General features: G+C 44.3%; 11 protein-coding genes and 1 long non-coding RNA gene across 29 annotated transcripts; 5 read left to right on the top strand and 7 right to left on the bottom strand.

The window, feature by feature from the left end:
* Positions 1-73,398: 73,398 nt before the first annotated feature.
* On the bottom strand, positions 73,399-97,558 carry RIPK4 (receptor interacting serine/threonine kinase 4). 2 transcript variants are annotated; one of them, XM_054188857.1, is made up of 8 exons: positions 97,367-97,558; positions 89,165-89,456; positions 81,145-81,293; positions 80,268-80,317; positions 79,028-79,186; positions 77,952-78,058; positions 77,179-77,431; positions 73,399-75,593 (listed from the first exon to the last, which is right to left on the bottom strand). In XM_054188857.1, the coding sequence occupies exons 1-8, from the start codon at positions 97,549-97,551 to the stop codon at positions 74,416-74,418; spliced, it is 2,373 nt and encodes a 790-aa protein (XP_054044832.1). In that variant the 5' UTR covers positions 97,552-97,558; the 3' UTR covers positions 73,399-74,415. The 2 variants fall into 2 exon arrangements, with proteins under 2 accessions (XP_054044832.1, XP_054044833.1); XM_054188858.1 differs by lacking the exon at positions 97,367-97,558 and adding an exon at positions 94,202-94,313.
* A 7,646-nt stretch (positions 97,559-105,204) lies between these two features.
* Positions 105,205-121,449, bottom strand: LOC128904523 (histone H4 transcription factor-like). The gene is given in 9 exon segments (XM_054189000.1): positions 105,205-105,267; positions 105,269-105,545; positions 106,192-106,307; positions 107,086-107,224; positions 108,256-108,376; positions 112,009-112,161; positions 115,923-116,034; positions 119,967-120,190; positions 121,299-121,449. Coding segments are annotated over 9 exon segments (1,356 nt in total).
* A 5,439-nt stretch (positions 121,450-126,888) lies between these two features.
* Positions 126,889-170,526, bottom strand: PRDM15 (PR/SET domain 15). 9 transcript variants are annotated; one of them, XM_054209830.1, is made up of 25 exons: positions 170,455-170,520; positions 164,372-164,417; positions 160,938-161,031; positions 156,985-157,138; positions 155,871-156,123; positions 154,995-155,117; positions 152,286-152,384; positions 151,260-151,484; positions 150,434-150,569; positions 149,169-149,350; positions 148,424-148,518; positions 147,425-147,512; positions 145,771-145,938; positions 144,406-144,500; positions 143,155-143,286; positions 142,045-142,179; positions 139,910-140,073; positions 139,378-139,457; positions 138,658-138,777; positions 137,801-137,932; positions 137,207-137,290; positions 136,834-137,006; positions 135,594-135,674; positions 132,480-132,692; positions 126,889-131,952 (listed from the first exon to the last, which is right to left on the bottom strand). In XM_054209830.1, the coding sequence occupies exons 2-25, from the start codon at positions 164,406-164,408 to the stop codon at positions 131,476-131,478; spliced, it is 3,540 nt and encodes a 1,179-aa protein (XP_054065805.1). In that variant the 5' UTR covers positions 164,409-164,417; positions 170,455-170,520; the 3' UTR covers positions 126,889-131,475. The 9 variants fall into 9 exon arrangements, with proteins under 9 accessions (XP_054065805.1, XP_054065801.1, XP_054065813.1 ...); XM_054209826.1 differs by having other exon boundaries at positions 136,834-137,009; positions 149,169-149,347; XM_054209838.1 differs by having other exon boundaries at positions 136,834-137,009; positions 149,169-149,293.
* A 6,691-nt stretch (positions 170,527-177,217) lies between these two features.
* On the bottom strand, positions 177,218-218,598 carry C2CD2 (C2 calcium dependent domain containing 2). Of its 4 annotated transcripts, XM_054183726.1 has the most exons (15): positions 218,190-218,598; positions 215,641-215,739; positions 204,783-204,902; positions 204,257-204,358; positions 200,310-200,432; positions 199,887-200,007; positions 196,057-196,165; positions 192,906-192,967; positions 190,377-190,516; positions 189,914-190,085; positions 189,005-189,118; positions 186,253-186,380; positions 184,799-185,111; positions 180,401-180,438; positions 177,460-177,595 (listed from the first exon to the last, which is right to left on the bottom strand). In XM_054183726.1, the coding sequence occupies exons 1-14, from the start codon at positions 218,478-218,480 to the stop codon at positions 180,410-180,412; spliced, it is 1,923 nt and encodes a 640-aa protein (XP_054039701.1). In that variant the 5' UTR covers positions 218,481-218,598; the 3' UTR covers positions 177,460-177,595; positions 180,401-180,409. The 4 variants fall into 4 exon arrangements, with proteins under 4 accessions (XP_054039682.1, XP_054039710.1, XP_054039691.1 ...); XM_054183707.1 differs by lacking the exon at positions 180,401-180,438 and having other exon boundaries at positions 177,218-177,595; positions 218,190-218,596; XM_054183735.1 differs by lacking the exons at positions 180,401-180,438; positions 218,190-218,598 and adding an exon at positions 216,326-216,834 and having other exon boundaries at positions 177,218-177,595.
* Positions 218,599-222,417: 3,819 nt separating this feature from the next.
* Positions 222,418-248,399, bottom strand: ZBTB21 (zinc finger and BTB domain containing 21). 4 transcript variants are annotated; one of them, XR_008463490.1, is made up of 4 exons: positions 248,250-248,399; positions 234,426-237,769; positions 224,145-224,321; positions 222,418-224,018 (listed from the first exon to the last, which is right to left on the bottom strand). XR_008463490.1 is itself a non-coding variant. In XM_054183684.1 (2 exons), exons 1-2 carry the CDS (start codon positions 248,363-248,365, stop codon positions 234,580-234,582), a joined length of 3,306 nt encoding a protein of 1,101 aa, XP_054039659.1. In that variant the 5' UTR covers positions 248,366-248,399; the 3' UTR covers positions 229,571-234,579. The 4 variants fall into 4 exon arrangements, 1 of the variants encoding a protein (XP_054039659.1); XR_008463488.1 differs by having other exon boundaries at positions 222,418-224,321; XR_008463489.1 differs by lacking the exons at positions 222,418-224,018; positions 224,145-224,321 and adding an exon at positions 229,571-230,806.
* Positions 248,400-248,563: 164 nt separating this feature from the next.
* LOC128901646 (uncharacterized) lies at positions 248,564-251,453 on the top strand. Its single transcript, XR_008463491.1, has 2 exons — positions 248,564-248,669; positions 249,281-251,453. It is a non-coding gene; the product is annotated as an uncharacterized LOC128901646 (long non-coding RNA).
* An 11,538-nt stretch (positions 251,454-262,991) lies between these two features.
* Positions 262,992-321,516, top strand: UMODL1 (uromodulin like 1). Its single transcript, XM_054191247.1, has 23 exons — positions 262,992-263,076; positions 275,425-275,667; positions 282,141-282,302; positions 282,710-282,816; positions 284,729-284,921; positions 285,886-286,026; positions 286,826-286,945; positions 288,702-288,956; positions 290,370-290,482; positions 292,975-293,194; positions 296,778-296,915; positions 297,458-298,192; positions 301,180-301,292; positions 306,128-306,341; positions 307,860-307,991; positions 309,955-310,412; positions 311,092-311,234; positions 312,390-312,626; positions 313,502-313,661; positions 316,777-316,865; positions 316,948-316,951; positions 319,579-319,772; positions 321,380-321,516. Exons 1-22 carry the CDS (start codon positions 262,992-262,994, stop codon positions 319,750-319,752), a joined length of 4,236 nt encoding a protein of 1,411 aa, XP_054047222.1. The 3' UTR covers positions 319,753-319,772; positions 321,380-321,516.
* A 38,414-nt stretch (positions 321,517-359,930) lies between these two features.
* LOC128905259 (spore coat protein SP65-like) lies at positions 359,931-373,508 on the top strand (the record flags this gene model as incomplete). Its single annotated transcript, XM_054191119.1, has 7 exons — positions 359,931-359,978; positions 365,244-365,315; positions 366,762-366,833; positions 369,042-369,086; positions 370,560-370,604; positions 371,316-371,394; positions 373,462-373,508. Coding segments are annotated over 7 exons (408 nt in total), but the record flags the coding sequence as incomplete, so codon positions are not given.
* Positions 373,509-409,370: 35,862 nt separating this feature from the next.
* On the top strand, positions 409,371-473,781 carry ABCG1 (ATP binding cassette subfamily G member 1). The gene is made up of 15 exons (XM_054186927.1): positions 409,371-409,503; positions 412,834-413,077; positions 444,205-444,322; positions 445,084-445,216; positions 446,615-446,665; positions 453,402-453,547; positions 454,237-454,360; positions 455,428-455,542; positions 457,099-457,247; positions 457,429-457,530; positions 459,949-460,117; positions 461,426-461,526; positions 461,983-462,141; positions 463,517-463,635; positions 465,037-473,781. The coding sequence occupies exons 1-15, from the start codon at positions 409,462-409,464 to the stop codon at positions 465,263-465,265; spliced, it is 2,001 nt and encodes a 666-aa protein (XP_054042902.1). The 5' UTR covers positions 409,371-409,461; the 3' UTR covers positions 465,266-473,781.
* A 7,129-nt stretch (positions 473,782-480,910) lies between these two features.
* Positions 480,911-484,682, bottom strand: TFF2 (trefoil factor 2). The gene is made up of 4 exons (XM_054187976.1): positions 484,597-484,682; positions 483,479-483,621; positions 481,721-481,870; positions 480,911-480,980 (listed from the first exon to the last, which is right to left on the bottom strand). The coding sequence occupies exons 1-4, from the start codon at positions 484,680-484,682 to the stop codon at positions 480,973-480,975; spliced, it is 387 nt and encodes a 128-aa protein (XP_054043951.1). The 3' UTR covers positions 480,911-480,972.
* A 25,218-nt stretch (positions 484,683-509,900) lies between these two features.
* Positions 509,901-530,149, bottom strand: TMPRSS3 (transmembrane serine protease 3). 3 transcript variants are annotated; one of them, XM_054214209.1, is made up of 13 exons: positions 530,014-530,149; positions 528,819-528,963; positions 526,765-526,875; positions 525,768-525,884; positions 524,059-524,182; positions 522,967-523,092; positions 522,196-522,239; positions 521,299-521,464; positions 519,568-519,737; positions 517,808-517,903; positions 516,507-516,649; positions 514,938-515,090; positions 509,901-512,012 (listed from the first exon to the last, which is right to left on the bottom strand). In XM_054214209.1, the coding sequence occupies exons 1-13, from the start codon at positions 530,029-530,031 to the stop codon at positions 511,992-511,994; spliced, it is 1,434 nt and encodes a 477-aa protein (XP_054070184.1). In that variant the 5' UTR covers positions 530,032-530,149; the 3' UTR covers positions 509,901-511,991. The 3 variants fall into 3 exon arrangements, with proteins under 3 accessions (XP_054070184.1, XP_054070204.1, XP_054070194.1); XM_054214229.1 differs by lacking the exon at positions 522,967-523,092; XM_054214219.1 differs by lacking the exon at positions 528,819-528,963 and having other exon boundaries at positions 530,014-530,127.
* Positions 530,150-532,079: 1,930 nt separating this feature from the next.
* UBASH3A (ubiquitin associated and SH3 domain containing A) lies at positions 532,080-555,489 on the top strand. Its single transcript, XM_054187412.1, has 14 exons — positions 532,080-532,240; positions 535,699-535,752; positions 537,369-537,555; positions 539,867-540,065; positions 540,768-540,937; positions 541,838-542,046; positions 542,902-543,028; positions 544,984-545,092; positions 546,357-546,479; positions 547,271-547,363; positions 548,384-548,528; positions 552,700-552,806; positions 553,298-553,404; positions 554,295-555,489. Exons 1-14 carry the CDS (start codon positions 532,128-532,130, stop codon positions 554,430-554,432), a joined length of 1,881 nt encoding a protein of 626 aa, XP_054043387.1. The 5' UTR covers positions 532,080-532,127; the 3' UTR covers positions 554,433-555,489.
* The last annotated feature ends 883 nt before the right edge of the window (positions 555,490-556,372 follow it).

Genomic DNA, 556,372 nt, shown 5'->3' with positions numbered 1-556,372 from the left:
TAACTCAGCTTTGCTAACAAAGGTCAAAGGAACGGGAGAGCTGGAGCAGGGGAGGCGGGGAGGGGGACACTGCCTCCTCTTGGCAGCAGAAGCTGTCAGGTCTGTTCAGCTCGTCTTTTCTACTCGAGGACTGAGTTTGTGGCCCTGGCATCTCTTCCAACACAGTTGTATGTATGTATTATTGTGTTTTAATTATGCAAGCTGGCTTTTGCCGGGCAGAAGGCTGAGTATTCATTTTAGTCATGGATTATAAGCCACCTTTAAAGGACGGATCACGGCAGGGTTTGGTTTTTCAGGGTGGCTGCATGCTTTGGGAGGGGCAGGCGAGTCCTCTGCTGGAGAGGGACTTTCTTGCTGAGGAGCTCAGAGTTCACTGACCAGAATTCCAGGTGTCCCAGAGCTTCAACCTCACCCCACCTAACGCTGCTCATCTCAGCACTTACTCCAAACACCTTTCTCTCATTTAAATATTAATAAATGTTCAATGAACTACTTCTTCCTCCATATTTATGTGCGTGTAGGGTAGGGGAAGGATGTTTGGATGTTTTCTTTTGTTTTTTACAGAAATACAGAATCACAGAATCACAGAATTGTAGGGTCTGGAAGGGAGCTCTGGAGATCATCTAGTCCAGCTGCCTTGCCAGAGCAGGGTCACCTGGAGCAGGTTGCACCGGAGCGCGTCCAGGCGGGTTTGGAATGTCTTCAGAGATGGAGACTCCACCACCTCTCTGGGCAGCCTGTTCCAGTGCTCTGCCACCCTCAAAGTAAAAGTTTTTCCTCATGTTGAGATGGAATTTCCTGTGTTCCAGCTTGTGTCTGTTGCCCCTTTTCCTGTCCCTGGGCACCACTGAGCAGAGCCTGGCCCCATCTTCCTGACACCCACCCTTTAGATATTTGTAAGCATTGATAAGATCCCCTCTCAATCTTCTTTTCTCCAGGATAAACAGCCTCAGGAAAATCAAAAACTAAGGTTTCTATAGACTGGTGCTAAGCATCTGAATTTCAGCATGTAAAATAAACTGCTCTTATTTAAGTGTCTGGCATCACCTGCCATTGTACATCCTACCACATGATACCTTTGGCTTCCTCTGACACCTCCTTTGCTCTATTTAAGGTATCTCTGCCACCCATTAATCATAACTCTCTTTGTTTCTGCAGCACTTTGTCATTGCAGTTCATTTCCTACCATGTTAATACCCGACCTGTCATTTGCTCCATTGTCTTTCGTACTTCTGAATTTTTCGCCTGTGTTTCTAGCCTCTAATCTAAAACCCAGGGGAGCTGGAGATAAGGTCTCTCTAAAGCCAAACTGCAGAGTACTTACTCAAAGCATGTCAGAATGAGCTTGCACTTGCCACTTTGGGAGTACAGCACAAGACTTCCTTTTGCCACACCAACAGAACTAGAATTAGAGGTGTCTCCAAGGAAATTCAGTGCTAAAACCCACAATTGGGGAAAAAAAACAAACAAACAAAAAAACAAAAAACATTCAGATGAGGAGCTGGCTCACCCAACACACCTCCTCCTTCGTTTTCACAACCCAGCTTTAAGAACCAGGTATCTCGTTATGCCCTACTGCAGTAGAATCCTCTATGCATTTTTTTTCATCAGTACCATGAAAGAGACTTCTGTCGTTGACGCTTTACGACAGACGCTACAGTTATGCACTCACCCATAAAACTACATCCAACTTGGGAACTTAATTAGTCATTTAATAACTAAGCTTAAACTAAATGTATGTTGACTTTGGAAGTACATTTGCATCTGCTGCTATTACCAAGAATACACACACATAAATTTACCTGCCGCAGGTATATTTGAAAATCAAAATAAATGGGCAGACATCTTCAAAAACCATCTTTTTTTTTCTAACTCTTGAATGCCAGTGAAACAGGAAATAGCCCTTTGTTAGGGTATTAACCCTAGGTTAGGTGAAAAAACACAACTTCTTAAACCAATTACCCTGTTATCTGGGAACTAGGAGAGGGTCTCCTGTGCCTGCAGATGAGAAAGGTGCGTCCCTGTGAACATTCTCACTTCTTTCCCAGCCTTTCAGAAACCTTTTTAGAAGTTTCAAGCCCTACACAGATGGAAAAACAGAAAATTGCCCTGGCTTTTCTTGATTCTCAATTATATATTTTTTTTTCTTTTTCCTCTCAGTTTAGTCTTTCTAGTCTAGAGACAAAGTCTCAGGGTTATGAAATTCGTTGCTCTCTCCCAGACGGAAGAAACTGCGACGAATAAGTGACCTTAACTTTCCTTTAGGTGTGTGTTGTTTCAATAGGCTTCTTGTCTGTTACTGTAAAACAAGAGAGAATAAAAATTCAAATACCGCTCTTTATTGGATTTTTCTGGGTGTACCATGTAAATACAGCTGCATTTTCCTACATCAGAATAGAATTTGACCTACAAATTTGACCTGCTATCCACATTAAAATAATTCTACTCTTGTCGCACAGAAATTGAACAACAACTTTAATTTATTGTAAGATTTTTTTCCTGATAATCAAGACTTTTTTTTTCAGTGATCTGGTTGTTAGCTTTGTCTTGCATTTGTAACACAAAGCAGCCATAAATCCACACAACTCAGCCATTTAAGCCAGGTTTATCGTTACCCTTGTGCCAGCAAACAGGCCTGAAGCAACTACAATGCATCAGTGAATATGGGTTTCGATGCAGACTGATCTCTATGTTCTTATAAAAAGAAATTACACAAATATATTTTGACTTATATTTTAAAATTTTTTATTTACTATGAATTTGCAAAAGGAAAACTACTCAATTCTTACGCTATTGCCTTTAAACGTCTAGTGACAGAACTGTGTTTCAGCAGAAATTAGAAACAAATATATTTAGTTTTGCTGATGCATACAGAAAAATACTGATTGGGAAAATAAAAAGAAACAAACCACAATAAATATTAAATTAAGATTTTTTTTTCTAATTAGAACCCAAAAGCGACATTGATTAAGCAGGGCCAGATGTTCTAAACTCATCATTTAATTATAATTTTTTTTAAAAAGTTGAATGTTACTCATGACATCTTATATTAACAAATAACTTAATTTTTGTAGATCCAGGAAGACCACTGATTTTCATTTATTTGGTAATAATTCTATGCTACAGAAATAAAAAAAAAAAAAAGAGAACAAGACCTTTTGAACGGTTGAATTTTCTGAATACCTGCATGAGATAACCAGAGATAAATTGTATCCACAAAGAATTGCCTTTTGTTTGTCTGAATAATAAAGAGTTAGGGTTTTTTTTATTTTCAGTCCTAGTGCAGCTCCAGATTTGCTGTATAACTTTGGTGAACTTGTTTCCGTCTGCCTCCGTTTCTTGCTCTGTAAAAGGGAATTAATGGTATGCATTATCAGGAGGAGTCTAGCTATTTTCACATTTAATCAAATATTTGTAAAAGTGCTTGCTGATTTGTTGATTAACCTGTTATAAAAGGGTAACAATAAAGTGTCTTCTTTATATTTACCTGCAGCTAGGCAAGCTTTTTTGGTCTGTTCCTGCAGTGAGTATAAGTACCTGATTTTTATCAACAATTGGACATTGTTTTAATTCCATGATAAATTGTGCAGATGAAGCCAGAAAACTGTAAATCACTGTTTGGTCACAAACAAAATACTGATCCGGTTCACTGGATCAGGCCTGCTACAAGCAAATGAAAATGCAGTACAGTTTCACCTGTTTATATCCTTCAGCAAGCCAGCAGTTAACTAAAGAAAAAATACATTTAATTGCAATTATGAGAAAGTGCTCTTTGCATGTGCAAATGCAAGATTTCAGTTTCTGTTATTGTACTTCTGAACAAATACTCCCGATGAGGGTACTTTTCTAGTTCCTTGACATTCAGGAAGCCGTGCTTTCTGTGGAAGCAGCAAGGTGTTTTGTCCATTATGTTTCACAGGACAACTTTATGGTTGTGAGTAAGGCAACATTTTACGGTTTGACTCCCATACGTTCAGTTATTTCTCTTTACTTTTTATTATTATTATTATTATTTTAATTGAAGTAGCTCAGTGAAACCCTATTTGCAGTATGAATGTATTTTGTAGTGGAGAAAAAATTGTGATTTCTGAAATTATTTCTGAATCACAGTTACCACTATTCCACGTCTCATGATAAGATTTATTAGCCTGTAGTAGAACATCACACACTCGGATCTCTTACTGCTTGCTACATTTTCCTCATTAATGACCAAAATATGTTTACATTTCTTCATCTTACTTCATCATTCTTTATTAGGTCTGACTCTCTTCATTGGTTTATTTTGGTTCAGTGGCTACATTAATTCCTTAAGAAAGAACTGTGTTTGCTTGCCTGCTGCCTATGTAAAGAAGTCTTCTGCTTGAAGGCGCAAATAAACCAAAGCCAAAATACTTCCTATCTTTAGAGAAGGCAGCACGAGAAAACAGATCCTTCCTGGTGAATAATGAGAACTGCGGCATTACTATTTCCCTCTAAAAACTTTAATTCTACCTTTACTTAATTGCCAACATTTTGGCATTAAGCAAGAAAAATTTTGAACAGGAAATTCCTATGCTGGTCAATTGCTTGTTTACTGAACTTTTTCTTCTGGTCCTATATCACCTTTGGGATCAAATCCCAACCACTCTAAGTCATGTCAAAGCTTCATACGAAGCTAAAAGAAGCTAGAAGTATTTGTTTTCTCTGGGATTGATTGGACGCAGGTCATCAAACTCATGTACAACCACCCAGTGAGCAATTTTCAGGAGGTAATTTGAACCCATCCTGAGAAAGGAGTACAGGCTGGCTAATACGAGTTTCTTCTGGTGATGGACCTCTTCTCCTAAATACTTCTGTTGTAACAACAGCAACAGTCTTCCTAAAACGAATACCAGCTAGGGCTGGCGTCTTCACTGCTGTTTTGCTTAAACCTGTTCAAAGTCTAGGTAAAATGAAAACCACTTAGACAACGTTGCATGTACACTGTAGAAAACGGCCTTGGGAAATAAATATCCAAAGCTGACAAAGCCTATGCTTTAGATCTTAACACTGTACTACTATTACTAATTAGCCAAGTGGGGCTTACAGAGCTTCTTTGCAAAATAATGATTATCTTGCTGTCTGTCTGCACAGGTTTGGAAGAAAAAAAAAGAAGAGATAGCATAGATGGAAGTCAGGTACGAGAAGTAGAACAACTGATAGTTAATTTTATTATCAGGTTCCCAGACTTTTTCTACCATTTTGCTTATGCCTCTTTTACGTTAGGCTAAATATCCCTTCTTTCCAATCTTTTGCTATCATTGAGACAAGTATTTTCCACCTTTCTGTATTTGAAAGCAGATTCCACTTCTCTCAGGGTTCTGTTCAATTCGTCCTGCTATATGCAAAGCAACCCCTCTCTAATAGTGTTAATGTGTTGCTGCTCCAGCCTTCACAAAGCTTGTGTTGCTATTGACGGCACAGCTGTCCCTGCAGAGACACAGGTACTGCAGTATCCTACAACGCATGGAATATTGCAAGAACATTTCCTCGAGGAGTAAAAAGATCGTCTGTGAGACAAGATGCTCCTGTACCTGGACTGGATTAAAATTGCCACTTTTTTTGCTGTTACGTTGCTACCTAATCCCATAGATAACAAGTATCTGAACCAACTGGGTTATAATTGTTTTGGGGGAGTTGGATTTCCATTTCCCGTTTTATTTTTTAAAGTCTACTTTAAGACCATCCTCCCTTATTCAGATTTTGTGGGAGGCACATTATAAACAGCTAAAGAGATTTTTTTTGTGATTTTCATTTATTTTGCCCCTTTATTAATGGCTCTGTTTTTTGTTTAATTTCTACTTGTGTCTATGCACATGTTGCAACTGTTAATATTAACTATACAATAAGTGAAACCATTACCTTGTTTTATTTTCTCTCTTTCTGTTGTTGCGTCTTCAAGACAAAACCACCCTCTGCCCGGTGTCTGGTGAACTTCGTTCTACTGAACTACTCCAGCCTGATAAAGAGGATTTTCACACCTTTGAACTGCAGACCGAAGTGCCAATTGTACGAAAACAAGGAGTTAACCTTTTCTTAAACTGGCTGTGCTGAAACGGGAGAGAAAGAGAGTCATAACTTCAGATTGCTGCTCAGGAGGGAGCCAGTTCTTCAAAAGCGATGCAAGAGCTCGGAGCTTTCGCATCCCGCCGCTTCCTGAGCTCTCCAAGCTTGTTCCCGGTGAGCCGGGCTGATCGAGAGAGCACCAGCACAGAAGCTGGGAGGGTCAACTGGTAACCACATGAAGGTTCAGACCCTGGAAACTAATTCAAAGGGTGGTGGGTTGGATAGCCCGGTAATCTCTCAAAGAGCGGTAGGAACAGCTAAGGTGGTCGCAGATGTTGACAACACTTGGGTGGGCTAGAGGGTTTTAATATACTTTTCCTATGGCTTATAAATACAAAATAATCCTTTTCAAATTATAATGTTATTCTGCTTTTGTTCGTGTGTCTTGATACCACTCAGATTTCTTACATAACCCTAGTCAATACACAATCTTTTTAAGATTGGACTGCACTGAAAACAAGAACTGTGGTATTCCACCCATCAAACATGATTTTCCTGGTATCCTTGCAGAGATCAGAGTTGAAACTCAGAGAGGAATTTACCCTGTAAGTGCTGGGAACTGTTAGATGACCTTAAGGCAAAGAATCCACAAAATAGCCAGACCTTTAGCAGCCCATTATATGCCCCAGAAGGGCTGCTATGAAGCTAGCAATTCAGGAGAGTGCCTGTACTTCGGCAAGACACCACTTCTTTAAGCCCTATCTGAGAAGACTTGGAATTTTTGCCTTAGATATGCTAAAGGTGACAAATTAGCCCAGACGCCCATTAGTCAATTCATTCAGCACAAATCGATTGACCTTCAAACAGTCAGAGTTAGCCACTTATAAAAAGACTGCAAGGAGGCCACAGAGTGTCCTGCATCCTGTGCACCCAGAATAGCTCGATCCTGTGTATTTTGAATGCAACCCATCTGCACTAATCAAAAAATTGTAGCACTATATGATGGGGCTACAAAAGCTACATAAAAATAGTGAGAGCAGGAAACAGTATAAAGACACACCTCCTGTCCCACAAGACAGTGACAATCCTGTCCTAATAGTCTCATGGGCAATAGGCCTTTTTGCCTAGACTGTTACCTAGATGGGATGCCCAGGCTCTCTGCCAGGCTCCAAATGGGGTAAGAACACTGGGTTTTGACTGTGGTGAGATTTCACACATTTGCACGTGAACAGGGAAGCCTAGTGCCAGTGTTTCTGCATAGAGACACTTCACTATCATCCTCGAAGGGCTCCCAGAAGGACCAGCAATAATCCTTTAACAGCTTCTTCAGATCCTTTAACCTTCTTCAGATGCTCCCTTCTGGAGGAAGAAAGCAGGCTGGCAAAAATTATTTCAGTTGGCTGAGGTTAGCCTGCTCGTCTTGTGAAGGAGGGGCAATGCCAAGTCCCTGGAGGACATAAGCACACAAATCAGCCTTTACAGCCAGGAAGTACTCGTGGTGCAAGCCCAGTAAGTTAGGCAGGATTGTGTATCTGTCCACCTGCATAAGCAGACTATCCTGATAAGCCCAGGTGTAGGCTGCCCAGAGGTAACTAAGTGGAATATGTAACCCACACCCCACAGGCTGAGGATGGAGGGTCTAGTCTGCTCCTCCTGGAGCAGGGTAGGCCCCATATGGTCTATATTGCTGTGAAATGTAGCATAAGCTAAAATAGGGGTAGGTTAATGGTGCAAGTACTTATTAATAGTGTAGTGTTTCTTGCTCTCAGATATGGTATGCAAACACACAGTGATCCAGAAAGACCTGGTAATTCAGAGGGGAGCAACCTTGCAAAGCTCTGCAAAGGTCAGATCTATACCCCCAAACAGTCTCTCCCTCCCAGGAGCAAACAGTTCTCTGTTTTCACCCAAGAAATTTTCATGTCCTGGGGGGGCATCCAGTGTCCCACTGTAGAAGGTGAGCAATCCTGTGAAACATCGCTGAAACTGAGGGTCCATTTTTGTAGATGCTGTTGTGCTTGTAGCTGTATACCCAAAGCTAAAAGCACAAAGTGAAAGGCAGGTAGCCTGTCACCCCTTTTATGGCGCAACATCCATGACACTGGCATCTTTTTCAGAGTGCTCTTGAAACTGAGAGATGTCCTGATTGCTCTCCCATCACCTGAATAAAAGGAAAGCCAACATAAAAAGAGAAGACTAAAGAGAAAAACTGCACCTCTCTCAGAGATAGTAAAAAGATTGAGTCTTCCTTAATAGCAGGAGCTGTAGACACATGCTTGGCACACAGATTGGTTTAAAACCCTCAAGTAGGTAATCTCTTTGGTGAAACTTTCAGAAAAAGGTTGCTGTGATGCACAAGGAACAAGCATCTTGTTCAGCTTCACAGCAGACTGGGTACACAGCATGAAACAGCTCTCGTGGCTCTGCTCTACAGGGCCCACAGAGCAGCAGAGTCATGCTGCAGGTCACTGGTCTGTAGGACCAAAAAGAAAGTTGAGGGACCTTTCTTTCTCTCTGATGTTTTTTAGGTTCTCCTCTTTTTTTTCTTTCTGATTAAGCGTCCACAAGAACATTGAAGATTTTTTAGGTTGCTCTCTCCAGACTGGCCAAGTCGTAATGTGGGTATCCACTGAAGCAACTGGAAGGAACACTGTTCCAGCAAGTGCTCGAAATGTGCCTTTGGTTATGTGTAAGACTATGGTCCTCACAGCCTCTTACAAGTAGCACATACTGTTCTCAGGCCAGTATTTCTGTCCCTCAGAAGCAGAGCAGTTGCAAATTACCTTCTATTGAGGCTATTGTCTAGTGGGGTTATGGAACAGAAACTTGCTTTTCCCTTCTGGCTTTTGCATAAAATGCACAAAAGCCTGCTGACTGAGCCACCCAGGGTGACTGGCTACCACCCACAGGTTCTGGATCAGTAGGGCATTTTGACTGAACTATAAAATACATGCTGAAAGAAGTTAGAGGGGCACAATATATAGCAATGGTACTAGCTGCTGCTAATCGTCCTAGGAAATGTCATAGACTTTGAAGGGATTTTCCTGGACTCTCTCTTAGAAATGTTTGTCCATAAGAAAAATAGACCTATAATAAAGGTTTCTTTTTAACACACCAAAATGTATTCCAATATGTTGTGTCTTAGGTTCAAGGGCTGGTGGGTTGGCATGGCAGATCTGTAAAAATCCTGGTTTAGCCAATGAAAGCGTTACAGGAGAGCTTAGGATGAGCTAGACTTCGAGTCTGAAATCAAGAACTTTCCCCTACCCTCCCTCACCTCCTGTGGTTCGTGCAGTCTTATGTCAGCTCATAAGTGAGCATAAAAGAACCCTGCCAAATATTTTATGTGATCTACTGAAACCTCGCCTGGAAAAACAAAATAGACAAGCTATCCAGGACTACAAATCCATGCCAAATCAAGAAGGACCTGGTTCTCCTTCCTGGTGCAGACAGAGCACTCACTGTACTTGTGTGAAACCTTTGCCAGTGTTTTCATTACTGCACCCAGAAAGCCTCTGAGCTGAGCTCAGATGTAGACTGTAAAGCCCCCAAGGCTTTTTGAGAAGTATTTCCAGAAATGAAAACCTATGATCAGTCTGAGGACAAGTGTGGAGCTGGCATCCATATTCATCGCTGCCTTGCTTCTCCATCTTCTTCAGGAATGTCAATACTATGTACCAGTTTGACATTTAATCAGGCCTGTATTAAGCAGTTACTAAAATGCCTGGGAGAGGTTAGGTAGTTATGATCCTTGTTTTAATGAAGAGATCACCTGAAATTCTTCTTCTCATGGGTGCTATTCGGTGCGTAGAGGTCCACAGATAAATCTGAGATCCATGTACGATGTACCTCATCCTGACACCTTGGTTCTTAGTCTTCCTCTACTTATTTAGTCCCCATCCCTTACTGGATACGGGGGGAAACCTTGCAACCAAGGACGAGGAGAAGGCTGAGATACTTAATGCCTTCTTTGCCTCTGTCTTTAATAGTCAGACCAGCTACCCCCAAGGTGTTCAGCTTCTTGGCCTGGAAGATAAGAATGGAGAACAGGACAACTCCCCTGTAATCCAGGAGGAAGTAGTTAATGATTTGCTTATGCACCTGGACACGCATAAGTCTATGGGGCCGGACGGGATTCACCCAAAAGTTCTCAGGGAGCTGGCAGGAGAGCTCACCAAGCCTCTCTCTCCATTATCTATCAACAATCCTGGTCAACAGGAGAGGTGCCGGATGACTGGAGGGTGGCCAATGTGACGCCCATCTACAAGAAGGGCCGGAAGGAGGATCCCGGAAACTACAGGCCTGCCAGCCTGACCTCTGTACCGGGAAAGATCATGGAGAGGATCATCCTGAGTGAGCTCTCAAGGCAAGTGCAGGGCAGCCAAGGGATCAGGGCCAGCCAGCATAGGTTTATGAAAGGGAGGTCCTGCCTGACCAACTTGATCTCTTTCTATGACCATGTGACCCGCTTTCTCTATGAGGGGAAGGCTGTGGATGTTGTCTACCTGGACTTTGGTAAGGCCTTCGACACCGTCCCCCACGGCATTCCCCTGGAGAAACTGGAGAATCATGGCATAGACAAGTGTACCCTCCGCTGGATAAAAAACTGGCTGGATGGCTGTGCCCAGCGAGTTGTGATTAATGGAACAAAATCTGGTTGGCGACCGGTCATCAGTGGTGTCCCTCAGGGCTCAGTTTTGGGGCCAGTCTTGTTCCATATCTTTATTGATGATCTAGACAAGGGGATTGAATGCACCCTCAGTAAGTTTGCGGATGACACCAAACTAGGTGGGAGTGTTGATCTGTTTGAGGGTCGTAAGGCTTTACAGAGGGATCTAGACAGGTTGGATCAATGGGCCAAGGCCAATGGGATGAGGTTTAATAAGGCCAAGTGCCGGGTCCTGCATTTTGGTCACAACAACCCCGGGCAACGCTACAGGCTTGGGGAAGAGTGGCTCGAAAGCTGCCTGGCAGAAAAGGACCTGGGAGTGTTAGTGGACAACCGGCTTAACATGAGCCAGTAGTGTGCCCAGGTGGCCAAGAAGGCCAATAGCATCCTGGCTTGTATCAGGAATAGCGTGGCCAGCAGGAGTAGGGAAGTCATCATGCCTCTGTACTCGGCACTGGTGAGGCCTCACCTCGAGTACTGTGTTCAGTTTTGGGCCCCTCACTACAGGAAAGACATTGAAGTGCTGGAGCATGTCCAGAGGAGAGCCACCAAGCTGGTGAGGGGTCTGGAGAACAAGTCCTGTGAGGAGAGGCTGAGGGAGCTGGGCATGTTTAGTTTGGAGAAGAGGAGGCTGAGGGGAGACCTCATTGCCCTCTACAACTACCTGAAAGGAAACTGTAGAGAGGCAGGGGTTGGCCTCTTCTCCCAAGGGAATAACGACAGGACCAGAGGAAATGGTATGAAGCTGAGGCAAGGGAGATTTAGATTAGATATTAGGAAGAATTACTTTACTGAAAGAGTGGTCAGGCACTGGAACAGCCTGCCCAGGGAGGTGGTGGAGTCACCATCCCTGGAGGTATTTAAGAAACGTGTAGACATGGCTCTTCAGGGCATGCTCTAGTGCCCAAGATTATTGTTTGTGGTGGGGTGTTATGTGTGGGGTTGTGGGTGTGGAGTTTAGTAGATGGGTGGTTTTTTGTTGTTTTTTTTTTTTTTTTTTTTGTCGTTGGACTTGATGATCTCAGAGGTCCCTTCCAACCACTAAGATTCTGTGATTCTGTGATTCTGTGATTATTTAAGTGATCTGGTCACCTACTGCACTGTGAGTCCTACCCATAGCTCCTGATGACTGTTCTGCATTCACTGCAAAACAAAGGCTTCAGCCTGGTCAAGTGTCCTACTAGCCAGTGTCCATGTTCTCCTGAAGGGAACGGTCCAGTGCAACCTGACATTTGTCAAAGCAATCGACTTGTTTCAAAGTTCACTCCCTCAGGATAAAGAGGCAGATATGTTCCTCTTTTTCCCCATGGGCATTTACAGGTGGTCCATCTCATGTTGTGCTGCCTTCCATGTCTGCAGTGACAGACTCCGTGAAGGATACCACTAAAAAAAAAATAAGGCTTTCAAGATCTTGAAGGAAAAAAATCTATGCCTCTCCAGTAAAGAATAATCCTGATATGTGGCAAAAATGAGTGCTTATGATGGGGAAATCTGTTATTCTCTCAGGAGGTGGGTGGAGAAGACCATCCAGAATGGACCTCACATCCGTGATGAGGGCTGAATATAGCAATGAAGTGCATGGGAGTCAGACCTATACAGAGATCTTTAAACATACACAGCTGCATTTAAAGGTGTCATGACCAGCTTGGGAAGTTTCTAAGGCAGTAACCCTTTCTGCTGTTGCTGACCTGAGCAGGGAAAGGTCCCTCAAGACACACTGGCTCAGATGCCAGCTAGTGGTTGGCTGTTTGCACCTGTGACAAGCACCGGCAACCCACTCCCCCACATGCCAGCCTGCAGCGGAGCAGCAGCAGCTTTCTATAAGAAGGGGTCTGGAGTAGGGTTAGAGCAGATCCCTGCGCTTCAGAGCTTGGAGGCTGTTCATCTGTTCCTGCAGTCTCTTTGAACTGCTCCATTAGGACCCACTCAGGGGACTGAATTTGTCCTGGGCTGCTGAATAAAAAGCAATTTTTTTTTCAGGGAAGAGCCCTGCTGACTCTGTGACACTGCCTGCATCAAATGTGTTCTCTGTTTGGCTTTGGGCCAGATCATCTGAACTCAAAGCAACATACAAGGGTGAAATTAGGGAACAGGGCTCCTGCAGGATGGTTTGAGAGATGGAAGATAAAGAGATCACTACAAAAAATTCCCACATTCTCCAGAGACTGACTGATGGACAGATATCCTCTTGGGGAGGCAGCCTGGCTCTGTCAGCCTCAAAGGGGCAGACAGTTGGAACAGGCTTTTCATACAAGGAGTGCGCTGACTTCAGAAAAAACGGGATGTAGAAACAGCCCTCATCTGACAAACATTTAATGGAGTATTGCATAAAAGAGTCTGCCACAAGATGACTTGAAAGACTTGTTTCAGTGAAGCTGTGTGGGAAACAAACAGAAAGACAGATATTTTGTGTCACACGATAGATTTTTTTCTGCTTGGGTTGTTGTTTTTTTTTCATGTGGGTTAGTGAGTCTAAAGCTAGCATGTGCTCTTTTGTGCTTCAGAAATTCGTGCATGTCTTAACTGTCTGCTGAACATGAGTCAAGGTTGCAAGACGCGCTTTTGTGTAGTTTTTCTTCAGACACCTTTGTCTGAGTTGTGAGATGCTAGGACTACATGTACCACTGGTGCCCCCACACATTTTTGTTCTTTGGGTTTTTCAGTGTCATACATCCCTTAGGAGGAACTAGAAGAATTTGGATCTAACACAGCATTTCACACACCACAGGACATCAAATCCTGTTCGTGCCCCACCACCGACTGCCTTTGTTATTCAAGTTGAAAAAATACATGTATAAATATTTATCCCTAAAATATACTTCACTGTAGGTAGTATTCATTTATTCCTAACTGAATTTACAGGACACATGCCCAGGCTTTCCTGTGGAAGCCCATGGTGGAGGAGTAGACTGCATTGCTTGCTATTCTCTTTTCGAAGACTGAGGTAGAAGAGGAAAAGGTTTGACTTACTTGTAGGCCTCCAGGACTGACCAGGAGGTATCAGTGGAGCCATGGGCTGTCCTGTGACCACCCCTGCAGCTAACTTGAGCATCAAGCCTCATGGTCAGGAATTCTTTCAAGCCACTGAGAAACACTGGCCTGACGAGCTATATATAGCTTGTGGATTGAGACCTTCCCTGGATAACATGAGTTAAAAAGTGAGCTACAAAGGGTGTTCGGGTTTTTTCTTTAAAAGGCAAGAATTTCTACATGCTTTGGGTCCTTCAGGGCCATGCAAGCAGGTGAACTGAAAAGGAGGTCACATATAAATTGAGAAGTTACAGCCTTGGGAAAAGTGCTGATAGATTGCAATAGTCAGTGGTGCAAGCTCTTCATTCACTCAAGGATCTGACTTGGTTTTCTGCCGGAGACTGCCTTCCTGCCCTCCCCTTCTGTCTCTGCCCAGCCTGGTTGGTTTCTTTAAAAAAAGAGGCTTCCTTATTCATGCCTTCTGTTTGTTAGTTGCTGCTTTCTTCCCTCCCTTTTTCTTAGCAAAATCTACCATGAGAACCAAGGCTTTGATAGCTTGCTGCTCTACTATTTTATTTTCCCCCTCCTATAAGGGTAAGACCTAGTTTGTCTTCAAATGACTTCAGACTTTTGCTGAGGTAGATGCTGGCAAGGTGCACATATAGAAACATCGTGGCTCACCAAGACGTTAATGTCTATAAATTAAAAAAAATGAAATTAAAACCCCTGCAATTAAAAAATCCTTAAGCCAATTCTGAAAATTTATTTCTGTGAAAGCTACAATAAAACCAGGATTATATACTATATAACCAGGATATATAATATATAAAGTGACACAGCCCTGTGTGGTTTGCATGTCATAAAAGGTGCTGTAGCTGCTTACCTCTATCTGTTCTGTTCAGATCCATGAATGTAAACTACAGTTCATTTCGTTTTTTTCCTTAAGGTTGTTCTTCTCCCCCTGCAGGGTGATTGTAGAGAAACTGCGTTTTAACCTCACTTGTGTGGGATGGAGCTTGCTTAACAGAGTATCATCGTTACATGGACCCAAGCAGCAATTAGGCGTACAGGTGTCACCCTTGGCAGCTCTCTCTTCCTTCCTATACTGTTGAAGTGAGCAGGCCGGGAGCTGTTTTGGTCATATTAAGAGGCATTGAGATGTGCTGGCAGGAGTTGCCTAGGTGTGGACACAAGCTGCTTCCAGACTTCAGTATCTGTCTCACTTCCACGTGTGCCTGTCTGTGTGATCCACATCTAGCTTTTGCTTCTCCAGAAAAAACAACATAGATGACCTGTCCGGTTTCCTTCTTTTTTTTGCCCCAGCTCTTTCTCTTCCCACCATGTTTTCCTAATCTTAAATTTGCAAGACTATCACATCGCTACATTCAGGCCCTTCTAAAAATGTACTTCTATAATAAAACCCCCACAGGAGAAAGAGAAAATCTTCTCTTTGAGTGTGTTGTCAACATGAGAGAGTGCTTCAGAGTCTTCTTCACTTGCATTTTGTTGTGAACTTCTGCCAAGTCCACTTTTATCTTACATAAGAACATTTTAATATCAAATCTTAGAGATCATTCATATGATCAGCTATATAACTATCAGTGCTCAGATTCTCATAGACTGTGCTGAAATGACAAAAAGTAATACATTGAAAATAAACAGCAATAGCAATTCTCCTTCAAAATCCGGTTTGTTCCTTCCTTATACCCTAAGTAAGGTATCCCGTTTTTAAAGGAATACAATGTACCTTCAGCCTTATCAACCAAAGCTGACCTTACACAGCTCAGTGTGGACAAGCGTGCATAGTTTATAACTGTTTCCTCTTGCAGTTAATCTGGTGGAACATCTTGCTTAAAAGCACAAGTTTAAGATTGCAACGGCGCATTTTTGCCCTTGATTGCAACACAGGTGAAGTACAGGTAATACCTGCAACGTGGCTCCGGCTATCGGTTTTAAGAACTGAAATTTCTAAGAGCAAACAGAGGCTCTGAGCCGAGGGCCCCTTGCTGGGGGGCTGCCCCCGAGGCGTGCTCCACTTGGAGAACCCTTGCTGGGGTAAGAGCTGCTCCTCTGGTGGGTGGGGAATGCAGAGGGCAATAAAGTGAGCCTGGAGAGACCTCTGCTTTCTAACCTCGGGCATTTTTTCACTGCATAGATAAGGTCCCAGACATTCCTCTGACTGGAGCTGGGAGACCTTCACGGCATGGTGGGATCATACCGGCAACTGCACTGCTCCAGGTTAGGTTAAGCTTCGGATAGGTGGCGTACAGAAGATGGGTGGCCATTGTTCTTCATATCACGAACATATGCAAAAATCCGCAGGTGCTCAAACCAAAATCACAATGAATGACTGCTAAAAGGCTTGATTCAAAGTGGAGCTGGGCACTTAAGGGGCTACATTAATGATCTGAGGGGGGGGAGACAGCTTTATTAAAGCCATAACAAAAAAATCAGGCTATTTACAATATTTAAGTATTCTCCAGAAACGTATTTTGACTCAACTAAGGAAGAACATAATTTGCAAAATTAATAACTTCAGTTTCATTTCTCTTTTCCCAACTTACCTTTGTTTTCTAGCCAAAATCCTAAAGATTCATTCACCTCCCAGAAACAGGACTTTCAGAAAGTCAAATCTTCCCCCTTTAATCCAAAATCCAATGAGGTAATTGGGAAATGTAACGTTTTTAACAGAATTTAGATCATTCCTAAATGCTGAAATAAACACCATGATTGTCTCCATTTTTTATCCCCAAAATTTATTTCTTGGTTGCTTGATTTATCAGTACCAAGATTTACCTAAGGTGAAAAAGGGTTTCAAAAATGACTCAAAGGGAGTAGAAACTGAAAAGTTATTAAAAAAAAAAAAGTTAAGCGAAGTCAATTGCTTTTGCTGAATATGAAAAAATGCTGTAGAGAGGACAAAAGACTTGCATGTTTGACTCCATCACACACATAGACAGATCTATGTTTCTGAAGAAAAAAAAAGTGTGGGTTTAGTGCAAAAACTATTGCTATTCTAGCTGTTCAATACTATCTAGTGAAAAAGCTTTCCTGCATAAAGATGAAAAAAATATACATAATTGTACTGTGTACCTTGTAATGTATACGTGGTACTGTATACCTTGTTAAAGCTGGTATTCTGCTAAAGAAAATTGAAAGTATGAACGTGTGTGGGTTTGCCTCCACCTAACTACTGATAGTAAACAGAAATGAATGATCAAAATGACAGCAAGAGGTATGAATTTTCTTGTTCGTTATTCAGTTTTACTTTCATTGTTATATACACTATTTACGGTTATTTGAAAATAGAACTGTACGCATAGAGAACAATGCATATCACCATTCCTATTGTTGTCGTTCCTTTGTTTAGCCATAAGTCCTGAAGTTATCAAGCAACAGCTTTTATAAGATTAGTACATTTACATTTCAAATGCATGTTCATGCTATTGCAGGAGTAAACAACGAATGAATCACAAGAGTCAGAATAATAACTGTAGGCAATATTGGAAGGAGAGTTTGCTTTAGTTTATGGGTGTGTGAGAGAACAGGGAAATGGGATTTTGGGAGGAAGAGGTCTAACTTGGACTTCCTGCTTCCCCAAAAACCTGCGTTTAGTAATGTGATGTCCTGGTTTCATCTGAAGTAAAGTTAATTTTCTTTCTAGTGGTTGCTGTGTTTTCAGATTTGGTATGAAAGGAATGTCAATAATGCACATTGTTTTAGTTGTTGCTAGGTGATGTCTATACTAGTCGAGGACTTTTTTCAGCTTCCCATAGAAGCTGGGAAGGAGCATAGACAGAAAAATGGAATGGCCAGGGGAATATTCCATACCATAGACATCATTCTCGGTATATAAATGGGGGTTGGACAGGGGGGAGGGATCCACAATCTCTGCTCAGACTGGTCAACAAATTCACCAGATGGTGACAGTGACTTGTGTCTTGTATATCCAGGGAACCAGAGACCAGTCAATCTCACTTCTGTGCCCAGCAAGATCATGGATCCAGGAGATTCCTCCTGGAATCTCTGCTAACGCACATGGAAAATAAGGAGGTGATTGGTGACAGCCAACATGGCTTCACCAAAGGCAAATCAGGCCTGACAAACTTGGTGGTCTTCTATGATGTTGCCACAGCATTGGTAGATAAGGGGAGAGCAACCGACGTCATCTACCTAGATCTATGCAAAGCATTTGACACTGTCCCGCATGACATCCTGGTCTCTAAATTGGAAAGGCATGGATTTGATGGATGGACCACTTGGTGGATAAGAAACTGGCTAGATGGCCTCACTGAAAGGGTTGCAGTCAATGGCTCAATGTCCACGTGGAAACCAGTGACGAGTGGAGTTCCTCAGGGGTCAGTACTGGGACCAGTGCTGTGTAACATCTTTGTCGGTGACAAGGACAGTGGGACTGAGTGCACCCTCAGCAAGTTTGCCAACGACACCAAGCTGTGTGGTGCGGTCGATACACTGGAGGGAAGGGATGCCATCCAGAGGGACCTGGATAGGCTTGAGAGGTGGGCCCATGTGAACCTCATGAAGTTCAACCAGGTCAAGTGCCAGGTCCTGCACCTGGATTGTGGCAATCTCATGCACAAACACAGGCTGGGCAGAGAATGGTTTGAGAGCTGCCATGAGGAGAAGGACTTGGGAGTGGTGGTGGACAGGAAGCTCAACATAAGCCAGCAATGTGCACTTGCAGCCCAGAAAGCCAACCGCATCTTGGGCTGCATCAAAAGTATGGCCAGCAGGTCGAGGGAGGTGATTCTGCCCCTCTACTCCGCTCTTATGAGACCCCACCTGGAGTACTGCGTCCAGCTCTGGGGCCCCCAACATAAGAAGGACATGGACCTGTTGGAGTGAGTCCAGAGGATGGCCACAGAGATGATGAGAGGGCTGGAGCACCTCTCCTATGAGGACAGACTGAGAGAGTTGGGGTTGTTTAGCCTGGAGAAGAGAAGGCTCCGGGGAGACCTTATAGTGGCCTTCCAGTACCTGAAGGGGGCCACCGGGAAAGCTGGGGAGGGACTCTTTATTAGGGAGTGTAATGATGCGACAAGGGGTAATGGTTTCAAACTGAGAGAGAGGACATTTAGATTAGATATTAGGAAGAAATTCTTTACTGTGAGGGTGGTGAGACACTGGAACAGGTTGCCTAGGGAGGTTGCGGATGCCCCATCCCTGGAAGTGTCCAAGGCCAGCCTGGTCTAGTGGGAGGTGTCCCTGCCCATGGCAGGGGGGTTGGAACCAGATGATCTCTAAGGTCCCTTCCAACCCGAAACTTTCTATGATTCTATGAAACTGTCTTTATCTCAACCCACAGGTTTTTTTCCTTTCCCCTCCTTTTCTCTCTCTTCTCCCTACCCTTCTTGGGAAGGGGAAGGGGGAGTGAGCTCAAGTCTGCATGGTCCTAGTTGCTGGCTGGGGTTAAATGTTGTCAGAAACTTACAAAGCTTATAACACCAAACTTGCAAACCTTGATATACATGAGTAATTACACTGAGTAATCCTGCTGAATTCCCTGGTCCTTTCTGCACCAGGCATTGCTTTCCTGCTTATGTGATGACAGGACAAGCTCCTTGGACCAGTTTCCTCCCCTTCCAAATGTGCTGAAAGTATAAATGCCCGATGAGTCTCAGCGAAGGTCGTGATGGCTTGGCTCACCTAAAAAGCAGATTCTGAGTAGCCACCCACTGTTGGGTTTTTTTTTCCCCAGGACACTTAGCCAAATCTGTTAATCACCTCATTCGCTCCAACTAAGGAAGAACAAATGTTATAGCCACGTGGTTTAAAAGGCAGAATGAGGCAGATCTCATTTGTTAGCCTGATGCATTATATACCCGAAAATACAGACCTCTGTGCCTTTTCCCAAGTGCCTTTACTAAATAATAAGACACAGCTGGTAAAGATTTATCAGATTGGATGGCCTCACAAGCTTTTAAAAATACACATTTATTAATATTAATGTATCCAGTTAAATGTAGTAAGTTCATGTTGTTGAAAACTGGATTAAATGAACCCCAGGTATAACCAATTAAAGGTAATGCAATTATACAAGGATTTAGTTGCAGCATAACACACATATACTTTTTCAATCCCCCACAATTACACTAGTTCAACATAGATTCAAGGGAATATTCAAGGATGTTACTTTAACAAAATTTCAATGAATTTTAAATTTGGAGGCAGTGTTAGCACAAATCAGGGGGGAGGTGATATTAGAAGACTTAGAGAAAACAAAAATATGAGCTAAAAATTATAGAATGAAATTAACATGGAAGATAATCAGAAATAGAATGGAAAAACACCAGAAAGCCTTGCTTCAAAGGAACTTAGGATGAAAAGATCTCTTGGCTATCTGAATTTGCAGTGGGATGCCTGTGCAAAATAGTCTAAAGCTCTAAATATTAGTATAGTGGTCCCAATTCAAGGAGACAACAGAAACAAAAAAGGAGTACACAGAAGGAGAAAGCAGGGATGGGAGGTGTATAGAGGTGTATACAGGCATTGCCTGAGCATGTAGGGATGGGGTTAGGAAAACCAAAGCTCAGCTGGAGGTGAATCTATCAAAGGATGTGAAGGACAACCAGGGAGGTTTCTGTAAGTATGTTTGCAGCAAAATGAAGGCTAAGAAAAATGTGGGCCTGCCATTTGGTGGGGCTGGGGACCTCATGCCTGTATAAAAAAGGCTGAGGTGCTCAATGCCTTTTTTGCCTTATTTTTCACTGGTCAGGCTTGCCCTCTTGCCTCTGAGGTGTCTGAACCTCCTTGCAGTGCCTGTGGAGTGAAAGCATACTCAGAGTAGAGGGAGATAGAATTAAAGCGTGCTTGGGCTAATTAGCCATAGACAAGTCCATGGAACCAGATGGGAGGCATCTAAGGAGCTGGGGAAGCTGGCCCATGCCACTGCAAGCCCAGTCTCTGTCATTGGTCACAGTGGAGGTTCCCGATGACTGGAGAAAGGCAAATGTCACACCTATCTTCAAGAAGGGCAAGAAGGAGGACTTGGGGAGCTAGAGGCTGGTCAGTCACAGCTCGGCCCCTGTGGAGGTCATACAGCAAATCCTCTTTCAAGGCAGTTCCAAACACAGGAAGGACAGGAAGTTGACTGGGAACAACCAACAGGGATTTACCAAGGGCAAATAGTGCCCCTCCATCCTGAACATTTTCAGTGATAGTAGGACTGTCTCTGTGGATGAAGGGAGAGAAGCAGATGTCATAGTCCTAGACTCCAGCAAGGCTTATGACACTGTTTCCTTCAATATCTTTATTGCCAAACTAATGAGATATGGAACGGATAAGTGGATGATAAGGTGGGTGGAAAATTGGCTGTACTGCCAGGCTTAGAGGGTTGTTTGTAATCTGTCAATGGTACAAAGTACAACTGCCAACCAGTTACCAGCAGTGTGCCTCCGGGTTCAATTCTAGGACCAGTAGTATTTTATGCTTTTATTAATACCGAGGCAATGGGACAGAGGGCACTGCAAGTTTCCACTGTGCGAGCAGCCGATACTCTGGAGGGCAGGGCTGCTATTCAGAGGGATTTTGGCAAGAGTGTAGCTAGCACGTCCAGGGAGGTGATCCTTCCCCTCTGCCCAGCACTGGTGAGGCCACATCTTGAGTGCTGTGCTCAATGTGGGGCTCCCAGTGCAAGAAAGATACAGACTTACAGGAGCAAGTCCAGCACAGGGACACCAAAACGGTCAGGAGGCGAGAGCACAGGACACACAAGAGGAGGCAGAGGGAGCTGGGACTGTTCAGCCCGGAGAAGAGACAGCTCAAGGGGAATTTATCACTGCCTGGACGTACCTAATGGGAGGTTGCATAGAGGATGGAGCCAGGCTCTTCTCAGAAGTGCAGGGTGACAGTACAAGAGTCAATGGGCACAGGTTGAAACATGGGAAAGCACTAGATACTAGGAAAAAAAAAATCACCATGAGGCTGGTCAGACCTTGCAACTGGTGGCCAGAGTGGTTGTGAGATCCCCATCCTTGGAGATACTGAAAACTCAGTTGCACAAGCCCTGAGCAGCCTGAGCTAACTGGCCCTCCTATAAGCAGGTAATACTCAATACTGTCTCTTCCAACTTCAATTACTCTGTGATCCTAATAATTCTTTCTATACTCCGGGGTGCCCAAATATTATCTCTGTTGCAGTCATTAATGTAGACAAATTTGAAATAATTCTAAGACAAGAGAAATGAGTACCAAAGGCCTGGACAGGAGTTATTTGCATAGCTTGGTGCAAAGACATATCTGTGGAGAGTAGTAAGAGGGGGAAAACCTAACCTGAGTTTCAGGTCTATTTCTCCATGTTTCCTTTAATTATTGTTTTTTTTAGGATCCAAGCAGACCTTGTTTTTGCATACAGTCTCTCCAGAGCTTTTCTTTCTGTTCAGTTTTCTGTCCAAATAAATTCAATGAAGAAGGCAACGCACCTAGCGGCCTGGTTTTGGCACAAAGTTAAACAAAAACCTAATTATAGTAGAATTATTTTGTATATTATCTTACACATGCAATACAGTCATTTTGTTTGAAGTTTGATGTTAGAGCACATAATTTCACAATCAGTCATAAAGAAGGAAATACGTTTTTCACATCTGCCTGGGTGCCCGAGGAACTACCGTAACGTGATAAAAGATATTAACAGTTAAACATAAAGCTGAGTTGAAGGTGCCCTTTGGTGCCTCATAATATGAATAAGTCAAAACTTTGAATAGTAACATTTCCATTGGGCTGTTTTGCTACTGGAGTGCTATTACTGTATAATCTCATAATTAGTAGCTACTTGACTCCGTTCCTGTCTGGCATGTAGCCAGTTGACGGTGTCTATCACGTGCTGGGTTTTGGGACTCTCAGGAGTTCAAGTTACACAGAACAGATTTAAAGTACCACAAGCATCTTAAACAAAGGACTCATGGAAATAGTTATTAGAAGGAGATAACGTAACTGTCGTGGTTTAGCCTCAGACGGCAACAAAGAACCACGTGCCGCTCGCTCTTGCCTTCCAAACACAGGAAGAATCGTAAGAAAAGGCAAGACTCTTGGGTTGAGACAAAGGCAGTTTAATAGAACAGCAAAGGGAACAGGCAAACAACAACAACAACAACACGGATAGGGGAATATACAAACGCGATTACGGAACCGCCGCTCCCCCGCCGCTCACCGCTCGCCGGCCGGACCCGGGCCGCCCCAGCCGGCTTTTAAGCAGCAACTTCCTGCCCCCTCCCCCGGCAGCTCAGGGTGGGCGTGGCTCACATGGCATGGAATACCAGGAAAAGTTAACCCTATCCCCACCAGAACCAGGACATTATCCACCCCTTATTCCATACCATCTATGCCATGCCCAGCAGGTTCCAATGAATTGCCACCACTTTCCCCTGTTATATATATATATATATATATATACACACATATAATACCCTTAGTTTATGGGTCATCCCTCCAAAGTGTCCGTTGAGTTCTTTTAATCCACGGCTTTGGGCTCCATCTGTTAGAACAGTCTCTCAGGGCAGGTGAGATGCTGGGTGGTGCTGGTCTGTTGCATGCTGTATTTTTTCGGAGCTTGTGACTGGTGCACCTGGTGTGGCTCATGCACGCAGTCTGTAGGCTGAAGATGTAGATCTTGAGGAAACTCCTGGGCGCCGGCTGCTGAGATCAGTTCTTATCCCATCATCCCTGTGCCTTACTTGTAGTACAACTGATAGCAATTATAGCAATGAGGACATACAGTGACAGTGTTACTTAGCAATTAACAGCACACAATCTGATTCATTGGCTATTCTCGCCCAAAATCAGATCTCCATGAGGTACACATCGGACTTCCCCATCCTGCCGCATCACCCACCAAGTGCACCCAGGTCCTTGGGCAAAAGCAATCCCACGGATGGGTTTGCCTTTGCCTGAGGCAGGACTAACCCAGACTGTCTTCCCTAGCATATTCTTCATGTGCACTACGGGGACTTTATCCCCTTCTACAGTACGTGGAAGTTTTGATTGGGCAGGGCCAGCCCGATTGTTAGATCCCCTGGTGTTAACTAGCCAGGTAGCTTTTGCTAAATGCGTATCCCAGTGTTTGAAAGTCCCACCACCCATTGCTCTCAGTGTAGTTTTTAACAGTCCATTGTATCGTTCTATCTTCCCAGAGGCTGGGGCGTGATAGGGGATGTGATACACCCACTCGATACCATGCTCTTTGGCCCAGGTGTCTATGAGGCTGTTTCGGAAATGAGTCCCATTGTCCGACTCAATTCTCTCTGGGGTACCATGTCGCCACAGGACTTGCTTTTCAAGGCCCAGGATAGTGTTCCGGGCAGTGGCATGGGGCACAGGGTATGTTTCCAGCCATCCAGTGGTTGCTTCCACCATTGTGAGCACATAGCGCTTGCCTTGACGGGTTTGTGGCAGCGTGATATAATCAATCTGCCAGGCCTCCCCATATTTGTATTTCAGCCATCGCCCTCCATACCAAAGAGGCTTCAAACGCTTGGCTTGTTTGATCGCAGCGCATGTCTCACATTCATGGATGACCTGTGCAATAGTGTCCATGGTCAAGTCCACCCCTCGGTCACGAGCCCATCTATATGTCGCATCTCTCCCTTGATGGCCTGAGGAGTCATGGGCCCACCGAGCTATGAATAGTTCACCCTTATGTTGCCAGTCCAGATCCACCTGAGCCACTTCAATCCTAGCGGCCCGATCCACCTGCTGGTTGTTCTGATGTTCCTCCGTGGCCCGATTCTTCGGTACATGGGCATCTACATGGCGTACTTTCACAACCAGATTCTCTATCCGGGCAGCAATATCTTGCCATAGGTCAGCAGCCCAGATGGGTTTGCCTCTGCGCTGCCAGTTGCCCTGCTTCCACTGCTGTAACCACCCCCACAGAGCATTTGCCACCATCCATGAGTCAGTGTAGAGATAAAGTACTGGCCATTTTTCTCGCTCAGCAATGTCCAAAGCCAGCTGAATAGCCTTCACCTCTGCAAACTGGCTCGATTCACCCTGTCCCTCACTGGCTTCTGCAACCCGTCGTGTAGGACTCCACACAGCAGCCTTCCACTTTCGATGCTTTCCCACAATACGGCAGGACCCATCAGTGAACAGGGCATATTTCTTCTCATTTTCTGGCAGTTTATTATATGGTGGGGCCTCTTCTGCACGCGTCACCTCCTCCTCTGGTGATATTCCGAAATCCTTGCCTTCTGGCCAGTCCATGATCACTTCCAGAATTCCTGGGCGACTGGGGTTTCCCATTCGAGTTCGCTGCGTGATCAGTGCAATCCACTTACTCCATGTAGCATCGGTTGCATGATGTGTGGTGGGGACCCTTTCTTTGAACATCCAACCCAGCACCGGCAGTCGAGGTGCTAAGAGGAGCTGTGCTTCTGTACCAACTACTTCCGAAGCAGCTCGAACCCCTTCATATGCTGCCAATATCTCTTTTTCTGTTGGAGTGTAGCGGGCTTCGGATCCTCTGTATCCACGACTCCAAAACCCTAGGGGTCGACCTCGAGTCTCCCATGGTGCTTTCTGCCAGAGGCTCCAGGTAGGGCCGTTCTCCCCGGCTGCGGTGTAGAGCACATTTTTAACATCTTGTCCTGCCCGGACTGGCCCCAGGGCCACTGCATGGACTATTTCCTGTTTGATTTGTTCAAAAGCTTGTCGTTGCTCAGGACCCCATTTAAAATCATTCTTCTTCCGGGTTACTTGATACAGAGGGCTTACAATTTGACTGTAATCTGGGATATGCATTCTCCAAAAACCCACAATACCTAAGAAAGCCTGTGTTTCCTTTTTACTAGTTGGTGGAGACATAGCTGCTATTTTGTTGATCACATCCATTGGAATCTGACGGCGTCCATCTTGCCATTTTATTCCTAAAAACTGGATCTCCTGCGCAGGTCCCTTGACCTTACTTCGCTTTATAGCAAAACCAGCGTTCAGAAGGATTTGGACTATTTTACTCCCTTTCTCAAAAACTTCTTCTGCTGTGTTTCCCCATACAATGATGTCATCAATGTACTGCAGATGTTTTTAATTTCAGCTCTTCAGAACAGCACTAGGAGTTCTGAGCATTAATGACTGCATCCTTGGGTCCGGCCATGTACTGAAATGAGAGAGAGAGTAATTCTGTTTTACAGCGACTGATTTTCTGTATAGAAAAAGTCAACCGTAACTGGGACTCAAAATGGTTCTTAGGGATGGCTACTTTGATAAAAAATGGTAGAGAAGTGATAGAGTGAGATCAGTAGTATGTGGCTGGCAGGTTTGGGGTCTTTTTGAGCAAAAGACAGATCACTAGAATTTGAATGTTCTGAATTGTTGTGGTTTGGGGTGGAGCACAGCCAACTTTCAGCACAGTGAAAGAGGGTGGTGTTTATACTTGTTGCCATGGCAACCAGGTTCAGCTGACTCAGGTGTTTACTGGGGGGGGTCGCACCTGTGGGGAGGGGTGGACAGGTCAGGTGACCCAAACTGAGCAATAGGGCATTCCATCCCATCTGCTGTGCTCAGTATAAAAGCTGAGGGACCAAAGGGTCAGCTCTTCTTCAACAGTTCTTCCAAGGCTCTCTTTCTTCAATGGCTGATGCCCAAGGAGGACCCTGTCTGTTCGTCTGCCTTTGATCCTGATCAGTGTATTCTGGAATCCAGTTCTCATCCCTGTTCCAGACATGGTAAACAGCATCGCAGGGAGTACATAAGCCATATAGGAATTTATGTAACACAGCCATGAGAACAAACCAAGCAACATGATGACCAGTGACTATTTACCTAATAAAATAAATGCATACAAAAAAAAAACCAAAACCGTTTTTTCCACGTTCTAGTTGGATTCTGTCGTTATCTCAACCCTTCGAGCCCCACGTTGGGCGCCAAAAAAGGACTGTCGTGGTTTAGCCTCAGACGGCAACAAAGAACCACGTGCCGCTCGCTCTTGCCTTCCAAACACAGGAAGAATCGTAAGAAAAGGCAAGACTCTTGGGTTGAGACAAAGGCAGTTTAATAGAACAGCAAAGGGAACAGGCAAACAACAACAACAACAACAACACGGATAGGGGAATATACAAACGCGATTACGGAACCGCCGCTCCCCCGCCGCTCGCCGCTCGCCGGCCGGACCCAGGCCGCCCCAGCCGGCTTTTAAGCAGCAACTTCCTGCCCCCTCCCCCGGCAGCTCAGGGTGGGCGTGGCTCACATGGCATGGAATACCAGGAAAAGTTAACCCTATCCCCACCAGAACCAGGACAGTAACGTATTCAAATGAACTGTACAAATATAAGTGGAAAAGATGATGTATGTTTGGAGGCATCCCTAGGAGCAGGTGTGTGAGCCAAGGTACTCCTTCATAGGGGTGTAAGGTAGGGCCTGAGTTTTCTTTCCTCCTTACCACTTGCATTCATTTTCATAGGAAACCAGGAAGGAGGGTAGATACGACTTGAATCTTCTGGACTCTGCAGGAGTCTAAATGAAAGAAACAGTGGGCATGAGGGTAAAGATGTCCCTAAGGAAGGTCATTAATATGAGGATGGGCACCCTTCATACCTGTGGAGTGATCAGCATCCTGGCATAGTGAAGGGCCACATTCAAGTTACGGCCACAAATCTGATGGAAGGTGGACCAAAGTCTTGTTCCCCATCCATGTCCCACCTAGCGTTTCCCAGCCTGTGGCCTGCTTCACTGACTGGGGGAACCCGCTTCCTGGATCTGATTATCTGCAAGCGTGAGGTCTGGCCCAGGGTGCACGTGCTGGGGTGTGCGAGACCAGCAGGGGACAGCCCCTGGGCACCTCTGCAGTTCGGCATGACAAAGGGCTCCAGGTCACACAGCTAAGAGGTAGAGAGGGATAGATGGCAGCTGATGGGGGCCTGCAAGGGCTTTGGTGGTATTAAAAATTTGGATTTCAGTACCTGTCTCTGTGAGGGTTGACTTCATTTATTCTTGGCTTCCTTCTCTCAGCAATTAAAAGGAAGCAGACAGTAGTTGCCTGCCCGGTTTTGTGAGGATAAATTCAATAAATACAGCATCCAAACACCAAGATGGGGAAGGTAGATTCACCTTTTATACAAATAAGGAACAGCTAGGTCTTCTAGCAAAAAAAAGAGAAAGACAGAGTGAAGACATTTGGCTTCCTTTGGTCTAACAATGTATACGGCTATCTCTATATGCGTGTACACAAACCTCTGCTGTGGCGTTTGCATGGTACCAGCATGGCCAAGGAGTTATTGATCAACAGGACTTTCGTCAGCACATCTCATCTAGAAATGCTGTGCAGAGAATGTTCTCTCTCAAGAGGACAGGATATCCATCAAGTGTTGTTTTCCCCCATGTTTTAATCTAAATCGATGTGGGGGAGAATAAATAAAAAAGCTTAGAGATATATTGTTATAATTTATCAGATGCCTTTTTGGATCTGCTCCATTTTTCTCCCTTTCCTTCTGCATTGCTCAATTTTCCAGTCACAACTGGGAGAACAAGTAGCACAGTTAATAATCTCTGAAGCATAAGAATGAGTAAAACATGCTATCTTAAACTGCAGGTTAGCTGTAAAAATAGCTGCAAATATTAACTATAAATATATAATAACATAGAAATATTAGGAAACAAACCACCCAGCTACAAAATTTTCAAAAGGCCATTCTTTTTCTCAGTTCTGCCCAGCTGTGTGTGAAGCCATATCCATGCACTTTGGAGACATAACCGTGTTGAGGTTCATGTTCTCCCTCTTTCTGTGACTCTGGAGAGCTTCTATAGCCAAGGGAGGTGCCTGGATTCTCCCCTTAGCTAATGGTTAATGGAATTAAATTCTAGCTGAGGTGATAAATGCTGCTTCCTCCTTCAACTTATACAGCCTCTTCCCTCTCCCTTCCCAGTAACACTAATCAGAGAAAAGGGATTTACATTCCTCCACCTTCTCCCCTTCTCCCCTGCCTTCACACTGCATCCTTTGTATCTGCATTGGAGATTGCTCTAGATTTAACAAAAGGAAGTGCCTTCAGTGAGAAGAGTGGGGGTGGTATGCGTATAAATAAAAAGCATGGCAGCTCATGGTGTTTCTGATGCTGGTTTTGTGCTTTTTCTGGCCCAGAGACAGCTTAGTTTCCCTAGCATTCTCAGGGAAGAGGACTGGATTTTAGAAAAAAGAATCCCACCCTTCACGGGAGCAAATATGAGATCTTCTGCGTGACAAATCAGTCTCATTTTCCTCTGTCATGGGGAACAGGTTTTTTTGGAGAGAAGGTAGACAAAATGACAGGGGTAGGACATGATTCCAGATACAGATGCCTAAATTTAGGTTCTTGGAGAGCAGATGACTTCATTTGAACTAAGCTTCTACATTAGGATGAGATGAATTGCCCTCCCAATACTGCTCATTGTATAGTGGAGTCTTAGTCAACAACGTGTGCTTAGGACACCTGCATTTGGGGTAGATTCCCCCCTTTTGGCATTCTGTCCTAACCGAAGTAAGGCTTTTGAAATCAGTTTTGAATGCTACAGTTTTCTTATTCTCCTCTTTTTTTAAGGGTAATATCCTGCTTTAGGGTAACAAACAGACATACACCATTGCTTTATTGTGGCAATTTAATTTCTTATTTGCATTATTGTTAACCATTTATTTGATTACATTTTTGTAGGTAAGTCAGTAAAATATTTTAATCTTGATAAACCTACTGCAGCAGAGTGGGTGCGAAAACTGACTTGGACAGCCATGTCCCAAGAGCAGTTTTCAGTGGTTCACTGTCAAAAGAGTGGCAAATTCTGTAGAAAAGACTTCTAGGTCCACAGGAGGTCAAAAGCTGAGCATCAGTCAGCAATGCTGTGCTTTTGTGAAAAAAATAAACACAGTCTCGGAGCATAATGAGAGCATTGCCTGCAAATGGGGGAACGAATCCTTCCTCCCTGCTTTATCGTTGATGAGGCTGAAGTTTTGCATTCAACACCTCAGGAACCAATTGAGCACATTTAAAGAAAGCCAAGAGGAAAGTGGTGGGAAAAGTCAATAGCAAAACCTCTCTCTCAGGACTTCCAAGGAAATATTGTAGTATTGTTTATCTTAAAGCAGATTAAGTCAAGGGGGAGTGTAAATTCTGCAAGTGCACAGAAGCTGGAGGGCGTGTTCTCCACGCCAATGGATTTACAGAACATAGCAGAAGTTCTAGGACAGACATTTAGGGAAATTGTTAGAGTAGAATAGGAGGACAGCCCAACCTGAGTTTGCACACTTCAGTTTTGGAAGCTAGTCAACCTCACCAGGCAAACATCTGTCAAGAGTGATCTAAGTACAGCTGATCCTGATTTGGGAAAAGAATTTAGACTCTGTGGTACAAAAGGTATTTCACAGGAAACGTCTTTGAATTTACATGGAGTAACTTCTGGGGAAATCACCAATTCTATCAACCACTTCTGAGCTGTATCAACGTATGTAGTTTCAGCATCACTTAGGATTTTGCATCCAAGCCAGGTTTGTTTTTATTTCTTTCATGTACGTACCCTAGAGCAAACCTGCAGACAAAACAGTATTCAATCAATAGTTGTTCTTCTGAAAGCACACAAGCTGCATAAATGTTTATAAGCCCCACATGATGTCACCGTGCAGGTGAATGACAGCAGAACAATGGTGAGGGGTGGACTCCTCTGAGCTATGGAGGTGTTCCCTAGCAACTACAGAGCCGCTGGGCAGCCTTTGGAGCCACCACTAATGCAAACAGGCCACAACCTGACAAATGATTGAGAAATTATCTCAATACTGTATTTCACAGAGGAGATATTGTTAATCAATGGCCCACTCATAATTTGCAGATACTACTTTCTGCCCTTGGGTAAACTATAAAGTAAAAATTCCTCTGATTAACAATTATGCTGTTATTTAATTTCATATTTTTGTTAGTATCAATCATATACATTTTATACATTCACTTCCAGGGGGATAGCATTAGGTAGCTGCTATTGTGTAAGAAAAAGCACACAGAGATGAAGTCTGACATTAAGATAAACTGATTAAATGATTGCTAAAAGCTCAAGCACTGATTGCTTCCTTGGCAAGATGGAGAAAGGGGAAGAGTAAGGGCTTTATAAAAGAGGCCCAGCTATTTATTAAATCAGCTAATTACGACATACCAGCCCAACTAATAACTATTTGTGCAAGGAACACTATGGAATAAGCCACATGGATGCTCAGTGCTCCCAACAGATGACAGAAAGCTGTGCTCTGCCCTTCCCATGTGTCTGACTGCAACAAAGAGCAGGTCACCTCATCTTCTGTAATGGCCACTGAGTTGTTCTGTGAGCCTGGGCACGTCTCTTTAACATTTTGTAAAACAAAGTTAGTAAGAGTTTCCTGCCCTAGAGTTAATTACATTGTAGGGAGTTGTGAAGTGCTCTGTGAACACGTCTGGAAGTAGAGGGATAAAATAGCTCCCTCAGTCCCTAAGTTCCAACACCCATCTCCATATAGAATTGCCAAAATCCCCTGCTTCCCTGAAAACCCATGACTGATCAAGATGTCTGGCAGCAATTTCGCTCAATTACTGAAATGAGCATCAGGCCCTCTGTACTCATCTATGTGTAGATTTTGATTTGGGCCCCCACTCCAGCTTCTGGTATAGCCATGACTTACAGCCTCAGCCTATAGACTCCAGATCATCCATGTGATCCTTCTTCAGCCATGGCCCTTACTAATCCAAATTTAGTCCATTGCATGAAATGCTAGATGAGTTTGAGCATTATCCTGATTTTGTATTCCGGTTACTCATTGGTTTTGAGGGGAGTTCTTAGTATTTTTTAGTTCCTTATCTGTAGAATTGGGAGACACTTGAGAACTAGACTGGCAGAATTAAATATCCTCAGCTTGAATTAACCTGGGAAAGAAGGTTTCCCGTGCAATCAGCCACAACATTTATATTACCACCAATGGGAATTCCACGGCTGCTTCTCAGCATGCTGCACTGAAAATGAACTCTAAGTCATAAACGGGCTTTTTCAAAAACAAATGCTCCTGAATATGTACATGACTTTACTTCTACCTTGGCAAAGACTCCTTTCAGCTAGATTTGACGAGGGGACTTTCCATTGACCTACTCCTCCTCCGCAGGTAAGCTCATTAAATATTTGTTACATTTGCTATGTGCCATAAGGTTGGCATCTCCCTCTGTACTGAGGCAGGAATTATCATCTTTGTCACCTGCCTATTCAAAGAAAGAAATTACCGCGCTCTGGTAGGTCCAAGGATTTGTGGCAACCAACTTGGAAGAAGTAAGGGAAAGGGAGAGTAAAATAAAAGCTATGTATGCACGAAGTAGTTCTACTGTGTAGTAGAGGCCAAATCAATCCAATTTCAAATTTCAGGATTAAAAAGAAGTGCAGAAGTTCTGCTTGAGAAACTTTTGCAGTGATCGGCTGCTCACTCCCTGGCCACATTTGCTGCCTCCTCTGCAGAAATGTCAGTGTAGCCCTGCTGTAAACGGGATCTCGGAAATTATGTGGCATAACTATCTCTTTTTTTTTTTTTTTTTTTTCACCAGCTCATTTCTTTTCAGCTTAGATCATTTCAGAATGTAAACGTGAAATGTAAGTAGTTGTACCGGGAGGATGAGCAGTGAAGTGCGGCACTCAGAACCAACAAGTTTTGTAACACTGCCCCCATCTGACTAAAGTCTAGTTAACTAATGTCTTAAACTGTGGAGTACCTTTCACCTCAGAATGAAATAACTTGTGCCCCATGTATTTCAGTTCCACAGGTACTGCAGAGAGTAGAGGAGAGGGTGGGAATTGGAGACTGATGGGCTTGAAACAACAGAGATGTTAGAGGAAGGTAAAGGAGCAAGCAGCAAATTTCGTCTGGTGGCCAGGAGAAATGTTTGAGGGGAGCAAAGTCGTGTGTAAGGTGGTTGTGTGGAGGAGCTGCATGTGAATTAAAAGGGAGATAGTTTAAAGAAGACAGAAACTGGAAAATGATGTGTACACATTACAGGGTGGCTGTGAAGCAATGCAGAGAAGGAAGGATAGAACAAGAGATTGAAACAGCTCCATCTTGATTAGTTCTGGAACAGAGTAATTAAGCCATTGCCCACAGCAGGGCTATAACTTCTCAAATGAGGGGGCTTATCGTACTGAAAGGTTACAGACCAAATATTTTATCAAGGGTAACTGACCCCAGTCTTTAGCTATACAAAACCCCCAAACTTCTGTAAGTGACATTTTATGGACCGTTATGATACCTGGTTAGTCACAGTCTGCTATTTTGGGATCATAACCTCTCATTGTCTCTCTAACTTTGGGCAATGTTTCAGCTCATCTGGAAGAAATCGTAGTCCTCCTACTTTAAGAGATTTGCTTGGAAGCAGCAGGGCAGCTTGTGGTGCCACATCACACATTGCTTGCTACATAAATTTCTCAGCTGCTGCTTTTTCTTTTTGTGCCTACTAAGTCCCATTAATTTCTGTATCAAGTGAGATCATGCACGGGAGCATCACATGTGGAAGGCACACACTATCTCTACATGCTAATTTTGACAACCCTGAAAGTCACCTTGACTTGTTCCCCTACTGCAAAAAGGCCCATCCTGGTCACTGCAGAAAAACAAAATTGCCATGCAGCAATAACCCCCTATTCAAGCCCATGACTTACCCTGAAATACAGCTGAAAACACTTTCTTCTGCAGTGCCAGGCCTTTATAGCTCAATCATGTGAGAAAGTTCCCTGCAGCTGTGATTTTTAAAGGCTTCCCAGGTGCTTTGCATCTCCTTTTCAATGCTTGCAGAATCCATGCAAGGTGGGGAGTGGGCAGGTTTCAGGGAGTTTTGCTTTTGATGGTGCATGTAGCTTTTGGGGCTATGAGACATGATTATTTCACCTTCCCTCTGTCAGGAGAGGCCTCATTTCGGAAGGCGAGTTGGAGAGATAGCAGGTGAGAATGAAAGCAGTTTATAGTTACTCTCTTTCTTGTTTGCTGTGGGCACCTTCCTTTCAAAACAGTAAGGTGGATGAAAGGGTTGAGTTTTGCCTTAGTAAAAAGGAATTTCTTGTTTTCAGCGATCTGGCTGATGCTTTTGCCTGCCTGTTTTTGGTAGCTGCAGGAGGGGTTGGGCCGCAGTGGAAGGGAAGCAGGGGGACTGGGGGTGCTTTGCCTCCCTGCTCTGGCACAGGGCGGTAGTTAACACGATGTGAGAGATGTAGGTGGAAAACTTGGTGAACTCACCAACTAGTGAGTGAATCAAAGGGAAATTCTACACAGAAGGGCTTTGTGGTTCAGGGGCCCCGACCAGCTATTTTGGCATTACTTGCTTTGCAAAGCTGAAACACTGGTGGGGAGCATGATGGGGTTTCTGTAGGCCCTGTTCCCCTTGGTGGGGGCGCTGCATATCCCTGCTTCCACGGAATAACTTTACTCCGAATCGTTAGCATGAGGCAGAAGGGAGGAGCCTCCCCACTACCTGGCTAATGCCGTCCGCCTATGTCGATAAATTTAAGAGGAGTGGGCCATCAGCCGCCCCCCGGCCAGCCCCGCCGGCCTTGCTGGGGAGCCGGAGGCGCGGCCGGCAGAGGGCGCCGCCAGCCCGGCGATGGGCCTGGGGTGGGACCGAGGCCCGGATCTGGGCCTGCCGGCTCGGCGCCCCGCGGCGCCGGGGGAGGTGTGCGGTACCTCGGCGGCATGAGGGGCCAGTGCCCCTGCCCGGCCCCCTGGCGGGGCAGGGTGGGGAACCGCGTCCTCAAAACGATCGGGGACTTAAAAATCATGGAATCATAGAATGGTTTGGGTTGGAAGGGACCTTAAAGATCATCTAGTTCCAACCCCCCTGCCATGGCAGACCTTCCACTAGACCAGGTTAAGCAAATCCCCGTCCAGCCTGGCCTTGAACGCTTCCAGGGATGGGGCATCCACAGCTTCCCTGGGCAACCTGTTCCAGTGTCTCGCAACCATCACAGTAAAGGATTGCTTCCTAATATCTAATCTAAATCTCTCCTCTTTTGGTTTAAAACCATTACCCTTCATCCTGTTGCTACATTCCCTGAAAAAGAGTCCCTCCCCATCTTTCCTATAGGCCCCCTTTAGGTACTGGAAGGCTGCTATAAGGTCTCCCCGGAGCCTTCTCTTCTCCAGGCCCCAACTCTCTCAGCCTGTCCTCATAGCAGAGGTGCTCCAGCCCTCTCATCATTTTCAGTGGCCCTCCACTGGACTCACTCCAACAGGTCCCTGTTCTTCTTATGTTGGGGGCCCCAGAGCTGGACGCAGTACTCCAGGTGGGGTCTCACCAGAGCAGAGTAGAGGGGCAGAATCACCTCCCTCGACCTGCTGGCCACGCTGCTTTTGATACAGCCCAGGATGCGGTTGGCTTTCTGGGCTGTGAGCGCACATTGCTGGCTTATGTTGAGCTTCTCATCCACTAACACACCCAAGTCCTTCTCCTCAGGGCTGCTCTCAATCCGTTCTCTCACCAGCCTGTATTTGTGCTTGGGATTTGTGCAAGGACCTTGCACTTGACCTGGTTGAACTTCATGGGGTTTGTATGGGCCCACCTCTCAAGCCTGTGCAGGTCCCTCTGGATGGCAAATAATAATAATAAATATTATAATAAAAAATAATTTAAACAATTTTTAAAAAGGAGGAAAGAATAAAAAAACAACTAAACTTCCTGCATGCATGTCTGGCTTTATTAATAAGTGGCCTTGTTGTCTTGAGATGGGCCTGGCTTTCCATGGCCCCTCACAAGGAGGTGAGGCAACTTGGTCCTGCTCCCTGAGGCAGCGGCCGCTCCCCAAGGGCCTCTGGGCAGCCAGCTGGGCAGGGAGGGCTGAGCTCCGCTGTCCCCTTCAGGGGCTGTCGTGTGTGGCCAGCGTTGGTAGGCCCTTGTCCCGCAGGGGTCTGGCTGAGGCAGAGGGACTCCTGCCCATGGGACCCCACTGCTGGAGGTGCCACCCTTTCTGCTGCCACCAGCTCTGCACGGCCCATGAGGGAAAGGACAGGGTGTGGGGGAAACTGGAGGGCCCCCAAGTAACTACGACAAAAGCATCGTGGCCTGTCATTGTTCCATATGGAGGAATTTCCCACCTCCTTTGGGCTTTTTTTTTTTTTCCCTTGAGTGGTACAGGTGAGTTCTTAGTCCAGATCTTGAGCTTCAAGAAAAGCTCCTTTGCTCTTGTCTAGACTTCAGGGCCGCTTATGGATTTTACAGAGCTCATCCTCTGTAGAGCACAAAGATGTAAAAAGTGCTGGCCTCCAGGCACACAAACCTTTCTGAGGCTCCAGCACTGCTGGGTCAGGGTAGCCCTTTTTGGGCCACTGGAGCAAACATTGGTCCAGGCTTTGGCTGCAAAGCATTTTTCTTTCACTTCAAATTGCATAGATTGGGTAAGATTTAAAAAAAAAAAGTTGCAACAGGGATCATGGGAATGCGGATGTTGCATGCTCTCCATGTAACTTTGTCATTAAGTGCCTGGCATTCACATATTGGTACATGACTGCTTAATAAGGAAACGGAATATTGAAAGCACCCTATCCACAATAAATACGACACTGAGGTTGTAATTGTACCTTATTCAGGGATTTCTTGAATGAGAATTCCCTTGACTGAGTCTCACTTTGAGAGGCTGATTCTGATCTGATCAGCTTTGTGTTTGCTCCTTTGGATATTATGCATTGAAATTGTGAATGGGATTGCTACAGAGCGGAAGGGGTTCAGGTCTTACGGTAGTTTGCAAATGAGCCACTTCAGTGGATCTTATTAAATAAATACATAAATAAATAAAATTCCAAACTCCTTAGTGGCCACTATGTCTAGACCAGTGTGTGAACTTACCCTCTCCACCTAGTCCTGTTTGTCCGCTTTCTCACCTGGGATATCGTTACTGGGATTAGAGGCTGTGAACTTCGGATCCTCTGTGGCAGGGCATGTCTTTGTGTTGCTTGTTTAGAATGTGCCTAGTATAATGGTGTCCTCACCTGAAGATTCGTAACGCTCTTGTAGGGTCGCAATAAATAAACTCTTTGAAAGAGTCCATCAGGTGAGGTAATCTGAGCAATGCATTTGTGTGAGTTTAGGTGGCTGTAACAGAGCAAAGATACATGCAAGAAATTGATGATATTTAAGCATTTTGCAAGTGAAGACACTAGCTGTCCTGTAGGAACAGGAAAGCTATTGTAGACCTGAATCTGCCTGTCTTCCTCTGGTGCCAGTGTGCCACAAAGCATGCATTTTGTATCTATAATGCTATTCATCTTAGTGAAAGGTACAGCCTGGGACCAGTCAGAGAACATAATTAAAGAACGCTCAGCTTCCATCCCTCATATAAAGGTTGTGTATTCATATTTCAGTTATTTAAGTAAGCCTCCAGTGTTTATAAGGTGTCTGATGTTCTCTTGGTGCTGTATAAACAATAGCAAAAACAAAGCAGAATTAATTTTCAATTAATCTGAGACATTCCTAACAGGGATTAGAACAATAAACAAGTTTTATAATCGTCCTTCCTCCTTGCGTGTGAGATTATTTAACCTCTTTAGACTAATCAGATTTTATTTCTCAAATTAACTGTAAAATTCAGTATTAGTAATCCCAGACAGTCAAAACTGACTCAAGCTTCATCCCCCTGCATTCTATTCCCTCCGGGTGGTGGAAATGTATTTTTTTAAAAAAAGAAAAGGTTGGAATATGAACAGTCTTGATCTCATTAAAAAAAAAAAGTTTGCTTTTCTGTGTCTCATTCTACATTTTTTACATTTAGAGTATTTTTTCTTTCAAGCTTTTTCTTAGCATTTCTGAGGTCTGGAAATTTTTATTTTTATGTTTTTAAATGAAACCTGAGATTCCTGCATAATTGCTTGCCTTTGGGAGTTCAGAATTTAATTAAAAAAACAACAACGTGGGACAGTTGTGATAAAATCATAAGAACTGGCAATACATTTAAATTTTGAAGCCAGGTAGGGAAGCATTGCAAAGGAGAAGAAAACAGCCTGACTGTCAGGAGACTTTCCTGATGATGAAACCCCGTGGGATTATGGATGGCCAGCTGCGGTGCCCGGAGGACACAGAGGGGAGATTATAGGTCACCTATAGCCACTGCAAGCTCAGGAAAACGTGAATCTTCAACCATCAAGACTGCCTTATATTTGTGGGCTTTACTAGGCTAATCTTCCCCCCTCTCCAGCTTTTTATCTGTTGATAATCTTTATTTATCATGATACACATTTGAAGTGCGTGCACTTTTTGGGGCAAGGGTAGTGCCGGCACAGACTCTGCCCTGTGCCAAGCAGATGCTTAGGGAGAATCCACAAGGCTCAGGGCAAAAGTTGAGACCATGACTGTCTGTTTATCTGTCTGTATTGTTTAAATGATGATTCATTACTTGCTCAGAACAAGGAATTGGGCAAGGTTTGCTCCCTTTCCCCGAAGGACCCTAGTGCCTCACACCAAGAGTGGTGGAAAAGTCCTAATCCTCAAAGAGAGAGATAGTAAAAGTTCCTCTGTCGGAGGTGTTTTAGATAGCACTGAACAAAGTCTTGGAGAGTTATTGACTGCAATAAATCTGAAAAGGAGATAACCCAGCAGATCTCTGGTTTTGCATTGTAGTATAATTATAGGTGAGCTTTACTGTCACACAGGTGACCATGTTGCTGGGTGCTGGGAAGAAAACTGGTGATACATTACTACTGTGACTCTGGTTTCAGCCCAAAAACACACATCTCATTAGCAGGCACGTCTAGTCAGAGAAATGGCATCATGCTTAGTGTTCATGGTATTCAGCAGTGTTGAGAGGTATTAATTCATGCTTTGGTGATCTCGTCTTACTTCTGCTTTTCGTACCAAGGTTCTGAATTTCATAGCTTGTTATTCTGAATGTGTGGCCAGAATGTCGTTCTCCTAGCATGAACTGCGCACTCACTCAGTTAACGTAACACAAATCTCTTAGTAAGAACTGAAGAATTGGGGTTACGATGGAGCCTGTATCCTGCTGTTATCAGTACCTGATAATGGAAGTTCTTTGGGTAAGAAAGCACCAAACACAGTGTGGGCAGAAAGGAAATCTTCTGTTTCAGAAAGGTTGACCTAGCATCCAATTGAATGGAAAATGTGTCATCCTTCAACTCCCCAAAGGAGCAGTGTCCTAATCTTGCTCTTGCCTTGTAGTCAGGGACATGACCCTGCTTTTTAGCCATAGGGCTTCAGTGTGCAAGCCATGGTGGTGGCTCATCCCATTGCCTCGTTCTCTTCCTCATACTGCTGTGTTCAGTATGTATGCTCTTGTACCCTCCCTATACTCAGCACTTAAAATGAAGGCGATTGGATTTCACACAATAAAAATCTAACAGTGCTGCCTTGTACCAGCAAATTGTCCTGTACGTTGGGGTGAATTCGCCCAGCAGAGGCTACATGGTGGTCCAGTTACCAGTTTCCCGTGGTTTTTCATACTAGGAAGAGATAGGAAATTATCCTGGCTTTTGCGTTGTGAATTCTGTCATTAGACTACCTTAGAGCTGCTTCTCCATTCATCTTCCTGACCCCCACCCCACTCACCCTGCCCCTGGTGCTCAGACCTTTCTCAGGCTGGTTGTTTTTTTGGGGAGCTGTTGGCTTTGTGTTACCACTGGGGAGAGAGGAGGACAAACAGCCCTCCCCAGTCAATACATGCCAAAGTATGTTTCAGAAGTATGTTTAGCTTTGATTGGGAGGGGTGGGAAGAGGTTCTCCTGTCTCTGTTTGCCTCTATTTTACTTTGAAGCCATCAAACATCTTCATTGCCTGGCTTCGTGTGCCTCTCAAACATGGGAACCAGCAGAGAGAATATGATGAAACAGGTATTTAAGGCAATTAAGGGGCAGGCTGGAGCACAGGCTGAGTTATCAATCATTACATGATCTACCTGGAGAGGTGAAAGAACAGTGTGAGTACTTGGCACATATCTGTCTGGTATTAAAGAGGGGCTGTCTGGGGATTTTTGTATTTTTAACTAAATATGCAATGAAGTAAAGTTGTTAGTTTACCTGCTCATGTCTTATGGTTCCAGAGAGAGCTCTAAATTAATACTCTGTAGGAGCTGAGAACAGGAAATCACTTTTCCAGAGCTCCGATCTAATAAAAGCTCAGTTCCAGGACTAAAGCAGAAGATGGACTAAGAACCCTGAAGCGACACACAACATTTAACTTTTGCTTTTTTAAAAACCTCTCACGGAGCTGCAGTAATCCAAACCAAAAGTACTCAGCTTAGAGAAATACAAAGGATAGAAGTGCTTTAGCTCACAGAAAAAATCTTTCAAGGATTGGATTACATCCTAAAATGTCTTCACCTGGTTATTCCTGCCCCAAAAGAAACCCCAGAAATTGTGAGCGGATTTTTACAATGTCCTCTGTAAAAACTCTGCCAACTGCATCAATAACCTTTTTGCACTCAATATATTAGTGATTCCACAATAAGAGAATTACACAAGTGTTTATTTGTTTTACTCTTGACAGGATAATACTTTAGCCATTAGAAATAGGTAAAAATGAAAAGTTCTGCCTGCCCCCAATTTAAATTATTGCTTGCTGTCCTGCAGTTTGGAGCTCTGCTGGTACTTAGAGGCCATGGAGCCCTTCTAACCAGTAATGCTGATGAGCTAGCTAGTGCTGATTGACTCTACTGATGGGTTTAGGTCCATGAAACACTTTCAAAATATGTTAGTGATCTGTTGACCTCAAACTTTGAGAAACGCCAGTCTAAGCAAATGTGAAAAGGAAAGAAAGTGAAGCAGTGTAGTGGCATGACCAAGTTTAGAAAACATTCAGGAAAATCGAGTAGGACTTTTTTTTTTGGTAGCATCAGTAACTGAGTTTAAAAAAAAAAAAAAAGTGGTTCTTTTTTTTAAATTTTTTTTTTTTTAAAAAGTTTTAATGGTAATAGTGTTTTTTGAAAAATTGTTCTCTGGTAGAAGTGTTTTTCTGGTGCTGATATTTTAAAAAAGCCCCACTAGGTGTCCTCGGTCAGTAATTTGACCTGAGAAGTTACAATTTCTCATACAAGAGTTGTAGTCTGAGGTGTGGGAAACAAAGCCGGAGCAGATTGTTGTGGTTTGGAAGGCTGCGGGCTTCCTCCTCCACATGCCCGCAAAACAGCACTGAAAGTCGGTTCTGGCCCTGAGAGCATACCTATGTCAGTACCAAAGCACTCATCAGTGTTTCCATGCTACAGTGAGATGCCTTTAAATGTAAGAGAGTGTGTTCTTCTGAATATGTCTTGACATACACCATAGATATATTGCCTACTTGCAAGCACGTGGATCACTCTGTTAATCGTAAATCCCAGACGAAGGAATAGCTTCAAAGAATCTTGTGTTTGTTTGGAGCATAAATAGCTCTGTTATAACCAATGAACCTGAACAATGAAGGAACCTCAGTATTTATCAATATTAGTTCAAAAATATTCAAGCATGTGTGCGTGCAACCAGATTTTACCTGAACTTGCAAACCTGTTGAGTCAATGAAGGTCATCTGGAAATCAGAAGGCTTTCTTCTGAGTCTTTTGGTACACGTTTTGCTGTACGGTTAGGAATAACCCCAAGCACTGCTTTCCTGCCACTGTCTCATATCTCACCCTTGGCTTTGCTGGAGGTGGTGGGAAGCATGGAGAACACTCCAAGTGCACCTCTGCTTTCTTGAACCTATTTCATCCTCTTCTTGGCCTTTTGGGTTGTGTTGATAGCAGAAGTTCAAAATCTCTGTGGAAAGCGAAGATGTTTGAAGTCTTTCAGGCAGAAAATTAGCACATTGATAAGGATCGTGGTTCAGAGTGTCTGAAACCCAAATTTAGCCTTACTAAATAAAAAAACCAAAAAATCCCACTGGTTGTTTTCTGTGTAGTTCCAGCAGGCTTGCATTAGTGTTCCTAATGAGTTTTGTAAATAATCTTTAAAAGTAATCAAAACCTGGACTGAAGCTCTATGAGGGGCACAGTGACCTTATGACAGAGCTTGGAATTACACATCTGTGCTCAGTGTTATTTCTGGTCTACTACACATCAATGTCAAAGGTTGTTGGATTGTAGGTTTTAAGGTGCAGGGGGGAAGAAGGCAAAACTATTAGAAGGCAATCTAGGAACAAAACCAAGCACCTTTAGGTATCTATTCCAGTACTACATTTGTTTTTAATATTGAATACTGCTTCTGAAACATAATAGAAAACAACCTTATTTGAATGTTTCGGTAATCTTTTTAATAAGTCTGAACACTTAGCTCTCCATGGGACCTCACATGTTGCTGTTTCAAAATACTGAAAACATTCTAAACTTCTAGAAGAAAATTGTTTTTAATGAACAGAGACTGTGGCTCAAAATACACATTAGCAAAAACCAGATTATTAAGTGAGTTAAATGCTCATGAGACTTGCAAATTGACAACTTTGGAGGAGAAAGTTCTCTGCATAGCCACGGGGCAAATAAAGCAAGGGCAGAAGAAATACAGGCCCTGACAAAAGTGCTGTAACTTTGGCCCCAGGTCGTCCCGTTTCCGGCTTGGTTGAATGCTCGGCCTCTCTTTCCAAAGGCTGAAGCTGTTGCTCTTTCTCCTTGTTTCGAGTCCTTCAGGGCACATCTGTTGCCCTGTAACCTCCTCTAGGTAATTTTTTCCCCTCTTCCTAATGTTGATGATCTTAATGCAACTCTGGAATACCCAGCGGCTCTGGTGCCTTCGTGCCTATCTTGCTTTGAAATGTAAGGTTGGACCTCCCTTGAGTAGTCTCACGAATTCACTGAAGAAAACCATCCATTTTGTGGGGGCATTGAAGAGGGGACCTTGACCCTTTCAGCAAGGCAGACCTCCTGTCCTAAAAGGCAGGAGTCGACATGACTCACCGTAGGTTGAGTGGTGTGTTTCCTGATCCAACATTTCTTCCCGGGTATTTCTCATCTCATTCTGATCTTAGTCATAAAGTTTTATGAGCGCTTTTCTTCCTGGCCTTTTTACCCTAGCTCAATGCTGTTAAGCAGCCCTTTGTTCCTTTTAGTCATCCACCCACAGCTTTCCCAGTTTTATTAGTGCCAAAATGAACGTTCCTACTTCTCTAGGCCATTCAGCACATATTGATTCACACAACTTCTAATCAGCCTTTTCTTATTCCCAGTGTGGAACTGGGAATTAGCTGAAATTTAAATAGAATCCTGCAGATTAGGATGTCTGCAGAAGCAGATCCCCTTTTGTATAGTGGAGAAGATAAGCTTTAGGTTTTTAAATGCTCCAACAATCTTTCTGGCATGATTAGTGCTCCAGGGAGTGTTCCTGTTATCCATAATGGCTTTAATTGTGCCCTTGGGGTATTGTGAGGTGGGCGGGGAGACGACCTGTGTTAGGGAAAGATAAATCATTTATCACATTTCTGGATGTTTTGAAAGTCCCCAGCAAACACCAGGTTGGAGCAGAAAGCTCATCAGTGATTCCTGCTGGGAGGCAAGCAGCCCCACAGTGGCTCACAGCTGATTGCCCTGGCAGAGGAGGTTGGCACATCACCTACCCTCCAAAAACATGTGCTCTGTCCCAGGCACTCACTCTTTGGGAAGACAAGGTGTGCTGTGGCTGCCCTACCTCAGCTGCAGTGCTGGCAGTTTTGGGGGGTCTTAGCCCAGAGACTCTTTTTTGGCCTTGTGGGCAGTAGATTGATTTGTATCTCCTTTATAGGAATAACTAGCTCTAAGGTCAGGTCTTCGTTTTGTCTCTCCCTGTGGAAGAATCCCTGCTGTCAAGAAGAAGCTTGCATAGAGGGAGCAAGGATATAATTTTTCTCTGGTCTTTAATTAGTGGATTTTTTTTAATGGTTTCTTCACAAGCTAGCCCTTTAGGTTGCTACTATTTATGACTTGTCTGACTCTGCTGTCTCCTCTCTCTCCCTTCCGCCTTCCTTCTAGCCCTCTCATTTCCATTTTTGTGTCTTTGCTTCCCCTCTTGTTGCACTTCCCTCCCTGCAGAGCTTCATACCTCTTTATGAACTTCACACCTACCACAGTCTTTGCTTAACCTTACAGCAAAGACCAACTGTTGAAGAACTAACGTTGACATTGGACTGTCAACACTGTTACTCTGCCATGCTGAGGTTGCTGTGAGATGGCCAAGAAAGGTCTAGTAGCTGAGTCATTGTTTGGAGACCTCTGCAAGCTTGGGCGTGTGTGACTATCTCTGCTTGGTTCTTTTTTTGGCAGGCCTCCCCTGTGACAAACAAGGGGTAGAGTCTTGTCCATTGAAAAACAATGAAAAACAAAGCAACTCTCTAATACACATTTAGCATCTGGATTCTACCCAGGGCAAACTAGGCTTACAAACCACATGCTCTGCTGCCATTCTGCAGTGGCATGTCCTGAGTTTTGTGGAGCTTTTCTTCTGCTGTGAAGAGTAGGCTGGATCTACAGTCAGGAGTAGCACTGAGACTAGTATTTAGATGTCCAGCCAAGTCTTAATATCCATGGAAAGGTTCTACATTTCCATAAAGTTTGGTATTGCTTGCATACCAGGTGGATTCTAGAGAAAAAAAAAAATCCGGTCACAGGTTTAGTTATGCAAAGTGGGGAGCATGAGCAAGGAGGTTTTGAGGATATTTCTAATATAGCATTAAATTAACTTATTTAAGCAAATGGTGCACTTCAGTCAACTCCCACCAGAGTCAGGTGCAAGATCAGGTTCCACAAAGGTGAACATGATGCTTAAATAATACTAGAAGTTCTCTGTGACCATTGGGCTTCTCATACAAAGAAAGTGCAGAGAGTAGACCAGGTGTGTATTAAACAAGCTGAAGAAGAGGTGACTGCCCACAAGCCAAATCCAGGTTGCCTTCCCTTGACCTCCCCCTGCACAACCCAATGGTCAGAGTGTCCTCTGCCCAGCTACCTGCCATGGGGTGGGTGGGAGGAGGGAGGAGGAGGAAGGAAGGAGAGCAGGAGCTTCCGCTTCTGGTAGCAACAAGTTACTGAGCCTTGACATGAATTCCTACCTTGGAGCAGGGCAGGGAGTGCAAGGGGCAGAGTATGGGCAGATCAGAGGCAGTGGACACCCTGCCAGTGGTGATGGTGGTGATGGAGCTGCGGAAAAAGCTGTGGCATGACCCTGGGCTGCACAGCAAGATCTGGGAGAAGATGTCAGTCTTTGGCCCGGTGAAGCAGATGACAACCCTCCAGTCTGTGCTCAGAAAAACTCTATGGCAAGCCTCTTGGTGGGGATGAGAAGAGAAAGGCTTGGGAGGGCAGCAGTGTAGAGAGCAAAGAAGAAAAGTAAAGAAGTGAAGATCAATTAAAAGTGTATATATTGATTTATTGAGTAAATGGGACAACAGACACAATCTCCACAAATACTGACAATTAGAATTTTTAATTTGAAGGAGTCTGAAATACTCTGTTTTCTTCTTGAGGCTTTCTTACTTTGGTTTCAGAGTATGATTTGAAATACCTTAATTAAAGAAATTATTTTCCAAATACCAGGTTTCTTGGGGGAGGACAGTCGGGACAATTATTTCAAAAACACTTTTTAGGGGTGGGGAGGGAGGGAGGTGCTGCTTATATGTGTGTGTGTGTATAAATACACACACAAAAAAAATATTCTGTCAGGAGAACCTTCAGTAACGTGCATGAAATACATAGATTTTAAAATGGTATCTTTCAACACAGAAGTATAATTAATAGACACATCTTACTTTTTCTTCTTAAATTAAGTAATCCTCTCTAAGGCTGTTATGACAGCTGTGTGCTGGAGCTGAGGGTTCAGGTATTTGTAGACAAGTTACTAATGGGGCGCTGAAAGAAATGACCTCTCGTTTCTCATGACCAAGGACGGCTTCATAATGATTGTCTGTCCCGATGCCATAATGTAGAACCTGATATGGACCGATTTGCATCGTAATGATGATACATTATTGATACAAGGAGAAGTATTTCACCCAGTTACAGCGCAGACCTCTCCCATATCTTCTTGTGCAAGTGCATTGAAATCTCTGTTGACATTGAGTGTGTCCGGCTGTGTCATTATGTTTCCAAACAAGCCACTCCTTCTGCCCATTGTTTCCTAAACTTCTCTCCAGAGAAATTATTTACTTCAGTGCTAACCCACAGTGAAGAAAAAAATGTATACATATAAAAAGTAAGCCCAAGGAATCTGTAGTAGAACACTTTTCAACTAGCAAAGGAAGGAAATGCTTTTGTGGGGTGTGGTTTTAGGACATCGTTTCATTACATTCTGCTACTTTTTTTTTCTTCTTCATGCTGAAATTTCTTCAGGAGAGGAGACTACTCACACTAAGCAGATCCATCAAAGGACAAGTGCCTCAGCTTAATTTCAAGAATGAATTGCCCTCAAAAGTCTTTTATTGCCACATCTGTTTTTCTGCCCTAAACATTAATGCTTTTGGATGGTAACTTGTCTGTTGACAGATTGTCTTCCTGCTTCCCAGACAAAGTGCTCATCCACACTTAAAATACTTGGTATATTTCAGAGGAGGGGAGACTCTTGTTCTTTTTTTTTTATCATAGTGTTTGATTATCTGTGGTACTGGATTGTATAAAAGCGTGAAACAAAGAGAGCCTCTCGTATAAGAACAAGTTTATTGTCGGCACAGGAATGTCTTGAAGAAAGTACAGGGGGCCAATGCTTAGGGAAGCTGACTATTCAGTATCTCTACAGATATGAACAGATAAGTAGGTATTTACGGGTGAATGCAACTTGGAATTCCTGCCTATTGGAACGTTTCTATGGTTTTATGCTTCATATAAAACAGTTTTTAAAAAATTTGGTCCAGAAATGCTTCAGATTAGAACCTGTCAGTTGCTGCTACAGGATTGTCAGGTGTTCAGTGGGAACTGAAATTGAGGAACGTTATGTCCCTTCTTCTTTCAGGATCAAGCCTCTGTGTAAACTCAAGCTTGTGTGTCTTATTATGTATGAAAATGGCGGAGACTTTTTTTGTGGAACTATGCACGTACACTTGTTGCCTCCTGTATGTAGTCTGTCAAGCAGACAAACAATGACAAAATCCAAATGAGTAATGGTTTTTTTTTCCTAAGACTTCATGTATGCAGGGATTTATATATCCTATTGCAATGTGGCTGAGTTACCCTGTGTGGTAACTTCAGAAATAGATTCAGTGTGAATTTCCTTGCCAGTTAAGGAAAGTTATATACATCCACATACTTATTCAGTAAAATGCCAGATTATAGACCAAGTTCTATGAGACCAATGGTGATGCCAAAAAATATATCTGATGAGACTGGGGGGAAGTTAGTCACCCCGGACTTGAGCTGGATAGGAAATTTGGCCACTGTTCAAAATTAGCAGGAGTCTTAAGTTCAACTCATTTGGTCAGTTCTGAAGTCTGAGTTCCTCCATGTTTTGGAAAGGAACCCCTCAGGTGTTCTACGCCAGACCGTTCACATGTCTATTTATTTCTTTATTTGAACACACTGCTAATTTTGCCAGTTAAACAGTAAAATGAGGTTAAAACATGCATTCAGAGCAGAAATGCCCACGGTGGTTTAAGGGCAAACTCTCTTTTGCCAGCAGAAGTCTGCCTTTGGTGGCAGAGAGATCGTGCACATGTGCTTTGGCTGTTTTGGTGCCAATTGATTGCCCGTAACAGGGTCTGAGTTAGTCTGTGATCTCAGCCCTGGCGAGGTCGAGGTGCCGGCACGTGGTCTGTTTTACAGCCTTGCTGGTGTCTGGCCGTGCAGTGCAAAGGCCTGGGTTACAAAACAGCTTAACAGGTAGCAGCATCCTAAATTGCTGCTATTAAACTTGGCATTGCATGCTTGACCCATGCCCTTAAAAAGCTTTTCTGGAACTGCTCTCCTTTAAGCCGATAACGAGACCTTTGCAATTTCTGAGCTTGTTTTAGTAAACTGATCTTATCTGAAGATCAAAATAGATTTTAAAGGTGCCCAATGCCCGCAGTATATCTCCTGTAACACGCTTGTCACAACAGGTGGAGGCTTCAGACTGAACAGCACATTGGGCTTGGCCGCTCTTCGCGCTCCCGTCAGCTTCAGTGAGGCTGTGGGAGGGATGCAAACCCTCCCATTGAACAGAGCGATGTGACTTTTTGGGCTGTTTGGAGTACGTGTTGCACTCTGGTCTCTGGTTTGATCTGTTGTTATCACTATGTTTCATAAGGAAAATATTTAGTTTGACACACATGGTGTTTTTCTTTTCTGTATCTTACTATTAAATCCCTGACTGAAAGCACGTTGCTGCATAATTACACGCAGGTATCTTCCTTTGGGTTTAGAAATAAAATTGCAGATGTCTGCAAGGGGAATCTTTTCTTCTGTCTATTCAAAGAAATGAGAGCCATCTTGTAAAACTTGCAACGTACTCTTGTTCTTTCAGCCTCAACCAGAATGAATTCTGCAATAACGTTTGGTGACACACATCTGTGGGGGTGGCGGGGTTTTATTTTTCGTCTTCAGAAATGATGTTTCAGTGATGCTGAAACGCTTTACAGCACTTAGAGGGTGTTATATAATAACTTAAGTGTGTGCTCAGAGGAGTCGGAGAACTTTGACCAGGAAATCAGGCTGGGGAGAACAGTCATCGCGGGTCAGGCCTGCGTCAGGGTGGGGAGTAGGTCAGGCAGCCTCCGAGTCCTGGAGCAGAGCCGGATCGGAGACACTGCTGCTTTGGGATTTCTTCCCAACTGCGGTGGTGGTGGTGGTGGAGAAGCATTAAACCACAAACAGGATGAGGCGTCTGTTGATCTGTAGGCTGTGCTGGAGAGGGTTGTCCTGAGACATGAAGCTTAGTGACCTGCGCTGTAGGTGGTAAAAGTCTGCTTGTGGGTAGAGCTGAAATCGGGCTGAGCAGATGGTGTTCAAGTGCCTTCCTTGCCCCGCAAACCCCTGCTGTCCCCACAGCCTTCAGCAAAGGCAGCACAGGGTGGCATTTTTGCACTCAGTTGTCACAGTTGCAGCACCTTACGGGACAAGAGATGGTGGATAAAGTCCAGCTGTGCACACAGGTGCCTGTGCCTGGTGGAAAAGCTCCTGTCCATACTGTAGTCCAAAGCAGAGTCGGGCGTTCCCTGCCACCATCCCTGGAGCATGCCCAAAGCCTGCAGTGAGTTTACACTCGGGCACCTTGTAGCTATGCTCAGGTTGCAGCATGGAGCTGGGCCCCCCAAGGTGTTTCCTAGGTGCATCATAGATGCTATTAAATACAGGCGGGGGGGTGAAGAAAATAGGCTTGTCTAGCGCTGTTTTGTCAAAATACAACCAGGACAAGTGCAAACTAATTAGAAATCTAGACAACTCCCATATAAAACGCAATGGTGTGTCATGTGTGTGCCAACACGCAAAGTCATTACTCAGTTGTTGTTCAGCTAAAATTCCCACTGAGTAAGGTCAGAGTAATCACCTCAGGATCTGGCCCTCTTGTGTTCCCCTCCAGTTGCCATAGTGCTTGTGATGAGCACAAGGTACTTTCTGATCTCGGCTGGGTGCGTGTCTCGCACTCATGACTTTGCTGAATCAAGGCAAGGCTTGGCACGGCACCTGGACGTCACCCGTCCTCTCCGAGAGGAGACAAAACCTCCTGGGCTTCTGCACGTCGTCCTCCTGCAAGCACCTTCATCCCTGTGCCACCTTACCAAAATTGCCACAGTGATTAGGCAATGCTGTGTGGAAGTTACTGCCTATCAGAGTGATCACGGTCGATTTGTCCTTGTTATCCCTTCATTTCATCTTCCCTGCCTTTCCATACTAGTGAGCAGGCCAACTGGAGGCAACTGGGGACATGCCCTTCACCCACTCTTCCCCAAAAGCCCTGCTGGGCTTTTTTCATCCCCACTGGGCGGTGAGAGAGGGGTGACGGTGCCTGGGTACAGGCTCACCTGGCTCTTGCCACCAGCCCTGCAGTAGCCATGAGCTACCTCAGCCCCTGGCTGAGGTAGGCTGCCAAAAAAGCACAAAAGCAGGCTGCCAGATGGACATTGCAGTTTCCTGGAGGCAGGTGCACATCTTGCTCCATTTGTACAGGTCTGAGGGTTGTATGCACCAGGGGCTCCTCCTGTGCTCCCTTGAGATCAGTAATGGTAGAGATGTGATACTTTCAGATGCTTTTCTTTGTGTGGAGAGATGCTGCTTTAGTGCCTGGGCCCACCCTTTCCAGCTCGTGGCCTCTCATCTACCTCTAATGTCCAGGGATGTATCAGACCCTTCAGACACCTCCCCAGATCAGTATTACTCTTCAAAGGCCACCTCCAGGGCCTGTCCTGAGCCTTGCTGGTCTCTCTGGAGGTCCATGGGGTTGGTCTGGCTCCCTTATTGTGGGGCAGCTTTCAGGATCTGGACCAAAGGGGGTTTTTTTGAGGACTCTGGTATGGCTGCAGTCCTTTTATAGCCTGGGTAGTCCTTAACGTCAGCGCTATGAACACTGCTGGGCATGAACTGTCTCACACTGTGTTCCCATCCCTCTATTTCAGGGATTTCAAGTTCCCTGCATCCCTCTCCCTGCGTACTCTGCCATCTCCCTGCAGGGATGGATTGCATGCCTAACTTAAATACCAGGGACTCATGTTATCCTCCCATTGCTTCCCATTCACCGCACTGGGCAAGGAGTTGCCTGCATCTCACCCTCTCCCATAATGCATGTTTCCCTCCCGGGTCTTTCATGCCTGCCCCACACCAGCTCCCCTCTATTCCCCTTTCCTCCCTGGACTCCACCCAGCTTTATCTTCTAGACAGACGGAGAGATATGACACACAGCTGTGTTCAGACCTTACTTCACTTGGCTGATGATCTCTCTCCAATTAGCTTAAATGCAAGCTAGCACAGCAAGAAGGAGAGGAAGTTTTAGGAGGGCTTGAGAGAAAAATGTCATGCTCTGTGGCAATAGCAAAGAAAAAAGAAAAAGGATTTGATTTACAGCAAAAGCAGGCTGCCAGATGGACTTATAGGCCAGTTAGCGGGAAATTAATGATAAAAACATAATGTGTGCAAATCTTGGCCTTGATTCCTCTGTTGCTTGTGTGTGTTAGGCATCTGACCAAGGATGGCAAGAGCTGAGCTCTGGGAGATGTAGCTGTGGCTGTTTGTCTGTGCTCTGCCTCTCTGCTGGAGGTTGGTGTCTGAGCAGCAGGGTATCATGGAGGGCAGGAGGACCTACAGCCCAGCTGCTGCTCTTCGTTGTCCAGCCCGGTTCCTGAAATCAGTAATAACGGTGGCATTTTACTAAAATGCTGTGAACCCAAGGGGGTTGCATGAGTCATTTTCTGGCCCCTCTTCTGAGAAGAGATATCCTTCGGAAAAGTGTGTGTCAGGAGGGTGGGAATGGTAATGTCTTGTCCATGAGGGCTGTCCTGTCCACAGACAAGACAGTTCCCATGTTGACTTTCCTTTTTTTTAGGCTTAATATTGGTTTTCTCTTTACGTACCCCTGGCTTGATGGAGATGTACCTTTTGACATTGTGTAAGAGCAACGCTTTGGAAGGAAATGTCTCCATTTATGCTTATGTGGGTATTATGTATGGCTGCTGGGAAGGAAAAGGCCTGTCCTTTAGAAGAGCCTTATTAAGGGAAACCAGTTATTAACAAGTATATATGGAAAGGGTGGGGCTCCTCATTACTCCACTCATTTCAGCATCTCCTATCTGCCTCAGGAGTGCATCATAGTGATATCAGCCTTTATTAATATAAAATGCAGAATTACGCACCCAAGATTACACCACAGGTAGCTAATTCAGTGGGTCTCTGACACTGCAGCCTATCTGATTAAAGTGGCAGTGGAGCGATCAATGACAGCAAATTAAGCTGTCAGTGAGAAGGAGCTTTTGGTGTTATGGTGCAAACTTTAAATGATATTCAAGGATTAAAACCTGGGAGACTGTGATTTAATTAGCTGAAGTTTATCCTGTGAGTGGTTGAGACGTAGTGACTTGGAGATGCGGAGATGAAAATGCCCAATGGCCAATTTTCTCTGTGGGAAAGTGAAAAATTAATTGTTTTTTATATGTGCTACATGATTTTCTGTGTGCTTTTTTGATGGGTTCTGTCCAGTCTAAGGAACATGCTGCTGTGGAAAGATATATTAACTTTATCTCTTTTCCAAGCAAGTATGAGTTACAGAGATTTTCCCCTCTCCTTAGGAAAAGTATCTTTATCTGGTTCCTGCCTTTATCACAGGAGTTACCACAAAACTTAATCAGGGGAAGCATGTTTTTAGTGGTGGAGCTGCTGAGAAATTAGTACTTCTGTTCTGAAGTCCAGTGTTGATGTTTAAATCCTGTGTGGGAAGAAAAAGTCCACATTTCTTGCAAAACAAAACTCAGTTATTCCTAATGAAAATTCTCCAGAAACCTTTCATATTGAGAGTAACATTTTGATAGTATCACATCTTATACTTTATTGTTATACAGGTAAACATATTTCAATAGAGAGAGCATAGAAAATAATAATAATAATAATAAAATTACCATATAAAAAAAATTCTCATTCCATTTTGTTAATCTGAAAAATTGTTTGGTCTCTTCCTTTCTTGAAAACACTTATACCAAACCATTTCTGCAAAACATCTTGCTTCTGTTACGACATCATGTTTTTTCTTTTTTTAACAGAAAACTCTTCCCTCAGATATTTTCATCAGTTTTATTTAGCATATGAGTGTCTAGTGTTTCAGATAATGAGAGGTGCAGGGTGGCTTCAGATGAATTTTAAGGGACTCAGCACTCCTCAGCGTGAGTCCCACAATATTTACCCAGCCATGAGACAAGCAGGTGTAATTATACTGGCCTTTATCATTTTCTCATAGCTGTCTTGGTGATAAGCCGTCCTTGTTGAGAACAGCTCACGCACACTCGATGACGAACCGGTGTGTTTGCGTGCGTATGTGTGCCCATGCGTGGACACAGACACACCAGGGCTGCCCTCTGGTACCATTTCCACCCAGCCTCGGAGAAAGAGGGGACTCAGAGCTCTGGCTTTCGGTATTAAGGGGTGTTTTTTGAGCAGCTGTTGGTATTGTGGATTTCTGATGCAATTCAGTTGTGGCTCAGGACTCCTTTTCCCCGCTAATACTCCTCCCTCCCCCATACTCAGCTCTGTGAAATGAGGTCCCTCAAAGCTGGCCCTTGCTTCAGAGAGCTTGGCACCCAAGCTGGCACTGTTCTGCAAAACTTTGAAATATACCACCTTCTCCAAGTGCCATTATGCTCTGTCCTCGTGATAGCTGCTTTCTGTCTTCCTGTCTCTGTCTTTCTTTCTGCCTTCTTCCTCTAAACCTAAGCTGTGTATGTGTAAGAGGAGCCCACTCGTTCTGCTCTGTCAGTGGGCTCACAGCATGCTCTCTGCCTGGCTGCAGTTGATGGGAAGGAGGTTTTTATCATCCGCCCATCAGCGGATGCAGCCCAGCCCTCCACTGAACATCTGTAGGGAACAGGGGATAATACAGAGGGTTGTGTTCAACCAACACATTAACAGACAAAGAGAAGTCAAGCTGTCTTTTAAGGCAAAAGATGAGCTGAAAAAATATGTATATCTCAATGACAGTGGGATTTAAGGGGTGAAAATAATTGGATGCAGTTTAAGGAATGAAAAATGTCCCAGATCTAGATTCTTTCCTGTATGTCAATATTTAGCTGTAGGATTTTATGGAGAGGGTATCTTGGGATCAATAGTTGTGTTTCAAAGAACGCCTTTGACCTACTTATGTGACAAGCTTGTTACTTGGTGTCTAAATAAAACTTCTGATGATAAGTAAATGATGCTGTTCCCAAGTGAACTCTACAGAAAATGTGCAGATTGTTAGCTAACTCATTTTTCACCTTGGAAGACAGACACTGGAGTGAAAGCTGATCATGAACTTGCTACTGTAAGCGTCAAGCACTGGAAACATTCATCATTGCTCATGGGCTGTTAAGTCAGCTTCCCGTTCCCCAGTACTCTTCTTATTTTGTCAGGTTTTCTCTCTTTATTTTTTTTTTCTTAAGTTTTTTTTTTTCTCTCTCTTAAGTTTTTCTCTCTTATTTTCCAGTCTTCTCACCTCTCTCATTCCTCTTTCCATCAGCGCTGCACCTCCTATTGAGCTTCCTTATACCCTTAAAACACTGCCCACATCTCTTGTGGACAGGAAACTCACCATTCTCCTCCACATCATTGCTGGGGAGGAAGAGTAAAAGTATTGAGGAAGATGCCAGGAGCTAGGGTTTACATTTTTTTTGCAGTGGTTTGGGGTGATTATTTTATGGGCAAAACTTTTAATTTGAGCAGAACTTATATTCATGTCAATATGTATTTAATGACAATTAAATCCCCGTTCCGATTCAATTTTTAATTGGCACTTTTAACATATCCTACTTTGTGTATTGGCAAAGACAAACTTTTTCTCTTTAATGCATCCTCCCACTTTTTGACTCTTGTCCTTTCACTCTATTCATTTCCAACACCTGATCAGCCAATTTATTTACTTAAGGTTTTTCAAGGTAAAAATATAATTTGGCATATGTATGAAAACATGCTATTCAAATGAATAAAAATAAGGAATATTGAGATTCTTTTTAAGTCCTCAAATCTACCTATATTATATTAATTTTCATAACAAAAGTTTCATAAATTATTTTGGAGACTTTTCATGGAATGGAAACTTTTTTCATGTTTCCTGTGTTGTTTTTTTGGTTTGGCTTGGGTTTTTTCCTTAACTAGAAATTCATGTTCTTTAAGAGCTGTTTGCCCAGTGCCATTTTTAAACTCCTACCATTATCTCCCATGCATACCTTTTACTTTAAGTATGTAATTGATGCTGGAGACTGCGCCGTGTTTAAAAACAATTACATTAATTCCTGTATTTTTCACATAATGCGGTGTGTGTCTGCTGCAGCCTACAAAGGCTTAATAACATGGCTAAATACTGCATGAGGGTGCAGTGAAGATTAGGCTGAGCATGGAAAGTGCAGAAACTGAAACGGAGGGGAAAGGCTTTTGTTCAACTAGAATGGGGTGAGAAACCTTTTCCTTACCTGGGACCACAGAGGGCTCTCGGGTACCAGATCAGTGGCTCTTGCAGTAGCACACACCAGTGTGTATTTCCTTTTCTCCTGGACCCTGCACAGTGCCCACTCTTGCCCAGCATCTCCCACGCCACAGCACCAGACTTCCTCAGCTTGCTAAGCCCGGAATCATCGCAGCATTCTCTAGCCCCCTGTGTGGCACTAAGCTGCCCCGAGCCAGGCGTCAACCTGTGTGGAGTTGGAAAATGGGAGTCCCAGAGCATCCTTTGGGACACAGGGGTGAAAATGGAGAGTGGAAAAAGATCAATAGAAGGGATGGGAAACAGAGGTGGGACTTCACAGGGCACCAGGCTGTGCCGGGGAAGTTGTCATTGGGGTGCAGGTTTCCCACCTCTGTGCTAGAGAGTCAACTTTCAAAATCAGCCTAGCAAGGAAAGGGTTGAGCCCTAGCCCTGTGCGATGGGAGCTGGGCATGCACAGGTATGTTCCCTGGTGAAAAACGGCAGCTGTGGTTGTGGTAGAGGGAGCAGCTCATCAGTTTGGGGAGGGCAATGGCAGGAGCGGAGGGAGGTCCGCACTGCTGTGTGTACAGGCAATGTGTTGCAAAATGATAGTTGTGTCATCCTGCCAGAGGGGATGTGACCCAGAAAAGATGATACAAAATACGAAGGAATACATTAACTTGGAGGAGACCGTGTTCCCGGGCAGGACAGCAGCTGGACAAGCCATGTGGAGGTAGTAGGGAGAACTTTTTGCCTTTAGCCTCACTCTGGGGGACCAGATTGGGTAAAATGCAGATTTATTACCCAGGATTTAATTTCTAACTTCTCCCAGAGGAGAAAATTTAGAGCTAACCTTGTTCTTTTTTTCTCCCACTCTTGACACCCTAGAAAGGAAAAGTAACCAGCCGAGGTTTAAAGTGTCTGACACCAGGCCTGATGCAATGGCAATATGGGGTAAAATAACAAGTTGCAAACCCTGCCTGGGAGCGTGGAAGATTGCTGGTGCCGTGCTGAGGGACACAAGCTGCCGCCGGTGCTCGAGCCGTGGCTTCCCAGGTGGCAGTCGCACCCTTTTAGCCTGTGGTGTGGGCATTGCCTTTGGTGTTACTGGCTCAGCAGCGAGAAGTGCTGAGCCAGTTGCTGGCTATTTAGGTAGGGTTCCCGGCCTGTCTCCCAGGGAAATCAGAGTTGCGTAAGGGCACAAGTTGGAAGTCTTGCTGGGGCACGGGGGAAGTGGAAGTTGTAATGGGAGAAGTGTATGCAACGGAAGATCCTGTGGGAGAAAAAAGGGTGAGAGCCAGGTTTCTCTTTGTTGGTTGGAGAGCAGACCACCCGCCCACCTGCTTATTTTTTCTAACTTTCGATCTGCTCATGGTTCGCCACCTTTGACCTGGTGTAAATTCCTATTCTCTGTTCATATCTCCATCCTCTCGCTTATAGCGGGTTCCTGTGCTATCACTAGCAGTTGCTGGAAATGTCGGACCTGGTCTTCAAAACTAGATGCCTCCAATTGGGTTGAATTTGCCCTGAAGACTTGTGTACAAATGAGTCCAATACACACACTTGGATTGGGTGGTGGGTGGCTGTGAAGAAGCCGTCTCACTGAGCTCCTTACAAGCACTTATGCAGTCATGCACACAAACCCAATTATGAAAGGGAAAACCAAGGTAATATGACAGGAAGGTCTGTAACAGACCCCTACGGCACGGGAGAAGGGATGGATGTGATTTATTATTTTTTTTCTAAAGGCAGCTATTGTGCCTGTCGGAGGGGTGGGACCTTGTGGTAAACAGACATCTCGCTCTCCCAAAGGCCTGTTGGAGCAGCAGTTGGGCGGCCAGGTTCCTCCAACACAGTAGAAACAACTCATCTCAGAAATGGGAGGCAGCTAATAATGGACTGGCTATTTTAGTATTTGTCCTGGTTAATAGAAACTGATTTTAACAATCCAAAGGTGGGAGTTAATTGAGTGATCATAAAATAAGCCAGGTCACTATGATAATAATCGTGGATTTCAGGAAAGGTATGGAGCTGGTCGATTGTTATCCGGGGCAAAAGTCTAAAGGGTAAAGGATGACTGACAATAAGATACTGTATCCAAAACATGCTGGTAGACTTTACTGATCTAGCAGCCAGCTGGAAAGCTCTGTCTGAAATGCCCTGCAGTCCCTGGAGAGGAACTCGATACAGACAGGTGCATTCCCGCTTCAGGATGTGGCACAAAATGAAGCGTGGGGAATATCTCCTTGGCAGCAGTGGAGCAGAAGGATCCAGTTGTGAACAGAGTGCAAAGGATGGCCAACTGTGATGCAAACGTGTCCTTCAGCAAGAATGGCCGAAGTCTAGACAGGCTTGTGCTCCTCTATGGCCTCGCTGGGTTTGTTTGTGTTTTGGGATTCCAGCATGTTGTATCTCAAGTGTTCCACATCCACAGGAATGTGAAAAGCATTAAAATCAAGATTAGGATGATTGATATAGTGCTGTTTGTTTGCTAACCTGGTTACAAAAAGTATTCCGCTTTGTAGTGCGCTCTGAATTATAAGTGAATGTAGCCCGATGTCTGAGTCTGCTCTGAAACGTATGTAGTGTAGCCAAACGTTTACAGTGCCCTGAACAGTGCTGACGTGTTGGCCTTTGTGCAGTCTGGGTACATGGGAGAGTACTCACTTTTGGTATAATAATAATAATAATGAAAAATAAGATATTTGAAAGAAATCTCATGGAACTGGCAGAGTCTTCCTATTCAGCTACACTTTTGTTGTTTTGCAGCCCTTTTACACCCTAAGTACATTCTGTTAGCTAATGCTAGTGGTTCCTTTTACTGTTACAAAGCTAGTTCATGGAGAGAAATATGTGCCGTGTCCAGCTTTTCCTGTTCAGGGAGTAATTTTTTCCATGACGTCTAATCTTTTTCTTTTGCTGAACTGTCAGTAAAGCCAGACCACTTTGGCTTGGCATTTCGCCCACATCCACCTACATATTTTTCTTAACAGCAAACAAACTAATTAAATGCCTTTATCTTATGAGGCATTCCTTTCTCTCAGGTAGTTACTGATTAAAAAAAATAAATAAAACTTCTCACTATTTTGAGAAAACAAGAGATGAGTCAGTGTGTTCACAGCCTGGTTTATTATTAAATAAGAAGCCAGGATCAAAAAATGAGCAGGGTGGAAAAAAATGTTAGTGCCATCGTATTATGTTTGTGGCCAGTGAAAAGAGTCTGTTCTCACTCCAGTGAGCATTTCCAATATTCATTAAAATTCATGAGCATTACATTTGCACATGTAGGTGGACAGGGGTACATAAACGAGGCAGAGGTACCTCTCATGTGAAAGATTACTGCAATAAAATGTTAATTTATAAACCATAGTTTGTATTGCTTCATGTTAGGCATGTGCTTCAATAGCCTTTCCAATAATGCTAACCTGAAGCAGAAAGGCAATTGTTCAGAGTCAACAGAGGTTCTCCAAATCTAATAGGTAACAATAACCTTACCAATTGAAGCTTTGTCTTCTTTTTAACTTAAAAAAGTGGTACACTTATAAAATGAATTAATTGGAAATGGAAATATTCAGAGAGATCATCTAGGCCAACATCTGCTATTGGAGGAGTCGTGGGGAATAACAGTATGTGTACTCTGGGTGTTACAGCTCCCAAGCAATTTCCCTTCATGGGGTAAAAAAGGAGCAGGAGCAAAGGGCAAAAAGCCTGGCTGGGTGGTGCCATGGGGGAGAGGGTGGGGGGCCTGATGCCTCGGTGGCTCCACATGCTAGGGCTGAGGGGCAAAGGTGCTGCTAGATAGCCTGGTGAAGGCAGGTAGCTCTGGTGTTAACCTGAACTAATCCCGATGGACCTTCTGGGCCTCAGCAAAATAGTTGTTCATTCGGCGCCGCTGCCTGAGCACTGACCGCAGCACCCTGATCGACCCGAGGCACCAACCAGGCAGTGAGTGATGAATGTACCAGTAAGCTCCTGCCAGGGCAGCATCCACTGTAATGCTCTACACTTAAGAGAAAACAACAATTAAGAGGTCTTCGGTCCCTGTTGTCTCTTTCCCTAATATTAAGCCCAGTTCTAGGCTTGCCTGTGTTTGCCTGGAGAACAATCTGTGCCCCAAGACAAACCAGGAGACGCTTGCTGCTATTACCAGCAGCCCTCATTCTACCTTGGGAGGTGTTGCAAAATGTGTAAATCAGCTTAGCTCTTCATCCCTTGGTTTTCTTAATCAGGAGTTCGACTCCAGCCTTTGAAGCAGGCTTTAGTCACAACAGACCTATTAAGTTATTTGCTTCTGCTATTGTATATCCAGGAGATCCACACATGCCCCACAGTTACATAGAAGCCATCCAGACTGACACGAGTATTTATGCAAATCTACAGGATTTATCATTTGGCGTAGAGTTTGGGACAAAGTGCCAACCCTGTATTTAAAAACTACCGTGCCATAGAGTAGCATCCCAGCAAACTCTCCCTGCCCCAGAAAAAAGCAGGAGCTATTGGCTTACAGTGGCACCATCTCTAATCCCAGCCTCCAAGGGCTGAATGATTCAGAAGCAGGCTGAGATCTTCCATGCATTGTTTTGATCCCTAATCCTGCCCAATCCTCTTCCTTTGATATGTAATAGAGGGCTGCTGGCAGCTGTGGTGAGTGGCTGCTGTTCGCCAAAGGGTGGTTAGGAGACACCAGATGCTGGAGCTGCTGAGGTATGTTAGCATTGGGCAGAAGGTAGAATCAGTGCAGCCTGAAAAAGGAGATTTGCTGCTGGAGCTGGGAAGGCCCCATGGGTGGAGCTGATGGTGAGTTTGGCCAGACAGTGCTCACGGAGATGGTGAGAAGGGCTAAATAACTCTGGCAGCGTGACACCAGCTCCCATCCTGCTTTCCCACTGGCCAATTAAAGCAGGAAAACAGGCTCTTCCAAACCAAGCATTAAGTGTGTGCCCATAGACACATGTGTAGGAGTCCCTATCTCATCCCAAAATAGTCCAAAAGGTATTTGCTCCTTCTAATGCCAGCCATCCTCCTGCTTATCTGAGCTTTGTGAATCAGTTGGGCTCCTCAAACCCTGCTGTTCCTAATCCTGGCCCTCATCTTAGCACAGGACCTCCAGGAGCTCATCCTTATGAAAAACAACTAATCCTTTGAGGATGCTGCACAGGCTGTCATCCCGGGCCCTCAGCTTTACCTTGTGGTAAAACAAGAAACTCCTCAGTTCCTGTTGAATGAAGCTCTGGCCTTGCCCTAAGCTTTCTGGAGCGTTTCTACTGCCTTTGGGCTTTGATTAGCACTGGTGGCACGTGGGTGTGTGTTTGTAGTTCCTGTGTCTGAGGGACCACATGGAAAGGTAAGGGTCTAAAGAGCTGCATGGGTCAATATGTGCATGTGCCTGCAAGACTAAACAAGCAAAAGTGAGGGTGGCATCCTGAGGGAAAACACTGATCTTTGATTTGTTCAGGTGCGTTTTTTTAAAACACAGCGGAAGGCATGATGGTTAGGGTTTGGCTTAGCACAGGCTGGAGATCTCCCGGACTCTGTGTTCTGTTCTGCTGAGCCCTGCTACACATTTAAAAGTAGGATGGCTACCATGTGGGTGAGAGAGTCCTCTGGGAGCAAGGATATCAAGCCTGTTGTTAGGACTCAAGCTGTCTCACAAAGATCTGTAATTTCCTTTTGGTTCTTGTAGTCTCGTAAAACTGAAAACTTAGCATCACCTAGGGCAAAAGGCTCATAATTCATTTAGGTTCAGCTCAACATCACTGGGCCAGAGTGTTAAGGGCAGAAGCTGAAGAATTTGATATAATATGAGCATCCTGTCTGGCTAAGATAAGGGTTGCATAATGTGGAGGCAATTTTGCTTTGATTTGCTCAGAAGTGGGATGAGAGTTTTCTGTAAGGCTAAAATGAGAGTCAGTGCCTCCTGGCATGAATTCAGTGTTGATTATTCTAGACCAGATTCAACTAATTGAAGAGGCATTATGGTTTGCACCCAGAGTACAGGAAACTCCAGTGTAAAAGCAGAAAGGGTTGCGGCCTAGGCAAGAGGTAGGACAGGTGTTAGGTCTCAGAAAAGCAGAAATTATCCTCATTGTGATGAGAAGTGAGTGGCAAGCTTGTCCACTGAATGTGAGGCTGGTGCCAGGAATTCTGAATGGAATATCTTTGTCTAGGACAAATGGAAATGGCTGGGTGTTACTGGGAAGGCTGAGAGTTACTTGTCCCTACTACTACCATTGGCCTGCATTCACTTTCTAGGCAACATTGCTCGGGTTATTTCTTTTGATCCTGTGATTCTCAATGCTGACCCTAGCCTTAGCAAAGAGTGACTTAGCTCAACACATGCTGCTAATCCCTGCTGGCACCCTGCCTTGTCCTCTGTCTTTAGTGTGCATTTGATTTGATTCTGAACTTCCTCAGACCTGCCTCTACCAAATGACCATCTGACCTACCCCTCCAGCCGTGAGCTTTCCTATACCAAGGAGTCCTCAGCCAATTTCAGAATTATGTAGAGCCCTTCAGAAACTTGCCTTCATGCCCATGTCTCCCAGGGCACCTTCTGTGAGAGCAGCCCTGCTGCCCTAAACCCCAACCCTAACACAGCAGACCACCTCAGTGAAGCACTGCTAGCTCCTCAAGGGTTGATAACCCGTTTACCCCTAGAGACAGCGGCACTTACTCTAGGTCTTTGGTCCGTGCTTTTAACACAGCAGCAGACCCGTCTCTTTAGTTCCTTCTGTTCTTGTCCATAAACATAACCCTAACCCTACTGTTAGCCCATCAGTCTGGTCAATTCAACACAACCTATTAGACAATTAGCTTTGACACACAGCGAGTGCTCAGCCTAGGAGGACCCACCAGATGAGATACCTGGCTCTGCTACCATTGCAGTCCTCTTCCTTCCTCAAGAGACTGTACAATACACAGTCATGAGGCCAATTCTCCAACTCCTAGACCAAACCCCCCTCAGAACTCCAGTGATACCCTAAGGCATGTCACAGGAGCTGCTTATCATGTCCCTTTCCTGGGGCTGTTCTAACAAAGCATAGGTAGCCTCGGTGGGATGTAGCTCTCCTTACTTTGTCCAGCCCAGTTCCCAGGGGTCCATCTGGGCAGTCTACTTTCCCTCTCTGGTCAGTGCAGGGCACTCAGCTCACTCAGAGACACATCTCAGTGTCCGAGGAAGGTGGGATGAATAAATACACTGGGGTTTCCTCTTTTTCTCTCCACTGGCTGCTGAGGGACCGTTTGCACACGTGTGGTCTATTGGAGGCCTAAAGTTGGGTGTGCTGCATCCCACCTGGCTATGAAAGCTTGTATTTCATGAATAACCTAAACTGTGATCGAGTTACTAGCCCTGTTCCCCCTGTCTTATTAGCCTCTGGGTTGGTCGTATGTTTCCAGCACTTGCAAACGTGTTCTTTTGGCTCTTTGTTGGCACTCTCCATAATTAGTAAGCGTGTTACCCACTGTGCTCTGCATGGTGATCTGGGATGTGCAGGAGACGAGCCCACATGGCAGGGGCTGCCTGATCCCACTGCAGGAGGGCTGTGAGCACAAGTCCTCGGTGATGCTTAGACACTTGGTGCCATGGATTTCAGCTTTGAGGAGCTGGGACACTGTGCTTAGGCAGTTGGCTGAGCCCTTCCTTGGGACACCTGCCACTTCTGAAGTCTCTGAGACCGTGCATCTGTGTTCATCCAGCGTGTGCTGAGGAGGAAGGGACTGTACGAGGAGGCCATGGAAAGATGCAGCAATCGGAGGAAAATGAAACAAACCCACAAACTCCTTTTTGTTAGGAGCAGTCATAAAAACACCTGGTGGAGAGGTGATTTCAGCTGTAGGTGCTGTTACCTGATACCAGCTTGATATCATGGTGCCATCTTGGGTGGGGTCTTTGCAGAGAACAACTTTGTTACAAGAACATTAAAGCTGTAACAGCTGGCTCAAACAATGCAAGTAAAGGGAAATAAAAGAGAAGGATAAGAAAGTAATTGTCATAATTAGGCAGGCGGAGAAAACTGAATAGGCTGTGTTGGGGGGAGCGGAGGCAGCAAAGCGCTGCTGGGCTACCTGCTGCAGGTGTGGAGCTGTAATGGCAAAGACTCAAAAAAAAATTTAGAGTTGTGTAATTAATACCCTATGAATAATGCAAATAGGTGCCCTCACAGGTAGTTGAATAACTGATTTTGTTACAGGGATACTGCATAATTCCACAATGTGCTTTTCTTTCCCAGCTGCCTTCTTGATTTTCTTCCTCCTCCTCCACATTTCTGTTTCAGGAGTTGGTGTTCTTTTCATCAAATCAATAAGTTTCCTGTGTCTCGTCCCGTTTCACTGCTGTGAGAGAGAGATCCTTAATAACTTGGCCCAGCCAAGGCAGGAGGAAGTGGAAGAAGGATCTCTCGGGACCTCCATCATAGGTGAGACAAAGAAAAGGAGAAAGTCCCTGCAGAGGAGGGAGGGGAAAAAAACTGCAGTGATGGGGCCATGTTACAGGTAGGCTGAGTTAGAGAGGGTGTTGGCAGCTGTACTCGCACAAAACACTGGAATAGCTTCACCAGAGGAGCAGACATCCACTGCTTCCAACCTCTAGAGCACACGGTACAGCTCTGCAGGATATAGAGGGGAGGAAAAATCTGCACTAGGGGACATGGCTTGTCCCATGTGTTCATTTTGCACCCACCCCTCCGTGAGTCATTGAGGCTTCATCCTTCAACTCTGGATGTGCTCAATCACTGATGGCTCAAAGGGCAGGACCCAGAAGAGGAGCAGGAGGTGAAGACAGCAGGCTTAAGCACCCTTCCAGTGGCAGCTGGCACACCTAAGGAAAAGAAGGGCAGGCTGGGCTGTTGTCATGTGTGGTGGCTGTAGGCACACCTACGCACCCAGGAGGTACAGCTGGGTCACCCTGAGGTGACAGCACCCCTGGCACCTGCTGCTTTCAGGAACAAGCAAATGTAGGCATCTAGGAGCTGTCTTTAAGGTCTGCTCGGTGAAGTGTGCAGTCAAGAATGAGGTCAAACTAAGGTGGGACAGATACATTTGCAGCTTAATGGCCTTTTTAAGACAAGGGAACAGCATCTAATGTAACCTAGGCACAAAGTAGGCTCTATCGTGGAGCAGCCATTCCTTGGAGGGCCTCGTAGCTTCTTACTTGCATATATGTTAGAAAAATATCTCAGCTGGATGTGGGCATTTCCGGTGAGGAACAAGGTTCTTTTAATGGCTTGAACAAAGGATGGGATGTCAAATAGGACTAAATTTAATCCGTAGTTAAAGGATTATTTTTTGGCTCCAAAACAATTACATATTCAGTGGAAATCTGGTGATCTTAAGTATGTCACAATATAATATTAATTACCTCATTACACATTAACCATGTCACAATTCAGATACCACAGCCAAACTCTGCTGGCAACAGAGAGGCGTTTGTACTGACATCTTAACTTCACTGCTGTCGGCCAAATGCCTTTTGGGCAAAATAGGAGGATTGGGTTGGTTGTTCAGGAAGGTCATTATGGAGTTAAAAGCACTGGGGAGGCAGGTGGAGGCAAACGCAAAAGCTGAGGCTGGCTCTGGGTTGCTGGGAGGTTTCTCCATCAATAGAAATGACTTTGCTCCTCTGGCTCACCCACCTCCCATCCTCTTGCGGGGAGCAGCAGAGCTGCCGCCAAAGCTCCAGCATCTCTCAAGAGCTGGCCTGCACCTCTCCCCAAAACAGGCCTCCCCAGAAATTAAACTTTCAGGGGAGCTGAGGTACTGGGGCTCGCTCCCCTCGTGGGCAGCCCTGTCAGGGGGGGCCTGGTGGCAGCACCCTGCTGCAGCCTTGGCCAGGAGCACGCCTTGGCCAGGAGCACATCTTGTCCCTGGCTGGGTCTGCTCCTGTCACTCACTATCGGCAGAGCAGCTTTGATATCTGATTGAGGAAGATAATTAAAGCAGCTCGAGATACCTTCAAGGAAGCCATAATCCTCTGGCACTTCAATGGGGTGTGGGTGGCAAGGGGTGGCCGGGGCTCAACATGGAGCCCCTGGCACCCACCAGCATCAGGAAGGGGTAGGGGGACATTTTTAGGAGAGAGAAATAAATCTAGCTTTGCTGCGGGCTGTGGTCTGCTTGGCTTGGAAATTTTTGGCCCTTGCATCTTGGTCTCCAGTGAATTTTGTTATCTGGAACATATTCAGGGTCTAGAGCAAATACAGGAAAACAAACAGGGCTTGGGAAAACAGCAGAAGGGCAGGAGGAGGCTTGATACATTGCTGCTTGTAAAAGCAGTCTGGCACTGCAACCGACTGCTTAGTCTGTGTGTGCATGCATACCTCTGCAATGGATGTAAGAAATACTTGGTGAATACCTTCTTTATGGGCCAAAGACTGCCCTTTGGTGTAAATTTGAGGCTGTTGCAGCATCAGCAGAGAAAGTAATTAAAAAGTGTGTTGAAGAAGGCAGCTGGAGGACAGGGGGAGGAATAAACCACTGAGATGTAAGGTCAAAAGTAAATAAGCTCCTTCAGCTTTTGGTAATGCAGGAGCAGCAGCCACACGTAGCATTTTGGACCCAAGTCCTTGCTCTGGGTTTGGATTTGGGTTGGGATGGGGTTGGAGCTGTTGTCGATGAGTAGCATCGTAGAGAAAACTAAGGGTTTATATCCCATATCTCATGTGACTGCTAGAGAGAAGGTAAAGACAACTTACTCTGCCACCACAGGAGGTAGAAGCAGACTCCAAAGGCAGAATGTCTTTAGACTGAACAAATAAATGCTTTCAAGGGCTTTCATATATATATGAAATACATACATATATGAATACATACACACACATACATATGTATATACATTAAAATATAAAAAATATGTATGTATATATAAATATTTTTTTAAAATGGTAACTGTTAAGAACAGTGTAGGATTCTGGCAGTATTTAAATATTTATTATAGGAAACGTGAACACTGTGATAAGTGTCTGGGATGTGGAGGGCATTTTCCCTATGAGCATTTTACTTCCGAACTGCTTAGAGCAGGATTATGTTTTGATTCTTCCTTAGGCTTTCAACACAGGAAACTCTCAGGCAAAATACTGAATCTGGGGAATGCTGCTCTGATCCAGATTGTGTTTACTGGGCTGGGAATGCCTGAACGGGAACAACCATACCAGTGTTCATGGTTCCGCAAGTTGATATTTCTTCCTCTTGCTTTTGCAGCCAGGATTTGATTTCTTTCTGACAGCGGCAGTATCTCACAGGAGTGGATTACAGGGTTGCGGCAGTGCCGTGATGTGTCTGACTCGAGCCGGTGGCAGCCTCAAGGGATGCACCCTGAGGCTGCCTTTAGTCATCTTGGATGTTCTGATAGACCACAGGGAGCTGGGATGGAGTAGCTCAAAGGGGAGAGCTGCAAACTGCTGTGGTACTGAGTGTTCGATGGGGATTAGGTTAGCAAAGCATTGCATGAACAGCCGTGCATTAGTGCCGTCTCCTCTCTCATTTCTGCAGTCCGTTTCTGAAAGCAAAAAGTTACAGCCCTGTCATTATGTGGCTTGGGCTGGGGTGAATTTGGTGGAGGTAGTGGTCTGAGAGCTCCCTGCCTTGAAAAGTGGCTAATTCTCAGCATGAAAATAAGAAATGAATATTGCATTTGTGAAGGCAAGGCAGGCACGTGTGTGCCTGTGAGCCTGCGTGTGCAGGAGGGCAAGTGCGTGTGCCTGTGTAGGTAGGTACACATGCACCTACACAGGCACACGGCCGTCCCTGTGATCACAGTGAAGAAAGAGATGCATTAAAAAGCTGAAATGGCTTGCAGTCCCGTCCTTATTGCCTCTGGTCTCCTACCTCGCCCAGCCTCACCCTGTCCCACGTCCCTGTTAATTGCTCGCAAACAGCAGCCAGGGACACAGCGGCAGCCAGGGTTGCTGCGTGCTCATCACAGGGCTGATCAGCAAGTCGGGTCCTTCTCTGGGAAGCCATACCGCCTTGATGTGATGCTCATGCCAACCTGTGACACCGGCTGCTTCAGAGCAGTCGAGCAAAGGGCCGAGGGAGAGCCCTGCCTGCAAGCTGGTGGCACAAACTGGTGGAATGCACAAGGGGCGCTCATGACACACCTCAGAGCAAAGTTCTGGGAATTTTACACCAAAAAACCTGACTTTGGGCCCTGTGAGTTTTTTTCTGGGTGCCTTAGAGCATGCATGGGGCTGTCGGATGGAGGGAGGCAGTAGGGTGCTGTGGTGCATCCCTCAGCCCGTTTCCTCTACGGGGCAGCAGGGAGTGGAGGAGGTGACATCATGTGAAGGATCAGTCCCAGCCGCCTGCAGGCATCAAGCACAGCGCTGGCCAAGTCCCTTAGGTTGGCGTCCCTCTGGTTTTAATGGGAGTCAGATGCATAAAATCCTTGTAAACTGGTTGCTGTCCTTAAGGGAATGACAGTCTCCCCCGGAGCAGCTTTTTCTGGCCCGCTCCAGCCTGAAGAGACTCTGTCAGGGGGCTAGCACAGCCCTGATACCCCCAAAACATCAGGGAGCAAAACGGTCCCTTTCTGAGGGTGAGTTTGGCTAGCAGTGCCGCTGCTGGGGAGTTGCACACTCTGCCCACCCCCAAGCCAGCCCCACTTCACCCCTGCCTTTCGGCTGCCAGCCCACACCCTGGCAGGGCGAAAAAGGGCATCCCCCTTCAGGCACTCGTCTCTGACGGAGGGGAGAAGCTGGTGTGTTCCTCTGTGTCTGTTGGCCTTTTAGTTTATTTTTTCTTTTAATTCCTCCAGGAAGGAGGCAACTAATTGAGAGGCAAGGGAAGCTAAGAGGGAGGAAGGAGAGGACCAGGGAGGCCTCAGCCTCCCCACTGGCACAGGCTGGTTATGAGCCATGATGACTACCCAGCCATTTTGCTTTGCTGGGTGCGCTGCCAGCACAGCTAATTACCATTGCCTTCACTGTCAGGCTTTACCCTGACTTAAGGCTGGAGCAGCTGTTTTGGTTACTAATGGAGAGAAACGAATGGAGAAAGTCCAGCGGCATCTGCAATGCCGCCTCCCTGCCAAAAAAGCCGGCTGGAAAACCTCAGGCAGCCTCGTCTGGGCAGGAGCCTCCCTCGATGGGAAGGCAGGCGGCAGTGAGCCGGAGCCACCTGTAGTGCAGTGCGTGCCAGCACACGCCGTGCGGGCTGCCGGGCTTCACTCGCCACGCAGGGCAAAGGGCTCCCATGAAGCTGCCAAGTCCTGGCAGGCCTGTGAGGAGGAAGGAGAAAGGGTGCTGCGCTGAAAGCATGTCTGGGGCTCTCTCCTTGGCACTGCTGTGGCCCTGGGAAGGGGATGCCAGGAGTAGTTCTGCACCTCTCTCTTTCCCCGGAGTCAGCAGAACCAAGGATGGCAAGCGAGCCCCTCCGTTTCCAAGTCTGCAAAGCTTTTTTGCTTTGGAAACTGCTCTGGTGAAAGGGAGGGCAATGCACGCTGCGGGTTGTAGCTGTGGCAAGGGAGCTTATCTGCATCTTGCCAGCTGGCCTGGTTTGCTGCACTAAAGCAAACTTCTTCTCTGGGAACCGGTGTGCTGAGAAATGTGCCAGGAGTCCAAAGGGTGAGGGAAGAAAAGGGATGGTCCTGAGAGATGTCTGACTTGGAGAGCAATGGCACAGTACCACCTTTCCTTAATAAACCACCGTCCGAATCAGGATTTAGGTCAGGTGGAAACAGAAAGCCCTGGTTGCTCATTAATGGTCAGTGGCCCTCTGCTGCTCTGCTCCCCACCCCCGGTCACGGTTACCACTATAGCAGCAGCCTTGCAGTGCAGCTTCCTCCTCCTCCTCCTCTTCTTCCCTCCTGCTCCCTATAGGGAAGCTCAGCTGGGGCGTGGGCTCACGCATCCTTGTGTGGAAAGGGGGTGAAAGCCTGGTACCTCCCACCTGCCCTGAAGGTACTTCACAAGTTGTACCCTGGCTGCACCCAGCAGGGAGATGCTGTCATGCTCAGGAATTGGAACCAAGTGGGAAGATACAGGGGAATAAAGGCTTTTCTGCTTTGGGAAGCCGTTGGTAAGGCTAAATTAATCTTAAGACTTCTAGCATCTTTAAGCTGGGGTGGACTAGTCTGCTGGTTAGATTTAAATTTACTTGTTTTTGAAAGGGAAGATGTTGGAGATTTTTGTGAGCCCCTGAGACTAGCAGAGGGACTTCAAGTTAGGCTGAAGTCAGCCTTTATATTCACCGCATACAAACTTCTAGACTTTGATTTTGCAAACATCTAAACCCCATTGCACGTGTGCTTTTGGATGTAGCTACTGTGATAAGTGTTCCCAATGTCAGTTATAATTGTGGCCTGCTTAACCTCCTACGATGCCCCTAGCTAAGCATCTTTGCAAAGAGCAAGACAATGTTGGGACAAAGCCAGCCTCGCTGGGGGTTTTAAAACACACGGCAGACATCAGTAACAGCAGCACAGGACCTGGCATGTTTTGCCCATTAGTGGACTAAGAAAGCAATCCTATTTAAATAGATAAAAAGGAAATGTATTGGACTCAGTCCCTGTTGAGGCAGGGTCAGGGCATGAACTCATGTGAAAACTGGCTCTACTAGGTTTTATTTCCTCTGATGCCATCAGGTGATGGAGACTAGGGGGGCGGGGGGCTTGTCAGGCAAATTTGTCTCTCGTTCACGTTGGGAGTCTGCAGCCCCTGGGCCCTTATTCCTGCCACTATCAAGGGTTGCTCTCTGCCCGCAGGGAAGAGCCTGCCCCAGGGAGCAGCACCTGCAAACGAGCTCTTGCCTGCTCTTTCAGGGAAGAGCGCAGAGCATCTTCCCCCTTGCCATCGCCACAGCTGTAGGATCTATCTTGTGCCTCTGCATGTTTCTACTCGAGCCTCTCAGAGCCAGGTGTTTCCATGCAGATTGTGAGTTGCTTTTTATTAGCTTTTTAAATGGTCTTTGCTCTACATCACTGCAGAGAAAAGCCTGAAAGCCTCTCCTACTGCATTTCAAAAACACAAGGTGGTGTCAACAGTGATTTTTAAACCCTGTTTTTGCTCAAGTGCCTGCCACGTGGTTCCCTACCAGTTATGGGCTTCCCCAGTGCGGCAGCGAGGGCTTCCCGGCCCAGCTGGGTGTCGTGGCTGCCTCCGCAGCCGGCACAGCCTCCCCGCGCCGCTCCCAGCCCCAACACCCTGCCCTCGGCCCCGCGTCTCGCTGCCGCAGCCCCTGAGGCTCAGCCGCCGAGCGAGGACGTGTTGGGATCTGCCTTCTGCCACCTCCCCTGCTCAAAGGGCTTCCTCGGCTCTTAACGCTGCTCTGGTTAATCAGCGCTCGCTTCGGGTTGTGAACCCCTCCCTGGCTCGGGTCGGCCATAGGAGCGCTGGTGTTCAGGCGTTTTGCCACAGCCCCCGGGTTATATTGTGTCCCAAAAACAGGGAGAGGGGAGGGAGGGGAATGGAGCGGGGCCATGCATGATCCATCCCTCTGCAATTCTGAATCGGTGTGGCAAAAGCAGTTGAAGGCTTCACATGGGCGTTTTTGGCCAAAGAACAGGACAGGCTAAGCGTGGCGGACATCTTATCTCCAGCCCCTGGCCCCAGGACTCATGAAAGGCTCTTTCTTCCTTGCTTGTGTGTGTGTGTGTGTGTGTGTGTGTGTGTGTGTGTGTGTGTTTCTCCTTCAAAGAAACAGATCAAAATCAATGCTGCTGAAGACAGCCCTCCCTGTCTGAGACGGAGAGGGAAGGAGGAAGGTTGGACATCCCCTCTCCAAGAAGGCGCAGGGGCGATGGGATCCGATCGGCAGTCGGGCCCAGGGCCAGTCAGGGAGATAAAGCAGGTTTGCACCCCAGCAGCAGAGCCCCGTGGCACCCAAAGGCTTTGCCTGTTTTTTTTGGGGGACACCTGCGAGCTGGTCTGCACTGTACGCCACCCAGCTGGGGTTAAAGGAACATGGAGGAGAGCAGATATCCCCCTCCCCAGACCTCTCCATGAAAGGAGACCTTGTAGAGCAGCTCCCACATGCCTTGTTTTTGTTGCAACCCTGTTGTGCAGAGCCAAGGTGGTGGTGCAAGAGAGGAGGCAGGAATGAAAGGGCTGAGGTTTGCCTCCGGGCCTCTTTGCAATCACCCAGCAATCCTCTCCCCTCGCCCCGCCACCGCCGAGCGAGCGTGTTTGAACCGCAGGCTTGTCGAGTCCTCCCAAGGCCTGTCGAAACACGGGGCTGCAGCGCCTCGCGCTAAGTAGCAGGTAAATAAAGCTGCTTGGGTGCTGGGAACGAACTGTTGCGAAGACAGGTAATGCATCAGGGGCTGCGCGAACCCCCCCGCAGACGGAGGCCGGGATGGAGGAGCGAGGAACAGGGATAGTGTGAGGCACCTTCCCCGCTGATGGGGCTCCTACATGGGGAGCCGGCACCAGCCCCGACTACCCCCACTGCAGGCAGGCAGGCAGGCAGAGCCCAGGTTGAAAAACCACGGCTGGAGATGAAAAGCTGAAGATTATGGTCACTCACACCATTTCATTTTATGTTTTTTTACCTACATTCGTTACTCCTTGCGCTGAAATAGCCACCTGGGGCCACGGTCAGAAGCCCTAAGGAAGTGGGCGAGCACGGTGAACGCAGAAACCCTGCAAGGACCCTCTACCTGATTTTGGAGGTGATGTTCATCTTGCAGCCCTTTCTGCTGCCAGGGAAGCAGTCAGGCAGCATGGGGGGACCTGGAGCAAGGCTCAGCTCCGTGGAGCCCTCCGTGCCTTCACACTACCTCCCAAAGCCGCTTCCCCAGCGTGCGGTGATTTTGGGCACGTTTTAGGGATTTGCGTGAGGGCTGGAGCCGGAGGGGTGAGTGGGCAGAGCCCGCGGCTCTGGAGCTGGTTCACACCGGTGCCTCGGCTTTGCTGCAGGGCACGAGCTGAAGTCGAGGGAGGGAAGCTGGCAGAAGGTGGTGTGGGGAGGGGAGCAGGTTTCCTTTCAGACTTGGGGCAGCTGAGTTCAACCTGCCAACTCAGCTGGGGAAAAGAAGTCAAAGGATAGCGAGTGTTCATTTACTGTTGCGTCTGGGGATTTCTTTTTTTCATTTGGTAGAGGGTTTTGGGTTTTTTTGATAGGTAAGTAGTAACAAAGCCTGATATTGCCATTAGATGGTTCTGTGTATTTTGGGGGCAATTTTTTAAAGAACATGGCTAAGATTGGAAAGAGGCAAAGAAATGCCTGTAAGCTTTAGGTCAGCAGCCCAATTAGGACTTCAGCTAAGTCAGAGGAGGGCACATATGACCAGGAAAGTCACCTGCAGGAGACCTTCACAAAACAATAATTTGTAATTGCTGCATTAGTGCTAATTTAGCACCCCCATTCACCCCTCCTGCCCCCAAGGAAGGCTGGTTCACAGAGACAAATACCCACTCCAGTACTGGCAGCATGTCATTGCAATCCCTTTGCTGTTTTGTTTTTTTTTTCCAGCACCAGCTGCATTACCTTCTATGTAATGCATAGCTGGTGCCTGGTATTGTGAAAGATGGCATGGAAAATCAAGACTCATGAGTGTGGCCTCATGTTTAATTAGAAGCTAATGTGCTATTATTATTAGGCACTGAAGGAATGTACTGGCGAAGCAGTGCTTGAGCTGTTTTAAAAGCATTTTATAAGTGTACTTTCCCCTTGCCTAGCTGGCATGCACCACCTTTATTAGGAGGTGCAAGACTGCTGGTACTTGGTCTTACAGCTCTTTTGCAGTTCAGGCAAATACCACTGGAATTAAAGTACCTCAAATCTTACTGTTTGGAGGACTTTGAAATAGAAGGGTATGGTGTGTGCTAGGCTAGGCCAAGTGTTTAATAACTGTGGCACAGGACTTGAGAGACTAAAAGTGGTCTGTGGTTGAATTTGCTATAAAGAGAGGCTGATTAAGTCCCGCTTAATGAAACATGACAACCTTATTGGTCTCAAAAGAAGTTGAAGGAAGCAGCAAGAAAATTACAGTTTTGGTTGTTTAATGAGAAGTTTCAGTGTCAGCACTTTTAGGAAGCTTGCTGTGACTGCCATGCTCCGGTAAGCCGTATATTGCTTTGTAACCTCTGTATATTGGCATGAACATGGCTTCGCCATCTGTTCTTTAATACAGTTTCATTAGGCAGTCAATGAACTGTCTTGAAATTCAAGAACTTGAACTAGGGGAGTTGCAAGCAGGTACTTGGAGCCAGGAACAGCATCAAACAGCAGCAGGTTTCCTGCACCCTCTGCAAGCACCCATTCTCCTTTCGTTATCGCCCTCAGCCACTACCATCTCCAATAACAGGAGGCTGGTTTTTGTTTTTTGAGAAAGTATTGACTTTCATGGGGCTAGATTCCAACAGGAGCACTTTGCCTCCTAAAATCAGATACTGAGGTAGCACTGGCATTCATATCACTGCCATCAGGTATGTGCAAAAAAGGTCTGGAGCAGGAGCAGCTTTCTTGTCAGGGGAGGTGGGAACAAAGCATGACACTGCTGCTTGCTCCATGGCAAGCGTGGTAGGAACACACCACCACCAAGGAGAGGCGAGGTACTTGTGTGGGCAGCAGCCCACCAGCTACAGCATAAAAGCAAAGCATCCCAGTTGTACAGCAATGTGTTATGCACCTGAAGACTAGGTTATGTGGGGTTTTAGACTACGAATTTATGCTATAATTAACACCTCCAATTCATTCAAGCTCCTTACCTTCTGTATGAAAGCTAAGTGGAATGTAAATCTGAGGACAGCCTTACATGTCAACAGTTTGGGCTTCAACATCATTAAACATATTACAGCTGTGTGCTGCTGCTGGGCACTGGGGTTTCTGTTGCTTTAACAACTACAAAAATACAGACAGAGATGGAACACAATCTTTTATTAATAACACATCACATTTGAACTTTGAAAAGAGTGAAAATAAAAGGTGTATTAAAACATACCCACTCTAAGCAATCTATTTTCTTCAGTAGAAAAAAGCATACAACAGGTAGAAATACTATATACACAGTATATCAATCTAGTCATCAGCCCCTCCAAACATTGTTTTGCAAATTGGTATAATGGTGTTAGAATATACCATCCAGTTACAGTTCAGTATGAATTTTAGCTTTTGACATTTTAATTTAAGACAAACCACTAAGCACCTAGATCAGTTACTGATATTAGAATACATACAAGGTGGTACTGTATATGAAGATACCAGTGTTAAGCTTGTATTTCTGCTTATGTATTTTCGGGATCCTACCTTGTTAGTAAGTCTGCCTCATCAATTTCGAGTACAGGGAAATCTGTAATCAATGTCTCTGTTAAACAGAGTAACTTCTGACCCTGAAATGTGAATAGCGAGTAACTATATTCTTAATAGCCCTTTCCTCATCTCTTATTTTAATTTCAAGCAGATTTGTGTTGTGTTTATTTCACGCTGGAGGCTTTCAGCCTAAAATATAGATCACTACAATAAATCAGGAATCTATGCCATCCTTTTTTTTTTTTGGCTGGGCAGGAAAATAAAAAAAGCAAAATGTTAGTTCTTAAATTAGTTTGGCACGTTAAAAAAAAAAAAAAAAAGCAGGAAGAAACTCACAAGTTGCATCCTTCTCTCACAACATCCTTGGAAGAGGAATGTCAATACACAGACAGGGCAGGCACATGCAGAATGACTGCTAAAACCACGGCATAGCAGACTCCAGCTCTTAGCCTTACATCTGGCCTTAGTCCATGTGCGCTCTCACTCGCACACTCAAACGCAAGTAGCTTCTGCTGGTTGCACCTCAGTCCATCAGCTGACACCGCTGATGAGCACTGCACAACTGGAGAAGGCCCTCATGAGTCAAGCTCCAGCAGCCTTCTCGCACCGCACAGAAAGGTAGCAAGTTCTGTACCTTTTGTTTAAGTGTCACTTAACAACACAGTAACCGAGCTGTTACTGCTCTGCTGAGGGAGCTGTAGCAGGGTCTGACATGTGGGTTTTTGCATGTCAGTGTGCGCCCCATGCTTCAGAAGAACCTCAACTGTTTTTGTGTGCCCTCCTCGTGCAGCCAGATGAAGAGCTGTCCACCCTTCGCTGTCAAAAACATTGATATTCTCTGAACTGACAAGTTCTTCTACTACTTCAGAGTGCCCGTTTTCTGCAGCAAGATGTAACGCTGTCCTATTTAAAGGGCCTCTGGCTAGAACACTGGCCCTTTCATCTATCAGCAACTTCGTTGTTGCTAAATGGCCGCTGCGAGATGCCAAGTGCAGAGCGGTGTATCCTTCTGCTGTGGCTGCCTCAATGTCTGCACCATGTTTAAGGAGCAGCCTCGACGTGCTTGTGTGGCCAGTTTCAGCAGCTATGTGGAGAGCAGTCTGCAAGAGCGCGTTCCGTATGTTGACATCTGTCTCCAGGTCTATGAGAAGGCGAGCGACACGGTAGTGCCCTCGTTGAGCAGCCAAGTGTAGCGAGGTCCTTCCATCCACGGTCTGCACATTCACGTTTGCACCCCGCTGTTTGGCCAGGAGCTTTACGATGGGGAGATGACCTTGCCAGGCAGCATAGTGCAGTGGCACCCAGTCATCCTTTCCTTTGATGTTCACATTAACGCCTCTTCTCAGCAGGATCCGCACAATATTCTCTTGGCCATACTGACAGGCTATGTGGATGGGGGCTCTGCCTTCAAAATCTATCTCATTTAAGGATGCGTTCTTATCAAGCAGCATTTTGGTGCTGAAATCATCCCCGTTTTGGGCAGCAAAGTGAAGAGCAGTCCACTGATCCTCATCTTTGGCATTAACATTGATTTTCCTAGCCATTATCAGCTCCACAATGCTTTTAACTTTCTTCTCAATGGCTATGTGAAGAGGGGTGGATCCCTTCTTGTTGGTGAGGTTAGGGTTAGCATTGTACAGGAGAAGCCATTTGACACATTCTTCTTGACCAGCTTCAACAGCCAAGTGCAAAAGACTGGAGTTCCCATCTAAAACAATATCAACATCTTGAGGCTGGAGGATCTTCATCAGCTTGCTGGTATCTCCAGATAAAATGGCCTCCGTTAGCTTTCTCTTCTGTATGTCTGTAGTACCAATATCTAGATGGATATAAGGAAGAAGTTTTTTTACAATGAGAATGGCGAAACACTGGAACAGGTTGCCCAGAGAGGTGGTAGATGCCCCATCCCTGGGAACATTCAAGGTCAGGCTGGATGGGGCTCTGAGCAACCTGATCTAGTTGAAGATGTCCCTGCTCATTGCAGGGGGGGTGGACTAGGTGACCTTTAAAGGTCCCTTCCAACCCAAACTATTCTACGATTCTATGAAAAAGACACCATCGCAATTCTGATACCTGTCAAAGCTTACTTGGCCATTGTTAATGTATCTGGTGGCTTCAGCAATGGCTTGACTGCAAAGAAACCCCCCCCTCCGCCTCCTGCAGTGGTTTCAGAACAATTTCAGGTCAGATTTGGAGCCCCACTTACTCTTATTCTGTTTCTTGTGAAAAGAAGATGTAAGGATGCTGTGGTTGACCTCCCTGCGCTAATCATTGTTTGCCTAACTGGAAAACAGACGCCTGGTTTTTGCAGCATGGGATTCAAAAGGGAGAGGTGTGTGCGCAACAGTGAGGGTCTTTATTACAGTGTTGATGGGGCTGCTGAGAAGGTGGCTTGAGTCTTCTCAAAAAAAACCCAAAGAAAAAAAAACCCGAAGAAAAAAAAAAAAAGAAGAAAAAAAAGAAAAAAAAGAAGAAAGAAAAAAAAAAAAGAAGAAAAAAAAAAGAAGAAGAAAAAAAAAAAGAAGAAAAAAAAAAAGAAGAAAAAAAAAAGAAGAAAAAAAAAAAGAAGAAAAAAAAAAAGAAGAAAAAAAAAAAGAAGAAAAAAAAAAAGAAGAAAAAAAAAAAGAAGAAAAAAAAAAAGAAGAAAAAAAAAAAGAAGAAAAAAAAAAAGAAGAAAAAAAAAAAGAAGAAAAAAAAAAAGAAGAAAAAAAAAAAGAAGAAAAAAAAAAAGAAGAAAAAAAAAAGAAGAAAAAAAAAAAGAAGAAAAAAAAAAAGAAGAAAAAAAGAAAAAAAAAAAAAGAAAAAAAAAGAAGAAAAAAAAAAGAAGAAAAAAAAAAGAAGAAAAAAAAAGAAGAAAAAAAAAGAAGAAAAAAAAAAGAAGAAAAAAAAAAAGAAGAAAAAAAAAAGAAGAAAAAAAAAAAGAAGAAAAAAAAAAGAAGAAAAAAAAAAAAGAAGAAAAAAAAAAAAGAAGAAAAAAAAAAAAGAAGAAAAAAAAAAGCGGTGCTCAGAGTCAGGCTTAGTATAACTGAAAACGCCACAAACTCAGGTGACCTGACCAGGCATTGGCTTTAGTCCCACTTCGAGCAAGATGCTGGACTAGGTGACCTCACTTCCAACCAACTTTACATGACTGATTCTGCAATTGCTTTGGTGGGAATTCAGGTCACTTCTTTTCAAAAGTAAATGAGATTTATTATGTTTGGGAACCACCTCATTTAATTTTTTTTTTTAAATAACTACCTCCAGTAAACAAATTTGTAGTGCTGACAGGAAGAGAATGCAAGGCTAACAGTGATTTCCAGAATGTTATTCTTTGTGTGACTACTCTCCAACTCATTGACTCCCATGCCCCAGTCCAAACAACTATAAAAATAAACAACAACAAAGAAAAACCTGACCATTACCTGAACTCTCCCTTTCAAAGGAAAGGGAAAGGGAGCCTCTGGATGAGAAAGCTGAATCTACAGATGAAACTCCCGAAAGCCGCTTGTCACTGGAGGCAAGTTTGGACTCAGAAGAGCTGCGGCTGAGATCCTCAGGGCCTTCCATAGTCTGTGAAATCCCTGAATCCAGCTGGGACAACAACTCTGAGAGACTGTAATCCTTAACTGACGGTAAAGCAGGCTCCTGTTTCGGCTGGGATAACGCAGACATCCCCTTCAAGAGAAGCACGCAAGCATTTTAGAAAGGTCAGTAAAGAAAACTGAGCATGAGACACCACAAGAAGAAACGTAAGATTGTTTGTTTGCAGGTAGCCTTTAAGCACTGTTTGTATTAAATGAGCCTATGAATAAGGCCACTGAAAATTTTCAGATGCAGGAGGGCAACTTTCATCAGTACTCGCACAGACACTAAAGCCACACGGCTCTTCTGTCTACAGCATTTTTTAAGATCAGTCACACCCACATAGTCCCAGCCTTTATTTCCTAACTGTCCTGCTCTCCCTCAGCAGGCTGAGATCCACTTGCACTTAGTCCTGCGCTGAGGTTTTCTTGAGATGGCCCATGCATCTGCTGTCACTTTTGCATTCCAGTCCTTCACCAAGACCCACTTCTATCAGGCAAGAAGGTGCTCAAAAGCGGCAAAGAGAAGGTTGCTTGCGGAGTTACAGGTCACAGAGGAACCTGTTCCTTGCAAAACCTACTGCCCTTGAACAAGAGACGGAAAGAGAAAATACCTCAGGCTGCTGCTCTGGGGAATTCTTGGTGTCCAGGTCCTGAGTTATCATCTCTCTTGTTTCATCTTCTGGTTTCTCACAAAGGGCCTCTGTTTCTGAAGTGATTTCTTTGAAGAAAGCAAGAGAAGGTGGTGTTTTGGTTTTTTGGCTTTTGGTTTGTTTTTTTTTTTTTTTAATAGGAGACTTTCCTGAGATGCCCTGCTGCCTTTATCTATCATTAGAGCTTAACAGCTTTGAGATACTGTGGGAGAAAAACTCCAATTTTGACTATTCCATCTAGCACCTCATCAGGAGGTACAAGTGTGTAGCTAAGCAAAGAGTGCATAGGGTTGACTCAACAATTCATTTTCACATTCAGACCAGACTGACGTTATGTGGTGTCTACGCTGCTGGACTGTGAAATGGGAACCAGCCTACTGCTGGCAGACTTACGACATATGTTTTTAAAAAGATGGGATCCCTGTTCCCATCAGTCCCCATACCTTGTTTGGCCGGGGGGAGAAGGAAGAGGCAAATATCTCCCATTAATTAATGCTAAATGAAGCTACCTGGAGATAGCACTTGCTACATCCTTCTGCACCTTTGAATTCATAACAGGTGCATTGGGTGAGTTCAAGCCTTTCACCAGGGTTGCCTTTTATTGGCAGAAAAATGACCATACAAATTGTTTTGTTACAAGAAAACAATTCAACTTCTCAGCATACAACAGCAAGTGCCAAGAGGCAGCACCTTCAACGCTTTGGTATGGTGAAAGCCGCAACAACTCCAGCTCGGTATATGCCCTCATACACACAGTCAGAAATGAACATAATTTCTGGCTAAATGGATCAACTGGTTCAGTACAGTCCTTATTCCTGATGTGTTTACATAGCACCGTCATGGTCAGACTTGTCCCCAGATAATCTCTTCCTCCCCAAATGAATAACTGGCCTGTATCATTGTCTCGACCATACAATGTGCTCTATTTATTCTGTCACTGAGGTTCACAGCATTTACCCCAAGGATTAAGAGAGTCCTGAGCAATAACGTGACTCATAGAAGAATAAATGGGCAGCCAAGTTACGAGGAAATCTTACCTTGAAATGTTGGCCGTTCACCAGGATCATCTTGCCAACATTTTTGCATCAGTTTGATCAAGTTATTACATGACTGAGGCCTGGATTTGGAAACAGCAGGTAGCTCTGGGCGGTGGCCTTTAACTACTTTTACCATAATATGTAAAATGTTGTTTTCCTCTGTAAAGCAAAAGCACACAAATTAAGATCTCCCAGCAAAAGGAAGATTTCTCTTTTGTCTAAGAACATTAACGGTGTATTTAGGCTGAAACTTTGTTTTCATGCCTTTTTTTCTAGATTTACAGTGCTTTCTTTTATCAACAGGGAAAAAAGAGAAGTTGCTCTTACTCTCCCATAATACCTTTGTCAATGCAGTAACACCTACTTCCCGTTTATCAGTTAAAAACAATTGCCAGTAAGTGACTGTGTTCTTTTTCCACCCACAAAAGACACAGAACCAAGGAAAAAAAACTCAAACAGTTCTTTGCGACCTCTCTCTGGATTTCCATATCTGCTGTAAGAGAACTGAACCACAGCTTGTAGGTAGACCAGGTACCTGAACTTTTCACGCAGGTGAAGGAAGCACACAAATGAAGCAGTGGCAGTAATGTGGCTCCTGACTCTGAAGTCAACCATTGAGCTAAATGGGATCTCTCGCTTGGAGAAAAATTAATAGTAGACTGGAACGTGTTCAAACATGTTTGCTATACATGGGCTAGTCATACACCCAGGAAAAGCCATAAAGAATAAATAGCTGCCTGTTGATCGGTACATTTACTGTGGGGTGGAACAAGGCTCATTCTCGCAGACTGCTTTTTTTTTTTTTTTTTTTTTTTTTAAGGAACAAATCAGTACCTACAATCTACAAATAAACTACAGAACCTCTCTATAGGGAAGCTGTTTCTGAAAACAGCACAGTCGACTCCCACTTGGCTTTGCTCTGCGCTGCTCCTCGTTGGCTGCAAATGCGCCAGAAGCCTGCGCAGACCACACGCTCCTCTGGGTCCGTACAGCAAACTCCAGCAGGAGCAAAGAGGTGCAACTAGGGCCCCCTGCAGCAATATGGGTTCTGCTTTCATGATGTAGGACAAAGAAGCACTTAACATTCGTGATCAGAATTTCCGAGCTTAAAAGCATCTGCCACACAAAACTAGGAATTTGGAGGACATGCCTGTAATCTGGGGCTGGTGGGGCAGGAAGCGTGCTCAACAATGGGAGAAAGGAAAAAATTCCAACACAACCCACAAAACATCAAACTTACCTGCAAAAGGCTTCTTCTGTGTAAGAACTCCCCAAACCACAATGGAAAAGCTACAAATAAAGGCAAAAAAAATAATTTCTAGAAAAGCTTTAAAAAAAAATAATACATAACCCAAACAAATAACAAAAGTGCCAAAAAACTCACAGAAGTATGATTTATTTTCCTAAATTCTCTTTCCCTGTCCTTCACTTCTGCATCTAACTCAGCTGATGAACACACACAGCAAGATGCAGCCGAGACCCATGATTTGAAAGTCTAGTTTTTGCAGGGAGGAACCTGAGGCAGTGAACACGGGGACCTGCTGGAGGCTGCTGAGTTCTTGGTAATATTTACCAACTACTCCACACCAACACTGACAAAATCAGAGAGCAGCAAAGCGTTACCGTGGATTTTATTTAATACTTCTACCCTGCAAGACATCTTTAAAGAAATACATTCCATTGAGAATATGACACATCTTTTAATCTACAGCTATGATTTCCTTTTCCTAATAACCTTACCATGAAAGAAGAAACAGAGACCTAGTGATGAAATCCACTGAAGATAGCTAAGAATTTTGTCACAGACTCGAAAAGTAGGTCAGGATGTACCTTTTGATGGGGAAATTAAAGGTGGGCAGGCTGCCTCACATGCCAGTTACTAATAAATAAGTGTTACTTGGAATGATAATGCTCAAGACCCAGGATCGGCTGCAGTTCGTTAAAAGGCCTCTACACTATAAAGACATTGCAAAAAGCGAAGCAAACATGACCCTTTGCAAGATGAGGCTCAAACTAGATTTAGGGTTTTCATGCTCAATTAGGTTTTAGAACCAGAAAGAGGGCTCATTTTACAGCATTACTTAAAGAGCTTCTAAGTGTTTTCATAGTTAACTGACCTGTACACATCATGTTTGGTGTCAAAACACCTGTTTTTCTCTTTGATGCGCTCTGGAGGAAGGTACGCAATTGTGCCACACAAGCCGTCCATGCTGATGTCATGGGAATGGGACAAGCCATTGCACTTTGCAAGTCCAAAGTCAGAAATCTGCAAAAAACGGAGGAGGAAGAGGGGAAGAAAAGTTCACGCTACCGTTAGACTTTGGAGGTGTTAACAAAAAATTTTCTGTAGAGAACGACAGAGGTAACAGGATGACCCACCAAAATATAGTGAGCTGCCATTCAGAAATACTAAGGTAAGAAACCATCTCTGGAAGAATTACGCTATGGTAATGCTTTATGGTTAAGCAAAAAAAATAAAGTATAAGCAGTTTTTTGCAAGCAGCAGCATGTCACCCCATTACATGGCAAACACAACAAACAGTCAGACAATTTATTGTAATTTGAAACTAGTCAAATTTAGCTAGCGCAAACTACACTTTAATGTAATTATTGGTCCTGCCACCCCCTTTCCCTGCGTAACCTCCCATTGTATGTTACGTTTCAGTGTTCTGAGCACCTGTTTTCCGACCATGAGCTCTGCAGTGAGTGCAAGAGAATTGCTCTTTCAGATATCGCTGTTACAGTGACCATACCAACAAGGACGAAGCCCAACACCAGAGACACAGAAAGTTTGTTGTTTGTTTGGGGCTTTTTGTTTGTGTGTTTTTGTTGGTTTTTTTTTTTTTAAAGAAAAATACACAAAAAACCCAAACCAAAACACACACACACACCAAAAACCCACACAGGGAATTCTTTTTGGCAACTAGGAGATACGGCAAGTTGGTGCAGTGACGCAGTGAACACAGCTGAAGTGAACTAAACAAGTGACAGCAAGTTTATAAAAAGGAAAACACACCTCCACTTTAATTTGAAGTGTCAAACAAATATGCATTCATTTGCTCTCAAAGGCATACCAATCATCAAGCAAACAGATAGGCAAGGAATTTCCTTTGTCTCACTTATTTCCCACTGCTCAAAAATGTCTATTATGCTAAGTGGAAATTTCAAGAAAAGTCAAGTCTTTTTGGACAACTCAGCCCACTGATTTTTGTCTACATGTTAGATAAGATTTCCTCCCCGCCCCCCCGACTTATATATTCTTTTTATCTAATAAATACTCAGGTTTTTCAATGACTCATTCCCCTTTTGATCTTCACAGCTTCTCCTTTGAGAAAGTTCTCCCTCAAAACAACAAGCATAATTAAAAAAAGCTTTTTTGTTTTTCTTCCCTTTTTAAATAGGCTCCAACTTTACACTTTCAGAAGTTTCTGCCTAAAGATACCACAAAGCCAGCCGTAACATGCACCCGTTACTGGAAAGGGAGAAAACTGCTGCCAGCTTCGGCCTCCTGGAGAACAGGCAGGCTACACAGCCATCAGTCTTCAAATGCTAGGAATCTCCCTTTGCCGTAAACCAAACAAAGCGACCAACACCAGCTTCAAGAAGAACTTCTCCCAGGCACAAAGCACTCGACAGAGGCATTCTCAGGAGCTGTACGAGGCCTGTACTTTAGCACACAGGTATATTTGACCTGTTGTCCACCTGTATCTTAAATCTGTAGGGTAATGTGGGAATGACTTGAAAAGAAGAATAACAGAGGGGGGGGGGAAGGAAAAAAGCGAAGTCATCTGGAGGAATAGTTTCTTGTGCTTGTAGGGCTACACTCTCGGAAGGGGGTTGCTGGCCTCCTCAGCAAGCCGAGCGTTGGAATCCAGGAAAGCAGTAAGGATTCAAGAAAACCAGGTTCGCAAGCCAGCTTAGCCCTGGGAAGAGCTGAATCAACCGCCCCAGGAAGTGCTGCAGGACTCTGGGGCACTTAGCACTCCACGGGAGAACAAAAGCACAACCCCAACATCGCACAAGCCCGTGGTGTCAGGTTAATAAACGCACCGACTGCTGCAAGTCTGAACAGATCCGACCCGGCGAGGCGCTGCTATCCTTTGATTAACGTGGAGCAGAGGCTTGTATACACCTCAAGAAATCCATATGGCATGAAGGCATAATAAAAGTAATACACCTTCCTCTTTGTCTAAACAATACCGGGTTTCCTACTGCCTAAGTTAAGAAATAAAGATGAAATGCAGACAGCACAGCGACACTCCTGCGTTAAGAGGCACCAGCTACACTGCGGGAATCTAAGGCTAGGGGCTAAGACAGGAGTCTAAGCACGCCAGACAGAAAAGGTCTCAGTCTCTTTAAACCAAGAAAAAGCAAAGGTCCGTAATATACCCCTCTCCCCAGGCTAGCAAGGACTTCACCTCGTGAACCCACCCCTACCTACTATGAAGGACTTGGTTTTATACCAATTAAGAGGAAATTCATCTGTAGAGCAGGGCTTCAATCATACCAAATTCTGCAGAAAGCAGTGGAAATTGAAGAGTTGTTATCTTCCAGGCTGCAACAAAATAGTAAGATTCTGCAGACAGCTTTTGTGGCTTTTATTAGTTCCTTTGGGGTAAATTTTCCACACTGCACAGCGTATTTAGTCATGCAGTTTCTTTAAACACCAGTGGGAACTGTGCAGTGGGTGGAAGACGCGGCCATTTAACGTACCTATTTTGCCTTTAAATTGCTTGCCAGGTACCTGGTTCTGCAATACAAGGCACCCTTGGCTGGTGAAGGTAGTGAAAGCAGAGCAACCCTCGCCGCTTCTTCCTCCGCATCCCCACTAGCCCTGGCAGCCCACCCCGGCATCTGCCCTGCCCCACGATCCCACAGAACCCCTAATCTCACTCCTCACATCAGTTATTTCAGGCGGATCCCACCATGCTTCAAAAGCACACCCAATATCAGCAAGAGTTAAGCGGAGACACGGAGGCGACAGACTGCTTCATGCAAAACAGGCGGTGAAGAGGTAGGAAGAAGAGAAAAAAAAAAACAACACAACAAAACAACAAAAAAAAAAAACATTGGTCAAAGCCCACGCAGACAGTGGGATTGTTCGTGTTCAGACAGCTCGCTCCATCTCTGCTCTGAAAATGTCTGCATGAGAACACACACGTGAGCAGCAGCTGGGGAGGGGAGCTGTACGTGTTTTCCTGCTCACTTCCCAGCAACACTTCACTTTACTGAGAGATTCCATGAACTAAAGATTTTTTTTTCTTTTTTTGTTTGTTTTAAATGGAGTATGCTACGCACACAGCTCTTTCTCTGCTTCTGTCATTTGTGGATGTTTCAAATCCAGTTTGTAAAAAAAACTCGAAACGCTCACTTGCAAAGTTTTAAATGCTTGAGCTCGTCAAGTTATTTTCTGGAGGGGTTTTGGTGGTTTGGGATGTTGGGGTTTTTTTTGGGGGGGAGCGGGGTGGTGTTTGGGTTTTGGTTGTTGGTTTTTTTTTTTCCTATTTGTTTGGTTGGTTTAGGTTTTTTTTAATAGTAGATATGCTCACTTAACTACAACGGTTACTAAAGTTCCCAAACTATTCCCAAACACTGCAGGGATCTAGCTCCCAGGAATAAAATTAGCACTTGGAAGGTGCTTTCACTGATGATTCCCGACAGGCCATCCTGAAGCGTGCGCTTGGCTTCTGACACTGCATGTCATTTTTCTGCAAATAAGACTCAAGAACCCACTACAATGGACTCGGGGACAGAGTTCACCTAAAGGTTTTCTTCATCAAATAGGTAATAAAGCCATCAGATTAATTTTTAATCACTGCTGGCATATCCAGTATTTGTCTCTGTCCAAAGTCTCTGTGCACTTGGATATTGAGAATGCCACCACATTTGTCTGCAGGGTTTTTGGGTGTTTGGGGCATGGGGGGTGCTGGCCTTCTTTCTTTGTTTTTCTGGGGATAGAGGGAAATGCTGGTTGTTTCAATTTTGTTCTCTAAGAAATGCCAGAAATTTTTAAGAGACTTACATAGGGCACAGATTTTGACTAGTAAAAATTAGGAATAAAAATTCATTCCAAGAGTAGACAGACCAGCATCCGCACCTCAAACATATGTCTTTACTTCAGTGTTTATGAACACACTTCAGTTGTTAGGTGCTAAAAGAAGTCTTTCTGAAACAGACTGTACTGCCATCCTTTTCCAGCCTGCCCTGAAACTTCAAATCCTCAAAACCTGTTTCAGGTGCGATGTTTGCAGTGCTCTCTTCAGAAGCAGCAGAAACCAAAGCCACGGCCAAACATCCATTTTAATCCATCATAAATCTACATTACTGTGACAGGGATGGTCTTGCTCCCTCCCCTGTGCCACCACAATTAGATCAATTAGAGAACTGATCAAGGTGAAAACCAGCTTTGTTGGTTGGGATTAAAGAGCCACCTAACAACAGCCCGACATGGAAACCTTGATCAGGAGGGGTGGGAAAGAGGGAGCAGGGACACCCAAAACAACAAAGCCTCTTCTCATTTCTAATAACAGGAGAGCATTTGCAGCTGATAAAAAGAAGTGGCTGTGTTAACTACATCAGCTAGGCTAATAAAGTGAGACAACCGCTCTTTACCAGCCTGGCCTCTGGGTATTACTTTGACCTACAGTTAACGACCTACATTAAGAAGCTTTCTGATACACGAATTTGCCCTGTAACTAGGCTTCTAACTCCACACGCAGAAATTTTGCGGCCCCTTCTTCAGCCGAAGCAAATAAAGGTGAAGACCACAGGGGGAAACCTGTCCATGTTCAGTAAGACCGTCAGCACAGAACAACACAGCAGCAGCAAACTTCACTCTTGACACTGTTTTAAATTGGAGCCCTGGGGCAGGGGGAAATACAAAAGCAACTACAGTGAGCTCAAAGCAGTGCACAGCTGAGACCAGCTCAGCCTGCTTCAAGTTCCTTACAAACAAAATCTGGGAGATGAAAAGTAACTGGTGGGATTTACCCCTGCGTGTATGCCCACACGTATATACACGAGCGTGTGCGTATATATACATATATACGATGAGATGAGGAGCAGCAAAACCCAGGCTGGATAGAAAAAGAAACAAGAACTTACAAATAATGCTTTTGCCCGAAAGTATTAAGTTGCAGGTTGACTTCATTTTAAATACCTGAACAAAAAGTAACACTCTTAACTATGAGATTTGGAAGATAAGAAACCTGGGAAGCAAGAACAGAGAGAGCATGGCGGGCACGGTAGCTGGCAACAAGTTAGGGTACGAGATTACTCCACGGCACGGCGTGAGTGTGTGTGTGTGTTTGTGTGTATTCTCCTACTGAGGGCCCTGGAGAGAGATCACATCGGAGCCGGGAACGAGCAAACTAACGCGGCATTGCCTCCCCAGCAGCAGCTCCCCGCCAGCGATTGTCACATCTCAGGGAGCTCAGGGGAGAGATCCAGAATTCTTACAGAGGACAGGAGAGCTGCAGAACAGGCTCATAAGACACGGTCCAGTTAAGCAAAAACTAGATGTTAAGCAGCCCATAAGTATCAGAAGGCTGCATCAATGGAACACTGGAGAATGGGGAGGGAGGGATCTTGTTGGTACAAATAGAAGCGGCAGGTTGAAATTAAAGAAAAAAACAAATGCATGCTGATCCTGGCTAGCAAAGCCTGTCTGGGTATGAAATAATCCTCCCAAGGAAACCACACTGCCTAAGGCAACCATGATGGAGCAGGACACGGAGGGGAAGGGAGCTCCCAGCTGAGGCTCTTGTCAATAGTGAGCTCCACCACCACCCCTCGCCAGGGAGGAGGCACGCATGCATGCATCCATCCTCCAAAAACCAGCAAAGCCTTACCTTGCATTGTACATATTATAGACATATATTCAAAATCACCAAGGAATCCCCAACATGCCTTTGGAAAGTTAATATCTGTCTATCTAATATCCCTGCTCAGTGCTCGGGCTGATCCCATCCTCTTAATTATCCTCCCAAGAAAAAAATTCGGCACACACTTATGTAATGCGCGGGAGACGGCTTTATGATATGGAGGCACCCACTTGATGATAAGTTCTGTACAACACTGCTGCCTTAGTCATCATCCTCACTTGGGGTTTTTACAGTAAGTGGTGTGCTCGTAAAAGAAGAAGGGCGTGTTTCCATTTAACTAGCAATACGGCACAGAAGCATTTCTAATGCGCTCCACTGGAAGAACTGTCTGTTTCCTGGCTCAAGGGCAAACAGTTTATAAAAGTCCTCCCTACCTCCAAACTCTTCTTTTGCAGTCTGCAACATCTCTTCACTCACCTTAGGATTCTATTAGGGCCAGGTCACCTACTAAATTAACACTGACATTTAAAAAGTAAAAACACTTCAATCATCAGCTCTATTAGCCTTCCAGCAAGAAAATCAAGCATATTCAATCAAGCTGCAGGGTCTGACACTTAATTACAAGCTTCACATCACACAAAAAGAAGGTTTGGGGCCACATTTTTAAAGTGAAGGCACCTCACAGAATATGTACATCTCTTATTTTGCATATAGGTTCCTATGTCTGCTTTGCTGCTTGGAGGGGTTTCCTCCAAGACGCCTGCAGATGTAAAAGACTGCTGGCTGGAAAAAGGTTTGGATTAGACCCTTCTTTTCTGAACTTAACGGCAAGGGTCCGAAGACCTTCATGTGTTTCATCTACAGAGCAAGTAGCAACAGTTTAGTCATGTCAACAGTGACCTCACCAGAAACATTCTCCTTTTTGAACATTTTGCACTTTGCCCCTTGTATTACATCACCACCCAACGTAGGCTGCATAGTAGGCAGAATATCAGGCAGCATTTCAACCTCCTGAAACAGTGAGAAAAATACAGCCTTCATATCTTGGCTCATGGATGAGTCAAGAATTAGGAATTTAAGAAGTTATGCAAGCCAGCACAAACTTTAGGTAAATAAATACTTAGCGACGGCCTCTCAGCACCAACATGTAAGAATATACTTTTAACAGTTCAAACCCTGATGTTCCAGTCATGATACCGTGGACCGCCATAGATGCCTCTTATTCCAGAAATTCCTTCTAAGAAGTGAACCACTAAGAGGCCTAGTAAAAAAGCTGAGACCGTCACAGGTGTGACTGCATTAGAGGCACACACCTCTTACGGCTCCAACCCTTTCCTGACAACAGGAGAGGTGTTTTCATCTCATGAAAACGTCATTTTTAGAATGGTACAGGCCAAAGCTATTTGGCCAGTTTGAGGGGGACAGGAAAATGAAGCAGATGGATGATGGCACCAATTACAATCTAGGACCACTTGTACTGAGTTATATCAGCCAGCCGGGATGATTAAGCCTGCAGTTCTAAGGTGAAAAGTTCGGCCATTGATTTGGAAAAAAAAATAAAAAATTGGGAAAAATACGTATGTTAGTCCCTTTCTTCTCCAAAAGAAAGGATCAGAAAGCAAGCACAACCGCCTTAGTCCAGCTGTCAAAACAGAACCTCCAACAGAGAAGGCCAACAAGTTTTGCTAGCTTACTCTGGAAATGGATAACGAAAAGAATTTCATGCTGATACAGCCACAAAAATTTCCTTAAGTGACCTCTGGTATGCATAAGCAGTCAGGACAGAGATACTTCTTCACTGTATGTGCTCTGAGTAAATGAAAGAAGAAAATGAGTTGCCTCCAGGAAGGCTTCTCTGGACTCCAGCTGTAAATGAGATTTGGGTATTTAGTGGAGTGTACAAAGCCAGAAACACCTAGACAGAACAAGGTTACCACTGAAGCTGTGGAGGTGGCATAGATGATTTAGAGGTTCACACTACTTTTCTCTCGCTGTTCTCATCTGCCTCATGATCCTACTGCAAGGAAATTTATAGCAGGGCCCATTAGGTATCAAAACCAGAGTCCACTACACTAGCACCCTCCTAAAATTTCAAGAGAGTTCTCACAAGCTCCCTAACTCAGCCTCAATAGAAGTTGTAACAAAATGATGCGTAAATCAGGTAGGCAAGTTTGGGGATTGGAGAGGTTGGGTTGCTGGGCGTTTTTCTAATTCAAAAGGAATGCTGCTGGTTTCTCTCAGGCCTCTGAGTTTGGCAGGAGCCATGCAGGAATATCCAAAAGTGGGTCCCTGGTATAGAGTGCCCAATGCGTACCTTGACATGGTAGTGGGCATCAAGCAGGATGTTTGCAGGCTTGAGGTCCAGGTGGAGCAGTGGAGGGGACATGCAGTGCAGGAAGTTCATCCCCACAGCTGTCTCATGGATGATTCGGAAGCGCAATTCCCAGGGCAGAGGTTCTGAAGCCAGGAGTTTTTCTAGAGACCCCGTTTCCATGTATTCCATGACCAAGCCAACAGGTTCTTTACAGATGCCATAAACAGGAAGGATGTAGCGAAACTTTGCCATTTCCATCTTCCTGGCTTCTTCCAGTAACTCCATGCGCTCCCTGGGTAGAAGAGAACAGACGGTGAAGGATGGAGTAGCTGTTTCTTCCCCCCCAAAATGTGCACAAAAAGTTTCTTATGAAACTGAACACCGCGCTTCATGATCATCGCTTTCATGACCACGCTACATCTCATCAGCCTGTACTCCAGGCGTATTTCCACAGTTGCTAACTTTGTTTTACACTTCTAATGGCAGGCAGCTCACAGCTGCTGAGCCACAGACGAGTTGCACACTTCGGTGGCGCAAATATCCCCAGCGTAAAGCCCGTCCCCCCCGCTTTGATGTTTATGCTGTGCTGTTCAGAACGAGGACGATACATGCGGTGCCCAGATTTACCACCGCTGTAACTCCTTGGGCTAAAGTCATTAACTTTTTGTGAGTCATAAGGCTGTGTTAATCAGGAGCGAGCAGGGATGGCATTGCTTCAGCCGCCCTGCCCGGCGCAGGCTGCCGGTGCGCAGACCCCGGCCTTGGGAGAGGAACCCCCGGGACCCACCATTCAGGGGAGCAAGCTCCCTGCTGCGGCTGGGGGGACCCAGCAAGAGTCTCCTCGTCCTCAAAAACCCAGGCTTAGCAACTCCAATACCATGCTCACTCAGCTCCAGCGGATGCCGAAAACTCCCAGCATGCCATTTTCGGTGATGTAACAGTCCCAGCGCCAGCACGTGTAATGAGCACCCCCGGGTTGTTTACGGGTCACTCCAGCCTGACCCCACAGAGCACGAAGCGTTACTCAGGCCAAGCTGCAGCCTCACAGGTCAAGACCCTTAATTGCCATGCCTTCCTTCTGCACCTCGCACACGGCCAACCTGCCGGGAGTCGCGTTCGCAAGAGGAAACAAAGGTCCTCTCCCTTGGCCGACTGTGCCCCCACAGAGGAGCCACACCTGATGGGTGAAAAAAACCTTCATTCCGTCAAAAGCTACATTACTAGTGATGATGGGCAGTACCCAGAGCAGCTTTGGGCCAGGGGTACTGATGCATCTCCGTTGCTGCCACCCACCGGTTCACAAAAGAGGACAGAGGGAGGTCAGATAGATAATATTTCCTGAACAGAACCTCTCTTATTACACGACCTTGTAATGTACCCAAGGCGTGTACACTATTTAATGGAGAACAGTACCCGAAGTAATACGACAAAGTTTTAACACAGACACCTGGTAAACAGAGAGTCCTACTTTAAAAGGAAAAAAAACCAACACATTGATTTGACACTCTCCTACCCACCCAAGCGTTTTGAGTTGACCAGCCTTTCTGGAAGACATCAGGGTTTAAATATAAAGCTCAGCAAGCACGTTCACAGTGGCTGCCACAAGTGATGAGAAGAAAGATGCTCGTAGCCTGGCAAGGCAGAAAGCTCTGTCGCCTGCCCCTTCTGCCAGTTCCCGAGAGCTGGAGAACACCTGAGGACCGATCCTGACCCAGTCACAGTTTGTGCCCTATGCCACTAAGAAGTGATGCCAGTCACCACCAGGGAAGCCTCTGCCATGGCAGAGCTATCAGCTCAATCAAACTTCTTACTATTTTTAAAATACAAGGCCAGCTAGAAGCACTCTCCATTTCTAAAAAGAGAAAAGCCAAGTCCAACCTTAGCGCAGTAAAGTCTCCCCTTCCTGCGTGTCCCCCTCGCCGATGCCCGAATGACCCAGGGGACACCACACACCACCCACGTGAAACATGGCTTGCAAGGGACCCTCAGCACTCCCACGTGGGAGCAATTTTGGGAGCCATCATTGAGCCCTTAGACTCCTGTGCATCAGGACACTCCTGTGGCCCCATCCCCTTCCGCTCTGCTTCACCAGCTGCGGGAAGCGCAGAGTTGATGTTTGCCCAGACAAGGTTGGGAACGCGTCTGCTGCCTGTTCCTCACCAGCTGCAGCAGCCTGCAATAACCCGATGCAGTTAACATTTCATGCTGGGGGCGAGTCTAGCCCAGCAAGAAGCAGCAGACCTATTTCAGAGGCAAGATTAGGCTGAAAAATGGTTTAAGAGGGACATACACACTGGCAGGAAAAAAAAAAAAAAAGATAAGGGAAATAATTTCTATTAACCATGTTGGCTCCTGCTGCTCCCTACAGCAACTTTCTTGTGAAATAATTGCCTTTGTAGACAAGTACCCAGTTTGCTCTTTGGCACGCTGGAAGGGAGCGCCTATGAATAATGCAACCAACTCCTTGCCCCCAAGCCACATGCATAGCCAGCATAATTCACCAGGCTTCGGCGGGCTGAGCTCTGGAGTCAGGGATGTAAAGTACCTGTCTGAGCCCTCCAAGGCAAGGCAAGAACCCAGCAACAGCTACAGCCTAACAAGAACCACTAGACTCCGGGGATGGGGTTCCCGGGCTGACAACAGCCTCAGAGAGCATCATCAAAATGACAGGCATCAGCTGCTGGAAATGGGGCATTTTCCCCAATGAAGAGAGAAGTTCTAGTTTCAATGAATTTTTTTTTTTTTTTTAAAAAAAAAAAAAGCTCCCTTTCTGCTTGGACCAGACCCAGTTAGTTGAGTGAATTAACTGACTAATTAACAGGCAAGGGCCCTTTATCTAATTTGCCTGTTTAATAAAACCCCCACACAACAATTGCCACCTTTAGCATCTTCCCATACCCAGAGCATTCAAAACTCAATCAGCCAGCCACCTGGTACAGCCAGGAAGACATGTCGGTTTTCAAATACCTTTAGAAACCAGAAAAGGAAAAAAGACAAAAGAAATAGAGAGGGACAAAATGCAACTCGGTCATTAGCCAAGTGCCAGAGTGCACTTGCATTAATCGTATTAACACAAACAGGTCGTTAAAGCAAGATCTCCTGCATCAGGCAAAGATGAAAGGTCTTTCCCTTCCCTTTCCCCTCAGCGCAGGGCGCTGCTGGCAACTCAGCACAGCCTTAGGTGTTCCCAGTGCGCCCATCACCTCAACGCGCAAGTGGTAAAGCTGCGACAAAGGATGCTGTAGGTATCCTTCACCTTCACGTTTAACAGATCAAAGTAAGCGCTGGGATGGGGGGGCTGCTGCTCAGTTACTCCTAGTGCTTCGAAACTACTCCGCGGCACTATCACCAAGAAACACCTCCCTCCTAAGTGGGGGAAAAGAAAAGCTCCTTAGGACGTTTCTCAGTCAAGAGGCATGAGACTAGCCTCTGTTATAATAGCTTCTTATTTAACACCTACACGATTAAAGAGTCAGAATTATCTTCCCTGAGCACCTTGGCTCCATTCCGCTTCCCCTCCACTAATATATCCTAACATTATAGTTATAAAAAGTAAAAAAGGAAAAGAAAAAGCTCACACACAGGGCAGCCGAGCTCATGTAAATCATGGGGTGCGTACACTTTCCCCCGTAATAGTATTAGGGGACGGGGGCATTCACAGCAAGAGATCTAGCACTGGGTTCAGTGCCAAACAGCATCTTTGTCAGAGAAGTCAATGACAGATCTCCCATTTTCAAAGCAATCAGGAGCATTACATGAACGAGGGACCTCCGACATCCCCAAAACAGCTGCCTGCTTCTGCTCAAAGTCAGACCCCGAACGGATAAGGCCACATTCTTTGGATTCTCCTGGAGAGACAAGGGCCTTACTCCTGCCCACCGCCTCACTCCCCAGGGCCCAACCCTTGTACCACAAACCCTGCCACAAGAACAGCAAGAATTACGACTATATCCACATTTGCATGTATCCAATCTTTATGCCCTAAAGATAACACTGTGTTATAAAAGCACAACTTTAAACTCACAAGGCAGTCCTTGCAGCTTTATATTCCCCCACCACTACCACCACATTTCCTTAATGGAGTCTGAGACAGAGCAGTTTAAAGGTGCTCCAGAGAAAAATCAAAAAGCCCTGAAAAGCCGTAATGGGGCTGTTTCTGTGAACCACCTCCAGACAGAGAGCAGCCAGGCTTCTTCCTCCCAGCCCTGCACAGCGACGCTGCTCTCCAGCGGGGAACGCCAGTCACCTCTTTGCAAGCCGCAGGCGCTGAAAGATGGGGTCCACAAAAATACAACACCCCGTAATTCTTTCAGGGGCTCTTTCGTCTGCACCACGGCAGATGTTTAAGAGCATACCGTGACCTCTGCTCTGCAGGGTACCTCTTTAATGACCTTCACGCTGCTGGTCCTGAGAGAAGAATGTGAGTAAGAGAAGAAAAGAAAAACCACTGCATGGCCAGGGCAGAATATGTTTGGGGAAAAGGAAAGAAAAAAAAAAAAAAAAAAAAGGAAGAAAAATCCCTTCTTTCAGGTTAACACAGATCTCAGCCCTGCTAACAGACCTCTGCTGCACAGCCCCGGTACAAGGGGATGACAGGTTAACTCAGACAGCTAGGCTCGCCCCTACACTTTAAGGGGCACAAGTTGAGTTATTAAGTTCTACCTACACATCCAGGGACCGCCAGAACAGACATTCATTCACCTTCGTCACCTAAATAAATGCAACATCCGCTAACAGCAAGGCATTTCTAAAACCTCATGAATTTCTAAATTCCACTCCACTCCTAAATCCAGGTCCTGCAGAGGGACATGTAGGGCTTTGCTCTTTTTTTTTTTCCCAATCAAGAAGGCAGACCTTTCCACCTCCACACCCTGTAGTCACCCCCACCAGAGAAGAGCCCTGAAGAACCTCTCTGGGAACCGTTACATCGTTCATACTCATTGGAGCCTGCACGTTTACGTTCAGCTATAAGAAATCCACAAAGGCTTCCAGGTTACTCTCTGAGCTCACCACCCTTTTCCTCCAGACCATACTTACATTCTGGCCAACAAGAGTAAAGAGAAGAGACTTGCTGCTCTCCGCCGCAAGTCCTGGGGGAGAGGCTCCTCCACCTTTCTGGATCACACTCTCTTTTATTCCGGCTTACACTGAACCTCCCCATCTTATACAATCATAGAACGGTTTGGGTTCGAAAGGACCTTAAAAATCACCTAGTTCCAACCATCTAGTCCCTGCCATGGGCAGGGACACCTCCCACCAGACCAGGCTGCTCAAAGCCCCATCCAGCCTGGCCTTGAACACTGCCAGGGATGGGGCATCCACAGCTTCTCTGGGCAACCTGTTCCAGTGCCTCACCACCCTCACAGTAAAGAATTTCTTCCTAATATCTAATCTAAATCTCCCCTCTTTCAGTTTAGCCCTCGTCCTATCACTCCTCTCCCTGATAAAGAGTCCCTCCCCATCTCTCCTGTAGGCCCGCTTCAGGTACTGGAAGGCCACTATAAGGTCTCCCTGGAGCCTTCTCTTCTCCAGGCTGAACAACCCCAACTCTCTCAGCCTGTCCTCATAGCAATCTTGAGAGCATCTTGAGTCACATGCGGGAAATGTGATCTCAGGAGACAGAAAGTGGGAGCAAATAAGGTGTTAGGAATGGAATTTGGCTTGATCGCCTGAGAGGGCTTGGGCTTAAAGGTAAAAAACACTTCTGGCTGTACATTCAGTTTTTCTTCTGCTTGAGGCCACTTGGCTCTATGCTGCGATAATTGCCAAGGGAATTACTTCAAATCTCTTACTGTCTGCAGAAACACAGTAAGAGAGACTGTATACAGAGTACTACTACCACCAAGCCATTACAAACAGGGTTTTAATGTGGTACCAAATAAATAAATAATAAAAAAAGCACTTCTGTGTTTTTCAGTTAATATTTCTGATGCCACTAACTCTGCCGCTTCACAGAGTTCCAAGAAACGGCTAGTCAAGTTAATATCCTGGATTAACAATCTAATTACACAGGCTTGTTCCAACCTGCAAACTAAAAAGGTAGTGGTTTATTTTGTCTGTGCCCCCCACCCCACCATTGGAATGGCACAATTTAGAAAAGTTTCGGGTGAAAAGTCTTTTTTTTTTTTGGGGGGGGGGGGGGGGGAGAGGGCAGCGTTATCAGCTACTGAAAGGGGTTTGGTAGAGCAGCCTAAGAACCAAAGGAGAAGCATGTACAAATTCAGCTTAGCTTTTATTTTGCAGAAACAGCCATTTCAATGGCCAGAGACCCTCCAACTTCTAATTAATGCTCCCCTTAAGCACTTGAAACACAAATTCTGCAGTAAAAGAAATAAATTAGTGTTTCGAGGATTGGATCGTCAAAATGAACCAGGAGCTGCAAGAGCCCCACGCCCTCAAAGTTCCCAAATTCCGAACGCATTTCTGTGTACTGCACTGCATGTTTGTACGGTCCTCACAGCCACGGAGGGACAGGCAGTTCTCTATTGCTCATTGAAGATATTAATATAGAGATTTGGTAGAAACTCTCAAAATTAATTGTTCACATTACAATAGGTGGCAGCATCCTTCTTCTCTGACTGAAAATTAACTTTTGAGTAAACTTCTAAATGCACTCTGCAAACGAAGAGTATAACAAGTGTTCTAGCTTATTTTTAAGAGTTGTTTTAATTTTAACTGCAAAATCAGTCAGCTACAATGCAATTTTTATTAGGCCTCAATAAGCAGCAAGTCTAAAGTCTACTTTGAAGTTTTAATGGCAGGAGGGCTCGCAGGTTAACCCAATAAAACACCCTCGGCAACTTTGAGGTCTTTTCTGTGTCACCCACAGACAGCACAGTTACCCTACGCATATATTAAACTCTCCCTCTCCCCTTTTAAACAAGGATCGCTTTTATTTTATTTACTATGCTATATAAGCCAAAGTCAGCAATTCAGATAATGGGCAAGATGCCCCACTGCCCTAGTAATCTTGCAGAAGATGGGCTCACAAACGTTTATCTCCCTCCTCCTGCAGGAATGGCAACAAGGGAAACCTTTTGTGACCGAACCAACCCACTTCTCAAAAAAAAACGAACTGCAGAATCAGCTCGTGAGCTGGCAGAGATCCCAGAGACCAAGATGGAGCTGGAAAAGCTGCATGAACCCGACTTGGCCACATTTCGCCTCCCTCCGCGCAGAGGCTGACCTGCTGGGAAATCACTACTGTCCCTCAAAACAGAAGGATGCTTCTGAAGACGCCTCTGCCAGCCTTCCTCTCCTTGGGAAGGAGAGCTGCGCTCGATCGGCCCCCACCACACGCAGATGGCACGAGCACAGCGTAGCTGACCATCCTCCACCACGGGCCACAGCTGGTTACAGATGGCAGGGGAGCCGGAGGAGGCTCTCACCATGCGGTATCTTTACCTGCCACACGCAAGACGGCTCCTCACTGGACCACCCAGTGAGGACGCACCCTGGGCAGAGGCAGGGAGAAGCGCCGGCCCTGAACTGAAGCTGGAGAACGTTATTTCCCAGCACGTCTCCTTTCAGCACCCGCTCCTGAAAGGCGGAACGCCCGCGGCTGCGGCACCCGCACCCCAATGCCCCCCACTTGCCCCACCAGCATCTGCCCCACGGGAGTCGCGACTAACGCGTCTGCAAATGCAAAATGCAGGCTATAGGGTTTCTGCAAGGTATGGAGATGACTGATCCCCGGAAGCCCCCGGGGATCCCATCCGGCATTCCCACTCCTGCAACCTCCCATCCGGCGCTGCCTTCCACGACCTTTGGAGCCGCGGCAGGCATTAACGCTTCAGCGCAAGCCGATACACGCGCGACCAGGGGCAGGGCCGAATGCTTTTCCCTGGATGGCTCCCGGGGAATCAAGCAAGACCCATGCCGCAGCCCGTGCGGCCAAATGACACCTTGGAAGGAGGGGTACGACGGAAGGAAAAAGGCTGCTCTTGGCTTGAAGTGTGGCAAAGGCCACTTAGGGAATATTTAATTGCCCGGCGTTTGGTGAGAACCTTCGTTCCCGTTGTCGCTGGTGGTAAGTAGGGCTACTAAGGGGGAGCCCTCGGTTGCCCCGCGGCTCCCCGGCTGCGCGTACGCGCAGCCGGGGTGCCGCGGGGCAACCGAGGGCTCCAGGCTGCCCGGAGAGGGGTCTTTCCCATGGGATAAAATGCTTCCCACCCCACCACCACCACCACCAACCACCCTTACTTCTCATCCACATGCAGGCTGGGCGAGCACTTGATGGCGAGCCAGGTCTTCCAGTGGAGGTGCCGCACCTTGTACACCTGCCCGAACCCCCCCGAGCCGATCTTCTCCCAGCTGCCGAATTCGCTCTCCTCGAAAGTTTTCAGGAGTCCCATGGCCCCCCAGGGCGAGCCGGGCTCCCGGGACATGATGATGGTGGTGATGATGATGATGCTCCTGCCGCCGCCACCGCTGCTGTTCCTTCTCGGTCGCCGCCGCCGCCACCACCCGGCACCGCTACCGTCACCGCCCGTCCAGGTGAGTCAGGTGTGACGGGGGGGGGGGGGGGGGAGTGGCGTCACTTCCTGGGCTGGACCCGTCATCCCGGCCGGGCTCCCGGCTCGTAGCGCCCTCCTCGGTCCTTGCGGAGGGAGGCGGGATGTCCCCAGGGAAGGGACAACGCTTGGGACACCTATAAAGGGCAGTGTCCCCCTCGCCCCCCCCCCCCCCTCAGCGCACGCTGTCGAGCTGCGACAATTAAGCTATTAAATAATTAGCACCGGCGACTGCATTCCTTCTTTTTCTTCAAGGCAGGGGCTGCGTCCCTCCGGCAAAGGAGGACAAACCCTTTCACCCGTGTGTCCCCAGGCTCGGGCCATCCCACTTGCAGGTTGTGTCTGTCCGTCTGTCCAGACACGCTCCAAAGCGACCATTTTTAAGGCTCTGGGAAACCCTATTGATGCATCTCTGGTGTTTTTTTAGTTGTTTTTTTTTTGTTTGTTTTTGTTTTTTTTATTGGTCGCCCCCGGGATTCGAAGCTTTGATGATCCCTGCGGCGGATTTCAGTGCCTGAATCCTTTTGTGGATCTAATTCGCAGGTACCGCAGGATGAAGAGAAGAGGTTTAACTCGGTGACCGAGGAGAGGTCACAGCTGCAGCTGGGAGGAGGGAGCCCGCAGCCCTGGGGCGAGCAACCTGGCAGCAAAGAGGCTACTCCCATGGGCATCAGGACCTTCACACCTATCGCGTGTCTAAAGGTTAATAAAGCTCGTGTTTGTTGTACTGAGTATCGGACTCGGGTTGGTTGTTCTAGGCCGTTAGTGTATGATCATTTAATCTGGCGTGTTAGGCAAGAGATAGAGGACAATGTGTTTTAAAGCTGGGATAATAGCAGTAGTCAGCCTTGTCTTTGCAAAGCGCCATTTAAAAAGAATCCATAGAGACATTTAATTACTTTCAAAAGACATGGGACATTAAGTCTGTTCTCAGGGCTTTATTCCACATGGACTTGTTCCTGCTTAATTTACTCCGGATTAAGTGAAACAATTGCTCATTCTGAATGAGAACATCTCTGTTTAAATAAGTCAGGAATAAGAAATAGCTGTGTCTAGAGACAAGCCCTTAGGCCACCTGTGTGACCCAACAAGACACCTCTACCTGACCCTCTTCTCGTGGCTATCATCCTAACTTGTTCCTTGCTTTGATTCGGGACTTCAGCTGTGACCGGATCAGCCTGGAGAGACTGCCACGCTCTCAAGGAGCTCTGCTGCAGTTGAGGGATTTGGAGAACAAAAGCCTTGGACGCTTTATCTTCTGGAGGTGTGCACAACTTAGTTCCAAGCAGCACAATAGGTATTTTATTCCACTGATGATACATTGCCATTCAAACTCCCGTTTTATTGAGAAGATGGCAAAAGTTGTAAAACTAAAGGATTTAGACAAAACCTAACTTGCACTTAGTTGGCAGTGGAGTTTAAGCAAGAAGTGGATTGTACACCTTCTACTTGCACTGTGATTCGAGAATTAATTCAACAAACAGCAGCAACAGAGTGAGAGCTCATGATGGAACATGGAAAGAGCTTATCTAAGAGAATTTCCATTACTTAAGTGCTTTCAAAAGGGCTAGACCTAAATAAAATTCAGATTTAAGGTGCTTGGAGATCTGGCTGCCCAACTTCTGCGCTGCTAGATGTTGAAGTATAGGAAGGCTGGAAAAGGTCACCAGAAGAGCTTATCTTCAAGAGGCAGCAAAAGAAGGTGGCAAGGGCATTCCAGAGCAGTCAAATGTCTGCCTAAAAAGAAAGAAATAAAATATGCTCACAGCTAGCCAGGCTGACAAACAAGAGTCAATACTAGGTATATTAGAACAAATCATGTGAAACCACCCTACTATATCTTTTTGTGGCAAGGTAACCAGTCTTGTCTAACTCTTTCTCTCCTGTGCACGTACGTTACCAGGGGCATCACAAAGAAACAACCTGTTTCACTGCCTTGCAGTATTTCTCAGTCCTTTCAGAGAACAGGATTTAATACAGTGCTTTAGTCTTTTCTTTTTAGAATGAAAGCCTTCCAAAGGGTTGCTTGGTGTATCAGCCAACCTGAAGATTCAACAGGTCGTAGGGCACCTTTGTCCCCTATGTTAGAGCTAAATGTTTTGCTTCTATGCTCTGTGAAGAGACAGCAGATGGCAACTAGGTTAAAGCCTTAAAGCTGATACAAAAGAGCACTAATACGCAGCTTTCCAAAAGATAAAACAAAAACCCGTCTATTCACCCACTCTGCAAACGTATAAGCTATGCCTAGGCTGTCATACACAGAGGGTGCAATGCTGCAGGTGGCTTAAGCCGATCTGAAACTACGTTGTGCCTCAAGGAGGCTGCCAGCCCCTCTTTTGTGTCGCTGCTAGTGTTCACGCGGTTGTACTCGCATTCACGTGGTTGAGCAGTAACTGAATCAGCTCAATGATCTCACTTAAAAAAACCTCCCTTGGTCGGTTCTCAGACAGATCGGAAGGCTGGCCTGACTTACCAGCTGCTCGTTCGTGTCAACAGAAAGGGAGGCGAGTGTGCTGGAAGGAAACTACCTCCGAAGAAGGTGATGAAAGGGGCATCGTTACACATCCTCACAGATGCTGGAGTTCCTTGCTGATCTCATTTCAAGCACACCCTCGCAAACAACTGCGAAGCGTGGTGTGGAGGTGGAAGCGCGCGGTAGGAAGAGGGTGGGGATTCTTAAACCAACTTTTCCACTGAAGAAAAGTAAAAAGAAAAGGACAGGGTAGGTAATCCTTCTGAAGGCAACTACACACTGCAGCTGGGCTGCTCCTAGTGCCCAGAGTCAGGCATGTGCGTGAATTTTTGCTAGTTCGGAGCTTAATGGCAGCTCTGCCTGCTCAGCACCCCAGGAGTCAGTTCCTTTATAAATTGGTTTGAACTTACAAAAGTAAGCCATGAATTAAAAGGCAGGCTGGGGACCATGCCTGGCTCTTCATCAGCGTGTTTTTAGTGCTCGGGACTGTAATAGCTGAACAAATCAGAACACAAGTTAATAAAAATCTTGTGGCTTCCTCGTAAGGCTGAGAATTCTTCTTTAGAGGCAGAAAACTGAGGCACGTCAGAATTTGTTGGAGATCACACAAGCTCCTCGCTGTAGAGACATACAGCTCCTCGCTGTAGAGACAGTAACAGAACGTACTCTGTATTCGATGGGTAAGAAAACTGCTGGTTTGGGCCTTTAGGTAGCTTTGCGGATTGCTTTTAACACATCTTACGTGATGGAATTATATGCCAAAAGCCAGACCAGGGCAACCGCTTCTCTCCCAGATGCTAAACTTTAAAGCCCATGCAACATAATAGTGCTGCTTAATGATCCAGTTTTGAGATTTTTTTTTTCCCAATAGACAAATACTGTGCTTTTTCACAACTGCTTTCTTAGAAACTACTAACATTTGCTAACATTCTTCCTCTGTAAGAATAATAAAAAGCCCTGCTTTCAGTAATGTGAGAAGTATTAAAGAACCCAAATTTTACTTATGTCTCATTATCAGCTCTGTTTATGATGGTAGAAAGCCTGTACAAAAGTGAAAAAACACAAATTTTAAAAAAAAGATTAATGACATTCGTGTAAGCAGTGAATGACTGACACGACTCTTTCTGTGGTACTTAGGAGAAGAATGCCTAGTTTTAAATTTTTGTTCTCAAACCTCTGAGAACAAAAAAGGTGTTCTGCATGAGTTCCTCAAGCTCCGTCTTGCTCTGCTTCCTGGCAGACACTGTCATTTTTTCAGTACATTTTTTTCCTGCTGTTAGCTGTGCTCCGGGGCACCATCCCCGAGGTCATTATCAAAGGGTTTCTTTGTCAGCCTGGCAAGCTGTCTCCTCCTGCCTCCACAAAGCCAAGGGCTAGTCCGGTCCCACCAAAATCCACCAAGGTCCCATGCCAGAGCCACACTCAGACATTATGCTGGTTCTACAGACTCCGGTGGACCTGCGCCAGTTTGCCTTATCTGATGATCTGGCTCCATGAGAACAAGTCACGTCCGTGACTCACGTCCACCTCATACCCGCCGTGCACGGGAAGGAGTTGTTTGTCAAGCCGGGTCCCGCACATCCCAACAAATAACGTCGTCTTTTTCTCCTAGGGCTTCTTTCTTCTAGGAGGCGCTGAATAAAGAGTATGCATTCAACCAAGATATCGGCTTGGCACATGCCCCCGCTGTCGCACGATGTCGTCCGACGAGGCGGCGGGTTCGGTCCGCGGGCACCCTCTATAGGCGCTTCCTCGGGAGCGCGCTCGGCAGCGCTGGCTGGGGAGAGAGCAGCTTCAGCGTCACGTTGAAAATTACGCAGAAACAAACAAAAACTAGTATTCAAACCCGAATAGACTTACATACAGTTATTTTAGTACGCTTACCTAGCATGAAAGACGCATAATTTGGTATCCAAATCAGAAAATAGCCTCTTTTTACCAAAGTGTTTTCGTTCCAATGGATATTTTATTTCGCTTTGTACGTGCAAACCAGCATCTTGGAGTGCTAATATAACACTTAATTCTTAACGACAAATTTGAAAACAACTCTGAAAAAACACCTTTGAAATCCATTGTCACTAACAGCTATTACCCAGTAAATACAGGGCTGTCGACAAAGCCTCTGTATCCAAACTAATGTATGAATGTAAATTCTAAACTAGATTTCTGACTAGAAAATGGATGTAACTTCTTAGCTTGGCAAAGCCCTTGCGTGAATGCAAACACTGTGAAGAATAAGAAAGTGGAACAGGTACCTAAGCAATAGTAGAGTAAAACTCCAGAGTGTCATTAAGCAGCATAACTGAGGGAAATTATTTTAAAATATGATTTTCAAAAATAAGTCTCCACTAATAAATTATCATCCCATTGTGTCTGCCCCCACAGTTGATTTTGTCTTCCAAAACGTTTTTAATAGGCTCCCACGAAGTTGTGGCAATTTAGAACTTGCAGGTCATAGCCTTGCCCTGCAAGCGCGGTTCCACAGCTCCAGTACCAATCTGGAATGCCATGTTTAAACCTGTCATGTGAAGTCTTTGTGTAAATTAACCTTGGGACCTGCAGTGCAGCTTGCATGAAGGCAGCAACCCCCAATCAGGCAGGCATGGGGAGCTGCCCAAAGGAGTAAATTGTTGGTTATTGGATTAGAGGCTTCTGGTAAACTATTCTGAAAGATCTGGAAAGGACTCCTCTGTATTCTGGTTGACTAATACTTTCCATTATAAAGGACTCTTTCTTTGGGAAGCATTAACACCTCTGTTGTTTGTTGCAGGCCTTTGATATTTAGCAGGGGAAATCCCAGAGGCTATAGTGGTACCTATTCATTGCCCAGAGAAACGTGAGTCAGTTTTACCCATATTGTAAAGTATTAAAAATGCTGGGTCTCTGATTCATGCACAAAAGCAGATTAAAATCAGGCTGCCACCCACAGCTGTCTGGCCTGCCACCACTGCACAGATGGCTCAACTGCTCTTGAAACAGCAGCTGAATTGCCACAAATTACAGCCCCGGCGTATTTAATAGTACTAAAACCTGAGCACAAGGATCTTAGCTGCCTGCAAAGCAGGAACTTCCAAGGCAGGAACTTTCAAGGCAGTAACAAGGCAAACAGCTACGGAAGGAGATTTTTACAGCCGTCACTTTTAATCTGCCTATATTTGTGACAGGGGTCTTAAATGCCTTTTCTCTCTCTGACTGAGATTGCTAAACGTCGTAGACAAGCTGGTCGAGGTTGTTAGGCTGAAGCAGCCATGAGCGTTGCTGTCTGAGCACAGGTGGAGAGCCAGAGGCATCACTTAGGGCTCCCTGCAGCAAGCCCCGCTCTCATTCATAACACAATGGCACAGAGCCTTCCCTTGGCTCGCTCTCCCCACCCTCTTTGCGACAGCAAATGTAGGAAGGAGAAGGAACAGCTCATGTAGGAGTGTAACAGATCCTACGCTGATACTGCCTCCTCACCCGCTCCTGCCAGCCTTCCTGAGGGCCCTGGGCAGAGCACCGTGCTCTTCCAGCTGTGGGGATGAGAGCGACCGAGTCCTGCCTTCCCCCAGCCCCACACACTGACCTGGCATGGCCTCATGGTCCTCACCTGCAACAGCGGTTGGCAGTTAGGTGTTGAGGGCCCAGTCCAGTGGAGACAGTTTTCTACAGAAGATGCACAGTGTAAATCCTCCCAAACAGAAGTGCCCCAGAAGCCTTGGGGCTACATGTCAAGCTGACCTCAATTTCAGACGGCCTATTTTTGTTCACACTATTTATTCCCAGTCAGTCTGATATTCCATTCTGGTTGGTGGGGGGCTCAGCCATGTGGGGGTGGATTGCTTGTCCTGGGCTCGCAGTGTCAGTTTGTCTACATAAAGGAACAACAGCCAGTAAGTGAGGGTGACACAACACTGCTCTGCCTATGCACTCAAAGTTGCTTTCCAAGTGGGACAGCAAGTCCTTCTCAGGGAATGCCTCTGGGGCCTCAAGGGATGCTGGCAGGTAGTAGCTAACCCAGGGTAAATTAGTCTTCTAGCTGAATGAATACGGCCTTCTCCTCTATATAAATCTTATCTATTTTAGTTGGAGGCTTGATTCAGTTCTTGTTTTAAAAAAAAAAATAATGTTTCAAACACTGTAATTCATTTTTACTGTGATGAAAGATACCTGTCTTTTTGTCTGTGCGTTTTATATAAGAATGAAATAAACGCCTTTGCCAAACACTTTTCCTAGCAGGTCAGAATAACTATGGCTATGTGGAATTACTTATGAAAATACAGTGCATTATTTATGAAAATACAGCACATTTAGCTATGCCGTCAATATCATTCATTTACTTTCTCGTCATTGTACCTGCAGCACCCAACAAATAACTATAAAATTTCCATTATACCAAATGGTATATAAATCCTGAAGTCAGCCCTATGAACACCTTTAGCTGTTTTATTTAGACGTGAGTTTCTTTTTTATTTAAATGTATTCATTTAACAATACATTGCAGCTTAAAAGTCCATTATAATAACAAATTTTCTGTAATGATTCTTGAAATAATTTTAAAGTCACTAAGTAAAGCTAAAAACCCTGCCAAAATTGTCAGTTTTTTTATATATCTCACAAGCTGTTATCTGATTTCTAATAAACAACGTAGTGGGCTAATACAAATTGAGATGTTTTACCTATCGATTCAAACTGTTTGTCTCATGCATCAGCTCAACACTTTACCCACAGGCTATATATTTTTTAATAAATAAATAAATACACACGCACACATATATATGCTGTATGAATACAAGTTCATATTTATAGCCAAAAGGCTATAAATTAAAGTATTATGTGTGCATAATATTGTGTGTATCTTGCATGTATTCTCTAAGAACATCAGAAAAATTTAACTTGAAAGCTGAGAAAATACAGGATTATATACAAGATTTGACAAGGATAAAAGTCAAGACTTTAAAACGTATTTTGTTTTAAAAAAATAAACCTCTTCTGAAGAGTATACTTTTCAGAGTTTTTCTAGAAAGCTATCTGAATTCCCAAGCCCAGTTCCACTTCTAGTAGCTTTTCCTTCACACTCATTGGTGTTGTTTCATCGACTTTAGAGGAAGCACAACAGTCCTCAAAGGGCTGCACGGCAGTTTGAAGTTCAGAATACACAGGCTCTGGCACGGAAGTGCCTGTTTCTATCAGAATATTTTCTCCAGTAACTTGTGACCACGGCTGAAGCTGCGTGAAAAGTACTTCTGCTGCTGAAGCATCTCTTTCGCAAGAGGCCCCTCCTCCTCTTCCAAAACTATTTTGACTTGGTGAAGACTTACTTGTTACCATCTTGTTATTACGAGCCTGACCTAGACCCGTGACAGCATTATATGCTGCTATATTCAAACTCATATGACCCTCATCATCTTCTTTATATCTAAGGGAGTAAAATTGAAAATACTGAAACTACAAGTTACAAACATAGCATTTATAGCAGCAAATAAGAATAACATCTAATTAGATTGCCAAAACTGAGAATGTCAGCAATTAAAAGATGAATTAGATTGTTATTTATTAGGTGGCACTCAAAACAAAAGACATTTTATGTGAAGGAACACCTGCAAGAGGGTTGGGTTCCAAAAAGTAGTTTTACCAAATACACATCATATAAGAGGAAATAAGAGACACCTATTCATAATTATATTTTATTTGCTGGATTTTCTTGTCCCAAAATGGAGAGTATGGCTTGTTTATACTACAGAAGCTGTTGATACATTTACATACTCTCTTTGGTGGATGCAACTTGCAGGCTCCAAAAATTTCTTTCAACAATCTAGATTACAACAATTTCACAGCGGAAAAAGCTATAAAAGCAAAAAGACCTTTTTTTCCCTTCGTTTAACCATTTTTGCACTAGATTTTCCAACACGATAGTGAAACCTAAGTAGTAAATTGTTTCACACTCTGAATGTTTAAAACTGAACCAAACTTAAGATAGCATTTAATTAAATATCTGGATCTCTTAAACAAAACATTTTTAAAAAATTCTTTATGATCTGGACAAGAATCAAGTGGTAACATACCTGAACCAAGAATGACTCCTGAGCTTATGAGCTTTTCGAAGATGTAGGGTCAATGTATAACTCCACGAGAAACATTTCTGACAGATGTGGCATTTGTATTTCAGAATGCCGTTACTCTTGGAAAGAAAGACTTTTAGAGTCATTGAAGGCTTGCACATATACATGACAAAAAATAATCCTTTGTTGAAAAGGAGAAAACCACACTAACTATCTGAAAACTTTCTTGAAGTTAACTTCCTAAAATGTTTAAAATTTGTGGTTTTCAGAACTTGTCTGATTAAAGAAACCCCAGTGAACATGGAAATTCTCCGCATTGGCCACCAGTACTGCAGATATCTCCAACAGCGGTGTGACACACAGCTTCCACTAAAATATATTCATTTTATAACATAGCAGTGATCCTAACTCAGAAAGTTGAAGAAACAGGCAACAAGCGTGCATAAACTATAGCAGCCAAAACTGTATTTTAATGTAGCCAGACTCACTCAATTGAAAGTGATGTAAACTTTACACACTTTATAATTTCTCTATTTTCAGGTAACGTATTAGTTCTCAGGATGGAGTACCAACATGAGGAGAAAGGTAACATTGGATTTTAATCCCTGAAATATTTTGCTGTTGAGATTAGGATTGGCATGTTCTTTTTTTTTTTTTAAAAAAGGGGGATGGGGGTTGGCCAGTGTTCAAGACTGTCAGTATGCAACTGCATGCACCTAAGGTAAGCATACAAAATCTATAGGTAAGGATGAGTCCTAGAAATGTGTGCAAATACATACTTGATTTGATGCAAAAATGAAACATTTCATTAATTCGCAAAAAACTAAACGCAGGTGAATTTGAAACTGTAGTCTCATTTATAGCAATATATTTTATTCTGCTATTTAATATACTTACCACATGTACTCTCTTGTAATGCTGTCTCAAAGTTTGTAAAGTCCGTGAAGTAAAACCACATCCTTCAACATCACAGCTGTAGGCATCTGAATCATTGTGTGTTTCAACATGTTTATGCAGATCATACGTGTTCTTGAAACTGAAAACAAGGTAAAACAAATAACAGATATAATAGTACAGAGGAGTTGTCTTGTGGTTAATGTTTAGGACTGGGAGGTAGTAATTTTTGGCTCTGACAATGACAAGTGAAAGCGGAATATGTGTAAATCGCTTCTCTACCTCATTTTTTCCACTTGTGAGAAGGGGATAGTATAGACATCTCTTTGATGTGCTCTGGATTTCATTTTCCAGTCCCTCTTTCTTCCCACACATCCACGCCATGCCCAAATATAGGTAATTTTTCCACAACCATGTTGCAAGGCATCACCCCCTCTTTCTGTTCACACAAAGAAAATTCTTGTCCATTATTAAACAGTCGTTTCATTCTCTCTGGTCTAGAAATTCAGATTATTTCCTCCGTCCACCCACAGTGCGAACACAAAAGTACTTAAATATTTGTTCACTTTATCCTACTTCCAGCATACAAAGGCTAGACCTCTCATCTTCTCTGGTAAAGTTAAACATAATTTGACAATGCTTGTATATGCAACTTGATCTATCACCTCACAATGCCTTTTTTTTTTTAATTTATTATTTCACTGCTGTGTGGCATCATATGGTGAAAGCAGAAAAAAAACCCCACCACAGAATAATGAGAGTGCAAGACAGCAGAAGGTATAGTAAGCCTGTGGCAGAAAAAGTCACTCAAAGGAGAAGACCGTGATTCTCCCAGCAAACAGCCAGCAATCATTTAGAATGGCAAAACCCGGAGTTTAAGGCAGTGCTGCTACACATCTCAACTTGTTGTGATGACCATTTTGTAGTACACATAGTCTTGCTAAGAAAATCCACCTTTTAATGCATCAGTCCTGCTTGCACCAGAGGTTCATGAACTACAACGTCTCAGCAGCTGAAGGCAGATGAAGAGCAGATGAATCTATTAGATTTCTGCATTGAACAGTTGATTATTTTTGTGGTTGAAAACTTTTCTTTCTTTACAGACTCCTATGTAAAACACTAACTTGGTTCTACAGTTCTGCTCACATAGCTACGAGCCTCAAATTTTCTTACCTTCCATCACAGAGGTGACAATGGAAAGGACGTTCATTGCAGTGTCGGAATCTGATGTGTGCTTTCAGTGAGGAGACGCTTGTGCATACCATATCACAAAGGGCACATGTAACATGAGTAACTAGAATAGATCGTAGAAAGAAAGATAATTTCAGCTCTGTATCGCCTCTTCACCAGGAGATTGTCTGCTATGACATATGACCAAAAAATTTATTAAAATGTCATATTAAAAGTAACAGATTATAATACATTTGGGAATAAAATATACAGAGAAAAAAGATATAAACACGAAATGCAGACACAATAAAGAGAGTAGTGAAATAATGGTCAGTCTTACAATGTTTCAAGTTACTTTAAAAAAATAGATGGTAAGGGAAAAAGATGTAGAGACATTTCACTCTCTAGGCTCTAACAAAAAGGGTGATTATTGTCTTGCCCTTGGCACTTTGGGAGGATTTCTAAAAGGTGGATGTTGTCTGGAGGCCTTCTGACAGACAAGCAGTGGCAAATCTACTTCTGCTGTTTAAGGTATTACCACTCTTTAAAAAGGTGGCAGAAAGAATATGCGTCTGTCCTCCGCCTCCCCATTTCACATTCAGATATATTTGTTTAAGGCATAATAATACTAGGTGCTTGCTAAGCTGCCAGACTATGAACTGCTACGGCTGAGACACGGGTTTGCTCTGCCGACTGTGGATTGGGGAGAACCTCTGGCAGACTGGAAAGCTGCATATGAATCAGTAACCAGATGAAAGCTGTAGGAAGACTCTCAATAAAGAAGTCTGGATTTAGGCAGAATCTGTTATATTTAGGACTTTGAAACAATACATTATCTTTTAATCAGCCCAGTGCTTTACAGGTCTCCAAAGAAATCCATGCAGTTGAAGCGCTCACGTTTTCTCAAAAAAGGAAGTAAATATAATGCTCTGTAACTATTCCGGAATCACTCCCTGCATAGGCACTTTTCCTCATAGTTTGTCTTTTTGTTCCTTCTTAAAATAAATAGCTTCATGTGGAAAACTAGTCCGGAATAACTTAATCTGCAAAACTGCATCAGTGAAGATCATCAGTCACTTGAAATGAGAGAATCGAACAGTTTACACAGTTGTGTGGCATGTAAATGTGTCCGTGTAGGGAGTGATTTCAGAGTGCATACAGCATTTGCATTCACATCACAGCTTATTTCAGAATAATTTCTTATATGTAGGCAAGCTCTTTAAAAGAAAATTTCAATATTTATCTATACCAGCAAGCTATTAGGAAATATGCTGGGGTAAGAATCTGAAAATGTCATGTCTGAACTGGCAGTCTGCACTAACATGCAGACATGTATGCTGCCAGAATTTCTAAAGAAAGCTGAATCATGAACCAGGGAAGTAACTGGCTCTATTATCTGAAGGCATTTAGGTTGTGCCTAAACAGTTGGACCCAGGAATGCCTCCCAGCTCCCTCAGCCAAGTTCACATTGCAGCTGGCTTACTGGGACACGACACTGGGTCACATCATCCTTGTTCCTAGGTCCAGCCACCTTGTGATTTTCCCTGACTGCGCAAGCAGAACACAGTCTGAATTATCAGGGGACAAGGACAGCCAGGCACGTTGTACAATTCACAAAGGTTTAAGTGCAGCCAGACTTACCGGAAACAAACAGGTGAGCTAGCTATGTGCTTTATTTAATATATCAAATCTATCTTAACATACGTTATGCTTCAATTTAAAAAATAAAAATAAAAAACAAACCCCAAAACAACAGCATATTTAAACTGCTTCATTAGCTAATAAAAACAAAACAAAATCTTAATTTGTATTTATTTCCAATTTCTATCCAAAATCACCATGAGACAACGGAATAAAATTAATCTAGTAAACAAACCAAAAATAATTCTCTATTTTCTATTATAAAATGTAAAAATTAAGATATTTTAGTCAGATGCATGTCTATGAAACCATTAAATACGAACATGGTCAGTCGTGGTAGCTTACAGTAAGCACCAAATAAAATGCATAGTTGTTAAGTATTAATGTGTTGACTTGCAGACAGTGAAAAATCATATTTCCTTAAGAATGCAACTAGAAAATAGAATCTACTCTGATTGAGCAAGTCTGCACAAAGCTACTTGTATGTTTATACAACCTAAATGACTGGTGCTACACGGTTCAAATATTCCTATTCCCAAAGCAAAGACCCACCCGCCTCTCGGCTTCTGCATTTCCTGTATGTCCAACAGCAATATCACAGGTTTCCTTGTGCTTAGATGCTGCAGGATTCTTTCCCAGCAAGTCATAGCTGTTGTAGTATAACTTGTGGGAATAATTTGGGGACCTCAGGGAGGTTGTGGTTAGGTCAATGGAGAGCTATACCATTTGAGTGAGGCTGATTATGCACTGCAAGGTGAGCCGAGTTGCAGCCCAAGCTTTGGCTTTAACCATGCCCCTCGTCAAGAAAGCAAGTAAACAGAGATGCAAATGAAGAATAAGCATCTTCACGAGAGCTACAGCAAAACAGAAAAGCCCCTTAAACTTTTTGATCAGAAGGCATGAAGAAGGGAATTGCCATGCTTCAGAGGGCCTGGCAGTGAAATTCCTACTTTCCAGCATTTGTAATGCAGTTCCCCTAGTTCTATATATCAATTTTCTTAGCTGATACAACAATACTTATAATAACTCTGTAGTTTATCAAACCTGTTCTGTACAAGGTAACCTTGAGAAAAGTACGTTTTATTTTAAAAAGCTCTGACTTACCATGTCCCCTCATGTGATCTCGTAGCAGCCTTTCATTGGCAAAATGTTTCTGACAGGTCTGGCAAACAAATATTTGTTCTGAATTTAAATAGAAATTATTTAGTGACAATACAAATAACTTATGAAAGATTTATTAATAAATAACCTACAGCTGCCAGTTTCATGAATAAACTAATGCAGCATTGAGACAGTTTCAATACTGTTTTCCATTACCAATACTCTTCAGAGGAAAATTTAGTTTAGGTTAATGAAAAGGATTGTTTATCAGTAACTTAATTTTATCCTAAACAGAATCACAATCTGTTAAAAACACTAACAGTTTGACATTTGAGGTCTTATGTCAATTACCTAGAATGCACCTACTTTCCATCACCAAAACACCCACAATTCCTACATATATTCCAAGCACTTAGAAAAAAACCCCATCCACTTCTCCTTTCCTCTTTAGCATGCAGGAAAGCATGCCCAAATAATACACAGTTGGCTGAGGCAGGGAGTGTTCTGGTGAAGAAAACACTTACTGGAAAAGCAGAGCTGAAGAGAAAAAAATAGCTTTTGACCTGGAAGTAGTTAAATGCTCATTGGGTTTACTTGCAGAGATTTTTGTAATCCGAGCCTGGCTCTTGTGGAGATTCTCTCTTCAATAATCAAAAGTCTTTCCCATTCATGGGCAGTTTCCCCATGTCAGTGACATGGCATGCTGTGCCATGGGCACCAAGGGATGAGAGGCAGTGCAATGCCACAGCTGCCAAGTGAATAGCTTTTCTGCTGAAACACATAGATCTAAGGGTGTTCTGTTGCTCACTTTCATTACCCTAATTGATCAAACATGCAAAGTCAAGAGAACTTCCATGCCTCATGAAAACAACTGCCTTCCTGGGGTAAACCCTGCTTTCCTGCAATTGACTTATATGAAAACCAGAAATATTTATGAAATTACACGTGCACATTATCACAAAGCACCTTAAATGAAAATCTCTTAGATTTAGAAATAAGAGCATATCCACTTACTATCTTCCGAAACTTGTCTTTTTGCGTGATCAAAAAACTTAGTGTTATTGGAGAACATTCCTCCACAGGTAGGACATGCTACAACTCTTTCTTGTGTGTGTGTTCTTAAATGATCCCACAGCTTATGCTTTCCTTTAAATACACCTAAACAATCTAAAACAAACAGAAAAAAAGCTGCATATGAATACTGTAGTCTTTCTTATTTGAAACAGAAGAGGCTATTACATACCTATGTGTTATTGTTGTATTTTTAGAAACACAAAAAAAAAAGCTTCTTCTAGGAAAAAAAATAAAGTCAGGCTGGCAGTATGACAAACATCAAGTGACATTTAACCCTGCAAATATCCATGCCAAAGCCAAATTATTCATCAGCAATCAGAATTCTTTAAGACATGCTAGTCGTGTTCCTCTTAAGAAAATTTCAGTTTTGAATCAGCAGAGAGCATGCTGCTGTACTTTCCACCCTCATGTGTCAAGGTTTTTAATGCCACATGTAAGCTTATACAGTAGGATAGAGATAACATTCATTACTATTTCTGTTGCCTGCCCCCTCTTCCACAATCACAGAACTCCAGCAATCTTCATGGTATCTGGAGAACCAGGAGAACACGATGGAGTAGTGAACATATGTCAACCATACATCTCCAGGAACTCCTCTTACTGACCTCTGTTTTTCTTTTTTTTTAGTGAATCATCACATTTTCTATCTTCACATACACATTCACACAGTGGTTAACCGCAAGCAATCAGCTATCCATCAAACAATCTTTTCGTATAAATAGCTACATCCTCAGATCTCTTGAGTTCAGGAGCAGTCTGGTACAGTGAACACAGTGCAAGTTTTAACTGGACAAGTAGAAAGCTCTGGCTATTGACATGTAACAAATAAGGGGAAAATCCCTAGTAGGTTAATGTGTTGCTGTAAATGGAGCTAAAGAATGACTTTCAGGAAAAAACTTCAGCCAGATGTGAAGGAATAGCCCATCCTCTCACAGAAGGAGAAGCAGCCACAAGTCTCTCTTATCTACCTAACAAAGATAACAGCTATGCAGAAAGCTACCTTTTTAGAAAGGTGAAATAATAGCCTGGACCAAATCAAAGACTCTTAAGAATCAAGAGGACTAATTTCAAATTCAAGAGCTAGAGGTAGAGAAAGATGAAAAATTCTTTTGTGGATGACACATGATAAGAGTAATCAAGTGAATCAAACTCAATGACAGGTTGGATACCTTTAGGTCTCAGAAATTAATGTGCCGCGATTGAGAATTAATTTTAAAAAAAGATTTGCCTAGTTCTTTTAACCGGGTTGGTGCATCATGAGTTCCATTTGTACTATGCATTGGGACATTCTCTCAAGTAGAACAAGAATGTAATAGTCTTGACAGCAACCCACATCCACTCCAATGGGTAGCGTATAGGCAACTTCTTGGAAAGGAGTTTTGAGCTCCAGATTAACATGCTTTGTAATGGGACAAAACTCTAGACTCCTTATTAAAAGACAAAGGAAATCCTAAAACCTCACCTTGCCTACAATGAGGATACAAGATCAGTGTCTCTCTCACCTCTACTGTGTACAGGATACTTCCGATCAGGAGGGGCCACAGAAAAAGGACAGTCTCCCATGTCTAGATCAGAAGCTGGAGGACTGATTATTCTTCTAGTGCAACACGAAGAGTTCTGTCTCTGTTTAACCCCAGACTGAAGATGTGATATACAGGACATCAGATTGAATCTCCCTCTTACATCCTTCCTTTGTGAACTCTGCCAGGGCCCTGAGTATACCAACAGCCTCTGGTTGCCCTGACCAGCCCGTAGCCATCTTTCTCTGTAACCCTCCACTGCAGCCAGTTCCACCCCACACATATAAGAGATTAGTTGCCTGTGTTTGAGGTCTGCTCTAATATGGTGATGCTGTTCAAGCTTCCATCACATTTCTGTGAAAACAGCTAAGTTGTGAGAAAGAGCAGTGAGGAGCCTCATCTGACCTGTCTTGTCACAGTGGACTTGGCTGGTGATCACTGAGCTGCAGCTGACATGGCTGGCATTACCAGACCTGCTCTGTTCTTCTTGCTCAGGTTCTGTGAGACTGCACCGTGTCAGTGAGGTCCCCGCCTGACTGTCACACCCTTAACTCCCAGTTTGCCTTCCCTTGCAGAGCAGCCCACCCTTGCTGTACCCTCACAAATTCAAACCAACTCAGACCACCAGCTAGTATACTGAAGGTCCCTGGGAAAGACTGATCACGTTGTATCTGTTGTCCCAGTTCCATGACAACTACTTTCTCACAGAGGTGAGTCCTTAGTGGCCTGTGCTTGCTTGATAAGTTTGGGGGTGTGAACGAAAAGTTGTCTTTCACTGCCTGGACATTATGGTTCTGCACGTCGCTTTCAAGTGAATGTCAAGATCACAGACTACAACAGACCCGGTAAAACCCAGGACCTATTCTTTTGTCCCAAGGCAGGATCACTTATACCTTGGTCTCAAAAGAGGCCTTCTCAGTGCCCCAGTGATAGACAACCTCCACAATTTCAACAGGCAACTACTACAGTATTTTAAAATGCTCTATTAAAATGGCTTTCCTAACTTATAACTTGCACCTCTCTTGTTACAACTGAAGCTCATTACTTCTCGTCCTTTCTAGTACAAACATGGAGAACAGATGATTTCATTGTTCCTAACAGCAGGGCATTTCTTAAACATATTTGAAGACGTACTATATTCCTTTTTTTCTGCATTTCCGTTTTTCCCATTCTGTTACTTAGGCCATACAGTCAGAGGAGTACCTTCACCTGTCCTAATGGGTTTATTTCCTAAAGCTATGAAAACACTGATGCGTGATTTTTGTTCCTCTAAGGACTATAGATTCTACATTATCAGGTCACTGGAGTGAGTTCCCCAGCCAAAAAATAGTGCATGTGTCAGCTAATCTCAAGAGGGAACAGGAACAAAATGATGTCACCTTGCATCACCGATGGGATTTTGTCATCATTGCAGTGAATAGCTAACCCAAAAAGTAACCTTAACCCATCAACTGAAAAGACACATATATGAGGGGTGTGTGTGTTTGTGTGCCACCAAGAGGATTCCAATCAAACCTGGACTTTGTTGACATATTTTACAAGACATAGCCAAACTGACTGGTTTAAAGCAAGTACAGAATGATCTGTTCCAGGGCCAGAGTCCCGCAAGTTGCCTCATTACTCTTCAGCAGAAAGTCTTTTCTTCCGGAGAGGCTGTGCTCATACACTTTGTAGATCTGAAGCTGAATGGCATGCACATCAAATGGCAGTCCGTAGTTTAGCCCTTACTCAAACAATCAAGGCATCTGCTATGAAAGACTGTCAATGGAATGTGGCTTCTACAATAGAGCCAAGGGCAGAACATCAGCTTTGAAGCCATGACAATAATTTTAACACAAGAGGTAGCTAGCAATGTAGAGAATGTATTAAAAATGCTCTTTCTCACCACAGAGCTGAGAAAAACTAGGACGGCAATAGGCGTGCTTCCCTTGATTTGAAGGGAACAGATGAGGGAAAGCAAAGAGTAAGCTCACCATGAAAGATTATTGTGAGGGAGACCAACCCTGATCCTGAGTGAAAAGTCTGAATGGTATATGAACTATCAATCAACCACAGGCAGAATTATGAGGAAACCCAACCCTGTTCGGTACTGCCAGTCCTCAAGTTAGACTAATTTGGAGTTGAGGGCGTTCAACCCTATGGATAATAGGAACTATTCTATGTAAATCATGGTGCCTATAAAATAGAAATATTTCTGCAACTATTTAAGACAGATGAAAACATATCTGAAGATTTCTCACAAGTTCCTATGCAATATGTAGTACTAAGTGAATTTTATAAGAAACGCTACAGTGAAATACTTTTTGAAACAGATTTTTTTTTAATGTGAACTACCTTTCCAGTGACAATAAACAGCTTTCTTATGATGTGTAACAGTTTCTTCCTCGGTTGCATAGGCATGAAGAGCAACATGTTGATAAAACCACACTGGGTTATTGAAGGTAACCTAAAAACAAAATAGAAGCGTGGAGAAGACAAGATAGTTTTGGCAGGAAATCAACTGACAGGAACATAGAATTAAATGTTTTTAGAAATCAAACAGACACCAGTAAATATTGCAGTAACATTTAATTAACTCACCCCAACACAGAGACAATTACATCAACTGCAAAAATGTAGAACATTCTGCAGTATCCACCACACAAACCAGGTCCCGAATTTTCACCTACTATCTAGTAGTTGAAAGGTCTGTCTAGACTAGTTGAGCGAATGCTACCCATTCTTTGGGGCAGGGATGTGTCTGTTAATGTATTTCTGTTGATTTATTTCTTTGGTATATTTTTACGTTCTCCCTTCCCTTCACCTCTACCTGCTCCTACTCATGAGAAGGCTATGAGGGCAGTGCAGGTAATTCCAACAGAAATGGGAAGGCTGCACAATGATTAAACTGAATTAGGTGTTATGGACACAGCACTCCATGAGTCAGTACTTCTGTGACAAGGGGGACTAAACCTTAATTAGACTCTGCCTCACTCCACAAAAATCCACAACTACAGAGTGAAAGTAGACTGCACATTGCATTTTCTTCAAGTAACACAGGGTGTCATTCAACTGCATACTGTCATCAGTCCCAATTCAAAGCATTCCTCCCAGTTCACAATAATTTAACCCCTTAACCTCTCTGCTGTGCTGGCACAATTTTGTAAGGCTACGCATTGAATTGGGACAAGGAATTGATATGGCGTTCAACTAAATCAAAACACCGGGGAGAGGAAATGGGAAACAAGTGAAACTCCTTAGGCTGGTATGCCACTGTTGATAATGTACAGTTGACTCAAATTTAAACAGTGTTGGGTTTTGGGGGGGGGTTTTTGGTTCTCTTTTTTTTAAGAAAAATATAAATGAAAAAAACCTATTTATTTAGTATTATCTGGTTTTAATCATACTAGTCTTCGTAGAGTGGATTAAACTAAGCTGCCAGGCATTCTGCGTGCAGAACAGAGCATTCACATGAGGAGTTAATGCAGGCAAACTGCTGCATTTTAAATTCATACTCCAATGTATTTCACAATAGCTCCCTGAGGGAGACAAGCCCTTATTTCCTCTGAAGGGCTTGAAACATGATCTGAGAAATCCAAGGGCTTGTGTATATGAAAACATATAGGCATATTAAGGTGAATCAACTAAAAGCATTGAGCTAGACAGTGATCGAAAACCTCTTCGCTTCTTAATCAGAGAAACCATATGGGAGTTAAACCCATTTTAATTTGATTGTACCATCTCTTTAAGTGCTTTGCCGTAACTTTCTTGAATATTTCTTTATATGTAAATAGGAGAGAAGTTATTGGGGCTGTTGCCTGAGTCAGAAGCTTTACCTTTGGGGAATCAGAATCTGACACAGTAGGAGGCACCACAAGTGTCGGGGGAAGCTGTATGGGTGATTTTCAAAGAGAATTATATTCATAACTGTGGGAACATACTTGCAGGAGGGTGGGAAAGGTAAGCAGTTTTCCCTGCCCTCAAAGTTCTCCTCTTTCGCAGTGTGCCCTACCCCACCTCCTGGGTCTAGCCTAGCCTAGCCTGCCTACTAAGTTGGGAAACATTCTTTTAATTAATAAAATTCACAACATAGTTTGAACTTGAAAAAACACGTATAAAAAGATTTAGCAAAATGCTATGGACTAAAGGATTCCATTAGCCAAAACTGTCCACTTACGTAAACGAAAAATGGAACACGAAATCAATTAACAGGAAGATTTTTCTTGGGTTTTTTTAAGCATGTTTTTCAAAAGACTATGCTTACTAACAGATGCAGCAAGATCAAATTCTGAGAGCTTTAAAGTTTTTCTGAACCTCTTCATTTTTCAAACAGATAGGCCGACCATAGCACTATTCAAGTGAAAACTGATTGGTACGTATAAAAAAGCTTTAATAACAAAAATAACTGCTGTGAAAAATAGAACTCCTATAAGCTGTGAGACATAATGGCAATAAGATTTGTTTGGAATAATAGTTTTTTGTAATCAAACTATGCAAAAAAATCCAAAAGTTATCATAAATAATGCTCTGTATTATATGTTTAAGCTTATACCTTTAAAAAGAAGAGAATGGGGTACTTCCATGAGTAACCCGCTAGTAAATAAAAGCCTTTGTTTACAGAGATAGAGTTTCTCACAGGGTGACTTAACAACAGAATTACCACTCTCTATGAACTTCACTCTCAGATTTTTATGTCACTCCTTATTTTAATGAAAAGAGAGGTATCAAAGCATTACATGAGTATAGACATTCTAAATTCAGAGCCTAAAGAGCCAAACAGATATTTCTGGACATGCTGTCCAGTAATAACATATAGATGAGGAAGCACTTACCTTTTATATATGCTATGGCACAAACAATCTGTAAGCTGAAATGTTAAGAGGAAACTGGAAATAACTTTAGACTTAGTAAGGAGACAGTTAGCAAAGCACAGCACGGACTATAACCACCATCAGAAGACAAAAGTAATTTCTCTCCATCACTGCAGTATATTTACTCAAACATCATGCTGATTCTAATTCAACAATGATGTGATGCATGTGAGGGATACAATACCTATGTAAAGCACCACCAGTCCGACATTCCCCTGCATGGAAATATTATCACCCTCGTTAGTGTTTGTTTATGACCTCAAAAAGCATAGTTTATGTCATAAATTAATTTTCTCACAACTTTGATATGAAAAAGTCGCAGATAATAGAGCAATAGGATTTAAGGATGATAACCTATGAATCATTGAAAGGCCTACAGACACATAAGGGAAAAAGGACCAAAGAACTTTGAAAAACATCAAAATTTTCTGTTTGATTTGTAGTTCAACACTACTAAACTTACATCAGATTTGCACATATGAGGTTTGCAAAACTATTTAGTTTTACAGTTTTTCCAGTTTCCACAGTACAATTCATTTCAGTTGTTTCTTCTTTGCAAATATTTTATTTGGTTTTGGTTATATCACTTAACTCAAATGAAACAAAAAACCTCATACAACATGAAAAAATTAATGTAGACTGGTTAGACAGTTTTCCTGCAGTACTTCTAAAACTATCTTGCTCAACAGTTACACAAAAGGAGATGGTAAGAAAATGTCATCTGCAAGGCATCACACTTGTGGATGCAAAGGCAATGCTGACGAGCCATAAATAACAGCTGAGGTCCTGAGGCCAACAGTGATAGAGAAAGTGCTTCCCTATAACATCATATCAATATGAAGCCACTTTTGATCAGGAATGAACACCTCCAAGAAGCAGGAAAAAAGTTATATAGGCAGGACTATTTACGTTAACATTGTCAAAAAAAAAATAGCAACTGTTAATTGTTTTGGTTTACTTGATACAGAAATAGCCCAGTCAAAACACCAAATTGGCCAAGATACAAATCATTTCTGTTTAAACCAATCGTGGCCACATTGGAACATCAGACTTATGTGAACAGCCTGTTGAAAATGCCTGATTTCTGTCCCAGTAAAACCCAAACATTTCCAACCAACCAAGGAAACATTAGATATTCTGTTGCCTTTCATCAGACAAACAATAAAGACTCTGGACCTCTCTACAAACTACTAAGTTCATTAAGTTATCATTAAATGGGGTATATTAAAGTTTTGCACGTATGCTCTTAAAATGCAAGAGAAGTTGCCTCTTTGTCAAAAGATCATTTTAGTCAGCACAAAGAGAAATAAAATTTGAATTCGAGGTCGCAGATGTTATGCAAATATGTTGATTACGTTTTCCTGAATGCTACCATAATAATTATCATGTATTACTTACAAAGATAGGGGGAAACATTGTTCAGAGGTAAAATTGATCAAAAATTCCCAATAGCGAGTCAGATCCAACTAATGCTAAGATAAAATTAGGAAGGGGAAAAAAATAGCCATTCTCAACATATTTCACTTACATCACAATTCTCCCAACGGCAAACAAACTCCTCCAAAGTCTTTGATACCTGATGCCAGCTACGGCTGTTCTGCAAACATGCTGGCAAATCACGGTGCAATGCCCGTAACTGAGAGCCTATGAATTTCAGTTTGGTGTGGTAACTGTGAAAATTGACATGTGTTATCAGCTCTCTGGGATCTCTCGCCCCAAATTCACAACTTCTCCACCAACACCGGCACTGCTCTAAACACAAGAAAGAAGTAAACACAAGAAAGATGCATGAAATCTGCATCTGTGTGCCCCAACAGTGAGAATGCCAATAGTACTTACATTTGTAATAACTTCACAATCTGTAAGTAACCTTAGCAGAGAAGCTGGTAATTGCTATCTACTGATAATACACTAGATAAAACTTGCAAATCTCAGTGGCAAACGTATTTTCCACTGTCTCACAACTGCAGCAATACTAGAGTGCTTTGTACCTTAAAACACAACTTTTTGCGGAAGGGCACTTAATAGATTCAATAGGAAAATTTGGTAAAAATATGTATTTTCTTAGGTATATACTATGACACTCTTCAGCTTAGGTCACAGAGACATTGTTAATGTTGGTCCAATTCTACTTTTTTCACCTTTAATTAAAACTCATTCACCTTTAATTAAAATGTCTACACCTGTAATTACACTTGATTATAGCGTTAAGAATAAAGAGCAGGATACACTAGAGCCAAAATAGCTATATTAAAAAGTCTAGTATATTATTGCTATTACATCCACAGAGACTGCCTATAATTTTCTGCAGAATCAGGTTTTTTTGTTATCCTTTTAAGCAAATTTAATACTATTAAAAAGATGTAAAATACAATACTCATCATGAAATAACACCAGTGTATGTATCCAAATAAGGCAAATACCGTACAAACAATAAAAGTTTCCATTTTTCTATAAAGACTCATACAAGTGCTACTTTAAACCTAGAATTCTTAAGCAGTGGGACAGGTCCCTAAAAGGGAAGAACTCCGCCATTCAAAAACATTTTGCAAAAATCTGTTTTAGAAAATTGCACCTGCAGAGACCCTAATCTTAGAAAAATTAAATCCTCAGCAGAAGTTCTCATGACATCACCTCTCCAGCCTCTTTCCATATTAGTAATAGCTATTAATACAGGCAAAAATCCAGGACAATCAGATGTGAAGCAAAAAGCAGGTATAAGCCCTTGTCTAAGGGCTTCATGCACCTGGGTCTTAGATAAGCTAAGATGCAGGTAAACTGAAGTCAGTATTATTTTCTAGGCTAGGAATAGTATCCCAAACTGCAATGTAATCTGTGTGACATATGAGACGTAAATGACCTTCTGTTTCCAGGGGGTGCTGTAGATACTCTTCCAAGTGTTCCGCAATATGATTACAAAATTCCTCCATGCATTTCCCTACAAAGCAGCATTCTTTCCATTCACATGGTAATATCAATTCAGCATTCTTAAATTTGCTTCCAGGGGCCATTGCCTAAAAGTTTTAGAAGTACAGAGAAGTTTTAGTTATCATATTACTTTTCCGTAAATTTTTCTTGTAAAAATAGCAGTTAAGATTACAGGCTCCTAGATGACATGAACATTTTTGGTTGGCTGTTTTTTTTCTTTTTTTTTTTTTTAAATTACTGGATACATTACTTCAAGAGGGCCATATTTTGCAAAAATTTACACCTTGCCAGAAGCCACAAGTTCTAACATTTTCATTCCAACTGTACAGTAAGAGTCCTATGATCATCATCCCAAACATCTGCTGAGGATGCCTTTATTGTAATTCAACTCCACGGCAGGACTGTAAAACCTCTTTCCACATAGAAAGCCAAGGTCATCATTACCAAGCGTGCAATTCCCCAGTCCCTTTAGCCTGACATCAGCAAGGGCTCCTGCTGAACAAGGCTGCCCCTTCTCGTTCTTCTCAAGATCCAGCTCTGGAATTGGCACAGCCAGCCACTCAATTGGTGAGAAAACTGATCCAACTGCAACCTCATTCTTGTGGGGACCGATAGAAAGATGGCTAAATCAGTTTTCTGCTCAACTGGATGCATGTTTGTTTCAGTATAAAGGAAGCAACAGGAGATGAGAAGAACCAAGGAGAAATAGTTCCACTGTTTTTTCATGACTCTGAACAGATATAACAATAGCGAACTTCATTAAAAACTACTAGCCTGTTCTCAGTGGTTTTCCACCCCCTACTCTTCCCTGTGTTACTAGCTTCAAAGATCTGCCAGTTCAGCTGCTCAGAGGACCACTCCCTAACTTGCATGATTCCCAGCAATCTGGATTAGTTTTTAAGAGTTTAAATAGCCTCCGAGCAGATCAGCTGATGGATCTGTCAGCAGCAGACTTTGGAAGGAGGATGGTAACAAGCAGCTGGGAGGAGGTTCTTCATTTTCTCATCAACGCATACAGATCTGGAAGACAAACTCTGTCCAATAGCCTAAAGCATCAGTATAAAAGTCTGACTGTGTCTTCCCTGATGCTCTTACTGATTTTATTGATTAAAAAAGTCAGGCGCTGACATAATACTGGGTTAAAAAAAATTAAACAGTGTGCAAGTCGAAAAAAGTGCAGGAATCGGTATGCCAACTCAGCAGTGTTAAGCAGACAGTATCAACATAACTGGCAGTGTCTTTGTACTTCAGTTACTAAAAATACCAATCTGGAAGCATTCTCCTATCAGGAAGTTAATTACCGGAAAGAGAGATCTGAGAGATCTGATCATCTTATATTGCAAGTGGGACTCTTCTTACACTGTAACAGTTTAATCTAAACTGCTACAACCAACCCTTTTATTTCACCAGTGCCCCATCTTACTGACCTGAAGCAGGAAACGCTGGCAGCCCTAAAGACAGACAGAAAGGTAAGAAGACTACCATTTATGCTACACATTAAATAATCCATTGTCGAGTACTTTGATAAAGTTATTCCAGGCACAGTATTAATACTACCGGAACAAAATATTTCAAGTTATAATTATTCTAATTCATCAATGCCGGTGTCCACAATATCCGACCGAGCAGATGGGACCAGAGGCAACGACAACCAGAGGGGAAAACTCTGGGAGTAACCTTGAGGTTCTCCCATCCCTAACGATACGGACCCTCAGCGCCTCCCCTTCTCCCCCCCGCCCACCGCCATCTCTACACCTCACTTCAGCCGCTTACAGACCCCCTGTTGTCTCTACACCTCACCTCAGCTGCCCACAGCCCCCTCCCGCCATCTCTGCGCCCCACCTCAGCCGCCTACCGACCCCCTCTTGTCTTTACACCCCAACTCAGCCGCCCTTAGCTGCCGGGTGTCGGGCGGGAGAGCCGCCCTCCCCCGGGCGGACGGTTGGCCCCCACACGCCTGACCAACAGCACCAACCGACGCCGGGGGGGGGGGGGAAGGACACCCAGGTACGGCCGCGCACCTGCGCCGGCCGCGGGGTGCGCATGCGCAGACGCCGTACCCAAGGCGGGGTCGGGGGGAGCGGGTCGGGCTCTCCCCTCACAGCGAGGAGGGAACGGGGGGTGCTCGGGTCGGGGCTGTCTTTCTTCTTCTCCTCCTCCTCCTCCTCCGAGCGAACGGCGGAGCGGTGGCCGAGCCAGGCCTTCCGCCCCTCTCAGCCGCCTTGTCACCGCGCTCCCCTTCCGCGGGTGGGGCCGTGGGTTGCCCCGCGGCGGTAAAGCCCGTGGTTTTACCTGCGGCTGGAGTCAGCGGGGGCGTTGTGCGGCCCGCCGGCCGTTAACGGCCATCTGCCCCCCGCTGTGCCCCAGAAGCTTATTTCCCCGTTTTCAAGCTCTCCCCCGTTGAGACGTTTCCCAGACCTGAAGAGTGCCCGCCGCGGGGCCGGGCAGGGCCGCACACCCTGCCCATTGCGGGCGCAGGTGTGTAGGCGCCAGTGGTGGGGACGCACCTTGGCGGGGACTCGATCCATTGCGGTTCCTTCGTGGCGCAGGCTGACGAGGGCCCGCAGGTCACGGAGTCCCCCCGTTTCAGAGAGTCTCAGCAGTGACCATCTTGCAGGACGCCTGGGAGAGCCATCAGGCTATGGTGGAGGCCCCCATTTCTGGTGCCGGAGGCTGAACGGCCAGCTCATGAGCAGGAATAGGGGAGCTGCTGCTGGAAGGTGAATGTCCAGAGGAGAAGGGAAGCAAGCAATGGGCTGCCAAGGCACTTTAGGTGTTTAAAACACATCTTCCTATGACTGGTGGTGTAGCTACCGCTGAACAATCCCAGTCCCCACCACCCGCCGTCTAATGCTTCCGTTGATAATGCTGTTAGTTTAGACTTAACCCCACCATTTTCAATATCCTTCACACCAAACACAGGCATCTTTAGAGGTAAGAGTGCATTAGCTGGCCATGCGTGCCATTGAGAGCTGGAAGTCTTTGTAGCCAAGTCTAGGAGACCACACACATTCAGTTACTGCTTCCAGACTCTGGTAAGTGTCCTGTGCAACCAGAATTTGTGATTTCTTGCAAGCATTAATTGATGACAGCAAGTTCTTGCTTTACTTGAATTACTTCTTAAACCACTCTTGATTTTGATAAAATGCTTACACTTAATTTCTAGACATTTTTTTGAAGTAGGTAGACTCAGAAATACTGGCTATACTGTGAGAAGACAAAGTGAATGAAGAAGGAAATGTGTAATTAGAATGACAGCTATCCCCTTAGTAACTAGAAATGCTCTCAGGGGTGACTGGATTGCTTTAAAACAACAGGAGTAAGTAGAGTGCTCTTTTCCAAGACCTTTCTGCCAGGAACACCTCATATCTCTCCTCAGCTCTCTTCTTACTTGAATAACCACACAAGTATATCATGCCTGGAGGAAAACTTAGTGCGTGTTGGGATTTGCATGTATTTCATGGGAAAAAAAGTAGTGGAAAAGGGAGGAGAGTGAATGAGAAGTAGGTGCATTTGCCTTCAGGACAAAGTTTCTCATTTTTCTCTTTGATTATGCAATCTAAGCTCTTCCCCTTTGCATCTTTAAAAATGGTGCTTTGTCACCGATTCCACTCTCTCTTCAGCAAAAATCTTCTGTTTGCGTCAGCATGGACTTCCCAGGAGGGCAATAAAGCAACTATTCTTTACTTTGTAAGACACACACAACCCTCAAAAGAACCTGCTCCTGACCAAATACCCCCAACCTAGGTACCTATATTTACTTTGAAAACCAACCCTGAATTCTATACCATAACTAGGGCCCTTGGGCACAAGTGCCATCTGTACGTCAGTCAGAAAAAGGTATTTTATTCCTTTGAAAGCTCAGACTAGGGTCTTAACAGAGGCATGGGTGTGGAAAGAAGGGAAGAGGAGCTCATGCGTGCAGCTGATTAATTTTTCACCACCACACTACACAGCCTGTGTAACAGATAGATAGAGAGCCATTCTTTTTTATGTCCATCTCCTTGGCTCAGCAAGGAACTAGGGTTAGATCTTCCCCACCCTTTCCTTTAATGAGCTGATTTGATTTTTTTGTTTTTATTTTTTTTTTTTCCTGATTTTAAAACACCCCTCTTTTTTCCAGTGCCATCCCCTTGATGACACTCCTGTGTCCAACTTGCACGCAGATACCACGTACACACCAGAGCAGGTCTGTTCTGTGCATGAGAAAGGTCAGTCACTCTTGAGAAAACGCTGCCTGCAACCTCGCTTTCCCTCTTCCCAAAAGTGATGAAATGTGGACCTGCTTCATTCTCTTATCATTGTGCATCTTACCCTTTGGTTTCTGCGTGTTGCTGCATATAACACACCAAGCGTGTGAATTCAAACCTTTGAATTTAATTTACGGTAAACTGAACACACACTAACATTCACCCCTGTACAAATAACAGAAGGTTATTTGGTCCTGCTTATAAGGTTATAAGGTTCCGCTAGAAAAAAGTATATGGACGTAATCATCACTAATATTTAATTAACAGCACTGCACCCACCACAACTTAGCACGCAGTTCAGTACAGCAAGCTAAGTATGTGTTCTCCCACATAGTTTTTAGCTGTACTTCCAATGTATTTTGTTGCCTCTCAGGTCCCTCTTCCTCCCCCCAGTTTTGAATCTGTGTCTTGATATTCGCTAGAGGTGAGAGGTACGAGTCTCAGAGACGCTCACGTTCCTGCGACCTCTCTGAAAGCAGCCGGCTGTGTCAGGAAGAGACACTGAAACGAGCACCTGGCTGGAGGGGAAGGCTGGCAGAACTCTGCTCGTATCTGCCCTTGTTAACAGCACCCAGCGCATCAATCCCTACATGAGTAGTTCTGGCAAATGAGCCGGAGCATGTGCCGTCCCCTTCCTTAAGCAAGTGTCACGGCAAGAATCTCAGACTCATATGGGCAGGAGAAGGGCGTAAATCTGTAGAAAATTAGCATCATTAGTTTCTCCTAATTTTAACTCCCCATTCTGCCATTACTGTGCTTCCTTTTTTTGTAGCCTTTTAAATTGTGCTAAACTTACGGGACACCTTAAAAACTTTTTAGAATCGGAAGATATAGGTAAACAGAAAAATACAGGAAAGCACTCCACTGACAGCAAAAAAGACATTAGAACTTAAAACCTTTGCTTTAGATTAAGTAAATCCCCAAACTCAGTATTTTTCATTGCTTTTGACATCAGCTGCTGTACAGCCACTGCACCTAATAACCAGCAAACTTTTTTTCAAAAGTGTTAGCAACAAACCAGGTCAAACCAGCTCACGGATAAGGCAGAAAGAGAATAGCATTACATGATGAATGTTGATGGAATCCTGACTCCAGGGGCGAGACTGAAGTCTCCTGGACAAGCCTCACCTTCTCTGCCCTTTCCAGCTCAGCTGGTGGGAATCTACATTTAGCAAAGTGAGCCTGGACTCTTTCGAAAAGCGATCCAGCATGACAGCCATCCGTACCTGTACTGGAGGGGCTCGGAATGCCGCATCCCAGTCTGAACTGAACTGTCAGCAGTACCCATGCAGAACAACACTTCAGCACCCAGGAGGGAAAATAAACCCCAAACAGCTTTCTCAAAGCATTTTAGGGCAAGAAACATATTTTCCAAGCACAGTTACACTGTACGGTGCAGAACCTGTGGCTTTTTACAGTGTTCCAAGATTTTTAATCAAGCAATTTTAATGGCTTCTTGCCATATACAGTGCAAATACCATAGTAGCATCTCAGTACTGAAGGAAATCTCTCTAAGACGAGGTGATGACAAACACAACGGAAACACTTTTTTTCCTTTCTCCTGTTGCCAACGTGACACTGTGGATGTGCTACAGGGCAAAAAAGCACCAAACCTTGGTGACTAATCTCACAGATGCAAGTCACTTGGCTGCACAGTCTGTCTCCAAAAGGACCAGCAGAGCTTTGCTGTGCCTCCTGGTGTGGATCAGCAGTATCCTCCTCCGATCTTTCCTTCTCCTTTACACCAGATGAGGCCAACACACAACCACCATGAAAGGGCATGCCAAAAATACAAAGGGTTAAAGATTTTCCAACAGGTATGCCTATATCCATAACAAATGTAAGGCCAAATGTAATTAGGAGGAGTGACATTATTATTACTTTAAATAGCACCAAGGATGTCATTATCAAACAAGAATTCACAAAGCAATACTAACAAAGCTATTTACCCTATCCATTTTCATGTAGTACCTATAGTTTTTATATGATTGTCACTTGGATATATGTTATTTTTGCCATTCCTAGCTTTCAAGATGAGAAACTGAGGCATCCCTATGTGTGCAGAACACTAATAAATCACTCTGACAAACTGACAGAAAATTCAGTTCTACAAATAAATGCAGCTGTTACCTGGCTGTTAACTTCAAACAATTTCTGGAACAATAAAAATGTACAGAAATGTAGCAGGTTACACAGGAGCCTGACTGGCAAGTTTCTGCAAAAATACTCACTTTTTATACTGACACATCTCAAAAGTTTAATTTCAGAGAGTGTAATAGCACTTGATACAGTAGGTTTTCCTGAGAGAACTCATCACAGACCGTAGCCAAGAAAGCTTCAATCTATCTCCTCTGTTTTCTGTTATTACCCAGTAACTATAGAATAAATATTTTAGAATGCTACCCCGTGTTTCTGTGTATCGCGGGATGTACAAAGTTCTGTGAGATAATGATTAAGCTTCTTGCTTTTGAAGCAAGTCTATGTGATTTGAAGAAAAAAATGTCTGATGCATTAATTAAGACCAGAAAAGAATAACACTGGTAGAGAAAGGGTTCTGTACCTTGATGCTCCTTTACTTCAGAGCCCATGTGCCACAGACAGCATTCAATTAAATAATAGTCTTAGCAATAAACATAGACAATACACAGAACACTACACAACATCACTCCTTTGGCTCAAAGTAATTCCAGTTTGTTACTGAACAGATGTTACGCAAAATCTCCAACGCGCGGCTGAAAACAATAACCTTCACATCCCATAGCTGAAAAGGCTAGTAACAAATTGGCAAAGGAAATTTAGATTGCACATCCCTTACGTAGTTTTATTTCTTGTGCAGTTTTGAAACAGCACCAGTATAACTTTGGTATTCATCTGAAAAAGGCTTAGTTGGGAGGGCAGCTGGCAGTCAATAGTTCTCCAAGGTAAGCTCTGTCTGAAGAGGCGCCCATTTCCAACTTCTCCAAACAAAATAATTTGTTTGAAACAAAACTGAACTAATTTGTTTTGAAATATTTCATGCTGCAGCACACCCAAGATACAGTTGTGTTCTCACAGGGATGTTAGTAACAGTATTAGTAACAAAATCACGCTGAGAGATGATGAGGAACCATAGCAATGGTTGCAGGAAAAGTCAAGATAATTTTTAAAAGGAGCACTCTGGGAAGATTAGCTTTTAGAGAACTTTCTATTGCCTGGCCTAGTCAAAGCCCTTCCAGTGTTATATTGTTCCCTCCTGAAGCAGAGTATTACTTAAGATAATTTTTACAGTAAGAACAATCATCTGCTGGAACAACCTCCCCAGGGACACAGTAGAGTCCTTGTCACAGGAGGCTTTACACATGCAATAGGGCAGGGTGCTAGATAATCTCATCTAGGCTCCCTTTCCCAAAAAAAGCTGGATCAGATGATCTTTCGAGGTCCCTTCCAACCTGGGCTGTTCTATGATTCTATGATTTTGGGGATACTGAGAGACCGAAGAGAGACTTCATTTTCTATGTGACCACCAAAACGCAAGCATTTATTGCGTGATCATTCCTTTTTAAATCTGCTAGAATCGATCATTGCCTTTACCAATGAGGAACAAAACATGGGGGGAAAAAAAAAACACTTTCAAGTATATAAACAACATATTTCATAAATAAAACCTAGCTTCCTCTTGACCAGTGGGTTTGGTGTGAAGGGGAAGCATTTGCGGACAGGACAGCTGAGGGGGAACTCTACTGGCAGTGGTGAAATTATCCAGGTGATAAAGGAACATAAAACTGTACTTCTCAGGATACTGGGAGGCTAACAAAATTACGGGATCTCATGGTATTGTGTGAAAACGATCTGAAGAAAACAGAAGGGGCTATGGACCGAAAAATTCTCTTTCCCACACCAGTAAGATATTTCCTCTTTTTGATATGCATCCTTGTCCCATCAAATATTGGTCCCTCCCATGCAGACATTTTATAGGCTTGTTGATATTTAGAGATATCCTCTGACACGCAAAATCTGTCACCAGAAACCCCTTTCCTATACATGTCCTGTTGCAACTAAGCTTTACACAGAGCCTCGCCTAGTGAGCCTCTGGACACTGCTACAGCACCAAGAAAACCATTGAAGGTTAACTTTAATATCCAGACAGTTATACTTTGGAAGAATTTGTTGTAGAGATTATAAGGCATTCTTTAGGGGTCAGGTAGTCCATGTTAATACAGACTTTCAAAGCTGAAGTCATTCCTACTCATATTTTTGTTAATACATAGAACATTTTCATAAATATGATAGGCACAGACAGGATTTTTACAACCATTAATCTATCTTCACTGTCAAACACAGCAGCTGCTTTATCCTCAGCAAAAATCTTTAGCAGAGTTCTGGGGCTCAGTCTGTTGCCCCAAAGGGCCTTGTTCTTCAGCCACAGCTGGAAGGATAGATTTGCCTTTCAGAATTCCAGGCAGCAACACTTTTTTTTTTTTTTTTTTTTAGTTTATTCCTTTTTCATATCAGCTGCTTTTTCTCTGTGGGGAAGATACTATCTTCTGGACATGCTAAAGTAAAATTGCACATCAACGTATGGAGAATGGAATGAAAGTGTAGCGTCGGCAATGATGCATTTGACCCAACCCCACTCTATATCCCCAACAGTCATGCAAACCTTGCCCATTATACGCTAGGGCACACTGCCTCCATGTGGCAGGATATGCTTCAGACCTTCTTTTCTCTTGCGTTTCACACAATCTTGTGTGTGGCTATGAATTTTGGAAATAGTTTTGGAAACAGAAGGAAAAGAACCCATACATTTTCTTCTGTGAGAAAGCGCAATATGGAGATGAAAAAAATTAATGAATTATATTGATAACAGCGTTTTTCACACAAATACTCACCAGGAACACACAGTAAAGTACAAAGGCTATATATATATATATGCATATATATATAAAAAGAATGCTTTCTCAAATGTTTATTACACGATGAAAGAAGACTAATTGAAAAAAATTCACATCCTGAACTTGATCAAAGGGGACTGATTGCTCTTCAGACCTGTTAGCTAAAAGCAAGATTGAAAGAGCAGTTTTGAAAAATTACATAAAACTGTATCACATTCTTTTTTTCAGTTCGTAACGGGTTTGATTCAAACTTGACTAGAAGACCATAAAAGTTGCTTTAGCATTAGACCAGCTATCTGATTCAAGTAGCACTAACACTGTGTTATGGGTACAGGGTTTTTCCCATGACTAAAATGGAAATACTTTGTGAAATTGGTATATTTTTCTTCCACACCACACTCATCCCCACCCCAAATCCCCAACCTCCACCTACTTTACCAATGTTGTTAGATACAAGACCTAAAGAAGATAAAACCCAAGACAATTATTGTTTTGCCCATTTGTGTCTTTACATTTCAGTCTTTACCAGCTGACCACAACTGCATTCCACCTCACTGTGAACAAGGTCTTCGTATGTAATTTCCAGACTGGAAAGAAGTGACATGGTATGGCTGAAAGGGTTTTGTAAATCACCAGTGCCATAATATTTAGGATTTCCCTGCTTTGGTTAAAGATATATTATGATGCTCTTGTCAAATCTCAATCTTACTGCGCAAAATACACAGTGCAAGGGGGTGCTAAATTTATGGTGAGATTTTTTTTCCTTTTTCTTTTCTTTTTAAGACAGTGCAAGGTCTAGAGACAGCGTTAGAATTCTCACGATTAGGGTGTTGCAGGGTTCTACACCAAATTTAGCTTACATTTCGTTGTATAAGCATTTTTCTATCTCTGTTTGGTATCCAGCAAACAATCCTATTAGAAATTTTCCAAACGTCTGTGTGTTTTTGTCTCTAAGTACTGTCCATTTCAAAACTTTTCAAAGTATAAATTAGTAGCTATACATCTGTTGTTGTTGCTCTGTTTGAACCTGTTGTTGTCCTGACTGCTGCTGTGTTGGCTGTGCCTGGGGCTGCAAGACATCAGTCTGAGGCACTGACCTCCACGTCAGAGGATGCTGTTCTGTTATCTGGTTCCCTAGAGGAGCAATGGAGTTCACCAAGGTGGTCAGGTTTATAAAATGAGCCACAGACTGAGGATTGGCTGCCTCTGGCTGCGGCTGGATCTGAATGTCACTTTGGCGGTTGTGCAGCATGGCGGAACCACTGACAGTGTCAAACGTGACGGTGAGAATTGAGTTGTCCAGCTGTAACTGGCGTTCAGGTGCAGTCAGATGGCCCACAGCCACTGGCTGGAGGTGTGTGAATTGGGTTCCAGCTGCCGTCGTAATGGGGGTAACAGTGATATTTGTCAGCCCGACAGAACTGGAAGGGGCTGTGACATTTGGGTCGCCAAGGGTCACCACCACCTGAGGAAAAACAGAAAGGTAACCTCAACCTTGTATCTTGCAGCTGACTACCAAATAACAAGCATCGAGAAAGGTCACCTGAGTGCCGACGGGCTCACATGTTGCTACTGCCAGCAAGAGAAGTAGCACAGAGACAGAGGGGAACATGAAAAGCTTGGAATATAACAACTTCCACGGAGAGAAATAAGAAGGTAATGCGAGGGAGGCATCTGCAAACAAGCAGCCAAATTAACTTTCACACTTTTAGTCACAGCTTCAGCCAGTTAGTGGTATTGGGCAAACAAGGAGATGGTAACACCAAAGGAAACAAAAAAAACAAAACCAAAATATGAGGAGCTTACTGGTCCAACTCCTTGTTTTTTTACAGTCTTTATTCATCTTTGTGATGAATTTTTACAATTTATCACAATTTATCAGATTAGCCTTAAATGGTCTGATCGCTCTTTTGTGTTTGCTATTAGGAAAAAAAAGAATTGTTATCCCTCTAAGCAATGCCTGCTACCCGTCACCCTGCTGCTGGAGCTCACCTGCTGGATGCTCTGTACAGCTGAATTAGTCTCATCTCCAACATTCCCTGTGAATTCACCTTCCTTCTCTGTGTATTCACTGAAGGCAGGGTCCTCAGGCACTTGTGCTTCCTCTTCCTCACCTGACTTTTGTTTTCGTTTCTGGCCACGTTTAAGAGCTTTCATATGCTGTTTCCCTTCTGGTAATTCTCCCTGTTCCAAGGCTAATTCCGGCTGGAGCAACACATTTCCAAACAAAACATCAAGTCATTTGGTTAGTGAAGTTCCAAGTAAGAGACTGTCACCTGAAGTTGGTTTACTGTCGATTCTCAAGTGAAGAAACAAACTTTAGCAAAAACCTGATTTCAGGAAATGAGACCTCACCCTGTAACTACCTCTGTTTTACCAACACCCATAGAATAATAGAATGTTCGGGTTGGAAGGGACCTTAAAGATGATATAGTTCCAACCCCCCTGCCATGGGCAGGGACACCTCCCACTAGACCAGGCTGCTCAAAGCCCCATCCAGCCTGGCCTTGAACACTTCCAGGGATGGGGCATCCACAGCTTCTCTGGGCAACCTGTTCCAGTGTCTCACCACCCTCACAGTAAAGAATTTCTTCCTAACATCTAATCTAAATCTCCCCTCTTTCAGTTTAAAACCATTACCCCTCATCCTATCGCTACACTCCCTGATAAAGAGTCCCTCCCCATCTCTCCTGTAGGCCCCCTTCAGGTACTGGAAGGCTGCTATAAGGTCTGCCTGGAGCCTTCTCTTCTCCAGGCTGAACAACCCCAACTCTCTCAGCCTGTCCTCATAGCAGAGGTGCTCCAGCGCTCTGATCATCTTCATGGCCCTCCTCTGGACCTGCTCCAACAGGTCTATGTCCTTATGTTGGGGGCTCCAGAGCTGGATGCAATACTCCAGGTGGGGTCTCATGAGAGCAGAGCAGAGGGGCAGAATCACCTCCCTCGACCTGCTGGCCACACTGCTTTTGATGCAGCCCAGGATGTGGTTGGCTTTCTGGGCTGTGAGCGCACATTGCTGGCTTATGTTGAGCTTCTCATCCACCAACACCCCCAAGTCCTTCTCCTCAGGGCTGCTCTCAAGCCATTGTCCACCCTGCCTGTATTTGTGCTTGGGATTGTCGATTGTCCTGATCCACATGCAGGACCTTGCACTTAACCTTGTTGAACTTCATGAGGTTTGCATTGGCTCACCTCTCAAGCCTGTCAAGGTCCTTCTGTATGGCATTCCTTCCCTCCAGCATGTTGACTGCACCACACAGCTTGGTGTCATCGGCAAACTTGCTGAGGGTGCAGTCAATCCCACTGTCCATGTCACCAACAAAGATGTTAAACAGCACCGGTCCCCGTACCGACCCCTGAGGAACTCCACTTGTCACTGGTCACCACTTGGACATCGAGCCATTGACCACAACTCTCTGAGTACGACCATCCAGCCAATTCCTTATCCACCGAGTGGTCCATCCATCAAATCCATGTCTCTCCAATTTAGAGACAAGGATGTCATGTAGGACAGTGTCAAATACTTTGCACAGGTCCAGGTAGATGACATGGGTTGCTCTTTCATCAACACCGTAACCCCAATGTAGAAGGCGACCAAATTTGTCAGGCACGATTTGCCCTCAGTGAAGCCATGGTGTCTGTGAACAATCACCTCCATATTTTCCAGGTGCCTTAGCATAATTTCCAGGAGGACCTCCATGATCTTGCCAGGCACAGAGGTGAGACTGACCAGCCTGTAGTAGCCTGGGTCTTCCTTTTCCCCCCCTTTTAAAAATGCGGGATATGTTTCCCCTTTTCCAGTCAGTGGGAACCTCATCAGACTGCCACGACTTCTCAAATATGAGGGATAGTGGCTTATCAACTTCATCCGCTAGTTCCCTCAGGACCTGCAGATGAATCTCATTAGGTCCCATGGACTTGTGCACCTTCAGATTCCTCAGATGGTCTCGAACCTGGTCTTCTCCTACAGTGGGCAGTTCCTCATTGTCCCAGTCCCTGCCTTTGCCTTCTGCGACTTGAGTGGTGTGGCTAGAGCACTTACTGGTTAAGACTGAGGCAAAAACAGTTGTTGAGGACCTCAGCCTTCTCCATATCCTGGGTGAACGGATCTCCTGTTTCCTTCTGGAGAGGGCCCGCATTTTTTCTAGTCTTCTTTTTACCACTGATGTACCTGTAGAAGATTTTCTTGTTTCCCTTGACGTCCCTGGCAAGGTTTAATTCTATCAGGGCTTTAGCTTTCCTAACCTGATCCCTGATTGCTTGGACAATTTGTCTGCATTCCTCCCAGGCTACCTGTCCTGGTTTCCATGCTCCGTAGGCTTCCCTTTTTCTGTTTGAGATTGTCCACGACCTCCTTGTTCATCCATGCAGGCCTCCTGTCGTTTTTGCCCGACTTCTTCTTTGTTGCATCACTCCTGAGCCTGGAGAAGGTGATCCTTGAATATTAGCCAGCTTTCTCGGGCCCTTCTTCCCTCCAGGGCTTTATCTCATGGTACTCTGCCAACCAGATCCCTGAAGAGCCCAAAGTCTGCTTCCCTGAAGTCCAGGGTAGTGAGCTTACTGTGCACCCTCCTTGCTGCCCTAGGGATGCTGAACTCCACCATTTCATGGTCACTGCAGCCAAGGCTGCCCTTGAGCGTCACATTCCCCACTAGCCCCCCCTTGTTGGTGAGAACAAGGTCCAGCGTAGTACCACTCCTTGTTGGCTCCTCTATCACTTGGAGAAGGAAATTATCATTGATGCATTCCAGGAACCTCCTGGATTGCTTATGCCCTGCTATAGGGGTGGTTGAAGACCCCCATGGGAACCAGGGCTTGTGAATGTGAGGCTGCTCCTGTCTGTCTATAGAGGGCCTCATCCACTTGGTCTTCCTGGTCAGGTGACCTGTAGCAGACCCCCACTGTAACGTCACCTGTCCCTGCCCTCCCTTTAATCCTGACCCATAAGCTCCTGACCCATGTTATGTAACAACACAGATCAACAGCTTCCATCTGCTTATACACATTAAGCTGGGGCTGACTCTCTAAAAAAACTGATGTCTCCACCTCACCCTCCAGTACGCTTGGAATCTAGTTGCCACCAGAATTCTGCAATGGCAGATTTACCTGAACAATCCCAATTGAGGAGGCATCAATGGTAGTCGTCTCTGGCAGCTGCTCTAAATCATCAATCCTCACTGAAAGAATCTGTGGACAAAGAGTTATCAGCCAATGAACTGCAGCAGCGCATACCACAGTCAAACAATAGAGCATTGCCCTAATAAATCCTGTCACAAAGCAAAAATGATGTCATCTAACATTTTACATGTATCATTTAATACAAGGGATTTAACCATGGTTTTTAAAAATAACGTCATGGCATATCATCTTTTCTTTCTTGCTGAAAACCAGCAAAGTTTAAAGACAACAATAGAAGAATATGTTTATTTTCATATTCTAGACAGAACACAGGCCATTGGCAAGTGATGAATTCTATACAAAAGAAACAGTGTGTTTGAAATTGTTTTTTATTATTTTAGCATTTCTATTTATAAACCTGTCAACTGTGTCCTACTCCATAATTTTCAGCTACATCTATACATCTCAGCTGATCAAAGAACAGAGACAAACTGCCCTCTGGATTGCAAATATGTAGCTACATTTTTAATCCAAAAATCAATAAACCAAGCTTTTTCTTGATTTCCTTCCCAGTCATAATGATAAAAAAATAGAGATAGTTCAAGGCAAAGCAATACTCATGATAAATTGGTAGTAAAAAAAAAAAGCCTCAAAGGGAACAGACAACCCTTAGTCAACCTAAACAAGAAATGCTGAGGAGAAACACAATAGCTATTCAGAAATGTACAACACAGAAAAAGCCCCACTGGGGTCAGACAAAACATCCCTCTAATCCAGATACTCTGCAGTCAGCATTCATCCTTAATGCTAAGAATAATTTTGTATCATCACAGATGCTGCCATCACCTCTATTCACCACTTCTTTCAGACCACTTCTGAATACAGAGAACACAATGGGGGAAAAGAATCAATTATACTCCCTAATGGATGAAGACAAAACATGAAAAAATACACATTTAACCTGAGGCAGAAAAAGAAAAGGGATTTACATTAATCAGAACAACTTCATTTTCAGGGAGACTAACAAATATGTTTACTACTGAAACATAATATAACAAAAGGGCTGATTCAGTTAACCGTATGCTTAACAGACGCTACCTAAAATTTGCACCAAAAGAACAGAAAAAAAGAAAAAGTAATTCCTTTCAAGTCACTGAAGTCTATACATTTTTAAAAAAAAAAACAAACAAACCAACCTCCCCACAATCTACCTGCCAAGCTAACTCACCTCTGGATGTTTACGCCTCATATGTCGACTCATGGATGCTCTGGTAGAAACCTTTGTCCCACAGAGCTGACAGCTCTGGGCTTCTACCTTATCATGAGTGAGCTGGATATGCTTCTGTAGCATGTAATCAGTGACATATTTCTTATCACAGACTGAACAAGTCCACTGTTTTCCTACTGGTGGCAGATGGAAGGAAATGCTGTTAGCAAGAGCGCCCAAAGACGAGTATCATGTTGTCAGCATCTCAACAAGAGGAACAATTTTATGGTGGTAACTTGATGCGTAACATTAGTGCCAAGACTGGCAAGTCTAAAGCAAGCCTAGGAAGAAAATTAAGCTATTGTCTTTGAACACAATTTTTTAGAGGATTTACCTGTATGAATCAACTTATGAGTCTCCATTGTATTTCTCTCACTAAACGTCTTGCCACAGAGTTCACACATGAAATCTTTGATTCCTGCATGAAAAGCAGATTTAGCACCTGAGTGAAAATAGTCTAAGGTATCTGGGACAATTCTGAGTCTCATATTACTAAATAAATATGTATATATCTCTCTCACAGCAAAACAAGAAGCAGCCCAGATTCACTAACTATATTTATCTACGTGATGCCACTATATCTGGCAGAAAATGAACCCAAGAGGAATTGATGTCGGAGGTAAAATTTTCTTTAAGGAAATGAGATCCTGAAGACTAAATTAAAACAAAACCAACAATCTAGACCTACCCCTAGACGAAACCCATCTCTCTTAAAAAAGCAAAACATGAAAACAACCAAACTATGTATCTTAATTGTATAACAGGTGGTATTGGCTGATGAGAGGACAAAACCCCACTCTTCAAAAAGCAGAATATGAGTATTTTTTAATTAGTGTTCCTCATACTCTCTGAATATTCTAGATACAAGTTCTTTCAGGTAGCATTTAACTGATTCAGGGCAACTTTTGTACATCTTTAGAGACCTCACCCGTGTGTCTTTTGTAATGCTTCAGCATGTTGACTTTCTGTGCAAATTTTCGGTGACACTCTTTGCATTCATATTCTTTAATGCCTTTGTGAAGCTTCATGTGGTGACGAAGTGCATGTTTTGTCTTCATTCCTGTGAGACAAAAAGTGCAGCATGACAATTAGTCCATTGCTCCCACGTTCAGAGAAGAAATCAGGACGGTCATGTTGTTAGCCAAGAGCTCTAAGATTATATCTGCTGCGTGTCCACAATTGCATATTGTCAATAGTTGAGGTAGCAGCGCACACTGTCATTATTATTTTAATTCCAGGCAAAAGCTCTGGAAAACATCTGAGTAACCACTGAGGAAGAAACAAAACAGCAGGGACAAGCACAGACAAAACGTCATTAGAGATGTCAGACTTACTGCCTTCCACTGAAATGCCAGTTTAGATTTTTTCAAGTTATAATGCAAACAATTCACAAACTCAAAGCAATTTTGATTCTTATAGCTCTTAGAGAAATTACTCTATTTCTTAAGTTTAAAGACAGCCTAGAATGAAAAAATTAACTTGTATTCACTTTAGTTCCGCAAATGCATTGTAACTCAGTCAGGCAAGCACTCCTCAATCTGACAAAAGCAAACTTTATTAAAATCAGTTTTGTCTTATGGGCTATGAAACAAGACTGTATAAAATTAGGGGTAGTTTATGTAACCACAAGGCTCCTGATTATTACAGTTTCTACCTCTCAAAAAATGCAGGACTTATAGCACTCCGAGGACTTTCCCAACATTCTAAGAACAGAAGTAGCTTTAATTCAGATATTCACCTGCTATTCAGTATCACAATTAATGGAAAACAAGGCATTAGACATACCTTTGCCACATTCTGCACACAAGTATTCTCGGATATTATCATGGACTCGCATATGTTCTTTTAACATGTCTTTTCTAGCAAATGATTTGCCACATTGCTCACAAGCATGACTTTTTACACCTTAAAAATAAATTTAAAAGACAACATAAACAAAAAAAAATGTTAATGAAAAATGTGCATCTCCTAAAAACTGACTAAACTGGTGAATTAGAGGGCAACAGTCCACCTGTGTTGTCAACCACATCTTTCATGCATATTGTAGCCCAAACTACATTAGAAGACTTTGGAGAGACAGAAAAGCTGGCTTTTTGTGTGAGATCTGAAAAAAAAGATAAAGCCTGAGGTAGGAAAATACTGAATAGCATGAAATAATAATGAGCTGTTAAAAATGATTTTGCAATAGCCGTTTCAGCCTGTGTAATGGTGAGAAGGTGGCATGGATAAGAATTTGAGGAAGAACAGAATACAGAATTGGGATTTTTAGCAGGTGAAGCCTGCACCATATAAACTAGGAACCTGGATTGTGTGCCTAGACCAAGTATCTTCATTAATACTATCTGCTTTAGAAAACTCATCTACCCTAAAAGCATAAATGTAACACTTATTGTAACTTACAGTCAAAACCCCTAACTTATTTCCACCTGAAAAAAATAAGGCAGGCACTGGCAACAGAAACTTCTTTTTAATATTTGTAATAATAAAGAACCACAACATCTTTACCTGTATGTATAAGCTTATGTCTTTCCAGATTTCCTATACTGTTAAAAATTCTTCCACAGATTTCACATGGATGGATGTATCTGAAACCAAAAAGACGAAAACCTGTCGTTCTTTTCTTAAGACAGAGAGGGTTTTCAGGCATCTCTGTCAGTAACTATTTCATTTGGTAATACTAATTACTATTAAAAGTTCCTTGAAACATAAACGCATTTTTAAAATGAGCCTTAAGAAACCTCTAAGTTCACTGCAAGCTTGGAGCAGTCTGGCATTCCTCAAATCATAGTTTTTAGAAAATATTTACCAAAACCACAGATTTATACTTTACAAAGGCCAAACTGGGAGGCTGTTGACTAATCATCTGTGTGAAGTGAATAATTTGTGATATGTATTTCAAGCTTTTCATAAACATTTTAACAAACATTGTACAGTTTCAGATATTTTAGTACAGCCCAATTCTCTAAAGCATCAGGTGGCAGAGCCACTGTAACTTCAAAAAAATAGCCCCTCTTATCAGTCCAACACGTCATCTTACTTCTGCACATTAGGATCAGGCAGGTTCTCCCGATGAATGACCATGTGTGCGTGGTAAGTTGCCTTCAAGGCAAAACGTCGATTACAAATGCTACAGCCATAGCCCTTCTCCTTGTGCACGTCCATTATGTGCTTCAAGTACTCCTTCCCTCTGCCGAAAGTCAACTGTGGAATGAACCAATAGTGAATGGAAGGGGAAAAAAGTCCTCAGGAACAGCAACAATCTAGTAACACATTATCAGGATTTAGAGTCAGAGCTAGCAGACATAAATATCCTGTGTATCACTAGATGAAAAATCTGTGAAAGCTGGATTTAGGCCTGAACCTTTTTGGCCATTACAAGCACGTTACTACAGGACATCAGTTAACTCATTTGGAAAATTAGCTTGAGATGGTACTTCTGCTTCTTACACTGCACAATTAGAGGACCTCCGATTATTTGTGCACCAAGGAACAGCCATGAAGAGAACCATGTCTAACCTCCACTAGCTGTCAAAGCAGGGACACCACAGATGGAAAAAATGTCTTTTGGGCTCCAGGGGCATGGTAAGCTCTAGTCTGCATAGTAAGCTTTGGCACTAGCTCCAGAAGAGTTGGTATTTCTAGGCATTGCAGGGCAGCGATTCTAGGTCAGCTCCTGGAAGTGCTACTACTACAATAGAGAAGTGCAAGACTACTTAGCTCCCTGGGCTAAGTAATCCTGCATAAGCAGATATGCTCCAACTTATCAGGGCAAAGTGTCATAATGATGTGATCTTTTGCTCCCATTTTTGAACTAGTCAGGGTATTTCTGACAGCATTGCACAGCTTGGTGAAGGTATACTTTGGGATGAGAAAAAAAAAATAGAGAGAGATTCTTAAGAGCTCAGAAGAAATATTTCATTAAGATTCATTCATATGTTGTTCTCCCTTAGGAATGTGTGAACAGGTGTTACCAGCCAAAAAAAGTCTCCCCATCTCATCACAGGTAACACTAATTTTCCACAGCTGTTGCCTTACACAACTGTTTATTTCACAAAGACCTGCAAAAGCGCTAAAAAAACCCAGCTTCTGAAAAGAGCTTTCTAATTTGAATGGCACAATTGCCTTCATTTGGAAGCATACAATTTTATATAGTTTACGTACCACTTCAGTGTCAGGCATTAAAATTACCACACTGAAAGCAAGCACATGATTAACTGCTGTGATACCACATCTTCTTGTGCTTACTGACATAAGCTTAAAATCAGTTCGCACTTAAAACCAGTTCACAGATACGAACAGAAAACTGAAGTATTATTACCTCCATGTCTTTAAAATTAAGGTAAGATAAGCACTTTGACCACATTAAGTATAGACTGTGAAATAAGCTCTGATTTCCATGGGCCAAGTCAGTGGCTTAGCTACCAAAATTCCCTTGTCCCTATGTCAGCTTGGCTGGTTTTGCTGTTCTCACTGATTGCTTTTGCATCCCACCTGCCCCAGAACAGTGTGCTTGACCAGTAAGGGCACAGAATACAATCGGGCCTTAAGGACCCCATTCTTCCCCATTACTTCTTTACAAAATGGCAAAAACCATGCAAGTAAGAGGTTTAAAAAGTCTTCCTTTCTCAGCTGACAACTGCGTAAAGTATGTTCCAGCAGTATTTCTGACGCCATCCTGTTAGTAATAGAGTAGGCCAAGAATAAGCAGTCACACTGAACATAAGCAACAGTCTTAATCCTCCACTCTGGATATCCACTAGAGGACCATCTGATCTCATCAAAACTAATCAATTTGTGGACTGTATCATTCAGAAATGCTGTAATGATTCTAATTTGCACATAATTAATAGGTAGTGTAAGATTTGCATCTTCCTTTATTGTTTCTTCCTCCAGTTTTGCTTGTTTGCCTCCTTACACACAGGTAAGCGTATGGATGTGTATTTCTCTTTTTTAAGTGTTTAGCATTCACCTTACAGAACACCACCTGAAGTCTTACAGAATAGCATCACTTCATAGATCAGAGGTAACAAGCACTGCAGAAGAGAGCAGACCTGTGGACTGGCCTTCTCTTTGTGAACCCATAATGTTATTTCAAATTCTGAATGATTCATAGACATCTCCACTCCCTCCCTCCATGCCAAAACAAGTTAATTTGGAAGTATTTAAAGCTACCTGGCACCTTTTGCAGCTATACTTGTGAGGCTCAGAATCTGCACTTTCATCAGAGTTGTCATCATTTTCTTCTGACGAGATTCCAATTTTACCAATGAACTCTTCTCTTTGGTGATCATCCATTAGTGCTATGTCCTGGGTAGGGGGGAAAGAATATTCTGTTTTAATAGATCAAACTTCTACTTCAAAAGGTAACACCTAGTCAGCTTTTGTTGCATGCAGACTGCCTTGCATTAACAATTGCTGTAACATTATTTATTTAAAAAACCCTCCTGCTTCATTCAATTCAGGTAAAAAAAGGTCCTCTCCATGACCAAACAAGGAACGTTTATCCAAACAAGTAATACCTAATTTTTGTGTACAAAAGGAACTTTAATGTAAAGAGAGACTCAACCGGCACAGTATCACATCCATAAAAGCATCTTTATGAGCACCACTGAGTGATACAATTCCCATTCAATTCAATTCCTTACAATTCAGTGTTAACCTAGTTATGTCAAAACAACCCGGATCTGATTAAGCATTACTAATAGGTTTTGGGTTTTTTTGTGATTTGGAACATTCTGATAAAACCAGGTAAGGAACTCAATACACAGGCAGTTATGCTGGCATATAAAAGAGAACCACAATCACTAGCATGGGAAAGGGCAGGAACAATTAGTTCTCTTGATTGTTTTTTTTTCCCCACAAAGAGAGGGGATGACAGTAACCCCTCAGCCCAACCAAACTACAACTGGAACAATATATCTGTCTGCAGCCTTCCTGTTAAGTTATTCTCCCTGCTATAAACTAGGTGACCTCTGTGATTCACCCAGGGTCAGAGAGGTGTTTTTTCCATAGTGTTCAGAATAGTGTTCTGCAGCGGTAGCTGAAATAACTTCGAATGTGATAGTCCATATACGCCGTAGCAATCCAGATGCAGAAACAGCCATCAGTAAATCAGAGCACAACTCACGCTAGGCTGCTGTAGAAACATCACTGCACAGGGTACATAACCACTGCTGTGTTGCCAGTACGAACATGTGGCCATAACAGTCTCAATATATTCATTGATATATTGATATGTCTGCTAAGTAACATGCCTTTTCTAATAAATTAGTAACACAATACCTTAAAATGGACATGAATATGATCTCTCAACACATCCACCCTGAAAAATTTACGTCCACAGATTTCACAAGTGTATTTCTTGTCTCCATGTGTTAAAAGGTGTTTGTTCATATTGCTCCTACATGAAAATACCTAAAAGAAAAGAAGAAAGGAAGGAAGGGTTTTTGTATCATGTCCAGCAGGACTACAGTTCTTTGCAAGTTATCCAATGGACAGCGCAGAACATATTTACTGTCCTGTTTTATTAATTCTGTCAGAAACACGTAGGATCTCCTGTTACCCAACCAGCAGGTGATCTCAGAAACTGCTGGCACAGCAGAATACAGGTGTACAGTTCCAAGGAACTGACTGAAATTGGCTGCTCATCAGAGGTAGACTTTCAAAAAAGCTGCATCAGAATTACATAGTGTGGATTTAGAAATATTTAGACAGTGTCTTTTGAATCATGAATGTCTATAAAAAGACACATCCACAAAATCTACCTTCATCGATATATAACATACCCAAAAGATCAAAAACAAAGGTCTACACACCAACTTAAGAGTAGCTTGAGTACATCTTGCACCATGAATCATTAAACATTTATAAAATCACTAGTTGAACCCACAGTCTTTGTACCTGTGATAACGACCGCTTAAGATCATGAGCGTTAAGTACCCAAATGCAAAAGTGTCATGACTATACCATGAATTCACTTTGATTTCTAATAGAAAATTATTCCCAATGCACACAGTCAACTCCACCTGTTTACATTCTGGCAGAAAAAAAATCACACTAAATAACATAAGCCATGAGATTCCACTGACAGACATAGTGGCCATCTTACACTCTACATTGCACTACATGTCCTGAAAAAAAGCCTAGTCTGAGCTTCAGTTTTGTTCTTATCTGTGTCCTAACAGCTCCCACCATCCCTGGCCACAGTGGGCTTGGATATATAATGGAGTTAAGGCTGTTTAAAGAGTAATGTCTTGGCTGGGCGACAGGGCTCACTGGTAACTGACCATGTGCCTGTCCGGGTAGCGAGGTAAACTGACTTGGCACGTACCCGAGTGCACATCATTTACCTCAACCTTTTAGCAGGCTGTATGCCTATTCAGGTAGGCTGCTACTGTGGTTTAATACACAGGTGGTGACTTATGCCATGGTAACTCATTTGGAGGTGCTGGGTTGAGACGCACTGTACCCCTGCAGCATCCTTGGGGCTACAATGCAGAGTTTCACATGGCACACACTGGCAAAGATGCCTACCTTCCCACACACGGGGCATCCCGAAGGCTCCTTCTTGTAGCGAACCATGTTTTCCGTGCTGTGCTCAAAGTCTTCTCTTTTCACACGCCTCACCCCTTAACAGAACAGTTCCCATCAAAAAAACAAAACAAAAAAATAAACCATGGTTTTCCACTCCAATCTGCATGCCCTTTCAGGTGAATACTGTAAAGAAGAGTGAAACACTGGGAAGAGCCTCAATGCAGAATTTAATTGCTAACAAAAGGAAAATTTCTAAATTAAAATGGGGTCTTAGGAATATAAAAGCAAACTGCCAAAGTGATGTATTTTGGCTTATTGGTTATTACACCAATTTTGAAGTGTCTGAAAACAGACATCGATTGTCAACACCAGGAATCAGGCAGATCTAGTAGACCTTGGCATTTCTATCAGGTATCTGGCCCAGAAATTCCCCCTTGAAGTATCTAAGGAGAGGGAACCATCCAGCACCATCTTCACTGCTCAATAAGGATTTCAGACCCCTTTCTCACTACTTTCAGGAGGGAAGAGGACTGCTGCTGTTCTGTGACAGCTAAACATGAGATGTCTTGCCATTGCCATTCAGCCCCTCGTCCTCTAGCTGTCCTCCAGTTCATGACACAAAGGTCTGAATCACAAGAGCAGCCAATGATGGTTGGCTTTGCCCAAAGCACCAAATTAGATAACCTGTCTGCTTTTTTAAAATCACCTTTGGTCTTACCACCTAGATCACTAGAGACATTTTAATACATATTTTGGCAGTCTACCATCACCCAAGTTTTTCCAGAGTCTTTGAGTACCTATAACATCCTTAGATGTTTGACATTTTGAACAGTAAACTCTTATAAAATCATCTTCATGTATTCTCATGGTTTTGAAAGATAACTTCACACAGCATTCCATTTATACTATATTCATACAGCAGTCACTTTCAGCCATACATTGCAAGTTAATTCTCTGCCTTCAAATTTTCAAGTTACCACACTTTTTTTTTTTTAAAAAGAAAGACTAGAATTCAAAGAAAGGAAAAAAAATAAATTAAAATCAGCTAGTCTAAACTACCACATAATAACCCAAGCAACTTTCACATGACTGTTAGTAGCACTGGATCCAATCGCATGAGGCTGAAAAAAAACACTGCAGGTGCTCCTAGAAAGTTTTTCATAGAATTAGACAACTCCCCTCCAGAGGAGTTTATATTTTTAATAAATGTCACATTTTGCTGAAGCCTGCTACTCTAGATCAGGTAACTGACTAAAAAATGACAGCTACCATCCAGAAGAATCTAATGCATAATCATTTCCTTAACCTTCCCACCCCTATTAGTGTTTCAAGCGTAATAATTAGGTTCATCTGCAGTATACTTACCTTCCAAATGTCGTCTTTGATGGTCTAGCATGACGTCCTTCCGGTAGAACATCTTATTGCAGATTTCACACGCAAACTTCTTATCCCCGTGCTTTTTCTTGTGTTTTGAAAGATTACTGTTTGTAGAGAAAAATCTGAAACACATCTCACACTGGAATGTCTTGTCATCTGTAAGCAAGAGAAACCATGCAGCTCTTTACAGATGAAAGTAGGTATTGTGTATTTGTGAGACAGGTATTTCTTTGGTTAGGCCTGAGTTTTAACATATAATCCATCATTATATGGATTGAGGAGGGAAATGCAAAAGCATGTATTTTTCTTTTACTTTAAAATTTGTCTTCCCATTAAAAAGACAATAAACATCAAGCTACCCATTGAGTTTATTTTTGCTACCTATAAGTTTAAATATCACTGGAAGGCACCGGAGGACATTTCTTTAAAGGCTATGAATATATATGATGCTAACTTGAACACTGACTCTTGCATCATAACTGCCTCACAAGGGGTATTTCCATTGTGGTCTAGCATACATTAAAATTACGTTTGGAGTGGATTCCGTCACAGCTGATTCAAGTTTTTAATGTTGGTAAAATCACTGCACATACAGCAACACAACATCACACAAACAGCTGTGTCTATGCGCCACTGGTTCCTAATGCCAGCCAGTACTAAATATTCCAGAAGAAAGTGGAAAATCTCCAGACCATTACATGATAATAGGCCTATGGGGAAGTTGTTGTGTATTCAGTAGTTGAGACTTTTTTTAGAACATGAAAGCACAGTCCTGTAGATGGAATCTCCCAATGCTACAGCAATTAAAAAGAAGTAACAGTTTGATGCATTAAAGAGTAGAGCAAAAATCGCTGTTTGTTTTTGTAACAGTCAACTCAGAAAATGAGCTACTGTCTTTGAATAAACAGAATACTGAGGTTACATGGCATTATTTTGCATTCTTCATAAGGCTGAGTTTTTATACAAGCTGTACCCTCAGAAAGGAAATGAGAAAACCTACTTTGAATGGTGCTGTAAGGGACAATTACCCAGGTGATTCTGGACTGACAGTTATCATGGGTCCATAAAAGTAATCACGATGTCATTTCCTAAGCGTAAGATCTCTCAGCATAAATAATATGAGTAACCACAAGGGATGGCTATGGGAGAAAAGGACAGGTTCTGGTGATACCAAGAAAAATAAACCCCAAATGCCTAGAGAGACTACTGCAAGTCTAAAGAGAGAAAGCATGAGAAAGCAGAAGAAAATTGTAATCCCAGAAAACTCGCCCCCTTTCCAGTTCCTCTATTCAGAGAAATGAGGTGAAACTTAGTTTCAGAAAAGACAGTTAAAGAGAGACAGTGACAGGGTATCTGTGAATATACAAACGAAATACCAGTGAGAACATTAGACAGGTGAGCAGGAGATACTGAAAAAAAACCCAATACATAAGCAGATGTGTGGCTCTGCGGACTACTGGCTGTGTATTTCTTATGACAGCAATGATGGCAGGGAGGAAGAAGAGGGGCAGGTTGCTTGTTGTGATGAAAAAAATCTAAATGCTTATTCCCCCGTTGTAATTACTATGTTGAGATGGATTTGCAGATATCCCCACAAAACGGAGTAGAGACTACAGAAAGCGGAACGGTTAGCCATTCTCACCTGTCCTGCAGTTATGGAATTCCAACGCACTCTCTATCCGAAAGGCCTTTTCACACGTGGTGCACTTGTATCTGTACTCACTGTCAACCTGAGGATTGCAAACGGTTAAGTGTTTAAACAGGGAAAAAGCCAAGTCACGTCCGACAGGGAAATTCTAAACGTCAACTACTTTTGCTGTTTCTGTCTTTTCCAATTTTTCTTCCTTCAACAGGACATTTAAATACACATTGATGCAATACTCTGATGCTATATCATCTTGACATGTTTCTACATCTAAGCTCTATACAAAAAAAAAAAAAAGAAAAAAAGTAGACCATGCACCTGTGAGCATGTAACAGTCTTCCTGATAACCCCTGGTTATACACAGAGACAGAATTTTTGAGAAGCAAGATGTAATCTGACTCATCCTTCAGCTCCAGAACAGATGCCAACAATTTCAGAGCTTAGGACCTTGATGCCAAGCAGCAATGGAAATATTCCCTGATAAGGCCCCACTACAAGCATGTTTAAAATTCATATAGCAGCAGCACTAAAAGGCCCTCACCAACAGGCATGGTGCTGCTACAGTAAGCACATGTGTGCACAGCCCTTAATGACACAGCCTTTACCTAGAGAGTTCACACATTAAATGATGCTATAGGTGGGGATGTATGAAATAGGACAAGCAAACAAGACTGGAACAATCCTATTTAGTACCATAAACTGAAGTCAGATCTCATTTCTAGATCATGCAGGTTCAGCTAATTCCAGCTTGTCTTGCTGTAACTGATGCCTGAAAACAACTTCCTATAAGAAATTCAGACACAAAAAAGGACTTGTATGCTCAAAAGCGTGTCCACACATTCCAAATTCATCAGCTGTTCTAACAGAAGATGTTACCTCTCCCTATCAGTCTTGTCTCGATTATTGACACAGATCCGCTCAAATATAATTGACCCAAGCTCTGCAGGTACATTTTCACCTAACCTCAGAGAGAGCCCACTAGTCATTTCCACTCACTTCGTTCCTGCTGTGCTTGTATGAAACATGCTGCTTCAAGCTCTCTTTACGGCTGAACAGCTTTGCGCATTCCTCACATTTAAATAGTTTGTCACCTGAGGGGATTAATCAAGATAAAATAAAAAAAAAAAGTAAGTAGTCAGTGACTGATAATAACCAACTCCACGTAAGACAGCGGGAAACCAAAGCACAAACAACTGCAAACAAACAGGCTAGCGATGAGAACCTTTAGTAATTCAGGACATCCAAATAGTGGATTTTAACCTTTTCCAACAATTTTGACAACAATTTTGTTTGTCCCACCCTTTTTCAGTGATTATTTTTCAATGGAATCCTTAGAATTAGGTAACAGACCCCTGAAACTGCAGATTGCAAACTAAAAAGCACTCACTTGACATTACACAGCAATGTTACCCTTGTGCCTGTGAAGGTGGGGGGTGACAGACATATGTATATATTTAAAGGGAAGAACAGTTTTGGAAAAAACATCACATCCTTACCACCATTTAAAATATGTACCTAAATTCAAATTTTAAGTACTCCAACTTTCAACTATTATCTTCTCACGATTTGGTCTGCAAAACTAAAAGAATTCTCTAGAAAGAGTTTAAAAAAAAAGAAAAAAAAGAAAAAAAGAGTTCTACTAAAATTATGTATCCCGATATCTAAGAATAGCCTCGTTCTTCTTTTACTCAAAGGTGGAACCACCAAAATCAATATGCAAGTGAGGCAAAATCAAACCCACCATGAGAACGGATGTGCCTGCTGAGGTTGCTGCTGTTCTGGAAGATCTTACTGCAGATACTGCATTGATAGACTCGCTTGTGCTCCCCAAGTTGTTTTATCAGCTTCCGCCGTATACCATGTCTACTGGAGAGAATTAAACTTCTTTTGAGGGACATGGTGTTTTGGTGATGAGCAAACCTACTGGATTAGAGAAAGAAAGGCAGGGACTGAAAGGTATCCCACAGGTTGAAAGAAAGAGTCCCACCAGCTGGAAAAAGCTAGAGGAGTGTTATGCTCAGCTTCTGGCAGGAGAGGGGGGCCTGGAGCTTCCTCATTGCCAAGGCGCCCTCCTGGCCACTCCCTGGAAGCAGCAGACGTCAGAGTGCAGCTCACTCCAAATTATCTTCACCCAGCACAAAGGAGGAAAAAAGCAGCAGCCGCCAGCCTCAGAGATTCTCTCTGCAGGCCCCTCAGAGGAACATAAAGGATCTGTTCTGCTTATCCTCTGAAAACATTAGCACCATTTCAGCTTAGAAAGCTTGGCAGTTCGCATGCAAAAGGCGTATATGATAAGAGGGCAGCAGGGCACCAAGAAGCAGTACTTGTTCTATTTCCCAGCACAACCACCCGTTGGAATGTATTTTTGATGGCTCTGTGTCTGCTAAGGACTTCATTATATAGCTTTACTGCCTAATTTTGAAAAATCAAGTGCTTTATTATACAAAAAAGAAATTCAAAAAGCCAATTTGACCGACATACAAGAATCTAAATTAATCAAATGATATTTAAGAGTCTCCCCAAGGTTCTGTTAGAGTGAAATTTTCCCCTCCCACTGTTCTACATCTGAAGTATCACAAGTAGAAATCAACACGAAGTCATTCATGAGTTAAGATGACAAGCAAGAGTGAATAACAATGGCTAGCATAATTTTTTTAGCAAAGATCTCTTTGCCTGTTTTATCACCAACATTCAACGGGAGTAGTATTTCACCTTGCAGCTGCAGGAGGCTTTTGGAATCACACTGAATGCAAGCAGTACCATGATGGAAAATGAAAGTCTCATGGTTTATATCTACCACCAATATCTCACCATCTGTGCACCATCCTCCAGTGCACGAGCCATCTTTGTGGCACTCACAGTCAGCTCTGGTAGCAGCAGCAGTGTCACACAATTTTACGCTACTAAAAAAAGACCATCTGTGGGCCCAGAAGTTGAGCAGAGCTGTTACATGCTACATAATCTTAATTAAGTCTAAGAGGAAATTCTGCATCCCAGCGCACTTACTTTGTCACTGAACTGATGCTATTTGTGGTGCTAGGCATCCTTCCTAAAACAAATTCCATAATTCTCTCTTCTGTAGCTGAAGGCAGGGCTACCTCGTCTGGTGGGACCTCAGTTACAACTTCAGCTACATGTTCCTCTGCAAACATGTCAGAAAAATACAGTGTTAATGTAGATAGCTAAAAATGAAACTTCAAAATGCAGGAATTTGGTTTTGTAATGAGATGTGGCACTGAACATATTATTTGTCCATGACAAATAATGGATTGCTAATGAGTAGGTAGCACTTGCAAGACAGAAAGTGGCTACTGAATGACAAGTACGATGTAGCCAACATCTCTTACGGAGACGTAATTTCTTATCTTTCCAACTTATTACTAAAGGGGTCAGTTGATTATGCATCGTGAAATTTCCCACTAAAACTTGCCTTAAAGGAAGGTAAGGCCCTGAAAAAAGCCCCTTTCAAGAATAAACCCTAAGGTGAAGAGAGGAAAGTATCTCCTCTTCAGAGGGAGGATGCTTTCTCTCCTGTTCCTTCTTGCAGAAAGCTAGGCGAGTCTCTCATAACCACTGTCCTGTGTTTCTCTGGGCCTCTCTATTACTAAAACCGCCACAGGAGAATGCAGGTAATCTAAGTGTAAGTGCTGCAATATTTACTATAGACAAGGAGCTCAGAGATAATTAACAAAGTTTGTAACTCATCTGCTTTAGCGATCTAACTAAGAACCTCCATCTTGTCTCTGTGCTACTTTTTAGGCCTTTCCGAGAAGGCATCAATACAGACATATAAGAGGATATGTTCTTAGCATTTTCTTAAGTTTTGTTTTACCTGCAGAATCTTTATCTTCGATAACGACTAGAGGTATTTCTGCTTTTGCTGTTTTGGGCTTTCTTCCCCGCCTGGCCTTCCTCCTTGACTCTGTACTGGCACTGGCTGCATCACAAATCACCGGCTGATCCACAGGGGGAGGCTCTGCGGCTTTCTCTGCAACAGCTTCATCCTGGCTGGTTTGGGGGACACTTTTAGCTTGTTCCAGGTGACTCAGCAAGTGCTCTGTGTGGATGAGAAAGAACAAGAGAGTAAGGAGGAAAGAAACTGTCATGAAGTACTCAAAGGGATAGATCCACCTGAAGCCTATCTATCAGGTCAACCCTACTTAGCAGAGAATCACTTCAAATAATTTCAAAAGCAGTCACAATACCTTACTAAATAAAAGCACACAGTCTATTAAATACTGAAACGATTACTCACAGGGACTGAATTTTTAAGAGATTTGTTAGAGGTCACTGGAAAAAGGTTGCGCCCCCTGATAATGGGTACCTTTTTCCAAATGCTCAAGTTATTTAGCAGCCTAAGTTCCCTTTTCAAAAATGATTAATCAAATGGTTAGAGCTCTTAAATATTCTAAGTTCTTTCGAAAAGTGCATAAAATAGCTGCAAATGAAATGCAAACAAAAAAAAAAAGTTATTTCATTACCTTTACTAAATCTGTGCCATAAATACCAGAACAGACAATATCACCAAGCATATGCTGTCATCACCGACCTTAAACACTGCTCATGCAGTTCCCCATCCTTGACATTCCTAATATTCACATGTCATGTTCTAGATAACAGTTTCATTTCCTCTAGATTCAACATCACAGTTCTTTGCCCAGAGGTTGACTACTGCCATATCCAAAATATCACTGTTTTACCTTCCCCACTACTCTTTTTCTTAAAGGAACACAAAAATTCAAACCCTTGTCATACTGCATCGTGGACGGGATATGGCTTGACAGTGTCCTGCTCTGGAAAAGCAGAATTCCCCTAATGCTTCTCAGTACTCCTCTCATGAATTTCTATTACTTCTTACCTGTCAGCAGCTGAGGCTCCTGGAAAGCAGATGAACACACTTTACACGTCCACTGGCTAGACTCTGCTTCTGCAGCTCCACTGCCTTCTGGAGCATTCACTAAATCACAAGAAGAAGAAATACCGAAAAGCTTTGAAAATTGGAAGGTGGTAAATTCCTGTAGCTTTATTTATCTTGCAATAACTCCCTGAATATCACAAGTTATGATTTAAGTACTAAAAGGCCCACAGGGACAGCTGGGACCACTTCAGGATTTTCCAAACATGAACACCTGAACCATCAGAACAGATGAGAAGTCAGAACAGAAACTAAATGATTTCAGGAGAGAATATCAGTGTTCTTATAAAGTCTTGAGGGTCCCTTTATCACTTTCTAAAGAACTGTGATTATCAAAGGCACAATCTAAAGCAAAAAGCAATTTTTAGCACCTTTAAAACCGGGGTTACCAGGCCTCTTCTGGGTCAGCTGAGGACAGAAGCAGGAGAAATCTCCTTGCCTCTGTGAAAAGCATTGCAGAGTAAGACCATTCGGATTAACAGAAATAAGGGTGAGGACAATGAAAACCTGGGTTTTAGCGGTTTCATTAATTAGATGTTCTATGAAATCACCACATTCACATTTAAATTAAAATATCAGCCCACGCCAGATAAAGAAAATAAAGAAGAAATTAGGATGAAAATAGAACTGGACTGGAAAAAAAAGGAAAAGAGGAAAACAGTTAGTCTGTTCACAATCCATTGTCTTTAAGTCCTTGGATGATATGTCTGAATTTGTCAAGAGGATCTGATAAACCTGGACTGGTTTACAGATTTTTTTGGTACACACAAAACTGAATATTCCACAGTCTACAAGACTTCCCCAGAGGAGGATGACACTGAAATTAGGTCAAGTGAATGTCAGCACAGGAGATTCAAACTGTGCCTCAGTTTCTGCCACAGATTTCCTGTATGATCGTTAGCAAGTCAGTTCATCTCTCTGCCTCATCTGTAATGGGATGATAAACTTCCTCCTTTTCACTGTTGGCTCTTAAACCAAAATAAAAGATTCTCTGAGGCAGAGATTGTTCCCTGCTACAAGTGACGTTCAACATTCTGCACTACAGAGCATCTCATCCATGCTGTAAAAAATACATTAAAAATGACTAGACAATTCAGCAACAGAAATTCCTTCTTCACAGGCTACATAAAGAACTACTTATCTTGAGAGCTCTGCCCAGGAGGCCAAAATCAGCAAACCTAAACACCAAGATTCTGAATAACTTTTAAAAAATTGTCAGGTTTGTAAGCAACATGTAAGCTACTGTATCTATCTCATGAAGTTGCAGGCTAGTAAAACTGAAAAAGTACTATCTGCAAAACTGAAGTCTGTCTTGGAGAATTGTCCCTGACTCTGCACTTCCCTTGCTTCTTAGCTGCCTCAAGCAGTAAACTTAGAAATCTTAGCAGTACCCTGGTTTGCCAGGAAGAGTCAGGTCCTGTTTAGGTTCCCACTTCTTCAGGCTTCCAGGCAGCTGCAGGGCAACCCAGTTTACTTGGAAGCACAGATCTGTCAGTTGGCAACTGCTTTGTATGACTTGAGGTGTTCAGTCAGATCAAAATAGGTATGTTTTGTTTTGGAAACACCAAAACACCACATCAGTGGGAACACTTATGGGTTCCCAAAGTATAACAGGCAGCATTTTGTTTCTATTGAAGTTGGACTTTCAGATAGTAGGTGAAGGATATAGGAGGGGCTGTTCAAATTCTTCAGTTTCCCCAACTTCACCCCTCCCCACCTCGGAAAAATGAGTGATGCCAAACTGAAAGAGAACTTCCCAGTCAACTTCACATTTTAGCTGTGACAGTATCCAAGTTAAATGAATGTATCTACTGAAGAATTGCTCTGCACACATTTTGCAACAACTCTCCTCCTCTTCTCTTGGCTACTTTTAGTATTAGTAGTAAGCAAAATTTAGCAAAGTAACCCTTTCAAGGAACAGGCCCAGAATGGTTTCCTTTTGATCCTGATCTCTACAGTACATACTCTGAGTTTACTTTTAGGCATGGCAATTTGTATTAAGTGGGTTCTTAATTTCATTGTTCCACTTATCAGAGACTACGGGGGTGGGGGGGCATTGCTTCATAATAAACCTTGGGGTCTGAGTTCCTATGACACCACTAGTTATTCCCTGAGCCATATGTTCTTTGCCAAGAGTATCTGTATTGCTTATAAGTTTATCTGAATTTGAGTTCTGGTAATCTACAACAGTCTGAACTCGATAACAGGCTTCTAGTATTACTGTATTTTGGGGATGGCCAGCGTTCTTATTTCCAAACAGCACCGTTCTTCCATTCACTCACAGTCTCATGTTTTCTTCTCAAACCTGAGCATTTGATCTATTATGCTTTGCACAGAGAGTCTGAAGATTTTCTTTGGAATCGCCACCACCCCAACACTAACCATCTCCAAAGTCAGAAGCTGTTGTAGTTTTCATGAAAATCATCTGCCTAAAGTTTATCAGCACCTCTGTCACTTTTTAACCTGCACGTGTAATTTAAGCACCGTGCCCATGAAAATAAAAAGAAAAACCCAGACTTTCAAATCCTCTCTAAACAAGCATTTGCTGAAAGTTACAGAACCATAGTATCTGCACAGATGTAGTACACCTAGCAGCTCTTTAAATCTGTATCTGTCCTCTACCTCCCTTAAAAATTCCATAATTTTGCATACCTGCTGGATCAGCTGCTGGTATGCTGGATTTCCTAGTTTTTTTAGGGGGGAAGACAGCAGATGAAGGTTTTGAAGATATTTTATTCCCCTCTTTATCAGATTCCATCACTACCAAGGACATATCTGTGAAGAGGAAAAACAGGTCCTTTTCTTTACTTCCCAGACCCTTTGGTTCTCCTGCTCTGTGCTGAGGGCTGTAACTATAGTCTGAAAGTTCTGCCCTATAGCAGGCCTGCAAAAAACATTCTCATGTAAAATCCTAACCAGGAGATTCTTATGCCTAAATCTCGTATAATGGGATTTCATATTCTGGAGCGTATAATGAAAGTGCTGAACAGAGAAAGTAGGACATACCTGAACAACACCTTTAAATACCCATATGCACACAAAAACTAGAGCTTAGGTTATTCTAGTGGGTCCCATGTAAGGCTGAATAAGACAAAAGTAGTTTTTTAGAACTGTTGTAACAGTTCCGAGTAAAAACAAAATATTTTCACTACAACTGAAAAAGAACAGCTTCTTTAGCGAATCTGCATGTATGTTTAGACTTACACTGACACTTGGGTACCTTTGCTCTTCTCCCAGAAATATTTTTGATGCAGCCACCAGTTCTTTAGTAAAGAACTATTTATCCAGTTTGTTCACTCTGGAGAGGCTGAATCAACAACTAGGCCATCCGTTTTCAAAAACTCAGATAAATCATGGTGCTTTCTTCTTGTAGGCCAACCATGTATGCTGGTTATCCTGACTCTAAAGGCTAACAAACTCAGGGTCAGAGCCTATTTGATAAATCACACTGCCAACTACAACAGAAGGGGACTATCAGTCCCTATCAAGACTGGGCCCTTAGAAAGGAAAAAAGGCCCCCACACATACCATTGGCAATACTAGTGACCTGCTTCAGCACTGGCTTTTCCATTTTTTTGCCGTAAAAAGCTGCATACCACACTCGCAGCTCAGTTCCTGGTGGGATGTCCCGGGAAGTGGTGAAGTAAATATCATTGTCTTGCTGGAAGGCAGTTAAGTTTTGATGCTCATATTTGGTGGCTGGTCGCACCATCATCATCCAGTTGCAATCATCTTCATTTGAGGTGTCAAAATATAACAGTGGCCCACCCTTCTGGAACACCTGCCAAGCAAAATATGCATATAACAAAACCCTAACAAATAATACAAAGTTAAGAAGAATTTTTATTTTCTGCTTTTGCAATGGCTTCCATTCAATGTACATCAGAGACAAAGCAAGCTCCAACACTTGCATCAGGTGTGTTTCACATATCAGTCACATCTTCAGATGAGTAAGCCTGAGACAGACAACCAGGGGCAGGATGGGAACAAGCTGAACTTCTACCCTAAGAATTCTTGCTAGAGCCACCAGTTTCACACAAAATTTGAATGACTGCATACAGGAGAATGGAGGGGAATCCAAACAGCATGCTGTGAAACACCCATCAGCCCAAGTCACATTTGTAAATCTTTACTTTTGAGCTAGATGTTACTGAAAACTAAGACTGAATTCAATTTTTACCGTAGCATTTTTCCTACCAAAACTTGTCAAGAGAGGAATAAAATAAATGCAAGACAGAAAAAAAAAAAATATTTATTCTGCATGTTCCATAAGCCTAATGCATATGTCACTCACTAAGCAAAGACAATAGAATTGAAGAGACTCATTGAAACAACGTAAATCAACTGCCACAGTTATTGTTCCTCTTGTATCATCCCATACAAAAGGTGAAAGACAAGCAGTTTCATTGACTGCATCCTAGCCCTATCCCCTGTAAGGATGTTCACGTCAAACATGAAGCACAAGCCTCTAGTTTGGTTCTTCTGCGTCTTGCCCAGAGAATGCTTGTTTAGGTAGTCTGTTATAGGGCATGTCTAAATGATGTCCCAAATAACCCCCATTTTCTTTCCCAAAGTGTTAGCATAAATTCATCGTGGGTAAAACGGACTCCTTGTTATTGCTTTTCATGTTGCCATGTCTTACCTTCAGGGGAAAAACTGATTCTTTTTCCAGCTTGGCAACTCTCTTGGATTCAAATGGGCCAAACTGGGTACGTTTCACTAGCTGAGTCAGAGCAAACACTCCTTCAGTCCCGTCTTCCAATTGTCTTATCTCCAAATTAGAAGGCAGAGATGATCTAAACATTGAAGAAAGAATTGAGAAAAAAAAACCCCAAACAGTTACACATGGCACAACACTGCAGGAACCCACTGAAGAAAGAAGTCAACATCTATTTCTCCAATCTCCAGTGACAGCAAAGCTTTCTGATCAAAATACCCTAACTTCTATGAGGATTTATAAATAAACATAGGACAACAACTACCAGCAGTGGAGGAGAGCTAAATCAGTGATTACTTGAGAGAGCTCAACCCATGTTAAGTGCAGGGATCTGACAGGCTGCACCTGAGGGTGCTGACAGAGCAGTCCAGTACCATATAAGACTACTCTCTATCATCTTGGAAAGATCACTGGCATCAGGGGAGGTCCCTGATGACTGAAGAAAGGCAAATGTTGCACCCATCCTCAAAAAAGGCCAAAGAATGATACAGGGAACTACAGGTTGGTCAGCCTCGCTTCAGCGCCTGGGAAAATCATGGAACAAGACCTTTTGGGAGGCATTTATGGCACATGAGGAGAAGGTAACTGGAAACTGTCACCATGGATTGATTAAGGGCAACTCACACCTGACAAACTGCCTTCCAGGATAAAATGACCATTTAAGGGTCATTTTGGATATAGGATAAAGGGAGAGCAGTGGATGTCATTTCTCTTGACTTTAGTAAGGCTTTCGACACTATCTCTGTGTCCAAGTTGAGACATTATGGTCTGGATGAGTACGCAACTACTGGAGTAAATAACTTGTAAATACTGGAGTAAGTTTACTGGAGTAAATAACCTGGGTGGTCAGGCTTAGAGGGTCATGATCAGTGGTTCTTCACCTGAAGGTTATAACAACTGGAGTACCACAGGGGTCTGTGCTGGGACTTGTACTGTTTAACATCTTTACTAATGACCTAGAAGGGGCAATGGAGTGGACTGTCATCCAGTTTGCAGGTCACACTAACTGGGGGATGCACACATCTGCAGGCAGACCTCAGAGGGAGCTGGATAGCCTGGAGAGATACGCTGACAGGAACCACATGGAATTCCATGGACAAATGCAAAATTCTGCACCTGGGAACACCCAGCCAGTACCATCACCAGGGAGAAAGACCCTGGGGGTAGCAGTGGGCAGCAAGCTGGACACGAGGCCATAGCATGTCCCAGCAGCAAAGGGGGCCAAAGGCATCCTGGATGGTACGAACAGGAGCAGCCATCAGATTGAGGCAAGTGATTAACCCCCTCTGCTCTGCAATTTCTAGATCCTGTTTCGGGCTCCTACTATGGGAAAGATGTTGACAAACTGGAGTGAGCGCAGGAGAGGACCACCTCAGTCGAGGGCTAAAGTGGTCACCCTGTGAGGAAAGGCTGGGAAAGCAGAGCTTGATCAGCGTGAGGAAGAGATGGCTGTAGGGGCCAAAACAGCCACCTGTGCACACCTACAGGGACATCACTGAGATGGAGGAGTCAGGCTCTTCCCAGGGGCTCGTGGCAAGAGCAGAAATGAATATGCATAAAACTGAAAAATAAGCGGTTCAGCCTGGATGTTAGTTCTGACTGGGATACCCCGAGACCTCTTCCAAAATGAATTATCCTGTGCTCTACAGATCTTTGGTTATGATCATGTTTATTTTAAAAAATAATCTACATCCCTCCCCAAATTAACACCTTATATACTTATGCAGATCATAGACCTTGAGATGAAAGCCCTGGAAGTTTTCCTTCTGTTGTCTAGCTCTCTTATTACAAATATTTATACATTGATCACAAGTGCTTTGTTTACCAAACAAGCTTCTGAGAAGAATTATACATAGTAAATATTGTTACTACATATAATATACAGAGAACATCTTCCCAAAAAATCATATGACCGGAACCACCATATTGGTTTCACAGACACCAAATGCAACACTGTTTTTTCAGGTCTGTGCTAATGGATGAAAAGCTAAAAATAATCAGACAGGCTACTGACTACTCTGTAGAAATTGACACTGGCAGATCCACTTTCCTGTCTAGATGAAGAGAAATCCAAGAAGATTGCAATCATAGTGATAAGCAAATGAATTGAAAAACTGCTCTCAATTTTAATAACAGAATACACAATGCTAGAGACAGGGAAGTTCAGGAGATGTTTCTTAACACTTCTTTGCTAACCATAAGGCATTCATTTTATCTTTTCAGTAGGAGAGAGGAAACAACGATCAAGCGGTTAAGCAACTAGACTGTTTTTTAAGAGATTCATATCCACTTTGTGGTTAAACTTGCCCTCAACCTCAGACAACTCACTCTCTCACCTACTGTTGCCCAAATGTAAAATAAAGGCTGCAATTATATTTCTTCTTGACCTTTCTTATCTTAGCTGTTTTCAGCTGTAAACTCTTGAGGAAAATAAATACATTTTTCTGTAACACTGCCATTTTTAAACTCTGCTTTCAAATCCACTATCCAGCAGCCCACACTTCCACTAGGGAAAACTTAGCATCTGCATGTCAAAAAAAGGCTGAAAATCAGTACACGCACCATATTTGCAAATGTTCACAGTTGGAACATCTGGACACTGTGGTAATTCTCCACCATACAAATACATAAGAGCATTAAATTGCAAGGCAAAAAAAAAAGAAAAAGGGATAAAAGGTAAGAAATAATAGTTTAACTTGTAATTGAATCTGCTTAGTATGGGTTTAGACTTGCTGCACTGCCTAGTTTCTGTGTATAAGAAAAGCACCTCCATCACCAGTTTCTATTATTCCTAGGGGCATTTTGAAATTACCCTCAAGAACAAAGCATCTGTAGAGTCAGAGCTGTCAAAAGAGTGGTCCCCTCTAACACTTACGCAGCAGGTTTCCAGGCACAGGAAGGTGGTGCCCGGCAGGAGCTGCAGGGAGCGTCCTTTTCTGGGAAAGCGCAGAAAAATTTCTACAGCTCCTGCACACGTGTAGAGTGTACACCGTGGGACACCAAGAGCATCCTGCAAACCCAGCACATTCAGTATTTGTTACAAAATGTTCCTGGGAATGCACAGTATGGCTTACATAGCCAGCATGTGTCCGACTTGCTGCCCACATGCCCATGTTCTCTGTTTGTGACTTCCTAAGATGAAATATGGAAGCCCTAAGCACATTATATAATACACAAAGCCATTTGAACTCTCTTCTCTTTTTGGATTTGTACTGCATCTTCACAATAGCTGTTTCTTTTCCTCAGCCTTACATTTTACACCTTAATACAAATTTTGCTGATTGCAAACACCTGATTGCCTTTCTCTGTAAAAATCACTCCTTAGTGTTGTTTTCTCCTAATTAGACTTAGTCTATTTGTTTCTTTTGGCAAGCGTGAATGTTTCTGCTGTGCCATCACAGATTTTCTGACAGAAGCATTACCCCTAATCATTCGTAAAGACTCACAATAATGAGAACAACTTGTGTTGCTTCTCAGTGAAGGAACTACAGAGGTTATACCAAGCAGGAGGACACAATCATTCATACGAATGAGAAATCCCCACACACTTCTCTGAAACTAATACAGTATATCTGAGGAGGGGAAAAAGTTGCAGGTACTCGACCAAGTCATGACCCCACCTGGCACTATCTGACTTTTTGCCAGAAACCTCAGCAAAGAAGCCAAGTCTCGATGTGCAGCAAGTTATTTTTTGGCTTCAATTCAGTACAGCACTTAAGTATGTGCATCAATTTTTCTATTTAATCAAGGCTATGTGCATTCCACAGACTGAGACTTTACTTTTCAGCTGTCAGCACGACACCCATTAAACAGCAAATATGCTTTAAAGAACTAAGATGGGTGTTGGGTTAGTCAGAACTAACACAAACGTTCCTTACCTTGCCCGGCTCAATACAAAGGAGTCTTTGACTGTCACCACTGGGCCCAGTTCAGGACACTCTGAATCATGGTACAGGCCACAGTCGTCGCACCCTGCAAGGAAGCAGACAGCATACAGAAAGGTTGATGGAAAACACTTTTGTAAGACAGCTGCCTCCTTTTTTCAAGAGCCAAATACAAAACCTAGCACCAGGCAAAATATATACATATAGAGGCAGATGTTTATTTATATTGCTTAAAAGAACATGTATAATTGAACATCAAGTTGATAGCTAGCACCTGTGTAGGTGAGATATCACACACCATGACGAGTACTACTAGAAAATTGTTTAAATTCTCTCTCAAAGGAAAATAATTGTTTTGCATCCACAGTAAATATTCTGCTTGAAGATGGCATTATTCTTCAGGTAAAGTGCTATAACATCTAGCAGCTAAGGAAAACCACATTACTACCTTCACCAGAACTCAGGTTTTTAGAACCAGCTTGGGTAGCATGGTCTTTTTAAGTGACAGGAGGCATACGCCCAGTAGCAGCACTGGCATGGGTCCTCAGCAGGGCACAAGCACACCACAGGATCCCAGTCCTGCCCGCAGACGCACCTGGCCTGCTCACACTCCTCACCCACGGTGCAGGGAGAGATACCTCCAAGATACCTCCTGGTGCCTTTCCAAACAAGTCAGCTGGCTGCGTAATACACTTTGGCCACCTCTTCATTCACTGTCAGCTTACCTAAATTAACTTTTAGTTTAAGTGGCTGTAAATTACCCAGAACTGAATGGTTTCTTTCTTAGGAAAGAAACAATTTTCAGACCAGGATAATTTGAGGTTTTCTAAAATAAGACAACTTAACAGGATTTCAAATGCACATACATTGCTTCACTGTGAAAAATAGCTGTCAGACTGCCCTGCGTGGTCAACTGCTGATGCAGCTTAAGAAGAGATCATCGCGCAGGGATTATATTCCTGTAGCGCAATTTCCATCTGAGCTGCACGCTCACAAGGGCGAGTCAGGTAACCCCAGCAAGGATGCAAAGTAGAGGGTGGTTACACCTTTTTTGGGAAGAGAACAAGAAAAAAGCCATTTCATTCCAGGCTACGCCCCCTCTCGTAAAGCTACTCAGTACACCTAACTGGAAACCTCTCCCTCCCGGTGTTTGTTACAGTGAACTAACAAAAGGATTTCTTCTATGATGTGGAAAAGAAATCCCAAACTACAGCACAGCTTCAAGTTGTTTCTTCTTCTGGCAATTAAAACAGCTTAGCAGTGAAAATCCACATACATTTGACAAGCGGCAGTACCAGCTCATGCAACCCCCAAGCCTGGCCGCTGCTTCCTGTACAGCTGTTTGTGCTGCCTTCTGGTGAACCAAGGAACGAAATAAACAGCTTTTCCCATCAGTCTATTTTTCACCTGCATGAATTTCCCAGTCCAGTTTGCTGTACAGCACCAGATAGCAGTATCAGGGGAAAGGATCAGTGAGCAAGTGCTATCCACATATCAAAGCCTACAGGCAAACGTCCTTCCTCGTCCTGCGCTGTTTACCATACCACCATCCCCCTTAGATGTGCCCATAGCTCATACAGCGCTTAATATTACTGAAATAATCTGGACTAAATACAAATTTCCAAAACCAGAGAGGGTGGAGGAGCCACATGGGAACGTGTAAACCAGACTGCTGAAAAGAATCAGATTATCATCCACAAAGGGTTGTCATAACCAATGGGGGCAGGAAGGAATAGCCGGAGCGACAGCTTCTTCAACAGGCTTTGCTGACAAAGGAAACAAGCACTTCGTCATTTCCCTCATCTTTCGACTACACCTAGGCACCTCTCACTTCTGCAAAGGCAACCACTGCACAGGTTCAACAAGTTGTGGACAGCACTGTCCAAAACTACATGCAGGAATAAGCTCCATTCATCCGCTCTCACTCCTTTGCGGATGAATGATCAAAGCAGGGGCAATATGATACTAACACTGTGTAGCATGTCTCTCAAAATCTAAGGGATGCCTTACAGCTGACATTCCCCAAGGCTGTTACGCTCACCATATGTGACACTTTCAAGAGATTATAGCCACAGCAGAAAAACAAAACTAAGCATGGGATAAATGGTAAAATACCCTGGGGGGAGTATATTCACAGACTTCTATAAAAAATATTACAAAACTCTCTTATGTCTGTGAAATATGTATTCAATGATGTTAGCTGTGCAAGTGCACAGTATCATTTACAACAACTGACTTTTTCACAACACAAGCAGTCCCCATATCCCATGGGAAAAAACTTAAGAGAGCAGAAGAAAGGTCAAGAAATTCAATGATCTCCACTGGAAGGGGGAAAATTGTGTTGTGTGAAACCTTCTACCTGTACGATTAGGGGATAGTATCACATCCTCACCCTTGTTGCTATCCACCAGGGTCTTTTTATCAAGGGGAAGATAAGGTAACTTCACTACTGGTATCTGCAATTCACTAAAAATGCCTATTGAGTCTACACTATTTGTGAAGGAGCTCTGGTGAATCTGCGGTGGAGGGAAAAGTGGAACTTTCCGATATAGTTGCCGTAAGGTTAATGTGCAGCTGTGGAGCCATAAGGGGTAAAAGACTGTGGATCCATACTCTGCTCCTCTCAATCCCTGGGATCCACAATATCTGGGCCCTCTCTGCTCATACAAGTAGGTGAGCGGACTCTACATCTCTTCACTTTTTTCCACTGTAATACCAGATGCTGCATGCCCAGCTGGTGACAAAGGAGAGGCTGCAGGGCTAGTATGCCACTAGAAGACAAGCCTACTAGCCAAGATCCATCAGGCATGGGGCACTGCCCACCACACTCCATGGGCACACCACTGCCGCAGCCTCTCTTCATGTGCCATGACCCCATGAGTCCAGCTCCTGTTACATAGAAGGCAGACCACAAAGTCAAGCTGCATGAAGCGCAGGCCTAGTCACAGGGGCACAAGAAAACACAGTGAATGCCATGAGTGAGGCTTGTCAGGGCAGTCAGTGCATCTCAAACTGGGCTTGCCCAGAGAAAATAATGTGCCCTCGTTCTCCTCCTGTGGAGGTGCCGATCTTCAGCTCCGGCTGGAAGCTGGAGCTCCCCACAGACACGCCTGGTTGCTAAAGCTGTCTGTATAAATGAAGGGCTTAGGCTAGTGTTAGGCCTTCAGTCTCACTTAGTTCAACCATGAAAAAGCTGTTCTGCTAACTCACATTCAGAGGTCTCTTTGTGTGTTTGCCAACAAATCCAGGAGAATGAGTATGCCTAAAATAAGCAACCTTCTCTCTACTCCTCCATAAGCTGTTTGAGCTTCCTTTACATAAATACTTTTCTAAATAAAAACTTAGTCTGTTTCAGTCTTCAATTTCAAACATTCTAAGTAGACAAGTCACACCACCAGAGTTAGATCATTTTTCTTTCTAATACTTACAAATGAACATAGTCTCCTCACTGCTATCTTCAGCCATTTTTCAAACCTGCCAAAATACAAAAGATGTAGTTAGTTCTGAAGGACTTTTACTTTACATATTATTGAAACATCCCTTTATGAAGTAATGATGCTGACTGACCCAGAGCATATCCAAACGCATCCCTGCAGGAGTATCAATGGAAAGTTAAAGAAATTAAACTTGCTAAAAATCACCCAGTATCATAAAAAAAATAGGAATTAATTCACTACTTCCCACCAGCAGGCAGGCATTCAGCCATCTCTAGGAAAGCAGGGCTCTATCACATGTAACGGTTACTTCGGAAGAAAAAACGCCATAACCTAAAATATGTCCCCCCGCCGCCTCCTTCTTCTTCCCCCAGCTTTTCATATGCTGAGCATGACATCATATGGCGTGGAATATCCCTGCAGTCAGATGGGGTCAGCTGTCCTGGCTGTGTCCCCTCCCAACTTCTTGTGCACCTCCAGCCTATTCGCTGGTGGGGTGGTCTGAGAAGCAGAAAAGGTCTTGACTCTGTGTAAGCACTGCTCAGCTTAAATCCCTGTATAATCAACACTGTTTCCAGCAAAAATCACTACTTGCTGAAATCACTACCAAGAAGCCTAAATGCCTGTAGGTTCATGGGCATTTCTCTCTGCGGCAATGCCGTCTCATGCTGTTCCCCACCCCTCCTCCCACCAACCTCCAGCCATTCCTCTGTGTGCCCTGTGACAAGCTCCTGTGGACCCTCAGAACAAGCAAGGCCAGAGGACTAATCCAGGCCAGCAACAACCACTGCAGAAACAAGGCCCATCTGGTTCGGTGCAACATTTTATTGAACAGTAGCTTAAAAAATTGTCTCTGAAGGGCAGACTACTTATTTAATAAACACAATAATCACAAGAACCTAAAAACTGCAGATATGATCACAGATTTGTTCCAAAGGCAAAGGTATACCACAATAACAAGCATCAAAAAACCTGGTAAAACAAATCCCGTCTGTGTCATTGATATTCCATGAAACAGAAACTCACCAATTTGCTTTCACCCATAAGATAAGGATAATCTATATTCACTTTTATAAATCTGTTTTGGCAGCGTGTATTAAAAACTTGCATAAACACTATTTATTGCTCCTCAAAGAAGTCTAGACAATCTAAATTACGGTTGGCAAATAGTCTGTGATTACGTATGGCTAAGATTATGACACAAGCAGGACCTAGAATAAAGTTCTCTCTTTACTAACTATGAAAAGGCTCTCTCCTCTCAATTTTTCCAATGCCCCAGTGAGAGGCAAAGCAACAGGAAGATCATGACAGAAGTCTAAGGGAAAATGAGGCTGCAAAAACATCAAGTGCACTGGTCAAGAAGAAAATAGGAAAGAGTAGGAGACTGAAGCTGTCAGAAAGAGAAGGACAGGAAGAGAGGAAACACGAAGACACATTAAGACAGCAGAGCCCTGTTTGAAAAAAGATAAAGCATTTGCTATTACAACAACAAAATCCAAGCCAAAGCTATAGAATCATAGAATGTGTTGGGTTGGAAGGGATGTTTAAAGGTCATCTAGTTCAACCCCCCTGCAGCAAACAGGGACATCTTCAGCTAGATCAGGTTGCTCAGAGCCCCAGCCAGCCTGGCCTTCAATGTCTCCAGGGATGGGCCCTCCACCACCTCGCTGGGCAACCTGTTCCAGTGTCTCACCACCCTCACAGTAAAGAACTTCATGCTAATGTCCAATCTAAACCTACCCTGCTCTAGTTTTAAACCATCGCCCCTCGTCCTATCGCTACATGCCCTTGCAAACAGCCCCTCCTCAGCTTTCCTGTAGGCCCCCTTCAGGTACTGGAAGGCTGCTATAAGGTCTCCCCGGAGCCTTCTCTTCTCCAGGCTGAACAACCCCAACTCTCTCAGCCCGTCTCCATAGGAGAGGTGCTCCAGCCCTCTCATCATCTTTGTGGCCCTCCTCTGGACCCGCTCCAACAGGTCCATGTCCTTCTTGTGCTGAGGGCTCCAGAGCTGGACACAGTACTCCAGGTGGGGTCTCACGAGAGCAGAAAGAGGGGCAGAATCACCTCTCTGGATCTGCTGGCCACAATTCATTTGATGCAGCCCAGGATGTGATTGGCCTTCTGGGCTGCAAGCACACATATGCACAAGCACACCCGTTACTCAAGATCAGCGCTAGAGCAGGACTCTCCGTTATGAGTTTACTCTTGAATACAGATGCTTCATATGCTCTGCCTGGCTGGGATGTGGAAATACGCCTCAGGCTGGTAGCCTGGAGCAGCAGCTTCTGCACAGGTACCGGCTCTACTGACTTTTCAGCACAAGTGAAGTCCCTGTCCCACATGACCCCTTTCACTGTTTCAGGAAGGGCTTCATACTTGCACCAAGACTGCTGCTAAGGCCACCATGGCACCTGCGCATGCCAGGGAGCAATGCAGCTGCCAGCTGCACCCACGCTCCACTTCACCTCAAGCCTCCACCAGAAGGAGCAAACAGGTTCCTTCACCCATCCGTAGGCTACTCCCAATTAGCGAAGAACAGTCCATCACCACACAGAGATGTGCCTGGGTGGAAAGCCAGCACGTCAACTGATGGAAATACAAAGGGACACCTGGTCGCTGTGGGTTTTGGTCATGCCAGGAGGGATCCTGCTGCTCAGTTATCTGGGCAACAGCATAAGGAGGATTTTGGTCACCACGTCTGGGCACCCTGGCATTCCCCCACGGCCTGTCCCAAGCACTGCCCTCCCCAACTCCACCTAATGTCAACACCTGCTTCCCCAGGAAGGGGCTAGCATTGCCCATCTGTGGCACAAGCTAGTCCTTCCTCAGCTATGGCTTTTGGGGACTAAACTCATGTAATAAAACACTTAAACATTTATATAAAAGCCCAATGCTGAGCACAAGCAGCAATTCAGGGAATTTCCCAAAACCTCTTTTCCTGAAAGCACTGTAAACAATGCAACAGGTATTTAGGGAAGCCCGGAGTATAACAGTGCAAAAGAAGCAACAGAAAGCGCATCGTAGGTTGATGTCAAAAATTATTTGGTTTGCTTTTTAACGAAGATGCTTTGTGGATGCTCTGCGCTATTTCAAGAGGTGTACATCCAGTTATTTTTAGATAGTGTGTGTCCTGACAAGACTTTAATCTAAAATATGGCTGAATTAACAAATACCCTTCTTGGTCGATGGTTCAGATACGCAGGGGACGCAGTGCGGCAAGACCAGCAATACTGCTGTGTGACCTGCTTGTCAAAGGCATTTGCCCTCTAGGACTTTCCTGTGTCGCATTCTTCACAAACAGCAGACTGATGACACGCGGCATCACAGAAGCAGCAACGTGAGTCTTGTTCTAGGGGTCGTCAGATGAGAATAGCAGCAAGGGTGCGGAGAAATCATAGTGGCATAAATGTTGCTCAAGGTGATGGGGAGAAAGCATACCTCATGAAGTTGATAAGGACACTACATCTCAATTATTATCTGCATTAGCGTAATTTTCATTTTTGCAGCAAGTACTTTCATTTTCCACATCGCAAAATTTCTGATTTGTCATCCATCTTTCCTATGCTTAGCACAATGGCCTGCTATGCTCTGAAATAAACAGGAATGGGTCACATATTGTGTACCAAATAAACTCACAAAAAGAGGAGTACCTCGCATTAGTGTCTGCACCTTGTTAGAAATTCCTGCGTGGTCTTCTTTCCCCCGTTCCTACTTTACAGAAAGCGTAAGAAAGGAAGACCTGCCCCAAAATGGGTTTAACAATTCTGCTTTGCAGACACATACTACTTCTCACCCATAGGCTTCAAAACTCCTCACAAATCTCAACTGTATTTCCCAAGAGTCTGGGAAATAAATGACATTATGCCACTCATTCCAGCTGGTTAACAGAGCCACAAAGTGCCACGCTCGCTCACATGATGGCACTGAAAATAGACTTCAGAGGTTTTTTTACCCTCATCTGCTGTTGTGCTGGGCCATGTCAGATTTTTTTTTTTCAACGATTTGTATCAGAAAAATATTCCTTTAAGTCATATTGCACATAGGTACGTCCTTGTCTTGCAGAGATAACCAAAGCTCCTGGAAATTCAGGATATATTTTTATGAAGCAGAGAGCAATCAGTGAAAAATCAGGTGAAAAGCTACACCAAAGAAATTAGACCACAGGTACAATCTCTAATTCTGACTGCAGAAAAAGAAAACCAGAATTTTCTGGTTTCATACCTCAGAGTAGAACACGCACCTAAGCAAACAAACTCCAGCTGCAACATGGGCCTCTGAACATGCCAAAACTCGAGGGAGCAAAGGAAGACACTGAGGGAGCAAATGAAGACACTGAGGGACTGCAAAGTCACAGGTATGTGCCTGCGGAGCGTGGCGTGCAGCATTAGTGTAAGGCAACCACTCGAGCCATTAAGTTATCCAAAAACGTAAGACCTGGTATAAAACCACATTTTCCCCTAGTAAACTGCTGAAGAAAGAAATCAGGCTCCAGTGGTAAATTGAGTAATTTTGATCTTGCAAATGGATCTAAAAAATAGGTAAGAATTAAAAAAAATAAACCAAATCAAACTATATTTGAATCTGACGACCAACAAAGTAAAATTAAAGTTTCTCTTTCTTCTTCAGTTTTCCATTAAAGTCCTAGAGTGGGCTTCTACTAAGTGCAAATAAGTAACTTGAAAAACACAAGTGAAGTGGATGGGTGGTACTGCAAATACATGTGTGCAAGCAGAATGCACTTAAAAATACCCTTTGTTTTCTTCACGATGTAAGTCTAATTTGCTCAAGCTACTGCTCAAAGTAATCTGCCAGGAAACCACCTGGCAGAATATCTGTCAAACTACAGTGAGGCCTTGTATTTCTAATTATGACTGTGCTGTCAGTTACTGTTGAGAAGGGGAACAATTTAAGTAGCAGTTAGGGGGAGCGGAGAGTAACAGAGGGAGCGCTGAGTTTATGCCACCTGCCCTTTCCAAAATTTCCTGCTGTCACGTTCACCCTGCCCAGGGTGTATGAAGTGTATGCGCCTTCTTTTAATGGGAGTGAGCAGAAATCAAGCGTATTGCAGAAAAACTGTACGAAGCCTTCTAGGCTGGGGTTTTCTTCCTCTCATCTCTCGACCAACTCCCCCCGCCTCCTTCCAGAAGGCAGGCACCCGGAGAGCCCGGGCAGGGGACGGGCAGAGCCGCCAGCCGGTGGCCCCTCCGCCGGTAAGGGCCGCTTCCCAGACCTGCCTCCTCCTCCTCCCACCCTCTTTCCTTTGGATCCCGCCCTCACACCTGGAACCAGCCCCCCACCCCCCCATCCACCCACCCCGAGGCGAATCCCTGCCCCGCCGAGGCGCTCCTCGCTCCCGCAGCCCCAGCGCGGGGGATGGGGGCGGGGGGGAAAGCCGTTTCCCTCACAGGGCCCGCGCCCTCCCCGGACCAACGGCTTTACCGGCCGCGCCCCGCGCCCGTGGGGACGGCCGTTACACAGCCACCACGCATCGTCCCCGAACCACCGCCCGGGCCCCGCTCGGCGCCCGACACACCGCCCCGGCGGGGCCGGAGCCTGCCGGCGCCGCGGGGTGCGGCGTGCGAGCGCCTGTGCGGGGCGGGACGAGGCCTTGGACGCGGGCCCACGGCCGGGGCGCCGAGCGGCGGGATCCCGCACCGCGGCCGCCAGAAACCCATCCGGGCGGCAGGGCCCGGCCGGGGATCCGGGAGCGGCTCCGCCGGGTTTTGCCTCGGACCCGCCTCGCCCCCCTCCCTACCGCCCTCCCTCCGCGCGTCGCGGCGCGGCCGCTGTAACAAAGAACAGGCGGCATGGAGGAGGCGGCGGCGGAGGAGGACGAGGCGGAGGCGGCGGGGCAGCAGCCGCCGCCGCCGCCCCGGGGAGCCCCCGCCGCCGCCACCGCCTCGGCCCCGCGCGTCCCGGGGAGCGGCGGGGCGGCGAGAGGAGGCGCGTCGGGCCGGGCCGCGCACGGAGCCGGCGGGGCGGGGGTCCCGCGCGTAGCGTTCCACGCGTGGGCCGGGGGTGGGTGGGAAAGGAGTGGGGGGTGCGCGGCGGGCGGGAGCGCGGGGAACCGGCGTTACCTGCCTGGGGAATGGCCAGACCCGGATCGGATCCGGACTCCGGGTTCCGATCCGCTCCGGAAACCACGCGCCACCGGAAGCCGGCGCGGCCGGCCGCAGAGCAGGGCGGGAAGTGTAGTCCGGCAGCGGCGGGGTCCGGGCCGCCACGGCGCGGGAGGAGGGAGCGGCCGGGGAAGGGGCGGGGGGTGGCGACGGCGGAGCTGACCCTCGGCCGGCGCCCTCATCGCCCCGGCTCGCCCCTGTCAGGGCAGCGGGTTCTCCTGGCCGGGCACAACACCTGTGCGAGGGGCGGAGGAGGAGGAAAAGGGGAGTGGGGGGGAGTGCGAACTGGGCTTTGCACCCGGGTTGCACAGCCTGGGTTTTGCCCTTCTCCTGGCCAGTGTCGGCCGGCAGGTAGGGGTCCCACAGGTGGCCTGTCAGAAGGCATTCAGGGTCCATAGCAACCCCACATCGGGCATAGGGCTGTGGGCCCTGTGATGTATTTTGGCCGCACAGGCAAGAGCACCCCGCCAGAGGCAGAGGCCTGGGCCAAGAGGTACCCATGCTTTTGGCATCCATGCAAGGTGCCCCAGCTTTGTCCTCTGGTAAGAAGCAACGCCTACAAAGAGTCCCCACTCCCCACCCCAAAGCCTTCTGCAGGGCTTCGCTGTGGCGGGACTGGCCAGTCTTCACAGAAGGAGCACCCCTGGAGACGCCAAGGCAATGGGAAGGAGGCAGCAGCTCTGTGCTCTCCAAGGGACGTGCTCCTCACAGCCACATCTTTAATGTTAAGGCCAGGCCCCTTCTCACTTCTCACCTTACCCATCCCTCATCCCCTTCTGCACAAGTGCCCAGCTTCAAGAGGAAGGTGTAGAGTGTGTAGTGACTCGCTTCTTGTTAAGTGCTTGGATAAGTTGAAACAGTGCAGCATTTGGATTTTGAAAATGTTGCCTCTTTGCAAAACAGCATTAATTTAAGGATGGGGAAGCATTTATTCTTTAAAAATGACTCACCAGAATCAATGAGCACAGGAGCAGTAAGGGGAATTTTTCAAGGATCTAATTGCACGTACAGGTCATTTGTTTTTTCAAAGACCGAAGCTGACTGGCCTTTAGTTTTATATAGTCTGCTTTTAGTTATTTTCCCTGTACAACTCAGTGCATATTCACATTCACAATGCTGTCTTTGGGCCTCCGCCTAGGTTTCTTCAGCATGCAGTGCACGAGGGTGGTATCCTACTTGCAGTGTGTTCACTCTGTCAGAACAAGTATTAACTAATTCAGAATAGTTATCTGTAGTTTTCCTACCTGAAGCAGTCTGGATTCGCAATGCATGTGAGTCTGCATCCTGCTGCTCCAAAATGATCTTTATTTTTATTTTTTTTTGGTCTGTGTGCGGCAGTATTCCAACCTTTCTGCAGAGCTAACGTCAGACAGTGAACTTGCATCATACACCAGGCTCACTGAGGTGGAGAGATGAAAAAAAAATGTCAATCCCTTCCATTCATTGTTTAAGAATAATGAGCTGGAGGAAAGAGTATGGTGCCAGACTTAGTGCTACATCCATTCCTGCTCACGCTCTGATAGGTCTTGTCACTTTTGCTGGCATACACGAATGGCATCACTCAAGTTAAAAAAAAAAACAAACTCACCCAAGATTACAGCAGGAAGGAAAAGTAAGCAGGTTTGTTGGGAGACTACTAGGACATTTCAGCTAAGCATTTCAAGAATATGAAACAAACAGGCATAGAAATGTGGGCAGTAATTCCCAGTGAGGTAACGTACAATTTCCTTGCAAAAAAAGGTACAACACTCACTTTGGGAAGGGAAATAAAAACAATATCATGGGTATTTTCATGTGAATGCCTACTTTTGGTGTTTTTTGATTATTTTTTTTTCCTCAGTCTGGTAGGGCTTTGTGGTAGCATTAATTTAGAACCTAACTTTTTCAGTAAAATGATCGCAAGAGAACGTTATTCCCAGGCTGTGCTCATTTTAGTACTGATGTCTTCTCTATAGGATCTAGGCCCTAACAGTCCTCCCAAATTACAAACGGTTCAGGGTAATACAACATAACTGAGAGGAAAAACGACGAGTAACCACAATAAGTTCCACAATTCCTTTTTCCATTAGATTCCCACCCAGTCCGTGTTTCAGGCAATTTCTCAAGGAACTACGATTCTGTGATTCTGTGAACAAGAAGGGGGCACCTGATACGGCCGGGGTTATCAGAAACAACCCACAGCGTCAGCACAGCGTAGGTGGAGAACTCTGCTCCTGAATAAACAGGTAAACGGACTTTGTTAAGCAACAGGTCAAATTAGTGAAGGAGAGTAGAAAACCATCTGTTAACGCTTGGCTGACTAGGTATGTAGGACAGCACACTACACAGAGACAATTGGCTTTTATTGTATGTACAGCAGTAGTTATTTCTTTAAAAAATCCTCTTCTCAGGCTTTTTAGTGATATAATAAATCTGTACATCATAGACTTCTTAATTGCACCAACTTAATTTTGTGTACACACAGGAAAAAGGAAAAAAAAAACCCACCACAGAAGAAGTGACTATCACAGTTGAATGCTAGAAAAAAAATGTTTTACCCCACCTGTAATATCAGAGTATAATACATTATTGGGAAATACAATAGAGTTATAGTATTGGAAAGACCTCAGACCCAGCCTTCCCACCTATTTTCACACCATGCCAGCACCTTGCATAGTAACAGTTTAGATATCCTGAGTGAAATGATATTATTCACCCATAACTTAGTCACTCTGGTTAAATAGTTACTCTTGAGTTGTTTGTTGCCCAGGCTGTGGCTTAGCAATGTACAGAAGCATATATGCTGACTTTAAACACACGAATAAATCCACTTGGGTCCTGTGGAGGTCAAAGCATGAGGTCAGCTGTTCCCACTCACAATGGGAATGTCTTAGCCCGGAGCTACGGTATACTTAATTCTGTACCAGGATAAGCACTTATCTCAAGCTTCAGCTCTACAATTCAAAAACTGCAATAAACCAAAATAAAAAAGCCATGCGGCTCCCACCTTGTATAGAGCTCTTGCTCCTTGTAACACCCAGAGCTACCAGAGCTGAAAAAAATGTTAAAACAAGAGCAAGAGTCTTATTTTGCTTCCCCATACACATTTGGCAGCATTTTATGTAGTCGACTTCACTTTTTCCTATGATACTTTGCATATCAAGAACACCAAAACTTTACAAGAAATACGTAGCAGAAAGCTTTCACTTGAAAACCACCTAGAACCAGCGAGGAGATGCAGTACCAGAAAATGCTGTAAAGTTTCACTGATCCTCAAAACTGGTATCATTGTCAGGCAATAGAAAGCTCCGAAAAAAGCAGCGCTGTAAGGCGAGTCCTCTCAAGAGCAAGACAATAATAACTACAGGTCTGTATGACCTGCAGCACAAACCTCTCTCCCAAAGAAAAAGCAGGGGAAAAAGAAAATCTAACAGAAAGCATAAGAATAAAGCCCAGTATTTATGCCTGCACAGTTTATGACCTGTCCATTAAGCTGAAGAAGTGTGCCAAAGGTATTTTGCTTTTTAAATGAACTTTTTTCCACTACGGCATTCCTTCTCCTTCCTGCCACCTAAGATTCACAAGTTTCATATACGGTCAGGAGTGAAATTACTATAATTTCTTCCTGGGATACACTGGATATAAAATTAATTTGGATCATAAAATTAATACCATGTCTTCTTTCCTGAACAGAACATCCAGAAAAACAAAAGGGTAAGAAAAGGGACAAAAAAGAAGAAAAATTTCACAGGTGGTTTTCAAGCTATTGTTCTGAAGTAATTAAATTGGAAGACAGAAAACAAGAAGCTTTCAGTGTAATATCATGCAGAGATTTGTTCTACTCTTCAAATGTGTAGTTATTAAAATTATGAAGTTTGCAAAACATAAAAGAGCAAAATGATTCCCTCCGGCATCCTTCACACAACTGCACAGGAAACGTGCAGCACCCGAGAGGATACGCCGCTGTGTTAGTTACACCAGTTTACAAACCCTCCCTACCCAAACCTGTAGCGTAGCTCCCGCTGGTTGTCAGGATCCAACTCACACTGACGTAAATACTGGTACACAAAAAATGTAAGTACTCAGATCTCCTGATCTTCAGTGACAACCTAAATCATCTTGGAAGGTGGGAACGGGATTTAATATTGTGAGCCTTTGGGGTCATCACAACTGAGCAACTCAGTTGTCCCTTTGTGTTCAATACTTCAGCTTGTTTTTACAACAGGACATAAATTATTTGTAGAGGAGGAGGGGGAGGTGAGGAGCACACCAGCCAGATATGGAGGTCAGACATCAAACCAAGCGATGTTTATTTTCCTGAGGAGTGAAGGCAATTAAAAAATAAGATTCCCTTTTTACCCCAAATGCCTTGCTTTCCTCATCTTAATAATTCATTCTCTCTTAATATATGCGAGCCCAAACCTTCACGCAGTTTGCAGTATAGAATGTTCCTGTTTCCCACCATTAAGACATGTATTTAGGCAATCACCAAGACCTTAAGAAAGAGGAACCAAATCCACACTTCTTCAGCGTGTATCTGTTCTTTGGGGGTAAGCTATGAGCAAACCCTACTCCTGTGTTCTGCAAGTAATTCAGTGTTATCTCCACCCCGTTCTACAGTACCTGATAAAGATTCTGTAAATTAAAATCCCAGTTCAGTAATTTAAGTAGTCTTCAAGTAGTGTTACGTGGTCTCTTTACGTGCCAAATTCCACAGCTCTGGTTTTAGTGTAAGGGGGTACTACCCACGGAGCTCAATCTCACTTGGATTTCTTAAATTCAGTGACCATCTGTGGTTTTCTGCACCAGCAAACAAGACCCAGCATTTAAAACACAACAGTGTTGCACCCTTCAAATGCAGCAGTGTTTTAAACAGACCCTCCACCCTGCCCCGTCCTGCAAAGAGCTCCTAGTAAAGTCAAGGGAAAAAGGATATGTCGCGACAACGTAACATCAGGGGTTTTAATGCTCATACCATGAGCAAATGAAGAAACCTAACTTCTACTTTGTATTAACTTAACAAAAGTGTTCAAGCACAAGCTGGACAAACCTGTATTACTGAACTGGGATTTCTAAGCATGTTACAGCTCTAGGAATACTCATTTATATCCAATTTTCAAAATACAGATTATTAAAATGCCTTCAAGTGTTTTCATAATAAGCAGCATGTTTAAACATACAACTATTTGATAGCCTGGACTGCTGTACTACCACAGTGATTTTAGGAGGTTACACATAAACAGTATTTTTAAACAGTAGGCTCAGTTAACAGATTCTGACAGTTTATTTCTAATATTTCCTTGGTAAAAAAGAAAACAAAACCCCTCTACTTTTATATTCTTTCTAAAATTATTTACCAAGGAATCAAGTTCATCAGAAATTTTGAAATGTGTTTCTGTTCTTTAGTGACTTTCTATTTTTGAAGAACAGTTTAAGTTGAAAGCCCAAATATCTGCCAAAGTGTTGGATGTCTTAAGGGGAGGATGGGAGCAGGAGGTGGGGGGGAATCCCTGTTGGCAAAGCAGGCACAAATCTACCATCCAGTCATGTCGGTAATTTAGATGGAATGGATGTTTTTCTTGACTAAAGAGAACAGGCTTGGTCCTTTGTCCTCAGTAGGAATGTAGATGATGGGAAAGTACAAGCATGCACAAAAGATGGTACCTGTGAAATACTGACTGACATTTCACTCTTCTTAATTGCCAAAACATGAACTATGCCTTTACTTTCATCAGTTTTTCCTTTTAATTTAAAGGAGCCAGCTGCAATATTTAATGAGGAAAAAAAGTACAAAACCTCACCCAAGCAACCACTCACCACATGACAACACTGGTAGGTCTAGAAACTGAAAGACCACTAAGGGAATTATTATTATTTTTTAAAATGCTCTCTTCACAGCTGTGTTTTCTAAGATCTCAGTAAGTGTTTGACAAGTAAAACAAGCTGTCTAATGAAAAGCACTATAGGTTTAAATATGCTCTATTCATCACTTATTGCTCCTAGCTTTGCATTTGATACGATGGTTAATACACTTGTCTAACAAGTACTTGGGAGAAGGAATTAGAGCCCCTAAGACAGGTTTTTGCATTAGCAACACAGCTTCTCACACAGGGAAGAAAAGCTACATCTAAGAATTTGTAAATGTTTTGCTTACGAGTAGACTCAAGTAGACTTTAAAAAAAGTTCTGGTTTTTTTTAAGCGTAACTTCTGCACAGAACATTAAACAATATGCTAGTGTAAGTATTTGCATAATTTATTGATTTATGGCTAATATCAAAGGCATCTCTCCACCTACATGGACTGAGCAGTTATTACAGCAGGCTACAGTTACTACAGTAGGCTATCTTTGTCAGCGCTTTAGTTCTGCTTCTGAAAACTTACCCGTTTCCAAATTACAATACAAACTGGATCTGAGTCTCTCTTTTCCCTTTCGGCCTGACTAGAAAAACAAGTTGAGACTCGCGTTGCTACTGTTCCAGGCTGCAGTAAGGAAGCACAGTGGTATCTTCTCACTTTATAGTGGTTCAGTCATACAGCAGCTACACGATGTTTCAGTTCTTAGCTCCCCGTTAATGTAAACTAGGTGCTTACACACAGGTCTTCCCCACCTGCACCCTTCCTCCCTCATCTTCTACAATAAACCACATGGTCCTCCAAAAGCTGTCATGATACAATTACCGCTGCTTGTATTTGGAGGAGTGACTTTATAACCAGAGGGAAAAAGCATTCTGGAAAAATAAATAAAAAAGACAAGCTTTCTGTTTATTCCTGGACCATCGTATTAGTGAACATCATTTTATGCAAGTCATCAGCTGTATTTGTATTCTCTAGTACTGCTCTGTAAACAAATGGTCAACTGATGTGCAAGTATCCCATCAGAGAGTGTTCAGTCTTATGTGTGTGGTTCTGCCGAAGCACCATTCAGTTTGTTCTTGCTTTTGGTTTTGGAAAGGAGCTTTCTGTTCAGAATCCGTGAAAGCGTGCCTCCCTTCTTGCGCGTTTCCTCTGACAGTGGCTGCTGCAGGTAGACAAGATCATTATGCGATTGACTCATTCCCGGATCCTTCTGATGGTGTCGCCGGCGGAAAAAGAGCTTCGCACTTTTTTTCAAAATCCCACCTGCAGAAGCAAACAGGAGAGGTGCGGGACACTTTAGACAGAACAGGCTGCTTTCCTCTTGGAGCTCAGCTTTAACTGTAACTGCAGCATGACTGACCAAGCCTTGGTCCTAACGCTTCCAGTTTAAGCATCACCCTGGTAACTATTCAAACAACGTTAGAAAGCTAAGAGCGTGGTGAATCTAAAGCAAGAATATTGATGGTTTGTAACCTAGAGGTCATAATAGTACAAGTTCCACCTTGGAACAAGTGATTTCAGATCACTGGCAAACGCGAGCAATCGTCGTGCTTTCAGCCAGAGGCACACATACACACACTACATGCTACGGAATCCTCCTTGCCCCGCTGTTGATCCAGCTCTCTCCCAACTGAACACCACTGAGAAATTCAGACTCCATGGAAGTATGTATTTCTCTGCTACTCCTCATTCCATGCAAGTGTCATGCAAACTGAATCATGACAGACTGTGGTAGTTCTAAGATATATGCATATACACACACTTGTACAGTTAGCAGAAATGTTCAGGAGAGAGGAGCTCACATACATTGCTAGAGGAGCGCTTAAGAAAAAAGGAATTTTCCTTCAGTTCTTTCAGAAATTATGCTGTTGAAAAGGAAGGAAAGCTACTGTGAAACATGCCTATGAGCCATCAAATATTAATCCTCTGATTTCAGCTTCTAAAGTCAATCCACGCATCTAGTGGAAGACTCCTTCCTTACACTTTTTTCGTTCGAAATGCTCCTCTGAAAGCTATGTTAGTGGTCAAACATACACATGCACAGCGTTTGGTGTGGGTTGTACACTGGGTTCTCACATGTCAAACAGACATATCCAATCTTTCCAATACAACAGAATTACCAAGTATTTTATGAAGAGAATGAAATAGAGGAAGCAGTGTTACTCTCTGTTGTTTCAGAGACCAAAGGAGCTGAAATGAAAAGATTAGCCCTTGATGCACAACATGAAGGTGGCATTTTAATTTGAGGTGAAGGACACTGTTGGTGCCAGAGAACAGAACCTGGCAGTCAACCTGCGTGCAGTGGGCCCACACAAGCCAGACAGCACGTATGCCATACAAATTCGGTAGCACCACCTAGAGTAACAACCATGAAGCATTTGGTATTTTTAAATCCTGTTAGGAATAGCAATTCACTTCAAGCAGATTAAAAATAATATTACATCTGCTTCCAACAGGTTCAGAAATTTGCTCAAATCCCTTCTGCGATAAATTAGGTTCCTTTATTTTGTTGTATTTCTTCCCTTGATCCCATGTCAAACCTAATATGCAGCCAAGGCATTTGCAGCTGTCATCTCACCAGGGACTTGGGACTCATGTTGCCAACACCAGCCACCAGTGCTCTTCTCTCTTTGCAAGCTCGGGTTGTTTTTGCAGGCACCGTTCTGCCAAATTCCACCTTCCCTTTCCATGTGCACACATGTGCCTGATGTGTAAGGCAGCTCGGTGGCAGCTGGCAGGGACACCGCTCTGAGCTACCAGCAACACTCAGCCTGGTGTCGGTACATCAGCTCAGCGTTAAAATAGTTTTGTGCAGAATTGGGTAGCGCCGCTGTCCGAGTGGCATGAGCCAATTTGAACGAAGGAGGACCCAGGTAGCAAGCCAACACCGGAGCCTTCTGGCAGTCAGGCTAGTATGTGAGGACAGTCACCTCCCTAGCAAAGCTTCCACACCTCCTTCCCGCACTGCTGTCGGGTTTCCCAATTCTTTCTCAGTTCAGCTATTAATTCCTGCCACCGCGCAGTCTTGATTATGCTTTTCCTCCCATTGCAAATGGATACAAAAAGCAACAGGCAGACCCATTCTTTCCTGCGATACTGTGCAATAGCTAGAATTACATACTTGTCCCCCAAGGACTTGACACAGGCTGCGTGTCATTTTGCACAGCGACAGCTGCAGAATAGGTATTTCATGGCAGCTCTGTTGCATGCAGCCAGATGCTTCTTTGTTCAGACCGGAGCAGTTACAAACATGAACTTGGGATGACTACTTTGTATTTTAAGGACTAAACACTCAGCACCTGGGAGGAGATTCTAGCATGTTTTATCTTGCAGCTGCTGAGACTTTTCTCACACTGGGCACGATGGGATGGGAAGCAGAAGTCAGCTGAAAGCAACTTGAACTCATGGATTTGAATCCTGAGTGCTCTCCCATCGCCCTCTGATTGATCTTTTTGGCAAGGCAGTACCACTTCAAGCTGCTGTCAACAGCATAAAAGAAACAGTGTTCAGCCCCATGATCCTGACAGTTGTTAATATGCAAAGGGTGGGGGGGATTGATGAGGCCTTGCTGCTGTGCGGCTTTTGTTTCAGCAGTCAGCTGTTCTGCCCAGCAGTCTTGGCAGCTGCAGCTGAAGCGGTGCCAAGGGAAGGAGTAGGACAGAAGGATTTATCCGTTAGCAGCTATTTAGTCCTATCCTTTCAGATTGATTTCCCATACGAGGAAACAGAACCAAACCAAGAACGCTGCAAAAATTGTGCTGGTGGCCTGGGACAACCCACTGCAGCTGCAGAACTGCAGGCAGCACTTCCCTGAGAGCACCAGAAGCTCAGCAGAAGCAGCAGCCTCCCCCAGCCCCGACATGAAAGCTGTCTGTGTTTTCGGAGGTACCGAGGTCATTGCTAGCTGGAAGCTTGCCACATCCCCGCTGCCACCCATTGGTCTCTAGCCAGTTTGGTACGTGCTGCCTGACAGCGGCTCCAGCTGTTGTGGAGGCATGCACCCCTGCTAAGGAGGCAGGGCAGGGCAAATCACAAGCTTGGCGATGCTCGTGCTATTTGCATGCTTACTTCTTGAGTTCAACAGGATCCGTATGCCAACTCTGCCCCTAACACCAGGAGATAAGCAGAGAGCATGTCAAGAGCGTGGTACAGACTGACTAGTTTTCATAGGCTCCTGTGCACTGATCTAGGGTGTTCTGAAAATACTTGTGGGGCTAGGATCACTTCTGAATCTCGTTGCTGTTAATGAAGGAAGATTTCCTTCCACATCTACAGGGATATGAATAGTTTCCATTCCTTCCCAACTTCCAAAACAGTTTTGATCCAGGTGGTTTCGTAAATACCTGCTAAGGTCCTTGTAGCTCTATGAATTAAGGTAGAAAAGAGATCTAGAAAACTGTAAGCAGCAGGTTTTAAAATAAATATTCTGCATATGCATATACAAGTATGGGGGTCACACATGGCTTGCATGAGCAGATGTTTGATTGATAACCAGATACTACAGGAATGGGCACGATGGAGAGATCAGGAATGTAGAGCACCCCTCCAAGCCTTCCTTGCTGTCCATTCTGCATGACCCACCTGGACAGCACGACCACCAGGAGAACGATCTGTTACTGCAGACTTGTCTGCTAAGACACCTGAGCCCAGGAAGGTAATTTTGGAGGGAGGAAAGAAATGGAGGGGGGAAGAAGAAAACGGGTGCCGAACTAGGTTTTGCTTCAGTTTTTACAATGAGTGTACCATTGTAAAGCTACATTTTCTTAAAAAGAAAAAAGTCAGAAATAACTTACTGTGTAGATAATTAATTCTGGTTGGCATAGTAGTCCTCTTAAGTTTATAAAAGGGAATGGGTAAGAAAGAGGAAGTCAGAAAGGTAAAAAACAAAAACATGCAAGAGTAGAAAAAAAGAAAAAGACAGACAGTGCTAACTTTAAGATATTAATACCATACATAAGGCTTTTTCAAGCAGAGGGGGTTTTGTTTTGTTTTGTGTCCTGGTTTGAGGTAAAACAGAACCAATTTTCTGATTTGTAATTTTACTTTTTAGCTGGGCCTCTTCTAACTGGCTAAACTCCAAAATTAACAGCATATTGTTCAGAAAGTGTTCACTCCCAGAGTGATAAGACCTGATTATACCAAGGAATGGTACGCACAGAGCCTCTTGCTTATACTTATTGCTGTAACAACCAAGGTCAGCGGACTTCGCTATCTGCCCCGTTAGAGGGTCAGAAGCGGAGAAGCGTAGAGGGGTCCCACCTGCAGGGAGGAGCAGATGGGACAGGTGACCCAAAACTGACCAACAGGGTATTCCATCCCATATGCATCATGCTCAGTATAAAAGCTGAGGGATCAAAGGGGCAAGGCTGCTCTGGCTCGTGCTCTTTCTTCAATGGCCGACATCTGAGGAGGACCCTGTCTGTTCGTCTGCCTTTAATCCCGATCCCAGCATTCCTGACTCTAGTTCCGGAATTCAGCTCCTGTCCGTCGCTGACTCCAGTCCGGGACTTTCCCTGTGTCTGCTGGTGACACAATCATCATCCTGGGAGCTGGAAACAGTTTTGTATATATTGTATACTTTTTTTTCTTTAATTTTGATTATTCTATTATTATTTACTATTTTCTTATTCATTATTATTATTTTCATTGAAGTAGTTTAGTTCTTTTTCTAAACTTGTAAATCTCCTTATGTCTTCCTCTCTTCTCTGAGGAGAGAGGGGGAGAGGGCCATCTGTCATTCTGATTGGCCAATCCGGCCAAAACCAGGGCATTTTGCTTGGAGTTTTGGGAGTTTTTTTGTTTTTATGTTTGGTTTTGTGTGCCTTTTTTTTTTTCTAAAGGGGAAGTGTTTGACAAAACATAAACCTTGAACTCTTCAAAGCCAACTGAAGGCAGTGGGGTGGAAATGTGGAAATGTTTTCCTATCTTATTCCATAAAATGCTACTCAGCTCTGACAAAGGAGAGATACAAGAGTTCCACGAAGAGATCTGTGTATAAAGAAAGGGATTTGAGAGTGTTTTTTAAAATATTTTTTACAGACAAGACAACTCTCAAATATAAGAGATACTTTGTACTTTTTAGCAGTTCTATACTACACTGTGTTTAGAAGCCTGATCTCTTTGCAATGTACTGCACAGGTAAAAAAAAAGACCTAGACAACAGCTCACATACAAATTTCCACTTGCTTGTTTTAGAGTAACATGTTAAAGAAGAGTCCAGAGGTTTTGCAAAACCTCATACAGCTTCCTAAACTTTTCCAGGCTCCAAATGAGACATCCCTTCACAATTAACCCTCTACCCCCACTCCAAACACGCCCAAAACTTTCCAATGCTTGACCATCTATGTCGAATTGATTGTTGCTGTACCATCCTGATCTATCAGGTGGAGCAGTACAGCTGAGAGAAGGCCGGAAAACCTTGATGCTCTAAGAAAGAGCCTTGGCAAAGAGGTCCAGTGTATGCCTTACATGGGGGGATTACGATAATCTAGTAATATACTGAGGTTTTGTAGTAAGCCATTCTACAGTATCTCTGGGTAAGGAAAGAATAGAAAGTAATAAAATGAAAGAGGGATGGATATGGGTGGGAAACACACAACTTCAATGTGCAGCCCATGAGACTGGCGTGCCGCCTCTTCAGGACATAGTCCACCGCACTGGCTCTTGTGTCAGACTTCCTAACAGCCCCTGTGTTTACCACTTAGCCACAAAACAGTGCTACGGCCTCAGAGGTTAATGGATTTGTAAAGGAAACACAAGGGACCCTAAGACATTTTCAAACTGCAGCTATCCAGGCGTGTAACTACATAAGCAAAATGATCTGACCATTTATTTACTTATTAAACTACCCTTTATTCCATTTTCTTTAGCAAACTATGTATTAATGAAATCAGTGAAAAGGGAGAAACTGTTCACAGGGCAGTTAAGAGTGAGTGCACTTCTGGTTTAGCTGTGGTGCTTCCTGAACACGTGCTTTAGTGAGGGCAGGGGAGTCTTCTGTTCAGAGATGTGAAGGAGGAGAAGAAACATCAGAAAGCAACCGTGGAACCCTACTATCTGCATGTTGGCAACGGGGCTGCTAATATAGCACAAGTCCTTGTTTACAAGGACACAGTTTTCATCAAGGAATTGACACTACGGCTACTTATTTCTCTCCTATATAGCTGAGTTCAGTGTAGCGAGCTGCCCTTCAACTTCTATGTTACAAGGGGTAATGGTTTTAAACTGAAAGAGGGGAGTGTCCTGGTTTGAGGTAAAACGGACCCAATTTTCTGATTTGTAATTTTACTTTTTAGCTGGGCCTCTTCTAACTGGCTAAACTCCAAAATTAACAACATATTGTTCAGAAACTGTTCACTCTCAGAGTGATAAGACCTGATTATACCAAGGAAACAGTGTGCACAGAGCCCCTTCTTTATACTTATTGCTGTAACAACCAAGGTCAGCGGACTTCGCTATCTGCCCCGTTAGAGGGTCGGAAGCGGAGAAGCGTAGAGGGGTCCCACCTGCAGGGAGGAGCAGACGGGACAGGTGACCCAAAACTGACCACCAGGGTATTCCATCCCATGTGCATCACGCTCAGTATAAAAGCTGAGGGATCAAAGGGGCAAGGCTGCTCTGGCTCGTGCTCTTTCTTCAACGGCTGACGTCTGAGGAAGACCCTGTCTGTTCGTCTGCCTTTGATCCTGATCTGAGCATTCCTGACTCCAGATCCAGAATTCAGCTCCTGTCCGTCGCTGACTCCAGTCTGGGACTTTCCCTGTGTCTGCTGGTGACGCGATCGTCATCCTGGGAGCTGGATAAGGTTTTGTATATATTGTACACTTTTTAAAAATTATTCTATTATTATTTACTATTTTCTTATTTATTGTTATTTTCATTAAAGTAGTTTAGTTCTTTTTCTAAACTCATAAATCTCCTTATCTCTTCCTCTCTTCTCTGGGGAGAGAGGGGGAGAGGGCCATCTGTCGTTCTGATTGGCCAATCCGGCCAAAACCACGACAGGGAGACTGAGATTGGATATTAGGAAGAAAGTCTTTACTGTGAGGGTGGTGAGACACTGGAACAGGTTGCCCAGAGAAGTTGTGGATGCCCCATCCCTGGAAGTGTTCAAGGCCAGGCTGGATGGGGCTTTGAGCAGCCTGGTCTAGTGGGAGGTGTCCCTGCCCAGGGCAGGGGTGTTGGAACTGGATGATCTTTAAGGTCCCTTCCAACCCGAACCATTCTGTGATTCTGTGATTCTAAGGGTGAGCTGTTCTGTTTCCTGATGGAGGGGAGTCTAAGAGAGCCTGCCATGTGTTGCAGAGCCAGAGGACTGCATTCCTTATGGCTGCTAGTAAGACAGCTCCAACCAAGACCGCAATCACAAGGAGTTTAAGGATGAAAAAAGGCAAGAAAGGATGAACTACTACAGTGTTGCATGACACTGCCAATTACGTAGAGAAAGCGGAGGCAAGGATCTCATACCTTTAGATTTTTTCATGCTCCCAGTTTCTGAAACACTTAATGAGCTCCCAGATATTTCTTCACAGGTCTGGTCTAAGAGCGTGTTGGTGTCCCATTGTTGGCTGCCGTTCTCCAGACCCCAGGCTTTATGGGCACTTTGCTGTGGGTCAGTATCAGGTACTATTTCTGAAGGACCTAACAATAGCTTTTCATCAGAGGTGACTTTTGTAACAGCTTCATCCACGGTGGGTGGCTCTGTTCCTCTGCAAGAGCTGTCCATGGCTGCAGCATAGTCCATCATCAGTGCAGCTTCACTGTCCTGAGATAAAGAGGTCTGCCCGGTGAAAATAAAAGACAACACTGAAACAAACCACTCTGCTGGGAAAAAAACCAAACACACACAAGCCTCCCTGCAAAAGTTCTTTTCTCTTCTTCACACTTTTACTCTATTGCTCAAGGCTATCAGAAAGCCACTGTGAGGCTACCTTAGCTCCACTAAAGGAGAGAAGCACATAGCCAAGTTTTAATGATGTCGTTAAAGCCAAATGACTGGGAAAAAAATATTTAAGTATGTGCCTCCCACCTATTTCTGGCCCCACTGCTAATAACAGGACTCTTTCCTACATGTGCTGCTGTAATGAAGTACCAGCATGCATAGGCAATAACCTTTTGGTCTTTTTAAGAGAATAAACATTGAAATGTTTCATCTTATAGAAGGACTAAACACAAATGAGCTAAACACAAATCCATGCAGTCCCAGTGTCCCCATTTCCCAAGCAGATACATTCATCACTGTGGCAGCTGATCCCCATTCCCTGCCCTCAGCACAGCACAGTGACCACGAGGGGACCCGTGCCCACTGACCCGGCTTTCACTCAGAGCTCCTTAGGAAGACTTGACAGCAAATGTCGCCACAGCAGCCTGCAGGGAAAGGACTATAGGCAGGCACCAAGCATCAGATGGGAGACTTGACGCTGTGGATGAAGAAAGTCTGCAGGAATGCTATATACCATAGGAGAAACAGTCTTCTGCTTGCTTCCCCTCTAGAACAGAGCCCAGAGGACTAGGATGTATTTCAGAGGGTTTTGTTTTAACAACTTTGAAAAAAACAGAAAAATCTTTCATACTTTTTTTGTGCATCTTTCCACCATGTGCGAAAACACAGAGAAAGACTAATTACCCTCTCCTCCACCTAAATTGTTTTTTCCAAATCCCTAATCATCCCACTCCCATCCAAGGAAGGATACCATGCATTTTTAGTCAGGCTGTCAAATCTAACAATCAAAAACCAACACTCTCCCCAACAAAGCCACCCTGATTTGGCTTAACCTGAAACAGCTACTGAAACAAACTGGCACACAGACCTAGAGCCCGCAGAGACTGCTGAATGGGAGACAGCAGAATGCACGTCACTTAAGGTCTCAGTGGACCAAAGACTTTACAGTACTAAGCATTAGTGTCATTTTCTTCTCTACCTTGGACACCCCTGATATGATAATGGTGCTTTTCTTTCTAGGAGACTTCAGCTTCTGCTTTGCAGACTCACTTAACTGCCGAATGGCTGCTTCTGCAACAGGATCGGTGCCATTCAGTACCAGCAGTTCTGAAAAGAAAGCATTATTTCAGAGGGAAGAAAGAAAACCAGGAAAAAATGGAGCAAAGAGAGGCAGAGCTTGCTTTTGACTTAAAATGCAAAGACATTATCAGAAATGGTATAAACACCAAGCATACAAAAACATCTTCCAAATCACCACCCAGCTATTGGGTCTTGGCTTTCCCTTCTGTTACCCATTCTTTTGAGAAAAGCTACCTAAATTGCACTTACAAGCCCTTGCCCTGAGCACACAGGAGGTTTTGGAAGCCTAGATAAAACATCCAATTATTTCAGTGCATTGCTACACTGCAGTGTCTATAACCCAGAAGCAGTGGGTAGAGCATCAGGTATCTCAGTCACGCAGAGCCATATTTCTAACACGGTACAAAGCTGGCACGTGGTACTACTTCTTCAGGTAGCTTTTTTTCTCTTTTTCCAGACATCCTTGCTTGGCATTCCCAGATTTGCTATGGCACTACGATAGGACGGGGAAGGAAAAAGTGGCAGTCACTGCTCTTTATCAGCTGCCTCCAAAGCCTGTAAAGTGCACCTCCTTTTCCCCTCCAAACGTCGCACAGGACTACAAAACCTGCTTTATAAAATCTCTTTAGTGACAAACACAAGTTTATTTTTAAGCATGGCCATTTCTGCCATCTACTATACAAGTACTTTGGGGACAGCAAATACACAATAATCAAATTTGTCAAGCTTAGGAACAAACAAGGCTAAGAAAGTTAACAAAACAAAAATCCCCACATTTAATTGTTTGAAGTGGGCTCTTCTAATAAGAAATTGAACAACAAAAGAACTCAGGCAGGAATAGCACCAGTGTTAATTAAACTAAGCAGTGTCTTTTGTTACTGTGAGATTAATGCAATAAAAGACAAGGCCTGAATAACTACGCTGCACCAAGTGCAGCGTAACTACTGGAACAGGCTTCCCAGGGAAGTGGTGGAATTGCCATCCCTGGAGGTATTTAAAATATGGGTAGACATGGTGCTTAGCGACATGGTCTAGTGATGGTTTTGTCAGTGTTAGGTTGATGGTTGGACTTGATGCTCTTAAAGGTCCCTTCCAACCTAGATATTTCTATTCTATTCTATTCTAAACTCAGATAATTTTGGAATTTCCAAGTATGTCTGTGCAGGGGGTATGCATGTCCATGCATGTCTGCACACTCATTATAAACCTCTACTGTTCCATCTCCCCAGCCACCGCAAAGCCCCCAGGAACAGCTGAGAACATCTAGGACAGCATCACTGGCACTTGCTAATTCTTACTGTTGTCATCACTTAAAACTGTAGCACGGCCACAGCATCCTTTCCATAGTGCTTGTTGCTATTTTGGCACAATGTTTGTAATAACTACTACTTAAGTTATTGCCATACCAAATGCTCCTTTGTATTTCTTTCATTTGGCTTGAACTTTTGTTCTAATGAGTAATTCTTCCTGCTGTATTGTATAAACATTTCACAGAAATCCCCCTGCACTCCCATAAAAAGAAAAACACCGTCCGTATCAATGTGCTCTAAGCTGTCTTCAGATGAGTTTTCCAGTAAGTGCTTTGTATCTTTAATATAATAAACAGTTATGAGAGTTAACTCGGAAGTCTAGCACTATCTTAACATTTCCCAAATTGTCTTAGTCATAACCATCCTGCTTCACGGTATCAGAGTATTTCTTAGTGTAGAGGTAGGGAAAGATTCAAGCGCTATTACAGCTATTCATGGTTCATGCTCTTCCCCAGATTTATGTCTTTTGGCCAATACGCTTCTGTCTCTCAGCAAGCCTTCAGGCTCTTCCAGGAGCAGTATAGATCACCTCCAGATTGTCCCATCTGCACTCAAATCTGTACAAAGAAAACTGAACCCCACATCATGTGCCATTTGCAGCTAGACTGTGTCACATCTTTCCTTACTGTTGCCTACAGAGCTACAGAAAGATTGAATGGTGACCACACACAGGACTGAAAAATACGCTGAAGATTGAGAGTTGCAACTTGAAAAGGTAAAATGCCCCAGAGCCAAAATCAGGTTTAATACAGTCAAAATGAATTTATAATTAAAGTTAGTATCAATGCCACCTGACACTCGGAAGGCACTTCAGCTGTATGCCAGGTGACTTAGGAAGGTGGACAAACAGGCACAGCAAGAGTTGTATTTGCATTAGCACAAAAAAGCCCCGTGGCAGGGTAGGAAGAGAATTCAGTCTTCCTTACATCAGACCAGCCTCGTGCCTTCTGTTCAGACAGGGGGGACTTCACAATGGCCTTAGAGGTAAGTTTCACAGGGTCTTCATTTTGTGCAGCGTTCCCCTTGCCTTTATAAAGGAGCAATCTTTCATTCAAAAGTAAGAAAAAAGACAGCCTGGCTTTTCTACAGTCACCTCCCCACTCCAAACCACAGCTCACTGTTATTTATTCAAAATTAGCAATTTAAATCACCAATTAAAACCAGACTTCTATTGCAAGACTGCTATATCTCTAACCACAGTACTTGCTAACATAAACATCTCAGTGCCTGTTGAAAGGCAGTAGCCATATGGGTTTGCTGTTATTTTAACAAGATTAGGTTAATCCCATGTGCAGCAGAGGGAGACGTGTTCTCATTAGCAGCTTTGAACATTTCTATTACCTGTATCTGAAGATGATAAAGTTTTGCTGACTGGAGCACCATGAGAATGGATAGCTTGAATAGAGAAATCCTTTTCAATCACCTTTACTTTAACTGGAGTTTTCACAGGAGAATCTGAGGACCAAGTTTTTCGGTTAATTAAATTATTCAAGACATTTATTATGAAAATAAGAAGAATTTATTATACCAACGTTAAAGCCTGTTCAAACCATAAGTGTTTGAGAAAGTTGTTTATTACAAATTCTCAACACATGCTCTCTGCGGTAACCTGACCCCAAAAGACCTGTGAAGCGTAGGAATTTATTGTTTTTAAACATTTTACTGTAATATGCTAGACAACACCCAATTAAGTAAATGATCTACTTTAACAACTTAAAAGACTGTGAGACTTCACACAAAGAATGTTTAGAGGTTTTACTTTTGTACTTATCCCAAGAAGAATCAGAGAATCTACTCCTGAAAGACACGCTGAAAAAAACCCACTTTGTCACAAGATGACGCCAATCCTCATTAGAGATTATAATATAGAACAAGGTTAGAAGGCACAGGATGGTCTGTCACCAGCAAACACTGTAACAGTCTGATACTTTTGTCATGTGGAAAACCATCCACCAAACCCAAGCTCTTCTGTATTATCGCTCTACCATGAAGCTTTACAGTGTGTATTAAAAGAAGCGCTAACCACTTTCATAAGAACAAGGTTTCATGAAAATTAAAAACCTGATTCTGAAGAATACAGACACATGCACACCCCCAACACATCAGAGAAGCCTGGAAAACAGCCCCTTCCCTTACATCTTGCTCGCCTCCCAACTTCTCCTGGTCCTTTCCTTACATCCCGCCCCCTCAACTTTTCCTGGTCTCTATGGATAACCCTAAGAGCAAACACAAAGAAGTGGACTTCCTCACCTGTGCTCAGTGGAGATGATCTCCCTTCTAGACGAGGTTTGGTTTTCACAGCAGTGACAGTAGTGACCACAGTCCCACAGGGCATCACAGTGCGATCCTTTTCTATCTTAGTGGCTGGCACTGGAGAAGAGACTTGCCACGTCTTTAATTCATTGGGTTCTATAAAAGAGAACTAGGAAGACAAAAAAATGTCACCTTAGAAGCACAGTCAAGTAAGAAGGACACTAACATTTCTAGCTAGTGCTCCTTTAACATTTTTACTAACGTTCAAGAGCCAAACGGCTGATTCTTTCGATAGACCCAAATACCCTGTGAAGTGTTACCATGCAATCTGAATGCGCTACTCTGACTCAGCCACAAATGGCACTGCGCTGCGAGTGATAGTCCAAAGCACAAGATGAGCATTCCCAAGTACTTCCCGAAGTAAAAGATCCCCTGTAAAACCATCCAAACGCAGTCATACCTCCGCACTAATGGATCCCAGCCCGGGCCCCGGCTCTGAGCTGCCCTCGCTGGCCCTGCTGTTCAGTGCAAAGCTTTGCTGGCCAGAAGGTTGTTTCCTGAACAAGTCTAGAGGTACAGTCACCTTTGCGGATAAAGGTCCTAGAAGAAACAAAAACAACAAAATCAGCGCACGTTCGAGCTGTCAGTATGTTGAAGGGCGAGGAGATGGGAAAGGAGGAGGAAGAACACAGGCAGCTCATTGCAAGAACTGGTTCTACACCACGAGGCAGAAACATGGCAGTTTTTACAGTTGCTTTCCATTTTATGACAGTTCCTCAGCCTGGCCTAATACTGTGCAACAGGGAAGATTGGAGACATGAAACATTACTTATTTGCCACTATTTCTGGCCGTTATTTTTTCCTGTATATGCAGAATGTTAAGGGGAAAAGAAACCATCTAATGTTTCATTTCAGAGAATATTCTGAATTCCTGGCCAACTGGTGCATCTTTAATAATATTTTTCCTTAATTTCACCTTCAGTGCAAGTTCAGCAGTTCTCTTATTCCTCCCCTTACTTTATTAGCTACACTAGACAGGAGCAAAATATCAGTAAAATTACTGCATGATTTCAGGGATGAAGTCCTAGTTTTCTGCAGAATACAAAGACAAATAGAGATCTACGTTATATTCACATTACTCAGCTCTCTCCTTACTAATATGATTCTACTTTGAGTTTTCTAGGCAAATTTCTGGGAGAAGAACAGCTAAGATGGTATAGGGAGGGTGGAAGAAAGATGATCGCCAGTGCAATCAATTAGGACTTTTTTTCTTCAAGAAACGTGGTTGGTAGTTACATGCTCAGTAGGATATGGAATGTTACTGCTTGTTTGGAAGATCCACTGCTAAAAATGCACAGGTACAGGCAAGACTAAACTTTATGCAAGAAACAATATATGTTTGCTGACTGTATATAGATCCCGGTTTTTTTGTTAAAAATAAAAACCTGCATCCACATCAAAGAAATTTTTTAAAGCATTTGCCTAAATTTGACTTCCCAGTCCCACAGATAATCACAGATCGCATGCAAGGTATTGCATGACTTTGTATATGTAGATTATTAAAAAAATAAATACAGTAACCCCAAACCAAAAATCAAACATGGTCCACTTGGCAATATTAGTTATTAATTTATTAACTGTGGCTTAGATAAAACATTATTACCTAATATATTATCGGCCAAGCCTTCCTCCACTATCACAAGACTCTATGAGTGAAAGCATATTTTTTTTCATCCCTGGGTACAAAAAGCTTTGGCCAATACAACTTTATCCTGAACTCAGTTGAATATAACTGACAGTACTAAAACACAAAGAACTAGCTAAGTGTCAAAAATTAGTGCTTCTTTTTTGTTCCATTTTATGCCTGCAACCTGCCGTAAGAAGGAAAAAGCAAATGGATCCAAGAGGTGAAATGCAGTTACTATTTCTAGCTACAGCAAAACTCCAGATCAGCAAAAGAACAGGCAACGTCTAGGAGAAGAATTTATGATGCTGTGTCATCAGTTCAATAAAGCCCAAGTAATGAAGCACCTGGAGCAAGTTTACAAAGCTCAGGCAAACACCTCAACACGCTGTCTGGTCTCGGCACCCACCCACCCCTTACCCCCCGCAAGGAAGGTAACGCTTCTCCAAAAAAAACAAATGCAATAGATCAGTGGAGCGGTTTTCTTGCCACTGAAGGCTACTTGCAAACTGCAACAATAGAATTAAGTAGTAAAAAAGTTTCAGCCCCCAAGTCTTATATTTAATCCAATATAATCAGAATTAGTGTGTTTTATACCTGATAATTGCTAGGCAGCCTCTGGGGCTTGAAAAGGAAGGACTTAGGATTAATGCCTATGATCCCCTTTCAGCCACAGAAAGACCTGGAAAGCTTAACTTGAAACCAAAACTGCTCACAGTGGATCTGTTAAAAGTTTACAAGGCTGAAAAATTAGGCTATCAGCAAATAAAGGCCTCAGGATGTTGACAGTCTAGAAAGAAACTCAAGGCTTCTCTGTAATCTTAACTCTGAGGAGGATGGAGACACATGAACTGAGTATTCTCTCTTCCGTCCATGATTACTGATGGAAGTAATAGTGTACATAGACAGCACTTAACCCAGGCCAATCAGTGTTGCCCAAGACCTCTGTGATTTTCCAAGGATTTCAACTCTAGGACATAAATTTAAGGACAGGCTTATGGAGCTTAAAACCACAAATTTAAGTTACAAATTTACCCCAAGCTCTCCATTTCATACAAGTTTGGCTGACTATTTTCAGCTGATCTCCTTTCCACAGCTGCTCTTCCCGCCAGGGCTCCCTAGAGCCGTGCTTGAGGCACACCCGATTTCAATGCCAGGACAAGTCAGCGTAGGACATCTACACTTTCATGCAGGTTCAGAAATCTGAGGGTTTCTTACATGGCTATAAAGCTTGGTAGAACTAAAAGAGGACTTTAGCAATGCTCACGAGCTGATCATGCAAGATAATTCAGTTTTAATACTTACTATCCAACTTTCCGTCTTCTACTATTTGCAGTTGCAATGCTTTTGATTTGGCACTTAGTTCACTGTGAAGGAAAACGAAACTACGTTAGGTCTTTGCAGGCGAGCAGATTTTCCTCCCCACTTAGGTTTTCCCCTTTCCCATTCCAGCTGCCAACACCCTAACTTTTCTTGTCCCGCACTAAGCCCGGCAGTACAACTTGCTAACCCAGGCAGGCAGCGCTACACGGCAGCACTACCAGGCACACTGTGCATGTTGCGTCTTTTTGACCTCAGGTAGGACTGACTAAAGGGATCATAGTCAGAAAACACCTGGCTTGCTTCTCTCCAGCCCTGCTGCAGAAGCTTGGTTGCCTAAAATTCCAGAGTCTTTTCCTCTCCCTGGCAGTTGACCAACGCTGCCCCTCAAGCTGATGTTGGTCCCTAATCCCGACTGCTACACCACTGCACTAAGAGGCTATTTTTCTCCTGGCAGGATCAAATTTGTAAGTCAAGGTGCTGGAACAGGTCCAACCAACAACCCATTCAAAGCCGGGGGGGTATCCTGTCAAAGCAGGAAAGTGTCCTGCAAAAGCAGGATAGAAACAAGTAAACAAAAGCTGTTACAATTTTATGCAAGAAGAGTACTACTTTTTCAAAATAAGACTCAAGGATGTTGCAAGATAACAAAAACTAGTTTCTGTGTGACAGAACCAACATGAACTGTTAGCAGAAATACGGACATAGGCGGTACGTCGTAAGACGGACTAGACAACAGGTACAAAACCTTTCTTCTAATTGAGACAGTGAAGCAAACTGGGTACCTACTGAGGAAACTTCCAGTAAAACTTGATTTTATAACCTTCTCAGTAGGTGTTCTCCCAAAAACCTTAAGGGCACACATATATGTATTTTATTTTTGTATGTCTCCATTTTCAGGATGGTGTGATCTTGGCGGCAGGCATCCCACCTCCATTAGACACAGCGGGACATCACCTATGCAGCAGGTTTTAAGCTTTTCCCTGCCACTACCATCCCCCTCCTGCACCTCCAAAACTTGCAAGGAAGCACCTTGATGGTACTATTGCTGCTCTTCCCATGAAGCTAAAGCAGAGCCTGACATGGCAGCTAAAACACTGGTCTTCATACTGGGAGGTATTTTTGTTTTTGAAGAAAGAAATGGAGTGGGCGGGATGTGAATCTGAAAGAAGATATTCAGCCAAATCCTGATCGCTCATCTGTAAAAGTCCCTAAGCTTACCTCATGCGCTTCTGAAAAGCAGCCAGTGCTGAGGAAAACCCAGCATTATGCCTGGCTTCAAGGTGAAATTCCAGTCAACTTAATCACATCCTGCCTGCCCTCCCTCTGCACTTTCAGTTGGAAAGGGTATTATTCTTACAAACTTCCTGTCCGAAATCGTTGGGAACATGTTTGCTCTGTGACACCAAGTACGGATGCTGTTCTACCAACAGATGGCTGAAGTGATTCACAAACCCAGTGGCTGAAGCACTTTGAGATACTCCAGAACAGAAAGCTGTTACAGAAGTGCATTTTTTTCCCTCTTACTGTGGAGAGGAAACCGTATCATGTTAATCCTTAAGTCTTGATGGCAGTGCAGCACACTGGCACGGAAGAATGTCATCTAATCTGTGGCTTTCCACAAAAGCTGTACGTCCCCGTAACTAAAATCAGACTTTATAAGTCCTTGGACTCTATTGCGTCTGAAGGAAGAAAGCTTCCTAGCTGCTTTCCCACTTGACAGCAGGATGAGAACCAGGTACACACCCTCCATCAGACCACATAAAAAGGTGAGGTCTTTCAGTGTTTTTCTACATCAATTTTTCTTTGCTGCCTATAGTGACTCTAATCATCTCCACCCTCGGCAGAAGGGCCTGGTGTTCTCCAAGTCCTGTACAGCTTGTGATGACCGATCCTGGCGCCTTCCTTCAAATCAAGCAGCCCCTGTCGCTTTTCCCCTCAGGTCTCCTGTTTCTGCAGTGCACGGTCCATAACCTTCACAGGCGCAGTCCAATAAACTGCGATGAGGAGGCAGAAAAACATCAGTGCACTGGACGCTCAATCCCCCTTCAAGTTGAAGAGGAGCACGCAGAAGCACACACCGCCCCTCGAGGAAGAGAGCACTCCCCACGGACAGGCACGGGTCTGAATACGCGCTCAGTTCCTTGCAAGCTAAGCCTCTGCTTTGCAAGAGAGGGAACGGGTACACTGCATGTCAGGCTCTCACTAGAGAGTGAAGATAAATGTCACACGAAAACAAGCAGCACTACTTTCTGAAATATATTTTTAATATATATATATAGAGAGGGGAATAGAACTAAGATGGGAGATGAAAGCTACAAGAACCAGAGACTCCATTGTACATCAAATGCCTCTCACATTAATAATCTGGTAGAAAAAAAACCCAAGCAGTATCTGCAGTATGTTGCATGGCAGCATCTCTACTCCATTCCCCTGGGAAGCTGCTTCTGCCTGTCTGTGCATGTGTTTAAAGCCACTAGAGAAACACTCCTCTGACCCACCCCACCATCAGTGGCTCCCCCTTCCTCATACAGTACAGAAGCTACCAGATATTTCTGCTCTGCCACCATAAAGTGGAAATGAAAATAGTTCTAAAACTGTTCGCTTTTGACCTTATTTACAGAAGCTGTGTGAATCACAGAATATCGTGCAGACTGCCCGAAATTCCCATTTTTGTTCTACAGAAAAAAAACCTAGTTAATTTTACACTCCCTTTTTAATCGTAGCCACCACTCATTTAGATGGTCAATTTTTTTTGGCGCATTTACATTTCCCACTCAGGGGAGGGAAAGGAGAGACATCAGATTTCCTCAAATGGAGCTTTCAAGGTAAAGTAACTCCAAAACCTTGCTTATATTTTTTTTGTCACTGTATAATCACAGGGTGATTTATTATACCTGTTACTGCTGTCATTTACTAGAATCAGATACCCACCAGGGAAGATCTGGAGACCTATTTGATCTCATATCCATGAAGAGGGTAATTAGATATCCTGAAGTCCCTACTGGCTCCAGATTTCTCTGAGGCCATCCGACAAGACATATTTCAAAATGTCATTCTTGCCTTGAAATCTCACATAGTTTAATCAAAAAAAATGCTTTATTATAAAAGTATTCCTAGGAGGTAAGTTACTTACAAGATAAACTCTTCCTTCCAAAAGGGATTTGCAGCATTTTTGGCTACAGAGCTGGAAAACTTCTGCATAGGGTCATTCAACTGAACTATACATGCAAGGTTTGTGCTGCCTGTAAGGGTAAGAAAAATCAATATCCAGTTATTAATATTCCATCCCCAGGAGGCATACTCATTCAAAAGAAAGTGAAGAACCCCCTTCCTTACATATGGTGCTTTTGAACAGACTATTGGAGACACCTCCTCACCCACCCACAAAATAAATTTCTTCTTTCCCTTCAGTTTGTATACCATCTACATTAATGGCTATGGTCAAGATTGGGTCACCATTGTCCTATGCATTGTCCTACATTAGAATAGAATAGAACAGAATGGAATGGAATGCAATGCAATGGAACGGAACATTTCAGTTGGAAGGAACCTACAACAATCACGTAGTCCAACTGCCTGACCAATTCAGAGCTGATCAAGAGTTAAAGCATGTTCTTAAGGGCTTTCTCCAAATGCCTCTTAAACACTGACAGGCTTGGGGCACTGACCACCTCTCCAGAAAGCTTGTTCTAGTGTTTGACCACCCTCTCAGTAAAGAAATGCTTCCTAATGTCCAGTCTATTCGTCCCCTGACGGATGCAGCTTTGAACCATTCCCATGCATCCTACCACTGGATTCCAGGGAGAAGAGCTCAGCACCCCCCTCTCCACTTCCCCTCCTCAGGAAGCTGTAGAGAGCAATGAGCTGGTCTCTCAGCCTCCTTTTCTCCAAACTAGGCAAGCCCAAAGTCCTCAGCTGCTCCTCACAGGATGTGCCTTCAAGCCTTTTCACCACCTTTGTTGCCCTCCTCTGGAAGCATTCAAGGACCTTCACACCTTCTTAAATGGTGGGGCCCAGGACTGTATACAGTTCTCCAGGTGAGGCCGCACCAATGCTGAATACAGCGGGATAATCTCCTCTTTTGACCGGCTGGTTATGCTGGGCTTGATGCACCCCAGGATGCGGTTTGCCCGCATAGTGTGAAACATGACGACCTGATTTAAATTCTGGCACAAAGCAAAAAAGCGCAGGCATAAAAAGATCAAAAAGGACGGAGAGACAGAATGAACAGCAAGGAGGTGGCAGTGTGAGTGCAAAGAGGGGAGGGAGTAAAGTTGCTTTCAGCTGCTTTAAAAATACCATGAGTTTTGAAAGTTCCTACTGGCTACAGTCACGGTGGTTTCTTTGGACATCAAAGCAAGCTTTTTTCTGCTAGCAAGTGAATGATGACAGTAATGTTAATTAACAATGGCTTTGTGGACTGCAGTTTTTTACAAGTTCATGGCATTTTAGAGTACTGGTGCAGAATTATCTCTGCCTTAATCTTTGAATTTGATAGTGTGGCAAATCGGCATATCAGAGTAGTTATATTGCTGCTCCAAGGGGAAATGGTTTGCACAATGTGTTACTCTTAAAAAAATTTCTTTTGAATGGCTTTCACAGCATTAGAAATCATTTCAGCCCCAGCGCTCCAAAACACCACGGGAAGTGGCAAAAAACTCAGTATTGACTGTGTGCAAAGCAAACAAAAGATACACTGCTTCCAGTTCTCCAGAAGAATCTAGTTTATGTTTACTATCATCAACTCCCAGTTGTCCTCTGGTGGTGCACCAGGGCTGTGGATGAGCCCTGTCTCCGGCACAGAAGCAGCTTGGGCCTGGCAAGGTTATTAGAGACATAGCACTGTGTACAGGCAGCTTATCTGGGATCCAAGCTAACCCTGGAGTAAAGTAGTTTAGCTGCTGTCGCAGCACGCTGAGCCTGAGTTAATGAACCTGGGGTGGTTTTCTGTTAACCGAGCCATATGTCTCTGCAGCCTGCTCTTGCTGCCAGCAGCACCGGCCAGAAACGCCTGTACAGCTCTGCTTGAAATTACACCAGAGACACTGACAGGGTATTTCAACATTTCTGCCCTCCACACCCTAGTGTACACAACTCACCACTTTTTTCCTTAACAGCAGAAATCACTTTTGCCCTAGATGACACACTGTGGACCATACAGTACTAAATCTAGGATAATCTTTGTTTACATACCCAAACTAAGGAGCCCAAAAATGGGCACAGCCCATAAGCAGAGGCCAGTTCTGCTACTGGTTACTTACCAGTTGAACCAACATACCTACAGGAAAGCCACAAGCTCCTATAAATCATGTTAGCATCCATACGATGATAATGATCAAGACAGACAAACCACCCCTCCCCAGTCCTCTACGTATCTATGCAGGTTAGCCTGCCATATTGCACACTCTTATTGAGTCCCAGAGTTGCAACAAGATAATGAATTATTGCTGCAAGACAAGGCCAGGAAAAGGGAAGAGGACAATAATTACAAGGCAGCAAGCTATGTCCAGAAGCTAGCATCTTCCCAGCTGTGCACTATTTCCACGGGGTTTCGAGTGTATCAGCTAAACCCCACTATGAAGCTTTATTTCTCATACGCAGTTCCAAAGCGTTTACACTCCCCGAGTTGCTAGGGAACCAGCAAAATTCCCTCCATCTCCTTCTAGAAGAGCAAGCGGTGCTTTTGCCTCTCAATATCTGTGTTCTCAAAGCAGAGCACATTAATCGTTCCCTCTTCCTCTCATTTTCAGGGAGCGGGCAGAGAGGCTTCCTATAAGATGAATCCTCTGTTGCGTGCATGGTATGCACATAAAGCCACCTCATCTCATGAGTTTTGAAGGTGGCCAAAATGATCTGCTCTATTGAAAAGCTTGGTTTGCACTACAAAACTGTACAGTAATAGCAAATTCTGAATGAGGTGTTCCTGCAATCTACAGTTTCCAGCACAGTTTTATTTATATAGGACATTGCACTGCAAAAAGTTCCAGAACTGCTATAAAAATAATTTGTTTTTAAAAAACAGTCAGCAGAAAGTTACAGGGGAATCATTTCCAATCAGGATGAGCAAAGCAGCATTATGCAAGAGTCTGGGGCAGAAACCTATTACATCTAACTGAAAAAAGGAGTACAGCAAGTAGGATATATTTATCCAAAAATAGTGCCTTGCCCAATTTAGCAGCCACAAGCTTCCACTAAAAAGACTCTTACGGAATTGTTAGTGACCATAAATAACAGAGCCTCAAATTTGTATTTCCGCTGACAAAATCTGAAATATGCTTGCTCATGCCTCAATCAGTGATGCAGGCGTGCTTGCACTTGAAGAAGTCTGAATACTTGCTAGGCAGGCTTGGGGCTTCTTTCTCAAACCAACAGTGAAACTTCACCAGGGAGTGACCTTTTCGGCTTCATTCTCCATTTGCAAGAGGTACTCCCTCCCCTACCCCAAGTGTCACTGTATTAGGGGGAAAAATCCCCAACAATACACCACCTTTGAGGAGAGTTTCCATACAGGAGGAGAGTTTCAGATAAATCAGAAAATTGCTCAGAAGTAAAGGGAAAGTAGCTGTAAAAATAAGGTAATACTGAACCAAACCAATGACATCGCTGGCAGTTAATGGAGAGTTGGATTTGAGCCCCCCATCTTGGGTACACACAAAGTGATAACTTTTAGAAATTAAAATTAAACTCCAGAAAATGACCAACCAACTTTATAAAGATGCTCATTGCAATTTGTTTTCAAAAGTGATGGATTTGTTTACAAGATCGAGATGTTGAAATACTCAAACCAAAACATACACAGTTTTGTAGAAGCATGACTAAGTCTGTTTCTCGGAGTAATGCAATTTCTTACATCTTGTTTTGAGACAAGGTTGTAACTCAGAACTTCCAAATGATTTCACGCAAAAGGGAAAAAAAAACAACAACCCTGCTTGAAAATGTGCAGCATTGCATGGGCTACGTTACCTGCAGCACTGTGATCAGTTAGGTTTACTGCGATGTTCTTTACCAGCAGTTTGAGTTCATGAGCCCTTGGAGGTTTAGGCGGACTAGTGCCCTGAGGGAGAAGGCTTATGTTCTGTACATTCTGTGAAAAGCAAGCACAACAAGAGGGATCACACGTATGCAAATACAAAATACTTTGAACTTCTGTCACATTGATATAGGGAAGCAGACGTGCGGTGGGGTGTAACATCAACAGACAGCCATAGAGGAATTATGACCACAAAGCCTTCACTGCCAAAGGCTATGTGGTTTTAAAGAATGTGTTCCAGTTGCTTCTGACCACCGAATGGTGTTAAACTTAGTCATTTGTGAGTCACGAATACATAATAAAAACACTAAGCAGAAGGCGACTTCTCAAAAGGTTTAGGTAGGAGTAAGACTTACCTGAACCTCCTTTATATCTGTAGGCCTCGTACTCAACACTACAGATGGAGAAACTGAGCTAAAGAGGTTCTTCAAAACACCTCTGAGCGTTTCAGATATTGCACATGTCCCTGCTGTCTGTCCCTAAGAGGAAACAAACAATCACGCTTCTCAAAACTCAGAAGAATAAAAGTCAAGGCAAAAATTAATTTGGTTTATCTAAACCACCAAAGCTACTGAACATTAACTTTGTCAGAGAGACATGGTGTCTGTTGCCAACAACAAAATGTAACAAGAGATCATGCAAATAATTATTTAAATTTCTATATTATGCATTAAAGGAGAACTAGAAATATACACTGAAAAAGTCACATGCTCTTCTGAGAGTTAGGAAGGCACAGCTATTAGCCACAAAACCAGAAGTTTCACTAACAGTTTATATCTTATGCTGGTGTTTTAAAGTTTTCGTACTGCTTTGCACCCCTCTGAGAGAGCAGATCAGGTCATCAGATAAGCAGATCGGCACTGTTCCACTAATTTAATGGGAGTTATGCCAGCTTGCAACAGCTGAGAAGAAGCTAATCCTGTGCTGCACTGAATAAATTACTATAGCATCTCTTGGAGGCCTTCAACCTTGCCGAAAAGTGCGCTGCATGGACAGATAGTCATGCTGCTCTGGGGGACTGACCCGTACGTTTGTCCATTCAGAAATCTCATGGCAATCTGTGCTTAACACCACTATCTCTGAGGGATGAGAACAGACCACAGATTTTGCTTACTCACGTAGCTTCACACGACTAATTATAAGGTGTATGAGGACGGTGAACCACCCCTGCCCTCCCAGTGCCCCTGGAGAAGCCTGCTTCCCATGCCATGCCACTCACAAAGTCTCTTCTGCTCAGTCACCTCCAGGGAGTGGATTTTAAATAAAGCTAGCACAGAAAGGGTAGTTTGATACCCAGGTGCTCTGCAGGTAGTCCAGGAGAAATCTCACTCAGTGAGGTTTATTTTCTAAAGACAATAGTGAAGTAGGAGACAAAGATCTGACTTAAACAATGGAGGACTCATCCATCTTTTCTTACCTGGTACTACACTTAAGAGACTTTACTATGACCAAACCAGGCTTTAAAAGACAGGGAACTGATTTACAGATGCAGATACAGAGTAGCTGGAGAATGCGATAATCACACAAAGCAGGAAAAAGGCACCCTTCCGCACTCTGCTGTCTGACGGGAGCACCCCTACAACTGGCATACCGAGGACAACAAAATGGGCCCTGCTGCAAAGACAAGGCACACTGATGACAAGGACGCCCAATTGGCACCAACCGGGAGATCAAGTCAGGGAGCGAAGGCTTAATCCTGGTGGACTGCCTTGATAACACGGCGTTACCCCAGCCACCCGAGCTGGTGCAGCCATGCGGCACGGCAAAGCTACCCGGCAGCACCAGCCCAAGCCTCAAAGAGCCACATCTCTGGGAACACAGTGCTCTGCCACCCCGGACACCCTGCCCCACGCTCCTCCGTCACCAAGAGATCTCGTCGCGAGAGGCAATCTGTCATTTCAAAAGCCTTGGGTCCTTTCTTGGGTGTGGGAGAATGATCCTGCAATGACTTCTGCACTCCCAAAGGTCTGCTTGCAGCTCGCACAACAGGTCAAACAGATTTGGAGTGACGGCCCTTTCCCAATTACCCAAGTGTTACAGAAACATTTAGGGTGCTTCATAAAAATCCCAGGAATGTTGCGCACAGAAATCCTGTTTCACTGCCTCCCCACCAAACCACCCTTTGATGACCTGTCATCAAGTCATGTATGTTCAAAACATACGACAGCAGCGTCCACCAGTCCCACAGAAACCCTGCTTTGTCCACTCCCTTGCAGATAATACCCTTTTAAAAATATTAATGAATAAGGCTCCCTAAAGCTTCGGTTTCAGTAGTTTCGTTATTTATGTTATTTAAGTAACCAGATAAATCATAGTTAGTTTCCACCGGTTTGGAGGTAATTTCCCTCCCCTGCCTTCATCTAAACACTGTTTGATGAAGAACAATGTCAAGTTGTAAAATCCCAGCCGCCCCTCGCTTTGCCATCAATCTAATCTGACATTTGTTATTTAACGGTAACAACAGCAACAACAGTTATTGGAGTTCTACTCATAGGTATTTTCTGATGTTTCCATGGTTATTTGGAAAGCCGTTTGGTTAGAGAGCCTCCTGCCAGCCCAACTTAATTTTTAGCCATCCTTATTTGGAAAGTAATGTTCCATCACAACATCCCCTACAAGGCAAGCCATGATGGCTTAAATGCCAACCAAAAAAGCTTGAGACAACACATTTCACTTTGGGTTTGATATGGGCTAGGGGTGTACAGTCAGCTACCGTGGCTAGCCTGGGGCACACCAGCACAAAAAGTCACAGTAGCAGCACAACCGCATGCAAACCCAAGCCTTGCCAGTCAGGCAGGTTGCCAAACGCAACTCAGGTTCATTCAGTTATTATCAACAGAAAAGAGGTTATCATACCCACCTTGTCTGACCGATGACAAAACCACTGCGTAGAAGATCTCAAGCAATTAAAGGTATTTATTTGTACACACAATATTGCTTCCAAAAGAGGAAAAAACAAGACACAAAAGCTGACATTTAAGTTCAGGAGCAGAAGCAATTTCCAAGATGTAGGTTGCTCACGGGTTTTAGCTCTTTGTTTATTGCCTCTTCTCTTCCCTAAGTGCTGATAGAAACTTCAAGGTGAAAATGAAGCCCTTAACTATTAAGAACTTAACAGGCCCATTTGAAAAACGGGGGCAAAGCGCAACAAGTTGCAAATCCTTTGCAACCCTAGACTCAGGCGTCTCTCAAAAAGCAGGTTGTGAACTCCAGTGACTGTACCAGACTCATCTGCATTTGCCAGGAAGTACTTAATGACCGTTCAAGATGTGGATAATCAGCACGCCACCCCAGCACGTGAGGGTCATTTACACTGCTATGTGTGCACAGTAAAATCTACATTAAAACGCACTTCAAAAGACTCATCTGTCTTAGTTACGAGTTTCACATTTTTGTGTACAAAAACTGTGGTAATAAATTATTACAATTCTAGGTCACTCAGCACAGGTCTTTAGAAGCAGCTCTACTACAAAATAAACCTATTTTTTAATGAGGCATTCGGTCAAAAAAAAACAAGTTCACAAAATACAAGCAAGCCTTCACCCAGTGTTGTAAGGAAAGGCCTAAGTCACGATGTTTGTGCCAAAAACATACTGTGAAGGGTCAAACACAGAAGAGAGTCTCAGTCATGAAGAAACTCTTTCAGGGGATGTCCCAGTAAAAAAACCCCACTGAATCAGTGTTTATATACTAAGATAAGGTGCAATTCCAAAAGCACCAAGATGTTTTTAGATCATCCATCATTTCCTTAAATAATTGTATTTTTTCCAGAGCTGTTTCTAAACTATTGTTGCCAGATTTCAAAACTGATTTAAGTTAAGGAAGGGACAACTTTGTAATTACTTTGATAGGAATACCATTACAATTGGGGTTTTTTATTATTTTAGAAGTGGTCTGAAAGAAGGTATTTAGGAACAGACATTTTTCACACCTTTGAATTTGGATGGAAAATGTTTGTGAAGTCATTTGTCTGTCAAATACAGACTTGATTTATCTTTAATGCTTCAGTAATCTTGAGAAATGCTCCCAGATTTCAGAGATGCAAGGTTTTGATGGACGAGCCATGGCAGATGTCACTGAAGCAGTTCAAGTCGGCACTGCCGAAAGGTGACTGCCCCACACTTCTACCAAAAGCAGCCAGCGGAAAGGAATGGGCGTTTTTGCTTCAGCTTTTCCAGCCTCACCTGATACCTTATCTCTATACACTTCTACTGCTAACCTACAGCATTACACTGCGTTTTGCACTGAAGGGATGGAGACCCATCTTCTCTACCATTACAACAAATAAAACTAACGGACTGACCTCCTGCACTGTTGGCTGGATTTCAAAGTTGGTTTCATTGGCGTTAATGAGGAGCCACTCAACTTTGACATCTTCTCCTTTGTCTTTCACATAGAGCTGAAGCTGTGGATAGGAAAACAGTTATTAGACAGTGTTCTGGTGTCCTGTAAAGAAATTGTAGGTCAAGCTCCATACTAATGCTCGCCAAAGGAGGAATGATACCAGTTTCTGAGTAAGTAAATTCAGAGTGATAGTCTAAGAAGGCAGAAGTTACTTAAGCTTTGATAGTTCACACCAGTCAAAAAAGGGTACTGTTGTTCTACACATCCAAGTAGTTTACCCAATATGTTATTTACCCACCGTCCCCTAAAGAGGCGGCTTAATTTATGAATTTATCACTTGCCCCAAAGGGAAACTGTAATATTATTAAACATGTTACCAAAATTAACAAGAGCTTGTATGCATTTTGCAAACAGGAGGTTCAGCTCAGCTGCAGGATGAGACGGAACAAAAGGAAGAAGAGAGAGTGTAACACTTAATACTTTACCTGCAAGTAAAGTGGAGACAATTTCACGCTGTATGACTGACTTTCTGCAGCCCCAGGCGAAGTATGTGAGACAGTGACAACAAATTTAACAGAATCACCCACAACATTGCAAGAAACAACCTAAAGAAATGAAAGGGGTGGGGGGAAACAAAGGAAGCGAAAAATACTTTAGTCTTCAGAAGAACGTTTGGTGAAGGCAAGAAAGGAACTAAGAAAAGGAAGGACTTTAAGCTACCAGAATCATGTTAAATCCCATAGGTGAGAGATTTCTAAACAATTTCATTAACTTCCCGACCTCCTTCTGTACATTCACTTCTAAAAACCGTAGTTCAAGCGTTCACTTCTGGACACAGAATGTAATACCTGGTAATCCTGGTATTTTCCAAAATTTCTTTTGTATTGTTATCCAATACGAAAGTTAACCCCTCACTTGACAAAGACTCCTTTGTGTTTCACGTATCTATACATTAAAAGCTCAAAGATCACAATTTTGCACAAGGGAGACAAAGAAGCTTGTTCTTCTTCCTCTTCTGCTCTGAACTGAGTAGCTTACCATAGGACAGCTGGTTTTAACAAACAATATTTGGTTTAATGTTGTCCTACAAATGTGAAACTTTGGCATAACCCTGCTGCTGCGGAGGAGGATTTTGTGTGAGTAATTAATTCCAGTTCCCAGTGGGGTGGGAAGGGGCAGGAGCCTTTAAAAGTTTATTCAAGTCTTTGACCAAACCAAGAAAGGCCCTGAAGTTTGGTGACGAAGCTAAACATTTGAGAAAACTTTGTATGCCACTTGACTGCAACAGACCTCGTTGAGTACACTCCCTCACTTTTATGAGCAGTAATTTAACTTGTTATCACGCTGAGTTTACAAACACTGAATGCTTTTTCCTCCCTCTCCTCTGCAAACCGACTGAGGTGCCAGAGCTGCTGCGCAAAATTCCTGGAGTGTGCAGAAAGCGCCTGGCGGCGCGGGAAAACCCAAGCACAGGTACAGAAGTCAGAAATCACTCATTACGCCAGGGAGAGAAGCTCGCTTCGCAAAGAGCTCTGCTGGTTGAAGACAGCTGCTTGTCACTGTCCCTCTGTGCTTACTGTCCCCACAGCTCCACTGTTGGAAAGGACATTTGAGCCCTCCTTAGATTGACTTGGGCAAAGCTAACCAGGTTAATGCCATGCGCAGACAAATAATTCGCTGCAAGATGTTTGAGGGAAACTCTCCATGTCTGCTATTAAATTATGTTTGCGCACTTATTGCCTCACTTATGGGCACTGAAATTGAAGCTGAAGGCTTTAAAATGAATCATGTAACTTCTGGAAGATCCTTATCAGTCTCTCCTTAAATATATTTCATCTCCCTGGGCTCTATAGCACACATTTTAAGAAGCACCAGAGCATTATGAAGGGCTTTAGAGCACTTCCATTAAGGTAGAGACTTAATTACAAAGGAGCAGGGGGAGGGGGTGGACGTGACAAATAAAAATCCCAACCACACCCACAAGCAACAAGATTTGCCTTTCCAGGTTTGTCTTCTGCAAATTAGAAGTGGACAAATCCGTTTCCCTCACCTCTCCCCTTCCCCAAAGTCTACGTTCCTTCAAAAATGATTTCCGACCCTTAATCCCATATACTCAGCACAAACACAGGTTATTATGATATAACGTAAAGGATTTTTAAGCATTTTTAATAGCTAACAAGACCGAAGAGCCTAACTGCTTATTTCACTTGCAGTCGACGTGAAACACAGAATGATTCCTTTCATTCACGAGGATGGATTGGCACGGTGTCTCTTTAAAGACTTCAAAAATGAACAGGTTCTTCCCACTTTTTCGAGGGCAGAGGAGGGAAAAGGACAGGTCTGAAGCAAAAGCTGCTGACACCTGCATGTTCTAAATGCAGTGGTTTATCATCCGAGCACATTTCATCCACAAATGCATAGGAAGTTCAGTGCATTCAGAACAAGTTGGACTTGCTGCACATGTGATGCGGAGCCATTTGTCTGGAATTTCTGGATGTCTAAGAGCCACGGTTGCCAGATACACAGTTGATTACTGCTTTAAAAAAAATTGTGGCAGGATAGTTGGTAGATGAGTTCATGTGACACTTTTTTCTTAATTGTGTTTACTTCTAAGTAAAGGATGGAAACAAACACTGCAGGTGGTGGAACTTTCACTCTTCTGTCTACACATTGTCAAGAGATGCTAAATCCACTTTTTTTTATATTTGTACCTTTAGTTTAGGAACCCAAACCAGTAAGGTTTGGGCTTTTAGTCTCCTCAATTAATTTTATGCCAAAGAAATCTACGAAGTCCTATTCCCCTTCTCCCCTCACTTCTAATAAAATAAATGTGGTCTTCAGATACAGAGGTCTGCTAATTTTTAATCTAATCGGAAAAAGGAGTGGTTCCACATTTGTTAACAGAAAATAATATGTCTTTACATGAGGTGAGTCCCTTTGTGCTGAGAGCAGGATGGATTATGGAGTCAGAATACTGAGGGAAGTAGAATTCTGGGCTAGAATTTGAAGAGAAAGTGATTCTGTTTTCATCTAAGATGCTGCCGCAAGTGGTGAGAAGTTGATTAAAGAGACTGCAACTGCCACTTCTCTTTTTAAGTGACATTCCTTTAGAAGTGTAGCGGATGATTTTGATAGACCAGAGCAGAAATATGTAGGCCATTTTCCACAGAACAGTCACATGAAGAAAAATACTGAAAAATACTGTGCTACACTCCTGTTCCTCCGTGCCCCCATCCAACCTGCTTCCTCAAATTCATTTTCTCTCCACAGATGAAGAGCGGGAGAAGGGAGGGTCAGGGGAGAGAAAGAGGATGGACAGATGTTCACAAGAAAACAGCAGCACCTGGACTGATGGGAAGGGAGTTTCTCTTCAATTATTTTCCTCACCTTTCTCTCCCACCCCTCCTTACCAGGGACATCCCCAGTTATCAACACTTTCTGTTTTGGAGTCTAGAAAACCTGTCACTTTTATAACAAACTGCTCTTTAAAAATTAAGCCCTTGCACCACCCAGCAGCTGTGGCCGGCTAATTCTGGACTCACAGAGGGGTCACACTCCAGCTCTCTTTTTTTCTCTTACATCTGGACAAGCAAGACCTCAAAAATTAGCAGGAATAGGGTTAGATGAAGTAGCAGCACAAAGAAAACAGGACTCTTCTACCAGCAGGACCAAGGTGGTTTCTCCCTCCAGCACCCCCAGAGCTCTAGCCTCCCCCAGCACAAATACCCCATCACCAGCCAAGGTCTCTCCGTGCACTTTGGGGATCTCCCATGGAAGGGGTTCCCAGCCCTTCCTCAGGTGCCATCACCGGCAACCCCCAAGTCAGGGTTATTCTTGCTTTCTCCTCAACACCTTCCAGCCTCCCCCCTCACCTGCCTCCATCCCTGACCGCACCAGCCCACAATGTGGGTGAGCTGCCGTGGCAAAACTCCTCAACCTGGCTGGGTTCTCGTCGCCATCTGCCCGACACCAGCACATAGATCCAATGAGCTGCAGATGCTGTAGCACACCTTGCTTATAAGTATCTAAAATCATTAGTACAATTACCCTAAAAAAATTCTCTTTCAGATAAACAGCTGCAGGAATGAAGGAGACTGAAAAAGCACTACAGCTGGAGTAAGACTGTGCTGGTTTTGGATGGGGTACAGTTAATTTTCTTCATAGTAGCTAGTATGTGGCTCTGTTTTGAATTTGTGCTGGAAAGAGCGCTGATAGTACAGGGATGTTTCAGCTATGGCTGAGCAGTGCTTACACAGCATCAAGGCCTTTTCTGCTCCTCACACCTCCCCAGCAGCAAGCAGGCTGGGGGTGCACAAACGTTGAGAGGGGACACAGCTGGGACAGCTGACCCCAACTGCCCAAAGGGATATGCCATGCCATATGAGACATCATGCTCAGTATACAAAGCCAGGGAAAGAGGAAGGAATGGGGGGATGTTTGGAGTAATGGCATTTGTCTCCCCAAGTAACCATTACGCGTGATGGAGCCCTGCTTTCCTGGAGATGGCTGAACGCCTGCCTGCCCATGGGAAGCAGGGAATGAATTCCTTGTTTTGCTTTGCTTGCATGTGTGGATTTTCCTCTACCTAGTAAACTGCCTTTATCTTAACCCACGAGTTTTCTCACTTTTACCCTTCTGATTCTCTCCCCCATCCCACTGAGGAGGGAGTGAGCGAGCGGCTGTGTGGTGCTTAGTTGCCAGCTGGGGTTAAACCATGACAGTCCTTTTCAAAGCACAGCAGCTATATTTTTCCAAGAAACTCAAGCGTCCAAACTTGTGTACCCACAGCTATTAAAGCCCTTTACCCTCCCCATCTATATCTCGACCTTTTCCCTTTGCGGTTCCTCTGGAGACAAAAATGCAGAATTTCAGCTTCTCTCTTTCCTGAAGTAGCAGCAGAAGCTACTTCATCTCAAGGAGCACCAGCGTGCCTCTGTTCCCCACACGTGGTGTCCTCTCACTTTGGAGTGTCAGTTTTGGCACTGGCATCCCATCGATTCCTGCATTACACGTGGCCTTTTCATTACTCCTCCCTCCCCTCTCCACATGCAGCAGCAGGTTCCCTCCCATGGCCAAGGGAGAGTGAAGGGCCTTGACTTCAGGGGGAAGTTCTGACAGACACCCCTGCTGGGGAAGATCATCTTCACCTTCCCCAGGCCCTAACCGCATCACCTGCACATGTGGCATTACAGGCCTTGAATGCTTTTTTGTCTGGAAGGAAAACAGTTTTACTGCATTTGGTACTTATTTCCAGAAAGAGCAGGTTACTCAAGGTTGCTCAGTGGTACGTAAGTAATACAAACCTTTAACATTTTCTCAAGAAAATGCATATACACCATGACACAGCCATGCAGTGAAAGCTGCCTTGATCTCAACTGTAGGGACAAACACCCCATTAGATTTAGGACCCTCACCATTTCCCATGTTTGTTTTGGAGTACTACTCTGAGAAGGCGGCGGCTCTGGTTTTGGCACAGAAACCTTATCTTGTCTATGGCCACACAGTCAGTTTGTGTGCTCAGCTTAAAACCTAACCATAAAAAAATTTTCCAGTCAGAAACTTCTGCCTCTTTTACAGTCATAACACTCAGCTGTTCAGAAGTAGAATTAGCCCATCTTCCCTGGTTACCAAAGCCTATGCTGGAGGGGGTTTCTATAGCTTCTTCACCATTCTCTCTTTACCCAAGCAGTTTACCAAGTGACAGAGACAAACTGAAGAAGACAAATGCTACTTCTAACCCAGGCACAGTTAGGGACAGATTTTTAGAAGCCGTTATCAAAGCGAGTTTGCCTGCAACTTCAATGAGACAACCCCCAGCCAGTTTTCCAAAACGATGGTAAACACCAGGGTGAAGGCAGGGTGAGTGATGGAATGAGTGCAGGAGACAGAGAAGAGTTACCATGCCAGCAACAGAAACAAAGCAGAAACTGATAAAACAAGTGAATTTATCCATTCCTTTGAGACTGACAGACATACAAATTCAAAGAAGCAGAAAAAAGGGAAGGGGGGAATAAAACAAACAAGCAGGGAGTACAAAGAGACAGGACAAGAAGAATTTTCAATCCGCCTATCAAGTAAAGCAAATATCAAACGGTGTGAGGACAGGAAGCAGGACTTAAATTTAAGAAGGGGGAAAATAAATACATACCAGAAATAGACTTGCTAGTTTGGCCTCACAAACACACAAGTCTTTACAAACAATTTGGGAGACAGCATATCTGAAGACATGGAGACAAACGGAAGACGATAAAATGCAGGAGAGGTTTGCCAGTTTGTGCTACAGTAGCTTGGAGAGAGATTGGGTTGCAGAGATACAGGCACATCATGCCATAAGGGTGCCAAGGCATCCCTGGCCCCTGCGCTGGGCTGGTGCATGCGGCACAAGCCTATAGGAGGCCCGCACACATCTGCAGTAGCAGCTGGAAGACGGGCGGGCTACCTGACAGCGCCAAAACCAGTACTATCTCTGCTGACGCAAACAAATCCTCAACCTGATGTCTTCCTTTGACAAGGCACTCAGTTCTTAGGTAGGTTAGATCCATTATGTTGCCTTGTCCATTTTAGTAGAGTCACCCCACTGATAATTAAGCTTGTACTCCATCATTCCCATGTTAAGGCGAACAGGGATGTGTCTGAAAGGGAGAGGACTGTACAGTGAGCAAGGAGGTGAAAGCTGGAAGCAAGTCACAAAGCAGCCTCTGAGGCACCAACCCTGTTCCACTGTTAACGTCCAAAATCCCTCAGGAAAAAACTGAAAGAAAGCATGATGCTGAGGAAAGCAAACTGGGAAGCTGCAATATAGAGGAAGATTAGGACATCACATGGAAAAGCTGAAGAACCTTGAAGACTAGAAGAGAAATGCAATTCAAAATACAGAGCATGGGTGTATGAGAATGTTAACAGATACTACTCCTACAAAGGGCAGCTTATCACTGGGAGAACAGCAAAGGAAGAGAGACCTGTATGCATCAAGTCAGTCACAGCATGAAGCAGCCACAGGACAGGCAGACTGGAAGCCTAAAATGCATCAAGAAAGTACTTTCAGAGACAGAAGGAAGCAGTAATCTCCTTGCATGGTGAGGCCTCACCTGTACTACTGTGCGTCGCTTCAGCAATCAAGATCAATAAAATGGATTTAACTGGAGCTGCTGCAGAGAATAAGTGCACAGGAGTGACTTACGAGGCAGGACAACATAATGAAAGGAGACTTAAGTAACAACTTATTTAGTCAAGGTAAACAAAGACTGGAAGGAAATATAATTCCTTCACAGTGTATTTACTGACAGCAAGCACCATGGAAGAAAAGCAAATGCATTAAGGATGAAGTATTATATTAGCACAGAAATTAAAAAAAAAAAAAAAAGCAAAAAAGCTGCGTGGGCCACAATTCCACTTTGGCTTGTAAAAAAGCCCCAATCATTACAGCAGCGAAGCTCTAGGACAGCTTTTCAAGCAAAACAGGGAGTTAAAAGACAATAGGAACTGCACATGATGGTCAGGGCAGTCCACCCCACCAACAATAATCAGAAATAAACACACATACGTAACTAGGAGTCCCAGTTAGTACTGTAGGGGTGATGAGAAGAAACCAGTCTTTCCCGGAGCAGAAAGCAGTCTTTGCTGCACAATGTCTCTACCTGCTTCAGGGCAAGTGGAACTGGAAGCCCGAGTGCCCCAGCATGGCATGGACACAGGCTGCCAGCTGTCAGCAGGGTGGCTGCAAACAAAGTGATACAAAGATGAAGCTCCGACAGCCGTGTGGGTGCCTTTTCCGGCACGCTGCGCAGCTCATCAGAGAACAGGACCTCTCACAAGCATGCTAAACAGTGCTCCTTTCTCTCCACTATTTCCCCCAGCAAGATTCATCACACAAAAATTAGCATGAAACTCTCATATTTGCTGTTGTGATCCAAGACAGTCATTCCTTGTATAGCAACTGATTATCGCTCATTAAAGGAATGGTGCTCTGAGGGCATTTTCCCCCTTTCTATTTAAGCATGAAGCAGGAAAAGAAGGGAGACTTCTGTTGTAGTCTGCTCCATCTAAACCCTCTTGTGCCAAGTCCCCAACAAGACAATCATCATGTTGCCGCTGTTGTGAAGTTCAAAGCCTCTGGAAATAGACTGCAGTAATGGAAAGGTTGGCCGAATTAGCTAAGAATATTGCTAATGTTTACTTTATTATAACAAAACAACCAACACCACACAACGAAAATGGGCAACTTCATTCTATAAATTTAGGCTCCGGGCCAAAATTGGAGCGAAGGCGACGTATAAATAGAGGCTTTGTCAAGAAGCAGTGTGGTGTAACCTTCAACCACAGAGCAGCTCTGTCCCTGTCACAACGGCTTTGGCCAAGCTCACAGCCAGCAGCTACCCTAACCGTGTCTGCAGCACTGCACCGTCAAGCATACACCAGTTTTACAGCTTTCAGCTTCTTCAAGGCAAGGACAGTATGTATATACCTAAGGACTGCACGTGTCAGCACGTGTCCTGGTCATAAACAGGACTGTCTGCAGTAATATAATAATTACGGTCTGGCTGGCAATCCTGTATTGTTTTGGAGCAAGACTGCAAGAGAGCCTTCCCAGGCAGGAGGCTCGCTCCGAGCACCAGGCAGTGGTGCATCACCTGGGTGTGCTCCAAGGCCCAGCATTCAGGAGGACAGAGGACCACCCACCACAAAAGACAAACCGCAGGGCTCTATCAGCATACAGCTGCATTGAAGGTACCACACATCCCATGTTTACTGCTATTTTGATCTCTCACCCTCAATCCTCCACTTCCTTTGATGACCACAACCTCCCTAATGCACGGTCTGATACATATTTGAAGTGACATGCAATAAATCAAGCCCTGGCTGCTGAACCAAGGCACCTATACACTCCTGCCATACAGATCACAAGTAAAGCAGCATGTTGAACTGGGTGCAGGGAAATAAGTCTTGTGCCAGCTGATGCCTCAGGCAAGTGCACAGCTCTGTGGGATGCTACAACATTGATAAACATGCAGCATATGGTCACAAACTACATTCAGAGCCAGTCACACCAGCAGTGAGTTACAAACACGTATCAGAAGTTTGAGTTTGGACAAGCTGCAGAGAGAAACTTCAATTTCATATGCAAAGATTAAGAGTTTAAAGAGCAGGGGTCGGGGGAAGAAACCACCACAAAAAAACACCTTTGGACCCTTGGTATTACCTGAGGAATATTTAAGAGAGAGAATTACCATATGGGAGAACTCCTAAGGTGTTTAGAGAAAGGTATGCATTTAAGGAAGGAGGAAAAGTAGCTACCAGAGTGCCGCTCTAAGGTTATTATACATTAAAATCCAAATAAATATTCAGGTTGTACCTTAACTGAAGGAGTAAGAATAGTTCACAGATATTTTTCCAGCAGCTGTGCACAAGATTATGGAAATGGGTTTTGGGACAGTTCAGAACAACCCAGTTTACGTAAGCAAACCTGTTTTAATCCAATACATTTTTAAATGTGCTTATATTGGTTTAAGCTGCTGCGAAACCACATTAGATTGCTGGCTGTAGTGTAACAGCTCGATTAACGCACTGAAATGGCTCAACCCAAGGTCAGACAAGGACCAGAGACTGCACGAGGGAGGGTGCTGAATCGCAAAGCCACAGGTAGAGGAGAGCAAGAGAACAGCCACACAGCAGCCGGCAGCTCCCCAGGCTTTGGCTGCTTGCACTCACTACCTTCTACTGCCCAAGCTTAACCACAGCAGGTTAAGGTGCCCACAGGGCACCACGGGCACTAACTTACTTCACTGCTATAGCAGTCAGAATCTACATTTAAACAACACAGAAGTTAACTGAGGACTGCAGCAGAGATGTTCCCAGTGGTACAATGGGACTTCAGGGAAACCCAGCACTGCAGCGTTGTCCCCTGGTTCTGGCACACAGGCAAAACCAAAAGCGGGTTTTAGCCTTGAGACGCTGCTTTTATTGTCGTCCAGCCACAGGCAGTACTATGAGCACACAGCTGGCCCCATACACCCCTGCTGAACTTTGACACTGGCCAAGGGCTGCCAGCAGACCCAAACCTCCTGGCCATCCCCCATGCAAACACATTTTCAGCCCTGCCCACCTTCCGACAACTTTTCAGGTACTGCACTGCAAGTCACCTGTTTTTTGTGCTGTTAGTCGCTAGCTTTTTTTGGTAGCAGATCTCCCCCAGTTGCTAACCTCACACATTACATACAGCCACACCACTTTTAGACCTAGCAGCCCCCTCTCCTTACAATTTCCCATCATGGTGTCTTCCACTGGCACAGAACAACACTAGTGCCAACTCTACAGCCCAACTCCAGTCTCTCTTGCCCCACTGCTGGGGTAGGGACCACTGGTAGGAGGAAAGAAAAAAAATACCTAAAAGAAAAAAAAGAGAGAGAACAAGTGCACAAACAACTTCACATGTTGGCAATCCCCAGCTGCCACCAATCAGGGTGTGCCTAGAAGTTGTGTATCAGGCAGATAAGCATGCATGGTTTTCAAAGGAATCGTAGTAGAGCAGTTTAACATCTAAATCAGACAAGGAAACCAAAATAACAAAGCAAAACCAGAAGAAAAGCACTAGGCTAATTTGATGCAGATGCCTAAAGCTGAGCACCAGTTCAGATGTGACTAGTAGTTACAGTCACTAGGATGAAAATGCAGCATTGCTAATAAGCATACATACATTTTAACCCTGTTCTAAGAGTCACATTCTGCCTTATTTTAATTTCATATCCACTAAACACGGGGAAACCACTTCCCAGTATGTGGGGTGGGAGAGGAAGAAAGAGACCATTCGCTCCTCACCGAATACAGGATTCAGTAGGGCCAAGACTTCACCCTGAGGACTTTGCAGCTGTTCCTCTCATCCTTACCCAGCTACGACTTACGAAGCAAACCTGTAATCAGCCACGCAAACAGCAACAGGCAGACAAAGATGTTTTCCTGTCCCAGAGGAGAAGTGTCCCTTTCCTTCTTCATGAATTCCCCACCCCATGCTTCAGCAACAGGATGGGGAAGCATCCTAACGATGGTGAGGGTGGGGGGAGGAGGGCTGCAGTATGAGTTCATTGCAGGTGTACTTATAAACTTGGCATAACCCTGGTTATTGTTCATTCGGTAGAAGCCCTGGAGCACACTCTGCTCATGACTTGCAAAAGGAGTGAATCAATGTGAAGAGTTTGCACAGGTCCATTAGAGAGGCAGCCTTTTACCAGCCTCAACAAACTCAAGTCAAGGGAACAGAAGTACCGACAAATAAAACTCCCACTGATGCTAATAAAAAAAGTTAACAACAACTGGCCAAAATTACACCAGAACACAACCGAAGTTTACCTTCTCTTGAGCTGACTTTACAACACTAACAACTTGTTTAACTGCTAGCTCAAGTGGTTCTTGCGGGTCATCTTCCTCAAACGTAAGCAACTGTGAATCCTGAGAAAGAAGAAAACAAGAAGCATCGTCAGGTGATGAACCCATCGCTTGAAAACAAGTGATAAAAATGCACTGACAGCGAAGATCCTGGAATAACGAGACACAGAATTGCAAATGTATGTCAAAACTTGTATGTATTAATTGCGTGACACCTCACTACACAATACAGGGTAGAGCCAGAAAACCTATACTTAGGACATAACTATGAGCCTAATCATAACTCATCTTTCACTGCAGCAGAATAGCAAGGTACACGGCGCAGAGTGAAGCCCATGAGCAGTGGCAAAGTTCAGTGAAACCACCCTACGTGAGTAAGGATGAATCGGTGCTGTAGTTTTAAAAGGCGTTTTTGGTTTGGCCTAATAAAAAAAAGGGGGGGGGAAAAGGGGAAAAAAAAAAAAGGGGAAAAAAAAAAAGGTCATACAGCTGCACTAGGCTATGCCAAAACTATGAAAATCCAAGTATCATCCTGCAGAGGTGAGGAAAGAAGCCTTTCCCTCCCCAATCCTTCCTCATGTGTTGAAGGCAGGCAGTGATGACAGCTACTCAGTCTTCATATAGACAGCAAGGAAAAGACAGCGTATACCTGTTTTGGCAGTGAGGTCATACTTTCAGAGGCACCAGCACTCGCATTCTCCACCCACTACCCACAGCGAGCGGCCAGCGCTGCTTCCCTCGTCACCCGAGGTTGTTTTGCACGCAGGAATTTCATTAGCTGTGCGCCGCTGACATTGTTTTGGGAGCCTGACAGTGGGAGCAACGCCACGCTGCAGTGCCAGGCAGTGAACTCATGGCAAGAGATGGCTCCAGCTGCTCACTCCCCCCTCCCGTCAATGTGGCTTTGGACTCCAGTCAGGGATGGGAAGCTGACGCTTGTTTCTAGTTACTTTCAGTTCCTAGCACCTCTGCCCAAGATGTCTGGACTCTCCTCTTCCACAAGCGCAAGGCAAACCTTCGTTTCTTAGCACAATCCATGCGTTTCTCGACTGCACCGTGCAATTTGAAAGGGCAGACGAAGTATTTTCCTTCTGGTGCCCTAGCTTACAGTGATGTCTGGAAAGTGTCAAACTGCTTTTCTTATCTTTCACACACACACGCATCGCCCCGCTCCTCCTTCTCCCCCAGCCTGCCCCCCGGCATGTAAGAAGAAAGCATGCTGGGGCCAGCATGGAACCTCCTAGATCTAGGGAGAGGGCTGTGCACAAATTCGGAGACCTGGGTACATGCCGCTTACTAGATAGTCTAGCCGCAGCATTTGCCACTGACACGGCAAGGGGTCAGTCCTCAGGACTAGGGAATTAGGTTGCCGTGGCCTCACCTAACCTCCTCGCCTCTTAGACCAGGGCGCACTACTACAAACCAGTGAGGGGGATGTCACTCTGTGCCCTTTGCAGGAAGGGTAGGATGGGATGGGGTGCCACGCTTTCTGCATTTCTTACCTGACCCAGGTTAAAAGCAAACTGGCCAAAACCTGAGAAGCCCAACATCCTGCACCCACCTGGAAGACGCTACCCCTCAGCGTTACTCTGACACACACATGGGTCCGGCGTGGCCTAAGACAACACGAAGGAAGCCCAGCTCTGGGAGTTATTTGCCGAAGGACCGGCCGCAGGCCCCGTGCTGGCGCCCAGGCCAGGAAGTTTCCATTGTTTCCTCCTCCCCGCGCCCGAACAATGTTATCGGTGGCGGCGCAAGCCCCTGCCAGGGGCCACTGGGGACACGGCTTTCCTCCCTGTCCTTCCCTGCTCCCACGCGTGCGCCCACTCCATGCCCTGGGCTGGCTCCTTCCTGCAAGTGCCTGCCAAACAGCCTCTTCTACATATATAAACACATATATATGTACACATATGTATACATATATAGAGATAGACAGAATCATAGAATAGTTTGGGTTGGAAGGGACCTTAAAGATCACCTAGTTCCAGCTCCCCTGCCATGGGCAGGGACACTTCCCACTAGACCAGGCTGCTCAAAGCCCCATCCAGCCTGGCCTTGAACACTGCCAGGGATGGGGCATCCACAGCTTCTCTGGGCAACTCGTCCCAGTGCCTCACCACCCTCATAGTGAATTTTTTTTTCCTAAGATCTAATCTACCCTCTTCCAGTATCTATATACGTACACACACATCAATACGCATACCCAGACACACAGACGCGCACGGAGGGGCAGCAACACACCGGCGGGCACTGCCACAGCGTGCTGTCAGCACCCCGGTATGTCTTCGGAACGAGTCCCACCGTCCCTACCGCCGCCCCGGTCGGGGGCAGCCCCCGCCGGCACAGGAGCACACGCTGCCCTCTCCGCCCTGCCCTCGCCCCGTAGCAGAGGCGGAGGAGCCGCCGGCGGCGCCGCCCGGAGCTCCGCGGCCGGGCCCTTTGGCGGGGCGGCCCCGTCTCCCCCTTCCCAACCCTCCCGCCCGCCGCCCCTCACCTGCGTCCCCGGCACTCACCGCCCGCGCCGCCGCCTCGGCGCTGAGCGCCGCCACCCAGGCCCGCCGCCACTGCCGCCGCCAGCTGCCCAGCGACAGCGCCCAGGCCAGCACCGAGCCGCCCTCCTCCAGCAGCTCGTCCCGCCGCGGCGCCGGCGGCAGCAGCGAGGGGGGAGGCGGCGGCCGGCTCCGCCGCAGGGCCAGCAGGGCGTACTGCACCAGGTAGACGGCCAGAGTGGCCAGCGCCGCCACGAAGAGAGCGACCAGCGCGCACCAGCGCAGGTCGGCCAGCCCGCCCGCCAGCCACGCCATGGCTGACCATAATGGGAGCCGCGCTACAGGCCCCCACCAAGGCGCGCAGGGCGGCGGGGCCGGGCGGCGGCAGCAGCCGGCGCAGGGCCCGAGCCGGGAGAGGCGGCACGGCGTCCGGCCGCCTGCCCGGGGACGCGCCGCGCCGCGCCGCCCCGCCCGCCCACGGCGCAGTAACCGCCCGGCCCGCCCCTGCCGGCGGGGCGGCGAGAGGAGGCCCGGCCCCGGTCCGAGCTCCGGCCCCTGCTCAGCGCTGCTGGCGGGGCCGGGCCGCGCCGCGTATCGCCCCGCGGCGGAGCGGGTGAGGGGGAGCCAGGTGCCCCGGGCGGTGGCGGCGGCGGCGGCACCGGGAAGGTTCGGGGCTCGGGGGGCTGCCGGGGGCGCAGGCTGCGGCCGGGGGGGGTGGTTCGTGTAGGGCGCCCGGAGCCGGCGGTTCGCGGAGAAACGCTTTGCCGTATCGGGAGGTGCTGTGGGCAGAATGGGACGAGAAGCGTTTCCGAGGATGGGCAAAAAAGGGGGAGTTTCAGTACAGACCGGAGGCCCGGGAAAGACACAGGTGTCAAACTAATCGTTTTTGTTGTTTTTCATACAACAAAAGGTTTCCGCACACATCCGCGTTATTTAGTGGTGTCGTTTGCACACTAAGCAACAACTGTAAATGAAAAACCATGTGAACAGCCCCTCATGCCTTTGCACACAGCAGATAAACGTGTTAGTGTCTGCTTGCGGGCAGAGAGGGGGTTGGTTACAAAACAGGCCTTTTTCCCCCAAAAAAAGAAAGATCGTATAATCTTTGTGTTCAAGAGGCTGAGGCATACTCACCTAACGTGTGTCAGAATTACGGAGCCTGGTAGATAAAACTGCCACGCTGCCCCTCGGTCGCAAGTGCGTATTTCATGAAGGCACCCTTCACATAACAGGGCAACCGGCCATCCCACTCGGCCCTTCACAGCTAAGGAGATTACAAGACATTTTATTTTTTCCTCTGCTTCCCTTTTCTTCCTGGTGCCTGAGCATCTCCTCTGCCAAGGATGTCACACTTGCCAGAAGGAGGAAAAATTCAATTCTGTGTTTCATCGTGACCTGCGGCCTGGAGTGTAAATTCAGAACTCGGTACTTTCTGCAAACCGTGCTGAGTTGTTATCAGTAGGAGGTTTGCAATAAAGGGGAGGAAATTGTCTTTTGACAGTAAATAAAAGTTTAATAATTATTTATTTCTGTCACATTCATTTTTAGCACGTTCCTGTTTGGTTTTCAGAGCGCTACCTTATCAGCTCATCACTATTTGTGTCCTCATTTTTCTTCTGCTTTTCTCTGCCTGCTCTGTTTCTTTCATAGTGACTTTCTTTACCCTTGGCAGTTCCCAGCCAATGGACCTTGCTTGTATTTTTGTCCCAATCCACAAACTAAAACAACCAGCAATTAAGTCACTGAGATTGGTAGTGAAACGTCACTGTAAGTTCTTGCTCTGCTCAGGTTTAGGCTATCGCTACTGTAGCCTTAAAGGGCAGAAACATCTTGTCCTTGCTGGAAATTGGAATTCCAGAATATCAGAGTACGTGCTATAGATCACAGAGGGGAATTACCGGGGCTCCCGCCGTGCCTGGCTCTGGCGTGCCTCCTGAGGGAGCCGTGCAGATGGCCTTTGTGCTGTTGATCACCACCCTCTGGGTCTGGCCATTCAGATGGTTTTCAGTCCACCTCACTGTCTGCTCATCCAGCCCATACTTCATCAGATTCTCAATGAGGATCTTAACATGAGACAGTGTCAAAAGTCTAGGTAGACAATGTCCACTGCTATCCCCTCATCTACCAGGCCAGTAGCTTCATTGTAGAAGTTTATCAAGCTGGTCTAGCATAACTTCACTTGGGTGAATCCATGCTGACTATGCCTGATGACATTCTTGTTCTTCATGTGTCTGGAAATGGTCTCCAGGATTAGCTGCTCCATCACCTTCACGGGGATCAAGGTGAGGCTGACTGGTCCGTAGGTCCTGGCATCCTCCATCCTGCCTTTCTTGAAGTTAGGAGTGGCATTTGCTTTCCTCCATTGTTTCTTCTCTCAGTCACCATGGTCATTCAAAGATGATTAAGAGTGACTTTGTGATCACATCTGCCAGCTCCCTCAGCACTTGTGGGTGTATCCCATCAGGGCCTATGGACTTACATATGTCCAGTTTGCTTAAGTATTCCCTGACCTGACCCTCCTCCACCAAGAGCACAACTTCTTTGCTCCAGACTTTCACCTTGTTCTCTGGGGCCTGGGATTCCTGAAGGGTTGTTACATCAACATTTAATACAGTATTTTAGAATATGGGGGACAGGCTTCTGGGAGGAGGAACAGGCTGTTGCCTGAGAAACAATTTGATAATTTTGTGTTGTAAATACACCGTCCACATTTGCACCTATAAGCTGCAGACTTGACAGGACCAGAACATGGTTTTATCTGCTGTTGTTAGTTTACTGTATGGACGTAAGAAGAATGGGCTACTCAGAAGTCAAAGTATTTGCCTGGGACACAGGGAAATCCCGCCCTCCTTTCACCGACCAGCTGCCTTCTGCCCACCTGACTCCAGGCAGGTGATGCAGAGTACACATACGTGATACCAAGGAGCAAGCTTCCGAGATTTCCAGAGACCCACAACCAGGGCCATATTCCTATGTTAGTACAGCTAATAGGTTAATTGACCCTGCTGAGAGACCAGATTGATTACCTGTGCTAATTTTAAGACCCAAGCCAGCGTCTCTGCTGTACCATCTTGTTTTGCAGATAGCTCAGAAATTTCTAATAGAGCACTGCATTGTGGCAGACAAACCTGCCCTTAGCTTGTCCCATGTTTCAGTTCCTCACATAGGCCACATAGACAGTTTTCTTTAACTGGCAGGAATTTTGTGAGTCTAATTGGTGAACATGAAATGACAAGAAAGAGTAAAAGATTACATTGAGATATTAAGGACAGTTTTCCTTTGCAGAATTTACTAGCTATCTTGTTACTAGAAATATTTTACATTTTTACTTTTGAAGTATACCAAAAATATATGGCAGCTAATATTTAATTATTTTCCTTTTTCGTGCACCTGTGAACTTGGAATAGCCCTCTCTTAACATTCAGGATCTTACCCATCAAAGCATAGCTCTGGGGATGCGATTAGTAAAGTAATTAGTTTTTCATAATTCCACGTACTTTGAAGCTGGGAACTGTGATTTTGACTTGCTCTTAGCCTCTGCTATGTGCTGTATTTCTGTGTTTCCCAAATCCCAGCTTTTCTTTTAATTAGCAAGAATGTATCTCTGTCAGTGATGGTTGCAAAGCAAGTTTAAAAAACGTAAAGTGAGTGAGATTGATACAGAGTTGATTTTACAAGGCCTCTGGAACCAGAGAGTTATAAATGCATCATTCATTGTGGTTACCTCACATGTCCTGTTCTTGGTCCTTTGAAGTATGAATTTTGGCAACCGTTTCACTCTGTGTGGGAAAGGCAAGAAGAAAACTGCAGACCTGTAGCTTACCCTGACCTAGTCAATGCTAGAATGTTTTGCTGGTAGAGTTACCCTAGGCACGTGAACAACAAAGAAATATCTCAGTTGGTAACTAGTGCTGCCAGGTTCATCATACATCATACATCATACATCATACATACATTCATAGATGCCCTTTTTCACCCTGCAGACAGAACGTGGGCAGAATTTTACGACCTTGACTATTTGTTTGAACTTTCCAGATTTTTTGCAGATGGGTGGAACGGTGGCTTGGACTTGGCACAGTCAAATGTGTATGCCAGGGTGGGACACAGCAGGGTATGCACTCAGATCTGGCACCTGGAAAGTGCTAGATCCGAGACTACCCTGAGTCCCGTGCTATAGATATAAGCAAAGGGAGCAGGACAAGATCATAGTTATTTAATCAATTTAATTTTTAAAGCAGTGAGCGGAACAATGACCAAAAAAAGAGCACAGTATGTTCAATCACTGCAATTAAATGATCACTTATACAATTACAATGCACAGACATAAAATCAATCCAAACCTTTCCCACTAATCCTCTGCCTCTGAGCTCCAGAGTATTTTTTACACACATGAAAGAAAAAGAAGGTTGATATGAGGCCATACATGTAATCTAACACGAAATCTGAAACAAGTGCTTTGTCAGGACAGTATAATAGTGTAAGAGAAACTTAGTTTGGCAAAACTGCATTTTGGCCAGCAGAGCTTTTTCCAGTGTCCCAGGACTCTGTGTGATGCCACTTTTACCTTTGAGGTGGCTATAACTATGTCTTCATTATGAGATTTTGCTAGCATAACAGTCAGCCTGAGGTGATACCACCGCACACTCTTCATTGACAGCTCTGCTGGCAGAAGTAGACCTGTTAATCTTCACACCTGGAATGTTACCCGACAGCATGTTACTTCTCATGGAGGAGGGGACCATTTCCCCTTTCACAGGTAGCATTTCAGCCTCTCTCCCACTCTTTTATCTACTGTAAAAGGCAGGTAACAGAGGCAGGTAACAAGCATGTCCTTCTACCCGCTGACTGTGGCAAGCTGGCTCAGGAGTTGTGGGGCAAGGAGAGGCACAACGCTAAAGCCAGAAGATGAGCTCCTCCATTTAGTCCTGCCCTTATGTGTACTCTCCAGTCGGTTTTCTGTAGCCCCTTTCTAGATGAGATTCAGCACGTGTGACCTATATTGTCTCATGTGACTCGAAGTACCAGAAACGTTGTCCCTTGCTTTGTGACAGCTGTCTCAGAGAGTGATGGGCATGCAAAGAGGTGGAACAAGGCTCAGGTGGGATGCCCAGAGAAGGCTCATTGGAAGACAGTCGGCAGTCTGGCACCAAGGAGGTGCCACTAAGCAAGCTGTTGTAAGTAGGAGCTAGTGTGGGGGCAAGGAGGCTAGCAATCAGCTGGCTCTTGATCTGGAATAACTCCCTCCAATGCACGTATTCCAGAGAACATCCTCGTCTTAACGAAGGAGTCTTGCTCAATATAAAAAAGGGTCCAAGATGATGACATCTTTAGACCTTCACTTTGACTAATTGCTCTTATTTTTGGTTCTTTTGCAAAACCAGGAGATATCTGATCTATCCAAACACCAATCTCTATTGAAGAAAAAGACACTATGACCTCATAGTAGAAAAACTTCAATTCATTTAGGTCATTTAGTTCTTCTTTGCCCGAACGCCTACATCTCTTAAGCGCTTAAGAAGGCATACTGCCAGGAGCTGAGGTTTTCATTAAATTAGAAAATTGCTCTTATAGCTTTGTTATTAGGTATGTTATTAACATACAGACCTGGTCCCAAAAAAAATCTTGAAAAAACCATGCCCCATAAATATAATTGTTGATAAATTGGCTAACTTTCAAAACAAATGGGTCACAATATTTTATTTTGACCAATCATAATTTTGAATTATGTATTCAGATATAAAGCAAAACTGCAAAGCCATGTTTCAATTCTATTAGAGCAACCATGGACCCAAGCCGGGACACCTTGGATACTTGTGCTTTCTTTTGAAGCCATTAATGCACCAGAAATACAGCCTATCAAGGAAAAAAAACCCAAAACAAACAAAACAACATGAGAAAGCAAACAAATAAAGGCACCATGGTGCTTGCATTCATCATAACACATCAGTATTCCACCCATTAATTTTAGAAGTCTCTTACCATTTTGTTGTATTATAGCTATTTTGCTTTTCTTGTAGGATCACACTTTTCCCTTTCTCCAATATCTGGTAAATAATCTATTCCTAAGTGGTCACGATTTTGCAAAAGGAATAAAGGCTAACGACAGACATTTTATCTGGAATTGCCGATTGTTTCTTTTACCACTTGTATGTAGCACTGCAATGGAAGAAGGAAAAATATTTTTGAGAGTGTTATTTTTTCTATGACGATGAATTTTCAAAAATATATTTACTAGACGTTAGTAAAATACCGTGAGTTTTTAGAAACTAAAACATGACAGACAAGCTTTTATTTTTTAATTTATTTCCACCTGCTGGAGCCAGTTCTATTCTCTCCACCAGAGAGCGCAAGTATCACCAGAGGTGATGGTGCTGGGATGGAGAGCTCGCTGTACTCGTAAGCAGTATTGTGAGCTGCCTTCCTCAAGGACGGCACCCTAGGCACGATGGGTGATTCCAGCTACGTGAAGTTCCTTGCCTATGGGTTAATTTAGGCTCAGAGTTAACATTCTGTCCAAATGGTCAAGGCTTCCCGTGTCCAATATAGACCTGAAGAATCTCCTGACAAGGAACTACTGGAGAGATTCCTGCCTCCCCTACTGAATGTTGGGCTCCAGCCCAGGAGATGCTGACTTCCCAGGAACGTGTGCTTCTCCCATGCACTACAAACACTCATGTGCCCCTCAGACAAATGCTTGAAGACACTAAGACCAACTGGCTTTGGGAATGTTGGGCATCAGAAAGAAGAAAGGACTTGGCAAGTAGTAAAAGAGATCTTCAAGTTTCAGATTGAAAGCAAAGGCATTTCAAGCAATGTTGCAGGAAATCAATAGCAAGAGTATGAAATAAAATAAAGGCTTTTGAAAAATCTCACAACTCGCACCTTCCTATAGAAGAACAGTGAAAAAGCTCTAACTCAGCTAGATGGATAAGCAAATCCAAGGGCACGTACCAGTTTTGTGTTGCATGTCATCCCAGGGCACACCCCCGTGGGTACTCTGCTAAGGCTAAAACACCTTGAGTCTGGAGCACATGGGTACAGGCTCACTCACAATACGGTTATGCAAATCCTGCGTTACTTGAAGGAGAATGCAATGTGCTCTGGCACCGACAAAGGGTAAAAAGCTTTTAACTCCTCAGTCATGACTTCACATTATGTTCAAGTGTGTTTACTATATGTTATCATAACAGGTGTTAAGCTACAAGCAATGCTTTTGTATTTTCTTAGACAACTGTCTGTGCTGCAGAAACCATTGGCATAGACTGGCCTCCTCCTTGGCTGTCCCAACAGGGAGCAAAGGACTCAAGAGCCTGGAGATGCACCTTATCTCTCCACTGCTAGCTGTCAGTTAGGCAGAAACCATGCTGCTTAGTGAAGGAAATACCAGAGAGGACAGCTTTTGGACAAAAGTGTATTGTAACATGCCTTTGACCTAACAGGGAATTTTCTCCAAACGCAGCAACTGCCGTGTAACTGAGCCATATTTAGACACACACATTTTTATACACATACATACATATACAGAGGGAGAGGGGTTCACCTTCTGTGTGGTCCTTTGAAGTGGGGCTCTTCAGGTGGGTGTGATGTTGCAGTCTTTTGTTTCTGGCTCCTCCTAATGCCTGTACACAGTGTCAAAGGCATGTAATAGATTATAGGATCATCTCCATAAAACTAGGGTTTTTTTGTGGTTCTTCCTCACCTAAGCCTTGTACTAGTACTGCCAAAAAGCTACCCAATTTTTGGGTAGTTTTCAGTTATTCTCCTCCAGACATATTCAGAGTGAGAGTCTGGTATTTTTACTTTTTTTTTTTTTTTTTCTCATGCTCTTAAAAATGCACTTACATGCCTCAGTCAAATTTCTCCCGAAACAACTAATCCGAATGCAAGCTAACAAAGCTAAGTTTCCTCCTTGTGGCACTTGGCGGTTCAGTTGATTGATGAGTGGAGAAGAGGCAGCAGCAAATAGCCTTGTTAATCGCAGCCCTGGGCTGCCACGCAGAGGAAGTCTTTTCCTTTCCACCTATGGGTGGGAACAGCCGTGTCTGTTCTGACATTCACTGGACTCCACGCAGGGTGCCCCGCAGAGCAAGAGACTTGCACACAGCCAAGGACTAGCCAGCTGAGGAAGGAGTATGTACGCTGGTGCTCAACAAAGCTGCTGTATGTACTGTTCTACGGGTTCTCCTTGGATTTTAGATCCCTCTCTTTAGGACCCAGAGGTGCAGGTGGCAAGGTGGAGAAACTGCAAATGTATCTCTACAGGTATAGTTGCCACACCTGGCGAAGCCCTCAGGACATGCAGTTTTCAAAGCCTGTTCCAAGAGGACCCAAACTACCTCCAATGCAATATTGTAGGGGAAATATTATTAAACAATCTTTTGGGAAGTTTTTCTTCCCTTAGACTCTTTCGTAGACTTTATAGCATAGAGGAACGGATGCAGTTTCTTCTCAGACAAAAAGGGTCAGGAGGTGTTAAACCTCAAGGGACTCCTAGGTGTTCATTAGGTAAGAAAGGAAAAAGCGTGAACCAAAGAGGTGTCATTAAGGTGTCACCACAAATGACACCTTAAAACAGAAGCTGATGGTTTTTTTCTTGTTTTTGGAAGGGCCACAGCATGCTCTCTTCTACGTCTTATGTTCTTTTACTGGTTTCATCCTGCTTTCTGCCACCTCTTCTTCTGGCTTGTTGCCCATTGTTCCTTCAGACACCTGCCTGTGGAGCCTGCAAAACTCAGCATGGCTTGTTTCTTCCTTCCAGCAGATGTGTCCCTGGATGCTAGTAATCCCAGCAGGACTTACTGCCTCTTTTTTTAATACCAGGGGACTTCATTGGAGAGGTGCATGTTGCTGGATGAGAGCCTGTGCTCTCCAGTATCAGCTTAAGCTAGTAACTACAAGAAATTGTGAAGGTTTGTATCAAAACTGCAGAGGCAATTTACAGCAAATTCTATTAACAGAATCTGGCTTTGCTTTTGATGCACCTCTTTCGATGCATGTAAAATAAAGGGGACGTAAAAAGGTTTGTATGTTGCTTCATTGCAGCCAACACCTTCAAAATTTCTATTGCCAGAGTATTTCAGGACTGGAAATAGAAATGTTATCCATGTTGGTCTAATAGTTAAAATTATCCTATTAGTGTCTGTGTACTAAAAAGACTGGTAACAGGAAACATCCTATGAACGGAAAAGTAAGTAAAAGTTACTGGATTTGTTTGCACAGCAACTGTCTTAGGAAGCAGATGGCTGGAATTAGAACAAAAAATAACCATGAAAACAGGCACAATGTTCGTGGTGTTATCAGTGACATTTTATCATTTTGGTTTGCTTCTTGACTTTTACGTCTGTCCTGGTTTGAGGTAAAACAGAACCAATTTTCTGATTTGTAATTTTACTTTTTAGCTGGGCCTCTTCTAACTGGCTAAACTCCAAAATTAACAGCATATTGTTCAGAAAGTGTTCACTCCCAGAGTGATAAGACCTGATTATACCAAGGAATGGTACGCACAGAGCCTCTTGCTTATACTTATTGCTGTAACAACAAAGATCAGCTAACTTCGCTATCTGCCCCGTTAGAGGGTCAGAAGCGGAGAAGCGTAGAGGGGTCCCACCTGCAGGGAGGAGCAGATGGGACAGGTGACCCAAAACTGACCAACAGGGTATTCCATCCCATGTGCATCACGCTCAGTATAAAAGCTGAGGGATCAAAGGGGCAAGGCTGCTCTGGCTTGTGCTCTTTCTTCAATGGCCGACATCTGAGGAGGACCCTGTCTGTTCGTCTGCCTTTAATCCCGATCCCAGCATTCCTGACTCCAGATCCAGAATTCAGCTCCTGTCCGTCGCTGACTCCAGTCTGGGACTTTCCCTGTGTCTGCTGGTGATGTGATCGTCATCCTGGGAGCTGGATATGGTTTTGTATATATTGTATACTTTTTTTTATTATTTTATTATTATTTCTTATTTCCTTATTTATTATTATTTTCATTAAAGTAGTTTAGTTCTTTTTTCTAAACTCGTAAATCTCCTTATGTCTTCCTCTCTTCTCTGGGGAGAGGGCCATCTGTCATTCTGATTGGCCAATCCGGCCAAAATCATGGCAATGTCAAATATTATCTGATGGTCTCTAGAGCAGACATTTTCTGTGAAGCATTTAAGCAGATGTTAGACTGCTCTAAAACAGTAACGGAGAGAGGAGTGGATGTAGATCTTAACTGGATGCAGAAAGAGCCAGAGGAGTTCCTTATGCTGAAAGGAGAAAGAGGGAGCCAAACCTTCAGTGATTTACGAATCTGTGCACAAGCCGGAGGGCAGCTCTCCATCCTCTCTTTGCCTTTCCCACAGCTTACCTAACTTCTGACGTGCAGGGATACTCCATGGAGGGACAGGCCAGGAGCCCCTTGTCCCTGTTTTCAAAGAGATTTAAGGAGCATCAAAGGCCCAAATCCTCTTGATCTTGGAGTGCCCTTTCAACCCCTGCTTCTGACCATTTAGCAGACCTGGTACTTCAGGTCTGCTGTATGTTTCACCCGACCTATTGCCCCGCTTACTCTGACAAGACAGTACATGTGCACACAGTGACAAGCGCTGGGGTAGAAAGCACAGATAACTGTTCACTACATGCTCTCGCTGCAAATCTTATCCTTCCCACTAAGGCCATTCTTTGCTACCCAGTCAGTGATTTTTATGAAACTTGTTGGGAGACTAACTCTTGAGACCTTGTCTCCTCTATTAAATGTGAGTGAAACTGGTCAATGGGTTGAACCAAACTGCACGAATTAAAAATGGCAAAGGACAGCAAATACGGAGTCCAAGAAGTTGAGAAAACTAGACTAAGAGTTTACAAAGACAGTCTCATCTACTTCAAAGAGAGGAGCCTAATAAACCCTGTTCCCAAAAGATACAGAGATCATTTTCTGCATCATGGGAATCTGGACACTATATTCTCACGGAAGGGTTTTTGAAAAGGGAAAACACATGCAGCAAAACTGCTTTTGATGAGAGCACTGCAAAATACCATAAACACTCCTGACAGTGTATTTTCAAACACCTGCTTCAATCCAGTTTTAGATGAAAGAGATACTCAGTTGAAGTAGCCTTGCTTCCACAAAGTCCAATTTGAATCAGTGATGGCACAGGAAGCAGAATTTGGGCTGTGCTCAAATTTTTAAGAGACTGTCTAGAGCAGTTGGTTTTCTTGCATATTGCAGTGAAAGATTCAGTGAGGCACTTATTAAAACAAACAAAAGCCATTATTTCAGTAATGTAAAAAACTATCATTTACATCCAACAAACAGATCAAAAGATGCTCTTTTATAAACAAAATTCCCATCCCACAGACACAATGGTACGTACAATAACATGATTCTATGATCACACTTTGCCAAGAGATTCCAGTATAAGACACAGTAATTCAAAAGAAACAAAGTGTAAGTTTATTGGACGCCAATATTTCTTAGTCAAGATCTAAGTAAAGAAAACACACAGTAGAAAAAGTTGTACAAAGCAGCAATGGATTTACATTACATTAAAGAAAAAGTAACCCTAAGCTATTAAGTCTCAGTCCTAAAAAAAGTAAAAACCCATCCTTAATCAAAATTCAACACCGGTGTATTGAACTGATATACAATGACTATAAGGTATACAGGATTATAAAACCAGCTTCTTTTGTCTTACCTCTATAATCCTTTAAAATGACAAGTGATTTTGTGTAACTAATTGGAAAATTCTATAGCAAATATATTGGATAATTCCAGTTTCTAGAAACTGTAGGAAACTCTTCCCCTGTACCCAAGCACTAAAAGTGATCCCATTTTCCTGCTTTTTAAAAAGGGACACTGTCAAGAATAAGCCTTAAAATGTGTACTGTATATGTATCTTGCATGTTACATTGCAAAAACATATTTTGTTCTGGTTTTATGTACATATTTTAATTTAAAAAGATGCTGCTGCAGTAGTGGGAAGCTTGTGTCTTTAAAAGGTAATGCGTATCACTGAGAAACTGGAAAAGTGGATTGAGTCCATTTTTCTGGAATAGCAAGAGAAAAAGCAACGTGAAAAATAAGCTCAGCCCACAGAATTCAGACATGTTTTTCAGACATCCTTGCACGAACTGAGGATGCCCTTAACAGGCATTTTCATGACCAAGCAGCAAATGTTATAAGTCAATCAATGTTTTTCTTTGATTTTATTAATATCAAGTATTTTTAATACAGATAAGTACATTTACTGTATACAACCTTTCTCTTGATAGTGTCCCTTTATGTACAACAGTTATAGTACAGTTTTTCACAAGTCATTTTAAATAAACAAGAATCAATGACATTAAAAAATACTATCAGGCTGTGTTCAACAACAACAAAAAAGATTTTAACACTGATTCATTAACAGCAACATTTAAAAAAACCAAATCCCTAAGCTTGCTTTGATTTTTATCTAAATCTTCTAGTAGGAAAATGTAAACAATTTATTGAACAGTAGAGGCACATGCCAGATTACAGGCTCATGCCATATATTTGCACCCTCATTGTTAGTGCCAAGAAGGTAGGCATAGTCTGTCCTTATCCCATGTGAGGAACTTCTAGTTTTATCACTGGAAGCTTGGAACAAAAACAGAGTACATGTAGCTTCAGACCAAACCCGCATGCCCTACTTGGGGAAAAAAAACAAACAAACAACATCAGACAAAAATTCTACTGGATGTCACTAGAAGGCCTGCCAAAATAGGAAATGCAGGAACAAGTCTCTTACAGCTGTGTTTTGGTTCACAGATAAGGCTACATCTCCATTCTGAAATACACAAGACAAACTCTAGTGTCACCCACAGAAAAGCGCAGATACAAGAAGTAGAGACGGTATTATCACTGGTTCATGTCCTTTGATTTTTGTAAAATGACGGAATTATACCCTAGCTGTATACGCAGGTTTCACGTAGAGGAAAATTCATTTTAACTTTTAGTTCTAAGACTTAAAAAAGATAATCTGGATATATTTTTCTGCCATTGCTCACTTTCAATGGCTGATCATGGTCCCAATTTAGCAACTTAAGCACATGTTTAAAAAAAACCTTAAGACTGATCTCAATGGAATTTAACCATAGGCTTAGATGCTTTGCCAACACAGTGCCTGAAAGGAAAAAAAGTCCCAAAACAAAATACATTTCATGGCTCGACCCTGCTCCTCTTAAATGCAATGGAAGTTCCACTGTACTTCCACTGAAGCAGGATAGTTCTCTGAGATTTATCTGACAGATTATAAAAATAGCAAAAAAAGAAAGAATTAAAGATTCTAATCTATATATTAAAACATCTGCACATTCCTGTCACAAATTTTAAGAAAAAAGGCAAAACATTTTTTATATTTAACAAGACCTCTAACTCTGTATCACTTTAGTACACGGCTACAAAATTAAACAAGATATGATGCAGACAGGTTTTTATATCAATAAATTTGCCTTTTATTTTGTCTGTGGCCAAACTAGACACTCTTCAAAAGACCTTTATTTATAAACAAGCAACTAACATTTTTTTCATAATTTAACTTTTAAAACATATATTAAAGTTATATAAGTGGAAGCATATTTATTCCGTATCCTCCAAAATAAACACTTCTATCAAGGGCTTTTTAAGATACTGTATAAAAGCTAATAGAAAACCAGAACTGCTATATAAACATCTCATATTAAACTTCAGAGATCCTGAATTTCTTTACTAAACAACAGGAACTGAATTTAAAAAAACGCACAGAACACGCTCAAAGTTAAAAAAACCAAACTTTAAAAACAACCAAACCAACAAACAACTAAAGAAAAACTTAGAAGGAGGCTATTTAGACCGAAAATATTTTATGGATTTTTTTATAATACATAGTATACTAGGAAAAAGGTAAGGTTTCTTCAAAGATGTTGCACAAGCTTTTGATTTAAAGTGTGTGGAATTTATCATCATATCACATAGCAGAATCCCAGCTGGAAGTTAGATGACTATGACATAGCTGAACTAGTTGCCACCTTCGTCTAGAAAGCACGCTGACTTTTCGAAGGCTACATATCAACTTTCAGACTGTTGCGTAGAGGAATCATTGGTGAAAACTTAGGAACCATTTTACAAAACCCTGTTCTATTTTATATGCACAGATTCCTTACGTACATTTAAATGATAATTAGCGCAGCTTTATGTTTTTCTGATTTTGTTAAACCAGGTTAAATGCAATAACCATTTTATTTTGAAATTGTTTCTGGCAAGAAAAAAATTTAGTCTTATTAGATGCAATAAAAAAGTAACTAGAAATGTAACTATTGAACAAGTACCTTATTTTAATTGCAATGTAAATGAAAGAGTTTGATTGATATTCTAACAAATTAGCGTAATCATATTCAGATAAAATTTGCCTGAAAGAGGACAAAAAAGGACATGTTACTATTAGAAGTATTAAGTAACAATTCCAGATTTTAATCAAAAATGAAACAGAAGATGCTTGATATTTTTTTGGAAGCTGAAAAAAAGTCAGGGGTCCATCCTGAGCCAATTCTTTTAAACAAAATTCTGTTGGAAAAAAAATGGTAGCACACTTGGGCTTTCACTGAGAAAAATCTACTCCTGTGTGTGCCTAGCTAAGGATGCTCATCCTCAGATTCTCAGGAGTTACACTTGTGCTTAATTTTGCTAAATCTTAGTGTCAGCTTGCAATTCTTTTTACTTTCAAGTTTGGGATGCTGAAAAAAAATTCATGGTTACATACACAATTAAAGCCTCACTCCTGATAACCCTGAAACTGGTGACCAAATTCCTGCTGCTTTCACCAAGCACAGGCTGGGCTCAGACTAGGTAGCGTGGAATGCCATCCCCCTCTCCCAACCCACATGGGGTAAAGTTGGTCAGGATCATAAATACTGTTTTGCATCATTTATGTTCACTTTAGTCCATCACCACTCCATTAAGTCTAAATTCTAGCAGAATTTTTCACTGTTTACCACCTACTTCTGCGTAAATATTTTCTTTTACTTACAGAATAATTTTGGACCCTTACTATAGCTTCTGGTAAATATTTATGATACCACTTACACTAAATGCTCCAGTTGTGATTTGAGGTAAAATAATGGAACCACACAGAATATCTGCAGCCCATTATTACCACGATTTTCAACAAATTAGAAAATTGCAACACAGTATCACAAATTATAGAAAGCAGCAGAAAGAAATATTCTATGCACTGTATTCGTAAAATGCAGTGATTGTAGTGTGATGGTTTTTCCTCTGCTTTGAGCTGGATATGTATGCTTAATACAAATTTCAAATACATACTTCTTCATTTATACAGGTGTCTATATAAATATTTACATTTTTAGTTTTTGTTAAAACACATCTTTATACTCATGGCCAACCTTATTACTGTATGTAGGAACACAACTCAGCTTCTGTCCCTTAATGAGCTCTCTTCTTTTTTCATTTAATAGTTATACATTCCTTTGTAGTTAGAATTACAAACAGTTGTACAAATAGTGGAAACAAAATTATGAAACTTGTCTGACATCCATTCAGTCTTAGTTCATATTATAAACAGTACCATTTGCATTATGATGCCTGTTACTACAATGACTTTAGCTACCGAAGTATCTGTAGTAAATTAGTCTTTGGGACGTTATATAAAGCAAAGTACCCCCTCCCCCAATTTTCCTTAGAAACATAATTAAATGGCTGAAAGCAGGCTTGCTGCTACTTTTTTATATAAAATCTTAGTAATAATATTGCTGACTTTAGATTCTATTTTAATTTGCACAAGTTCCATATAACAACAAAACAATTCTATGTTCCCTTAAAATATCAAACATTCATATCCAACAACATCAGGATTACTCAAACTTGAGGTTTATTTGTTATTGCTAAAGGTTTCTAAGACCTAAGTCAATACAGCAAGACACTCCATCCACTTCCTCCCTAACTGCAAGTGTATGGCAACTATTTATATGGAGCTTGTGTGTTGGTGTCTTTATTAAAAAAAAAAATAATTAATGAAGTTGATTACAGTATTTCACTACTATAAACTCACAGTTAGAATCCAAATTGTTGTTGCTCTTTCATTTAATATATAACTTTATATATAATACACACGCACACACCAACATCACAGGATGAAGATCCATGCATACAATCCAGATGTGATCATATTTCAGTGTTAAATGAAATAAAAATTATTCTGTTACTATTAGATCCCAGACCACAGTATTTTAAATTACTCTGCTTTCTACCTACTAACCAAGTTAGTTTACCTTAATCTTCAAATCCAAGCAGCATCACAAATTCCAAATTTTTCGTCGCTGTCATTGTTATTTTGATCCTCTTAGATTTCTAGTTTATATGGCATACATCTGAAATCCTGAACACAGCCTCCACTGAACTAGCTTTTTAAGGTACCTGTTAAAGCTAATTGTGTGTCTGTTCATGGCTCCAAAGACTAAAAGCTGTCTTAAAAGTCCTATGACAGAGTTTACACATGTATTGTCTTTTGAACGTGATTGCTGACAGTGGTGGAGCATGATAGAAGAGCGTATCTGACTCCTGCGGTACGAATAATTTTTCAGTAGTAGTGGAGCTTTCAGACAAGCCTGTCGGACTATCAGGCTCCAAAGGCTGGATTTTGGGGAGGGGTGGGGGTGGAGGTAAGGGTGGTGGTGACGGGGAATTAGCTGGTGGACATATCTCAGGCTCTTTATTTGTGGACTCCTCTGCGGCCTGTGACATGTGAGACTGGAAGTGACTCCACAGACGGAAATTGGTTCGGAAGGCCTTGTTACACACATGACAAATAAATGGTTTCACAGAGCATAAGAGCTCTTGGTGACGCTCCAGCTGTTTGCGTACAGTGAAAATCTTCCCACACTTTTCACAGGGCCACAAACCAGCATCTTTGTTGGAGATTACTTCCTTAGGTTCTCTGCTCGTTTCAGTTACCTCATCTTCTATATCATCTGCAGGCTCTTCTTTGATCTGAATTTTAAACTGCTTGGATACACTTAAGTCTTCAGGTAGGCAGGAGGAATCTTCAGAATCAAAATTTATTTGTTCTGATGAATCACTGAATACACCATCTTCCTTTGCAGTAACAAAATTGTTCATTTTATTGGACTCTGACTGAGGAGGCAATCTTGACGAACTAGTTATTTCTCCATTGTGATCCAGGATAGGTAAAGAAAAGTTCTCTGATGGAGCCATTGTGTTTTGATTGTGAACTTCAACTTGATGACGCCAAATACTAAAGGATGATTTGAAGGTACGCATACACTCAAGACAAGTAAGCTTCTTGTATTCACACTTGCTTTCATGCTCATGCTTCAGCTCTGGAGAAGAAAATCTAACGCCGCAGTAAGGACAGATAGTAGCATTTCTACAGAGTCGCTCGTGATTTCCCTGTTCAATAAGTGAAGAGAGCTTAGCATTGCAGAGACGGCACTGATAAACCTCTTTGCTTTCTACTGGACTTTCAATATGAGCATGATCTTTCTGCTTAGGACCCTTATTTCCTCCAATTGGTTTCTCCCCTGGGTGCATTTTTATGTGCTGTTTAAATTGCGAGAGGAAACGATAAGCTTTCCCACAGTAGGTACAAATATAGGCTCCTTTGGTTCTCGATCTTAAATTCCTTTTGATGACTTGTTGTGCTTGTGAAGCAGACTGTCCCTGAAAACCTTGCTTGCCACGTCTTAGTTTAACTATTAGAGCTTTTTTAATTTCTCTCTCTCTCACTATATCGATCAGTTTTCTTTGGAATTTTTCATCCAAAACAGCATGTGAACTGGAAGCAGGTGAGGGATTCTTCACAATTCCATGTTGTGTCTGGCAGTGCGTCCACACTTTGAAATTTGTGTGAAATCTCTTGTGGCATATGTCACAAGCATAGGGCTTTTCCGGATTATGATACATGTTAACATGACGATGAAGACCTGCTGTTGATCGGAAAATTTTAAGGCAGTGTTTGCATTTGAATTTTTTATTTGGTCTTGCTTCTTCCATCTCACTGTATTCATCTTTACTGACATCAGAATCAGGAAAATCAGCATCAAGGTGCGTAGGGCTTGAGCCTTCCTCAAAGTTATCTTCTGACCCAGGAGAACCCTGCTCATCTGCCTTCTGTTTCTTAAATGGTAGTCTTCTATCAGCTTGAAACCTCCTTTTTGCTGGAAGTCTACTTGGTTCCTTATGATCATCCTCAGTTTTAAAAGGAAAGTCTTTATTTGTCGATGCTGAAGCATCACCCACTGTAACTCTTATTATTTCGGCAGGATCTGAAAGTGGACTGCTAGGTTCAGTTTTTATTCGCACCTCTGTGAGAGGGGAAGCAACCTCCCTATCAGTTGACTGAGAGGCACTGAAAGATCTAAGGCGATGTGGGTGTATTACCTGTGGTTTTTCATCTAAGACTAACTTCTCTGATGACTCCTTCACGGATGACTTTTGAGATACAATATTAAATGTCTTCTGGGAATCATTAGTTCCCGGCGAGGAGGATGATGACACCTGTGAAGGTTTTAGGTCAACAGAAGGTGAGTAAATAGGAACCTGGCTGTCCATGGACAGTGACCTTCGAAGGAGACTTTTTACAAGTGGCCCACTTCTGTCAATACTTTGGTTTTCTGGACCAGATCCGCTAGATGGGATTACTAGCCCTAACTTTGAGTAGTACAGCAAATTCCTGTCTTCACCTTGACCAATTCCTTTTCCAGCCTCTCGCAACAGAAATGTAGATTCTGATGTGCCACGCAGAGACAGGACTGGTGGACGCAGCCTTTTTAATGACATCTCTGCAGCCTTTCCTCTTAAAAGCTGACCACTGCTTCCTGGTTCATCGCTTGCAATTTCTTTCTCTGCTAAAGGCATTTGAGGCAATACTGTGTTCCTTTTCACTAAACCACCTCTGCTCTGATCCTCCACAGTTCCAGAAGTTTCATGAAGCTTGGTATAGCTCACAGGGCTTTCTTTCAGCCATCTCCTTTCAGTCAGCGATAAGTTGTGAAGGGTTTCAGTTGGTTTTGTTACTTGTGGTCTAGTGCTAGTTTTGACAGCAACAGAGGGTGAAGGTTTAGAAGTATGGCTTAAATCATGTTGTGTTTGATTTATACTTTTCACTTGTGCTTCAATTCTGTTCTGACAGACAATGACACTTCTCTTCTGAGAACTACTTTCGTCTTCATCTTGATACAGTATTTTCTTAACAGGGCAAGCTGGAAAAGGAGCTTGAGGACTCTTAGAAACAATGTTTGTAAGAAAGGATATTCCAAGACTGTAGCCCAGTTCTTGCACAGCTGCAAGACTGCCTTTTTCAATGAACAAGGATGAAGAATAAATGTAGTTTAACACATTATCAAAAGCATCTGGTTCACAAAAGTCGAGTTGAAACACCGACTGAGACTCATTCTCCTTATTTGTGAACAAAGTCTGGAAGTATTCACTGCTGGCAGCCAGAACATTTTTATGAGCTCGAAATTTCTGATCTCCTACTATAAGAACAACATCACACAGCTGTCCCTTTAGACGCTCCTCATTCAGCGCGCTTAGAAGTGAAATGGCATGTGCTGGATTTATGTAATGCAAGAGCCCCTCCATGATTCTGATGTTCCTGAAAAAGAACAACAAAAAAAAGTTGTAGGTTGCCTTACGTGAACAGTTGTTAGAGATAAAGTAAACACACTAATCCCTCTGTACGTCATAAACTGGCTAAATCACCATCAACAGAGCTGAAGAAAACAGCTTGTTTGGGGGAAAGGTATGGGAACTAAAACAACACTATTAGCTCCAACAGATGCACAGGCATGAGAAGAACCAGCTCACGTACCCACTTTCAAATACACTGTTAAACAGTGATCTTACACCAAGAAAATTACACCTAACTAACTGAGGGGACTGTGTTCTCTTCCTGCAATACACCTGGTTCACATGAAGGAACAGTTCAATCGTTTCACTCTTGACCATCTTTTTCTCAGCTTTATCAATCTCCACCTTGACAACTCCATTGATAAACTCTTGACTCGGATATTTAAGGCTTAGTTATGCTAACTCACCTTTCTGAGACTAAGCAAACCTGACAGTCTCCTGCTGACTAAACAAATTAACGGGGTTTTGTTGTCCTTTTTAATAGGATGATGGAAAGGGCATTAATACTGGGGATGGAGAAGGAAGCAGGATTACTGTTTGTAATCTAGATTAATTCATCACGCTTGCTTATGTTTAGTAAATGTTGTTAATATATACTTCTAGCTATCAAATCTGTCACTTAGAACTGCACTGACAGGATCTGGTTTGTTGGAAATTTCACAATTATAACTAAAATATCCCTGCATTGCTTTGTTCTAGATTAAAAGCAACCAGAGAACTAAACAACCCATCATATTCATTAGCATGAATTAGCATGTGGGCACTTTATGCCCACAACCCATGTACTTGAGGAACAGCTACCCTCGGGTGCATCCAAGAGTACAATAAACTCAAACTCCAGTGCAGAAATCCCCACGTTCCAAATGCTTCAAAACAGAGCCCACTCCATACTGCAGGATGTCTCAATAACTCCATAGACTGCCCCTGATTAGATCTTAATAAAAGAAGAGAATCAGCTTTTAAGTCAGTTTAAACAAACAACTTCTGTGGCATGAACTGAAATGTATATATCTGTGCACATGCACACACACAGAAACCAGCAATACCAGCAATATCTGATTTTCTTTTTTTGTTTTCCAGGTACACTTTTACAATTCTGTTCAAGCTAACCTGTAAGAATTTTACATTATTTTCGTCTATGGTGGTAGTAAAACAAGCCAATGGTGTGTCCGTTAAAAGCAATTCTCTTCTTTTTACAGATCAGTTGACAAACTACTCTTTAGATATTTATACATGATGTATGCTACCACAACAGAAAGGTTTCACTATTTGCTTACATGCAAAACCGAAAAGTTTATCAAAATAAAAAAACAATGTTAAGAAGCCGTAACCCCATAATTAATAAATAGGGGTGGTAAATCTTAAAACTAATGGATATACATAAACGATCAAGGTCTAAATTGGTGTTATTGAGAAATGACTTAAAGGTTGCTGCATAAAGTGTCTTAGGGCATCGATCATATCATAGGATTGAGCTACCACTTCTACACCAGAAATTACCAAATAAATTAACAGTGTCAGAGCAATAGCAAAAGCAAAATTCTGTTTCCTCATCAGATCTGTCTCTTCACTGAGTGCTTCAGTGTCTTGCAGTGTTGTTTCATAAACACTTATTTATCCTTAATTCACCCCAGATGTAATGCATAATCCTCCCCACCTCCATCTAAAAAAAGCAAAGCAGTCAAGCTTCTATGAATTTGAGAAACCAATCTGTTTTGGTTTGCTTTCTATGTTTTGCTTAAAAGTACTGTCTGAGGACTGTGCACTACCTATCTCCTTTGTGGATGCCACTGCAAGCTAAAGTGGTGGGGTCTGGCCCTAATCCAGTCTCATGGTCTGTGCACCCATTAACACTTGGAGTGTTATTAGCACAACCATTGCAAGAATGCATCTTTTCCTTTAGTTTCACCTGAAAGAAATTGAGTTTGCAAACTCAGGGCAATTCATCTGTGATGCAAGCTGCAACATGGTATATGGAGGTAACAGATCAACAGGGTGATTATGAAGGAAACTTGAACTAAAATGGTATTGTAGAGACACTCAATAGAGGTTGCTGCAGAACCCACACTTCAAGGACACAGTGGGAAAGGAGTATATTAGTCAAATGTTTTGAAATGTTTTCAAATCTTCATTTTAGTCTGCTTTACCCAGACCTTGTGTCTTGTGTAAAACACTCACAGAATAAACGCCATGTAATTACTATGCATTCCTTTGTCCGTGGTAACACGGGAATGCCATTAGTAGAGACACGTGTAAAATCTTCATGTCTAAAGCGGAATCCAATAGTCACCCATCCTTCTTTCCACATTCTCCTTTTTTATTCATAGAACACCTTCAATTTATTACATTAAACAAGACAAAGATAAGCATCCCACTACAATCCTTCCTTTCTTTCTCAGATCACAGCCTCTTCTGTGCAGTGAAGGAGGCAGAAGCTCTTGGGTGCAATGTAACTCTGTCACTTTAATAGTAACCAAGGCTGCAACAAACACGAATGGCAAGGGACCAAATTAATCCTGCAAAGGCAGCTTTAATCCTGGAAACAAAACCGGAACTGGTTTGCAGAACCATTTTAACACGTTTACACAGATCATCTGAAAGTCTGAAATACTTAGATGTAAAAAAACCCCAAAAGATTACCAGAGTAAATGTACAATGTATTAAAATTTCACTACATGAACACTTTTCAGTAACAAAGTTGATCCAAGACATTCCTACTCTCTTTTGTTCGTCTTATCTGCACACGGCATTTCACTCCCTCAGCTATGCCTGTACAAATATTTGCAGGCCTGCATTACACAGCAGTTCAGACAATGAACCAAAACCAAATAACACTTCTTTTCAAATGCTGGTCAATTTTTATATTAAACCGCAATCTCAAGAATGAATGCGTTGGTGTAACCGAAGAGGCAGAAAGCAGCTATAAGAAGGCAGGAACTCCTTCCAACCATTTGCCATCAAAGCCAATGCTCGGCTGACTGCACTCGGCCCTGACACAAAAGGTGTGCCTAGTTACTGTGTAGATAACAGAAATATGTCAGTCTCCTGTAATACTAGATTTGATTCCAGGTGTTTGAGGAATCACACTTCCTCAGATGAAGATTATTTTGCCATTAGCTACCTGAACTCTTTCCTCCAGATAATCTGCTCCTGTTGTCTACAACCATTTTTCCCCCTCTGTCTTCACTACTGACTGGAAACAAAGTTCTTTCTTTTTTCCTTCCATGAAGTTCGGGTGACATCAAGTACAGTAGGAGCATACCAGAAAATCTCCCATTGTCTGTGTTCAGGTGCCACATGCTATAGCAGCTGCTGGTCCTCAGGAGGAACAGTGACCACAAGATCCAGGAAGGGCAAGTGGAGCAGGCACACCTGCAGCCTTCCTTGGGGAGACCAGAAAGAGATTTTAGTGTCAATCTTCAATAGCCCTTCTATTGATCTCAGCAAACTGGCTTTCAGAGACGTAAGTACCATATTTGCTACGAGATCTATTTTTTGAACAAGGATAGAAAAAAACACCTCTACTATTTCAAAATTACTTTCTGCAAAAAAGAAAATCTCTACTCAGGAAGGTCTTCACAAGGAAAGGGTGAAAAAGCTTATTTTTTGGCTCAGCAGTCTACTGATCTTCTACAGCTACCCGCATTTGAAGGGGTAGTTCCCCTTCCTTTTCTCTGCCCTTTACTCTCACATCGCCTGCTCCCAGCCCCATGGTACCCTCCTCTTCTTTTCACCAGCTCTGATGCTCATTTCACCTTCCCTAAAATGAAGCTGAAAACAAACAAAACCAACCCTGCTTTTTTATATGTTTGCTATTTTATAGGTTAGGAGCTTCATCAGCTCACTGAGAGGTCAGACGAGCGCCAGAGTCGCAGCAAGAGAAGCCAGAAAACTATCCGTTCTTTGTCAGCAAGTTGTTCAATCAGCTTTGCCCATCTGAAACTTCACTTTCAGAAACAATGAAGTCACCGATGCTGAAACTTTACAAATAGAATCAGGCAGACATTTATGTGAAAAAATTCAGCATAAGAGCTTACACTTGCAAATACACAAGCAACTAAAATAAGATGTTGATGTTGCCTGCTGACTTCCATTATAACAACACAGCTGTCAGCTAAAGCTATGTTAATAGCATGTTGGGGGTGGCAGTGGGAAAGACAATGTTCTGAAACACTTAATGAGAAGCAATGTTGCAGCAAGGAGGCGCCAGGGCTGTGAGAAACTGCAGTTAGAAGCAGAGAATACAAGGAAGGAGGAGAAAATGCACACAGAGGAGATAGATAGGCAACAAGGGAGACAACAGGGGTTTCAACAGGGAAAACATACGTAAGAAGTGTGGTGGGGGTTAAACCCACTAAAAAATCCAAAGAAACATGGATTATAAAACTCAGCCAAGAAATACAAGTGACTTCTGGGGGTATCACTGTGGTTTGGGCAGGTAAATGCCGGAATGTTGCACTCAGTTGTGACTGCACAATCCTCTTTTGCAGACAATTCGATGGCTCTGATAATTCATGTGCTATTTCAGACACAAGGGGGGAAAAGAGTCCCATTACTCATCAAGAGCCCAGATGCAAAGGAAACCTACACTGTTTAAAATTCTACTCAAGTATCCTATGCTGGATTTTATTATTTGAGTTTGACAGCAGTTTATCAAATCCCTCTTATCCTATGTTGTGTTAACAACACAGGTACTCTCTTACAGTCCATATATATTTAAACACACACACCCCTACACACCCCCAAAAGCTATATGTAAAAGCTCCAAACCTGCAGAGCAAGATTGTTTGCACTTTTGTAATCTTTTTCTGACTAAATATTTGAGTAATCTCTTGCTGTAAATTCAGGGATTCTCTCTTCCTGGATTTAACTGCTGTTGCTGTTTTCCACTGCAGACAATACTGCAAACTTCCTCCATGACGACAATTGTTTTTAATTTCCAACAGGTCAGCAACAAGGAGAGACTCACTGGTATGAAGACAGCTATAAAATTGGATAAATAATATATTTGCTAGTGTGTGAAATTGATGTATTAATTTCCAACTACTTATCCTCCACACATACAGAAGCGGAAATTTAGGGAGACGAAAAGAAGAAATTCTGTAATATTGTGCAGTCTCTCTATTTTGCCCTCCACTAGAGACAAATAATTAGCAGTTATCCTGATACAGACTAGAAATTTTCTTAGAAATTAGAGGCTATTTTTCACATTCAGATCACACCCGTAGTTTCACCAATTGACACTCAGAATAGCTCCTGACTTGCAGCAAACTACAAGGTGTTAGAGTAACACCACAAAGCCCCACTTGTCCTTCTTGCTCCTGTTTACAACAAATTGCACAGCTAAGGGTGCAACTTCATCTTACTCTCAGCCCAATCTAACCGGGAATTGCTCCTCCGAGGAGCAGTCCATGTTTCCTCCCCCTCTAAGAAAGGACGAGCTTGCTGTCTGATCAGTAAACTGATACAGCTGACCATGGGATTGCACAACTACTGGATGTAAGGGAGAGGGCAGGAATGTGCTCTGGCTGTGAGCTTTTCCCATTCTTCTTGAAAGAGCTCAAGAAGATTAAAACGCATCAAACACTGTTTGTCCTGGCCTCCATTCCTCAACTGAAAAGTGTGTAACTCATCATCCAAACTGCTGTAAACTAAATCAACAAATTAAGAAGTTTGAAAACTCCATTCCCAAAGGAGTTCTTCATTTTTCGTTCTCTTGAGTAACATTGCCATTAAACTCCCTGATGGGACAAGACCTAAAGGCTTGATGTCAGAATATACATTCAAACATCTACTAAAAGCTCATTCCCAGAAACATATGAAATCAAGAATTCGAAGAAGGGAAGACACACATCAAACATGTATGCTTGCATTCTTTCTACAGGTTGACTTGGTAATGCCAAGATGTACTTACCAAACTGAATAATATTCAGTCATCTGCTTTACTGTATGAGCTACTCTTTCTTTGTTTAACCAGCCCAATTCACAATAAAATCTTGTTTACATACTGATTTTAATTTTGCTGGTATAGTGAAAGTGACAAACCCTAATTGTGGGCATATTTCTATTAATATAAAGGTGCTTTTTACAGGCACAGAATATTCTAGATGGGAAGAGAAACCAATTATACCCCTATAATGTATTTTTCTATGAACAGAATTGCATTTACACTAAGGTTTCTATAAGAAAACTAGAGATGGGGGGAAACAGTCATGCTTTTAATCTGAAACATCTAGAACTAATATAAAAGCCAAGCCTAAAAAACTGCCAAGTGAGAAACTTATGATTTAGGGAACACTGGTATCTTCCACCCACTGAAGGGATCCAAAGCCTCCATTCAGCCATCACCTTTATTCAGCCTTCATTAATTATGGGCAAGATACTGTGAAGACAATATAGGATACTGTAAAAGGATAAAGACAACAGCAATTTTACATGAGTTTTACATAAGAGATTTACGAGGTCATGAATAGCACATGGAAGATTTTCAGCTTACTCAAGGTCCACGTGCATTTGGAGGCAAGCAACGTCTCACACCCCTTTTTGAAAAAAAAAAACCACTAAAAATCCTCCTCCGTGAACAAAACCACTATATTTTTTCTTCATTCTTCAAGAGTATTAATGAGAAAGGAGCTGGTCCTACTCTTACTGAACTTCTGGGGTATTGGCCATTGACCTCAATAGGTGAAGGAGTGTACTCAGAGTTATGTCCTGGCACAAAATAAACTAATTCCTCTTGGTTGTGACAGGTAGATTAGGTTGTGGCAAACGGTGATTAGAAATCACAGTATTTCCACTGCCTTTCCATCCATGTTTCTTATTTCACTTTAAAAGGATTTCTCTGAGGGATATTTACTGTACCGAGTACACAATTTTTGAAAAATTATCTGAAGATACTCACAAACGTATTCAGACCAGAATGCCAAATAGTTCACCCCAAAGTAGCTCTAATGTTTTTTTTTTAGCTGGTGGACATATACGCAACTGGGATTACTGGTACATCCCTAGTTCCAGTGTATTGTGGTGTGAGGTTTGGTGCTGGCCTATGCATGAACGCTGGAGGGAAATATGTGAGTGGGAGGGATGGGGGGCAAGGGGGTGGCAGGGACACTCACTGTCCCCCATGTGAGACCTGTCCCTGAGCTAACCACAATTTATCAAAGAGACTACTGAGAACAAATTGCAACCTACAGATTACTCACACTGTTAAGTGCTGATGCAGGATAGACCATGCCTAAGGAGATTAATGCTCCAAGACAAAAAATGAAAAAAATATTTCTTCCTTTACCGAAGAATGCAATTTAATTGTATATGAATTACTATAAAAGGATAAATTTCACAACATTTTTTTTTTTAAATTATTTGGCCAGAGGATTTTTCATGTCTTTTCATCACAGATTGCATAGAAAGATTTTGTACAACAAAGGTCTGGTGTTTCACTAAATATCAGAGGGAAACCCCCCCCAACAATCAGGACAAGGTGATTTTAAAACTTTTTTATTTTTGATGGTCTGTAAGACTGCTGAACTGACAGGGGTAGTAGTGGAGGTGCAATAAATGTAGAAAGGCTGCTCAACACTTTCTTTCCTTGTTCATAAAATACGGCTGAGCTATTCTAGAAAAACATAATACACAAAATAGCCAATAAGCAAAGACAATACATTGGGGTTTTTTTATTTCACTGCTGATTAAAAGACAATATAAGAGAATTGCTATCATAAATATTATCATTAAGGAAAAAATATGAAAAAATATTACAGTACATAGACTAATATTAAATCTACACCATAAACATTCAGGGAAAGCAACTCTGTCTGCACAGAATATCTATTTTAAAGCAGAGCATACTGCAGTCTTTCCGCTTGCAACAAATGATTTCGCTGCCTCTAAAGATTTTTTTTTTCCCCTTCCTAGGATCTCAGATCATTAAATGTAGCAGAGTTCATTATGAAATAGCTCAATTGCTCAAAAGTTGAGAATTTCTTTTAATGAGAGCTGGAAACAGCTGCAACTGCAGCGTGTGACTCACAGCATAGTACCTCGCAGTGCAGTACAAACCATATGCTGGTTACAGCCCAACTTCCTCTCCCCAGCTCCTCCTTCCTCTACCCTGTAAGTCTACACTTGTTTATAGCCTGTAGTTATCACTATTTTGCAGATAAAACAATTTGTATCAACTGACAGGGTTACCACCCTGCCACTTGGAACCTACACAGTAAGAAAAGGATGCACAGACGTTCACATTTGTTATACTTGTGTACCATTAAATATACAGCACAAAGAGGACTTCAGGAACTTCTTACAAGCTATTGCCTCTTTTTATATTAAATAAGAGTGCTAATACATACTAAAGGATAAGTTACCTTAAGCATTAAAAAAGCACCCATTACAACTTTAATCCTGTGTTGGATCACAGAGAAGTGCTGAAATTAGCGGAGGAGCAAGAGCACCACTGAGGGCAAGAGACATGGTTACCCGCTCTCAGTTCCGATTCCCAGGGGTGATCTTGGCTCCAGCAGGCTCAGGGGAGCTCACAGCTGGAGAAACCCCTGATAAATCCTGGTCTGGCACACATTCTAGCTGAAAACTCCAGAGGTTGTAGTCTGTGACATCACCCTGCAAGTCCCTACTGAGTTCTTTAAATGCTCACGATCCAGTCAGGTTGGGTGGATTTTCTACAGGTAGAGTAAACCAAATCTTCTTATGAGATGACAACTGTAGAGCACATGGGTAATACAACTTCTGAGAGAAAAGGATGTCAGGTCCCCTTCCACCCAAGAGATGGCCACATAATTTGTTTTTTGCAAACAGGTTTATAAAAACAGTTGCAAAAGATTGCTCAGAAGTTCCCTTCAAGAACATCAGCATAACCCTGGTGGAAAATTTTAGTCAAATCAGTTAGTTTGTCAGTTTGAGAAAAGTCAGAACAGAACACTGTAAGTGGCAGTGTTCAGGCAATGCAAACATAAAGCAGTACTAGATTTACCTGTAATACATATTTACTACTCCTGATTTAATATCAAAAACGTTGTTGTACAAAAATACTTAAAAAAACCAAACTATTTTCATATTAACATCTAAGGATAAAAATATTAACTACAACTTAACTACAAGATCTTCACTGTACTCACAAAAAGTTGTGAGTTTATATAATTCATCACAATCTCTTCTTACACCTACAGCCTACCTACCTCTTACTTCCACTGAGTTCAACAACAGAAAAACAGAATAGTTTTTAAAGTACCATTTAATTATTAAGAAGAGCTCACTCAGCACACAAAGTTCCACAATATTTCCTGTCTCATAATAACCACTTTAGACTAAGTTTTCCTGAGGCTCGATACTTCAACAAGCCGTGTCCAATCTGGACATACAACGGCAGTTCGGACTTTGAAGAGCATTAAAGTACATTTCTCTCAGACAGCTGTGATCGGGCAAAACACCTTCCACACGCCGGTACACAGCGCAAGAGCATTTTTCCACTAGGCTATGAGCGGTACTTTTTCCTACTCATGAATAATGCACCCAAAGAGCGCCTGGACTAGTAAAACTACACTGCGTTTAATACCTGCATGTACTTATAGGTGGCAGGAACCTTGCTGGATTGCCTTCCGCCCTGAAATGTGCAGGCGAGCGCGGCTCCCCCTTCGAGACACACCAGGGCAGGCCTACGGCGCGGAGGGGCAGCCCTCCCGCATCCTCTCCCTATGTTTGACGGTCGGGAGCCGACCCGGTAATCCGCCCCGGGGTAGAGCCGCCCAGCCGCGGCCCCGCAAGGCGGCGAGGAGGGAAGCGCCGGTGTAACAACGGGACGCCACGTTTCCCCGTCGTCTGTCCCCCCTCACCCCACCCGCCCCGGCCTTTGCCGTAACCGCCTCCTGAGGCGCAGCGCAGGTAGGAGGGTGACACACGCGGCCGCTCGCTCCTTCCCGCCGGGCGCATGCCTTCCCCCCCCGCCCCGCTCTCCGCATGCGCCGTGAAGGGAAAGCGGCGACCGGCGCTACCGCCGCGCAGGCGCAGTTCCGCGGAATTCCGGCCTCCCCCGGGGAAGGGGTGGGGGGAGCGGGGGGGAAGAACGACGGACGGCGGGAGCGGAGCATGCGCAGCAAGGCGGGCCCGGGCGGGCGATGTGGCGGGCGCGTGCCGGCGCAACGGGCGCTCCGCAGCCGTTTCCTCAAAGCTCGAGGGAGCATGCGCGGGGAGGAAGCGGGGGGGGGGGGGGGAGGAGGGGCCGGGGAGACGCGTTTCGTAACCGGCGCAGGCGCATTGAGGCGCTCGGGGAACCGCAGCCCCGCTCGGTGGTGGCTGTGGAGGGGGGGGGGGGGAGGGGAAAAAAAAAAACAACCACCTCAGAGTTACGTCAGGAAAAGACGCCTTTGTACACGGGGGGACCCACGCGGCGCGGGCAGCCCCCGAAACGGGCGCGAGACGCGGCCGTTACTCACCCGCTCCGCCGCCAGCCGCGCCCCCCCCGCTGCCCCCCTCGGCGCCTCCTTTCAGGGTTCGCCCGCGCGCGCTGCCGCCGCCGCCGTGATTCCATCCATCTTGAATTTGACGTCATCCCACACCAGGGATGAGGTCATCGAAGGGAACGCTCGTCACGTGCGCAGCGCTCCGATTGGCCGGCGGGGGAGCGGGGGGCGAGGCGCTGGCGCGGCGGGGGAGGGTGGCGGCCAGGGACGGTTACAGGGGGGATTCCCCACCCCCCACCCGCCGCCGCCGCCGCCGCCCCTCCCCCCGCAGGTAGCGCGGCGCGCGGCAGCCTTCGGGCGTGCGCGCGGGCGCGGGCCGCCCGCGTGGCGGGGACGGCGCCGGACGCCGGCGTCCCCCGGCGCGTCCCCGGCTGTCCCCATCCCCCCAGCCCGGTAACGGCCTGGCGCGCGCGCGGGAGGGAAACTGAGGCGGCCGCGGCGGGAGGGGGGACGACGACACACACATAGGTCACCGTTGTCCCCCACCCGCCCCGCCGCGCACCTCACGGGCTTGGGGCCAGTGTCACCGCTGGGCCGGTGACAGTGGCGTTAGAGTCTGGTTAGGGTGAGGCTGTGGTAACCCGCGCCCCCCCCCCACCCCGTGCCCCGGCCTGGTGTCACTGGAGGGCCGGTGACAGTGACGTTAGGATTCAGTTAGGGTGAGGCTGTGATAACCCGCACCCCCTGCCTGGCTGGTGCCACTGGTGGGCTGGTGGCAGTGGTGTTAGAGTTTGTTTAGGGTGACGCTGTGGTAATCTGCACCCCTTCCTTGGCCGTTGTCACTGATGGGCTGGTGACAGTGGCGTTAGGATTTGGTTAGGGTGACACTGTGGTAACCCGCACCCGTGGCCTGGTCCGGGCCCCGTGGGTGGAGGGGGTCTGCGCAGGGGTAACCGCTGCGGGCAGCATTAATTTGCAGTTCTAATTTAATAGTCTGGTTTGTTGTGAGCATTTTTTTTTATTTTTGTTTTTTTAATTTTAATCCATGTTTTTCTGCAATGTAGGGGGGAAGGCCCAGCACGGCTTGCGAAGGAGCTCAACTTCTAGTGGCACGCACGTGGTGTCCTCGCAAGCTGGCCCACCGCTTCCCAGTGTTGTCAGGGAGGCACGTGCCCGGGTGCCAGTGGATCTTGTCTCGACCCTTTGTAACCGCTGTACTCGTTCATCTTGTTGTGATTTGAAAAATTATAATGGATGTTATCATTGCTTTAGGCTTGCTTCTCGTGGAAATTATCCACTTTGAATTAAATACCTGAATAGGGCTTTATGTGTCAAAACCAAGTATTAAAATAGAATTACAAGATTTCTCTTGTTTTTGTTGAAAGCTAATCTGATCCATTATCTTTGCATTAAGGACAGCTCCAATTCTGGAGATTAACATCTAATCCTCATACAGATTTTCCAATAGTGGTTTTAGATATTCCATGTAAATCACAAATACTGTGAAGGAGCTACTAGAATCTCTGTAATGTGTTTAGTGCTGCGTTTAAACCTTTTTGCCAAGGATTTGTTGCAAATGGACTAAACCCCATGTAAGAAAAATGGTGATGTACCTCACTGGGTCCAGCTCCTCTCTCACCTCTCCAGGTACTTTTTTTGCCACTGTTGGCTCTGTAGTCGTTTTGCAAATTTGCTAACCTGCCTGTGATAGGAGTGGGTTTTTTTTCGTTCACAGACTTGTGCCACTGCCACTTCTGTCCTGACATGAGTGTGGCCATGTGATGAGCTGGCAGGAAAACCAAATGAGCTGTTTGGTTTCATTTGGAAGAGTTCCCTGATCTGGTTTGTTGCACCAGTATGCAGGCAACTGCTCTGGCACAGTAGGGCCTACTGTGGTAATGGGAACAAACAACTAGGAAAGCAGTTGGATCTGTTCGCGTAAACCAGTTTATGCAGTGACACTGGCTCTGCTGCCAGTGAAGCATTTGTGAAACTAACCTGAGCTCATAAATCTAGCGAGGCCCTGCTCTTTTTTTTTTTTTTTTTTTTAGTGTACTCAGTTATCTCTCAGCCAAGCAGAAACAAGCTGGTCTTGCATAATTATTTTCTAGTCCACAGTTCTCCAAAAGGTCCTTTGTCACAGATGAAGAGCCTCCGTGCTGGAATTACCCTGCTGAAAAAATTGTGTTCCTTAAGGTGTACATTCACATAGAATCATAGAATTGTTAGGGTTGGAACGGACCTTAGAGATCATCTAGTTCCAACCCCTCTGCCATGATCAGGGACATCTCCCACATGTATAATTATGTCTTACTATGCAGGTATTTATTATCAGGATTTTTAGTTTGTCAGTTTCCCTAGTAAAAGTGCAGCCATTAGAATAGAGCCCACATAGCGGCTTGTATAATATTGGCACCAGACAGCAGTTACTCTCTGAAGTTCTTACCTTAAGCAGATGATTTGAGAAAATTTTGAATGTAATTCTCAAAGATTTTGTGGTTTGACGGGACATAAGACTCAATCTGACTGTATTTCATCATTGAGTCTGGTTGATGATGTTATTAAAGTTGTATGAATGTCTTAATTCCCTGTAAATCAGATTTTTCTTGATTCTAATGAAATCTAGGCAAGGATTTCATGCTGTAGAATTATTTGGGATTTAAGTTGCTTCTAAGTAGGCTAATTTTGTCAAATATAACATTCACAATTATTTGGATACTTTCTCATTCTTCAAGAGTAGCTTGTTTCTGAACATTTTTTTCAAACGTTTCTAATTTTAAATGCTTTGATGGAGCGCTTAAATAGATATACTTTTCATCTATATGTGTGTGGTTGCAGCTGTTATTACCAGATGCATGTTTGTTGAGTATAGGGTTTGTTTTCCATTCACAGTATCCAAGAGCTGCTCAGATTAACTTTTGATCATACTCACCAGCAAGCTTAATTACTGGAATTTTGTTAAAAACTGAACCCCTGCAAAACATAGGATGTGAAGAAAACGATTTTAAAAATATGGATGATTATACATGGACTTTGTGAGAAAATTTACATGTAAAAATTAAAAAAACTTGCATTGGTTGTATGTGTAAATATGAGAAGTCACTATTTTTTGTGATGCAAATGTTGCACTATAGGACCAAGTTGTGTATGTACTCTGAATAGTTTGGGGTTTTTTTTAACGCTAACATTTGTTTCATTTTTGGTATAAAAATATTTGGAATAAAGTCATATCCTGGAGCTAGGGTGTCTTTTTCTAGATTGGTAGTTTCAGTCCTTTTTGATTTATAGACCCCTAAATTTTTTTAATGAAGGTTTGGACCTTGTGCGATTAATTTAAAACTAATGACATCAGGTTATTTTCCTTTAGAGAGCTTTAGAAGTATCTCAGATACCTGTAGGCCCTCCTATATTAGCAGCTGAGAAAGAGTTTTGCAGAGAAAAGCTTGGGTTTGGGGAAGAAAAGGAGAGAGTTTAGAGAAAGAAGGACACATCTCATGCAGTCTACTTATGCTTCATTTTGGTGGGGAAACCTCATCTAGGTGTAGATGCTAAAATCTCTCATCTTGGTAAATTTTCTTTTGAGTCTTGAGTCTGTGTAGAGAGGTTCTTTCTGTACTTTGATAGCTTTAGGAGTATATACTGCTGCCGCATCCCCTCCTCCGAGGGAGGCAGCGTGTCTTTTCAAACTCTAAGGTTCTCCCATAGCTGCTGTAATAGCAGAAATGCAGTACCAAAGGGACAGAGAGTTGTTATGTCTATCTTGTTTCCTACCAAAATCCCTGAAATTATTATTGCCAGGGACATATTGCTGAGGGAGATCACTAATCTCTAAGAAACTGCCTCCTCTCTCGGTTGGCCCTGAAAATCTTATCAGTGGAGCATATGCTAGTGCTGCAGGACATGCTATTGCTGTTACCCTGTTCCTTCAGATACCGGCTCCTATTCCAGAATTTCTGGGAAGGGAAGCACTGTTACTCACAGAAAACACTTGAATGAACCGGTTCCTTTCAGCCACTGTTGAATGCAGCAAATGTCTCTGGAAACACTAGAGGTCTAGCTTTATCGATTCCAAATATTCTGCCAAAACACAGGTAACTTAATGACTTGCCAAAATACAGACACAGAATTTTCTACCAGTTTCTCATTGATGACAGATGCGCGTGGAAAAGGGTGCCTGGATTTTTGGTTTTTGTTTGTTTTTTGTTTTTCTAATATGTGTGTATGAAACCTCCCATAACAAATGGTAAAAAGAAATCTTACTTTTTCTGGCAAAAGTATGGACACTTGTCAGTATTCAGAGAGACAACCAGGCAGTAAGATACAAAATGGGAATATTACAAAAATGGCAGTGTTTCCATAACTGCTCTGAAGCAAGGCACACAGACAAGGCTCCTTCTGAAGATTTAAATTTCTTACCAGGAAAATAACTATAATACAGTATAACGTAAAACTGTCTTCCTTCCTGGTATTGCCATTTCTGAGTGCCAAGTTTTGAGCTTTTTTAGCTGTCACCCCATGTCTTCTGCAAATAGCACAATCTAGTTAATATTTTCCACTCAGAATCTACATGCCTGGCGGCTTGGACAGTTTCAGATAAACGCTGCCAGACAATGACAAGCTAGATTGTAGTATTACCCTAGAAAACTGCTAAGTAGTAATAAACACATACCTACTTAAAAAAGTGATGGTTCTGTGGGTCAGACAATGATTCAGAGAAAAAGACAAGTAGTAAGGCCTGTGTTCTCTAAGCGGGCAGGCGGTCACAGTATTAAGGTTGTTGTTTAAAAGAATAATGTATCTTCATTTGCAACTAGTTAGCCATTTTTTGGGTACTTTAAAAAGCACCTTGATGAAAAGCTGCAGGAGCAACTGAAATACAAAATTTGTCATGGTGCAGGAGACGATAGGGCACAATTTCATGTTATCAGTTTTCACAGCTCTGATTAACTTCAGCTGGAGTTTGGCATCTGAGCCTTCTAAAAATAAAATCTGGAGTATTCTGATTACAGTGGAAGTGTGTAAGACAATATTAAAAAGTGGCTTTGATTTCCCAGTTACAAGTGTGTGCATCCTTTATTTTAGACAAACTGTGTAAAGAAGTCCAGGAAAAAGCAAATGGAAAGGTGGACGATATGTCAAGCATATTGTATAATTCTGCCCATACGCTAACTCCAAGCAAGGAAAAGCAAAGGAAAATGAAATGTCTTGTGCTTGTTATATAAAAAAAGGAAGGCTCATGCCTTTTGTTCATGTTTAGCAAAGTTTATTTTCAGGAAGAATAAATGGAATGATAGTGCGAAATTTTGCATTAGTACAATAATTATATTTATCATCCTGTTTTCCTGTAAATGTGGCTTTAGGGATCAAGTTTCTTGGCAGAAAGCACCGTGACTGTAACCTCAGTTCCCTAGAAGGTTTATATAAGTGAGTCAAGAGAGCAACAAAGAGCTATTAGTGCTATGGTATATTTTAAAAGTGAGCTTGATGCTTTAGTTCCTCAGTATCAGTCAGACAGTTTGGCCTCAAACAACAATCTTCTGGGGTTAGAGATTACACAGAGATGGACAGCATTTTTCAGAGTTGCAGCAAGTGCAGTTTGTGTTTGTGCATTGCTAAGATGCTGGAAAACTGTGGTATATGTTGAATAAATTGTTTTTCTTTTCAGAAGATGGTATCCAAATGTTAGAGGTGATTTGTGGTAAGTTCTCATCAAGTAAAAAAGGCAAAAGTTAGGAATTAAACCTATTGGCTTGCTGAAAAATTGTGTCTGTGTTTCTTTGTTTCATCAAATGGTGCCAGAAATGTTATTTCTAGATGGTATTTTTTGATTTGTGCAGCCAAAAAGCAATTTTTAGGTTTGTGCATGTACTATACTCAAAGGTGTTGTTGTGTCACTAAAGTCATTTCATATGTGATGTTAATGTACTGGTCCTAAGACTACAAAATGCATATTCTGAGGAGAGGTTGCAATTTATAGCAACTTTAAACTTATTCTGGTGCCATTCTGTGCACCATAAAGACATGCCCATGTTTTGAGATGAGGAACTGAAACTTGCTTTCAGGCAGTGAATACAGAAATACTGCCCTGTAACAACTGTGCGTCAACTTTTGCATTTCTATGGACAGTGCAGGCTTACTGATGTCATCTCTGCACTGATTTATTCATTACTGAGTAGAAAGTTCAAGTGGCATAGCAAAAATAACCAAGATACCGAATTATTGGTGTCTCTATGTTTATGCTACTGGCTGAATTTATTATTGTCAGTTCTGTACTGCCTATTTACATTCTTTGCACGATGAATTCAGACCCAAAACAGAATGGGGATTTATTTAGTAAATGCTGCTTTACAGTTCTGAAGTACAGAAACAGTGCTGTGGAAGAGGCCTTTTTGCCTGACCTGCTTCTCTGTCAGTTTGACGCTCTTCCTCCCAGTTCCCTGTGGCAGTTCATTATATATGAGCCAATTATATATGGAAAACAGAGGGCTGATTGCCTCTCCAGTACAAGCATCTTGCTTGGGGCCTAACTGGCTCTAATGTGTTATATTCTAGGCATTTGGTAGGTAGGTGTGTTTATACAGCGCTATGTATACGTGTCATTTTGAATGCTGAATGTGGAGAGGCAAAATGTGGCCATGCCATTACACAGTTGGCTTGCTCTCCTTCAAATATACAAGCATAACTCTCTCCAGTGTCATTCTCTTAGATATGTTGGCAGGGATCGTAGCTCTAGACCACACATGACCAGTACAACTAGATACTTAACTGGAGAACCACAGGATCAGTGTTTCTGGTTGAAAACAACTCCAATGGTAAAATCACACACATGAGCTGCCCTGCTTTGGTTTCCAGGCTCTTCACAATCTGAGACTTCTTACAGCACCTTCTTTGGTGTTGTCATGGGACTTCTTGGGCAAAAAGCAAAACAAAACAGCACTTTAAAAAAGCCATTTTTTTAATATCCAGACTATCCAGAGTTTTAATCAAAGTTTGAAGACCTAATGGAGGTCCCTGCGCAGCTAGCTAAGCAGCAAGGTCTCTCACCAAGAATCCTCACTTGGCATCAGAGTTAGAAAGAGTCTGGGTCAGTGAGATAGCAATGACAGAGAGAAGGACCTCAGGCAGGGTACCTCAGTTCTTCAGTCTGAGCTAGGGTTGTATGGTGGTGCAAATGCATGTGGACTGCACTTGTCTCAGAGCTTCGTATCAAAGTGTCAGTTTTGCTGCCGCTGTGGACTTCCACCTCGCAATTAATGTCCTTTTAGGCAGACTGCAGTGAAGCCTCAGCATTACAGTGCATGTGACGTGCATTGCCATAAGATACTGAGTATCTGATGTTTTTCTGCACAAATTATGAAGCTGAACAGAATCGTTACAAAAAGGATGAAGAGATGCAGAGAAGTCTGTGCTTTAAACTGTTTTTTTAAATTTTTTTTTTACTTTGTGATGTTTGTACGCCTGGAACATTCTTGTTTGTACTGCAGATAAGAGAAGATACTTCACTAGCTATGATATCTGATGACTCAGGACTGGAGAAATCTTAGCTTAACATTGGCCCCTAGGTTGAAATTGGCTTTAAGATTATGCAGGTATATTTTGACACTGGATTAGAAGATGGTGGCACTTATTAGATGGCTAATTAAAGCACAGAAAATACTGAGAGTCTCAGAATTGCGTAGAAGGACCTAACTATTGTGTTTCAGTGTATGTGGCCATTCTTTCTCCTCTTAGGTCTCCTCTTATTTCCAACGTAGCACAAAGTAGTAGTAAAGTTGGTTTTAAATACAAAAGAGAAGTTCCCAGTTGGAGACAACCTAGTGAGAATACAAATTTCCCTCTGTATGTGGACGATCGAGGTAGTCAAAGTGGGAAAAGACAGAGAGTGCCATGCTGCCAGGATGGCATACTGGCAAATTGCTGCTGGAATCTGACACACTGGGAGGAGAGATTAGTGTTTTCCAGGCTAGAGGAGAGGGTAGGTTTGAGTGATTTAGAGCTAGTCTTAAATCCTGACCTCAGTGGCTGAGGAATCTGACCCCTGCAGTCTTGTCAATGGACTCTGGAGTTACTGAAGGGGCGTATTTGTTCCCAGGAATCTGCAGAAACGTGTGATGTGGAACAGAAATTTTGTCCTCTCCTCTCTGGCAGACTGCTCAGCTGCCTGGATATGGTTTCCCCCTGTTTCAGCTGGACATTTTTTCATTTAAATTAGGGCTGTAAAAGTTCTGGGAATATGTGCAGGCTCTCTGCATTGGAAACTTTTTCTCCATTGCTTCTCAACTGCTGCAGACCTACATTGTGATGAGAGCTAGTCTGTGGTCTCATTTTATTTATTAGTACAACGCTGACCTGGAAAAGAGAAAGTGAAAGGTGATTCTATAATTCATGACATATTTGACATCCCATTTTAAAAAGCTGATAAATTGATTCTTAGTTTATTTTGTTTCCTTAATTGGCAGTGTCACTCTTGGAGACTGGCTGGCATGTGTGGTACTTTGGGTGTTGCCTAGCTTTTGTGTATGAGACCTGCAGAAGGGCAGACCTGTCCATTTTAAACTATAGCTCATAGTAGATAAATTCTCCACTTTACCTGGATAAAGCTGTAGTAACCAACACTGTCTTGTGGTTTCCACTGGCCAAACGCTTTTGAAAGATTATATCTGGAATTATTTTGCTGTTAAAGCTAAAATGACAGATTTTCTTCCCTTATATGTTTCATCATTCCCTCTATTTTAGGTCAGATGATTCATCTCTGCATTACTGCTTCTGCCTTTCCATTGCCTTAATTGGGTCTTTTGGAGTTATTACAGTCTATATGGAATTGACAAATGCTATTTCTAACAACATACAGATTTGTACTGTCTCTTCCCTTCCCTTCTCCCTTCCTCTGCCCTCCTCTCCTTTCCCTGATTCCCCCTCCTCACCTTCCTCAGTCCCAGGTGGTTTCTTTCTTCTTGTCTCTACTACACTACAGCTTTCCAGGGAGTGAGCTGGAGGGTTTCACTTACTCTGGTGCTAAAATGTGACCTGTTTTCTTTAGCCATGAGTTATCTCAGAGGAAAGTCCTCATGGCTTTTCATGCTGTTTTAAGTTACAGCCAGGTATCTATGAAAACCCTTGCAGGCAAAGGATGTCAGGAGATGTCCTGAACCAGTATGTTTGCTGAGTACTTCAGATACTGTGTCAGCAGTTATTGCTACTCATTTTTTAGCAGCAGGTCCCAGCACACAGAGGGTGACATGGTTGCTTTTCTTCCCATTCTGACCGTTTCCCACCAAGGCGTGCCTTCAGCCACCAAGAACATCCCTCCACCCGAGCATGTACCAACACAGGGACAGCAGTTGCTTCTGTGTACGGTGATTAAAAATTTGGCTCAACCTAATTGCATATCCATATGTCAATTGGGTGCAGCTGGTGGGTATGGAGAGGCAGTTGCAAGTGTTGTAGTTAACCATAGTATAATAAATTACTGCTTGCCACCTAAGCTGAAAAAACTGTCTGGAAACGTGTTTTTAGCCAGTGGCAAACAAAACAAAATACCACTAAGAATGGTGAACATCAAAGTGTTTAGTATTTAAAAATGCCATCTATGATGCCAAATTGTTAATAGATCTGTGTTCAAAGATGATGTATGCATTTACGTTTTAAAGGAAGCATTTGAAAATTAAGTCATTTGTCATTAGTACTTACACAGAACTCTGTGATTTAAAATTCTGAAGTTAAAGAGGGCTCTTACAATCATGTAATACACCTCTGCATGTAAATAGTCCACAAAGCCCTTAGTTAACGCTGCACTGAATTTATAGCTTCTGGTAGAGATTTACCTTTTCTGCTTGCTTGAAAGACTTGAACCTTTCAAAATCATCTCCTCTCTAATTAAAAATAAGTAATAATTTAGGAAAGCAAGGAGCATTTCCTCTGAAAATATTTTAAGGAAAAAAGGTAATTTATGTTCTAGCAAAAAATCTGACAGATTTCCTGGACTGGAAGCTGTAACTTCAAGAACAAAAAGGCAGGGTTATTTCAACAGTGAGGATTATTAACCACTGGAAAAATTTGCTGATGGTTATGGTGGCTTCCCTGTCATCAAGACCAGGTTCCTGTCTGGAGACTGTGCCACAGACTGTGCCTGTGCCTGGTGCGTTCCCACAGGTGTGGCCGTGTGTCAGGAGCCGGTGGGAAAGTTTCAGCAGGGAACTGGCCCTCGCAGGTCTTCTTGAAGCTCTGAATGGGGCAGCCTGAAGGGTAATGTTGAGCGGGCATAGCCAAACTCTTAATTCCTGCTAAACTGCATACTGATTGTTGTCACTTGATAGCTACAGATTTTAGTGAACTAAAGAGATTAATTTGTGTTTTTTGATCTGCTGAAATTTCTGGACATCTGTTTAGCTTCAAGTATGGGCTCACTGGAGTAAAACCTGGGCGAAAGTTTGCAGTGTGTCACTAACGGATGACCTAAAAATACTAAACTCAGGGCATTCTCTCAAGATATAGCAATCATTTCCTGTTGCCTGGCAATATCTCCGGCACTGAATACAGAACTGGGAATTTATTTTATGGTGCTGTGCAGAAAAATTTGTTTACAATTTTCCACTGTGATTCCCCCAAGAGGAAGAACCCATGGCTCATACAGAGAGAGCAAGCGTTAATGACACCCTCTATTCATCTTGGCAAATTTATGACCAAGTTTCTGTTCCTCTTTCTATATTCCTGTAAATATTTACTGAAAGACACTCTTGCGTTTTCTTAAATTCATCCCACTTACTTTCAGTGGGAATTAGCTTGAATTTATTCTAAATAGCTTATTATAGCATAACTTAAATTTTAGTTTATTTTTAAGTACTCTTTTTTAATAATCCTGTCTTCACATGGCATGCAAAAATCTTTTCCCTTTTATTCAAGGAGGACTAAGAATTTTTCTAATGTATCTCTAGATGACATTTTATTAGCCAAACAGTATGCAGGATTTGGTTTAAAGGGAATTTCATACACCCATGATGTCCTATGCTTGATAGAAGAATGCGAAGACCTGAATTTCATAGTATGATTCAGGCAAGTAAGCTGCTACATACCTCCCTGAACAACAGTATTTACTATCACTTGTAGGACTGGGATGTTTTTGTGACTGAATTCAGCATCCAGCAAGAAAAAAGGAGGGTTGAATGTCTTTGTTCTCCTGGAATATACTAAGAGGAGGACAAAATCCTTCATGGTTTCTTGGGTTGGGATAAGTTTTTCCTGTGACCTGGGTTACACCCAGTGTATGCCTTCAATCTGCAGTTTTTGGGGAATACATTAACACTGGAAATAGGTTTGTATGAACTGACTCCATGAAGAAGGTCATGAAATAAATCATGCAGAGCCATTCCGATGACAACCACAGTGGACCTATTACACATTTAGAAAAAAATATGGCATGCTAAAATCAACAGTTTCAAATAGTTTGAGTTTCTTCTTGCTGTTGGTATTTTAACATTTGGTCAATGCCTCTGATAACAGTAAACCCCCCAATTTCCTTTTATGGTAAATTCTGTTAGAGTGGATCCTGCCGTTGATGGGAGAGCTAATCAAAATTAGGCTTAGCTGGTGATGAGCTCAACTGAGCAAGTGAGATTTTGTTCTTGTTTTTCTTTTGTTTACATGGTAACTGTCTCTTTCCTTTTCCCATACAAATAAATGTCATGTAGCATAGCTGGGATGTGCTGCCTTTTATTTGCCAGAAGAAGTTGCTAATAACTGAATCACTTGAACACTGAAATTTAGAGGCAAGACTTTTCAAAGGAAAGAATATTGATATATGCTACACGATTAACTTTGTGGCCTGTCAAGACCACCCTGTCAAAGCTACCTCCTAAAAATAATGAATTCTTTTGTTCCTATAGGAAAGGTGATGAAGTGTTCCGAATCATCAAAATTCACCGTTTGAGTCACAGATTTTTTTGTACCATCTCAACGGTTTTAAACATAACCTCAGCAGCAGCTTTTTTTCATAGTACAGGACAATAATTCAAACATCAAACTGATCCAAAGTCAGTCCGACAAATACTTTTTGGAGAGAACAGATTTTGAACTGATCCTTAAACATGCAAAAACAAAATACATTTCATTTGTTTTCGTAGCAGCTAATTGCATAATGTGATTTAGCTTGAATGCAGGGAGCTTGAAGGAATAAACAAGTTAATAAGGTGCTATGGGACTTGCCTTTATGGTGCACATGTAAAGACTTGTTAAGGATAGAGGCTTAAACTAAACTGATAGATAAAAGCTTCTAGAGGGTGTTTACAACATCCCGCTCAAGCACCCAATGCTCAGGGAGCCATTTCCCTCCTCACCGATCACACATGGTTGCTGGAGACCGTAATGCAAGACACTTTCTATTTTTGCTCCTTTGTCTCATCTACCTGTGCCAGAACTGGTCCTTCCTTGTCACGATTGCTTTCTGTACAAATTGTGACGCTTGAAGAGTATAATAATCCTGGCTGAAAAATGAATTTTATAAGATCAAGTTTCAACAGGCTGATATAGTTCCATCATTTTTAATTTAAATATTAACAGTATTGAATCAAATAGGATTCCTCTTGCAATGGCTGTATCTTTGCATGTCCATGTATATAGACATATATATGTATGCATATGTTTATATATACATGTGCATATGTTTTTGTGTGAATATAAACATATATGTATATAAAAATAAATTTATATAATGGCAGAGACATGATAAGAGAAAAAAATAAGCGAAACATTCGTCTGCATTTACTATTCAGACTGCTAGAAATGTAAATGGGGAAAGACAGAAGACAACCTAAAAGTAAATTAGATTAAAAAGACCTTTCTGCTTGGATAATCATTAGTGCTGTTTGTAGGAATGCAGAAAAGATTTTTGTAAGTGGACGTTGAGTTATGTGCATAACCCTTACCCTTTTGGGAAAACAGTCCTCCCAGATTTATTTTTGGATAACTCTAGATTGAAAATCAGCCCATTTTGTTAGGGACTAGGTAGTTGCACAATTTAGGCACATGACTCTTCAAAATTTAGATGCTTGCTTTTAAAAAAAGAAGATAGACCTCCCCTTTTTGTACTTGGCACAGCAAAAGAAAAGGGAATACCAGTATTGTTAGAATTCACCTTTGCCTCTGTTTGATCATATATCCCTTGAAGCGTGTTTCAGCAGCATCTTAAAGGCAAAAATGTTCTGACTATCCCTCTTTTTCTCTGCCCCAAGGACCAGAGAATTACACAGAGCCCATTTTTCCAGGTCTACATCACCTTGTGCCAAATGAAACTCCAGGTAATGAGTTTTTGACTGCTTTCTGTCACTCACTGCAGCTCCTCAGAGTGCAAAACTGCTTCAGACATGCCATTTTTGACATGGAAATAGTGCTTTAGCTGTTGCCTATATGATAAATGTTTTCTTACTGGAGCCTTGTTATCATAAAGATTTACTTTTTACCTCTCTGTGTCCTTTTGCAGCACGAGGTTTCCACCTTGCTAGTAAGGAAACGTACTCACCACATCCTGGAGGAAGCATCAGATTCCAGCACTGACATCAGGCTGATTTTCTCAGGCTGATGATTAAGGGTCTATCCATCTGCTGCTGTTTATAAGCCCTCAGGGCTCATCATGTGAACTTTTCCAGTGTCTAAAGTTGTGTTAGGTATTCTTGTCCCTCTTGCTTCTAGAAGTATGAGGTCTATCAACACCAGACCTTTTGCAAGCAGGGAATGACATTGCCCTTCAATGTTTTTCCTCTTAGGTGCATGATTGCTTAGAATCAGGGGCATATAGACAAAGCATTCATTTACTCTTGTCATCAGCTAAGCTTTTGCTTTCTTAGATCTGTTGCAACTGAGGCATGGAAGTTTCGTAGACTGTCCTAAAGCCTTTTCTGAGTTTGCCGGTGAGCCCTGGTCCATTCTTCCCATGAGATCTCTGAGAAGAAAAGAACAGTGAATTAAATGAATATGTGCTAGACGCAATCCTGTTTCACTTGCCTCCCACTTTTTGGGAAGTGCACACACATTCTCTTATCTCTCATTACACTGATGTAACTGATGCACGTAATTATATCAGCCATACTACCTTTTGGGGAAGGCTGACACACCCTTCACTCCCACCTGTCAGTGAGAATTGGAGGCATTAAGTCAGTTCATGAGCTCTGTCTCTTGAGCAGGACAATATTCAGTAGTTTTTAGAATATGATAGAAATTAATGAAGAGGGATGGACTATACGTGCTGATATTTATGCTTGGCATTTGAATGATAAACAAATGTTCTCATCATCCTTCAGTGGTAGCATTATCATTGTATGTATAAATTGAAGGCCCCGTCATTTTCAGCAGCAAATAACAAAGAAAATGCTCCCTGCCCCAGAGCACTTGCAATCCAAATATCACGAAGGACAGGGTTGTGTGCCTCCTTAACCAAAGCCAGATGTTTGATTTCAAGGAGGGAATTAAAATCTATTTTCACTAGGGAATTTTTCTCATGCGGAAGGTCGGCATGGGAGAAAGCACGCAGGAAGTTTCCCTACTGGCATTTGTGCTAATTAAGGGTGCAGAACAGATTCAGTAAATAACCCACTGTTTTCACAAGCCAATAAACATTTTGAAAAGCATCTCCTTTCGAGCTTTAAATATCAACTCTCAAGATCTGGCAAAATGTGATTTTTATTTTTTTTTAGCAAAATAGAGATAATTTTAGTTGGGGGTTTTGTGGTCTGAAAACTGGAAGGAGAGAAAAATCAAGTAAATAATTTTCCTATTTTACAGTGCATGACCAAATATTTCTCTTCACCTGAGAATGCCAAAACCTGGTATGAAGTCCCTTTGCGCTCCAAACATCGAACCTCCTTGCCAGGTATCTCTCCATTTTCCCTGATTAGGTTTGCAAAGAGGGTGATCGATTGTTTCTTTTACCAAGACAGTGGTGCAATATAATCTTTATTCGAAGCCAAGCATTTAGATTTCTGCTTCCCCTTTCACCACTATGGTATTGTAGAGAAACTGCCAGTGTTTGTGTCAGCAGTTGATGCTGTTAGGAGGTAGGAATGATTTTCTTTTCCTGAGTACCTGGAGAAGCAGACGGTGCTATCTAACTGAGGCAGGGCCTGCGTGTAGGGGAGGGTGTAGAAAGAACAGCAGTTTTCCTGGCATCAGAAGTGGAAATGTCAGTGCCAAGAAACTCTGCTGAGATGGAGCACGGCTGTTCCCCAGTATAATGTAAAACTCACGCTCTGAGGATGGAGGCTTCCTTCTGTCTGCACAGTCCTGCAAAGTGTCCCCCTTGCGAGAGACCTGTGGGCTAACATCAAACTTCCACTGTCCCATTACTTAGTTCATGGGTACTGACGGAATAAATCCTGCTGGCATGCTGGAAAGCACTCTGCACGCTGGAGCTTTGCTCTCTGCTGTTTAAGCAAAAGCTTGAACTCGACAGATGCTTCAGATGACAGAAGTCACTTGGTGGGTGAAACCATGGCGAATATATACATGTCAAAATGCAGAGTCAGAGCAGGATGCTAATAGCCTCCTGCTGAGTAATTCAGAGGGTGGTTTAGCCCTGTAGTGCCTTCTGGGCAAGTCTGAATATTTGTTTAGACTTGGCTTTGTTCCGACAGACACCTGGTGCAGGGGTTTGTAAACTTAAGTTGGGGGAAGGGTATGAACAAGGGCATGCAAACCCCATAGACCCTTTGATTTTAATCACACTGATGATTTAGTATCAATCTCAAACCAGAAATCATTTCAAAACAACAGTTACACTTGAGAGCAGGCCAGGATTTTCTTTAAAAAAAAAAAAGAAGAAAAAGGAAAGCATTTCCTCACTGTATACAGTGAGATCTCTGAAACTACTGGTGAATTTACTGTTTGTTCAGATTCCCTGAGAGACACGGATTTGGGTTCATAACTTGTCTAGTCATTACATTTTGGCAGAAACATTGAAATGCTTTTTCTTTTTCTTACAGCCCAAGCTTCCCTTTACTTCAAACTTCCACTCCATATTGTTTTTAATCATTTGGTGTTTTAGTCATTTGGTGTTTTTTTTTCCCACTTAAAAAGCTCCCCATCTCCTTTGTACTTAGTAATCTAGTGTTTGTCTGGGTGGATCACAATTACAGGTATTAACAGGGAGAAAAAAAGAAACAATACACCTCTCCCAAAAAACTTACTGCATTCTTTCTTCTAAACAAACCTATTCAAGTGTTTGTACCTTCTAACCAGGTTAAAACGTGCTGGTTTTTGCGAATCTTTCCTGAAGTCCTTCCTCAGCATTCACAGAGCAGGAGCAGGGTGCCATCCCTTGCCTTGTCTGTATAGTATGTTCCCTTAGTCCAGTGTTTCTGCTTTGAAAGCCTCCTCTTCCTTCATTAGTGTCTCTGCTTTTAATTGAGCTGGTTCAGGAGCACACAGAAACAATATTCCTTTAGGTCCTTCCAAGTAAGAAGCTTCCTATAAGCATTTAAATCTAGTGCATCAATAAAGGATCCTACACAAATTGTGAAACGTTTTCTGGGGTTTGGACTATAGATCAGCTTCTGCAACGATTTAGAAAAATCTCCCATCAGAATTGTGTGCTTGCATCTGTGTGTGTATCTCTGTATTTCTTAGCTGGAAGTAAGGGACAAATCTTCTGTTGACTAACGGTGAAAAGTGGATTGTATATTTTGGTTGGTTTATTTTGTACTTCAAATCTGCTTAACAGAGGCAGGTTTTGCATGTGTGCGCAAGAGATGGATTCGTGAGGGGAATTGCCAGTTGCATGCGCAATCCTCTGTCCTTCCCACCTGTATCCCGGCTGTATGTCAGATGGGTTTAGGAGTGGTAAGAAATGGGAAATCATCCTTTTTCTAGGAGGAGCAGCAGGTGCCTTCAGTCAAAAATGGGTTACAGGCAGTGGCACTGGTACAAACCAGCGTAGCCTGGCCCCTCCATGGGCTGGTCACTGGTGTTTGCAAGATGTTGCTGTTTTTGAGCCCCGGAGCATTGGGTCAGCAAAGAAATGTGAGATCAGTGTCGGTCCTGTGTTCCTGGCATTTTGCTGCAGGGACCAGCCTGGGAGACAGAGCGAAGAGGGACTCCGGTCCCATCACCAAGTGCTGATACAGGCCAGGCATGATGCTCTTTGCTGAATAGGATCTTCAGGTGGACCAGGCCCTTGTATCCCATGGGGGGATGGTGAGTAGGAGACTTTTCTTCCAAGTAAGACTTCATAGCAAAGGGCAATACCCACCGCCCAGACTGCTTTCTTTTGAAAACGCTTGTTTTTTAGAGTTCTAAACAAGAAGCCCGCTATGAAATGTCTTAGATGGGACTTAATTCCCTGCAGCACTGCTAAATCATGTATGAGGTGTGATCAACAGTCTCATCTGGTACCAAACTCGGCTTTGGGAACTGGACTGTGCCATGAAAGCACTGGAGCAAACAAGAGCTTCTCTGTGCTGAGATTGCACAAGCAGCGCTCAGTCGGAGGAGCAAGGCCAGGCAGAGGTTCAGCATGACCTCCGCCTGACTCATATTTTTTCCTCCTGTTACCAATAAGAACTTTTTCCTCATGAGTCACTTTAAGACAGTTTGTGCGTGTTCAGGGAAAAAACAAAACCCGAAGATTTTCCTGAGGAACAGTTTGTCTATGAGACAGAACAAATCACTGAATACAGTCGGGGACTGTTCTGCCTGCACAGTTGAGCTAATTAACTCTTAGAGCTTTAAGTGAATTTTTTTTACTGTCATTTGTCCATGTCCCTTAATCTTTAATGCATTTCTCTCTGAAACACAACAGCGAAATAAGGAAGTGGCACTATTCTACCTTTTGGATGTGCATCTGAACTCAGGGAAAGAAGAATCCCTTCAAAAAATCATCAGTCTAGCTCTTGTCCATCCTAACATAGCCCTAGCATATGCTGGCAAACCTGTGCTTTTTCTATTCTACTTTTTTCTCAGGTAACATAAGCAAAAGCATATTTATGGTATGGTAGCCATGGCTTTCATGAGGTCTGAAATACCTGCCCCCCATGGGTTCAATGCAGTGGCAAACGTGACCTGTGTGACTTGCTCGTGGCTGCACAAGAGGTCTGTGGCAGGGGCAGGGAATTCAAGTCCCTGAAATCACAGACTAGAGTTTTAACTCAGAGCTGAGCAGTTAAAGTTTCTGAGAAGTTCTGTCCTCTGTAAGGAGTAGAAATTAAGGTGTCTGTTATACGTATTGATTTTCAGAATCTGGAATAAGTTTGTATCCTGATGGCAGGAGTGATTTATTTTGTTTTGTCTTTAGCTGCAAAAAGGTTACTGCTGGTTAAATCAGCCTTGTCCTCTCTTCCTTTTGGCCTTGCTGACCGATTTAAGCCAGTTTTGACAGATCAGCTGCAGGCTCAAAGGCACTTAAGTTCCTGCAGGCTTCACAAAGATCAGGCGTGGAGAAGAGGAAAGAAACCTTAGCAATGCCCCACTAAGGGAAAGACTGTGGTTTGAGCTCAACCCTTACCAAACATCTGAAATGTCACAGCAACGGCAGTTTTTCAGTCTGCCCCGATGATGAGTTTGTCTCACTGGGAGTCACAGGCATCAGGGAACGCAATCATGGGGCAGAAATCGGATGGAAATCAGGTCTCATCTGAACTTCTTGTGACCTTCATTGGCAGTTAGCAGCATGGTTTTGCCTTTGTTTTCCTGACCTGGATCTGTTTATTTCTACTGCGAGATCCTCAAGACTGGTGGCACCTCCATTCCCACAGTCTGCTGTGGCCGTAGTCTGGTCTTTCTCAGGCTGACAGGCTCTAATCAGATTGAAATGGTGGGAGTCTGGAAGAGGTATCTGGGAGAAATTTACTGACAGCTGATTTTGAGAGGCCAGGTTAAATGATTTAATGGTTCTCAAGCTTTAGGTCGTATACCTCTATGGGAAGGCATGCTGGCTTCTGGAGCACTGAACAGCTTTTGTTAGATTCCCATGGAGCCCAAATGCATAGTCCTGTTTCCTGCATGCAAACCAGTCTGTCTTGAAATGTCATGGGCATTTGGGGCATCTGAAATAGTGATTACTTCGTAAACAAAATAATGTAAAGCAAAAAGAAATGTTCCAGCAGCTGACCTTTCTGTGTCAAACTTCTAGCCTAAAGAAGATCAGGATCTTCTAAGTGACTAATTAAATCAAAAGTGAATGTGTCTAAAGAAATAAATGCCTAAGAAGTATGATGAGAAAGCCTGCTGTCAGCCACAATATTCCAATTACTAATAGTACAGTCTAGAAGAGTCAAATCCCATCTCTAAAAGTCTACTTCTTGATCTTATAGAAGTATCCATGGATGGATTTTGACATGGCTTTTACTGTCACAGCGCTTCTTTGAATAAATTGCATACTTTGCATCAATTCAGACATTACAAATGTAGCTTCAAAAAATATAAAGAGCAGAGCCAGGAGGACTGATTGGCTCCAGATGACTGCGCCGGGGGGACTGTGATGAGCTCCTTCCAGAGTGGAGTCCAGCTCACTAACAGCACCACACAGCCAGGGCTTTTATTCCACTAAACATCTTTTCCTCCATTCCTCTCTCTGTGGACCTTCATCACCATCAAAGCAAGAGTGAGCAAATTTTCTACTGTGGCCCTAAGGTAACGCCTAGTTGAAAGGAATAAGGGAAAAAAACCAAGAAATTTATCTCTGAAGTAGGTTACTAAAAATATAATCATATGTAATCAGCCATGCACGTACAGGTAGTTTTCCAAATTGATTGACGAATCTATCTAGTTTCCCTACAGGAGACTCTCTATTGACTTGTGCTGAGTAAGCGCAACTCATTCCAGCAGCTGCAGTGATATGAAGAGCGCACGCTACTGCCTGGGATGCAGGGCGTCATCTTAGACTTACTGCAGTTACTGCAGTGCAAGAATATGTCTGGAAGATGTGAAAATGGTTGTACAGGACATAGGATGCATGCTTAATTGCCTGAGTGGTCTCTTCCAGTGTCTGCATTGCTAAAAAGTAAGTTGCTGTGTGCCTAAATGATTGTAACTGAAGAAATAATGCAGATGGGAATCAGAACCTCAAAGAATTCGCAAATTACCAGGTAAATCCTGAAAAACACATGACTTCTGTATCCATTTCTTGTTTAGATTAAACACCCACTGACTTTACTTACAGTTTTGTTTGAAGAGGAAGTTCTGCATATTCTGTATTTAGGAACCGTTTCATTCACTACTGCAATAACATTGCAACTGGCTGTTAGTTGCCTCACCCAGAACAGCCCGCTACAGCTGTCAGCCATAAGACTGAGCTGTAAATATGCAAAGTTTTATTCATTTTTTTAATAGTCCTAAAGATGATCAAGTATACTTGAGTCTTTTAGAGCAGGGATGTTAGTTCTTTACCGCAATTTGGAGGATCGTACTTCAGTCAGAGAAGTCCTCAGCAGTGAAGATGATGACCTTTGTTTTATAGCTAACTCTGGAAAGAAGCAACTGTTCAGGGCATATGGCAACCCTATCCAGCAATTTAGGATTGTAAGTGGGAGACCCCAGATACAATGCAATTCAGATGCCAGTCCGGAATTACCTATATTTGAATTTGGCCAGGACATACGCTTCTTGCAGAAGGTGCCAAGACATTTCTAAGGTCTATAGATCTTTTTTGTTAGTGCTAGCTGAAAAAAATTAAATCAAGATATTTTTTTCCAGAAAATCTGGATAGTATGTTAAAAAAAATAAAAATGTAAAGGACCGTGAAGAAATATTTCTATTTACAAACTGAACTTCACTGACTCAAGTCCTCTTTTTCTTATTAGTGGGGGTTTTGAGTCAGATTCATCATCCTCTGTGCAGCCTACAGCCGGGGTCTCCCTGTTGCCTCCCTGTGCTGACAGGAGGTGTCAATGGTGCACCTGGGGGTTACAGCCTGACCACACATCCTCTTGTGTGCAGGAGAAGAGTGTTAAGGTACACATTCTCCTTAGGCATAGCAGCAATGTTTCCAAACCAAAATATATTTTGGGTTTTTTTTGGTTTTGTGGTTGAAATGTTCTCCTCTACCCATTTTTCCACTTTTTCCAAAACCATTTTTCAAGTGAAGTTTGGGCAAGCTTCAATTTTTCTTTTTTTTTCTTTTTTTTTTTTTCCCCCTGATGAACTTGATATTTTATCTTCCAAGCTAGAAGAACAGCTCACAAGTGCCTCGACACTACACGGAGCCCTGGCTCTGCCCTCTGCCAGAGGATCTGAACCACCCAGCGTCTCCCCTGGTGGCCCTGCATGTTCTCTAGGCCCCCAGCTCTCCTACCTTGTAAGCGCTAACACAGTGATTGCCCAACAGTGTTTTACAGAAATGATATTACAGATATTCTGAACATACAGCAATGAGAGAGTTTGTGGTTCTAGCTCCCTTACATCTGGCTTTTTCATCCACCTGAAACTGTCTGTTATACTGTAATATGTATTTAAGTGCTGGTCTGAACATACTGCCTCAGCTCCAAGAACCGTACCTGTGATTTTCCATAGTTCAGTGTCAGCTCCTCATAAAACATCAAATTGTGTTTACTTCTTTTCTTTGCGTGAGCCAAGTGTTGTTGCACTGAAGTTATTGTCCTGCATTGTAAAGCTGCAGGCACATTTATCTTGGGAAAATGCCTTCATGATTTACACAATGAGAAGAAAGGGATTTCGGTTTGTCAAATCTCCTGATTCATGCCCTGCCTAATGAGGTTCTTGTTTGCCTACCATTGCTCTGGTTTATGTGATGCTGAAATTGCAATGAAATGAGGAGCACAGTGAGAGCAGCTAGTGAAACAGCTTACATTCAGGAAAAAACATTGACGTAGGCATCTGCTTTTACTCTTAGTTTGTTTTCAAAGTATAAAATTAAAGACCTAAAAAGTAGTAACAGCTGATGTGTGGACAGAAATGAAATTCAAAATGCATATACCTGACATTGGAGGTACGTAAATCTGGCTCCCGGCTGCCAGGTGTTCAAGGTGCGAGAGGGAATAAGTTCTCAGAAGGATAAACGTGGGCTAAACCAGCAATTTTGAAATGCCTTTTTCTCAAAGCCAGGCAGGGGGGCGGGGAGCCAAGCTGAGCGGGTAGAAGAGGCAGGTTCCCCCCTGGGAGAGAGCGAAGGGGAGAGAGAACCAGCAAAATTCCCACAGGAGCCTCTTTGTTTCTGTTGCCAGTAGTTATCGCCCACTTGCAAAAGGTAAAAAAAACCAGAGCGCCTTTCCCCCTAATCCAAAAGCCTGCATGTAAGGACGATCGAGCTCTACCGCCTTGGAAACGAAGGGATATGAAGGGCTTATCCCGGACGGGCGATACAATGGCCAGGGTCGCTCTTCTTTCTGTTCTCATCCTCTGGGCAGCCACACGGCAGGGAAGGGGAAATGAAATTACCGGTGAGTGATGCAAACCCGGTCAGAGGACCACGGCTGTTGTAGAGGACAGCTTGGTTTGGATGTGGGATGTCTCTTTATTTGAAATAAACCGGCCGAGGTGGCCGCTCTCCAGAGAACTGGCAATGTCTCAGCCATTTAAATGGAATATAAAATTCCTCTGTTGATAATTAAGCAAAGAAAATCTAACCAAGCCAAAAGACAACCTTTGTCCCCAGCTCCTCATCCCCAGGCATAAGCCTTGTGATTTCCTTTGTGCCAGAAAAAAATTAGTAGGATTCCTGCTTTGTGTTCAGTAATGTGCAAATTTTTCTGAAAGTTGTCTTTAAAATAAGCTTTCGGCGGAAATGATGCAGTAATGTACCTGGCAAATTCCTAGAGATGCATAAAATGAGGCTGTAGAAGACACGTTTAACTTTCATCTATGGTATGGGCTGTAATTTGGAAAATCCTAACCCAATTGCTAGATTGTAACTGCCAAATTAAATTCTAATTTGCTCTTAATTTCTGGTTTGGTTTATTTAGATGAGAAAAGATCGTGATTTTTGGCTGCTTTTTGTTGCATTTTTTTTTACTTAAGTGGTTTTTCAAGTCTCACTTAAAATACAAACCATATTTTTAAAAGCCTTGCAGACTTTCCAGTTATTCTGTCAAAGTTGCATTTAAAAAAGAGGCTGCTACAGACTGGGGGTCAGCAGAACACCCATTCTAGTGCCATTAAAAGTCAATGGCGTTGACTTTAAAAAGGATTTGGAATACCCAGAAAAAAATAAGCCCTTAATCTCCTTTTCTTCGTGTTTCGGAGCCTTTGCATTTTAAAGCTGAGTTTGAATCTGCCCTCTGTGAACCTGTTCCAACAGATTACTTTTAAGGTTATGTCAAGACAAGAAAGGGGCTTGTCTTTGGCTCTTGCTGTTCTCCAGCAAGAAAAAGATTTTGCAGATCGCAGCTCACAGTGGCGTTTCTGACACTTCAGCAGTGAAGTTTCCGGAATTACAGCTAAGTCTGTGGCATGAATGCTACCAAGCGTATTTTATTGCTGATTTTTTAATCATGCGCTCAGACCCGATCAGGGTTTGACCTTGAATTCTAAGCAGCCTGCTTCTAACGCAGGGTTCCCTTTCAGCCTTTCCTCTCGGTATTTGTTCGTATGAATAAAGTATTTGCTTTAATTGTTTCTGCTCTTGCTTAACGTAATAAAACGTATACTTTCCCTGACAGTGCTGAAAGCTGGTGGTTACTAAGATAAAAGCCTGAAGTCCAGAGATGCTAGGAGTTAACGTAGCCCTACTCATGCCGGGTGACTGCCTGCCTTCTCCTGCTTTGCGATTGACTTCAGCTTTGTGTTGCTGGAAACAACAGCCCACGCATTTTAATTCCATTTGATAGTGCCATAATCACATAGGTGGGGGTAATGAGAACAGAAAGCCAATTTACTAAAGAGCACAAATTGATCTAAGCCACATTGCTCGGCAGGAAACTGCTGTCAGCAAATAATTGAACGTTGTGAGTGTCAAAGCTTGTTTTAAATTGGATGGAGTGACGGATGATGGCAAGGTTGGTGGTGCTGCACCTTTCCCTGTCACCTTCAGGCTAACCTCTTCCAGCGAGGGTATCTTTTTGTACCACCATGGCTATATCTCAGACCTTCTCTTTTGGCTTTATCAGCCTCATTCTATACCCAGTATCAATGTTTAAGTATGAAATACGATTTCATATCTACTCTGACAGCTGTAGCTTCTAATTATAAACTGTATCTAATTCTATACTGTTTTATTCTCAATTTCATACCTGTATTTATGTTGCACATTGCTGTAGAGCCTGAGCCAGCTCAGCTGACTCTGGAATTTTTAGCTTTCCAGTGCTATGTCCTTGCTGCAGCCGCAGCTCTGCACGGACAACACGAATATTCCGTGCACTCCGTACTCAGTTGTCCTCTTCCCGTGCATGCTTTGCTCTAGCCGTGCTAATACGTGAGCTCTGGAGAAACGGGGGGATCATAGTGATGAGGAGCCAGGCTGGACTCTTCTTCCTTACCTACCCTACCCCCTCTAACATAATTTTATACTCTAACAGTACGATTCCTAAATACAATAGTTTATTTTTCTTGTTTCTACAGAGCAAAATTCGTCCTGATCCCTGATCACCAACAGATGTTTGCGCTCTTTCTCCAGATAGAGGCTAGATCCAAAATTATTTAGATACTCTTTCCATTCCACTTTGGGTATTTAGCCATTCAGGTCCCAAACTAATAATAATAAAAAAAAAAGCTGAAAACAAGATTATTTTTTTTCCCCCATGCCTACATGTCTACATTTCCCAGGGTAGGTATTCTTGGAGCATTCTTAACATGTGGCAAGGGAATGCTTTACAGAATGCGATGACAGCTACCTGTCTCTTGTAAGGCACTTGCGCCTGATGTGAAGTGGTAATTGATCAAGTGCATTGGATAAAAAGCAGCCCTTGATCTCTGATTTCTGCTCCGGAACCCACATGTGTTCTCTTTTCCCTTCTCCCAGAGGGATGTCCTAAAATTAACCAGGGGAGAGAGGCCACCTTGCTTTCTCAGGCTCAGTTCACCTTCAGTTCCCTCCTGCACAGCCACCTACCTGCCACGGCTGGGTACGGGCTTTCCTGGCCCTGGTCAGACCTCCGTCCTGGCCATTGGGGTCCTCTCCTGGGCCACACAGGGTGTGGGTTTCAGCCCCTCAGCTAGAGATAGGCTGGATGTCTTCCTTCCTGCTCCTCATGACCATCTCCTTTCACTCTCTTCTTAAGGAGAAAGAACAACCCTGGTGCTTTTTAGGGATGCGAAGGCCTTTCGGCTGCTGTCTCTGTCTTCAGGGACCGGACACAGAGGTACCCTGCTTGAGGCTGGGGAGGAGGCAGAGAGTGAGATTTCCAGATATGCCCTTATTCTTGATATTTTCCTGCTGACCTGCTCTAAGCAGCAGCACGGGGCTCCCTGGAGCCTGCTGGGAGGTCTCTTGCTTTCACACACACCCTCTGTAGCACGCCCCGGCACCAAACTCTGCCTTTTGCTGCAGGATGAAGGCACAGACGGGTTAGGCAGAGCAGGGCTGGACTCCCAGGGGCCCGATGCTCCTCCTGGGTCTGGTCAGACACAAGTTAGTTATACCCGAGAGGGAAGGCTGGGGGTGGTCCGTGGTCAGTCTCAGCTACCCTCTCCTTTCTTCTGCTCTTCCAAAGTGCCCTTGTCCGCGAGGAGGTGTCCGTGCCTCCATTTGGGAACTGCACCAAGCAAATCCATTTTTCTTCACGGCCTTTTGAATACCTAAGGCAGGGGATATCTTTCAGGCTATTCTTATTTGAGCAGTTCCTGGGATCAGGGCTGGAGGAAGACCTTCTGGGTAATTTGCTTGAGTCAGCTTGAGGGACGTATTGTGGCCTGTGGTACCTATCCCATCCATTCTTCTGGACTGTCCTTGCACTGCAAATGAATGGTCCAGTTCAAAGCTCTTTTCCCAGTCCTGTTCAAATTGCACATACGTCTTTTGTTTAGCTGGAAAGCACATAATTCCTAAGAACCTGACAATTTTTTTTCCTTTAATTGTTTTTTACATGTTTCATCTTTTCACCCAGGAGATAAACTGTACAAATAAGCTGTTTGTTGTGTATACTATGTTAGCTTCAGTCTGTCTGTCGACTGGCCCTGGTCCCCTCAGAGCTTTCAGAAATACCAGTCCTGCCATACTTGAATCCCTGCAGCTAATTCATATTTATCCTTATTAAAGTTTCTTTTGCTTTGTCTAAAGGATGATATAGGCATTTTAATTCTATCCCATCTATTTCCCAAATGGGACACAGGGTGACTCAGCCCCTATGGCTTCTGTGACATCTCATTAAGAGACAGCCTGATGTCTGTGACATGACTGTAGTTGCTCACTGCTAATTCTTAAACTCCATCTGGTTTTGTTGCTGTTGTTGTTTGGGTTTCTTTGTGGTGGGTGGGTTTTTTTCCTGCTCCTGCTCATTTCAGTTTTAAGTAAAGCATGTAAAAAGTTTGCTCCTCATCATGACAGGTTTCAGAACTCCAGAAACTGAGTCCTGTTCCCAAACCTGCATGAAATTGTGTCGTTAATGAACTTATTACTGACTTCGTTTATACTGAACTCAATGAACCACAGCAGCTCTCAAAGGGCCTGGTCTAATATGGTCTGCTACAGATGCAGATAGGCAACATAGGAGCTCGAGGAAAGGAATACCTTTTGTGTCAGATACCTGAAAGTCCTTCCCAATGATGCATGAATACCCAGTTTTAGCCTAGGGCGATGTCTGAAGGATGTCTTATTCCAGACATCTACTGTGACTCATCTGCCCATGATGTCCTCGCCCTTCATTCCCTTTATAGTCAGTGGAGAAAACCGAAAAATTTGGCAGCATAAGCCTGGAGTGGACATCTAAAGTACTTGGATGACTCTGCCCTGGAAGTGCCTATTCTGCTCTGCTGCTAATTTCTATTAACATATATTAATTTCTTTTATACTCTACTTGAGTTAAATTGCCCTTTACCTGCTTTGCACCTGAAGGCACTGAGAGCTCTTTGAATTATCTGCCAATCTGCATCCTTTTATGACTGAAGTGATGCATATGACAAGCAGTCACTACTAATTCTTTCTTCTGTCCATTTTCTGAAGTGATGTTCTTCCTAACATCAGCCTTCCTGGAAATCATTCATCTGAGTTGATTCTGTCACTGCTTTCTCATAATGCTATTTTTAACTAGATACTGCAGGGAACTTATGCTCTGGGGTGACAAGTTAGTGCTCATCTCTTTCTTTCCCATTTGTGTGTTTGTTTGTTTTTCCTCCCTAGAAAAAGGCCTCTCTTTGCTAGGGTACCATCTGTGCAACTATAGCCTGACCAAAAATGTGTTTAAAATGGTTGCCTACCAAAAGTCCTATGAGAAAAGCACTTCCTGCGGAGGATGGATACCATGGATGGTGTGTCCCCGGACGTACTATAAAATGCAGTATCGTACTGTTGAAGTCCCTGAAACCATCACTCTTACAGATTGCTGTGAAGGATATGAGCAAGTTGGACTCTACTGTTCTTTAGGTAAGTTTTAGTCAGATTAATAGTTGAAATAAATGTCTGATGAAGAGGATTCACTTAAACTGAGACATGTACAGGCTTAATTCAGTTCTGGGCAATTGGTTCCTGTTCATTGACATTGTTGAGCCTGCAAAAATCTACAGTAAACTTCATCCAACATGGTAAGGAGTAGACATGAAAGACTAATGCTCCTGACTCTTGCTCTTTGCCACCCCTAGCAGCAAATTCACTAAAGTTCCAGGTGAGCATGAAGAAGGCACTTGCTTGTTACCTCTACAAGGGCTCATCAATTGTCCTGCTTCAGGACAATGTCCATGCCCAAGTGCAATAACTCGCGTGGCTGTGCCTGGTGCTGTGTGTGCTCTGAGCATGCTTGCATTTACAGTAGGAGCTTTCTTCTCAAAGGTAATTCGGGATGCACTGGGGTAACCTCTCCTTTGATTTGGAGCAGGGTCAGTTCCCAGGATGCAAACCCAGTGTTGGTGTTAATTTAAAACAGCCTGTGACCTCAGGACAAGTTAGTACCAACCACTTTCTGATCAATTCTACATTAGGGACCATTTTCTCAGGGCTTCCTTTGTTACCTAGGGCTATGTTGGAGGACTGGAAGCTGGTGAACATTTTGGTGGATCTGATCTGAGTTTTAACAAGACTCTGCTTGGGAAGACTTAAATATCTTTGACTCAAGATGGAAGCTTTTTCTCCTTCCCATATCAGGGCTACCAGCTGTCAACAAGAAATTGCTAATTTTTAGCAGAAGCCGAGTCATAGGTGGAAGGGATTCCTTAGGGAAAAGGAGCATTTTAGTTTTATTTTATTGTTTAATGGTTAAAGTCACATGGTTTTAGGCTGAACAGGCATATTGGATTAACCAGGCCAGCGCTGAACTATTCCAGCATCCACAAAAGTTCTGCAGGACATAATTTTGTCTCCTATTTTCAGTATGACATTGCATTTTCTCCACTTCCCCTTTTCAAGTTATCATCCTGGGAATTTACAGAGTCTCAACACTGTAACAAAAGATCAAAAAGGAAAGGTCCTATTGCAGCCCAGGCCCTCGTTTTGGGTCATAAGACATGGGTGACTCAGTTCTGTGGGAATGTCCCCAAACCTGCTCCTGCATCAGATCATATAAGGTGACATGAGAGGGTATGAGCCATATGTCTTGTCATGGGATCTGTAAAGAATGATGTGTTCATCCTACTTTTAAGTTGCTTCAGAGCACTCAAAAATGAACCTCCAAACAATTTTTTTGCAAGGTATTTTCTCAACAGTTACTGGTAAAATATTGTGTCCAGCAGGAAAATTCCTTTAGCAGAAAGATGGGAACACAGAAGTGGTGATTGTATTTTACTTGTTCTTAAAATGATTTACTGGAGAAGAGGCATGAAAGCATAATTAGACAGACATCATCCCTCGTTTATTGTATCCTGCAATTGTTTGTCTCTATGGCTGTTGTGGAGTGTCAGCCAGGGCAAAATTTGACCTGGAGGTTACCGTATGTCCAGGCAGTCTTCTCAGACCGGCAGCAGACCCGCTGTTGATCATACCTATTTTCCAAGCAGCAGTTCCATGCCGGGGAAATTTTCCCATAGATCTAATTAGTGTAGAATAGTCACTTCAGGAAGGTCTTTTTGACATGCTTGCATGTGCATGCATGTGTGCACGCATGTATCAAATGACAAGGCTGAAGAGCAATCGGAGAAAATTGCTTTTTAATTCTGTAGTAGTAGGAAATAGCTGTCTCAGCTAGATGTTGAAGGGTCACTGGCTAGTTATGGTTGCCTCTGTTTGCACAAGAAACTGTGTAAGTGATCAGGATTTTCAAGGTGTTTCAGAACCTCTGAAAATCCAGACCGTCTTCTTGGGTGGGGGTGGGGAAAAAAAGGCATCCTGGTAACATTTTAAATATTTTTTCCCAGTATAATTCTACGCCTTTAAAAAGCATCTCTAGGGATATTTTAGGCTTGGGAGCAGTTGATGAGTTTATTTCACCTAACATTAACAAATCTGTAAATCTCTTGTAAAGCTTAGCTGCAGAATTTCCGCTCTGCCATTGCCACATACTGATGGGCGCTCTGGGCAGGTTTGCCCATGAAATACTGTGGTCACCTTGACTCTTTTTCCTGTCAAAGTTAATTTGGGAATGTTTTAAACCATAAAAGGATTGGAATGGCTCCTAGGTGATTTCTGTGTTTACATTATTCCGGTATCTTTGCTTTTCAGGGCATTAGTCATAAATTCTGTGAATGGTAATGCACTGTCTAGACACAGTCTTAAATAAATGATGAAAAGAGAAACTGGAACTGCTGAAATTACTGCACAGCACGCTGCTGAACTACTGGTGTTTTCTTCTTGACGTTATCCATGTTGGCATGCTCTCCATCCTACTAGGAGTGGAAAGGTCTGCGTGACCTTTCGTAGTAACCTGCTCCTGGCCACTCCCTACCTTTTCTTCCTAGAAGGAAGCATTTGCCCCTGCCTGGGATACAGCAGGCCCCGCTCTTCTTATTTCTTTACTGTTGGGGAAAAAACGTCTAGATCATTAGTCAAGTTACTCCAGTTGTTCTCACGAGTTGCCCGTCACTCCAGAAGGATAGTATTGCACATACAAACTACTTTTTAAAAATAAAACTTGCGAAGTGAAGTATCTAATAGTTAGGAAGTGCTATAATTAATTCTAAAGGTAGGGTTAAATAAAACCAATCTTTGTTTCCTCTCTTTGTGCCTATGCATGCATATTAGTAAACTCTTCTAATTACCTGGCGCTGCCTTGCCCCGAGGACCGCATTTCCCTGTGGTGCTCAAGGAAGATGGAGCCCCTCTAAGGAGCTTCCCAGCAGCGCGTCATCCTGGCCTCCGCGTTTGGTGCGTGGTGCAGTGCTCTGCCAATCCTCTCTCTGAATAGAAAAGTATTTATCACCTCTTGAGGTGAATCCCGGGGCGACTCAACGGGCAGCAATTCGTCTCCACGAATCCTGCAGGAAGGGAGGGAGGTTCTCTGCCTTTCGCAGCTGGGCAATGGAGCTGCAGAGAGACTGGGATCAAGCCATTTGGTGTGCCTACTCTCAGACACCTAGGATGCGGTTTTATTTTTTTTCAAAATTTATTTTGATTTTGATTTTCAGCGCATTTAGTGCTGCTTTTAACAACTTGCGTGGTTGGAGCGCAGAGCCTCGTGTCCTCGATGGTGACTGTGAGCAGTCCCCTGATTGCTAAGCAGGTCCCAGGGCTGCAGGTCAGATTCCTGGACCTGCAAAAACCATGGCTCTGAAAGGTTATTATGAGTTTGTTGTAAGGAACTTTCCCAGCATCTTGCAGGATTTTTCTTTCAGGTAGAGAAAGGGTCCACTTCTCCAGGCTGCTTGAATAAGCGGCATGGCCACTTCTCCTGGTAGCTGGTTTGCTGCCCACCTTCCACCTTACTGGGTAAGATGAAACCAGAGAGCTACAGGCAAGAGGTTCCTTCCTTATCTGCCATCTGACCCTGCTGGATCCCAGCCAGGGATCCAAACAGTGCATCAACACGTGATGAGGGGTGGTTTTTAAGCACACGTATACGAAAATACGTTGAAATAAGAAGGCCCAGGCAACTTTAATCCTAGAGTTCGTAACTCGAGAGCTCTTGATTTGCAATGTTAAGGCCACACTTCAATCAGAGTATGCTTTGTGTGCATAACTTCCTAAGGTTTTCCAAAAAACAACTGTAAAGTTAAAAAATGTTCATTTCAGGTGCCCAGGTAGTTCCTCAGCAGGGCTGAGACCTTTCAGAGCCTGCGTGCAGATATTTGCATGCTGGGTCTAACTGGAGCAGCGGGGAGCCGCAGCACAGCTGTCCCTCCTGCTTGGGCCGTTGCCAGAAAGCCATGGGACAGCGGTGTCACCGGGGGCATGCGGGCAGCGTCGCGGCATCCCCCCGGGGTGGGAGGGTGGAACCTCACCCAGAAGCAGGTGTTGCTGGATTTTAGCCCATGGCTTCTGAATATGTTCTAGCGCGTGACATGGCTTTTCATGGGGAAGAGTCTTAAATATTTGTCAGATGCTGAACCAGCGCATCCCGACGCTGCCCTCCATCATGATTAACTCACGGACAGGCAATCAGGATGAAAAACATCTGTCTGAGCAGCTAAAGGCTAGCAGTGCTCAAAGACCCCGAAAACATGTCCTGTGATGAAAACTGCCAGCCTGCCTTTGTAGCAGGCTTTGCCAGGAGATCCTCCTATAATCTCCTAGATTTGTCTCCGCCTTCTCATGCCTGAGATGAATGCAGGGTTTCGGTTCCTGGCTCTGCCGCACCCTCTGGATGAAACCCGGCCCTTCCAGGTGGAAGGAGGGAGAGGAAGGGGGTTAGGGCTGAGCTAATGGAGTCCCTCAGCATCTGTCTCCTGGGAGATCCCTCCATCCTGCAGTCACAGCAGACCGGCGGCTCTCATGCAGGCAGGCTGGTAACTGAGCTTTCGTTGCTAAGCACTGGGTGCTGCATTTCTGCTTCTGTAGGTTTATGCAAATAACGGAGGAGAAAAGCCTAATACTTTATCCAACCGACAGAGGAGTTGGCTGGGTTGCTCCCCAGTGCTGGCAGCGTTGCTTGGTAAGTGACTGTCCCCAAGATGATTGAAGTGGAGAGCACAAATTGAATTTTCAAAGTGCATCTGGTACAATTAGGCAGAAATGTGATGTGAATCCATCTCTGTTTCCGCTGATCCGAAAATGATGACCTTTTGATGTTAGATAAATGGCTAGTGTGGCACTCAGCCAGGATTCAATAGTGTTTTCTGAGATAAATTGCATGTGACTCATTAAATCTTTTACACCACAGTAAAGCATGCCAAAAAAAGACTCCGGTGGAAAAAGCTGCTTTGAACTTCAAACCTGCTTGAACTGCACTTGAATTGCAGAGCTGGAGGGATTTAGATGCTTGTGTCAAACTTACCAAGATGCACCTGGTTGGAATAGTGAGGAGCCCTGGTGCCCTGCAAACGCAGGGAAATCCCTTGGCGCTCGTGTCTGTGCAAGCTCCCAGTGAGAGAGGCTGGCAGGATGGGCGAACGTCCCAGAAGGAGCACGCAGAGGGTTTCTTTCTCGCCCTTTTCCAGGTGGGGGTCGAGTTCCCTAATTTGCTGCCCAGAGGTCTTGTGGGTCTAACACCAGCTCTACTTGACAGATGCTCACAGCCCTGTTAAAGCATGTGCTCGTTGGCTGTGTGCACACAAAGTATACACACAGTGTATCAAATACGACATAAAAGACTGTGGGAAAGTGCCGTCCCGTGTATTCTCCATGCAAATCTTTGAAACTCCACCTGCAAGTAACTTGCAGGCTGCTGAAGAGGTCTCAACTCAGTTCTCCAGCTTGTGGGTTTTGGCAGGTTTTTCATCAGAGGTGTGGACCCCCATCATTAAGCTATGCTTGCTTTTCTTAATTACCTTTTAGAGACCTTTGACAAGCATACTTAGGGCCCCCCAAAAGACACAGACCAAAAGACAAAGGTCTTAAAACCATTGGTCTTAATAGCCTATTTCTTTATGCAAATAAGACTGCATGTCCAGTGGATGACTTTAATTGCCCAGTAATGGATCAAGAGTTCATAGGACCAAAAACCTGTAGGCACGAAATTAATGGAAAAAAAGAAATCTTTTAGGCTGATTAGAAAGACCAGAGCTGAGCATTACTTGGGGCTGTGTTTGAGAGTGTGGGTGAAAGCGATGTTCGTAGAGCTTAGAAATATTTTCTCTTTTCGTCTGGAGAAGAGCATGTGCTGGCCCTGAGCCAGGACCACCGTCTGCCCTTGGCTTGGGAAGCAGCAACCTTCTGCCTTAGCTGCTCTCTCTGCAGGGCTGTCCGGTGTGGGCTACCAGCCTCCCGCGGTGGCTGGCTGGCTGATACGGGGCGGCTGCTGCCAGGCTGCAGACCGTGGGCTCAGTTCTGCTCTCCCGCCCCTCTGTGTGTAACCCACTTAACTGTACCTGAGAAGAGCATTTTGTCTCCGCTCTCATGTAACATCCTCAATTGCTATAACTAAAGGTTAACTTTGTCGCAACAAAAGGTTAAATGAGAACTCACGATTTCTAGCTTAGACATGACCTGTTCCCTTGATCATTATATATGGCTTGGATTAGTCAGAGCTGACATCAGGCATATATTCTGTTTTGTAGTGCTTCAATGTCTCCACATTTAGAAACTTGACTATCTACATATCTATCTATCTATCCATCCATCGATCCATAATTATTAATGGAAAATTATCAATTCAAAATTTCTGTAACAGAAATGTCATGAACAAGGGAAAAGTCTGAGAACATTTACACTCTTAACATGAAATAACGGTATTTTAAGCTGCTATTTTCTCCCCATGAAAACCTCAGAGCAGACACACTTCTAAAATGAGGAGGAGGTGTTTGCTGTAAATTAAATAGCACAGTTTTATGGAAATGATTTTCTATATTTTTGTTCTCAGAAATGTTTTTGTTACTTAGCACTCAATAGATCCAGTGTATTTGCCTCAAGACCTGGTGTTTGTCCAATGGAGAATATGGAAACATCTGATTATCCTTGCACGTTCGATACTGAATGTCCAGGGCTTAAAAAATGCTGCAACTCATCCAAAGGAGCAGGCTGTGTGGATCCAATGCCAGAGGGTATGTTACTGATAAATTCAAGACTGCTTCTAATAGAAATATGCTTAATTTTTCCTTCTGAGGGTGGGAGCGGGCAGGAAAACTGTTACCATAGCTCTTCATAAAACAAATACGGGAATCTGCTTTGGATCAGTTCCAGGATATTCAGCTTCAGTACTTGCACCCGGGAGCACTGAACAGTGCGTGGGTGCTGTGGGTCCAGTGGACCTTCCTTGGCTTCTCCTCCTTTGCTGGTGCCGCTGCCTGTGGCAATTGGCAAACGAGGCCGCAGCTGATGGCTGTACGTGGACCCTTCATAATGTCAAAGTTAAAGCTTGCCTCGGTTTCTCAGAGCCTTCCTATAGCTCTGTTGCTTTCTACAGCATCAGACCTCAGATGACTTGGCTGTTTTATTTTGTATGCTTCAGGAAGAACATTCTGGTACAACGTGACAGTGCTTGTGAAAATGGATTTTAATGAATTAATCAGAGTGGATTCCTACCTTCTGAATCATTCACGCCTTTTGCACTCCGTGGTATGTACAAACACGAACGCTCCCGTGTGTTGCTCATTGTGTCCCTGTTTCTGTTAGTCAGTCACCACCACTTGCTCCAGCCCAGGAAGGATCTCAGAGTCCTCTGCGCTGGGCATAACCTTGCCAGCCAGTCACTCCCCCTTTGTTCCACTAGATAATTTTTTGGGGCCCTAATTTATCTCTAACTGGTGAATGTCACACTCGTTCTCAAGGAGCTCAAGTAACATTGATCTGCCAGCTTCCTTAGTAAATTTTTCAGGTCTCTTCCGAGGGCAATTTAAAGATATTCTGAAATATAGGGTTTTTTCTTGCTTAAGCAATGCTTGCTCCAGCTCCAGCTCAGTTCAGTTTTGGGTCTATGACCAACAGGGTCCAGATTTCAAGACCTGCAAAGTGTGGTGCTTTCTGATAAGGTGTTTTGAGTTAAACCCTTCAAGCGATACACCTGATCTACGGCACTGGGACCTACATGGCAGGTGGCCTCAGCAGCACCAGAAGCTTCACTGTGAAACCCCAGGATTATGGCAGGGGACTGTGTCTGGCTCAAGGGCATTTTGTTGTCATTTTTGCCACAGAAACAGCGCTGGGGGAGACAGCAGGGTGTTGCTTTTGCTGTCAGACCAAGGCTTTGCCTCGTGCCTGGATTAGCAGTGGCATTGGCAACAACACGTGCACGGCCACACGCCAGCAGCACGGCGTGCCTCTCCCCATCCCTGACATGGCAGGTAGGAAGAGTCCAAGGCAACCAAGAAAAGCAGAGCCCCAGCAGAGAAGTAAGGCACGCTTCCTGAAAGGAGGCACTGCAGGAAGATGCAGGCTACAAACTAAAGCCATGCTCAGACAGGGGAGCCCTCTCTGGCCCTCAGGTGGTATTTAGGGAATGGATTGATGAACTAGGGCAAAGACTCTCCAGGCCTTAATGCCACGATGACATGGAGAACCAGGCTTGTATGTGTCCTTTGAAAGGTACCCAAGAGGGCAGTTGCCTATTTCCCTCCATTTTTATTTCTGCTCCTCCCCAGTTTCTGGCTGGGAGTGGGCTAGTAGCAAAGGAAACCCATCTCCCATCATCAACCAGCACTGACGGGCAGAATAGAAGGTAGCAGTAGCATGGGGTTGTTGCATGAATTTACCTCATCCTCCTACCTGAATTCACCATATCCTTAAAAAGCAGGAAACCCTGGTCCTGTCACTGTATAGTAGGGAACAGAGGGCAATGATCTACCAAGACTTTTACGTCTTGGCCTAAAGCAAGCTATGGCAAATTCAAACACTCAAAAAATGGCAAATACAAACTGAAACTTTGCAATGAGCTATTATTACTCAGAGGAAGGTCTCCCAGGTCCTGTCTGCTCTGCTGATTCCTAACGCTCAGCCCCCCACCACCATGTACCTTCTCTGATCCTTGACTCACAGTTGTGACGACTCGGTCGGGCCTGGGGTCTCTCCATGGCTCTCAGTCCCAGCCTTCTTGCTCAGCCTATTGCTTTTCTTCTTTTTCTTTCTACTCCCTGTGCCAGCAGTCTTTTTAGTTGCTTAAAGTAAGAAGTGTTTGACAGCTGTAACAGATGAATTTTAATAGCACGTCTAAAGTATATTCTGTCTATTGAGCCTTTCTCTTATTTTCCTGAGTTGCATCCTCCTGCCTAAGCATTTGAGATCTGACATGCAGCTCCACACCTCCCTTAGCTTGTCACTGCTGTCCTGTAGCTCTGCTGTGAAATGTGATAATAAGAAGAGCTCACCTTGCATAAATACAGACCTAAATGTTGCCACTTTGGTATGGTTTCTGAATTGGTGCTTTCTACACTCAGATTATGATGATAGTTGTTGCATAGATTATGCTTCATTGCCATACAGTTGTGCTGATAAAGAAATGAGATACCAAAGCGTTTGTTACCCTGTTTTCCAGATTACTGGTGCATTACAGCCCTTGAATGCCTCTGTGTACCACATCCAGAGTAACCATGCAGAAGTATATGCTGGGACAGTGGCCTCCCATGTTCTCATTGGACTGCATCAGCCAGCTCCGCTAGCGGAGGTTTCTTCTTCCTTGAAGGATATCGTGAAGCGTGTGTATGAAGTGATTGACACAGAAGTTCAAGGTTAATTATTATAATCCTGCCACGGGGGGAAGCTTTTTCACGGGGCTTTGTCCAACTTCACTTGGGATTTTGTCTGTATGACTATCAATTTTCTTTCAAAAACAGAGTAGTGAATCTTGTAAACTTTGCAAAAGTGGCCCTAACCTATCCATTATAGGATGGAGAGGGTTGTAGTTAGTTAGTAATTATTCTGGAGTGAATAGTTTGGAGGGGAATAGTCCTGCTTCCTCAATTTTTTATTTTCTCCTGATAGCGTAACATAGACCATCCTCATATGAAAAAGCAAAGGTGTTCAACATTTGTAGCACAATCATTAGTTGTATTAAACAGGCTCTTAAAAAATTACTTAGAGTATTCTTGTGAAGCACGCATAGTCTGTTCTTATAGATATATCTTACTTCTAGTAGCTTGCATGAAACAAGGAGTATTTGTAGTCTGTTAATTACTGTAGCATATTACTACCTAATTTTTAAATGTTAGGTAAATATTTATATATATTGAGTTTAAATTATTTTAATCTACTTATTACTGTGTAGTTATCTGAATGTTTTCACTTCTGAAATGCACCCGTAAACAGCGTTGTTCTCACTTCTTATTCTGTGTTTACTTTTGAAAACTCAGTCCAACTTCCAGTGAAATCACTGGGTAGGTGTCCTTCACCCCCACCGCTGACGTTTCTTAGGTTTGGATGACATCCTGCCACTGTAAGCAGGAGCTGCCACTAACTGTCCTCTTATTCCAAAGAGTTGGAGTAAAAAGCGATAGGGTTATAACTGAGTGGGGGCTAGTTTTGGGGAAGGGCAGCATTCTGTTTTCATTGCACCCGTGTACACCCAGAACAGTTTCAGCAGAGTTACTGCAGATTTACAATGATTTTATCATATCCAGAGCCTGGTCTACACTCATTGCAGATCAATCTTGACGCTGTTATCAATATCTGTGCAAGGTGTCTTCTTCTTCTTAGATGTCAATGAATGTTCCCATGTTGAATTGAATGCTTGTCCCGAGAAAAACACCTGTGTAAATCTGGAGGGTTATTACAGCTGTGGCCCTCAGCGTGAACATGCAGATGTCAACCCTCACCACCTGAGCCCAAGAAAGGAAGGTAAGAAACATAGGTCTCACCTTGGGAAATACTCAGAACACTTCTGCAAGACATTGCGGTCTATGGCAGGAGCCACCTGCAAGGCAAAGATTTCTGGAGCACGCAGTGCCCCTTCTCCTCCTGTCGGGAGGAGATGCCACGTAAGCCAGCTGTTAGCCATTTTTGATTGAAATGCAGTGTATGCATTTCACAGTACCTGGCTGTTTCTCCTCTCTCACCCTCAGCTGTCCTCACTCACCTGCCAAACCCTCTAGCTTCAGACCCTGACTGCTTCTCAGAGCACGTCGCTCAGTGTCAGTGCACCTCCCCAGCCCCCCGGGGAAATACGATGAGTGACACTATTTGTACGTGACCTCTCCTTCCCATTTTGGCTGTGTGACTGCAGCCGGGACTCAGTGGCTGTATAATCCCACCCTGGATTATACGAGGTCCTCTGCTGGAGGCAGACGGAGTTTGGCAATGGGTGAAATAATACTTTCTACCAGTTCAGCAAAATACAGAGGCATGTACTTACAGCCCAGACATCAATGGGCTTGCTAATAGGCTTAAAGATAATGAGATAAATAACTGCTTGCAGATCCAATGCTTTAGTCAGAAAAAAAATTTACAATCCTTTAATCTCAAAAATTAAGATAATGTATTACTTTATGCTTTTGTGATATGATAATACATTTATTTTCATTTCTATTTATATTATTTCTCTTGCTGCTTTTCATCTGCGGAAAACATGAATGGTATTATTTCGGATTTGCTTTGTTAGGAATGCTTTAACTCTTTGATAATACTATTTTTCCCGTAGGCATAGCAGCATCTACTCCAAGTTCAGCTTTGGATCTCATTAATGCTAGCAATAGCTCTCCGTCTATAAGTAATTCAAGTCTCTCGTCCTTGACTAACCAATCTACAGATGCTGGGTGCTGTAAGTAACCTTGGATTTGAATTAATATTGTCTTGCTTTTAATTCATCCACTCTTTGATCCCTTTGTCCTGGGGCTGGTTGAGTTACAGGAGGGTGTTCACAGAAGCTGGTAATAGTTTTGGAATGAAAGTCCATGTATGGAAATGAAAAGAGAGAGGCTGCCCAAACAGGACATTCGTATTGGGGTCTGTAGTGCTGTGACCACTGGAGAAGCCCCACTGTTATTTCCATGGCTACCAAAGGGAGCTGGCCCCCTGGAAGTGGAGGTGGCCACGCTGGCTTCTTGAGCCACTTGCACCTGGTGAACCATTCAAGTGTAGGTCCCATCACAGGGCTTGTGCTGGATAATCCTCCAGCGTGAGAAGCATGCCAGTGAGGGCTCTGCAAGGCCAGCACTACTCACTTGCCCTGGACCCAGCTCACTGCATGTCCCAGGCTTGTCCCAGAACGAGGTATGGGAGGATCTGCTACCAACCACCGGAGCTCCTCCTGGCCACAGCCACCAGGATGTGGGCTTCTTGCTTTGGAGTCCGTGAAGATGATGGTGGGGTACATGAGCACGGGAGTTGGCCGCAGCTACCCTACACTGGAGTCAACCTTTGTGAATACTTTTCCTGCTATACATGATAGCTGTCTGAGGGACTATGATGGGAACAAACACCAGTAGATTTGTCTTTATATGGGCAGCTTCAGCCCTTTCAGGCAAGTGTTATCACAGTCCTTTTTAAGACATTTTCTTCTTGTGGGAGGAAATAGCTTTAAGTAGTTCTTTGCTTAGGTCAGAGAGACAGGCTGGATATTCTTGGTCTTCGTCCACAATTTCTGATCCAAGCTGAAGCTAGAGGAATTACACTGAAGTCCTGCTAGAGTAGAGGCAGTATGTCTTTGGGGGCGTTTGGCAGCCATATGATTCAGAGGCCTGGAAACAATTGTGTCCTATTGAAATAATTTAAGAAAATAACCCTTTTTTCCCAGGCTAACCATCAGCATGAAAGAATTGAAGTTGGGGCAGCAGCATGCCATGATCTCTTGGTTAGTGTGGGGGATGATATTCATCTCACCTCACCCCAGCTGTCTACAGGAGAGACTTCTAGTCTGTGCTCACCATCCAGGCTCTCTCTCTAGTTAGTGGAGACAGACAGGCTCTGCTGGAGGGCAATTCATCCTACCCAATTTAGACACCTCCTCCTCCTCCTTCGAGGAGGGGAATCATCTCTCAAGGGTCCTGTCTTTTCCCGTCGACATGACAATGATTGCACTGGACTAGAGTGGCATAAATAGGCGAAACGCTGCCTACCACTCTGCCCCCAGCCTGTAAAAGCCAGGGTTTGTGGTTTTTTTCCAGGCATAAATCAAGGCAGACTTTGCCTGAAGAGGTGCATTTTGATGATTAAAGTGACAAGAGGCAAAGAAGGTGTCAATGTATGTAGAGTACACAGATTCACTGTTCCAAACTTACTTCTGTTGCTTGAACCTATAGCTCACTGGCTGATTATTAGCGTTAAGAGAGATTCAACATGAATAGGTATAGTACAAAGAAATAAAAAGAGTAAGCACCCAATCCCTCTAATGGGATGGTTCACGGAAGAGGGTACCTGGTACTGGGAGAGAGGCAGAATCTGTCCTGATGTAATGTAAAAAGGAGCTTCTCCTATTGATTATCAAAGTGCTTCTCTATAATGGATTTTGAATAACACAATGCTTTAAAGATGAAATGTTTCTTTTTCTGTGATGACTCTTCCTGGGACTGCAATAGATCCCTCTGCAGTTAGAAACCACCAAATCTTCAGCGTTACCAGCAACAGTTTTGAAATGTCCTGGCATGTCAATTCTACTCTGAACCATACTTTCCAAGTCCAAGTGTTCAAGGGCAAAGAGATTATACGAAACCTGAAGACGGAAGAAATGAAAATGGATGTGTCTGGACTGGAAGCAGGTGTGATGTATTCAGTAGAGCTCGGCTATGAAACCTGTGGTAAAACCAGCATTTCCCATCAAAATGTTAAAACAGGTAAATAGCTACTTTAAAAAATATAGAATTTCTCCCTCCCCCTCTCTCTCTTCTCCCACTCATTTGCAGTTCAGCAATGATCCATTTGGTCCTCCCTGACTTACATTTCCCTCTTCCTTCAGCACTTTCTCTCTCCTCTACGCCATCATTTATGCAACTCAGACTATCAGGCAGCAGAGCTCTGGCCTTAGTTGATAAAGCAGTGTTGGAGCTGACTCAGACTATTATAGATACCAGGCTAAGCTGGAATACCCATTTAATTTTTTTTTGTGCCTGGTACTGCATTCTGCTGCCACCCATCTCCCATCAGGCCCCATTTTTCCTGGCTGAGGACTGTGGCCAGTGAGAAATGCAGTCATTATGTCGAGGGCTCAGCTATCCTAACAAGAGTTCCCAGAGGATGGCCGCATTCAGCTGAATATTTTTGAGTGACCAGGATTAAAGGGAATAACAAGGGCTGTGTAAGAAAGCTTGCAAGAATACCTGCATAATTTCGTTCAATTAGCTAGTGATGCTAGCTCCCTGAGACCCTAGTCTGTTGATCAAACAAAATTCTGCTTTTCCTTTATCCTTAAATTGTTTCCTAAGCCTTCATGCAAATAAAGAAATCTCTCCATATTTTCTTCAAAACACAGACAGTGAACTATTTAATAGTGGCCAGAGTGAGAACACTGCTATTTATGTTTATCTGTAAGAACCTTCCCTTTGATCAGACGAGGGATGTCTCCAGTCTGGGTCAGAAGGAAATTACTCCTTTTGTAGTGGGAAAGTAGGAGGTCTAGTGGCTACGGAAACAGTAGGCTGAACTTCAGAGTATGAAGTTGGAGCCCTTGAGAAAAAGAAGAGTTTTCCAAAGATCAGTCCAAAGAGTAACAGCCTCTGACTGTTTATACAGGTTAAAGTGGTTAATAGGTTCCTTGGCTCTTGGTTTCGGCTCACGTGCTCTGTTCGTTATCTGTCAGGGCTTAGCACACAGAGAAGTGGTGTGCACTGCTTTCTGTTACTGTTTTCAGTTTAAGAATATATTTACTACCCATGCTACCGAGATTGGGAAAAAAATAATAATTGTGACTGGTGGATCAGAGCTGAGCTCAGGGGCAATTCAGCCCTGGAGTTCAATGCAGGACTTATGTAGGGCCAGATCTACAAGGATATGTGTATACCCAGCTCTCACACAGCTGGAATTAGGCACCTAAATATCTTTATGGATCTGATGTAAGTGCATTTCCTCAATGTATGGGAGGCTTATAGCAGAGTATTGGCTTTATTTTCTTGGTTTAATACTAAACTCTCTCAACCTTCTCCTCTCTTTCCCCCTCCGACATCTGAGATTTTGGTCTGGGTACATCAGTTCTGGCTGGATCCTTTCCTCTTCTGCTTTGTCAGTGTGCGTTTAAATGTTGTGCCCTACAGATGCCAAGATATTTGGTATGACTATGAGGATTCTCAACTACAACTTCACTGAAGATTTCCATAATGCCAGCAGCTCAGCATATGAAGAATTTTCAAGACTGTTGCTTACAGAGGTAATGCTAAAACATATGTGGGTAATATATCTTTTTCAATTTAGAATTTATTAATGTAATAGAGGATTTTATGCCTGGCTGAAACATCCCTTGAAAATCATCATATTCTTTCCTGTGACCTTTCCTTATAATTAAAACAAAATCCAACTGACTAAACAGATCAAGCCCTTGGCCTTATTAGCAATGGAGGCAATGAGCATTTTCCTCTACAGAAGAGTAAAGGGATTAAAAATGCAAGCATGCAACAGGGACTCCTTTCCTTGGATCTTTACTTTGGCAATAAACTCACACTGAATTGACTTGAGGCTTCTTAATGGATTATTGAAATTACATTGCTGTCATTCATTTCAGTGATGTCTTATCAATAAATGTTTGACTGCTCTCAAAACTTTTTCTTCTTAAGGAAAAGTGACCAGGTCAGGCTTTTTTCTCCAGCCCCATTCATCTCATGCACACATGTAGCCACTGTCCATGCTCAGGTGTAAACAGCCGTAAACAAAATTTGAGTCATGAAGTCTGTTGCCAGCTTCCCAAACAGGCGGGATGTTTCAGACACAGCAATCTCTTACAGTTTTGTTGTAAAGAACAGGGTCCATACAGAGGAACTGGAATCTCCATCCAAAACTAGACTTTCCCAAAGCAAAGGGGGACTCATAAACATATATGAATATACATCTGAGGAAATAAAAACAGTAACGGGGCTATACTTTTGAAGCCAGGAGAGAAGAGGTGTTTGCTCATGAGAAATTGCAAGTTGAACCTCCTGACGTGGTTTTATTTCCCATATGTGGAAATTGTTCGCTTTTGTTGTGCAGGACGATTTTTGTCAGGGAATCTCCTCTGAGACTGATGCAGGCCTAATTGGCATCATGAGGTTTGGAAGGAAAAGGAGCATTGCCCATCTGTGTTGCTTCTGCCTCCTTGGATGGTTGGGAGCCAGCATCCCCCTCTCACTTCCTCTCTCCTCTATTTTTCTTGCCTTCCCACCCTGATCTGAACTTAGACCAGTTAAACAGCTTGTTCATAGGAATATTTTGGAGGGAGCTCTGGCTGAATGGGAGCAAAGATGTGTTGATTTATGGTGTTGCATTGCGTGCTCAAAGGCATCCTTTGAGGTGTATGCAGGAACAAAAGGTTCAAGCAAGGAGATGCTTTCTAGAAATGTAAGGCAAAACAGCCAACTCCTGCAGAGCTCAAATACAGACAGCAGTATGCCAGATTTAATGTTCAAAGTAATACCTTTTGCTCAACTCATGTGTCCACTTACCGAATTGATAATTAACCATAGTGTAATTGTGATACTGCCTTGAAGCTGAGCTGCCACAAATGCATTTTGTTGAGGTCATCCACCCTTATTTAGAATCTATGATTCTATTTTTCTTGTCTCCCATAGAATCATAGAATGGTTAGAGTTGAAAAGCCCTTAAAAATCATCTAGTTCCAACCCTCCTGCCATGGGCAGAGACACCTCCCACTAGACCAGGCTGCTCAAAGCCCCATCCAGCCTGGCCTTGAACATCTCCAGGGACGGGGCATCCACAGCTTCTCTGGGCAACTTGTTCCAGTGTCTCACCACCCTCACAGTTAAGAATTTCTTCGTAATATCTAACCTAAATCTCCCCTTTTTCAGTTTAAAACGCTTACTCCTCATCCTATGGCTACACTCCCTGATAAAGAGTCCCTCCCCACCTTTCCTATAGGCCCCCTTCAGGTACTGGAAGGCCGCTGTAAGGTCATCCTGAGATTTCTTTGTCATTGGACTCAGCTGCAGGGTGGACTTGGTCTGGTGAGTTTCAAATAATCGCTGGGAGCTAAAGCTATGCCCATAACAGTAAATGAAACATTTCCTGAACCATGCTCTGGCACTGACACCAACTGACACAAACCATCCTGTACCTGTGCAGTTGGGTCTCCTGAAGCACGCTGGTCACACTGAGATTGCCTGTTGGGACTGGCCCCTGGCCGATGTTCGGTCTGCCTGGGTACTGCCTGGGGCACTGCTGGTTGATAGTAGTCAAAAATCAAGTCAGAGTCTGCTCCAGCAACAGTGGAGATGACCAAGTTACAGTGTCTGGGTGTGCAGAGGTGAATATATAGGAGGCTTGGGACAAAAAGCTTATGTGACATACAGAGCTAACATCAAGGGTCTGATGCCTGCAGACTTACGGGGCCAATGCAGCTGTGACGCAGGCAAACAGGGGCAGAAGGAATTCTGTTCCCTTGAGCCAAAATGAAGTCTGGCTTCTAAGACCAGTGGTCGGATGGGTACCATTTTCAAGGGTACCTAGATGCACCAAGGAGACTCACACTTTTCTGTGCCTCAATAATCTCTGGAAAGCAAGATTTCTGAAACACTTTGAAACTTTTCTTTTTGCAACATTTTCTATGTTGTGCATATATAAATCTTTAAAATGGTACCACCATAGTTCAGTTTTAGAAGGAGGTATTCCTGTTGGCTTCCTAATTGTCGATGCTTCCCTCCCTTTGCTCAGCTTGAAAATTCATTTCCACCCAACATTTCTACTTTATACAAATCTGGGAAGCTGAAAGTGCAGACCAAATCCTTGCAAGCCGGAAGCATCGTTGTGAGGCTCAGAATCACTGTGGAGGATCCCGAGTTTCTGGTCGACGCCTCCACGTTTGCCCCAGTGCTTTCTTACCTGCACAATGGCTCTGCGCTTTTGGTGGATCAGCAGAACACTGCAGTAGAAGGTATTTTTTTTTCTTTTTTTTTTTTTTTTCAAACAAGAAAACAGAGTTCGTATTTCGATCATGCACAGTATCACCGTCATTCTTCATGAAAAGTAATTTTTAGAGAGACAAAGTATGTAGTTTGTTGGAGAAAAAATCATTACATGAGAACTCCTCCATGGTCATTTATCCATAAGCCCAGGAGGGGTCAGACAACAGAGCATTGGCTGTCCCCAGGTACCTGCAGGCGCTGCTCCGCTGTGTTTAAGGAGGAGTTGAGCCCTCGGTTTCTCTATTAATTTTTCCTTCCTCTCTTCTTTGTGAGCAGTTGGAAGCTTGCCATATCTTTCTCACACTGAATTGCAGATAGGATTACTGTGGAATATTTGTAGCCTTCAGATACACGTGCCCTCTAGACAGTTTTGTGCCTCAAGGCTGTGGGGCTGTATTTGGGCCAGGGTTTAAGAAAAGAAATCTAACATCTTCACTGTAGAAATCCATCCAGAGAAATTCCCAAATGTCCTCTCAGTGAACAGGAGTAAAGAAACACATAAGGAATTTATGCTAAACTAGGCCTTTGTTTGATCTTCAGTAATGACCATTTTTATCTTCAAAGGCCTAAGTTCTGGCTTCAGGTTTCCCAGCTGGCAGAGACAGCCAGAGTTTGGAGAGTTGCTAAAGCCAACAGAACTGCTTATTCTTCTCCCCCAGTGCATTGAGGCCTTAAAAGCTTATTTACTGTGATCAGGGAAAACTCCCTTTGGATTTGCAGAGCACATGGAGGTTAAGGGGAACAGGACAGGAAAAAAGCAGGAGAGACAAATTGCACCTGAAGCCTCCAAATACCAGATACTGAATTACAAGATGCTGATGTGTGCCAAAATACTGTACAAACATTATTGATCCTGGGACTGAAAGAGCCAGGAGGAAGAAGGCAATAGCTCTGGACTGTTACTTTAATTGCAGAAAGCCAGGCGGCTTCCAGTAGCACCACTCTTCACCGGGAGCACAGCCAACTCCTCTGCTCCTCCTTAGGGGCAGAGAAAAGGGATCTATTTCTTAGCTCTGCTCAAACAAGCGTGTGTTTGACATGAGTTTCCTGAACTCAGATGTGGAAAAGAAGGCAAAGGAGTGTAGCACATGAAGGAAAGATTTGTATAATGGGCTGTTTTGCTTCCTGACCCCTGAGAGCCCTGGGATGTGCCCTTTGGCAGTAAGCCCGCACAGCTCCTCTTCCACCAGTGGAGCAATTCCACCTGGATCCTTGTGGAGCCTGGCCACCAAAAGGCTACGTGCTCAGTTTAGTGACAGCGGCAGAGCAGGGAAATCAATTTTGAAGCAGCAAGGATGAGAAGTCAGAAGGGACAGCACAACTGAAGGGGGTGGAGCATTTGCGTCTCTCTTTGAAGACTCATAAATTATTAAGCTTACTGACATGATTAATAGAGACACTAAAATGTCCGTCTATTGTGTGAGGCATGCTAAGGAAAGAGAAAGGGATGTGTGCTGAGTCAGGCCCAAGATCCATCTAGGCACAATATCTCGTCCTCAGTAGCTGCCAGGAGCCAGTTCCTGGAGAAGTGTAAGAATGCGGCAAGTGTAGATGATGCCTCTCACTAACTCTCTCAGCCACCGACTGTTTTCTGGTCCAAGAATCCCTGAATCCAAAGTGATTTCTTCAGATTTCTCCTCCACGGGTTCCCCGTGAAATCATACCAACCTTTCGCATCTCCAACATCATTAAGCAAGGAGCTTCACAAAATTTTACCCATTGCATGTACCCCTTACAGGTATAATGGGTAATCATAGCAAACACAAAGGCAGGGTTTTTTTATAATTCTTGGAGTGGGACTGTTGGTTGAGGGGGGTGTGTATGTGGGGGAAGGCACTTGCCAAACGGGAAAGTCCAGAGAGATGCCAAGAGTGCAGAAAGAGAGCACAGAGCACACCTTGGCTGAGATGTAATGGTTATAGAGGAGAAAAGTGCAGTGTGTGTGTGTGTGTGTGTGTGTGCACGAGTGAGGTACTAGTGCCAGTGAGCGCTGAGAAGAGAACATAAATGTTTTGGTCTGATGCGTGATTGAATGTGGCCATCAGAGGTGAAGGAATTTGCTTAAAAAGCCATGCTAAGTGCTGAGAAAGGAAACCCTCAGAGGCAATGGAGCCAGTGAATGTAAGTTATTTGGCAATTAGCACAGGACCGTGTCTCAGATGGTGTTTGGAGCCATCAGGAGTCACAATTACCTCATAGCATAGTAAGGCATTAGAGAGAGCGCTTTCATTGCTGGTGCTTTAGCCACGGCTGCAGTGTGGTCCCTCTAAGCGGCCTAGGCTGTAACGCAATAGGCAGGTGCTGGCCATAGGCACGTGAAATTGACTAACGGAAACAATCCTGGCTACAACAACTACCTAATGAGGAAGAAAGGAAAAAGAATTGCAATGTTAGCTGGGAAGAAGTACAAGGGGAAGGCCACGTGCAAGCAGAAAGACGAACACATGTATGTGCATGTATGTGTGGCTCTGTGCTTTCTGTTTCTAGAATGGGACTTCCCTTTGTTTCGGAGAAAGAATCACAGTGATTAATCTCTGCGTGTTCGCAGAACAAGCGCTTATGATAATGCATTGTTCAAAACAATTTTCTAGCCTCTGATCGGAATTATTTGTTCCAAGGCACGGTTTTCAGCCTGGTTTTCTGCCCTCCCCCACTTACGGCCCTGAGGCAGTGCAGGTGTAAGCACAAGGGAGCGCACACAGGCAGGGCTCACGTGGGATTCACTGCAATTATTTGTGTCCAAAGCATTAACTCGGCCATTGCATATTTACTGGAACAGGGTGTGAATGGTAATACAAGACTTCAGATCTAAATCCCTCAAGAGGGAAGAGGCTCAGATATAAAATATGTCTATAACTCCATGAGAGAAGCATCCCTAACTGATTCAGAGCAGCCAAAATTAGACATAAGGAACACCCTTAGAGCATATCCATGCATTGATGAACTGGAATCTCTTTTCTGAGACTACCAGAAAGAGGGTCACAATTTTACAGTATTACCTTTGAGAAGAAATCTTTTATAAAAAGAGTTTTTGCCCTTAGCACTTTTTCTGTTAAGAACTGCAGAGTGCTTCTCGGGGGAGTTACTTGCATTTACCTTCTATTTGAAGGAGAAGATTATTTGGATTAAGTATCTATTTAATATTCTATCTACTGGTAGCTAGTGGTAACAGATCTATTCATTACCTGATGTACCTGGAGGAACTGCGTGCAGAACTTGGTATAATATATGCTTTTGATATAGCTATAGCACAAACCTACAATATTTTTGTCACTTCAAATAAATGTTTACTTCTAAAAAAAATTAATAAAGTCTTTACCTGGAGAAAATTGTTTTCAGAGTACAAGGACAAAGGTTGCTTTTTATGTGAGAGAATAACAACACAGACAGGGCTCTGCATCACTCAGAGCTTGGCTGTCAGGTAACCGACGAAAAAGGAAGACCACATTCATAAATTCCAAAGCTGAAGACAGGACTGCTTTATGATTATTTCTAGCTTAATGTAGCCAGAAGGGAGGCTGTCTGACTGACGTTCTGGTTTTGGTTTTACAGACTGGGATGAATGTGCTTCTCCCGCCGAGAATGACTGCTCTGTGTTCGCAGAGTGTATCAATTTGATGGGCTCGTACCTGTGCAGATGCAAGACAACCATGGATACCAATCCATCCCGACCTGGAAGAAACTGTGAGGGTGAGCAAAAGACTGGCATGTAATTTCCCTTTCCCACGAAAGGTTGGAATAAATTGTGGTTTTTTACCTTTGCTTTTGTTGCAACAGTTTACGTAGCACACAACGTGTATATAGATGCACCTTTGCAGTCTCTGGCCAAAGGAGTATATATATGGTCTGTCTCTGAACATGAAGGTGAACCATATCTATATCTTCAGATGAAATCTCTCTGAGATCCTTCTTGATTAGCCTAATAAGTGACACAAGGCGTACTTTTTCCTCTTTTGGTATATCTGTGGCTAATTTCCTCCCACTGTAATGATACATGGCCTGCCAACCAGAAGAGGGGACCCAGGTATCAAATCTGCTTCTTTGTGTAGGCACAAAACAGATTCAACACCATAAAAATCATGTATGCTACAACATATTAATGAAATATCCAAGACATTTCCGTAAGCTATTACACGTGGCTGGGTGGTCTCAGTCCCATTTTCAGGTCAGACCTTTGGTGCCTCCTCATCCAGTTTGAGGTCCCATTTCAACGTACGTTTGCTGTGTTGCAGGTGAGATTGTGGACCCTCTCACTGAAACGATGGCTCCTGAAGTAATAAACAGCACAGAGTTTGCTCCTGAAGAAGTAAGCCCTGCAGGGCCTGCTTCCCCTGCCACCGCCGAGATGGTGGCTACTGTAGGCTCTGAGATGAGCACTGCCATACACCCTCCTGCTGCACTGCTCCTGGGTGACAAGCAAGTGCCCCATGGTCCTTCTCCCACCAGCACTCCTCCAGCCCATTGGAAAAAAGGCCTGGCACCACAGATGGGCTTCGGCAGGGACAATAGCCCCACAGCCATGGGGGTTGCAGCCAGCGAGGAGACAGCCATGAGTGCAGAGCAGTGGGTGGCCATAAGTCCATTGCAGCAAAGCTCTGTGGCAGAGGCTTCCTCGAGTGCACCACAGCGAGTGGCTGCTCTCACCAATGAGCCCATGGGCCCGGCTGGGCAAGAGCAACTTGGTTCACCATTGCTGGCGTTTCCGAATCAAACAACTGCTGCTACCACCAGAAGTCGCACAATTTCTGGTGTGCCTCCAGCCAGCTCTCAAGGTGGCCCTGGTACAGCTCTGCCAGCCACAGGGGATGCTGGTGCTCCCTCCCTCAACGCCACCCTCAGAGCACATGTAGAGATGGGAAGAGAGAATAGCTCTTGGTCCGAGAAATACGCTGGAGCCCTGCAGTCACCAGCTTTGTCAGGCGCCTCTCTGGCTCCCAGCCCAACGCCAAGCCCAGCCAAGGACTGCAGTGAGTATACGTTCGGCGACGGCCTGCACGCATGGTAATTTGGCTGCATGAGAAGCAAAGCCTCACTCAGAGTCAGGAAAGATGCACAGCTGGAATCAGTGGTCTGGGATGAAGGTGTCCCAAGCTATTTGTTCTTTGTCAAAATTATTTTCTTGCAGGAATCATCTCTTTTTTCCTAATTCAACCTGTCAAAATGATTTCTCTTTCTGGTAATTTGGCAGTTAGTTTTATCGATGTTACGTTTCTTCATCTCAAAGCAGATGAAGCAAGTCATACAGTGTGCTGAGTGTGGCACATCGAAACATATGCTGCTTGTCCTTTTGCCACGTGTCTTGGTTTCTCCTCCGTGCTCTGGCACCAGGGTACTGCAGCAGCCCCCGCCTCTAGAGTTACCTTAGAGACCTGTGAAGGCAAACACCTTTCCTCCCTATTCCTCTCAGCAGAGGATGGATTAAGCAGAGCCCCGCAAATCCCCTGTGGGGCAGGAGCTGCGTGGAAACCCGGGAGCCACTTTTTCAAGAGCTGTAATTGAGAGTAACTAGGCCGGCAGCGGGGTGCTTAATCTGTTTGTGTTTGGGCGGAGGTATTGCCGCTAATTAGGGGATTTTTCTGTAGATTGGAGCTGGATCGTATTTCGAGGTTAGAGTCAAATTTGGTCTTTAAATTCTGGTTTTGTTGGGGATAGGAATGCTGCTGTCTCTGCCCATTGCTAAAGGTATTTTTTCTTCAGTGTGTTAGTAAGTGATATCTATTTCAGTTTTGTTTCTGCTTGCTTTTATTCTGCCTCTCATGCCCTCCACATCTCTCCGAGCCCAAACCGCACTTCCCTCTGCTCTTTCCTCTTCCCCTCCCCTATGATCTCCTGTTCCTGGGAGCCTCCACTCACCCAGCCCCTCTTCTGGTCCTTCCTCATTCCTTTCTCCCTGGAAAACCTCTTTTTCAGCTGCTCTGCTGCTTCTCCAACCTCTCTTGTACCACCAGTCCCTATCACCAGTGCCACAGTGTCCAATTCTCCAGTCCTGCTGAGCTCTGGGCAGCCATGACGATGCCCTTGTTCAACTTTTGCCTTCTCTCTTCATGTTGTATCCTTTGCTCCGCCTGGCACGGGTGAGATCTGGGGACAGACCCGGGCAAATAACTGATTTGGGACCTCGGTGGCCAAATGGACGAAACAAGTAATTTTGAACTGAACAACATGTTGTGTTCTGCTTGCCCCCTTTCAATGTAGGGAAGAGTAAAAAAATGTGGATTTTTTAAAAAATTAAAACAAAAAAATGTTTTGTTTTGTTTTGTTTTGTTTTAAATAACAAAATAGCTAATATTAACAGCAGAAAAGCAAAGGTCATTTTCCAGCTGGAAGCTGGAAAACAAATTGAAGAATTCTACACAAGCAAGTTCAGTTTATAAAAACCTGTTTTCTTTTCCTGATGAATCAAATATTCAGCCAAGTGCTTCTGCTGGGAAAGAAGCTTGTGTAGGGATTACGCCTGGCGAACAAGAGGAAGAGCCAGCGTAGTGGTATCTCACTAGCCCGGGGCAGAAAATTCCAAGGGCAAAAATCCATGTTTGGTGGAATTTAATATATAGCTCCTCCTTGTGGCAACATCACTGACCTGGAGGGTCAACCTCAGCTAACTCTTAATGAAGTCTGTTATCTCTTTTAAATGCTGATTGTTCTTTTTTGTTTGAAAATTGTTCAGAACATTTTCCCCTCTTACTATCAGATAATTGAATGTGGTTTATCACCTAAGTACCGATGTTCATGGGACAACATGAACAAACTATAGCAAAAAGCAACCTCAAATGTTTTGATCTGTCTGGTGATGGTGAGGGTTCCTTTGGGATCAGAAGTATGCTGGGATAAAGGAAGCCTCCTTCGGTGGCTTGCTTTAAGCAGGCACGACTTTCTCCTCTCCCCTGCAAAGCTTTACTTGATGACTGTTTCTTTTCCTCTAGTACTTGTCCTAGTTCAAAGGATTATTGTCCCCAAAGTGACTAAAGACAGCTTTGATGTAACATGGCCCACTGAGTTTATGCAGAGCCCGGCTTTTCAATTCCTCCTGGTTCAGAAAAAGCAGCTAATATGGGAGGCTAAAACTCAATATAGGAGTCTGACAGTCTCAGAGCTGGAACCTGGTGCCTTATATACTGTTGAAATCAGGACAAATTTGCGTAGGGAGGAAAGCAAGCTGGTACATCAGAAAGTAGATTGGTCACGTCACTTGATTCAGAAACAATTTTAAACCTTAGCCAGATGATAGAGGTCTTGAAGTCTTTGGTGAAGACTATCCTATATGCATATAAAACATTGAAATGTTAGATCTTGGTACGCTAGGAGTGATGATCTGTTAGGAGCTGGCAGGCAGTGTGAAGACAATTGGGTGGCAATGGTCAATATCGGGTGGTGGCAGTGAGCTTGCCTGGGTAGCCACTAAAAAGATGCTAGGGATATGAATCATGCCTTGATAAGCCCTTTCTCTCCTGCTTGTGATCACCTTCAGTGTCTGTAGTAACAATGCCAAAACTGGTGATATCGAGAAATAACCTGAAACATTTGAGACTGCCTTAATATGATTCAGCAGATACAACTTCAGGGAGGAAGCGTACGCCCTGCTGGCGTTCATCTAACCTTAGAATAACTGTCTAAAATGTAGACGTCTAATCCTAGGTAGCTGTCTGGCCTTCTCCTGAGGCTGGAGGGAGGAGCTTGGTGCTGCAATGATCTGCCCTCTGGAGGGACTGGTGTTGCCTTGTTGGGTCTGGAGGGAGCTGTGGCAGCTAGCTGAGTCTAGGAGAGGAATTCAGGTGCTGCGCATAGCCATAGAGCAGCATTTCAGATGCATCCAAGACAGAGCTGGCAGATGTAAGACCTACAGGAGGTCAGTGCCCTTCTTCAGAGTCATCTGGGGGTCAGAGAGGGCAGAGTAAGGTGCTAAGACTACAGTCCATGGAACATGTATTTAAATTGTCTTTTTCTTACTTTGCAGACGTCCAGAAACTTAGTGGCACAGTACGGATAACAAATGTGAAATACTCTCCAGCCTTTAGCAACACAAGCAGTGAGGAATACCAAACCTTTGCACAGCTCTTTGTTGATGAAGTAAGTGGCTAAGAAGGATGGGACCTGTTACCCATCTCAGTGAAACCACGTGTACAATCTTTTCCCCATGAAGGCTGTATGCCACATGTGCGTCCCTTGGCACAGCTGTGAGGGCTGAGTTCCCCTGACTGCCTGAGACTGCAGGATGAGCATGCAGCTGTGTTTTAGAGTGAGATCAGGATTTGGGGATTCTCTGGTGCCTCCATTTCCTCTGTTTCTCACACCCGGTTGTTGATTTCATACCCTGGCTTATTGATTTCCTCCAGGGGCGTGGTGAAAAGTTAATGGATATTTGTGAAGTGCTCTGATATCGTTGCCCTGCCCAGCGGTATATTAATGAACTGTATGATTGTTATTATCCTTTGTCACAGTACCTTGAGAGTGGCATTTCTTGTAATCATCCTTGGTTTTGTTAGCCCTTGATGTGGAAAGGGAGTGGTTTCTTGATAGGTCACCTCTGCCCTCACTTCTAATTAGAGTGCAGGATATCAAAGCACACTGTGATATCAGCTGCACCTTTAAGGCTCTCATAATTCTCAGGAATTGCCTTTGACAGTATCACTTTCCTAATTTCTTAGTGAATTTATCAGAAGTTTGTTCCTGCTGGTGTTTAGTCAAACACACCTGTGCTTGGAAAACGGATAGTTATGCTGGGCTGCTTTATTGCCTTCCTTATCTCTCCTTAACTGTCTGTGTTTTTTAGAGGCCTTGATAACTGTGGTGGTAAATCCATCGCTGACAACGGTATGAATTTTTCAAATCCTGCAGAAACTCTCCCTGCGTGCAGAGTTACAACCTGTCACTGAATTACAGCTGTCTGCAGTGGCTGCACTGACAACAGCGTGCGTTCGGGCCGAGCTCAGGCCAGCGTGGGGAAAAGCGTGATCCGTTTGGCTGCGCTTGATGTTTTCTTGGATATCAAACCAGTTTCCCACTGCTGCGTTACCGGTTTGCACCTTTCTGGATGCGTTAGTGGAGCACAGCTTTCTCCAAGTTGTTTTGGCCCCAAGGTGTCACATCAGGAAAACAGTTGCAAAATGAGAGTGACGTGATTAGCAAAGTGAAAAGGGAGCGATTCTCCACTGACCTCACTCTCGTTCAGCATCGCTCTCTGCCCGAGGCTGTTTTGGAATAGCATAGTATTAAAATGGACTAAAATGAATATATTTTCTTCAGTCAGTCAGATGCATTAATCCCAAAAATCACGGATACAAATATATTTGGAAAATTTCTAAAATGATTGCATGACGGAACTAAAGTAAGTTTTGTGTCAGTTTTACTGGGTTCTCAAAGTTTCAAACAGAAAATGATCTCTTGTGATTATAAGGAACTAACTCCTTTTCCCAGTCCACTGGGTTTGTGGATCAGCTGGCGAGATGCATTAGCGCTGATTCCATCTACCTCTGAGACACTGTATATAGGCTGTAGTTGCATAGCTACTGTATGTGGTAAAATATGTTGCGAGTGTTTTATTGCAAATCTTGTGTTTCTAGATGCCAAAGAAAAGGAAGTTTAGGAAAACAGAAAGATGTGCATATTTTCTTTTCAGGTTATAAGGGCCAGAAATTGATCCTTTAAAGTGAGGAAAGTTTCATGGGCTTTAAAAGCATTATTAGGTTCCAGTTAAATAAACTTTGGCAGAGATTTATTTTTTTTTAATACCTCTTTGGAGTCATCACCTACAGTTCAGAGGATTTATAAATCCTAATGTGTGTAACGTTATTTAGCGTAGAGTTGCCCCAGCACTTAAGTGCCATGTGGCTAAATTGGCAGCACAGCAAATGGAAACACTGTCCTTTAAATAATGTGTAGACGAGAATGAGGTGAAAACTTGAGGTAACAACTTGCACTGTCATCGTCCAGGCTAGTTTCACCATCCTCCTTGCAATGCAACTGAAAACCAATATAGCTAAGGGTGACAGAGTATTTTAGTCTTCTTGGGTTTTGTTCAGCTGCTCTTCTGCAACTGCCAGGAAGAGTATCATGGCACTAGGGCTTGTCCTCAAGAAAATGAATCAGGAAAACAAAAGGTTTGAATTGAAAATGCATTCACTGAGGTGCATTAAATTCCTGAGTGGAAAAGGTTGATTTGAATTTGTGTACCTAAAACTAACTGATTGACAAAAAGTGTGAAACTCATAAATGGTATTGCCTTATCAAGGTGAGCCCTTAATTTAGAAGTGACATAGCCTTTGTTTGATGTAGCTTAATGCGCTTTAAATGATTGCAGTTAAAGTAACCTGAATGTGGAATGAGTGTTAATACAGGGATTAAGGCAGTTTCATTATTCCAGTGTAATTTCACCCCTTTTATTAATTTGAATTTATCTGCAATTTGGGACATCCTTAAAGCTGCTGGTGATGGTGGCTGTGCCGATGTGTGCTCTAGAACCTTCTCTCTGAAGGTGCAGTCAAAGAACAGAAGGGGAGGAGGGTGGGTTTTTTTTTCCCTTTGAGTGAAGAAACATTCTTCATGCAGGGTTCCATTCAAATTAATGTACCATTTACTTACTTGTTTCCAGTTTCCGGACTGCCAGTGTGTTCCCTGCTCTGCTGGCTATGCAGGCTCCTGTGCAGGTCCCCACAATAGCTCCAACGAGCTGCTGACATTTTGCCTGAGACGTATGGATGGGTGGTCCCAGAAAACCCACCATGTGGTCCCAGCCACAGCCACCCATGGGGTGAGCCGGGCTGCCTGAGCCTGCCACTTCCCTTTTACTCCAAAATCCTGTTGGCCTTTCCCATCCCGTTAGATTGGTTTTAGTGTACCTTCCCTCTGGCCCTGAACTTGGACTTTAGCTGCCTCCTGCTTTTCTTGCCTGAGCAAAGGACATTCCCTTCCCTCGATGCTGGTGTTGATTTTGCTCATGTTCTCTCCCTTTCTTGTGGCTCTTCTCTAGCATAATGATTTCTCCTGGTCTGGCAGTGCTGGTGTTTCCTTTGTGTGCTACAGAAATTATAGATAAAATGATGGATTCCGAGATAATTTATTTGTCTAGTGAGAAAACCTCATACTCAAGGGTACTATATATTGAATATTTATTTCTAAAAAGTTCACTCTTTTTTTCCTTTTTTTCTAGCCCCACTTCATCAACCATTATTTTGATAACCCAGGGTGTGGTACCTGCTGTGAAATCATGTAGCCTTCTGGATAAAGCGTTTTGTAGTGCCACCTAGTGGCTAAATACAAATAATGTGAATGTCCCCTTGACACTTTTCAAGTTCTGAGTCCTGCTATGTGAGGAAAAACATGAATAAAGACAGAAAACAAACAAACAAACAAACAAAAAGCCTTAGGTAAAAAGAAGCACTGATAAAATAAAATATTCAGGAGACAGATGAGAAGGGAATACATGTGAAATCGGGGGTGGGCTAAGAGGATGTCACAGGTGTGCATTTAATTTCCAGAAGTTCAGACAAGAACTATGAAAGATGAAAACTTGTGGCTGACCTCCAGATTTTCAGTACATGCTTGTGAAACAGCAGAAAGAGAGAGGAGAAGGAGGCCAAGAACCCCCTGGCTTGGTGCAATGGGAGATTTTGGGGCTGACGAGGACAGAGTATGGTCTACCCAGGCTTTCGTGGGGCAGTTAGCTCTTTCCATCCTCCCAGCTCTCCCTGTGTGCCCCGTGGGACACCTCAAGGTTTGCTGTGTGGGACTGCCAGGTGCATGGGAGCCCTTTCCAGGTACACGCAGGGGGTCTGCTCCGTGTGTGTTACTTTTCCACCGAGTGCATGCAACACACATCAGCTCTGACAACTCAGGAAAGGGCTGCAGCACGCCTGCAAAATCTGTGCCTGTCTGCAGGGCTGGATAGCGGGCAGGATACATATGGATACATAGCGGGCAAGTAATTTGGGGCTGGATAACACACAGCAGGCAGGTAAGTCAGGCTTGGCGCGGCGGTGCGCAGGAGCTGTGGTCACCCGGGAAAATCCAGGGCAAAATGCATGAGCTCTGTGCGTGGATGCAAGAGAAATGAAACTGCTTCTCCTGTCGGCTCCCACCACTGACCCTTGCTTTTTCCCTGGGATCTCCTTGGTAGGAGTCATTGCCTACACCCCTGAGCATTACATTAGACCACTGACATTAAGCCATTTCCTAGTCCGGCTCTTGGACTCTCGAGGAGGACTGTGAGTTGGGGCTGTGTGCCCTGATGACAGCCAGAATTTGCAGAAATAATATGATACTTCTCAGGGAAGACTTTAATGAAATATTTCTGAAATCAAATGGAAGACTAGCTTGATGGGAGGTTGAACTTTGTGTCTGTGCTGATTAAATGAAACACCTTTCTGTTTTCTTTATCCTGGTTTGGACATTTTAAAAAGAGGCGTTATTTGCTGGGCTCTGGTGAGAAATTGGCCGTGAAGAAAGGCTTGAGGGTGGTCTGCTCTAAGCTTTAATGCACCCGAGCTGAAGGAGCCCTCTGAGACATATATGCAGTGTGGAGAGTCAGGAGACATCTCCACTTCCATCAGCAGCTCCTCCTCATATTGCGTTGCCCCCTCTCCCTGGAGGCATTTTGAGAGGCAGAACATGGGAGCTTCCCTGCACTCTCCTCCCTTGCTGTTACCAGAGGCAAGGACTGTGCCAAATGGCAGATGAGGTATCTTAATCACTTAGCTTGTTTAATATTCATGGTTAAATATATACCATATCCTTCAGCTGCTGTAGAGTGGAAACCTTATAAAGCAAAAGGTCAATTTTCTGCGTCTCCCTTCAAGAGTATGAACCACAAATGTAATGCGTAATGCTTTCTTCTGGGCAGTGTACAAAGCCTAAAATGTAATTGCTTCTATTTGTCCATCTCCACATGCATTTTGTTTTTATTCTAGGTACATAAATCTCTGCCCCTTAAGGTTCTTCAGCAGATGGATGCTGGTCTGATTAAAGTGTTGGTAAGGGGTATTACTAATGGGAGCACAGTGGTAAGTTTCAATTTACTGATTGCAGAAGATGTGGATATCTACTACATCATCACCACTTTTCGTGAGGCTTTTGAACACAGCTCCTATTTCACAGTTGACAAGAGCAGTCTCTCCATAAACGGTAAGGAGCAGCTTGTATCCCAATAGTTCTTCGGAACTAGAAAGATGACAAAGCCTATTATTAATTTGTGCTTTTTGAGGTGAAAGTATCTGTAAATTGGATGAAAAGCCATTCTCTCTCCTTATATTGCTCCTGTTTATCCATCCAATAAGCTTTTTCAGGTAACATCAAAAGATGAAATAAGGAGTGAGGTACTCCTGATCCAAAATGACAAAACCAACTGGTCTTTTTCTATGGCTAGCATTAATTTTATAGAGAAGAAGATATGGAGATGTTAGAAGGTTTTATAAGCTACCAGTGGAAACAGGTCTCTACGCAGTCATAATTAGCTCTGTTTAAAATAATTTTGAAACACATTACCCTCTGCTTTGCACTGATAATTTCGCATGAGATAGAAACCCCAAGAAACAAATACATGAACATGTGAATTCTTCTGCACTGGGAGTATGTGTTTTCCTCACACACCTGTGGGCTGGGAGTTCAGAGGAAAGTCCACACTTTACCAAGACCAGCACAATGGCTGATTGTATAACTTCTTTTCCTTTATATGTAATTTAAGTCGGTAACAAGAAATGTTATTCTTGTGACTAACTGCTGTTGAATTCTGTTTCGCAATTCAGTGTCTCATCTATAAAATACCAAATTCTATATCATTAACATGGTACATTTGCACAAAGAATATTCTTATAAGATGTCAATTGGAATATCATGCAAAATGACTTGAGAAACATGTGTATGGTCTGTCCTGTGAATTCTCTTTGCCTCACAGCTGTGAATCCGGAAAGTTACATATCCCATTAATTAGTAAGATCATGACTATCTTGCGGTAGAGCTTTGTAGAGTTCCTGCCCCGCTCAAACCTGTGCTAGAACAAATTATTTGGTTCAGAGACAGGTCTCCATAGAAAAGGTGGTTAGTGCTGCTTTCTGAGTCCTACCTATGGTGGGACTAGGTGGTGGTACACACTTATTTGCACAGTTACAATTAGATCTTGGGAAGAGAAAGGGAAGTAAAGCATATTTTTCTTTCAAAAGTGAAAATTTTGTCCAGCTAAAAATTAAGAAAGCAACTAGACTGCAACTTGGACCACTCATGCAACTCTCCTGCTTCACACATGCTGGGCATTTACTAACCATCTCCTCAGAAGTGTGGAATGGGGGAGGCAGCTGAGGAAGCACCTGGGGTTAGAAGCATCCCCTTGGGCTATTGATCAGTTTAGAAGGATAGGAGCTCTGAAGCAGGGTGCCTACATTTCAGTGAGTATCTGCTGAGCAGCATTGGTAGCACAGCTCCTGGAGGGTTTGTCCGTGCCTTGCAATTAGCCCTCTGGGCTGTACTTCTAGTATCCCACATCTTCTGGACCCAGCAGCTGCCTGACAGGTCCAGTTGAGTATCACACCTAAGAGGTGTAATCCCACCATGATATCATGGTGATACGAACATGCTCCAGTTTCAGAAGCATCAGATTTTCATTTATAAGCTCTCCACCTTTGTCTTTTGCTTAAATATACCCAACAGATTATGATGAATGCAAAAGCGAAGAAGACGACTGCTCCCCGGATGCATCGTGCCACAACACACTTGGGTTTTACCAGTGCAGCTGCAATGAAGGATTTGCTGATGTGCATCCAGAAAGGCCCGGAAGAAGCTGTAAAGGCAAAAAAAAATTCTATTATTGAATGGCTAACTGAATGCTTAGGACATTGTAGAGAGGTTGGTGCTGGTCTCTTCTCACAGGTAATTGGCGATAGAACAAGAGGGAATGGCTTCAAGCTGCAGCAGGGAAGGTTTAGGCTGGACATTAGGAAAAAATTCTTCACAGAAAGAGTGGTCAGACACTGGAATAGGCTGCCCAGGGAGGTGGTGGTGTCACCATCCCTGGGTGTGTTTAAGACTCGTTTAGGTGTTAGGGGATATGGTGTAGGGGAGAGCTTTGTAGAGTGGAGTTGATGGTTGGACTCAATGATCCCAAGGGTCTTTTCCAACCTAAATGATTCTATGATTCTATGATTCTATGATCTGATCTTTACTGGATCATGGTCACACACACCACAGGTCTTGAAATTTTGCCAGGGATGAATTTGATTCATTGTTTTCAGCTGGATCCTAATGGGAAAAGTCTTGCAGCGGACTTTAAATATTTCTGACTGTAATACTCTGTTATGAGAGTTTACTATATTAATATTTAATGCTGTCTTTGTAAGGTTCTTTTAACAGTTCTGTTTTCTCATATTTTCCATTAAAATTAAATAGGATTGTCAAGATTATTAGTTATTTTCATTAGCAGTAGCAGAGGGGACAGCAGTGATAATAGGGAAGGTAACAGAAAGCACTAGGTACGTGGTTTGACTGCTGTATGGCAGAAGGTTTGAAATGTTGGTATTACAAACTACATTTTTGTATGAGTCAATTCATCTAGTTTCTCTCTTCCCTTAAATCATTTGTTAGCTGACATATGATGGGTCTTTAAGCTCCTAAATTCTTTTAGGCTTCTTCAGTAATTTATATTTGTTTTTGTAACCACAGTGATAAGCTACTCTTTGGCTGAAGTCACAAGGATTTGTCAACTGATACCAGCCTTTGCTCAGTTTTGTTTAACCAAGATATTTAGCGTTATGATAATGAGCTTTTAGGAGATTCAGTTATGAAAGAGCTCAGACTTTTCTTTTTCTTCCTCTTACGTGAAAATCAGCAACTTTTTAATTTGAGGCATTTCTGAAAGATGGGGAGTTCCAGAAGGATATAAATATATGTACAGATTTTGTGTTGCTTGGGAAATAGATGCAGTTTGTATGTACAACCCATTAAAATTACTTAGGAGAATTTTTGTGCAATGAGACACAGAGTTTGTGTTTTACTGCAAACAGAGTTTATTAGCTTGGTGCTCTTTAAATCAGTGGTGGATGAATACTTAGGTTGTTTCTACCAGCAAAGAGCTGTGGGGTAACCCCAGAGCCTCTGCTGGATGCTGGGTGTTTGGTGTACACATTGACCTCAACCTGTGCTCCCCCTTTTCCCCTGCTTGCTTTCTTCTTGAAACCATTAAAAATAGCTACTAACACATTTGTTCAACTCCCCACTGTGTCTCTCAGGACACATATGTGCAATGTGGGCCTGCTACCTGAGATTTGTCCTGCACTTCCCCCAGAACGGCCTTTCCAAAGTGCTCAGGGTCATATCTTTTGCGTACCAACAGGTCACAAATGGGGCCAGGTTTTTTAACAAGCTCTGCTCCTGTTTTTACCCCACAGCCAGAAGTATGCAGTCTCCTACTGTATTAGGCAAAAAGATATGAACACTTGCCGAGCAGCTTACAGCTGGGGATCTCTTGCAAGCACTGAGCTTCCAAAGATGAAAATACATGTTTTACTTGACCACATTAATTATTGCAGCTCTCAGGAAGTAAAGCACTTACAGGCACTTTGTGTATCTCTTGCACTCTTTCTTAAAAAAAGCCACAGCTTTGGCAGTAAGTAGAGCAGGTTAAAAAAACAAAAGCAGCTAGTTTCCTGCCAGTAACTGGGATTTTCCTCCTAAGGGCTTGCTCTTACCTTATAAAATAAATTTGAATCTGTGAATTACAACAGTACCTTTATTTCTGGTATTTCTTCAGCATTTTCTTTCAGCCAAGAGGAAACACTGACGGATAAGAAACCTGTACACAACACAGTTTTACCTGTGACATCTTTGCAAACTTCAACTCATGTTTCCTCCCCTGCTTCATTGGACTTCTCTACCGCTGAGCGCAAAGCTCTGGAGCACACCACGTTCTCCAGCGTGGTGCTCTCTCCTCTCCCCATGGATCCTGTGTCTACTCCTGATGTTTCTCATCAAACATCTCCTGTCCTGCTCGTTAAACCTGCCCAGGAGATTTCCATTAAAGATGCAGTGAGAGTGTTCTGTGAAATAGAGAAGATCATCCTTGCTGTCCAGAAGAGATTTTTGCAGCAGGAGTCTATCCCTGAAACCTCCTTGTACCTGGGGGAGCCTCGCTGCAACGTGAGCATCAGCAACAGCACTCACGTGGTGCTGCAGGCAGGCTGGAGGGACTGCGGCACCGAAGTTGAGACTGTAAGTCCCTTGAGCCGGTGAATATGAAGAAGTCCTGGAGCATTTTGTTTTGGTCTTGGGGGTGGAGTGAGGAAGGGGAGCAGTGGCAGACCAGTATACTAGGAGTACAATCTATTAGTTGCTGAAACGTTGGACAACAAAGTTTCTTTGGAGAAAGAAAAACCTTTCCTGGGAGTGGAAAGTTACCTCACTGTTTGGGGAGCAGGGCAAGCAAGAAAGAGAAGGGGAATCTTTGGGATCAGGCAGCAAAGCTCAAGGGCTTCTCCAAACTGAGAGCCACTTCCCATGTCTCTCTAGGTTCCCTCTGCAGTTGTCAGAAGCTTCTCTTTTCTTAAAAGCAATTTCATCATCATATTTAGACAAATACCCCAGTTGCTACCAGTAATGGGGACAAAGAGCAATAACTATCACTTTGGATCCCAAACCAAACACTATGCTCAGGTCATGCCCAAGTACAGAGATTCCCTTGTGGAGCAGACCGAGGAAGAGGAGGAAGGCCAGTGGATTTTTATTGTCTCAATGTACAGCAAATAAGATAATAGAGGTTTAATCTGTTTGATTCTCGCAGCCAGGAGAACGGAGAAGTCCTAAGCACTTGAAGCTGGTAACCCTGTAGCTCTGTTATATCCCTAGATAATACAATGGTGTTCACAAGTTGTGCTTCCTTTCTGTGTTCCAGAACATGACCAATACCGTAGTGAAAACCATCCTTCGGAATGACATTTCTGCTCAGGAAGTAATCCACCACTTAAAAGTTGCCAGTCCCATTCACTGTGTGTTTCAAAACGATCTCTTGACTTCCTCTGGATACACTGCAGAAGGGTAAGTAACGACTCTCTCTGCTTTGAAATGCTGTTGTGCAGCTGAGCACTGCTGCATTGGAAAAATCCCCAGGGACCTTAGCTGTATCCAGTGACAGTACTTGCTATGCCAAGTAGTCTGCCATCCTGTGAGTCCTGTGCTCAGGTGATCCCTGCTATGGGGTTCTCTCCCACTCCATCTGATGTCTCAATAGATCCAACAGCCAACAAGACTGGTGATTGCCTGGCTAAGCCACCGATGAAAATGAACCTTTGGGAGCTACGGGTACAGGTTCGGGAGCCAGAATTCCTGACTCCTCTTTGCCTGCCCGGGCAATCATGTGTCGCAATGGCAGTATTTTCCTGCTTTTGGAACATAACAATGATGTATCTTCTCAACTGATGTAGGCGTGCAGACTGCTATGTGCGTGACGAGGATGGCAATTTTTAACCCGCACAAATCCTTATTCGATCAACTTGGAAAATAGAGAAGACATGTAATGCAAATACATTTTTATGAAAGGCCTCATCTTCAAGTAGGAGGGAATCTCATCCACTGTTCACAGAAAATCAAAACCACGCTCAAAGAAAGGGTGGCAGCACAAGCTTTTCTCTGATGGTGACTGTTCTGCTTTTGTACAAGTGCAGCTCCTCTCTCTTGCCTAGCACCATGCTTAAGCTATCATCAAAAAATCCACTTTCTGTTTCCTGACCTTCCAGAGATTGTATTTTCCTTTCTATCCTCCTACATCGTCTTTGTTGGGCCCCTTCTCTCTGAGCTCCATAATTTTCTCATGTCCTTCACTTACTGTTCAGATTTGTCCTTTCTTAATTTTTTAGGCTCTACTCTTCTTCACTAAGCCTTTACTCTCCTTACATTTAACTTTAAGGCAGCTCATAGTCTTGTTCCCCTTCAGCTCCACTCAAATATCCTTCTTGGCTCTATTTGTTTTGCCAGGACATTCCACCCTTTGTATTTTCCCACTTGCGTTTCCATGCTCCCTACCTTCCCAACTAAAAACGTGGTACATTTTCAGCCTCTTGAACAGTGTCTTAATATTCTAGACTGCAGATAACTCTTCATGACTTTAATGTGCAAGAGGTGGAGAAACAGGCACTGATTTATAGAAACACAGTCAAATTTGTGGTCTTTATAGGAAGTTAATTGTTGTTTCAGACTTTACACCATCTTTGAGGATTTGCATGGATCTGGACACTTCAGAACAGAAATGCAGTTGTTCATTGGAAACTCCCCAATACCAAAAAATTTCAGTGTCTCTGCCAGTGATGATGTCCTAATTGAAGTGGGGATTCAGAGAGCAGACAGCAAGCTCAAGGTGGTCCTCACTGACTGCTGGGCGACTCCAACTAATAATTCAGTGGATCCCCTCTCATTTGCTTTTATCAGCAACAGGTATGGCAATGCCACTTGCAAATAGCATGTGCCGCACATTTAGATCTTCTGGTGGCGCTGACTGGTGATATATAATATTTTAAATATATATTTTAATATATATTTTAAATGTCTTTTTTATGTGTTCTCATCATTCATATATACTGTCCCTTACCATTCTGACTGGTCACACATTCTTTGAACAAGGAAGGTAGGTAAGAAAAGAAAAGGTTTTCAGAGGGTAATGAGGTAGTTGTTTGAGTTTAGTTGTCTTCCTCATAGTTTTGTAAAGGAATAATACTTTTGACCTGAGGAAATAGGTGGTTTTGGCAGTAAGTCGTGAAAGAACATTGAAAAGTGTGTGTTTTATCTCTGTGGTTCAGATATTACCAAGAGCTTATGTGACTTTCATCAATGAGGATGTAGATTAGTTGATTCCTATGTGTTGTGACTCACAAAGAATATTAATGCAGCCTCTGGTAAAAGAGATTTGTTCTTGTCTGGATCCCTGATCTCACCCCGATGTTGTATTCCCTGGGCTGACTCACGACCGTAAAATACAGGATAGTCCTTTTGCTCAGTAACAAAAGCTATTCCTTTTAATATGACGTTCTTTCACTTTGTGTTTGGTGAAGCCAAGTTTGAACCCTACTTTCTGTCACTCTTCCCCTCCTTTTCCAACTCTCCAACCACTTCTTGAATCTCCTATTCTATTTGGATACTGTGAGAATAAAGCAGCAAATAGCCCCTTATCATCCCTGCACTGCTGGAGAGTTGCTTCATGGAGGGTTGGTCTGGCTTTCTAAGGGAGCCTTACAACCCGAGTTCTGTGCTATAACCACAATATGCCTTCTATAGCCCTAGCTGCTATGTATGTTTTTTTTTTTCCTTTTCAGCTGTCCCATCCCAAATACATACACAACACTGCTAGAGAATGGGAATTCAAGCAAAGCGCAGTTTAAGATGAAAATTTTTTCCTTTGTCAACAATTCTGTCGTTTACCTACACTGCAAAATACGTATTTGTATGGAGACACCAGGAAGCACCTGCAGGACAGTAAGTGTTTTGCTCCGATACGCTATTATTCTCTGACATGCCATATGCAATCCTGCTATGGAATTGAAGGAGTAATGTTTCCAAACAGGGTTTAAAATAGCTCTTGAAGTTTTCCTTCATTCTCTGCTAAGAGCAAAGAGGAGTAGGGAAAGAACTACAACCGTATGGAAGTGTCCACCTTTCTTCCTGTTCCTCATCCTTGTCATTAAAAGCATTGAGCTTGCACAGAAATGAGGAAATAAAAGCTGGGGAACCTGAGAACTGAACCTTTCACCTCTGCATGACGGTGGCTAGAAGGAAATGAATAGAAGCCACAATGAGATAGGCTGTGCAGAAACTTGTCAGCTCAGATGGACATGCCACAGAAAAGTGAGCACCTATATTGGCAGTGTCAGCAGGGAAGTCTAAGTAAACTGTTTTGGGATGTTTTTCTGTCCTTTCTTCCTCCACCTTGAGATTTATTTGCCTCTCCAGGTCAGAGTTTAGGTGCTAGGAAAGGAAGCTCGATGGCGTGAATTTTCTAGGGCTGTGACTGTATTAGAGTTTATTATGGCTTTTAAAAACCCTATTGCTTTTTAAAGCAATAAACCAAACAACGTTCTGATAGCAACTTCAGTTTCTAACTGTCTGTGTTCCAAAGCATTGCATTGTTTCTTTTTACTTCTAAGTAAGTGATACACACTGCTTCATCTAAAAATGTGTTGCCAGTATAGAAATAACAAAAAATAGGTTTTGCTCATGGATTTTTTTTTTTTTAATTTATATCAGACACACAGGAATTCTCCTCTCCCTCTGCCAGTCTTCCTGGCTCTTTTTTTATCAAGGATGTTTTCATTAACAGTTTGGTGTTGCTCCATTGTTTAACACTTTCCTCTAGCTCTAAATAACTCAGCTTGAGCCCATTATAAAGCAAATGATCTCTTCCTAAAAGATTAAAAATGGCTAGCAGAAGATATTTGTTTCCTTTCTCAAAGTATAAAGCTTCCTCCAGATAAAAAAAAAAAAAAAGAAAAGAAAAAGTAGAGCCAGGAAACACGACTGACAGATGGAAAGATGGCTCCAGTTTTCACAGCTGAATATGCATGTTAAAAATCAGTGCTTCAGCAACCCCCAGCCTGTGGCTTTCTTTGGAGGAGGTGGTGCCCTCCCCGGGTTCGCTGTGTGCCCTGCTCAGCTGAGGAGGGACATGGTGGTGGGTGCAAGGCAGGGGAATAAGAAGGATGGGCAGGACAGGGACTGTGTGGGCTGGTGTGGCTGCTGTAAGGAATCAAACAGTTGCTTTGCTAGGAGCCGCTGGGTTTGCAGTTAGAACAGGCTTTAGCTGTGTGGATTAGAGTGCAGGGACATGGTTAACTAAAGGACTGGCTTTGATCTGACTTACAGGGGTCAGCGACGGCGTAATTCTGCTAGCCCAAGATGAGGTTTGTTTGGGATTGACATCTGCAGTAAACAAGGCACAGCAGGGTTAATCAGTGAGGCCCTCTGCTTTCATGTATTCTATATTATTCATTTCTATATTATTCACATATATGTAAGACATATTATTATTCTACGCAAAATTTCCTCCCTATGAAAAGTTAGTGAATTCAGTATCTTAGATAGCAGTTAAAATGTTTTGCAGAGAAGACAAGTACTAGACGCATCTACAAAGGATGGCAATGGCTTTTACAAAGAAGGGAGGGGGAGCCGCAGGAGGTGCAAAGACCAAGGAAAATTGGAGCAAGAACAGACTATACTTGGAAATAATGTGAGATGTCTGGGCAAGTGCCCAGTGTCTGGGTTCCGATCCTCTGATCTGTCTTCTACTCTGGACAATACTGACTTGGTTCAGGGCAGATTTACTTCAACTCTTTGCTCACCAGATTGAGACTTACATCTTCTATTATTTCTTCCTGCCCAGTCTTTTTATTCATTGTTTTCTTGTCACAAGACAGTAAGGTGCTCTAAAGTTTAAAGTAGAAAAAAATAGACAGGCTGGGAGCAACGTAGTGAGAAATGAGTAAGAAGCATGACTTCAAATGGGAAGAGGAGCAATGTGTCACCACCACGCATATGCTTGGTGGAATGTGGTGGCTCCATGGCTACGTGGAACCAAAAAACCATTGACATCAGGGAGCAGCTATGTAACCGTATTCCCTCATGGCTCCACCTAGCTGGGAAAACTATTCAAGGGTAGGCCAAAGTCGCAGCTACATGGGTGTTTTTCTGGGGGCTGACCCAGCTAAAGACACCGTTGTTGACAATGGATTGTAGAGGTTTTTCAGTGTAACCAGGCTGGTAACACTGGTGAGACATTCTTGCGTAGACAAGCTGGTAAGACACCCTTGCCCTTCCCTGCTTTCCTTTGCTGGTTATTGTATGGTACTGCAGTTTCTTTGTTTTTATGTGCAATTCCAGGAGAACCACAGTATCTTTTGAATAACTTCAAAAGGCTACGGTTCCGGTCAGAGACCTTTAGGTTGCAACTTAAAACAACAAGGTAGCAAACAAACTGAACCGCGCCACGAGGGAGTGTGCAGATGAGCGTGTGCTTGTGTATTCTGCAAGTGCTGCTCACGCAGAGCTAAAGCAGCTAATCCCCAACATTTCACAAGGCAGGGCTTTCAAACTAGTAGTTCCCAGGCTAGTAGTTCACATGTCACTGAAGCATTGTGCGTTGCTTCAAAATGACACACAGCTTGGCAGGGGCTGAAAGTTGCCACTGCTTTTGCTGGTGCTGGTTGTAGTATTTGCTGTGCCTGCTGTGGGCAGCAGAAACATCCAAACAAAGATGTTTGCAAAACCCTGGCATGCAGAAATAACGAGAAGTTTATTCTCCTGTAAGGGTTTCTCTAAAACAAACAGAAAGTTAATGAAAGGAAAGAGATTGTCTGCGTGAAATGTCTCTTCTCAGCAGTGTTTTCCAGTGTGACTAATTACAGATTTTATATGGATGTTTCCCTAATGCAATTTCTTTTGAACTTCCTGCCGATTTCAGTTTAACAAACCATAACATTAAGAAACAAAACCCCTTATGAGTGAGAATAGCACTGGGCTTTCACATACTCATCAGAAGGCTTTGTATTTTTAATTAGTAAGCCATATTACTTGTTGGAGTTTGAATTGATCGTTGCAGAGATGCCATGCGGTTCGATCCCTGAAGACTGGTGAAACCATCGCTATGCACAGAACATCCTGGGGACCCCTGTGTAAATCGGCTGGTGAGTTATGAATAGAGGCTTACAAAAAGAGGACACAGAGTAACCACCATTTTTAGATTCCTTTTCACCAGTAAAGGAACCTGAAGACCTGTGATACAAGGTTTTCATGCCCCTCTGCATATTTTTCTGAGGAGCAGGCGTTCTTACCGAAGCCATGTGGCAGCATGGGAAAGCATGTGGCCTCCTTGGTGAAGTGACTGTCAGATTGTCAAGGGAATGTAGAAAGGGAGAAGATAACGTGCTTTGTGTAGCTATTTGCACAGGGTAGCAAGTTCAACAGCCACAAAATCAAACAGTTATTACAATTGTAAAGTGTGAAAGCAGCTTGGCTCTTTTAGTTTGCATTCAGTTTTTCGTGTGTTTACTGTTGTTAGACTGCAATTATATTGAGCTCTGAAGTCCAAAATAAGAGGAGATAAGAGATTGCGTTGTCGTGTTTCCTTAGACACCCTGCTGTTGACTTTGTTACTGCCATGGGGGAAGGCGACAGAGCCTAGCTGATGCTCAGCACCTTGGTTAATCTGGTGGAGTGGTACAGTCAGGTTACAAGAGAGTGAACACCAGCCCTGTGTACAAGCAAGGCTTAAGTTGTTATTCATCTGCCTGTTCTGCTTTTACCCCGAGTGATGATTTCAAGGGCAACTGTGGCCCCTAACATTTTCAGTCACTTGGCCTCCTCCAGCCTCCTCATATCTTATTACTGTAAAATACTCATTGAGAGTGTTTGTATACAACAACATCAGAGTTTTAACACATGGCTACTGTCAATAGATGGAAGTCACCCCCTTTCCTCCTACTGGTTGCCTGCTTTGCCAGTCAGTTAATGCTCTTCTGGCTGTGGAGAGAAGTTAATGCTGGACTGTTAATGGATTCAGGGTATTTTTTCTCCTCTGCCGTGATGGTCACAATGTTCCTTCAGAACTTGAAACAGGCTGTGACTTAGCATATTGTATTTTTCTTCTATTTTATGCAATTATTAATCTGTTAGAATAGGCCTTCGGTGTTCATTTCTGAACTAGTTCTTTTTTAAAACTTAGCAATTAATACAGCTTTCTTTGTACAGCACTTACATTAAGTAGATATCCCTTCCATTTTCACTGGAGACCCCAATGCATTTGTAATATTGAAAAATACTCATTACATAAAAGGAACTCTGGAGAAGGGAGCTTTATTTGGGTTGTGCTACATCGATTCCTAGGCAAAGGTGGCACTACAAGATGTTGTCTCCTATTTCCAAGTGGATGCTCATATTGTGTTTTAAGTGTGAGGCTAGACCTAGACAGTGACACACACCTCTGTGTTGAAGGAGACAACATGAATTATGATGTCAGGTAAGCTGCTGCAGTGAAACATGAAAAAAGCTTTAACGCTCTGCCTATATCGCTTGGCCACATGCTATAGCAAAGACCACTGATACCTGTCCTCAGGAAAGCCTGTTCTGTCTCTGTCTGGCCACAGGCTGCCATTTCCACTGTGCATTTTCATTTTATTCCCTTGTTTCACAGTGAAATTCAGAAATAAACCTCAATCTATTGTGCAAGAGTGCTTTGGCCTGCCTTGAAATGATGCCCTGGAGGTTATGTAGCTTGGACACCGCGATTGCATACCTCTGTGGCTGCCAACAATGCCCTTTGGCCAAAGTTCTTGTCTCTAATTATGGTCAGGCATACATAAGTACTTGTCTTCTGTGCACCTCAGCTACTGCACAAGTGCTTGGCTAAATAATTGCTTCCTTGAAAAATGTATGCAAACAACTAGATGTTTTTGTAGGTGCATCAAGCATTTACAAGAAGGAACTAGAAGTGTGCAAGAGTACATGCACAAACATGAATAGAGGCATAACACTAAAGGGACAGGGGATTCTGCTTGCAGATTTGGACAAACGCGTGGAATTGTCTACATGTGAACCAGGCAAACACATTCTGGCAATGGTCGGTGGAGCTTAGCTAGACAGCTGACAACAAGGGACTTGACTCCTGCCCACACATAGGCATTTATTGCTCATGACCCATGGAGCCCCATTCTCTCCTTCCCCTCAGTGTCTGGGTAATATTCCAAAAGACTACAGGTCTCCTGCCGGTCCCATGCCATGTCTGCCAGACCCTTGGGCTTCTCAGGTGGCACTAGATGCGTATGCTCAGGCTACAGAATTGAGCCCATGGTGACCACTTCAGTGTGACTTGCTTACCTATCTCCACGACTGCCCAAGCCAGATCTCTGCTGACTAGAATGGGAGCTTAGAGACCCAGCACACACAGAGAATCCTTCCCTAAATACTTTGTGTTTAAAGAGGTGTTGCATATGAGATAAAAGCAAATCAAGTGGTTTTCAATAATCATAGAGTAATGGGGGCAGGATTGAGATGGGAGAATGCTTCACCTCTAGGGTCATTCTGAAAGTAAGGCTCACCAGTGCTGGTCCTTTAATTCTTATTTCAACAGAAAATTGTAGAGTCAAATTCCAAAGACACATCACACTCATGTCTGGGGGGACTCTACACCTGTATGTAAAAAGAGAACTTGGAGTGTGGCTCACAGACCTTTGCAGGAGAATGACCCTCCCCAAAAGGCTGATTCACTTCTGTATTACAGCTCTGTGCTTCAACATGCATGCTGGCTAATTTGTAGGCAAAGATGGCTCCTTATCCTGGGGAAAGATTTAGGAAAGTAAATGCTTTTCTCTTTCACCTCTCATTTCTTTTAGCATCTGATTTGAAGAGAGAGAAGGAGGCTGGTATGGGAGTTGGTTACATCATCCTCATTGTCTTCGCTGTGTTTGGTTTTGTGGTGGGAGTTGTGAGCCTACTCATTTTCCAGTACCAGCGAAAGATGGGAAGGTACAACTTTAGAATCAAGTCTGACAACTTCAGCTACCAAGTGTTCTATGATTAGTGACTTCCAGGTTACCAGATGTAAGTACTGGATCATGATCGGTTACTTTTTTTAGCTGTTTATCTCTTCCTGAAATGGTTAAATACTTGCAGATGAGCATCCTCTGTTTAAGGGTATTTAAACCTCTGTCCTGTTTGCTGTGGGTGAAGGTCGTAGAAGTAAGAATGAAATCTCTACTATTCTTGCACGTTTTCAAACACTGCAGACTACAGAGAAGGAAGACAGCCTTCTCTTCATCTTTCTTCATGGCTTCAGTCTCAGTCAGAGTAGATGACCCACCACTTTAGAACACCAATAACTGTTTCCACAAAAAGCATATCACTTTTGGTTTTGGATCATGGATTAGTACAATAAAAGAGAGAAACTTTACCACTCCCTTTATAAATCTGCTTCAGAAGCTGATTTTCTTCAGCAGTTATCCCTTTCTGCAAAAGAATTTTTTTTTTTTTGGAGGGGGTATTTTTCAAGAAAATAGTGGGATGTTAGACGTAAAGAGCTTGAAATATTGGTAATGCTTACAAGTGCCTGCAGAGAGTCTGAAAAGACAGCTCTGAGGAGTGTTAGCCACTACAACACGTTCTGCCTCTGCAACTTGGGAAGTTAACACTTTTTCCAGAATGCCATAGGATTCAGCACTTTTTCAGTAAAATGAGTGCGTTCTAGCTGCTTCACCACCATTTGTGTGTTTGTTGCTTTGAGAGGAGGAGAGATAGGTGAGAAAGCTGGCTTGCTGAAAAAGAACACCTTCAACATTGCTTCACAACTCAAGGATGTTTACTGCAGATTTGATCAAATTCTGTTTCTGGGAACAGGCTTATTTGACATTGTTACCAGAGTTAGTCAGTAACTCTTTCCTGATGGCGGCCTCATACATGACAATGCAGCTGCCATGACCACAGTAAATTTACTAGACTCATCATGATGGTATTTGCAGATAATTTAGTTTGCCTTACTGAGTACAATAACGCTTAGCATATATCACAGAGAAAGGACAGGGAAGACTAAACCAGCTGTCTGCTTGTAAATTCTTGAATAGTCACTATTGCCTATAGCTTCCCTAGTCTTACGTTACAGAGACCACCCTCTGTAGTCATCTGTGGGCAGCTCCTAGGAGATCACTGGAGATGAGGGTGATGCTCTGATTGCTTCCCAAAGGCTGGGCAAGGCTGCCTGTTGGGAACTCAAAGGGAAGGCACCTGGGGGTCCTTGGTACAGCTCCAGCAGCTGTACAGTTCCATCGTGACACAGGTCCCACTGGGGAGCCGTAATACACTGTAAAGGGCATATCTAGGTCCATTAAATGAAAACTTATATATGAAGTCTCTGAGCCTCTCCACAGAGAGAAGAATGGCTTGTCTTCATTCATCATTCTGCTCTCACGAGTAGTCACGGGTGATTGCAACCCTTGATAGTAATGGGAATTCTGGAGTTGGGCAATGAGGTTGTAGCATAAAGGATATTGTCAGGCTCATAATGCTTATACCTAATCAGCATGTTAGAGTCTCAGGTAATGACTCTTTTTAGATGCTGGAATTACTCAGCTCTTCTTTCCTATATATTTACTTTCTTTGGAAGGTAGCAGATTACCTTTCTCAATCATGACTAGTTTGGGTTTTATTTTTTCTAGTTGGATCACGTCTCATCACGTGGAGAAATGAAGCTTGTCTTCACTCAGCATTTGGCATTCATTACTCTTCACAGTGGTGGTCAGGACTGGTTGCAACATTGACTTTTCCAAATTAACGTCACATTTGAAAGGCTTCTCTATCCCTCTTTTTTTTTTCTTTTTTTTTTTTTTTTTTTTAAGCAATCTAGTTCTTCCCTGGTGTCCTAAGAACTATTTGTCACTGCAGCTCCAGGTTGAAGTGAATTTTGGTTTTTTTTTCATGGATAAAATAGAAGGGAAAAAAGAAAGATTTCTTCATGGTTCTCTGTTCAGGTTCCAAGATTTGTCTCTCCCACTGTGCCACGTTGCTATGTGCCCACCTTAGCATCACCCGTGACATTACTTTTGAGAAGCTGTGTGTTTCTATAAATATTCCAGGAAGTAAACCAGCAAACCCTTAGCAAAAGCAAATCTGCTTTTTAGTTTGTAATTCACTATTTACTTAAGGTGAGGTTGAAACTTTGAACTGTAACAATGTTGAAGACCTATTTGTGCAACGCCTTAAGTATACAAAAGCTGGAGAACAAGTATTAGATTTGCCACCAAATAAAGAAAAGGCACCACGAATCTGCAACTTAATCTACTCAGAGTGTTCTTCAGCATGAGTTTTGAGATTCGATCGTAAATTATTTAATCCAGGACTCATGGGAAAAAAAAAGAAACTATTTTTGCTGCTGGCAGCCCATGTTTTTCAGAGAAGTCAATTGGTACCTATGTGTTTTGTTTAATTAGACCACAATGATTGTGCAGTTGAGCCCCAGAGTGTGCTGCCCACCTAAGTAAGAACACTCCAATTTCAACACAGTAGTTATAAATTTGAGCTGAATTTTTTCTGGCTGCAAGACCCTACCATTAATGCAGCAGCAAAGGTTTAGCTTACATGGTCCATCGGATACAAGAACAGTCTGGTCAGCTGGATAAACTGGAATAAAAATCTTTTCCACACGGTAAGCATCTTCTGCAGGACTCTTTTGAGGAGCACTCCTCACTCTGCTGCCCCAAACCTCCACTTCAGTGAACGTGTTAGAAGACGGAGAGTAAAGCAGTGCGGTTACTTGTCCCCACCACCCCTTGGTTCTGATTGCTGCGTGCGCTCACCCTACACAGTGGTAACCTCTCCTGTGTCTGAGTTACATGTAATTTAGTAATTTACAGTGAACAAGCTAATTCCTCTATAAGCTCAATGGAACCATTACAAATAACTCTCAAGTGGAAATTGGCCATTAAATTGAACTTGCAAATACTCTTAGTAGCCATAGCATTTGGGTACTGATATTTAGGTACAGAATAAAATTGCAAAGCTGCTTTTCTAACCCCCTAGTCCAATTTCTGATAGGTAATAAGATTACTGGGTAAAGGACTTCTACATTTTGCAAAAGGTCATAATGATTGATCTTAGAGGTTATATATACACCTTTTAAATGCATTGATATATTTCAGAATAATCATTTACATTCTGCTTTTGGTTCAAGTGAATCTATAAGGAGTAAAAATCTTTGACTTGTCTTTTCCTTGCTGAAACATCAGTTACCAGATCCTGATATAAAAAAAGATCCATTTGGTTGCAGTTCACTACCGAAACTGCAAATTATCTTTGCAATTTTAGAGTCTGATGAACACAGATATTAGCTTATTATTATGTAGGAGTCTCTTAACTTTTGCTCAGTTTGCTCTCATATACATAATGTGTTTACCTTCTGCACACAGTGAAAGGATAAGCTATTTTACTATAAATATTTTTCTGGTTTTTAGTACTTACAATCCTGAACTACTTGAAAGTGACTGGACTAGAGATTTGCCTGTTCATTTCGGTGGAGCTAAGCCACTTACAAAAGAGGAGCATTAGTCTTCAGGATGAAATGCAAAGCAGTAGCATGTATTTGGTACATTGCATGCTCAGCAGAAACTGCTGTTGTGACTATCTGAATCTGTTTAGCGGAGTTTTGGTGTCTTAATAAAAGCACTCTCAAAACTTATTGTTGACTTTTGTACTGTTATGTTTTCCTCTTATGATTTAGTCACAGGTATATCTTAGTACCTGCATTGTGTGGCTGTGGCAGCTTCTGAAGAACTGTTCAAGTATCAGTATAATGTTCAAACATCACTCAAAATACAATACACGACCTTATCCAAACACCAATGGACTGCAATTACCAACAACTACGTACATACACTTACTAAGGGTCACTTTCTTCAACATTACAAAAGGCAAACAAGTTTTCAGTTGCATGCTTTGCAGCAAAGACAACCAATCGTATTCAACATTCCCAGTCCAATAATAGTATTACAGCAACATGGTGATCCAGCCTGAAACTAGTGTCACTCCAGCCTCCCTGGACGTTTGATTTGTACAGTTCTGACAGCTGCTCCAAGAGCAGCATATTCAGAGCTTACCCGCAATGAAGCTCACCCTGAGGGCATTAGTGGACTTGACTGGACCCAAGTGTGAAAAGCAGGGAAGAGTATCAGCACTTGCTCCAAATGCTTCTTTTCTTATCCCTGTGCAAAGGTGTTGCACAGCTGCCACCCATTTTTTTTTATTTGTCATTTTTTTTCTGTTCTATGTTTCAGTGGCTATCAATCACTGTTTTCTCAACACTGTGTCCCATTTTGTCCCCTTTTCATGCCAAGGCACAGAACAGATTGTTTGGTTAAGGTATCATAGAATCACAGAATGGTTTGGGTTGGCAGGAATCTTTAAAGATCATTTAATCCAACCCCCCTGCCATGGACAGGAACATCTTTCACTAGACCAGGTTACTCAACGCCCCATCCAACCTGACCTTAAACAATTACAGGGATGGGGTATCCACAGCTTCTCTGGCCAACCTGTTCCAGTGCTTCACCACCCTCACCTTCCTTATATTCGATCTAAATCAATCTTTCAATTTAAAACCATTGTGCCTTGTCCTGTCACTACAGGCCTTAGTAAAAAGTGTCTGTCTTTCTTATAAGCCCCCATTATGTATTGAAAGGCAGCAATAAAGTTCCCCAGAGCCTTCTCTTCTCCAGGCTGAACAACCCCATCTCTCAGCCTTTCTTCATAGGAGAGGTGTTCCAGTCGACTGATCATTTTTGTGGCCTTCTGGACCCACTCCAACAGGTCCATGTCTTTCCTGTGTTGAGGGCTCCAGATCTGGACGCAGTACTCCGGGTGGGGTCTCACCAGAGCAGAGTAGAGGGGGAGAATCACCTCCTTCAACCTGCTGGCCATGCTGCTTTTGAAGCAGCCCAGGATACAATTGGCTTTCTGGGCTGCAAGCACACATTGTCGGCTCATATCCAACTTTTCATCCACCAGTATCCCCAAGTCCTGTGCAGGGCTGCTTTCAACCCATTCATACCCCAGTCTATATTGATACTGGGGATTGTCCCAACCCAGCAGTAGGAGCTTGAACTTGGCCTTTTTGGACTTCACGAGGTTCACATGGGCTCACTCCTCAAGCCTATCAAGGTCCCTCTGGATGGCATCCCTTCCCTCTAGTGAATCAACTGCACCACTCAGCTTGGTGTCATCTGCAAACTTGCTGAGGATGCCCTCCATTTCACTGTCTATGTCAATGATGAAGAAATTAAATTGTATTGGTCCCAGTACTGACCTGTGAGGGACATGACTTGTTACTGGCTTCCACTCAGACATTGAGGTATTGACTGTAACTCGTTGGATGTGACCACCCAGCCAATTCCTTATCCATCCATCAAACTCATATCTCTCCAATCTAGCAGCAAGCATATTGCAGGGGACCGTATCAAAGGCCTTACATAAGTCCAGGTAGATGACATCCGTAGCTCTTCCCATGTTCACTGATGAAGCCACTCCACTGTCAAAGGCCATCAGATTAGTCAGGTGTGATTTGCCCTTAGTGAAGCCATGTATGCTGTCTCTAATCACCTCTCTGCCTTCCCTGTGTTTTGACATATCTTCCTGTAGGATCTGTTCCATGATCTAACTGAGCATGGAGGTGAGGCTGACTGGTTGGTAGTTCCTAAGGTTCTCTTTTTTACCCTTTTTAAAATGGGTGTGATGTTTCTCTTTCTCCAGTCACTGAGGACTCGCCTGACTGCCATGATTTTTCAAATATGATGGAGCTTGGCAACTATTTCAGCCAATTCCCTCAGGACCCTGGGATGCATCTTGTTGGGTCCCATGGACTTATGTATATTCAGGTTCCTCAGGTGGTCTTGAACCTGATCTTCACTTTTGATGGGAGGAGTTCACTCCCCCAGTTCCTGCCTTAAGGTTCAGGAGCTCGACAGATGTAGAAAGACATGTTAGCATTGAAAATTGAGGCAAAAAATTGTTGACTACCTCAACCTCCTCCATGACATTTCTCAGTAGTTCTTCTGCCTTATTTATCAGCGGAGTGCTTTTTCCTTAATCTTCATTTCCTTACCAATATACCTATAGAAGCCCTTCTTATAATTCTTTGGATCTCTTGCTAAATTCAGCTGCAACTGTGCCTTAGCTTTCCTGATCTCATCCCTACACCTCCAGGCAGCATCCCTATATTTTTTGTAGGATACACATCCCTGGTTCCACTGCCTGTGCATTTCCTTCTTATACTTTAGTTTGATCGGGAAGTCCTTACTCAGCCATGCTGGTCTCTTGCCTGTCTTTCCTGCTTTCTTAGACATGGGGATCAAGAGCTCTTTTTATTTAAGAAAAATGTCCTTGAAGAGCTGCCAGCTCTGTTCAGCTCCTTTATTGCTGAGGGCAGTTTCCAGGGAGTCCCATCCACTAATTCCTTAAACAACTGAAAGTTTGCTCTCCTAAAATTCAGTGACCTGACTCTACTCTTCACTTGGCTCATATGCCTTAAGAATGTGAATTCCACCAGGGCATGATCACTGCAACCCAGGCTGCTGCCAATCTTGACATCTCTATTTAGATCATCCATGTTGGTGAGCAACAGGCCTAGCAACGTTTGTCCTCTGGCTGGGCTGTCTACCACCTGGATGTTATCCTCGGTGTACTCCAAGAGTGTCCTGGATTGCTTACAGCTTGCTGTGCTGCTTTTCCAGCAGACGTCAGGGTGATTGAAGTCTCCCAGCAGGATCAGTGCCTGCAAGTGTGAAGTAAGAACACTTTGTCGACAGACTCCGCTTGATCGGGTGGCCTGTAGTAAACACCAACGACAAGGTTTCCTTTGTTGTCTTAGCCCCTAATTTTTACCAATGAGCTCTCAAACTGTTCATCGCTGTTTTTCAAAGGAAATTCTGTGTGGTCAATTAATTTTTTTAAGAGAGGGCAACCCCCTCACCCCTTCTTCCTTGCCAGTCCCTTCTGAACATTTTATAGCTATCAATTGCAGTGCTCCAGTCATGCAATTAGTTCCACCATGTTTCAGTGATAGCGATTAGATCATAGCTTGCTATCTGCAACAGTGGCTTCCAGCTCCTCCTGTTTGTTACCCGTGCTGTGTGCGTTCGTAGAGAAACATGTAAGTGTGACTGTGTCATTTTTTTAGAGGGACATAAGGTGACTGTGTCACCTTTTTAGAGGAACACACCCTAATTCCTTTGAGGCATTTAACGGGTGTTTCCTGTGAATGGGGAAATGTATGGGTTGCTGAGGATCCCTCTGTCCCTACCATTTCATCCCATCTGCTGCTCAGACAAGGTTTGATGCCTGTGGAAGGCTCATTTTAGACTGCAGTGGTCAGTTCCCCACATCAGCGATCAGGCAATTTCACCAAACAAGTGGTTCTGAGACCAAGGAGAAGTCTAGAGGAGCAGCACTGACCATGTCCCCTTTCCAGTCTGGTGTTGCTCACCTTTTGTTCTGTTAATGAAGCACTGGCTCTAGATAATTATTTGATAAAATGGATGAAAAATGTGTAGAAACAAAATATTAAGATCTAGGTTTGACCTCTTACATTGTTTCCTAAGAAGCACTTTCGACCAGGGATATGTATGCCTAATGTCCCTATTGTTCACCGAGAGCACAACACTGCTGACACCTGATGCAAAACACTCATCGTTATTCCTTTCTCTCATATTATAAGGCTGCCAAACTCTGGTCCCAGGAGGCCTGGGAAAAAGCTGAGATAATTGGAAAATTTCCTTTTCCATTAAAATATAAATGACCTGACTTTTTAACGCCCGTTTGGAAAGTTTTCTTGTAGGCTGCGGAAGGAAACAAATTAAAGGAACAGAGAAGGTTTAACTGCAATTGATGTAAAAAAACGACGTTGGCTACAATGTGGTAGAAAGCCTGGAGCACAGAGCCGCCTAACGGCTTCTTTGATTTGCTCCTTTACATCTGCTCTGCCTGGGCTTCTGTCCTGCAGGGCTTGTGGCAAACCTACAACTGAGTACTATCCTGTCTGTAGAGGTATGACCTTTCTTCAAGATCCTTCTTTTTTTTTTTTTTTTTTTTCCAGATTTCTCTTCTCATTTCCCCTGATCCTAGCAGGCCCACTGCAGACAGTACTTCAGCCTAGAGTTTTCAGGGAATCTCTGCCTGTTTCTTCAACTCGCCTCCCTCTGACTGTGTGGACCACTACCACCTTGTGCTAAACAAACTCTGGATGTGGCACTGTCTGCCAGGGCGTAATACAGGAGAATTGCCAAAGCAGCACCTTTCCACATGCACCAAATTCCCCTGAAAGTGCTCTCTGCCTCTCCTGCCCTTCTTTCCGAAAACAGAGATTTTTCCTCTGAAATCCACAGGAAGAAGAGTTTTAGAGACTTAACACAGACACAAAGACTTGTACACTAAAAACAATCAAAACACAAGTATAAAACAGGAATTGAGAAAAGCCAGAGCATTTGGAAATGGCAAGGAAAGGAGCAGTAAAGGACCAAAACAATGAAGTTCAAATGTTGTGCAGAAGTGCTAGTAATAAATCATTGGTGTAGTGCTTGCAATGGATCCTGAAATGTCCGCTGACATTATTCTCTTTAAATCAGCTGGTGCGCAGCCCTATCTATAATGAAGGCTATAAAAGTATTGGGATGCTTAGGGTAAATGCATGTTGCTGCCTAGAAACTGGATTTGTTGAAGTAATAACTGTAAGGAATGAAAAAATATAATAGTTTTATCAACCCACCTTTGTGCATGTTTGGGTGTAAGTTAGACAAAATGTTTAGCATGTTTAGGATTACTGCAAGTATACAGTGCAGAGAGCTTGGTTTGATCCCACTTTTCTCCCTTTTTCTTTGCCTGTCCTTTCAGAGAAAGTTTTTCCTATGCAAGTTTTTCACATATAAAAATATTTGACAGCTTCTGGAAAATTCCAAGTATTTGTAGGACAGATGAAGTTATAAATCTGTATTTAAAGAGTAATTTTCTCCTTTTCCTGCTTTACTGTGGAAGTAATCCATTTCAAAAGAAACGTTGCATTTCTCTTCCATGATCTTTCTGTTTAATCCTATGAAGAATGCAATCTCTCGACACTTGCTTTTCTTTGACTATTTTGTGTCTGCTTTTGCCACAGATAACTCTGAGATGGATCAGAACCTAAGGACAACAAAAAGAGTAAATATACCCCTGCTAGTTTATTGATGGTGCAGTGCATACTTGGCACCTTGCTACATGGGACATTTTACTCTTTCCTCAACTGGATGGAGCCTTTGGGAAAATCCAAGGGAAAAATAGAAAAGTTTGATAAAAACATTGAGGATCGTTGGGGAACTCCAAGTGTAGTGGCACTATGGAGCTACTTTCACTGGTATTTGGAAGGGGATCAGGCATGGTTCAGTACGTTTTGAGGTAGCAGTATTCTCATCAGGCTGACGCAAATCCATCCCAAAGCACAAAGAAACCTTGCTCTCTCCAGGATTGTGAAGGTAACTCTGAATTCCAAGAAAAGACTGCCTTTCTGACAGAAAGAGTTGGGGAAAATTTTCATTTAGGTAAAATCTTTCCAGCAAACAGTGCCACTATATCCTTGGGAATGTGCTGGCAGCTAATAACATTATTGACAGTGTGGGTTCTTCATGCCTTATGTTCAGTAATACTTAAATTCTTCAAATCCACTCATGAAATGTCTGGCTTTGCCTCTTGTACTGTCTAGAGCTTTGATATGAAATGCCAGCCAGAAACAATGTTCCCATTTATGAGCTGCCTTTGGCATCTGGCAATTTGAAAGGATGAAGGAAGTGCTTCACATCAATATTTTGAACAAATATGGCTATTACTAGTACATGGCAATAGAAGGGTCTTGTGTTTGTTCGAGTGCCAACCTTGAGAGAATAATTACTGAGTGTTACATATGAATAGCCTTCTTAAGCTTAGTCTAGTATATTTAATTGTGCACTGTATCATACCTGCTCAGTGGGAACATAATGCTGTCCGTTGAGTTACTCAGAAAAGAATGTGAAAGTATGCCTGAACTGGAATTTGGAATGGGATGTTTACTGAATCCAACTTTAGTTTTTACAGAACAGCTTTGGCAGAGCACAAGACCGTACCAAACTCCACAGCTCTTGTCTGTGTCAGTAAGGCAAAAATCAGAAGTAACAGTTGAACAAGATGGTATTGGCTTCTGGAGGTGTTTTGTCTACGTCCCAGAAAGATTTGCAGTTGATAGGTAGTCTGAGGCTACATTATGCAGTACATTTAAAAGTCAGCTGACTTATTCTCAGGAGATACTAGTTATTGCTGCCAATTTCGTGAGTTTCTCTGTTTGTCTACCTGTTCTCCTCCCTTTCATTTGTTTGGCTATAGCTGTGACGTCTTATTCTTAAACAGAAGGAAGGCACCTCTGTTACCTGACAGGTGTATGAAAAGCACCACTTTGTAAAGTTTAGCCTCTCTCCTGAAATGACATCTAACGCTCACCTGACTCCTATGAAAGCCGAAGTCAGTATGCCAGGATGTCCAGGCTGTGCTCCTTGTCTTATATCCTGAATGTCCTATCCCTGGACTTCTCTTATGAGACAGTACTACTGATGATAGCGTACTATCACTCTTCTGATACTCCCTAATACAGATCATTCGAGGCTGCATGGCCTCCCTGGGAAGAGATATGTCTAGTAACTTCCAGATTTGTTTTTTCTAGTACTTCCCCCAGAATTTGTTTCTTAAACTGATATTGGTATTTTCATGGAGTAAAGCCATACACATCAGAGAAAGGAACACCTGAGATGACCTATGCCATTGACTTATTGTCTGTCTTTGTTGTAACCACAAATGGTAGTGTATTTCCACTGATATGAGCAATGGACATTTGTACCATACCTTGGTGTAGTGCATCATTGCTTTTACTGCTTTCAATTCCCTAGAAAAGCACCAGTGCCATTCATATTCATTCGACTGCTGTGACTGCCTCAGCCAGTTGTCACTGAGAGCAAAATGTGACATACGTTGCCTCATAGATACCTCATTCAGGTCTATGCAGGCATCTGCTTGGTTATTTCATGCGGGCAAATGAAACTTGAAATTAAGGGTAAGAAATGCAGTTGAACTTAATGTGATGGCGCCTGGGCTCGTTGAAAGTGAGATGCTGAGTAAAAATACAACCAATACAACCTCTTTTTGTGCAAGTTCTTGATATTTGAGGTAAGTCTGCATGTCAGCTTCTTACTGGAGTTCCTGCTGTACTTGGCAATTGATGGATGAAGCAGAAGATCTGATAAAGGATGGAACAAGCCCTTAAATTCTTTCCGTGATTGTATGGCTTATTTTTCCTTTGTTAAGGAACATGTGTTAGCAACTGTCAGCTGAACAAAACCTATCTGTGTTCTAAGCACACTTTCTAGGATGTTGTTTTCTCCCCCAGTCTCCATAAAGATACAAACAGAACTGCCTTTTCTTTTAGAGTTTCCTCAGGGAGGAAGATGGACCCTGCTAACCTACTTCTGACAGAGTCATAGCCATGCTCTGTGCATCCAGTGACACAGGTTTAGTTACCTCCATGTATGTAGTTACACACAAAAACTAAGATTACAACTGCTGTAGTTCAGAAGTGCTTCATGGTGCCCTTGAAAACCAACATTACATTAATAATATATCCAAGTAAAATCTCATGGAAAGTTTTATTGCATTTTCCTGCAAATGCAGTGTTGACTAATACAATCAGGGTATTAGTAACTGTGTGAGTTAATATTTTGTACTTGTTTCCCCTTTCTCTGTGCTCTCTCCCAGGGACACATGGTGACGTTTTTGGCCTCTGCTTTGCTAGGAGACAATTTCACAGAGTCGCAAGAAGCAGCTCCTCACAGCTGCACAGTTATATGCACCTGTTTTGAAAATAAGATACACAGAGGGATTTGAACAGGCTTGGACTGTGAGTGTGGCAGCTGATACACCATCTTGCTCTGACAACAAAGGGAGAAAACCCCAATTTGCTTTACAGAGCAGGACTTTGCCAGACAAGCTGAGTGGCTTGGTGCCAATCACAGGGCACGTAGCAGAAGGACAAGGAGATTGGCTGACAGGAGCTTGCCTGATGTGGGGCCATACCCTGGCCAGGCCAGCCAAGCGGCTCCTCCTTGCCACCCTGTCTGGATGAAAACAGGGGCATGGCACTGGCAGATCGTTCACACCATGCTGGTGTCCCTGCCTCCAGCCTCAGCCCAACCTGTTGCTCACCCCGAAGCCAACCCCAGAGGTGGCATAGCTCCCTCCTGACTCCTCAGCCCCCACTTGCCTTCCAGCCCTGCCCTGAGTGCTGATGGCTGCCCTGGGGTCCAGCCCTGAGCCCAGGGTGACCTGTTCTCCTCAGGTGGTGCGGGTGGCACCACACCCCAACAGGGGCCCCTCATGGGGTCAGTGTCCCTGCTGAGCTCTGCCTTTGGGCTGTTCCTGCAGTGACCAGCCATAGAATCATAGAATCATAGAATCTTCATGGTTGGAAAGGACCTTTATGATCATCAAGTCCAACCATACACACACACACACAACCCCTAAAAAACAATAAAAAGAAAAAAAAAACACAAAAAACCCCCAACAACCTACAGTCTCTGCCCTTCAGAGCATGCCCTGAAGTGCCAAATCTACACATTTCTTAAATACCTCTAGGGATGGTGACTCAACCACCTCCCTGGGTAGGCTGTTCCAGCTCCTGACCACTCTTTCAGTAAAGTAATTCTTCCTCATATCTAATCTAAACCTCCCCTGCCGCAACTTCAGACCATTTCCTCTGGTCCTGTCATTATTCACATGGGAGGAGAGGCCAGCACCCACCTCTCTACATCCTCCTTTCAGGTAGTTGTAGAGGGCGATGAGGCCTCCCCTCAGCCTCCTCCAAGCTAAACATGCCCAGCTCCCTCAGCCTCTCCTCATGTGACCTGGTCTCCAGACCCCTCACCAGCCTGGTAGCTCTCCTCTGGACACGCTCCAGCACTTCAATGTCCCTCTTGTACAGAGGGGCCCAGAACTGAACACAGTACTCGAGGTGAGGCCTCACCAGTGCCGAGTACAGAGGCACGGTCACTTCCCTGCTCCTGCTGGCCACGCTATCCCTGATACAAGCCAGAATGCTGTTGGCCTTCTTGGCCACCTGGGCACCCTGCTGGCTCAAGTTAAGCTGGCCGTCCACCAGCACCCCCAGGTCCTTTTCTGCTGGGCAGCTTTCCGTCCACTCTTCCCCAAGCCTGTAGCATTGCTTGGGGTTGTTGTGACTGAAATGCAGGACCCGGCATTTGGCCTTATTAAACCTCATACAGTTGGCCTTGGCCCATCGATCCAGGGGCCTGGATAGGGCCTGCTGCAGGGGCTGGGAGCATCCTCCCCCCCATCCTGGGACTCAGGGGCTGCTCCAGCCCCCTGGAGATCTCACAGCTGAGGGTTCAGCCCCTGACCCCTGCCCATGCTCGGCTGGCAGCAAGCAGCTCCTCCTGCTGAAGGGAGAAGGCAACCCCTTCTCTGCCTTCCCACACAGATGTTGTTTTTCCTCCTGCCAGCAGTGTTGGATTGGGGTTTTTTTGCCCAAGTCCTGTCATCACATTGTTTGTTGGTGCCAGTGGTGGGGGAGCACCCAGGGCGGGCAGAGAAGGTGTGTGAGGCACTGGGGAGGCCGAGGCCCAGCCAGGTGGCCCTGCCATATTGCTTGGAGGGTGTCTGCTCACTGCTTGCCATGGTGGAGGCCCGGATTATGAGATGCGAGGGGCTGCTGGCCTGGGGCAGGACAGACACAAACCAGTCCTTTTTGTCTCCCCTACGAGGTCCCGAGAGATGTTTTTGGGGACCTACCCCCTTGTAGGAGGCAGGGCCAATGGAGGAGAAGTGTAGCAAGGGTTTTGTAGCAGGAATTGCCCGGCTGACTGAGAGTCAGGGACAGGGAGAGGCCTGAGACTGCAGGCAGAGCTGTAGAGGTCTGTGAGGTCCCGCTGTACTCGGGGGTTTCTCTTTTTAACCGCCTGCTCCCCCATGAACACTGCACCCTGTCAGGGCCATGTCCACACAAGTGTGAAATTTACAGTATGGGATTCTGCATAGGATTTTGTATCTTACATCCCCTTACTTCGATATCAACTTCTTCTTTCCAGGGACAGATTTTACCAGTGCTCATTATGATGTAGCAGATGTGGCCTACCCAGATATTTGGCATTGTTGTCACAAGTCCTAAAACGTACGTATGCATCGCTGGCAGGATAAATTGCACCATACCACCTCTAGCAGTCTTAAACACCTCTGCAGTCCCTTCAGAGGAAAATGCAAGAAGTTGATATGCTGAGCAGGGCCTAGAGCCTGCAGCCAAGTAATATGAAGAAACTGGTATGAGCTCCTGCCCTTCTCTGCAGCTTGGTTGTCTGTGTTAGCGCTTGGTACGAGGATCCTCTATCCACTCAGCATGCAGACCCTAGAGTCTCTAATTGAAGCTGGGCACCTCTGATCTGATCATGCTGTTTTTCATAGAAAGTGGCCAGACGAGGAGGAGGAGATAGTGATGATGGTTCTAATCACTGTGATTAATCCCACTTGTAGGATACCCTAATAAGCATGTTTAAAAGAGGTTAGCAAAGGGATATCTCTGAGGCTGCATTGAGCCAAAATTGCAGTTAAAGATTGGTGGGGCTGTTAAAGTAATAACCTTGTATTAGTCTTCATCTGAGAAATGCTGGTGTGGAAAGCATTTACATTTCCCCTTTGTATCAGCAGGAGCACAAACAAGCCCTGAATCTCATCTCTTGTGTTTAATTCTTGCCCTAATGTGTAACACTGCAAAATCAGTTGCTTCCTTTTCCAGATTTCACAACTACAAAACTAGGGGGAAACAACTGTACTACAAACGCTAAGGTAAGCCTGTGATGAGTTATGCCTGGAGAAAGTGCTTTTGTCACTTACTTCCTTGTTGCATGATTTTACACTGGTGGATTTTCCTTCTCAGAAGAAGGTGGATGCTGTTCAGTAACTGAAATTAAAAAGTTGTTTCATTCTCGCTACAGTATTTCATTCTGTAGTAAGAACTTTCTAATGGTTTGGTACATTATTCCTTTTTATCTGCTAAGCAGAAGAAGACATATAACTAATTGTTCAAAGTACTTTGAAACCATGCCCCAAATATATCAATCAATGTACATTTTAATTTTATTTCCTGAATATAGAATATGCCTGGTGGATAAATGAATTAATATAAATATTGTAACATTTAATACTAAGCAAAGCAGACCTTTGTTGGAGAAGCTGATCTTCCCATTTCTAACCGAGTCACTTTTTGCATCGCCCTTGACAGTCACAAAGGCTGAGCATGGAAGAATTCTTGTGCTTGCGTGAAAGCTGCACACCTACTAAAAGCTCTATCTGGTAGGTATATGTATACTTATTAGAAAGGGACTATCTGCTCTGTCTTTGTATGGCCTGGAAAAACGATGTGCACTCTTAATGGAATGTTTGCTAATTAATCCTAAAACACATGGAAGAAGACCGTCAAAACCAGTGGCAATTGCCTCTAAAGCTCACTTGCTGTAAGTGTTCTCCCAGGCTTTACATTACCTTGGATCCCAGGAAATGCTTAGCCCCTGCATACATATTCCTGTATTGCAGAATAGGTGCTAGGTATAGATGCTAAGAATACCACAGGTTACCACATTCTTTACAAGTAAACAAAAAAATGTCTTTGCTATTGTGAACATGTTTAATATTTCCAATACAAACTTTTTAAAGTATTATGTTTTCTGGCAGGATTTAAAGCTTAATGACTTGGCATGTCTTGACAGAGTGAATTTATTACTGCAGAATATATGCCATATTCTTTTGTACCACACATATATGAAAATTCTCACTGTGTGGTTTTACCCGTCAAAGGGATTTTCAGAGCCATGCACAAGAAACTCATTATTGATAATCTGTGTGTGATACAGAGGTCACACACAAAACATGTAAAGAGCTTTTTCCTCTACCTGCCTCACCTGCAACTACCTTTTAGGTCTGTGATGATGGTTCTGACCTCAGGAAAGAATTTTTTCACTCATTCCTCCACACCTTTTTGACCTCTCCCTTTAAAATAGCAACAGATGTCATAATTTAGTTGTTAGCAATTTGTTGCTGTTTGCTGCGTACTTTCATCTGATAAATGCACAATGCTATTATGGCGTTCTCTTTTTTTGTCCTATGGTAAATGACACATTCTAAACAATGCCATACAGATCAAATGCCATATCACTTCTTCACAGAACTGGATACTGAGTCATTTCTATGCTTCTTCAAATGGAAATAGCTTCCGTAACAAAGATCCTGTTCTATAGCTTTAAGTCACCCAAATAACTCTTCTCTTACTGCAGCCAGTGGCACAATTTGAGCATTTACAGTCATATGGGTTGAAATCAAAGAAATCAAAGAGGAAATGCAGCCCTCTGTAGTACACAGTATGATCCCTGGTAGAAGTGGAGGCCCAAATTTTGGAGGGCAGGGGTAGTGTGAGCCTTCCTTCATGTAGTTTTGCCTCTGCTGTGCTCTTGAATGTGTTTCCTGCTCATCTGCCCATGATCTCTCTGGAAATCATCCCATGGCCTGAAGAGCATTTGAGGCCTGACGCATATATGCAATATTTTAGCTCTTCCAACTACTGCATTCACATATGTGGATGGGCGTTTATTTCGCATGTTCCCATATTTATATGCAATATAACATTTATTCATCACCAATCTTTAGAGACAACAAAATGACTCATTTTGTAGTTCCACTTCTGTGTTGATAGCCATCTGGCAAAGCTGTTAACTGTCTACTCACATGGTTACAGGGAATTTCCCCAGGTTAGGAAAACAAGCCAAGGAGAGGCATGAGTGAGCCAACATCAAGATTAGGTGCATCGTTAGTTCTGTCTTACACTCTTTCATTTTTTTCTAGGTTTGACCAGCTATAAGGTCAAACTGGAATTTCTTAACTAAAGCTGGAATGCACTTTTAATTCTACCCTTTTGAAGTATCTTGCTGTGTCATTGCATCACTACTGAAAACTGCTTTTTCATTCCTGATTCAAAGCTCTCTCCTTTCCCCTCTTCCCCCCTTTCTCTTGGGGTGGATATATTCCTCTCCCTCTTCATCCAGTAACAGTTTGTTTGAAAATACTTTGAAAAATTAGAATACTGAGCTTCTGGCAAGGCTGGAGTGTAGCAGGTAAATTCGTTACACCAGCCAAATGAACCCACCCGTGGTGGCAAGCAACCACAGTTTGGGTGGTAAATCTCACCAGAACCCTCCATGGTTTTGTTCTCTCTTCTGCAGAGAGAAACTTGGAGAAACAAAGATTTTACTTATTTGGAAAAAGGGAGAAAAGCTTCGGGAAGTTAAGAGAGTTTGGGGAGGCAACCCAAATGAGTCACCTCATGGCATAAGAGTTGGTCCTTTCTGGGATCCTATGAGAGGAAGCCTTTGAATGAATAACTTAGCAAAGAGAAGACCAGCCTAAGAAAGAAAACATGCTTTTCCAGTCAGAAAATTAACCTCTATACCCCACCACCTCCCCTCCACCCTGCCCTGTATTTCTGGATTGGCAGCAATATTAATGACTGTTGATTCTAAGTAATGCGAGTCAAATGTATGTTGCATAAGTGTTGCTTCCCAGTGCTAGTATGCAGGAAACACGCAAAACCAGAAGCCTGTCTGTAGATAAAGACAGCTAATAGTCCTGTAAAGAATAAATTTTTATGCAAACAGGAACACAAATTGGCATGGACTAAGCAGTACCAGTGTGGATTAAGATATCTGTTTTAACACACCAAATCAAATAGACAGTTTCTGAACAAATAAAGAAGAAATATGAATACATACTTGTAAGTTTGATTCCTGCATGCCATGCACTGACCAATCCATAAAAATTGACAATTTTTTTGCTGGGTCATACCTAATCTTTGTGCTCTTGACCTCTCTTCTCACGGGCTCTTTGTGTGAGTAGGCATGACTTCCACTTCCACATTGGTCACAGGTGACCATAGGGGAACAGGGAGGAAGGAAGGGACAGTGGATTTCACAAAAACATGTCCAGTGGGAGAGTAATGGTGTCTGAGAAACAGTAGGGGCCACATAGTTGTTTCTGAATAGCAATCACCTATTCCCCAGAACTCTTTATAGTCTTAGTAAAGACACCCACTAAGGCTTCCTGCCTTCCCAAAACACAAATATGCCCCTTTTCTACATATTAATATTGTCATCTTTTTTTGTATTGGAGTAGCGAAAGGAGAAGCCCCCTGTCCAGGGTGCACTCAGACTAGAATAAGTGAGCTGAATGGGAAAGTGCAGAAGTTTTTCTAGCTTAAGGTACCTTCATGTTCATCTAACTGCATTTGTACTGTAGACTAACCAAGTACATCTTTCTTGGTTAAAAAAGGAGCATCTTAAGCTGACATCGTTTGCCAGTACAAGAACAAAACACAGACCAGGCCAATGTCTTCCAGAAGGACAGGATGACACAGTTTCCATCTCCTCTTTCCTGCCTGAAGCATCCAAACCAAAGCACTGTCTACAGAGCTGTGGGGAAAGCACCCTGGGACAGTGCGTGAACACACTATACTCAGAACTAACTTACTGGTAGAGTGTTGAGAGGAGTGTCTTTTGAGCCTATTGGTCAGGGACACTCTCAAGCCCCAAAATGTCATGTGCACAGCCTTTTAGCTGTCTTGGTAACCTTTTGCTGGACTAGCTTCAGTCTTACAATATTGTTTTTGTACTGGGCAGTTCCAAAACTGAACACAAGACTCCTACTATGGCCTCACAACTTCCAATTAGAGGAAACAATTGTTTACCTCAACAGACTCAGTCCATACGTCCCCAGGCTGTGGGATGTATGTGGATGCTGTGGGAGAAACTGTCAAAAGCCTTGCTAAGGCCCAGGTTAATGACATCTGCTCTTCTCTCCCTGTTCACAGAGCCAGATGTTTCATTGTAGAAGGCATTCAGGCTGGTCAGGCACAGTTTGTGACCAGTAAATCCACTAGTTTCAGGGAGTGTTGCTTATTTGGACAGCCCCTGTAGTGAAAATTGAAGTCAGGTTCATAAAAATACTTTCACTCAGCCAAAAAATCCTGCAGTTAACTAAGAAACCTATAAAGAAATATACTTCCAGAGTACTTATGCTACTGTGTTTCTTTAAATAACCTGGGTGTGTAAATTTTTATTTTACACTTGTATATGAATCTTTCCCTGTAAATTTTTTTCACTTGCTGTTTGAGTCACCAAGAGGATAAGCAGAAGTTAGAAGGCAGTTTTCACCTCACTATTAGCACTGCAAAGTGAGGCGTGTGCTCAGGATTATACAGTGAAGGAGAGGCTCCTTCCTGGACTTGTCTGCCCGTTGCCTTTCACCTCACCCAGCAGTGTAATTTTCCCCATTCCTGTTACTTAGCAGAGCTAAACAGAGAGCTGTCAGCAGCTTGTTGCAAGACTAATTCAGAATCATCTGGTTTGTGCAGCCAGTTGTCACTTCTTGAGACTGAGTTCACAGTTCCTTTTGTGTAACTGTAACTAGAAGAAAAGGTTGATAGAAATGTTAAACAAATGTTTTTAATAATTTGTGTTACTGTAGAGCAGAGGGGCCAGGTTGGCTGTGGAGTCACTGTACTTGGTGCTGACACTTTGTAAGACATGACTGTCCCTTCTCCAAAGAGGTTTCCATGTAAAAAGTGACAGTGGAGGAAATAAACATTATATGAAACCTCCAGTCGCTGTTGTATAAAAGGTTTATGTTTATTTTTTACCCATACAGTAATATGTCTCCCATACATATCATGGCTCATATCATAGAAAGAGAAGTTCCTTATCAACAGCTAATGTTCTTTGTGGTTTATATTTCACATGTGCATGCATTTATATATTTCCTATGTACTTCTACACTGTAAATACACATATGCCATAAAGACCTCAGCACTGAGGCTTTTTTATTTTAGCAACTTCTGGGCCCACCTTCCCTTATGTTCCACACAAAGGGGCATACACCACCCTCCACCCAATCTACTTTGCACACCGTGGTTTCCGTTCAGCTGCAGAAACCTGTTGATCAGAGAGATGGTGGAGAATGCGTAATGAATGTGTATATGGACAATGCACCTCAAAGTATTCTAGTTATCAGTAGGTAACCTTTTCTTCCTTTCTTCAGGGAGCATTTATGATTCATTCATACTATAGGTACAGCACTCCCTTTTTAATCCATCTGGACAGGAAGGGTGCTTCTCAGAGTCTTTAGTGAAAGGCAATTGCAAGAACTTTCTATCAAATATTAAGTCACATTGATATAGCTCTGAAATGGTGCACTACTGGGTGAGATGAACTGAAAGTCTAAGCATCTGTGCTATACTTGTACATGGTTGTGAGCTTCTACAGGGAGGTCACAGAAGTATCCTGACCTCTTCTGCAATGTGCCATGATTGCTGATTATTGATCCAGCTTAGTGATTTCATAGCAAGTGAATAGATCATCCACTTTGACATTCTGAATATAGAGATTAGTATCAGCATGGATACCAACAGTCATGAAGATCCTCAAGTGGGTTTCTGTTCTGTAACCAAAGGACAGTGCTCTTCTAACATCCAGGGCTTGCAGTAACACCCTGTCTCTGGATGCACAAACCAGTGAACTGCCTGGCTCAGGTGGAGCTTTTGGAACTTGAAGGGAAGCCTTGTCTTGAAAGGTGACTGTTAGAGGGATCTGCTGTCAATATCTGGATTTTCTCTACTTTCCTTGCTGGAGAAATAAATGCCAGAAAAGCTACTTCATGAAGAGAAAAAAAAAATAATCCAAGAGTATCTAAATGCTCTCTGAAAGCTAGGAGCACTCATTTTAATCCCACCCTACCACTACCCTTTGGGAATACTTTGCTGAGAGTGAAGCGATGACAGACATATCAGTGATCAGTCTTCCTGCACAGGGGCAGAGCCCACATACTGGTATCATCCATTGCAATCTGACAGTGAGAGTCTAGGGGCTTGTATCTACCCATATCTGATCAGTTAGAAACTGTGGGGTCTCTAGTGAAATTCGTATGTCAGGCAATGTCCTGCAAAGAATTCCTCTGTCCATTCTTAGTGCAACAGCATGCCTATAGAGCCAAGGTTCAGGACTAACAGGAATGTCAGCCTCATCTTACACAAAATGCCTGAGAAGCAGATGCTAGTATATAGAGCAACACAATTTCTGTGTTGTCAGTCATTTAATGAATTCATTCAGTGGAATGGCTTGTTTCACACCACAATCGTAACACATAAATCATAAGGAAGTGTTGCGGCTTTCTTCTCAAAACCAAACAGGGTATTTTCTTAATATAGGAATATAGTATTATTTCTAAAGCTTCTCTATTTCTGTTCACCTACCACATAGTAAGAATCTCTACCTACAGCTCTCCCCAACTTGCGTTCCTATAGTAGAAGTAAATAAAGAGGATACATGTCCTTACATTGTTTAATCACTTAAATTTATTTGGATTTTAAGCTTTCTTCGAGGAAAGAGAAAGTTTTCCAAGTGTTTGAAATTTCAACATGCCAGTCCTCCACTTCTTGTAGTACCAATTGCTCTGCTGCACTCATTCACTTGAAAGCTGTCCTTGGCAGAAGTGGACAGATTTCTAGCCTCTAAGCAATGGTATTCACAGTCTCCAGGAACTCTTTTGTGTAAGTACTTTGAGCCAGATATCTAACCACTCACTTTCTCTGTGAATAAAATCAGGGAAATGGAGCTTAAAGAAACCCTTGGGGCAGATGCATTATAAATGTAGCCAGAACATGTTTGTAAAATGGTCTGAAAATCTCAAATGGCAGGTGCTATAGAGATGCAAACTTTAAGGTTGTGTTTCACAATCCTTAGGGATTGAAGTCAAATGACTTTGCCAATGTCAGCACTAGCTTGGAGAGCTTGAGGTTTGCTCTGATAATTGTTAATATTTTTAATGATTTTAATTTTTTTTTATTTGCTAGGGATCATAGACATTCTTGTTATCATGTGCCCTCTACACTTGAACTGTTTTCCTGACTCCTGTCTGTGTTGTCAAACTGTAATCCAGTGGTATCTGCTTGATTGTAAACACGTGCTTATGGCCTTTCCTCCTTACTTAAACACTCCAGTGCCTTGCCAAGCTGTGATCCTCACTATCAGCAATGTGTTGCCATGCAGGTTATCTAGGCCCCTGAAGTGGCTGTGGCATTATCAGTAAACTGGTATGACTTTTCAAAGGCATAACGATAACAGTGAGCATAGGGTATTCGGTATTTCTGCTAAACTACCAATGTTTCAAAAAGTGGCAAACCCCTTAAGTACTTGAGGGATTCAGCAGGAGGTCTGTAGCCAGAACTAGATTAAAAAACACAATCTGAAGAAAAGTTTCAGGTATTGTGTCTGATGTTTGGTTTGCACTTTCTCAGGCTTACTTCCTTTGCAGGGCTCATTCATACAGTAGTTTAAAGAACTTTTTTGAAAGGACTGATGCTTTAGAGAAGGCTCATTAGCTAAGTTTCCTTAGAATAAGATCCCTTTACTGCATCAACTGTTTCTGGTATATCCTTGCTAGATAAAGATCCCAGCTTATTATACGTGTATTTTGAAAGCTACATACAGATAAGGCTGGTGGAGAAGAAAGTCTCCAAAGTCATAAGGTAGACTAGAAATTTTTAAAATTAATATTCCTTTGGAGAGCAAATCAGACCTAATTAAAGAAAGTGAGGACAGAAAAGAGCATTCTAAAGAACTGAGACACTGAGAAATAACAAGGGAGAAATCTTAGTCATTGGTCTCCCGCTGGAGTCTACAGAGGAAGACAATAAGGAAACAAAGCCTTCCATTATTCAATCCTGAAATTGAACAAAGCAGGAGTATGGGTCCTATCCTCCTCCCACTAATTCTGGCAGGCCTAAGAAGAGTAATTTGCATTCCAGCTAAGCCCTTGCTATTGCCATATCTGGCTTGCAAGATGGTTCCTCCCAAATAATGTTGGAGCAGACATGGGTAGCTGAAGCCTGGCTACCCTTGCCTATGAATGAAGAAAGGCACTTGATGGCTTTGAGTTGCCCCAGAGCAACATCACAGGCAAATCAGAAGTCATTCCTTAAGCTAAATCGTCCTTCACAAACTTATGCAGAGCACTAAAAAATTAGCTGTCCTGGTTGGGATGGTAGCAAGCCAAGGCTGTTTAAGCTGTCTGTACCCTATTCACAAATGTCACCGACTTCTTGTTCCCACAGCTGTGTTGCATGGGGTCATTTTTTGTGTAGCTCTGGAGTACAAAAAGGGATTGTGCTGCAGTGCCAGGTACGTTGAGCAGTCATTACAGGCAATTATCTTTTTTTTCCAAATCCACAAAGCTTGGGACTGTTATTTCATAGGGAGTAAGAAAGCAGCTGAAAGTATTCAATAATCCACATACTTATGGAATTAACTTTGTCACTAATTGTAGTAATTGGCATTGACATTCTGTTGTGATGTTGAGGATAGGCAGAAGGGTGGGAGTGTCATATTGTATATTTATATAGATGTTGTGCACATCTTCAGGGTAATGTGTGTTATAATACATAAATATTTATATTTGTACAATTATATGAATCCCTTATTATCTCATTTTTACATATGCTCACTCCTTTGAAGATGTTAATTGTGTTGTAATTTACCTGATCTATGCCTCCATTTACTGTATTTCAGGAGGAAAGAGCACCGACTGTCCATGAGATGACTCTATATAAGGGCTACTTGTCTAGAAAAAAAGGCTGTAGTTGTCTTGTTGTGAGTGAGCAAAAGTAATGATTCTTCATGAAAGAAACATTAAACTAGTGAAAGAAAATTTAAACTAACAGCCTGTGGGCTCCTCTACAGGCTGGACTAGTGAGAAATACAGTGTCAGTCACTCTACCGGAATGTTTAGCAGTGAGCAGCTCGATTGCCTTCGTGCCACCTGTGTGTGTGGGGGTCCAACTCAGACTGTAAGAACTCGTCTGAATTTCAAGGGTATTCAAGCAGGGAATATTTATCTGCTACACACGGTTGGTTAAGTCAAAGGTATAGAGTGAATTCTTGGAAATAAATCACTTATTTAACAGCAACTAATTAACGTTCAGCATTTAGTCCTCAGGCAAAAGAGATCCCCATGTACCCTTAGCATGGTCTCATCTGATTCTGGTCCTGATGTCTTCTAGATCTTACACATGTCAGTGAGACAACAGAATAGGCATATTGGAGCCTTTCCCTGAAAAAATCAGGGAAAAGCCTCCACAAATGTCTTCTCTGAACAAAAAGACATAACAAATTCTCACCAGTGACATCTATGCTTCTAAATAAAAGTGGAGCAGAGAGAGAGTTGAGTCACAAAAGCTCTGATCTTTCACAGTACTTAGCTGTTAGCTCAGTCCCTGGTTCTCTCCAAGATGAATCTGTTTTAGAGGGATGAGCTTGTAACTTTGTTGTTGTTGTAACTCAACAACTTTGTAACTCAAAGTTGTAACTTTGAGCCAGCTGATGTCTCTGGCCTTGGAGACCAGCGGCAGTCCATAGCTCTCTTCTATTTAGCAATATTTTTGTTGATGGTGATCTTTTGGCACCTCCTTTTCTTTTTCAATTCCCTTTTGTAGAAAAGCGGACTCCTTCTCTGTAAAACATTGACCTTGTGCCTTCTGTGAAGCCAACTGAAGCTAATCACAGCTCTTTAGGAAAAGGTGATTAATAGCTGGAATCCTGATCCTGGCTGTGGTGGTATTCTTTACATTGTTTTCTATCAGAGCTTTCTAATAAAAGGTGTGTAGGTAGGGAAAAGGGTAACCTAAAATGGAGCAAGGTTTTCTTGCATAGTTATTAACTAAGTTATGTAAAAGAAAATGATAAACATAGAGGAGTCCCTGGCAAAAATACTACTCCACTGAAAGGTCTTTAACTTTTTTTTGCTGGCTTGAGAACAGAACTGTTGAAAAAAATCTGTTTACGTGTAAAGAAACTCTCCCTGAGAAGTGCACTGATTTTACCAAAATTACCAGGGAGAAGTTATCACAATAGTTTTTTCCAAAATACTGTCAAATAGGTTTTATTTTGCCTTTGTAATTTTGCATTTTAGATAACTTTGCAATTTAATACATTTGGGAAATCAAAGTGTTTAAACTCAGATAAGAGTCAAAACAAGACCATTCAGCCTTACTGCAATCACAAGTTTCCTTAACACTAATTTTTTTTTTTTTCCAGAACGCTTTATATCACAAATTCTCTGGAGAGAGACAGCATATTGAGTCCTGAATCAATATGAGACAAAAGTTCAAAGTCTCAAAACAACACAGAGATTCCTGTGGCTCTCATACCTGCTGGCAATTCTGGAAATGCTGAGCCCAAAGAATTTCCAAAATTGTGTGGTTGACTCCTGTGGACTAAGACTGATAAGAGGAGAAAGTGAGTAATAAAATACCCTTCTTAAAAACATCGTGAAACACTACCTGTATCAAAAAGGTGCTTATTGAAAGAATTCTTTGTTCTAATATGCAGCAGGTGAAATAAAAGAATCGATCATGGGAGTAGATGCAGAGTAGCAGGGTTCTGATTTTGGGCTAGGTTCATGGAACAATTAGAACTAGCTCAAAATGGTTCTGCACAGTTCCTTGTTTTGCACCAGGATTTGTTTCACAGAAGACCCTGAAGCTGCAACATGACATGACAGCCCTGCCAATCTAATACCTGGCAACTGCCCGGAAGGGCCATCCCACCCCCTTCTCTAGCCGTATGCCTTATGTGCCCAGCAGCTGTTTCAAATTCCGTGATTGTGTGGCCTCATGGAGAGCCAGTTCAGCTGGCAGATACTACTAAAATGGATCCTTCAAAAAAAGCTGAGAAATTGCTTAAAAGAGCTTTCTGATAGATCAAGTAACTTGGCCAACTCCCTCTTGTGGCTGCATTATTCAACCAATGCAAAACCAGGCAGTGGGGGAGTATACAGCCCCTTTCAGCAGCAGTTTCACCTTTGCTATAGCATTGAACCACACACTGAATGTAAGAAATCTCCTCTCTGTTTGCTAATCTTAGCAGCATAAAACAACTGCACCCAATGAACAGTAAGTCAAAAGCTTAGAATGTATTCATGTTCATACATGGAAGCAGCAGAAGCTATATTTTCTTCAGAGAATAGCAATTTAAATAGACCATATAAATAAAAGTAAATCTTCATTTTGCAGATAGGGGATGGGACCATGTGTTCAGGGTCTCAAAAGATGGTTGTGGCAGACCTGGAAAATGAACTAATTTCACAGAGGCCCAGTTTGATGTTTTAATCAAGAAGTTCTTCTGAGGTTCTCCATGACAGTTATGTCTCTGCATCCGTACAAGATTTGACACGCTACATAGAATTACAACTGTTATGCTACAGAATGTAGATCTTCTACAAATGGGAAATGTCTCAGTGAAGCTAGGAAGTCCTATTTTGGAGAAAAAAATAAAACATTTCAGAATTAGGAGAATGAAACATGAAGAGGGAAACAGAGCTGTCAGGGATGGGTGCCAGTAGCCACATTAACAGCAGCCTGATCTCTCTGTCTACCATCATATTTCTGTTAGTTTGCAAGAAAGGCATTAGAGCCCCTGCAGCAAGCCTCCAAGACAGGAGGATCTTCCTTGTGAGTCACTGTTCTAGTTTTGGATGCCTGCTCTATGTAATGAACTTATACTGTTATCATTGGCAATGATCCCTGGCTGAGTGCTGTCTTTTGAATTCTACCCTGGAACCCACAGCTAATTTCTTAATTCTCATCTGTAGTTTATGGTTAACATGGATATTTGTTCTCTGGCAGTGGGCCATTTGAATATGTTTCTGAGGCAGATGCAGTGTCAGTGATGCTGCTTGGTGGAGAACTGGACTTTCTTGTTTGGAGTAATTTTCTCTTCTTCCTTTTCCTGTCCAGATTTATGGGGACAATTTTTCTACACAGCTTTATGCAGTGCTGTGTTAGAAATTCCCTGATACAGGTATAACCAAGCTGATGCATCTGTACATCACAGAAGAGAGTTATGAAAGGTTGCTAATGAAGTCACAGAAGCAGCATAGTCTTGTTAGTATTATAGTGCTATCTTTTTTTTCAGGACTAATAATCTGCAGTCAAACATTGAGATTACTTGGGCTTTCCTGATTCTGGTTCTAGAGCCACCTTGGCTGGTCCTATCTCAGGGATCTCTCCGTGGAGTCCTACTGAGTGAGGTAGACATATTCTCTGATTATGGTGTGCTTTTGTTTTTGTGCCCTTCCCAAACGTAGAACATACCTCCCCTCTCCCAGAAGACATATCTCCTCTCCTGCACAGAAAGCTTCCCTCTATTTTCTGCTATGCTCCTTTCCAGAGTAGATCATTTCAGCAAATCCATGAGATGCCTGTTTGGAAGCTGCAGGGTTTCCAAGTTAGATTGTGAACTCTGGGTATTGATTTGTTTCAGCTGTATCTCTCATTCTTTATCCGTGCTGCTTGCTATTGTCCTGGTATTTTGTTACTTGATTTCTCTTCCATTTGCTCTTTTCAGGATAATGCAATACAAGTCTGGGAAGGAAAATGTGTGTTCCATCTCATCAGAGCTAGTTAAAACACACTCATTACCTCTGCGGCTCTCTACTCAGCATCATGCCTCATTAGCCCTCCACAAAAAGAACTATGCTTTGCCAACTTTAAACAGGAATAGTTTCTAGGAAGCCCATTTTCTTTCATTGCAAGCCTAGCACTTCTTGTTTGATGACGCTTGGTTTTTTTAAAGCCTCAAGCTCCCATAGAAACATAGGTCTTCAGCATTCCTAGTTCTTCTGGCCTAAATTTTCAATCATCATAATGCAGCAAAAAGTATCTCAACATGAATATCAAAGTTCCCCAAATCTAGGAAGCAATTAGAGGCACCTCTTGCCCTTGTTTGTTTCCTTTTTGTTTCTCTCATTATTGTTTTCAAACCAAGATTACTATGTTTCTTAGTCCGGTTTGGCTGAGCTTTGTATAGCTAGCTATGGGGAGATGGAAGTCAAGAGACCTCAAGGTTCCTGTGAATTTTTTCTCTGAATTAGGTAACTTTTTTGGTGGTTTTGTCATCAGGGAGCCACAAGGGTGTCTTAGTCACCTGGGAGTGGCCTTCCCCTTCCCTTCCTCCATATTACTCTGAGTCCCAAATGGCCAAGATGCATGCAATATGCTGCTTTTTAGTGGGTCTTTGTCTTCACAAAGCATAGTTTAGAATTGTTCACTATGTAATATGGATACGGGCTGTGTATAAAGCCCACCATGATTCTATGCCAAGGGGTATTGACTGACCATTTCAGAGATGGTAGCATGGTTTACAGCCTGATGGTTCATAAATGACTTTGTTTTCTGTAGTTCCTCCACACATGAGCAGGAGGACAGCAGGTCCAGGCATGTCTTTAGTGAAGTATAGGTGAGCCTTAGTGAATAGGAACTTTCTAAAGGTATCTGGAAGTCCTGTGTAGCACAAGAGAAAAATTTCCTTCCTTCTTATCAGCCAGATTGTTATGGAGCCTGCCAGTTAGGAAATTTTTATCTCAATCATGCTGTGAGTAAATAAATGCCCTCAGCCCTCAGTTTGTATAAGAGAGGTTTCACAACACTATAGCTCACATGGTGTGCTAGAAAGCAAGTAGCTTCTCAGAGTTATCTCAGTACCCATGTGCATGATATCTACAGTGGGGGAGGTAAATGTCTCTTATATTCCATGAAATGCCCCCTGTACACTGATTTCCTGTTGGGGTGAGAGACAGAAATACTCCTGTACCTCCCTCAGATTGGGTTCTCACCAAATGTGAAGAGGCAAGGGGGAAATCCAGCTTGTTTCAACCAGGTCTTCAGTATGGATGATGTGGGAACAGGGACCCTGTTGGAACATGGTGTGCTGTTTATGTCTCTGGCCAAGACAGCTTATACTCTTTGAATGCCTAGCGCTAATACCACCTAATTTCCTTATATCTGTTTAACTTTTAATGCTCCTCAGCATTATTTTTTCTCTGAAACAGTTTAAAGCTTCATGGCCAATAAGTTTTGAGTGCCCATTTAAATCAATACGCTTTGAATGTTTTTGGACTTTTGTGACCAGTAGAAAATACATATCACACCTGTGCTGTTTGGAATCCCACTGTAATAGAAATGCGCACATTGACTGCAAATAAGAAAATTGTTGAAAAAACCCAACATTCTCTCTGACACCGAAACTACAACATGAGAATGCAGTTCTTCTGGAAACAGTTTTGGACAAGGAAGAACCTCACTTCCATTCATGATTAATGACAAGGCAAACATAAAATAAAAACCTAAGAGACAGTCCTGAGTTAATATACGATAGGCTGATATTGGAACAAATCCAATGATTTCTACTGAATAATGCAGCTTTACACTGTTCAGGTGGGCTGAACTCTCCAAAATGAGGTTCACACATTAACTAATTGAAGAGAAAATTCAGTGATAGGGCACTTCTTACACAAGTGTAGTTGTAAATGATGCAGAATGTCATCTGGAAATGTCGCTGACCCATGGCTAGTATTAAAAAAAATAATCTATCCCTCCAGCAAAAACCTCTTGAGTGACCGTAGAAGGTGGGAGGGTTTGAATGTCTGAAATCCATATTGCGGCCGCACTTTGTGACAGTGCAGGTACATCCTGTTTCTAACTGTTTCAATTACAGGCATTACAGAGCTCCTTCTGTGTTACTCTAAGTAATCTGGAACAGATTTTAGTTTCTAACAATGATGACAGTTACGTGGTCTCACAGTCATTCTTATACACATGGAAAGTACAGTTCCTGCCTAAAACCCCCTTTTTCTTTTACTCCCAACAGCCTGAGAGCAATACACATTCTCACTGACAGTATTGATATGTTTTTGGAGGTTCTTGGTTATGTTAGTTTGGTACTACAACACAATAAAATAAGTTAAAAACAGTATTGTCCTCTTCCTCTGAATTGTGATTTCCCCAGGAAATTCCATTTTTGACTGATCAATGGGCAAGTGAGAGTCTGGAAGTGTTTAGTGATGGCCAACAGAAAGGGCCATTAGAAAACTGAGTACCCCAAAATGGGTTGTTTACCTTTCAGGTGTGAAGTAACTAGTATTTCTCAATATTTGCTGCTTGTGATTCAAGTTGTTTGAGGGGCTTAGATGCTCACAAGAATTTTGTTTTTCTCACCATTGTATTCTTTGACTTAAGAAAAGATACTGCCTTTACCAATGCAGATGCCCTCTATATTTCTTTTAGCTTCATCCTTTTTTTGAGAAGTTAAGGCCTTGGTAAACATGGGCTTTTAACAACATATTCTTAAGCAGATGGAATTAATATCTTAAGGGGGTTTTTTGCAATGTAAAGTCCAGAGTCTTTGAGCATCCCAAAGGAATGCCAAAGTTTTAACAAGTGAACTATGTGGCATTTTGATCTTGTTGTTTCCCTGTGTATTTCTACCTCCTACCTCTAGATGTAACCTGAATTTCCTCACAAGCTTTGAAAGATACATGTAAGAAGTAGGTAGTCAGTCAAATCTTGAGTTTATAGGTTGGTGAGATGAGTCAAAAGGCATTTAAAAATTTTGAGAAGGGTCACCAGTTTCATACTGGGAACTCTCATATCTTTAAGGCATGTGGTAAAACTTGTTCTGCATTTGCAGAAAGCAACTCTTACAGTAAAATATATAGCAAGCTGAATTAGAAGCTAGTTTGCTTTTAGGGCATAAATTGTCACAGGTGTAAAAAGTGAAACTGTGTAATCAAGGCTGCCTAACAGAGAGGCTTACCTGAACCTCAGGTGGTAGGCTGTAATGAAACAATCAGCCACCCTACCGTATCTATTCCCCTGAAAAAGGGGAAGTTTTGTTTTTTTTTTTTTAGTTAATATGTCATTTGCTGTATGTTAGTAAAAATGAGCTTATACTACTAAATCCGAACTTTTTTTGTTGTTTTTGTTCAAAAAGGACTTTTTTCAAACAGGTTAAATGTTACTGTACACTAAAAAACAGTGGTGCTTCTCCTAAGGCAGTTAAAAATCTGACTTAATAGACTCTGCAGCCAATTTTCTATGGCTCTCATTTCATAGAAGATGATCCTGGTTGAGAGAGGTAGGGAGTGGCATATCCTGCCCTTTCCTTGATAGGGACAGAAGGCTCTAGTTTGCAAGAGCATTGGTAGTAGATGGTAGATGGTTGGTACATTGCTCATAGATGAGTAGGACCTGTAAAGGTCATAGGAGGGGATTAGGTCCAAATACTACCCTTGTGTGTGGAATGGTACCACCCCAAGTGCCCAAGCTGAGTAGGAGTTAAAGACTGGTGTTAGACCAATGGGAGTCCAAGGGAGAGAGGAGCCTGAAGGCATTGACCTCCTGAGTAAAAGGAAGATGGTATTTCCAATGATTTATGCAACAGGAAATAGTTCATATGCATTCCTTAGGCATTTCAGTTAACGTTGTAAACAAGTGATTGCTAAGAAAACATCTGACTGCGTCAGGAGTTCCTACATCAAACAAGGCACAAAGCTGAAATCTGCTACCTCACAACAGAGAACAACAATACCCTTTCCTGTGTTCGTTTCAAGGACTGTTTGCCTTCATCTTACTTCCCTGTCAAAGGAAAGCCAAAACAAAACTAATTTTAGAAAACGTAACTGCTGGAGTAAAATCTAGAATTCATGTAGTTATAGATATGCCAGCTCTTGGCATATCTATAAAAAACTTGAAAATTGCTCAGATAAAGAATGGTCTTCCTTCTTCAGTCCTTACCCTGCTCACTCCATACCACCCCACTCCACTCCAGACAGAGAGTGGAGGAAATTTAAGTACATTCACTGCTCTTGCGGTGCCAGCACTGGTAGCATCCCTCAAAGAGCCAAGTATTACCTCCCGGTGTGCTGCAGAATAAGAGGGAGCCCTTTCCCTTCACAAAGAATGACGAGAGCTCTGTTTAGCAGCATTCCTCTGCACACAGAGGAATCTCACTGAAAATGATTTAGTGAAGGCTTTTATTAGCTTAAACCTCAGGCAGGCAAAGGTACTAAAAATATGACATAATGTAAATGTTCAAGTCACTGATGAGCCCACAGGCACACAAGAGGCCTGGGGTTTCTATAATGATTTGTCACTGAAAAGAAGGCAGGCGAGTATGGTGTCATTGGCGTAAAGCTGTGACCCAAAGCAGGCGACCAGCTGTGACTGTCCGTATCAACTGCCAGTAGTTAGGAAGATCTTACCTGCTAAAGAAAATGTGAATAAACTCAGATAAGAATGAGAGGCCTGGTTATCCAGTATTTTCCACCTAGTTCAAAGAGGTGAAGTAGCAGATATTTATAACCACTCCAGCCTTCTTACAGTCCTGGAGAACCAAAGGCTGATGTCTGTTTGGTGCATTTCTACCTATTTGCCATTCTAATACAACAAAAATACAAGTTAGAACTGAATACCTAAACATTTACTACTAAATAATTAAAAATGCAGGAAAATAGGGAGAAAAATTCCCCTAATTAGGGACTCCTTTGGACTCAAGGCTCCTCAGTTCTGTATCTTAGTCATGCATTGCCCAGGCCCACGGTTGTTAAAATATTCTGTTTATAGAATACCCTGAACAAAAACGATGTTCAGGTGTGATGCACTGCTCACTGAATTCTGTCCGTCCTTCCTTTTGACTCGCTAGCCTTTCATTCACATTCAGACTTTGTTCCATTAAAGAAAAGCAAGCATACTTCAACAGAAAACTTTGGAATTTATTATAGTACAGGTCAGGTGTGAGAATTTCATTACATTGTCTGTGATCCCACTTGTGTGAGGGATTAGCTGAGGCTGGGACGTAACAATGCAGCCTCACCCCTGTTTAAATTACTGAAGCCTCCAATTCAAAATGTCATTTCACAAATGGAAAGAGTACTGCAAGGAGGTGAAAACTCAACATGGGGACAAGGAATTACCTTTGGCGATTAATTTTCTCTTTTATTCTAGGTGAGTTAAAATCTATTTGATTCTTTACCATTGCTATATATTTAGAGGATGTCCTTGAGATACATTTGTAATGATAATCTGGGTGCAGGGTTGGATGGCTAAAAATCAATATAAAATGCAATAACCTGCAATATTTATGGGGTTTTTTTTATTATTATTATTTCTCTTGAACCTGTAGTTTTTCAGCAGTTATTTTAGTAGGGAAGTAAAGGTATAAGCAGATAAAAGAATGAGAGCAAAATATTTGGAAAACTCTCATCTAAAAGATGAAACATGCAGTGTCTTACCAGATTTTGTGACTTTTTTTAGCCTTAGGCTTGGTTATGAGACCAAAGAATGATCTATTTTGCCAATTTTTCTCCCCTGAGAGACTCTTTAGGAAAAGACTCATAAGAAACCATGGACTAGGTTGTATTAATTGGGCTGTGTTCTCACTGTACTGCAGAAGTTTTTAAAAATAACATCTACAAATTCAGAGGGCTGCATTATTTCATTTTTACTGTCTAATTTCATGCCATTCAATGCAGATGACTTTAAGCTTCTTGAGTGATCAGCACTTGCTCTTAATAATCCAAAGTATATGAGCAAGGGTCTTACAATTCAAGCTGTATTGTGATGCAGAAAATCTATCAGTCTGTAGGAGGAATTTTGCAAAATATATGTTGTTACACATTTCAAAAGCTTTTAGGTATACACCAAATGATATGAAAATACCACTTTAGTTTTACAGGTAGAGACAAAAGAAGTTAATTAATGTGGTTCTTAAGAATTTGATCAATCTACTCCAGTATACTCTCTCTGAGAATACTTTAAGTTTCATACAGACAAAACCAAAGATCCAGGATTATAACTAAGTGTAGCTCAGGAGTAATATTAACTTAAGACAGAAGACTATGTCTGTGTTTTCAGTAGGAACAAAACCACTCCTCAAAATCAAGGTTAAATTACTTGAGGAAGTAAATTAAATGAGCCCGAGTTAGCCTGAGTAATCACAACGGAAAAAGGATTTGATTTTCCCTTTAAAGAAATTTCAGGACTCTTAGAAATGTTGCATCTTCATACTTACAAACTAACATGATTTATTCATAGAGATACAGGTAAACACAGGAAAGCAATTTTCTCCCGTGATTATTATGACTTATGATATCAACATAAATATCTGCACAGAAAAAGCTCTCCCTCCTGACTGACAGCCAGTAAATAAGAAAGACATAATTGCCTTGTAAAATAAAGAAATAGAAATAATAAAATGTATGCAAAAAGATGAGGAGAAAATGATGCAGAAAAAAGGCATTCTGTCCATTATTAATTTTCCTTGTTAATACTCTAGACATTTCAGAAAGAAATGCTTTTTATGTTGGAAGGTAAAAGGGATTTTTTTAAAAAGTTTATGCCTACTGGTATTTGAATTTCTGTGTTGATATGAAGACCTTAATTGAATATCATGCATGTATTTAATAGCATTTGAATACTGATGATGTGGAGGAACAGTTCTAATTATCTAAATTTTAGCCAAGTTGACCATCTGAAATACACCAAATGGGGAAAGTTAGGAGTCTAAGTTTCCTATTAAGCCAATCGGTTAGCAATTCACTGCACTGAAATTACAGTCCCTGAACAGAGGAAGTCAAAACTGCTTTATAATTATAAAGTGAGAGGAATGCTGGAAGGTCAAAATCCGATGTCTTTATCATAAAATAAACAAAATGGTATAAAATTGTCAGGTCCTGACAAGAGAGGCAACAGGTGCAGATAGAAAGGAATGAAGGAGATGTACAGAGCTAAAAGATCAGAAATTTATAACGGCTGAACTGGGAAAGGGAGAAGGTATCTGAATTGCTGCAGGTACTCCTGCAAAGAAGAGCAGGGCATTAAAGAATGTAACGTTATACATATAAAAAATTTCAGTAGACTTGTCCACATGACTCATTCTAATTTTTGTTCTGGAATACACCATGTGCATGTATCCATGTGTGTACGCTCTTCATCTTCCATACTGTCCTGCAATTGCTTATTAGTGATTACTCAGTATATGAGTGCAAATTCAGCTCTTAGCATGATTAAACGAGAAAGGAAGTAATCTGAGACAAAAGATATAATAGAATGAATCTTTGCTTGCAAAAATCAAGTTTTCAGTAAATATTTAATGATGTTTTCCTACTTCCACAGTGACTTTTAATGAAGGGCTGGCCAGGAGCGATGTGACCAGCCCCACCTTCCCGACGACCACAAAGCCCAATGCCGCTGCCACCAGCATGGCCACAGCGAGTGGCAGTGCTGCCTCCGTGTCTCTGGGGCCCAGCTCGGCAGCGACGAGCCACTTCTCCTCCTCTCCTGCGGGCTCCTCACCTGCCACTCCCAGCCCGCAGCCCAGCAGCTCCAGCGGCACCACTCAGCAAGCCTTGGCCACCACATCCCACCCATCCACGCTACTGGCGTCCTCCGCTCCGTCCTCCACTCCTGCTGGTGGGAGCGGTGGGTCAGGCGCTGTGACGGTAGCAACCACGAAGCACAGCCCAGCTCCCAGCACGCCCAGCCACGAGCCATCGACTTCTGCCTCCGGCACGTCCCCAGCTTCCGGCACGACTGAGGCCGGCCTTTCGTCCACGCTGGCTGCCACTGCCCAGACGCGTCTCACCTCCGGAGCCCTCATGCAGGGGCAGAGCACGCTGGTGGAAAGGACCACTGCATCTTCCACAGGGAGCCCCTCTCCTGCCACGGCCTCCACCTCTGCGGCTAGCCGTGCCACCACTGCTCCTGTCCAGGGTGAAAGTCCCACCACCATCCAGGGGACCAGCCTGACGACAGAGCCCAATGCCAAGACCTCCCTATCCCTCCCTGCCACATCTTTGGGCACCCCATCCGCGACGAGCATGGCAGGCGGAGGAGGGCCCACGGAGACTGTGGACACCACGCCAACTCGGCAAGGCAGCTCCCTCGGGATGTCGGCCAGGAGCGATGTGACCAGCCCCACCTTCCCGACGACCACAAAGACCAACGCCGCTGCCACCAGCATGGCCACAGCGAGTGGCGGTGCTGCCTCCGTGTCTCTGGGGCCCAGCTCGGCAGCGACGAGCCACTTCTCCTCCTCTCCTGCGGGCTCCTCACCTGCCACTCCCAGCCCGCAGCCCAGCAGCTCCAGCGGCACCACTCAGCAAGCCTTGGCCGCCACATCCCACCCATCCACGCTACTGGCGTCCTCCGCTCCGTCCTCCACTCCTGCTGGTGGGAGCGGTGGGTCAGGCACTGTGACGGTAGCAACCACGAAGCACAGCCCAGCTCCCAGCACGCCCAGCCCCGAGCCATCGACTTCTGCCTCCGGCACGTCCCCAGCTTCCGGCACGACTGAGGCCGGCCTTTCATCCACGCTGGCTGCCACTGCCCAGACGCGTCTCACCTCCAGAGCCCTCATGCAGGGGCAGAGCACGCTGGTGGAAAGGACCACTGCATCTTCCACAGGGAGCGCCTCTCCTGCCACGGCCTCCACCTCTGCGGCTAGCCATGCCACCACTGCTCCTGTCCAGGGTGAAAGTCCCACCACCATCCAGGGGACCAGCCTGACGACAGAGCCCAATGCCAAGACCTCCCTATCCCTCCCTGCCACATCTTTGGGCACCCCATCCGCGACGAGCATGGCAGGCGGAGGAGGGCCCACGGAGACTGTGGACACCACGCCAACTCGGCAAGGCAGCTCCCTCGGGATGTTGGCCAGTAGCGATGTGACCAGCCCCACCTTCCCGACGACCACAAAGACCAACGCCGCTGCCACCAGCATGGCCACAGCGAGTGGCGGTGCTGCCTCCGTGTCTCTGGGGCCCAGCTCGGCAGCGACGAGCCACTTCTCCTCCTCTCCTGCGGGCTCCTCACCTGCCACTCCCAGCCCGCAGCCCAGCAGCTCCAGCGGCACCACTCAGCAAGCCTTGGCCGCCACATCCCACCCATCCACGCTACTGGCGTCCTCCGCTCCGTCCTCCACTCCTGCTGGTGGGAGCGGTGGGTCAGGCGCTGTGACGGTAGCAACCACGAAGCACAGCCCAGCTCCCAGCACGCCCAGCCCCGAGCCATCGACTTCTGCCTCCGGCACGTCCCCAGCTTCCGGCACGACTGAGGCCGGCCTTTCGTCCACGCTGGCTGCCACTGCCCAGACGCGTCTCACCTCCGGAGCCCTCATGCAGGGGCAGAGCACGCTGGTGGAAAGGACCACTGCATCTTCCACAGGGAGCCCCTCTCCTGCCACGGCCTCCACCTCTGCGGCTAGCCGTGCCACCACTGCTCCTGTCCAGGGTGAAAGTCCCACCACCATCCAGGGGACCAGCCTGACGACAGAGCCCAATGCCAAGACCTCCCTATCCCTCCCTGCCACATCTTTGGGCACCCCATCCGCGACGAGCATGGCAGGCGGAGGAGGGCCCACGGAGACTGTGGACACCACGCCAACTCGGCAAGGCAGCTCCCTCGGGATGTCGGCCAGGAGCGATGTGACCAGCCCCACCTTCCCGACGACCACAAAGACCAACGCCGCTGCCACCAGCATGGCCACAGCGAGTGGCGGTGCTGCCTCCGTGTCTCTGGGGCCCAGCTCGGCAGCGACGAGCCACTTCTCCTCCTCTCCTGCGGGCTCCTCACCTGCCACTCCCAGCCCGCAGCCCAGCAGCTCCAGCGGCACCACTCAGCAAGCCTTGGCCGCCACATCCCACCCATCCACGCTACTGGCGTCCTCCGCTCCGTCCTCCACTCCTGCTGGTGGGAGCGGTGGGTCAGGCGCTGTGACGGTAGCAACCACGAAGCACAGCCCAGCTCCCAGCACGCCCAGCCCCGAGCCATCGACTTCTGCCTCCGGCACGTCCCCAGCTTCCGGCACGACTGAGGCCGGCCTTTCGTCCACGCTGGCTGCCACTGCCCAGACGCGTCTCACCTCCGGAGCCCTCATGCAGGGGCAGAGCACGCTGGTGGAAAGGACCACTGCATCTTCCACAGGGAGCCCCTCTCCTGCCACGGCCTCCACCTCTGCGGCTAGCCGTGCCACCACTGCTCCTGTCCAGGGTGAAAGTCCCACCACCATCCAGGGGACCAGCCTGACGACAGAGCCCAATGCCAAGACCTCCCTATCCCTCCCTGCCACATCTTTGGGCACCCCATCCGCGACGAGCATGGCAGGCGGAGGAGGGCCCACGGAGACTGTGGACACCACGCCAACTCGGCAAGGCAGCTCCCTCGGGATGTCGGCCAGGAGCGATGTGACCAGCCCCACCTTCCCGACGACCACAAAGACCAACGCCGCTGCCACCAGCATGGCCACAGCGAGTGGCGGTGCTGCCTCCGTGTCTCTGGGGCCCAGCTCGGCAGCAACGAGCCACTTCTCCTCCTCTCCTGCGGGCTCCTCACCTGCCACTCCCAGCCCGCAGCCCAGCAGCTCCAGCGGCACCACTCAGCAAGCCTTGGCCGCCACATCCCACCCATCCACGCTACTGGCGTCCTCCGCTCCGTCCTCCACTCCTGCTGGTGGGAGCGGTGGGTCAGGCACTGTGACGGTAGCAACCACGAAGCACAGCCCAGCTCCCAGCACGCCCAGCCCCGAGCCATCGACTTCTGCCTCCGGCACGTCCCCAGCTTCCGGCACGACTGATGCTGGCCTTTCGTCCACGCTGGCTGCCACTGCCCAGACGCGTCTCACCTCCGGAGCCCTCATGCAGGGGCAGAGCACGCTGGTGGAAAGGACCACTGCATCTTCCACAGGGAGCCCCTCTCCTGCCACGGCCTCCACCTCTGCGGCTAGCCGTGCCACCACTGCTCCCGTCCAGGGTGAAAGTCCCACCACCATCCAGGGGACCAGCCTGACGACAGAGCCCAATGCCAAGACCTCCCTATCCCTCCCTGCCACATCTTTGGGCACCCCATCCACGACGAGCATGACAGGCGGAGGAGGGCCCACGGAGACTGCGGACACCACGCCAACTCGGCAAGGCAGCTCCCTCAGGATGTCGGCCAGGAGCGATGTGACCAGCCCCACCTTCCCGACGACCACAAAGACTAACGCCGCTGCCACCAGCATGGCCACAGCGAGTGGCGGTGCTGCCTCCGTGTCTCTGGGGCCCAGCTCGGCAGCGACGAGCCACTTCTCCTCCTCTCCTGCGGGCTCCTCACCTGCCACTCCCAGCCCGCAGCCCAGCAGCTCCAGCGGCACCACTCAGCAAGCCTTGGCCGCCACATCCCACCCATCCACGCTACTGGCGTCCTCCGCTCCGTCCTCCACTCCTGCTGGTGGGAGCGGTGGGTCAGGCACTGTGACGGTAGCAACCACGAAGCACAGCCCAGCTCCCAGCACGCCCAGCCCCGAGCCATCGACTTCTGCCTCCGGCACGTCCCCAGCTTCCGGCATGACTGATGCTGGCCTTTCGTCCACGCTGGCTGCCACTGCCCAGACGCGTCTCACCTCCGGAGCCCTCATGCAGGGGCAGAGCACGCTGGTGGAAAGGACCACTGCATCTTCCACAGGGAGCCCCTCTCCTGCCACGGCCTCCACCTCTGCGGCTAGCCGTGCCACCACTGCTCCCGTCCAGGGTGAAAGTCCCACCACCATCCAGGGGACCAGCCTGACGACAGAGCCCAATGCCAAGACCTCCCTATCCCTCCCTGCCACATCTTTGGGCACCCCATCCGCGACGAGCATGGCAGGCGGAGGAGGGCCCACGGAGACTGTGGACACCACGCCAACTCGGCAAGGCAGCTCCCTCGGGATGTCGGCCAGGAGCGATGTGACCAGCCCCACCTTCCCGACGACCACAAAGACCAACGCCGCTGCCACCAGCATGGCCACAGCGAGTGGCGGTGCTGCCTCCGTGTCTCTGGGGCCCAGCTCGGCAGCAACGAGCCACTTCTCCTCCTCTCCTGCGGGCTCCTCACCTGCCACTCCCAGCCCGCAGCCCAGCAGCTCCAGCGGCACCACTCAGCAAGCCTTGGCCGCCACATCCCACCCATCCACGCTACTGGCGTCCTCCGCTCCGTCCTCCACTCCTGCTGGTGGGAGCGGTGGGTCAGGCACTGTGACGGTAGCAACCACGAAGCACAGCCCAGCTCCCAGCACGCCCAGCCCCGAGCCATCGACTTCTGCCTCCGGCACGTCCCCAGCTTCCGGCATGACTGATGCTGGCCTTTCGTCCACGCTGGCTGCCACTGCCCAGACGCGTCTCACCTCCGGAGCCCTCATGCAGGGGCAGAGCACGCTGGTGGAAAGGACCACTGCATCTTCCACAGGGAGCCCCTCTCCTGCCACGGCCTCCACCTCTGCGGCTAGCCGTGCCACCACTGCTCCCGTCCAGGGTGAAAGTCCCACCACCATCCAGGGGACCAGCCTGACGACAGAGCCCAATGCCAAGACCTCCCTATCCCTCCCTGCCACATCTTTGGGCACCCCATCCACGACGAGCATGACAGGCGGAGGAGGGCCCACGGAGACTGCGGGCACCACGCCAACTCGGCAAGGCAGCTCCCTCAGGATGTCGGCCAGGAGCGATGTGACCAGCCCCACCTTCCCGACGACCACAAAGACTAACGCCGCTGCCACCAGCATGGCCACAGCGAGTGGCGGTGCTGCCTCCGTGTCTCTGGGGCCCAGCTCGGCAGCAACGAGCCACTTCTCCTCCTCTCCTGCGGGCTCCTCACCTGCCACTCCCAGCCCGCAGCCCAGCAGCTCCAGCGGCACCACTCAGCAAGCCTTGGCCGCCACATCCCACCCATCCACGCTACTGGCGTCCTCCGCTCCGTCCTCCACTCCTGCTGGTGGGAGCGGTGGGTCAGGCGCTGTGACGGTAGCAACCACGAAGCACAGCCCAGCTCCCAGCACGCCCAGCCCCGAGCCATCGACTTCTGCCTCCGGCACGTCCCCAGCTTCCGGCACGACTGAGGCCGGCCTTTCGTCCACGCTGGCTGCCACTGCCCAGACGCGTCTCACCTCCGGAGCCCTCATGCAGGGGCAGAGCACGCTGGTGGAAAGGACCACTGCATCTTCCACAGGGAGCGCCTCTCCTGCCACGGCCTCCACCTCTGCGGCTAGCTGTGCCACGACTGCTCCTGTCCAGGGTGAAAGTCCCACCACCATCCAGGGGACCAGCCTGACGACAGAGCCCAATGCCAAGACCTCCCTATCCCTCCCTGCCACATCCTCGGGCACCCCATCCGCGACAAGCATGGCAGGCGGAGGAGGGCCCACGGAGACTGTGGATACCACGCCAACTCGGCAAGGCAGCTCCCTCGGGATGTCGGCCAGGAGCGATGTGACCAGCCCCACCTTCCCGACGACCACAAAGACCAACGCCGCTGCCACCAGCATGGCCACAGCGAGTGGCGGTGCTGCCTCCGTGTCTCTGGGGCCCAGCTCGGCAGCGACGAGCCACTTCTCCTCCTCTCCTGCGGGCTCCTCACCTGCCACTCCCAGCCCGCAGCCCAGCAGCTCCAGCGGCACCACTCAGCAAGCCTTGGCCGCCACATCCCACCCATCCACGCTACTGGCGTCCTCCGCTCCGTCCTCCACTCCTGCTGGTGGGAGCGGTGGGTCAGGCGCTGTGACGGTAGCAACCACGAAGCACAGCCCAGCTCCCAGCACGCCCAGCCCCGAGCCATCGACTTCTGCCTCCGGCACGTCCCCAGCTTCCGGCACGACTGAGGCCGGCCTTTCGTCCACGCTGGCTGCCACTGCCCAGACGCGTCTCACCTCCGGAGCCCTCATGCAGGGGCAGAGCACGCTGGTGGAAAGGACCACTGCATCTTCCACAGGGAGCCCCTCTCCTGCCACGGCCTCCACCTCTGCGGCTAGCCGTGCCACCACTGCTCCTGTCCAGGGTGAAAGTCCCACCACCATCCAGGGGACCAGCCTGACGACAGAGCCCAATGCCAAGACCTCCCTATCCCTCCCTGCCACATCTTTGGGCACCCCATCCGCGACGAGCATGGCAGGCGGAGGAGGGCCCACGGAGACTGTGGACACCACGCCAACTCGGCAAGGCAGCTCCCTCGGGATGTCGGCCAGGAGCGATGTGACCAGCCCCACCTTCCCGACGACCACAAAGACCAACGCCGCTGCCACCAGCATGGCCACAGCGAGTGGCGGTGCTGCCTCCGTGTCTCTGGGGCCCAGCTCGGCAGCGACGAGCCACTTCTCCTCCTCTCCTGCGGGCTCCTCACCTGCCACTCCCAGCCCGCAGCCCAGCAGCTCCAGCGGCACCACTCAGCAAGCCTTGGCCGCCACATCCCACCCATCCACGCTACTGGCGTCCTCCGCTCCGTCCTCCACTCCTGCTGGTGGGAGCGGTGGGTCAGGCACTGTGACGGTAGCAACCACGAAGCACAGCCCAGCTCCCAGCACGCCCAGCCCCGAGCCATCGACTTCTGCCTCCGGCACGTCCCCAGCTTCCGGCATGACTGATGCTGGCCTTTCGTCCACGCTGGCTGCCACTGCCCAGACGCGTCTCACCTCCGGAGCCCTCATGCAGGGGCAGAGCACGCTGGTGGAAAGGACCACTGCATCTTCCACAGGGAGCCCCTCTCCTGCCACGGCCTCCACCTCTGCGGCTAGCCGTGCCACCACTGCTCCCGTCCAGGGTGAAAGTCCCACCACCATCCAGGGGACCAGCCTGACGACAGAGCCCAATGCCAAGACCTCCCTATCCCTCCCTGCCACATCTTTGGGCACCCCATCCGCGACGAGCATGGCAGGCGGAGGAGGGCCCACGGAGACTGTGGACACCACGCCAACTCGGCAAGGCAGCTCCCTCGGGATGTCGGCCAGGAGCGATGTGACCAGCCCCACCTTCCCGACGACCACAAAGACCAACGCCGCTGCCACCAGCATGGCCACAGCGAGTGGCGGTGCTGCCTCCGTGTCTCTGGGGCCCAGCTCGGCAGCAACGAGCCACTTCTCCTCCTCTCCTGCGGGCTCCTCACCTGCCACTCCCAGCCCGCAGCCCAGCAGCTCCAGCGGCACCACTCAGCAAGCCTTGGCCGCCACATCCCACCCATCCACGCTACTGGCGTCCTCCGCTCCGTCCTCCACTCCTGCTGGTGGGAGCGGTGGGTCAGGCACTGTGACGGTAGCAACCACGAAGCACAGCCCAGCTCCCAGCACGCCCAGCCCCGAGCCATCGACTTCTGCCTCCGGCACGTCCCCAGCTTCCGGCACGACTGATGCTGGCCTTTCGTCCACGCTGGCTGCCACTGCCCAGACGCGTCTCACCTCCGGAGCCCTCATGCAGGGGCAGAGCACGCTGGTGGAAAGGACCACTGCATCTTCCACAGGGAGCGCCTCTCCTGCCACGGCCTCCACCTCTGCGGCTAGCTGTGCCACGACTGCTCCTGTCCAGGGTGAAAGTCCCACCACCATCCAGGGGACCAGCCTGACGACAGAGCCCAATGCCAAGACCTCCCTATCCCTCCCTGCCACATCCTCGGGCACCCCATCCGCGACAAGCATGGCAGGCGGAGGAGGGCCCACGGAGACTGTGGATACCACGCCAACTCGGCAAGGCAGCTCCCTCGGGATGTCGGCCAGGAGCGATGTGACCAGCCCCACCTTCCCGACGACCACAAAGACCAACGCCGCTGCCACCAGCATGGCCACAGCGAGTGGCGGTGCTGCCTCCGTGTCTCTGGGGCCCAGCTCGGCAGCAACGAGCCACTTCTCCTCCTCTCCTGCGGGCTCCTCACCTGCCACTCCCAGCCCGCAGCCCAGCAGCTCCAGCGGCACCACTCAGCAAGCCTTGGCCGCCACATCCCACCCATCCACGCTACTGGCGTCCTCCGCTCCGTCCTCCACTCCTGCTGGTGGGAGCGGTGGGTCAGGCGCTGTGACGGTAGCAACCACGAAGCACAGCCCAGCTCCCAGCACGCCCAGCCCCGAGCCATCGACTTCTGCCTCCGGCACGTCCCCAGCTTCCGGCACGACTGAGGCCGGCCTTTCGTCCACGCTGGCTGCCACTGCCCAGACGCGTCTCACCTCCGGAGCCCTCATGCAGGGGCAGAGCACGCTGGTGGAAAGGACCACTGCATCTTCCACAGGGAGCCCCTCTCCTGCCACGGCCTCCACCTCTGCGGCTAGCCGTGCCACCACTGCTCCTGTCCAGGGTGAAAGTCCCACCACCATCCAGGGGACCAGCCTGACGACAGAGCCCAATGCCAAGACCTCCCTATCCCTCCCTGCCACATCTTTGGGCACCCCATCCGCGACGAGCATGGCAGGCGGAGGAGGGCCCACGGAGACTGTGGACACCACGCCAACTCGGCAAGGCAGCTCCCTCGGGATGTCGGCCAGGAGCGATGTGACCAGCCCCACCTTCCCGACGACCACAAAGACCAACGCCGCTGCCACCAGCATGGCCACAGCGAGTGGCGGTGCTGCCTCCGTGTCTCTGGGGCCCAGCTCGGCAGCGACGAGCCACTTCTCCTCCTCTCCTGCGGGCTCCTCACCTGCCACTCCCAGCCCGCAGCCCAGCAGCTCCAGCGGCACCACTCAGCAAGCCTTGGCCGCCACATCCCACCCATCCACGCTACTGGCGTCCTCCGCTCCGTCCTCCACTCCTGCTGGTGGGAGCGGTGGGTCAGGCGCTGTGACGGTAGCAACCACGAAGCACAGCCCAGCTCCCAGCACGCCCAGCCCCGAGCCATCGACTTCTGCCTCCGGCACGTCCCCAGCTTCCGGCACGACTGAGGCCGGCCTTTCGTCCACGCTGGCTGCCACTGCCCAGACGCGTCTCACCTCCGGAGCCCTCATGCAGGGGCAGAGCACGCTGGTGGAAAGGACCACTGCATCTTCCACAGGGAGCCCCTCTCCTGCCACGGCCTCCACCTCTGCGGCTAGCTGTGCCACGACTGCTCCTGTCCAGGGTGAAAGTCCCACCACCATCCAGGGGACCAGCCTGACGACAGAGCCCAATGCCAAGACCTCCCTATCCCTCCCTGCCACATCTTTGGGCACCCCATCCGCGATGAGCATGGCAGGCGGAGGAGGGCCCACGGAGACTGTGGACACCACGCCAACTCGGCAAGGCAGCTCCCTCGGGATGTCGGCCAGGAGCGATGTGACCAGCCCCACCTTCCCGACGACCACAAAGACCAACGCCGCTGCCACCAGCATGGCCACAGCGAGTGGCGGTGCTGCCTCCGTGTCTCTGGGGCCCAGCTCGGCAGCAACGAGCCACTTCTCCTCCTCTCCTGCGGGCTCCTCACCTGCCACTCCCAGCCCGCAGCCCAGCAGCTCCAGCGGCACCACTCAGCAAGCCTTGGCCGCCACATCCCACCCATCCACGCTACTGGCGTCCTCCGCTCCGTCCTCCACTCCTGCTGGTGGGAGCGGTGGGTCAGGCGCTGTGACGGTAGCAACCACGAAGCACAGCCCAGCTCCCAGCACGCCCAGCCCCGAGCCATCGACTTCTGCCTCCGGCACGTCCCCAGCTTCCGGCACGACTGAGGCCGGCCTTTCGTCCACGCTGGCTGCCACTGCCCAGACGCGTCTCACCTCCGGAGCCCTCATGCAGGGGCAGAGCACGCTGGTGGAAAGGACCACTGCATCTTCCACAGGGAGCCCCTCTCCTGCCACGGCCTCCACCTCTGTGGCTAGCCGTGCCACCACTGCTCCTGTCCAGGGTGAAAGTCCCACCACCATCCAGGAGACCAGCCTGACGACAGAGCCCAATGCCAAGACCTCCCTATCCCTCCCTGCCACATCTTCGGGCACCCCATCCGCGACGAGCATGGCAGGCGGAGGAGGGCCCACGGAGACTGTGGACACCACGCCAACTCGGCAAGGCAGCTCCCTCGGGATGTCGGCCAGGAGCGATGTGACCAGCCCCACCTTCCCGACGACCACAAAGACCAACGCCGCTGCCACCAGCATGGCCACAGCGAGTGGCGGTGCTGCCTCCGTGTCTCTGGGGCCCAGCTCGGCAGCGACGAGCCACTTCTCCTCCTCTCCTGCGGGCTCCTCACCTGCCACTCCCAGCCCGCAGCCCAGCAGCTCCAGCGGCACCACTCAGCAAGCCTTGGCCGCCACATCCCACCCATCCACGCTACTGGCGTCCTCCGCTCCGTCCTCCACTCCTGCTGGTGGGAGCGGTGGGTCAGGCACTGTGACGGTAGCAACCACGAAGCACAGCCCAGCTCCCAGCACGCCCAGCCCCGAGCCATCGACTTCTGCCTCCGGCACGTCCCCAGCTTCCGGCACGACTGAGGCCGGCCTTTCGTCCACGCTGGCTGCCACTGCCCAGACGCGTCTCACCTCCGGAGCCCTCATGCAGGGGCAGAGCACGCTGGTGGAAAGGACCACTGCATCTTCCACAGGGAGCCCCTCTCCTGCCACGGCCTCCACCTCTGCGGCTAGCCGTGCCACCACTGCTCCCGTCCAGGGTGAAAGTCCCACCACCATCCAGGGGACCAGCCTGACGACAGAGCCCAATGCCAAGACCTCCCTATCCCTCCCTGCCACATCTTTGGGCACCCCATCCACGACGAGCATGGCAGGCGGAGGAGGGCCCACGGAGACTGCGGACACCACGCCAACTCGGCAAGGCAGCTCCCTCAGGATGTCGGCCAGGAGCGATGTGACCAGCCCCACCTTCCCGACGACCACAAAGACTAACGCCGCTGCCACCAGCATGGCCACAGCGAGTGGCGGTGCTGCCTCCGTGTCTCTGGGGCCCAGCTCGGCAGCAACGAGCCACTTCTCCTCCTCTCCTGCGGGCTCCTCACCTGCCACTCCCAGCCCGCAGCCCAGCAGCTCCAGCGGCACCACTCAGCAAGCCTTGGCCGCCACATCCCACCCATCCACGCTACTGGCGTCCTCCGCTCCGTCCTCCACTCCTGCTGGTGGGAGCGGTGGGTCAGGCGCTGTGACGGTAGCAACCACGAAGCACAGCCCAGCTCCCAGCACGCCCAGCCCCGAGCCATCGACTTCTGCCTCCGGCACGTCCCCAGCTTCCGGCACGACTGAGGCCGGCCTTTCGTCCACGCTGGCTGCCACTGCCCAGACGCGTCTCACCTCCGGAGCCCTCATGCAGGGGCAGAGCACGCTGGTGGAAAGGACCACTGCATCTTCCACAGGGAGCCCCTCTCCTGCCACGGCCTCCACCTCTGTGGCTAGCCGTGCCACCACTGCTCCTGTCCAGGGTGAAAGTCCCACCACCATCCAGGAGACCAGCCTGACGACAGAGCCCAATGCCAAGACCTCCCTATCCCTCCCTGCCACATCTTCGGGCACCCCATCCGCGACGAGCATGGCAGGCGGAGGAGGGCCCACGGAGACTGTGGACACCACGCCAACTCGGCAAGGCAGCTCCCTCGGGATGTCGGCCAGGAGCGATGTGACCAGCCCCACCTTCCCGACGACCACAAAGACCAACGCCGCTGCCACCAGCATGGCCACAGCGAGTGGCGGTGCTGCCTCCGTGTCTCTGGGGCCCAGCTCGGCAGCGACGAGCCACTTCTCCTCCTCTCCTGCGGGCTCCTCACCTGCCACTCCCAGCCCGCAGCCCAGCAGCTCCAGCGGCACCACTCAGCAAGCCTTGGCCGCCACATCCCACCCATCCACGCTACTGGCGTCCTCCGCTCCGTCCTCCACTCCTGCTGGTGGGAGCGGTGGGTCAGGCACTGTGACGGTAGCAACCACGAAGCACAGCCCAGCTCCCAGCACGCCCAGCCCCGAGCCATCGACTTCTGCCTCCGGCACGTCCCCAGCTTCCGGCACGACTGAGGCCGGCCTTTCGTCCACGCTGGCTGCCACTGCCCAGACGCGTCTCACCTCCGGAGCCCTCATGCAGGGGCAGAGCACGCTGGTGGAAAGGACCACTGCATCTTCCACAGGGAGCCCCTCTCCTGCCACGGCCTCCACCTCTGCGGCTAGCCGTGCCACCACTGCTCCCGTCCAGGGTGAAAGTCCCACCACCATCCAGGGGACCAGCCTGACGACAGAGCCCAATGCCAAGACCTCCCTATCCCTCCCTGCCACATCTTTGGGCACCCCATCCACGACGAGCATGACAGGCGGAGGAGGGCCCACGGAGACTGCGGACACCACGCCAACTCGGCAAGGCAGCTCCCTCAGGATGTCGGCCAGGAGCGATGTGACCAGCCCCACCTTCCCGACGACCACAAAGACTAACGCCGCTGCCACCAGCATGGCCACAGCGAGTGGCGGTGCTGCCTCCGTGTCTCTGGGGCCCAGCTCGGCAGCAACGAGCCACTTCTCCTCCTCTCCTGCGGGCTCCTCACCTGCCACTCCCAGCCCGCAGCCCAGCAGCTCCAGCGGCACCACTCAGCAAGCCTTGGCCGCCACATCCCACCCATCCACGCTACTGGCGTCCTCCGCTCCGTCCTCCACTCCTGCTGGTGGGAGCGGTGGGTCAGGCACTGTGACGGTAGCAACCACGAAGCACAGCCCAGCTCCCAGCACGCCCAGCCCCGAGCCATCGACTTCTGCCTCCGGCACGTCCCCAGCTTCCGGCACGACTGATGCTGGCCTTTCGTCCACGCTGGCTGCCACTGCCCAGACGCGTCTCACCTCCGGAGCCCTCATGCAGGGGCAGAGCACGCTGGTGGAAAGGACCACTGCATCTTCCACAGGGAGCCCCTCTCCTGCCACGGCCTCCACCTCTGCGGCTAGCCGTGCCACCACTGCTCCCGTCCAGGGTGAAAGTCCCACCACCATCCAGGGGACCAGCCTGACGACAGAGCCCAATGCCAAGACCTCCCTATCCCTCCCTGCCACATCTTTGGGCACCCCATCCACGACGAGCATGACAGGCGGAGGAGGGCCCACGGAGACTGCGGACACCACGCCAACTCGGCAAGGCAGCTCCCTCAGGATGTCGGCCAGGAGCGATGTGACCAGCCCCACCTTCCCGACGACCACAAAGACTAACGCCGCTGCCACCAGCATGGCCACAGCGAGTGGCGGTGCTGCCTCCGTGTCTCTGGGGCCCAGCTCGGCAGCGACGAGCCACTTCTCCTCCTCTCCTGCGGGCTCCTCACCTGCCACTCCCAGCCCGCAGCCCAGCAGCTCCAGCGGCACCACTCAGCAAGCCTTGGCCGCCACATCCCACCCATCCACGCTACTGGCGTCCTCCGCTCCGTCCTCCACTCCTGCTGGTGGGAGCGGTGGGTCAGGCGCTGTGACGGTAGCAACCACGAAGCACAGCCCAGCTCCCAGCACGCCCAGCCCCGAGCCATCGACTTCTGCCTCCGGCACGTCCCCAGCTTCCGGCACGACTGAGGCCGGCCTTTCGTCCACGCTGGCTGCCACTGCCCAGACGCGTCTCACCTCCGGAGCCCTCATGCAGGGGCAGAGCACGCTGGTGGAAAGGACCACTGCATCTTCCACAGGGAGCCCCTCTCCTGCCACGGCCTCCACCTCTGCGGCTAGCCGTGCCACCACTGCTCCCGTCCAGGGTGAAAGTCCCACCACCATCCAGGGGACCAGCCTGACGACAGAGCCCAATGCCAAGACCTCCCTATCCCTCCCTGCCACATCTTTGGGCACCCCATCCACGACGAGCATGACAGGCGGAGGAGGGCCCACGGAGACTGCGGACACCACGCCAACTCGGCAAGGCAGCTCCCTCAGGATGTCGGCCAGGAGCGATGTGACCAGCCCCACCTTCCCGACGACCACAAAGACCAACGCCGCTGCCACCAGCATGGCCACAGCGAGTGGCGGTGCTGCCTCCGTGTCTCTGGGGCCCAGCTCGGCAGCAACGAGCCACTTCTCCTCCTCTCCTGCGGGCTCCTCACCTGCCACTCCCAGCCCGCAGCCCAGCAGCTCCAGCGGCACCACTCAGCAAGCCTTGGCCGCCACATCCCACCCATCCACGCTACTGGCGTCCTCCGCTCCGTCCTCCACTCCTGCTGGTGGGAGCGGTGGGTCAGGCACTGTGACGGTAGCAACCACGAAGCACAGCCCAGCTCCCAGCACGCCCAGCCCCGAGCCATCGACTTCTGCCTCCGGCACGTCCCCAGCTTCCGGCACGACTGATGCTGGCCTTTCGTCCACGCTGGCTGCCACTGCCCAGACGCGTCTCACCTCCGGAGCCCTCATGCAGGGGCAGAGCACGCTGGTGGAAAGGACCACTGCATCTTCCACAGGGAGCCCCTCTCCTGCCACGGCCTCCACCTCTGCGGCTAGCCGTGCCACCACTGCTCCCGTCCAGGGTGAAAGTCCCACCACCATCCAGGGGACCAGCCTGACGACAGAGCCCAATGCCAAGACCTCCCTATCCCTCCCTGCCACATCTTTGGGCACCCCATCCACGACGAGCATGACAGGCGGAGGAGGGCCCACGGAGACTGCGGACACCACGCCAACTCGGCAAGGCAGCTCCCTCAGGATGTCGGCCAGGAGCGATGTGACCAGCCCCACCTTCCCGACGACCACAAAGACCAACGCCGCTGCCACCAGCATGGCCACAGCGAGTGGCGGTGCTGCCTCCGTGTCTCTGGGGCCCAGCTCGGCAGCGACGAGCCACTTCTCCTCCTCTCCTGCGGGCTCCTCACCTGCCACTCCCAGCCCGCAGCCCAGCAGCTCCAGCGGCACCACTCAGCAAGCCTTGGCCGCCACATCCCACCCATCCACGCTACTGGCGTCCTCCGCTCCGTCCTCCACTCCTGCTGGTGGGAGCGGTGGGTCAGGCACTGTGACGGTAGCAACCACGAAGCACAGCCCAGCTCCCAGCACGCCCAGCCCCGAGCCATCGACTTCTGCCTCCGGCACGTCCCCAGCTTCCGGCACGACTGAGGCCGGCCTTTCGTCCACGCTGGCTGCCACTGCCCAGACGCGTCTCACCTCCGGAGCCCTCATGCAGGGGCAGAGCACGCTGGTGGAAAGGACCACTGCATCTTCCACAGGGAGCCCCTCTCCTGCCACGGCCTCCACCTCTGCGGCTAGCCGTGCCACCACTGCTCCCGTCCAGGGTGAAAGTCCCACCACCATCCAGGGGACCAGCCTGACGACAGAGCCCAATGCCAAGACCTCCCTATCCCTCCCTGCCACATCTTTGGGCACCCCATCCACGACGAGCATGGCAGGCGGAGGAGGGCCCACGGAGACTGCGGACACCACGCCAACTCGGCAAGGCAGCTCCCTCAGGATGTCGGCCAGGAGCGATGTGACCAGCCCCACCTTCCCGACGACCACAAAGACTAACGCCGCTGCCACCAGCATGGCCACAGCGAGTGGCGGTGCTGCCTCCGTGTCTCTGGGGCCCAGCTCGGCAGCAACGAGCCACTTCTCCTCCTCTCCTGCGGGCTCCTCACCTGCCACTCCCAGCCCGCAGCCCAGCAGCTCCAGCGGCACCACTCAGCAAGCCTTGGCCGCCACATCCCACCCATCCACGCTACTGGCGTCCTCCGCTCCGTCCTCCACTCCTGCTGGTGGGAGCGGTGGGTCAGGCGCTGTGACGGTAGCAACCACGAAGCACAGCCCAGCTCCCAGCACGCCCAGCCCCGAGCCATCGACTTCTGCCTCCGGCACGTCCCCAGCTTCCGGCACGACTGAGGCCGGCCTTTCGTCCACGCTGGCTGCCACTGCCCAGACGCGTCTCACCTCCGGAGCCCTCATGCAGGGGCAGAGCACGCTGGTGGAAAGGACCACTGCATCTTCCACAGGGAGCCCCTCTCCTGCCACGGCCTCCACCTCTGTGGCTAGCCGTGCCACCACTGCTCCTGTCCAGGGTGAAAGTCCCACCACCATCCAGGAGACCAGCCTGACGACAGAGCCCAATGCCAAGACCTCCCTATCCCTCCCTGCCACATCTTCGGGCACCCCATCCGCGACGAGCATGGCAGGCGGAGGAGGGCCCACGGAGACTGTGGACACCACGCCAACTCGGCAAGGCAGCTCCCTCGGGATGTCGGCCAGGAGCGATGTGACCAGCCCCACCTTCCCGACGACCACAAAGACCAACGCCGCTGCCACCAGCATGGCCACAGCGAGTGGCGGTGCTGCCTCCGTGTCTCTGGGGCCCAGCTCGGCAGCGACGAGCCACTTCTCCTCCTCTCCTGCGGGCTCCTCACCTGCCACTCCCAGCCCGCAGCCCAGCAGCTCCAGCGGCACCACTCAGCAAGCCTTGGCCGCCACATCCCACCCATCCACGCTACTGGCGTCCTCCGCTCCGTCCTCCACTCCTGCTGGTGGGAGCGGTGGGTCAGGCGCTGTGACGGTAGCAACCACGAAGCACAGCCCAGCTCCCAGCACGCCCAGCCCAGCTCCCAGCACGCCCAGCCCTGAGCCATCGACTTCTGCCTCCAGCACGTCCCCAGCTTCCGGCACGACCGAGGCCGGCGTTTCATCCACGCTGGCTGCCACTGCCCAGACGCGTCTCACCTCCGGAGCCCTCACACAGGGGCAGAGCACGCTGGTGGAAAGGACCACTGCATCTTCCACAGGGAGCCCCTCTCCTACCACGGCCTCCACCTCTGTGGCTAGCCGTGCCACCACTGCTCCTGTCCAGGATGAAAGTCCCACCACCATCCAGGGGACCAGCCTGACGACAGAGCCCAATGCCAAGACCTCCCTATCCCTCCCTGCCACATCTTTGGGGACCCCATCCATGACGTCCTATAAGAAATCAACAACTGTTAGTCCTGCTTTTACTGGAGCTTGCAGTGAGTATTTCAATACATGATGCTACATTCAGTTTTTGTATTGTTGCGTGAATTGAGTGTAATTTACTTTTATTCTTCTTTCTTTCTGATGTATTGTTTTACGTTTACCGTATGCCTTTTAAATTGGGAAAATAATCCAGGAATATGAATCATTGCTTCTACATACATTTCTCAAATTCTGCAGCTATAGCCTGCACTTATGTTCAAAATGGCTCACCTTGTGTTTATGCAGTGCGGCGTGCCACAGTGGTAATAAGCTGTGTAGTTATGTTGCATAAGCGTCGTTATGTCTAGTGGTAACTGACTAGATTTGAAGGGGTAAGGGACGAATCGAGCAGCAGAGACTCAAGCGTAGTTGATGTTTTTAGAAGCTATGGCTGTGCCTGGGCATCGTCAGGTAGATGTTAAACCTTTTACCTGGCTTATGGCCATATGGTTTGGTGACGGTTTATGTCAGAGTCAGGTTGATGGTTGGACTAGATGATCTGAAAGGTCCCTTCCAACGTAGGCAATTCTATGATTCTGTAACTTCAGTTGTTGTTGTTGTTGATTTGAGTTTTGAAATTCCCTTTTATGAGATAGTAGAGGCAGTTCCTTCATTGTGAGAATTCTATCTAATTTATTTTGCTAACTTAGTTCTTGTATTTTTCAACAGTACTTCTCTTCTAGTGTATTTTTAGTTTTTTCCAAGTGGCTATCTTCTGACTTCCAAGAATATGCAGTAATGAACCTTTCAAAATTTTTTGATGCATAACAAAGAAGTAAAGAAAAGACAAAAGGATAATAATGCTACCTTTTTCTATTCTGCACCAAAAAGAAATTAACTGGGGATACGATTTCCATTTTTAGAGCATAATAGTATTCTTCTAGTTTGAATTCAAACCTCAGGGGTTAATTCTAATCTGCTTTGGAGTTGCAGTGCTCTCATGGAATTCAATAGGAAATACGCACACACGTGATAAGGTATAACTTGGTCTTTCACACCTTTATAGAAACATTGCAGAGACTACTTATTTTCCGTAGCCAATCAGTTTTGCATTAATACTTTATTCCTTAAAGACGCGGAGACTATAACTACATGCCTCACACGGATTTCCTTTTTGTTTTTTAGCTCCTATCACTTTCTCCATACAGCTGGAAAAGGTGACCAGTACAGTGATACAGTTCAGCTGGAAACCTGAAGGTGGCACAAGAGATAGTCCTTACAGAGTGCGTCTGTGGGGCGGCTCTGGAGAGATGGAGAACAGAAGCCTAAATGAAACAAGTACTGCATTTGAAAATCTGCTTTCTGATAATAAGTACCAAATATCCGTGGATGTTTCAACTTGCTCCAAGAATGTCAGTACCTCCTTGACAGTTCAGACAGGTATTTCCTCAGGAACCTTTTATTTTTTCCATTAGCAGACTAACACATACGTGGCCTGATGATGAAGCCTTTTTCGTTGAGCACCTACCTAGACATGAATAAGCTATACCATGAAATGAATAGGCAAAGAGAGGCCAAATTTCAGACACTTAAAGCCAGCCTGCAAATTTTTCTTGGGGCTGAGACCCAAAGCCTCCCTTGTCCTCCTGCCAAATTCAAAACTTTACGGAACTAAAAGCACAGTGGTTCAGCATGCCAGTCTCTCCCAGCTCCATACCCTTTACTTCCCAAGCCTGACCTGCTCCTGCATCTTCACATGCAAGTTGTGCCCACTTTTGGGTTCCCAGTCACATAGCAGCCAGAAGGTTTAAAGCCATAGTCCTCCTGTAGCCACCTAGCCTAGGAAAGCTCAGAGTCCTGCACCTCTTACTGCTTGCTCGCTTTGCAAATCCCAGCTTCTTTGTCAGTAGAAGCAGCAGCTGCAGTATGGCAAATGCTTACAGTAGGATATACCAGTGTAGCTAAATTCACAAATGAAATACTTATTCTATTATCTGGAGCCTTGCGCTATCCTCCCATGGGAGAGCGTCTGTGATTCTGGAAGCAACTGTGGCTGGTACATGAAGCCACATGTCGGAAGGAGCAGCGGCAATGTACGGCAAGTCAAGGGCAGGCCTCTTGCAGGGACTGATGCTCAAAGCTGCCTTGTTGTAAGGCACATAACCCAAGGATATGGTGGTCATTCCTGTCCACATCATGTAACAGCTTGTCCTCTTCCTTCAGAGAAACATCAAGTAAAAGGTGATGAATACTGTAGTCAGTGCATGGTACAGAGTGTTTATGAGATATATCGTGGTCAGCTGTGGTGCAGGGAGTTAACCTGTCTGCATTCACCTCTGGTCTGCCCTTATCCTTAGAGGTACTTAGGTGAGGAACCACTTTTAAACAGTACTTACACTTTGGCTGGTTATTCTGTCTTTAATATCTCCACAGCTGCTGAAGTCTTCAATGGAACCACTAGGATTACCAATGAAGTTTACACACCTGCATATCAGAACAAATCAAGTACAGCATTTAAGGACTTTGAAACTAAGTTCATTGAGGAGGTATTTTGCTTAGGAATTCTAACCCAAAATTTATTTTCTGTTGAGTTCTTTGTAACGTAAACAATCACGAGGATCTGGGTATGAATAATCTTAAATATGGGTAGGAAAGATTTTGTGACGGTTAAAAACAAAACAGTACTTATTTAGGCCTTACTTCTCATTTGTATTGTGGTCCTCTGAGGCCCTGGTTTAAACGAAATTCTGCCTGGGAGTTATACACGTTCCCGTATTATGAGAGATGCTTCTAAATTAATTATAGCCAGCATATTGCTCTAACAACTTTTGATGTTAAAGGAGAAAAATAGATAATAACTTATACCTTTTACCTTGCAGATAAAAAAACATCTGCCACAGGAGATCCTAGAATTAATACAGAGCAATAGAATGCGTATTGTAATTAATAGCATCAGGAATGGCAGTGTGATTGTGCTCTTCGACGTTGTGTTGGATACAGGAGAAAATATAACAAAACCAGGGATTTCAGATGCTTTTACAGACGCCCTTAACATGAGTACAGTATTGCAAGTTGATCTTAAAAAGACTGTAATAGAAGGTATGAATTTGTTCATTGTGAATTCAAGCAGTAGTGTATATTTCACTGATGGTAACATCCAGTGAAATGGAATTTGGGTGGGGAAAGGCAATTGCAAATAGTATTCTGTTTCTTTCTTTTCCCAATGCTGACTTAAAACCTTGTTCTTTTTCTGTTTTCTTTAATTTCACTTCAGCAAGGAATAGCTGTCAGCCAGGACTAAATGACTGTTCACAACATGCTACCTGCACTGCTGAAGGAGCCAGTTATTCCTGTCAGTGCAACAAAGGATTCACAGACAGCAGTCCCCAAGTTCCAGGGAGAGTTTGTCAGCATGATCAGAATCTACCTTCAGGTAACTGCTTCAGTTATTTTTTTTTAATTAAAAAAAGCCTTAAAATTTTGCATATAATGTCTATTCCCTCCCCTGACCCTTCCTCAACTAATAATTCATTATGATGACTAACGCTGGCCTTCGATGGATCGGATTTTATATGAGAATGGGTACCATAGTTAACTATTTAGGAAAACAATAGAAGCATATTTTCTGGGCTTGTTTTTTTCAAAGTTCTTTATGAAAACAAATAGCACAGACTTGGTGAAACTTTAAAAGAAATTCTACTCACTGACTCCAAATTGCTATTTTACAGAACAAATGACTACGGTCCCTCCAGAAAGTGCTACAGCTAGGTTTACAGGGAGCCCCTCTACCTCTGCAGACAGCCATACCACGACTGCTCCTGTCCAAGGTGAAAGTCCCACCACCATCCAGGGGACAAGCCTGACGACAGAGCCCAATGCCAAGACCTCCCTATCCCTCCCTGCCACATCTTTGGGGACCCCATCCATGACGTCCTATAAGAAATCAACAACTGTTAGTCCTGCTTTTACTGGAACTTGTAGTGAGTATTTCAATACATGATGCTACATTCAGTTTTCATCTTGTTGCGTGAATTGAGTGTAATTTATTTTTATTCTTCTTTCTTTCTGATGTATTGTTTTACGTTTACCGTATGCCTTTTAAATTGGGAAAATAATCCAGGAATATGAATCATTGCTTCTACATACATTTCTCAAATTCTGCAGCTATAGCCTGCACTTGTGTTCAAAATGGCTCACCTTGTGTTTATGCAGTGCGGCGTGCCACAGTGGTAATAAGCTGTGTAGTTATGTTGCATAAGCGTCGTTATGTCTAGTGGTAACTGACTAGATTTGAAGGGGTAAGGGACGAATCGAGCAGCAGAGACGCAAGAGTGTTGATGTTTTTAGAAGCTATGGCTGTGCCTGGGCATCGTCAGGTAGAAGTTAAGCCTTCTTCCAGCAAAGAGGTGTCAGGAGCAGTAGCCCAGCTGAAGTGCTTCTACACTAATGCATGCAGCGTGGGTAACTAGACAGGAGGAGCTGGAAGCCATTGCGCAGCAGGAAAGCTATGATGTAGTCACCATCACAGAAATGTGGTGGGATGACTCACAGGACTGGAGTGCTGCATTAGATGGCTACAACTTCTTCAGAAGGGACAGGCAAGGAAGGAGAGGAGGTGGGGTGGCCCTGTATGTTAGGGAGTGTTATGAATGTCAAGAGCTTAATGATGGTAACAGTAGGTTTGAGTGTTTGTGGGTAAGAATCAGGGGGAGGACCAACAAGTCTGATATCATGGTGGGAATCTCTTATAGACTGCCAAACCAGGATGTAGAGGTAGATGAAATAGTCTACGAGCATCTGGGAGAAATCTCAGAGATCACTGGCCCTTGTCCTGCTGCAAGACTTCAACCTACCAGATATCAGCTGGGAACACAATACAGCTGAGGGGGAGCAGTCTAGGAGGCTCCTGGAGTGTGTTGGGGATAACTTCCTTAAACAGCTGGTGAGGGAACTGACCGGGGAAGGAGCTCTGCTGGTCTTGCTGTTTGGAAGTAGAGAAAGACTTGTGGGGGATATGACAGTTGGAGCCTGTCTTGAGCGTAGTCACCATTAAATGATAGAGTTTTTGATTCTCAGAGAAGCAAGGAGTGGGGTCAGCAGAACTGCCACCATGGACTTCTGGAGGGCAGACTTTGCTCTTTTCAAAAGCCTGCTTGGAAGGCAGTCCTGAAGGGTAAAGGAGTCCAGGAAGGCTGGACGTTTTTCAAGAAGGAAGTCTTAAAAGCGCAGGAGCAGGCTGTCCCCATATACCATAAAACGAGCCGTTGGGGGAAAAGACCAGCCTGGCTGAACAGGGAGATATGGATACAACTCAGGGCAAAAAAGAGAGTTTATTGCTTTTGGAAAAAGGGGCAGGCCACTCAGGAAGGCTACAAGGATGTTGTAAGGCTGCGTAGGGAGAAAAGTAGAAAAGCCGAAGCCCAACTGGAACTTAACATGGCTTTGGATGTTAAGAACAAAAAAAAAAAGTTTCTATGAATACATTAGTAACAAAAGGAGGACTCAGGAGAATCTCCATCCTTTTTCGGATGAAGGCGGTAACATTGTGACAAAGAATGAGGAGAAGGCTGAGGTACTTAATGCCTTCTTTGCCTCATTCTTTAGTAGTAGAGTTGGTTGTTCCCTGAGTACCCAGACCTCTGAGCTAGTAGATAGGGGCAGGGAGCAGAATGAAGCCTCCGCAATCCAAAGGGAGATGGTGAGGGACCTGCTCCAACACCTGGATGTACACAAGTGTATGGGCCTGATGGGATCCACCCAAGGGTACTGAGGGAGCTGGCAGAAGTGCTCACCGAGTCGCATTCCATCACGTATCAGCAGTCCTGGCTAACCGGGGAGGTCCCAGTTGACTGGCAGCTAACAAATGTGATGCCCATCCACAAGAAGGGCCAGAAGGATGATCCGGGGAACTACAGGCCTGTCAGTCTTCCCTCGATGCCTGGGAAGGTCATGGAATAGATCATCATGAATGCCATTATGCAGCACATGAAGGACAACCAGGCAATCAGGCCCAGTCAGCGTGGGTTTATGAAATGCAGGTCCTGCTTGACAAACCCGATCCCCATCTATGAAAAAGTGACCCACTTGGTGGATGAGGGAAAGGCTGTGGAGGTTGTTTACCTGGACTTTAGTAAGGCCTTTGATACAGTTTCCCAAAGCATCCTCCTAGAGAAACTGTCTGCCCATGGTTTGGACAGGAGTACTCTTCACTGGGTTAAAAACTGAATGGAGTTAAATCCAGTTGGCGGCTGGTCACGAGTGGTGTTCCCCAGGGCTCGGTGTTTGGGCCAGTTCTGTTTAATATCTTTATCAATGATCTGGACAAGGGGATCAAGTGCACCCTCAGTAAGTTTGCAGTCCTGAATCATAGAATCATAGAATCATTTAGGTTGGAAAAGACCCTTGGGATCATCAACTCCAACCATCAACCCCACTTTAGAAATTTCTCCCCTACACCATATCCCCTAACACCACATCTAAATGACTCTTAAACACATCCAGGGATGGTGACTCCACCACCTCCCTGGGCAGCCTATTCCAGTGTCTGACCACTCTTTCTGTGAAGAATTTTTTCCTAATGTCCAGCCTAAACCTACCCTGTTGCATCTTGAAGCCATTCCCTCTTGTTCTATTGCTAATTACCTGTGAGAAGAGACCAGCACCAACTTCTCTACAATGTCCTTTCAAGTAGTTGTAGAGAGTGATGAGGTCTCCCCTCAGCCTCCTCTTCCTCAAACTAAACAGTCCCCTCTCCTTCAATCGCTCCTCATAAGATTTATTCTCCAGGCCCTTCATCAGCTTCGTTGTCCTCCTCTGCATTCACTCCAGCACCTCGATATTTCTCTCATATTGAGGTGCCCAAAACTGGACACAATACTCAAGGTGTGGCCTCACCAGTGCTGAGTACAGGGGGACAATCACCTCCCTTCTTCTGCTGGTCACACTATTTCTAATACAAGCCAGGATGCCATTGGCCCTCTTGGCCACCTGGGCACACTGCTGGCTCGTGTTCAGCTGCTTGTCAATAAGAACCCCCAGGTCCTTTTCTGCCAGGCAGCTCTCCAGCCACACTTCCCCAAGCCTGTAGCGATGCATGGGGTTGTTGTGGCCCAAGTGCAGGACCTGGCACTTGGCCTTGTTGAACCTCATACTGTTAGCTTTGGCCCATCGGTCCAATCTATCCAAGTCTCTCTGTAGAGCCTCCCTATCCTCATGCAGATCAACGCTCCTGCTTAACTTGGTGTCATCTGCAAACCTACTGATGATGCACTCTATGTCCTTATCAAGATCATCCATAAAGATGTTAAACAGAAATAGTCCCAACACTGAGCCCTGAGGGACACCACTTGTGACCAGCCGCCAGCTGGATTTAACTCCATTGACCACCACTCTTTGGGACCGCCCATCCAGCCAGTGCTTGATCCAGCAGATCGTATGGTCATCCAGGCCATGAGCCGCCAGTTTTTCCATGAGAATTCTATGGGGAACAGTGTCAAATGCTTTTAGAAAGTCTAGGTAGACAATGTCCACAGCCTTTCCCTCATCCAATAATCGTGTTATCTTGTCATAGAAGGAAATCAGGTTCATCAGGCAGGACCTGCCTTTCATAAACCCATGCTGACTAGGCCTGCTCCCCTGGTTGTCCATTATATGACTTGTAATGGCACTCAAGATGATCTGCTCCATGACCTTCCCTGGTACCGAGGTCAGACTGACAGGTCTATAGTTTCCTGGATCCTCCTTTCTGCCTTTTTTGTAGATGGGAGCTACATTTGCTACCCTCCAGTCCATTGGGACCTCCCCAGTTAGCCATGACTTCAGGTAGATAATGGAAAGTGGTTTGGCGAGCCCGTCTGCCAACTCTTTCAGCACTCTTGGATGTAACCCATCCGGCCCCATAGACTTGTGTGTGCATCCAAGCAGTGTAGCAGGGCGCTGATCACTTCCTCTTTAATTGCAATGACCTCATTCAGCTTCCCCTCCCCGTCTCCTAGCTCATGAGGCTGGGTGCCCAGAGAACAGCTAGTTCCACTGCTAAAGACTGAGGCAAAGTAGGCATTGAGCACCTCAGCCTTTTCCTCATCCTTTGTGACTATGTTTCCCTCTGCATCCAACAAGGGAGGGACATTTTCCCTAATGCTCCTTTTGTTGTTAACGAATTTATAGAAACATTTTTTGTTATCCTTAACAGCTGTAGCTAGGTTGACCTCTAGCTGCGTTTTGGCTCTCCTAATTTTCTTCCTGCATAGCTTCACTACATCTTCGTAGTCTTCATGAGAGACCTGCCCCCTCTTCCAAAGGTCATAGACTCTCCTTTTGTTCTTGAGGTCCAGCCAAAAGTCCCTATTTAGCTAGGCCAGCCTCCTTCCCCGCCTACTTGTTTTTTGGCACACAGGGACAGCCTGCTCCTGTGCCTTTAAGACTTCTCTCTTGAAGTATGTCCAGTCTTCCTGGGCTCCTATATCCTTCAGGGCAGCCTCCCAAGGGATTTTGTCAAGCAGTCTTCTGAACAGGTCAAAGTTTGCCCTCTGGAAGTCTAAGGTGGCAGTTTTACTAACCCCTCTCCTTGTTTCTCCAAGAATCAAAAACTCAGTCATCTCATGATCACTGTGCCCTAAGACGGCCACCAACCTTTACTTCCCCCACAAGTTCTTCCCTGTTCACAAGAAGCAGGTCCAGGAGGTCACCTTCCCTGGTCGGCTCACTTACCAGCTGTGTGAGGAAGTTATCCTCCACACATTCCAGGAACCTCCTGGATTGTTCCCCTTCTGCTGTGTTGTATTCCCAGCAGATACCCGGGAGGTTAAAGTTCCCCACAAGAACAACGGCAAGTGACTGCGAGATTTCTCCCAGCTGCTTATAGAAAGTTTCATCCACCTCACTGCTTTCGTTGGGAGGTCTATAGCAGACTCCCACAGCGATATCAGCTTTATTGGCCCTTAACCTAATCTAAACACTCTCCACCCCATCATCACTATGCTTGATTTCTGAGCTCTCATAGCATTCTCTAACATACAGGGCCACTCCACCGCCTCTCCTTTCCTGTCTATCCCTCCTGAAAAGCTTGTAGCCATCGATTGTGGCACTCCAGTTGTGTGAGGCATCCCACCACGTTTCTGTGATAGCCATTATGTCATAGTTTTCCTGGTGCATCATGGCTTCAAGCTCCCCCTGTTTGTTGCTCATACTGCATGCATTGGTATAGATGCACTTCAGATGAGCGAACGATTCCAACACCTTTTTGTGAGTGTGGGCCCGAAGGGTAAAGGAGTCCAGGAAGGCTGGACGTTTTTCAAGAAGGAAGTCTTAAAAGCGCAGGAGCAGGCTGTCCCCATGTACCATAAAATGAGCTGTCGGGGGAAAAGACCAGCCTGGCTGAACAGGGAGATATGGATACAACTCAGGGCAAAAAAGAGTTTATGGCCTTTGGAAAAAGGGGCAGGCCACTCAGGAAGGCTACAAGGACATTGTAAGGCTGCGTAGGGAGAAAAGTAGAAAAGCCAAAGCCCAACTAGAACCTAACCTGGCTTTGGATGTTAAGAACAATAAAAAAAGTTTCTATAAATACATTAGTCCCTCCAAAAAGTGCTACAGTGAGATTTACAGGATTCACAGCCAATTCTGTTTTCACTACCACATTTGCATGAGCACTTTGAAGTAAGTAAATATTTGATATTGAATACTAGACTGAAAATTATCCAAGATGAGTTATTAAAATCAGATACACTATCCTTGTTCATCAGTCTATCAGCTGTGAAGTAAAATCTCTGGAAAGAATTTCAGAAAGGGAAGCCGGAGAGAACCACTACATAATTATACAAATATCAATCAAGGCAGTTTCTACACCTTGGTAAAGCCCTCCTGGACCTAGTAAGGTTACAGTGGGTGCCTGCCTCCAGTGATAAACCACTGTGATGATAGGTGATTTTTCTTAATGTTATTATGAAGTACATTTATTAAAGACCTATCTGCTGCTCTGAACTTAGGGTTTCCTAGTGGCATTTTAGTCATCCATCCTCCTGATGATATCAGTATGAGTGAAATAGCAGTCCATCTCAGAAGACTCAGCAGATCAGCTGCCTTGCCAGTGCTGATAAAGACTAGAAGCAAGTGGAATGTCACTCATTTGTGTTTTGGAGACATCAAATGAATTACATTAATGAATGATTTACACCTATAGAGCAAACAGTTTATTTCTGCTCTTATGGAGAATGAGGTGAAAGGCTGAAATCAGTCCTAAGAAAACTCACAAAAATTTATATTGGTTTTATTTGTACTTTTTTACTTCAATATCAAATGTGTTGAATTGCAAAAGTGAAGTGAACCGCCCTCAGCTGTATGAAATTTTTCACTTTGCAGTGCCAGTGTCCATTAAAGTTCAGAATGTGACTGGGGAAGCAATACAATTCAGCTGGACCGGTGGCAGGAGAGGCAGCCTCTACACCATCTTCCTCATGGATGGAAACCGGCAGATAAACAGAACAACTACAAAAGAGACAAAAGCTGTGTTTAAACATTTACTTCCCGGTCATGTATACACAGTATCTGTGGCAGTATTACCTTGTGCTGAGGACAGCTGGACTTCAGTTAGTGTCCGAACAGGTATTTCCGTTGTCATTTCTTTTTAATGAATATACTCTCAGAATATCTTTTTACAATACAATTTGGACTTGATTTCATAGGCTATTTTCCCTATAAGTTGTCTTTATTTATCTGACTCATCCTCTTTACTTGGATTAAACAGGAGTTTGCAAGAGTAAATGCATAATATGTAGAATTTCTGACTATGCTGCATTGTTGAACTAGATAATTCTGTACAGAAGTCAGGATATTTTGGTTGTAAATTCAACAGGAAATATTCTGGTAATGCGAAGTTTAGGCTGACATGCTTTTGTGAATGCAGACAGTCCTTAATTGTCAATCTTAACCTTTTCATTTCATCCTAGCATATAGACATTAAGACAGACTATTTAATTGTATCACAGTAGTAATGCATAAAAAGTAGAACATATGCTATATTTTTTCTCAAAATTTCAGATACATCTGCAAAGTATCTTTTGGGAAGTATATACTCCTGGATGCTTACATCCCTTCCCGCAGCCAAATGCTTTTGACTAAACTTTTCATCTTGTGCCTCCCAGGTGACATCGTTTTCCTTACGAGCTGTTTTGGGACTGTACATATAACCTAGATCCAACATTTTAGCATCCAGGGCACTCAATAGGACCATCTTAGTTGAAACGTCTGTGCTCTTATAGTCATCATGTCATGGGTACCTCTGCAAAAAATGTCACAAGCAGACAGGAACGCTTTCCTTGAAAAATCTTCCTCTGCCCACCGCTGCCCACACAAAAGCTGAGTAGTGCCCTTAGAGCAGTGCTAAGCCTGAGATCCATACCTGCCTCCTAACAAGGTTTACAACAAGTGGTCAGTTAAGTAGAGCTAAGTAGTTATAAGGTAAAAACTATAGTTCTTATCAACTTAATTTATAAGGCATCTTGAGAGGCCTTAGGCATTTTCCCTCCACTATTCCAAATGAAAAGCAGTTCCAGAATTGCAATGCTCCGATGTTCTGAAAACTTTTATCAAATAGCCAGCCTAAAAGTATCCATGGCAAATCCATATTCATTTGCTTTTGTGCTAACGTTGCCATCCAGCTTAAATACTCCCCTTCTTCCTTTTCTCATATTGTGCTCTCTCTCCCTGATGTAACTATAAACTTTTCCACAGACAGTGCTCTCACCCTTTGTTTGCTAGATTGGACAAACCATTCTTCCATAGTTCCCTTCCCTAAGAAGAATTCTTTTCTGCCTTGGAGGCTCCCGTCACTCTTCTCTTTGCTTTTTTGAAAAAGAAGTCACCCTTGAATATGGGTAACTGGGATTACGCACATCCATCCAGTCAAGGTTGTACCAGTGCGCTTACCATATCATTAGCATTCCCATCTCTACTGGAAATGTATTGAACTATGCATCATAGGACAACACATGCTTTTTTCATAGCTGCATCGTGGCTGTGATCAGCTTGGGCACTGACGTCCTTTTCTCTTCAATGCTTGCGCTGCCAGGTTAGAAAAGACATTTTTATTATTAACCCCTAAATGCACAAATTTCAGGGAATGTCATCCCAGTGCTACTGCTCTGTCCTTAGCTTCATCCAGTTCTTTCTGGAAGATACCACAATTCTCCCCTGTGTTAATGACACCCACTAACTTTGTGTCATCAACACATTTTATGAGCAAACTCCTACATTTTCTGTTCTATATATGGAAATGTTGAACAAGTTCTACACCCAGACTGATTCTCAAGGACACCACACGTAATATCACTCTAAAGTAAGGTTTCTTCTTTTAAAGCTACCCATTGCCATTTCCCCATTACCTAACACCTTTAGACAAATATTTTTCCACTAAAATTTTACCACTTGGCACTGTATAATATTGCTTTTCTATCGTTGGAAAAGATCTGAAAGCCAACATGTCAAGGGAAGCTGGTAGGTTATTTTGGCGTGATTCACTTTTGATAAAACTGTATTGCACTTACCATGCTTTCTCAGTGGCTGAGAAAATTTTCATGGTTTCTTTTAATATCCTTTGAAAGATCTAACTTGACTTTTGGCAATTGTTACTTTCTTCCAGCATTTCTTGACCTCTAAAATAAGACTGTCTCTGTTGAGACCCTTTTTTTAGTTCTGTGCTGCATTGTCTGATATTCTCAAAACCCTTCTAGCGCAATTATTCTAGCAGTTAAATGTGGGGTTCCTTCTTATGGTCTTACCATCTACCTTAGGCTTTACGACCACAGAGCCAAGGAATTCTCCTCATACTTTCCATTCAAATCTTTCAATACTTCAGTCCACTGGCTTTCATTTTTCAGTTTCCCTATTTTCAAAAAAAAAAGAAATTTTGTTTCCTTCTGTAACCTGAAGCCATCTGTTTTACCAGAAAAGTGTTTGTGAGCTAATTAAAAAGAACAATAAAGTCCAAGTCATCTGGATTTTATATGGAGTTAAAGATTATGTTCAATTCTGTGAGGAGAACTAAGCTATATCCAAAGAACTAACCATATAAAAACTGCAGTACCACCCTTTACTACTGTTTTGGCCCATTATGAATAATTCAGATTAGCCTGCCCAGACAAGCATACTGAGGTTTTGAGACTCCATGATGCATACTGCTTTCAAATGAAATTACAGGTGACTTTTACTTCGGAGAACTCTATCTAGTTTAGCTGAGTTGTACAAGCACCTAACGGCACAACCTGTATCTTTAACTCTCACGAGAAATTAGTGTTCTCAACATTATTTCAGTAAAGTTCTCAAATACCACCTACCCACCCACCACCTGCCTCTCGTTTGATATGCTCCATTTTTATAATCTGTGGCCCTAAGTTCTCACTGGGCAAAAGGAACTGCTGCTTAGGTGATTCCTTGGCCATGATTAAATGCCTTCACCTATTTCATCATTTTCTTACTGGCAACAGTCACGTAGGCACAGAGGCAATTATCTTGATTTTTTCATTTATTTTGCAGATCCTGTTTCCTGTTTCAACAGAACTGAGTTTTGCTTACCACAGAATACTGGCTGTCCTGACTTAAAATACTTTGTATGCTCACGTAAGTTTTATAGAATTTTATTTTTTTTTAATTCATACATATGTGGTATTATTTCACAGTATAGTATCTTTCATGAGTATTTTGCCATCTGCTTTATTATGTCAATTCACATAACATCTGAAGTTCACGCTTCTTTGGTAAGGAGGCTGCCTTCATCAAACCTCAGTGTCAGCTTCCAGCTCTATTTTTAGTCTGGAGTTTTCTATGTAAAGCGCACTTCTTTTGGCTTAGGGTTCATCCACCTACTCATGAGGATTTAAACGTACTCAGTGCCTCGCAAAATCTAACAGACTGATCTTGCTTCTGCTGAAATCAATGGGAGAGTGGCTGTTGAATTAGGGAGTAGGATGCACCCTGAGTAAGACAGGAATGACTAACAAGTTGTGAGAATTGTGATGGCTGACAAATTTGAAGAGGAAGAGATTCAACTCTGAAGGTTCAGAAGCCAGTGTATTAGACAAATGATACAACTTCTTATTATTTTCTTTAGTTTCTATCAATTAGTATTATAAATGCGTGAGATAATAAAGTCCAAAAAGCAATTGTGGAGTGACATCCTGGGATTCATCTGATTATTGAACTTTTTTTTTTCCAGATTACCAAGCATTTGCCTGCACTGTTTTGTTAAAAAGCCAGACGTTTAATCATATGCTTTATAACTCTGATAGCGAAGACTACAAAGCAATGTCTGAAAATATCAAAACAGAAGTAAGTTGCTGAAATCTTCTTTGTCATCATGAATGAACTAAGGAAAGTTTTGCAATTGGCAACATCAGTCTTCTAGATTCATTGTAAAATGAAGAATTTGATAGGAGAAAAGGATAATCCCTCCCTGATAAAACAGTATTGGAAGCACAAGAACTGTTTTGACTGAAGGACAGAAAGCATGCTGTCCAATGAGAAGGGGTATCTTCCCTAACTCATCCCCAAATGTGAAATATTTAGTGAACGACACTTTAAAATTCTCTTTTTATAAGCATGGTAGTGGCTGGGGGAGTGGAGAAAGTATCAAGGGCTCCATACCAGGGAGGAACTGAGGAGAGAAAGCGGAAGCTTAGAGTGGGTGGGTGAGCCTAGTAAAGCTGAGATGCAGAAGCAGCAGTCTGCCGCTTGTCTGCCTTTAGCAGGATGTTAAAAAAAAAGACTAATAATTTACACACCTCTAAGGAATCCTGGTACATATAAGCCTGTTGAAAACATATAACTATTGTAAGATTGGGGTAGACCACTTTTAAATAACTAACATAGAAAATAATTTTTAGTGTGATTATCACACCTTTTAGCTAAGAAGCTCTGCAGATTTCATAAGGAGTAATTAACTTGTTCTCACAAAGCCAACTCAGAGGTAACCTTGTCTTATGACTGCTAGCATCTCCATTTCACGGATAGAAAATTTGCTTTAGTGAATTTAAAAGGCTTCCTCCACCCTGACTGAATGTAACAGGAATCCTACTACTGTCTTTTAATAAGCTTTCACTCAGGCCTTGTGCAACATTCCAGCATGACTGTTATCACACTTGTCTTTAAAAAATGGCAAAACCGGAAAGAGGCTGTACAAACATGACCAGAAATGTAGTCAATTTCTATGTTGGATTTTTTTTTACAAAGTGAATGTTGAACTATTTCTTTTAAATTCCACAGTACTACCACCCTGTAGTTGTAGGTTTGAAATTTTACACTTCCACCTGCATAGGCCAGGTTTCCTACCTAGACTGCTCATTGTGGTGAGGAAAAGAAAAATGTTTTTGGAGTCTCTGGCCAGAGAACTTAATGCGACATGTAGTTTGGGGTGGGGGTTTGTTCCACAGAGAAACATGGAAGTAGACAACTGAGCAGTGATTCAGAACAAGGTTTGTTATCGTCTATGAAATATAATATTCTTTCAGAATTTTCAGGTTAAATATCATATTAGCCACAAAAAGAAGATACCTTTTTCTTTGTGGGTTGAATCAAATTTTCTGTAAAGATTAGTCTTGACAGAAATGTTTCAACCAGTGTTACTTAGAAGGGAGTACTGCTTATTCTTGCCCTACATCCCCATGAAAGCACTAGGCAAGGCTGTACTTTTGGAGTTATCAGTGTAAACCTAAAATCATTCCAATTGGTGTAATGGGATTACGCTTAATTTATGACAGAATGATTGAGAGACAAATCAGACCCATGTGTCTCTTTGCGTAGTTATTCTGTAACATCATGATTTTGATAATCTGGTGACAAAAACATTTGATCTGTTCTAAACCTCTAACGTCAAGTCCTGTACTGGTAGTGTGTGCATGGCCACGCTTGAAGTTTAATTGTACATGTTAAAAAAGCTCTGAGACACTGAAGATAACTTCAGAAGTCTTAGGTGCACTTCATAGATTCCAGATTTTGTACGGTTGGTGTCCCACGTGGGTTTGTAGCCTGTGGATGAGGATAACTAGTTTCAATGCATTCATTGACAACTTGCTAAACAGATTATTGCTTTGGAAGCCAAACTTTTATTTCATATTTTCAGTCACAGACCACGCATTGTTCTGGAATCCTCCTTCAGTAAGTTTTTTAGTGGTATAGATAAAAATTACTGTCATTCTTTTATTTGTTATTCCAAAAAGATTACCCTGAAAGAATGACAAGTGCAGAAAATTAATATCCTGATGTGTGTATGCTGATATGCATACGACGTGTGCATTCCTGCTCTGCCTCAGTTAACTGACACATGGAACAAATATCAATTTCAATTTACACAGGTTGTTACAGAAATGCGCATTATACTGAAGGATGAGCACTTCGATATCATTATGCTTGGATTCAGACCTGGGAGTGTGATCGCTTATTTTATTTCTCTACTGCAAAAACAAGAGCCCATTGATGTGAAAGTTATGCAGGCACACTTAAGTGAAATATTAAAGAGGAAGTTTGGTGATCAAACTGAAGTAACTGTAAAATGTAAGTGACGTTGAAACTGCTTTTCTGTCATGATGTGGTGAATAAAGGGTCAGATCTTCTGCTCTTCACAAAAGCTCATAAATTAACTTATTTCCTTTAAGAGATTCAAGTATTTCAGATAACCTATTTAAACATTCACACAACACATAGTCCAGATATCATGCAGATTATGGATCCATTTTAAAGTGCCATTACACGTATTCCAGTCTCAAAGGATGGGTTCTCTTCACGAAGAATGAGGGCTAGGCAAGCTTCTTGTTGCAGTGTGTATCACCTTTGTACCTGCCACACTGATCCTAAAAGATTGGCTTTCAGTGGAGAAGGGGATGAGGAGACTTTTTCTGTAGTGGTATTTGCAATACTTCTCCCTGGATAGAGATGTGATGGAAGGGTTCACCTCTTCTGTTGGACAACCCTCAAAAACCTTTGGCCCCTGCTTTCCTGGCCAGAGGCGGTGTGGTTTTAGCATCGCAAAGTACTGCAGAGATGCAGAGAGGCTGAAAGGGAAAGTAGAAATTGTGCAGAAGGATATTAATTCAAAATATGTATCTGTCATGCTTGTGGTAGTGGTAATGTGCTTATTGCCTTGAGCTCCTATGAGTTGGGGGCTTTTCATAAAACATAGATGCTCCTTCTGCCCCAGTTAATATGCGCTCTCTGTAAAATGCTGGCTAGCACTATCATTTGGTCTATGTGCCTCCCCACCACTACTACATGCATCTTTACCACAGAGATGAGGTATGTTTTCATGTGCTACAGGCCTTTCATTGCCTTTATCTGGCAATCAGGAAGCTTTCTGGTTTTAGCCTATCAGTTTAGAGACTTTGGTTCCAACGGACTGTCTCGTGGAGCAAGACATGGATAGGTGTGAGTACAGCTGGCAGACCAGGTCACGGTGAATTTCACAAAGTTGCTTGTGCAAGTATAAGGAGGACTGTGAGGGTTAAATTATGTACAGCTCCCTTTCGTGGCCCTTCTCCACACCTTGGAGTGACTCTTTGTTGACGTACAGACTGAAGTTCTCTCCTCCCAGAGCCTTCCAGATACTTTTCACCAAGCAAATCCTCAGAACTGCTGATTACGGATGTCACCAATAGATCGCAAGAACCTTCAGAGAGAGAGTGGTCCATAAAATTTTCTAGTGAACAAATCTTTACTACATACAAAAACATTTTTAAGATTATTCAAAAGTTTCAAAGCTGCGAAACTGTAAAATGCAGTTGTCACTTAGGGATCCAAGCTTTCTTATACCTACTTTTTACTGTTTCTAGCTAACATTTCTAAAATGTGTTTTAAATTTCCAGCTCTGCCTGTTCAGTCATCAGCTGGAGAAAGTTCCACTTGGAAAGTGGCAGTGATCGTCCTTGGAGTTTTACTTGGAGTTGCATTAGTGCTGATTCTTCTGATATCATTGGCTTACATCTATACGAAGAAAAGATCGGGTAGATATTTGGTCGAACCCAAAGGACTCCTGGGAAATTTTTTCTACAAGGACTTATAATATAAGCCATCAGTTTCATTTACATATTTTGGGTAAGGAGAAAAATTAATATATATGTCTTAAAATTATATGTTAATTGTTTATATTAACTTCAGATAACTCTACCCTCTCCTTCCCAAAGTCCATCGTGAAATTCCTGAGCTCCTGACAACCTCTAATGAATCAGCCTTTTAACATTGCTCTCAGGTACGCAGTGGGGAATTTTCCCCGTTGTACACGTGGTAGAGTGAGGCCCAGAGAAACTTCTGTCCGACCATCCACTCTAGGTACTGCAATGATTCCTAACCGTTGACTGTAAAGAGAGACAGGATCTGGAGACTGCTCAATACTCTTATCTTTAGTTGACACAGTAATCAGAGTGACTGCGGTTAGTACCTATGGCAGGTCACCTGTATGCACAGTTGAGCCCAGAGCCACCCTGTTGGGCTTTATGCACTTGGCCAAGGGTGATTCACCTCACCTGAGATTTTTATCACCATATGAAGATGTCTCTTTCTCTCCAGTGACTGCAGAATGAGCCCAGGGCAATTAGTGTTCTAGCATATGCAGGTTGGTCAGGAGTCTGGAGGGAAGTGGGATAGATCTGGGCTATATAGACTTCCTATAGGAGTCTCTAGTGGAGCAGGAATTTGATCTGGAGGCTTCTGAATTCAAGGTTAGTTTATTTAATTGTTGGGCTATGAGGGAACAACTGCCTTTATGTGACAAATGTATAGCATGCTAAATACAGGTGTGGTTTAATAGGAAATCATGAATTGCACAGCCTTAACATGTTACCAGACAGGGAAAGGGAGACAAAAGGTTAATTTGGGCTGAAGTATTTTACTTACCTATTCTTGCCTGTCAAAAATGGTTGCTTGGGCAAGGGTGTGTCATACAGTGCCATTTTGCCTTGCTTTTGGTAATCCCGAAGTAGAGTCTGCTAAAAGCAACCTGAAGGATCCTGTGGCATTGGACCAGGATCTTGGTGCTTTAAAGCAATGAAAATAAATGGCTTTTAACTGTTATCATGACTCTTAGCTGCAGTCCCGATGAAGTTACAGCCTGTTTCTCCCGTGGTGTATTTTTTCTCCTTGGAACGTGTTGTTGAACACATGATAAAGGGCTGTATAATGCTGTACATATTTTCCGTAGGATTTATGTATTTAATCTCAAACCTGTTCTCCCTATGTCTGTGTATTTTGTCTGTATGTCTATGCTCAGCATTTATATTAAGGCACTGAATATCCTGTGGCGTTGACGCCCTGGCTCATGCCCCTCAAACAGTTCAGGCCCTTTGTCTTTGCGGATTACGTTATGGTTAGTTGGCATGGGTTTGAGTGAGGAGGTGTTCAGAACCGTAGCGTGTTGTGGGACACCAGCAGACAAAGGACCTCAGATGGGCGATGGTGCACAAGCAACTCTCCTGTCCTCTGGGTGCAGCCAGTGTTAATTTTTTTTATACCCCCTTTCCTGCACTACAGTATGGCTCTTGGAGGAACCCTGCCGAGGACCCTGGTTAAGCAGAATGTTGAAGCCGTCTTATGCGCTGGCCTTACTGCAGAAAGGCTGATTTAGTTCAGGTTGTACCATCACCCTAATGAGGGAAGTCACATCCAGCCTTGTTCCTCTGTCCTTGGCTTAGCAGCACTGTCACTGTGTGAGGCCAATGGGCTGTGCTGGTGGAGAAGGGAAGGCTGTATGAGTACCTAGGGCGTCTTTGCACACAAATTTGTGTTGGTGGTGTATGTTTCTGTCTGGAATATTTATACATTTTTTTGCAGGGACCTATGAAAGAGGGGTTTTGCGTGACTTGCTCTCCCTTTCCTTCCACGTAGTATCAGCTTGGCTGTCCTTCTGCTCAAGTCTAGGGTATGGAGTGACAGCCCACCTCATTGATGGAAAGTCAGTGTAATTAATATTTGTTAAACTTACTTTCTGTGGGTTTTAAACGTAGCTAGCTCTGGCACTATAGTCACTGAGCGGTCACTTAATAATGTATTCTGTCAGTAAATGCACGTTCTCCAGTGAGCTATGTGTTGAAAACACAAATGAGCCCTCTTGCTTATGTTAATCCTGTTTTCTTTCTTTTTGGGGGGTTCTACTTTGAATAGCAAACTCTTATTGTTAGTAAACCTTTCTGATGTCCTTGCAAATAATGTTGAAATAAAGACCATGTACAGCAGGCTTGTACTATGGAATCGTGGGACTTGTTCATGCAAAATATATTTAAACTCTCTGAAGAACAGTGGTATTTTAAATGATTTTCTCAAAAATGCTTTACAAATAAAATCTCTATTTTTACAATTTTGCATTCTGATGGCGTCTGCTGTTCTTATTTTGTCACGTAATTTGGAGCCTCTTCTACCTGCAGGAGGGGAGGGTGGCCAGTACTATCAACAACAGAGCTAACCTTGGTCCAGTATACAATTAGATAGAGGCATGATCTCTTTGAGCTAGATTAAACAGAAGCTAGATCTAATTGATCTAGCCTTATTGTTTTCCCCTACTCCTATAAAAATCCCCTTACCACCATACCGAGGTGTCTAGACTCTGAGAACTCTCCAAAAATGAGAGCAGATCTCCCCTTTCCACAGGGGATCGCTTCCTCGCTTCCAAGAAGCATTCAGACAGACTCGCGCTTATTCCTGTTATGGTTGGAAGAACCCACAACAATTTATTGTTGTTTAGGCGATTATTCTATCACCCGATGACCCCTCCCCACCCAGGAAGGGGAATCAGGACAAAAACAAGGAAACTTGAGGGCTGAAATGTAAACAGATTTAATAGAATAGTACTAAGCAATTAACATTAATAAGAATTAACATTAAAAAGAACCAATATTGATCCTGATACCAATATAAAATATACAAGGATTATACTCGGCCAATTCTATCAGCAGGAAGCTGTGCGCTCCCAGCCGTGGAAAGCAAATGTCGGACACTGTGAGCACTACGGCTTCAGGAAGAAGGGAAGGGCTCAGGGGTCCGGCACTGAGGCAGGAAGTTCTCAGGATCACAGACATCACAGAAGAGAAGAAACTCCTCAGCAAACTTTCTAATTTATATTGAATGTGACATTCATGGTATGAAATAACCCTGTTGGCCAGCCTGGGCCAAGTGCCTGGGTCTCACTCCTCCTCATCCCCGCACCTGGCAAAGCTCGAAAACACTGAGACCTTGAATCCCACATAGCCTAGCTGGCTGTGAAGTAAATATTTTCACAAATTCAGACACTAGAGTCTTCTAAAAACGCAATTTTCCTAAGCATTAGAAGAGATCTTACTGAAAAGTAAAATTATTCAAACAGAAATTAATCCTATGTTGCTCAAACCAGGAGAACTCCCTGCCTGGATAGATGCAGGCCCAGCAGGGAAATAAATGGCTGATGGTAAGATACTCAAAGATATTTAGGTAACTGGCTCCTGCTGATGCCAGTTAGATTTAAGCAGCCCCTATGTCTTTGTGGGTCAGGGTCCTTATGACCAAGGAAAGGCACTTTGCCTGTTTCAGACTCACATTTTTTTCCCCTGAACTGTCTGACGTTGTTACCCAGAGAAACTTGAGCTGCTCTGCCTTCAAGAGACAGGGATGAGCCAGTGTCTGAACAGCAGAACTGCACAAGTCTGGTTTCCTAGGGGCTGGCTTCCTGCATGCTCTATTCCCCATCGCTGCAGTAAGGCACCTTCCCATCTCCATGACTTCCCCTGCCCCCAGTCCATGGTCATTCCATGGTGTTAGCTTTTCTCCCATAGCGCCTCCAGTTTTGCCTCCTCCCTCTCGTCCTCTCAAACTGTTCGTCTGCACAAGAAATGGCATAGTCTGGGTAATGGTTGAGCTTTCCTTTCATACAAGGAGTACTAAAAGCCTCTGATTTTCACCATACTTCGGTGACCACAGTACACTTGAGACCTCTGAGCCTCTTTTTGGAAGCATCTGCATCATTCAAGTTTAGTTACAATTGGCCAACATTTGCAAAAGTTTTTTGGAAGGTCTACAGCTGAATAGGCAGATGGGCTGGTAGGGCGATTGCCAGCTCAGTCACACAAGTCTTATCTCCTTAGGCACGTAAACTAAACAACATCTCACTAGGCATTAGTTTGGGAGTTACAACAGTGCCCCCAAACTTTTCAAACACACCTCCCAGGCTGGGGATATCTCATGCGATTGGCAGAAGGGCTGCTGTTGAGCCTGGCTGTGACAGAAACCAAGCCAACAAAGGCCATCATCTTCTGGGACATAGCACCATACTTGGCCCTTAGGTGCTATTGTTGTTTCCCATCTGAGAAGCAACCTGGAGCTCTCCTGCCTCGTGTTTCACTCAAGTCACCGAGGACAAGTTCAGCTCACTTTTCTGTGGTTCTGTGCTCTTCCAGTTTGTCTGGACTTGTTGCCGTGAGCCAGTGCAGCTGTGTGATCCCACAGCAGATGTGCACAGTCAAGCAAAAAAATCTACGGGGTTAATTAGGAAAGGGGGTGTGTGTGTGGGCAGACTTCAAAGCTACTTCAGCGGCAATTATTCCCTCTCCTTCGGTTCCAACTTCATAAAGAAAGGGTATTTTTTAATGATCACACTGAATGAGTATAACGATACATCTGAACTTCCAAAAAATCTTGTTAATACCTTGATTAGACATGGATGGAAAACTACCCATTCATGAAGGCATCGGTGCAAGAAAATGCTGCGCTGTTCAGCAGTAGCCACCAGATGGTGCTCCCTGTACTTGTATCAGCGGCTCCAAGACCTGTTTGCACTAAAATCTTCAATAATTTTTGAATTTTTGTCTCGGTCCAGGGCAGCCTGGAAACTCATCTCCCTTTCAATGGCCTTTGCAATGCTTAACTGCACTTCAGTCCTGTCTCAGAGCCATACAAGCGTCTTTTCCAGCACGTGAGATGGCATCGGGGTTGGAAAATGAGTAAATTTCAAAACTCTGAAGAGGCGACATGGACCAAAGAGATGCTGCACAGGAACCAGAGCTTCTGCTGCCTGCAGGTCACCTTGGCTGTGCCCTGGCAGCAGACTCTGTGGCTGTGCTGGCACAGGCACGAAGAGCCATGCAGCTCTCTGGTTCCACACGCGGTTAAGCTCATAGGGGGAATTACAGTCAAAAAAGGAAGGGATAAAGGTGCCTGTAGGAATCTCAGTGTGATCCTACCTGCCTCTTTGAGCATCTGAATACCAGCTTAAACCACAGCCCTGAACTCTGTGAAGAAGAAAAAGGGTTTGATCTGTTTCCTCCATGTGTTCCTTTTCTGCTTGCGTTTGTGTCTTCTGGGTTGGTGCAAGGTGAAGTGAGAACAGAGCGTGGCACGTCAGGAAAGCATGAAGCCAGCGCAGCAGTCAGGGAACAAGAAGCCGTCACTGGCAGCCTGAGACAAGGGGCTGATGGATGTGTTTGCTGGACTTTGCCACTGCTGTTGTGGCAATGCAAATCACTAGCTCCTTGTCACCGTGGTCCGGCATTGGTGGCAGCTCCTAAACTTTTATTCGCCTCATTGCAACAATAAACATGCTATTCTTCTGATTGAAAGGTTAATTGGACATCAGGTAAATTCGAAATCTTACATTCAGATGTATCTCACATCTTCTCACATTCAGAAGGCTTACGTGGCTCATGCACTCTTCATCTTTTCAGCTGTTCCTTGTGGAGATATTTACATTGAATTCACTGAATCAGCAACTCAAGTAAACACATATTGAAAAAAGATATGATTGTATGAGTATGGCCAAATTATCTGTGTAAAAACAACCTATGAAACAAAATTTGATTAAATATTAGCTCTCAGCAAATTAAAAAATGTGATATTCCAACTGTCATTTTACTTAACTGTCACTAAGATCGTTTCACATGTCTAATCGTTCCCCTTGTCTAAGGAAATGGATAGCTGCAGACTGAGCTTGCTTGCTCTGCGGTATCACACACAAGAGCCTGCATATCGCGCCATTAGTTTTTAAATCCTAATTAGTGTTTAAGGAAAAGATTTTTTCCTTCACTTCTGCGAAATCGGTGACTTGGTACTCGCTGAAGTCACCCCTGGAACAAGGAAATAATTGGTAATACGGGACTGGTAATACATGGCCGCAGGAGGCCATCTACTTGCCTGCAGTTTGTCACTGCCGCGCTGCTCAGCCTATAGAGCAAGTAACATGCTATGACCCTATAGCCATGGGCTAGTGAACAGCCCCCTACAGGGCCAAAGGGATGGGTGGTATAATCTCTTGGGTCTCCTTTCTGTCTTTCCAGACTCAGGGAAGAGCTGCTCACCCTTGGGAAGGGGTGAGGACTGTGAGCTGCCACCTAGCAGGGATGTCCAGGAGGAGGGAGCCCTCCCTGCAGGACCATGACTTTGTCCCTTCCCAGAGATGCAGCTGTATTTGCTGTGTGATGTTGTGACAGGGCCGTTTGTCTTGCCTTTGGCTGGCCTCTGTCGTCAACAGAGAAAAATGAGCACCTTCAGGACATGATTCATCTGCCCTGTTTTAGGTGTCTACTTCAGATGAGATGAAATCACCCAGAAATGTCTGTTTCTCTCCACTGAGTCTGAAGGGAACCTAAAGCAACACTAACTCCTAGACACATACACTATAAGACAGCTGTAGGTGCTCAGAACTGTGCCCCCCCACACCCCCCCCCAACCTTAATGCCTTGGAAGAAGGTGCCAGCTTCATCCATCACGTCAACACCTGGTGAGGTGTGTCAGTGGATCTGGGGCATTATATTGGGTCATGGAGAAAGAGCAGGAATTTTCGCAGGTACAGGGAGTTCAGCAGCAGCACCTCACTGGGAGCCTTTGGCTCTGCAGGCACACAGCTGTCACAAGACTTGTTCTCTCTTTTCCAGGATTTTGCCAATAATGGTCCCTAGGGTATACTCACCACAGCGCTTTTCATGACTGGTGTCTTTCCTCCCCTCTTCCCTTATGAGGGAGTGTAGTGATAGGATGAGGGCTAACAGTTTTAAACTGAAAGAGGGTAGATTTAGATTGGATATCAGGAAGAAATTCTTCACTGTGAGGGCGGTGAGACACTGGAACAGGTTGCCCAGAGAAGTTGTGGATGCCCCATCCCTGGCAGTGTTCAAGGCCAGGCTGGATGGGGCTTTGAGCAGCCTGGTCTAGTGGGAGGTGTCCCTGCCCATGGCAGGAGGGTTGGAACTAGATCATCTTTAAGGTCCCTTCCAACACAAACCATTCTATGATTCTATAACTGGGATAGAGGTCTCACTAACAGGATTTTGGTTTTGTTTTTGGAACAAGACGTGTGGGATAGGACATACATCCCTCTTGTCTTTCCATCCCATATCCCTCTCACCATGCCTGTCAGGATGTCTTGACCTCAACATGCACATGTTAGAGAAGATGTGCAGTGCCACCAGTGCACTATTGCACGTGCCCTTGTCTCCATTGCAGTGCCGCTGCCTCCCATCCTATGCAGCCTGCATATAGAGCTGCAGACAGATCACAGAATCACAGAATGGTTAGAGTTGGAAGGGATGTTAAAGATCACCCAGTTCCAACTCCCACTAGACCAGGCTGCTCCAAGCCCCATCCAGCCTGGCCTTGAACACGTGTATCAGCAAAGACTGGGCAACCCAGGACCTAACAAAGGGATGTGTTTGTGCAGATTATGTAGGAGCGAGGAAGACAGAAAAAAAGGATTAAAGCAAAGACAGGCTGGAAATTCCTTAAATGCTAACTTGTCAGTGTATACTGGTAGAGCTAAGGAAACTAGTTAAGGAGGGTTGTGACTGCTTCACTCCTTCGTGACAGATCACTGCCCAGCCTTGCAAACTTGTTGCGCCTAATGCAGGAGTATCCCAAAGCAGCGAGGAAGCCGGGACGTGCTATTACCCTGCAAGCCTGATGGGAAATGCCTGTTCTGATTCTCCCCGCCAGCGACCCGCCTGCCTCAGACAAGTAAGCTGGCAGCAGCGGGTGTCTCATCCGATAGCGTGATGGAAAGCAGATAAACCCCTCCTCCTCCTCTTCTTTTATATTTTGTATAGGCACGAAGCCTTGTGGTTGGCCTGTTATTAATAAGGAGTGCGGTCACAGTGCTCTGTGAACAATTTCCTCAATTCTAGCAAAAAGTGCTGAAATATTTCGTTAGAAGAGAGGGTGAATTTGCAGTTTATGCCATGCTTGAAAACTCCCTTTTCCTTGAGTTGTTCAGTCTCATGCTGATAATTGGTTCCCACTTCACTATAACGACTCTGTATTTGCTGGGTTGTCCTTAATGTTTTTTGAGACACGATGGTGCAAATGTGTGCAAGGTGTATTGATAGTTCACCTGGAGGAAAATGTGGACTAAGTTGCCACGGCCAAAAAAGACCAAGCAAAGGAAGCTCTTGGGTCACTGTAAAGGGTAATCTGATTTTATTCTGCTTGTGCAAAGTCAGAAGTGATTGATATCTTAAATATGAGGAAATGGGGTTTCCTGCTTTGTCCTACAGCTTGTATTGCGATTGTCTCTGTCTCATTCTCTTTTATTAAATGATCTCTCCATGGGAGCTGGGAACAGTCTCCCTTTTCATTCTCTACATTGTACAATGTGGTTTGTAATTATTTCATGATGACTTTCATTAGTCATTCTTTCATTAAGGTTACAAGCACCACATTTAGTGACTGACTTATTTTTTTAGTTGACTACTCAGCTCTTAAATGAGTTGAGGGGCTTAGAAGAGAGTGAAATGGTTATTCAATTTTGGAATTACCTCTGACAGACTCAGAGTACACAACTGGTTGTCATTTTTTCAGATCAAAAGCCTTACGCTGGAAAACTGCCAAAGTCAAACGGCTCTGCAGGAACCCGCTTGTTTTCCTGTCAGCTCGCTCAGACTCTGGCCTGGGAGGCTGCAGGTCCTGGCCTTCAACCCACCGCGCCAGCTGTGCTGATGGGAAACCAGGCGGTGAAACTTCCACCCATGACTTGCCTGAAGAGTCCTTCTTCCCTGAACCCTCTTCTCCTCTTCACCTTCCTTTGCCAACAAAAAGCTAGTAGATTGCTACAAAACTGGAAGTGTGTCTTGAACAAAATGACGCTGAAACATTTCCATCCGCCGTGGTGTTATGTTGTCATGTGCATCAGGCCTGTCCTCTTCTACTCAGAAAAGTTATCTGAGCCGAGTTTGAGGAGTTGCTATGTTAATTTGGGATGCGCAGGTGTGTGGTCTTGCCCTTAATGACACAGCCTGCTGCCACTGAACATATGTTACACCATGAGCATATGCATACATGGCTGCAAGGAGATTCTCACCAAGGGTGCTCTACATCTGGAAACTCCAGATGTCCACAGTGCATGCACAGATGAACGTGGAAAGTAGATCTGAATGGTTCAAAATGGAAAAAGGAAACAGAGGGATGCTTACTGTCCATGCACCACACAGAGCACACCTGGGTGGAAATCAAAGTAGAATGATTCTAACATGGGAGACGTGCCGTATTCTGCAGCTGGCAGTGGTGAGCCAATGCTGGAATTTTTAAAAGTACCAATTTGGTAACATTTAAAAGCATTGTGTCCAAAATAGAGTAGCTGGGTACTTTCTGTCTCACTGGACTGGAAGCCAGTGGCTGCTGAGGGACCACTGATGCCAGCCTGCCTGTTTACAAGCAAGGCAGCAAGAGAAGAGTCCCAGTAGTGCTCTGTATATGGGACAGACCCACTGTGAACCTGCCATGACTCAGCACTGCAGAAAATAGCAGAGTAATTTAATAAAATTTAGAAAGGAGCTGCATGGCGTGAGCAAATCAATGAAGACAAAGAAGTACTTTTTAGGCCCTTAGGATGGAAGATGATGCACTTGGCACTAAACTTGTAAATCATTGGCCTGGATAGTTTACAGTCATGATTCCGAAAAATATCTCTGCAGAGAACCTTGATGACGTCGAATAAAACTTGGAGTCCCGGGGAAACTTCATTGTTCCTAAAAATATTGCCCCAGAATTCAGAAAAGCCTGGAGCAATGGCTGGATTAGGCTGGAGTCTGTGACACCAGCTTAAGGCAAAATGTGCCATGTGCTGAGAAGACCGTTTTTGACTCTGCCCTAGCCAGGTCAGCCCTTTTCTATGAGCTGGTACCAGCCGGATTTATGTAAACACATGCATGCCCCCATGTCATATACCTACATTCTTGTGAGGTTTGACCTGGTATCCTGCAACAATCTCACCAGTACTGTACAATACCATAAAATAAGATAAATAGTTTAGCAACTGGTAAACTAACGTACCTCAAGGTGGTCATCACTGGGGAAGCTTCTAATGGGTGTGTTTTGATTAAGATGCCACTGGAGATAGTGTTAGGCCTGAAGTGATTAAATATTTGCATCGGTGATTCGGAAGTAAATATAACTCCTCCGCTGATTAAGGTGTATGTCTTATGCAGAATGGTAAACAAAGAGGCTAGAACTGTTGCATGCAATGATCTTGACTTCTTGATAAGCTTGACCCACTTAAGTGATATGTATTTAAGTAGCTGACTGCACAGATACACTTTTAGGAATAAGGAATGAAGGTCATGCCTACAGAATAGGATGCTGTATCCCAGCAGGAATGGACTCAGAAGAGGATTTGGCAATCGAAGGATAAGCAAATCAGCATGAGCTCCCACAGTTATGCTGTGGCCAAAAAAGGTTAATGGGATGCTTGGATTAACAGCGCATAAGCAGGGCAAAAGTAAGGTAATGTTGACTCTGAACATGGCATTAGTGGGATCAACGCTGGAATGCTACATCGAGTTTTGGCATCAACTGCTATACAGAGAGGCTGAAAAGGCATAAAAACGAGCTACAAATTATTAGATGGCTGGAGAAACTGCCTTATAGAGAGCCCTAAAGGGTTCAGCGTGTTTCACTTATTAAAAAGAAGATTGGATGCAACTTGATTATTATGTCTAAATATCCACCTTCTTGGGCTTGGGGGAGGGAAAAGCACCAAACTGTAAAGGGCTTTTTAACCTGATTAAGCAAATAGTTGAAATTATGCTGGACGCATAAATACTCTACAAATTATTTTGCAACAAATGGCTAACTGATGGAATAAACTATCAAAGGTAACCTTGCCCTTCTTTGAGTTGGTACTTTTAAAGAAAGCCAGAATACCTGATCAGAAGAGAGCTGAACATTACTGACTCCCATACAGGGTAACTGAGCGTGACTGCAGGACCAGTGACATACAAGGGACCAGACTGGCCGATATGACCTCTCAGTCTGACATGTATCTGTCTATCGATGGCCAAATATGTATGAATTAGGAAAGGCTCATGGTGAGAGGCTTTCACGTCAGGCCTGTGGACTGACCAAGGAAGTAGGCGCTGCTGAATGCCGTGGCTGTGAGGTCTGCGACAGTGCCAAATCACTTGCAGGGCTCCAAGCGCGCCGCTCTCAAGCCTCTATGAGCTGTGCCAGGGACTCCAAGGAGCTCATCTCCCCAAACTGACAGGCCGTCACTCTGATAACCATGACAAATTGGAGTGCAGTTCGGGGCCTGCAGTTTGGCTCCCTCACGGGTAATGACAGCTCTGCTCCCTTGGGAGGCCTCCCGGTGACCAGGCACCTTTTCCAGGGTGCATCACACTCATTTCTTGTTTCTAGATGTAATTTTGGACAAAAGCATTACCATTACCAAGTACAGGTAACAAGCAAACATGCATGCACTAAGCTTACCAGCTCCTGCTATGGTCCTTTCTGCACGTAGTCCTGGTTGGTGGCTGATACCAGTGTGTTGGTGCTTTGTTCCCCTGATAGTCTCATGTGGGCTACTGGAAGGAACGAGTGGGACAACTTGCCCAATGCCACGTTGATAACTACACAGTTCTGAGGGGTTTTGTAGCTTTCTTCCCCTGAGCTCAAGCAGAACACGCAACTTCTCTACGAGACTGAGACTCCAGAGGACTAGTTTTGTTTCTTAGGAATCATGGCCATTATCTCCCAGGCATTTCTGTGCTGCAGGAAATAAATGTATACATCTGCAGGGAGCACGGAGGGAGGTTCATGTTGTTTACAAAATGATCTTTGAGATGTGCCAGACAATATGGCCATGCGGAATAATTGAAGTTTCTTTTCTAAGTCTCACATCCCTCCAAAAGAGTCTAAAATCCCAAATCTTCTGCACTTTTGCTGCCAAGCATGTACAAAACCACCTGAGGTGGACCAGGTTGGGAAAAGGGCTGCTTTTCCTTACAATGTGGACAGTTATAGTGCTTTTCTGGCAGGACAGTAACTGCTGTGCCTAACCTGGAGCTGGGGGGTTGAATCAGAGACTCCTGTCCTTTGTAGAAGAGCTGTATATTCTGGGGTGAAACTCCTGCCTTCATGAAGTTGTTCCACTTCACACAGAAACCGAAGGGGAGGGGGGCATTCACATGCCTTCCCCAGTTACTGTTTAGGAGCATTCCCAAAGCGGAACAACTGCAAGGGGAGAAACACCCAATGCTTTTCCCACAGAATACTTAATGTCAGCGACGTGGATCTTGTCCTCTCCCAACAGGCCTGTCCAAAACCCTTCTTGAAACCAAGCAGAGGCTGAATTTGAAATTTGCTTTTCAGCACCAGGATGAGTGCTCAGTAGCAGGGCTGTTGGGTCTCATGGGATAGGTGCTGTTTGCAGCTTTTGGTGAGAAAACAAAAACTGAGCTGGTGCCATGGCTGAGGATCCGCTTTGGAAACAGCTTTCAGGGACTAAGTCCAAGTCCTCCAGGCATGAGCCTTTCGTTGGCATGTCCTTCTGCCTAACTTTTCCTGCGGATGTCTGTGTATCCCTTTCCCAGGTGCTTGAGTCTCTCCCTTGGCACTGTACAGGGACCCTAAGCTGGCAAAGCAATTCAGAAGATCGGTGCCAGGTCTAATTTTCAAGTTGTCTTGTGAATTGAGACTCCAGTCTTTTCATCAGACTGCAAGAATATTTTCTCCACCTAATCTGCTCACAACAGGGCTGCTGAAGTGGTTCCCCTTGGCTATCGCTGCATGAGTGCTACCACTTGCTCCCTTGTGCCCAGACCCTGAGGCTACAGCCTGGGAAGGTGCAGTCCAGGGAGACATGATGCCTGAAATCCAGCTGCTCTTAGCTGTGCTTTCCAGCCATTAGTCTGAGCAATGTATCTGCATGTCTGGTTATAACGAGGGCAGTATAATTTGAGGGGGGGCTGCACTGTAGGAATGCAGAAATATGTCTGAAATATCCTCTGTGTTGGGGACCTTTTTCTTAGTGCCGTTTTCTGCTTCCAGCATGATATATGGGTGACAGAAAAATTTGCTATTTCTCCTCTCATGATAACTGAGGGAAAGCAAATTTGCTGTGAGCATGCTATGTTGACATCAACTGAAAGCAGTGAGTTCATATAAATTACACTCAGTCCCTCACAAAATAACTCTATTTGTTCACGCAGGAAGACTGATGATGTGTTTTCTTGCTCCTTCCTAGCGTGTCTTGGGATCAGCTGGCTGTGGCAACCGAGGGCTACTTAGATACAGATGAATGGACCACCATCTCTCGCAGAGCTAAGCTAATCCATTGCACCTACTATTACTTCTTTCCAGTGTTATCCCCCTCCGTTTTCTTGAGCCAAAATGCTCAGAGAAATAACCCCTTGGCACCAAAGCGAGCACTGTACACCCTACCAATTCCCACAAGTACAATATAAAGTAGCCATAGAAATGAATGGCAGCTAAAATTGGTCAGAAATAGGTTAGTGTTTTGCTCTTGAACTTCTTGCCTTTGTATCTCAGAAGAGGGACATTTGAGTACCCAGATATAAAAATACCGATAAAAACTCATATAAGACAAACGTGTGAAACCTCTTGTATTATTCCTGGAAATGTTAATTGAAGACAAAAGTGGCATAAGCTGAGGTGGTACCCGTCTCTATAACGCCGGCCATAGTGATTCCAAGTTAGGTGTCTGAAGCCCGCCCCAGTTGATAGGGAAGCCAAGATGGATCCAGAATCCATCCCAAATCAAGGTAAACATTTAAGAAGGAAAGACTGAATTTTCTTTTGGGGATGCCCATTTCTCTCCACTGACTGAAAAACAGTCTGTATGTCTAGCTTAGATACCAATTTTCTAGGCAGCTAAAATTAGAGACGAATCCCACCCATTACACAGAGTATATCTAACCTGAAAGGAATGACTGATTATGTTCTTCAATATTAAATAGATCTGAAGGCAGATCTGTTTAAACTAACTGATCACGTTCTTCTCAAATAGCACTATGTGAGTATTTCCAGCATAGATAGGGAAGTATTAATGTCATGTACAAAAAGACATGACAAAATTGAGAAGGGTTATGACTGTTGTTCCAATAAATAGGAAAGGGGAACAACAGGAAGAGAGAAGAAAAATGTGATCTAAGTCAGGGATTTATGGCATTTTAGTAAGATGCTTCTTCAACTTTCCAGCCTACTGCCAAAAAGTACTGGAATAGTCTTCTTACTTGGGGACTGAGTGCTAAGCTGCTAATAACTTCCTAGTAGTAAAGGAAAGTTCAGGGTGTCACTGGTGGTTTCTTTGATGCATCACCTGAAAGTAATACGTATGTTGATGTCTTTCAAATCCTAATACATGGGAACTTAAATGGAGAACAATATCTCTTTAGCTAAAATATTTGTCTTCCAGTAAGACACTGATTTTTTTAAACGCTATGCTTTCCTTTCCTGTGCCCTTTTTTTTGAATGAAGTCTCATGGCTACCAGCTGCCAGAAACCCAGGCTCTCAGCCTCTCTCAGAATCAGACCGTAAGTTTTTCTCATCTTCATCTTCAGGCTGTTCAAACCTACCGATAGTCCTTCCACTCTGATTTCACCAAACTTATGGAAATAATTGGGGTAGGGCATAAGAAGAGAGAAAACATATTTCAGAAAGCATTCAAAACAGTGCATATTTTCAAATGGCAAAGTGACACCCTGTCTGGGATAAGCTGTGTTGTTGAGTTTTTATTTAGGTCAATAATTGCGTGGGTGTTTCACAGTGGGATATGTTTCTTTGTGCTCTCAGCTCCTTTGACTTTTTAGGCAGATTTAGAAACATAATTCTGAAAATGAAAACCCCGAGTGTTTTTCTTTGACAAATGTTTTTTTAAAAAAGGACATTTTTCTCAGAAGCTCCTTAAATCTTTTCCATAGAATTCCTTAAACTCTACCCAGACCGGTTTGAATTAACAGCAAGTTGCAAATAGCTAAAGGCAAGGTATTTTTTTAAATTAAAACACCATCTAAAATATTTTGCCTTTTTTAGTTAATACTTTCTTTTTCTCATCCGCCTCTTCCACACTTCTCAGCTGAACTTTTCCTACATGTTGTATCTCAGCAGTTAAGTCCAGGCTGGCCTCTATATTTCCCCAGGCTATACCGCTTCTAGGTGTGAACTAGTTCTTGCACAGAGACACCAGAGCTATCCGTACTGCACTGAAATGCCTCCCGTGGCTGGGCTGTAAATCTGCCCTCTCCTGCTGTTGGTGCGTTTCCACTTTGCCCTGCCCTTCCCAGTGTGATCTGCTTGTGATGTCCTTTTTCTTTCCTGTGGGCTGCACCCGTCTACTGTCTGTATTGCTTACCCTGCTGTAAAGCCTGGAAGCTACTACTATTTCCTCATCTATTTTAGGAGTCAGAGTTTTGTCCCTGCCTGCTTGTCTTCACCTTCATTTGTAGCTTCCCTTTTTTTTTTTTTTGTCCTGGATTTTTTTTAACATGGTTTTATCTCTCTCTCGTCGTCTTCTTTTCTTTTTTTTTTTTCCCACAGAGTTGTGTTCTTGATCTTTTTCTCTGCAGGGACCAGGGGATCACCTGTAACGTTAATGGAAGAGTTAATGAGGGAATGTAGGAATGCAGGAGACTGCTATTTTTAGCATGCTTCATCTTATGTAATCATTTTTTCCCTGTGTGGTATCAAAATAGATACCAAATAGAACTTGGTTTCTGAGAAACCTGTTTTATGTCTCCATGTTTTACAAGAAGCTCCCTTAGATACTGATACCGCGGCCACCATGAAGAAAACAAGTCCTGGGGATATGATCGTGTACTCTTGCTCAGGCAAAGCTCCCGTGGAAGGTGACAGGAGCGGTGCTTAAGCCATCGCTTGTCTTCGCATTATGCCTAATGTTTGTGTGTCTGTGCCACCTCAAATAGCATTTCATGTACACCGTTAAAAGCCCTATGACAAATACACGGTGGAGCCCATGCTACTTCAGCCATAACATTGATAGAGAAGCCGTCACTTTATTGATCAGGGGAATAAACGCAGTGCAATGGTCCCCCTGGCACGCTGATGGCCTGTGAACGAGAGGCAGTGGCACAACGAATCCGGCAAGACATGGGCAAGCCCAGGCGGGCAGCACCGGCAGCCCCGCAGCCCACAGGCAGCCAGGGTCTTCCTGCAAAGGGCCGGCTCCCAAAAGGCGCAGTTCAGCCCTTCCTACCATAAGCTGCTTACGGACGGAGCTAAAACTTCTGTTTGTGTGGTGGATTTCAGGGCTGTAAATCTAAGTTTCGATACAGCCTTTATGTTGCTTTCCTTACTTCCTCCTTTAGGAGCCTTTAAGAAGTTAGAACAGAGGAGAATAAGCACTGTGCTGGGTCTGCATCGCACACTCGCTAAGGTCAGGGTATCTCCTGCTCTCTCTCTGCGTTTCGTTCCTCCTCACAGTTAAAACATGTGATGTTTTTACGCAGCTTGTTTTACCCCTTAAATGCCTTAAACATAGACAGCAGTATTTCACAGCCCTTTTCAGATCCTGTAGGGAGATAATGCAGCCTTCTCAACGTTTCTAAGGGAAATAAAGGAGACAAGCTTGAATAAATTTTAGGTGCTACAGACACGTGCTCCAAATCAAGTTAATTAAAACCCTAGACCCTCACCGGAAGAATGCTTCATAATTTCTCTTTATTTCTAATATTAGGAGATAATTGTATTTCAAACTTCTTCTCAAACACAGTTCAAGCCTTCAATGAGGACTTCTGGATGGGCACATCCATGTTTGGTCTCGTATTCCACAGCAGGTAGGCATTTCTTCCTCAATACATAAATAAATAATTTTCTGCAACATCTACAGACTGAATCCAAGGTCAAGCTCAGCAAGCCTCCACATTCTATTCCTTGGCAATAGGATGTAGTGGATGGTAAAAGTTCGTGTTTCCAAGGGGAAGGTCTTCATCTTCTCTCATGGAAGAGGTATCTACTGAGGGTTATTAGCACATTCAGGAGCAACAACTACATCAGGAAGTCCTTGAGCCAAAAATGGGTGTTGGCTGGGAGAGCATCAGTGAGACATCTGATACAAGCCAGCCTTGTGCTTAAGCTCTTCTTTGAGCATTCATCTCCCGGCCACTGCCAGGAGGGAGGGTACTGCAGGAGATCCAGCGCAGATGTCCTGTGCAGCAGTTCCCTCCCCATAGTGCTCTGCCGCCTGCTGTAAACACCGCTCCACAGCTCAGCAAGGATAAAATACTTACCTACCTTCCAGGGGCTTTGTGAAGATTACCTTGGTGTCTGTACAAAGCTACACGAGCACCAAGCAGTATGGCAAACTCCCTGGCTAGAAGATTCCTCACAGATTATGAAATTGTGTATATAACGTTTGGTAGACATTGTGAATCCTATTCTCAGACCCCTGCTACAATTTATCCCCTCTTCCTGCTGCTTCCAGAGGAACAAAGGAGCCCCAGCACACATGCTACACAGGCCAAGCGGGTAAGTGACTGCAGAGGCATTTCAGACGGTTGGTCTTCCAGTACCTGGCTTCTTGGTGAGCTGCTTGGCCAGAACCTTCTGCCAGCAGGCAGCATGGATAACGAACCTAACTCAAAACTTAGTCACAGATCTAGATTCAAGTCAGCAGTGCCAACACAACCCTAATGGCTCGTGAACACCACCCACTGCACTTCATGGGCGGTTCAGGCCCTCTCTTTGCAGGATCTCACTGAAATGCAGATTTGGGAAGACCAAAGATGGAAACGTAGTGACAACCTTCCTTTCTCTCCACCTCGGAACCACAATGGCTTGCTCAGCTTATAAATCAATGCTGTGCAAGTCCAGGGCCAGAAGAGCTATTTCTTCCTCATGCCGGTGGGATGGTACAAGGCGCAACCAGACGGTGCTTCGATTCCCCTTCTCCTTGGGGGAGTGCCATCCCTCTGGGAGCTCATTAGGAAGCCAGGGCGCGAGCTGTGCCAGTCTGGAGTGTGGAGGCCATGTGTTATGGTTTGAGAAACCCATAACAATTTATTGCCATTTAGACAATTATTCTATCACCTGATGACCCCTCCCCACCCGGGAGGAAAACATGGCAATATGAGGGTTGAAATATAAATAGATTTAATAGGATAAGACTACATAATTAACAACAATACTAAAGAAACAATATTGGTCCTGATACCAATATAAAATATACAAGGATTATACTTGGCCAATTCTATCAGCAGGAAGCTGTGCGCTCCCAGCCGTGGAAAGCAAATGTCGGACACTGTGAGCGCTACGGCTTCAGGAAGAAGGGAAGGGATCAGGGGTCAGGCACCGGGGCAAGAAGTTCTCCGGATCGCAGCCATCACAGAAGAGAAGAAACTCCTCAGCAAACTTTCTAATTTATATTGAATGTGATGTTCACGGTATGAAATAACCCTGTTGGCCAGCCTGGGCCAAGCGCCTGGGTCTCACTCCTCCTCATCCCCGCACCTGGCAAGGCTTGAAAACACTGAGACCTTGAATCTCACAAAGCCTAGCTGGCTGTGAAGTAAATATTTTCACGAATTCAGACACCGGAGTCTTCTAAAAGCGCAGTTTTCCCCAGCATTAGAAGAGAAATTAGTCCTGCGTCGCTCAAACCGGGACAGCACACCCGGCAGCTCTCCTCAGGGATGCCCCTACCTTCGCCCGCTCCCCTGGAGCAGCGTCCGCCGACTTGTTTCGGCGAGAGGGGAAGAAACCCACGGCCGTCCCGGTGCGTACAGCGCGGACGCGCAGCCCACGCCTCCCCCCTGCGCCCCGGTGGGCTGGGGACCCCCGGCCGGCTCCCCGCGGCGCCGGCGGGCGGGGGCCGGGTCGGAGGCGGCCCCAGGGCGGCGGGAGGCCGTTCCCTCCCTCCCTGCCCGCCCGCCTGCCTCGCGCAGCCAGTCTTGGGCGGAGAGGCGGCACTCGAGGGCTCGGTGCGGAGCCGGCGGAACGGGAGCCGCCGCCAGCAGCCGGGCGGGCAGCGGGGCACATGGCATGTCTGATGGCGGCTTTCTCCCTGGGCACCGCTTTGGTAAGGCGGGGGCCGCGGCCAGGGGCGGGCGGGCGGTGGGGGGACGGAGCGAGGGCTCCGCGGGGCGCCTTTCCCCTGTCCCTGAGGGAAAACCGGGGCTGGTCGGCCGCGTCCCGCCGCGGGAGGTGGGGGCGTTGCGGGGTGGGGGGCAGCCCCCCATCGCTGGGCGGCCGCGGTGTCTTGAGGGGATGTCGGAGCTTGACCGCTGGTTACCTCCGGGCTGTGGCTGAGGGATTAGCGGCGGCTCCGAGCATGCTCCCTGCGCCGCTGCGCCCCGCCGCTTTCCAAACAGATTTGCGGAGGGACCGTAACCTTTGCACATAACGCCCGGGGACGGTGGGGGGGACACGGACTCGGCCGGGGAAGGAGCGGGCAGAGCCAGCGGGACCGTCCTGCCGCGGTGAGCGGGCGGGAGGGGGCGGGCGCCCGTGCCCGCTGGGCGCCCGGGAGCGGTCCGGCTCCTCACGGGGTGGGGGGTAGGCGAATAACGACCATAGCGGGAATAAAGCTGTGTCTGGGGGGCTGAAATGGAGAGGAGTTGGTTGGTGTTGGTGGACATGGGAAGGGAGTTGGGGAGTGTTTTAGGAGCAGTTCCGCAGGGCTCCGGTAAGTCTGTGGCTGTGGTAGCCACCGGGGTTGCCCACCTCCTCGCAAGCAGGGGTGATCCCGCGGCTGGGAGCCGTCTCCACCACCCCAGGGGCTCGGGGGGGGAGGGATCCTCAGCCCTGGGGTGTGCCCCCTCCCTGGTCCCTAGGCGGAGGATCGTCGCCCATAGCTTGTGGTCCCTGGAGGGGCTTCCTCGCCCGTAGCAGGTGGTCCCTGGGCAGAGGATCCTCATCCATACCTTGTGGTCCCTGGAGGGGGTGGGGATCCTCACCCATAGCAGGTGGTCATTGGAGGGGGGGGAAATCCTCTCCCATAGCAGGTCCTGGGGGGGATATCCTCGGCCGTAGCAGGTGGTCCTAGGGGGAGGGGGTGTCCTTGCCCATAGCAGGTGGCCCCTGGAGGGTGGGGGGGATCCTTGCTTATAGCAGGTGGCCCGTGGGGGGTGAATCCTTGCCCATAGCAGGTGGTCTCCAGGGGGCGGGGGGATGTCCTTGCCCATAGCAGGTGGTCCCTGAGGGGAGGCAAGCGTGTGATGGAGGGCTGGGAGGATTCTGTCACTGTCTACTGAAAACAGGCATTTCAGTCCACTGGGTGATTGAATTGGTTTGTTTAATGTCTCGGGAACTACAGTCTCTGGCTTCATACTTCCGGATGATTAAGTAGGCAGAGCCAAGGACCTTGTCCAAAGGATGTTTCTTTTTGAATTGTCCAAACGATGTTTCTTTTTGAATTGATCTGAACTGGAGAAGCTCCGACTGTCCCCTGAATACTCAAGGTGACTTGCTCATTGAGAATTAGTTTTTGGATATTCCCTCTGGCGTGTGAAGGTGCTCAGTGGTTCCTCTGAACCACGCAGTTTATGAGTGCCAAAGTAAGCTTTGAAAACATTCAGGAAAGAATGTTGTTAACTCACCTTCTCTTATTTTTTAGGGAAGAGGGAGGTTCCCTTACTTTAATTGTTCAGTTCTAAGGTGTTTCTCATTACTCGTGTTATGTTCAAATTACATGCCATTACAGTCAACTATTTAAGAAATTGGCAGTAAGTGTTACTGGATACCTGACCTCTGAGTAAGTTGAGAGCACGATTAAAATAGCTTTCTTGAGAAAATGTGGTAAGCAGAGCTGATTTTTACATCCAGAACTTGGGGCTTGTGCTTGGAAGAACCTAAAGACACTAGCTGTATAGTGGTTATGTAGGACTTTTGGCCTTTTTTTTTAAATGTTTTTCATCAGCCTTCATGACAAGTGACAGATCTGAGCAGCACTGCTTTTGCAACGTATATGGGAAGGCCACTAACCGTGACAGAGAGGGTGAAAGTGGCGCAGTGAAAATGAGGCAATGTGACTTCTTGGTTGCATTGGAGGACAAGTAGGGGGACACAGTGGCATGAGCTACAGCTCTTTATTTGAGGGTGTTCAACGCTGATACCTTGAAAAGTAGTGCAGCACATCTCGTTTCCAAGAGATACCTTTGGGGACATGTAGGTTGTTGGGCAGATGTGACAGTATAGAAAGCCTAGCACATAATCCAGCTACAGAAGTCTGTTCCAATACAGATCTGCCTTAAAAATACTAAATTTTCTAATAAACAGCTGTCCAAATTTTTGGCCCTGCTTATGACATACGCCAAACAAACAGCCTCTGAACTGTTCAAAATCCTGTTTAGCTGAAGAAGTCATGATTGTTTTACCTCTGGCTTTAAACTCATCCTGTTGATATTTGCCTGCAAGGTGCCCATGCAGGTAAAAGGAATAGAAGAAATTCGGAGTTTTGTGTGCATAATAAAAAAGAAGAGAAAGGCAGGTGGCAGGCCATTGTCATGGTCAGGAGAGGAGGGGAAAGAGATTCAGTCCAAAAAATGACAAGTGGAATGGCACTGAGTGCTACGGCGAGGACAGCATAGTAAGAGGTATGGCTGTTAGCATAAAGTGTTGACCTTACAGTGTCAGCGGTGCAAGTACTGGAGCAAGGTTTAATATGTTTATGTAGCTGATAAGATTTCCATTAGGGTTCACTGTGAAGCAAAGAAAGTGTGCAGGGATTTCGGGTAGAAATCACTGTGCTTTCCTAACAGATCTCTAGGAAAGAAGTTGTACTGTTCCAGGTTGCAAAGTCTCCAGAACTATCAGTGCAGGAGCAAATGAGGCACAAAATAGTACATTTCAGAATTTGCAGAAATATGACTTGTGCAGTTTCACATTTACAGAATTATATTCTGATCTAAAGGAATAAGAGCTCTTAGACTTTTTGAGTGGTTGTCTTTTGAAATGTCTGCACAAATAATAGTTCAGCTCGCTCCCTTCCCCCTTCAGCTCTGTCCTAATATAAGCCCTGGAATCAGAGTAACCAGAACCAAATTCTTTCAGTGCATGAGAAACCAAATACAATGGGGACTGAACTTACAAATGTTGTATTAATCTGGTGCAAGAACTACTCTGTTCTGAAGATACTAATGTACTGTGCATATACTCATCGAGAGGAAACTGGTGCTAAAGGAACTGCCCTTTGTGTGCTGCAAGTGCAAGAGCTCTTTTACCTCTTCTGTCAAGACACTGGCAGAACAAACAAAAGATTGATTTATTTTTTTTCCCTTTCACCTTTCAGCGCATTACTGTGCTGGATTCTTATGTTATTTAAATAATAATTCTAATGAAGAAGGCTTTGAAATCTGTTCCTGAACTAAAGTCTGTGAACTTTGTCCTTCCTCCAACTTTTCCCCTCTAGAACGGCAGCAGTTCTGCTTGTACCATGGCCGAGCCAAAGTCAGTGTGTGTTTCAGTGGATGAAGTCGTCTCAAATGGCACAGACAATCAAGACATTCGACTGATGAATGGACATTTAAAAAAGGTGGACAATACTCTGACAGAAGCTCATCGTTTCTCCTACCTACCCCGCAGACCAGCTGTGAATATCGAGTTTAAAGAACTGTCATACTCTGTCCAAGAAGGGCCATGGTGGAGGAAGAAAGGTGAGGAAAACTTAATGTTTTGTCTAACATACAAATATTATTGCCCATGTGGGTGGTCACGATAGGTGGAACGACTCTGTTGTGGATTGCGAAGCAAAGAGAGTAAAGGGAGCTTTTTGCTTGGCTTCTTGATACAGCCACTGCCCCGCAGCTGGCCCCGGTGAACTTTCACAGAGCCTGATGCAGTGGGGTGTCCAGCCCCTTGCACTTCAAGAAACTGTAGATGCGGTAGTTCATACAACTGCTGATTTTTGCCTCACAATTCTAAAGTATCTGAAGTAAATATAGTATTGCTGCGCTGCCAAATAGCTGTCCTGTGATCTTGCATGTCTACAGTGTATTGCTGAGGGTGGGTAGAGCGTGCAGTAGTTTAAAGATGGGGGTGAGGGGAAAGAGGATGCTTTTTTCACTTTTGTGATTGGTTGTTTTGTGAAATGGTAATTTCTTCAGTAGTCTTTCAGAACAGCATGCTTTTCAGAATTTCAGAAGGCATTTGAATCCAGAATAAAAATTACTCTCTTAAAACACTGTGTTTGGAAATAAATGCTGCGGGCTATAGGGATGTCAGCCCATCCATGTCTCTTGGTGTTCCACAATGCGTCTCTCTAAGCTTACCATTTCTTTTAACTGATGAAATCACTGGCTACTGCTAGGACTGGATCCTGAGGTTTAGCCAAGGACCAGGATGCTCTTGCTAGCTACTTGGCTAATAATACACAGCAAAGAGTTCACAGCCTACAACACAGGGCACACTAAAGCGATGCAGATGTTGAATGCATCTCAAGGAAGTGAAGTGTTATCACCTTGCTCTCACAATTCAGTTTCACTTATAGCTGGTTCTGTGACAGTGACAATGACAATTCTTCTGTTACTGATTTACTGATGGGAGTAAGGAGGGCATATTCAGCTCTCTTCTTCATACGTTTCTGGTCTATTCCAGTTCTGAAAGGTGGGTGTAAGGTGGCTCTGTCATTTTTCATTGGCTTTGCGTTCGTCCTTTTTATACCTTCATCTGCTTTGTGTAGCCATGTGTTTCCTAGAGAGTTTTTGGTTTTTGTGTGTATGTGTGACTAGCCATCTCTGAGAGGAAAACTAGGTTGTGCAGTAAATTCCTGCTCGCAAAAAGAAGTAAGCCCAAGAGAAAATATTGAAATCTTCATGAGAATTTTGTGTACTAAATGGCATAATTGCTCTTCCTCAAGGAATTCTCTGTTAGTAATGTAAATTGGTATGGTTGTGTGTTTTAGTTCTTTTTAAGAGATAAGCCCCTGCCAATGCACCGCTCACCTGAGCCAACTTGATACCTGCACTTGCTCTGAATCTGTAAATCCACTGGCTTAAAGGTTCCACTTGAAATTGTTTAATAAAGTACATTGCTGCTGTCGGGAAATTGTGTCGTTATCACAACACCAAGGCTTTAATCATCTAAAAATGTGTGGTATGAAAAACACTGGATCTATGACCATGGAAGTGCTACTGTATGTGGACAGCCTGTGCATACAGTTGTTAATTTGTTGAAGGATGTGCAAACTTGAGGCTCTAAAGGGTTTTTCAACATCAAAACTTTATGTACACACACCTGCATTTTTTTAATTCTTTATTAAAATTGCATGTAGCCATACTGTCCATAGGAGGACAGCTTGGTTTGACAGCAACTGTCGTACATTCAAAATTATTTGTTGTCCTATCAGAGCGAACTCCAACGTTGAAGTCTGTCTTTTTCTTCCACAAAATGGAACTATGCCAAAGTGTCTTTGTAAGGTTTAAAAGCTTGAGGTTTTTAACTGTATCTCTTTCTTATTGGCCAAAACTTATAGAGGGGTTCTAGACTAAAAACCACTGTCCACATTTGCTGACATATCTGAGTGACTTGACTTGAACAAAATGGCCCATCCTGTCAAAATACCCCGCTGCTGAAAAGGACCAGTTGCGGTATTTAGCTCTAGGGCACGGCTGGCTATGACTGTGTCAATAAACTTCGATTTGAAGGAAGAGATTAAACTTTTCTGGCTATCTGTGAGCAGGAGTTCATATTCTCTTCCCCTGGTCTTGCACCATATGTCTTTCCTCGGACCACTAAGGACAGCCTCTGAGTGGCTGTGGAGGCATGCTGTCTGCCAGCAGGTCTTGGCACTCTTCTAGCCAAGGATCTAAAAAAGACGTGGGGGGTTTTTATAGTCAATGCCAAGCTGAATATGAGCCAAAGTGTACTCTCACTGCAAGTTAGGTAAACCACACAATAAGCTACCTTTGGAGAACCTGGCCAGATAGAGGCAAGTTGTTGTCCTTCTCAACATCGGTAAGAGCACAACTGGAATACTGTGTCCAGTTTGGGGCCCTTCAGATCAACAGAGATATTGGGAAGCTGGAAGGGGTCTGTCAGAGGGGTAAAAAGTTGGTCAGGGGACCTGCGAAGAGAGGCTGAGGAAGCTGGGCTTGTTCTGACTAGTAAAGGGGAAGCTGGGGGATGATCTCATTCTGGCCTGGAACTACTTAGAGGGCAGTTAGAAAGGCAGTGAAGCCAAACTCTTGTCGGTAGTGACAGCTTATACCCAAGAGCCAAAGGCCAGATAATGCAGTTGGGTGGCTTCTGGTGGACGTTAGGAAATACCCATTCATCAGGAGGTAGGTGCAACACTGGGATGGATCACCAAGAGACGGTGTGCTTTTATTCATGCCAGGGGGTGTAGAAAATTTGGCTGGGCAGAGCCATAGCTGACCTGATCTTATGTTGGTGATCGTCTTGCTTTGAGCAGAAGGCTGGACTAGGTGACCTCCAAAGGTTCTTTCCAAGCATCACTTCTATGATTCAGTGAATTGCTAGCCAGATTACAGAAACCTTCTATAAGCAAACTTTCCTCCCAGCCATGTTCTCTGCTCCAGGGACTGAGCCAATGTATTGCTTTTAATAGAAAGGGTTTTCCATTAGAGAAATAGAAAACGGAATTGTTTCAAATGAGGGTAAGGACTGAACTGTCAGATTCCTTGAATTGTTTTAGTGGTTCTGCAGTAGAATTGTTTGTGTGCAATTTGGGATAGCTCTATTTAAAACTCGTGGGCTTGTAGGTTAATACATTACACGTAAAACTGGCACTTTGCAATGGATTTTAATCTATCTCTGCTCAACAACAGCGTAATATTGTGTCTTGAAACACTGGTGGTTGTTTCATCTCTACACTCCTTGTGGGTTCCCTGTGCTAAAAAGATCTGTCATTGCCATGATGTGAAATTTTTAAATGCACTTTTTTATGAGAAGTGTAGCAGAAAACATATTCCTGAAAGTAGGAAGTCCAGTGTAGAAAATGCAACTGATTTTTAAAAAACAGTAAACTTCTTTGCACAAGCTGAAAAAAAAAATAAAATGGGAGATGTTTCTTAGTTCACATTGTTCTTGGGTGCTGTTTGTGACAATAAGCAATAAGGAATGCTGTTATGAAAATGTGCCTTCTGAATTAATGGTGTTTCTATTCTGAAACCGAGCTTGGAAAAAAAATTCTGCTATTTCTACATCTTTCTCCATCACTGTAATGAATTAGTTAAAACCTTTCATGAGTGTTGTATCAGAAAAGGAGAAGTATAGTTTCATTGCAAAGGCAATTTGTGACATTATGTTGAAGAGGAATTCAACTAAGGAGCAACAACAAAAAATGTACTCCCTTCAGTAAAAATGGTATTGTGAAGGTTAGGCTCTAAATTAACAAAAGGAGGAATAATTATTAATGCTGCCATTGTGTTCTGTACTTAGCTGCATTGTTCAGACAATGAAACTCATGGTATGTAACATCATTTACTTTTTTAATTAAAAGCAAAAAGAAATGTGAATTTGCATTGCTTGTCAACAACAAAGCAGCTAAATAAGCCATCGTAGACTTCAAATTAGAATTTTTCATTGATTTGTGTCAGCCTTAAAAGGCCTAATTTATCTCTTAAATCTCATTTTCTCTTTAAAAATAAGGATGGGATTTTCATTCTCAGATTTATATGATAAATGCAGTTCTACTCACTTTAATGAGGTTTTATCAAATTCATAGCAAAGATTGGTATGACTTTGGACCTGATTCATTCATGGTGTAATTCCTCTTGAAATCAGTGGTATTAACAGGGAAGGAATCTGGTAGGTGAGTCCTTGATCAAAGCAGCTGTACCTGACCCATTCCACTCAGTAGGAGTTCTTACCAGTATGTAAATTTGGAAAAGGTTACAGAGATAAAAGTTTCAGAAGGTCTCAGATGACTTTGGCATTTTCTCCATAAAGTGTTTAGGGGATTAGTCAACTGGTAGAATTAACTTTTGGAGGAAAGAGACTGATAAGCGATTTAATCCAGATCTTGTGAGGGTAGGGATCTTCCATAACCAAAAATGCATCTTGATCTTTCAGCCTTTGTTGAAGCATGTGCCAGGGGTCTCCTGCAGTCAGCAAGGTTCCAGACTCACGTAAGAGAGCTGCAGGACTGCTGGAGCAGAGATGGTGTGTTGTAAGATTAAGACGAACTGGAAAAGCCAGAAAAAAGAAACTTCGTCACACAAAGAAATAATAGGGCCACTTAGTCCGAGATTGCCTTCTCCTTTCTTTGAGGATGAAGGAGCTGGCTGGCTTGGAGGGGAAGAAAAAGAGGAGAGTCTTCTGTTAGATCCAGTGTGGCCTTCTTAAATGAGGAAAAGCAAGATCCGCAGAGCTTCGGAACAAATTGTGGCCACAATTTCAGTGTCTTGTCACAAAGGCATTTATCTAAGAGTTGGGAGAGAGAGATCTGAAAGCAGATCTTATCTTGGCTTCTGAACTGTCTGTTTAAACTGCAATTTGAAATGCAAACCACAGAAACATATATTGGTTTTACTAGTTTATAGAAAAATTGTAGACACATAGGTTTTAATTTTAGGAGTGCCTGAAAACTGCAAGAGTATTTCAGAGGAAAGTCAGTGCCTTAGTTTTCTGCCATTTTTGTTAAAAGCATCATAAAGAATGAGTGGTTTGGGGATAAAATTATGGATAGTCCCAAATATGGAGAGGGCACAGAAGGTACTTTGGAGCCTTCTGTCTTGGTCAAATTCTTTCAGCTTTACTTTGAAAAGATATATACATTCTATATACCCACCGAAGGACACTTGTCCTGTTGTTTCTAGGTGTTTTTGTTATAATGTAGGATGGAAATGGAAACGCTGTTCCTACATAACTCGAGTGCATCCAGGAAGAAAGTAGTAATAAATTTGCTTTCAGAACTCCACAGCAACTCAGAGATTACTTTTTTTTTTCCCCCCCTCATACTTGTCAGTATTCATGGTTAATTAGGAACATTTTAGTTGGAAATTTCTCTGTTGTTATTTTTAGGACCATAATGACTCATTTGTGCTGCATTCGAGTGTAAGTTCTGGTAGGATTTGGTCTGTAGTAACCTCTGAGGGAATGGGCTCCAGCCGGTGAAAATGCGGACGGGTATTTTTATGGAGCGGTTTAGTAGCAATACAGAAATTCGTGCTCAGCAGAAAATGCAATATTTCTGTTATTTTGTGTTTGTTCTGATGTCTCAGACCCTGTGGAAACAATCAGCCAGAGAGGTGCTGTCTTTTCTCACAAGATTGCTGCTTCATAGCTTTAAGATTCAGCAGATGAAACGGCAGGAGTGGAAGGAGGGGAATGAAGGACCGTGCTTGTTCTGGATGTCTCTGTCACGTCCGATGGGGAAATACGGAGTCTTTGGGAGGTTGTTTGATATTCATGAAATGCAAAAAGTGCCCATCGCAGTCCGAGATAGTGTCATCAGAACAGCTAGATACCTAGATTTCAGCTAGGAGGTCTGTATATTATGTTAATGCTGTTCTCTGCATAAGATGGAAACAACCCACTGTCAAATCATCAGCAGGGATTTAAACAGGCTGGGTTTCACCGATTTCGCTTTGCTGCTTTGTTACGAATTAGTTCTGGTACGTGTGCTTGGACAGGCCTGTTTCTTTTTATTTAGTTAGGCTTTTTTTTTTTTTTTTTTTTTTCTGCATCCTTTCTGTGACTTCATTTAAAAGATTTCACACACCCCCACCCCCACCCCCCCCCTTTCTCGCCGGAGATATCCAAAGGCCCAAATGAAAAAGGGGAGGGGAGGATTTGCCCTAAATTATTTGCTAATCCTGGCTGGAGGAGTCGGAAAAAAGCTTGTCCTCATCCCCAGCAGGTGCACTGCGGTAGAGGTGCTGCAGGCAGGGCCCCGGCTCTCACCCGGCGCGGTTACTGGCGGGCGATGCACGGCAGTAACCCGGCGGTGATGATGTGACGGTGATGCTCTGGCCCCGCCGCCCGGGCCCTGGTTGGCTGCTCCAGGCGCTGTTGCTAAGATGGGAGGAAAAGATGCAGAACAGTAAAGCGCAAAACCCACTTAGCGAGAGAGCGTTTGGGTTTTGGTTTTTTTTTCTTTTTTTTTTTTTTTTTTTGCCTTTCTCTGACAGATGGGTTGTATTGTTTTTGTCCGTTTTTGCCTGCTGTGTCTGAGAGCAAGCGTGTTTTCATCTCAGAGAGCAGGATGTATGCAAATTGAGATCCATATGTTAGAAAGAATGAACAAGTTAAGCTGGTCGAAGTGAGCGGCGATACTAGTAAAAAGCTCTCTCGGCACACAGTTTGTGTGTTCTCTTTCAGTGAGTTAAAACGTTAGCGAAATTAAGGAAAATGAAACATGATTTTTAGCAGAGGATTTCTAAATGCGTGTCTCAACCTTGATAAAATCCATGCAGTTTTTCTTTTAACACTTAAGCTGTCTCAAGATAGTAAAAATATACCGAGTAGTCATTGTTACTGGAATAGTTCACAGAGTTTTATTAAGTGATATATAACTCTTCCTAGCATCCTCTTGCATGGGTTGTTATAAAATAGAGGTTACTGGGGACAAGTCTTGGTCATCGCCTTTGTCCGATCCTTCTACTGTTTCCCAACTGAATATGACAGCTGAGTATGACCTAACTTCAACATTACTTTTTTTCCTCTATTCAGAACCCATTGTTATTGCTGTGGGTTTGTTTTGGGGTGTTTTTTTGTGCCTGGAGCTTTTTTTGGAAATGTGTCTGAGTTTGACTCAGTGAGTTTTGGTCACCGAGTGTTTGTGTGAGTAGAACATATTTTTCTTCTTTCTCTTTGCCATATTGTTTATTGAAGCTGAGCATAACAATGACCTGAATGTTTCTCATTCTAGGTAATGTTTTAATACAATAAATTTTATTAGTTGCTGTTGTGAAAACTTGTGGCCGAGGAAGGAAGTTTTAGAGAGATACCAATTAAAACATTTCAGAATTTATATGCCAGGGAAGTGATGATGGCAGTGGTGATGATGGGTTGTCAGGAGTTTGAGCTGTGGTCCCCAGTGTTTCCATCTCACAGTCAGCATGTGTTGGGGGCTGGCTGTAACTCACCCTGACAGCCCTCCACTACAACTTTCTGTACACTGAGTGGGATTTGATGAAATGCTTTGCTGTCCTCTGCCCATACGCAGCCTTGTCTTGCTGGAGGTGTTGAGGAGGTAGAGACAGCATGCACCATCATATGGGTGTACTTTTTTCATGTTTCAAAGTAGAATTTGGTGCATAGTCTGATGATCGTCTGAAGGAACATGAAGCAAGAGTCATTTTTCAATTCAAAGCTTCAGCCGTCAGATGGCTGATCAGGGTTCACCATAGCCTCAGTAAAAGAAAAGACAAATCACAAAAGCAACCAAGAATAGAAGCTAGTTCAAGAGTAAAAATGCTGTTAGAGTCCATTTTTACTTGTATATTTCCATACCATTTTGGGAAGTGCCTTCTGGAAGCCCATGGGGTCTAAACTTACCTGCTTACTAAGGCAGGTCCTTTGTTCTCAGGAGATTTAATATCTCAGAGTTCAGCTCTGTATTCTCTAAGAAATTAATTGCTTCACACTTCCCTGTAGCATTGTTCTTGTAGGTAAACTGGCTGGCTTTGGGAAGACAGCGTTCAGGGAACAAGATACTACTCAAAATGTGGGGGATCCTCACAAGGAATATTCAGCTGTGTTATAATTCACAGCTGTACCCCTTAAACTGATGGCCACCTTTGTCCTCTATTAGAAAACAATGTTTAGTCTTACTATTGAAATTAACATCTCAAGACTTACTCCAAACAACAGGCAAGGAGAATCCCAGCAAAATTTACATGATAGTTTAGCACATGGGAATGAAGTGATCTGGACTTAAAATTAAGGCATTGCAAACTGAAGGGTGGGTGTTCAGCCTTGAGGCTGAACAAGGCCAAGATGGCCTTGAGGCAAAACTGAAATGCATTAGCCAAAAAGGCTGTGCCTTATCCCCAGAACCTCTGTGACTTGCACAGTCTTCAGGTGCGTAAAGATACATGTCTAACATAAGACTGAGTTTTTGACAAAAATAACCTGGGAGTTAAGATCAGTCATTATACCCAGTCAGAGAAGGTCTACCTGGCCTGGTGTCACTTCTCTGATAGCGGGTAGAGCTGGATGCTTGGGGAAAAGTTCAAGTGCAGGCAAGCGCGTAGCAATGTTTCCCTGGGTTCTTGCAGCTTGCAGATCAGAGGTTTCCTGAAGTAGGTGTAGTATTTTTGTGCTTACTGGCTCTCCATGGATTTTTCTTCTGTAAAATCATTCACTTGCTCTCTGAGCCTAAGCGGGCTTTTGGTGTTCATGCTGTCACCTTGTTATTTGCCCGCTTCATCAAACCATTCATGAATGGCACTTAGCCCAATAAAGATTCCCTGAGACTCGGGGGTTAGCTTGCTTCATTGATTGACCACTGACTCCTACTCTTTTGTTTCCTGTTGCTTTATCTGCTTTTTCATTTATTTGATAACCAGCCATCTACCTTCTTGTCAGATTAGTTTATTTAAGAACTTTAATATAAGACCTTGTTGAAACATGACATCCATGGCAACGAAGTGGCCCTTTTTTTTTAGGTATTACTTCCAAAAAGACATCACATGCATCTATATTACCAAGTTTTGTGTCAGAGACTTCTGCACAAAATCTGTCTTCTTTTCTCTTTCAAAAGCATTGGGACAGTAACAAGCTGAGATCTTGGTGATTCAGATTGCTTGCCTGCTGTGCTGGCATTGCACCTAGAAGCTAGCAATTTTTGTTTGAAAGCGTTGGTACAGAGGACAGTAAAACTACCAGCGCATACTTAAACAGTACCACGTGGAAAATTTTGTTCTCTAGTATAAAGGTAATTTATAAGCACAGCTTTAGCGCCTAGGACTGGCAGAGTCCTCATCAAGCCCAGGACTAAGCTGTAGCAAGCACCTTCTTCTTGCTATCAAAGCCAATGTTAATTAGGAAATGGAAAGACTGAGGGTCCCCAAATCCATCCAAATGTAGTCACATTTTCACCAACTTTCAAATACATGAAAAGATGTTATGATATAATAAAATATGTATGGAAGAGCTGCTGCCCTTTTCAACCAGTTCTTTAGCTTGTTCATCCCCAAAACAACATGTTAAATATGATGGAAAAGGGTCAAAGCACATACATAGAAGGCCAAGCAATTTTGGTTGTTTTCAGTAACTCTTTGAATCTCAGTAGCTTCCTACATGTAGATGTTCTTATACATCGAATTTGTTCCTGAAATAATTGTCAGGAGGTCTGTTGAAATATCCCGTTGGTGATGATTCAGATACTTGAAAATGGCTCCCTTGTGAATTATGTGCTTTAGTGCAGACGTCTTGTTTTCATTTGGCCTTTGGATACTTCATCTCTTAGAAAAGATTTTACAATGGATGTTTGTTACAGAATGTAAGTGGTAGTATAAAATACAGAAGGACTAGTGCTATGTAAATGTCTCTGAAATAAAAAAAAATAAAATTCTGTCTAGGACATGGTGTGGCTGGAGATGCACACCACACTATGTCTTAAGTCACACTGTGGGAACCTTTGTAACTGCAGTGGACTTTCTTGTGGCTGTTAGGCTTGTATTCTCATTTACAGTTCATTTAGACTTTGCTGATTTCGGGGGGGGGGGAAACAGATGCACTCTGAAGACTTAATTCGCTTCAGAGATGATAGAGATGAAGCTGTCCAAATTCTCATCAGAGCGAAGTGCATGGAATTACGTAATAGTCAAACTGAATTAACTGCTTGTTTGTTTGTTCGTTTTTCTTTATGTATCTGTTCCAAAGAAAAATAAATGGCAGAGACCTTGGCTTTACAAGATAATTTACCATCTGCCTCTCATCTAGTATCTACAGCCTACATCTTTTGTGTAAGAATCATATTTCTTCCTGCTTTGCATGTTTAGAATAATAACAAATGTTGTTTATAATTGCAGTACATCTGCTACAGGAGAGAGGAGAAGATGGAACATGCAGTGGTCAGGTTCCTGGGTAAATGAGAATGAGACCTCTGCTGGCCTTCTATCACATAATTGAGCAAAGAGCATTTTTGGACCTTCTTAGCTGATTTGATTTTTTTTCTAAGCTTTCTATTTAAAAATAAATGAAATAATGTGCCTGGACAGTCACTTGTTTAAGCCCATAGAAAGTTTCCCCCTGATGATGAAAGTTTCCCCCCCATCATTGAAATGGAACTCACACCAATGCATTTTTACCCTCCCATGTGAAAGTTTCAGGAAGTTGTGAGTAACTGCAAACACGAAATCGAGTTGCTGCCACTTGTGATTACAATAAATCAGGTTCTTCTGTCTTAAAGGCTAAGTTATGACTATTTGTGCGAGCTGCTATATCAAAAACAGTCAGAGGAGCTTGACAGACATTCCTGAAGAAGGTTGACTGTTTGGTTTCTTGCCTGGGAGAAAGACGATGTAAACTTCAAGGAGAAATACGTTACCTGAAGTAGTCACAAGTCCATGAACCCTGGGGTTACTCTAAGACTAGGTGTTCACAGAGAATGATTGTGTCTTGTCCAGGAATAGTATGACACCTGGGGACACCGAAAGAAAGATGAAACTTCAGAATATGCATAACAACACTTAACACATTTAGTCTTTAGCCTCCAAACAGAGGTATTAACATCAGTCTCCTGAATCCCATGTACTCTAAATACGCCACGTACACATTATAAAACCAACCAAACAAATAAAAAGTAAGCAGGCCTTCCCATATGGGGCATAGCTATGGCATTTTAACACTCAGCATTTGATTTTTATTGACAGGTAGTAAAAATAAACTCCCCAAGCAAAAAGTGTCACACATTCTGCAATAAATAAAACTAACTTTGAAACTAACGTGCAGTTAATCTCAGAGGTTCATACTGTACGGCTTTAAAAGTACAGGGCCAAATGAACCTTGAAATCACTGCTATGGCATAATGGATAGAGTTTACCCAAGGAACAGGTATTGACAGTATGGCAGGAGTGTTGTCGTATGATAGAACATTTTGGACCAAATTCATCCCTGATATAAATTAACTGACATGAATAAAGCTTGATGAAAGAAGAGTATGGCCTAGTACCTAAAAGACACTTTTTCACTCATTAGTATGGTGTACTGCTAAAATTGCATTCTAAAAAATACAGAAGCTGATGCAGTTCATGTGAAATGTCAGTATTAAGTGTGAACCAATGTGCTGTTCGGGCCAGACTAGACTTTGGACTACCAGGCTAATAAAGCAAAGGCCATCTATTTCCCACTCCCTCCCATCACCCACAGTTTTAACCTAATAAAACTTGTCCTGACTTGGATTCCAGCTCCTGTCTGGATACTCAGCGTTACAAATAAGAGAGTGCAAGGCATGTTTATGTGATGGTGGAAATGTGTCAGCAGACATCATCCAATATAGGCACGTCTCAAAGCATCAGAGGCCCCCCTTTCAGAGTGCAAAGTGATGTATTGCTTCTTACCAAGATTACTACATTTTCTTTTTAGTCATCTATGAATATGTTCTATGTGCATTGTCTTTATAGCTAAATACATTCAATATAATGTGTATATATGTAGATACATCTGTTTATATAGATATGTGTAAATATAACTGTCTGAGTATATATATACACATACATATTAACTCTGTTTTCACATATATGTGTGTATATATGCACATACGCCCATACACTCAGGTATATTTATTTATGTACAAAACCTGTCTGTGTATCAATATTTTGAAGATAATATTTTTATAGAGGTGTATATTCCTCCTCCTTTGTAGTGACAAGATGATATAATTATAGAAAAGCAGTAACAACCTGATTTTTTTAAAATGAAAAGCAAAAGAGTATCAGTTGCTTAGAAGTGGTTCAAGTCAGTTGCTACTGGATTAACAGCCTAAGAAGCTAAAATAGCAGGAAAAATTACTGTAAAATGGAAGCTGTTTTATCCACTTGAATGCCAGTGGTGTAAAGAATGGTATGAAGAAGAGACAGCATTTTGCTGATGCGTTTCAATAGGGACTTACTGCGTTACATAAGTTGAGTAATTTTGTGCTCTCAGTCATTTCTCTCGTAATCAGATTGGTTGTGCTTTGTTCTTCTTTTCTTTAGAAGTTGTAAGAAAGAATGGGTTGGAGCTCTCATGTATATCAATGGTGGGTCCAATTCATACATGTTTGGGCAATTTTGCCCATCGTTGTCTGAATTTCCTTCTTTATTAGCTTGGCATTATTGCAACTCCCTTTCCTGCTGGTTGTAAAGGAGAGAATGCTTACATGCCAGTAAATGTGTGTTACTTCTATTTAAATAGTGGTTTGCTGGTGACAGAAAACTGGAATGATTGTGTATCTTGGAGTGCAGAAGGAAAATACCAAGGTTTTATGCAAACTGATGGGAATATGTGCTTTGATTTGCAAGAGCCACTGAGAGAATCATAGAATAGTGGGAAGGGACCTTTAAATGTCATCTAGTCCACCCCCCCATACAATAAGCAGGGACATCTTCAACTAGATCAGGTTGCTCAGAGCCCCATCCAACCTGACCTTGAATGTTCCCAGGGATGGGGCATCTACCACCTCTCTGGGCAACCTGTTCCAGCATTTCACTGCCCTCATCGTAAAAAATGTCTTCCTTATATCTAGTCTAAATCTACCTGCTTTCAGCTTAAAACCATTACCCCTTGTCCTATTGCAACAGGCCGTGCTAAAAAGTTTGTCTCCATCTTTCTTATAAGCCCCCTTTAATACTGAAAGGCCACAATAAGGTATCCCCGGAGCCTTCTCTTCTCCAGACTGAACAACCCCAACTCTCTCAGCCTGTCTTCATAGGAGAGGTGCTCCAGCCCTCTCATCATCTTTGTGGCCCTCTGGACCCACTCCAGCAGGTTCATGTCTTTCCTGTGCTGAGGACTCCAGAGCTGGACACAGTACTCCAGGTGGGGTCTCACCAGAGCAGAGTAGAGGGGCAGAATCACCTCCCTTGACCTGCTGACCACGCTGCTTTTGATGCAGCCCAGGATGTGGTTGGCTTTCTGGGCTGCAAGCACACATTGTTAGTTCATGTCCAGCTTTTCATCCACCAGTACCCCCAAACTTGCTGAAGGTGCACTCAATCCCACTGTCTATGTCATTGATGAAGATATTGAACAGTACTGGTCCCAGTACGGACCTCTGAGGGACACCACTTGTCACTGATCTCCATGTGGACGTTGAGCTATTGACTGCTACCTCATGGATGTGACCTTTCAGCCAATTCCTCATCCACTGAACAGTCTACCCATCAAATCCATATCTCTCTGATTTAGAGAGAAGGACGTTGTGGGGGAACGTGTCAAAAGCCTTACATAATCCAGATAGATGACATCTGTAGCACTTTCCTTGTCCACCGATGTAGTCACTCCCTCAGAGCCACTGGATTGATCATCCAGGACTTGCCTTTGGTGAAGCCCTGCTGACTGTCTCTAATCACCTCCCTGTCCTCCATGTACCTTAGCATAGCTTCTAGGAGGATCTGTTCCATGATCTTCCCAGACACAGAGGTGAGACCGAGAAGTTGGTAGTTACCAGAGTCCTCCTTTCTGCCCTTTTTAAAAATGGGTGCAATGTTTCCCTTTTTCCAGTCTCTAGGGACTTCACCTTGCTGCCATGACTTTTCAAATATCATGGAGAGTGGCTTGGCAACTAAATCAGCCAGTTCCCTCGGGAGTCGGGGATGCATCTCATCAGGTCTCATAGACTTAACGTATGTTCAGGTTCCTCAGGTGGTCATGAACCTAATCTTCTCTTACAGTGGGAGTGACTTTGCTCTTCCAGTCCCCGTCTTGCAGTCCATCCACTCGAGAGGTGTGGGAAGAGGAATATGGTAGAGATGTTCTTCTGGCAGATTTCTTGAGGGCTAGAAATGTCCCTTGACTGCACTGGGGAAGGCAAGTAACAGCACCCAAAATCTGCAAATGGACAGCATTTCCCAGAAAGAGCTCTGTCCACACAGTGAGTGTCCGTGTTCCCTTGTTGGCTACATTTGCCTTCCCTGAGCACCTCTGATGTGGGGAAGGAAAAGAGCTGATGAGGATATTGTCTGGTTGTGGTCAGCCTCAAGAGGATCCGCAGTGTGTACCCCTTACAACCTGTCATATCTCAGAGGTGTGAGTGGGAGCACTCCGTGGTCTCTTTTTCACAGAGATGAGGGGAGTGGGATAGGGATGACAAGAGCTGTGTTGTTGTCATTGTCTTTTTTGCTAGCCACCCTGTAACTAATACACCTCAGGTTTTGTGTGGATTGCCCAGTACATTTTAAAAGATTGTCTCTCCTGCCTCCTCTTCTCCATCCTCCCTCATTACCTACACTTGTAGCCATCCTGTGCAAGTGCTGTCACTAAAACACATAGGAAGAAGTGGCTCCAAATGCTTCCAGGGTGTTTACAACTGTAGGAGAGGAGATTGAAGATAAAGTCAAGATTAACCTCTCCTTTTGTATCACAGTATCATTATCTAATTAGATCAGAAGCAAAGCCCTGCAGCTTAGTCAGCATTAGAGCGTAGGCACCCATTTCAGGAGGGAGCCTTTGAGAAGAGCAATCTTCAGCCGTCCACCTACACCATTTTCTTTGCGGCTTTTCAAGATGGAAAAAGTGACAGATGTAAACCTCCCCAAAGGCAGTTGCATGTTCTTGCGCGCGTTGCCTTTAAAGAGACTTTTGGCCCCCTGAACCACTGACTCTTGGACGATCCTGGTGGGTGACCCTTGTCTTTGCTGTCCCTGGGCTGCGGGGGCAGAGGCAGAACAGCTCCAATGGAATTCAGTGGGTCAGACCCTGAGGAGAGGGCCTGCTGGTTTCAAATCTATGCTATTTTATTACAGGTACAGGTAGTCTCCTCTAGGAGAGCGTGTCATGTGCAGTTTCCCCAAGCATTGTTCTAACATAACAGATGGTGGGATTTTTGTGGGCAAAGCCAAACTGTGGGTTTGTTTAAGTTCTGAGTTTACCACTCTATGCGAAACTAATCCTGGTGCGACCTTCGCTTTGTTGATGTATGAGGGTCTTAACAGCAGTGCTTTGGATCCTTGGAGGAAAACATACTGTAGCAAGCCCTTTCATTGTATTGGGACAATTTAGCATTAGCAAATAGATGGAGGGTGTGGGAGAGAAGAATGAATTAGATCAGATTCTGTCCCTGCTCCAAGATCTTAATCTTCATACTTGATATCAGTTGACTAAGAACATGAGACTATGAATCTGACGAAGGCATGTAGAGGCTATTGTGCTAACAGTAACAGCAACCGTAAAATACAGAAGATTTCTCACAAATATTATAAATACCGAAGTGGAAACTCATCTGTTAGGGGCAGATAGCAGAGCTTAAAAGCAGTTTGTTGGGTTTCACTCAAGTCTTTGTTGGAAGCGGAGTGGTGACTCAGTTTTAACACGTACATACAGAAATTTTAAGAGGTAGTAATATTTTCAAAATGTTGTGATCTGATGACAGAGCAATGTTCTGTACTTTTGCCATTACCCAGGTTGTTGCAGCCCCTGTCAGGATAATGTAATCTCACCTGTTGGCACAAAGACACCGATGGTGCCTTCACCACTTCCACATAATGATCAAAAGCATTTAGCTAGCGCTGAAGTGAAGACTAACAATATTAGGGGTGTGCTTATTTTTCCATTTGCGTCAGGCTACAGCTGTCATTACTCTCCCTTGCTCTGCCACACACATTTAGAAAAATTTGCATGTAAACTTTGAACTTGCACATCTCCTGTATGGCACTGAGTGCACTGACCGTACAAGGACTGACTGTAGCCCGGCAGACTGCAAATGCTGTATTACTGTGTGTAATGAAGCTGCTCATCTCACAATGAGATTTTATATTAGGTATATCAGATACTTTTAAAAACATGGATTGCATGAGCAGTCAGACCTAATAGCCAGTAGACCACATTTTCCCTTAGGCATCTCATAGCAGTGAGAGCCAGGCGTGACAGATTCATCTGAGTCCATATAGGCTTCTACTCTGTAAGAGGCTGTGTTCAAGCTAGACAGTGATCTAGGCTCTTCTAATGAGAGATTTCACTGGTGGTCAATGGAGTATAGTTACTTTAACAAGCCAAACAAATGACTCTTTCGGCACATTTGCTAGGAGGAATAGCTGGGGTGGGGTGGCCCTAGGCAGCAGCTGAGCACCCACACAGCCGCTGTCTGTGTCCCCCACCAGAACAGGGGAGAGAATCAGAAGCGTAAATAAAAGCTGAAAACTTGTGGATCGAGGTAAGAGCAGTTTAATAAGTGAACCAAAGCCACGCGCACAAGCAAGGCAAAATAAGGAGTTTATTCACTGCTGGCCATCAGCAGGCAGATGTTTAGCCACTTTCTGAAAAGCAGGTCCTTAGCATGTGGAAGTGTCACTTGGGAAGATAGATGCCGTAACGCCAAACATCCCTCCCTTCCTGCCCCTTTCCCCCAGCTTTTATGGCTGAGCACAACGTCATATGGTATGGGATATCTCTTTGGTAAGCTGTCCTGGCTTCTTGCGCACCCCAGTCTACTCTGGAAGAAGAAAGCCTTGACAGTGTGCAAGCGCTGCTCAGCAATTGCCAAAACACAGTGTGTTATCAACATTGGGTTTGTCATGGATCCAAAACACAGCACCATATCAGCTGATCTGGAGAAAATTAACTCCATCCCAGCCAGACCCAGTAGAATAGCACACATGCAAACGTTTACATTGTAGTTGTTTGCTGATGGTTAAAACACATCCCACCTTCAGTTTTTGAGTTCCTGATATAACAGCGTTCCTATGTGGAAGGTTTCCACCTTCCAGTCTTTGGGTCTTGTGATATTGCTGTGTGTCTAGATTGTCATGGATCCCCGCTTTCGATCCCTCAGCCTGTGTCACCTACTGAACTAGCACAAATCTGTGCTGCTGTATTGATTTTAGTGGTGCCATGTTGTTTTACAGGAACTGGATCCGGAGGGTGCCTGTGGTTTTTAGGATCAAAGCATGTGTTTTGAGGTGACATGGATATTGTTCTAACGGTGTCTCTTCATTATTTCATTTAAAGTGTGAGGAAAGCCTTGTAAACAGCCTGGACTCTTACTTCCTTTTTCTTTCCTGTGTGTACTGGTGTGTTAATAGGTAGCATAGATAAATGACTTACAGAAACATGTTAAGCGTAGGTAGACCAGTCATAAAGAAGTCGTACATTAAGAGAAGAAAGAAACCTCATGAGACAAGTCAAGTTTGAGTTTCTGGTAACATGTCCAACCAGCATTGTTTTGAAAAGTCACTGTCAGTTTAGTTGGTGGTCGGGCAAAAATGGTAACATGTTGTCTTGACTTTGGAAAACAGATATATTTTGGAATATGTTTTACAGGGACATCTAATTAGAAGGATGTGAGATGACTGACACTCTTCACGTGAGTCTCTCTTACTAGTGATACACATGAGTCTTCAAACAATTAGCATAGTTAATTTCTTTTGATGGACTTCCAATCTGTGGAGGAAGCAACTGCTTTCACTACCAGATTTTTCCTGTCCCAATAGACCAGTTGGATCAGTAAACATCCAACTTAAGTCTGTCCACAGTTTACCCCTTGCCTTTTCATTGAACAGTTGAATACCATAATTGTAAAGAAGGACAAAAAGTGTCAAAAGAAGTTACAGGTGTTACTGAGAAATGAACCAATGCAGAAATAAAGTATAAGTGAAAGGACTGTTCACAGACAGGGTACATTTGATTTTTTTTACTATGTGAAATAAAAGTTAATCAATTTGATGACACTTGCAATCTAAGTGCATCTGTCAAATTATTATTTCTATTTTGTGTGTGAAATGTCAAAGAGTTTTCCTCCTAAAAACTGTCATCTTTACATGGGACATATTACTGATAAAACATTTCATTGATTAGGGTATATGGTTAGCAGCAAGAGTCAAGCTTTGTTTGTGCTACTCTATAAGCTTCAGCTAATCCATAATATAAAATGTAGATCAGCTGGAGCTTTTTAAAACAGATGGAAATTTAATAGTTTATGGTAGTTCAATGGATGTATGTCCCCACAAGGCTGCCAAGGTCTCCAGTTCTGAAATGTGAAAAAAAGCAGAAATCAGACTGCTGAAAGGCGCTCATTCTCACTCATTTTCATTCCAGAAGCAGCAATGCCCTGTGCAGTGGGTTTTGTTTGTAACATATTCAGCACTGACATGCTACAAAAGATGATAATTAGTTCAGTGGTGTTTAGAGGATTTTATATTTAGTTTGCTGACAACAAAAAGTATTTTAATTTGGGCAACTTTGTTAGTGTAAATATTCAAGAAGAGAGATAAAAACACAGTTGTTTTAAGTAAAATGTGAGAACTGGAGGTAGTCTAGGGTTTATTTCCACACACGCTTCAGGTTTTCCTTTATTTTTACATTCAGGATCATAGGTTATATCTGTTACTAGAGTAGTGCTAGAATAAAGTAAATATATATGCCTGTGTTTCTGTTTCATAAAAGTCTTGTGAATGTTGAGGAGAAATGGGAAGAATCAGTATGTCTATTTCTGAAAATGAAAGTCTGCCAGGACACATGCTCCAGCCGTTCATCTGGCTGGCCACAGAGATGTCCCGCTGCCGTAGGAGCTTCTTCAGCCTCAGCGGTTCTTCTGAACATGACCCCTGTTGTCATTCACTGAGCTCTTCCAGTTTTACAGGCCAATCGCTGATGTTTCTGTCCGTGTCTCTGCTCCTGGGTGTATATGGTAGAATTAAGTACTCAACGCATGAGTTTAAAATTTACTTTTCAAAACGCCTCTGATATTTGCCTCTGAGGGTGTTTCAAAGTGTCCTCCTGTCTCCAAGTGTTCTTCAGCCAGTTTGTGGGAGAGACTGGGATGGGAGCAGTGAGAATGTGAGGAAGTGGAAGTACGTCCTGCAATTCACAGTGCAGAGTTGGTTTGAGAGAGTAGGAAGAGGCAGTAGAAGGATGTGCAGAAGTTGTTCAGAAGGTCGGATGGCTGAGGTGCTTGGCAGTTGCCTGCTCTTCAGAGAGTTTCTGCAACAAAGTGTCGTCACTACTGTAGTTGAATAAGACTGCTGTGAAAAACTGCTTTTTGTTTGGAGTCAAATGTAATATTTTGAGTTATTAAAGCTGACTTGTGAACTGTGATTTTTTTTTTTAAAGGTCAAGACACTGTGGCAACTTTTAAATTGCAGTGACCGAGACTGAAAACATTTTTCAAAATCCAAGAAATGTGTCTCCCCATGTCTGTAAGGGACAGGGACAAAATTTTGTCTTGTGAGTGTGTAAATCATCGCAGAAATCTGTGTTTTAAACAATGACTCTTGGTTCCAATAGTCTGGGAAAAGGTACGTTTTTTTCCTATGCAATTTGCGGGAGACATTTCCTCACATTCCAGTTTAACATAGAGTTTGTGATAAAAATGTACACAGAAGTATTTGTGAAAGCTTATCTTTACACACCAAGCTCTTCAGGCTAGATATTGCCGTCAGGCCAAGCTTGGAGGAAAGAGATGCTACATAACTTCACCTGCTTCTGCTGTAACTCTAGAAAGCCCCAGGGCCTTCCTCTCTAGCCCTTACACAGGTAGGTAGGAGGAGAGAGACTAAGTTTTCCTTTTGCTTTTATTCCTTCCCGCTTTCTTGCTCTGTGGGCGCGTGTGGGTGGGGAGAGGCTGGGAGGAGGAAGGGAGAGTGCAACAGTAAAAAATGTGGTGACTCCGGGCATCAACACAGGAGCCCCAAAATAGTCCTCTCGGAGGGAGGAAGGGTTTCTGTCTCCCTTGTTGCAGAGTGACCCAGCTGGATCTGCACTTGGAAATGAAGGCAGATGGTGCAGTTGAGTTCGTAACTGCTGCCGGCCTATTTTGGAATATCTCCTATTTGAAGATTTTTTCAAAAGGGAAGAGATGCTGGGAAGGGTTCTGGTTTTCTCTGTTTGTAAGACTGAATAATACTATTTGTACTTTGAGGTATAAGGGTACTGCAATTATGAGAAATTGCTTTCTGCCTGACTGGCGTATGTAAACAGCTTTCATCTCTAAATGTATGTATCAGGCTCGTGACTTCAGTTTGTCATTCGAGGGAATGTGTCAGCCTTTCATTTCAAATTGTGTTGGCTCTTCCTTTGTCAGGAAAGACCTTTCTTGCGTGCTTAAGTAACAGAAACAAAGGCAATTAAAAAAAGGCAGCAAAAAGCAATTATCAAACAAGGATTAGGCTATGGATATTGCTTTGAAAAGACGTTTCCACTAGATTCAGAAGATCGATGAAGCTGTGCGTCATTCATACATGCTTTGTGGTTTTTTTTCCCCCTTTCATATTTCCTAAGAGTTGAAGATAAATTAGGGTAGCTATTTTCTGTGCAGGCAAAGTACAAGCTATGCCCCAGATCTCCGAATGCTTCAACATGTAAATACTGCTTCTGAAGCCATCAGGTCTTGTTGCAAGTACAGATTTATTTGCATTCATGTTTGAAGGTTACTTTCGTTCATTGACCTATTTAATTGTCATTCCCTATCCTCAGTCGCAGGCATATGGCTTTGTGTGCCTGCGTATGGAAGATGAACAGCTTTAGCTCTCTCAGGCAGAAACATTCAACAGAGAAACCGAAAAGAACAGAATCTTGCCATGGACATATCTGATGAGAATTAACAGGCAGGACCCACATATAATTGTAATCATCCTGTAAACCTCCGTAGAAGGCTGTAACCTTGCTGTAGGACTGGATAAAGGGAGCCATACAGAAAAGGTGAATGCAAGGAAAGGCTCAGAGCAGCTGTTACAGGGGGACTAGTATCAATCAATATGACATATTTCTTTGTGAGAAGGGTGTCTAGTAGTTACCTGGGTCTGTTATGGGCTCGGGTTGCATCGATGGGTTACTTATTATGTACTTCAGCTCTGCCTGATCATAGCCATAAAGAGCGTAGACTTAAAAGGGGGCTGGCACAAACCCCATTCGTCTCACAGCATGGTGGGGAGGTGTAATCAATAATTGCAGGAGGGAGGAGGTGTGCTGTTGGAAGGATGCATGATTTCAATAAAGTCTGTAAATTCTGTGTCCACCCGCAAGCACTTCAGTCTCCTATTACTTGCTGGTATGGGTTCTGTGTACATAAAACCCATCTTGTTTATAGAGAAACATTGCCTGGCCAGGAGAGGTGATACAGCCAGACAAGTTGAGTGAGGTTGTGTAGTCTCTTACTTCGAACTTAAAATTAGGGGACTGCATATCTTGCAGCTTAACAGACTGTCATATCTAATTAGTTTTTCTGAAGAAAAGCAGTGTTCAGATACTAAAATAATTCGATGAGCAGCCTGCACAAATGAGAAAGAGCATGGTGCACACAGCTCTTATTTCAAAGTTTCAAAAGAATGAAATCTTTACTTAGTCAGGGCTTTTTTTGTTTGACTGCACAATGTGGACTGTCAAATCCAATGTCTTGCATAAGTTTAATATCTAGTCCAGGGATCTGGGAATACAATGAAATTAAATGGACTTTTCAGATTCCTTATAATCTACAGTTTGGTTTAAGATTCTCCCTCTGCTAGAAGTCAGTTTCTCATCTGGATTGCCATCTTCTCATCAACGCATTCTCTTTTATTATGTAACATGGCCTACAGTAACTAGAGATTTTATGTAATAAATCTTGGCTTGGGGGTTCATGATCTCCCATTAGGCTCAAGTTTACTTTATGTTTTACTGACTTGCCACAGAGGGAAGTTAACTGATAGATTTAGCACAAAGCAAGTGCGGTGATATAAGTCAAATCTTAGGGACCCATACAAACACAATTCAAAAACTGCTTTAAAGTTTGTTCTCAAACATTTAGCTTTTGATTAAGATCTAATCTTCTAAAGCACATTTGGATTTTTCAGGCTTTGAGATGTTCTGGTTAAGTTTGAACCAAGAGCTACCAATACAGTGCTGTGTTCTGGGGCTAGTAGATAGCTTGAAGCAAAAATCTGTAGAGTTTTGAACTGTCCCAAGTTATCAGAGTGCAAAGTAAGTGCTAAATACTAATGATAAAGTAAAAACACAGTGTGTGATACACTTGTACATCCTGAACATAGGCAGGATGCTTTTCTTGATATGTTCGTAGGAAGGATCTGAACATGTGGGGTTGGCAATACAACTTGAAGATTTTGAGTGTGCTATTTGTGTGCTTAATTACTGCAATTGTGCAAGCAAATGAGTGACCACGATCAAACTGTCATTTAAAAAACACAGATGTCTTTATATCCATTTTGTTTGTGACTGATACTGAAAACAGCCATGATTTTGTTGGCAAAGAATGAGATTTGTCACAGTGTCTAGGGGTTTGGTGTCTAGTCTAAGCTAATTGTCCTGAACTCACATTATAGTTAAGAGAAAGATGCACTTCCAGAGGGTTATTTATCCCTTCCCAGAAAAGGAATGCAAAACAGGTAGAATTAATCACCTGTTAGGTGTGCCTGTTTCTCTCTATTGGTAATTTATGGGTCCTAAACAATGAATTTAGGTTAAACGGCAAACTTCTGGATGTATAAAATTAGGTAGATTGAACACTACAAGGCTCGCTGTGAGCATAGACTAAGCTCTCCATCTCAGTTATGAATAATCCATCCCGTAATCACTAAGTGGGAAATCGGCTGTGGATCAAGAGCAGTATGTTTAAGAAGACCTGGTTGTGGGCTATATTAAGTAATGCAGTTTAGTCCACCACAAAGAAAAAGCTTTGCAGCCCAGAGGGATTTCTTTTTTGTTCTCCCCCCCCCCCCCCCCCCCCCCCGCCCCGTAAAGCGTGAAAGACTTGGTTGAGAGGAATGGATTCCCTGTTTCTGTGTTGGAAAGGACTTTGAGACATAAGAATTTGATTTGGTTACTTGAGGCACTCACTTAGCTTTTCTGCCCTCTCTGTCCTGATGTTTTGGTGCCTGGCTTGCTGTTTTATAGGCATTTACATAACGAAGGTCGTTTCTCTGAGGCAAGGTGCAACAATGCATTACAATTGTAAATTCTCTTAATTGTCCTAAAGCAGGGCTCAGAGCTTAGACAGTGGAAAATCCTATTGTTCTACGTCCCTTAGAGACATGTGAATAGAATAGAAATATATGGATGTGTGGATTCTAAAGCTAAAGTGGAAAACCAAAAAAGTTTATTCACTTATGATACACAAATGATGGTGGAAGCCGTGAACCAATGACCTGCGGGTTTATATATAGGTTTTATTTGGTAGGCAGTTACCTTAAACATGTTTATTATTTCTAGCGTGACTTTGCCCCCTAGGCTTTACAGAGGTACAGTTCAGGCCAATATACAATTAAGAAAATTCCTATTATTAAAACAATATATTTTTTCACTCTGTTTGTTAGGAAAGCTGTTTCTGCCTCACACATTTTCTGGAAGTTAAAAGATGCCTCTTTTTCTTCCCAAATATCAGTACCTGCAACTCACTGTAACTTAAGCCTGTTTGGGGAGCTCAGTGAGGAGCTTGGGAGAGAAATATCCGTTTAAATAATCCCTGTCAAGAGTTTTTTAAAATTCAAATTATTTAAATAATTATCAACTGATACAGATAATTCCTCTCATCTGAGAATTTACAAACTCTTAAACATTAACAAACCCTGTCTATACCACTGCGAGGAAAGCGTTCTGTACTCACGTAGTGAATGAGCAACATGGTGCCCTGGCTGGTTAATAGCAGAATTAGAAATACATGGAAAACCTCTCCCTGATGATATGCCTATTTATGGAAACACCCTGGCTTTGAACTAACTTTCATGTAGGTGAAAAGCCCCAGGTATCTTCGTCTTATTGTTGGGATGTGATTTAATTTTTGTTTTATACTAGAATAAAACAAACAAACAATCCAGTTTGGAACGAAAGGGTTTGAATGGCCCAGCATGAATTGTGCATAAGGGGTAATTTCATTTAACTGTAAGCCCTATTTGTGTTTCAAAATGGAAAAGAAAAGGTATCTCAAGAGACGGGTTCCTGGGTGGCACAGACTGCTGGAAGGTCCCCCGCTGCTGAAAGGGCTGTCCCAGCTCCCCACCTCGCCTGTGAACTGTGCGGTCTTCTCCTGGCAGTGACAATCCTGCTGCCCATGCAGCTGAAAAAGACAAGCCCTCTATGTTCTTAATTCCCCAGGAACGCTTTCCAGGTGGACAGGCTTGCTGTCCTCACTGGTTCTATAGGTGCACTTGAAGGCCAGCTGAGGGAAAGTGGTGGGAAGGTGTCCTGGGAAGGAAGGGCAGAAGGACAGTGGCCACTTCAGTAAAAACTTCATCTTCTGTTGCTGTAAGCTGCTTCTGAAACTATATGCTCCAAATAGCCCCAAACCCACAAACTGGGTCACCACCTCGCAGTAGCTGTTAGTCACTCCGCACATCTCCTGGTATGTGTACGGCTATCATGTTTACATGCACAAACTGGATGGCTCTGTGACTGATGAGTTGTAAAATGGAACTGTAAATCATCAGGAACTAATTTACATGCGCAATTATGTTATTTATGTGCAAATAAGAGGAACCCGCACCTCTTTTCATGTGCAAATGGACTATGCAGTTGTGACCGTGTGCTCCAGAAAATAGCACAATAAATGCAAGATATTTACTGTCACTCTCCTCAGTGCTCTGCGGTGCCAACCTGCTCGTCAACTTGCTTTTGGGGTTTATGAAGGTGCTCACTCAGTGCAGGTTTAGGGCAGAGGAAATAAAGCACCAGGAGGCCAAGAGAGACTCCACGGGACTGCCTTACGGGGTAGCTTTCTCCAGGAACTTCACAGGAATCTCTGTACTGCCACTTCTTGTTTAACCCCTCTTGTGCGGGGATAAAACTCCTATTAGATTAAGCAGATCGGTGTAGTCTGTAGCAGTAAAGATGCAGATATTTTGCTATGACAGTGGCTTCTTCTCAGGAATGAGAACAAGGACTGAGATGCAGAAAGTGAATAATAGATGGAGAAGGATCAGACAGAGGAATTTTTGTTGGTATATTTACATCTAGGTGTATGGAAAAGACTTTTTTGCTGGTGTAAAAATTATAAAGAAATACGTTTCCTAGCTAATGGTGTATTTTTTACGTCTACAAATGTTTCTAGTGTAAATCTGGCCTTCAGCTGTTATCTCTGTGTGTGTGTGTGTTTCTCATCTTGTGCTTCTCTGTCAAGTTTCTGCCAGCATTCCCCAGCTGTTCAGATTTCTGATATCAATCTAAAGAGTCTACAAATGAAATGTCTGCCAGATATCATGAGGATGTTTTCCATGTCTGGAAGCAAGCTCTTTCTTCCATGCATAAGCCACTAACTTTCCTTTTAATATGACAGATGACCTGTTTAATCTGTTTTTTCCCTTACTTGTGTTGTTGCGCAGTAGGTAAATCCAGGGAATGGTCCTTAGCCGTGGAGGTGTGGGTATGGTGGGCCTTGGCGACAGCAGCGAAGTCATAGATTTGCTAGGAGCATTTTTCCATAACAGAGGGCTCCCTACTCCTGCCTCAGGGGGAAAGGTGTGGATGTGACATCTTGATTCCCCTTCCCTTATTCAGGTTTTCTGGTGGAGAATTCCCTGGACTTTGGCATACTTTTTTTTTTGATGGAAACAAGAGGAAATGAGAGGAGAATTAAGGCTATAAATTTTAGAATAGAAGAGGAAAATCCAGTGGAGTTTCTTTAATGGAATAGGGTCAGTACAGAGTGCCAAGAAGTGGCTGTGGTTTCTCATCATTTAATGAAAAGTTTGATTGATGGTACTGTAAATGAATTGTGTATTTAAAATTAAATTGCTGTTTAAAAAGTATGTTGCTTGCTGAAGGTATTAAAATGAGGCAGGTTAGTAATCTAGTACTTGCCAGAGTGTCTTCTGATTTCCAGCTGGATGTTTCTGAGCAGTAATAAATCACATCCCATCCAAAAAAGCATCACAAAAAGATGAAATGTAGTACTTCTATAAAAATTTTTAATAAAGAAATGGTGCAATTCTACCTGGCTGCAGGTAGGAAGTGTGGAAAGAGCAGGTTATGATGCCTTTGGTTTTGATTTTTAAGTGCAAAATGCTGCTTATTTTGTGGGTCGGTTTTCTGTCATTTATAATTTTGCCAAACTCTGTTTGAGCTGATTTTTTTTATGTTTCCTATTTGCTATAGTGAATTTTCTGAGAAACCTTTGAGCAGTTTCAGGCCAGGGGTACTTCCAGGGTGCCAACAGCTATTTCCTACCTTCAGAAGAGATTGTGATGAAAGTGACACAGTTCAGATCTATTGGGAAGGGCAAATCCTGCTCCAGTTGCAGTGAGCGGGGAAAGCCTGCTGTGCTCACCCGGGACCCGAGACGGGCTCTTGGTGCCTATTGATGGACGCAAAATTAGGCTACAACCCCTAGAAACTTCTAGGAGTCTGTGTGACATTTCGCTGAGTACTACATGAGTATGTTCCTGGCAATGAAATGCAAATGAATGAAGCATTTTAGTCAAAAACCTGGAGATGGTATTTACCTGAGGAAATTCTCTGTAAGGGTAGGAGTGAGTTTTGGTTGTGGGGTTTTTTTTGGTGCTGATTCAGACACATTCTGAAGCAGGCGCTCCTACCCTAAGCCTGGGGAGGAGGTGGCTTGCTTTTTTCCAGATTAATCATAATTCTTTGTGAGAATGATAAACCCAAATCTCCCCAGAAATCCTTGTAGAATCCATGAGGAAGCAGAAAAAAACACCAGCCCGTTTCTCCCTTGCTGAATCCATTAGCAAGAAATTTTGGTGACTTGAGCAATGAGAGCTCTCCTGCTCTCTTCATAAATACAAGAGGTCACCCTCGATCAGCTCATTAAACAATGGGCTGCTGTGGGGGCTTTGTGCTGCAGCCAGGCAGGGAAGGAAATCCGCCTCTTGAATGGGGGTCTGTTCAGGCCGGTCATGTGTTTCTGGCTGTGAACCTGGTCTAATATCACAGTGCCTGGAGTTTGCTTTCCGTGAGAAATCCTAACATGGGAAAATGAAACACATTTCGCTTCTCCGGGAGAAGCAGTGGGACTCTGGAATGTAATGTGAGGTGAAATTAACACCAAAAGTTTTTGCATCACTTGGAATTTTCTCTTTCAGTTTTGACTTCTTACTTTTGGTATTCTATTTTTAGTGGGTTCGACTGAGAAAGTTGCTGAGTGCTTGCTTTGGTTGATGATAGTGTATTGATGTCCTGTTGACAAATTCATATTTTAAGTAGTTCTTGAAAACTGGTATTTGGATTCCTATGGGCATCAGCCCCTGAATATATTTTTAAGGGTGAGGTTGCAGTAACTCCAGGAGGGGACATTGGAAAGGATCCAAGCTATTTTCCATTGGAAATCAAAGCAATTTTAAGAAAAATGCCTGAAAGTCATGATGCTAAACTCAATCTTGATGTAAGTCCCGTCCAAAAGGAGACAGCCGCTGTGGTGCTCAAACTGAATGGCCCGCAATATGCATCAGTCTTGGGGTGAGTTTGCTTTGAGGTTCAGCCTTTCATTAAATGCTGGGGTACCGAAACTCCTTGCTGCACGAACCACGAACTGGTCGTCTGAGGAAAATCAGGTAGGCCAGGTAGACCGGGATTGAAGGTGGTCAGAAATTCCTAATATACGGCAGATGGATGTGAAACAGTCCCTGTACTGTAAGAATACAATCCCCTCCAAATGCATAATCTGTTTCTCGTGAAAGACATGTGGCCCAATATAGAAGTTTTAGGTCAACTGATTCAGTTAAAGATTAGCCTCAATATTCTGAAAGAGAAGACTGTAGTTACTTATGGACTTTAATTCCTTATAAAGGATTATACTGGGCACCACGCTATTGCTACAGTGTCAAATCTTTTTGTGGGTTTGCTAAATTAACCTTTGTAATAGAAAGGCTTCTTATGTGCTTCCAGTCAAAAGAAGAGATGGTTTTTGAGTTTGTAGCAACTTCAAATGCCAATGATTGGGATCCTGATCTAAAATTCATAGGTTTTTTTCTATTTCTTCTTAAATCATATTTCTCTACTGTTTTGCAAATGAGTTTCAGAGATGTATCCCGCTCAGATTTAGCATGGTGTGCAGGCTACTGAAAATGGAAATCTGCATCAGTGGGGCAGAAACAAGTGCAGGTAATGAGGGGGAAGATATTGCAATTAAAGGTAAACTGATTATCATTTGTGAAATGATGTTTGGAAAAGTGACTTTAATGGATGTAGCGTTAAATCTCGCAGTCATATATAGTGAGAGGAAAGGCTTCAATTTTAGGTAATTGTGCATATCTTGATACATGTTTTCAGATGATGAGCGTGTATTTTAGCTTGTACCTCCCTCAGTATTCATGGCTGTACACATTCTTTACGCTCCCCTATAAGTTTGTGCAATATTTACTGTCCTAACCTTGGCGCTCATGATGGGCTGACTATTACAGAACTCTGACAAGAACCTTTTGCCCTGGAAATCTGGGTCGTTCCATCATGTTGAAGTGCTTTGTGGGGCAGACAGAATAGAGACAGACACCAGTGAGTACTTTATCCCGTACACAACATGTGGGACCCGGTGAAGGAAATTCTATCCCAGTGGAAGTTAATGACAGGCCAACTTGGCCGGCTTTTGACCAGTGTGAGAGAGTTTCCCAGCCAGACATGTGTGTGTGGTGGGTCTGTGCATAATGCAAATAAATGGTGGTAAAGTCTGATGTTTGAGTCCCTTAAAAATTTCATAGGCTTGGGAGGTAGCTGGTTCTCATTACACTTAAAGGATTGTATGAAGTACTTTGTCTCTATAGGTCCCATTAAGCGAATATTGTCATGTTTGAAAGGTCTTATCTCTTCCTTGCTCTTTTCTTTCAAATGCTAATTTTCAAAAGGTGGTGACATTGGCGCGAGGGACAAGCTTGTTAGGCCTTGTCGAGGTGCCATGGATTTCTGTCTTTGAAATAGATGTTCCTTTTAATAGATTGTCTTTGCTTTTGTTCTTAGGACTTGCTCCATAAACAGGCAGTGTGAATACACTGCTGTTTTCATACCCATGGTATCTTGTAGCTTCCAAACAAGTTGTTTCTTTCAGGTCCGGAACAAGATTTTAGAGTGAAAAATTACTGGCCTGTTTAAAAAAAGGTACTCAAGCAAACTGTCATTTTGATACATTTGGTCAGTTACATTTTCTAAGACGTTTGCCATAAAAACGGAGGGACCAAATATTTCTAGAGAGACTTTTTGTGGCTACTGCTTTTCTCCTGGGCTGGGGAATGCTTGGAGAAGAGTATTGGCTGTGAGTTTGAGAGGTCCCATGGCAGCATGACATCAATGTTTTTGTACAAAAGTTTGCTCTCTGTGGCATTGCAAAGGTGTGAATGGAGACTAGAGAAAAGAAGAAAATTTAAAGAGAATGCTAAGCCCGGATAAAGGGAACCAAGAAAGGAAGGAGTTAGGAAGAAAGAGAAGATAATCCGCCATTCATTTTCTAGGAGCTTGCAGACAAGGTGGGGTTTTTTTTACAGTATTTCAGTGTTCCAGCTGCAGCTTATGCTAATGATAATTGATAGCACTGGCGTGGTTTACATGTGGCATATAAATGCTGCCTGTATATACACCAGTATGGCAAAATGAACTGCCAAATCCCATCACTGCATGCAAATGGATCTTCCACCCATCTGTGTTGGTTTTAATTCAATTACAGAAATATTTTCAACATATAAGATTGTTTTTTGACACCTTACTTAACTTTTTTTATTATTAAAAGTTTTAACTAAAAGTACCGGTAATTAAATTAGAGTAAACAAGCAAAATAATAAAATGGAAAGAGATCCTGAAAAGTTTGAATGCCGGTCAGGGCTCTCTCCACCCTCCCCACCCAGTCATTATGCCTTAAAATGGGCATCATGCAGGACAAGGTGGATACAAGTAAGTCCAAATCTGGAATTCTCCTTGGAGGCCAGTTTTCAGACACCTGGAGTAACACGGAATTTGGGGCTTTAAATTAAGGTTAATTGACAAGGGTAATTTATTTAGGAATAAGGTGAAATACTTGAAGTTGGTATTGTCTAGAATACTAAAACAGCTTTGCCTAACGACATATTTATTGTGGCATGATCTTGTGAAGTGGATTAATCTAAATGGGAAAAAACCCAGTATGTTCTTAATCTGGAATAAGCATTTCTTTAGGAATTATTTTTATAGAGTTATTGTGGTCAGTCTCCCTGCCTAGACAAGCCTTTATATTATATATATGATAAGAGAATCCTTATGATAAGAGAATGAAGCAGGACTGTCTTTTCCTGTATGTCTCCTTTTGCTGTGTTTCTTGTCATACCTCTTTTAGTGGGGAATGAACAAATGCATAGGGCTTTGCTTTTTAGATCATGGCTATCACTCTCCAAGAAGTTGTTGTTTTGGTGAGAGGGCAGAATTTTGGCATTGAAGCTGCAGTAATCGGAGGGTGGTCTGTTCCAAAGCTGTGGACTTACGTTAGCCGTGGAGTATTAGGTGCAGTAAGGGAGACATCAGCATCCTAGTAACATACTCCAAGAAGACACTTATCAAATGGCAGCAAGGCTTCTTAGCCCTGTTTGAAAATTTTCCTAGAGTGAATCCAAGAGTGTGTGATCCTGTAAACCCACAGTACTACTTACGTAGTGGGAGGAGGATGCTGCTCCCACTCAGAATTTGGCTTTTGATAGTTTTTGCAGTGTGCTGATCTTAGCATCAGCCTTTTAGTAGGTACCTGCTAATGCCTATTTGTCATCATTGTTTAGAGGAAATAAACTTCCATTGCCCACCAGACATGATTGTGAAGGGTTCAGTGAACTTTTCTTTCTTCTTTCAGGTTATAAGACCCTTTTGAAAGGAATTTCAGGGAAGTTCAGCAGTGGAGAACTTGTTGCAATTATGGGTCCTTCGGGAGCTGGGAAGTCAACACTTATGAACATTCTGGCAGGATACAGGTCAGTAACAATGAAAATCCCAAGTAAGATAAGATCACCTGGCATGATAGCTCCTTGGATACAACAGCTGAAGAAATCTTACCCTTTGTTTATAGAAAATGGGTAATTCACAGATTTTTAATTGGATTCTTATTGCTGATATTTTTTTTTCGTTTTTCCTGTTCTAGTCACTTAGGATTTATCTGTTAACAAGTCAGATCCAAAAATAGGAAGCAATTTAAAGTCCAAAACACACAAAAAATTCTCCTTTCTAGCTGTGTAACAAATCTGACTCAGTGTCTTATGTTTGTGGTATTTTTAAATCACATTTTATAAGCATTTGAAAAAAATGACCCTTCTTAGTCGCTTTCATAATGTTGATGTCTTCTTGACCAAACTGCAATGTGTGAAGCGACTGTGGTCCATCTTCCTGAATCCCCTATTGTATGGGCAAATACAAAGTGTTTCTGTGTTGTTGTCATTAGAGCATAAGGAACAGGATAAAGAAACCTAAAAAAAATCACTTGAATAGCTTAATGTTTTTTCAGACATTCATGTAAGACAGCACACATTTTGTCCTAACTTGAAGTAAAATTTTCAGCAAAATTGCATGAAGCCTCTCATGAAAGAGAGCATAATCGTGAAATACATTAGTTTCTATTCACTGTGTCACTTGTATTCCATACTGGGCAATAATTACGTAAGAATTCCACATACTGAGAGCTGTGACAGTACAAATGAACGGAAGATTCACCCCTGGTTATTTCCTTGGTTCATTTCAGAGAGACAGGAATGAAAGGAGAAATTCTCATCAATGGACAGCCTCGTGACCTGCGCTCTTTTCGCAAAGTCTCCTGCTACATCATGCAAGATGACATGCTCCTTCCTCATCTGACTGTCCAGGAAGCTATGATGGTGAGCTTTGTTTCTGGCTCTAATTTATTAGGGCGGGAGAAAATGGAAAAATGTTTGTGTATTGTGCACATTTTCTTGTCTTCCTGGTAATGCCATGAACCATTAACTCTATTTGATTCCATGCAATGAAGGTGCTTGGACTTCGATGATGTCTTGAATTCCATTTCAGGCTCATCCTTCTAGGGGTTGTCTGAGCTTCTTTAGCATTATGGTTTTCAGTTTGTGACCAGCATTATGATTCGGAAGAAAATCTAAAGCCTGTACTCTGTAGACCTCTCAGAGAATGGAACCTACAGTTCTGCACAGAATGAGCCTTTGACCATATCTTTTCTTGGATGGTGGTTGTGTCTCTCCCTTTCTCCCCATCTTCCATGTTCTGGCTGCAAAGTGCTGTTTTGACTTGAGCATGGTCTCTCTGCTACTTCTACTCTTTTGTGCCTTTTCTTTAGTAAAGGCATTGTATAAAATCTCTTCCAGTTCTTCACAGGAAAACAGGAACAAAATAATCCCAAGGCAATGCAAATTCTTACTGGTTTTCGTAGCATCAAGAAGTGTACTAATTGACAGCTTGACCAATCAGTCTAGAAGTGCCTGTTGCCCAGTTTGAGAAGTGATCCAGTTTTTCTCAGAGGATGTTATCAAAATAAAGCTAAGGTTACTCACACTGCATGCCAGCATCAATTCACAAATTTTAAGGCCAAAAGAAATCACTAGTTTTACGTGGCTTATCTTCTGCAGAGGCCCTTCTCTGTGAGGAAGTTCTCTTTTGTTTACTTGAACATTGTAGTCAGAATCCCATAGGACCACTTTTGTAGAATTGGGCCCAGATGATACTTGCTGTATAAATTAATCAGCCAAGGCTCTGACAAAAATAATTACTTAACAGTTTAATTGCTTCTAATAAGGGTTAATCATAATGTTTTGTGGAGCTGCCTCTTAGGACAGCAGATGACATCTTTCATAAGACTGTTTATTTCTCTACTTATTTGTTGGCATCCTGGAGAATGGCAGAGTTTTTTGGTTGTACTTATGATACAGATGAAGGACAAATAAACTGTGATTCTAGCATTGCCTGGGAAGTTAGTGGCTATGCAAAAAACATGACTATTCCATCTTCCTCTCAAGCTCTTTGATTTGCAGAACGGCCTTTCTTTCTAATGCACTTTTTGTCCGATGCTTGAGTGATTGTTTAAGTCAGATTATACTCAGTTACCTGTTGCACTGGCATATGTGGTGCTTGTCATTTGAACATTATAGTTCAACTTAAATTTCCCTGAGACTGGGTTGAAAGAAGTTGTTTAAATGGTACATTGGGATGTTGGGCCTGAGACATCCACTGTAACTGGTTGTTGTGCTTCAAATCGTTTCAAAATCAAATTCCATTGCATTGCATTCCAGGTATCTGCTCATCTGAAACTTCAAGAGAAAGATGAAGGCAGAAGAGAAATGGTATGTATGTTGTCCATCAAACTGAGAATTTTTGGGGATGCCCAAGAGGTCCATGAAGTGAGCTCCAGAAAGCTGTTGTTTTTATCTATTATTGAATTGCATTGCACTTGTAATGATTGAATAAATTATAACCTCAAAGTTGACCAGTATCATTAGGAAGGAACATTTGCTACAGTTTCTATGAAAGTTGCTTTCAGTATGAGATTGAGTATATAATTGTAAAGGATCTACTGAAATGAATTTACAGGTTTCGTAGGATTCCTTTTAATGTACTTTATCACCTTAGATTCTCTTACATGCACGTCTGAGGGCTCAGGCATCTTGTATGTGTCGAGATAAATCAGTCATGTGTGACAATGGTGAGTGTAGGCCTTAATTTTTCCAAGGACTAATGAAAAACTCAGCAGCTCTGATCTTCTGTGCTCATGTTTGGAAGCGTTGGTCTTTGTGGCTGTGCTAGTGGGCATATTGTTGCACCGAACAAGTTAATGCGGTTGCAGTTAAGATACAGATTAATATATTTTGAAGCTGTGTTGAGTGACCAAGGTTTGGACGAGTAGGAAACCAGGCTAAAACATGCACGTATCTTTTCTAAAACACTGGGAATGAGTTACACAATTTACTTCTGCGCATTTGCTGCACTGTCCTGCTTCTGCCTGCAGCTGACATATGACTGTCCTGAGTGGATGAAAAATCCTGGTGTGTTTTTGTCCATGGAGACCTATAACCCAGCTGGACCTGCACTAGGAAGTGTGCTCCTCTCACCCATCTGAGTGCCACGATTCCTGCCCATCATTTGAGCTGACACAGGGCTGTCCTTTTAAAGAAAATACCGTGGAGCTGTGTGACCAGACAAAATGGCTTCTGACGTGTTAACTTGTCCATGAGGCGGCTTTCTCAACTGAATTTGGTTACCTCATTTATACTTTAAAGGGCTGGAAATGTGTCCTTTCTACACACGTATTTTCACTTAAAATGCCTGGGCCTGTGTATTCCTAAGGACAGTCAGAGTTCAGGCTCTGCTCAGCTGGAGTTACCAGAGCATGCCAAAGCCTAGAAGTGGAACAGTTTGGTGCTCCACAGTGTGTTTCGAAACCATGTTGTGGAATACTTACTAAATTGGCCAAGAATACAAAAGTAAAGTACAGCATTGTTCACACATTAAGGAAAATCATAAAATCAAGAGGCTTCTGAGGTAGAATACAGCCGCAGCTGGCACACGAAGAATGCAACATCTGTGATTCCCTGTACAAGGTTGTTTGCGAAACTACACGAGGGATGGGATGGAATGGAACGTGATTGTTCTGTGGCCTTTCCTTGTGATGAATAGCAGATATGGGAACGAGATGGTACTATGGAACAGATAAGCTGCCTACTTGCTTACTACGAAACGGATAAGCGTCCCTACTCACTACCGAGCCAACATTTCGTCAAATTTTGATGAAATGCTGTCCTTTGTGTGAACTTTGCTCATTACAATGTACCAAAACACACCTCCATCCCGGAGGCTACCCACCCCCAAGGTGCAACCACTCCTCCTTGAGTACACCAATCATAATAAAAGTATTTATGACTAAAGTCACTCAAACTCCACTTTGAAGATAAAAAAATAGTGTAAAAATAGCCCGAGAGAGGGGGGATATTGGGGAAGACGCCATCGCGAACAAGCCAGGAGAACTCCATTAGTGACTTCTGGAACCAGTCGACGGGCTGAGCCTTTCTTACCCCCAATAGGAACGCCTTTGGGTAAGGCTTAGATTATACCGAGTGTTTCCTCGGGGAACTTAGAAATCTCTCTAGAGAATCTCTCTCCTGCATTTATAGCCAGGCTGTATGGTTTATAACTTTGTCGCGCATTTTGTGTACTTAAAAATATCTTTATTTGCACGTGCTTTGCAGACAGTGTATTTATTGCTGGCAATCCTAAGAACCTCTATATCTGTTGTTAAAATAAACTGCACTGTTTAAGTAGCTAGTCGTTTCGGTTTCTCACTGAACGCGACCAAAGACTCGGGAGTGGCCATGCTAGTTCATGAGCACGACTAGACTGAAGGTGCAGTCCACTATTAGTGTATCCAAATCGTAAGTTTCGTACATATGAAACGCGATTGGACTGATAGTGATGAATTGGGCATCACTCAGAATTTAAACCTAGCCGCACCTCACCTCCCACCTCGGCGAGGAGTGTTAGAACGCAAGGGGGTTTATCTTCTGCCAAAATCGCTTTGCCCCTTTTCACGGAACACATGTATGCCCAAGGACGGGGAGGATAATGCCTGCAGCTAAGTATAAACAAAAAATCATGGCAGTGGTGAAAGCAGAGATGGTTCGTGTTGAGAGAGTTGAGAAAAGCGAAACAGTAGCTCGGAAAATGTTTGAAGGTGTTTTGACTGGCCTCAGGCTATGTTTCAGTCCAGCATAAGAAGGAAACCACCAAGGAGGCAGTATGATCTCTCATACACTGCCTCCCCAAGGAGGAAGCCTCTGTTACCTGGGGGTTATGTTGAGGGCTGATGGTGCTCATGTGATAACATGGCCCCATGGCTAACATTGAGATTTACCTTCCAAGAAAGCTGGCTGCTCCTTCTACTTTCACTAGGGACATGTCTGTTACTCTGGCCAAGTCTACTAGTGGCTTAGCAACTCAGTGTCCCACCAATGAAAAGGGAGTTACTTCTGGTATAGGAAGCTCCCAATGTTTTTGCTGTGCTCTGTCCTGTAAAATTCAAGTTTTGAGCTTTCCATGATTTTTTAGTGTTCTTTTTCATAAATAGAAGGATGAGGTTTTCATTTTGGTGCATTTTGTGCTCCTAAAGCCATGCACTGAGGATACTCTCCGTGGGCAAATGAGGAAATCATGCAGGTGACTGGGAGAAGCCACCTTGCAGGACTCAACTGAAACCAAGTTGTGCAGGAGGGAGGAGGAGATGAGGGGACACAGGAGTGGGGGTGGACCATGGGCATGTTGTGGCCTACTGTCTCAGGAATATGAGAGGCTTCCTGCTCTTCCCCAGATGCAAGTTTAATCCATTTTTTGTATCTGATGGAGGCTTCAACTTGACCTTCTGGACTTAACCATTTCAGAGGGGTCTCTTATTCTAGGAAAAGACACCTCTGGCAATAGCTGGCATGTGGTTCTTAAGCAGAGGTTTATAAAGGGGAAGGTGAAACCGCTTCTGTCCTGCATGGTGAAAAGCATGTGCTTTGCCTGAAATGTGAAAACTACGACAACTTTAGAGCAGACATTTTGTCCATATATATTTCCAAATTGGAACATTTGGCATTTCTTCAGTCTCAGAGAATCCTTGAAAATCAGAGCAAGCTCCAGAGAGGTAAACTTAACAGGAATCAACATATGTTTGGTAGCTTAAGATTGCTTTGATTCTCTCAAATACTTTTTTTTTTTTTTAAATAAGCTAAACACAGATTTTTTTATTGGAAAATACATTTATTTAGAAACAGCTGTTAATTTTATTTGCACTTTGAAAGTCTTAATTCATTTACACTTTAGTAAGTTATGGCAAGCAAGTTAATTCATTTGTTCACACTGTCACTGTAATTACAAACAGCTCTTTGAGGAAAAAACTGTGCTGTTTGCATTTATTCAGCACCTATCAGAAGGGCAGTGATGTTCTGGTTAGTGTTACTGGCCTGTGCTGGACTAGATAATTTGTTTTATTGTTGTAAATTGTAAATGTTTATCATAGATAAATTTTATTAATTTATGCACTTGTGTTAGCAAGATTACCGATGCTTGTTTAAAACAGGGACAAGTGAAAAAACTCCAGTGAACCACACTTTAGGTATCTAGTTGACCTAGATTGTCCTGCCCATGTCCCATAGCAGCCTTCCTAGAGATAAAGGGAAGGAGGTATTTATCAGATAATCATAGAATTGTTTAGGTTGGAAAAGACCTTTAAGATCATCAAGTCCATCCGTTAACCTAACGCTGCTAAGTCTACCATGCGTGTCTCTAAGTACCCCATCTACATACCTTTTAAATATCTCCAGCAATGGTGACTCTGGGCAGTCTGTTCCAGGGTTTGACAACCCTTTCACTGAAGAAATTTTTCTGAATACCCAATGTAAACCTCCTTTGGTGCAACTTGAGGCCATTTCTTCTCGTCCTATCGCTTGTTACTCGGGAGAAGAGTCTGACCCCCACCTCGCTAAAACCTCCTTTCAGGTGGTTGTACAGAGCGATAAGGTCTCCCCTCAGGCTCCTTTTCTCCAGGCTAAACAACCCCGGCTCCCTCAGACGCTCCTCATAAGACTTGTGCTCCAGACCCCCCACCAGCTTCGTTGCTCTTCTCTGGACAAGCCCCAGCACCTCAATGTCTTTCTTGTAGTGAGGGGCCCAAAACTGAACACAGTATTTGAGGTGCAGCCTCACCAGTGTTGACTTCAGGGGGACGACCGCTTTCCTAGTCCTGCTGGGCACACTGGTTACCAGTGGGCACACTGGGCACACCAACAAGCCAGGACGCAGTTGTCCTTCTTGGCCACCTGGGCACACTGCCATCTCATATTCAGCCAGCAATTGTCCAACATCCCCAGGTCCTTTTCCACTGGGCAGCTTTCCAGACACTCTTCCCCAAGCCTGTAGCACTGCATGGGGTTGTTGTGACCCAAGTGCAGGACCCAGCATTTGGCCTTGTTGAACCTCATACCATTGGCCTCGGTCCATTGATGCACCCTGTCCATATCCCTCTGTAGGTCCTTTCTACCCTCAAGCAGATCGACACTCCTGTCCAATTACGTGTCTTCTGCAAACTTACTGAGGGTGCGCTCGATCCTCTCGTCCAGATCACTGATAAAGATATTGAACAGAACAGGCCCAAATACTGAGCCCTGGGGGACACCATTCATGACTGGCTGCCAACTGGATTTAACTCCATTCACCACAACTCTTCGAGCCCGGCCCTCCAGCTAGTTTTTTACCATGCGAAGCATATGCTCTTCCAAGCCGTGAGCAGCCAGCTTCTCCAGGAGAATGCTGTGGGAAATGGTGTCAAAGGCTTTACTTAAGTCCAGGTAAACAACCTCCACAGCCTTTCCCTCATCCACCAAGTGGGTGACCTTGTCATAGAAGATCAGGTTGGTCAAGCAGGACCTGCCTTTCGTAAACCCATGCTGACTGGGCCTGATTGCCTGGCTGTCCTATATGCACTGCATGTTGTCACTCAAGATGATCTGCTCCATAACCTTCCCTGACACCGAGCTCAGACTGACAGGCCTGTATTTCCCTGTATCTTCCTTGCTGCCCTTCTTGTGGATGGGCATCACATTCGCTAACTTCCAGTCAACTGGGACCACCCTGGTCAGCCAGGACTGCTAATAAATGATGGAAAGCGGCTTGGTGAGCACTTATGCCATCTCCCTCAGTACCCTTGGGTAGATCCCATCCGGCCCCATAGACTTGTATACGTCTAAGTGGCGTGGCAGGTCACTAACCATTTCCTCTTGGATGATAGGGGCTTCATTCTGCTCCCCATCCCCGTGTTCCAGCTCAGGGGGCTGGGCATCCCAATAACAACTGGTCTTACTCTTAAAAACTGAGCAAAGAAGGTGTTAAGTACCTCAGCCTTTTCCTTATCCTTTGTCACTATGTTTTCCCTCTGCATCCAAAAAAGGATGGAGATTCTCCTTAGCCCTCCTTTTGTTGCTAACGTATTTCTAGAAACATTTTTTATTGTTTTTCACAGCAGTAGCCAGATTAAGTTCTAGTTGGGGTTTGGCCCTTCTGATTTTCTCCCTGCATGACCTCACAATATCCTTGTAGTCCTGCTAAGTTGCCTGACCCTTCTTCCAAAGGTCATAAACTCTTCAGTTCGTCCTGAGTTCCAGCCAAATTTTGGCTGGTGCTTCTCTTTGAGAACAAGGGTTGATGGGTTTTGTTCTGTTTGTTGGTTTTTTTCCCCTCTGGATGAGAGAGGTAGCTAACCAATGTTTATTGTTTTAATTGCTTGAGGAACATAGCTTGGATTCATCCATTTTCATATCTGTATTTTTACTGATGCCAAAGAGCTCTTTTCCTCATGTAGGGGTACCAGGCTAGATCTGCAATCACTGAAACAGAAAAACTCATAGCAGCTGAGGTTGTTCTCCTTTTGCTTCAAAGACCCTGGGACAAGCTGTGCCCTTCCTGAGGCTGTGCCTTGAGGAAGTCCCAAACATCTGAGAGTATGTGTGCAACTGAATTGGCTTTGAGGAGAATGAAAACACTTAAAATCAATGGCTGTACTTGAAAGAGTAGACTGTGAAGAACAGATGAGATGAGACCAGGTCATTGCTCAGTAGAAACCACTGATTTTTGTTACACGCTTTTCCAGTCCCTTGTAAATACAGCCTAGAAGTTCTATTGAAAGAAGCTTCTTGGTTTCACTGTATAGTGACTCCTCACTTGCTGCAAAGCTCTTTTGTTATCGGTGCCATATCCAAGGGGTGCTATAGAAGAACTGATTGCCACTCCATTTTCACAAGCAAGGCTTCCATACAGGTCATGTAGGATGAACAAATAGAATTTGGGTCGAATTTGTCGATGGTAGGCTGTGAAGCCCACTGAATCTAATAAGTATTTAAGATCCAGCTTTCCTACGTTAGATGGAAAAATGCTTCAGTGTTTGGATGGTGAAACAATGTCATGAGATAGTTTACATTTTCCATGAAGATCAGTAAAGAGGCTTTCTTTTGGGCTAACAAATTTAAATGACATACATCGTTGTGTTTCCTTTAGGTAAAGGAAATCTTGACAGCCCTTGGTTTGCTGACATGTGCCAATACGAGGACTGGCAGTCTTTCTGGAGGCCAGAGAAAGCGTCTTGCCATTGCTTTGGAGCTGGTGAACAATCCTCCTGTCATGTTTTTTGATGAACCAACCAGGTACTTCAAGGCCAAAAATTGAAGGTAGACAAATATCACTTTATATTGTAGAACAGTGCTGCAGGAAGGTTGTTCACCTCTAAGTCCTTGGAAAAGGCTCATTTTGTATTGCCTGTAAGTACTGAATAAGGCCCCAAGGAATAACTGGGTTTGGGTACTTAGTGCCTTGGGTTATTGCTGTAACTGTCGGACTATGGGACTATAAATAATTTTTAAGGGAGACAGAAACTGAAACAGGAAGGGAGAGACAGGGGAAATTATTTTCATATTGTGACATGAGTTTTCTTTTTCGAGCAAAGATAGCTTGAATATAAGTATTTTAAAGTGTGACTTTTAATAATGAATGTAGCATATTTAGAATCAAATTCTGTGATCAGTCTAGGAGGAATCTGGGAGAGCTATGAATATGTATCTATTCATTAAAGTTGGGAGCATTTAAATCTGTAGTCCTAAAATGTAGAAGTCCCCGAAGGCAGCTTTGAGAATACTCCTATTTTTCATTCTCAGGCATGCTTCCAACTTAATTAAAAGACTGATGGAGAAATACAAGCATAAGGTTAGCATATGATAAAATTAAACTGCTACAGAGAAAATTTATGAAAGGATAATAGTGGGAGACTGAAGTGTGCTAGTTTTGAGTGGTGCCTATGGACCTGTGGATAACAAACAACTTCTTTCCTTTCATTCAGTGGCTTGGATAGTGCATCATGTTTTCAGGTTGTCTCATTGATGAAGGCTTTAGCCCAGGGCGGCAGGTCCATCATTTGCACGATTCACCAGCCCAGTGCTAAACTGTTTGAGTTGTTTGATCAGGTATGATTCTGAAACTCTTTCTCTTTTTGTGTTGTGTAGGTAGGTTATCCTTTCAAGGCTACACTCTCTGAGTAAAAACATGAATAATTCTAGTCTATGATTCCAAACCAAATAAAGAATTAAATAAATAAGAGCAAAATATGCTTTTTTATTATGTTTTTTTCCTTCTTCTCTGCCCATTTCCAATACTTAAATGTAATGTTTTTAAAGAATCTGTTTGGTATGTTTGTGAAATTCTGATTATTGCATTTGTGATTTTCATACCTTCACCCACCACTGCTTCTGGGCACAGGACTGTCAGTAAAGTAAATGAGAGGTTATTTAAGAGCAAGAGAGCTTTAGTGCAATGTCTGCATTGTTGCTAGTACTCATTCTCATCCTAGCTACACAGGTGTAAATTCAGAAGAGTTATTCATGTGAAATAACAATAATTTAAATGAACTCAGTTGGAAATATTTTCTTCAACCTAACAACAGAATTTGGACGATCCATGTTTAGGTTAATTTTAAATTTACTTCTTAGGAAACTTAAATTAGACCTGTGAGAACTAAGAGAAACCCCACTACACCATAGGTGAACAAGCTCTTGCAGATTGCCAGTCTGGCAAGGAGGTTTATTTAAAGTCAATAGTGTGGCTAAAAGTAAGAACAGTCAAGCTGTTTCCCATTACTGTGCTGTTCCACCTCTCCTTCCATTCCGACATTCGCCAGCCTCGTCTCCCAACCCAAAATATCCAAAATGTGTGGAAATTAGATGGCTCGGCTATACAGTTTCTTGCCTGTTTTCAGCATGTGTCTAGGGCTGGAATTAGTCTGTGTCTGTGTTAATGTGCTTTAAGTCCTGGAGTGAATGTTTGCAGAATTCAAACCTTAAGTATTTCATTTTCCATTAGTTGTAATTCCATGCAAAGGTAGTTCTAAGTGGTGACAAATCTTCCCAAGGGTGTTCTTCCCACAGGGACAAGAAGTCATTAGGTTCATGCGTTGCTGTCATACGGGTAGCAGGTTCAAATATTTTGATGCTATTTCACATTTTTCTTTTTTATTTTCTTTGGCCTTGTTTTTCAGCTCTATGTTTTAAGTCAAGGTCAATGCATTTACCGTGGGAAGGTGGTAAACCTGGTCCCTTACTTGAGAGATTTGGGGTTGAATTGCCCAACCTACCACAATCCAGCAGATTTTGGTAAGGTCAATTTGAATAGTTTATTTAATTTATTTTTTATTTGATTAGCACCTTCAGGGTAATGGGGGCCATAGTGTGTTTTATACTTTTGTACTTATATACATATGTCAGTGTGTACATACATGTACCTAAATTAAAAATCAAATTATTCATATTTTTTCTAAGTAATTTGAATGCCATCTAGTGGTAAAATTTAGTGGATATTTCTCTCTAGTGGAAGTCTAGGTCCAGAAAATGAAAGGTAAAACATATTGTTTAGTGTTTCATTAGTTTTTTTATCTTGAATAATATCACTGTGGTATTGTACAGCTCATAACATTGAGGGTTTTTTCACTGTGGTTTCTTAATTCCAAAGAATCAGTAAGAACCACAAAAATAGACTTTTGTCATTTTTTATTACCAAGAGTATCTCATATTCACTCCCTTTCCTCTGAAGTAGTTCATTTAGCTTCTGGGATGAAGAGAACTCTCTGAAGATTTATAGAAAGATACATTTAAATTATGTGTGTATACCTATGAATTTGCATGTGGCATTTTAGAGCCTATTTTACGCAAAAGTCCTATTTCTCTCAGTGCAACAGGATAATCAAGGGGATCTTGTGTGTGGCACGGTGGTTGTCACACTGGAGGGAAGGGATGCCATCCAGAGGGACCTTGACAGGCTTGAGGGGTGGGCCTGTGCAAACCTCATGAAGTTCAACCAGGCCAAGTGCAAGGTCCTGCACCTGGGTCATGGCAATCCCAGGCACAAATACACGCTGGGCAGAGAATGGCTTGAGAGTAGCCCTGAGGAGAAGGATGTGGGCGTGCTGGTGGACGAGAAGCTCAACATGAGCCAGCAATGTGCACTCACAGCCCAGAAAGCCAACCACATCCTGGGCTGCGAGAAAAGAAGTACGGTCGAGGGAGGTGATTCTGCCCCTCTACTCCACTCTGGTGAGACCCTACCTGGAGTACTGCGTCCAGCTCTGGAGTCCTCAGCACAAGAAGGACATGGACCTGTTGGAGCGGGTCCAGCGGAGATCCACAAAGATGATGAGAGGGCTGGAGCACCCATGCTATGAGGACAGGCTGAGAGAGTTGGGGTTGTTCAGCCTGGAGAAGAGAAGGCTCCAGGGGACTCCAGGGAGACCTTATAGCAGCCTTCCAGTACCTGAAGGGGACCTACAGGAGAAATGGGGAGGGACTCTTTGTGAAGGAGTGTAATGATAGGACATGGGGTAATGGTTTCAAACTGAAAGAGAGTAGATTTAGATTGGATATCAGGAAGAAATTCTTTACTGTGAGGGTGGTGAGGCACTGGAACAGGTTGTCCAAGGAAGCTGTGGATGCCCCATCCCTGGCAGTGTTCAAGGCCAGGCTGGATGGGGCTTTGAGCAGCCTGGTCTAGAGGGAGGTGTCCCTGCCCATGGCAGGGGGGTTGGAACTAGGTGATCTTTAAGGTCCCTTCCAACACAAACCATTCTGTGATTCTGTGTGATTCGGTGATTCTGTAATAATAAGGCTTGTAAATAGTCACTCGTGTAAACCAGTAACTTAGTTTCTGTTTTTTGTAGTTATGGAAGTAGCATCTGGTGAATATGGAGACCAGAACAGCCGGCTGGTAAGGGCAGTACGGGAGAGGATATGTGACACAGAATACAAGAGGGATGTTGGTGGTGAGAATGAGTTGAATCCCTTCCTCTGGCACCGGCCCTCTGAAGAGGTATTTTGTATATCACAATTAACGGGCACGGGTTGAGGTTGGAGAGGGAGGAAGAGAATTTAAATCCTTGGTCAATGGAGGAGGTTTCTGGGCACATTCAGCTGATGAGTGGGGTTTTGTGAATGAAAACTAAACAAGATACTGCAAAGAAAGAAGTTTATTCTTTTATGTGTTTCTGCAGGATTCGTCTTCCACAGAAGGCTGCCACAGCTTCTCTGCCAGCTGCCTAACCCAATTCTGTATCCTCTTCAAAAGAACTTTTCTCACCATCATGAGGGATTCGGTAAGATTGCCTTTATAATAACTTTTGTATCCAAAAGGTCTATTCAGTTGGTTGTGAGGTAGTGTAATAGGCCTTAAAAGTCCTGTCCAACAGCCCATGCACGAAGATTGTCACAGAATTGCAGAGGAAAGAGACTGATCTTTCAGTCTTGCTGTTAATTGTACCCTCTTCATTGTGAATAACAGTTTTCTTCAGAAGAACTCAGAAGCATCTGGGCTAAAAACCTAACGCCTACATCCCCCCTGCTGGCAAGTCCCTTATATAGTTGTTTATCCTGATGAAAGGTGAGCAGGAAGTCGTACTGGTGTGCTACAAAATAACTTTTTCAAGAAAATTCAGGGTGGCAGAGATGATAATTTCAGTGTGATGTAAGATTAATACTTGAAGTCCTTCTTTTCCTTGTGAAACATAAAAACAATAAATAAAAATTTTGCTTCTTAGAAAAGGGAGAATATCTGTTTTCATACATTTAAAATCAAGATGAAGTAAGTATCATACTGAAGCTCTTCATTCCCAAGGAAAAAACATAACTTTCACTTTTTTCTTAAAAAATAAACACCCCCTTTCAAAATCCCAAATTCTGCAGGTTTCATGTAAGTTCATTAAATGTTTTGGCTGCCTAGTTTGCATTAGCAAAATGCAATGGGATTTTTATTTTTTTTTACTCAGGATGGTTTTTCGTATCTCTAAGTAGCTCAGTTGTTTGTGAATTTAAGAGATAGGACTATTTACATTATCTGATCGATGCTTTGAAATGTCCTCTAGATAGGATTGTCCCTTCATTAACAGGCCTTAGTTAAGGAGATGAGCTTCGTCAAATAGACCTTACGTGCATACCTATCCAAGGGACTCACCCACGTGCAGTGTAATTGGTACTAGTTGGCCAAGTGCTTTTCTCCATGGCAATTTTACAATTTGATGAATCTGAGTAAGGCTTATCTGCTGCTTTTTCTGCGTTTTGGAAGGGTTTCAGTGCTTTACATGACAGGGGGGAGGAGACAATAGATACATTAATATATATTGATGTATTAATTTGACATACCTGTCCTCAGAAAAGGGGAAAGCCAGACAATATATCTATACTGATGGGCACATGGTGGGTTCAGGTGAGGTAGTTTGGAAACCAAAAGTTCAGCATGAGTGAGTTGCCCTTGTGAAAGCGTAAGCTGAGCCTCACTGAGCTCCAGATGCTGCAGCTACACTGATTTTGCTCAGCACCCAGGCAGGTGTCTTTTTGGGACACCCCCATTTGCAGTGTAGACATGTCCACACAGAACTACAGGCCTGGAAGAAACCTACTGGACCATTGTGTCCAGGCCTCTGCTGTCAGATAACCATGCTATTCCTTCCCTTTCAGAAAGGAAAACACTATATTGAATGCCATAGTAAAAACAGTCAACTGTTTTCCCCACTGCTCTGGTTGGGAAGATACGGCAGAACCATTCTAATGGCTAGGAAGCATCTTCTTATTTCCAGATCATTCTATTACACCCATTTGTTGTTTTGCCAGCACATTTCTTTGTCATAACTTGTTCTTCTCCCTTGCTGTTTTACATTATAGTGCATTTGTCATTCAGGAATTAATTAAGTTGTTGAATTTTGCCTTCCTGCAATCTGTAATAGTTTGCACATCTGGTCTAGTACCAAATATTTGGTCAAAAATAAATTGACATGTTCAGGTGGGAAGCCTGTTGTAATCTGAAGCGTACATACGGCTTCACATTCTCCATGTTGCTCAACTAGCTGATCAGAATGTCACTGGTACACATAGAGAGCATATCTCAGAGGTTTGTGAGCACTAACCATGGATGATACAGTCCTCTCCTTGTCTCCACCAAGGGGAAACTGTAACTTTTTTTCTGATGCATAGATTGAAGAACAGTGTTGTTTCTAAGATTTTTTTTCCTGCTCAACTGTAAAGGCTTGAAATAATTGTTCCAAATTTTCTTCCATACCTCTTGTAGGAATACTGTATTGCAGAGAAGGCACAAAAGGCTAATTTATGCCTAATTAAGTTAGTTTCGTCTATACAAGCATGAAATAATTTTTCTGCCTCACTCTGCTCTGGGAAATTTATCTTTTAGCCAGAGAGAAAGTCTGCTTCTCCTGATGAATGGGGGCCAGTGGCTCCCTGACATTGTCAGTAAGATTTCAGGTTGCAGCATTTGCCGTTTCTGCCTGTGTTTACAGGAAGAAATTTTGTGTACTGTAGTAGCTGTGTGTCTGATTCACACCGGAAAGCTCATTACAGTAAGTTTTCCTTAGCTGAAGCTTAGTTTGCTGGTAGGAAATTAATATTCCTGTATAAATTCTTCTGGACATAAGTACTCCTTTTCTGCAGTCTGATTTCAGTCATATTGCCATTGGTTTTGAGCCCAGGCTTTCTGATCAGAAATACTACTCTTTCCGTGCTTGTAGGTCCTGACACACTTGCGTATCACCTCACACATTGGCATTGGACTGCTCATCGGCTTGCTCTACTTAGGCATTGGCAATGAAGCTAAGAAAGTCCTCAGCAACTCCGGCTTCCTCTTTTTTTCCATGTTGTTTCTTATGTTTGCTGCGCTCATGCCAACTGTCCTTACATGTGAGTACCAGTCATGCTGTTACATTAATGGACAAGGAGATTGGAGTAAGCTGGGAGGGTGTTGTAATGTATCTGTTTCATATAAGATAACATTTGACTTGTGCTTCTACTTCTAAGACAGATGTGGGCATAAATCTTGCCCTCACTGAACTGCGGTGTAGAGGCAAACAGAGGTAGACTTGTCCAGTGGCACATCTCCCCAGTTTTGCCAGTGTTTCTCAATCCCAACAGTTCACTGTTACAGTCCTGGACTGGAATTTCCCCTTTTCCTAAGGTGCCAGTGCATCTCAACTCAAGCTCAATGAGCTTGTGGTTGGACTTAGGGAAGCAGTAATAATTTCTCTAGGACTTCATCCTGGTTTCAGCTGCGATAGAGTTAATTTTCTTTCTAGAAGCTGCTGTGTTTTGGATTTGGTATGGGAAGAATGTTAAGGAATGTTGATAACACATACTGTTTTAGTTGTTGCTATGCCATGTTTATATTAGTCAAGGACTTTCACAGCTTCCTATAGAAGCTGAGAGGGAGCATAAACCGAACAAGCTGGCCAGAGGAATATTCCATACCATAGACATCATGCTCCGTATATAAATGGGGGTTGGCCAGGAGGCAGGGATCCATGATCACTGCTCGGAACAGGCTGGGCAGCCGATCATTGGGTGGTGAGAGAGACTTGTGTGTATCACTTTTATTTTGTGTATTCTTTTACCATTATTATTATTGTTATTTTCCTCTTCCATTACTATTCTATTAAACTGTCTTTATCTCAACCCACAAGATTATTTTTTCCTTTCCCCTCCTTTTCTCCTTCTCCCTACACTACTGGGGGGAGAGACAGGGGAATGAGCGAGCAGCTGTGTGGTGCTAGTTGCTGGCTGGGGTTAAGCCACAACAGACTTCTAAGTCATGGCTCCTGCATGAGATCAGTGTATTCGTGTGGTGTCAGAAGCAAACTCCTGCATACTTTCCATACTTTCCTTGGGAGCACTGTTACTTCGCGTTCTCTTTTGGATCAAAAGGAATAACCAGGTTCTTTAAGTTTTAACACCAGTTTTATTTCAAAAAGCTGCTTTGAGGGAGGTTCAGATCATCTGAGTAGACTGGTATGTATCCTAGACAGTGAGCAACTCTCAGGGCTGTCCTCTTACATTTCATTACACATCATTGAAACTATTACTGGTCTGTCAAAGGCCTCGGAGTTTCAGTCCCACTATGGGACTGCCGCAGTTCAGGATTAGATATGGATATCTATGTGCAAGAGTGCAAGAGTATTTCACACTAACAGTCTTTCTAATTTGTGTTCTCCGTAGTTCCTCTTGAGATGGGAGTATTTCTTAGAGAGCATCTGAACTACTGGTACAGCTTGAAAGCCTACTATCTCGCCAAAACCATGGCTGATGTTCCTTTTCAGGTATATGCTCTGCTCTTCAATAAAACAAGAACCATTTAAGTTCATGGCAAGTCCACTTGCCAGGAAATTTAGTACTGGTATTTTATCCATCTGAATAGTGGAGAAACTGTCCTTACGTGTGTGCTGAAGCTTCTGGTCCAAATCAGAAGCACCCTAATAGTAAACAGCAGGACTTCACAAAAGCTGAGACCTAACCCAATACTTTTTTTAATAATCAGAAGACCATCTTTGCTGTTTTGCAGAAGGGGAATTGAAAAGGGCTGTAAGTGAGAGGGATCTGTTTTCTAATGCCCGAATAGGAATATAGATATCACAGTATTTATTCTCTTCAGCTTGTCATGTAATGGAAAGGCTGAGAGGTGTGGATTAACTAGAATTCCCCATGTTTTTATCTTGCTCAGATTAACAGTGAATGTTCGGCTTTCATAGACTAACTCCAAGCATATCTTCTTACAGATCATGTTTCCAGTGGCTTACTGCAGCATTGTGTACTGGATGACTTCACAGCCCTCTGATGCACTCCGATTTGTCCTCTTTGCAGCCTTGGGAACCATGACATCCCTTGTGGCTCAGTCACTGGGTCTTCTCATAGGTGCAGCTTCTACATCCCTCCAGGTACTGATGGTGTTTTGTGGTCTCGCAGGAACCCTGCTGTCTCCTAATGCTGACTGCTTACTGTGACTGCTGCTGTGTCACCAAGACATTTGCTGTGAGATGACAGGCAAAAAGTTGTTTTGGTCTGATACAGCTACTTGATGCTTCCCACTAGCATCAACTTAAACAGCATGTACATGTAGTGTACATGTGTACGTGGATGTGAAGCTCGGAAGTTTCTTCCCTATCTGAATGGGGCTATGCCTGCCCCTGCTTGAGTTGGTTGTCACTTGCTATTCGTCCCAGGCTGAGCAGGTTTTAGAAACTGCAGGACCGATGCATTTCTGTGCATCTACAAAGTGTAGGTAGGCCATGAGAATCAGTAGCTTGGGAGGGGGTTCTGCCATACACATACAAAAAGGTTGCAGGAGGCAAGGTAGGAAAAGGCTTGCCCAGAAACTAAACCTCCACAAAGGGAGGGAGAGGAGCAGCTGTTGGTGTGACTGCCAAACTGTGAGCTGGTTGTGTAACTCCATGCTGCCTCCTGGCAGGAGGAGCGCTGAGATGACCATTCGACAGCAGAAATGTTTTGTGGTGTTTGTGCTAACAGGTGATATTGACATTAATATGCACTGACACTATCAAGATTTCTACAGTGGAAGACTTGATTCCCTCTCTGTGCCACCCTCTGGAAACCAGCATAGGCCTGTTGTGTGACCCCTGTCCTTCTGCTCTTGACAGAGATACCTGTACAGCCCTTTGCCCTGGAGGGGATGTAGAGGACAGGCTGGAGTTGGGCCAAGATCTGTCTTCCCCACCAAAGCCACCCAGCTGGAGGTGTTCCTTATCCTGTTCATCAAATTTTAGGACCAGTTGAAGCTACTGTTCATGTGGGGTTAATGAGGAGGGAGGTCTGTGTGTCATCAGCAGGGGTTGAGTGAAAAAGGATAATATTTAGGAAGAGGGGTCTCATTCCCAGAGAAGCAAGGAAATCACGGTGCCCATCTTGCTTTGTAAACTTGTTGGTTCAAGTCCCTCAAAGGAGAGATGCTGCACAGCAGCATTGTCAACTAGTAGCAGGATTTAGGAAGAGGAGACGTACCACTTTTCCTTCACTAACATCATCTGACTTTCCCCTCACAAGAAACCTTTGGAACTGTGGTAGTTTTGAGGAGTAGCGTTCTCAGAAGAACCTGAATGGCATCACTCCCCACTGCCTAAGAGAATAGGTTTTCACTGCCTATTTGTGTTTGGCACAGAACAGACAACTTGCAATATGCTCTTTTAAAGGTTGATTTCCTCACTGGAGGTGAGGACATCAGATGAAAGAACAAGTTAATTTTTACTTTTCTCTCTGGCTGTCTGACAAGAGACTGTCTATTCCTTCTCTTCACAGGTGGCCACTTTTGTGGGCCCAGTTACTGCCATCCCAGTGCTTCTGTTCTCTGGGTTTTTTGTCAGCTTTGATACCATCCCAACATACCTCCAGTGGATGTCCTACATTTCCTATGTCAGGTACTGCTAGGGTGGTGATTAACCTCTCATCTTGGAAATGCTGTTTGTTTGCCTTTGTTTGCTTGATTGGTTATTTTGGGTGCCAAAGTGACTACAGAGCATGAGAGTATAAACATAAATGTGATGTAGACCACATTATCTCACTACGTTTTATGTTGTATATGATGGGAAATAAATAGGAGCATTCAGTACAGATTATCAGCCACAACTCCATGTAAGTGCCCTTGATTTCAGTGGGATTGCACAGCACGCAAATGTCCCTGGATTTTGCAATAGTGGGTTTCTGAAATAATAGGGACAGTATGCCCTACTGATAAGTTGATGCCACCACCTCATTTTGGAAGAAAATGTTGTATAAATCACTGCTGCATCCTAGGTAGACTTGTTGGATAAAGACCTGTTTTTAAATTTTGCGGTAGCACTGCCACAAGAGGCATGGGATTTCTGTCATCTCTAATCTAAACTAGTAGTTTAAGAACCATAGGCACCTTATATTCTATCTATGCCTGTCACTTTTACTGTCTGAGACAGCTATCTTAAGAGGGGATAACTGCCATCAGGAAACTTCTGGAGGCTAGCACAGAGGAATAGTTCAGACTAGATATTTAACCGTTTATAGCTGAAGTTAGGTGAGGTGAATTTTCCCATCCCACCTTTTCCCCACCCTGCCCAAGATAAACTATTACTGAGAAAACCCAAGCTAAAATATCCTCTCATTTGGCACGTGAGGTCTTACACAAAGACCTTTCAAAGATTAAGAGACCTCACCCCTTGAATTAGGAGCTGGAATTCAAGAGGAGGCCGTAAACCATTGTCTAGCCCGTATGGGATCTCCTGAAGCTGGAGGGAGCTGTCATACACATGGGAACCATGATGGTGTATCTCCTTGCAAAGTCAAATCCAAAGTGCACCCAGTGCCAGGGGAGACATGGGAGCTGTGCATTGTCAGTGAAACTGTGGCATGTGGAAGGAAAGAGAAGAAAAGTTCTAGACTGTGCCAGTTTTAATATATTTCTGACATCAAACTACAGTTGTATCCCCCTTGCTTAGTTTCAAAAAATGGAATTAATGATGTCACTTCTAAAAAGAGAATTTCTGAATACGAGCTGAAAGTGGTCTGCTTTGTATTTTAATGTTTTTCTTTGGAGAAATTGCTCTATACACTAACTGGAAGCAGTTAAAGGCAAAACTTCTGCCCCTGTTCAATCTTATGTAAAATGCCAGTGACATGTAATTAGCTTAATTGTAACAGGGATAGAATTTGCCCCGAGACACATATGTCAGAACAATATTGAACCCCTCAGTGTTGCCAACCGAGCTCTCGTTAGGGATTGTATTGCTGGCGGAGTACTAAAGAGATCATCAGGACTTCTCCTTGTAATCCATCCTTCTTCTCTCCAGATACGGGTTCGAAGGAGTTATTCTCTCCATCTATGGACTGGATCGAGAAGATCTACATTGTGACAAAGATGATACTTGCCATTTTCAAAAATCAGAGGCCATTCTGAGAGAACTGGACGTAGAAAATGCCAAACTTTACCTGGACTTCATCGTTCTTGGAATTTTCTTCTTCTCTCTGCGCCTAATTGCCTATTTTGTTCTCAGATACAAAATCCGAGCAGAGAGGTAAAGGAAAAACAGCTAAAACGATGCAGTAGGAAGATCTTTAGACATGCAATAGAGTGCACTTGACATTGTCTCACTGTGGCAGGCCAGTCTCCAGTGCCCAGCTAGATGCTGTTATGACCTAGCCCATAGAGAACCACAATGGGATAGTGGACATATAGTGTTAAGCCAATCGGTCCAGTTGGGTTGGGTCATGTTTTCATTACACTTTCTAGCTTTAACTAGGAAGCAGACATAGAAGGGAATTTTACACCGCAGAATATCAATACCGAGGCAGTGTAACTGTAATAAAAAACCTGGCTGCAGGAACTTTCCTTATGAAAACCAATTTCGTGAGAAGGTAATACTAGTCCTGGTAGCCAGAATAGTATAATGCCATCTATAGGTAACAAGGTAATGAGGTGCAAAATTGAGAAAGCAAAGAAAATAGGATTCTTTCATCTTTTTAAATTCAAAGTTTCATCTTTGCAGTTTTCTATGTATTACTTTGCAATACTTTTCCACAGAATTACCCCTTCTGGCCAAAAGTCTGTAAATGTATTCATTAATAAGGTAAAGATATCTTTTTAATACGGATACTTTTTTAGAACAAACCTAAAGTGATTCAAGTCATTATTTTTGTTTCTGTCTAAATTTAGAATTCTGGTGCTTTGCTTGTCGAGCTGGTCTCATATCTGAAAATTGTAATGGTAGGAGGAAAAGGCAGATTCCAAGTCTGCACTAAACCTGTGGTCCATATTTGGAAGCAACAATAGATAGCACAGGCAGTCAGACATGTTCAAGCTGTTGCTGAGTGATTGAAAAAAACATTCTTTTGCAGTGTCTTTTAAATCCTCAATATTTGTGATATTTAAAATACTAACGATACTCATTATCTGTATGATCTACCTCCTGTGCATTTTAAAATCAAAGCACTCCAAGGCTCATTTTTTCTTAAATTGTGAAAGCAGAATCTATCCCTAAAGCCTGAGCGGTTGTTAAAGCCTGATGGAGTGCAAGAGCTATCCACAGCTCAGAGCTTGGGTTATTGTGCTAAAACATGTGTGACTGCCTCATATGGCAGTGGTCATTTTATCTGCAACACACTATGTGTAGGACTCTCCTCAAAATACGCAGATGACCTTGTAATACTGCAGGTCTAATTATGCCAAGCAGTTTTGTTCTCATCCTGAATTCTACATGCACAACATGGGAACCTGATACTAATTGATCTAAACACCAATGAAAACGTTAAAAGAAGCATGCATTTGTTTTTGCATATCTCACCTTTGTAAACTTGGCAGTGGGAATTCTGGTTCCAAGTTGATGTGAATTTTGTCACTGATTTTCAACCCAAAATGACATCGTGGGGCCCATACTCATGTTGGACACCTTGGTGAGTTCTCTGTGAGTTCCATTAACTTCTGCCTTTACTGCGCGTTTACCTTAGTGTCACAGACCTGTGAGTCAGACCTACAAATTCTACAAATGCATTACTCCTATCAGGATACTGAAGCCTTGTAGATTGGAAGCAGCTCAATGTCAGCAAACCATTGAGGAGCTCAGCAGCTCATGACAGCAGGGTAGATGAAGAGAAGACTTTGGGCACGTGCTGGTGAGCAGCAGTCAGCAGTTCACAGACTGTTTTCGAGGACTCCATGGCTACATCTATACTAGTAAACTGAATAATGCCAGGGCCAGCTCTGTTAGTCCTCAGGGAAGTGGGGGAATGGTCTCTGTACTGTACTAACTTCTAAAGAGAGCCCAAACATTGTCTGGAAAAGCTCTGGCTGTGATGGACTGCAGCTCTGCCATTTAGCAGTGAAGAGAATTGTTTCTCAGTTTTCCTGGCCAGTGCCCAGGTTTTATTTAATTTACCAATATAGACATAGACCACGTGTATCTCAGGATGCTTAAATTAAGACTGTGTCCGGAAGACCTTGAGTCACGTGTTTTAGGATGGTTAGCTGAACCTTCCATGAAAATTAGATTGACCTCTGAAAGCAAGGACAATCCTTACTGTAGAAGAAAAAAATGTCCTTGCACAATCTCCTTGCATAGTTTTGTTGCTTTTTTTTTTTTTTTTCAAAAAATGTCCTGAAGCCAGTAGAGCTTTTGTACAGTTCTGCAGCTTCTCCAGGCATAATCACAAGCATGTATGGGCCTATATGGCTGTCAGATTTGAGAAATTTAAGAATTTTGGCTATTCTAAATAGTACTCATAACTGTGAGCAGTTTTTAAATAAGCCACAAGCTGAAATATTTTGGCACAACATGCCTTGATTATTTCAAGACTCAAAATATTTGTGAATAGTACAGGTGGTTCAAATGCTGTTTGCAAGCAGATAAAAAACTACCTTTGCCAAATTACTCTCTTGCTGCTCGCTGCTGGTCCAGCTGTAGGCTAGCTGAGTGGGAAAGAGTGCGGTGTCCATGGCATTAAATACCTTCAGGGTTCGTGTTTTGTGTTTACCAACACCATTTACCAAATACCCCATTGAAAATCCATTGCAGTGTACCAAATGAAGTGACTTTGCTGACATTTCAACGCTGTTAACTTATGCAATGACAATGATGTCTTCTCCCATTTACATCAATTTAGCAGTATGAGTTCCTTGGATACCATCTTGTTATCTGTGTCTGTTCCTCTGTTCTTAGACCTCCTTATTTTCTCTCTTTAGTCTGCAGCAAGTCCTCCTGTGCTGTACTTTTGTGTTGTATGATGGTAGCCAAAAGTCTGGTCCTCCACGAGCGTTCCTAAGAAAATGCATGCTCTGAAGTATTTTTTGTCGCTCCTATTTTTTGTTCGATACATTTTTTCCCAGCCATCTGCTGACAGCATTTAGCTGAAAGTTACTATTCTGAGGAACAATTTCAGACTGTAGTATCCCACTGAAGAAATAAATTAATTTGCTTGAAACTCAGTGCTACACATAAATGGGATAATCATTCTTTCCCTCCTTAGCTCTAAAATTAACTAATGATACCTCTTTTGCCGCTACTGTGTGACAGAAGTATTTAAAGTCCATCCCAATTATGTTTTCATATACTGCAAAGATTTTTAACACAGTCTCAAGTTGGCTTTTTTCTATTTATGTGGAAATAAATTCTAACAGGCTGGTATAAAATGCATTCCCAGGTTAATGGACTGAGCATGCACGTGCTGTATCCTTAAGCAAGCTCATTGTGAAACTCTGGAGGCTTCACGTGGAAGAATAATGAATCCAGGAAGATTCTAAAGACTTCAGATCCTCAGTTTATATAGCCATATATAAATAGCCATAAACTGGTTAAAATCAATGTCATTATTACCATTCGAACCAGTCACAATCTGGCTAAAAGTTGCATAAGAGGCTAAAGTTCTTTTAAAGGTCTCTTGCGACTGAATGTATGATTTCTGTTGGGATTGCAGGGAGACTTTAGTGTTATGTTGGCCTGCTTGTTTTATTTCAGTTTGTTTTGTGTGTGTTGCTTCCGTTACTCATCAGTTAAGACTTTATGTGCTTCAAATGTTTTGTGATTTTTTTGGAAACTTGCATATAGTCTGAAAAACCCTGAAAGTTTTTAAAAATAATTTAAAACATTATGATTTACAATTAAATAAAAGATTCTGTGGAAAGCAGATTCTACTCACATACGAAATTGAGAAAATTTTATCTTTATGGATCAAAGGGAGTAACAGAAGGATATCTGGTGCTGAAATCTTGTTCACTCCTTAATATTTGGAGCCCAAGACGTCTTTTTTTCACTAAAGGAGAGGAACATAGATACACATGATAGGGAGAGCTGGTTGTGTAAGTGGGGGATAATGAACACTTGAGTCCAAGTACTGGATGTATCCAATGACTGGCATTTCAGTCTGTTCTTTGGTGTCAAAGTCTGTGTTATCAACAGAAATGAATGCTTCATTAAACTTCCATTTTTAGAAAGCAGCGCAGTACATACATACGTACGCGGTCCCACCCCAGCGATTCTTACAGAGGAGGTCCTAGCTGTCCTATTTACTCAACTGCTAGGTGGATGTCTTTTGCTCTAATGGGATCTTTTGAAGCCCTGTTCCAACAAAATGCTTAAGTACGTTAACTTCTCACATCTGCATTGTGAATCAAAGGAACGACTAATGTCTTTAAGATAGAGTCCAGGCTTAAGTGCTTTGCTGGGTGGGGACTGTGTTGCACAGGAAGACTGAGACGTTGGCTGTCTAAACACACTCGGAGACTATACTGAGAAATCCACTTGCTTTGGGTTAGTCTCTAGGAGACTACAGCTTTACAGTGATCTTGAATTAATCTTTTGGAATCACAAGATACTTCTTTTGAGGGGAAAAGGAGAATGAAAATCAAGCATGGAGATGAGTGTATATTTTTCTGTATAGTTACTGTTGCTTTGCATAATTGCTTTTGTTATCTGCATAGTTTTGGTAAGGAAAAAGGAACCTTTTTTTTTTTTCAGTATTAGAAATGCCAATCCAGGACTGCTTGACATTCGAACAATGTCAGCATTTATTTTTACTCTACAAACCAATCTTAATTATTTTTCAGTGTTAACTTCTATTGGAATGCAGTTTTATTCTTTTGTCTCCTGCTCTGTGACGCTCATATTTAAGAATGATAACAAAGGGCAGAGGGAGAGACTCAAGGTGCCCTGTTGATGTTTCCAAACAGAGCTACCATTCTGTGATTCCATGATTCCTCAGAAAATGTGTGTGAGGAGGGCGCAAACAGCATGCGTACCTCTTTCTGCAGCCTGATGCACCTTCTTCCACGTTGCCTTTGCTCACTGAGCTTCAGGTCCAGTCTCATCTGGTGGCTGTGTGGGACAGAGGGCCATGCATGTTTGTCGTGCATGACACAGGAGAGCCCCCCCAGCTCTGCGCGGTTGGTTATCAGCTCCTTCACTGGGGGCAAATCAGTTCTGTGGGGTGTTTTTGATACCTGTGGGATCTGCTCTGGTGCTCCTTGATCTGAGGATCACGCAGGAGCTGGCTTGGAGCCTTCTTCACAGGGGCTGAGCACAGCATTTTCTGTCCCAGTCTGGCACTGGCTTTGCACTGGTGTATCCTTTTTGGAGGGTGGATTTTGAAGTTCATCAGCTCTCTTGGGTTGAGTGGGATGCAAGCAGAAGCTTGAATGCTTTCCCACACAGAACAGTTCTCTTGACCTGTGTTTGTTTTGGTCCAGGCTTTGAGAGTTAGTATGAACATGGTTGAAAGGACATCAGCTGCAGGAGTAGCAGCGAGGCAGAGCTTTCTTCTGAATGCACGGGTAGAGCTCGGGGTGCAGGTGTCTAGCCGCAGCCTTGGCCTACTTGTCAGGATCCGGGTGTGGAGTAAGAGGACATTACACGTGTGCTGCTTTTAACTATGGATACCATGATTCAGCCAATGAAATTAAATTCTTTTTCATCACCTGGGTACTGTTTTTGGAGATGGTCTATCTCACAGAACCATAGCTGTCTAAAAACGAGAAACTCAGTCTAAGTTAATTGTCTACTTTTCTCTGTAAAAAAAAAGGAAAGAAATGGCCATCTCCAGGACAAATGGACCTGAGGTACGTCCATAATTCCCTGAGGTAGGTATTTTTCCTAGTGACTTGAATTCTGGCAAATGCAGTGAGTATTACTATAGCAGTTGCCCCATTTGAAGGCACGCCAGTTCCCAGGGGGGTTCAGAGCAATGTCAGCTGGAGCAGGACTGGATCCTCATTTTACCAGTGTGTTTCCAGTTTTTGCAACAGCCCTGAAGTGGACAAATTGAAAAGTTAGCAGTTAGCAGTTATTCAGCTTCCTCGACTTACTGAGCTGTAGTTTATGCATTTCTTCTTCTCCCAAGCTAACTTGAGAAGTTAATGAGGACTAGATGGGCCGCTACAAAGGCAATCTTTCACACTGAACTTAGCATCTCCTTTGTGATCTTTCCAAGGCATGTATTCTGGGCACTGGCAGAAGATTTGGAATTAGGTTATGTGACAAAAAAGTACGGTTTGCCCTCATGGAGGTACATAACTCTTGCACTGAGGATCGAGGGAGCCTAGGAAGGTGCCTTAGAGAGCCTACTGACCTGCTCTGGACACGTCAAGTTAGAAGAGACGAGCCCCTCTACGTTGAAACTTAAGAGCTTAAAGCTTTGGCGCTTAGACCTTTGGAGCTCAGACCTTTGGGTCTGGGAGTTCAAGCAATTCCTTGCTCAAATGGAAGCTTGTTAAAACTGGTCTTGCATTGTGGGTACCATAGCACGCTTAACAAGCAGATGTGGTGTTTTAAGTTACTTTGTTTCTGTAGCCCTACTGTAAGTTTGAAAAGGTCTGGACTTCGCCCTGAACTCTTGAGCGTTAGGATTGTTGTTCCCTTTAACATTCACACAGGACAGGAAAGATCCCTGCCAAAAGCAGGAATATTAGAAAACATCGAGGTTGGTTTTGGCAGTAGCTGGCCTTAGGCGCCTCCAGAGCAGGGTGACCGTGGTAGATAATCCTTCTGTATTTCTGCAGAGGGGATCTCGGTGGGAGCTGCAGAGATGCTGTCCCACGTGGTGTTCCTTTTCCTTTGAGAAAATGCTCTTCTCGTCTATTCCCATTTTCGTACCAGAACAGCCCGATAGGGTGCAGTTGCTCAGGAGTTTCTTTCCTTTAGTTCTGTGTGGAAAGCCATTTATAAAGTATGATAATAACACAGGCATTTTGAAAAGCCATTGGGAGCTAGAAGTAGGCGGAAAATGACACCGTGTCATGTCCTCTGTAGCAGCTGGTGACAGGCTGATCATTGCTGTGCCAGTGACACGGGTCCCATTAATGCTGCCACACAGCAGTAGCGAGTGCATAAATTAAGTGCTGAGCTCTGCTATTCATGGACAGGAGCAGTAGTGTTTTCAGGGATCAACTCCTACTGTCCTGTTCTGTTTTCATAATATATAAAGATATTGTTATAACGGATCCCACTGAGTGGTTTTTATAACCCCAGATATCGTTCTGCATATTACATGTCCAAAACTTGCAGGTTGAGCCTGCAGACATAACAAGTTTGCTTTTAATTCTGTGTGTTAGAGTATTTCTGTTTCTGTACACATTTCAGGTAGAGTTTGTGAAGGAGTAATGGTACCGTAGAGCATGAAATCTAGCCGCAGTGTGTTTATTATTTTGAAATCTTATCACAAACCGTAACTTTACACAGTTGTCAACTGTAGAACCTTCCTTGAAGAGACTGAGATTTCTGTTGAGACCCATTGCCAGCACAGTAAAACTAAGGGTGACCAAGGCAAAATAAGTATCCTTTGGCACAAGAAATCCCCATGGCTCAGCCTGCCAGCCCGCATTCTCTGCGTTGGTCATGCCTTCAAGATACATCAAGATTTTGTCGACCCGTTTTCTTTCTGGGGGCCTCCATGCAGCTCAGCCCATGCTTACCCGTTGCTTGTGTCCTTATTGCCAGATATTCGTGGTTGCTGCCCACGTGGGGTGTGAAAATGAGCTGCTTGGGAACAGTGTGAGGTAGTTACTGGTGGAGGGGTGGCTTTCAGACTTCTTTGAGCTACGGAATACATAACGCGCTGGATCTATGGGTGTGCTTCACTCTTTCAAGAAGAAAAAACTCTAAAAAATGAAGAAAAAACTCTAAAAACTCTAAAATGTCTTTCTAAGCAGATTGCAAGGCAACATGGAAGTCTTTACTTTTAAGGTTTGACAGGGTTTTTTTACTTCAGTGGCATCAGTGATACCTTTTTTTTTTTTCTGACCCCACTGTAGCTTATTTTACTAGCCCATTTAGATGAATCATTATACAAACTCCTTTCTATTACTTCCAAAAACCAGCTTTCCTGGCCGCAATGATAATAGTACCAACCTTTACAAAGGTGAATTAGTTGTTGAGCAATTAAAAAAAATATGGAAAAGATGCTCTTAAATTATAGTAAAAGTAAACGAAATTTAAGGAACAGATTACAACTGATATATCGAAAAAGAAGACAAACAAGTCCTGCAGTGTGGCCAAGCCTTTATCTGTGTCAGTAAGGATTTGTGAAATACCTTATCTGAGTCAGTTGACCTTATTGTGAGATACTGCCCTTGAATCAGTTACTGAATTATTTAACATTTGTTCTTTTGTTTTTAAAGCAAGAGTCAATGCAAGGTATCATTTTAAATCAGCGTGCTAAAGTGTGCATATTCTGTATATCTAATATGTCATTGTTGTCTCTTGTTTCTGTAATGCATTTGCATTACTATGAATCAATTTTATTATGCTTCTCTAGAGACTACTGCTGCCTGCACGCTGTGATATATTTGCACTGTTGTAGATATATATATATATGCATATATATAATTATATTATATAAACCATGTCTTTTTCAGGTTGCTTGTTACCTTTGTAGTTTACGCTTACCGGTACAGTGGACCTGAGTAAAAATGTGGGATGTGGGGCATTCTGATGATACATTACAATAATAGAGAAATCTTTGTATATTTCTGTATACTTAATACCCGTAAGAAGAGATTTGTATGTGCATTATTTTCCAAACTAGGGCTTTGTTTTCTGAGACTAGAGGACATTTATGATAACGTAAAAAAAAAAAAAAAATCAAATAAAGTGGTATTATTTTCAGACAGATGCCTTTGTCCCCGTTCTCTCTCAAAGGGAGGTGGCAGGTGTGTCGGTAGTGATGCGTTTTCACTGCCTGTCGGCACAGACATCAGATCGCCTGTCTGAGATGTACATTGTGGTGGTTTCAGGTAACTCCCAATACAGGTAGGTTGCAGAAATAGACAGTAAGAGTTCTTAAAAACATAAGCGCAGTCGCATTGGCTCAGAGCAATGTGTCTGACGGTGAACAACAGCACCGCACAGTAAGAGTGCAAGAACAGGGCAAGCATCGGGGGGTGCTTCCCTGGCAAACCCTACACAGTTCAAGGACTTCCTGAGCCAGTGGGATTGTCTTTGTATTTCCTTGCCTTTTAAGGGATTTTCCTTCCACAGCCTTACCTGCTGTTCGTCTTGACCATTCTACCTGCAAGTGTCGGCAGAGGTTCCACATGCTCTTGCATTACAGGAGGCAGAAAAGGATCATTCTCTCTTTACCATCTGCTCGGCACTCTGGAATGGATAGGTTTCCTCCTCCCTTGTTCCCAGCCAAAGAGAAACCACGATTTATTCTGCCAGCCACACCTCTCCATTCCCCACGTTGCAAAACACCGTTCTCCCTTGTTCAGCCACAACACGCCAACACCCGTGCTTTGTTCCTCTGCAGCTCTCTGTGCATTTCTGTCGTCATGAAAGGTCTCTTTGCCTAGTTTAAAAAGCCAATATTTTTCCTCTCACCTTTCTCCTGAAAATCCACACTGTCCAAGAAATGACATGCTTACTATCTCTGCACCTCCGAACAGTCTCCCAAAATACGGTCCATGCGGCATTGGGACTGCTGCTTCCAATTGCCCTGGCTGGGAAACTTGGGCAGAAAACTCAACCTGTGTAGGGCCCCAAGAACAGCAGTGTCAGAAGAAGGGTTTCAGTGCAGGTGCCCCTTGCTTTGCCATACGCTTTGACTGGGTGGTTTTTCATGCTGTTAAGCTGTCTGTCTGTGTATGGGACTTCAGGTCAAGCCTAGACGACATCCCTGTCCTTGTGCCACCCCTCCTGGCCACCACAGCAAGAAGATTACCTGCACTGGTCACCACAGTTCAAGGATAACAGCCATAACTTTTACAAGTTAGTTAAGTGTCCAGTGCTTGGTAACGTGAGCAGTGATGCTTAAAAGATAATTACCCTAAGGATGCAATAGGATTGCATTTTCAAAACTAAAGACAGTTTTCTAACGATAACAAAGATCATACATTATGTTATGTTTTATAGACCTATAAATAATACTAGACTGAAGGAATTATGGTCCTAAAAACTAGAAGCTTCCCCGTGCCGACTGTCCATAGATCAGGAAGGGAAGAAAAGGAACAGGAGTCCTTCGTAGCCCGAGTGGCAACGTGAATTAAGTGTTCTATATTTCAGTTAATGCTATGAAATAAGCCAACCATAAACTGCTCATTAGCAACGCTGCAAAAATTAATACACCTCACATGCAATCACCGTCCACTGTGTACTCTGAAAGGATTCATAAAATAAGGAGCGTTTGAAAATAAAGGTTGCTTTATGTTCTGTTCTGTAATGGCTACCCATTTAAAACCTGCTTTGTAATGCGGGTTGAAAGGTGCTGGGAGCCGGGGAAGCTGCCTCAGTAAGAAGGATGGCCTCTTTCAGCAGGGGAGGATACAGGGATCTGTGCCGTGCCCAGGTGAGCGATGAGCGGCCGTCGTGCTGTCAGTCGCTAGCGCTCACATCTTGTCTGGGGAGAGCCTTCATAAAGGACTTGGCAGGAAAGTGTGTGGTGCAAGTTCTGTTTACGGCCCAAAAGCTGTCAAGGGCTGGATTAGTCAAATTGGCACTAATGGCATAATTTCTTTTTTTGATTTTATTTTAAATTTCATAGCTTCATTTTAGTTTTTTTTCTGTGCCTTGAAGATTTTTTCAAGATCCGTGAATTTTTTTTATGCAATGTTAACTTGGTGCAACGTCGTGGCTGGATGCTTGATGGTTCATTTTGTGCCTGTGCCCACACACACAATAGGAAGGCTGAGAAGGAAGTCATGACTTGATCTCTTCCACAGATGGAAAACATTATCAAAACATGAAGATGATCCATTGTCAGCCTCTGACTGCGACAACACCCCTCAGAGTTGCCGTATTTCCCCCTACTTCTTTCTAGCACCCAGTCAATCTCTTGTCCCACCACCACCTCTTCTGCTTTGCTGGGCAGGTTGAATAAAGCTCCACCTGTTCCTAGGTCAAATCTTACGTAGATTTCATGGCTTTATCAGGAGTCTTACGGGTGCTTTTTGTCTATCTCCTGTGTAAGAATCAGAAAGTAGCCCCAAAGTAACTAGAGAAGAAACAAAAGCTACAATAAAGCTTTTGATTTTGCTCTTTCTGTTTGCTGAAACCCGTATCCTGAGTCTTGGTGAAGCATCCTTTGGATGGGGCATAATGCCAAGTCTGAAAAGGGGTAACAAGCCGGGGAAATCCTTCTTTGTGGCAGGAAGGGACATGTGTCCTGGCTGGGTTTTACTTACCAAATTTACCTTTCGTGAAGCTTCCTGGAAACACCACACACCAAAATCATCAAATGGATGATGCCTGCTTTCAAACAACCGTCTTCACTCCTGTGTTTCTTCAGACCCAACTAACTTTCACGGGCTTTGAACCCTGGGAATTTCCTAGAGTTTCTGCAACAAGTTCAGCAATGAAGGTGTTTGGCTCAGCTGCAGTGAAATGTTGTGATTCCAGACTTCCAGGGTTTCATTTCAATTGTGGTATTTCAGTATTAAATCCCTCAAAACTTCTGTTTTCCAAAACAACCTTTTGTTATGCTCAGGGATGGAAGCACATGCTGAAGGAAGCCTGGGGAACCTAACACGGAGACGGGTGGGAGCAAGACCCTGAAAGAGCCTGTCTTTGTCTAGCGTCTTCTCTAAGGGGAATTTCTGGGTACCGCAATGGGCATAGAAAGGGTGCTCACAAAGCACGAGAAGTTATTACAGCTACATGAATAGATACACTAGTCTCCAGCAGAAAAGTACTTTGTTTCCTTACCCTGCTCACCTCTGATGGACACACAGAAATTTTGCCATTGAGTAGCACCAAATGACTGCAAACGCTTCAGCACACGGGTGCTACTGGTTAGTTCTAGCACCTGAATGTATTACACATTGCAGCACACATTTTAGAGCAAAGTCTATCTGTTTGGCCGTTGTCTTCTAGTACTGAGGACATGTTTGTAGTCTCGTCCTCCCATTGCATACCTGGTGGACCGTACTGGGACAGGGACCATATATGCTGTCTTGGGTAGTCGGGCAGCTCACTATTCATTGTACTGACAGTGGCAGCTTTCAAATGCCTTAGAATAAAGTTCAGATGGGAAAAAAAAAGAAGTCTACAGAGTAATAGTGGACTGTTCTGCACAAAGAGGACTTTTGTTTCTGGCAGAGATACTTGGGAAACTCTCACCCGAGAGTTTCTGAAACGCTCACCTGAAGTTTGCTCATAAGGAAGGTTTTGCAACCTGCACCTCAGAGCATTGAGTCCCCCCTTTTGGACTCATCCTGGCAGCGAGGGCAACCTCCTGGAAGCTGAATCTGGGTCTCGAGATCATCATTCTGCCTGGTTTTAACACAGGGAATCAGATTTGGTCCTTGTGTTTTACCTTCTGCTTTCCAAGCTGTTGAATGGCATCATGGTCAAGTTTTCACGCTTTAGTTGAACCAGTAGCTCGTTAGAGACTTGTGGCAGAACCGTGCGATTTAGCTGCTCTCAACAGAGGAAGATTTCAGTTTCTGTATTCTTTTTAGCTTTGATTTATCACCTTGTCTGAAACCTTCCTTTTGAACGGGAGCTTTGCCAGAGGAGGTGCGTGATAGCTGTAGCAGGAAGCGTACCCTTTCCAGAGACATCTGGAAATGTGAAGTAAGTGGGCACATTACAATACACATTTTTGGAGGTGTTTTCAGTTCTATCCCTTTTTCAGATTTCTACAGGTTTGTTCTTTGTTGCTAGCGCCCATCTGCTCTGAGCTCCTTCTCTGTCCTAGTTTTCTCCCCTTTAATTCTCCATGTCAGTCAAATACAGCTTTCCTGCATTGCTTCAAAATGACTGATTTCTGAGACCTTTTCCTTGGCTACAATTGTTTTAAAAAGCGGTAGAATATCCTCCCTCACTGAAGAACCACACCGGCAATCACTCTGCAATGTCAAACATTTTCTGTTCAGCCTTATTAGAAGCTGAAGCATTGGTTGCACACAGCTGTCATGATTGCAGACAGTTTAGGACTACCAGGCATCCGTGATTTTAAATGTCATCCCCTGTGTGCGCAATAGCCTCATCAGCATAAACGCTTTGTGTCACAGAGAATTGATTCCTGTTATGGTAGCACCTTTGCTGACGAAAATTGTGCGGCTGACCTACTTTTCCCCCCCACACCCGAAAAATATTCGGAACTTTGTTTACTTGTTCGGCACTCGCTGTACAGTCATGTGGGGATGCGAGCAGAGTTGCAAAGATACAAAGGGCAAGTCCTCATTTGTGCTTCTCACATTTCCTTGTTAAAACTGATTTGGATTTGTGACAGTTCTGCATGTTGTTAGAAGAGAAGCCTCGTTGTACGCTTATCCCCCACCTCTCCCCAGACAGCCCTTTTGGTCACTGAAGGACAGAGAACCAGAAGACCCCGTGTGGCCACCTGTTGGTCTCAAGGCATCATGGTTGCACTTGGATTTCTTTCCATTATGCAGACTAATCAGGTAAAGTAACCAGCCTGAAACACTAGAAGCAGTTTTAAAGTTTCTGTTTAAATTTCTCTTTCTAGTGCTGGACACAGGTCCATACCAGCAAAAAGAATGGGGGGAAAAAATATGAAGAAGGGACAGAAAAGGACAGACTTTAAACAATCCAATAGTACAAAGCCATTTCAATTGCATCAGCTGGTGAAGCCTGTCAATCTATTGACGCAAAATAAATGAACGACCTGCGCATATCTACTTGTGTCTATCTGCTGTCCAGACTATGAGCTCCAAAATGCGATCAATGCCATCAGCTGCCAGGACGCCTCCGTCCCCGTGCAGCGGTGTGTCTTTCTTGGGCCTCCGCCACCAGGTCGTCTAGGAAAGCCACCATCAAGCCAGAGGTGTGTGCCAGGGCAGTGGTGTTCCCCATCTCTCTCTCTCCTGTCCCTTGAGTGGGTCTCTCCAGCATCGAGAGGCTCTGATGGGGAAACCCAAGGGAGCAGATATGTACAGTTTCTTGTGTAGGCACCCTTTGGAGCTGGGTGGAGCCTTTCTGGACAGTTCAATTCACTCTACTGGGGACACCTGAACTAGCCAGATGATTTTCAGCCCAGAGGTTGTCTTCTCCTCTCTGAGGGCTGTGAACGGGGCCTGTGGTCACTGGCTCAGGTGTAGGGAGCCCACAGAGCAGCCCTGAAAGTGAGGAGAGGAAGGTCCCTCTTTCTGTAGACACATCTCTGCAGGTCCTGCACACTCCTCTTTGGTGTGCATTCCTGTTTTGGGATCTCATTTTGCTCTACTTTGGCTCTGCCTGCCATCTTCAAATCCTCAGCTTACACATCACAAAAGCGTACTTGGAGAAATCTCTAAGGAGGGATGTGTCTCCACCATTTTCTCTCTCTCCTTGCAGCACAGCCCGGCACAGCTGCTCTTTCCTGCCATGCCTCGAGCACGGCTTTGCTGCCACAGCCGTCTCATGTTACCCACTTTGTTCCCAGTGGTGCTCTTAGAGGCTCCTTGCTGTGCTCTCACTCAGCCACAGCAGGGAAGCGTTCCAGCTGCAGTGCTGAGCACTAAAGACACACAGGAGCAAGCAGCCACACTCACCTGGAGACCAGGAGCTTCTCCGGTGTCTGGCGAGATACAGCAGGTTCAACTTTAGGTACAGGTCAGGACCTGTGTCTTGCTCTTAGTGTTGCAGAGAGTTTTCCCGAGCATGACCCACGGGACCCACGTGTGGGGACGCTGGTTGACAGTGAGAGTGGCCGGTGCTTCAGCTGCATGTTGGGCCAGCAGCCGGGGCCCATGTTGGGTTAGGCAGGATACCCTGTGGGTACCCGCCTTCCTGAGCTACTCTGTGTCCCCGCTGGTAGCAGCAACGAGGTATCAGCAGCATCAGGGACGCAGTGATGCAGAGAGCAGGAGGTCTCTGAGTCAGATGAGCTCAGCTGTCAGCTAACAAAGGTACCCTTCTCAGGGCCATGAAGATGATGACAGGGCTGGAGCACCTCTCCTGTCAGGGCAGACTGAGAGCGCTGAGGTTGTTCAGCCTGGAGAAGAGGAGGCTCAGGGAGATCTTATAGTGGCCTTCCAGTACCCGAAGGGGGCCTACAGGAGAGATGGGGAGGGACTCTTTATCAGGGAGTGTAGCGATAAGATGAGGGGCAACAGTTTTAACCTGAAAGAGGGGAGATGTAGTTCACTATGAGGGTGGTGAGACACTGGGACAGGTTGCCCAGGGAAGCTGTGGATGCCCCATCCCTGGCAGCGTTCAAGGCCAGGCTGGATGGGGCTTTGAGCAGCCTGGTCTAGTGGGAGGTGTCCCTGCCCATGGCAGGGGGGTTGGAACTAGATGATCTCTAAGGTCCCTTCCAACCCGAACCATTCTGTGATTCTATGATTCTATGTCTTGAGGGGAAAAAACCCACCAAACCCACAGCTGTAGCCATATAAAGGGAAACTCTGAATATTTTCAGTATTCAGAAAGGCGAGTGGCCGGTGTAAGGCCACATATCAGCTAACAAATGCAAGCAGTCATTTGCAAGTATGAAGTGTAACTAACACAAAGAGCTGAGTGCCATGTTCCTTTCAGAAGTGTTAGTGATTTCTCTGTCATCGGCGAGTTGCTAAGATGCCGAATTTCCTGGGAAACAGAGAAACACACAGCTGTAAAATAAAGATACCAGAGAACTCACAAATTGTGTCTTAGTTCTTTTATTACAGTGAAAACCTGCACAGTACTAGCCTACTGAAGGAATAAAAGCTGCAAGTAACTTTTCATCAGAAAGGAGTCGATCCAAGGTAAAAATGACCTAGAAATCATAGCTGTTGCAAACTGTGAAGTCTGAGTTGGGACCTCTGGCTGTTGTTTCTTGTTGGAGCAGGTCCAAAGATTGCAAGGTTCTTGGTGGAAGTTTCTCTTTTAACAAGCTGGGGAGGTAAAGAGGAGAAGCAGATTAAGGGACGTGTTTTCTCCACGAATTACACAAGGTGCTAGGAAGTGTTTTGCTCAGATGCAGGACGTCAAAAAGGCAATTTTTTAGCAATTGCTTCCCCTCTCCGCTCCCCGTACACGTGTTTCCTAACTGCGATTCAGATCAGTAAAACCAAATTATGGTTAATTGTTCCCAGTGCAAAATACACTGTGGGGTGGGTTAGAATTGGCTGAGGCTGTTGGTTATCTACGTTAGATATGCTGAAAGGTCAATGCTCATTAAAAACACAGAAGCAGGGGAACAGAAATTTCCGCAAGTGTTTCATTCCACCTTTCTAAAGCAAAGCCTTTTATCTCTTGTGATAAAGTAGATATGAGTTTGGTAGCTGCACCTCTACCACCGCGTTAGCCAAGGGCTTGAGCTCACACCTGAGCCCAGACTCGCTGTTCAGCCACGTTGCCCACAAGTCCCTGTCTCAGATGCATCAGTAACACCCACCCTCGGTGCAAGAAGCCAGTCGTTTTAGGGTTTAGCCATCTTCTCCCCAGTCACACCCTGGGTGAGGAAGACCTGCACCCACACCAGGATAGGTGAGGAGACCCCATCCTGCTCCATCCCTCCCGCGTGACCTCCCACCACTCCAGGGCACACCAAGCCCGGGCACAGCACGGACCCTGCCAGGGGCCGTGGTGCACACACGGGGATGCAGGGATGATGTCTCATGCAGAACGTTACCTTCCTCCACCACACGGTGGTAGAAACACCAGGGGACACCGGCGGGATGTGCCCTGAAGCAGCAGCCCTTCCTTTCACAATCCTTAGCTGTGATGCCGGGGAAGCCGCAGTTTATCCTGGCATAGGAGTCATTGGGACATACTTTCCTAACTGCGTAAGGCGAAAACGAAGGAAGGAAGGAGGCTATGTTACTTTATGTTCCGTTTACCTGGCAGCATAATTCATAAATAAAAGGCAGGCCACCAAGGTGAGATCAGTGAGTGAACATGACAGCCATGATAACCTTCTCCACACCCATTTCAGGCAGCAGGTTCACCCAAATCCTTACCATGCCTGTTAGGCAAAGCTAAAGACCAAGGGGTAAGGAATTGCTGCTGTACCTCAGGGGTCAGAGGGGGACAAATTTTCCCCCAGAAGTGCCTGGCAGACAGCGACCCAGCTTTACTTTTCCTAGATCCATTAATGGGGTCAAGAGCTGAATGTCTTCCATCACGGTACCACAGACACTGACCTCGGAGCAGGGTATATTCATGACCTGACCCAATGCTAACCCCAGAGAGCCTGGATAATGTGGGGAGAGGAAAACCCAGCCTCCCCTGCATGCCAACTTGAGATATGGAAAGGAGATAGGTCATTTTGGAGGAGATCACAGCTCATCCAGGCAATTTAATGTAAAATCAGAGGTAAAGAGGTTATACCACCCGGCCTGAATAATTCAGTTTTTCCCTCCTGAAACTCAGTTCTGCTCAGAAAAGCAATTCTATGAAAATGACACTGTAAGCTGCTGCCATTCATTTTTCAAGATTTTCATGAAATGCAAACAGTGTTCAAATGCAATATTATTTTTTCCTCTGACACTTCTGAGCCCTCTTGGCCAATCTTGATTCATATCAAATTCTTTTACGGGGTAATGTTGCCTTTGAACCCTCAGTTCCTTTTGTTTCACCTGTACATCTGCTGAGATTGCCCTGAAGTTCTCCTCAGAAGGCGTCGGGCAGTCAGCCCAGCGAACATAGCTTACATTCAGCAGTTGTGTAAAATATACACCCAGCCCTTGAAGGACTGGGAGAGCAGCTCTTACCCTCTCTGAGAAAGCAAAGGCAAAAACTGGAAGCAGGAGTTTAGAAGATTTAGAAGGAAGAATCTACTGGAGAAAAGGATTTCCCCTGGGATATTTTGATGTTTTCATTGAATGAAGACTGGGAGCCAAAATGGGAGAGAAAATAAGAACCAAGTGGCACCAATTCCAAGTGGAATTATGCTGGGAAACAGGAAGGATCTAGCAATTGTCAAAACAGGCTAGAGAAAAGAGCAAAAAGCCTAGAAGAAGCCAGAAGTCTGTGGTCTTTTGCACAGGTGCCAAACAGCTACAGAGGCACTCATCTACTCAGGACTTTGACATGCAGTGCTAAAGTCCTCCTCAGCCACATAGAAAACCCACTTAAATAAGTGCTGAGGATCCCTTGCTCTACTGATGAACAAGACCACAAATGGCAGTGAAATGGGTTTAAATAATCAGCACGGGTTGTTTGATAACTAGAAGGCTGAAGGGAGAGGAAATATATTTTGTGAAGAGGGTGAGATAAAAGACTGATGGGTAAGCAAGGTTTGACTTCGTGTTTTGCTACCAGTGGTCTTCTAATAGAGGTTTGTACCAGCTTCATTGCCCTAAGAAGAAAAGCAGAGCTGCTCCCCGGTTGTACACATTTCCACATAATCAAACACAAGGTAAACCAGTGTTTCTGGCAGAGCTATTACCTCTCCTTGGTTTAGGAGCAAAGCACCAGGGAACGCCGGGGACTGAAGCGTTGAAGCAGCACCCAGCTTTCCTGCACTCCGCTGCTGAGATTCCCGGGTAGCCGCAGTTCCTCCGCTCCCTGGGGGCCAGTTTACATTGGCATCTCGCTGTTCGGGACAGAAGTAGCAAGTTACTGGCTGTCAGTTTGCACACTCGTTAGCGGAGGTGCATTTGTCAGGTGTCCACTGGGAATAACGATCTTTCCCTAGACAGTCCATCTTTGCAAGTGTACCTTTTCTGTCGCTTGCTAAGACCAGAACTTGTGCAGTTTAAAAGCTGCTTTTGAAGTCCCACCGATTTCAGGAAGGGTTGTACTTCACCCTTTGAGAATCTGTGGTCTCACTTGCAGCCCAGCACAGTGGGGTCTGTGGACTTCAAATAGACCACATCAAATGGTAAAAACCCATAACTTCAAATGTCATGCTAGGAAATGCTCATTGCTTTGCCCATCTCATGTGAAGAAAGAAAGAGTTAAGGGTCCAGTAGATATCCAAACTGGTGTAAAGATACAAAATCTTTGCATTCTCGTCAGGTGACTATAAAAACACAGGATTACATGCAAATAGTTGTGGCTACACTTTCAAAATTTTAAGTCTACAGCACAGTCATCTGCAACCAAGAAATTCTGGAGATGGTCCTAGGTGTCTGTCATTGATTTACTCGCTTTCCACTTCCTAAGTTGTCTAAATGACTTGTCTTTTATTGAGGAGGCAGATGGACTCCTTTGAAATTGCATTCATGTGGCAAAGTAGCACAAAATAAATATCGTAAGACTAGACAAAGCTAGCTCCTGTTCCAGTCCTGGTCTGTTCTAGTGAGCTCCTGGGCTTGTCTGTCCCTCTGCCTTTGCAGCAGGCTCCTGGCTATACCACCAACAGGAGACTTCAGCTGCAGTCTTTTTTTTTTTTTTTTATTTTGCCGTAGATTTCTCTGAAAAAATTAAGAAGTAAACTCCAGCTTTGGTAACGGTACCAGAGCAAGACGTTTGCTGTATGAAACATAAACTGGAGACGTGCTCTTGCCACAGTTACAGTCAGCAGGGTGAGGCCCACGTACATACCTGTGAAGGCAGCAGTACTTACTTGGTAATGTCTTTCCCTCCGCCAAGGTGCTGAGGGCTATGACGAGGATGGCGGAGAGCACACAGATCACTTTGAGATCCATTGCTCTTGGAAGGTGGGTGGAGGAGAGGTGCCGCTCTCCCTGGGAACAGCTCGTTTTATACGCTCCTCGTGTTTGCCTGGGGAGGTCTGATAACATTGTTCCATCCGATGCTTCACCCAGAGGCTGGGTTTTCTTTTGTTTAATTAGGAAACGTTGACATGCATATTTTGATATGCCTGAGATAAATTCCTAGGCTCCCGTGAGCTATTGACCACGTATCTATTACGTACTTACAGATACATATCTATTACGTGATCCCATAATCTATTAAACGGACGCTGCTAGGTGCCTCTGGCAGCCCCAGTTGATTTCATTGCCATTAGAGTATTCCACACCTCTGGGCAGCTTTAAATGGTTACCACTACTGAAAAATATGTACATATATTTCCTATCCAAGTGTATCTTTTCTGCCTCGTTTTCTTCCCTGGCCTTAAGGTTTGGGTTATGCTTATTCTCACAGAATCACACACAGAATCACAGAATGGTTCAAGTTGGAAGGGACCTTAGACATCATCTAGTTCCAACCCCCCTGCCCTGGGCAGGGACACCTCCCACTAGACCAGGCTGCTCAAAGCCCCATCCAGCCTGGCCTTGAACGCTGCCAGGGATGGGGCATCCACAGCTTCTGAAATGAGTCAGGCAGGGGGGCTGGAGGTGTGATACCTCCAAGCTTCAGGAGAACACAGGGTAAACCGCGCACCTGAAGAAATACGTAAACACAGAAAGTGGAAGGTGTGACAGTGAAATAGCGAGCCTGGCTGAGGCCACTGTTCGTTTCCACACTCGAGGCAATTTGCATCAGTTCGAAACAGGAAAAGAAGGTAAGATTAGGAAAATAACCCCAAAACCCAAGAGGCACACCAGCATAAAGAGACTTCAGAAAAGAAAGGAGAGTTTATATACGATCTCAGCCTGACCCACAGGCACTGTGCTCACCCAGGGGTCGGACCCAAGTGCCCTAGACAATATTTTGGAGTTGCTGTCCTGTGCAAGGAGGAAGGTCAGGCTCCTGGAGCAGACTCCCTCCCAGCCAGCAGGTCCTGCCCCAGGGGGGCTGTGGCAGGGGCTGCCCCCATCCCCTCTGCCTGGTCCCCAGAGCAGCATATTGCTTTGTATCCCGTCCAACACCAGGGGCACGTGATTTGCCAAAAACAAACATCCGAAGCACTACATTTGACCTCTTAATTTCCCAATTGCTTTTCTCCTGGTTTCAAAGGTGGCCTCTAAGATAGTCTTTGGGCTGGTTTAGATCAACGGGCCTTGGGACTTGGACTGCACCGTGAGGCTTTAAAAAATCTAAAAAATCTTCCTTTTGGACATTTTTCTACCATTTACAGTAAAGTTTCTTAACGTCTGACTACTTCCCAGCTCTTGAACACAAGCAGAGTAATGCCAGGAAGGGCGAGACAAGGAGCGAGATGGTGGGACCATCTTTCCACCCTGCCCAAAGGAGGCACCCGCAGAGCAGACAGGGCTGGCCACAGCCCCCATGGTGCTCTGCAGCATCCCTTTTCCCATGGGAAAACCGCCAGGGGATTCTTCCTCTTCATCACCAAAAAAGGCATTCAATGCATATTTTGATCTTGGACAGAATTGTGCCTTCATGCCTTTGATTATTGTATATGAGTTTTGTTTGTGCCTGCTTCCTTGATAAAATAGAAAGCGAGAACTTTAAACTTCTATAGTTGTGTTTTGAACGTAATTTATTTGTTGAAAAGTATTTTGAACCCTGTGGGAGGGATTTTGGTCTACAAGGGAAAACATAATAGAGCTCATTTTCCTGCTGTTTAACTTATTTAATACTTTACGTACTTCATTTATGTCCATCCCTATTTAATATATTGATGGCACTTCTCACTGAAAGGCAGGATTCGTAAACCAGACATTTTGTGTATCCTTCATTTTACAAGATACCAAGCTGCAGGCAGAAGAGGACTGTGTTCCACCACTCAGCTGTTCATATCATGCCTTTTACCTCCATCGCTGGGAGAAAATGTCAGACTTAGAACTTAAAAATCTGTTTTTCTCCTTACATTCAATGTCAACAGTGCTCCAAATGCCCATCGTGATGCCTGGTCCAGTGAAGTAATTTTTCCATCAGCTTTCTTCTCTCAGTGCAGGGGCTGAGATTGGCTGAAATGTTGCCCGTGCAGGAGAGAAAAGCAGTCATCCCAAGGGGGGACCACGCTGCTTTCAGACCTCCATGGAGTTCTCAATGTATTATCGGCCCATCGCGTGAGTCAGGTGAAACTGCTGATAACGTTCCTTCCTCCTGCTTCTTGCTGGACATTAATTAAGTCCTTATCTGTTGGCTGTCACCTCCTGGGCCCGATCCCAACTGCGTGCACAAAGGCAAATCTACCACTGAATTTTTGCTGCGGAAAGACCATTTGATTGGCATCTTAAAACAAACACACTGAAAGAAATAAGCTGCTTGCTTTCTGCCAGCAGATTACTTTAAGGTCTTTAATATGTTTATATAGCAAAGACTTGAAAATTATCTGGGGTTTCCCTGTAAATGCATGTCTTTCCCTGAGGCTGGCACCTACCTAGACCGTTTTGGTCACTCGGCGTAGGGTGCCCAGGCTCTGCGAGCACCCGTGGCCAGAAGGGGCTTGGAGGGCTCCTTCCTCCTCTCCAGCCTCCACATCCTCCCTCATCACCCTCCTCCCATCCCACGGGGTTTTTAGCTAAACTGTGGTGCTCTCCTTTCCTTCCCAGCAAGGAAATGGAGAAATTACCATGGCTGGTATGGACTTTCTAGCTGCAAGTCAGCAACAAGCCGCAACTTTTTATTCTGATATTGCAGAGCTTTTAAAGAATGTGGGTATTTAATTTTTTTCTTTTCACTTAAAATCAAAGAACCAGCAACCAACAGTACAAGTTAGTTTTTCATCTTAAAGGGAGTTTTTTTTCCTAAAAGGAATTTGGTTTTGTGGTTACTGTTGGTATGAGTGCTGATCTGAGAAATCTGTCATTGGGCCAACACCACCGCACGTGAGCCCACAAAATAAATCCCAAGTTTTGAGTGCTCCCTAAAACAAATATAAATAAAAGATACATTTATTAAACTAAATAAAAGAGGAAAAAAAAAATCAGAGACAAAGGAGGAGGGAATTTTCAGCAATTTTGCTCCTTCCAGCTGTGCGAGGGGTGCTCAGCAGGAGGAGACATTCAGGAGCAGGGATAGTCTGGCACCACCACTTAGGTGTACCCCACTACATGCCACTCATTCACTGAAATATTGTTTTTTTAAGAATGTTTCTAGAAACCCTAGTAATGAGTAGTACTCTCCTCCCTTATCATCAAGCTTACTGTTTGCGTTCCTTCATGATGACCACTGGTGCCCTCCTATAGCTCCTGCCTTCCTCCATCCCTTTTTGGAGGTACATGGAAGGGGCAGTTTGGGGAACAGGCAGCTCAGGTGCCTGCTCTCCCCCACGCTATGGCCACGGTAGGACCACAACATTTAAAGCGTGTATTTTTCAGGGTGTACTTCCCATGGGGCCCATAGGGCCATATTGTGGGGCTGCTCTACCATGATGGGTGCTATGGGCGGTCTGTGTAGGGCACCAACACAAACCCTCTGTGTGTGTGTGTGTGTGTGTGTGTGTGTGTGTGCGCGGGCAGCTGCTGCTTCTTTGGGCAGGGTCTGGGATCCCAACATGGAGACGTTCATCGCAGCTTGCATCTCTGGACGAGATGCTGTGGCTGGAATTAGGGATGTGGGTTTCTTCCAGCAAGTCTCTTCCTTGTGTTTTCAACAGACACATTCCCACAAGCTGCTTGTCCTTGCAAGGCATGGTACAATGTTGAACTTCCTTGCTGCTCCTGTTAAAACCTGGAGAAAAATTAAATAGAGATAAAAAAAGTAGGGGACTTGGTTTGGAGCTACAGGTTTCTCCATGCCTCAAGGATCCTGGGCTAATGGCAGAAATCATTCCAGTCCTCCCCAGTCCCTGGTGTAAATTAGAGTTACCTGGAGGCTGAAAAACTTGTAATAGGATCTTTAAGCACTGTTGCAGTCAATTCCTAATGTTCCTTCCTGTTCTGAGCCTGTAGTCATTTATTTCTGTGCCAAACACATCTGGGAATGGGAATTTCCAGAGGGCAGCAAAGTCGTTGGGATTGTGCAGGAAGGAGTGTGCATTTGAACAGAAGTGAAAATACCAGGAAGAGGTTCCCAGTAAGATTTGCAACTCAGCGCCTGTAACAAGCATCATGGTCTCAGATTTGTATTTGGCTTCCCTAGCAGAGGTTATTCTCTAGCCCACACAGGAAATCCCCATGTTTTTGAAGCTTAAAGGTCAATATTTTGAGAGTGTGTGGGAGGTGTCTTAACCATGTTGTTTTTAGATATAGGTCTGTTGCAAAACACACTCGAAAATTTTGTTTCCCACATAGCAGGCAGGAGCTGTGCGGCAGCTTGGAGATATCCGTGCAGAGTGGTGTGAGCTGTGCCCCTTGTTGGGCACGGACTGGGGCTGGCTTTCCCTTTTTCTATCAGGGTGGCCCCCATTTCAGAAGCAATCAGCCAAGCCGTGCTTCACGGGGAAGCTTAAAGATACCACGTCGGGAGAAACACAGCTGGGCCTAGCTACAGTGCATGAGACTCAAGCTTGAAAGTGTGCATGTTGTTAAATGCAGGTTAAAATATGGGACGGGTGAGATTTTGGAAAAATTTAAACACTTGTTTATATACGTAAGCCCCCAGGGTCCAGCCAAAGGTTTTGCAGTTCTCCCCTTGCATGGTTGCTGCCTGGCTTACTTTTGCAAGCCATGCTATGGAGAAATCTGTTGCACAAAAACATCAGAGCAGGGGCAGATGTGTGTCACTAGGGAAAACAGGGGAGGCATTTAGAAGGTTTAGAGAGGAACTCTGTGTGTGACCCTCACCTACACCAAAGTTTGGCTATAGATTCCTGCAGCAGGCCGTGTCCCACCACACTTCTCGTCTCCCCAGGCTGCTAAACTTACCCTCAGTGGAACCAAAATCTGAACAGGTTTTGGAGGAAAAGGTCTGGAGAAGGAACTACAGAAAGAGGAAGAAGCCTTGAGCTGTAAAGGAAAAAAAAAAAAAAGAAGAAAGAAGAAAGTAGTAGGGATAAAGGGATAAAAGGTACTATACAGTCTCTGACTACCTGTGTTGTGTAGAGTGCGTTGATCCATGCGTATGGAGCAGTTGGGAAAACCCTGGCATTTCTGGTGTAAACGAGGGAGGAGGCTGTTAGCCTCCCATGTATTTTAACTAGAGGAGTTAGCACACAAAAGCCCTCAAATCAGGATGTTATCTGCCTAATAATGCTGTGGCTTCAAAAAAATTAATAGAAAAAACCATATGTGTTAATTCTGGGAATGGCCAGTTCAGAGTAACCATTGCGATTCACTGCTTTGACAAACATACCTCCCTGAGATACAATAACGCACGTGTCAAAACCAACTTTAACCTGATGTGTACAGACTCCTTCAGGAGTCATCTGAACAGAAGTGAAAATACCGGGAATATGTCATTTCTACAAACCACAGACAGTGATGGAGGAGGGCTTTTGTTACATTTCTGTGGCCAACATCCTTGCACAAGGTAAAATGAAAAAAATAATTACCTGAAGTTAATGAAATATATAACTCAGCGCTGAGTCAGACCTCAAAGCCTGAATGTCAGCATCCAATACATTGCAAAAAGTTTTGGTTGCAACTGCGAAAGTCAGTGCCGATTTAGAAATACGGACCCAAGCCTATTATTTTTCCCAGTGCTTCTGGGTTGTCCAAGCAGCACGTGATACCTGCATTGCCAGCATTCGCCTTTTTTTTTTTTGTGAGCACCAAAAAAACACCAGAAAATGCTTATTAGTACTCAGGTGAGGTGGGGACCAGCCTGTGGAGAAAAGGACGCGCTGGCTGTAACCAGCAAAGCAGGGAAAGATGCATTTCATTTATTTTCTAGACCTCATCATTTTTGCAGTGACCGAGAGAGGGAAGATCACGTTCAAGATGTGGCCATTGAAAGGTCTCTTTATCTAGTGATTGTGATGCATTCCAGTTTACCACGGCCCAAGCAATAAAAAAAGCCCAAATCCTGATCTATTACGTTCTGAAAAGGGAAACATACAAACCAAGGCGACTTATTAAATGGAACTTAAAGGAAGAGTAAAGTGAGTGAAACGTTCACAAACAGCAGGGTGCTATTTAAAGACACAATATAAGGGAGACAGTGCAAATATTTGCCATCAAACAAAAAATATGAAAAGGATGTCCTCAGGCACACGTATATACCCAGAATAATTAAATGGCAGAGTAATGGAAGCTACTAGAAGAAAAAAGACTTTTTTTTCAAAGCCAAAGAAAGAAAACAGAAAACTTCCCTGCCTGCAGGAAAGTAAAATCATAAAGAGGTAAACAGATAATTTCTTTTAAGATAGGAGACAAAGGTCAGCTATCACCACGGAGAGAAGAGGATTTTTGTTGTTCAACTTATTCATAATCGATTGGGAAAGGTTGGTGAATAATTAGGCGATGAATATGCTGATGATTCAGAATTATTTTTCATATTTTTCAAAAGTGCAGGTAACTGAGGACTTGCAGAAATATCTTACAAGGCTAAGTGACTAGGTGATAAATGGCAAATGAAAGTCAGAGTGGGTAAGTGCAAAGTAAAGCTCAGGGAGGAAGAGTAACCCAATTATACAAACACAAAGATGGGCTGCAAATTAGCTATTGTCACTCAGAGATCTTTGTGTCACTGTGGACTGAATATTCAGAGTGTCAAAAAGGCAAATTGAGTTTCAGTAGTCATTAAGAAAGGGCCTGAGTACAAAGCAGCAAACATAATTTTGGTGCCATCGCGATCCCTGCCGCTCCCATGCCTGCATTGCTCTGCAACGTTGTGGTTGCCCCAAGCTAAGAAGGAGAAAGTGTAATTAGAAGAGATGCTGAGAAGAGCCCTCTGGCTCATGGGAGCAATGAGCTATGAAAAAAAGATTTTGAAGAGTGTCTTAGAAAGTAAGGTGCCACAGGATCAAAGGGGAAATTTTCTCCTGGATAAATACCGGGGTAACAAGCAGAGGGTGGGAGCCAGTGGATGGTTTTCACTGTGGGGACAGGCCATGAGGAGGCTCCTGCAGGGAGCTACACTGGGACCTTTCCAGCTTAACAAACTCATAAACCATCTGGAAGGGGAGACGAGAGGGTAAAATTTGTTGACAACACAGTATTTCTGTGGTGGCAAAGATACAAGCCAATTGCTCAGATGGATTGTGAAAAATTGAATGACTGCAGAATAAGATGGCAGATGATGCTTAATGTCCGTAAATATGAAGTGATGCACACCTGGGAAAGGAGCAATCCTACCTTTTCAAATAAAATGATGGGCCCTGAGCTGATTATGATCACTCAGGTACGTGCAAGTGCAACGCAAGTATGACATGAACATATGGAGGACAACAGTTTTATGAAAACGCCAGCTCAGTGCTTAGCAACCGCGAGAAAAGCAAATGGCAGATTAACAATTATTGGGATAGAAAATCACACAGATTCACACTGTTATGCCATCTTATAAACCCACCGTACTTCCACGTTTTTCAGGCCGTGTTCTCAATTTCCAGCCTGTAAAATGTCCCGTGACGGGGATGGCAGTGTGGGACAGCATCACACCAGGACTGACCGCGTACACGAGGTGTCTCCAGGCTGTGAGGTCTGCAACTGTCACAAGAGGCTGAGCTCATTGTCTCATCTAATATAAAAGTCTGACCGCCTGAGTGGCAGGTTTAAAGCATGTGAAGGAAGACAGTTCTTCTCCGAGCATGTGGGTACAATGCATTTCAGCTGTGGAGCTCCCTTCTGCAGAACGTTGTGCATGCTAGAACTTCACACAGATCTGAAAAGCAATTGGATGAACTCAGAAGGAAACTTGTTTGGGGCTGTTAAACCCCCAAACTATATATCTATCTCAGGAAATGTATAAACTGCACATCACTGGAGGTTGGAAGAGTATTCTGGGGGAGTATCACTGCCCGTATGACTACTCTTGCTGCTCTTGAGGACAGGACATTGGCTGGCTGGGCTTCAGCTAATGTTACTCATCATTTCTCAGAATACAACAACCAGAAGGCATTCAATGAAATGATGAGGCAGGGGTTGTAAATGAGAAGTATATGGGGCAGATGTGGTGCTTAGGGACATGGTTTAGTGGAGGTTTTGGCAGTGTTAGGTTGATGGTCGGACTCAATGGTCTTAAAGGTCTCTTCCAACATAGACAATTCTATGATTCTATGAATCTATGATTGTATTCTCCATAGTCTTTCTTGAAGTTTTCCTGGAAGCACCTGTAACTGGCCATGTACGACATGGGGAATGGGCTAGGGATGGCTTTGGCTTAGTCTGGTTGGTCCTATGATTTCATCATTGCATCTTTTGATTTTCATCTTTTTTTTTAGGAGCATCTTTTCACACTGTCCTTACTTGATGAGTTTAATCATCTGGTGAAAGTCTTGAGCTCAAAACCAAGATAATCTAGTTTCTTTTTAATACTGAATCTGGTAAAAATATCCCAGTTTGGAGAACGGAAAATGCCGTGAAGAGTGGAGTTTCACAGATGCTTCTGAAACTCACCAAAACCCAAAGCAAACCCACCCCCTGTGGATCAGTTGTGATTACCCGAAGAAAGACCCCAATCTAGCACCGCTCATGAAGCTGGGAGGGTTTCTGAGTGTGTTGCCTCCCTTGGTGACTGTCAGGAGGGAGGGATGCTCGCAGGTGCAGGGAAGTGCATCGCCCATGGTGCCACCAGCAAGGGGTATGAGGAGGCCAACACCTCTCACCTGTGCCCGGGACAGGGGATGGGGGAGGCACTGAGGACCGGTCAGCAGCTCCAAACACTGACGCGCTGAGGGCAATGGCATGGAGCAGCTGATAAATATTGCCTGTATTGTATCATTTTAGCATAATTCACTCATTAATGTCAGAGCACTTGGTAACATAAATAGGAGCACGCAGGGGTAGGCAGCCATTAATCCTGCAAACTAAAGGTAAATGTTCCCCTTTTATTTTTCTTGCAGCTTCTTAGAGCGGACTGTGAACTCCGGTTTTCACCTTACATGTCAAGGACTGAATATTATTCAGGACAGATGAGGAAAAAAAAATAATCTGTAGTTCTCATTTCCTACTACGAGAACAGTGGGTGATCAAAACTTTGAAAACCAGGCAATGCAGGCAAAAGGGTTGTGAGGTTATTTTGGGCACAAATAGCTAAAGAGATAAATACAAATGAGTAATTCTTGAAATAGGAGAAGCAGGAAACCTGGGAAATAATAAGTGAGCCCGAGACATCATGTGGGAGGAAAAGGTCATTTCAGAGAAGTTTTGCCCTAGCCATTTCAAAAGCAGGTAGCAAAATGATACTCTCTAAACTGCTGTCTCTAAATAACGGTGAGGACGGCAGAAGGCAGAGAGGGAGGTACAGTGTGGCAGGGTCTGTAAAAAAATTAGAGGGCAGAAAGTGACCTGGACTGTCTGAGCTGAGCTGCTAGCAAAAATTACCTACTGTTGTGGCAGAGAGGAGTCAAGACAGTTGCTGCTTTTACAAGTTTCAGTCATTGCACTTTTCATTGCTGACAGTGAGTGGAGGAAATACTGGCCGGGAAGTGTTTCTTCTGTGCCAATTAGATGTGGTTAAAAATAGAGGGAGAAATATTAAGCTCTAATGTTAGCAAGAGTATACAAGGATTAATGGGAAAATTACTTCAGGGGAAAACCATCTCTCTATATAGTTAAATTCTTCAAAGGAGTTAACAAAATAATGAAAGAAAAAAGTAGAAAGTAGAAAGAAAAAAGTAGATGTTTCAAAAGAAAAAAGAAGGCTAGCAATAGAATTCCTCCGAAACCTTCCTTTTATGGATTTTAAAGAGAGTGAGCACATGAAGTGAACCGTGAAGTTTTGGCAAGAATCAGAAAAGGAGAAAAAAATATTTTCCTCCTCTTGAAACTAAATAATCTTAGTAAGAACATTTTTCTTCACTGCGTTTTTTATAATATGTTGCTGCAGGTGAGAGAACTGCAGAATCCACAAAGGTCTTTATCTCAGGTCTAGACGAACATGTTGGTGGTCTCCAGCTGGGATGAAGGATGCCACGGCAGATGAAATGACACCTGAGGCTGCCCTTGCTGTGTCCCAACACAGCTTACCCAACAAAAAGCTGATGCTTACCCAACCAAAGCTGATGCAACCTGCTGGACTACAGCTCAGGTGCAAGAACTAGATCAAATGCACTCAGCAGGATTAAAACATTGCTCACTACAGTTGGCTGGGATTTTTTTCAACATAAAGTTTTGTCAGGATGAGTAGATTGAAACAGAAACTTGATGCCTGCAAGGATTGCGTTGGCAAAACACCACCACGACAGTTCTCCCCGGTCTGAAGGTGTTTTGGGATGGATTAGACAGCAAGCAAGAGAGCTCTCTGTCAGCTCAACAAAAAGCCATTTGCAACAGTTCGTGGAAGGCAAAATCCATCCGGGCTTTTGAAAAACCCCAAAATATCACAGTCGGTTCATGAACTCCTGAGTCAGGAATTCCCAGGAGCTGGGAGTGTACTAGACATGAATGCTTGCCCCCTTGTTGTGACCATGGAGGCTGGCGTCTAGGGCCAAAGGCAGCACAGCTCTGCTCTTTCACACTTGTTGAGGAGGTGGCACCAGCTCAAGTCTTTTCCCCTTTCATATAACGCCCATCGCAGATCTGTGAGATGAAGTGAGAGCTAAAGCCAGAAAAATCCTTTAATAGTGAGAACATACAGCCTTTGGGTGCAAATAAGAAAGCAATCAAATTTTGATGATAAAAGATACTGTTCACATTTTCTGTGTATGTCACACAGACAATACATAGCCCAGGAAGACGCTGTCATTGGATCACTGGATTAGATCCCTCATTTGTAGCACAATAAAGTAAATTATCAAACACATTTCTGTCCACAGTAGCAAAACAGCAACTGATTCATGCCCATAAATACAGGGAGGAAAATGTTAATATTGCAGTAAATCAAGCTGCTTCTATCTCTATCACATTTTGCTTTTCAGAAGTGAGACCTGAATTGTCAATGTCTCTCTGCTAATGGAAAAATTCTAAAACCTAATTAAAAAGTCTCTATTCAATGGGCTGGGGAGAATTTATAGCAGTGAAACTGTCTGTGTCAGACAAATATGCTATTGATAGTCCTGTGGGAACTAATGATGAAGGGACTACAAATAAGAATAGAGAGAGAAAAAGGAAATGGGCAGTACGCTGGGCGCCGTTTCAGACAGCTGGGTGCTGGTGCGTGGGGAGGCCGAGGAGGGGAGAAGGCTGGGGGCATGTGCTGGTGTCAGTGCTAACAAATGCCACTCTGGGAGAGGTTTTGGTGGGAGAATCGGAGGTGTCCTGTGGGCTTTCACCTTGTCTCAAGGAAGGGGCTGCATCTGTGGTTTTGGTTAACCAAAAAGGCAGGAAACCATCCCACTAGGCATCACTGTCTGGTAACATCACAGATCCCTCCCGAAGGGTGAAGACAAATACTGAAACACAGCACCAGACCATCCTGGGACACTCTGCTTTCTCCAGTGATGTTTGGCGACCTCGAAAGTCAGGAAACAGGTAGCTGTTTCCTGACAGCACGTGCCATAGCCTGGCTCGGCTCCAGCTCCATAGGAGGTTTTTGGGGAATTCCAGGGCCTGCTGCTTCCCTGGGGCTACCCCAGGGCCATAGGGATGCTGGGGGTGACCTGCACCCTGGGCTGAAGGAGGACACCGTTGTAGATGGTGTGGACAATTCTGCTGGGCTCAGCTGTGTGTGTGCCTTTGGCCGTCCCCCGCGGCCGCAGCACTTTGCAGCTGAGGGCATTGCAACAGCAGCACCCGTTGCGGATAGGAGGGCCAGCACGGTTTAATTACATATAAACTGGAAGAGGAGTTTCTTGTTGCCGGAACACACTGTTACTCCTTTCTACAAATGCTGTTTCTGGGTTTTACTCTTGGGCTGGTTGGACTTTGTTCGGAGAAGTTCAAAACCCCTTTATTCATCTCCTTGACAACAAAAGAGAGCTTTAGAAATGTGGAGAACATGAGGCCCCTACAAGAAAAGGCCTGATTTCTCAATAACAAGCCAGGTGCCCTTACCTTCCTGACAAATGTCCTTCTCATTAGGCAATAGGATCAGCCACTTTCACCTAATGCGCATTTAATTGTTTGCATTAAGGAGGGCCACCTGCAAGGGCAGAAACTGAGAGGGGAACCATGTGAGTCAGAACGAAGCCTCAGAAGTTGGGAGACCCAGCCAGGTGCCCTCACCTGAAGTTTTCGGGGTTGGGGGTTTTTGTCTCATTCCTTCCTCCAGCCTGGACTGGATGTAAATTCCTGGCTCAGTCCCTTTGCTCTTTTAAAATACTTTTCTTTAGTGAAACTACATTAGTAGTAAGAAAAAGCTCTGACAATAATGTAATTCAAATTATTTGTTGCCACCTATACAGCCCCTGGTGTTTGTGTTGGGATTGATTCAGAATAACTGTTATTTAGTAAATGCTTTGTTTGCCATTCTTAACTGTATCTTTATGTAAACTTTGATTAGATCATACCCTGCCCGGATACAGGAGCCAATGCGCCGGTCAGAAATTCTCAGTCAGAGGTTTGCTTCCCATGCTGTAACTAAACTTGGTCATTGTAACTGCATAATGTAATGAAATTGTTGCTACTTTAAAGACTAATTTGGTAGTTTCTTCGGTATCACCTTAGTCTCAGAGATTTTCTGTGTTCAAAACAAATGATCCCTATTGTTGGCCCTTGGGAAATGCAGGCCTGGAGATGCTGTGAAGCAGAGGCCCCAATGAGATAAATGCTAAAACGCTCCTGAAAAAATACCTTCCAGACTGACTTCATACAGGAGATGCCATCAGGCCAGCTGGGAGGTCCTGCAGAAGGAAACCTTGGCAATGAGGCTTGATCCTCTCCTGAAAGAGCCTGTCTGGCCACAGGGGGAGCCAGGAAGTTGAGCTTCACTGGCTTTAGATGGCCCCAGGGTCAGGGCTCTAGCTCGGCACGAATGGTTCCCATTCATGTTATGTGGGTCATCCTAGTGCCAACAGGACTTTCTGTTACTGGCCTGACCTCATTCACTTCACCTTTTAAAAGAAAGAAAGAAAGAAAACAAGTTCATGTAATTCTTGAAGAGACCAATTCCCATACTGTGGTCGTAGCAAAATGGGTGGATAAGGATAGGATGAGGACAAACTGCTTTATATGCTTCATCTGTCACCTTTATGTTCCTCTATGATATAGAAATGCAGGTCACAGAATCACAGAATGGTTCGGGTTGGAAGGGACCTTAAAGATCACCTAGTTCCAACCCCCCTGCCATGGGCAGGGACACCTCCCACTAGACCAGGCTGCTCAAAGCCCCATCCAGCCTGGCCTTGAACACTGCCAGGGATGGGGCATCCACAGCTTCTCTGGGCAACCTGTTCCAGTGTCTCACCACCCTCAGGGTAAAGAATTTCTTCCTGATATCCAATCTAAATCTCCCCTCTTTCAGCTTGAAACTGTTACCCGTTGTTCTATGACTACCCTCCCTGATAAAGAGTCCCTCCCCATCTATCCTGTAGGCCCCCTTCAGGTACTGGAAGGCCGCTATAAGGTCTCCCCAGAGCCTTCTCTTCTCCAGGCTGAACAACCCCAACTCTCTCAGCCTGTCCTTATAGCAGAGGTGCTCCAGCCCTCTGATCACCTTTGTGGCCCTCCGCTGGACCCGCTTCAACAGGTCCGTGTTCTTCTTGTGCTGAGGACTCCAGAGCTGGATGCAGTACTCCAGGTAGAGTCTCACCAGAGCGGAGTAGAGAGGCAGAATCACCTCCCTTGACCTGCTGCCCACGCGTCTTTTGATGCAGCCCAGGATGCGCTTGGATTTCTTGACATAGGCAGTAAAGCCCCTCTGCAAGAAAGGAACACAAGGAAAACAGATTTCGGCAGGTGCTTTACCCCACTCTCTTCCCATACAGTTAAACTTAGAATATGTCTTTCCTCTCCAGTCCTCCGTACAAAGCCTCCTGGGCCTAAAAGTTAGCAAAACTGCTTTTGAAGTTCTCTTCCACGGGCTGTAGGGTAGGGTTAATTATCCAGAGTCGAAATCATAGGAGCAAACCCCTTCTGAAAAGCAGGATGCTTGCAGGAGATGGAGTGGGACGGGGTCACGGTGTTTGTATTTGGCAGGTTCAACCCAGTGGCCAGCACACAGCTCTGCTGCCCCAGCCTTTGCCCAACACCGTGCAGCCTGCAAGAGAGCACAGCCAAGACCGCAGGCTCCCGACTTCTGGGGCTGTCAGCAGACCCATTTGCTCCTTGAGCTCTCTGAGCCTTTTTTCCCCCAATTCCCCTGAAAACACAAGTGTCCACAGGTCAAGCGGCAGAAGTTCAGCTCGAACTGAGCCACAGGGAGGGCAGAAGCTGCAGCAGCCGTTGCTGGACCCTCCTTGCCCATCCTTGCTTGCCCACAGCCCTGGGCCTGGGGCTGTCCCTGCCCCAGGAGAGCTGCTGCAGCTCCACAGAGCCGCTCCTGCCTTGCCAGCCCGCAGGCCTGCACGGAATAATTGCAAACCCACGGTTTTTCCTCTCGTCAGCAATTTTGGGACAGGAAATATGAAGGGACTAATTACCGGAGACAGAGGTCTTTATTTTTACTTTATAAATTGAGCACATTTGGACCTGGGAAGCGCTGATCATCCCGAGCGCTGTGCCCTGCTTTGTGAATGAGCTTTGTGCTCCCTCTTCTGGCACACGGGCCGGGAGCGCAGGGGGAGGAAGAGGAGGGACGGTGGTGGTGGTCCCCTGCAGAAAGGCTGCTAAGGTGCTTGAGGGTGCCAGCAATGGAGGACCCTGCCTGCCCTGAGCCACTCTTGGCCCCGCTGCCGCCAGCCCAGCTCCCCCCATCCATCCTCACCCACCCGGAGGGGATTCGGCTCCTCTCCACAAGGGAAACCACTCGCTCCTCTTTTGACAGGAGCCTCCTGCCCCAGCTGCCGAGGTGCAGACCCCGGCGGGAGGGTCTTCTTAAGCAGAAACCCCACTGTGTGGGTTGTGCTGGGGAAATGACCCTCATGGTGTGCTTTCTTGTGGGTTTGGGCATGCCAGAGTCCCTGCGAGCTTTGCGTCAGGGCTCGATTTGGTTGTCTGCACCCCTAGTGCCGGCTGCAGTACCCCATGGTGCCTGTGACGCTCCTGGGTGCTGGTCGGTATCACACAGGACCTGGGGGGGTTGCTACAGGGCACCCAACACCCAGCTGTGAGTGACCCCGTCCAACTCTCAGCATCTCTTTCCCAGTCATGGTTCCTGCTCACAAGTGACCCAGTGCTGCGTGTTTAAATGGTTCCTCTGATCCAAACACCAGTGGTCCCCAAGGGTCATCCTCCTGTTTCCCCTTTCCCCTCCCTCCCTCCACCACCAGCTGAGCACACCCCCGCCTGAGCCACCCCATAGTGCTCCATCTTGCTGCAAGAGAAAGAAATCGATTGTTACTGGTTAGTCCGTGTACTTCATGTCCTCGAGATACAATTATTTCCCTTTGGCTTGGTCCAGTGCGTGGATAACCCTCAGTTCCTCCTAGCACTTGCTCGTGCTCCACAGTTGCGGTCGCTTGGAGGAGGAGATCTCTACTATTGGCATTTGCCTCCCCGGTATTCCCAAGTGCCTCCTCCCATACCACAGCCCTGGTAGATCAAGCATCCATGTTGCACCACACCACAGGCTGTCTCCTTAGGAGGTCCTGAAGAGAAGGTTGCATGTCACAGGGCCCTGGTGTCAGCAGAGGGGAGGGGAAGGAGCAGCCTCTCCTTGGCCCCCTGTTCATGTCAGGGCTGTACCTGCCCTTGCTGCGGTGCACGTTGGCAGGTAGCCAGCCATTTACCTATATGCCACATAACTGCTTTCCTTCAACCCGTGGTGGTGTGCTATCAACCAGAGAGCAACCGAGCTGCAGGTGGTGTGGTGTTTCATTGAGCCTGGGACTCATTCTGCAGGGTCCAGCATGGACCTTACAGTGCAGCAGCCCCAGTGCTGAGCCCTCAGCACAGCACAGGTCTGGAAAAAAGCCATGGCCACAAAGGTCTGTCATTAAAAACTGAGGAGAACTGGCAGCGCTTCTGGTGGATACTGACCACCTGGAGACAGGTCTGAAGCACCAGGGCACAACGTGAGATGGTTGGGTCAAAGCAACACATCTGTTGTAGAGTATTGTGATGACTCTGTGGCACTTAGAAACCCGTGGTTTTCGCTTGCTTTTAGGTGCGCACCACATTAGATGCATTTTGTCTAAAGCAAAGAATAAGGTAAACGACATGTATATAAATCTATATGCCACACAAACATATACATACATATACATACATGCGTTCATATAAAAAAACCCAAAAGCATAGAGATACATAAATATTTTTTCTTAACCAATCAATGCAGCCACTCCAGGGTTACATTTGATATTTGACCTGCCCAGCAAAATATCAAATGTAGCGGTGAACACAGAGGTGTTTTGCCTTCCACTATAAATAGGCCCAACAGGGGTCAATCCTTTAAGCAAAGTGCTACTTAGTGAAGTAGGTTATGGTCTTGGCCTGCTATCAGAAGCGGAATATGCTAATCTTCACAATTTAATAGTTTCTCGCTCTTCACGTTAGTCCCTAGCACCTGTCTGTGCATATGGCCGTAACACTGCTGTGCTGACTGACGTCCCTCTAAACGTCGCCCGAGGACCCTCCGAGGGGTGACGCTGCACTGCTCTGCTGCCCCGTGGAAACAGCCTGCTGACAGCGGTGGCAAGTTGTTAACATCAGGCACTAAAAGCTGATTAGGTGTAAACATGAGGCAGGGGATGACTTAGCCGTAACGTGAGACCGATGCCACCAAAACTGTGGGCAATGTGTCAAGGACTGTTTGTGTGAAAAGCGAAGGGGGGTCATGTGCACCAGCGATGATGGTGGGGTGCCTCCAGCCACCTCCGAAGCAAAGCCAAGCCTTTTCCCCTCCATCCACTGGAAATGCTCTGCTGCAGCTGTCTCGCTGAGGATGCCCCAGGGACTAGAGGTTAAGCCGGAGCTACTTGCGTGGTCCGGAGGTCTGAGTCACAACAGCCTCTTGCACCCTGCCTGGGCACTAACACCCTCAGCAGGAATCTTTCTTACAGATTTTGTAGAGTACAGCCCGTACATATGTCGGGCTGCAACTGCGACCGCCCAAGAGACCCCCTGACTTACTTGATGGCTCTCCTCTGACAGAGGAGATGAAGGCACCTGCATAAAGAACATCTCTGAGCTCTGTACAGCAAGGATTATACAGGATGATGCCGTAGAAACTTATTTAAATAAATCTTACTTATATTATTAACAGTAGATTAACTAAACATTTAGAAAATCTCATTGCATCTGAATATTGGTTTGGTTATGGAGTTCATTTGGCTTGGAGAATGAAAATTGATTAAACCTTTTGTAAAGTAATCCTTTGGGGACGTTCTCAATGCCATTATATTCTTCCTGATGTCACGTACATAACGGAGTGAGGGGCACCCATACACTATCTAAAAGCAGCTGCGTATCTTCACTCCCTGAGTCTCTGCTAGTAGAATGGGGCTGCTCCCTTTGAGCTGCTGAATGGTTTAAACCCAAAAATAAATCTGCTTTTCATGAACTCAAGAAAGAAAAAAAAAAAAAAAGAAAAAAGATTTGCAGTAATTCCTGAACAGATTCAGAAAAATGTTAGTTTTGAGCTGCTCAAAAAGCAGCGCTGCTGGGAAAGCAGACCTGCCTGCGGCTGCGCTACCACAGCTAGGAGAAACACAAATCACTGGTGTCCTGATCTCTCCTCTCCCAGCTTCTGACAGGAACAACATGGGAAATGTCTTCATTTGCTGTATCCGTCATGCTTTTCACGATCCCATACCAAATCATGTTTTACCTCTGCACGTAGCTTTGCAACTATGAGGATAATATTCTTTTAATGTCTAGTGTATCTTGATAATGAGCAAGCCCCCCATGAAAGATGTTACTTAGCAGCACCCCTTAATAGCGCAGGCTCATTTCAGGTGGCTTGGTTTTACACCCGGTACAAGTGCTGGATGCTGATATGCAAAATCCTGCGCTTACTCTCTGGGGTGCTGCTGAGCCCCACAGCCAGCTGGGTGGTGAAAAGCCACAGCAACATCTTCTGCACAGCTGCCCTCCGTCTAAAGACTTCAGGCAGGATGTGTGTCCACAGCAAAAAAAGTCACTTTTGAGGCTTTTGTTTTGTATCAGTTGTGTTTGTCCAAACACTCCCATTTACATTTGCCTGAGGAGGAGCTTTTTGGCTCTTTTATTTTTTTTTAGTCACTCTTGATTAACGTTTTGTTGGCGCATTTGGTGTCCTATAAACGGGCAGGTGGCTGACCCTGGGCAAAGGCCCATCGTTTGAACGATACCCCGTTCAGTGTCAGGCCTGTGGGGTAGGGAGGTTTGACCATCAAATCAGTCATTCTCACCACTGCTAGCCTGGCTCTCGTTTATCACCGGGTGTGTGTTCTGCCAGTTGCTAAATAAGTTATCTTCAACACAGTGAATCACCAAGTCAATGCGTTTATGTGTGTGTACAGCAATATTTTTTATTTACTTCTTAAATTATGCAGGTGACGGGGAGCCTTCAAATAATGCTCAGTCCAGGGACAAAATGAACAGGGGCTGCAAGTGCTGGGGAAAAAAGCAAGAAATGCGGTTTCTTCTTTAGTGAGTACAGAAGCACAGAGACAAATGGGAATGGATTTGCAGAGGGGCTTGTTATTACCCCTCCTTCCTTTTAACAGTGTCTGGTAGATATGAACTCCCAAGTAAATGGCGGGGGAGCAGTCGTGCAGCCCCTCCGCTCCTGGCTCTTGACACCTCGCTAGATAGCATACACAGCTTGTCTGTAGCACAGGGGAAAATTGAGATTGTGGGTCAGGTGGAGCTGCACTTCTCTCCTTCATGCTGCAAAAACATCATTAGCAAAACAGCCCGGAAGAAGTCAGGTTCCCGCGTGTGTCTGTGGTTTCTGTTGCTTCCCGTAACAGAGGCTGAAAAAAGGCCTTTAAGATACTGCGCTCGCTGCAGTTGCAGGGGCTCTCCACAGGGACTGATAAAGCCTCCGTCAGCATTGCAGAGCTGGGGACCTCCCTGCTGTAAAAGGGGTGCCACACGGTGGCTTGCTGCCCAGCGAACCCAGAGGGGTTACAGGGGCAGGTACAAGCCGCGTACAGGCAGACCCGGGGTACAGGCAGCACTGAGTGAAGGCAGCCCTGGGGTATAGGCAGCCCTGGGTGCAAGAAGCCCTGGGGTACAGGCAGTCCTGGGTACAAGAAGCCCTGAGGTACGGGCAGTCCTGGCTGCAGGCAGCCCTGGGGTACAGGCAGCCCTGGCGTATAGGCAGCCCTGGGTGCAGGCAGCCCTGGGTACAAGAAGCCCTGGGGTACAGGCAGCCCTGGGTGCAAGAAGCCCTGGGGTATAGGCAGCCCTGGGTACAGGCAGCCCTGGGTGCAGGCAGCCCTGGCAGGGCTGCAGGAACCCTTCTTGGAGGGAAGCTGATGGTGTGGGCTGAGGGGTTCCCCTGGCTCCAGGTGGGCGCTGGCCTCCTGGGTCTGTCCCTGCTCTGTCGTAGTCTTCACACCTCAGCGTGTGTGTGTGATTTATGCGATTCCAGCAAGTGACAGATCCCCCGTGACACGCAGGTCTCCGTGAGGATGGGTCTCACAGTTTTGTCCCCGGTGCCTCCTGAAGGGATGCTGCCAGTGCTCAGAGGACATCTGGGAACAGCAATTGCCGCTCTTCCCTCCAGCTCACCCATGTCTCAGGCAGGGATGAGCAGCTTCAAGTCCCATGGGGGTTGGTGGTCATTTTACCAACCTACTGCAACATGAAGGGGAATTAATTAATGATCTGGAGCAGCATTTCTGAGCCTCCAGTCCCAGTCCGTTGGGGACCAGTGGGTGATCTGCACAGCAGCTGCCAACAAAAAAAGGAAAAAAACTCTCTATAAATATGAACACATCCCCATGCATATAGGTGGGTGATCAGAAAAAGGAAACTAGCATAAATAACAAAGCATCTCTACTTGTAAATAAAAAATCTTTTTGGGTGCATGGTGAGGGGTGGTCCCTGGCTTTGTTTAAAATTGGCCTTCAGACTGAAAAAGGTGGGAAATGCTGATCCCTGTGTAGCACACGTGCACTACATCTGTCATTACACAGCAGGCAGGGCTGCCAGCGATAAAGACCTTGTGTTTGCCGACATATAAACTGGGATGCTCCCAGTTTGCTCTGCCTGATGGTGACTGCCCGAAGTAGTGAGATGTGCTGTGCCTGTGCAGCCACTGACCTAGGCTTGGCTTTCTCTGTAGAGTCCAGTCTCCACTAAACACACTCTGTGGTGTTTCTCCTGGGCTGTGAACTGGGGGAGCGACAAGGTCCTGGAGGGATGCTGGAAATGAACCACAGCCATAAAGTTCTTAAACTTTTCCAAGGCTTTTTTTGTTTTGTTTTGTTGGTTTGCGGGTTTATGTTTATTTTCAAGCCCATCTGCCATTTTGAGGCTTCTTTGCTTACTCCCCTTCATCCAAGAAGACAAACATCCTGAAGGCTTGATTCCCCAAGGCTGAAGGATGAGGCGGCCCAAGGGCTTGGTTGCCCAAGGAAGGAGGGGTGCATGGTGCCTGGGGGTTGTGGCCACCAACGGGGGCTGCGTGTGGCCCCTCTCCCTGGAGCAGGGGACTGGGCTCTGCCGTGCGTGGGACCATCAGGAATAGCATGAGGATACCCAAGGACTGACCAGGGCAGCGTGAGCAGAGGCTTTGCCCCAGGGGATGAGGAGTTGAGGAAGAGGAAAGACTGCTACCTTTGGGAGGGAATGAAGGCTTGAAGCTCTCCCATACCTTGGGGATACCTGTGGGGTTTTTCCTTTTTTTTTGCAAGCAGGCAGCACCTCTGCCCTCCTCCTGCCTGGCTTCCAGGTCCCCTAATGGCTCCTGAGCCTGTGGGACATTTTAAATAAACTTGAGGGAGAAACTGGAGGAGAAACTATTGAAACACTCCTACCAGCTTCTGACAAGTTTTGGGCAAATTTGCAGCTGGGAAGAAGAAAGAGACCTGAACGACTCTTAGGGATCCGGGGGGTAGAGAAAGCAAAGGGCTTGTGAGGCAAGAAAGAGGTCTTGAGAGGTGGAGAGGATCTAGGGGTATTGCAGAGGAGGCACTATAAAAAGCAGGGATTATCGTGGTGTGGGTGGACATGGGGACGCAGAGCCACGGAGGGACAGGGACACAGAGCCTGACCGTAGCCTCCAGCTGGCACGGCCGTGCCTTACTGCTGCAGCAGGGAGAAGGAGGAGGTGAAAAAAAACCTCAAGTAGGTGATCACCTTCCCCTTCACTCTTGCTGCAGCCACAGTGCAATGAAGTAATTTCCTTCAGGAGAAGCTTAGCTTCCATTTTCTTACCAACTTTAAGGTTTGCTTAAAATTGAGCTATCTAATGGGTATCTGCACGTGGCTGTAAGTGTCTAGCACTGGGTACCTGTACAGAAGTATTTTTATGTGACAGTTATATTTTTGCCCTGAGGCCTGTAAGTTGTGAGACCATTCTAGTCCTAGTAAAAGTGCTAGTAAAAGGGAAGGTTGCTAAATGACTAAATAAACTTCTTTCTTTCTGCCATTGTAGGGAAAAGGTTCTTTTCCACTGTTGTTGTCCAATTATAGCTTCAGTCTCAGCTGGGAACAGCCTAGCCAGGTGGTTGGAAACGTGGATAATATACTGCTCAACAGATCTCTCTGAATCAAAACCAGCTCTGCAGTAACAACTTACTGCTATTCCATTGTAATTCTTTAATATTTTGAAAATATCAAATGTATCGCTTTTAAACCTATCGAAGCATGAGAAAGCCTGAGGCTGTGATTTCCAGGGAATCCCACAGCATGAGGAGCCAGCAGCACAAGCACACAGCACAGCCACTCGGTGTGGGGACCCAGGGCCGGCACCCACCAGAGGAGACCTGGGGAGGCTTATGGATGCTCTGACCACGCTCCTGGGTGCCTGAGAGTCCCCTCCTCTGCTGGGGGAGTTGCACCTCCCCAGTAACCTCTCTTCAAATAGCCAAGAGTGCAACGGGGACCCTAACTGTGTTCGCATTACCCACTTCTGGTGGCTGAGCCATGAACTGTTCAGTATTTATTTATTTATTTATTTTAAACAGAGGATGTAGGCAAAATTTTGATGTATGCTGCCATCTGCTGTGAGCTTAATACTATCATAAGCATTTCAAATTCGTTTCTGAGAGAGGTAATGCTACTGAGGGTAAGGGTGCCCAAGTAAATGATACGCGGCAGTCACACTAGTTTTATAAAAAGGATCTAAAACTCCCTTCCACTTGACCCTCTAAGCAACCGTACTTCAAAAAGTGGGAAATCCGTAGGAAGGAATTACAATTTACTGCTGATTTTATTTTTAAGTGCAAATGATTTCCCCTGAGTGCTTTATGCTGTGGTGCTTGTTCTTTACTCTTCCATTCTCATTTTTCACTCCCTCGCTGCCCTCCCTCTCTCACCTGAAAGCTTCAGGAGGATGATTTATTTTAAGACCACACCTCAGAGAAGGAGGCCTCATTCCCACTATTGCCATTGGGAGTCACTTTAATTTAATTCAGCAAGAATTAAGCAAATCCTTTCTCGGGAAAACCACAGGCAGTCATCCAGCCACCGGAGTCCCAGCAGCCTGCCCTGCGCCAGGCTCAGCAGGGGACGGTCCTTGAAAAATGGGTGCACAGGGCAGCATCCCACTTGCTGCAGCTCATTTCCATTTATTTCGTCCTCTGCTAAAGGATTAAAGCAGTTGCTTCGGCCTTTTCTTCTAAGGATGCATTTTGCCAGGCTTTCTTCCAGCGTGCGGCCGTACCCAGCCCTGGCTATGGGGACACAAATATGGGTGCTGGCAGCCTCAGAGCAGAGGTCTAACGCGGGTGCCCGAGGCGAGGCCGGGCTCCTCGCTCCACTGCCTCTCCTGTGCCAGCATTTGCCTTGCGTAAACGCACTCCAGCATTAGGAGATGGGGGATCATTAGTTTTTTTCCTCGCCTGTTGCGCTTTGCACATTTGTATTGCTCAGACTGGCAGCTACCAATGTGCTCTTCAGGAAAACAGATCAGTTTAAAGGGTCAATTTTCTTTTAATCAGGAAAAATTGGTCTGACTATTTTGTGCCACCCACAAGGCTGCATTTTCACCTCTCCTCTGCCAAATCTTGAAGCAAACTGTTCAAAATCCTACCCGTCCAACCGGTGTTGATGCTGTGGACGCGACCTGCTGTCCTCTGCTGGGGCAGGAGCTCCACCAGCAAAAAAAAATGCGTGACAAAAGCAACAAAACAAACTCAGAAGCCTCTGCTCATGTAAAATACATAAAAACAGAGATTAAAGGCAATGATCAAGTGTGCTCTTTCGGTTCAGATAAGAAACACTTCCTTGTACCTTCCCTAAAGTCAAACAGCTGAAGTAAGCTCCCTTCTTACTTGTGCTTTATGTGATCTCAGGCTCCTGCTGCCCACAAGCGTGATATTGCTTCTCCCAGAGTTATTTGTTGAAGAAAAGAAATTTGATCTGCACATCTTAAAATGGTATTACACTCACAGAGATGCTGGAGGTAGGTTTGCAACCACAACAACAAGATTTACAGTGCAGCACTTAGAATATAAGATTTCAACCTGCTTTGTTCAGATGTAGAAGACTCTCAAAAAATTGGATGAGGCAAATCTATTTCTTTTTAAGTTTAATGTGCAGTTCTTGGATTTGTATTTACAGACTTATATAAAGGTATAGGGTTTATTATAGGGTTTGTTATATTTCAAACTGGAAGAGACTAGATTTAGATTAGATATTAGGATTTACTGGGAGGGTGGTGAGGCACTGGAACAGGTTGCTCAGAGAAGCTGTGGATGCCCCATCCCTGGAAGTGTTCAAGGCCAGGCTGGATGGGGCTTTGAGCAGCCTGGTCTAGTGGGAGGTGTCCCTGCCCATGGCAGGGGGGCTGGAACTACATGGTCTCTGTGGTCCCTTCCAACCCAAACCATTCTGTGATTCTATGATTCGATGATTCTATGAATCTTACCAGTGAGAGAACCACTACAAGCAGAGCTGTGCAGCATCCCCTCCTCTGCGCAGTGATTGCTTCCTGGTGCAGGATGTGTTAGCACGTGAAAAGCATGTCACCTCTCAGGAAACACTTTGGCTTTCTCAGGCACCAAACCCATGCAGTAATTTTTTTTATGCTTATCTCTGTATCTTTACAGAAATTGCCTTTTTATTTATACATCTCAAGTGAAAAAAGATTCATTTCAGATGGGTCAAAGGAGAGTTCACCTGTGTGATGTTTTTGGTTTTTTTCAGGGAAAACTGCATATTGAATAAAATTCACATCTGGTTCGTCCAAACTTAGCAGCTTTGTCTCAGTTTCTCGGCTTAAATATCATGGTGATGGGAACAGGTGATGAATGGCAAAGGAATTTTTTTTCATGTGCTGGGCATTTCTTGTGAAGTTGTACATGGGATTCATTTTCTGAGAGTCTATTAGATGTTGACGGAAGTTAGCTCCACAGGCTGTGCATACAAGCAGGTTCCATTTCTAAGGGATACTATGGCTGTAACGTAATCCTGTGTTAATGCAACCATTTTAACCAGTGATCTGAGTTCACAAGCTAGAAACTGTTTCATCAGCCTCTTTAATAATGTAGCAGATATACACTCCTCTAGTATAAAGATCTTAAACATTTCCAGGATGTTTACTGTGAAAGTCCTAATCAGCATTAGTTAAACTAGAGCTGCCTTCAGACCCATCAGGTTTGGGAGGCCTCTGTACATGCACATGCTGTATAGCTAATTATTATCTTCATTGAATAGAGAGAAAGAAATCCAAGGAAAAGGATAGGTTTGGTAACCTGTCATATAACCTCTTTGAAAAGTCACTTTACTGTCTACCAGTTTACTCCAGCTGTAGCACTGACTACCTGTAGAGACCATCTCATTGATCCCACCTCTCTGAATAAAACGCAATGCTCATCTCTACACAAAACCCTCCCCACAGCCAATGTGCTGAAACCCCACGTACCTTCACCCGGGCTAACACAAACAAATATGCTAATATTGAGATTATATTTATTTATATTATTACTTCTGGCATGCATGTTAATGGCATAAGTTGGGAGAGGGACATCCAGCTTTATAGAGTGACTCTTTTGTATTCTGCCTATACCCAAGATGACGCAGCAAGGGGCATAACAGAAATCAGAAAAAAGATTTGCAGCTCAGTGAGCCTGGACTACGTCTACCCATAAGCGACTATCATTGATCTGGGGGTCAGTGTGGCTTCTTGTTGGGAAGAGTTCGCTAGCTTTCTACATTTTACATTGGATTTGTCTTTAATATAAAGGCAGACCACGATGGATACTTATTGTACAGAGTTTTTACGGAAATAGGAGGAGTTCAAAATTAATTTTCAGGGGTGCTTTCCGAAATATGAAATAACAACTTTGTGAGCTCAGAGAGCAGTGCCCTCCTCTCCAGACTGCTGATAATATTAAAACGCGAGCCATGTTGGGCTGCGAAAATGTTATGATAATGAACAGTGAACATTAAAAATCCCCTGAAAATGTCTTAGTTACAGAAGGTTTCAACATACTTTGTTTTAATTCTGTCATGGTTCTGTCAAGTGAAATTTCTCATTTCATTCCAGTTGTTGTGTCAGCTTTGCAATAATGCTTCCTTCTTCTTTTTAGCAACGTGCTGTTTCTGGAAGTGTTGTTTCCATTGCACTGCAGTTTCTTTAGCCAGGGTGAACAGGTACTACCCAGTGTCCTCTGAGATCAAAGTTTGTATCCATGGAACAACATGGAGGTTGACAGTTCATGCAGGTTTGCTGTTCTCTCGCGATTCTGACCGGACGGGTTGCAGTGAGGATGCAGTTCCAATTTCACCAGTGCTTTCTTGCAGCAGTGGTGGATGACAGTGGCGATGCAGATACTGATTTGGAAGCGAACAGACTGCATCCAAAACCACATTTCAAGCAGATCAGCAGCACTTGATTGGATGATAAGATCAATTTTGTCTGATATTGAAAAGGTCTGGCAGTACTATCCATTATTCAGCCTACCTAGTTACTGGCAAGCAATTCTAAAATTGACAGCTTTCATCCCAGGAATTTTACAAAGGGCAAGCACAAAATGATCAGGCGTTTTCCAACCTAACAACATGAAGCTGTTATATTAAAATGGCTTGTAAGACAGGAAACCACAGCAGCACTTCAGATATTTTGTCCCTTGCCTGGCTGGCATCAGTTCATCTGCACCACTGATGTCACCAACAGGTACAAAGAGCACAGGATCTATATCATCGCATTCGCAGAGAAAGGGAGGGAAAGCAGGGAAGGCGGGTGAGCGTGAGTGCCTTGGTGAAGTGTACTGCGTGATGTGAGCTTGGGGATATTCGATGGCTGTTGCACCGCATGGTGCATCACAGGTAGAGCAATGGTTTGGGCTCTCCAGCCTATTGAAAGGCAGTAAAGAAGCTCCTCTTCCCTTGAAGACTGTTCAGTAATCTCAGAATTTTTCAGTAAGGTTACATCTGTATGTTGCTCATTTCAGAGCTATCTACTGCAAGAAAACGCCTAAAAATTCATTTTTAGGGACTCTGTTCACAACCACATGATAAAAGATTTGAATCCAGAGATTTTCTTCTAACAAGAGTTGAACATACTTGCCAAACGCTTGCCAAAATTGCCAACTGCTTGCTTCCTGCTTGCTTTATGGCTTCAAAGATAGCTGCTGCTATCTGTGCAACAGAGTGGACCTTATATGTGAACACTTTCAGGAAAAGTCTTTTTGTAGACTGGTTCTTGGAAGGTAAGTACTAAACTAATAGCTAGCAATCTGATCTGAAGCTGCTCTAGTCTTTTACTCATGGTGCCTGCAAAACTTTATTGCGATAGCATTCTGGGTTACCAGTCTTAGCATTTTTTCTACATGTGAAATTTGTAGCTGACAGTAAATACACATGCCCATCATCCAGCGTCCAACTGCCTCTTCCATCCGAAAGAGGGTGAATGTGCAACAGTTTTCATTAAGCACAGTTACCGGTACACAAAACAAATGGTAAAAAGTAGTCTGTGAAGGTACAAAGCTCAGAGCAGATGTCCAGAAGAATGTGATGGGTCCTTCTGTGGCGCTGGAGTGTGATGTGAGTTTTCAGAAGCCCAGCACGTCGCCACTCTCCTCAGGTCTGCAGTTCTTCTCTCTGGGAAGCAAAACCAGTTATGCATCTACTCAAACACTCATGTTGCCACCTATTGAACTCTGAAAAGGAATGACTTTTTTTTCCCCCTCTGTACTAGTCACCAAAGGAACTGTGGGGCTGCTGCAGCCAGTCCTGCCAGATGAAGTTCTTCAGAAAAACACACCACCTTGACAAAAGAGGTGGAGTCCAATTTCCATCGCATGCACTGTGAACCCGAGCAAATGCCACCAGCTCCTCTCACCGCTTTAGTTCATTAGTTCTCAGCCTTGCATGAGCTGAGACAGGAACACGAGGCTCATAAAGACGTATGGTTATGGGGGATGGAGGAATATATTAGTAATAGTGGTAGATACTGCATGCATGGGACACTATGCAAAGCTAAGTAGGCTTTGAAGAGGTTTATTGTGTTTCCTCTTAGTTGTTCCATTGCTGGTTTCTTTTTTTTTTTTCTTCTTTTTCTGGGGTGGGAACCTTTCATGTCTCTTCAGGAGTAATAGTTGAAGCATAATACTTCTCAGACAGTAATATATGTCAGTCACTGTTACGCCCCTTAGTGCTATAAATTTTTTGCTTCCTCCCTAGTGGGAGAACTGTCCAAAATGGAGACAGCAGAAATTCTGTTCACAATGTAGGAGAAACATCTTGCTAAATGACATCAACTGCTTTTCACCACTTAGTGGAAAGCAATAAAAAACTTTTCTTTGCACTCACAGGAGAGAGCCTTTAGCAAAATATTTGTATTCTCCTTAAAAGTTGAGAGACAGAAGTGCTTTATTCAGGTTTCCAAACTGTAAATGGAAGATCAGAAAACACAAATGCCTCCTTTTCGATCATGTCTTGCATTAGATCATTGGCCCTGACAGGTGAGCTGTTAGAAAGCTAATTGCCAGAAAGAAAGCCTTTAAGGGCCTGCTGATGGGCGAATTCCTTTTCTTGCAATTTTGCATCTCTTAGATCAAAATTGATCTCTTTCCTAATTCCTTTGCTAAGCCTTAGCTATGAGAGTTAATTTTGTTTGGAAAAAGCACAGAAACTTCTGGAGAGACCAAAAGAACCCCAGTCCACCCCGGGTAATAGCAGGTAAAGAGCAGATCAGGACCGTTGTGCCACACTACAGATCTGCCAGGTGCAAGCCATTCCCTTGGTCTCATTTTCAAAGGCACAGTAGTTCTAATTTGTTTTGATTTGTTTCAGCGTCTGCTAAAAAGTGTCCATGTTTCTATGCTGCAGTTGAAAATCCTTTCTAAGAGGATAAATTGATGAATTAATGTTTACATCTGAAGGATGTCCCTGAGAAAAATGATAACATGTTAACGTTTAGCTAAACAAAGATTTAGCTGTATTTTTTCCCCCTTGATCACTTCTTCATAATGGAGATCTGTGCTTTCATTAGATATGAACTCCTCATCTGAAATGTCTGGGCTTTTGCATCTGCAAATTAATCACAATGATATATATATTTTGGGGGAAGAAAAAAAAGTAATATTAGAGAACTTAAAGATTAAGGAGTGTTATCCTGTCTTCTTTAGCTTTGTTGACTGACAGATAGGCATGTGACAGCATAAATCTTCACATGTAATATAGGTTGTGAAAACAGCGTGTGTCATACAGTATACGGATGGAGGTCTGAAGTGAAATTGCACACACAACCTTATTTGGGGCATTTCCTTGTCTGCGAACACTTGATATTGGCACTTTGGTTTGAAGAGATCTCACATATTTCACAAATAAGATAGGGGCAGCAGCGGTTTCATCAGGTGCCTTCATGGTGGCACAGGCGGCTGTCGGGGCTGGGGGGCTGTATTGCTATTCATTCATTCATTCATTCATTTATTCATTCATTCATTCATTCCAGCAAACCGGGTGCTGGAATAGCAGCACTGGCACCACAGTCTGTGAGGACTTGGCTAGAGCAGGACTGAACGTATGCTTTGGTCCTTAAGGTGGCTTTGCCATGAAGCTAAAAAAATGTCAATTAAGAGCTCGTGCATAGGTGTGTACCTGTGAGCTATGTGTCTAGGCTCCTACCAGGGCAGTGGAGGATGGCTCACTTGCCTTGCACATGCACCATCTAGTGCCACCTGAGGTGTCAAAGTGCACTTTGCCTGACCTCCAGTAGCTGGTCCAGAAGGCCTCCGATCTCCCATAGATCCTCTATCATATCTAGCTGAGCTGTTGCAGTGTATCGGAGACATCCCCATGGGGTGGATACAACCCAGGGCTAGCTGCAGATCCTTGCCTTTCTGCAGGGACACCCGTGAGCCAGGCAGGACAGACTGGCGTCTCTAAAATGGCTCTAGATGCCTCTGCTCAAGCAACGGATTCCTGCCTGGGAGTCCACCTGAAGCACAAGGACTCTCCTGCACAGCTAAACCTGCTGAACCCAGCATCTCTCTGGCAGCGCTGGTCTATGAAGAGCGGGCCACCTTTGGGGCAGGTGAAGGTGGCTGCAGCGTCCCCCCACTTCCTTGCCTCTGCTCTCCTCTCCTTCTAGCCAACAGCGTCTCCCTCCCTCCCTCCCTAATTTCTTTGTCCCTGCACAGCTTCCACTCCCCAGGCTTTTTTGTAGCAGCCTCATGGCTTCAGGTAATGCCCCTTAGCATCAATTCCCTCGCCCTCCCCTCACCCCCCCACCTCCTTACTCAGCCCTTTCACACTTCCCTGCTCTCTGCTCCGTGCCTCCAGCCCCGCTCCACAGTCACTCACACGGTCCTCTCCCCTCCCCGTCCCTGCCCTCGTGCCCCCCACATCTTGTTAAGACCCCCCACACCTTGCCCTGCCTGGTCTGCACATGGACCTGCCCCCATTCCCAAACACGTCCTCGGGTCACACGCTACTCAGCTGCGACAAATATGAGCTAAACCCTGTGTGGCACAGGCAGACCAAAGCGACAACCCGAGGTGGAGAGACAGAGCAAAACCAGACCTCCATCTGCTCGTGTATCCAGTCCAGGAAGGAGGTGGTTCGGCTGTAGACGCCCGGCTTGTTCTTTTCTGCACAGCCCACGCCGAAGCTGGTGGTCCCCACCAACTTCCAGACACTCATGTCTTCGCATGCTAAAGGGCCCCCACTATCTCCCTGGAGATCAAAGAATTAAAACAAACATCAGTGCCGCAGAAATGGAGGCTGCTATTTCTGCTCTGTTCTATGTCCTGGGAAAAGCATAAGAGGATGGAGTCTTCTTAGAGATGTCTATTAGATCGTATTTTGCTTTCCCCAGTTACCGTACAACAGAAGCAACATTGAAGCTTGCTGTTAAACACCATTCAGGCGCTGGGGAGCGTGCCTCTCCTGCAGGCAGGACACCGCTAATCTGCAGTCTCCATGCCATGGGCTTGGTCTCTCCCAGCTGCTCCTCTCAGAAAGCTTCGGGCTATTGAGCTGAGCCGAGCCCAGGGTTGCAACAGCAAGCTTGCACCCCCCCTCCTTCCCTGCTTGCCCCTGCCTGCAGTCTCGCACGCTGCTTTTCTGGCCCTTCCCAGACACTTTGCTGAGCAGATTCGACTCATTAAGACTGACATCTAAGTACTGAAAACTCTCAATTTATTTTACCAGGGCAATTTCCTGCCCTATAAGCATCAAAGCCCAACACAATAACAGGAGAAAAAAAGGGAATTTGGAACGGGCCTCTCCCTTTGGCGAGTAGGGCTCATTTTGTCACGTGGAGCCACACGCTGAGCGTGATGCCTCTGGGCAGCTCTCCCAGGCACAGTGACGTGCTGGTGCTGGGTACCTTCCTGGGGATGTTGTGCAAACAGGCGCTTAAATGAAGATCTGTGCAGCTAATGCCTTCGCTTTGTCTTGTCCCCCATGTAATTGGGACTGAGCAAACCTGGAAACATGAAGTTCCTCCCCAGCCCTTGCTCTTCATCCATGACTAGCTAGGTGAGTCCACATTAGTGTGTATGGGGATGAGACCTGGCACAAGGTGGGCGCCATCATGACTCAGACAATGATTTTGAATCATCACCGTCGTGTGATGTGAAGGATCTTCTGATCCACCACTGTTGGGAACCCCTCTCCCCCAGAGTCATTACCAACCCTCTCAGTTACTCAAACACCTCTCTCTTTCTTCCTTCCCCCTGCCTCACTCTACTTATTCCAAAATCACATGCTTCTGCTTCTCCCTTGATATATGCTTTGGCTGCTTTTCACCACAGGGTTTCTACACATTGCAGGTCTCCAGAGCTGCTCACAGTGCAGTGCAGAGGCCACAGCCAGGACAAAGAAAGGATGGCACCATGCTGTAGCACATGCAAGAAATCAAAAAATGTCTTAAGTAAATTTGGCTTCAGAAGTGGGTCCACAGAAGAAATGTAAGAAGGGAGTTGTAGCACATGAATGAGCGCACAGTCAGTGATTGATATTCACGGTAAACAGAGTAAATGGCACAAAATGAAATGTTTGCCTGGGAGTGCCTTCTGATAACTTATCACTCATGTTTTTCCATTGCTGCTGTTAACGAGCACAGTTGCAGTTTGGAAACTTCCATACCTGGCAGGTGTCTACCCCTCCCTTTAGGAACCCAGCACAAAGCATTGAAGGAGTTATGATCCCACCGTAGACATCCCTGTGATTGCAAATTGCATTAGATATCAGAGGAACACCTGCATAATTCATGGTGTCAGATGTATCACCTGTAAAAACAAAACAAAACAAAACAAAACAAGAAAAAACTCTCTATCCTTGAAACTAATCTGCAATTATAAACAGAAAACATTTTAGTATATGAAGAATTGGCAAACAAGGGTTAAAGGAATACGCTTAAAATTACAACATACAAGTAAGGCAACGAGATGCCTCATCACTTACAGAATCCAGTAACTAACAACTCTATAGACCTGTGGATTACCACAGTATATCATATAAAGTTTACATTATATGTTTCTACTCAAACTAGACAGTCAATGAGAGTGACGAACTTAAAAGCTAGTTGGACACTGTCTTCAATACTAGCACCCAAATTTGTTTGAAATTTATCCCCTGTTCTGTCAATAAACAAAGTATCTGCAAATATCTCATTTATTTTATAAATATTTATTTTACTTTGTTCAGAGTCTGAATGAATCATTTCTACCAATAGGAGTATTTGCACACTGACTATTGCCAATTTATAGCTGACTTTTATGTGGTAAACCTTGCTTTCATTTTTTTTCCCCACCTTTCGCTATTATCTGTAGGTCAGGTAACATACTGTTCTTGTTCTCTGAACAATGGGAACATGTTAAATGAGACAAATGAACAATGATTTAAAAAAAAATGACCTGAGAATTCAAGCATTCTCCTATGAAAGTGATTCAGTATGTATTATTGACTAACATGACCTGAGTCATGGTAAAAAAAAAAAGAGTAAATTCCTTTTTCTTTGTGATATTATTCACAGATGCAATTTCTACATCATCCCACCTGCCTGGAAATGCATACAGGCTTTCTCTGAAAAAAATGGATGGTTGATTCTTACATTCATGCTGTGTTTTCTGTGCTTGAAGTTACAAAGGACACAGCCTGTTCGACTGCGGCCGAGTACAATGCTCTGGATGGTGTTGCTGCCCACAAGTCATTTTCAACCTTTTCACAGAGTATAACCACCCATTCCTTGTGATAAGGGTTTGTACAGTACTTTTGCCTCCTTTGACCCCATGCAGTTCAATGTGAGCATAAAATTTAGCAATATGTCTTCTTTTTCCAGATATTCCAGAAAACTTAATGTTGAACAACGCTCTGACCAAATCCTGTATTTACTGTGTGTGAGATGTTTTCGTGTAGTGTAATCAACAGCAGACAATTTAAAATACCTCCTTCCACAGTTGCTCCCCATCCTGATACCCAACACATTTTTCCTTCTGGGAACTGTTCACCAAAATTAGGCAGACAAATTGGTTCTATGTGACCTATTAAAAAAAAAAAAGAGAGAGAGAAAAAAAAGAGAGAATTGTTTTTAAGATTTATCAAAAAAAAAATCATACGCCTCAGTAAAACTTGAAGATTTGGCTTGCAGTGAACTTGTTAGGAACACCATCCACTCCCCACATGAATAGCCAGGCATCTCTGCAGCTCTTTTGTCTTATGGCCAAGGTTTGAAGGTTTGATACAATACCTACACCAGGCCTAATTAGTTTCAAGTATGAAGCAACAAAAGGAGGTGTTGGCATGTCAATAAATTGAAGAATGGGCAAACAAGAACCACACCACGTATGCAGCTGCTGGGCAGATCAGAGGAGACCCCACGGTGACCTGATTGGGACTAGAAATGGCCGTGGCTAACCATCGCGCAACTGTGTGGCACCTCCTACACCAGGAAACACCAGGTGTTTTCCAGCGGCACGTGCAAAGACCCGTGCGTGCCCATCTCTGCCCTCTTCTGAAAGGGCAACAAGATGTCTGGGGTGCTCTTTGCTTCCCATCCACCAGCTCATAGAGTTTCAGGACCTCTCTGTTGTGGGGCGCTGAATGCCGTGCAATATAATCAGTGTTTGATGCTCATGGGGACAAGCTGCAGCCTGTCAAGATGGCACATCGCAAAGGGAAGGAAGATAGGAGGCATTACTGGGCAATTCTTAGTGGCTCAGCTCTCCACGGTGCAATGATCCCAGCTCAAAGCACCAAGCCCCCAGCACGGAGCCTCCAAAGCCCCCCAGACTGCCCCCAGCGTCCCCCTGCCCGGGGCATAGCGGGTATCTGGCTCAGGTGCAGAGCCACTACTGTTCTTGACATCCTCCCAAAGTTATTCCCAAGCAAAAGAAAACAGCACTACCTGAGACATAAAACAGAACAAAATCAAGCTTCATTTTCATTCAAAGTGGAAGTTTAAAATATTTCAAGAGAATTGATTTAGGAACTGACGATCTAGATGCGTCAGAGAGAGCCAACTCCCCTTTGCAGAGAGCTCACAGTGATTAGGAGGTATTGGCAGGTGATCATTTAAATTCATACAATATTATTATACATTATTTCACTTCACTAACTGTGTCAGCTGTAGGTAGCATCCTGCTGAGAAAATAAAAGTGGTTTTAATTTAAGAGTGTCATTATATTTGAATTGCCTTTTCTTCTCTTTGAAATTTAAGCTTGATTTTCAGCTTTGGACACTGCTGGATCTCCCTATACTCACAGAACGGACATGATAAAAATCTCTGTGACCTCCAAGTAAAATGAGGTGGGGCGTTTATTTTAGATAGGAAAAATATTTAGAAAGAATAAAGCTAATGTTTGCCTATTATTAAATGCCTTTGGTAAGCCGATACCAGAAGGGACTGGGAACATTTTGCAGAGCCCTGTGACCCCCTGGATATCGAGTACAGAGGAGTTCCTGATACTGAGGCCAGGGTGGGTTTCTGTCGGTATAGTCCGAACGGGGTGGCTGCCTTGCCATCACAGCAGCAGGCTGGCTACATCTATGCTGCACATCTCATCGCTTTTAGAGACAGTGGGGATCCCCTCAATGGTCCTGGGTGTAGGGCGCCAACAGAAATTTCCCTGTCTGTACTAGGAAAGACCCTCCACACTATTTGCTAGAAAGGTGAGAAAGTCAAGTGAAAGCTAACAGAAAAAATTACCATTGAGAGCAAGAGGTGCCGCCAGTTTCATCAGTGCTATATCATTTCCCATTGTCTTGGGTTTATAGTTTCGATGGTATATAATTTTTTCCACTGAATAGGGGTGAACCTGGGTGTCTTGCTGAGTCACAAAACCAACCTGCACACTCCATGAGCTCGGCAAGTACAGGCTGAAACAAAGAGGTCAGAAAGAGTGAAAAACCCTGAAGAAAACTCTCAGCTTTTCTAATTGTCTCCTGAGATTATGAACAACATAAAACTCTACACCCAAATAACTACAGTCTGCTGTACTTGCTTACCTATCTACTAATATTGGCTATGTATTGCATCTAATTTCAAAAAATACAGAAAGGATGACTAATCTTAGCAACACACTGCTATTCACTGGCTTATTATCTGTGCAGCTTTTTACAAACATATGAGAGCTTTGCACTGGTCTACCTTGAAAAAACTGTCTGTCTTCCTATGTGACCCCACGGCAGTCGATGGTGCTGCCTGGCAGGCCTGTGCTCAACCATGTGGCTAGCTCAGAGGCACTCGTGGCAAGGCGTTTTCAAAAGAGAGGCTTTCCGCCTGGAAGGTGCTTCTGCCCCCAGCTCATGAGCAGCCACATCGTTCAGCCTTCAGCTCATGAGCAGCTCCTCTTCTCCTGGCTTCGCCCCACCAGGCTAGCGGTGGGTTAGCGACGGTGCTGGGAAAAGGCTCCAGGTGCTGGGAAAAGGCTCCAGGGGATGTGGGTTGTGTTGCCAGCTCCCATCCCCATCAGCCTTTGAACACACCACAACCAGCTGAGTTGTGCAGGACAGAAGTCCTAAGGACAAAAGTCCTAAAATGCTTGCTTTCTAAGTAATTCTTTTCATGGCGACACAGTGCTCTGTATAAGATCTAGGAGGGGAATTTTTCTGTCCTGTCTCTTCTCTCCACTGGGTATAAAAGCGTGCTACAGGACTTGCTCAGAAGCAGGCATCTGTGCTGTAAGCACCTAAAAGTGGTCAGATAAATCCCATTTTAGCTGTCTAAATGTCTTTGGTGAAAGTGGCCTGGAGTTTGTAAGAGTGAGAAGAGCTCTCCTGCGCTATTGGCAATAAAAAGTACCGCAAAACCACACAGCTCATTATAAATAGGAGAGAAGGCTATGTTTATAATTACACAAAAGAGTTTAAATAACTGTTTAGCATCTATTTACAACTCAAAGACTACTTGAAACAGCATAAAAAGGAGCAGTGAGTATGTGGTAAAGGGCACCAAGCACAGTACAACTCACTGTCACTGATTCATCCTATCAGCTTGAAAAAGATGGTGTGATTCATTTTGGAGCTCCAGGGTACCAGAGCAGCTGAGTTCAAATTCCTCCTGAGCTGTTAACCCACATGAAACGGACAGAAATTGCAGATCGGGATACCTAAGATCTAGCACTTAAATGTTGTTTTAAGCTGATTTCCCAGGAAGCTGTGACTGCCCAGAATATCTGAAAACTGGGGCCCCTGATTTGGACCACTTCTTGGGGAGACCTTTTCTCAATAAAGACTCACACGCACCGTTGCAAGAAGAGAGAGAGAGGTCATTTAAATGTTATGGAGGAAGCCAGTGAAATAAGGAGAACCCAGCCTCTCCTGCAGTTTATTTTGAGAGAAAGCACAGTGCATTATCCCTACCCTGCAGTACCCCAACCACAGATCTCTGCAAGCGGCATCACTGGGACACCCTGAACAAGGCGATTTAGGGACTTACTCGTAGACACAGTGGGCGGCTGTGATGATCCAGCGTGGGGTGATGACGGACCCTCCGCAGAGGTGGTGCCCATGGAACTGCAGGCTGACCTGCCAGGGCCACTGCCGGGGGGAGGACGCGTTGCCCCCCACGATCCGTGCCCCGTAGCTGGCCCGAGTACCACATGCTGCCAGAAAGCAAAGGTTATGGTCCATGAGGGAAACGCAGTCATCGTTTTGGTCACTTTCAGCCCTTCTGCTCCCAGCCTTGCTGAGGTCAGATGGTCTCTGCAGCAGGACTGTCCCCATCCCCATGGCCTACGTCTCCAGCTGTGGCTGCCACCAGAGGTTTCTCCTCCTCTCTCCTGTACCTGCAGCATCCTGCCTGGCAGCTGCTATGGGGGCTGTGGGGCTCACATCTTCTCCCCTGCAGACATAAGGCCCAGCTGATCTGTAAAACCCACTGCTCTGCCCTCCTAAAATGCATGGGGTGCCACATAGGTAGGCTGAAGCATCTCCTCTCCCTTAGTGATGTTTGTGCTGTTGGTTTTTGACTTTTCATATCCTGATTTGAAAACTAGCTGACATGGAGTAGCGTGGGATGAAAGTTCGAATGTTAAGAGAGAATTTCCCTTTCCCCACAAAGATGGCAAAGAGTTGGGATTACAGCATCAGTCCACGGACTCGACACTCACAATCCTTAAACGTCTGCTTCCTACTGTGATTCTCACCAAAACGCTCCTGCTACCTGATGCTCCCAATCTGTCCTCCCAGCCTATTCTCACCTCCTGAAATTTTACTTTGGTGTGATAAATTGATGGTAAGGTACATGAGTACACACAATTCCTCCCAAAGCTTGTTCTGCAGTGGATGAAGAAGGACAGTTTCTGATTGTATTTTCACGTTTCCCAATTCTTACCCAAGCATTTTAAGATGATCACATTGCCAGAAGCACATTCCTCTCTAAGATGAAAAGACAGTGCAGTATTAGTTCCAATTTAGGAATACTGTTTTTTTTTTTTTTCAAAAGCAACAACTTATATATTGAAAGAGACACAAAGTCATGTAGTCATCCAATCTAGTTTGGGCATTTAGTGGAAATACCTAAATTAGGAGCATTTAGCTGAAATACTTCAGTCAGTAGCTTAAACACCATTGGGAGCCTGCAGACCATATGCTGCCCTGCTGAAGAGTGGTTCACTCTTCTGCAAGGGGAGGCTGATCAGCAATTTTCAACATGTGATCTGTAGTCTCCTTGGATCCATATCTTGCTTCTCAGTGAAAGGTAACTAAGAAAAACAGGCAATTGTCGGGAGGAAGAAATGGACCATAAAGGGTTCATTATCCCCATTGGGAAATATCTAGGGATCTGTAAACTGAAACAATCTGCTCCACAATGGGAAAAGATAAGTGCCTGGTGTCTATCCATTTGTAAAAAAAAAGGGATCATGGGACAAATAGGCTTTTTAAATAGCTCATTTTAAAGCCTTTGTAGATTTTAATGGGCCTTGGGACAGGCTCTTCATATTCCAGCAAGACTGCTACTGAAACTTGGTGTATGATGCATAACAACACCAACCACTTATGAAGTACTACGTGCCTGAAAAAATAGTCAACAATCTCAAACTATTAGTAATTCTCCTTCTATTGATTGGTCTCTTTCAGTCAGGATGAACAAGCTGCGGCACACCTGAGGTTTGTCGCGTTGTGCAGGGATGTCGCTTGATCAGCTGATAACCAGTGGCTGAGGGACACGAAATGTCTTTGAAACTGTTTTTCGACTGCAGCCACAGGCAGGTAACCTGAACTCACATAACTGCAAATAAACCATAAACACAGCTTCCTCAGACAGCATTTCAGTAATCCATTTAAATAATTCAGCGCTTCTGCTAATGAAAACCCAGTGTAGCAACCACAATAATCACATTCTGACACTTGATAAAGTAATCCTACCCTCCCCAAGAAATGCTTCTTATAACGTGTGTGTATTTTTGCCATAATCGCGTGGAAATCACACATTTTCAGAAGCACTAGCGAGCTCATTGTCTGTTTTTTCTAGGGTTATGTTTTGCAGCAGGGAGGATGAACAATTTGTAATTTTTTCTTGTCTTTTGTGTTGAACAATTGAGATGTATTTTACCCTAAAGGTAACAAGAATTTATTTAAAGAATCTTTATACTGCTAACTATACTATGCAGAAATCAGAATTACAGTATTGTAAGAAATAACAGAGCATCACTGCAAGTCACAACTTCAAACTCTTTCTCAAGTGTGTGAAAGTTTGTGAGAGAAATGGTGCTTTTCCAGTAATGGGATCAATCCAGTAAGAACCACCTCACCAGGTGCTTCTGTAATTGTGAGGTGGACCTTAATTCCTAATAGATGTAATGGCATGATTGTATATACAATTTTCCCATTGAGGAAGTAAAAGAAATGGAAAATGTTCATACGTTTTTAGTGCTTTTTTGACAGGCGGTAAGCTACAAGAGAGACAAGTACGATTCAGGCACCTGCACCCCATAGGGAAGATTTAACCAAACCATCGTACTTAGGCCTCATCCAGGATTTAGAACAGTAATAAACGGTATTTGCAGTGCACAGGTATTCAGGACTATTTCTCACATCATCTCAAATCTCCTCAACCGTGTCATTCACAAGGATGGATTTTTAAGTCCTTTTTTCTTTCAACGCACAGACGAATAGAAGGTTTCACTAGAAAGATTGAAAACTTCACAGTTTGTTCAAAATGCCAAATAAAGTTTCTTCCATTTTTTGTTCATACCTTGAGAAACCCAGGTGTTTGCAGGTAGTATTTCCATACTCCGCTTTCCAGTCGTCAGAGCAGACTGTTCGCCAGGACCCAGAAGTGAACACTTGCAGCACCGCTTTCTTGCCACTCAACCGGACTTTGAGAGTCAGAGGAAGAAATCCCTGAGTGAGTTGTGAAGAAGAACCACCAGGTACACAACACTTACACATCTGTGTCTATGCACCACTGTGGCATCCACATTTCTTGGCTCACTGAGTTTTTACACAGAGTTTTTCTGTGCCCCCCTGCCTCCACACACACACACACACACTTAAGGAAGGGAACCAAGGTACACCGAGCTAGAACAGCCAGGAGAAAAAAGCCTGTGCTCATGGGAATGGATATGGGATGGTACTCTAATATAGATGGAGAAGGCTGCCTTGCCCTCCAGTGAGCCTGGGCAAGTCTTGCTGATCGCAGTGAGTTGGAGCTGCAGACATCTGGCACTGAGAAAACCTATGATCAAGGTAAGTGACGAAAGGTAGTTAGCACCTGTGCTGAGGTGGATGAGGTGGATGCGCTTGCCCCCAGCCGCCCCTGGGCTGCCATGGAGCTTCCTGCCCTCTTCCCTCTGCTGACATGGGGCTGGCACGTCTGGGCTGATGGGTGGGTAAAGGGCGGGGAGAGGAGAGATGCTCAAGTTGGGAGCTGGCCTCCCAAGGACTCCCTTCCCCCGCCAGCCATTCCCCATGGGCAGATCTTCACGCCAGCCTGGCCACAGGGCTGAGCCGCCCCGGGGAGCTAACACTGCTGCCAGCTGTGCTGAGATGCCTCCAGATGAGAGGCCGATGGTTAAGTCCTGCAGGAGGCCCAGGTACAGAACCATCACCCACGGTTCCTTCATCCTGCATGTCGCCATGTCCTCCTTATCCCTGCACCTCACACCATGGTCCAGGAGGCACCTGGACCTGGGAAAAGGCATGTCTACATGGTCTTCCCAGGGAGAAGGGAGGCCATGTACATGGTCACTGCTGGACGAGGGTTTCCCACAGGCGCCCCTGGGCCAGTGTTATTACTTTGCAAAGGCAGACAAGAAAAGCACACGTGTTGCCCAATGGCTCCACAGAGGCCTGAAGATTCTTCCCTGGGGAAACCATGTCAAAGGTAGAAAGCATTGCATGGGGTTAGCTGCAGCCAAAAGCTCGTGGTTCTTCTCATTCCTGATTTCACACAGATGTAAAGCTGTGCTGCCTCCCTTGCCTGTAGGTACAGGAGTGAGAATTACAAGTACACTGATCTAAATATCAGTTCCTCTGCTTACTAATACTAGAGCCCTTTCCCTCCAGAGGCAGAAATCACCAAGTCATCTTCCATAGCACAGGACAGGGAGGGATGATTTAAAATGGCCCTGTGATGCCCAAAACCATTAGAGAGAGAAACTCAGACATGGAGGCATACATTTCACAGTAGTGAAAATCATCAAGACTTTTAATGGAGAAACATGCCCGATATGTCAGTAGCAGTATTCAGCAAACATTAAATTTATCTTAAGAGCCATTTGATTTATCACACATTGTAAATCAATACCTCAGAGAGATTGTTCCTCTGAAGTCGTGATTTTGATAGTCCATCAGTCTCTATCTTTCTTGTCTCACCCAAACTCTCTACAACATGCATTTCTTGATAGCATGCCAGATGCTACAGGAGGAATTAGGAGGGATTTATAATCAAATTTAAATTACCACATCCATACTCATCCTCCCCTTCTTTACAGTTGAAGACACCGTTGCACCTGGCTGATTTCTGGATACACTTAAAGGATGATCGGCAGCGAAACTTCCCAATGCAGTTGTATTGGACTAACAAGAATGAAAGAAAACAGGGTGATGAGCATACACTTGGATATTAATTTAACACTTCTGACTTCCATTATCTGGCCAGATTTCTGTCTTGCTAAGAAAAAGACACCTCCCGCACTCTAGGAACTTTTGAAACACAACCTGTAGGTTGCTATATGGTGCTGCTAAACTCATCCATTAGTAATGACTTGTAGGATGAGTCAGCCTTGCTCCCTGCGCTGGCTCCTTCCCAGCTCCCTCACCCCTGCTTACATTTCACCCCAGGGCGAGTTTCTGCCTGGTGCTTCAGCCCCTCAGCAGCAAGGCAAGGAGACCCTCGCAAAATAGGCCCAGTGCGCTCCCTCCCCAGGGGACACCTCAACCTCCTGCAAGTTTACCCCTGTTGCAGGTGTGAAGACACTGCTCCAGCATCAATATCTTTGGCACCTAGACCTGGGCAGGTCACACTAAACTCATTCTGCATTTTCTCCTCCTTTGTAGAGGTTGGTTGTGACAGGGGAAAGTTCTTTAGTTCTTTGAAAAAAAACTTAAAGAAGTGAATTACAGGACAAAAATATAGTGTACGCTACTTGAATCTTCCCCTGGTTTCTAAACTCTTAGCTCACCACCCAAGAGGAATCAGGAAAGTTTGACTCGAGAAAGGTTTCTTGGTGCTGCAGGTTCCCAGTGTTGTAAATATTACACCAACCCTCTCATGAGCGCCAAATCTATTTTATCCCTACATGTAAGTAAAATTTAAAGCCATCACATCAACAAGATTTTTTTACTTCAGCAAACAAGCCACAGTAGCAGTTTAATTCCATTCTAAGTAAAAGGCTCATGAAAAATTAAGCATTTGAATGGTTAAGCGAGAACTTAATGAATAACTAATTGTACTCACCACCCAGGCCAATGGCGACTGTTAAGATTACTGCAAGGAATAAACCACAGATATATGGAAAGTATTTTAGGGAGATAAGAGCATGGCATATTGAAGGTGGTTCGATATCTCCTAGAAACCAAACAGAGAGAACAGCTTCTGTGAAGTTAAACCAGCTTGTGTTTGCAATGAAAAAGATTTATCTAAATTTAAACTAGATGGCAGTAGTAACCCCTGCATACACTTTGTGAGCTGACCAGACCCAAGTGCTCTCAGAGACCTGTGAGGTGTCTGAATCGTGCCCTTACAGAGCACCTGGCCTGTCCTCAATGCAATTGATAATATGTGCTCTACATTTTTATTTTCACGGGCCACATCACACTGAAAGCTTTAGAAGTATACAAACACCTCTCCTGAAAATGTGAGACCCTGAAGAAAAGTAAAATTCAGAGCTGGTTTGTTTGTGTAATCAAACCTGTGTGTGCAGGGTACAGACATACTCTCTGAGGACTTCACAAAGCTGAAGAGGACTAATATATTCTTTCAGTGAAAGTAGCAAAGAATGCACTAGTTTGAGTCTCCTCATTACGATCATTCCTGTCTGTGATGCCTCCTGATTCTTGTTGGTACCAAGCCCATGGTCCCAGTGCTCCCTCCAGCTGTAGCCCCAGCCGGATGCTGCTCTGAGCACTGCGTGTGGGACTATGAAAATCCCGGGATGAGGCCAGCAGCCACATAGCTCCACCTCGTGCACTGGGGAGCTAAGTCCCACGCGCGATGCATTCCTACAGAATCAGGGTAACAGAGACACGGGAACAATTAAGAGGAGCCTAAAGATTTGAACAGGAGCAGGGGTGCCGGAAAGAAGACAGTACTAGCTAGCAAAATAGGTATTCGAGACAAGAAGGAGGAAAGTTAGTGGTCCTTTTGGACTTGGAAGCAAGGTTAACTAACAATGATAGAAAGCTAAATTTGCAAAAAACCAAGACTCCCCCAAACCAGAAGATAGCTTCAAAAATGTGGGGAAAAAGGATCTAGCCAAAGTTTTGCTATAAAGACAAGGACTGAACTGAGAAATGGCTCAAGGTTGAGTTTTGAGTTATCAAGGAAAAAAATGCAACTAAAGTTAAAGTATACATCTGTAGTAACTGCTGAATACATTTCATGAGCTGGACCTGTCCTGCTCACCCATAACCTCCACAGCTGACCTCAACTTAGTGGTATTTTCATTCTGGAAGACAACAACAGATTCCACTGAAAATAATGAATGATTCACTTGTGTGACATGTATTCTGATTATTCTGATATTCGAAGGGCAAACTATGGGAAAATAGCATACACAGCTTGGTCATGGGTACACACAGGAACTGGCAGAACCTTGTCTTCAATTTTAATTCATGCAGCTCTTCACCCCCTGTCTTCAAGCGTTGAATTTAAGATTGGCAGGAATTTATAATCAGTCAAGGATGAGGAGTGTCTCCCAGTGCTTATAGACTCACAAGCAAATCTCAGCCTGCACAGATCCTTTCAGCAGCAGTTGAGTAACTGGTTTTGTGAACGGTGTCTGGTGTGCTAAAAATCTTACACAGCTCTAGTAGCTAATGGACTAGAAAATTAAATTACTCTAGCTTCATCCTTGATGCTCAGCCTGCCTCTGTTGAAGTTAATGGGTACTTTTGCCATGAAACTTACGGGAAGTAGCAGAAATGCATGCTATTCCTCCAAAGCTGCTGTATTGTATATGCAGTTTTTTTAATGAACCGATTTCCAGGCTGATAAAATTTCAAATAAGCCATTCAAAGATGTGTCTGAAAAGCATGGGCAAATGTATGCTATGTGGCTGAGGTGTGTGAATAATCTGGCTGTGAAAAATGCTTTCATACACAAGTCGACACAAGATGTCATCGCCTGTTAATATGCTGGCAAACCTCACGGCCGGGGGAGTGAGGTTGCGTTTCTTCTTTCTCTAAGTGATTGCTTTCTCTGACTGAGTGGGCAAGCATAGTTTTGCAAGGTTAAAGACCTACATTAGCCATTTAGATCACAAAGGTCAAAAAGCTCTGCAGTATCCCTACCAGATCCATCTGCACTGGGGTCCACTTTTGCTTGTGGTATGAAGAAAAATCTTTTGAAGGAAAACTGAACTTCTGGTACTGGCGGTTCATCTTCCGTAATAGAGATGATTTCAAGACTTCCAGTAGTGGGATTTGTCTCTTGTACCTGGCTCAACATGGCAGGGAGAACACAATATTTAAACAAATTGGTTCTATCAACTCAAAAAAAAATCTGACGTCCTTCTCATGATATGAAGGGACAGGTAGTTTTGCTTCATACTTAAGTTTTTATTCCATTTTTTCGAATGTAATACAGACCCAATGTGAATCCACCGAGACACTCTCAAGAATGCAGTGTTTGCCCAAAAGAAACCACCTTGTAAAATGTTGTCTACTTCACGCTCATGAGAGGAGCTCTTATAATTAATTAGCCAGCAAAGTACCGGAGTTAAATTTTGTTCAAGCTTGTCTAAGCACCAAAGCTACTTGTAATGACTCACACTAGGAGTGTGAATCCATCCCTGCTCTTTAATTGCAACTGGAAACAAGAGAAAGACTAAAAAGCATATGACACCTGCATAGAACCTGACAGGATCCTCACGCACCGGCCCGCTGAATTTTAATCCAGAAAACCTTTGATCACTTTCTACGCTATGAAAAACAAGGAAAATGGGATACACCAGAATTCAGAATAATTGCTTTGAAATACTAATTTCTGACTCTGGTTCTACTGTCACTGGCAAAAGGAATCAGATTTTCTGGTGTGAAATAGGTCCAGGTTTGTTAAAGACAGAGGAGCTAATAAGCGGTAAAAGCAGTGTAGGCGTTTGCAGAGTCAGTCCCAGAAAATGCTTACAATGACACATTTTAGGCAAAGAATACATGTTCTGTCTGTGACACTGTATCTTTAAGTCACCTGGAATATCTTTTCACCTTTCATCAAACAAGTGCATTAAGGTCTCTTTCATTTAATAAAACTTCATGTACATTTCAATGAACATAAATTAAATTTTACATACAATCTGCTAGCTTTGAGGCAAAGAAAAGGACAGCTTACTGTGCACAGTTTTTAAATATTAAAAAAAAAAGACTTCTAACTGGTGTGTAAGTTGTTCATAAGGAAACAAAACATCGTTGTGAAGTGTACTACATGAAAGCTAAACACTGATGTGTCGGTTATTTAGAGGATACCACATGCTCCCAAAGCTTCACTCACCTCTTCCTGAGAAGTCATAGTTAAAAGCAAAACTGTTTTCTTTCTTCATTATCAAAAGAAACCACAAGGAAATTCCAAGGTTGCTAAGCCAGTCTGCCCTGGAAAGGTTTCCACTGAGCCGTCCGCGGCTGCCCGGTCAGTCATCTGCCGCATACGGCATTACGGCAGCAGCCCATGTAATTCAAGCTGGCAAGGGGTATCGGGTATCCCCGGATGGCATGGCTACAGAAAGGGGAAGATACAAATTCAGCAGGCTTTTTTAATTAGCCTAAAAGAGTCAGGTAATATTGTCGTATTTGCAAACCTTGCTGTAACCCCTCAGCAAAGGAGCACCGCGAACGGAGCACCACGAGCGCTTGCTCATCTTCTACCAAAAGTCGTGCAGCGAAGAGTATCTGCTGCTGGCTGTGGGCGGCAGAAGGCAGAAGCCCCAGATGCTTCATCTCTTCAGCACACAAGGCCTGTAGGCTCACCGGGCTCTTCCTTCGCTTGGTTTGCCCTTTGGTGTGTGCTTGCAGAGAAGAGCACACTTGAAGAGGGCTTTTCAAAAAGACCCATGCTTTAGTTATAGAAAACTCTTACTATAATTAAATATTGTACAATTTTTTGGAAGCACCTTGCAAGCAGTGTCACGTATTTCTGAAGTATCAACTCATTTGTACTCTGGGATTTAGAAAATGAAAATGTGTGCTCAGCTTCATAAAATGCTCAAGAGTAGCAATAATTTGGTTTGGTTTTTATTACTAAGAAGAAACATGACAGCCGAGAGTGCGGAAGGAAGAAGGAGGAGGAGAGATGAAGCAAAAAGCTATGGCAGTGTAAGTGAAACAAGGTTCCTGAGAGGCCAGGGGAGAAATAGAGGTTTTCTGCGACAAAACCCACCTCCTTGGAATGTGGCCGCGGTGAGGGAAGCTGTTTAGTCCCTTTGCTGTGCCTGGTGGAAACCGGTGCTTCCAAAGGACAGGACGCCAGGTCACATTCCTGTTAATCATTCACATCTAGGCTGTGGCATCAAAAGTTCTTCCTCATCTCTTATGCCACTTTTTCAGCAGGCTTCCTTGGAAACGGGAAACGCAGGAGGACATTAAAAGAAAAAAAAAAAAAAGAAAAAAAAAAGAAAGTAAATGAGGATGTGTAAAGAAATTTGCACTTCTTGAGTTGCTCACAGTACTTGATGCTCTTCCCACCGGGTTTCAGTGACAGATGATGGGAGAGGCAGCCAAAACTGGCTCCCCCCTTTGGCTTCAGCCAAGGGGGAGAAAGTGAGGGCTCATTTCAGGATACCAGCAGCTCAGGTGACCCTTTCAGTCCTCCCCAGGGAGCAGTGTTACTTTCAATGAGGACATTCCAGGTCAGGCAAAGTTGGCTCTAACAATTTCACCAGCTCTGGCCATGCTGGTAACCCAGGGGACCAGCCAGCACAGCTCTGCAAAGGCTCCCATGGTGGGACTGGCATCACCAGGATGGACAGGCGTGTGCCTTCTGCCACCCTGAGCTGCCCCAACCCCATCCTTAGGGCACAATGTCTAGATGGGACATTGAGTTTGACCTTGCACAGTTGGCTGGCTCATTGCCTTTGGCTGAGAAGACCAAAGCAGGAGCCATGTATGATAGGGACTGGAGGACATGAAAATTGAACCCAAAAGGAAAGAATTCAGCCTACAGACTAATGTCTTACATGCTGCAGTACATCTCTGCTCACCTCCCCCATGCTGCAGTAGCAACTCAGGTGGATTTCTTGGCTTTCAGAAGACAATTTAAAATGAAGAGCTAAGGAGACCCAGTCTTAGACCCTTCAGCAGGTTCACCCTCTCTGTGGTGTTTACCTTTGGACTGCTAGTCTTGTTCTGCTAGGACAGATGGGAAAAGCCTGCAGATACCTTCTGCTTTTATAGCCACCCTAAGACAAAAATTCGGAGATGCAGATGCTAAGAAAACAGGATGTAAGCTTTTGTCGGAAAAGATCGCAAGAGGTTTGAGGTTTTGTTTTTTGTTTTTTTTTTAGCTGCCTCTTTTTCTCTCTCAGTTTCTTATTCCCTCCCTCCCTCGCACCTTCCTCCCACCTCCCAGTTTCTGTCAGCAGCCAGTGCACGGTCAGGGGAAGAGCGGAGGAGATGGCGGTGGCCGAGACACAGCTGTACGCAAAGGTGTCCAACAAGCGCAGGAGCAAAAGCACCTCTGCACTCCTCGAGTCTCTCCTTGCCAAAGGATTCCCGGCTCATATCGCGTGAGTAATGTGTTCAGCTGCCTTTGCGCCCTAAGAGGCATCTTAAGATATAAGAGGTATTTCTCATGAGATCTTGAAAGCAGGCAGCTTGGTCTATTCATCAAGAGAGCCTGCTGCTTCCTGGGAGTGGTGTCCCTATACAGGGATCAGACCTGTCTTGCTTTGAATTTCTTGTAGAACAGTGTGTATTGCTCATATTGCAAAAACAAGCTGCTCTGCATTCATTTTTATAAATGCTGTGTATATCTGAAGACACGCGCCCTTCCATGTCTTCAGGTTGAGAGGCTTCACAACGAATTACGAAGTTGATGTCCGAAGTTTGCTCTTGGGATATATTCTCTTTCATTTTTTCTGCTTATCGCTGTTATTATACGGGAGCTCAATGTGGTTGTAAGTTCTATCCAAAATTTTTTTCAGGCCTGGCAAAGATCTCTTACAGGATTTTGTCACTGGAAACAGTTTTCAAAGAATAAGCTTTCCTTAACAAGATGCCACATAATTCTGTCGCTTTTTCTTCCTGTCTTGAATCAGGATCCTGTTCCAAAAGAACATCCTAGCTGCAAAATATAATAGTGACGAACCAGACACTCTTCTTGGCAACCCCAGTGAATGAGAGAATAACTGGTGGCAGCATTTCCAACCAAGTTAATAAAAAAGAAACGTCATGGTCATTCTTCCCCCAAACATTGCTCTGGTCAGAAAGGGAAGTTTTAGGGAGGATTTTCAAACTTCTGAAGGGCAAGTATGGACACTTCAGTTCAAACTGTTAAAAAAAAAAATCTTTTTATTTAAATGTCAAAAAACTCCTCATAAAAATATTTTAAAAAGGAGAGCAATATCTTTGCATTTTGACTCTTCATTGAAAACTGAGCAAGTTGAAAGAGCTCCATCCGTAAGTGCTGTGTTGCTTTTCTAGGAACATCTCTGTTCAGTGGAGCAACTCCAGACACAATGAGCACAGCTTAAAAGGAAACTGTGGATCCCTTGTTCCCAATTATACCCAGTGTTATTTTAGCTGTGCAGCTGAAAACCCAGATTATCGTTTCTCTAATAATGCTATAAGTTTGGACACCCAAAGTAATGGCTAGTTTTTGAATTTTTAATCCTGTGTGATGTGATGTTCTTCAAATCCCCTTTGAAACACTTGCTGCTGTTACTGAGTTGGCTTGCTGCTTCCCAGGTCAAAATCAAGAGGCAGTGGCAGAAGTACTATGCAAATTGACATAAAATGACAAAATGTCCAGAAGTGCTTTATTTTTTAATTTATTTGCTTTTACTGATTTTAAGACCTTTAAAGTTTTGATTGTGTTTTTATAAAACCTTTTAGCTGTGTCTGCCATTCCTGGATTGAACCATAAATGACCGTAGTGAAAAGTTGTTCTTTTGAGATGTCCTGGCCTGAGAAAAACAAGGCTGGGTGGAAACATTACAAAATCTTCCACAATGTAGAACCAGCACACCAAAGCAACATTTCCCCAAAGAACAAAACCAAAACATATGAGGATAGAGCCAAGCATCAGACACACAAAATGGGCCTCCCCTTGTTCTTCGGCAGAACGGAACTGTATCAGCAGTTTTCTGCTTTAGGGAAGAGACAGTTTATTCTCGCTGTAACGACAGTATTTTTAACACATATTTTCAATGGTTTATTCCTACTCTCTATCTCAGAGAATTTGGTATACACAGAATTTATTCTACGTGTTATCTTTCAGTCTTCACCGCTCATCTTGGTAGCATAGGATGCCTAGTTACAGCCTAATAATCTCCGGACGCCAAGGGCTCTATGAACCCTGGTGGAAAGCATCCCGCAGCCAATGTACACGCTGAGACAAAAGGTGGGAAGAGGCACAGAGAGGAGCACAAGGGAGCAAGGAGGTAGTACTGAGCAGCGTGACAGTCCACGGTCTCAGGTCTCACTTGCCTTATCACATTCATGATCGTGTAGGCCCTGTGGTAAAGAAAAGCTGAAGTCAAGCTCCATTTGGCTTCAGGGCTGTTTGCACAGGGCTTGTCTCTGAGTGGGAGGAGTAGCAGGGCATGAAGAGATAAAACACTTGCTTTGAGGTGTAACAAGCAGTTGACAAAGTTTGGCATCATTGGCTGAGTAGCAGCAGACACTGACATTTCAACGGGATACAGCAGGAAAGGCTGCATGGGAAGAACAACAAAAACACAGTTGTTCACTCTTGATGTGGCAGAGAAGGGGGAGCCAGCAGAGGGGCGGAAAGAAAATGTGCAGGACTATTTAGTCACAGAGGACACAGGCTAGTTTTAGACCAGCTAGCTCATGGTTTTGCATTGAGTTGGCCATGGTAGTTGATTTACTTCATGGAGAAGAAAGGTAAAGCTTGAGTGGAAAGATTCAAGTTAGCCCTCATCCACGTTGAGCCCCCACTGAAGAGTCAGGCAGTGTACACACAAGTACATTTCAATGTTTTTAACAAGCCCATAGGTAGTTTTTGCACTAGAGAGAAGACAGAAGGCTGGGAGGAATCACCCAGGATGAGCCTGAGTCCTGCTGTTTAATGTACTCGTTGCGCTGCTGGTGGTTGCTCAGGTGTTGCAGGGATGAATGGAGGATAAAAATGTGGGGAGACTAAACAAATCAATGCCCTCAAGACCCAGTGTCCAGAAAGGATGGCCTCCAGACAGAAGGAAAGAGATGAGCAGATGCCAAGCAATTTAGCACGTTTTCCTCCATGTCCACTCTCTCTACCTCCCCTCCATGTCTCTTCTGAGAAGTTTGTACGTGGGTTACAGGGCTGGAAATGGGGTTAATGGGTGCAGCTGCTACTTCAATATTCGAATCCTTCACCCATCGCCTAGCATTTAGTCACAAAGACTTGTTGATATGAAGCGCATATTTGGCATTTTGAAAGCTCTAGTGAGACCGGGAAAGGCAAATCAAATCCGATCCCAGTGAATGTCAATTGTATTAACAGAGAGAAATGTGAGATATTGTCCCTCATCTTGGGCTGAAATGGTGGCTTAGATCTGGCTCTCTGGTGGCCTGTGGGAGATCTTCAATACAGATTTTCAAACCCCCAAATGAGTGTGTTTTGCTTTGGTTATATGTATAGACTTGGGCCTGTCATCTTGAACCAGAACATTATCCTATGAGTCAAGCAAGCCCTGCACTTTCAGTGCGTGGATGGATGGTTTGCCCAACCCCAAGGAAATCCATATAGTCCGTAAGGCTGCTTAGGAAACACCTCCAGAACACAAAGGAGGACATCCTATGTGGAGGACAGGTTACCAATCTTCAAGGAATTAAAGACTTGCAGTGTAAAAAACTGTCTGTAGGGCGTCAAGAATGTTAATATTTGCCAGGAATAACCTAGTTGTTAAAGGTCCTGTCTGTGCTGGAAAATAGACTTGGTGACCACAGCATGTCCATTCTTTACTTTCTAGGAGTTTTGTTTCTGTTATTCCAATTAATCCATTTTGGTTTTTTCTAGGCAAAAAGCCTTGGCTGCTACTGGACAAAAGACAATAGAAGATGCTGCAAAATGGTAAGTACCTGTAATTTCTAGAGTGCTTTCACATTAAGCCTGTCTAAAAATCCTCCTTCATGTGCTGATTCTGTCACTGAATTTTAAGTTAGCTACCATAAAAAGCCCTGCATCTGGGGTTTTGGGGTTTTTTGTTATTTTAGTTTACATGGAGAAAGAAATAATTGTATTTGTACTGGTTATTTGCAGAAGGTCTAGGGTAACTCAAAAAAGCTGGGGAGGCAAAGACAGTCTTACATAAAAGCAGCTGCTTTCGCAGCAGTGATGTTAGTCAGTTCATGGGACAGGCTGCTCTGGGCAGACACTGCTCATCAGTTTTAAGCCTCCTGCTTATTTATGGCTCTGGGCACTGAGGTCCCCGCACTGCCTCTGCAAGGGCTTCCCAGGCTCCGAGCCAGGATTGTGGTCACGCACCGGGGCGCATGCGGAAAGGCGCTCGGAGGCACCCCTGGGGTGAATGTCCTCCCTGCCTTGGCACAGCGCTCGCACCTTGTGGTGGGCACCCATGGGCACCAGGCACAGGGCCCAAGGGGGTAACCTAGACTCTCTGTCCCTATGGAAAAGAGGAAGAGAACTGGGAAAATATCTGTAAACCCACGGTTGCACTTAAAAACGCATGCAATAACAACCTGGGGGGAAACGGCAATGGCTGAAGGCAAACAGCCCATCTTCTTCCCCTGAGAGAGGGTCATTATAAAATAAGCTGAAAGGCTGATGGTCAGAGGGAGGTATCATTAGAGTCAAAATCACTTGTTAGTCTTGATCCATACAAAATTTTTTCCTCTTTACCAAGACTTCCACAGAGTATTCGTATGTTGATTATTGATTTATTTGCTTTAATCCACTCTCAAATTAAACACAGTCTTTCCTTGCATTCTCTTCTGGGTTTTGTAGTGCTTTTTTTTGGGCTTGAATTCATTCTTTTTTCTTTCTTTCTTTCTTTTTTTTTTTTTTTTTGTGAGAAGCCAGAGGAGACATTTGAGAACGGCAGACTCTTCCCAAATAAGTTTTTGTCAGGGATGCCACCACGCTTTCCAACAATCACTCCCAATCCAACAGCTGTGAAGCCAAACATAAGCATGTGCAGAACAGAGTGGAGGATACCATCATGTGGGATATGAGCTTCTGATCTTTGTTTGTGCATTTTCTGATTTGTTTTGTTTGCTTTTACAAGGGCTGAATAAAAATCGTAGCTCTTTTTGGTTATTTTGTTAATCTTCAGTTATTTCTCATTTTGGCATTCTTCAACTTTTTCTACCATTGCTTCTTTTTCCTCCTCCAGCCCTCTGTTTCCTGTCATGAAAAAGAGGGAAAAATAACCCAAAAAACCCTAAAAAAAATCTTTTTTGTCGTCTTCCATTTTCAGTCATTGAAAGACGTGAAGGCACATAGTAAAATGTAAAGTACAGAAAAAATAAGCAGGAGAAAAATCCATTCTCCATTAGTTAGCATTTCACAGCAAAAATTTCTAAGGAGCTTTTATTTTAGCTTTTCGTTTGTAAGAAAATAACAACCTTGTGTTTCCTTTTTCTGATCTCTACTATGAATGCCTTCAACCACAGGAAACAAGAATAAGTGGTGCACATGCTTAGTCTGTGATACGCTCTTGATTTCAGGTTGCACTCCCACTGCAATGATCCTTCTCTGGATGACCCAATCCCTCAGGAGTATGCTCTTTACTTGTGTCCCACCGGCCATTTGCATAACCACCTGCAAGAGTTTTGGAAGGAGAGCAAGCGCCAGTGCGGGAAAAACAGAGCCCATGAGATTTTTCCACACATCACTCTCTGCGACTTCTTCACAGTAAGGCACAAAAGATTTGCAAGGGTCAAATATCAGCTACTGGTGAAAGTGGACCACCGGCAGTTTTCTTACACCAGAACTTCTGCTTGGTGATCAAACTAACATGACCTAGGTCCGGGCATGTTTGCATAATATTTGAATGTTCAGCCTCTGCACAGGCACCCAGGGCTTTCTTCCCACCACCTGCTTTAGCTACCCACCTTAGGCCTTCTCATACCTAAAAACTGGATGCTGGGACCAATGGGATGCTTCAAGGGTAGCCGAGTGATACATCCACCTAGAGCAACCCCGTGCAGTTCAGGCTGCACATGGACCTACCTGTGGGAAGCACTGCTCCACACACACAGCTATCGTCAGACAAGAGAGACCATGCTCATTGCTGCACTGATCTAGGATGTGAAACCTTCCTGCCCAGGGCAGCTGTGGCTGCCTTCAGCCAACTGTGCAACACTGACAGCATTATCATAGGATGTAGACAACTTTGGTATTATGCCTCAGGGAAACCCCTGCCTCCCCCCGAGAACCCCAGCCAGAAGGTCACAGCTATGGTGGCATGTCCCAGTCTTTAGCCTTTCTATTGAAGCTTGGATGTTGTGAAAAAGAGAGAAGGAGAATGCACAGGGATGGAAAGAGCAAGGGGAGCTGGGCTGGAGCCCAACAGTGCAATTGAGTCACTTTGTCAATAATTTAACAAGGAAGTTAGGCTCCTGAGCGGGAATCCGTGGGCTGTTTTCTGGTTCTGGAGATGCTACTGTCCACCTAGCTGGGCTTCTGAATGACGGGTAACCCTCTAGAGAACTTCCCAGCAGAGCTGCTTCTCCTACATGGGTGAATGTGCCAGTATCAGCAAAGACCAACAAAGGTCTAGAAAAACTCTGGAGCCAACTGGTACGAAGTTTTCGCATGCTGATGGTGCTGCACATGAACGTCAGCAGCAGCTGAGGTGTGCTGAAACAGACACGAGCTAGGGCAGCTGGACAAAATGATTATGTTAATCAATCATACTTTCATGCTAAACCATGCTGCTAAGGATAGACAGTGAAAATAAGAGTATTTCATTGCAAAATATTGAATAGCAGGGTACCGTGTGGCTTTTAATCACAATTACACAGAAGAAAAATCATCAATTAATAACAAATGCCATGCTGTTGAAAGGTGTCAAGTTTAAAGGCCTGTCCCTGGAAGAGATGACTGAATTGCAACCCTCACCTCGTTCACCTCAGCCCTGTTTCAGGTAGCATATTCCTAGGGATAAATGCACCCTCTGGTGCTATTCTCTGCTCCTCGGCTGTCAGCAAGAGCTGACCTGGGCACCTCACAGGCAGAAAGCGAGACTCATTGACCTGGCTCCCACCTCCTTCTCCCGACCCAGCCCTCTCCTGTTTCCTGACTCCCCACGTCTTTTGCAGCTCCTGAACTTGTTGGCCCCAGAGGACCCTGCTGCACGGCATTTGGGTTGGTGCAGGATCCCACCCACACCTATCTCCCCACAGCCCAGTCTGCCCGGTGCTGCTCAGAGCATCTCTCCTCACCACGCCTGAGCCTTGCCAGGCAGCGGGTTGGTGTCTTAAGAAATGCTCGAGAGAAAGACGGTGTAAGCAGGTCTGAGCTCCTTTCTTCTCTCCTGCTCTTCCCCTTCAGCAGCTTCACCCAGTGTAAAGGCTAAACGGAGCTAATAGCTCTGTGCAGGAGAATAAAGCAGCGTGGAAATGGAGCGTCATCAGAGTTTCTGTCTTTGGCTGGACGGCACAAATTTCATCTTTGTCTCTTCACTGTTTAAATCACTTAATTGATGCTTTTTGTGGAAGCATGGCTCTGTACAATCCCTTAATTTGCTGTCATTAGGGCATTAAGGAACATAATGACAAAGATGCCTCACGAATTTTGCTAGGTATGTCGCTCAGCCTCTGAGATCTTGAAGTTTTAGCAAGAGTGATTTCGGGTGTCCGATAGCAATGGTGCAACTTCTTACTTAGAATTGAAGATGGAAATCTGGGGTGCCTGCCTCATTTCAGACAGGTTACTGTACACCTGTCAGATGGTAAAATCTTCTGGTTCTTTCCTACCCAATCTAGGTACACCACCAGGTAGAAGGCTCCATCTCCTATTATAGCACCAGGATACTGTGATGATCAAACTGCCCAATATTACTGATTTTAATACCAGGAATTTCAGGCAAGTTCGTAGGTGTGTTGCCATTCTCAGGAAGTCTAATGCCCTCACTGTTTTATGATATTACTGTGTGACACAGGCTACAGTAGTGGCTGTTGAGCCAGTGGGTAAAGCCTGCTTTTCTTCTGTTTTCTTTCAGTGTGAAGACCAGAAAGTGGAATTATTGTATGACACCCTAAAGCGAGTCGGTGACAGCTTTTCACAGAGCTTTCCGCCATTCATTTCCCTATCACTACATTCATCCACCAGCTACCTTGGCTTTTTTGTTGGTGACAGCCATGCAAATATCCTCAAAGATTTTGCTCTGGCATTCTCGTCAGAGGCTTCAGCTCTGGCAGGTAGGACCAACATCAGAAAGAAAGCGGGTGGGTTGTTGCACAGATGCTTAGGTATGGTACTTGAAAGCATCGCCTGTGTCTCTGGGGAAGCTTAGCTCGTGTTTTATGCTAGCACACACCCTTTCCTTCTACAGATTTGAAAATAACATGGCTAGGGGAGCGTGTTTTAGACTTTGAAGACTCAGTGCTTTTGTCTAGAAGCTGAAATGGTTGTCTGTGTAACTTGATAGGCCATTGATCGGGATATTCAAGATCGGAATATCCCAGACCCCCATCGCCATGCTGCTATGGCCCAGCCTGGAGGCCCAACTGCATCCCTGAGAAATAGGTCCTAATCTCCCCTCCAGTGACATCCAAGAGAAACTGCATCACCAGTGGTGACTGAAGGCACATAGTTCAGGAATAGCTTCATCTGGGAGCAAAGTGTTCAAAACATCTCAGACAGGGAGAGGAATTCAAAACCTGTTCATTTTTTTCCTCCCAGCTGAAACCAGGGAGCAAATCCAGTCCAGATTTGTGACTTATTTTGGCATGATTAAAACCATGACATTCTGCAAAACAGTTACTCAGCAAAACTATGATCTACTCTACTGCTAATGACTATGATATTTCCTGTATCATGAAATGCATGTAGGACAAAACAAGAAGAGAGCTTTAAATGATCTTCACTTCCATGTTGTGATGTGATTGTTCTATTCCTAGATTGTCATGTGAAGCCCTGCCTAAAGCAGCTCCACCTTACCTTGGCTCACAAGTTTTATCCTCACCATCAGAAGACTTTGGAACAATTGGCCAAATGTATTAACCCAGGGGAGGCCTGCCAGTGGGTAGCTGCTCTCTACTCACGGGACATGCGTTTTGTGCATTACCAGGTACTGTCATCAGACTCACTTAATTTCGTGAGCCCATGGTCAGACTCTTTGCTACAGTCATCCTGCCTTTTTTTTTCTTTCAGAAAAGCAGTGCATGCACAGTACAGTGTTTCAAAAAACATGGTTGTTTCAAGTACCTCTTTGGGTTGAAAACATGTACTCATGAATCAGTAGAAGACACCTTTATGGTAGCCTGCTTGACCTTCATGTCAGCAAGGTCTAATTCCAAACTCCAGCAAAAAGCCCTAATCTTACCGTGGCATGACAAAATATGAGAGACAGAAAATGATGAGGTTTGAATATTTGCTAGAATTTGTCAGATCAAAAGATCAAAGCTTTGCAGTAAAATTCCATTTGGCAAAATTAGTTTTCTTGATTGTTCCAGCTATGATGAAAACTGCTGATTAAATATCAGTGAGAAGGGCACGGTTCTTGCTGATGATTTTCTGCTTAACAGACTCCTCGTTAAAACCAGTCAAGACTTTTCCAATTCTCATTTCCAGATTTAAATTATGGAACGATCAACATTTTTTGGTCAGATGAATATATCGCTTTGTCACAAGTCTCATATTGGATTTTGGTCACACTCAGGGGAGTTGCAAGTAATCACAAAAATAGCTGATAACACTTTTGCTATGTCTGCTTTCAAATCAGTCTGTACTGCTTACAGGAAAAAAGTATTTTTATGACAACTAAATGCCTATTTTTACACATACTGCAATTGTGGTAGCGCTTTTGTTTTTCTCTGCTGAAGTATCATTAAAGAGCACATTGCGGAGTGGAAAATACTACTGGTCACTGTGTCCACTAGAGAGTTGAGCAAGCAACCCCTGAACCGCTGTGGCACGTGCAGCAGCAAGCTCCGGCCATCAGCCTGACCCTGCGGCGTGTTCCCCCCAGACGCTGAGGGCCCTCTTCCAGTACAAGCCCCAGAACATTGACGAACTCATGATCAACACCGGGGACTTCATCTATGTTGACCCAACGCAGCAGTCCGATGTCAGCGAAGGCTGGGTGATTGGGACCTCGCATCGCACTGGCTGCAGGGGTTTTCTTCCCGAAAACTACACTGAGAGGGCCAACGAGTCAGACACGTGGGTTAAGCACAGGTAAGTTGGGGTTTCGTGGGGTCAGCCGCTTTTCCTGCTGGGGATCCGTGGCAGCGTTCCTCCTCACTGTGAGCTGTGGGCTGACAGGTGGGAGCTGGAGGTGGCGTGAGCAGAGGAGAGGGTGGTCGTGGGGCCCTGGGTGGGATGCTGAGACTTCTGGAAGAAAAGACATGGGACACACGCCCACAGACACCCAGAGTTCATTAGTTCAGCTGCTCAAGGGATTACCTCTGCTCGTGAACAACGTGAACATCCTAATGAATTTTAAAAGACCACATTCTGCCGGGCAGGCTGAGCCTTCTGCCTGGCTCACTGCTTTCTTCTTTCTTCTTTTTTTCTCATTTCAAGAGCTTGCAAAGTTAACTTGAAATGAAACCACACAAAGGTTACTCCACCACCTTGAGCCCACCCTCATCTTGTTGATTTACCCTGTATCAGCAGGCATCTGTCTGGCTTCCTGCACTTCGCTCTGCAGCTGACAGCACGGCTGATGCTACTTGTAGATTACAGCTGATTTTTCTAAGCAGGGAGGTGTAGGTGCACTTCTTACTGAGTCCTCAGAGACAGAGAGGAGGCAACCAGGTAGTATTTCCTGTTTGAAGCTCGCACTTTAGCAGGGTTACACCCAATATGTACCGTCAGTTCATATTATTTTAGCCTCGTTTTTACTGGGCAGATTCTAAATCAAGAACAAAGCAACGAAGTGGATTGTAAGTGTGCAAAAAAATACTGAATGGAACGTGAATCCAGACTTATACGTGTCTGTAGACAAAATCATGACTTAAAAAACCCTTCTATTTGTGTATGCGCCCATATTTTGTGTGTGTGTATGTGTTGCTTCTGCTTTTTCTACAGGGAATATGTTTTTGTAACAGCTTCAAGATTATTCACTCAAACTGAAAATGAACCTAATGTAAAGCTGAATGGAGGAGTCTGTAATCCTAGTATGTCAAGGAGCGTAACCAATGTACTTTCTCTTCAGGTAATTGTTTTTTCCCTTTTCTTATCTTCACCATGTGCTTGTGCAGATATACTATTAATTAAAAGCGTTTAGTCAATTTAATAGTATCTTTGATTTTCTGTCTTACATTTTCATGTTAAGTTGTAATGCGCATATATACGCACACATTCATACCCTCATACTGTATGGTATAATATCTCATAAATATTTTGTAACCTATATGGTGTACATTACTCTTGCCTTCTTTCATAAAACTCTTTCCGTTCCTGTCGTAACAGCACTACATATGAGCGCTCTGCCCAGGTTTCTCTGTGCACAGCCTTACGGGGCAAGCTGTGCAGAGGTATGGCGACAAGCCCGACAAGTGAGACGCAGGCACAACTTCTGCTGACTTTCATATAGGTTCATAGCAGAGTAACTAGAGCAGAATTTGGCTCATTGCTCTTTGTTACTTTTATGTCCAGATTCCATGGATGTCACCTTGGGGGGTTTTGTGGTCCCAGATCTAAACACATGTAAATGTTTCATCATTTTTTGTATTTTTAGATACATAGCTAATGCAAATAACTGCATAGGACTGCAGCAAGGCAACAGCTAGCTGGAAAGGTTAGCAGCACTGACGGGATTACATTTTTGTCTCAGTTTCAAAGTCAACATGTATCAATTTTTTTCCCAGGTTTTCCACTGGTCTTCTGGTAGGAAGAGTAAAACAAATAAGGAATCTGGTTTTTTAGCTTCAGCACATTTGTTCCTGCATTGTCTTATTGGCTCTGACTGTCAGGAATGCCAAGACAGTCCTTTCCAGCACACCAACATGCTGCAGAAACCCCTTTGTGCTTGCTGGCCCCACGGTCTCTCTTCTTGCTGTGCTGGGGAATAATCCCAAGTTCATTTGTGTTATCAGAGAAACTTGAGGGAATCTTGAGGGAATTTCCATCCTGGGGTCTCCCAGGACGCTGCGTGTACGACTGTAAGACAGAAACTTCTGCACAAGTCACACATCCTTCCACTGGCTCTTGGTTACTCTTGGCCTCTCTTATCTAGCTAAGATCTGTGGCAGAGCCACTGCTTGGCCTGAGGAACACGTTCTGCAGATGTGCACGTCTGCAGTCTAGGAGTTTCCCTGGCCTCTGGGTTCCTCCTAAGCAGAAGAGCAAGACCACAAAACCTTAGTTTTAAACACTGATCTTGTGGTGGTTGATTTGTGTTTCGAGGCAGAAATGCAATAGTGTTTAGCAGAATACATACCAAATTTCATGCCACTTCTTAAGAGTACCTTTCTCTGCTGCTGAAGATACACATCTTTAACCTCAGTGCTGCAGCAGTAACGCTGCAGTGGCTTACTCTTGAAAAAGTTTTAAAGCCTTTGACCCGTTCCTCCTTATCTTCTCATCTGTATTTAACATGCATTGTATACTAACCCCAAACTACTTAGAAGTTCTTTGATATTCCATGCAATCTGACTGAAGAGCGGCCTCAGAGGAGATTTGGGTTCACTGTTGACTTGGCCACAAAGTTATGAAAATTGTAAAAGTAGTGTTTTCATTAGGAAAAGAATGATGAGCTTGGTGTTAGTCCTGGTGTAGAAAATAGCATTACCACTTAAATCTTAGCTAGTTTCCCTCTTTTGTTTATGCCAAGCATATGATATATATTAAAATTTTAATGTCTTTCCACACTGTATTTAAAAGATCTGTTATCAGAACTACCTTTCACTACTATAAACAGAGCTAAATCCTAATCTGTAGTCCGTGAAGGTCAGGAATCTCTTTCGTTTGCCTCAAGTGGAGGTCAGGCTTACTATTGTCCTAAAGGTAGGCATCTATTATAGCAGCTCCTTTTTCCCCCACTCTATGCTTGTTATAAACCTCCCGGCACAGGTCTGCTGTTCCTTCCTCCACCAGGCAGCATCCAGGAATCCAGACTTTTCATGCAGGTTATCTATAATACTGTAATGAGAAACCTTCTTTACACAGCTGTCTCAGAATGCCACCCTGCGAAGAGGCGTGCTTGTGATGCGCCACGGGGAAAGAGTTGATCAGGTCTTTGGCAAATCTTGGCTTCAACAGTGCTTGACTGCAGATGGTGAGTAAGACAATGGAAGGATCTTAGCAAATCAGAACCAAAATCAATTAACCCCAGTAACGGGGGTACAAGAGGTTCCGTCTCCTATGTGTAAATGTAAACACTGACACAAAAGAGCGAATAACATTGCAAGTCAGGTACAGCACTGCTTTGACCTGCATGTTACCAGTATTTCATAATGTTCTAAAGTCCTTTATGTTTGTGTTGGATGATTTGGGACAACAACAGTAAGTCACTAGTAAAATCTGGGGAAGAAGAGCAACAGCAAACCATGGTGGAAATGAGATGTCAGCACTGACATAAATTAAAAGCTGAATTTCTTGGCTCTCTCTCTCAAAAAAGTATGTCTTGAGGTGAAGAAAACTGACCCAGAACACGGAAATACATGTCATGAGTAAGGAGGAAAACAAGAAAGTGTGAGTTCAGAAGGGAGAGCTTTATGCCCAAAGTCTTCTTTGTTATGCTGGAGATCTCTGATATTAAGTGTGCAAAATTCACACTAGATAATGAGGGTGGCACCTTCTGGCTGCATAATCAATTGGTTGGTTTCATTTTTCTTCATTAGTAATATTGGGCTTTGTCATTTTGACAATAGTAAAAGAATATCGATATGGAGTGAATTTTTGTTTCATTTGAGCCCCACAAAGCTGAATTCTCATGGTTTCCCATATTCTCTCTCCTCCCCCATTTTGATCCTTCAGAGCTTGCAGAAGAGGTGCTATTTTGTTAGGACAGGTGATTTCCCAAGCCAGTGTTGTGACCTTAAAACGTGATCTCTTTAAGCTAATAGCAGTCACCAGTTTTTTTCATCAGGGAGACACTATGTCTGTAGTACTGAAATAATCCTGGACTCATCTGAGTGCAGGCACTGCCCTATGATCCCCCAAAACTGCTTAGTTATTACCTTTCTCCTTGGTGTGGTCTCGGCTGATGGCAGCTCCCCCTCACCCACGTGGTTTCCAGGCGAGGTCTGGGGAGAGCATAGCCCGTAGTCAGTCCCAGTGGACAGACAGTGTGGGTGTTTGAGGCGGAGGGATGAGACACTAGCTCCTTGGGCAGATGCCCTGCTTTACCATTTGCCCTCGTGGCCAGAGAACGGGGCCCGACCTGTTTCATTTGCCAGTCAAGATGTCACTCTGGGATGACTTTTCATAACCATCCCTCCAACCGTTCTGAAGAAACGAAGCCATTCTAATAAAATGCCACCTGTGCATTCAGCTGCTGCCTCCCTTGTGCTGTGGCAAAATGTCCCACCTCGTTTCAGGAAAATACTACAGAGCAGATCTGAACTTCCCTTCCACCCTGCCGAAGCGGAAAGACAGCGTGAAGCACTTTGAATGCGATCCTCCTTTATCTTGCTGTGGTATTTTCCAATCAAAGCTTATAGGTAAGTTGGATAATATCCTACTGCAAATGTAAGGGTTTGTTTGGGAAGCAGGCTTTCATCGTCTGCAAAAGCTCATTCTGGCTTTGCAGTAGAAAACGTTCCTAGCAGCTCTCATTGTGATAACACTTCTCTATGGGCAACCACTGCAAGATCTTGTTTAATGGTAAAATAGACAGCGGGGCTGGTTGCTCATCTTTGAGACCCATTCTGCCAGTTCCTGGTGAAGAAAGTTAAGAGGAAGAAGCTGCAACACGACCTGTGCCCTGCTGCTTGTCTGCAAGGGACCAATGTCTTATGCAGTTGTCACTGAACGGGCAGTGAGGAGTGAAGGGGCTGGCCAGAGGATGCAGCTTCATGGTCAGCAGACTGTGGTCACCTCATCATGCCTGACGGGTGGGTGGTATGGGTTAGTCTGACTCAATTCGCTCACCAGATGAAGTTGTTTCTGCGCCTGACTGTGACAATGCAAGTTTGGTGCAAATGCTTGTCTCTGATGATCCGGATATATGGAGACAGACAAATGCCTAACTGCTGTTTGCAGATTTGGAGCGAATCTTCCATAATAATCTCTCCAACCCTCATTTTACACTTGCTGTTGCAACTAGAATGAGCTTTTTAGTGAGCTCAGTCAGACAGCAGTGTGAAAAAACTGAATAGAAAGGGACTGTCAATGTATCCCGTGTCAACGAACCTGAGAAGCTCCAAGCTGTTTTTTGCAGGAAGTATTTTGTAGCAGTTTCTCATCTGTTGTGATTTGTAAAAGAGCAACTCACTTTGCTGTTCCCATCCAGGGGAAGCTCTGCTGGACCAGGAGGTGACAGTCAGCTACGTGTACTCCTCACCCGCACTCCGCTGCGTACAGACAGCTCAACACGTGCTGCAGGGTAAGGCAGCAAAACTGGCCAGGTGCTTTTGCCATGTCGAAAATGTCTTCGTCAAACTTCTGTGAAGTCTCTGAGATGAGCAATTATGAAGATGTACAAATTTGTGGTTATTTATGGTTACATTTAAGCAGGGAAGACGAGGTGTTCTTGTCTATCTGGTAATATAGGCAGTAATAAACCTGCTGCCATGTGTAAGGCCTGGAGAGTGCGATCCCATTGACTCTAGTCCTCGCTAGTTAAAATGGAATCTGATGTTATATCAGAGGCGCTTCACATCAGGTTGAATTCAACATTAGTAGCCGCTCATCAAATCACCACTGCCAGAAAATATTCTGAGCCAAAAAGCAAATGTTTCCAGTGCTCTGAAGGATATGTATGTCAATCAGGGAAGACAGCTTTCTCTCAAAACCATTTGCCTTTGCTTCAGTTCCTTCATACTGCAGAGCCTCTTTCCTTATCCCTCTCCCTCTCCCACTCTTTTTTCCTCTCCGGTCCCCTCCAAGAGGTTTGTCAGAGGTTCACAGTTCATTACCACATTTACATCAGTGCATGTCTTTTGGGAGCTAGTGCCACTGAGTAACCTCTCTTGAGAATAACCAACAAAATAATGTGTGTTTTAACAAGAGAATTCCATTTCTAACGCTGTCAGACAATTTATTGCCCCACCTGAGGACCAGTGAGCAAAATACTTTATAAAGATGTTAAAAACATTTCCTGTCTAAAGTTAATTCAGATTGCAACATTACTCAGTCTTTTCTTCTATTCTCTGCTGTACCCTACAGATCACAAGAGAGCTCCAGAAATAACAACAATAATGTAAGAATTTGTAATGCCTTAACATTAGTCAGACGAGAATACAATGTTGGCTTCATTTAATCAACACGATCTTCCTTTGTTCGATAATAAATAATTCTTTTTCATTAATGAAAACATTACAGCAAACAAGGTAGAATATACAGCACAAATGTAACACTTCGAGTGTGCCTTTCTCTTCTTAATAAACATTTCTTGTTCTTGCAGGGCTTAAATTAGATCAAAAAGTCAAAATCAGGGTGGAACCAGGACTGTTTGAATGGACCAAGTGGGAAGCAAGCAGAGTAATTCCTAACTTCATGACTGTCACAGAACTGGCGGAGGCCTCTTACAAAATAGACACAAGTTACAGGTAATTGCTCCATATCTACCTTTTAAAGCTGTACTTTTTTTCCCCGAGTTGCCTCTTCATATTTTTATTTGTCATATACCATTATGAACACTGCAAAAAATGGGCGATTCTGACCAAATTCAAGCCTGTGTGATCTGTTCCCAAAATATGCTGTCAGCTATCTTGTCCCAAGAATCAAATTTGTTAGCTCCTCTGACACAGACACACACGCATGATTGGGAATGTGCTCGCACGTAGCATGTGGGTGCACCTGCACACACACAGACATCTGACACTTGTGCATGGGACCAGCCCTGCTTTGGTGTTGCCTTCAGATCCTCCAGTGCAGGCCCATGGTTTGTCAAACACAAGGATAGATGCATTATAGGCATTAGTGTCAGGGACCAGGAGTTTTGTTTTTACCTTTGGCTCATGTGAAACACGCTTTAGAATCACAGAATCATAGAATTGTCTGGGTTGGAAGGGACCTTTAAGTTCATCAAGCCCAACCGCAACATAGCACTGCCAAGTCCACCACTAAACCATGTCCCTAAGCATCGTGTCTACCCGCCTTTTAAACACCTCCAAGGATGGTGACGCAGCCACTTCCCTGGGGCAGCCTGTTCCAATGTTTGATACCCAGCCTTCACTGGGTTCAGTGAAGAAATTTTTCCCAATATCCAATCTAAACCTCCCCTGGTGTAACTTGAGGCCATTTCCTCTCATCCTATCTCTTGTTACTTGGGAGGAGAGACTGATCCCCACCTCACTAGAACCTCCTTTCAGGTAGTTGTAGAGGGCAATGATGTCTCCCCTCAGCCTCCTCTTCTCCAAGCTAAACAACCACAGCTCCCTCAGCCGCTCCTCATAAGACTTGTGCTCCAGAGCCCTCACCAGCCTTGTTGCTCTTCTCTGGACAAGCCCCAGCACCTCAGTGTCTTTCTTGTAGTGAGGGGCCTGAAACTGATCACAGTATTTGAGGCACTCAGTGGTGCTGAGTACAGGGGGACAATCACTTCCCTAGTCCTGCTGGCCACATCATTTCTGATACAAGCCAGGATGCTGTTGGCCTTCTTGGCCACCTGGGCACACTGCTGGCTCATATTCAGCTGGCTGTTGACCAACACCCTGGGTCCTTTTCCACTGGGCGGCTTTCCAGCCACTCTTCCCCAAGCCTGTAGCACTGCATGGGGTTGCTGTGACTCAAGTGCAGGACCTGGCACTTGACCTTGTTGAACCTCATACAATTAGAAATTTAGAAATGTGAAGAACCACCTATCGCGTAAATAACATGCTGGTTTTCGGCAACGAAGAATTGTGACTTTAGAAAAGGTTAGTAAGCCCTTTGCTTAGGGCCTGCAGGGCAGCAGCAAGAGGTCTGCCCCATGGCAGAGGGTGAGCCCAGGCTGGGAAGTGGCAGGGAGCACAGCTCCATGCCTGAAATGTCACAGGTTGGTGTCACTGAAGCAACAGCTACAAGAGCTGCTGTCCTTCTGGTTTTGGGGGGCAGGCAGAACAGCAGTGTTTGACTAGAAATGATGTTTGCACGAAATTCTGTCAGGGAAGGGGGTTGTTTTGCTTTGAGTTGCCCAAAGATTAGTACTGTGTTGAGCAAGGACCCTTTGGGGCCCTCGCAACTTGGTGGTGATGCCTTTTCTGAGTGCTTGCAAACCACAGAAGGGCAGGAAACGATAAGCCTCCAATTCAATCTAGCTCCTCATCTTGCTCACAAACCAGGCTGCTCTGTGTTTGCAGTGCACAGCCAGATCCAGGAAATTACTCAGATAATAAAAGTGAGCATCTCTGGGGTTTGCCATATGCACAAGAAAGGGGGAAAGGAAACTTCTCACGTCTTAATGCATTTCTTACAGCCAAGAAACTGGCTTAATTTGAAATTGTATGGAGGAATGAAATCCTTCATTTCCTTGGATCATAGTACTTTCTGGTGTGTTTTACCACCAACAGACTGTTTTCCCTAGGTTCTTTTGATAAAAAATCACTTGCCTCAAACTTCCACATAGAAAAAGGTGCAAATGAAGAGCAGTGGGAAGTTCAGAGGGGAAGCTTTGAAGCAGTACTAACTACAGGGTTTCAGATCCTTCACAGTTCACTCAGGTCCAGGCAAAAATAGGGTGGATGAGATATAAACTTGCACATATGATGCCAGTTTCTTCCCATCACATGCAGGGTTCAAAATCCTTGGGTCCCAGGAGCTGGTTTTACCATATTCACCCACTGCAAATGACAACCTTCAACTAGGTTAAGTCCGTGATCACTCCCTGTCAGCAGTTGGGAACCCAACCCAAATTCTCCTGTTTCCAGTGCCTCTAAGAGGCAACGTGAGTGACGCTGAAATATTCACTGCCCATGCGTTGTGTGCTGAGACGAAATCACTTTGAGGTTCACTGCATCCAGTTGCAGACATCTAAGAACTGGGTGCCTAGCCTGTGATGGTTAGCTAGCAGCCTTCTTGTTGGTGGAAAGAAGGGGAGTCCCAAGACAGCAATTTTCTGTCTTAGTCTATGTCAGACACTTAAGACAGTACAAATTGCCTTCTGAAGGGGCTTACTTGCCTCCTTTGACCTAGCCAGACAGTTGAGTTGTGGGCAGCTAAGGTTGGGTGTCATCAACCCTGCCTCTCTCTCCTCTCATGCCCTGGCAGAAGCAGAGGGTTGGTAGGTTCTCACTGTCCAAGATCAGGCTAAACTCTGCCTTTGCCATTCCTGCTGTTAAAGACTGACAGTCACGGTGTAAGCCACTTATTTCTTTCCTCTTCACCCTTTGCATGGAGGACAAGGCCTTCCTTTCCTCTTCATAACAGCTTTTTGCAAACTGTTATCACAGCCTTCTTTGGCCTTTCCTCTGAGCTGAACTCTTCCCATTCTCTCTTGTAGGCTGTGCTTTCTGGACCCCTGTTCACTGGTCCTTTCTGGATTTTCGCTTGTTAATCCTCATCTCACTTGCCTTGTAGCCCCCACAGCTGGACACAGCACTCCCACCAGGACCTTAGCCTGGTCTGGGCACTCCTGGTGCTATTTGGCCTGGAAACCACCTGGGCCAGTGCTGGGGATGCTCAGTTTTGCTGCAGGACAGCTGGTTAATAACAGGGTTAATACTGAAGGGACTGAGGTACCAACAGGACAGCACATTAAAAAAAAATTGCAGCTCTGCCAAAAGACAGACTAGTTTTGAATACCCCAATATAGACTTGTGTGACCTAGCCAGGATTAATATTAGCTATGATTAACAATCCAACATGAGCCTTTCACATGGTTTTACAACCTATTTTCTACTTCTGCCGCTTGTGCTGACTTAATACACCAAGGACTCACCTGGGAAAGTACACTGTGATACCATGCCTTACTACAATATATTAATCTAATCTCACTCCTGCCTATTCACCAAATAAGGAGACAATCAAACTGGGGCAAGGGGGACAGTTGTTTGTAGAAAAAAAATTAACACCCTGTATTGTATCACAACACAGGGCTAACAATATTTGCCAGCCATAGCAGTGAATGCCTCCCATTCTGGAAGAAGATAGATTTAAGAGGGTGACATGAAAAAACAGAAGAAGGCTCAGACACTTAGGAGTGGTGCATTGTGATTAATGTCCTTGGAAACATTTTATTTGTTTTAACTCTAGGGTTTAAAGTCTTCTACTATCCATTTGTCCAGCTGATGCAGATATGCCATGTTTCTTGTTGATTTTGATTTGCTTGCTTTATTAAGGAGACTAACACTGAGGTAATCTTGAAAGCTTTCACATCATCAGTGTCTTGCCCTTGGTTTGAACTCGGTCGGGATTGCTAGAGCTGGGCTACTCTGCAGGTCTGCAGCCCATACCTGGGCAGTGGTCCTTGCCAACAGAATTGCTCAAAGCACGAGCTTTTCTTAGGCATGAATCCTACTTTAAATAATCCCCACTGTAAACTACAACTTTTATTAAAGCCTGGTTTTCCCTGCATCTGGCGCGTTATGAGGTATGAGATTTAGCCATAAGATTTAATAGAAATTACTGTGGGGGAAGCTAATGCTCCATGCAATCTGAGGTAGCAGTATGTCATCCGGGTCAGTAGATAAACCTATAGCCTTTTAACCAAGTAACGTTTCTCTGGTGGAGTCATTCAATAGTGCTAACAGTGTCCCCATATTCATATAGATTAACATATATTTGTGGTTTTATTGTCAGGGGTAACTTCCCACTCTCTTCTCTGGTGCCATCGGAAAGTTATGAAGAATACGTGAGCAGAAGCTCTGCGGTTATAAAACAGATCATCACTGCCTGCCCCAGCAAAGGTAAAGGTTTCAGATCTTTGTATGTTCTGTCAGACACTTTCAGTAGCAGGAACAGGCAGAGATTTGCCAGCAGAAGCACATTTAACATGAGTTGTTGATACTGCACAGAGCTTAAGGCAGGCTCTTAGTCCTTGTCCTGGGTTACACTGAATCAAAGTCCATGCGATTTATGGAATAGACACGAGAAAGCAAAACTAAACAGAAGACAATAGAGTACTAAATTGTAATAGTATACTCTTTGTTGGGTCTTTCTACATTGGGATGTAGCTGAACATAATAGACTTTTCTTGAAAGCTTTTTTTTCCCTTTTCTTAGCAAATGCTTTCTCTCACTAGCTGGCCTGCCTACAGCACGCCAGATTTTTTCTGACCAACACAATACATCCTGCCACAGAATCAGAGGTCTGCAAAGATGAACAGCTCTCATCTGCTGATGGGTAACCTGGCAGTGCTGCAGGTTACTACTTTGCTTTGCTTTCTTTGGCATATCAGGTGTCATCCTCATTGTGGGCCACGGCTCTTCCTTGGCATCTTTTACCCGACCTCTGATAGGACTCCCCGCCAGAGACAGCAGTGACTTTGCCCAGGTGGTACGAAAGGTAAGAAGATTTTTTTTCAGCAGGAAGCTTTCTTTTTGGTTTATTATACGTTTAATAAGGAGCCTGTTTACACAGCGAGACATGCGTGTAATTGCATGCCAATACCAATGGCATTAGCTTTCTCATTACAAAAGGAATCTCATGTAGTTTTAGCAAAGCACTGGAGGTCAAGAGAAGGATTTTCTCCTGGTGAACAGTATGTGACTAGCAGCTAAGTCATTGGAGAAGATTTTCAGCTCCCCTGGAAAGTTAATGCTAGGTAATACCAACAGACAAGAGGTACATTTGGAAACCTCTCCATCTGGAGATAGCCTCCTTCCTTTAGAAACATGGCTAAGAGCCTTCCCTCTCCTCCCCATGGTGTTGTGAGTGTAACCTGCATATGCGTTCAGTGAGTCACTCTTTAAGAAGCTGTGTGTTTTCCAAGTCACTGTAAGTTCACAGCTTCGGCGCTTAGCTACAGAATGAGGCGGAGAAGGGTTTTCTTGCCAGCTTCACAAGTGGGCCCTGTGCTTGAGACTTGGTGGCCAAGGTTTTATGTCTATCTGTGTATTATCACCAGTGCCAGATTTCTTCACCCCAGTTTTCCTTTCCATCTTCCTTGTTATGACCAACCAGATAATTCAGCCATTAAATATATTTTTACTACCACTGTCTGCATAAGGAGTGAATATGTTCTGATCATCAAATTCAAGTATGAATGTGGGGTGATGACACAAGTTCAGCTTTCGCCCCGCAGGCCTCCAGTCTATTTTTAGTTCATTTCAGAAGTGGCAAGATGAACTCCTCCCAGAACAGTCTCAGGGTCGACTCTCTTCTGTAGCAAAGCCCCCTCTTTGATGTCAAAGCAACGACCCTGATAGTAATTCCGCTGGTAAATTCTTTCCTAGATCCCTTCACTGGGCATGTGTTTCTGCGAAGAGATTAAAGAGGAGAACAAGTGGCAGATGGTCAACCCACCAGTGAAGACATTAACTCATGGAGCAAATGCAGCATTTAACTGGAGAAATGGTATCGTGGAAGATTAGAAGGCCGGCTCTGCCTTTGCAGTTGTCAAAAATGAGCCAAAGACAGGTTATGGTTCAGCACAGTCCAGTGGTTCATCCAGAAGAATTACAGATGGTGGGAAATACCCTCTCTGAGTTGTCAAAGCAGAGGAAAACACTTCTAAGATTGGTGCCTGAATTTTGTATTCATTTCAGTGGCTGAGAAGAAGTAACCTAGGAATTGGCGTGCAAGTGAGCAATTAACTCACTTAGTGGTGGTGAAGAAAGTACCTTTTAACCTTTTCCGAGAGTACCAACATTGAATAAACACGGAACTATAAACTCCACTGCTAAAGACACTAAAGTAGACAATGTTGCATTTTCTAAGACCAAAATACATCCAGTGAGAATTGCTTTTTTTTATGTGCTCGGGTATTTTCAGACAAGCAAAGAAACTGGAATGGAAAAAAAGTCATCTCCTATCCAAAGAGGAGACCAGCTCTACCTAAAGCCACTGGTCTTCCTGTTCATTCCGCCAGTTCCATGAGAGCAAATACCACACTGACTATTTACCTCTTCAACAAAGTGGTCCATTTTCTGTCACAACAGCTCCTCATTCAGCAATTCCCAAGTGATCCATATTGCAAAAGGGACTAAATGGTTCCTTTTTGAAGAAAACTGAACTTATCGCTTTACGGTTGCTGGGACAAAGAAAGATGTCCTGCGGTACTGTACTGGTGATGAAACCGTGACGTGAGCAACTCTAACTGCTGAACACTTCCTGAGATGGCACTCGCAGGACAACAGCTTTGCTTTGTGCTGTCAAACTGTATAAATGGGGACACACCTACTGGACAGGTCACCCGAAAGGTCTCTGTAGCTTTTCTCTTGGTGATTTGTTTGATTAAGGGAATGTAGTCCTAAAAAATTCTGCACAAAAGAACATGCCTTTACACAGTCTGTTTTCCTTTGTATTTTTCCTTTCCAGTTATCCTCTCAGATAACTAACTCTGGGAAAGCACAAGTGTTTCTTTCAATGAGAGGAAAAGTGGAGGTTTCTCTTTCTCTCTTAACATGACTAAAAATGTTTTCATCTTCACTCTTCGTCTCCCTGCGCCTTCCTGACATATTCCTGCATACATGCCGTTGGCCATCAATCAGGGCATGCGGTAGAGCCCATCCAACATTCAGCCTTTGGGGCTGAGGCATCTGACAAGCGCCCTTACCTGTGGGCGTGTGTCAAGGTCTGTTTGGATCCCTTTTGCCCAGATTAGTTTATCATGTTAATTCATTTATTCACCATTCAAGTCATAAGATTTCAGAACTGATAACCCGTAACTCTTTACATTGTGCACCTGTGAGCAAAAGAAAAGAATTAGTTACCTAGCTGATGGTGAGAGTGCCCATCCTTCCTCCTCCATCACGGTGCAGGCGTCCCCTGTATCACACTGGGAAGCAGGAAAGCCTCAGCAGTCCAGCTCCTGTTGGATCCACTTCAAAAGTTTTTTGGGTAAGCTGATGTTTTATACCCTCCAGCTTGGAGGTTTGGTCTATACCATTTCCAAAAGTTAGTGGATTCTGAAGAAACTGACAGATAAAAGAGAATGGCTGCTGAAGACAGCAATTCGCAGGTGATCATGGCTGCACAATGGCCCTTTAGCTCTTTCTGGCCTACCTGCCTCTCGACCTCCCTACGTGGTGGTCTTGCTTTGACCTAAGGGTGCTGCTCCCAGCATACATCAGGCTTTAGCCTGATCTGGGTTAGCCAAAATCTAAGCAGGAGTTGAGTGAACAGTCACAGTGTGAAGATTTCATATCGCAGTCTTGTGCCTGAAAATATTTGTTTTGACTTTCCAGCTCTGGTGACGTTGTTTGAGCTCTGCCAAAGTTGCTTGAGCCTTGGCTTTTCCAACAACACTGTAATTTTAAAGTGAAAATCAAAGGCCCCAGGTCCAAGACAGGAGCCCTTTAGCTAGCAAGCA

Source organism: Rissa tridactyla, chromosome 1 (assembly GCF_028500815.1).
Source record: "Rissa tridactyla isolate bRisTri1 chromosome 1, bRisTri1.patW.cur.20221130, whole genome shotgun sequence".
Taxonomy (NCBI): Eukaryota; Metazoa; Chordata; class Aves; order Charadriiformes; family Laridae; genus Rissa; species Rissa tridactyla.
This window is presented reverse-complemented; position numbering and strand designations above follow the sequence as displayed.

What these genes read in the sequence shown, in the direction of transcription:
- RIPK4 (XM_054188857.1), bottom strand. Translation starts at nt 97,551, where the DNA reads ATGTCCCGGGAGCCCGGCTCGCCCTGGGGGGCCATGGGACTCCTGAAA. An exon ending in ATGCCCACTACCATGTCAAG is followed by an intron (nt 81,294 to 89,164) that starts GTACGCATTGGG and finishes CGTTTTTTGCAG; the next exon opens with ATTTCTGACTTTGGACTTGC. An exon ending in CTTTGAAAGGGAGAGTTCAG is followed by an intron (nt 75,594 to 77,178) that starts GTAATGGTCAGG and finishes ATATCCATCTAG; the next exon opens with ATATTGGTACTACAGACATA.
- PRDM15 (XM_054209819.1), bottom strand. Translation starts at nt 164,408, where the DNA reads ATGGCTGAAGATAGCAGTGAGGAGACTATGTTCATTT. An exon ending in AGCATCAGTTCAGTGACAAA is followed by an intron (nt 149,351 to 150,433) that starts GTAAGTGCGCTG and finishes TCTCTAATCCAG; the next exon opens with TAGGTTTGCTCATCACCAAA. An exon ending in TGAGGCGTAAACATCCAGAG is followed by an intron (nt 135,675 to 136,833) that starts GTGAGTTAGCTT and finishes CTTTGTCCACAG; the next exon opens with ATTCTTTCAGTGAGGATTGA.
- C2CD2 (XM_054183707.1), bottom strand. Translation starts at nt 218,480, where the DNA reads ATGGCGTGGCTGGCGGGCGGGCTGGCCGACCTGCGCTGGTGCGCGCTG. An exon ending in TAAAGTCAGCTCAAGAGAAG is followed by an intron (nt 204,903 to 215,640) that starts GTAAACTTCGGT and finishes TCATTTCTTTAG; the next exon opens with GTTGTTTCTTGCAATGTTGT. An exon ending in AACTGATCACAGTGCTGCAG is followed by an intron (nt 196,166 to 199,886) that starts GTAACGTAGCCC and finishes TTACCCTTACAG; the next exon opens with GCAGCACAAACCTTGCATGT.
- ZBTB21 (XM_054183684.1), bottom strand. Translation starts at nt 248,365, where the DNA reads ATGACGTCAAATTCAAGATGGATGGAATCACGGCGGCGGCGGCAGCGC. An exon ending in CGCGGCTGGCGGCGGAGCGG is followed by an intron (nt 237,770 to 248,249) that starts GTGAGTAACGGC and finishes GTTCTTTTTCAG; the next exon opens with GAACATCAGAATCATGGAGG.
- UMODL1 (XM_054191247.1), top strand. Translation starts at nt 262,992, where the DNA reads ATGACCAAATATTTCTCTTCACCTGAGAATGCCAAAACCTGGTATGAA. An exon ending in CAAGACTGTTGCTTACAGAG is followed by an intron (nt 290,483 to 292,974) that starts GTAATGCTAAAA and finishes CCCTTTGCTCAG; the next exon opens with CTTGAAAATTCATTTCCACC. An exon ending in CACAGCTCTTTGTTGATGAA is followed by an intron (nt 301,293 to 306,127) that starts GTAAGTGGCTAA and finishes TTTTTATTCTAG; the next exon opens with GTACATAAATCTCTGCCCCT.
- ABCG1 (XM_054186927.1), top strand. Translation starts at nt 409,462, where the DNA reads ATGGCATGTCTGATGGCGGCTTTCTCCCTGGGCACCGCTTTG. An exon ending in AACATTCTGGCAGGATACAG is followed by an intron (nt 444,323 to 445,083) that starts GTCAGTAACAAT and finishes GGTTCATTTCAG; the next exon opens with AGAGACAGGAATGAAAGGAG. An exon ending in CTGTCCAGGAAGCTATGATG is followed by an intron (nt 445,217 to 446,614) that starts GTGAGCTTTGTT and finishes ATTGCATTCCAG; the next exon opens with GTATCTGCTCATCTGAAACT.
- TFF2 (XM_054187976.1), bottom strand. Translation starts at nt 484,682, where the DNA reads ATGGATCTCAAAGTGATCTGTGTGCTCTCCGCCATCCTCGTCATAGCC. An exon ending in GGAAAGACATTACCAAGTAA is followed by an intron (nt 483,622 to 484,596) that starts GTACTGCTGCCT and finishes CCGAACAGCGAG; the next exon opens with ATGCCAATGTAAACTGGCCC. An exon ending in TGCTCCTAAACCAAGGAGAG is followed by an intron (nt 481,871 to 483,478) that starts GTAATAGCTCTG and finishes CGCCTTACGCAG; the next exon opens with TTAGGAAAGTATGTCCCAAT.
- TMPRSS3 (XM_054214209.1), bottom strand. An exon ending in GCCGCCCACTGTGTCTACGA is followed by an intron (nt 519,738 to 521,298) that starts GTAAGTCCCTAA and finishes TCTTTGTTTCAG; the next exon opens with CCTGTACTTGCCGAGCTCAT. An exon ending in GGCACCTCTTGCTCTCAATG is followed by an intron (nt 517,904 to 519,567) that starts GTAATTTTTTCT and finishes TTTTTTTAATAG; the next exon opens with GTCACATAGAACCAATTTGT.
- UBASH3A (XM_054187412.1), top strand. Translation starts at nt 532,128, where the DNA reads ATGGCGGTGGCCGAGACACAGCTGTACGCAAAGGTGTCCAACAAGCGC. An exon ending in ACAGTGCTTGACTGCAGATG is followed by an intron (nt 545,093 to 546,356) that starts GTGAGTAAGACA and finishes ACCTCGTTTCAG; the next exon opens with GAAAATACTACAGAGCAGAT. An exon ending in TTTCCAATCAAAGCTTATAG is followed by an intron (nt 546,480 to 547,270) that starts GTAAGTTGGATA and finishes GTTCCCATCCAG; the next exon opens with GGGAAGCTCTGCTGGACCAG.